At 42.1% G+C, this 561,527-nt stretch overlaps 6 protein-coding genes, 4 long non-coding RNA genes and 3 pseudogenes across 33 annotated transcripts; 8 read left to right on the top strand and 5 right to left on the bottom strand.

Moving 5' to 3' along the window:
- The first annotated feature begins 34,526 nt into the window (after positions 1-34,526).
- Rnd2-ps1 (rho family GTPase 2, pseudogene 1) lies at positions 34,527-35,423 on the top strand (annotated as a pseudogene).
- Positions 35,424-46,194: 10,771 nt separating this feature from the next.
- LOC134484817 (large ribosomal subunit protein uL22-like) lies at positions 46,195-46,743 on the top strand (annotated as a pseudogene).
- A 19,642-nt stretch (positions 46,744-66,385) lies between these two features.
- Positions 66,386-93,504, top strand: Eed (embryonic ectoderm development). 4 transcript variants are annotated; one of them, XM_006229664.4, is made up of 12 exons: positions 66,386-66,959; positions 70,082-70,234; positions 75,255-75,347; positions 76,383-76,448; positions 77,409-77,534; positions 78,176-78,257; positions 80,152-80,243; positions 83,242-83,375; positions 85,654-85,759; positions 91,909-91,978; positions 92,682-92,755; positions 93,113-93,188. In XM_006229664.4, the coding sequence occupies exons 1-11, from the start codon at positions 66,846-66,848 to the stop codon at positions 92,747-92,749; spliced, it is 1,104 nt and encodes a 367-aa protein (XP_006229726.1). In that variant the 5' UTR covers positions 66,386-66,845; the 3' UTR covers positions 92,750-92,755; positions 93,113-93,188. The 4 variants fall into 4 exon arrangements, with proteins under 4 accessions (XP_006229726.1, XP_038961792.1, NP_001099748.1 ...); NM_001106278.2 differs by having other exon boundaries at positions 66,423-66,959; positions 91,909-92,067; positions 93,113-93,504; XM_039105860.2 differs by lacking the exon at positions 66,386-66,959 and adding an exon at positions 67,009-67,296 and having other exon boundaries at positions 91,909-92,067; positions 93,113-93,448.
- Positions 93,505-112,066: 18,562 nt separating this feature from the next.
- On the top strand, positions 112,067-135,975 carry Hikeshi (heat shock protein nuclear import factor hikeshi). Of its 5 annotated transcripts, NM_001013897.2 has the most exons (6): positions 112,067-112,249; positions 113,456-113,554; positions 116,922-117,159; positions 130,327-130,478; positions 133,860-133,978; positions 135,133-135,975. In NM_001013897.2, the coding sequence occupies exons 3-6, from the start codon at positions 117,009-117,011 to the stop codon at positions 135,185-135,187; spliced, it is 477 nt and encodes a 158-aa protein (NP_001013919.1). In that variant the 5' UTR covers positions 112,067-112,249; positions 113,456-113,554; positions 116,922-117,008; the 3' UTR covers positions 135,188-135,975. The 5 variants fall into 5 exon arrangements, with proteins under 5 accessions (NP_001013919.1, NP_001385660.1, NP_001385661.1 ...); NM_001398731.1 differs by lacking the exon at positions 113,456-113,554; XM_008759638.2 differs by lacking the exons at positions 112,067-112,249; positions 113,456-113,554 and adding an exon at positions 123,564-123,700 and having other exon boundaries at positions 117,036-117,159; positions 135,133-135,452.
- A 14,272-nt stretch (positions 135,976-150,247) lies between these two features.
- On the bottom strand, positions 150,248-150,991 carry LOC102549852 (ferritin light chain 1-like). Its single transcript, XM_039096364.2, has one exon. It carries the CDS (start codon positions 150,786-150,788, stop codon positions 150,384-150,386), a length of 405 nt encoding a protein of 134 aa, XP_038952292.1. The 5' UTR covers positions 150,789-150,991; the 3' UTR covers positions 150,248-150,383.
- Positions 150,992-155,103: 4,112 nt separating this feature from the next.
- Positions 155,104-157,684, bottom strand: Envl-ps17 (MLV-related proviral Env polyprotein-like, pseudogene 17; annotated as a pseudogene).
- Positions 157,685-169,510: 11,826 nt separating this feature from the next.
- LOC134483752 (uncharacterized) lies at positions 169,511-170,192 on the bottom strand. Of its 2 annotated transcripts, none has more exons than XR_010060646.1 (2): positions 170,055-170,192; positions 169,511-169,914 (listed from the first exon to the last, which is right to left on the bottom strand). It is a non-coding gene; the product is annotated as an uncharacterized LOC134483752 (long non-coding RNA). The 2 variants fall into 2 exon arrangements; XR_010060647.1 differs by having other exon boundaries at positions 170,036-170,153.
- A 144-nt stretch (positions 170,193-170,336) lies between these two features.
- Ccdc81 (coiled-coil domain containing 81) lies at positions 170,337-221,891 on the top strand. 2 transcript variants are annotated; one of them, NM_001014021.1, is made up of 15 exons: positions 170,437-170,789; positions 175,463-175,524; positions 177,640-177,796; positions 189,008-189,264; positions 192,129-192,208; positions 196,040-196,161; positions 196,959-197,076; positions 207,557-207,644; positions 208,052-208,198; positions 209,560-209,664; positions 212,041-212,213; positions 213,521-213,599; positions 213,794-214,014; positions 219,954-220,079; positions 221,626-221,891. In NM_001014021.1, the coding sequence occupies exons 1-15, from the start codon at positions 170,711-170,713 to the stop codon at positions 221,765-221,767; spliced, it is 1,956 nt and encodes a 651-aa protein (NP_001014043.1). In that variant the 5' UTR covers positions 170,437-170,710; the 3' UTR covers positions 221,768-221,891. The 2 variants fall into 2 exon arrangements, with proteins under 2 accessions (XP_038969028.1, NP_001014043.1); XM_039113100.2 differs by lacking the exons at positions 213,521-213,599; positions 219,954-220,079; positions 221,626-221,891 and having other exon boundaries at positions 170,337-170,789; positions 213,794-213,878.
- Positions 221,892-225,896: 4,005 nt separating this feature from the next.
- Me3 (malic enzyme 3) lies at positions 225,897-427,328 on the bottom strand. 3 transcript variants are annotated; one of them, NM_001415972.1, is made up of 15 exons: positions 427,155-427,295; positions 426,640-426,837; positions 337,013-337,146; positions 333,179-333,328; positions 296,434-296,509; positions 286,266-286,427; positions 277,216-277,319; positions 253,268-253,377; positions 235,452-235,549; positions 235,048-235,161; positions 233,229-233,334; positions 232,493-232,635; positions 231,782-231,955; positions 230,978-231,076; positions 225,897-229,670 (listed from the first exon to the last, which is right to left on the bottom strand). In NM_001415972.1, exons 2-15 carry the CDS (start codon positions 426,820-426,822, stop codon positions 229,509-229,511), a joined length of 1,815 nt encoding a protein of 604 aa, NP_001402901.1. In that variant the 5' UTR covers positions 426,823-426,837; positions 427,155-427,295; the 3' UTR covers positions 225,897-229,508. The 3 variants fall into 3 exon arrangements, with proteins under 3 accessions (NP_001402901.1, XP_006229728.1, XP_063123049.1); XM_006229666.4 differs by lacking the exon at positions 230,978-231,076 and having other exon boundaries at positions 229,429-229,670; positions 427,155-427,328; XM_063266979.1 differs by lacking the exons at positions 225,897-229,670; positions 230,978-231,076; positions 232,493-232,635 and having other exon boundaries at positions 231,788-231,955; positions 427,155-427,328.
- On the top strand, positions 229,669-239,648 carry LOC120099878 (uncharacterized). The gene is made up of 3 exons (XR_005499298.2): positions 229,669-230,575; positions 234,112-234,203; positions 236,867-239,648. It is a non-coding gene; the product is annotated as an uncharacterized LOC120099878 (long non-coding RNA).
- On the top strand, positions 426,641-427,571 carry LOC102549783 (uncharacterized). Of its 2 annotated transcripts, XR_350562.4 has the most exons (3): positions 426,641-426,779; positions 427,090-427,218; positions 427,326-427,571. It is a non-coding gene; the product is annotated as an uncharacterized LOC102549783 (long non-coding RNA). The 2 variants fall into 2 exon arrangements; XR_005499297.2 differs by lacking the exon at positions 427,090-427,218 and having other exon boundaries at positions 426,642-426,779.
- A 3,139-nt stretch (positions 427,572-430,710) lies between these two features.
- LOC103691188 (uncharacterized) lies at positions 430,711-538,974 on the bottom strand. 6 transcript variants are annotated; one of them, XR_005499292.2, is made up of 6 exons: positions 538,836-538,972; positions 521,681-521,797; positions 503,512-503,871; positions 499,759-499,849; positions 457,679-457,725; positions 430,711-431,596 (listed from the first exon to the last, which is right to left on the bottom strand). It is a non-coding gene; the product is annotated as an uncharacterized LOC103691188 (long non-coding RNA). The 6 variants fall into 6 exon arrangements; XR_005499296.2 differs by having other exon boundaries at positions 503,642-503,871; XR_005499291.2 differs by lacking the exon at positions 457,679-457,725 and having other exon boundaries at positions 503,291-503,871.
- Prss23 (serine protease 23) lies at positions 538,918-558,622 on the top strand. Of its 7 annotated transcripts, none has more exons than XM_063262736.1 (3): positions 538,918-539,054; positions 549,040-549,140; positions 556,843-558,622. In XM_063262736.1, the coding sequence occupies exons 2-3, from the start codon at positions 549,125-549,127 to the stop codon at positions 558,003-558,005; spliced, it is 1,179 nt and encodes a 392-aa protein (XP_063118806.1). In that variant the 5' UTR covers positions 538,918-539,054; positions 549,040-549,124; the 3' UTR covers positions 558,006-558,622. The 7 variants fall into 7 exon arrangements, with proteins under 7 accessions (XP_063118806.1, XP_017444659.1, XP_038969013.1 ...); XM_017589170.3 differs by having other exon boundaries at positions 539,033-539,302; XM_039113085.2 differs by lacking the exon at positions 538,918-539,054 and adding an exon at positions 539,174-539,302 and having other exon boundaries at positions 556,846-558,622.
- The last annotated feature ends 2,905 nt before the right edge of the window (positions 558,623-561,527 follow it).

Raw genomic sequence — 561,527 nt, 5'->3', positions numbered from 1 at the left:
TCAAATTTTCAGTGTCTATTAGAGACTTTTAGTTGCTCCTAGCAGCATGTGATCCTCCCAGGGCAGTGACCATCAAATATGTGTTTTATCACAAGTGAAGCCTGCTTGATTACTCTGCGATTGTAGGCATGAGTCCAGCATCCTAAGAAGTTGTACTCGGTCTATCCCAAGGCCCAGCCTGCTGCTCTACACAGCTCCACTTTTCCTTCTCCTTACAGATATTGAGGACTCCCTACATCTGTAAACTGAGTGAGTTAACAAGTGTTCAAAGGCTGTGTCAATTAAGAAATTGTGTGGCCTGTCAAGATGACTCAGCTGGTAAAAGTGCTTATCTCAGAGTCTGATGACTTGAGTCCCATTCCAGAGCCTGTAATGGAAAGAGAGATCAATTTCCAGAAGTTGTCCCTGACATCCATATATACATGCCTCATGCTCACACATCATATATACACAATAAAATAAGATAATTTGTTTAAGAAATATATTTTTGACATAACCACCACTGTGTTCCTAACTCATCTGTTGCTAGGACTACTCTGAAAACTCTTACACCTTCAGGCATCTCAATGAACAACTCTCAATCCATCCTTCTCTTTGCTACCAGAAATATCTCTTTAGAAATGAACCACGTCATACCTCTTGCCTGAAACCTGTGGGATGGCTCGGCATTGCCTAGAAAATAGACCCCACATCCCAGCATAAGTGTACATACCCTCCACCATCCAGTACTTTCCTTATGGGACCAATAAGGCATGGCTGACTGCTGTCTATGCAGAGAGCTTTTTACCAGCATCTCCACACTGGTATTCAACAATGAAATTTAGTGACTTGCCACATGTGCCAGATTTTTTTTATTGTTTTTTGAGTTCTTTTGTTTTGGTTTTTATTTTGTTTGGAGTTTTTTGTTGTTGTTGTTATTTATTTGTTTGTTTCTAGATAGGGTCTCTTGTAGCAGAGGCTGGACTTGAATTTAATATGTGGCCAAGGTTGGCCTTGATTTTTCTGATCTTCCTGATCCTACCTGCCAAGTGTTGAGTTAACAAGAGGTCACCTCCATGCCTGGCCTCAGTGTGCTGGATCTGAATATTGAATATTTTATCATAATATAAAAAAAATGAGGACCTAGAATTTAAAGTTCTGCCTCTGGAGGCGGTTGCTGGCCTTCCTACCGAGCTACCTCAGTTTCTCCATCTGTATACTAAAGGGTAGAGCTAGATGATCCCTAAGGTCTTATGGTCCCTGGGGCTAGAGTCCTCTTGAAGATCTAATGAGGACTGTTAACCCACAGCCAGCCTGAATTGAGTAACACAGCTAATTCCCAGCTCAGCAGCTTGACGTCATCTCACTGTGTCTGTCTCATCCCTTCCTCACTAGCGCTGAGTCTCTGCTGACTCGTGGCACCAAACTGAAATGTATACCGTGGTGAACAGACCAAGGAGCTCTCCATGCCATCAGCAGGGCCTCCATATTCAGACCAAGAAAAAAGAAAAAAAGAAAAGGCCAGAGGAAATGGTTAAGTCAGTAAAATGCTTGCCTCAATTCATACCTAGAACCCCTTAAAAAAAGACAGGCATGGCTGTCTGCATTTGTGATCAGTACTGGGGACAGGGAGAGGTGGATTGCTTGGGCTCACTGACCTGCCAGGCCCAAGTAGTAACTTTCAGGCCAGTGAGAGACCTTGTCTCTTACAAACAAAGCACAAACAAGGGGAAAACAAAACAAAACAAACAAACAAAAAAAAAAATGATGGTGGTTGGTACCTGAGGAACAATACCAGAGATTGACATTTGGTCTCTAAATATGTGCACACACACACACACACAGAGAAAGAGAGAGAGAGAGAGAGACAGAGACAGAGAGACAGAGAGAGAGAGACAGAGACAGAGAGAGAGAGAGAGAGAGAGAGAGAGAGAGAACACCACAGGACTAGAGAGATGGCTCAATGGCTGCCAATTGTGCTGGCCTGAATTGGATCCCTGAGACTTACATGGTGGAAGGAAAGAGCTGACTTCTATTAAGTTGTCGTCTGACATCCACACAAGCACAGAGGTATCCATATGCATGAGTGTGCGTGTATACACAAACACACACACACACACACACACACACACACACACACACACACCCTAGAAAAGAAAGACAGAAAGGAGGGAGAAAAAAAGAGTGCTCACTCCAGGAAGAGCTAATGCTGACTCAGCGCGCTGTAGGTCTGGTCTTGGAGCAGGAAGTTATGTAGACCCAAAGGGCTTTGCAGGCTTATGTAAGAATGAGAGCAAAAGGTCAAGTAAGCAAGAAAAAATGTCCCAAGGGGGATTTTTACAAGGCCGGAAGGCTTTGGGGGTTCCCATTGGGGGACGCTTTTGTGTATTACACGCCTCAGCCTGGGTGGTATCTCCACTAGTCAGGTTCTGCTATCTCACATCACAGCTGGGCAACTCAAGGCTCCGATAAGCATAGCTAGTAAAAAACCATGGGGTTCAAGTGTATCCCTCCAAGGTCCTGAGTCCTTATTTTTGCACAGCCTGTGAAGCATCCGAAAGGAATTTAGGAAGTGCTCAGGGTAAGACTGGATGCTCAGGGACTAGTCCCTGGGAAGTAAGGAATTGGGCACTTTATTAATGAGATAACACTGCGCTCTAAAGCCCCAGCATCCGTCACAGGGAAAGGATGAGTTACAGTCACCACACAAAATAGCTTTAGGTCATAAAAGAATCCGTGTTCCTCTGGAAGGGCAGGATGGCATCTGCTAATTCCTTGCCTGAATGTGGCTAACGAGCTGGGTGCAGCAGCGTCTTGTCCACAGCTGTCTGAGTGGGCTAATCTCTGGCAGGAGTCTGTAGCCACTCTGTCTGCCCTAGTGTCAGATTGCTGTCTAAGCTCCTGGCTTCACAGTTAGCTTGACATTTTGCTGAGTCCGACTCACCCTCTCCCAGCCTCAATTGTTCAGAGCCAATGTAGACTTCCCGTACAGTTGGCCTACTTAGAGACAAAGAATGTTAGTGTTGGAAGGGAGCTGCTTTAGAAGTCACCTACTACAACCCTCTCAGGGCTACAAATGAGGGAAGTGAGCCCCAGATGAGGCTTATCCATGTCTTGTTTGATTTGGGGTGGGTTTAGGGCTGAGGCCTGGTGGAACCTCAGCACTAGGGCCTGTGGGGAAGAAGAGGAGAGGTGGGGCTGGGCAAACGTGAAGCTAACGATGCTACCTCTGCTGCCAGGGCTGGAGTGGAACTCTGGGTGCTCCCTGGGAGAATGCATTGTGTCAGCAAAGCGGCCTCAGGATCCAAGCCAGGCAGCCTGAAGTTCAAGGCAGGGCTTCAGTCCAAGCAGGGAAATGTGAGCAAAGGCTAGAATTAGGCTGGAGGTCAGTGATGAAAACTAGGCTGGTGAGAGGGTACAGAGAAAAGTGAGAAAAGTGGTGATTCAAACCATCAGGGCATACAAAGTTCACCAGAGATGGGACGAACTTCACCCCCCATCCCTTTAGGAAGAGAGTTGACCTGGAGACAGGGTTTCATGGTGTCACTTTCTGTACTACATAGACCAGGCTGGCTTTGAACTCAGAAAGATTGACCTGCCTTCACCTCCTGAGTGCTGGGATTAAAGATGTCCCTGGCCCCTAATCATATCTTAATGTTCTTCCTTCAACCTGGACTTCTATAACTTAGTCATCTTTCAAGTCTAGGTCAGAAGATACCTGCTTTCTAACTTAGTGCCTTTAAAGGTAGACCACTTTCATTCCCTGACTTGAATAGATTTTTCTTTTTCTTTTTTTAATGGCCTGACTGCTGGGGAAGGAGAGTCAATTTTCTTGGGAGGGAGGTGGCTACTCATAGGTCACCCGTGCCCAGTGGATGATCCCATATTCACGCTTATGTGAGTAGCACAATTTGAAATCAGTGGATTGGTTTTTTGTTTGTCTGTTTTGTTTTTTAGAAATTGGGAAGAAATTAAGAAGTTTTGGAAGGAGTTTGGGTTTCAAAGACAACATTAAAAAAAAAAGACATGGCCTTGAGCCCCCTTAGATAATTAACAGTAATGAGAGTCTGGAGCACACAATTCTGTATTCTTAGTTCATCCTTTGTTTTTTTCCCCCATGACTTCACATAGATTGAACAATAGTGTGCCACTTGTCAGCTATCCAACAGCCAACTGGAAGACTTTCTGATTGATGCCTAGTGAGGGAGGGAATTCTAGTCTTCTAGTGATAGAGGGAAAGCTTACACACCTGAGAAGAGATGGTGGAGCCAAGAAGGTACTAAATATGGTGTGGGGGTGGGGGTGTGCCTATGACCAACTTGATCATTTGCCAGGAAGGGAGAAAGGAGAAATGAGAGAAATCATGGTAGGACTAAAGACAGCTATGCCAAGAACTGACATATGAGATGACTCATGGAAACTGTAATCCGATTATAAAGGGAACTTACTTTTGAGTAGACACAATTTTGTCACTTAGATGATCTCATTGCTTTGTACACAACCCCAGGGCAAAAAGGTGCTGTGTGTGTACACCCATGCATGCACACACACGGTGTTGTTACAATCTTTTCTTTATAGGGATGACTGAATCTCCAACAAAAGTGACATGCCAAATGTCAACTGTTCCTCTATGATGCCTTGGAAGCCTGAAGGTCTGCCTGTCTCCTGGTCCAGAGCCTTGGTATTAAAAGCCAGCTGCTTTTACGAATGAAGAGGCAGCTCCTCTGACCCAAAATCATATAGAATGACGCATGGAGAATTATTTTTTTCTGAGATATGACTCAGAGGCATTCTCAGTAAACTACGAACTTTTCTAGGTTGTTATATAATAAAGATAGAAAATCATTAGTCAGCTGATTTGCAGAGTTGGCTGATACAGAGCAAATCTCTGCTTGAAAGAGGCATGGTTCAAGTGGACCAGGGAATCTGGGGCAGAGAGAAGAAAAGGCAGAGGGTAGTTATGTATTACCTGCATGTGACCCAGGGACCTTAGAAGGTGACCAATGGGGACCCTGCTGCTGAGGCATTGGGGCAGCTCAAGACACACAAAGAGGGAGCTTTAGGGAGCTAGGATGGACCTAGGAGAAGCTACTCAGCAAGTCTCTGTCTCAGATCCCTCTGAAAGGGACCTCAAAAGACAGGAACCACAGACAGGCTCTGCTAATGCTTCCGTTGTATTGAAGCAGAACACAGTCTTGTCTCCTAATCAATAAGTGCCCACCTTAGAAGCACAGACTTAGTTTAAATAACTCTTTCCCATGATGCAAATCTCTGAATGTATAAAACAAACACTAGGAAATGGTTTGTAGTTACAATAAGAATTTCAGGTTTTCTTTAAAAACATCTTTACCAGAACTTGAGAGGTAAAGGCAGGTGGATCTCTGAGTTCAAGGCTAGCCTGGTCTACCTAGTGAGACCTTGTCTCAAAAAAAAACCCTATTTTTTCTGTTCCTTCACAGGATGTAATTCCTCAATTTATTTTCTCTCTGTCTCTCAAACATAAAACTTATCTGGTTGGTTTTTATTACACTTTAAATCTGAAATATTCCCCACATGTTCATGACTTCAATGTTTGTTCTTTGGCTGAGAGTTCCGTTAGGGCCTGGTAGGCAGAGGTCACTAAGGGAAGGATTTCAGAAGCATCAGTATTCTCTCTGTTCCCCAGCCCAACATACCATACCGGGAGCTCCCACTGCCACAGAGGGAGACATTCTTTCATGCTGTCCCTGCTAGGCTAGCCTGCAAAACCTCAGAAACCGTGAGCCAGAGCCAGCTCCTCCTCCCTTAAGTTGTTTCTGTCAGAACACTAACTGAGGAGATGCAAAGCAATGGTTACCGTTTCCAAAGAAGATTCATTCACACCATATCTGTCTCCCTGAGCCTGAGCAGGCCTATTAAGTGAATAAAATCTGGTACAATATATATACAAAATATATACTGGAAAAAAGTCCCTAAATCCAAAGCCATTCATGGGATGAATTCAGGGATCTAGTGCCCCACCCCACGCCCACTGGAAGCCAAAGCCTCTGTGACCTACATCAGGGATTTAGAGGGGAAACACTCGAAGGTTAGGCCCAAAGGCCTGATTTTGTGGCTCTGCTCTACCAAGTCTGTCTGACAGAAGAACAAGGTCTTTGGTTTCTGGATTTCCCATTTCTTCATCTCTGAAACAGAAGGAAATCATTAAGGCTAAGCATCGATGTTTGCCAAACGTGTCTTCTAATTCTAGTGTTTCTGTCTGCCTGGTGGTTTCTGCATCTTTTCTGGAATTTCTTTCCTCTCCTTTGATGCTGATCTATTGTGAGGCTCGGTACCATGCAGGCCTTCTGTGCAGTGGGACTTTCAGCAACTGGCACTCACACAATTACTTTGGAATTCCGCTATAACTGAGGTTGTAAAAAAAAAAATCAACTTACACTATTACAACGGTTACCTTTTTTAAATTTTTTTATTGGATTTTTTTAAATTTACATTTCAAGTGTTATTCCCTTTCCAGGTTTCCCAGACATAAGCCCCCTATCCCATCTTCCTCCCCTTCTTCTATAAGGGTGTTCCCCTCCTCATCCACCCCCTTCCAGCCCCCACTTATTCCCCTACACTGGGGGTCCAACCTTGGCAGGACCAAGGCTTCTCCTTCCTTTGGTGCCCAACAAGGCCCTCCTATGCTACATACGCAGTTGGAGCCATGGGTCAGTTACAACGCTTAACTTTATGTCAGCTTTTCTAAGTCAAAGGGTCCTGATATTTGCTCAAAGATGATGTTTGTTTGTTTGTTGCTGCTGTTGTTTGTTTGTTTGTTTGTTTTGAGAACGTTTAGGAGGCAATTAACTTTTATATTAGTGGATTCAGAGTAAAAGCAGATCATAATGTAGTTGGGCTTCATCAGTTGGAAGCCTGAAAAGGACAAAACACTAGCTTCCCCCGAGCATGAGAGACCCTCAGCAGATGACCAATAGACTCCAACTGCAGCATTGGCTCTCGGCTGGATCTGCGCTGGCAGGCTATCCTGAAGAATCTAGCTTTGTCAGCCTACAGCCCCAGTTGAATCTCAGGAATGAAGAGATGGCTCAGTGGATAAGAGCACTGACTTTCAGGGGACCTGAGTTCAATTTCCAGCACCCACATGGTGGCCCACAGCTGGTTGTAACTCTAGTCTTGGGTGATCTGATACCCTCTGGCACCAGGCACACATATGGTATACAGATATACATGTAGGCAAAACATCCATGCACATAAAATACAGTAAAAAAAAAAAAAAAAAAACTTCCCACTGTCTCCTTATTTGTCTCTGTCTGCCTGCCTGCCAATCCCTCCTCCCCCTCCCTCCTCCTCCCTCTCCTCCTTCCCCCTCCTCTCTCTCTCTCTCTCTCTCTCTCTCTCTCTCTCACACACACACACACACACACACACACACACACACACACACATACACACGCAAGCCTGAAGGACCCTGACTAACACAAATGAGACCAGGATTTCCTACCTATGATGTTTTGTGACAGAAGGCTGACATACGCTGCTTCCTGGGAAAAGCAAAGCTCAGGAGTAATATATTTTCCATGACCCCTGTTCTCCACTCCTAAAACCGAGCGCCTCAGTGAAGTGGGGTTGACAAAGGACACAGAGGAAGCAGTTCCAGGGAATGAATAAACTGATTTATTACTAACAGACCACATTTACTATGTAGGAAAATACTTTCGCCAATAACCAAAAACCAAAGAAAGAGACTGAAGTGGAACAGAAGGGGAAGGAGATAAGGCCTTTCTTGGCCTCTTGGATCACTTCAGATCAAGATCTTAATTGAAAAGTAGAACTATTTTGTTTAGTGTGTGTAGAGAGCGGCGCGGCGAAACAAAGATGGCGCCGACATCCAGCCTTGTCTGGATATAAACGACTTACTGCGCATGTGCAGGCTTGTCCCCTTGCTAGGGCTCCCTCTAGTGGTGAACAGCGGTACTGCACATGTGCGGTTTATTCACCAGGTGTTAGTTGACTGTTAATATGCTAATGAGGTGATTCATTCTCCGCCAATCCCTGGAGGACAAGTAGTGGGGTGATCCAAGCCCCACCAATCCCTGAGAGATAATTAGCATACTGTTGTCTATATAAGCCGAGCCATTTTGCTGCTCGGAGTCCCTGTTCAAGAGAGCTGTAACACTAAGAGAGCTGTAACACTAAGAAGAGCTGTAACACAGTAAAGGCTTGCTCGCAGAAGAATCCTGTTGCCACGCGTAGTTCTTGCTGGCGGGACATTGGGCGCGCGACAAGTGGTGCCGAGACCCGGGAACCAACATCGCCGGTGCCAGGGGACCCTTCAGTGTGCTGAAGAGGATTCAGAACTGCGAGAAGGTAAATTAAAAGGTAAGCTTCGAGAGGCATGCCCCTTTTTGGAAGAGAGCATGTCAGAAACGGAGCAGAGTGAGAAATTAGGCTTCGAGAGGCATGCCCCTTTTTGGATTTAAGAGAGCATGTCAGAAACGGAGCAGAGGCAGAAACGGAGCAGAGTGAGAAATTAGGAGCTCAAATTAGGAGCTCGCAAAAAGAAAAAGGTTACTAAAACAAAAGTGAAAGAGATACAAAAGGCAGAAAAAATGCCGCTGGAGGAAAAAATAAGAGTGCCCCGGAGGACGAAGTACAAGTCATCCGGAGAGGATACTTTGTATCCATTAAAAGAATTAGAAGCCTTAGAACTGGCTGGCAGTGACTCTGAGCAAGAGTTGTCAGAGTCCGAGGAGGAGGAATTAGAGGAAGAGGCAGCCATATATGAGGAAGAAAGATATGGGCCTAGGTGGAGAGCCACTGTGAAGAAACCTAAAGTTATGGATCCTTTGTGGGCAAGGCTGGTAATTTTGTTTCTTTTTTTCTTTGTGTGGGATAGAGAAGCCACAGACGGCAAGCTTAAGCCCGGACCAAAACCTCTTTGGCAAATGGTCCCTGCCTGCTTAGAGGATAAACAATGTGAGGAAGCCGTTAGAGCCGTTAGGACAGATCAGAGGGTCCTTGCAGAGCAACAAAGTATGTCAGAGGGAGAAAAGGTCTCCAAAGAAAAAAGAAAAGAAAAGGAGATAAAAGGAACAGAGAGAAGGCAGAGATAAAAAAAGAGGATAATCAGGACCAGGAAACAAATAAGATATATTCTTTAAAAGCCTTGACCTTAGAAATGTCAGACAATCTAGAAAGCATCACTGACAGCTTAGAGAAAGTGAAACTAAAGGTAGAACCATCGGGTCCCGGGCCTCCCGCAGAGCAACAAGGGAAGCGCAGGACTCGACCTCAGTTCGACCACCAGACTCATATTGACCCCTCGAATGGGAACTCAGGTGGTGGATACAGATTTTAAAGGCCCCAGTAAGCAGAATTCAGAAGGATCACAGAAACTGAAAGCATGTGCAAAGATAAAGATTTGGGGTAGTGGTAGTGGACAAGGTAATAATGGTAAAATGTTTTTGTGTATGTGTTCTTTTAGAGTTATGTTAAAATCTAGAGAAGCAAAGTTGATTCTCATAGATGCTTCTAGTCTTTGGACCCTGACTAGAGACAGTTTACACCGTGGACAAGAGAGAGAATGGGGTTGAGAAAAACATTCCTCCCGAACTCTCCACAGATGCTTTGGCAAAAGAAGGAAATGAGCTTAAACTTTTTGGAGCTCTCCTGGGAACAGAAGGAGGTGGGAGACGTCTTGCCTCCTTGCTGGCTCCTATTGGAGAAGTGCTTATTTCTGGTTCTGGGTTCTTTAGGTAGGATGTTTGGGTCCTTTTGGTGGAACACCATCTAGTTCTTTTCCTCTGTGTCTATTGTCTGTCCTTGGTGCACCAAGCTGTCCATGTATGTCAATTTATGTCTGGGTTTTGCTTCTCCTTGCTTGAATGTTTTGTGTTTCATGTTTAAAAGAAAAGGTTAAAATTTTAAATGCTGGTTGATTCACCCATTGATGTAGCTTTAACTCCTTTCAAGAAAGGAACAAATAAATAAAAAGTTTCAATTGGCTTTTGGAGCCTGCATCTGTAGCTAGAAGCCTAAGTCGGCTGGGCAAGCTCCCCAGGGGGCTGGCTAAATGTTTACACTAGCCGATCCTAAAGACACAAGGAGCTTCACAGCTTCTAAGGTAACGGAACTGATCGCTGTCTCTCTTAGAAAAATCTTTGACTGTGATTATTGGACTCAACAGGTGACAAGGTGTTTCTCTTAAAACTACAGCTAGAAAAAGTAAAAATGGTGATTGATTTAAATATTAAAGGTATGTGTAGCCACTTCATTTTTGTTTTCTGATTGGTTTTAAATGAATGAATATTCTCTACATGCCTTGGTTATGGACTATTGGCTTTTAAGTTATTGGATATGGTTTAAAAAAAATGTAACATTGGAGGAAAGTAGAAGATTAGAAAAGGCAATGCTAAGAAGGTACAAGGAAAAGGAAGATCTGCTTTTGTGTATACTAAGAACCTTTTGTCAGCCTACAGGAGTGCTATGGCAACAAGGTCCACTTCTTTGGATTTATCCCCATACTTCTCCAAATAAGACCCTTGAATATTACACTTCTGCTGTTGCACAGCTTGCTGTGTTAGGCGTTAAATCTTGTATTCAGCATTTTGGTATTTTACCCAAGAAAATTATTATACCATATACAACAGCTCAAATAGAAACATTGTGTGCCTTGATAGATGATTGGGCCATATTACGCTGTAGTTTTGATGGAGAGTTTGACAATCATTATCCTAAGGATCCTTTGCTACAATTTTTTTTTTACTGAACATCCAGTGATCTTTCCTAAGATCACTGCCTCAGAGCCTTTGCCAGAGCCTTTGTTAGATATTTATACAGATGGCTCCAAAACAGGTGTAGGTGCCTATATGGTTGATTTTCAAGAACCAGTATTAATTCAATACAGTCCAGGTACCCCCTAAATTACAGAATATAAAATTGTATTGAAAGTTTTCAAAAGATTTCATGATTATTTTAATTTAATTTCTGATTCTGCTTATGTAGTTAATGCTGTGCACTCACTTGAAATTGCAGGGCCAATTTGGTCGAGTAGTACCGTATGTCAAATTCTTTTAGAATTACAAAATTTGATTTGGGCCAGAAAAAATAAAATTTTTATACAACATATTCAAGCCCATACTAATTTGCCTGGTCCCATGACCAGTAATAACACCCTGGTGGATGCTAGTACTCGTAGAGAGTTTATTTTTCATGCCACTCCGGTTGATCTCGCTAGAGGATTTCATCAAAAGTTTCATGTACCTGCTTTTACTCTTCAACAAAAATTTAAAAATCTCTAGAGCTGCAGCTTGTGATGTGGTGTTACGTTGCCAAAATTGTGTTCAATTTCACCACCCTCCTCATGTGGTATTAACCCTCGTGGTCTGATCCAGCTAAAACTTTGGCAGATGGATGTCACACACATATCTCAATTTGGAAATTTAAAATATGCTCATGTTTCTGTTGATACCTGTTCTGGTATTATACATGCTACTCTGATGACTGGTGAAAAGGCTCGTAATGCCATTAGCCATTGCTTAGAGGCATGGGCAGCCTGGGGAAAGCCTGATAGTCTCAAGACAGACAACAGGCCTGCCTACACTGCAAAGTCCTTTCAGGCATTTTGCCAGACAATGCAGGTCAAACATAGTACAAGATTGCCATACAATCCCCAAGGTCAAGGAATTGTGGAAAGAGTACATCGTACCTTAAAAGAGCTTATACAAAAACAAAAAGGGGGAATTGCCAGCAGCTGAACACCAAAAGAACAACTTTCTTTAGCTCTTTTTACTCTAAATTTCTTAATTTTGGATGCGCATGGCCGTTCTGCCATGGATCGCCATGCTGCTACTACACCTATAACTAATGTAGAAGTAAAGTGGAAGGATGTCTTAACTGATGAATGGCGTGGCCCAGATCCCGTGATTTCGGGATCTAGGGGAGCGATTTGTGTTTTTCCGCAGAATCAAGAAAATCCAATTTGGGTACCTGAGTGTTTGACTCGAAAATTGCCTTCTGCTCTTCCTGAAGATGAGACTACGAACCCTACTATTACTACTGGGAATGGTAATACAGGTTAATTCGCTCACCCTGTGGGCTATTGCCAGATCCTGGCCAGTACCCATGCCAGTTCATAGCAATTCTACTGTTTTGAGAATAAGACTGACAAGCATAATCTCTGGTCTTGGTTTCAATGGGTGCTGTCCAATGAGCAAGGGGCATATACATCCCTGACCCCCTTTGCTAGGTTGATGGGTGAGAATTTCGTGCTGTATAATGTTTCAGCTACCAGAAAAAATGATACCAGGTTGACCAATATTCAATATAATAACCTCTTGGCAAATAATATTGCCACTAGTACTTCAGTAATGTGTTAGATCACCTTTTTTCTTTCTGATAAGCACTAATGTCAGCAGTGGTGCTTTAAATTGTAATAGCTCTGATGTAGTCTGCTATTTAGCTGAATGCTGGGATGGCACTAATGACACCGCAGTGATGGTTAAGATTCCCTCCTTTGTGCCAATCCCAGTGGAGGCAAACCCAGATAGCTTTCCTATTCTTAATTTGCTGAGAGCCAAAAGAGATTTTGGAATTACGGCAGCCATAATTTCAGCCATTGTGCTGTCTGCTGCCGCAGCTACCACAGCTGAAATCGCTATGACCAATCAAATACAGACAGCTGAGACTGTCAATCAGATTGTAGAAAGAACTGCAGTGGTGCTAGAGATACAAGAAGAATTTAATACCCATTTGGCATCTGGCCTTCTATTAGCCAATCAAAGGATAGATTTAGTTCAAGAACAAATTGAAGCACTGTATCATATGACACAGCTGTCTTGTGTTTCCTCCCTTAGAGGTTTATGCATTATTCCTTTGTGAGCTAACTTTTCTCAGAATTTTCAACAGAGCAAAGAAATCTCGAATTATCTGAAAGGAAACTGGTCCATGAAAGCAGAGCAACTATCAAGACAATTGCTGATGCAGATTGCTGTCCTCAACAGCACTAGGCTGGACCCCATCACAGTTGAAGACTTTACCTCATGGATTACCAATGCTTTCTCCCTTTTCAAGGAGTGGGCGGGCATGTTTGTCCCGGGGAGCTATTGTCCTCCTGGGATGCGGAGTAGGTCTCTGGCTTATTGGCTGTTTAAAAAGAGAACATGCCAGACACAAAATGGTTGTTTACCAGGCTATGACCACCATTAAAAAGGGTGCTTCTCCCAACATATGGCTGGCCTCTTTGAAAGATCAAGAGTTCGCCCTAGATCATTTTTGTCACAGTCATGTGGAGTCATTGTATCCAGGGACGGGCAACTTTCCTCGAACTCGGACCAACCTAAGACACGGGGCCCGGTGGCGATAGGGTAACTCTATGACGGGTAAGGCCGAGTTTGGATGAGAACGACCTAAGACAGGAGCAATGACAAGATTGACGTGACACCCAGATCTAGACCAGTCATTTTATTAAACAAAAAAGGGGGAGATGTAGAGAGCGGCGCGGCGAAACAAAGATGGCGCCGACATCCAGCCTTGTCTGGATATAAACGACTTACTGCGCATGTGCAGGCTTGTCCCCTTGCTAGGGCTCCCTCTAGTGGTGAACAGCGGTACTGCACATGTGCGGTTTATTCACCAGGTGTTAGTTGACTGTTAATATGCTAATGAGGTGATTCATTCTCCGCCAATCCCTGGAGGACAAGTAGTGGGGTGATCCAAGCCCCACCAATCCCTGAGAGATAATTAGCATACTGTTGTCTATATAAGCCGAGCCATTTTGCTGCTCGGAGTCCCTGTTCAAGAGAGCTGTAACACTAAGAGAGCTGTAACACTAAGAAGAGCTGTAACACAGTAAAGGCTTGCTCGCAGAAGAATCCTGTTGCCACGCGTCGTTCTTGCTGGCGGGACATTGGGCGCGCGACAAGTGTGTGGCTTGGCAACAAACCTGCTATGTGACCTTTAGCAGACACACTAGGTGTCTAGATGAAACGCTCATAATAAAAAGTCATGGTACCCTGTCGATGTGGTGACACAGTCAAAGAGGTGAACAGGATTGTCCCTCTAGGAAGGTTTTGATGTCCAGACATAAGAAGTGTGGTCAGAAGAGAGCCTTCAGTTCTAGTGCCTTCTGGATGCTCTCAGCTGCAGAGACTCAGTTTGCCCCAGACTGTGGGATTCTCCCAGCATCTGTCCAGTGGCTGAGTGAAAGGATCCAGTTGGGATGTTCTGGAAGGCAGCGTGTGCTCCAGAACCCTTGCTCTAAAGGAGGCTTTCTCCGGCCCTTTATGAAGTTTGACTTTCTCCTTTCTCCATTTCACTTCCTTCCTTCTTCGTTCACATAGATTGATCTCTAAAATGTAACAACCCCATTTTCCTCAGTATCTGCCTCTGAAGAAATCAACCTGTGACATCCATAGGCAGTTACCTTCATTGTAGGTAGAATATGAAGAAATGTATTGTGAACATGAAATCACACTTAGGAATATGTTAATACGTGAGAATCACAGCTCTATATAGATGTGGAACAGAAAAATGAGCCAAATTAGCTGAAAAGGAGGCATTTTGATTAAGAACTGGGGGTCTTATGGTACTCATTAGTCAACAGTCAACGGAAATTATCAAAAGCTAAAGTTAGCCTTTCTTTCCCTCCCCACTTACCACTCTTTCTCTCTTTTGCTTTCTATATCCCTCCCTCTTTCTTCCTATTTCCCACTCATCATGGGACCTTGTCTGTGTTCTTCATGTTAGATCCACTCTATCATTTTAAGATTTCTTTTATGAGTGTTTGCCTGCCTGTATGCATATACATCTTGGGTATGACCACCCTTTCCCCTAGAGGTCACTGGATCCCCTGAAACTAAAGTTATGGATGCTTATGAGGCACCATGTGGGTTCCAGTATCCTAACCCAGGTCCTCCAAAAGAGCAAGAAGGGCTTTTAACTGCTGAGCTATCCCACCAGCCCCTGGATCCACTCTTAGTGCTTATCAGGTCACATGACCTCCAAAGAGAAACTCCAGAGTATCAGGCTCAGTGACCCCAGTCTCTGTCACCTCGGAGGACCAGAGCCTATAGCTAGCTGATCTTCTCTGTGGATTCTCACGTGAGTCCTGTCTTGGCTTCCTCCTCAACCATAAACCATGACTGGAGACTAGGTCATTTTGGAAAGAAAGCTAAAGTTACACATGGAGTTTATTTTCCTAGAAGAGGATGTGAGAACGACATGAACATCTCTGGCCACAGTCCTCATAGCTAAGGTGCTATAGAAGAAATGTCCTGCCTCAAAGACAAATGGTCATTTCTGAGCTCCTCATCTACCACCTGTTAGTTGCATTATATTTGATAGAATCACTTAAAGCCGATCCTGTTTGCTCTACTGAGAACAGAGTTAATTCTCCTGGCCATGTTTTTTAAAGCATGCTTACTTTTGAAAAGTGATTTTACATTTTATTCATTTTTTTTGTTTGTTTGTTTCCTGAGACAAGGTTTTTCTGTGTAGCCTTGACTATCCCAGAACTCACTCTGTAGACCAGGCTAGCCTGGAATGAAGAGATTTGCTTGCCTCTGCCTCCCAAGGGCTGGGATTAAATGTGTGTGTCATCATTGTCTTCTTAAGAAATGTTCTTACATGTTTAAAAGCTGTCTGCTAAGGTATGCACCAGAAATACAGATGTAAGATATGGTTTTTGCTGTAGACAAATGTTCTCATTCTCATGAAGGAAGAAAGTAAGGAAAGTGTGGTCCTAGGTGAGGTGCAGTTAAAGAAGAAAGTGTACCTGGGTTAGGTGTCCTCCCTCCATGCCCTCAGTGTGTGTATCTGTGTACATGGATAGAAAAGACAAAGGGGAGAATGGGAAAGTCTTGCAGAAGAGGGAAACCTGAGTGGAGGCTTGACAGGCATGAGAAATAACTGTGTGGAGGCAAAGAGACTATCATGTGGTGGATGACAAATGTGTGAGAGGATGGCCACTTTCAGAGATGTGTCGTGGTGAGCAGAGCTAAAATAAGAGGTAGGTAGCATCTGGCTTGGAGCCAGACAGGAAGTGTGGTGAGGCCACTGGAGATGAGGCTTGACTAGAGAAGAAGCTGGGTCAAAGAAGCTTCTCTGAGGAACAAGAAGTGAAACAGAAGTGCTTGGCACCAAACTAACTATATGTCAGGAATTAGGCTGCGCTGTCTCATGACTTTGTCTCTGGGAGAAAAGTAATATTTTTACTTTATAGGGCTTTATCTGAGTAATTTTCCCAAGTTCACCTTGAGAAAGTTCATCTTGTTGGGATCCCTGGGAGCAGATCATGAGAACAGAAGTTAACTGTAGGTAGTTTATTTTGGAGGTGATCCCAGAAAAAACAATCCAGCAGAGACTTGGGAATATGAGGCAAAGAAGGATAAGCTTCAGAATTAGTTCCAGCAGGAGCTGCAGCCAGGCCATTTCTTGACAAGTCTTGTTGGTATTGTGGTTTCAGGTCTGTGTTTCATGATATTGACTTTGGCATTCTCAGTTTTCTGGCACAAAAGCCATGCATGCTGTTCAGATAGGGTCCCCAGGTATTCTCACTAAACTCTCCTTAGCTGTGGGCTACAAAGCCATGATAAGACCCTGGTAACACGTGCCACATGCAAGGAGCAAGGCAGATAGTAGGTTTGATTACATGCAGTCTAGCTTGGTTTTTATATTGATGACTTCCGTCATCAGTCCACCAGTATGGGGAGGGCATGATAGAGCAGAGCGCTTCACACAGGAAGTAGAGAGAGAGGCAGGAAGGACCTACTTCTAGTGACTTACCTTCTCCAGTTAGGACTCACCTCCTTAAGTTTTTAGAATATCCCAGAATGGGGACCAGTTATTACTTTGCAAATAGGGGTAGTGAGAAAAGAACTCAGACAGTCCAAGCTGGACTTGACCCTTTGACTCTCCTGCCACCACCTTGAGTACCGTCATTACTGGTGTGTTCAGCAACTTTTTACTATATGAGCCTTTCGTAAGGACAGTTCATATCCAGTATCATAGCATTCTGCTTTTGCCCCTTAGATAGTTAAACTCAGTAAAGCATTTCCCTCCATGGCCCTGTAAGAACAATCTACCCCAAAGGTTCTCTTTCAAATGAGTTCACAATTTTACAACTTTACACCCTGAAATTTCTGATGGTTGGGATCTGTCCAATCCTTGGGATGCCTTCAAAGTATCTTTCCTGTTTTCTCATGCAACGTGGTTTTTTTTTCCTTCTATTCCTCTTTTTTTTTTTCTTGGTATTCTTAAAGGCACTAACCTCTTTAATTCCACACCTTTATTTCAACTACTTCCTTTTCCAGAGAGAGGATACATCTTTCAAATGTTTCTATATTTTTTTGCTCCTGAGTCTTGCTGTACATCTGGCTAAAAGCATCCAATAATAACCATGCCACATCTTGAATGCTCTCCTCTCGTGATATCCCTTCTATTAAATTAATCTGCCACTTTTAAAGTCAGTTTCCCATTAAGTTTCAGGACATTGACCAAGTAGAGACAAGTTCTGTGGCCTGTAGTCCAACTCCCACCAGAGATTTGTCTCAACTTAAACTTCATTAAGTGCAGTCTCTACTGTCCACAGCTCCTCCTCCTCCTCCCCTCCCTCCCTTCTTCTTTTAATTTTGTGTGTTCAGGTATTTTGCCTTCATGTTTGTATATGTACCATTTGCATACCTGGTGCCCATGGAAGGTATTGGTTTCTCTGGAATTGGAGTTACAGACAGCTGTGAGCCTATTTTCTCTAGAAGAGAAAATAATGCTCTAACCTCTAAGTCAGTCTCCCTAGCTCAAGGAAGATCCACATTTCTAATAGCATTCTGGTCTTCTGAGCACCCAGGAGATGCTTACAAATCTCTGATCACAGAGTTTTAGGCATTTCGTAGCCTACTTCTCCAAACTCTTCTAAAGTACTACCACAAACCAGTTTCACGGTAGGTGGATCTTCTCATCTCAGATAATCTCGTCAAGGAAATCCCCCACAGCATAGCTGGTCTCTCGGGTGATTCTAGATCTTGAGTTGACAATTGAGATAGACCTCCACAATAATCATAGAGTACTCTCTAGAAAACACAGTAGGGCTTGTTACTAATTAATCATTTAGTATTATTTTTGCTATGAAAAGCCTTAGGGCAGACATCAGGAGATTTGGAAATTAGGCAATTTGGAAGCCTCTCCCACTAGTATATGGGGACCACAAAGAGGTTGTTTGGATTTTTTTTTACCTTGTTTTATGGCCTGCCCCACCTGCAGCAGTTAAAGTTTTGAGACTGAGTATGAAAAGTGCAGCAAAGGATGTGGTTATTCCATATCTCGGTCTTGGATTTGTACCAGGAGTAAGTTATTAGTTAACCTTTGGATCCCGTTATCTAAGACCAAATATTTTTGGGGTCATCAAATCTACCAGCCAGGCCTTTGGTTGCAAAGTCCCAAAACTAACAGAACAAAGCAAAATAAAAAAAAAAACAAAACAAAAATAAAAACCAACCAAGAACCAGAAATTATTTCTGGCTACTTAATCAAAATAGGAGCTCATTGGGGGGTTTACCTTGAAGGTCTCAGAATAGACAGAATGTTTGAACACTGATTCAGAAGCACAGGCAAGATCACACCTCCGAAACAGTAGTTGGAACACGCATCACACTTCACAGTGCTGTGCACATCAGTGCTGTGCACATCAGTACCACCACTAGCACAAACTCTAAGCCTTCCAAGATTTTTAGGTCATTCCACTTCAAATTTGAGGTCCTTGGTGAGATTGGATCTTATGGTCCAGCTGCCAAGGATGTAGGAGAGTGACTGGTCTCTTCCAATTTCCATAAGTGGAAGGCAGAAGACAAACTCTCTCATCCTATGTCATAAAATACCAGTTTTCCAAGATACAAGAAGGGGGCTCATAGGCTAAGCGGCTAAAAAGAATGCCAGTCCCGCCCAAGGCAGGATGCAAAGGAAGTGAGATACTGATGAAAACTGGGAACCTCAGAGTAGGAAACGGGAACAATTGACCAACAACAGTGACTTGAGACTTTGCTAGGCCGTCTTCAAGGTCCTGGGTACAAAGACATGATGCTCAAAGGTACTCAGCCAGCTAGGGAAAGTAATACTAACACTGTGGTGAGGAAGAGCTGTAGCCAAGCTATGACAGAAGACGGTGGAGGCACGGAGCAAAGGGTAGGTTCTAGAAACCATACAGTTTCTCAGAAAAGCTTGCACCAGGGAGCTGAAACTTGAAGGATCGCAGGGAAAGCGGAGCCAGCTCTGGTGTTTGTTAATCTTGCTCATTAGCCAGAATCTGGGTCATGGTATTTCCTGTTCAGTCCTTTCCTGTTGCCACCAACCACAACACATATGCTATTACAGTTAAGGTCTAAAATTAGCATTATTAGGGCTGCAGAGTTATTAGGGTTCCATTTGTGCCTGTGCTTTCTTCCTCTGCTCTCCCCAAGTTTTGACAATGGCAAAGCTTAAAGGTGGCGTGTGCTGCCATTGGCTGTTTTCGCTGTAAGTGTGCACTCGGAACCTGCATTTAAGTAATAGCGCAGCCATGGACTGCTGATATGATCTCCCTAAGTCATGATTCCTCAAAGATAAAGCAGGAATGAAAAATATTCGCCTCCCGGAGCCACTGTGGGGATTAACTGGAGAGTCTTCCTGGGAGTGCCAGCATGTTAGCCATTAGCAGGCTGAGGCAGTTCACATATCTGTGGGGTTGGGGGTGACTCTCTGCTCTTCCCCACTCTGGCTTAAGGGGGTTTCATGAGGCGGCAGAGGAGCGGCAAGAAGAAAATGTCTTCCAGGAAAGCAGAGTCCCAGAGGTTGTGCCAAAAGTGTAAAACTATTATAGTAAAGGAGAAGCAGACAGAAGGTTCTTGAGCAATCACACACACACACACACACACACACACACACACACACACACACACACACACACACAACACCTTCCCAGGAGGTGGAACTGAGATAGTCCAGCTCCTGGATTGGAGTGAAGCTTTTCCGTCCTAGGAGACGGATTTCAAAAACAGCTGCCTCGGAAGGTTTGTCTCTGCTCTTTGTAAGGAAGAAATGAAGTGCCCAGATGTTGGCCAGGGCAGGATCCCTTCTCCATCGGGATCTCAGAAGGGTGGAGAACAGAATGTCCACTAAGCAGACATTGTCACATGCTGTCCCTACAACATCTGAGATGTGTGCAGGACAGAAGATTGAGGGTCACTGGTGGGGAGCAGTCCGAATAACAAACACAATATTGGAGGGGAATGTACCACAGGCTGAAGAGATTTACCAAAGGCCAGATCCAGACATAAACACACTGCGCAGCTTGCAGCAGACAGTGACGCGTGTGCCGTGTGAATTCAGTTCTCCTTCCTGAAGAGTCCTTGATACAATTTAGGAGCCTCTTCTTGCCAATAAGCCATGATGTTCCCTGCCAGTCTGGCTGGCTGAGTAAATTCTGATCATTTGTACCTGACACAGCTATCTGCTGAGTACTTCACATCCCAGACATTGGAGGGAGACACGGGCTCTCTGCTCTCATTCTTAGAAAGGAGAGGAAGTTGCTTTGTAAAAATCCAGGCTCTTCCTTTTGAACATCATCTGTGGGGAAGGGTGTCTGCGTCTCCTGACTGCATATGGAGAAAATAGTTTCATGCGGAGAAGCTTGGTTCTGGCATTTGCCACGATCCTCATCCATCTGGGGGCAAGCCCAAGACTGGGAGCCACAGAGCAGCAGAAGACGTTGCTATGGTAACGTGGCACCCACACCTTTGCTCCTTTGTGTCAGCCTCCTTCCCAGTCCCTCAACCCCAAACCTCCACAGTACCTTTATAAGCATCACACCTTTTCAGAATGTGGGAAGCATTTCTTAATTTTTGCACAGCCAGTTATTAAAGACATTTTCCAAGGCACTTGGACAAAGGGACAGTGCTTCCTTTTGAAGGTGGAGGCTCTGCTGATTTTGCTTCCTGACACACAGCTGTGACTGAGACCCACGTTAGCTTATCTACTATGGAGGAACTCGCTTTCAAATCCCGCTCTTACGTTAGTGGACTTTATCACTATGCTGTTTTCACCTCAGGCTTAAACAACCCTGAAAGGCAAGAAAATGAGCCCATTAGACATTCTATGCCCAGACGCATCCATGTGAGGAAGAACTAATTTTCCTGCTTTGCAAATGGGAAGATAAAATTAAACGGTCAGTGAGCAGCGGGAGGGACGATGAGCGGGTGGGATGGGTCAGTGGACAAAGGCGCTTGCTGCTAAGACTAATGACCTGCGTTCTACGCTGTGTCACCAACTTCTGGACTTTGTTCTCTGCCCCCTCCCACAAGCATGCTATGGCACTCATGCACCTACGCGCACGCACACACACACACACACACACACACACACACACACTCGCACGCACACGTGAACACAAATAAATATAAAAATATTTCTTTTGAAGAAGATGAGGAATGGAACCCAGTCTCTGGACTCCAAATTTTCTGTGTTGCTCTTATATCTCATCTGATCTTCAGTTTCTTTCAGCCTTCAATATTTTACAAACAAACAAACAAATACAGACGCATTCACAGCAGCAGCCAAGTTGTGCTTCGCTCTGCTTGCTTTCTTCCTTTCTTCCTTTCTTTTTTTCTTGTCTGTCTTTCTTTTTGGTTTTTGAGACAGGGTTTCTCTGTGTAGCCCTGGCTGTCCTGGGACTTGCTTTGTAGACTAAGCTAGTGCCAAACTCATAGAGATCTGCCTACCCCTGCCTCCCGTGTGCTCCGGTTTCTTAGAAACAGCTTTATCAGCCAGGCTCAGCTCCAGGACCGAGAAGGAAGAGAGAGTCTACCCAGCATGCTAGGTACTGCTGCTACAAGTGTAACTCCAGCTCTAAGGGGGCTGATACCCACCGGGTCACAAATGTACAATGCGATGATTTTTAAAGTGTATAAGGTGAGGAATATACTGGGGTAACTCACATGCTCTGCAGTCTTGCCCACTTGAAGCCTGTGCTCCAATCATTTTCAATATCTCAGCAGAGTTGCGCAACCGTCGCCACAAAAAGAAGCCAAAGATCTTTTAGCTGTTACTCCCAGTTGATTGTCCCATACTCACTTCTACGCCTAACCTTAAGCTACCACTAATACATTTTCCATCCCTAAAAACTGTCCCCATTCTGGGCACTTAACATCAATGAATATACATACACTTATATATGTTATGTATTAATGTACTTATGAATAAATATGTAATATGTAATTATGTGTTAATAAGCATATATAATTTTGCACGTGTGTATGTGTGTCTTCATGCCTGCCTTTTACTAAATAAGCGTAATGGTGTTTTCAAAGTTCACCCACGTGTGGATGTGATAGATTGGCCATGTGTCATTCGCTCATCAGTTAGTGGCCATTTGGGTTGTTACCTTTTGTTGTTATTAGAGATGATGCTATGAATGTTATCTATCAGGTTTCGTATGAAGCTGTGGTTTTCAACTTGGGTTTACATCTAGGAATGGCATAGCCGAACCAAATGCCACAGTTTCCCAAGGTGATTTCACCATTTTACATCCTACTAAGAGAGCATACAAATTCCAGTTTCTGTACACAGTTGCCAGTATTTGGTGTGATTTTTTTTGTTGTTGTTTTTGCTTCATTTTACTTCACAGTAGTATTTCCATGCCCACATGGTTATCAGGGGTTTTTTGGTGGTTACAAAGCGATCTGAGTCCGTTGGTGTGCCGTTGTTTAATCGAAGCTTTAGAGCTGGGGCTTTGGATCTTGTCCAGTTTCAAACTGTTACAAACCATGGGACCTGAATTATTACCATTTACTACTTTTCTCTCCTAGTCTCTCTCCTTGATGTAGGTTCCAAAGCAAACAATGGATACACACAGGTTTGATATTGCTTCTCTGATTACTCTGCACAAAAGTTGTCTGTCCTTAAGATGCCTCCAATAGAGTCAGTGCCTGCCTTCCTCCCCAGAGCCTCTGTTAACACAAGGCTTTGCCTCCCTTCTGTGAGTGCTAATAATACAGGTGTATTGTATAAAAGAGCCGTAGGTTGCTTTCGATTGTGTTTCTTTCCCTGTTGGAGACTTACAACATTTAACGGCCATCAGATAGCCCGGTTGAGTCACTGAGCCAAAGAAGCCAGGCAGTGCAGGGAGGCCCACGGATCAAAGCAGGGACAGGTGAAGACATTGAAAGTCCCTGGGTGTGTGTGAACGGGTCAGTTCTAGCAGACGGCTAGCTGTGGATGAAGGGGCTGCTGGAAGAGATGCTGAACCGTCTAGAGACACGTCCTTCTACGATACCTGCTTCATCCCGCACCTTTCTTCCTAGCTTTGCTTCTCCCTCTCTGACCATTCCTTCTCATTTCCTTTGAGAATTTTTCCCACCACTTCCCTCTTTGCCATTGGTATTCTTTACAATTTCATTCCTGAATTCTTAATCTTTCAACATCCTGGGTGATCTCCGTCCTTTGAGGAAGTACTGATACTAGGGAAATTCCAGAAGCTCTCATATAGATATCTCGAGCTCAGACTTTTCTCCCTGAGTCCAAGTTTCAACTATTTAATTTTCTGAACTTCTCTACAGGAGTTTCTCTGGGCACTTCAAGTCCACTGTTTCCCCTTAGGGCCCCTCCCCCATTTTTTCATAATGATTGCAATGTGGGCCTCATCTCCTCAAGTCAGGAAATCATTCTAAACTCTCCCTTACACCAAACTGTACATGGTTTTCTCCCCAAAGCCTACACACTAGCTTGATTTCTGTTTTCATGACTGTGGCATGCATTAGAGTCGTATTGATGGAAACTATCACTTTAAGAGAGAAAATAAATTAAAATGAAAAGAAAACAAAATAAAAATGAACTGAGTGGATGTGCACATAGAACGAAGGTATACTCGCTGTGGAAAGGCAACCTTCATGACAATTGTACAGACTTTGACAGAAATGGGATTTTTCTGGGTCTTTCTCTAAAGCAGTGGTTCTTGACCTACCTAATGCTGTGACCCTTTAATACAGTTCCTCATACTGTGGTGATCCCCAACCATAAAATTACTTTTGTTGTAACTTCATAACTGTAATCTTGCTAATGTTATAAAGTATAATGTAACTCTCTGTGTTTTCTGATGGTCTTAGGCCATCCCTGTGAAAGGGTCATTTGTCCCACAAAGGGGTCGTGATCCACAGTTTGAGAATCATTGCTCGAAAGTGTCTACACCAAATGTGACTTGTTTCTAACAACGCTAAACCTTGTGGTTCAAAATTTCTGGGAGAGCCTGAAGAGCAGCACAGGTTAAGAAAGTGGGGGAGTTGGCTGAGCTTCTGATGCAAAGAATAGCTGCAGAGAATGATCCTTGTATATTAGAGACTTTTATCAAAAGGAAAAAGTTGGGGCTGGAGAGATGGCTCAGCGGTTAAGAGCACCCGACTGCTCTTCCAGAGGTCATGAGTTCAATTCCCAGCAACCACATGGTGGCTCACAACCATCTGTAAAGAGATCCGATGCCCTCTTCTGGTGTGTCTGAAGACAGCTACAGTGTACTTATATATAATAAATAAATAAATCTTAAAAAAAAAAAACAAAAGGAAAGAGTTGGTATGAGATGGATAATCTTTCTAGAAGCTGTTTGCCACGTAGCTGCAACCTCTGGCCCAGTTTTTCTGCTTCTAGTTGTATCTTCCACCAACCCATTGTAATGGCTAAAGTTCTGTTTTAAGTTTAATTGCTGTGCTTAAGAGATTTGTAAAACAAAAAACACCTCTAACCCATTGGTTCTCAGCCTGTGGTCACAACCCCTTTGTAGGGTAAATGACACGTTCACAGAAGTCCCCCAAGATCATCTATCTACCTATCTGATATTTACATTGATTGCAATTCATAACTGTAGCAAAATTACAGCTATGAAGTAGCAATGAAAATAATGTTATGTTGAGAGTCACAACATGAGGACCTGTATTAAGGGGGCCACAGGATTAAAAAGGTTGAGAACCACTGCTCTAACCTGTAAGCCTCACTTGCCCAAGGACGGATAACTTCTGGGAATACTAAGGGCTACTGTTCGTGTAAGATAACAAACCACATGTTTTCAATTTTGTAAACAAGCTTGATTGCCCCACAAGATGTACTTGATCACACGTAAGCAGGAGGTACGTAAGAAGGTACGTAAGAAGTATGTCAGGATGTATGCTTGCCCCTGATTGGACAAAGCCTTCTGGGGTTTCCAATTATACACTCTGGCTCTAGTCATTTCCTGGGAAACTTAGGTGTGGACCTGGGCAATGTCCATGGTCCTGATCAGTATTTAATAAAGTTAGATTTCAAACTTAGCTCAAAAACTGTGGTAGTGATCTTACTCTTGCCCAGTAGGATTAACACCATATTGTGCCAGAATGATCTTCCACAGTTCGATTGAGAGAGAGGAGGGAGGTGTAGACTTCTTGAAATCCTTACTTCTTAGTAGGTCTGGAGCTTAGAGCAACACCAACTACCATTTACCTAAGACTCCACTCCTTTCTACCTGTGCAAAAACTACATAAATATGATTTCTATTCTCTCGGATAGATCCATAACCATGATAGCAAGCAGACTTAGGTTGCAAAAGCAGCAGCTGAGACTCAGAAGGAATTAGTGAGGCTGCCCTAGAGCTAATGACGCCTAAGAAGAAGAACCTCCTGGCTCGCTGCGCCAGTTGCTTTGATGAAGAGCAGGGACTCAAACGCAGGCTTAGTGCCCATTAGGTGACCACCCTAACCACTGAGCTACCTTCCCAGCCCTAGCACAGGTTTTCTTCTGATGAAACTTTCATTTCACCGCAGAGGTATGCTCTTGTGTAATTTATTTCATTGTAGGCTCATCTTTTGTTTTTTGTCTTGTTTTGCTTAAAAATTTATTTATTTTATGCATATGAATACTTTATCTGCCTGCCAGAAGAGGGTGTCAGATCCCAGTATAGATGGTTGTGAGCCACCTTGTGGTTGCAGAGAATTGAACTCAGGACCTCTGGAAGAGCAGACAGTGCTCCTAACCACTGAGCCATTTCTCCAGCCTCTAAGCATCAGTTTTTACATCTGAAGAACAAGCATAGTGAAATGGTACCTATGCTATCAGGAGGCTCAAATGTCAAAGTCCACAGAATGCACTTAGAAGCCATCTGTACTTAACACTGTGAATATTCCTTGAAATCCCCTCCCCACCTCTGTCTTCCAGCAACCACATCTCAGCACTTCTGGTTCACAGCCAGTCTGTGTGTCCGTCTGTACTGTTGCCTTGACCGTACTTTGAGATCAGGAACTCAGCCAGCCCTTTCCGTGTCCCTAGTACAGGGTTGAACGCCGAGCCGTTGTGTTTACCAAGGCAAAATAGGAAAATGAGTCTCAGGGGAATGCATGCTAACTATTCTTGGATTGTTTCTTTAAAAACATCGTTCCATTCTTATCTTCCAGCAGAACCAGCCTTAAAATACTTCATTTGCCTACCTTCTATTTTAATAAAAGTCGGCAGTAACAAAACCTACCCCTTTTGTACTCAGTTTCCTTTAGTCTTCCTTTGTTCTAGCCACTTCCTCTTTTTTTCTTTCGACTTCCTCCTGCTGAAGCTCATCTCCTGCTGTGTCAGTTCCACCCTGTTTGTTTTTGTCAGTGCTGAGAGACTTGTCCCTAAAATTCATGTTATTGCAGGTTTCCCAGAAATCTGTGAGTTACAGTAACAGGGGAAGCTCCACCCTTCCTTTTCCTCTCCTGCAGCAAGCCCTTGAGGCCTCGGAATATCTGCAGCCTTAGCTCCAAGTCAGCCTGAGCTCCTACCTCCCAGCAGGATACAAGCCTGTAATCATTTGACTCAGAGTTAGCATGCACACAGTCAGGAGTTGTTAGACGCATAGCGTAGCTCAGGCCTGTCCACCTCCTGAGCTCAGACGTGACAAAGTTGTAGCACTGTCTAATAGACTCATAAAATTCTCTATTGGATTTCACAGATCCTATTTAACCCTTCTTTTGAACTCCAGCCTTGAATATCCAAAATGAAGGCTTGTCACCTGATAGTAAACCCTACGCCAATAATTATCCTGCTCTGTCTATAATTTAATCTGAATGTTTTGGTAGAAAACAAACATTAAACAAAATATAAGCTTGAATGGGATTAAACTCATTGGATGGACATATGCCTTAAATCTGAGCGCTGGCCAGAGGGCAAATCTCTGTGAGTTGGAGGTCAGCATACTCTACATAGTGAGTTCCAGGCCAGCAACATAGTGAGACCCTATCTCAAAAGAAAATAATTGGGGTTGGGGATTTAGCTCAGTGGTAGAGCGCTTGCCTAGCAAGCGCAAGGCCCTGGGTTCGGTCCTCAGCTCCAGGGGAAAAAAAAGAAAAGAAAAGAATAATGAAATAAAATACATTCTGGCTGGTAAAGAAAAGATAGTAAGATATGGTTAGAGGTAGACCAGGTGTAAGACACCTAGAATGTTTTCTTTGTTCCATTTAGGTTAACATACAAAGTAATAATTTTTCACCGTGGTATCTACATATATATGTGAAGACAATTAAGATTCTTTTTTTTTAATTTATTTATTCATTTTGTATATGAGTACACTTCAGACACACCAGAAGAGGGCATCGGATCCCATTACAGATGGTTGTGAGCCACCATGTGGTTGCTGGGATTTGAACTCAGGACGTCTGGAAGAGCAGTCTGTGCTCTTAACCACTGAGTCATCTCTCCCGCCCAACAATTAAGATTCTTGTTTCAGCTGCCTCTGTTGGTAGAGCACTGGCCAAGTCTCACAACCTCTACTATTAAATTGAAGGGTTATTCAGTATGACATCAAAGAGAACTTGGAACTCTGGGACTGAGTGCTATGTAAGAAGGAGACTCTTTGGGTAGGATTTGTTGTGTCAGTCTTTGCCAAGTGAGGGAAATGAGCCTTAAAGCCATGTGGGGTTCTGGAATGAAAAGAGGAATAGAAGACCATGGTGGAGCTGCAGATGAAAGCATCAGTTAAAATAAGGGGCAGGGGCATTCAGACACAGGAAATGCTCCATTCAGAATGCAAGGACTAGTGAGCTGTGGGAAGGGATGGGTGGGCATACGCAGGTGCTGTGGGTCATCATGGAGCCTTAGAAAGGTAGACCATGACTAACTCCCAAGAGCTGTCCTTAGACCTTCACAAGCACATCACGGGATCTGCAAGCCCTGCCATACAACACACATATAAACATGAAATAAAATGCACAGACGGATTTTATTCTTTAAGTGTTTTATCAACATTTTAAACATTTTATTCTGAGTGTTTGGGTAAATTTCTGTGCACTATGTATGTGTCTGGTGCCTAAGGAGGTTAGAAGAAGGTATCGGTTCCACGGAACTGAAGTTACAGATGTTTGTTAGCTGGGAATTGAACTCGGGTCCTCTGGAAAAGCAGCCAGTGCTCTTAACTGCTGAGCCTTCTCTTCAACCCTAATAGATCCCATTTTAAACAAAGAAAGAGAAGACTGGCTTAGGGGCAATGGGTATATGGATATGTGGAACATATATTGAAGATGAGAGTGACAGTAGTCTCGTATGAATCACATACGTTTGAACTAGGGCAGGCGAATTGTGAGTAAAGACAATGGCTAATCTGGCAGGGATTTTGAAAGCAAGACTAAATGCTGAAGCATCTAAAGAGGAAGCAATGTGAAGTCAACACGAATGTAGATCTTGATTGTGGAAAGAAAAGGAGTACTGGGGACACTTCTGGGGAATTTCGCCATTTCATTTGTACACATGACCATATCTGAATAGCTTTACTGGGAGACATTTAAGTCAGGCATGTTTCTGTAGGTGGTGAGAAGTGTATTATTTTCAGGCCAGGGTTTTTGACCATTCACACATAAATCTTTCAATAATTCCAGGTTACTCCATTATTTATAACTTAAACCCATCTCCACTGAGTCTTTCCTACTGACTGCTGAACTCCCGGCCTCTAGCATACATGTTGGTAATATGAGCCGTTACATTAGTAAAGACAGATTAATTCATGCCAATAGTTCAAATCTCAGTGGTTGAAAAGTAGTTTTCTTTAGCCTTTTTCCTTTATACCTCCCCAAACCCTTATTTCTGTGTTTTGAGGAAGAAAATCCAAGCCCTATGTATGCTAGGCAAGTGCTTTCCAGAACTCTACTGCTCACCGACATCCCTAACCCCACTCCTAATTTAATTGGCCAAAACAAGTCACATGCCATGTTGTCTTCAAAAGAGCTGCATATATCCCTGGTGTCTGAACGCAAAGGTCAGAACTCTCTGTAAAAGCCCAATAAACAGTTTTCCTTGGACACCTGTCTGCATCTGCTCTGCTGTGTCTGTAGCATCCCTAAAATGTCCTTACTACCAACATTGTCTAACCAGCAGTGCCGTAGCACAAATGTAACAGACCCCCAGACCTTAGCACAACTGACTCCATGATGTGCCATTCAGCCCATAAGATAGCCAAGTAGTAGTAAAAATCTAACCCATTAAAGTTCACAGTTCTGGGGAAATCTCTAAATGTATTAGCGTTGCATTTGGCTTCTGTAGTTCTGCTTCTGGCTAACTGGTCTGTTAACTGAAGTATGACAACCCAGAATATGATTACTGTCCTTAAAAGCTCCTGAGAACGGCTCCAGGCTACACTGGGATCCCTGACATTCAGTGTAGTCACCGTCTGGCTAATAAAGACTTTCTATTGGCTGAAATTCATGTCCAAGTAGTAGTCTCTGGTGGACACCCCACAACATAATCCCTATAGGAACAAGTTGTTTTTGATTCTTTGCTGGTTCTCTCCTTTTTCAATCAATCTATCTATCTATCTATCTATCTATCTATCTATCTATCTATCTATCTATCTATCTATCTATCTATCGTGTGTGTGTGTGTGTGTGTGTGTGTGTGTGTGTGTGTGTGTGGCGTGTACTTGCACTGAGGAGGTCATGGAGGTCAGAGGCACTGCATACCCCCTACAGCTGGTTCCAGGCTAAGCAGCTGATCTGGGTGCTGAGACAGGAGCTCTTCATGAGCAGTAAATGAGCACTGGACGTTGTCGCCAGCTCTTCCCAGTGCTAAGTCTCCCATTGGTCGAAACCACAATAGTTAAAGTGCTCCTTACTTCCTCTCTGCTCCTGAGGTCCCACTTCCCTAGCTTCTCTAGGAAGACTCAGCCCCCCTCTGTCCACTGTGCACTTCCTTCTTACCCTTTCACTTCCTTATCGCTCAGCACGTAAGACAACCCACAGGACAAAACACCCCGCAGACAAACAGCAAATATTGCCCAATCTGTTGTTTGTTCTTTCTGACTCTGACTAGTTAGTTACCCAGATTTTTTCAGTCTGTGGCAGCCTATGACTTGTTAACTGGATACTCCAGGCGATAGCTACTCCTCCTTTGTATCAGAATTCCACAGAACAGCCGTTGAGACTTTGCTCAGTTGATCATGAACACTCCCTGCATTAAGAATTTTTTGTTTGGTTTTGGTTAGGTTTGGTTTGGTTTTGTACATAATTCTTTTATCCATCATATTTATACTTATAGATGAATGGCAGTATGTGGCCAGACATTGTTAACCCATTGACAGATACTATATTTTAAGAAACTGCTAGTTTTAGTTACATTGAAGTAGACAATGGTTTACAATTATATGTATTAAACTTTTTCTCATATTCAGAAGAAAGGAATATGCTTCAAATACATTAAAACACATTTTTCTCATTACTTTTTTACTTCTCATTTCCTGTGTTGTGGTATAGTGTTATTGTTTGTTTACAATTCATACAATTCTTCCTCCTGCTCCCCCTCCCCCTCCCCTCCTTTGAATAGAGACCCTTTCTACTGAGGTAGAATAACAACTAAAACAAATAATTCCAGGGGCCAGAGGAAGGGCTCAGTGGTTATGAACATCCCGAAGGCTGCTCTTCAGAAGGACTTAAATTCAGTTCTTAGCACTCACATGGCGGCTCCCAACCGAATGTAACTCAAATCTCAAATTCAAAAGATTCTGGTAATCTCTCCTATCCTCCATAGGCACCAGGTATGTATGTGGTGCACAGATATGCATGGAGGCAAAACATCCAAACATATGCAATTAAAACTTAAAACACACATGTGAACAAGAAGCAAATAACCTCAGAGGTGCCTGTGCTAAGGACCTTCATTCTGATACTCTCCTAGGAGAGAAGAACACAGGCAGTTGTTTCAGGTCCAATCTTGGGGAAGAACAAGCAAGCTCAGAAGGGTTGAAAGCTCAACCAGTGTGTGTGTGTGTGTGTGTGTGTGTGTGTGTGTGTGTGTGTGTCATGTGCCTGAGTGCTGGAAGTGAATGCATGTGTCTCCATGTTCCACCTCAACCAGTGGGTTACACTTGGAATCTCCATGAATGCCTGGTGAGATGGGAGAAGGTGACACTGCAAAACCATCGTATAAACCTGAAGAATTCTGTGAATGACAGGAGTGATGTGGCTCTCATTTGAGACAGCATCCACTTCTTGTCCTCCTCTTAGGACATCATGGAAATGACATTTTCATTTCCTGGTACTGTGTATCCTCTAGAATTGGAATAAAGCTGGCTAAATGGCTCAGCTGGTGAGGTGTTTGCCCTAGGACCCACATGACTGAAGGAGAGAACCAACTCACACATTGCCCTCTCTCCCCTTCATTTGATATGACGGTGAAGAGGTAAGTTTTTAACTGCCCTGAGCTCCCAAATGGGCAATAGCATGCTTAACGCCGCCCACCCCAGATGCTCTGGAGCCGGACGGGAACACACACACACACACACACACACACACACACACACACACACACAGAGAGAGAGAGAGAGAGAGAGAGAGAGAGAGAGAGAGAGACTTATTTAAATAAGCTAGCTCAATAGCTGTACCACTCCTGAACCTCCACGTGACTAACACACTCTGCTCCAGTATTCTTGAGTTATTACTTTCTAAAATCTATACTTTATCTCTGCTACCCCAGGCCTAAAGTGGACTCTGGACCCACTTTTCCCTGATTCTTACATGGTTGGTTCTCTGTCTTCCACAGCTCTGATGTTTGTATCCTATTCCTTCCTTCTGCCCTTGTGATTCTCCTTCTCTCTCCAGTGTTTCCTCTCCAGGAATCCTCAAAGTCCCATGTCTGTCCCCATGCCTGGCCATTAGCTGCTGCCTCTTTATTGATCAGTCAGAAAACCAATTTTTGGCAGGGACCTGCAGCGGACGTGCGAATTCCCATGTAAGCATAAATCAAATCCTCAACAGATGGCACACACACACACACACACACACACACACACACACACACACGCGCACACATACACACACACACAAATAGGGTGTGGGAGAGGGAGAAGGAGAGAGAGATACAAACACACAGCTATGCATACACACACACATATACGGGCATGCACACAAATAAATAATACATAAATACAATTCATGAAATTCTTATATAAAAAACAGAACAATTTTGATTCTAAAAAATAGGAAAAAGAGGTTCCTATTAATTTACTGCCATACCTTCTGGGAGACAGGAAAGTTTCGTTAAAGGATGAAAGCTGAAACCACATCACCCTATGCTTGCTTTGTAGGAACTGAAATGCTCTACAATGCCTTATGTCCAAGCTTCCATGGCCCTTCACCAGGATGAAAAGTCTGTACAAAGGCAAGGCACCCTTGATACTTTAGATTGCCTCTGTATCCAAATCCCCAGAGGGAGAACACTCAGAAGATCGAATCTCTTCTTTCCTCAGTGAAGCTCCTTACCAGCTCCACACCCTCCCACTTAACCAAGAGGACCAAGCCGTCAACCCCCCGGCATCCATATTCTCCTATGCCTGTAGGACTCCCTGTATGGGAAATGCTTAGACCCTTGAGGATATTTAGAATCCACGTCCCTTTCTCTTTTTTTTTTTCTTTTTTTTTTTTTTCCAGAGCTGGGGACCGAACCCAGGGTCTTGCGTTTGCTAGGCAAGTGCTCTACCACTGAGCTAAATCCCCAACCCCGTCCCTTTCTCAATGTTGTAACTTCAGCAGCACCAAAAGAAAATGGGAAGTTACTATGAGGATATTTAGCAATTTACTAGTAACTTGCAGACCTGAGCTTTACCTTTTGATCTTCGGTGGGTGACCTAGTCTTAGTTCTAACCACTTATTGTATTACTGAGGAGAAACACAAGACATGGAGGGAAACCTGGAAACTTGGAAACACAAACTGTGTCCTTGGAATCCTGTTGGAGCGTAGACCCTTTAATACCAGGAAACAGCCGATCGGGACAACAGAGCAGGAATCGGCAGATGTAAGATGATGATACAGTCTCATCACAGGGGCAAAAACTGTATTAAGAAGCCTATTGGGCTAGAGAGACGGTTCAGTGCTTAAGGATAAATTTACTGGACTTGAGAAAGGCTTTAAGGAAGTAGCAGTGCAAGGGTGTGACTAGCCTGTCACAATGGTGCCATCATGAGACAAGTCCATGAAATGTAAGAAGTGAGGGAGGAACTAGAAACTCCTAGTGAAGACCATATGGCTGAGAGCCCAGGAGCCCTGCAAGGTCACTCTTTATTCACAGCATGGACATCAATGACCCTTGTGAAAGGGCCCACGTCTGGTCTGACTAGATGCGCATGGAAAGTTGAAGCACAAATCTGTACTCTTCCATTTAGGTGAACTTACTCAGATTTTACATTGATTTCCATAGCACTGATAAAATGCACACAATAGCCCTTCTCCGTGGAGGTATATAATAAGAATACGTTTATATATTTTTGGTTCCTGGCACAGCTCCTAAAATGCCAGGGACTGCTGGAATTGTAAGTATCATTCCTATGCTAATTAGCTAGCTGGTAGTTGGAAATCTTCAGGCAGCTTCATGGTAGGGACTAGCAGGTCTAACATCTTGATCTGAAGTGTAGAGCTTTTAGCGCTGTCCCTAACTTCTGGGGTTCGAAGAGCTTTTCATCTGGCAAACACATTCACCACAACTCCACGAACAGAAGTCCTTATTCCAGCGCTCCTCTGCACCTTGTTCTCTGGACTTCCTGTCTAGCTGTTCATTTAAAATACACTGGGAGTGGGGCAGTGGTTTCTCCACGTGTGTAATCCTAACACTCAGTAGGCAGAGGCTTCTGGGAGCAACAGCGGTATCCAGAACATCAAATTACCTAACAGCCTTTTTAACGAAGATGTAAAACTGGCCAACAGGTACATAGAAACTTCACAACCTCACTAATCATCAGAGAAGTGCAAAAACCACAGTGATGGGCTGGAGAGATGGCTCAGTGATTGAGAGCACATGCTGCTCTTGACATGGGTTCAGTTCCCAGCACCCATGTAGCAGCTCACAACTGTCTATCACTCCAGCTTCAGTGACCCAGTGCCTTTTCTGGCCACTGCGGGCACAAGGCATGTGTATGGCGTGCATATACATAGAGGCAAACACTCATTCCCATAAACATAAAAATAAAGAAACCTTAAAAAGATTAAAGAAAACCAGAGTGAAATATTACCTCACACCTGTTAGAATAGCCATTATTAAGAAGGCAAAAACTAGTGTCTGTGAGGATTGTAGGAAGGGAAACTGCCATACACTGTCAGTGTGTTAGTTGGTGCGGCAGTATGAAAAGCTTTGTAGAAGTGCCTCAAAAATTAAAAATAGCATATGGATGCTGGTGGAGGCAGCAGAGGCGGTGGCTGTGTCCGGGAGGGGGGCAGCGTGGGGGGCTGGCGCGTAGCCAGGACTATGGAGAGGCAGAGTGACTGCTGCAAGATCGTAGTGGTGGAGGACGCAGAGTGCGGCAAGACAGCGCTGCTGCATGTGTTCGCCAAGGATGCCTACCCCGGGAGTTATGTCCCACGGTGTTTGAGAACTACACTGACAGCTTCGAGACCGACAAGCGCCGCATTGAGCTCATCATGTGGGATACTTCAGGTTCCTCTTACTATGACAATGTCCGGCCTCTGGCCTACCCAGATTCTGATGCTGTGCTTTGACGTTAGCCAGCCAGAAACACTGGACAGTGTCCTCAAGAAGTGGCAAGGAGAGACTCAGGAGTTTTGCCCCAATGCCAAGGTGGTGCTGGTTGGCTGTAAACTGGACATGCGGACTGACCTGGCCACCCTGAGGGAGCTATCCAAGCAGAGACTTATCCCCGTCACACAGGAGCAGGGTACTGTGTCCTACATTGAATGCTCCTCCCGGTCTTCCGAGCGCAGCGTCAGGGACGTCTTCCATGTGGCCACAGTGGCTTCTCTTGGCCGTGCTGGCCATAGGCAGCTCCGCTGAACAAACTCTCGCCAAGGACTGCAGCGATCCACTCAACTGGATCGGGACAGCCAGACCGGGAAAGTGAGGGCGAGATGCATAAAGATCGAGCCAAGAGCTGTAACCTCATGTGAGGGGTTGCAGCAGGGCAGAGAAGGAAGAGGGCTAGGTGAGAGACACGATTGTTCCCCTGTGCACTCCTGGACTTTCTGACCTCCTGACCCTGGCTGGAAGAGCAGGGCAGGCAGAGGAGCAATTCTAGTTGGAGGAGCTACATCCTTAACCCTTTCCCAGCTGGTAGCTGAGAGAGCTAACAGGGTAGGCATGGGGGCATGAACTTGGATAGGGCAGGTGGGTGTTCGGGAAACCAAGCAATGACTTTGGTTGAGTCTCCTATAGAAAGTGTATCTTCCTTGCTCACCCTGGTCCCCATATCCCCGTCTGCCTTCCCCGAGGAAAGTGTCCATTTGATGACCTTCTCTTTGTCTCTCCTCTCACTTCCACATCTGTTCTCAGACACGCTAACCTTTCAGGCAACATGCACTAAATTTTACAGCAAGAAGTTCTTTCCTCCCATCAACCCACCAACCAGTTCGAGCTTCCCCCCTTCCCCAACAGTACGCAAATAAAAGCCCATGACCATGGAAAACGGCTATGGAAAAAAAAAATAGAATATGATCCAGGAATCTCACTGCTGGGTATATACAAAACCAAAGGAAATGAAATCAAAGAAATGCTTGTATTCACATCACCTTTGCAATATTATTTGTAATAGCCAAGATATGGAACCAATTGTCTGTCAACCGATGGACAGAGGGAATGGGGTACAGTTACCATTTGTGACAGTTCACATTAACATTCAGGATATTATGCTAAGCAAAACCAGCCAGGTTTAGAAAGACAAATACTGTGCATTCTCTCTTATAAGTGCAAATTGAAAAAGGTGAACTCAAGAAGCCCAATGTAGAATGATGGTTGGCAGGGTCTACAAGTGAATGAAGAGGAATATAGAGATACTGGCCAAAGAATCCAGTTTTAAGTGGATAGGGCTGCCAGGTTCCTGGGTTCTATTGTAAAGCATGGTAACCATAGTTAATAATGTGTTACTATATGCTTGAAAGTTGAAAAGAGTAGGTCATAAGTGTTCTTACCACACACAAAAATGTGTGGCGGGTACATCTGTCAGTGTGTGCATTTCTCCAATCCTCATACTGCACTGTGGAAATCCATTCAGTTTTCAGCCATCACATAGCCCTATGGAGGGGAATGGAGACACATGGGTGACCTGACATGGTGACTGGCAGCTAAAATGAAGTTGGTCTTGTGCAGCTGAGCTGTAATCTGGAGTCTCATGCTGACTCCTGGTAATTAATTTCAGACTCAAGTGAACTGTTGGAGACACTGTTAATGTCCAAAGAGTTGGGGAATTGGTTGCCATGAGGATAGAAAAATGCATATATTTGGTTAGTACAAATAGATTGCTCGTCTTGGATGAAGTATGTCTGTTTGGTTAGGAAAATAAACAAAACAAACACTAGTACAAGTATCCCGACAATTTCACAAACATTCTCTCCTCTCTCCCTTCACCCGTGTGTGTGTGTGTGTGTGTGTGTGTGTGTGTATGTGTGTGTGTGTGTGTGTATGTGTGTGTGTGTATGTGTGTGTGTGTACACATAAGGGCTTAGGAATAATGAATGCTGTTAGTAGATGTTGGGGTACACTACATTACTTTTCCTCAAATATTTGCTTTGTTTTTTCTATTCCACTTCTTTTATTTACTTCCAGCAAATGTCAAGCAAACTCACCGCGCTAGGAAATCCATATCAACTCCATTCAGCTCATTCACATCTCCTCTAGGTTCTGTTATGAACTCCATTTTCAAGCACCTCCTTTATGGCAGTGGTGGAAATTAAACTTTGAAAAAGACTGGTGAAAGTTGCCATGTGATTTGAGAAGGCCCCACAAAATTGAAGACAGAATTCTCTAAAGTGTGTATGTCCTATGGCTAGCCATGTTGATCTTTGATATCTACTTCTTTGTTTCTTTTTAGACTACCGAGGCCCCCACAAAGGTCACTGTAGACTTCCCTCTCGATACTCATATGTATTTGTTACCATACCATTCCTGGGGTAGAAGGTGTTTTATCTGCAAGGGTGTCTATGTACCACTTTTGTGCCTGACCGAGATGGGGCCAGATGAGGGTGTCAAATCCCTGAGAGTAGACTTATAGATGATTGTCAGTCTCCACCTAGGTACTATGGATTGAACCTGGGTCTTCTGGACCGGCAGCAGCCAGTGCTCTTACCTGAGCCATCTCTCAGCCCCATCTCACTGCTCTTTATCCTGCTGTGTCATCTGCTTTCTTGCTCCATCTGCTTGTTAATTCACTCCACATATTCGACTCTTTTGTTTTTTTACAAAATACAAAATTCTGTGGCACCGCCTCAAGAGACATACATAGCATTTAGAGCCCGACAATTGATGGACGGCAGGCTTTCTTTTCTTTTCCTTGAGATTGGGTCTTACTTATATCCCTGGCTGGCCTAGAACTTGCTATGCATAGCAGGCTGGCCTCAAGTTCACAGAGATCGTCTGCCACCACACACAGCCTCTACAGTCGACTTTTAATCCATGGGCGTTGAAAGAATTAATGATAGTGTTAGTGTGATTCTCTTAATAATGGCCACTCAAGCTAACTGAGAGAGCAGATACTTACAGGTGTGCAAGCCTCTAATTATACTTATAAAACAATCCAAGAATGATATATGTCTATATGTTATGACCTTGTTTTGAAATATCACCAAAGTGAGCCATTTTTTGACAATAGAGTATAGAGTTTCCATTATAGACCAGACCATATACTTGTATATATTCCCAAACTGATATAAAGTCATTTTTATTGTGTGTATGCTCGCTCTCCCACCATTAGTTTTTGTTGTTGTTTTACAGATAAAAGGATGGCTACTCAGAAGATACAACATCCAAGTTCCTGTGGCCCATGGGAAGGTGCATCAGGATCTGAACCTAGCTTTGTCTTCTTTAAAAGCACAGCACCATTTCTTCTCACAGTACTACTGTTGGGTTAATTCAAAGAACCTTTTATAAGACTAAGCAGGTTATAAATACTGTCCGTAAATACTATTGAGTATACAAGTAGGGTCAGATCTGAATGAAGAAAAACGATCTCATGACAAACTGAGCCCATGTGGCACACGTCATCAAGCATTTGCTTTAAAGTACATCAGGGCTGAAGACGTGGCTTAGTCTGTGACGTGTTTACTTTGCAGGCATGAGGACCTAAGTTCTAGAACTAGAATCTGTAAAATTCAAAAGCCAGCTGAAGTGGTACAAACGTGTAATCCCAGCACTAGAGAAGCAGAGACAAGTGGATCCCAGGGCTCACTGGGCTACCAGTCCAACCTTCACAGAGCACCAATGCCAATTGAGAGATCATGTCTTAAAAATCACAGTGGGGGCTGGGGATTTAGCTCAGTGGTAGAGCGCTTACCTAGGAAGCGCAAGGCCCTGGGTTCGGTCCCCAGCTCCGAAAAAAAGAACCAAAAAAAAAAAAAAAATCACAGTGAACAGTGCCTGAAGAGGATTTTCTTCCAGCCTCTACCCACACCCTCACACATGTTCTCCCTCTCTCTCTCTCTCTCTCTCTCTCTCTCTCTCTCTCTGTCAGTAGATGTTCTCTCAGTCTCCAGTTACTTCAGTTACTTGTTTGTTGTACTGTTTTAAGCTAAGATGTCACATAGTCCAGATTGACCACTATGTAATGTCAACAGGCCTTGAACTCCTAACCCTCCTGCTTCTGTCTGCCAATTGCTGGCATGACAGCCTGAGTCACGGTGCATTCTTCTGTTATTTCTGAAGAACATAATTTAGAGGGCTAGCAACATTGTGACTAACTCAGCCAACCAAATTAGGTAAGAATGTATTGAGTTGAAGCCAAGTGGTGGTGACAGCACACACCTTTAATCCCAGCACTCAGGAGGTAGAGGCAGGTGGATTGCTGGGTTCCAGGCCAGCCTGTTCTCAAAGAAACCTACCTCACCAAACAAAACAAAAGATGTACCTAGTAGACAACTAGAAAATAAGCCAGGATGAGATCAAGATGAGATTCCAGAAGTATTAGGATGTGCTACAGGGAGGCCAGATGTCTTGAGAAAATATCCATATAACTCCATACCCATTATGGGCCAGTACACTGCCAGGGAGGTCAGTGTTCTTCTTTGATCTGGGTACCATTGTTTTTCCTTTAATGTCACTTTGTGTTAACCTTGCTCTTAGTCATTACTTATTGGTTTGTTTTTGTCAAATCTTTGTCTGCTGCTGCTGTCTTTCCACTCACTTTACATTTACTGAACGAGGCTGAAATAAACCGTTCAACTGATATGTATCTGCCAACGTGGGACAGCAAACGGTTAATGAGTTAATAGTTGTATGGGTTGTTCAAGTTTTCTCCTTATAAGATGAGAATGATAAAACTGCAAATTATTCACATTAAATAAGCTGGATATATGTAAAGTATTGTTTAAACCAGTGTCTATATGAATAACCCTCAAACTAGCATTCTCTGTTCTTACTTCCTTTGTCATGGTTATAGCTTTAAATTTGATAAAGTACTGTCACATATAGTTCTCCCTGGAGATATTCATCAGTACTTATACACAGTGCAGTAAGACGTAAAGATGTAGGCTGGAAAGGGAAGAAAATCAGAAAAAGAGACTCACCTTCCTCTCCTTACTCTAGCATTGAATGCCCTGTTAAATTTCTAAGTGACTCTAATATTCTGGACCTCCTATGTTCTCCTCCTCTTCTCTCCCGGGGGCTTTTAGCTCCTCTCCCTAAATTCATGGTGGGATTGCCATGACATCATACTGCCACACATCACTGCTCCACGACCTCACCTTTGCCCTCATTTAGTCACTGAAACCTTCTGTATCTTAATCAGAAAAGGCTGGCTCCCCCACCCTCACCCCCTCGAGGGCAGCAAGGGCTTAGCCCACAGGACTCAGCATGTAAGCAGGGTTTCTCTTGGGGAATGCCCAATGCAGTGGGAGGGCTAGGTGAGAGATTTTGGTGTCACCCACAAATCTCTTCATCTTCTTCTTTGCTCTGTGTTTCTCTGGTGCTCTGGCCGGGGAACCCCAGCTCACTCATCTCTTACTATCTCTTCCCTAAGATATCCATCTTAGACCCGGGTTGCCTTCGGTGGATAGAGAGGGCTGAAGTAAGTGTCCCCACCTACACCTAACATTTCACACTGATCTGTGTAAGTTTTACAGAGTTTCAGTATTCTGTAAAGCCTGCTCTGTCATGCCCAAATTAGTCAGAACCATTATTGGGCAGGAATTCTCTTTCTCAAACAATGAGCAACAGAGTTTAAATGTCCTCTAAGGCAAGCTGAAGAGATGCTCCGTGCCCAAGTCTGTTGAAAAAAAAAAAGTTTTAATGAACTTAAAAAATTGGCTCAATAAATGTTTTTAAGAAGGAAGGTTGTGAATGCCTAGAGCAAGATTAGTGGATTTGGGAGACTAGCAGTTGCAGCTCTGTCTGTTCAAGACCCCTCTGCCTACAGTAGGTCAGGCATTTGGAGTTTTGTTTGACAAACTCTATAAAATCCTAAGCAGTGCTCACCTACAAATGTCATGTCTTCTCTCACATTCTTGATAATAGCGCTAGTCTTGTTTACCTCTTGCTAGGCCTCTTAAAATAGAAAGAGATTAGGTAGGACTGGTATTGTAGACCTTCTATCCCAGCTGCTTAGGGGGTCAAGACTTTAGGTTCACAAGTTCAAGGCCTGTCTGAGCTACACAGTGAGTTTGAGCACAACCTGCACAACTTAGTACAACTCTGTCTCAACATAAAAAGTAAAAAGAGAGCTGGGGGAGGGGTGCAGGCTGCAGAGATGGCTCAGTGGTTAAGAGCACTGGCTGCTCTTCCAGAGGTCCTGAGTTCAATTCCCAGCAACCACATCTATAGTGGGATCTGAGGCCCTCTTCTGGTAAGTCTGAAGACAGAGACAGTGTACTCGTATGCATAAAATAAATAAATAAACCTTTAAAAAAAAAGAGAGAGAGAGCTGGGGATATACTTTGGTGGTAAAGCCCTTGGCTAGTGTATGTAAGACCTTAGGTTCAATTCTGAATATATTTATAGATATATATTAATATTAAAGAGTTCATTAGAGAGATGGTCCACTTGCTATACAATCTTAAGGACTAGAGATTTGGGCCCAGAACCTACAAGACAAGTGCCCATGAATTCCAACCCCAGGTCCAACAGAGGTAGAAACGCCTCACTGACTTCTAGCAGCACCAATAAAATGTGAATCCCAAGACTAGGGAGAAACTGTGTCTCCAAGAAGTAAGTAGAGAGTAATAGAAGACTAAGTCCTCCCCTCTTCTGTCCTCTGCATTCAGGCACAGGCTTACATACCTTCACAAACATGTGTGCTACACACACATGGACAAACAGTCCCACACAGAGAGACACATCCACAAACACAGATATTTTAAAAAGGTTAATGAGTTTGATTGGTTAAATTAGTAGATGTATTATGAAAGCTCAAAATTCCCTATGCCACCCAACCTCTGATTTTTTTCAGATGTCTTTTACTTTGCTCATGGTTGTCAGTGATAGCAGTAATCTTTCTGGTGGCACACCTGTGCCAGCCTTCCACCAGTCTCCTCTGACCCATTGTGCCTCTGGCTTTTATCTTGGTTGGGTCTTAGTTCTGGATACCTCTTCTCTTGTCTTCTCTTCTCTTCTCTTCTCTTCTCTTCTCTTCTCTTCTCTTCTCTACTCTTCTCTTCTCTTCTCTTCTTTTTTTCTTTTCTTTTCTTTTCTTTTCTTTTCTTTGAGACAGAGTCTCACTATGTATTTTGGTTGACCAGGAACTACCTATATATTCCAGGCTGGCCTTTAATTCATAGAGATCCACCTGCTCCCACCTCCCAGTGTTGAGACTGAAGGCGTATGCCACCCTGGCCACCAGATATCATTTATAATTGCATATCCTAGGCACTCTCAGTCTAAGCAGCCTGAAAATTGGAAATCCACAGCCTATGTACAGAACACTCAAACCTCAATGTGATTTTTTTTAACTCACAATATGATATATCAACACTAGCTCTCCTGTCATCTTCCAGAAAACTCAATCAACTTTAGGACTGGTCCTCTTTGATGGTTCTCCTTGCTCCTTTTCTATTATGAACCAATGAGAATGCTGCCTTCACTCTCCAAGATAGCAGCTATAGTTGAATAAATGGCCATGGAAAGATTTCCAGCCGCAAATGTCTTATTTGATAAAAAAAAATTGTATGTTGGGGGATTTTCAGATATAATAAATTCAAAAATCTTAGGTTGGGGAGAATATCTAGTATTACCTGAGCAGACTCTAAACGCTTCCTGAGTGTCCACAAAAGAGAGATGCAAATAGGGATTTGATGTCTGTGAGAAGCTGCTGTGCTTTTTACTAATTCTCCCATCCATTAGTCAATACTTCTGAAACCTTCAGTATGAGGACAGTATTTATAACAATACCTGAAAAACATTGAAAAATGCTGAAACACTTTCCAAGATGCCAGAAGGTTAAACATACTGATTTCTCTATATCCTTAGCCAAAGACATAGCCATTGAATTCGTTTGGGTCACTGGAGAATGTTTAGGTGACACTGAAAGAGTCAGGAGCCTGAAGGCTGACACAATGAGAAACAGGGAAAGTGTCAAAGGGTTGTCATCCTTGATGCATAAACAGCAAAAGCTTAAGACCTGGCAGACCTTAAGGGTTGGAGCTTTCATAGGGAGTGAGGTCAGAGTTCTGAGGAAGGATTCAGTAGCTTAAGTAAGGTAGGATAAAGGACACTTAGTGGTTGATAAGTCATGGAAACAAAGAGTAAGGAGTCATCTCCAGAACACTGAGTTGGCCTAGGATATGTGAATTTAGGATTCAGAAGGAAGAAAAAAGAAAGACACACTTCCCAAACAGTAAGAAGGGCATTAATAATACCTAAGTTGATATGTTTGTACTTATTTATGGAGTATAGTATTGTAATTCAAGACATCTAATAACTTTTTTTTTCCGGAGCTGGGGACCGAACCCAGGGCCTTAGCGTTTGCTAGGCAAGCGCTCTACCACTGAGCTAAATCCCCAACCCCATCTAATAACTTTATAATAATAAAATTGAGATTATTGGAGGCTGTCCTCAAAAATTACTCCCATATGTTAGGAACTTTCAGACTCTAATAATTTTAAAGGCCCATTCCTCCTCCCTCCCTGCCTCCTAATTTATTCCTATTCTACCAGTTGCTTTTTAGTTTCCACAGAAGAGCTAGAGTGTGCAGCACTTGTCTTTCCGTGCTTGTTAATGTGTTGAAAGGCTGCACTGCAACCCTTGCTTGGCTGGACAAGGCCCTGAGTCAGATCCCCAGAACTGAATGGAGGTGGAGGAGCAATGATCTCTATGAGTACCAGTAAGGAGGAGTTTATATCAAGCCAACCAGATCAAGCAGTTGGAGTGTCAAAACAGGTTTTTTGTTTGTTTGTTTGTTTGTTTTTGTTTTCTCATAAGGCACGATGAATCAGATAAATGAAAACAATATAAACAAGCTGTTAAAATTGTGGTTAAGGGGTTAGTAATGGAATGTCAAAATGGCAGATAACCATAAAGCCAAAAGCTAGTATTTTCAAGGCCATTCTCAAAACCTTCTTCTTAAGCTGGTGTGGTGATGCATGCCTTTGATCCCAGGACAGCAGAGGCAGAGGCAGAGGCAGAGGCAGAGGCAGAGGCAGAGGCAGAGGCAGAGGCAGAGGCAGAGGCAGAGGCAGAGGCAGAGGCAGAGAGGCAGAGGCAGAGAGGCAGAGGCAGAGGCAGAGGCAGAGGCAGAGGCAGAGGCAGAGGCAGAGGCGAGGCAGAGGCAGAGGCAGAGGCAGAGGCAGAGGCAGAGGCAGAGGCAGAGGCAGAGGCAGAGGCAGAGGCAGAGGCAGAGGCAGAGGCAGAGGCAGAGGCAGAGGCAGAGGCAGAGGCAGAGGCAGAGGCAGAGGCAGAGGCAGGCAGAAAGATCTCTGTGAGTTTCAAGCCACAAGAGGCTACATAGTGAGAGCTTGTCTCAAACCAAACTCTCCTTCCTTAGTCCTTTACTGCCCATGTATACATGGATTTTTCCTGGTTGTGGTTCTGTGACCTCTCTGCAGACCACTGCCAGACCACTTTTCCAACCAAGACCGTCTAGGCAAAGTCAATACAGCTCTCCAGACAACAATGGTGACTCAAGCCCCTCTCTTCTGTCCAGGACTCAGTGTTTGCTTTCTGGGTATTCAGGAGCTCATATATTGCAAAGTAGTCCCAGTTACAGGGGTACACGTTCCTCAATTTGGAAATAAAATAAAAGCCACAGTGACCTGTTACCTTTTCCTAGGTGGTGTGAACACAGGAGAAGACGCTATGGATGCCCCAGTTTGTCTTGTTCAGACTCTACCAGTCTGCAATAGTCGCCCAGGTCACATGTTCTAAGGATCCAGATATTGTTATTAAGAGATTATTTCTGATGATGTCAGGCAAACTGACTCATGGAGCAGAAAAAGTGACCGCATATATCTTACTTAAAATTATAAGATAAATCTTACAGAATTAAATTTATTTTTAATATATCTTACCTTTCAATCAACTGAACCATTATTCCTTTATGTTTTCCCAAAACGAGTTGGAAATTAATGTCTCCTCCAAATCCTGCCTACAGACACAGTATTTTATTCATAATTGGAAACTACCAACATGCCCTTCAGGAGAATGAATAATTAAAGTGTGCTACATCCAGACAATAGTACGTTATTGCTCAATAGAAGGAAATGGTTGAAAGCAGGAAATGAGTAAGAACAAACTATGCATGCATGCATTATGTATGTGTGTGTGCATGTGAGAATGCCATGATGCCCATCCTTTTGCCTGCTTATTTTGACTTTCTATTGCTGTAATAAACACCATGATCAAGACCTACTTGGGAAGAAAATGGGTTTATTTGACTTATGCTTCTCAATCATGGTTGATCACTGAGTGAAGTCATGGCTGAAACTCAAAGCAGGGCCTAGATGCAGGGAGTGAAGCAGAGGCCACATGGGAACATTGATCATTGACTTGCTCTCTCCTGTTTGCTTAGCCTGCTTTCTTATACAACCCAGGACCACTGGCTTAGGGGTGGCTCCTCCCACAGTGGCCTGGGTCTTCCCACATCAGCCATTAATGAGGAAAATGCTCCACAGACTTGCTTTCAGGCCAGTCTGATGGCATCTTCTGAATTGAGGTTCTCTCTTCCCAGACGTCCTGCACTTGGATCAAATTGACAAATAAATAAATAAATAAATAAATAAATAAATAAATAAATAAATAAATAAATAAATAAACAATCTGCACATATGCTAATTTAAAACATTAACTAAAAGCAAGAACGAGTTTTTCAAAAGTAGATGAAGCTGCATGTATTGGTGCACAGCTATCCTGAAGCAGACAGTTCTGGTATCTTCAGCAAATGCTGGCCCAAACGCAGATGCTTCCTAGGTTTTCATCTGTTCTGCCGAGATTCAGCAGTTTGAGAGCAAACCTGTGGTCTTTGGGAAGGATGCTCATTCTGGATCTCAAAACAAGACCAGCAGGCAGACCACTGTGTCTGATGGTGGACAACCTAGGGCACCTGATTTGTGACCTTTCCTTGTGGCCATTCCTTCCCTACCTCAGGATCACCCATCTGCTCACAATATCCATGGTCTTTGCACCCCTACTGCAGTTCTTTGAGCTCCCTGTATTTCTCATTTCCTTTGAAGTTTAGCTGAATTACAGAGTTAAGTTTGTAGGTATGAATAAAAACTAAGTTTAAAAAAAAAGCCAGTGTGAGAGAGCCGTATGAACCCAAGTACAAGACCCTTTTGGAAGGCAAACAGTAAGAAGACAGTAAAAAGATCTTCCAGAGGTGACCTGTCAAGATGGTTCACTACTCTCTTGACCCACAAAAACCCCACAAAACCATGCAAATCAAGAGGTTCAAACTTTTGTGTTTACTTTAAGAACACCCAGGAAACTGCCCAGGCCATCAAGGGTATGCAATCCGCAAAGCCACCAAGTAGCTGAAGAATGTCACTGTGAAGAAGCAATGTGTGCCATTCCATCCATATAATGGTGGAGTCGGTAGGAGTGCCCAGGCCAAACAGTGGGGCTGGACACAGGGACGGTGGCCAAGAAAAGAGTCCTGAATTTTTGCTGAACATGTTTACCAATGCAAAGAATAATGCATTGGGTTTAGACGTAGATTCTCTAGTCATTGAACACATCCCGGTGAACACGGCACCTAAGACAAGCTGACGAACGTATAGATCACATGGCCACAGTAACCCATCCATGAGCTCCCCCTGCCACACTGAATGATCCTCACTGACAAGGAACAGATTGTTCCAAAGCCGGAAGAGGAGGTTGCACAAAAGAAAAAGATATCACAGAGGAAACTGAAGAAACAAAATCTCATGGCACGGGAATAAATTCAGCATAAAATAAATGCAGATAAAGTTAAAAGAAATCAGTGATCGCCATTGTTGAGAGCAGAGAGGCATGGGTATATGGAGCATAGAACAATTTCAGGGCAGTTCAACTGCCAAGAATGACGCTGTGTATGTGTCACTGGGGATTTCTCAAACCTCAGAGAATACATCATAAAGAATAATGGATTGCAGTGGGAAATGAAATTTTAACTCAGAATAATATAACAATATTGACATATCAACTGTAATATCTACCACAAGGGTAAGAGGAGTCTGGTGGCCCAAGCCTGTGCTTCTTACTGCTTAGGAGGCCATGGCAGAAGGACTAAGAGCTCAAGGCCAGTAAGGGCTACAGCATGAGTTTAAGGCTAGCTTAGGGAGACCCTGTCTATGATGATGATGATGGTGGTGGTGGTGGTGGTGGTGGTGGTGATGATGATGCCTGGACTAAGGGGTAGAGATTTTGTCATACAACAAAATACAAATAAAATGTTAGTAATGGGGGAAAGTAGCACAGCGACAGGGAAAAGTAGTGTATAGGTGTTCTGTAGTTTTGGCTTTTACTCTAAGACTAAAGGTGATTTTAAAACCTATTAATTAAAAAATAGACCTTCAAATGTAGACTCTGTAGGTTTATAATGTTACAAAATGAGCTTTCGTCCGATAGAGTAGTAAGCATAAATCTGGAAATCTTACAGTGAATTTCTATGTAAAATGATAAAAAAAAAAGCATGTCAAAAGCGGAACAATAGTCATACATTGTCTGTTTTTGAAGGAAAATGCTATGAGGTAAACAGCATAAAATAAAGAAAACATATTTGCAAAAATAAGACATAAAATGAGCAAAGAGCAACGTAGGACTCCACTTGGCTTGGACAACACACCGACCCTGTCCTGACAAGGCACTTAGCAAACTAGGACCCTAGGCTGTGTGGAGGAGCTGCTCCCTGATCCAAGCCATGAATAAGTTTTATCTTCTTAACTACCTCTTGGACTAGTAAAACGGAGCAACTGCTCCTGGCATTTCTAATTCCTCTCTCCTAAATTAAACTATCTCTACCCAAGAACACATTTTGTTTGTAGATGAGGTGCCTACTTATGGCAGGCCTCGGCCTGCATTCCTTAGAATGCCTGGGTAATGCTGGGAAGGTTATTCTAGGCACTGAAGAGGTCGATTCTGTTTAGTCTTTGAGGGGCAGCTAGGTTTATTAACAGTACTCTTTTTTTTTCTTTTCTGCTCATCTTCCGCCCTCGTTTTCCATTGTTTGTTTTGTTGTTTTTTTGTTTGTTTTTTTTTTTTTTAAGACAGGTTCTCGGGCTGGGGATTTAGCTCAGTGGTAGAGCGCTTACCTAGGAAGCGCAAGGCCCTGGGGTCGGTCCCCAGCTCCGGAAAAAAAAAGAGAACCAAAAAAAAAGACAGGTTCTCACTATGTCTGACTATGTCTGACCTGGAACTTGCTGTGTAGACCAGGCTATCCTTGATCTCACAGATCTGTCAGCTCTGCCTCTAGTGGCGGGATTAAATGAACGTGACATTTCACTTGGTTTCCCAAGAGTACCCTCCCCCCCCCACCCCCGCACTGGAAATTGGTTTCTTTCCCCGCCTTACTATCACTAATCAATGCTTGGTTAGGGCTCCCTCATCAAGAACCATGCTCATCAATTCCCTGCTTTCAAAATTCGGCTCTCTATGCCAGCCTCATCCCATCAGCAAACGGAAATGGCCAGGATCCTGCATCGTGCACGGTTCTCAATGCTTCTCCAACAACAGTGAACAAAAGATGCTGGGATCAAAGGCTTTTTCTTTCCTGCCAGCTCAGGCCAGGTCTCAACCCTAGCAAGACTCTGCCTCAGTAGCTAGCAGGACAAAGACCTCTAAGGAGGACTTTCTCCCTAGTGACTTAATGTTCAAGCCATCAAAGACAAGGAAGAAATAAAATATAAAAGCATTAAAGGAACCATCCCAAGGATTCTGAGATTACTAATGAGGACTATGTCTTGGTTCACCTCCGTTAGCCCCTGTACCTCTTCTTACCCCTTCCTCCCTCCCCTTTTCATCTTGTTCTCCATTCTTTTTACCCGGCTCTTAAAAAACGAATGACGGAGATCTTGAGCTCCCCCTTGAGGCAGAAGTGTGTACCTCTCCTTGGACTGGTTCCTCAATTTTGGAAGCTATGTTTTTGTGCTTCCTATATTTTCAAGTAATATTTATTAAGAAATCTTCGTCGGATTTCTGACGAGGTTGAAGACTGGTTGAAGTCCCACAGTCAACTCAACCTGTTAAGTATTGAGAGAGATGGCAGAGATTTGAGGGAATGGTTTTCAGATGGAAATACAAGCTAAAACCAGGACATAATTCTAGTATAGAATTGTAATAAGCCTTTTAAGTTAGGATAGATGGTAGAGTCTTTATCTAAATTGACAAATATGATGGACTGGGTGTTAAGCATATCTTAGGCTTTATAATTTGTGTAATTTTAATAGTTGTGCTCAATTTATATCTGAAAAAAGAGCCTTTGTAATTGGACAAAGGGGAGGAAACGTGGGTTTCTCTGGTGCTTTGTATTCGGATGTTAATTTTGTTTCTTCAAGAGGGGCTGCCCAGAGGAGGAATGGATCACTTAGTCAGCAAATTTCAGGTGAACCTTGTCCCTATTCTAACTGGCCAAATAAAGGCTAGAGCCTGTGATTGGGCAGTGGAGGGGAAAGGTGGGGCTTGAGGTTTTAGAGAGTTGGGGGGAAAGAGGGAAGGAGAGAGGAAGAGGAGGTGGAAGGAAGATAGAGTGGAACCACATGTCCCAGAGAAGCTGCAAGTAGCAAGGGACCTCATAGCTGGGGAGTAGAGCAGTGTAGTGGAAAGTCTGCTCGACCTAGGGTGGGGGCGTGAGTGTGTGTCGTGTGTGTGTGTGTGTGTGTGTGTGTGTGTGTGTGTGTCGTTAAAAGTCTGCTCGAGGGCTGGAGAGATGGCTCAGCGGTTAAGAGCACCCGACTGCTCTTCCAGAGGTCATGAGTTCAATTCCCAGCAACCACATGGTGGCTCACAACCACCTGTAAAGAGATCTGATGCCCTCTTCTGGTGTATCTGAAGACAGCTACAGTGTACTTATATATAATAAATAAATAAATCTTTAAAAAAAAAAAAAGTCTGCTCGACCTAGGGTGTGTGTGTGTGTGTGTGTGTGTGTGTGTGTGTGTGTGTGTGTGAGCTACTCTGATCTTTGACAGTGGAGAGGATCTCTGACCTGAGGCATACATGGTATTTTCCAGTTTTGACTTTCTTACCCACTGTTAGCTTATAGGCTATTCCACCAGGCTCCTACCAGGGACTTAGCAATGGCCTATGTCAGCAAATGCCTCCCTCAAGTGCACCAGGTATAGGCAGCAAACTCCAGATATATATATATATATATATATATATATATATATATATATATATATATATACTATCATCTATCTATATCTATCTACCATCATCTGTTTATCTATCTCCATCTATCTATATCTATCTACTAGCATCTGTCTATCTATCTATCTATCTATCTCTATCTATCTCTCTATCTATTTATCTATCTATATCTATCTATCTATCTATCTATCTATCTATCTCTAACTATCTCTATCTATTTCTTTCCTTCTTCCCTCCCTCCAAAACACACCACTCTACCCTTCTACTTGACATCTCCCCGTCTTGAGTTGTCCCTTTCCTTTGGATCTTTGGATCTTTATTTTGCACACAATTCTTTGCCAGAAAAATTCTCAATTCTTTTAAATTTAAAATTTCTACCCTTCAAAAGTCTAATTCATGCAACACCCTCCTCTACACACCTCTGCGATCCTATAATTTGGATCCAAAGCTCTCATCAAATGTTCAGATTGTAACCAGCTGTCTATTATTCATATCCTCACTGGTAAGTACACAATTTCTAGCATGTGTGAGAATCATTCGGAAAAACATTGAATTAAGTTGTTGAAGGATGATTTCAAACACCTAATTTTCTGTAAGCAAATATAACTTCATTTTCAAAGAGGAAAGAGGAAGAGAAAAAGGAGATGGCATTAGGAAAATAAAGAGGAGAAATAAAAACAGAAGAAAATACCTGGAAGCAAAAGTTATGAGACTCACAGTATCTTCCAGCAACAGCACTGGCATGATGAGGGTCAGCAAACTGCACTCCAATCCCCTGGTGCTGTTAATGAGTTGAATGGCTACCAAACTACTCTCAGAGGCCCAGCTTCTCTATAGATAAAACAAACAAGCACCAAAACAAAACAAAACTGAAAAAAAAAGAGTTATGCACATTGTGAAATTACATGGCGGTCTCCCCACTCAGGCATACTGGTGGCTGACTGAGCAATAGCGTTCGAGGGCTTAGAGAGATGGCTCAGAGGTTAAGAGCACGGGCTGCTCTTCCAGAGGACCAGGATTCTGATCCCAGCACCGAGATGGAGCTTCTCAAAGCCAGAACTCCAGCTTCAGGGGTCTGACACCGTCTTCTGACTCCCACAGGAACTAATACATACACGGTATACATTCACAGAGATACCTACAAAAAATATTAAAATACTAAGGTTACAATGCGTATACCGAATGTTTGTTCCCCTTTTACCCACATACTCTGCAACAATCTCAATCACCCCACCAGGCTCTAGTGCTCTGTCCAGATCAGCTCACCCAGAGATGGCTCTGGTTAGACGACGTGGTCATAAAACCAAACCAAACGTCATGAATCTGGGAAATGGGGAGATAGGGAGGAGTAGGGATTGATAGTGGTAGAAGAAAGCTAAGAATGGATGAAGGGGGGAGAGACAGAGAGAGAGAAAGAGAGAGGGGGGAATGAATTACATATACATATGAAATTGTCAAATAACTAAATTACCCAAAATAATTTTTGAAACTTGGAAAACTTTGCCTCTTTCTACTGAGGGTGATGCATCAGAAAGATTTGTTGACAGTATGGTAATAAAGAATTCTACAACTACTTTTTCTTTATTAAAAACAATGTGTGGTGCTGGTAGCCAAAAGCAGGGCTTCCCTCTGTGCTAGGAAACACTCCACCATGAAGCTACTGTCTACAACTCTTGATTGATTAAAAAAAAATACTGTGGTTATTTTTCCTTTATGGGAAAATATTCTATGGCAGAATTACTTAAAGTTTTTACCATTCATTAAGACAAACATTTTTTCCTTCCAAGTCTTGCTAAATGCTGTTTCAAACGGAAGTGTCTATTCTGATACTACTTTTAAGTCAAATAAAGAACTGAAAAACAGCTATATTTAAACAAATCTCGGTCAGCAACCTCAGACTGGGATGTAGGAAAGTCACTTGTCAAAGATCATTGTAGAATGTAAACAAGAAAAGAGATGTCAGTTGGAAGTCAATCAAAAATGGGAAGGAGAGACCTGTGAGATAGCTCGATGCTCAGTGGGTAAAGACACTTGCCACTAAGCCAGAGGACCTGAGTTCAAATTCCTGGGACCTACACTGTGGAAGGAGAGAAACAATTCTTGGAGCTTGCCCTCGGATTCTACCCACAAACCACGGCAAGTCCTCTCACCCCAAATAAAATACGTTCTTTAAAATGGGAAGGATTCTAAATAAAACACATTAGAAAAAATATACAGAGCTCAGGGAATTAAACTGCAGCTTCTGGGACCTATGATGTGATATTCTGGATCTTAAAGAAACAGGAGTTAAGGGGCTGGGGATTTAGCTCAGTGGTAGAGTGCTTACCTAGGAAGTGCAAGGCCCTGGGTTCGGTCCCCAGCTCCGAAAAAAAAAAAAAAAAAAGAACCAAAAAAAAAAAAAGAAACAGGAGTTAAAAGTTTAGCTTTTTTTTTTTTTTTTTTTTTTGGTCTGTGTTTGAAATGCTGCTCTGAAATTGTTATTTTTATAATGTTTTCTTTGGGGCAATTTAAAAATATGTCTATGTGTGAAGGCTTGTGTGTATACATACAGATGCCTATGGAGGCCAGAAAAGGGCACATCTCTTGGAGTTGGAGTTAGAGGTAGTTGTGAAAGGCCCGATGTGGGTGCTGGGAACTGAGCACAAGTCCTCTACAAAGTCAGCAGGTTTTCTTAACCACTGAGACATCTCTCCTGCCCCTCTGTAAGGATTTCTGAACTACCCAAGGATTTCTGAACTTGCAAACAAGTGCTGCTGCTCCCCTCTGAGCCTGCTGTGCAGCTCACTTCAGGAAACCACTTCTTTGCCGTTCTTCACAGTCTGTTTTCAGCCTTCGTGATGACATCAGCACAGTGACCTACTTTGTGTGATCTATCAGCCTTGACATACACGGCCCCATCACCTTATATCATCATGGTGGTCATGGTTGGGTGAGCACCAGCACACCCAGTGGGGGCGGGGGTGTCAGTGAAGAAGGAACTGATTGGAACAGCAGGACTCAAGAGTGAGAAACTAGGACTTTTCCTTACATCCAATGTCAGCAACTTCAGGAATGACAACTCCATGCTGACCAGCCTGTGGTCTAAGAACTTCCTTTATCCTTTAGGGACCTTGACTCAGGTAAGATGAGATCCTTGGCTTTGAAAAAGATCGGAAGTTCAGGACTAGCCAATATGAAGCGAAATTGGGGTCTATCATCCTCACGAATTGATGGCTTTAGTATCAATCTTAATCATGAGGGTTAAAAAAGGAGCTGGAGGAGAAAATAAGATAGGCCTGAGCATGAGTATGGACTCCTCCAACTGAAGCTAAAGTTCATTGTTTTTAAAAATTACATTTGATCGGTTCCATTTGCAAGTCCTGGGCCATGTATTCTTCTGGTGGACCATGGTGTTTGATAATTTACAGGAACGGCTCACAGATCTGACGAGGGCAATGTGTTAATGTTTGCCAGTTTATTATAGATGATACAAGGAATATTTTGTTGAGGAGATACACAAGGTGAGATCCAGAGGGGTCCAAGGAGCAGAAGCCTCTGTCCCACAGAGTCAGGGAGTAAACACCACTCTCTCAGCAACTTGATGTGGTCACTGACTGGGAAGCTGCCCATCCCCACCATTTAGTGCTATTTATGGAGGTTTTGTAACACAAGCATGAATGATCAAGTAACTGACCAGTAGTGAGAGAACTTAATCTCCAGGTTGTGATGCTGGGACTGGAATATAATTCTAAATTTCCAAGCCAGGCTTAGACTTCCTAGAGCTAATCTCCATCCTGAAGCTATCTAGGAGGCAAAGGTTGCTTCATTAGATTAAAAAAAAATGCTCCCATCACATTTATAACTCAAGAAATTCCAAGGATTTTAGGATCTCTGTGCCAAGAACTTGAACAAAGACCAAATATCTTCTATGATCCCACAAAGTGGCAATGAATTTCAGGGCATAAATTCTAGGCTATATGCAGTTAATAAGTAGTTTGTCATGATGAAGCCAACAATGTTGTTAACTGGATTTCAAAGGTAATGATAAATCATTAGGTTGCACTTATGTTTCATGGCAATTTATTTCCCAGTAACTTCTTAAACTGACAAATTAATGACAGCAGCATGCCTTTCCTTAGTAATTACAAGCCTGCCCTGCCCACTTTCATCTAGTTCTAACACTATTTTACTCCGGTTCATTTATTTGATAATTAGATGTTACACATACTCGTGGGATTGTGTGGCTGAACTGGATATTCTGATGCTATATTCCAGATAGCTTTTCTAAAACGGAGAGGTAGATGCTTTTCAACCTGGGCCCATTCACAAAACCTAGGCATTTAGATCTAAACTTTGCTTCTATACACCAACCCTTATCCTATCAAAACATGTGTTCTAACACTGCCAACTAGACATAGCTAGTTCCTTTCTAAAGATTTACTTTATTTTTGGGTGTGTGTATATGTATGTATTACGTATGTATGTATGTATGTATGTATGTATGTATGTATGTATGTGAATTCCTGAGGAGGCCAGAAGTGTAGTCTTAGACTTTTTTCAAAGCCTACTTTAGTAAGGGTTCTTAAATGCTTTAACCTCCCTTCTAGCCAGAAGTAGTAGAAAGGAAAGGTTAACAGGGTAAAGGAGGTTGTGTTCTTTTGGGTGATTTCCAATCTTCATTGTCAGGATATCAACAGTTTAGTTCACACAAATCAACAACTGTAGCTCAATCCACTTGCAAACACCATTCATGAATCAGCAACAGCAGTACAATCCAGAAGAAACCACCAGGCTCTACCAAGGGGCCCAAATCTGTAAAAATGGCAAGAAGCCACAGGAAAATCATGAGAAGTTCTTTGGTGCATCTCTCTCTATGAAGTCATGACAAATGACGATCAGTGAAGAAGGCAAGGTGAACCAATGTCACAGTGTCGTCAGTGGAAACCAGCATCAGCAAAGCCCAACCAAGACTAGCAAAGAGTGGTAAGGCAAACCAGTGCCCCACAGCATCGTCCACTGTCTGTTGGGTTATATTTATACCCTTTCTAAACATCATATGTTCTCTCAAGCATCCTCTCTAGCAAATGCCTTTTTCAGGGCAGCATCCAGAAAACACCATGTGTCTGCCTCAGCAAAACATCCTCTCGTAAGACAGTTTCCAGAAACACATCACATGACACTACTGAGTCTCCAAAGAGACCAGAAATTTCCACTTTACAGAAGAGGGTACCTTGTGTGGTCCCCTAGAGCTGAAGTGACAGGCAGTTGTGAGCCACTTGAGATCAGCATTAGTAACAAAATGTGGATCTTCTGCAAGAACAGTTCATGCTCTGGAGTGCTGAGCCACCTCTCTAGCCTCAATAAGTCAATAATTTAAGAGAATAAATCAGACCCTTCTGTTCCTGACAGGGTTATAGGAAGTAGAAAACTCTTTCTTTCTTCCACAAGAAGGCAGCAAGAAGAATGTTATCTCCAGTCCAGAAAGACAGCCCTCATCATAAACTACACTGAACAGCACCTGGGTCTTTACTTTCTTGGGTCCCAGAACAACCAGAAAGCATAAGAGAAAGCTGAGATCCTCAGAACACCGTACAGTTTTCAACTCCCACATTTGTTCTTCAATTCTTCTTTCAGGGTCCCCAGTACATCATAGAGGATGCAGGATAAATGTGTGGAGATGAGGCTAGTAGCCCTAGCAGCTGTGGATAATGACCTCAGAGTCTACAGAGGCAACTAGAAAATGGTATTACAAGTCAAAAATTATATTCACAAGCATCTCAAAGAGCATGGGCCTGGGATACCACAACCACACCTGCGACTGGATCACTAATCTCAAGGACCCCTAGAAACCTGACCTGAAGTAGCATTTCGATCAGCAGGACCACCTCTGCCAGTCTGTTAGCAAGATAAAACCGAGCGCAGATGCACGGCACTGATAAACTCATGAGGACCTTGGGTTTTGGTAACCATCAGACGTTCCCTTGATGAGACCCTTGAGGACAGCATGGATCAAGGTGGCGAACAGAGAAGAAATGCTAAGTCATGTAAGCTGTAGGGAGAGTTAAAATGAAAACCAAACAAAACAGAAACTCATCAAACCACAAGTCAGGTACAGTGGCACAGACCAGTAATCCCAGCACTTGGGAGGAGACTGGAGGATCAGGAGCTCAAAGCCAGCTTCGAAAAATGAAAATACAATGATAGTTTGAGCTCAGTTAAACCTTCCCAGCAAAGACAGATCACGGGGTAGAGCCTGTCCTTGTGCACAAGCCTAATGGACACAGTTCAGTCTTCCAATCTTAGTCATGGATTGAACTTTAGAAAATGGGCTAGAACGTCTGCCTTTAGCCTGAATAGACAAATGACGTTTAGAGATGTGTGTGTTCATGACTTTCATAACAAAGCCCCCAGAAACTAAATCGTATATTTTACCCTCTATTATTATTATTAGAGAGAGGCATATAGGGCTTCTTACTGTGCTTTTAAAAGCATTCTTTTTTAAAAAAAGATTTATTTATTATATACACCGTAGCTGTCTTCAGACACACCAGAGAAGGCATCAGATATTATGACAGATGATTGTGAGCCACCATGTGGTTGCTGGGATTTAAACTCAGGACCTCTGGAAGAACAGTCAGTGCTCTTAACCACCGAGCCATCTCTCCAGCCCTTACTTTTTTTTTTTTTTTTTACAAACAATTTGTATTTTTTTAAACTGCAGGTGCTGTCATTTTTAGTAGTATGGCTTAAGTGAGTGGCACAGATAGGGGCCACCATATAAAGATATTGAGAACTCTGCAGTCATGGGTCTGTGACACCTTAGGAATATTTTCCATACAATCCATCTTGGGACAACGGTAGTTGTTTTCGTGGAATCTGACCTGAAATAACAGACCCAAGGCATCGAGCAGCACACAACTCTTCTTCAAAGTGCAGTGTGAGGACTGATGTGAATGGGGATTTTCTTTTCTTCGAGGCAGTATTAACAGAACACCGAGTGCTGTAAGTGTGTCGAAATTGCATACATTCCTAATGCAGGTTTAGACAAGATTATTTTAAATCCTTTTACTTACCTGGATTTCAAAACCTCTGGAAACATCTGTGCAGAAGCCCCAAATGATGGGTGTTTCTGCTTTTGTTCAGCCAACTTCGAGAGCTTGCTATCTTTTTAATCCTCTCGAAAGGCCAATGCAAATAGGGTGGGAAGCAGAGACAGAATCCTGGTTACACGTGGGCAGCGTGTTCCTGTTTGCTTCGAAGGCACTGTGGACGTGAAGACGAACCAGAAATGGAGTCTGCGTCACAGACAGGCTGGTCTGGGATTGAGGCGCAGGGAAGCGACTGAGTTGAGAGGGAACTGAGGTGTCGCTCATTTGTTAGCATTTACCCGGTATGCACCAAGCTCCTGGACGTGGGGAGCGAGAAAGAGGTCTCTCAGGGTAAGATGATTGCTGCCAAGCTGAGGTCATTGCTAATGACCTGGGTTCAAGCTCTGGGACCCACATGATGGAAGGGGAGAACCAACTCACGTAAATTGTCCTCTGCCATCCACGTCCACACTAAATAAATGCAATTACAAATAAAGCAAATACATTTACAAAACAATAAACAAGCAAGGTAGTGAAAGCCTATCATCCCCAGTTACATATCAAACTCAAGGCCCAACCTGGGTTACAGGAGACTCAGCCTTTAAGAAAAGAAAAGAAAAGAAAAGAAAAGAAAAGAAAAGAAAAGAAAAGGAAAGGAAAGGAAAGAAAAGAAAAGAAAAGAAGAGAAAAGAAAAGGAGGCTGGAGAGATGGCTCAGCGGTTAAGAGCACCGACTGCTCTTCCAGGGGTCCTGAGTTCAAATTCCAGCAACCACAGGGTGGTTCATAGTCATCTGTAATGGGATCCAATGCCCTCTTCTGGTGGGTCTGAAAATAGCTACAGTGTACTCACATACAATAAAATTAAAAAACAAAAAACAAAAAACAACCCAACATCAGAAAGCAAGCAAGCAAGAACTTGAGAACTTGAGGTGTTTTGTGTTGTTGGTGTGTGGAGCTGGAAATAGAAGCCAGTAGACACGGAACACGGTAAAGACGGCACTGAAGGGCTTGCTTGGCACTTCCTCAGTGTCACCCGGAGCTGTTGGGCATGTTCCTACACTGACTGCTGTCCCACATCTTTTCCAGCCCTTCCAGCATCTGGACCCTTAGGGGACTGGGGATCTTTTAATTACCTTATGGTACCTAGCTGCACTGGGAACATTACCTGGTACAAAAAGAGTGGGAAATGTATCTTCAAATATTCAGTTGTTTGATTTCTCTCCTTCCCTCCTAAAAAAAAAATTTGGGACAATAAAACAGTATGGGACATGCTAACACTAAGATCTTAAAACCAAGGGTGAGGCTAGCAATGGCCAGCATCATGAAGTGATATTGGGTGTGTTTAAAAATGTCGTGGGAAAACAGTATGTGTACAGTATGGTTGTCATAATTGTTGACAAAACTGTAACATGGATGCGGATGTAACTCAGTTGATAAAATGTTCCATAGCATGCTGAAGTCTTCTTAGGTTTGATTGCCAGCACCATGGAAACCAGGGATAGTGGTGTACACCTATAATCCCATGCATTCAGGAGTGGGGGGTGGGAAGAGCATAGGTTCCAGGTCATCCTTGGCTACATAGTAAATTATAGACTAGCCTGGATTATATAACATCCTGTGTCAAAAATAAACATATACCAAAAATCCCATGTTACCAATGTTTCCAACTATGTGTGTCTCTGTGAACATACAAAAAGACTAGATAGAAGCATCAATTATGGCTGTCTCCAGACAGTGGGATTGTGGGAGCATTTCTTTCTTTGTGCTTTTCTTCTAATTAAAGAATTATCCAAAATATATACCTTACTCTTGTCATTCCAAACAAATTCTATTTTAAGAAGAACCAAAAAGTGGCTTAGCTTTCTTTTTCATAAAACAATGTCTTAACTAAATTCCCCCAGGGCAGAAACAGAAGGCTATTTCAGGATGCCAACTGTGCAGTTGCAAAACATTGCTCAGAGAACTTGTATTTGGAGACAAAGAATTTATTTCCTATCCTGCCTGGAACACTCACAGAAGCTGTAGGGAGTGTTTGAAGACCTTCATATCATTATAATTGTTCAAATTTTTATAAAAAATATCTGTAAAATGTCTTTTTTAATATTACAAACATGCAAGTTTATACATACCATTTGCATGTAGATGCCTGTGGAGGCCAGACAAAGGTGTCATAGCCCCTACAAGTGGAGTTACAGGTGTCTGTGAGCCTGATGTGGATGTTGGAAACTGAACTTGAGTCCTTCAAAAGAGCAGTGAGTGCTTTTAACCACTGAGCCATCTCTCTAGCTCCCCCATCCCACACCCAATTCAAGGGATTTTAATTCTGGTATCTCTGGGATCCCATAAGCAGTCTCTCCAAGCTATGTGCCATGAGATCACTGATGGCCTTGAGTGATAGCCTAGAATTTCTGAGGAAGTGAGGCAAAATATATCTTATCAGGAGACAGAATAGTATAACCATTGTGGTGGTTTGAATATGCTTGGCCCAGGGAAGTCAGTGGAACTATTAGGAGGTGTGGCCTTGTTGGAGGAAATGTGTTAGTGTGGGATGGACTTTGAGACCCTCCTCCTAGCTGCCTGTAAGTCAGTCCTCTCCTGGCTGCAATTGGATCAACATGTAGAACACTCAACTCCTTCTGCAGCACTATGTCTGCTGAATGTTGCCATGCTTCCTGCCATGATAATAATGGACTGAACCTCTGAACCCATAAGCCAGCCCTAATTATATGTTTTCCCTTATAAGCGTTGTTTTGGTCATGGCTTCTCTTCTCAGCCATGGAAACCAAAACTAAGACAACTATTAAGAACTCAGACTCTGTAGCTGAACATACCTTGCAATCCTAACTTCAAAACTGGTAGTTGGTGTGACCTTAGATGCATTACTCAATCTCTATGTGTCACAATTTCTTCATCTGTCAACGAAAGTATAATAATGTCTATTTATAATGTTTCAGCAATGACTAAAGTACTACTGCATATTAAATACTTAGCACATTTTTGTGCACTGTAAGTAGGAACACAGAGAAGCTATTGCTACTATGAGTAACACAAAAGAGATGGAATAAGTCTTAGATCAAGGAAGGGCATTATGGTTGGGTTGAATGGTTACTGTATGTTCATATACTTCAATGTATGGTCCCTAGTTAGCAGAACTGTTTGGGATAGATTAGGTATGTCATTGAGGGTGGGCTTTGAGTTTTCAAAAGACTCATTCTTTTCCCAGGGTTTACTCTCTGTCTTGTGATTTTAGATCAAGGTATGAGCTTTCTTCTTTTGCTCTGCCATTATGGTCTCTGTCTTAGTGTTTCTATTCCTGCACAAACATCAAGACCAAGAAGCAAGTTGGGGAGGAAAGGGTTTATTCAGTTTACACACTCACATTGCTGTTCATCACCAAAGGAAGTCAGGACTGGAACTCCATCAGGTCAGGAAGCAGGAGCTGATGCAGAGGCCATGGAGGGATGTTACTTACTGGCTTGCTTCCGCTCGCTTGCTCAGCTTGCTCTCTTATAGAACCAGAGACTACCAGCCCACGGATGGCACCATCCACAATGGGCTGGGTCCTCCCCCTTGATCACTAGTTGAGAAAACGCCTTACAGCTGGGTCTCATGGAAGCATTTCCTCAACTGAGGCTCCTTTTTGTGTGATAACTTCAGCTTGAGCTAAGCTGACACATAAAACCAGCCAGTACAGTCTCTAACTTTGAAACCATAGGTAAATCAAAACTTCCTTTTAAAAATTGCCTTGGTCATGGTGTTCTATCACAGCAACAGAAAGGTAATTAAGACAGACATACTCAGGCTGGAGAAATGGCTCAGTGGTTAAGAGCACCAACTGCTCTTCAGAGGTCCTGAGTTCAAATCCCAGCAATCACATGGTGACTCACAACCATTTGTAATGAGATCTGATGACCCCTTCTGGTGTGTCTGAAGACAGCATCAGTGTACTTACATATAATAAATAAATAAATCTTTTTAAAAAAGATAGGCATACTCATTTTGATTGAAAAGATGATGAAAGTCTTCGACAAAAAAGGAGAAAATGTAACTATCCTATGATGGAGGAGGAAGGCATTTCCGGTGGTGAAACATCAGAGCGTAGAGGCGAGGCCACCATTGTGCGTGTGTTGTAGAGCTCACGTGGAGCATCACCTCTATGAAGACTGAGGAGATAAGAACAGCAGGGAGAGCTCATGGAAGTTAATGGATGTCCCGTCTAGTTGTTCTAATCTTTATTCTTAAAATTTTTTTTTGAGACAATCTCTCTATGCAGCCTTTGGTGTCCTGGAACTTGACATATGGACTAAGCTGGTCTCAAGCTCACAGAGATCTGCCTGATTCTGTCTCCGGAGTCCTGGTACTTAAAGGGTACAGCACAGCATGCCTGGCCCTCACTTTTTGTAAAGTCACACTGAGTTGTTCTTTCAACTCATCTAATCTAAGCATGTATGGAAATGCCTCACCTGTCTTCTTGTGACCCCTTAGATCACCAGATGAAACCAAATTTCAGCCAGTTTTAAGTCAAACACTCTCCTATCCAAAGGATGAAACTGTCTCCAGAGACAAGAGAAGAAACTAAAAATAATAGAGTGAGAGAAATACAAGCCCTCCTTTTCATAAGGACAGTTTAAGGCTTGGGAAGTGTCCTAGTTGTTGTCTATTGCTAGGATACAACCCTATGACCATGAGGAGGAAAGGGTTAAGTTTAGAGGTGACAGTTCATCATCAGGGGATGCCCAGGCTGGAACCCAAGCAAAGTCTGTGAAAGAAAGTTTCTTACTAACTTGCTCCTCTTGACTGGCTCTGCTTGCTTTGTTATGCACCCCTGGGGCATCTACCCAGGGATGGCACCACCCACAATAGGCTGGGCCTCCCCACATTACTCATGAATTTAAAAAATGCTCTGCTGGCGTATCTCTAGGCCAATCTGGTGGAGGCATTTTCTCAATTGAGATTCTCTGTACCTAGATATGTCTAAGTTTGTGTCAAATTGACAAAAACAAAAACAAAACAAAATCAAAGGGAAAAGCAAACCAACAAAGGCTGCATTGTGGCAGCAGAGACCTTTAGGCAGGAACAGCAGACTTTGGATTTTCCAGTCTCCATAACTGTATGACTCAGTTCTTTAAAAAATATGTATGCATATGTGTGAATACATATATAATCCGTACCTGTTTTATATATGTGTATACATACATACATGCATGCATGCATGCATACACACATATGTACATGTATAAAGTTAGTTTTCCTCTATGGAGAACCCTAATATACATCTTCGCTGTTTGGCATAAGATAAGGACAAATGAAGGTAATGTTATCTCTGCCATTTACCCTAGACACGGACAGTCATGGTGTCATTTGGTGTGTACCCCAAGTTCATGAACTTTGGAGCATTTTACCCAGCATGCTTTCTTTAACACTTTTCACTCGTGCATTTGGAGGAGCACACTCTGTGTTTCTGATTCTGTTACACTTTGAAGCAGGAGGGAAGAGAGGTTTACTAGACTCAGGAAGTTCCCAACAAATGTCCAAGGTTCTTCTCTGCCTTGTATAAACACTAAACCACTACTGGAGAAGGGGAAAGTCTTGGGTGGAGGGGCCTAAGATTGTTTTGTAAAATCTGTGTAATTTAATCTATGTAATTACCTTTTCACTACAAAAACTTCCCTGATGCCGACCTATTCCAACAAAAACAGCAGTATCTGATCCAGTAGGATAAATCAGGCATTATAGAAGGATATGAACACAGGTAGAAAAAAAGAGACCCTAGCTTTACAAAGAAGTGGAATCCCAGGTGTGCTCTTCTCTGGCTAGTGTAAAGTTCCAGCTAACGGCAGTCGCCACCTGTTAGCTGCTGACTTTGACTGTTAGAGAACAGTGGCTTTCTCAGGGCTGAGTAACAAACCTTCCAGCAGTATAAAGATTCAAAGTCTCTCTTTTTTTAATCATCTAGTTTTTAGAGTTTTCCTGTGTAGCCCTGGCTGTCCTGGAACTCCTGCTGTAGACCAGGCTACCCCCAAACTCACAGTTATCTGCCTTCCTCTGACTCCTGAGTGCTGGGATTAAAGCTGTGAGCCAATTCCTCCAGGCAAGATGAAAGGCTTAAAGCAATAATAACAAAATTCTTGCACATCCAGCATTAAGTCCTAAACTTTTTTTCCAGAACCTAGAACTTATCTGAAATATTTTACGTCCTAAGATAAAGACCTTTGTTTAATTTAGTAGTAATTGTAGTCTTCAAGAAATTAGGCACACATAGACTGTGTACCAGAAAGGACTTCTCTTTTAAAAGCAATGTATTTACTTTTTAAAATCAACATTAGGCATAGAGATGGTTGTTTTTCAATGAATAAATGAGAACCTGGCTATTTAAAGTAAATTATTATAAGTGCTTTTGAAGCTAAAACAACTTTTTCTCTAATACAAATCTAATACACGTTTATTACCAGAAAGACAGAGAAGCAGAACAACAGACAGACATGGTGGACATATGGTTCTGTGGTCCAGTACCTGCTGGTGTGTGTAAGGGACTCTGGGTAAGATCTCCAGCAAGGGAGGAAGTGGATGGGAGGAAAAGATGAACACATTGGTAGCTTAGTGGGGAGCCACATGGTACTGAGAAAGGAACAGGCCCCAGAGTTAAGCTGTGTGGATTCAGACCTCGCCACTCCATGTCACCTTTGTGAATTGAAGCTGTTTGATTTCTTTGCTTCAGCATCCTTAATCTATGTGAAATGATATTATAAAAAATGAGAGATTAAATTAGAAAAATTGTGGTGTAACAGACCTTCAGTGAATGTGACCATTTTTTTGTCTTAGCATCTTAAAACATTGTGCTGGCTTTGATACAGTTGAAAAGAACACCTTCCATCTCAAAGTCCCCTTCGACAAAAATAGGATTTTCTTCTTTCTTTTTTTCTTACTGCATAGAAGATTTCCAACAAAATCTTACTCATAGAATTTACTCTAGTGGTGTGGGCGCAGGGAAGCTGGTGGGCTGACCAACTAATTCAGCTACCTCCCAGGTCCAGATCCAGGGCTTTGAGTTGGCCCACCCCAAAGTCTAGCCCAGCTATAATCAGCTGGAGTGCATGAAAGAGCTGGTCCTACAGACTCAAAGCTGCAGGATCTCCATGATACAAGGCAGCAACAGGGCATCAGAGAGGAGTACCCATGCCGATTCAGTATTGATAGAGTAGCAGAAGCCAGAGGACTTCTCATTGCAATGGACGTCTGAAAGTCAAGATGTGTGGACAAGGGTATACTGTGTGACACACTGTGACATGCTACAGCTTCCACAATAAGATTTTTTTTTTATTCTATCTTATTTTCTTTTGGGGAGGAGGTTGCAAGGGTGGAGGGCCGATACGAAGATGAGCGGAACTGGGATGCACGATGTGAAATTCACAAAGAATCAATAAAAAGCCTATTCAAAATCGTAATCATAAAACTAATACTAATAACTGTAAAGCAAAGTAAGCCTTTGTTTCAAATTTCGAAGTTTTATCTCCCAGCAATTTTTCCAGAAACGATAATCACTTAAGCTCTTTCATATAGCCTCATTTAGCTTATTCAAACTTCCTCTGAAAGACCAAGACACTGGAGGGCCAAAGGAACATACGTACATTATTAAGTGGGTCTCCAGCAAATATCTGTTTCTACCTCTTCATTTTACAGATGACAATACAGAAATAATTCTGCCCTAAAATTGAGGGGAGAGGAAGCTCCTCATCCAGTCATTCCCATGGCTTAACAATACACCCACCAAATAAATCCACAAGGCTCACAAATTTGTTACTTGTCTATCAAGATTGTACCTGAGGGGGCTAGTGAGATGGCTCAGTGGTTAAGATCACTGGCTACTCTCTTTTAGAGGACCCACAGGGTGGCTTACAGCTGTTAGTAACTCTAGTCCCAGGGATCCAACATCCTCTTCTGACTTTGTATACCAGGCACAAATGTGAGGCACAGACAGACATACAAGTGAAACACTCTTCATATACATTAAAAAAAAATCTACAAGTGAAAAATTAAAGAATTTTAATATGATACAGGCAAATACAGTCACTCAACTAACAATTTACTTACACACACACACACACACATATATATATGTGTATATATATATGTGTATGTATATATATATATATATGTATATATATATATGCCTTTTACCTAAGTCTCACAAACTCAAGCAGTTGCTCACAATGATTTATAGGTCTTGTCAGTTTCCTAGAGCCTCAGTTTTCAACAGCTAAAAACATTTCGAATATAAATCATGGCAATTCAGAACCATGTAATTTTTACTTATTTTTGGAAACAAGGGTCTATAATGAAGCCCAGGCTGAACCAGAACTACTTGTGTAGACCAAACTGCCCTCTAACACACTGAAATCCACCTACCTTTGCCACCCTAGTGCTGGAATAAAAGGCACGCGACCCCATACCCTGTTTGATCCATACAAGTTTAAGACTTTTCTCAAACAGGTTTTTAATAAGATAGCCTTTGATTGGCTCGGACTTTCTTTTGCAGACCGGGATGATCTAAAGATTGAGGCGATCGGGCAGTACCTCTGTTGTTGCCTTTCAGATGTTGGATTACTGGAATGTATCATGCATCACAAAGTATTTTTACTTAAATCTAAAAATGTAATTTAAAATATAGGTTTACTTAAGCCAATAGTGGCACCAACCGGTTGAATATAACCACTCGTTGTACTAAGTATTTATTAGATAAAACATCTGCCCAGAACGTAGGCGTGTCCGTAGGCACTGATTTGGTACGGTTTTGAAATTCTCCCCAAGGTTTCAGAAACCGGTGGAAGGACTACCTGGTTCAGCAAATAAGAACGGAGAAGAGGAGGGGCCAGAGGAGGACGGTCTCCGTAACCCAGCGCGAGAATACGCCTCAGCGCATGCGCACCTCCAGATTGGAACCTTCCATTTGCCAGATGGGGGAGGCGAGCAGAAAACTGCCTATAGATTTTAAATCTCTACCTTCAAGAAAGAGTCTAGGTTATGCGTTCCGTGAACACTATCTCTCGGTTGTTCTTCCAAACCCCGCATCAGGGACTCTAGACACGGACACCTAAAACAAGAGGTGACTTCTCGTTTCTCCCCCCTCCCTCTGGGGCAGTGGTGGTCTGATCCAGGCCACAGACTTTCGCTCGTTTGCAGCGGGTCGGAGATCGAAGGTTTGAGCCAATTGCGGACGAAACGTCTGGGCAAGGAAGGGGGTGAGGGAGCAGCCCTTTGAGTTCCGCCTCCTCTCTAGGCGCTGGTGGGGAAGGGGGACTAGGAAACCCTGCCCTCTGAGCCAGCAGGTCCGACGCCTCGGTGCAAAGTGCCGAGAGGGCGGCGGGAAAACCGCCCGCCGGGACCAGGGGACGGGAAGCAGCCAGGAAGCCGTACGGGAGGGCGCGCGCGCGCGCGCCCCTTTTTCAGCAGTGTGGCGGGGTCGCACGCACGCCCGCCTCGGCGGCTGGGCGCGATTTGCGACAGTGGGGGGAGCGGCGGCGGTGGCGGTGCCGGCAGCTTTGCGGCAGGCTCCGGCCGGGCGTGCTTGACGGCGGTGTGGCGGAGGCCCCGCCCGAGGCGGCAAGAACCTGGAGGGAGGCGGAGGAATATGTCTGAGAGGGAAGTGTCGACTGCGCCGGCGGGAACAGACATGCCGGCGGCCAAGAAGCAGAAGTTGAGCAGCGACGAGAACAGCAACCCGGACCTCTCGGGAGACGAGAATGTGAGTGCAGCCCCGCCTGTCCGGGACTGTGGAGTAGAAGTTTCAGGTTCTTTGGTAACTGCGGTCGGGGCGGGCGGGCTGCCGTGGGGGGAGGGAAAGGTGTCACCCCGCGCTTGGGAGAACGCAGGCGTGCGGGGAAATCCAGTTTGTCTGGGGCATTCGAGGTGGAACTGCGACTGATAGCAAGCAGAAAGTTGGCGAGGAGCGGATTAAAGGTCCTGAAGGTCTGCGAGGTCCGCTCAGATCATCCCTGCGTGGGAGAGGGAGTTTGTTCCTTTGGGGGACTTGACGGTGATTGCGAATCTGAGATTGTACTAGTTTAAAAGGCATGCTGGAGGTAAGAGATTCCGTTTTCCCAGAAAAGTTGGTAGGAGGGGTCCTCCTAAGGATTTGAGGGGTTGTGTCACTGTAAAGCACTACGGAATCTTAAGGATGGAAAGTATATAGATCTCTGGCTTGAGTTTATGTGACCGTGTGGTTATGTGTGCCCTTTTCCGTGGAAGTGCGGTGTTGTGGTCCTTAGTGTCGACTTTTCTGTAGTAGGAGCAGGATCGAGAAGATAGTGGAGGGGGAGCCACCTTTGATTAAGGCAAGTGAGGGAACAATTTGAAAGTTTTTGCTTAATGTAAAGGGATTGGGAGATTTCAGGCCACTGTGGTAAAGTCTGTATTTGAGCCAAGTGTGAAGATTAAGTGAAGTCATAGTGCTTAGAGAAATGCTGCCCCGTAAAAAATAATATGCAAGCGTTGTGAAAAGTACTAGACACGTGTTCTAATAATTACTTATATTATGATAGGGTAGGCTTTGGCCTTTCGCATAATTACTCAGAATTTAATGAAAATGTCAAATTTATTTATAATGAGGAAATTTGTCAGGGGAAAAAAATTAAATGGAAGTTCATTTTATTTTCCTAGACTCCTAAAGTACATTTTTTGATGGTTTCTAAAGCTTTCTGAGACCGAATGATTGGGTTAGCTTTGGTCCCTTCTAAAAGGGGCAAGACTGAACGTTTTGGTATGTGTGTCTTTGACAGATTATTGAACCCTTTGGGGTCCTCTCAGAATGAAAGGGTTCTTGTTTGTTTGTTTGAGTTAGAATCTCCCAGTGCAACACAGGCCCACCCTCACACCTGATAACCTTCTTACTTTACTCTCAGTACCTAGAATACATTCGTTCACCACCATGTCCTGCAGAATACTGTGGATATATAGATGAAGCATATAAGATTACAAACCAGACCAAGTGTAAAACTTTAAAATATATTTAACTTTTTAAAAAGGCCAGAGGCATAAAAGCTCATTTGTAAAGCACATGCCTGACATATAGGAGGCCCCAGGTTCTGTTCTCATCAAAAGATGTACTTCCCCCCTGTTGTATTTTATTTTATTTTATTTTTTAAGTTTTGTGACAGGGTCTCACTTTGTACTCTTGGCTAGCCTGGAATTCAGAGATCAGCATGCCCCTGCCCACTAAATGTTGTATCAAAGATTCGAGGCACAGCAACTGGTTCCCCATTTAGATGGAGTAATATATGTATTAACACAGTAAATTGCAGGTTCTGATTGATAGAAGTGATAGGCTGATTTTTCACGACCCACAACAATTGTGATACAAGATAGACTTTTAACTGGAAAATCCAAAATCTGAACTTTTTGCATATAAGAAGAAACAGATAAATGTGATTTTTCTTTTTTTAAATCAGGATCCTGTTATTCCCATGCTGGCTAAGATCCTTCTGCCTCTGCCTCCCAATTGCTGGGGAAACAGATGCCTGGCTGAAAATGATTTCAATTTAGGAGTCCAATTTAAGCACAGTTTAAATTTCCATTAAAAGCTAATTGTACATTTACATCAAATTGCAGTTCAGTCACTTGTTAGTCACCTGCTTTGTGTCAGGTACTTCATTCCTTGGTTTTTTTGTTGGTTGGTTTTTTGTTTCGGAGTCTCATAGGCTGGCCTCAAACTCATGGCTATTCCCCTGCCTCAGCATTCCAAGTACTGGGATTGTAGGAGTGAGACACTATGACTAGCTTCATATCTATTTGGTGTTATGTTCTAGAATATTGTATTTTCTTAAAAGACATTTTATTTTTGACCAAGGTGAAGTTTGAAAAAGAACTAATGTTTTCTAAATGAATTAGTGGCTTTTAAATATCTTTTGACACGTCTATTTATTTTTAACCTATTTATTTTTTGTAATACAAAACCAACTTTAGGAAGCCGTAACTTAAGATCACAAAAGCAGTGCAGACTTCATGGGCTTTCGCTCTAACAGCTGTTAGACAAAATGGTTCCTCTGGAATGGATTTAGGGACTACTATTGCCCCAGGGTAATAGATGGAAGTTTTTGTATTCCAAAGAAGACTTAAGTATGGTTCTGAGCTGAAGAAGTTAGGAGACTTCTCTATTTTCTGCAGCTGTTTCTGTTTGGGCAGACTATAGTCTACAGAGTTCTGTCTGATATGCGCTCAAAGTTCAAATGTGTTTTCTAGTAGTATTCAAACTATGAGGCGAATTGCATTTACATATAGTATGGACCAAGGAGACTTCTTTAAAATTCTAAGTGGTTTATGTTATAAATAAGTAGACTTTGCATAACAGATGCTTTTCAAAACTATTGCTAATATAGGAAGTATTAACGTACTTCTCAATGGTCACATGCCCGTGCTTCAACCTGAGTAGCAGTCAGTAAATTATGAAGATGTGTAGGCCAGTCAGATTTATTGAATTATGTGCTAGTGAACTATTGAATCCTAGCAACTCTTTACCAGCAAGAGAGCAGTTAGTTTTTCCCACATTTCCTGTCTACTCTACGCATTTTCCACAGAGCTGTGTAGGAGTGAATGAGGCATTGTATTAGTGTAACTGGTGTAGACCAGTGCTTTACTTAAAGCCCAGATTGCTTCTGTCTTTCGTAGTAGTGTTTTTACTTTCTCTGCAGTGTAAGTTGTTCACAAGTATTCTAATGCATAACTGGATTTTATTCCCAACGCTCCCCAACTGTGCCAGGAGTACAAGTCCCACTTTTTGCACACTTTTAATTTAGCCATCTTATTAATGGTGAAGTTCCTTGCTTTTAAATGTGCATCTGTTTTATGAAGTTCCTAACTTACTGCTCACAGGACGATGCTGTCAGTATCGAGAGTGGCACAAACACAGAACGCCCGGACACACCCACAAATACACCAAATGCACCAGGAAGGAAAAGCTGGGGAAAGGGAAAATGGAAGTCGAAGAAATGCAAATATTCTTTCAAATGTGTGAACAGCCTCAAGGTATGTACAGGAAGCTCTAGGCTGCAGACTTCTGGGGTACACATGAGATAGTTGATACTCTGAGGTCTAAAGTATTTTAAACTACTGTGTTTTAAAGGGATTTGTTTGTTTAAATTGTGTATTATAATCTGTCACATTTAGTCAAGTGAACTTTATCTTGTCCTTTACTTTAAATATTAATAGTGAGTATTGCAGTCTGTTGTTGGTTTATTTGTTGATCCAAATAAAGGACTTGAAGAAATGTTACTCTTCAGTAAACTATAACCAAAGCCACTTCTGACATCAGTTACCAAAAAAGAACTGAGGATGATCTGTTACCTTGACCCTAGCAAGCGTCAGCACATCTTAACTCTTACAGTTTTAAAGACATTCTAAACGTGGCTTATGATTGTCTTTTTACAAAACAATGTGACATTTTAAAACTTTTGGGTTTTGGGTCTAGCCACATGGCTCAGTGGGTGTTGCAGTAATTATTAAAAAAAAAGAATCTAACATCCCACACTAAGACCAGCACCGTAGGGCCACATGGCATTAGTGGGTACATTCATCTCAGTGGTGGCTGGTTCTAGGGCACCACACCATGCTACCCCCAGCTACTCTCTGGCCTAGGCAGTCTCTCTGCCCCCCCATTGCTAGCCACCCTCTCCTGGTTAGCCGGGAACTCTTTGGTCCCAGCAACCCAGTAAAACCAGGACTCTAGATATCCCAGCAACTGCTGGCCTATCAAGGCTCCCTTGCCTCGGACTCTGCCCACACTCCCAGCAACCGCCCCTGGTCCCAACATCGCCTACCCTCCCGGCTACCCTCTCTCTTCCTTCTTGTAGCTCTCTGCTGCTGCTCTGTTTACATTCCCAGCATCCGCCCCCTAATAGTTACCAAATAAACTCCCAACATCTTGTTAAAATCAAGACTCAAAAAGTTTATAATTTAGCGATCAGATTTATATGTTAAATTCTCAGTCTACAATACGTCCACACAATAAACCCAGAGCTAATTGAATAATGACATAAACTGCCCACCTAAATAAGATGAATTGACCTATAAAAATCCATCCCCTAAGAAATATTCATAACTACCTGTGGCCATTTTGCTGCCAAGTCTAACAACCGAAGTTTAATTCTTGGAACCCAGATAGTGGATCAAGAGAATTGATTCCTGAAGTCATTCTCTGATTGCCATGTGTCTGGTAGGAACACACACACACACACACACACACACCCCTACTTATGTACGTACGTAAGCAGGCCTTTATGCACGCACGTACACTATTTTATTTTTATGTTATGGACATTGGTATTTTGCCCGCATGTATGTCTGTATGAGAGAGTTCCTGCAGGTGTCAGATTGGGAAGCAAACTATACGAAGAGATGAGAATGAACACGTGGTACAGACTGACTTGGTTGTCTTGGACCAGACTGAAGGGATCAGGGAGTCTAACGCCAGGTGGTTTTATTGTAGGCATATTCAAACAGGAGAATTCAGGTAACAACAATTCCAGGAACATAGCAAAAGTTAAGGTATGACTCCATAGAAACTCTTTCACAAAGTATTATGTGACCATGAGGGTGGATTCTGTAGTTAAAAGACCTAGAATCTAATGTGGTCTCTGACAGTGTAGATGTCAGCAGGCCATAAAGTACATGTGACATCCGTTATGGGTGATTATTTAGGAAAGAAAGAGTCTAATTCTAGGGAATCAGGGTGAGGTGCCCCTACTGAGAACCAGATAGCCAAGGTCACCAGGTCTTAACAACCCCCCACTCTCTGCTTTCTGGATTGGAGAGACACACCTACCTAATTAGCATTCCTGGTTCTCTTGGTGCTTATCTGAGTAAAAGGCCCCTGTGTCCTCTATAGTGTGGTTGCTGGGAATTGAACCCAGGTTCTCTGGAAGAGCAGACACTGCTCTTAACTAACCACTGAGCCATCTTTCCAGCCCCAAATCAATGTGGTTTCTGTTTTTTTAAGCCAGTGTTACACAGACCAGACTGGCCTTGAACTCACAGAGCTCTCCCTGTCTGCCTCCTGAGTGCTGAGATTAAAAGGCATACTCCACCGATGCCAGCAATGTATTTTTGTAAGATGGGGTCTCCCTGAGTAACTCAGGCTTCTCTCAAACTAGTCACAGCTCAGTCTTCTGTGTATTGTGACTAGGTGTGAGTGCTGTACCCAGTTTAATAATGTAAATATGCAAGATTTAGAGGGAAACAAGGAGTTGGAGTTAATTATTGTATTCTCAGCAGTATTTTTATTAATTTGTAAAAACAGACTACTATCGGTAAGGACTTTTGGTGTTTACTTTGAATAGTTTCTATATCCATTTATTGTTTTCTAAATTTTGTGAGCGTTTTTCCCTTGAGGAAATATATGCATACTTATATATGTTATATATATATTTAATATATATTCTTTCCTACAGATGTAAGTTTAACTTTGTGAGAAAAACTTTGAGTGGGAATTAATATCTATGATATAGGGGTTGGGGATTTGGCTCAGTGGTAGAGCGCTTGCCTAGGAAGCGCAAGGCCCTGGGTTCGGTCCCTAGCTCCGGAAAAAAAAAATATCTATGATATGATAATTTAAAAGTTTACCCCCCCCAAAAAAAAAACCCAATAAATCTACTAATAAACTAAATCTACTCAATAAACAGGCAATGAAATGAAGACACATTTTAAAAGATGAAGTAGGACCGTCCAGATGATTCAGTGGGTAAAGGCACTGGCCACATATCACTGGACACCTAATATCATCCTCAGAACCCGCATTAAAAACCAACTTCATAAGTTTCCTCTGACCTCTGGGGTCTATTTTCCCTCCCCAACACCCATACACGTGCACAATAATACTGAATTGTTATAAGAACCGTGAAGTACTGTTGGTGAGTAGACAAATGAAAATGTTCACCGTCTTAGCAACCAGGGATATGTGAATCTAAATGACACAGACTCTGTCTCTCCCCTGTCAGAGTAGTTTTTGTTTTTTAAGACAGCTGTAATGCTGGGGGCAGGGGATTCCTGTACACTCTGGGTGGGGATGTAAAATCCTACAGCCACACTGCAAGTCAGTGTGGGGTTCTTAGACACTGTAAGTACAGCTGCCATAGGACCTTGCCACGCCATGTCTACACACCGTAGAGGAACTTTCCACATTTGTGACCATTCACAGTAACCAAGGCAGGCCAGCTTGGGTGCCCATCAACAGCTGAGTCGGAGAGATGTAGATTCAGAGAGGGATTTGATTCAGCCATGCAGGATGAAGGTTTAGAAGGGAATCAACTTGGGAAGAAGGAAACTAATGACGATAGAGGGTAGTGCCTAAATTCAGTTAAAAGTTCATGATATGTAGGGAAAATGTCATAAAACTCACTGCTTCTACACTAAAGTACCTTAAAAAGAAACTGAAAACCTTTTCTCAATATAATTTTAGATAAACTCTTAGCAAAACATAAGAAACTGGCATTTTCCAGTTTGGAGCGTTAAGTGCTCAGTACAGTTAACTGTACCCTATAAAAGGTGAAAACTTTCCCTTAATACATTAAGAAGTGGTGTCCATTACAGTCTGTTGGTGTTTACTTATATTAACTTACTGGCTTTACATTCTGTCTCTAGAAGATGTTTTATTGATTTGTGTAAGTATGTGTTTGGGCGTGTCTTCCATAGGGGTACAGGCACGAGGCAGTGGAGGGTTGTGTTCCCCTGGCACTGTTCCAGGCTGTTGTGAACCCCCTCTTCCCCACTACAAACACAGGGTACCAGAGCTGGAGCAGGGTCCTCTGCAAAACTCCTGAGTCATCTCTTTAACTCTGGATGATGTTGTTAAGTGCCTTTTAAATAGTTCCAAAGCTGAAGCCCTGGGTTTTCAAGAGATAAGAAAATAAAAGCTAGAAGACATTAAAAGTACTTTAAAGTGAACTTAGAAGTCAGTGTTAAATAGCAGGAAAGTGCAGTAAAGCCCTAGATCTGAACTGCAACTTGGGAAACTAACGTGAACGACAACCCTGTGGTGCTTGTCTACCACATTGTCTCTGTGTAACCACCTCACAGATCGCCCTCCCCATGCGTATCTGCAGTCTGAGTCTCCACTGTTCAGAGTCTTGATCTTTCCTCTGATAATCCAAGTCCAAGGTTATTTAAAGATTACTCAAGATAAATTTGTTTGAATAGCCACTGACTAATAAAAGCAGTGGCAGGGATGGATGTGATGTGCCCTACTTTCTTTTCCAAGGGAAAACTTAAGCCTAATACAATCCAAAGCCATTTGTTAGTCTGTTATATGAGAGAAATAACCGTGTCCTCTGGCTCAAGAACTTAAAATATATCTACCAAAAGTTGTCAGTTTATCATGATTTAGAACATGAAGGTTGGGTTTAAAAGGGCAGGCAGTCCAGATTGTTTTCAGAACACATAGATGCTTCCTAACTTGTGATGTAAGTCTTTGGTAGAAAGCATTCACATATTTGAAGATCTGGAAGCTTTATAGTGTTACAGTTAATGTCAGAAGTCAGTGTGTGTATGATATGTAGCTTAGTCAGTGTTCTGTTGCTGTGAGGAGACACCATAACCACCACACCTCTTGTAAAAGAAAGCGTTTAGGTGGGCCTGGCTTACGTCTGCAGAGGTTCAGCTCTTATCACCATGGCTGGAAGCAAGGCTGGCAGACGTGATACTGGAGAGATAGCTGAGAGTTCCTTGTTTGGGTCTACAGGCAGGAGGAAGAGAGACACTGGGTCCGGCAAGAACTTTTGAAACCTCAAGGCCCACCCTAGCTAAACACTGCCATCAATCAGGTGGCACCTACCCCAACAAGGCCGCACCTCCGCATCCTATCAAATAGTGCCACTTCCTAAGCATTCAAATACATGAGCCTATAAGGGCCAGTCTTAGTCGGACCACCACAGCATGTAAGCTAGTGGATGTGCTGAATAAGGGGGCAGAAAGAAGGTTAAGTAAAGCTTAGTTCACTAATGGTTTTTGTTTTTAAAAATACGTTAAAATTTTCTTTTTTGTGGTTATTTTATAGGAAGATCACAACCAGCCATTGTTTGGAGTTCAGTTTAACTGGCACAGTAAAGAAGGAGATCCTCTGGTGTTTGCAACTGTGGGAAGCAACAGAGTGAGTGTTGGGGGGCAGGGCGGCAATAGTGATTCGTTTGCATCTGTTACAGTTAGAGTGTTAAAATGGAGTGATTTTAAAATAAGTTCTGGATACTGGGTTAACAGCATGATTCTTCTGTGTAAGAAGGAAACTTTGAGAAGTGATCAGGGTTAAAACTAATGACTAGAGACTAAGACTAATGACTGACTTTATATTTGTTATGAAGCAGATTTTCTAGTTCTCTTTGTAAATATTTTGAGTCTGTGGGCTGCCTGCATGTTTATCTGTGCACCATGTGCATGCGGTACTCACGGAGGCCATGAGGGTATCAGATCCCCTGGAGTTGGTTACAGTGGATTATTAGCCATGTAGATGTTGGAACAGAATCTTCTGGAAGAATAAATATTTTAACCCTAAACTATCTCTCTGGCCCCAGAACTTTGTCATCTAAAAAAAAAGGTATAATTAATTGTTCTATACCAAGCATAAATCCAATAGATTTAAGTAATAGTTTAAAAATATTAATTATAGGGGTTGGGGATTTAGCTCAGTGGTAGAGCGCTTGCCTAGCAAGCACAAGGCCCTGAGTTCGGTCCCCAGCTCCGAAAAAAAGAAAAGAAAAAAATATTAATTATACATAAAATCATAAAAACTTGTACATATTTACGGGGTATCAGTGATGTTTCAGTACATGGATTCTTTATGTGAGGTTCTTTAGTTCATTATTTCATGTTACCAAGATGCTTACTTACAAATTTAAAAGAGGATAAATCATAATTATTTTTAAAGTTTTAGACTTTAACTCAGTTTGAAAAAGTTGTGATCATGTGGATGAAATGTATATTTAAGTGTTTGGAAATAGAAATTATTACTAGACTCTTAAATATAGTCTAGTATTACATAAGATGTGCAAGGATTTGTAAGACTTTGATAAGGATACAGAGCTCTTTAAAGCAGTTTCTGTAATGTTGTTAAGTTATAATTGCAACTAGAATGATTAAGAGATAAAGAGAATGCTTCTCTGAGATGACATGCATGCTTTTGTTTCTTTAGGTAACCTTATATGAATGCCATTCTCAAGGGGAAATACGGTTATTGCAGTCCTATGTAGATGCTGATGTATCCTTTTCGAAGTGTTTTTATATCTCTGGTTTAAGACTGGGGGATCCTGGCATGTACCTGATGTTGAATTTGCTGGAAGGTGATGTGTATGAGGAGGATGTGCTATGGGTGGGGGCAGGATGAGGGAAGCAGGCATTGGAAATCCATGATAGAGATGATTAACAGAGACCAACTAAACCTCGTGCTTGTTCGGCCATGCTTGGAGTCTTACAGTGTTACTGCAGTTTCAGTGCTTACCTGGAAGTCCTCCTAAGGATCTGATCAACAGAGCCAAGATGGAAAAAATAAGTGTGTGTAGTTAAGGAAATAAAATATTGAAAAGTCAGTTATGAAGAAAAGAAAGGTCTTAAAAGCAAAAATATTAGTTCACGGGGATTTTAAAAAGCTGAGTGATAAGTTTCTTCCAGATCCACTGGAAGGAATATGACAAGTGAGGAATGAGTGAGTGGTTCCCATGATAGGAAGGTTCACAGCATATCAGGACGGGGCAGCAAGGCAAGCCTGCAGGCTTGCCCCCTAGTTTTGTAAATAAAGCGTTATTGAAGAGCAGCCATGCTTATGGGTTGAACTGCTGTGTTTTCTGGCTGATTGGGAACTACAGCAGTAGATAGAGCAATTCTGCAGGCAGCCACAAAGAAGTGTGGTGGGGTGAGGGGCAAAGAAGCTCAGGCGGTATGGATTTTAGCCTAAAAGTGCCGCTGTGGATATGTGATTTTTTTGAGAATAGGAGTAGCTTGCTGAGTAGCCCTAGCCGGCCTTTAATATAAGAACATCCTCCTGCTTCTGTTTTTTGAATGTGAGGACACCTGGCTATCAATATGCAAATTTCATGTAAAGAAAAATGAGCACTTAAATATCCAAACCTTTACCAGTTGTTTGGAAGGTTCCATTTATTGCAAACATTAAGTCATCTATTTTTTCAAAATAAATTATGTTTCTTAACTGGAATTTTCTCAGGCAGATGAAAACTTTTACACTTGTGCATGGACCTATGATAGCAACACCAGCCACCCTCTGCTAGCAGTTGCTGGATCTAGAGGCATAATAAGAATAATTAATCCTATAACAATGCAGTGTATAAAGGTGCGTCTTCTGTTCAAATTGTAGATAATGCTACTTTTGAATACACACCTGGTAAAACTTGGTAAAGTGTCTTTACGATGAGTGCAGTCATTCATCATGTGGGTCTTGAGGATCCAATGCCGTTTTCTGGCATGGCAGCCAGCACCTTTACCTCTGCGCCATCTAGCCAGCCCCCTTGCTTTATTTAGACTAGTCCTTCGGAGTCCCTGTAACAGGTAGGTAATTGATTAGTCTTCCTCCCTTGCTTGTGGGCTCCAGAGCAGCCTGTAAGGAACAGGAAGGGAGAGCCAAGGAAGCTAATATTAATAGGAAGGCAGGTTTTAGGCATTGCTGATTTTAACCCTGGGGTCATTGACATCTTACACAATGCTATTAGTTAGCCTTGGCTAACTGGCACCATTTTCCTTCTATAAGTTTGCTGGGTGATTTCAGTATGTAGCCAAGGTTGAGTGTGAACTACTTGAAGTGAAATCTTTTGTTTTGGGGACAGAGGGCAGCAGAACTGGACACTGACTTCAGCCTTGATTGTGCTAGGCTTTGGTCTGCCACTAGTTGCGTCCCAGCCTTCTGTTTCTCTTAAGGTCTATGAAAAATAACTATTGGCTTTTGAGGTGAAATGAAATGTTTTAAATTTATCATAGCACTATGTTGGCCATGGGAATGCTATCAATGAGCTGAAATTCCACCCACGAGACCCAAACCTTCTCCTGTCAGTAAGTAAAGGTAAGCTCACAAGAAACAAATGGTCAGTTTGTTTTGGAATAATTGTTTGAAAGTGACAGGTTATGTTCTGAAGATAAATAATTATAAGAAAAAATGGCTTTAGTAGGGAAAAAAGCCTTTATTAACATCTCATAAACCAAGACTTCAAAAACAGGCCTCTGCCTGTTGGTGTCAGACACAGTGGGGGTATTGTGATAAGTCTCTTCGATAATCATAATGTTAAAGGAATGTCACATGTAAAATAAGAGGCTGATGAGGTAGGTGACACTAGATAAAGCCTGACATCCTCAGAGCCCATGTATATGTAAGTGGAAGGAGAGAACTACCTCCACAGAGCTGACCTCTGACCTCCACATACATGCCACACGACACCCCAGGACAAATCCCCCTCCCCAAAAAACAGTAAAGGAAGCACTGCAGCAAATAAGCATACTTTTATTTTTAAAAGCTTTTGTTTTTGAATCCCTATAAATTTCCTTTAAATATACCCTGCCTGGTTTTTGTTTTTTGAGACGATTTCTTATTGTGTATAACAGAGTAGCCACAAAGCCACAGAGAACCTCAGATCCGCCTTTCCTGTGCTGAGTTAAGGTGTGAGCCACTGCTCCTGCTTCCTTCCTTGAACGGCTACGTTCCCTGGCAAGAAAGCATGGCATTGCTCCTTGTGCCTGTTTACCTGGACTTACTAGATAAACTTTTCAACTTCTGGGTTTTTTGTTTGTTTGTTTTATTTAAATATGTATCAATGTTCCACCTACATGGACATCAGTGTTCTGCACTACATGGGTACCTGGTACTCAGGAAGTCTGGAAGAGAGTTGGGTCCCATGAATTAGAGTTACAGTTACTTGCCATGTTGGTCCTGAGTCCTGGGAAGATCAGCCAGTGTTCTTAACTGCCGAGCCATTTCTCCAGTTCCTCTCTGCTCTTTTTAACTACTTCTGGGCTTTCTAAAACTCATTAGCTTCCTTTTTTCTACACTTTATTTGCCTCGTCTCTTTAATTTTAAGTATGTACTTTAAAAATAATTTCCGGGCTGGAGAGATGGCTCAGCGGTTAAGAGCACTGACTGCTCTTCCAGAGGTCCTGAGTTCAATTCCCAGCAACCACATGGTGGCTCACAACCATCTGTAATAGAATCTGATGCCTTCTTCTGGTGTATCTGAAGACACACCCTAATAAATAAAAATAAGATTTCTAAAAATAATTTCCTTTATTATTTTTAATTAATGGTAGGTGTATATGGTTACACGTGGGTATGTGCATGTAAGGGCAGATCCCTATAGAGTCTAGAGACATTAGATACTCTGGTGCTGGAAATAGAGACCACTGTGAACCACTAGTTACAAATGCTGGGAACTGAACTTTGATCCTCTGGTAAATCAGCAGCTGCTCTTCTTGCTGAGTTACCTCTTCTCTCTCTACCATATTTTTGTTGTTTATAGAGGGACAGGATCTCCCTTTCTAGCCCAGATTAACCTTGAAATCAAGGCAGTCCTCTAGCTCAGACACCCACCCTCACCCCTTAGTCCCTTAGGGCTAAGATTATAGGTATGAGGTGAGGAGGATTTTGCCTTTTTATTTCAGTGCTGAAGCTTGAAGCCCAGGCCTTGGGGATGCTAGGTGAGTGCTCTGAGCACCATCCTCAACGTCTGCCGCAGTTTTCATTCATTTATGTGTTTGTTTTTGAGGCAGTCTCAGTGTGTAGCTTGGAACTTACTTAACATTAATAATTTTTACATGTGATGTATTTTAAGTTGTTATATATCATGAATGATATTCTTAGTTTCATTGTACATAATCTAAATTTTCATGGCTTTTACATATAAACTTTACTGAAAGTTTGCAGTAGATGAGTGATAAAAATTTATCTTAACTTTCTGTGTTTACATTAGATCATGCTTTACGATTATGGAATATCCAAACAGACACTCTTGTGGCAATATTCGGAGGTGTGGAAGGGCACAGAGATGAAGTGCTGAGTGCTGTAAGTTGAATCTGGGGTAATGACCTTTGGTTTACATAGAGTGAATGTTTCCCATTGAACTTTTCTCTTCATAGGCAAGCATGTCTCCTCATGCAGCCTAGCCTGGCAGGCAGTCATTTCATCCATTCAACATAAAGATGTTGAACTACACACAAAGGGGTAGAGCAAGTGGGCCTCTGTCAGTTTCAGTCTTTCAAAATGACTCGGATGAGTGGAAGAATATGTCAGTCATTCTCTTTGTAGATTTGGTGGTGGGGGTGGTGGTGGTGGTGGTGGGGTGGTGGTCTAGGTCTAGACCCAACTTTTTTCTTTTTAATTCAGAGTCACCAATTGAATTTTCCTTGTTCTTATTATTAAAGAACAAGTTTTTCTAATTATCCATAAGTTTTGTTTGAAGTAGAAATAAGTGGTTGACTTTGAGGAATTCTTCTGATGTGATTACCCTATATTTTCCAGTGCCTCTTCCCTGGGTAGTAAGCAAGACCAACAGTTTATGGCTTAAAAAAAATGTTGTTTGTGCTTTGGAAACAAGGTTTCACTGTAGGCCTGCTGGCCTGGGACTTGCTGTGTAGACCAGATTGACATCTGACTCACACATAGCCTGCCTCTGCTTCCCGAGTGATGAGAACAGAGCCTGGGCCACTCGTTCTGCCTGCCCTCCCTCCCTCCCACTTCTTTCTTACATGTCTTTATTGTGTATATATGTATGACTAGGTAGATGTACACTTGCCAAAAAAAACTTGCCATTTTGTGATCACAGGACAGCTTGCTGGAGTCTCTTTTCTGTTTCTGCCAGGGAAAAAACCAAACTTTGGTCTTTATTTAGGCTTGGTAACAGGCCCCTTAATGGGGAGCCATCTCACTGTCCTGATAATGGTAGAGATAATCCTGTACTGTCTTTTTGCTGATACATTGTAATCAGGGACCTGTCAGCTTTAGGCCATGTTCAAGTTTTTAACATTGTGGCCTTTGCCTGGTAACTCATTTGATTGATTGATTGATTTTAATTTTTTTTAGTTTTGTTTCTCTTCAGTGTTTTTCCTAATTTAACTTCTTAAAGCTGAATCACTTTGAACCATATATGGAGGTGCCAAAATGTTGCATTCGTTGAGAATCAAGGCTACCTAATGCTACTGTATCAGCTTGCATAGTTCTAGAAGTCCTGGTATCATTCTACACCAGGCTTTGTATGGAATCAAGCAAGAGAAGTCTGACTCAGAGGGGCTGGAGCGATGGCTCAGCAGTTAAGAGCTCTGGCTGCTCTTCCAGAGGACCTGGGTTCAGTACTCCAGTTGCAGAGCATTGGTGTCCTCCTCTGTCCTCAATGGGCTCTGCTCACATGTGGTACAGACACACATGCAAAACACCAATAAACAGAAATGAATGAATCTTTAAGAATTTTTTTTAAAGCTAACACAGAGCCATAGATTCTTAAGGATATTTTGTTGTTGATAATGAAGTGATTAGAAATAGTAGCAAGTAGATTGATGAAATCAGTAAACACCAAAGCTAATGTTTTGGTAAAATGGTTTCAGGTTGAGTCGCTGCAGAATACCTAGGTTGTAAGATACCCTCCTGGCTAGAACTGTCTACCCTTGCACCTGTGCTCTTCCTGTCTGAGACAGGGTCTCTCCAAAACGCTGTTGCCCTGGAATACCCTCTGTAGGCCAGGCTGGCCTCAGACTCACAGAAATCCACCTGCCTCTGCCTCCAGGGTGCTAAGGTTAAAGGTGTGCACCACTGTGCCGGATATTGTGGCTTACTGAGACTTAAATCTTCAGCAGGAGAGACTCCATCCCTTTTGTCTATGAAAAGGGAGAAAGTATGTGAGCATTTTGTGAACTCTTTGAGTGCTTGGTACTCAATTAAGAGCATATCTGGACTGTGTTCACCTGCGAAATGACATTGTAATTACATAATATTTGTTATGCATTAGAAATTAGTAAGCATTATAAAATGGTATTTTATACTTGTAATCCCATGGGATGCTGATATAAGAGGATTCTGAGTTCAAGGCCAGTCAAAAAAGAAAAACTAAAATCCTCTTAGACTTTTACTCATTTAAAAAGTGAACCCTAAAAACAATATAGACTTGAATGTTTTGAAATAAAGTACATGGGAGTGGGCAGCACTGATGGCATGGCCTCACAGGTACAGGTCCTTGCTGTACAATCTGGAGCCTTACGTGCAGTCCCTGGAGGAAGTAGAGAGTGAGTCTGGCCAGTTGTCCTCCAACCTCTGAGCATGGGTGCCACCTTCCCCAAACACATACAACAAATATATTTTTTTGTTTAATTTGTTGCTTTTTTAAATGTGATATTTTATTATATATCTTGCTTATATTCACCCCTATCCTCAGCTTCTCTCACAGCCTTCCCTACCTTTCTCTCTTCCTCCCTCCCTTTCTTCCTCTCCACACCCAGTCCAGTTTGCGTTAGCTAGTCATGGGGCCTGCCCTGAAGTGAGGTAAATGTGCCCGGAGTCACGCCACTCAAAACCTGACTCCTCTCCCAGAAGCAGTCAGATGCCAGCTCCTCCATTAGGAGAGGGCCTTCATGTCCTCCTCCTCATCTCTGTGCTGAGATTTAGTCAAGTACATTTAGTGAATGTAATTTTAAGTGGTACAAGAAAACGTATGATCTAACAGTTGAAGGACTCGTGTCTTTTATAAATTGGAGTTGGACAAGAAAAGTAATATATAACTGTGTAGCTTTTCTGTGTCAAAATGATTATTTCAACATCTGATTACCTTTAAATTTAAGGAAGCTATTTAAATATAGTTGTATAAATAAACTTCTATTTTGTACTCTAGTGATGACAGATTAAAATTTTGAACAGAATATGTCTGTGACTTGTGCTGTGCTGAGGTGACGCCCGGAATGTGCTTAGTATTCCGGATTGAAATGTCGTGCTCATGGTACTGGGCACCAGGTGAAAACTGGAAAGGAGCGTTTGAGGCTATAAATTACTTATTTGCACTTTTCTGCTTTATTCCTAGGATTATGATCTTTTGGGTGAAAAAATAATGTCCTGTGGTATGGATCACTCTCTTAAACTGTGGAGAATCAACTCAAAGAGAATGATGAATGCGATTAAGGAATCTTACGATTATAACCCAAACAAAACTAACAGGTGACAGTTAGGCCGTGTGTATTGAGTAGATGTGCTATCCTTCTCCAGGGCTGTGAAGCAATTCCCGCTGCTGCTTTAGTAGCCCTCCTTTTAATATCTGTAACTTTAGGTCAGGTAGCTGCTACCAGATCTTTCAAACGGAAATGCTTACTTAAATTTTTTAAGTCTTTGAATTGTTTTCATCTTGTTTATTGGCACATTTCAGTTACTTTAATGTGTGTGTGCATGCTCTTAACTCATGTTAGAGGTATAAAAGTTTTAAATCACCTGAACCTACTGTGGGATAGAGAAGGGAAAAGGCATAATAGTAAATTCTAATTCAATTTAATAAACTATAGTCTCAAACTGGTTTCTAGCTATGGAATGGTTTCTAGTTCCTGATAATAAAATACTGTCCTACTAGGCGTGTTGATAAACACCTTTAACCCCAGCACTGAGGAGGCAGAAGCAAGGACATTTCTGTCATTTGGAAAATTGGATGCTACCCTAGTCTACAGAGCAAGTTTCAGGCCACTTAGGGATTCAAATATAGTAAGGCCTCTGGGTAGGTGGGTGGGTGGGTGGGTGGATGGATGGATGGATGGATGGATGGATGGATGGATAGATAGATAGATAGATAGATAGATAGATAGATAGATAGATAGATATTTAGATAAATGCTGATATTTTCTTGTAAATGCTTCCTTCATCAAATAGAGAAAATTCAAATTGTGGAGTATCCCATAGTAGCACGGTGAAGAGTCTGTGTTACTGAGGTGCTTCACTTGTTCCTCGTGTGAAGTGCTTTGGGGCTTAGTGTAACTGCCTTCTTAGTACTTGGTTGTCAGAGAGACTTTCACTATAAATGTGTACGTGTGTTGTGCTTTCACTGTAAGCATTATATGTTTAAATATGTTAACTTTGCATTTTTATTTTAGCAAAGAGTTTATTTTCAGGTTTCCAAATAAGGTTATTAATAGGTTGTTTTTACTTTTGCAAGCTTTAGTAAACATTGGCCTACATTTACTGACTTAGAATTAGTACAACTTTTAATTTCAACCTTTCAACATCAGGTGCAATGGAAAATTTATGTTTTAAAATAGGTGTTAGATCTCTGAAATATAAATTACATTTCACAGAGTTGCCCTGGTCTTTTTGAAAGGGCCTTAGCTAGTAATATATGCATTTGGCTAAAAAGCAACTGAGATTGTAACAGTCATGAATTCGTGTCAGCATGGCTTGGTGGGATGGATAAGAGCACTTGCTGTAAAGGCAGAAAGACCTGAGTTCAGATCCACAGCACCTGTGTAAAAGCCTGGTGTGGTTGTGATTTGCCTATAAACCCAGTGTTGGAATGAAGCTTGCTATCCGGGTGGTGTAAGAACCCAGCTTTAAGTTCAGTGAAAGACCTTTCTTCAAAAACAAGGTGAAGGTCAAGATAGGGACATGCCTGAGATTCTCCTTTGACCTCTGCGTGCACATTCATGCACCCATGTGTACACATGGGGGTTTTTTGGTTGTTGTTTTGTTTTTGTATTGATAGCATCTTACCATCTTAACAGGAGATCCTAGACTTTGAATTGCAGAGAGTTTGAGATGATAAGCTTGACCTGGGTTTTTATATGTGAGGGAAAAGGAAAACATGATTGCCTGGGATCATTATCCAATCACAGTTCAATAATTAACATAAAGTGAATCACAGGGGTGGGATGTGACTCTAGTTAAACACTTATCCAGCAAGGGGATGGTTGTGGTTGTAGCCCCCTTAACAAAGACAGACATAGAATCACTTGCGAGACTAGAATTTGCCATTTCCAGAATATCTTGTTTATTTTCTCACAAATATATTTTAGCAAAAATGGAGGTTGGAGGACAACTTTAGTCATTTGTCATCTTCCTCCTTTATATGGGTTCCTGACTCTGAGCTCAGGTCAGTCTTGTGTGGCAAGTGCTGTTACCATCTCAACTACCCCAAACTTAAAATCCTGAGTTTAAAAAGGAAAGGAAAACATTATATTGGAAAACTGATAATGAAAGAAAATACAAGTGAAAAATGGATACATTAGCTCTAAGGAACAGGTTGACCGACAGAAGTCAGTGGTCATATTCTATGTTGTGGAGTTTTAAAAACTGAACTGGAAGATGAAGCTCAGCAGGCAGAGTGCTCCCTGATTTGTGTGAAGCCCTAGGTTTGGTCCTGACTGAGTACCACAGAGTTTATAAATCCCAAACTGAAAAAACAGTACAATCCTACTACACTTTCTTTCTTTTAACTTTTACATTTCCATTCTTCCTTCAGGCCATTTATTTCCCAGAAAATCCACTTTCCTGATTTTTCTACCAGAGACATACATAGGAATTATGTTGATTGTGTACGATGGTTAGGCGATTTGATACTTTCCAAGGTACGGAATACTATATAAGCTGTACTTGCATTGTGTGTGTGTGTGTGTGTGTGTGTGTGTGTGTGTGTGTGTGTGTGTGTGTGTGTGTGTGTGAACTCTTTATAAATTTATAAAACTTATAATATCAATAGCAGATAATAAACTTTTAAAGTCTTATATTTTGGTAATTTGCAGACATTTTTAAGGAAAGAAGTTTGCTAGATGTTCTTTACACTCTAGTGAAAAAAGAAGCAAGCTTAGAAGTTTCAACCATCTGGGAACCAGTGATGTTGAAAATATAATTAAATCCAATAGGAATGTTTTTGTGTTTCTTTTAGTAAATCCTTATTTGCAAGAACAGGTGGCTGGAGTCAATTGACTTACAGGCTATAGTTTGCCCTACCTTGTTGGTGAATGTAGATACACAATCCTGTCACCATGGATTCCACATCTTCTAATTCAATCTATGAGTGATCAGAAGTATCTGAACAAAAGAATTGCATCTGGACCGAGCGTGTACAATGAGCTTCTCTTGTCATTGACTAAATAATACAACTATAGTATACACATGTGTTGCATTGGTCTCATGAATGTAGTCATGACTGAAAATATGTGGGAGGATGTGCACATACGAAGCTATGTCAGGAAGGCACTTGAACCTGTAGCCTTCGGTGTTTGCAGCCAGTTCTTGTGTCTTGCTTTGTTTAGTTTGTCTTTTTCCAAGTGATCATCTAGAGGGGTGATTGGTGATATTAACTGAATATTTAGGGTTGTTAGCGGGAGAGAGTCCTGCCTGGCTTCTTGATGTTAATATCAAGGGGTCTGATTTCCCCCCCTTTTTATTTCCTTTGGGTTTAAATTTATTGTCATTGGTTTCATTTCCCCCTCCTTAAACTCTTTGTCTTGAGATAGACTACAGGAAGTTTTAAAGATAGTGCAAAGAAGTCCAGCGTTACATCACCCACTTTGTATTTTCTGTGTATGTCTGTTTTGCCTGCATGGATGCATGGATGTCTGTGTACCATGTGTGTGTGTCTCAGTTGTGTATCCTCAGAAGCCAGAAGAGGGTATTGGGTGACCTGGAACTAGAACTAAAAATCAGTAGTTACACTGTTGTGCTCTTAAAGCCTAGGCAGTGAATGTTGGTATGTTGTGGTTTTAGTGCCTTGTTGTGTTATCATGCCACCATTCTCAAGCTTCATTACAGTTAATTTAACACCATATTCTTGGCTGTGTTTGTTTCTGGTTGGAGCTATAGCACTCTCGCAGATGAACAGTTGTGTACAGGATTTTTTGTTTCTCTGGGATAATGGTTAAGTTTTTAAGAGTCTACCAAACTATCTTCCAGAGTGCCATTTTACACTCTCCCCAGCAGTGTATGCACAGTCCGGTGTGTCTGTATCATGGATATCATTTAGTGTTACCATTATTTTTATTGTCCAATAGATGTGCAGTGAAACCTCATCGTGGTCTTGATTTGCATTCACTGCTAGTATTGCTGTTGAATATCTTTCATTGCTTATTGACCATCTGTATTAGGGTTCTCTAGAGGAACAGAACTTACAGAACGAATGAATGTGTGTGTGAATGAATATATATCATATATATGGGGTTTATTGGAATGGCTTTAGGCTATGCTCTAGTTAACCCAACAGTGGCTGCCTATGGTTGAAAGATCCAAGAATCCAGTAGTTGTTTAGTACACAAGGCTAAATACCTCAGGCTAGATACACAACTTCAAAGAACGCCAGTGAAGGAATGGACTTGATACCAAGAGCAAGCAAGCAGTGTGCATCCTACTTCTTTGTCCTTTATGTGGACTCTTAGCAAAGGTGTCACCCAGACTAAAGATGGTCTTCCCACCTCAAAGATTCAAATTAGGAGTCTTTCTACTTCAGATGATCTGAGAGAGAAAAAACTCCCTCACACGTGTGCCCAGCATTTAGGGTTTAGTTAATTGCAGATGGTCAGGCTGACAAATATAGCGTCACACCATCCACATCCTTTTTGGGGATATTTCTTTGAATCTTTAGCTGGTTTTCTAATGGATTAAGTTTTTTGTTTGTTTTTATTGTTGAATTTTGAGTGTTCTTTATATATTCTAAATATGCATCTCTGTCAGAAACATAAAAATCTTTTCTCCCAGCCAGTGGCTAATCCGTTTCATGTCCCTATTGGTGACTTTGACTAAGGAAGTGGCTTTTTTTTTTTTTAAAACGTGTGTGTGTGTGTGTGTGTGTGTGTGTGTGTGTGTGTGTGTGTGTGTGTGTGTACAAGTGGAACTTAGAGGGCAGTTTTGGGGAATCAGTTCTCACCATGTAGTTTTCAAGGATAGAACTTGGGTCATCAGACTTAGTGGCAAGTACCTTTTTACCCATGGAACCATTGTGCTAGTGCCAGAAAATGTTTAGTTTTTATTAAATATAATTTGAATTTTTTAAAGAAAACCTTTTTATGAGTTTTCCACCGAACCCCACATTGTAAGGATTTCTTTCTTCCTTCCTCCCTCCCTCCTTCCCTTCCTTCCTTTCTGTAAGGATTTCTTTTGTTTGTTCGTTTGTTTTTTGAGAGAAGGTTTCTTTGTGTAGCCCTGGCTGTCCTGGAACTCACTATGTAGACCAGGCTGGCCTTGGATAACTCTACTGCTTTCTGCATCCCGAGGCCTGGGGTTAAAGAAATTCGTTGGGTAGTGCAGGCAGTCCTCAAACTCAGCAGGCCTCCTGAGTGCTGGGACCGCAGGTGTGAGTCACTGCATCCAGCTCATTTTTGTTCTCCTTTCCGACCATTGGCTTTGGTTGGGTATTAAATGACTGAGACTGAATCTAAGCAAGTGCTCTACCACCCAGCTACATCCTCAATCCTTTACGTGGACCATATCTTGTTAAACCCTTTCTGCCAGTTTATATTATTAGCCACCCAAAAAGCTGTACATTAAATCTGTTTTATTTTCTTTATCCAATCCATCTCTTAAGTTTGCCCCTGGACTTCCTATATAGGTTATTTGAACTTTCATTTTGTTCATTTTGTTTTGGGCTATTATTTTCCTTCTCCTCCTCCTCTTTTTTCTCCTCCTCTTTCTCTTTTTAGTTCTTTTTGTTGAGACAGGGTGTCTCACCATCTACCCAAGCCAGCCTTAAATTTGCTGTAGCCGAGGATCACTTCAAACTGGTTCTCCTTAATCTCCCAAGTATAGAAATTATGGAACACTTTGTAGAATCCCCTCTTTATTTATGTACAGCTTGTTTGGCTAACTTTTTATTAATGTGTATGTGTGTCTGTGCATGCAGCACTCGTGTGCCATTGCACTGTGTGGGGTCAGAATATACCTTCGGGATCTTTTCTCTTTTTGTGTTGAGTCTGGGCATTGCACTCAGCTTGTGAGGCTTGTGCATTGAGGACTTTACCTGTGGTGCCATCTTGCTGGCCCATGTGTAGCGTGGTTATAGGTATTTCTTGGTGTAGCCTCTTTAGCAGTTGCTTTGCTTTAGATGTCATATGTTGTATATGCAGCTTTTCAGGCCACCATATGTTGGCGTATTGGTAATCAAAGGAAGTATAGGACCTTTCCTTGTCGTTGCTTTGTCCCCAGCTTACGATCTAATTGTCTAAAGTGTTTCACTTACATTTGAGAACCGCATTGGATAGTGTATTTTTTGCAGTGAAATATAATTAGGAAAGTGAACATTTCCCACACTTCCCTTTGCTTTTTGGTTTTCCCTTCCTAATCTCAGGCTGCCATCCTAAGCCATTTCCTTTTTGTCCAGGAAACTTCCTGCAGCCATTCATTAGAGGTCTACTAGTGACAGATTCTCTTGTTCATTCTTCATTTTTCTCTTTACTCTAGAAGAATACATTTATTAAATACATATGTCTTGCTTTACAATGCCACTCCTCCCCCAATAGTTGAAAAATATCTGCCGTTTCTCTGGCCTGCATGGCTTCTAATGTGGAATAGTCTGTCTTTAAATCCCTACCCCCTTTCTGTATAACTATTTTTCTGTCCTAACTGCTCTCAAAGTTTTTCTTTCAGTTCTCAAATTGAATTGGACTCTAAGTTTGAGGTTTGAGTGTGATTTGGCTAGATGGGACTTTCTTTGATTTAACTTATTTGTAGTTCATTGATCTGGAATCTGTAGTAGAATTATATACTAGAGAAATATTTTGTCTCATACTTTGAACTATAACACTAATGACACTGTTTTCTTCCCTCATTTTGAGACACCAATTCTCATTATTATATTAACATATTAGATATTTTTGACACACACATTGCTGGCCATTTTATCCATACTCTAGTGCTGGGATTTTTGTCACAGATTTTGTGTGTGGCCCCTGAAATGACTCTCTTCCTCTAATATTCTATTGGGTTGTCTTGATTGTTGATTCTCCTCTTTTCTCTGTTGAGCCCATCAATTAAGTTTCCATTGTGATCACTGCATTGGTGCTGGGACAGAATGCCTGGCAAAGGCAATCTAAGAGTTTATTTTAGCTCCAGTTTGATGGACAGCTTCATGGCATGGAAGCCCTGGCAGAAAGGAGTGTGAGGCAGCTAGTCGTGTGCATCCTCATTCAGAAACAAAGCAGTGAACTAATTCTGCTGCCCGTACTCTGCTTTTTATTCAGTCCAGGATTCCAGCCTGTGGATTAGGTCCCCACATACTAGGAGGGTCTTCCCACCTCAGGCACTTAATCTAGAAAACCTCTCGAAGAAATGTGAGAGTTTTTGTTTCCATAATGATTCTTAAGTCCCACAAAGTAAGTTGGTAGTCAAGATTAGGTATCACAGTTACAATTTTACTGGGGCTTGAATGTTTCAGTATTAGACTCTGGAAACTTCCTTTTTGCCATTCACCTAGTCATTTGGCTTGTTTGTTTCTTCCTTTGTCATTTGAGGGATATCAATCCCAGGGCCTCCCCTGCTAGACAAGCACTCTTCCACTAAGCTAGCCCTCGGATCTTGGGATCCTTCCTTGTTAGCAGTCTTTCTTATCTTAGTTGTTGAAGGGCACAATTCAGGACTAACTTGCAAGTTGCCAGGTGAAGATGGTAATTCAGACTTTCCACTGGGCTTCAGCTGATACCACCTTAAAGGAGATGAGGGCGATTCCTTATCACTGCTTACCTAGTGACTTCTACTGCCTCTGGGGAGATAGTCTGTTGTACTCTAAACCTCTGGGTCATTGCCAGTCCTCTAATACTACAGGCCAAAGAGTTAGCACATTACTACAAAGGGTGAAGAGAGTCCAGAATGTACTTGTTAGGACCTGAGGAGCAGTTTCTTAAGAGCAGGTTCAAATGTCATTTAGCATTAGAATTTTTAGTTCTGAAGAAGGTAGAGAAGAACTTTGCTCTTCCCATTCCTATCTTTCTGTGGCATTGTGGTCAAACTGTTTAAATGCATAGACCCCTATCGGCTGCCATCTGTGATTGGATAGGCTTCCCTGAAAAACTCTAGGGGCAGGATTGTTAATCTGGGTACTGTTGAGGTTGGCCAGGCCTGGAGGAGAGGTTGTTTAGAGGTTGTTTCTGTTGGCTAGAGGCCAGAAACAGTGCCAAAAATTTGGTAGTGTAGACCACTGGCTAAGACAGTGATTGGATAGTGACCACAAGGAGGTTGTTTTAAGTAGCAGTGTCTAAAGACACAATGTTCCAGGGTTAGGGAATGTGTAATGTCATGACCTGTCAGACCCTATCCCCACATCGTATCTTGAGCCACTTTATATCCTGTGGTCCTTTGAGTGAACTAATCAATTTCCTATGATATCATCTAAGCATCTTCTATTTGGTGTCCACACTGTGTATAAAGCCTCAGTAGTTAACAAGGTACATTGTTATGTGTAGATTGGCAAACAGGAACTATGAGCCAATGGCCAGATTTTAAAAGCCTTCTAATTTTCTATAGCATTCCTCAAGTCTCTGGGTGCCAACATACCTGAGGTTGAACTTAGTTTGTTCTGGAAGAGAAATTCACTGTTTCAAGAAGCATGATTCTTTTGAGTTGTTTAATTCTATTGCTAGTCAGATTTCTTGTCCTCAGGTGTAAACTTTGACTTGCTAAACAGTTTCTAGCCTTGGGAGGCAGGCTTTCTGGGCTATACTAAAACAGTAACAGTTTTATTTTTATTTTTTTAAATTCAGTTCTAACTATGTGTCTCTTGTTTCTCTTTTAGTCTTGTGAAAATGCCATTGTATGCTGGAAACCTGGCAAAATGGAGGATGATATAGATAAAATTAAACCTAGTGAGTCTAATGTGACTATTCTTGGGCGATTTGATTACAGCCAGTGTGACATTTGGTACATGAGGTTTTCTATGGATTTCTGGCAAAAGGTAGCACATAATTTTACATTTGGAATTGTCTTCTGAAACACTATGATTCTAGCCTTTCCTGCCCTGTCTTCCTCCTCATCCTCTCACGTTGGTTGTACCGATGCTGTGACTTGCTTTGGCTACCTACCTGGGCACTACACATTATCTGCAGTGGAAGGGGCAGTTAGGTGACAGCAATGTTACTTTCTGTTCCTGAGATACAGTGTTTTAATGTGTTTATCATACACAGCTTTTCTTATAGGAAAACAGAAAAATCAGCATAACTCTATTTAAAGTGTTAAAGGAATCTGCTACTGCAGATTGGCTGAGCATTCTCTAACAGAACTTTGGAAGAGCATCTCACTCTGTAACTCTGTTAAGGCAGAAGAAAAGTACCACACTCGTAGTAAAACTAACTAAGGCCACCCATGAATTGTCTTAGAGCTTTATTCTTTTCAAGATTCCAGGGAAATATTAATTATTTGTACTTTTTCTTATAAATCAGTAACATAGAAAAATTAGTCAGATGGGCCATCAAGGCTGGAGCTTAGGTTTCTCTAAGCAAGGAAGCTGACCTAGGATACCTTAGAGCCTAGCGCTTTGTTAATTTTATATTTTCAATTCTGTTTACACAGATGCTTGCATTGGGCAATCAGGTTGGCAAACTGTATGTTTGGGATTTAGAAGTAGAAGATCCTCATAAAGCCAAGTAAGTATAGAAATTTCTAAAATGTTCTAAATTGTAGCCTTCTTAAGCCATCCTTAATCATTGATTTTTGTGGTGCTGGCAGTCAAACTCAGGGCCTTCCTCCTAGACAAGTACATTACCACTGAGCTGTTACCACTGTACCATTACCACTGTGTCATAGCCTAATTTCAATTTTGTAATATTTTGGTATAACTGTTACTTATACTGTGGTGATAAGATAAATATACCAAACAAGGTGAAATTGGAGAATGAATTCTTAATGAAGATAGGCTGGTTTTAAACTGCACCTTTTCTCTTTCACTCTTTAAGGTAAATGCCATTCTATGTGCTGTTTAACTCTTGTCATGTTTCCCCTAGATGCACAACACTGACCCATCATAAATGTGGCGCTGCTATTCGACAAACCAGTTTTAGCAGGGATAGCAGCATCCTCATAGCTGTCTGCGATGATGCCAGCATTTGGCGTTGGGATCGACTTCGATAAACTATTTTTCCCTAGTAAAAATTAGAATATGTTGTCTGTGTAAAATAGAATTAATGTATCTTGCTAGCAAAGGGACTAGAGCATTTAGACTTGTCTTTCAGCATCCGATCAGGCTGAGCTGAATGTAGTGGTGTTTACATTGTTTACATTCTTTGTACTGTCTTCCTGCTCAGACTTTACTGCTTTTAATAAAAATTTATTTTTGTAAAGCTGTGTTATTTTTATTGTGATGGAAACAAACTGGAAGAAATAAAGTTATACCATATCTTCTTGTAATGTTTACTTTAACTAGAGAAAGCTATTTACTATGAAGTCTTAAGTGTAAATTGTATACCTAAATGTATTAGGGTTCTCTAGAGTCACAGAATTTATGGGTGGTCTCTATATAGTAAGGGAATTTGTTGATGACTTACAGTCTGTAGTCCAACTCCCCAACAGTGGTGAAGTCCAAGGATCTAGCAGTGGCTCAGTCCTACAAGGCAGGCAGGCAAAGAAGAGAGGATCTTCTTTCTTCCAATGTCCTTATGTTGGTTTCCAGCAGAAGGTGTATCCCACCACACCCGGATCTGGGACTTGCTTTGTCCCAGATGACCTTGAACTCAGAGATCCCCTTGCCCTAGTCTCCTCAGATTCATAGCCACTTTGCCTCAAGATCTCCATGCCATGATCCAGGTCAGAAACTTGTATCTCCCAGCCTCAAGATCAGGATCACAGGTGAGCTTTCCAATTCTGGTTTATAGTTCATTCCAGATAGTCAGGCTGACAACCAGGAATGGCACTAAACTAAACTTACCTTGTGACTCTGTTACCATGTAGCTTTGGACATTGTCTTAGTTACTGGTCCTGTCAAGTTCTGTGAAGAGACATCTGACCAAGGCAGCACTTAAAACGAGAGAGCAGCATCGAAGTCCACCGCCAGTGACACTTCTTCCAACAAGGCCACACACCTCCTAACCCTTTCAGATTGTGTCATTCTGGTGATTAAGCATTCACCTATATGAACCTATAGGGGCCACTCTTACTCAAGCCACCGTAGATGTGTAATTTTGTATCATCATACTTTGATTTTCTTAGGAAGTTAATAATGTTTGAGGCATTTTGAACATTGCTTGCTGAGTAGTAAGTTTTGGACTGCAGGGACAGTTCAGTGGTAAGAGCACTGGCTGTTCTTCCATAGGACTTGGATTTAATTCTTAGCACCCACACGGTAGTTCACAACTGTGTAACTCCAGCCTCAGAAAGGACAGGGCACGGGAAGCCATGCAAAGCACCCATGGACAAAAATTAATTTTAAGCCTGGGGTTACTGATAATAGGTTTTATGGACTCACCAGATTTGGAAGAGGGGCTGGTAAAATGGTTCAGTTGTCAAGCCTCATGACCTGAGTTCAATTCCCAGAACTCGGAGTGGAAGGAAAAACTAGGCTCCTGACTGAACACTGTTTTCTTTTTTTCCCCCATCTTTATTAAATTGGGTATTATTTGCATTTCAAATATTATTCCCTTTCCCAGTTTCCAGGCCAACATCCCCCTAACTCTAACCCCTCCCCCTCCCCTTCTATATGGGTGTTCCCCTCCCAAACCTCCCCCCATTACCGCCCTTCCCCCAAGAAACCTGTTCACAGGGGGTCCAGCCTTGGCAGGACCCAGGGCTTCCCCTTCCACTGGTGCTCTTACTAGGATATTCATTGCTACCTATGGGGTCAGAGTCCAGGGTCAGTCCATGTATAGTCTTTAGGTGGTGGGTTAGTCCTGGAAGCTCTGGTTGCTTGGCATTGTTGTTCATAAGGGGTCTCAAGCCCCTTCAAGCTCTTTCAGTCCTTTCTCTGATTCCTTCAACAAGGGTCCCATTCTCAGTTCAGTGGTTTGCTGCTGGCATTCGCCTATGTATTTGCCATATTCTGACTGTCTCTCTCTACTACATCACATATGTGAGCACACTGTAGCTGTCTTCAGACACACTAGAAGAGGGCATCAGATCCCATTACAGATGGTTGTGAGCCACCATGTGGTTGCTGAGAATTGAACTCAGGACCTCTGGAAGAGCAGTCAGTGCTCTTAACCACTGAGCCATCTCTCCAGCCCCTGAACACTGTTTTCTTACCTCCACTGGCATGCACCTGCATACAAAGTATGGTTGGTTCAAGAATTCGGTGGAGGGGTTGGGGATTTAGCTCAGCGGCAGAGCGCTTGCCTAGCGAGCGCAAGGCCCTGGGTTCGGTCCCCAGCTCTGAAAAAAAGAAAAAAGGAAAAAAAATTCGGTGGCATTAAAACAATAATGGCTTAGTGAGACAAATAGGTCTCAGAGTTAGGAGTATATTTTGGACTTGGGTGTTGGATGCATTGCAAGAGTTAGGACCACCAGGTTGAAGAAATAGCACAGTGTATAAAGTTGCTTATGCAAACCTACAGAAATAACTAGATCTCGGCAATCATGTAAACCGTGGTCACATGCATGCCTATAACCCAGTGCTTTCCTTGACAGATATCAGAGATTTAGTTTATGTATGAGTACACTGTTGCTGTCTTAGGACGAGCCAGAAGAGGACATCAGATCCCATTACAGATGGTTGTGAACCACCATGTGGTTGCTGGGAATTGAACTCAGGACCTCTGGAAGAGCAGGCAGTGCTCTTAACCTCTGAGCCATCTCTCCAGTCCCATGGTTTTAAGTTGTTTGACATGATTTAGTATGTGTTTTATGTCTTGAGGTCTTGGGATCCAGTATGTTGACCAAGCTGGCCTCACAGAAATCCTGCCTCTGCCTCCCATACACCGGGATTAAAGTCTTAATGACACCATGCTGGGCTTCCATTTTTGATAACCTCTTCATATTCATTAACACTAAAAAGAAAGAGTTTGCTGAAGATTTAGGTCAACCAAATAGTTCACAACCAAGGCTTTTCGACAGTGAAGTGAGCTCTATACTGATTTGAAACATTAGATCCTCAAGCCTTGGGTAACCTGGAATTTTCAGGTGCAAAACTGCCACCCTATTCAAAGTTACCTTTCTAGCACCTGGCAAACTGAGGAGGAACCATGAGTTTGAGAACAGCTAAGATACATCACAAGATCCTGTCACAAAAATAAACCACTTGGGCTGGAGAGATGACTCAATGGTTAAGAGCACTGACTGCTCTTCCAGAGGTCCTGAGTTCAATTCCCACTAACTACATGGTGATTCACAACCATCTGTAATGAGACCCGATACCCTCTTCTGGTGTGTCTGAAGACAGCTACAGTGTACTCATATTCATTAAATAAATCTTTGAAGAAAAAAAAATCACTACTTGAGGGCAGGCAATATGGTCAATGAGTTTGCCATACAAGTCTGACAACTCAGCCTCCACTTGGAATTTATGGTGGGAAGAGAACAAACTCCTAAGAGTTGTCCTCTGGCCTTCAAATGTGCCCGTACTTTTCTATCATGCACTTAAACATAGCAAGCTTAAAATGAGGAACAACTGGGGGTGGGGGGATGGAGCAACAATGTCTCACATAAATTTTTAAAAGAAAAAAAAAAAACAACTGATTTCCTACCATGTTATGTGTCTTGGTAGGTTTTGTTTTCTTTTGCCTGTATAACTCCAGCAACTAGGACAGTGCCTTGCACACTATGAGCACCAATATTGGAAGAATGAAATAAAAGATATCGCAAAGCCAGTAGTATGACTAGAGATTGACTCTAGTGGAGCTGATAAAACAACTTTCAGAGATGAAAATATATTTGCTGAAGTAAAAAATATACTGGGGTTGGGGATTTAGCTCAGTGGTAGAGCGCTTGCCTAGGAAGCTCAAGGCCCTGGGTTCGGTCCCCAGCTCCGAAAAAAAGAACCAAAAAAAAATATATATATATATACACACACACACACATACTGGATGGGTTAGATACTACTAAAAGACTCAGTGAATTGCATGAGACCCAAAGGAATCATCTAGAGTGTGACCCAAACGATCAAAATGGATAAAAGGAAAGTAGAGAACAAGCAATGCTTGAAGTAATGGGCACCTGGGAGTGTGGTGGGGTTGTGTAGATAGATCCAGAATAGATGGGTGGCTTGGGCATGGCCACTCACTGGAGTCAGTAACTGATAAGCCGCTTGTCTCTTCACCCTCCAGAGCTTCACTCCAAACTAGCACGTCATGAGGAAGCACGCCCTTCCGTTTGTCCTTTGAAGCTGGATTCTGGATGATTGTCATACTCTGGCTAAAGCCTTTTGTGATGACAGCAGATGGTCTCCTAGAAAGTAGCTTTCCAAAGAACCTCTGGGGACAAGAAGACATGGAAGTCGGACAGTTTTGTTTGCAGACAATCAAGGGTACCATCACACAACGTGGGCCCATTTAGGGCATAACTTGATCTAAACTCCTATTCCTCTCTGGGGTGTGCTGTTCATTAGTTAAGTGCTTGCCTGGCAGTTGTAGCATCCGAAATTCAGTTTTCTTGTGCATGCGCACACATGCCATGTAGCCAGATGTTTCAGTGACCTCTGAGTTCTACATTTAGTTTACACAATAGGGAGTCACTTCTTCAGTGGGTTACACCTTCAATAGTGAAGGTTCCTTTTTTAAAAATTATGTTTATTATTTATGTTGTGGACCAGTGTGGGTGTGTATGCATGCCAATATGCCCATGTCAGGGTCAGATGACAACTTGTGGGAATTGGCTTTCTCCTACCATAATAGGTCTTGGGGACTGTACTCAGATTAGTGACAGGCTTTTTGGCAAGTGCCTTAGCCCACTGAACCATCTCATTAACTCCAAGGAACATTCTTTTAACCTTACTTTTTTTCTTTGTTTTGACAGCATGTAGCCTGAACGTGCCCCCAAATACTACTGCCTCATTCTCTTCTTGTTGAGGATGTAGGCGAATGCTACCGGCTTAGTCATGGAAACTTTTGAAACAAATGATAAACATGCACATCTCAAAAGTAGATAAGACTTAACTGAAAGAGAGGAGAAGAACAGAGTGCCACCAGACCTACTTCTAGCTCTGAAGACAGGATCAGCTACTGAAAGACCCCAGCTTAGCAGCAGTAACGCCATTTTGCAAGGCTGTACTTAAGATGACAGGGAAAGGTTAGAACACTGAGTACACAGCGGCTGCCAAGCAAGATGTGTTTGGTTGAAGGCCTGGCAACAGGACGACTGCGGTTGAGCACCTGACAATGAGAAAAGCCCCGAGAGAGGTCCCACACCCTGGTGGGGGGCCGAGTCAGTCGTTATGTTCCAGGAAGGTAGCTAGGAAACTTGCCCCCGGGCTGAACCCTTGCCACATTAGAATCCACCAATTATATCCCTGTAACCATACATCTGCTTCTATATGCTTGCTTCTGCTCCCCAGAATCCTATAAAAAGCCCATCCTTGGTTCCGTGGGGCGCGCCAGTCCCCCGAGTGACTGAAGCGCCCACAGGTGCCTGTGTATCCTGACAATAAACCAAATCCTCTTGCTGATTGCATCCTGTGGCCTCGGTCTGGTCATTGAGTTGGAGGGTCTCCATCCCGAGGGAAAGTTCTTCCTGAGAACTTTTCACTACAAAATTTGTAAGCTACAAAATGAAAATGCAGCTCGTATTTAAAAATGTGAATGTAAGATTATGATAGTAAGTAAAGTTAACTTGAAGGGCCTAGAATTATCAAAGACAAAAATCGGGGCCTGGCTGTGAGGAATTCCTTGGATTAGGTTAACTGAGTTCTGAAACCAATCCTAAGTGTGTGGTTCCATTCCTGGGGCCAGGGTCCTGAACTGCAAAAAGGAGAAAGCAGGCTGGGCATCAACATTCATTGTGTCTGCTCTTTCTGATGGCTGATGCCATGTGAACAGCCCTCTCCTGTCCTGACTGCCACTCCTTTCCCAGTGCCCATAGACTGCATCCCCTCAAACTAAGCAGAAGTAAACCTTTCTTCTCTTAAGTTGCCATTTATTTTGTGGTAGCAACACAAAAGGTAATACAAGGTTCTAAACAAAACACTTATCTTTCCATTTTTCAAAGAAGTTGCTATTGAGGGATCCTAGGGGCTTTGCCAGCCTTACACCCACCCGCCTCGGGTCAAGGCTAAGCCGAGTTCCGTTCTCCACCCACAGGAACATTCTTCAGTAGAAAATTCTCAGAATGTGTTGACTGATGCTTGCTAGTCAGTAGATTTAAAGGTCAATATCCTTAGCCAATACATTTGAACTGTAACCTTGCTGAGGTAATCTGTGCCCCTAAAAAGTATAAAAAACTGCTTGTAATAGCCACTCGGGGTCGCCTTCTAGTCACTTGCTTCGAGGGGCTGGTTTCCTCTTGCATTCATCTGAGTCTTGGTGTCTCATTGGGGGGAGGGGGTTGTCTCGAAGTAAGCACTACTGACTTGAGGGTGGGATCTTACACTATTTAGATAAGTTAAAATCTTATGTAATTAGCACGCAGTTTAGTATTAGCCCTCGCATTGTATCATGCAAACAATCCCAGAAAGTGATATTTTGTGATTGATATATAGTATGTTCTTCCTAGTATAGTAGAAACAGTGCTCAGAAATACCTCAGTGGAGGATAACAGTCCATACAAGTAAAAATGCTGTGATCTTTCTGTGTTCAAGGTAAGTTCTGTTTGTAACTGAGAGCATGGCCTCCTGGGGCTGTCAGCGCTCCTGCGTACCCTGCTGTACCCTGACTTGTTTACCATGCACCTGTTTGGAAACTTGCTGAACTCTACACATGAGTCTATTAACATCTCTGTGTTCATGAGGACCTGGGAGTGCTATATACCAAAGGAGTGCAAGAAACAGTTGAGGTGCTATCTTTTGTCTCAACACACATGTTCCACTGAACTTCAGAAATGCAAATCCAAAGATAAAATTAATAAGAAATTCTAGATGCGGTCAGCGGTGTTAAACAAAACATAGGCCTTTTCCGAGGAACAGAGAGATACGAGGCCTCAAGACAGCATTAAACTTCATGGGTGAGACCTAGACAGTTAAGTTGCAGAGCTCAAAAAACACCCTTGACCAAGCCAGCTCACCCATTCAAGGGGTTCTCCAGGGAGGGAGCGAGGATTAAAAAGAAAAAGACAGACAATCCTGTAGCACAGTTCTGAGGCTGACACAGGTTTTTTTTTTTTTTTCCCCTCCAGTCTCCTTTTATAGCATTTTAATTACATGCAAATAATAAAGGCCAGTTCTAGGTCAAGGAACAAGGCAATAAAGTCCTGCGATCATTGTTTCTAGGGGCTTATCAGGATGGCCAAGACAAAAGGAGTGCCACGTTCCTCAGCTGAGTTTACCTGGAGCTTTGTATTAGTCCAAATGTAAATATTCTTATCTGAGCCTACTTCCCTGTCCCAAAGTCAAATTCCTGCCTGAGTTTACTTCCTAATCCTAGTCCAAAGTGAAAGTCCTGCCAGAGCCTACTTCCCTGTCCCGGCCCAATGTCAAATTCCTGCCAAGTTTCTAGGAGCGGCTCCAAAAGCTCTCCGCACTCCCTGCGTTCTTTTCTCTGGTGTACTGAGGTACTAATGCTAATGCCTGTTCAACTGCAGATTCGTATAGCTACACGCAACACAAGACAGCCCAAGAGGCTAAAGGGCAAAGTCTTGAGAGTGGGCCCAAGTGTGACAACTTAAGACACTTTCTTGTGTTTTTGGCTGTGAGCTTACCCTTCAGTGGCTGTGCCATCTCTCCATCCCTTACTTTCTTAAAATAAAAAATAAAGAGAATGTGAAAATGCCCTGGAGACAGTGACCAGTGATAGGGAACTTGACTTACATGCCCTGAGGCAGGGCTAGGCTCAGTCCCTGAATCCTCAAAAGACGGACTCGGGAGGAAATGAATGTCAAATGGATACTTAACAGAACTCTCCACAGTGAAGAAAAAATTTAAAAGTCAATATAGATTATGAAAGAACTACATAAAATTAGCTTTTGCTGCGTATCAAAACATAACAGAGGGCTAGAAAGATGGCTCGGCATTTAAGAGCACTTGCTGCCCTTCCAGAGAAGCCATGTTTTATTCCCAACACTCATACGATGGCTCATAAACGTCTGTAACTCTAGTGCCAAGGGATCTGACACCGTCCTCTGGCCTCCTTGGGCACTTGCACCCCTGTGGTACACGGATAGATGGCCATACACATAGAAAGGGAATATTTCTAAAAAATTAACAGATTAAAATACAACTATGCAACTCATGATTTTATGTGTGCTGAGCTCAGCTAGGTGACTCCTCTGGCTTTGGCTGCACCAGCCTGCTCAGCTGCAAGTCGGCTCCTGAGCTTTGACTGCTGATAGAACACCAGCTATCTTTCATTATCTGCAGGCATACCCTGGCTTGTTCCTTAAATAGCTTGGTCAAGTTCCAAGTGCTAGAGCAGAAGTTTGCAAATATTTTGGAGCTTGGAACTGGCCCAGCATCACTTCTTTCAGTCAGATCAAACATGGCCAAGAGGGAAGAAACAGACTGTCCCCTTCTGCAAAGTCACAGGTAAGGATGAGACTGACATGTTTGCAACCTGCTTCCAGTGATAAGACTCAGATCTGCCTTTAAGAAAGAACTGTCATTTGGAAAGTTTCTTTCTTTTTTTTTTTTTTTTTTTTGGAAAGTTTCAAATTATCAACATATCTTCTCGGAGTTAAAATTTGTACAGTAGCATGGTGTTACTTCTCTCCTTGTCATGGAGAGAAGAACTTAAGAAAGGAAGGTTTTTATTTGAACTCATCCTTTGAGAGAATACACCCTATCACAGTGAAGAAAGCATGGAGACAGGAAGTTGCTCATATCTATGTAGGTGAAAGAGAAGACAGCAGGTCAGAAGCAAGGATGTGCTATAACCTCATGACCTGATGCTACTGACTCACTGCTTCCGGCCAGACCCACTTCCCCAAACCTCCCAAATCAACACTAGTCTTTGGGGATCCAAAGGTTTAAGCACACAATCCTGTGAGAACGGTTTACATTCGAATGATAACACTTTCTCTTTGTCCTGCATCAGCTTATGCCATGTAAAATGCACTCAATTTAACTTCAGAAGGCCCCGGGCTTTACAGTTCTAACATTTTCACAGTTTCTTCTGAGATGAGGGCAACCCCTGGGCTGTGAGCCTCTGCAAAATTAAAATACAATATGTGTGTGTGTGTGTGTGTGTGTGTGTGTGTGTGTGTGTGTGTGTGTGTGTCTGTCTGTCTGTCTGTCTGTCTGCCTGTCTGTCTGTCTGTCTGTCTGAGGTGGGGGAGGAGATGCACGCACCCCGTGTGTTTTTTCCAGACAGTGTTTCTCTCTGTAGTCCTGCGTTGCTGGAACTCACTCTGTAGACCAGACTGGCCTTTACTTCAGTGATCTGCCTGCCTCTGCCTCCCAAGTGCTAGGATTGCAGGCCTGCACCACCACCTCCCCAGCAAGTTAGATACTTTTAACACTCAACGGCACCAGGTAAACAAGGAGGGAGGATAAGAGGACAGCCTGAAAGATTATTGCAAGTTCAAGGCCAGCATGAACTACAGAACGAATTCAAGGCTAGCCTAACCTGTATGTGTGAGACCCTGTCTCAAAACAAAATAAAACCACCCCAAAACAAAGAACAAAGAATAACAAACCAATACCCTTTGAGAGGTGGGCATACCTTTGAGGTCTTAGGTGTATTTCTCAAATTGCCCATAGATTCTTCAATATATGGACTTCATATTAAAATGTAATATGAATAAGATTTCTGCATTTGGTTTTCCTCTAAAATTTCAGAGTGATTGGTCTAATCATGGAAAGAATTTCTTAAAGAGAATGAGGAAGCCACCAAGGGGTACGTGGATTGTGAGTGCATGGCCATCTGGGCTGGCTGATTGGAATAGGAGTGGCCCAGGCAGAATCCCAGGATTATTGGTAAGGAAGTAGACAAAATAAGATAGAGGGCTGATATCTGCCCAGCTCTAGTGCTTTAAGGTTTTTATAAATATAAAAATTTTGTGTCTTTTATTTGGGAATTAAATGATCAAAGATGAGGTAGATACTCCCAACTAAAATTTACCACAACAAATGGTATTTAAGACATTAGAAACCAAGCTTATGGCCTAAAAAGGCCTAGCTGAAAGGCAGGTGAAAAGTCAGGCTGGCCAGACTAGAGGCCTGGTTTATTTATAAAGAACGATAGCAGACCAAAGCCTCGGCACAATAGCTGCAGCTTCTCCCAAGCTTAGCACAGTTAAAAGCATGCTAGACAGAGAGCTAGGCCTGAAGCCTCAGCCTGAAGCAGCACAGAAGAGAGGCGGGTCGCAAAGTCCTGGCAGGGTCCTCCTAAAGTGGAACCAGGAGCCCTGAGCTATCTGAACTGCTAGGGTAGGATTAGCAACAGCACAAGGGACAAAATAATAAAGCCCCCGGCATCTGAACTGGTAAGAAATTAAGTTTAAAATTGGTAAATTGAAATCCTTATGGAAAGAACTGGAAATTTAAAAGGAAAGTACTTTCCACATTAGAAAATGGAAACCACCACAGCAGAAGGCGCTTGAATCCCGTACAGTTTCGTCTTAGTTGTTGTCGTCATGGAGCTAGTTACAACATGTTCACCAGTGATCACAGTTTTCTGTGTCCTCTCTAAGAAAGTTCAGAATAAAACAGACTTAGGTAAGAGGGGAACTGAGAGATGGAATTCTAAATTACAAGCAATAGAAATAGAGAAGGGAAAAAGGCTCTTCCCAACAGAGAACAGGAAATGGATGGCAGCAGGAGCTTAGAGCTCTCTGGTTATGAGATGCTCGTCAGCTCTCTCTGCTAAGGGCCCCTGATACAAGGCAGCAACACCTAAATTCCAAGGCCCAACATACAAGATTTCAATGCTACAGCCTGAGATAACACATCTGGCCCCCAAACTTAGAGATTGCTTGTCTCTTTGCTTGATTTTATTTAAATGTTTTTTGTTTTTTTCCATAATAGAAGAAATAGAAGAGATATTTTTATTGTTTGGCATTGCTAAAACAGATTTTTAAAGATTTTAAGTAAATTCAAAATGCTACTACAGTTCAAGTTTGTTGTTTTCCATTTTTAAATTATTTATTTATTATTAATGTTACCCTCTTTCTGAGTCCTCCCTACATGAGCCCCACCACCACATCTCCCCCTTCCCCTTCGCCTCTAAGAGGGTGCTCTCCCATCCACTCACCCCTCCTGCCTCACCCACTCTGTCCTCAGCCCTGTAACATCCCTCTTCTCTGGGGCATCAAGCCTCCACAGGACCTAGCACATTCCCTCCCTCTGAGGCTCAGACAAGGCAGTCCTCTGCTACAGATGTAACAGGGGCTACAGACCAGCCAATGAATACTCTTTGGTTGGTGGCTTAATTCTTGGGAGCTCAGAAGGGTCCAATTAGTTGATAGTGTTGTTCTTCCTATGGGGTGGCAGTCCCCTTCAGCTCCTTCAGTCCTTCCCCTAACTCTTCCACTGGGATCCCCAGGCTCAGTCCAATGCTTGGCTGTAGGTATCTGCACCTGTGCATAACCTCAGCACAGCCACACCAGACTCCTGTCTACAAGTACATCTTGGCATCAGCTATAGTGTCAGGGTTTGGTGTCTGAGCACAGGATGGATCCCAAGGTGGGGCGGTCTCTGGATGGCCTTTCCTTCAGTCTCTGCTCCATTGTTGTCCCTGCATTAAATCTGTTTTCTAATAAAGAGTTACAATGATTTGGAATTGAGGTAAATATTTGAGCAGGGAGGAAGAGGATAAATAGGTACATTTATCCATGTAAGGTATGTTTTTGATTTTAATTAGAAGCATAATGCTTCTTTTGTTGCCAAAAAGCATTTGCCCTAGGAAAGATATTCTTCTAGTCAATTTAAGTGTGACTCAGAGTTAGGACTGGAGTAGGGCTGTTTGCTTTTATCTTTCCAGGAGAAGAAAAGCATCCAACTAAGGACTCCAGAGACCACTGGACAAGAGATTAAAAAATAATACTGTTAAGATTATTAATTGCACTGCACGTTAATTATTAGCTTGGCAATACAGAATACAGATGCCTTTTGTCAGAGGAGATAAATAATCAAAAAGCACACAGGTCACAGAGACAATGTGATAATGCTTTATAATATGCTTTGGGTATGCTTGGACAAAAAGATGAAAAGGGATTTAAATAAAGTTGACTACAGGAAAGAATGGTAAAGAAAGAAAAAAGGCTAAATAAATCCACATAGAAGAAAATCTCCAAAGGGAGAAGAGCTAAAACTTGATATTAATGGTTTCAGGGTACATAGCTGCTAAGTAAATAAACCCATGCCTATGATCCCAATCCTTGGAAGACAAAGACAGAGACAGATAGGTTCCTTGTGAGTTCAAGGCCAGCCTGATCCACAGAGCAAATCCAGGACAGGCTGGACTACAGAGAAATCTTGTCTCAATAAGTAATAATAAATGTATATCATTGTAGAGGAATATATTTGAACTCCATATAGTCTTGTTTTGATTTAGCAATATGAAAATAGCTATGTCATCAATGGTAAGGCTGACATTATATATCTTCTTTGAAAGGAGTCAAAATGGAGCAGACCTGGAGAGAAAGGGGGCTACTATGTTGGGTCAGTTTATACTTGTGGTGACTTCAAACTGCTGGACAAAAGGTGTTTTATGTTGGGAAAGAAGCTTTGTGTTTGTGTCAACGAGAAAGAAGAAAAGGCTTTAGATTCCATCTAAGTAAGGATCAAATTTGATAGAGGGAGACCCCCTCAAGATTTTGACTGTAGACAGGAAGGAGGAAATCAAAAGGACCAATAAAACAAGTGATGTATTTGCTGATCTCTCAGTTGGGGACAGTTCTGAATCTGACTGAGATATAAAAATGTTGCCAGCCAAAACTTCAGCTTACACGCCCAATAGATCTCATTGCTACAGAGTTCTCATAACTCATTATTGCGTACCATCCTTTCACATGGCATGAGTGGAGGTTTATATTACAATTACAGTTGTCATTCTCTTGATCAGACAAGGAACAAAAATCTTTAACTGATTTGTGCCCATTGCACATTCCATACATTATGTTAATACAGTAATACACACACACACACACACACACACACACACACACACACACACACACACACACACACACCTTTGAAAGCTTTATGGTCACAGAAAAAACAAGCAACAAACAACCAAAAAGATGGTCCTGATAAGATTCTCTCTCGGGGATGCTGACGTGCTGAGACTTAGCTGTTCTAGCTCCCTGCCTGAAAACTCGCTTTCAGGATAACGTCAAATAGCTTGCTCATTTGGTCCAGCCTTATAGATTAATCCAATCAGGACTTCACTTAAGTCTGAACCTCTCATCATGCAGAGATTGAACAATAAATGCTATAGCTAGTTTTCTTAGGGCTTAACCATTTTCTTTAGCTCCCAAGAGAAAACTTTGCCCCATTCCTAAGAGTATCCACTTGGGGGATTATTGGTCAGTCAGTGGGTGTTGGATGTTTGTCATCTTTTAAAAGGGGGTGGTTCATATGTACAATAATGCCAAGCAACCAGAGCTTCCAGGGACTAAGCCACTACCTAAAGACTATACATGGACTGACCCTGGATTCTGACCTCATAGGTAGCAATGAATATCCTAGTAAGAGCACCAGTGGAAGGGGAAGCCCTGGGTCCTGCTAAGACTGAACCCCCAGTGAACTAGATTATTGGGGGGAGGGCGGCAATGGGGGGAGGATGGGGAGGGGAACACCCATCAGGAAGGGGAGGGGGGAGGGAGATGTTTGCCCGGAAACCGGGAAAGGGAATAACACTCGAAATGTATATAAGAAATACTCAAGTTGGGGTTGGGGATTTAGCTCAGTGGTAGAGCGCTTGCCTAGCAAGCGCAAGGCCCTGGGTTCGGTCCCCATCTCCGAAAAAAAAGAAAAAAGGAAAAAAAAAAAAGAAATACTCAAGTTAATAAAAAAAAAAAGAAAATAAAAACTTTCTCTCAAAAAAAAATAAAAGGGGGTGGTTACAAATAGTTATTGTCTTGGACAGGGAGGAAACAAAATAAGGAGATAAGGGTCAGGGATTTCTTTTTCTCTTTCCTTTTCTCTACCTTTTTTTCTTTATTATGTAAGGGGAAAGGGGTTCAAAAGAAAAAGGGGGTATATAGAAATAGTATTAGAATATTAGACAAAAGGAGTAGATTATTGAATCTACTCTTAAACCAAAAAACATTTTATAGTTATATCATACATTGGTAGAGACCTTTATTTGGATGCAAAATTGAGTTTGTATTTTGTTATATTGATACAGAATTATGTATAATGATACAGGAATAAGGTTATTTTGTTATATCAATATAGATTATCATATGTTGATACAAATTTAAGGTTAATTTTGACATGCATAATGTTTATGTTTTTAACTTTTATTTGAGGTATTATAATTATATAATTCTTAAAGATACAATATAAAGTTCTAGTCCTTTTGAAAGCTTCTATTTCAAACTGTTAGGGATGATAAAAAAATCCAAGTTAGGAACTCTTAGGAATGGTTAAGAAATACAAATAAATAAATAATAAATAACTAAGAATAAACGATATTTGAAAATTCAGATAGTCTTAAAAAAACCTCAGAGAGCAACAGCATTAAAAGATGTTTTATTAATTAAAGATCTTTTTTGACCATGAGATATGTCATCTCCTGGCAGCACCCCATTTAATTTGGAAGAAGATGATGAACATGAATAACCTCCATATGGAGTTGCTTCAGTTGTGGCAAGCCAGCCACTGGGCAAAGAAAATGACCATGTTTCAACTACAGACAAAATGCTGTCCAGAAAGATCAAATGGACACAGGGAAGTTGACTGCTGGACTCTGCCAATACAGGGTAAGAAGTCCTTCATAATTCTTGCTTCATAAATATGTCTGCCAGATATACTGCTCGGAAGGCTGAAGACAGATGCCCCACCTTATAGAGATTACTGGGTAGCTGTCCAGGCCGCCAGCTGTCTGTCAATTCTTAGTCTTGAAGGCTGCTTGCCTACACTTCTTGCATACCCAGCTACTATTATTCATTCCTTCTCAGGTGTCTGATGGGGTTGAAAACTTGACTGTTAAGGTCTCAAAATTAAGCTCTAGTTATTTAGGATTTAAGAAGATGTTTTAGTCTAAAACGATGTTTCTAGATTGTTAATACAAGTTGAGTTAGGTACAAAACTTTGAATATACCAAGTTAGATAGATAATAGCAATTTTTCCTTAATTGCCAAATACTATAGATTGGACATTGTAAATGTATATCATACTTTACAGTTTTCATAATTGTTATAATTCTATTCAATGTATTATATAATTTATATTTGAAAGAAAAGGAGCCTTTTATTGGACTAAAAAGGGGAATTGTAGAGAGAATATCTTGTTGTTGTATGGATGCATCACCTGTCAATTAAAAAAACCTATGGCCTATAGGAAAGGGTAGAATAGAAGGTAGAACATCCAGGAGGCAGAAAGAATTCTGGGATAGAGCTAGGCTCCGGAGATTAGCCCAGGAAGATGTGAGAAGTACAGGCGTATGGTGCTTGAGCACAGGTAACTAGCCATGTGGCAGAATGTAGATTAGAATAAATGGGCTATGTTAAGCCATGATCTACTCAGAGTCTTATTTCTGGGAACAAGGGGCTTAGAGGAAGAACCAGACTTACCTCTACAAATACATGATGTGTGAGTAGAAGCCTAGCTTTCACAGGCTGGAGAAAGGTTACTAAATTATTTTCTCTAGTCCTCTGTTCAATCTAGAACTAAAATTACCTACCAGAAAATGGTAAAAAAAAAAAGCAAGTCCTACAAAATAAGACTAAGACTAAAGTAATTAATAAACAGCAGCTGCAGATTGTTACAAAGTTTCTAAGCGAGCCAGCGCTCAGGCTATTAATAAGATTGCATTATAAGGAAAGGAGCAACTATTGGGTACACATAAAAACGTTACCTAACTGATGACAATGTTTTCTGTCCCTTCAAAGTTTGACCTTTAATAATTTGGTTTAAATGTAGCTTTCTATGATGATGGAAAATAGGACAGCACTCATATTTCCAATCTCTTAGTCATATTCTCATTATGGATACTCTTCAAATGATTTAACGGTATCAAAAATATAGTTATTCTTTCCAAAGCATTTATTTTTAAAGGTTTAACAAATTTTTAAATTTAAAAAAATTGGTATTATGTTAGATATTTTAACACAATTATAGCGTTTCTCCCTTCTTTTTACTCCCTTCAAATTTTCCCAAATAGTTCCAGTCCCTGGATTTTTTTCAAATATATGTATACACTGTTTCATATGAAACATATATACACATATAAAACATAAACACAAGAAACATAAATATATGGAACATATATATGGGAGACATGTACAACATACATATATAAAATACATATTTTTTTCTATTCAGTCTGTATATTGTTGCTCCTATGTTTCTTTCCAGGAATGACCATTTGGTATTGAATAAAAAATTGTCCTTCTGTCCCCTGAGGCAAAAAAACCAAAAAAACAAAAAAACAAAACGTTGCCTAAGCACATAAAAGTTGAATAGCATGAGTTGCTCCTAAAGTCAAACGCATGCACAGAACCCAAGGTGGGGTATTAGACAGGAAACCCTGCAAAGTGAAGCTTTAATACTAAGCACGAATCTAACCACTATCTAGTATTTCACAGATAAGAACCATCAAAGCAACCCTATTAGGTAAATCCTGATATTATTCCATTTTAAAAATGGTGAAAAAGGTTGGGGATTTAGCTCAGTGGTAGAGCGCTTGCCTAGCAAGCACAAGGCCCTAGGTTCGGTCCTCAGCTCCGAGAAAAAAAACAAAACAAAACAAAAAGAACTCCCTTTGCAGGGAGACATTTAAAAAAAAAAAAAGGTGAAAAAGAGACACGGGAATGTTAGCCTAATCAGTCTAGTATGCAGCTAGTAAATGGTAGAAGTAAATGAACTTTGAATAGAAGCAGCGTGATTGCCAGTGGTCTGACTATGCATATCCTCTCTAGTCTACAAGTGCAGGGACTTGCTAGGTAAAGAACTGTCTGTCACTCCATATAAAACTTGCACCGGGGGGCTGGAGAGATGGCTCAGCGGTTAAGAGCATCCGACTACTCTTCCAGAGGTCCTGAGTTCAATTCCCAGCAACCATATGGTGGCTCACAACCATCTGTAAAGAGACCCGATGCCCTCTTCTGAAGATAGCTACAGTGTACTTATACATAATAAATTAATAAAAAAAAAAAAAAACTTGCACCGGGGAAGAGAGACCTACTATGGCGATGGCCCATGCTCAGATACATCAAGCTTCGAAAAGACCATCCTCCTTCCTTATGCAGAAGACACAGTGATTAAAGCCAAGAAAGGGAGAATGAATATCAGTGGCAGTTGATCCTTGGTGCTACTTCCTTTGGTTATTGTTTTGTGTTTTCAATGAGCCTCTTCTAGAAGTGTGGCAGAAAAAAAAAGGACACTTAAGCCAGTTATTGTGGTGTGTATGTTTGTAACGCCAGCACTTGGGAGGTGGGAAGGTGATCAGGAATTCAAGATTATCCTTGACTACATAGCAAGTTCCAGGACAGCCTAGACTATGCAAAACCTTGCCTTTTTAAAAAAGATAGACAAATAAATGAATAAAAAACAAAGCAAAACAAAACAAAAAACCCCAAAGCTGGGCGGCAGTGGCACACAATCTTTAATTGCAGCACTTAGTAGGCAGAGGCAAACTGATCTCTGAGTTTTATGCCAGCCTGGTCTATATAGAGTGAGTTCCAGGACAGCTCGGGCTACATAGAGAAACCCTGTCTTGGATCCCCCCCCCCCCCCCCCCGCAAAAGTGGGAAAACTTAATTTATTTAAAAAAAGGCATTTAACAGCAAAACTCCCTAAGCAGCACCAGACTCTATTCTTAGTGGCACTTATCAATTAATTCATCATTTAATCCTTTCAGTAACCCTGAAAAATAGATATATTTGTTCTCATTTTGCAAGTGATAGACTGAAGAAGCTGTCGTATAGCTTGCCCACTTGTACAGCACACTAGTTGGGGCAGGGAAGGAAGCAAAAGCAAAGCTGGAAAGCACAAGAAATATAAGCAAGAACATAATTACTTGTTAAAATTAGTACTTAGGGGGAAAAAAGTACTTCTGGACCTTCGTGGCTTCGGTGGTCCACGTCGATAATTCCAGCAATCGGAGGCCGAGAAAGGAGGTTCACGAGTTTGAGGTCTACCTGAACTAGGTAATAAGACTCTGCCATAAAAATGAGTTAAAAATACATTAACACTTTTGAGATAGTGTTTGTCAGAAAGAACGAAATAATTGGATGACAACTTGAATTTACGCTCCAAAAATCACAGTTTTTCAAGCTTTACGGCTGGTTGCACTGAACCAATTGCCCTCAGTATAAAATGGAGATATTTACCCCATTTGGGCTTTTGAAAGGAGAGACTAGGTGAAACGATTCTGGCAAAGGCGCATTGTTACTCCTAAAATGTTACACAAACATCAGGAAGATCTTCTCCCAGCACCACATTTAGAAATTTTGACTCGAGGAGTTGGGGATTTAGCTCAGTGGTAGAGCGCTTGCCAAGCAAGCGCAAGGCTCTGGGTTCAGTCCTCAGCTCCGGGGGTGGGGGTGGGGGAGAAATTTTGACTCGCAGAGGCACGGAAATCACGTACTGTCAGTCCTAATTTTCAAATTCTCCGGGCATGCCTTCCCGGAGGATGGCGCAGGGTACTATGGGATTTGTAGTCTTGATACGATACCGGCTCTTCCTTACTACCTTAGAAGGAGGAAATTGGTGTAAGGACCCGGAAGTACTCGTTCCTGAGAGGCGTGTGGGTTAGGAAGGGAGGGTCAGAGGTCGCCGGCCCAGATGCGTTCCCGTGTTGCTATGTAGTGGAGGGGCACGTTCCTTCCTGCAAATTCTGGAAGGTTCTTGAGTTCAATTAGGACAGTGGCTGCGGAATTCCTGGTGTCCGGCCTGAGGTGCCCGCTGGCCGAGCAGAGGCGCCGAGGGCGCTGCCATGTTTGGCTGCCTGGTGGCGGGGAGGCTGGTGAGGATGGCCCGGGCGGTGGCAGGAAGGGGTCGGTGACTGAGAGCTGGGTGGTGGCACGGTGCACGACGTTAGGAACGCGGGGAAACCTGGTCATTCTTCTGGGCGTGTGCGACTGCGAATGGGACGCTTGCCCAACTCTTAGATATGTTTGAGAGGCTGTCAGGATATTGCTGCATATTACTGAGTGCGCATTTTGTTCCACCTGCTGGGTTGAGTGCTGTAATTACTTGTTATTTCAGCCTTCTGTACGGCATTTTGCTGTAACTGTGGTAACTCGTGAGATAGTAATTTTCTCTTTGCAGCTCAGGAACTTCCACTCTAATAGATAGTGTAATTAGTCGCTTAAATTGATAATGTCACTTAGAAATAGAGCTGAGATTTGTAATCTAAAACTAAGTGTTTTTCGAAAAATTTCAATTGCCGGTGCAATGAGGGTTTGTCGGTATCTTTGGAAGGTCCTCTTTTAGAAGTTTACTGACCCAATTTAAAATAAAATAACTGCAAGTTGCTAATAGAATGATTGAAATTTAGATGTGAGCCATATCTGTGATAACTAAAAGATTCGAGTATAATAATGCTTTTTTTTTTGGTCAAAAGAGATGCCCTTGCTTAGCCAGAGTCTTAGAATTAAATGAAATGAGTGCCGGGAGTAGCTGAGGAATAATCCAGAGTGAATCTTGTTTGCTCCTGTAGAAACCATCCATATATCCGTCCTGAGATGTGACTCCTTTCTCTTCAGAGTGATTTTTCTTTGTTTCATTTCTCCTTGCTTTGTTAAATATTGCAGCCTCTTTGTTAAATTGTGCCTAGCGCGTGGTAAGCTCTACTCCGTTTTCACCAGCCTTTGATAATGTATTCTGTACACGCTGCTCTTAAGAAAACACGTGGTTCCAAGGAACCACGGACTTCTGTCTCCAGTTAATGGGAGGCTCCTGTGGCGGTAGGGTAGTGGCAACACTGGTGAGCTACTTTTGGAATGGCCCAGTGGGACCTCTGGGGTTGGAAGATGAAAGAAACAATTTGAGAAGAACGCGTTACTCAGATGTCTGCCATTAATAAAGCCCAGCTTGGTGTCTTACACCTGTAATTCCAACTATTCAAAAGGCTGAGCGAGGAGGATCACAGTTGCAAGGGGGAAAAAAAAGGGCGTTGGGAGTATATATAGTTCAGTAGTAAAAGTATTTTTTTCCTTTCTTTTTTGAGACTGGGCTTCTCTGTGTTCCCATGGCTGTCTTAGGACTCTGCAGACCAGGATGGCCTTGAACTCAGAGATCGGCCTGTTTCCAAGTGCTGGGGTTAAAGGTGTGTGCCACCACATCCAGCTCAGAATTGTTGTAAGCTGAAGATATGGGTTCAAACTCTAGTACCATGGGTGTTATGTTGTGAAGTCATCTGGAAGGGAATTTAGAGCTATCTGCTTTATTTGCCCAACATCAATCCATTGGATAATTTCTTCAAGATTTTTTTGGCTTTGGATTGTATATCATTAGACATGAATGAAAATGAAGGACAGAGAGGCATACTAACGTCTCAGAACTTAACTACATTCTTTTGCTAGAAAAGCCACCTATTGAAATTTACAAACCTAATTTTCATTCTTTGAGTTTTTTCTTTTCCCTTTTATTTCTCTGTGTCGTTCCAACTGTCCTGGAAGTTGCTCTGTAGAATAGATTAGCCCCAAACTCAGACTTGTCTGCCTCTGCCTCCCCAGTGCTGGAATTAAAAGCCACAGCCCTTAGTTTCTTTCTTTAAGGAAAAAGAACCCAAAGAAAGGAAAGGTTCTGCGCCCCATTTTTGTTTGTTTTAATTAAGGTCAAGGATTAGACTGTCTAGTTAGATATGATGGTACATCACTGTCGTCTTAGCACTTGGGAGGTGGAGACAGTAGTTTGAGGTTGGTCTTGATTGACTACATAGATCACTAAAGGCCAATGTGAGCCACATGAATTATATCCTGTCTTTAAAAGGGGATTGGAATGTGGGTACAAATTTACAGAATGTCTTTTGTCTGTGCAATAAAAGTTGAAACAAATACTTATTTTGCCTTATGGTTATTTCCATACCTTTGAATACATAATTTCTCATGCCTTCTAAGAAATATATTCGCTAAAACTTGGTAACATTGAATTTAGCACTACAGGAAGTTTTGGATTATATTTTTGCTTTTTGTTTTATTTAATTTTTATGGTGGAAAATTTTAAGTTGGGTCAGTAAATTTCTTAAAAGGGAATCAGAGCTTGACCGTATACACTCAGCCCCAGTCAAGTACAGTTACTTGTACTTGTAAATCTGACATCAGTGAATAGAAGCAGAGGATTAGGAGTTGAAGGTCATCCTTTGCTGAGTTTGAGGCTCGTGTGAGCTATATGAGCCCCTGAAACTCCGCCTTAACATCTTGAGATTTGGTTTCGTTTAGTTTACAGGTGTTTAGCTTATAAAATTAAGTTTTTAAGGTTGCTTGTATGGGTAAAATAGACAATTAATTATAGAGAAGAAAAAGTAAGCATTTAGGTAGCAGCAAATACTGGGCACAGAAAATTAGTTACATTCGGGCATTAAGGATTCAAGATTTGAGTAGGGCATATACCTTTAATCCCAGCATTCAGGAGGCAGAGCCAGGCCTAGTCCACAGAGTGAGTTTTAGCTAGGATAGTCAAAGCTACCTAGAGAAACCCTGAGTCTAAATAGAAATCAATCAATTAAATGTTTAGTCTTCAGAATAATTGTAGTGATGTAGATTTGTTTTGATGAATAGCAATTAAATAACCTAAAAGAATCCCATATAAGCTAAAATTTAGACAGTTTGTTTACCTCAAGTTTACCTCAGTTTACCTGAGTCCTCTTCAGAATTGCTATTTTTTAATGATAGATATTAATTCAGCAGTATCAGTATGTAATAAAGACAGAACTTTATGTACTGGAACCAACAGCCCTGACTTCACCACACGGTATCTCATGGTGGCTTCCAACTTGCTATGTAAGCTTAGGTTGCCCATGATAATGATTTTCCTGTCTCTTTCTAGGATGTATGTGCTAGTACCGAATCTTAAGCTTTTCAAAAGTAAGGTTTTCTTTAGTTCGAAGACTCAGTGGTAAATGCTAATCTTTGCAACTAGTTAAGGATTAGATTCCTGAGGACCTCTGGTTTCTGAGAACCTTTTGTTTCAGCATTTTTTATATTTTTTATTTTTAATTAAGTTATATACATCCCAGTTTCCCCTCCCACTTCCTAGCATTTTCTTTTAAACATCATGTCATGACTTTATTTCCTATATATTTGTCTTTAAAAACATGTATTATAGATCTGGACTGATAGTATATAACTATAATCTCAACACACTTCAGACTGGAGAGTTAAACTGTCATTCTTGACTAGCAGAAGGGGTGTGGGTGATTTATATAAGCCAGTACCAGGGCAGCCAGGGTTACATAGCAGTATCTGTTTCCAACAAAAACCATTGTTGATTAGTACTCAACTCATGGCTTAACACCATTATACCTCATACCTGAAGAAAAGTATAACAATGTATTTTTTACATGGAGGCATTTCATAGTTGTTTTGCAATTAGAAACATTAGAAGTACTTTATAAAGTGTGACCATTTTAAATATCAAAATCACAACAAAAGCACAAAGTGGAAAGCAAGGCACTAAAAAGATTGCAGAAAGGACATTTGTTAACACATAGGGGCTGAGACAAGAAGGCGCTACACAGCCTTGTTCCATTTTAGCTGGAAATGGTTTTGATAAGGCAACTTAATGTGTTGTTTTATTGTTCTGCCCCAGAGAGTATTGGTCAGTGATGGAAGAAATCCTACAAGCCTTGGCTTTGGGTTATAAATAAATTTAGTGGATGAATTTACAAATCTAGAAACTTAGAATAATTGAGTACCCATTTTAATTACCTGACCCTCTGTCCTTCAGATTGAGGATAAAATCTAGTAGTGTTCCTGTGAACATACCTTTTTTCCCCTTTCCTTCCACCCCCACCCCAACTCCCATCCTATCCATCCTCCATTTCTCTTCAGAAAAGGGCAGACCTCCCATGGACATCAACCAGTCATGCCGTATTAAGTTGCAATATGATTAGATTTCCCAATGGAAGGAAAGGGTCCCAGAAGCAGGCGACAGAGTCAGAGACAGCCTCTGCTCCCACTGTTAGGAGTCCCACATGAAGACCAAGCTGCACAATTGTACCATATGTGTAGAGGGCCTAAGTCAGTCCCATACAGGCTGGTTTGTGATTCAGTGTCTCACTCTTTCTCACTTTTACAAGGCTTTTGTATTTGAGACAACATCTCATGTGGTCCAGGCAGCCTCAAACTTGCTATGTAGCTGAGAATGACCCCCCAGGTCCTGGGATTCTAGGCATGTGCCACTATGTGCTCATTCTTAACACAGTTCTTAAACCATAGTTATTTGTTTTCGTAGGTAAAAACTCATTCAGGGAGCTGTTGAGAGAATGTGGCAGTATTTTTAAATGAGCATTTTAAGGCTAAATATTTGGTTTTGGATTTTATTTTTTGATTTGTTTATTTGGTGGTTTTGTAATTCTGCTAACAAAATTATATTAAATGTAATGGCCATACTGGTGACAGTTTGTAGCAGTATTAAAGGTTATATAGTAACTCATCAAACTCTGGAACTAAGACTGGTTCTTTATTTTCTAGGTGCAAACAGCTGCACAGCAAGTGGCAGAGGATAAATTTGTTTTTGACTTGCCTGATTATGAAAATATCAACCATGTTGTGGTTTTTATGCTGGGAACAATCCCATTTCCTGAGGGGATGGGAGGATCTGTCTACTTTTCCTATCCTGATTCAAATGGGGTGCCAGTATGGCAGCTCCTAGGATTTGTCACGAATGGGAAGCCAAGTGCCATCTTCAAAATATCAGGTCTTAAATCTGGTAAGAGTAACATTCAAATAGTGTCATAGTTAAGCTTTTTCGTAAACAGTAACATGAAGTACAGCTTTTTAAGGTTCCATCACGTTTTTCTGCGTAACAGTAGTGTATAACATTCTTTTTGTAAGAACAGTTGACATAGAAACATTTGATAAGTAGTAAGTAAAAGCTGCTTAGCCATGCCTTACTTGCCTTTTGGCCCTGAAGGAAGCCACTGTCACTGTTTACTTTGGACTTTTTTCAGTTCTTGAGCATTTTAATAAAGGACTTTTCTTCAGATTTTATAATATGCCTATCTGTCTTAAGTACAAATAGAATTACAACAATTGGAATTCTTCATTAAAAGTTTGAACTCTTACATGGCTCAGTTGGTAGTGCTCTCGCTCATGTGCTTTCTCTCTCTCTCTCTCTCTCTCTCTCTCTCTCTCTCTGTGCAAACATATAAAAAGTAAGATGTGGTGGTATGTGATTGTCATCTCAGCATTAAGGAGGCAGAGACAGGTGTACCCAGGTGGTTTGCTGGGCAGTCTAGCCAGAGTGGCAAGCTCCAGGCCAAGGAGAAATCTGGCCATAAACAGTGTGGACTGTCTCAAGGAATAACACCTAAGATTGACCTTTACCCTCTACATACATGTTCATGTACATCACACATGCACTTTAACATGTACATGTGAATATTTGCTTCCTTGTGTATTCACATACTTATATAAGTGAACGTTCACACCCATATTCACACACATGAACTTGCATGTACACACACAATTGTTTTCAACTCTTTGTCTGATCGCTAACATTCTTTTGGTTCTGTTAACAATGAGGGGGCATAATCTTTGAAGTATTTTTTTGAAGGAATTATGAAAACAAGCTTGGATTGGATACCATTTTCTGCTGCTGAGTCTTTGTTTCTCTTAAAGCTAGATGGATGTGTTTTTTGTAGAAATTACACATGGAGGCCAAGCAAAAGCAATTTAGGCAGTGTGGACAACATGTTTACATACTTAACAAATAGACACCTGCTATGGTGGTTTAAAGATAACACTTGCATTCTTGATTTCAGTAATGTGTCTTTATAAAGGAAGACACTTATGTAGGTCATTATTTAGAAGAGCAAAGAGCTGGCAAGATGACTTGGCCAGTATAAGCACTTAGCATGCAAGCCTGAGAGCATGAGTTTGATCCCGGGTTCATACTCACATACCACAGTACAAAAAGACTTGAGACATTTCAGTCTGTTAAAGAAAAAGAGTAGAAAGTAGCTGTGACTGGGAAGAGTGCTGGGGAGAGGAGAAAAGAGTGATGAGCTCTGGGTGGTTGGGATGTTCCCTGAAGAGATGTATTGTTGCTCTTGGGAAGAGTTTGTTAGGCCTGAGGCCTGTTGGCATTCTCTCCTAGGAGTGGGGACAATTTCTAGATGAAGGGATAAGTCAAAGTTTGAGAGTATGCTATGTGCACAATAGCATAAGGCAAGTGTGTATGGCAAGGATAGTAGGTGTGGATCATAAATTGAGTGGATATTGTTAATAGGTCACCAGTTCTTTATGTGCTTAAGGTATAAACCTATTTGATAATGTTATACAAAGTTTGTGTACTACAAATGCAAACAATTGACGAGTAAATGGAAGTTCGAAATAGACTTACTGTGAATAAGTTGAATAATTATCCTTAATATCTGCATAGAAGAAACAAAGTAAATTGAAATGCTATTGTACTTTTCATTATAAGAATTTTCAATTATACAGTATTATATGAAATAAAACATTCTCATCATCCAGCTTTAAAAATGACCCCTTTATTTGGTTTAAATTCCTATTCACTTCTTTATTTTGATATGACTGGATACAGAGTCCTGAATCACAAGTAATCTATAAATATGTTAATTATCTGTCTTTGAAAGATAAATTTTGAGAATCTTCTTTTTTAAAAAAGGCTAGGAATGTATACCTCAGTGGTCAGAACACTTCAAGTCCAAGCAGCACAGTGTTGACCAGCCCCTCAGTGGGATCTCCTTACACCGACTTACTCACCCAGAGTTAGGGCCCAGGGAATTGTACGTCCTGTAGTAGGACTTCATCAGGGCCGCCTGGCTGATGTCATTTGCTGGTTAGAATTCTGTTCCCCTGTGCTCACACTACACGCTCCTTCCTCTCCATTGCATATTCTTTCATTCCCTGTTCTTTTCAGCTATCCTGTCACCTCCTTGTGATTTCTGAAGCTCTTCAGTGTTATGTGTGACATTCTGTCTTGACTCTCATGTTCTTCACTCACTGTCCTGGGACCCTGTCGCTGGGACTGTCGCTGTGGACCCTGTAGTCTTGCCTCACCTTGTCTGCAAGTGTAGGCGACTACTGACCTATTTTCTGATATCATGAAAGAATTTGTATTTTCTAGAATTATATAAATGATACCGTATAATGTGAACTTTTTCAGGTGGTAGCTTCTTTAATTGAGCACAATTAATTTTGGAATCATGTATATTATAGTGTGTATCACTAGTTTATTCCTTTTCTTGTTTGATACAAGATTATAAGCTTTATTAATAGAATTGCGTATCAAACAAAGCTGAAGTGTGGCATTTCTGTTAGGAACCATTACATTGTTTGTGCTTTTTTTTACATTACGCAGACAGTTCATTGCTATGTACCATTCTATTGATGTCGAACACATACTAAAGTTTATTATTTACTCCCTCTTTTCTCCCCTGAGTTTTTTCTTTGTTTTTTTTTTCTTCCCTTTGGTTTCCTTGGTTGATTTGGAATCAACTATGTAAAGTAGATTGGCCCAGGACTCACTAAGATCAACCTGCCTCTGACTCTGAAGAGCTGGGATTAAAGGTGTGCACCACTGTTGGGGACTGACTTATCATTGACGGCTTAATGAACAGTTAGGGTTTTCTAGTCTTACAGTTGCTCAGTAGGTAAAGGCACTTGCCATCAGCCTGATGGTCCGAATTCAATTTCTAGGACCCACATGGTAGAAAGAGAAAACTAACTTCTGCAAGTTGTCGTCTGACCCCTGACTTTGGACTCTGACCTCCATACCTCTATACTGTAGCATAAATAAAAAAATAATTTTTGTAAATGTGTATATGAACATACATATGTATTTATATGATATTTACTTTTGGGTAAGCATCAAGGTGTGCAGTGCTGGATAATACAGTACTTGAATACTTTAATTTTTTATTTTTATTTTTATTATTTATTTATTTTAGGTATATGAGTACACTGTAGCTGTCTACAGACACACCAGAAGAGGGCATCAGATCCCTTTACTGATGGTTGTAAGCCATGGTGTGGTTGGTGGGAATTGAACTCAGGACCTCTGGAAGAGCAGTCAGTGCTCTTAACCGCCGAGCCATCTCTCTAATCCATGTACTTGGATACTTTGCTGTTGACGAATCTACCCTCTTTTTGCCAACCCTTGGTATGATCGGCCTTAGCCTTGCTAGTATTATTTTAGAGGTACTACCTCACTGTGGATTTTACTTTTCTTTTCTTTCTTTTTTTTCCTCATTTTTTGAGACAGGGTTTCTCAGTTGGAACAGCTCTGGAACAGCAGCTCTGGTGTTCTGGAACTCACAGTTGATCAGGCTGGCCTTGAACTCAGAGATCTTAGAGATCTGTCTGCCTCTTTTTCCCGAGCATTAGGATTGAAGGTATCCACCACTACATCCTGACTCTTCATTGTGGTTTTAGTGAACATTTTTCAAATGTGTTATGATACTGAGAATTCTTTTTCATGTGCCTTTTTTTTTTTTTTTTTTTTTTTCATTCAAAGACAGGATTTCTGTGTAGCCCTAACTGTCCTGGAAACTTACTTTGAAGGACATGGTGGTCTCTGCTGTGCACCCCTATGCCCGGCTCAGATCTTTGCTTTTTTTTTTCTTCAGAGATCTCCCCCTCTTTTCTCTTCCCTGTCTCTTTCTCTCTTTTGCTCTTCTTCCTGTTCCTTTCCTCTGTAGTCAGGAGAGCTTGCCACGTAGTTTCGGAAGCTTTTCAACTGGCGATTTTTTGGCATCTGCCTCCCAGGTGCTGGATGACAGCATATTCTGCTACTTCTACTTCCAGGAAATTAGAGTCTTGAGAATTGTCGATATGAGTTCTTTTTCAGATTTATGATCTGAAAACACCTTTTTTCTTTGTCTTTGATTACTTTTTTTTTTTTTTGCGGTATGTGTATTTAATAGATGTTTACATTTTGGTGTAGTGTATGAATCATGAGTTTTGTTTTCTGTCCAGCTCAGGATATGTTTCGAAAGTCTTTCTTTTTAATTCTTTGGACATGGATGTCCAGTAGTTCCAGCACGTGTTTAAAAGACAGCAGGAGCACATCGTGCTGTCATTGAGTACATTCAGGTATTCCTTGGGAGGGCTAGTGAAATAGAAAGATAAATTACTATTTGTTACAAACTTTTAATTAAAAAGAAATGTACATATATGTGTGCAGGCACAAACATGCAGAGGGCAGCTTTTGGAATTTGGTTCTCACCATGTGGATACAAGTTATGGAACTTGGGTTATCAGGCCTTTACCTACTGAGCCATCTCTCTGGACTGTATTTTTTGGTTTAAAAGAATAGAAATAACACGGAAATAGATATTTTTATATTGTTTTTTTAAACAATAGAAACTGACTTGGAAAACGACTGGATTTATGTTGGTCCGTATTTGTAGTAGTAAGCAGTATAGGAAGAAGACAATGAATTGTGGGAAGAAAGAATGCTTTGGATTTGGAGTTGAGAAGCCTGTGTAGAGCCCTAAGTGTAAAGTTGTAGGTTGGGTTGTGTGCCAGTTGAAAGCCAGAAGTTTACTGGCTAATTTTATACACAGACTCAAAGTGTTGCTTAGGGTGAAGGTTGGACTCACCTTTGTAATAGGTTCATATTTTTTAATCTTTGGGATACTACTTTAAGCCCAGAGTTTTAAGCTTGATTAGGTCGAGCAAAGCTAGCCAATCAAGCCAAGGCTGGGAGGAGAGTTGCTGAAGTAGCTTCGGGTGGTTGTGGCCGGGATTATTCTTAGAACCAGCAGCTTTCTAATAACCAGTGTAGATCAGCTCAGGGTTAGTATTTGCTTGGTTGGCTTTAACATTTTTACTTTATTTTCTCCTATCTTTGGCATTCTTTTTTATGAATATTTTAAAGTTTATCCATAAGCTGTATTTCTTTTCCCTAGAGTTTACCATTCACTTTTTTTTTACAACATTCCATGATTTAATCTAGAAGTAAATATCTGTATATATTGGTGACTATGCAGTGAAATTTAATTTTTATATCTCATCTTCAGTCTTCCTTGTGTGTTGGTTCATTTAGTACAATTCTGAATATGATGACAAATTTTGGACAAAATATTTTTGATTATTTTGAATTAAAAATATTTGTCTCAGTTCTTACTGTTTTTATACTAAAGTTTAACATTAGTGGTGGGGTATTTTTTTTTATTTTGTCTTTGAGACAGGGTCTCTCTACATAGCTCAGGCTGTCCTGAAACTTATCATGTAGACCATGTTGGCATTGAACTACAAAGATCGGCCTGCTTCTGCCTCTCTGGAACTAAAGGCATGTGCCACCATGCCCTGCCAACATTGGTGTTCTTGATAGGCATCAAAGAAGTCAGACAGTGGGAAGCCAGATGCTCTGTTGAGATACGCTGCCTATTTTCTCTAACGTTTGGAGTTCTCTCATTTTCCAAATCAAATAACATAGGCAAAAGCTATTTACGTACTTTTATTTTGACTTAGTTTGGTCCACCAAAGCATTTCATTTCTAGGTGTCCTGAGAATTGTCTTAGTGGACTACATCTTTAATTATGTCAATAAAGTCCTTTTACTGGCTATAATATTCTCATTAACATAAAAAATACTCTTTAAGAATTCAAAATTAATTTCCACATATATCTATTTTATCTCAAGCTTTATTTTAACACCAATTATTCCTTTTTTCAATTGTTTCTTTAAATGTCATATCCGAGTTTTGAAAGTAGTATTTATCCTTTGTGGTATTAATATTAAGAATCTTGAGAAACCTTGATATTGCTCTCAGCATTCAGAGGGACAACTGAAAAGCGCTTTCCCATTAAATGCCTGTTAAACCATAGCAGCTGTAAGTAATGAAATGCAGTGAAATGTTGTTTATTTGTGATGATTCAGAAATATGAATGTGATACTTTTAAAATTATGGATTAAAGTTTTGATTCTGAATTTGGAAGTAGAAAGCAGTTTCTCTTGCGAAAGATAAGTAAGTACTTAGAAAAATATAAATAATTTATGTCTACTCATGTTTATGTGCATTTGTCTGTCAAAGATAAGTGTCTGCAGGGTTCTTATACTATTTGAAGAGTTTGTTGAGCCACAGGCACATACCTGTTCATACACACAAAGTTCAATTTCAAACCTTCCTTTTCTCTGTAGGTTAACTATTTGTAAAGTGTTTCAAGAGACAAGGAGGAAGTAGCGCAATGCCTCAGTCAGGGAGCATTCCAGTGACATCTACAGTGGAGAATTATATGGAGAATGGGAAACAGAAGAGGCCAAGATTGGAAGAGCAGGTGGGGGAGTAGGACCTTAGGTCAGATATGAAAACACTTACATAGAGCTTGACAAATTTTCATTGTGTTTACAGCACTTTTAATGTGTGATTATACTTATTAGAATAATAAAGTTGCTCAAATTGCCTGTGGCGTAAGAGAAAACAAGTGTTTATGTGAATAAGTACTGTAGTAGGGTTTTATAAACTACAAACTTGTTGTTAGTGAAGGGTTATATTTTGTGTTCCGGGCCTCCAGAGTAAATTAGGTGCCTTGTAGTTGAGTTTTCCTTTATACTGTTCTGACCAAAGCCCAATGATGACATACTGTTAGTTTGAAACTCAGGTTTCTAAAACAGCAGTTCCAGAGGCTGGAGAGACGGCTCAGTGGTTAAGAGCACTCGCAGAGAACCTGGGTTCAGTTCTCAGCACCCACATGGCAGCTCAGCTCACAATTTGTCTATAACTCTAGGTTCCAAGGATCTGATGTCCTCCCTGCTCTGGCCTCCATGGGCTCCATGCACACATATGGTACATACAGGCAGGCGCTCACACATTTAGATCTTTAAAAAAAAAAATCACTTTTTTTTTTTTTTTTGTGTGTGTTAGGGATTGTGTTTGTGATATGAATGTGAGGCAGGCACTCTACCACTGACTTACATTCCTAATTCTGCATCAGAAAAAAAGGAATTAGTGGAGAATATAAGACTTGTACAAAGATTCCTTATACTCCTTTCCACATTTATCATTTTTGGTCATATTTGTCATTATCTAGATACAAAAGACATTTATTTATTTGTTTTTATGTGTATTACACGTGTGTGTGTGTGTGTGTGTGTGTGTGTGTGTGTGTGTGTGTGTGTGTGCGCGCGCGCGCATGCGCCATGGTGCCTGTGTGGGAGCTGAGGATTGTTTCTTTCCTTTACCATGTAGATCCTGGGGCTTGAACTTGGTTTGTCAGGTGTTCAGATTGTCAGGAATCAAATGCATTTACCTGCTGAGCTATCTCCCTGGCTTCTGTCTTTCTTCTGAAAGTATTGAGAATATGTTGTGCTTACTGTTCTCCTTCACTGCTGAGTGTATGAGCACGTATTTTGTAGCTCCATGGCATAATCTTGCCTGTAGAAACACAGTGTGATCAAGTTCAGCATTAATGCAAACACAATATTCTCATCTAATTTGCATCTCTCATCTAATCTGCTCTAGTTTTTGTCATTTGTCCACAAAATGCCATTTATAACTGTTCTGTCGGCCTTCATGTAAGATCTAAGCAGATCATATATTACTTGCATTACCTCTCTAGTCTTTGATCTGGTACAATTGCTTAACTTTTCTTTGCCTTTAATAACACTAACATTAAAATATCTATAAAAAAAAGCTGTCACCAAAGAAAAATGGGCTGGAATATGGGTGTGCATCTTTCTTTTAGACAGCATTTCTCATTTTATAGCCTTGACTGTTCTGGAACTTGCTATGTATATCAGGGTGGCCTTGAACTTACAGAGATCTGTCTGTCCCTGTCTTTCAAGTGTTGGGATTAAAGGTGTCCACTACTACTTACTGGTGTATGTATTTTTTAAAAAAGACATGGGCTCTGCTTTTGTTTTCCTGTTTCGTGTGTGTGTAGGCACGTATGTGTGTGCACTTGCCTGTGTGTGTACTTGTGAGGCCAGAGCAGGACTTGGGGTGTCTTTTTCACTTTCTTCCTTATTCTTGAGGGGCAGGGTCTCTTACTGAATTTGAAATACCACCTGCTAGAGATCCCAGAGATCTTTTGTATGTTAAGCTCCTCAACCCCATGTTGCAGTTACAGGTACCTTAGATCTAGTTCAAATCTCTCCTTTCTGAGCCATTTCCCTAATTCCATAATTTTGTTGGCTGGTTGATTTTGATTTTGAGAAATGGTTTGCTGGCCCCAAACTCAGTATGTAGCTAAAAATGGACTTAAACTCCTGCCTCTCTCTACCTTCCAAAAGCTGGAATATAGGTGAACACTGCTGTCCTCAGCTGCCAGGGGTCTCGCTCTACTGCCCAAATGCTCTTAACTTAGAGCTCAGGGATTTTCCTGCCTCAGCCACCTGAGTAGGTGGGACTACTGGCTGTGTTCTCTGGACCAAGATGCTTTAACCATAGAGGAGAATTCACATTAAATGGGAATATTAGCCACGGTGCAAGTTGTTTTGGAAGCATTAAATGTAATATATACAAAATGCAAGAATCAGATATAAGATATGCAAAATACATTAGATATATGTAAAATGTCACAGTTGGTGAGTAGTTAATGGTTGTTTTATTTTCGGAGTTGTGAAATGCCAGTGTTAGAAGGGATATTAGAAACTACCAGAGAAACTGAATATGGTGGTATCCCCCAACCACTGTAGTCTCAGCATAGAGATGGGGGCAAGCTCAGGTCAAGAGTTCAAGGCCAGTCTGGGCTTATCTCAAAAACAAAGTCAAAAGTCATTCAGATAATGATACTAATTTAGAATAGTTAAGTAGCTTTATTGCCCCAGTTAAAAGTTTAAGCTTGTTGAGAGTAGAAACTGTTACTATCTCCTAAATTGGTAGAGTTTGATATTTCTGTACATATATTTTTAAATATCCAAATTCAGATATGTTAAATATTTTGATTTAAGTAATATATTTACTACCAATAAAGTTTTAAAATACACTTTTTTTTTCTTTTTTCTATTTTTCGGAGCTGGGGACCGAACCCAGGGCCTTGCGTTTGCTAGGCAAGCGCTCTACCACTGAGCTAAATCCCCAACCCTTAAAATACACTTTTTGAAATGGTTAGTGAAAAATGTATTTTCACACTTGTTAAGCTATTAAATATAGAACAAAGAGATTTTAAGTGTACTTGTATTTGCATCTACATATATACACACACACACACACATATATATACACACACACACACATATATATATATATATACATACACATATGTGTATATATATATGATGTCTAACTTAGTAGCATATGTTGTCGTATTCAGATGTTACTGTGTGGCAACTTCTTTCCTTTGTCATAGCATTTCCAGTCTTCCCCCTTGACTGCTGTGCACATACGGCATATGAACAGGGTATGTAGCTTTTTAGGCTTTCTCTTGAGGACTTAAGTAGATGGGTCATGTTTCATGATTTTATACTTGTATACGGGTCTTCCAAAGAACAGAGGGAGCCTTTACATATACAACTTTGGGTGTTGCTCCTAGGAGATGTCCACCTTATTTTTTGAGACAGGTTCTTCTACAACCTGTGTCTCACCAACTATGATAGGTTGGCTGGCCAGTGCTGGGATTACAACCATCACACATTGCTCTTTATGTGTATTCGGGGGTTTAAACTCGGCCTTGTGGTTGTGAGGCAAGCAATTTCCCAACTGAGCCATCTCTTCAACCCTGTAGTAATGCATTTTTAATAGACTAAAGCTTGTTTTTATCTTGCAATTACAGAAGTGCAATAGGTCATTTCTAGAGTCCAAGCTGTAGTTTGCCTGTGTCTGACTGCTCCAGTCTCACACAGTGTGCATTCAAACTATCTCACTCTCAGCTCACCATTTATTCTAACTGTGCTAAAAGAAAAGGGGTTGAAATATGATAGGAAGATTGAGATGGATTCCGCAGGGCAGGATTGGCTACGTTTTTTGTAAAGGGTCATATAGTAAATACTTTAGTCTTTCTAGGCTATAGGAGGTCTCTATGGCATATTATTCTTTTTTTAATTTAAATTTATTTATTTAATGTATGTATATGAATACACTGTGGCTGTCAGACACACCAGAAGAGGGCATCGGATCCCATTACAGATGGTTGTGAGCCACCGTGTGGTTGCTGGGAATTGAACTCAGGACCTCTGGAAGAGCAGTCAGTGCTCTTAACCACTGAGCCATCTCTCCAGCCCCAGCATATTGTTCTTTAGACAACTTTAAACATAGGAACTATATTCTTAGGTTCCAGGTCATACAAAATGAGATGTGAGCCAGATTTTCCATGCGCTGACATAATCTTCATAGAACATATTTTTGGGGGTTGGGGGAGTCTGGTTTGGTTTTTTTTTTTTTTTTTTTTTTTTTTTTCGGAGCTGGGGACCGAACCCAGGGCCTTACACTTGCTATGGTTTGGTTTTTTTTGAGACAAAGTCTCTGTTTAGCCCAGGCTGTCCCAGAACTCTAATATATAGGTCAGGCTGGCCTCAAACTCAACAGAGATCCATCTACCTCTGCACTCCATGTTCTGGGATTAAAGGCATATGCCACTCTGCCCAGCTCCAGTTACACCATCTTTAAAAGAAATATAAAAGGAGACTGGAGATGTGATCTTTATGGCCTTTTGCTTTTATTAAGCAGAATCTGGAGTTCATACTTTTCAGACTTTTTTCATAATGGTAAAGAAATAGACAGGAAATTTTATAGATAGAGAAACACCAAGGGAAATAAAAGAATAAAAAGGAATACATTCTAGAGTGATTTGTGTTAGCAAAATCTTAGATACTGGGTCTTTAGATGACAGTCTCAGCTGAGTTTCTTCAAGTAAGGGTTGACCACAGAACTATTTCTTTTTTTTTTTTTTTTTGGTTCTTTTTTTCGGAGCTGGGGACCGAACCCAGGGCCTTGCGCTTCCTAGGTAAGCGCTCTACCACTGAGCTAAATCCCCAGCCCCCACAGAACTATTTCTAAGGACTAAAACAAAATATGGTATTTTACTCTGTCATTTAAGAAGAACTTACCATTCAGTATTTGGTAACATCTTGAGCATTTGGTGAAAATATGTGTGAAGACTCTGATATGGCTTTATGTACAAAGGTAATTGAAATGAAATAGTATAAACATGAAATCAAAAAGCCATTGGGCTGCTGTATTAGTTACTGGACCACTGGCTGTGACCAAACACCTGAGCAAAGCAACATAAGGAGGAAGGGGTAGTGTCTGGAAATCATGGCTACAGGAACCTGAGAGCTGATCACATTGTAGGCACAGTCAGTTAGAAATCAATGAATGGCCAGGTGGTCTTGATGGTGGTGCATGCCGTTAATCCTAGCATTTGGGAGGCAGATGCAGGTGAATCTGAGTGTGAGGACAGCCAAGGCTTCACAGAGGAACCCTGCCTCAAACAAACAAATGGACAGATGCTTGTGCTAAGCCCTTTTTTATCCAGTCCAGGACTCCAGCCCATTTTGTAATATTCCCACATTCAGGATGGTTGGGTGCCCCATTTACCTTAAAGATTTTCAGTTGACACAGCCTACAGTCATCTCAGAGGAGATCTCTGAGTCGTTAAACCTTCTAGATGAAGTTGGTGTGCAACATGTGTGAGGGATTGGGTTGATGATTAGTAGATGCAGGAGTGCCTAGCTTACCATGGTGGCAGCATTCCTGAGGCGAGGCATGTGGTCCCTGGCTGTGGAAGAATGATAGCTAACTATGAGCCTGAGAGCAGAGCAGCAAGCAGTGTTTCCCTGTGGTTTTTGTTTCAAGCTCCTTCTGGAGTTCCTGTCATACATCCCTTAATGATGGACTGGAACCTGGAAGGATAAGCCAAAGAAATCTCTCTTCCTTCTCTAAGTTGCTCTTATCATAGCAACAGAAAGAAAACTACAGTCATAGGTTTCCCCATCCCAGTTAACCCAATGTAGATAACCCCTCACAAGTATGCATGCTTCTCACTTGGTTCTGCCAAGTTGACAATCACGGCAACTATCATAAATTGGTCATTCTAGAGAGTTGTGTAGTTTTATTTTCTGTATCTAATGTTGTCCTGTGTGTTCGTGTGCCCTAGCATGTCAAAGGACAGCCGTGGGAGTTGGCACTCTCCTTTCACCCGGGGATCCTGAAGGCAGAACTTGGGCAGTTAGACTTGGTGGCAGGTCTCTTCACCTTCTGAGCTCTTGCTGGGTCTCTTATTTAATTTTTATATATGTATTTATTATTTATTGTCTGTCTGTGCGAGTACTCCCTAGGGCTTACGTGGGCATCTGAGGAAGGCTGGTACGGATTGGTTCTCTTCTACCATGTGTGTCCCTTTACCTATGGAGCCATCTCACTGGCCCATAGTTGGCCATTTTAAAAAAGGTTTATAAATGTAAAAATGAGAACATATTATATATTATGGGTAGAGAAGATGATGTTCCTTACTTGAAGAAATTATGAGCCACTAAAGATTTCAGAGTTCCAAGATTTGAAATATTGTATTTGATGTGCATGTGCAGAAAAAGAAGAGAATGTGACCATTAACACCCATTAGAGATCTGGTCATGAGATTTATTTCCTTACTTATTTTTGTGTGGTGGTGAGATCTGTAAGATGGACATATTTATTCTATGCTGTGTGACTTACTAGACAGACTTGTATAGTAGAGCGAGATGGGGGTTCACATCAGAGGATAGCTAGGATGAGTTTCCTTTCCGGGGAGCTTTTCAGAGTTAAAGCAGCAACATGTGAAGTGGGGAGCAGGCCTTAAGGTCCAAAGCAGCTGTCGTAGATGACTGAACAGGGACCCTAAAGTGAGACATCTTCAGTTATCAGAATCATAATGATAAACTTCATATTTTCTAATGTGTTAAATAAGGGAGAGAGTCCTCATTTGCAGAGGAATTTGCATGAGTACAAGTTATCTTGAAATTTGTAGCACCTGTAAATTTCTTTCAGGAGAAGGAAGCCAGCACCCATTTGGAGCCATGAATATTGTGCGAACCCCATCTGTTGCCCAGATTGGAATCTCGGTGGAGTTGTTGGACAGTTTGGCTCAGCAGACTCCCGTAGGCAGTGCCGCTGTGTCCTCGGTTGACTCCTTCACACAGGTGAGGCACACAGATTTCATTCCTGTTTTGCCCCTCCCCCATTATGGTATAGTTCACAAAATTGTATATCTCTGTGGTGTTTGTTTTTTGTTTCTTTCAGAGCTGGGGACTGAACCCAGGGCCTTGCGCTTGCTAGGCAAACGCTCTACCACTGAGCTAAATCCCCAACCCCTCTGTGGTGTTTAAAATAATGTTTTGGTGTGTGTCTATTTTGTGAAATATCTAAAGCTACATAACATTTGCACAATGCTGCATTCCTCACTGTAGAAGTGCATTTATGATCTGATGTTTAGAGGATTTCCAGTACATTTTCAATGTGTAATCGTCTGTCATACATACACTTCATGCCTTTGACCAACACCTCCCCATTTCCCTTAACCTCTACACCCACCATTCTTCTCTCCGCATAAAGCAGTGGGAATTTTTTAAAATTTATTTTATGTATATGAATACACTGTCACTGTCTTCAGACACACCAGAAGAGGGCATGAGATTCCATTACAGATGGTTGTGAGCCACCATGTGGTTGCTGGGAATTGAACTCAGGACCTCTGGGAGAGCAGTCAGTGCTCTTAACCACTGAGCCATCTGTCTATCCCAAGCACTTGTGTTTTTATTGGACATTTTACTATGAAGTATTTCAAGTATATAAAGTACAGAGAATAAGCTAGTATTCCACAATTTGTATTATGTACTTACTTTGTGTCAAGCAGTTTTTAAAGTACAGATAAATACAAAGTAGACAGAATAAGGTAACAGCTGTCCTTGTAGACTTAAGCCTAACCCCCTGTTTGTTATATCTCTCAGATCTACTAATTCCTGGACTTCTCTATCCCATCTCTTTAGCATACTTTTTGTTTCCTGTTCTAATTTATGCCCAGAGTCTGCAAGTATAAATCATACCATTGTGACATTCTTCTGTAGCCATTCGTCTTTCTGCTTGCTGATTTTTTTTTTTTTTCTTTTTAAAAAAATTTTTTTCTGGGGTTGGAAATTTAGCTCAGTGGTAGAGCGCAAGGCCCTGGGTTCGGTCCCCAGCTCCGAAAAAAAAAAAAGAAAAGAAAAAAATTTTTTTTTCTAATATAAATTTGTTATTCAGGTCTCATGTAATCTGCTTGGGTTGTTTTCTTTTTATAGTTAATATTGAAGTTTCTTTTTCTTTCTTTTTTTTTTTTACAGTATAGAATAGTTTATTCAGGGCATGGGGAGGGGAGAAAAAGGGGAGAGAGAGAGAGAGAGAGAGAGAGAGAGAGAGAGAGAGAGAGAGCGAGCCATAAACATGTGGAAAGAGAGCGGGGAAGGGAATGGGAAGAGAGAAAGGAAAGGGTGAGAGGACAGAGCCCGGAGCAAGAGATTGAAGTTTCTTTATGCGTTGAATTATCTTTGTTTAATTTTTTCTGGCCCATCGTATTAATGATTAGCCTCCCACCCCAGAGTAAACAACACCTTTGTCCTATATAATGTCACCTATATTCAATTATATTTTGGATTTTTTTTACTCTAGGTAGTTTTTTTTCATGCCTTTGCCAAAATTTTATTTCCCTTTTTGTTGTTTTGAGACGAGGTCTCACTATGTAGCTCTGGCTTCTGGAATTTACTACGTAGATCTGGTTGGCTTCAAACCACAGATCCACTTGACTCTGCCTCCTGAGTGCAGTTATTAAAGGTGTGTACCACCACTGCTCAACTGCCAGCTTTTTTTCTTTTTTTGGTTTTTCAGGACAGGGTTTCTCTGTGTGTAGCTTTGGCTGTCCTGGAACTCACCTTATATCAGGCTGGACTCGAACTCACGGAAATTTGATGCCAGTTAAGTTTTAATGTCTAATAGTCCAACTTCCTCTGCCTCATCAGAATAGGTCTAATCTTCCCAATAATTTTAATAACCGTGCTGTGTTCCAGAGATTAAAACCTTGTTAAATTTTGTGAAAATTTTTAGCAATGAACTTATGCATTTAGTTTGGGGTGACTTTAGTTACCTTTCTTTATGAATTGTCTACATGTGTCAGAAAAGGAAAGACAGGAAAAAAGAAGTCTTTTTGCTGGTATGAAGAGTTGCTGCAAACTTTGTTTCTAATAGTAACTTTTTGGTTAGTGATCTTACTAATTATTGATATTAATGATTTAATGGTAGATCTTTGAATTGTATTTCTTCCATCCCATAAATGAGCAGATTTTAAAACCCCAGTAAGGTAATTCCTTTTGTGAAAAAGATGTATCAGGAACTTTCAGAGCTGATTTTGTATTTTTGAGAAAGTAATGCTGGGAAGATTTATTATTAAATTTACTATTATTTATTATTATAATTCTTATTAAATTTATTATTATTACTATTAATTGTGTGTGTTACATGTGTGTTAGTGGGCACATGTGTGCTGGGGTGATTGTGGAGGTCAGAAGACAACTTTTGTGAGCTGATTCTCTTTCCACACTGGGTTCCTGTGGTAGAATCCAGGCCATAGGGCCTGCACGGTACCTTCCTTTACCTTCTGAACCATCTCTGGCCTGGAAGGTAGCATTGCCTTTTATTTCTTTACTTTAAGGTTCATTGCCTTTAAGACCATTTGATTTTCATTAAGAATTAGTTAATTCTAATTTCTGCTTTCAGGATATTAGTAGATTTGATAATTTTAGGTCAGTGAAAAGAGTCAGACTAACAACTAGAAGAAATGGAATGATACTGTGGCCATCCTGCTCTCTTTCACAGTAAAGGGACCCAGTAGCTTTTCTTCCCCTGTCCCCCCATAACCCACATCCCTCCCTTCCTCCCTCCCTCCTTCCTTCCCTCCCTTCCTTCCTTTCTTTTTTTGAGACAGGGTTTCTCTATATAGCCCTGGCTGTCCTAGGACTCGCTTTGTAGATCAGGCTGGCCTCGAACTCCAGAGTTCTGGCTGCCTCCAAGTGCTGGGAGAATGTGTGCACCACCGCTGCATGGTTGTAGCTTGTCTAATAATACTTAGGCTTTTATATTTCTGTCAAGACAAAGGCCCTGTAGAGGGGGTTATTGTTTTATATGGAAATGTGGTGATTGAAGGAAAAAAGGGTCCACATTACAGAGAGGAAAGGTTCAAAGGAAGATTTTCTTACTTCTCTAGACAAATATCACTTTATGACTGAAAAAGCTTTACTCATTAGACCATCGTAGGCAGGGTCTCTCTGTAGTACTGCCAGCCTGCAACTATGTAGACCCGGCTGGCCTGGAACTGATGGAAGTCTGCCTGCTGCGCCTCTCAAGTGTTGAAATAAAAAGTGTGTGCCACCACATTTGACTTGGAACTTATATTCCTTAAACCAGGTTAATACGCGGAAACTTTAAACTAAAAGTATTGAGATCTCAACTGCACATTTAATGTAACTCACTAACATCAACTATTAACTTTTCAGTTCACACAGAAGATGTTGGACAACTTCTACAATTTTGCTTCATCATTTGCTCTCTCTCAGGCCCAGATGACACCAAATCCATCGGAAATGTTCATCCCAGCAAATGTGGTTCTGAAATGGTAGGAGCCAATCCCAGTCTCTAGTATTCAGGCTTTAGTAACTATATAGATTTTGCCTATTAATGAATGTCTTCTTTGAGGGTGAACATAATCTTTTATTGTGGATATCAACATATTTTCATTTATTGCATGGTAATGTCTGTTCTGTAGCATTCAGATCTGGAGTAGTTCATACCCTAAATGTCCTATTACATAACATTCATTAGGAATTCATAGGGATAGGGAAAGATAGTTGTCTGTGCTTTAGGGATCGCTATTAGAGTATATGTTGAGTTAGAAGTACTGTACTGATACTTGAACAATGAACCAAAACATTATTTACCAGGGGGCTGGAGAGATGACTCAATGATTAAGAGCATTTACTCTTTCTTTTTTTTTTTTTTTTGGTTCTTTTTTTCGGAGCTGGGGACCGAACCCAGGGCCTTGTGCTTCCTAGGTAAGCGCTCTACCACTGAGCTAAATCCCCAGCCCCAAGAGCATTTACTCTTATAGAGGACCTGGGTTCAGTTCCCAGCACCCAAAACTGTTTGTAACTTCAGGAAGGATCTGATGTCCATTTTTGGCCCCAGTAGATATCATACACATACATGGTACACATACATACATGCAGGTAAAATCCTCTTTTACATAAAAATTACAATATTAAAATCGCCAGTCAACCAGCATCGCATGGTTCTCACTGCTCCTTGAACATAATGAGTACTAAATTATTTTTCTCCGACTTCCTGGTTTGTAGGGATTTCCTTTCACTTTGGATGTCCCAGTGAGGAGATGTTGGAAGCTTTGTAGGCAGTAGTACTCTGCTGCAGTGAGGGGCACCAGAATGTACTGGGTTTGCTTTTTGTCCCAGTGCTGATGTGACTTTGAACAAATTGCTCTCAGGACTCTGCAGTCTCTGCGATGGTTCTGTACCTTGACTTTCTCGAATTGGCTCTGTCTGGTTGCAGAGTCAAGGTGATTGCTGCTCTCTGCCAAGAGCGGTCAACCCCATCTCACCTCAGGTCACTGTTCTTGTTCTTACAATGACTTCCAGGGTTGCTTTCTTTCCTTTTTATCATAGTGTTTTAGAAATGTCATAAAAGTATTAAAAGTTATTTAATGTCATGAAATTGTGATTGAAATGTTCTTATACAAATTTGAATTTTCTTTTCTAGGTATGAAAACTTTCAAAGACGACTAGCACAGAACCCTCTCTTTTGGAAAACATAATTTGAATAAAATAATTTGTCATGTCATGTAAAGGCACGAAGTCAAATGGGTCATGAAGCCTACCTTTCAAAAAGAACCTGCTTAGTGACTATGAGACTTATAAAACCCTTATAAAAATTAGAACCGTTGAACAAGGAAAATGTTCAATATTAATTACCTTTTCCCTTGTAAGTATGACATACTTCTTGGAGGCAAACATTTTGTATCAGCTGTCGTTCATTTCTTAAAATAAATCCTACTCACAGCAGTAGCATTTGAAATGCCATCGCCTGTGTAACCTTTCGTTTATTCTCACAGTACTTTGCTGGAGTAGCTAACTTGTTTGTTGCTTGGTTTTAAGGGTCTCATGTGGCCCAGGGTGGCTAGTAACTAGTGCTGTGATCACAGGCCTTCTCCATCAGGCCCTGCCTAATGTAGGTAACTTTAAATCAACTCTCATAATTGGGGGACTTTTGGAAAACATGTCAAATATGTGTTTTAAGATAGAAAAATTATCTTCAGGGAGTATTTCTTTTCTTTCTTTTTTGTGTTTTGTTTTTGAGACAGGGCCTCATGTGGCCCAGGCTAGACTCACACTCCCTCTGTAGCTAAGAATACGTTGTCCTGATGCCCAGTTCTGGCTCCTGAGTGCTGGTATTACAGAATGCACCACCACATTGTTTTAGGAAATATTTTTTAAGATTAGCAAGTTTGTTGTTTTTCAATCAAGAAAGGTAGGTTGTGAGTTTTTATGTCTGCAGATTGATATGTTTTTATTTAATAAATTTTCTATGTTTAATACCAGTGAACTTTTATTGAACATTGTTAATGTTGGTAGAAACTTATATAGCGAGAAAAGGACTCTGTGCCTTTGCATATGAAGTCTCATATGAAAAGATTCATACTAGTGAAGCATGGCTGACGACCGCCTAGATCGTAACTGTAATGGAAGCCCGGTGTATCTGCTCACTCGTCCAGGGAACATGCACAGCAGAGGAGCACAGGGTCCCTGTATAAAGAGGGACCGTAACAGTTTGGAGCCTTGAGTTAATTATGTCCTGTTTTGGTAGATAATTCTTTTTTTTTTTTTTTAAATATTTTATTTTTTATTTATCATATATGAGTACACTGTAGCTGTCTTCAGACACACCAGAAGAGGGCATCAGATCTCATTACAGATGGTTGTGAGCCACCATGTGGTTGCTGGGATTTGAACTCAGGACCTCTGGAAGAGCAGTCAGTGCTATTAACCTCTGAGCCACCTCTCTAGTCCTTTTTTTTTTTTTTTTTTTTTTTTTTCGGAGCAGGGGACCGAACCCAGGGCCTTGCGCTTGCTAGGCAAGCGCTCTACCACTGAGCTAAATCCCCAACCAAAGAGAGGGTTTTTTTTTTTTTTCTTTTGGTTCTTTTTTTTTTTTTTTGGAGCTGGGGACCGAACCCAGGGCCTTGTGCTTCCTAGGCAAGCGATCTACCACTGAGCTAAATCCCCAACCCCGATAATTCTTAAAAAACTGGAAAATAGGTCACTGATGGTGCAGTGTCTTTTGTCTTCAAAAGGTGTAAGTGATCTGAAGAGGAACCAATTGTTAACAGTGTCTTTAAAATACATGAAACAGTGTTAGAACAGCTTGCGGTCTTTTGTTGAAACAAGGATCTAGTTTAACTGCACCTCCAACCTGCCCTTTAGAGTTTGGATGACTTTACATGTGGTGTGACTTTTCCCCTAAATTATTCTCAGTTCTCTCCATTCCCAGCTAGAATCCTAGGTTACTGGGTTATGATAGTGTATAGTGATTATGCTCAATCCTTGTTAATAAATGTTGAGTCATAGACCTTGACAGTGGCTGTACAACAGCTTTTGCTACTCAAGACAAAAAGCATTAATCAATTTCAGTATAATCGACAGAACCAGAATGACTTTCCTACCAGCATGTGTGTAACTAGGACCTAGATTACCAAACCCAAGCTATAAAACTGACACACAGGTCAACTGAGTATTCTAGTCATGTACTACTTTTTACCTAGTTAAAGTCTGTTCTGGGGCTGGGGAGATGGTTCAGTGGTTAAGAGCACTTGGCTGTTCTTTCAGAGGACCTGGGTTTGGTTCCCAGCACACACAGAGTGGCCCACAATCATCTGTAATTCTAGCAACAGAGAGCCTGATACTTTCTGTTCCCCAAGGATACCAGACACACATGTTGTGCACAGACATATGTGCAGGCAAAGCATCCATATACATAAGACAGAAATGAATAATCTTAAAAATATCTGTTCTGGGGTTGGGGATTTAGCTCAGTGGTAGAGTGCTTGCCTAGCAAGCACAAGGCCCTGGGTTCGGTCCCCAGCTCCGAAAAAAAGAAAAAAAAATCTGTTCTGCCTAGTCAGTGATTTGGTAGGTAGAGGTACAAGTTATTTAACACAGACTGTCCCTTGGTTTGGTAAGAGGACATAAGACTGTAATTGTCTATGACAGTTCTGGGTCAGTACATTTAAACTAGTTTGTTTGGCTTCCTGAGCAGATGGTGAGAGTTAAATTTTGGATGACCTTTTCTAGTTGAGTTATTCTTGCTCTTGCAATAGCATTTGGCATAGCATGAACAAATGAGTTTTCATTTCTAAGAACTCTCAGATATGGCATATACTCCTGGCATGTTGGACATGCATAGTTATTCCAGGGAAAAAAGAAGAGGAAAAAGTTTAAAAAAATTACTCTATATACACAAGATGGATTTTTGTATAGGATGCATGTATAAACCTGGCTTTGAGATAAATAATTTCTTTTTATTTTATTTTTATATTTTAAACCTTTTTAACAGCCCAGACTTCATACCCATCCTGGTCTGCCCTCTGACACCCCTCATCCTGTCTCTAAGAGTATGTAATTTTTAATGGTACATAAAATAATGGGAACGTTAATATCACTTATTTTTGGCCTTTTAGTGTGTGTACTTATTTAGAGTAGTCCCAGATGGCTAAGGAAGTACCAAGGGGGATGATAATAGTGGACTGGAGAGAAAGCTAGGTGGTTAAAAGCTCAGACTGTTCTTGCAGAGGACTCAAGTTCATTCGCAGCACCCATGTTGGTGGCTCAGTGTCACCTTTTTTTTTTTTTTTTTTTTTTTTTTTTTTTTTTTTTTTATTAACTTGAGTATTTCTTATATACATTTCGAGTGTTATTCCCTTTCCCGGTTTCCGGGCAAACATCCCCCTCCCCTTCCTTATGGGTGTTCCCCTCCCAACCCTCCCCCCATTGCCGCCCTCCCCCCATAGACTAGTTCTCAGTGTCACCTTTAACTCCAGCTTCAGGGCGCCTGGCACCTCTGGCCTCCTCTGTAGGCACACACACACATATAATTTAAAATGATCTTTTTAAAAAAGAAAGACATTCTCATAAACATAGAACATAGATGTCGATAACATTATTTTAGTAGCCTACAAACATGGAAACCACACGGTTGTCCATCAGCTGAGACTGGATATGGTGTCCTTTGTCCCCATATTTTATTTGCAGTAGAAAAGAGTGAATTAGGGCTGGAGAGGTGGCTCCGTGGTTAAGAGCACTGACTGCTCTTCCAGAGGTCCTGAGTTCAATTCCCAGCCACCTGTAATGGGATCTGGGACGGCTCACAACCATCTGTAATGGGATCCGATGCCCTGTTCTGGCATGAAGACAGTGACAGTGTATTCACATATATATTTAAAAAAATGAATTATACATAGTTATGGCATGGAAAATATTGAAAACATGGTAAGTGAAGGAAATCAATACTAAAAGACTACATACTGATTTAATTTGCATAAAATATCTAGAAAAGGCAAATCTGGAGAAAGATCAGTGGTTGCTTAAGGCCATTGTGGGTTACAGGATAGGATTAACTGTTACTGGAAGTGAGGCTGCTTTGGGGGAGGATGGAAGTATTCCAGAATAAAAAAAGATAAAAGTTATAAAACAAAACAATGCTCTAAAGTCAGACCGTTCATATTGCTGACACAGCTTTGAGTAAACTAAAAGCACTGTATTCTTTAAATGGGAAATTGTGTATGTAGATTATGTTTTAAAGCTTTTTAAAAACTAAGGCCAATGTTGAAATAAATATGTACATGAAAATCATGGAAAAATATAGAAGCTACAGAAATAAAAGATTTCTTGATGATTTTAACTTTTTCTTTTCTTCTCAAAGTATTGTAACTTTGAGAACAAGGAGCAACAGCAATTAGAGACTGAAATCCAGAACAGCGTTTGCAGGATCTTAAATGTTCTCCAATAGCCTGGATACTTAAAGACTGAGTCAGTACCTGTAGTGTTGTGGGAAGTGGAGCCTAGTGGACGGCCCCAGGATCCTTTGGGGCATAGCCTCGAAGAGGGTAGTGAGACTTCCTGCTACTTGGCTGTCATGAGGTGAGCTAACTTTCGCCATCTGTTCCACGATGACACAGCTTTCTTCGGCCTTCAAAGCAACAGGGCCAAGCCACCATATACTGAAGCCTTGGAAGCTGAACCAAAATAATCTTTCTTTTTAAAAGTTGATTGTGGGCTGGAGAGGTGGTTCAGAGGTTAAGAGCACTGACTGCTCTTCCAGAGATCCTGAGTTCAAATCCCAGCAACCACATGGTGGCTCACAACCACCTGTAACGGGATCTCATGCCCTCTTCTGGTGTGTCTGAGGACAGCTACAGTGTACTTATAATAAATAAATCTTTTTTAAAAAACAGTTGGTTGTTTTGTTCCAGTAGCAGAAGTTAGCACAGCCTTATTCTAGGATGGATGATACCTGTCCATATTGGGTATCTATGTCATCAGCTATGAGCATACCAAAAATTTATGTCTCATTATTTCAAATGGCTAGCAAACATTTAAAAATACCTATTTTTTTTTTTTTTTTTTTAGTAAAAGAAATCTTTCCCTCTGAGACAGGGTCTCAGTGTGTAGTTCTGGCTGTCCTGAAATTCACTGTGTACACTAAGCTGGTCTTGAACTCAACAGAGATCTACATGCCTCTGTCTCCCAAGGGCTAGCAGCTTGAACACAATTTTTAAAATTAATCTCTGAGATGAGATGTTCAATAGCTCTTGACTGTTCTGGTGTGCTGGATGCAGATGTTGACTGAAACTGTCCTTTGGCCCTTCGGACATCTTAAGTTTTTTAAGTTGACTAATCTTGTGTTCTCCAAATTCCGGGATAATACTGGATAGATATGTTTTATGGCTGAACTCACTGGGTTTCTTTGTTGATGAAAAGATATAGAAGACTTAAAAGTTTGCTTGGCATTTTTTAGATTTTAGGTATTCCAAAACAACTTTATGATCCCTGACTTCAATACCTAGCTTAAAACAAAACAAAACAAAACAAAAAAAAACAAAACAAAACCTAGAGTCAGTGGGATGGCTCTGCGTGTAGAGGCACTTTCTACGTAATCTTGCCAACCTGCGTTTGAGCCCTGAACCAACTCCACAAAGTTGTCATTTGAGGCATGCATACAACCTCCCTCCCCATCTTATACACACACACTGATAAAGTTATGGGACACATGAGAGTGTTCACTGTCAACAACAACAACAACAACAACAACACACACACACACACACACACACACACACACACACACACACACACACACACCAACCGCATCCACTCTAAGCCACAAACAAACAGCACTGTTTCCTGTAATGGCCTCCCTTAGGAACAGCCTCCTAGAAGAGACAAATTCCCATCAAGGAAAATAGCTTACCGGATGCTGTTTAACAACTAGCCTGGCAGTAAAGCTCCATGGTGACAGTCTTTGGGACTGTACTTTCAACTTAATGACAGGTATCTTTTCCAGATGGCAGACAACCACTCCCAGCAGAATTTAAGCCAGCATTCTTAGGAATGCTCCAGTAGCCAATATCTTGATGAAGACAGTCAATCAGGTTTTTCACATGCAAGATGGCAGTGGAAAGTGGATAACTTCTTCCCAAAGCAGTAAGCAAGCTGGATTTATTACTATTGTCACAAACAACATCTGGGTATTGTACTGGGCTGTCTCCTGAGCCAAACTGCCACCATCTTCCCGAGTTCTGCTTATAAATATTCACCATAACTGGGCTTATTGACAACTGGCCTCATAGAAGGAAGGCTGGGGAGAGTCATAATACAGAGTACTAGCTACTCCTCCCAACCAGGCTCTTGAAGTTGGCCTCAGGGAGGAGCTAGAAGTATATAGGTTGGGAAAGACTAGAGAGGAGGCTCTATCTATGTAGTCATTGGGGAATTGTTAATCTCAGCTGAGTGTGGATCTTCCAGTGTAATTGCTTTAGGGCCACCTACTCTTCTGTACACAACCTCTACCCCGTTTGCTATACAAGTAAGTCTAATGGACCTTTTAATTTTTCCAGAGTGGACTCTGGTGGAATTATGCCTCGGTTTAACATTGGGGCCTTCAGAAGAGAGGTAGACAGTTAGGTCTTCCCAGGGAAGGAATTCTAGCAACACCAAGGGTTGTTCTTCACCTGTTGAGGTAGAAACTGGGAATAGATGAGGAATAACCTGAACTTATATGTGATGCTTATAGGCTAAGCTAAAAACCCAGAAACTTACAGTTCAAGGATTTGGGAACTAGAGACTTGAGGCTTTAGGTCTTGAAAGCCAGACGCTTATAGCTCTAGATATTCAGACTAAACACTGGCCAGAGGCTGTGGCTCATGGACCCAAGAAACAAATGATTATTGTTCCAATCTTCAAAGTGCAAGCAGCTCTTGATGCACAGGTCAGAGACTTACTGCTCTGGGCTTTGAGCTTTAGTGTTAAAGCTCCCACACTTTGGATGTCAGACTCTTCAGCTCTTAAGCCTTGGTGGCTGCAGGACATCTAGTGATTGGCACTTGTGGGTCTCACCTTTGGATCTTTGTAGCACCTTCTGTAATTTTAGCTGTCTAATTTCTGCCACTGGTCCTGAGAAACTTCACCTTCTTGTAGCTGCTTGGATAGGCCTGGGGCTAAAACCAGGAGCTCTTCTGTTCTTTGTGTAATCAGTTTAAACCACTATGGTGATAAAGACCGCAAGGGGTTAATACAAGATCATGTGTAAGATGCCCTTTATTTGGGCCTGATATTGAAATACCAAGGATAATAGACCAGAGTGAAGTCTTCTGTAGACTAACCTGAGAAGTCCTGGGCATATACCCAAAAGATGCTCCAACATATAACAAGGACACATGCTCCATTATGTTCATAGCAGCCTTATTTATAATAGCCAGAAGCTAGAAAGAACCCAGATGTCCCTCAACAGAGAAATAGATACAGAAAATGTCTATCTACACAATGGAGTATTAACTCAGCTATCAAGAACAATGACTTCATGAAATTCATAGACAAATGGATGGAACTAGAAAATATCATCCTGAGTGAGGTTACAACATCACAAAAATCACACATGATATGCACTCACTGATAAGTGGGTATTAGCTCCAAAGTTTGGATTACCCAAGATACAATCCACAGACCACATGAATCTCAAGAAGGACGACAACCAAAGTTCAGATGCTTCAGTCCTTCTTAGAAGGGTGAACAAAATTTTTCATAGGAGGAAATACAGAGATAAAGTTTGGAGCAGAGACTGAAGGAAAGGCCATGACTGTCCCACCTGGGGATCTAGCCTATATACATACAGCCAACAAACCCAGACAGAGCCTGACAAATATAGAGGCAGATGCTTGCACCCAACCATTGAACTCAGAATGGGGTTCCCATTGGAGGAAATAGAGAAGGGATTGAAGGAGCTGAAGGGGTTTGCAACCCCATAAGAACAACATTACCAACCAACCAGAGCTCCCAGGGACTAAATCACCATCCAAAGAGTACACATGGACAGACCCATGGCTCCAGCAGCATATGTAGTAGAGGATGGCCTTGTTGAGCACCAATGGGAGGAGAAGCTGTTGGTTCTGCCAAGGCTTGACCCCTCAGTGTAGGAGAATGTCAGGTCGGGGAGGTGGGAAGGGGGTGGGTGGGTGGGTGAACACTCATAGAAGCAGGGGTAAAGGGGATGGGATAGGGGGTATATGGATGGGAAATTGGGAAAGGGGATAATATTTGAAATGTAAATAAAAAATAACCAATTAAAAAAAAAAGCCTGATAGGGAGTATGCCATGCTGTGCACAGGTTACATAGGCTGCTACACAGAGCAATTTTCATCTTTCTCAGGCCTTATATAACAGGCCAGTCATAGGCCTCATAGAAGAGCAGACAGTGGCTCTTATTGTACCAATCACAGAGATTTTGTGATTTCACCAGGGGGATGTTGTCCCATCCTGAGTGGCTGCTAGGGGAACAGAGTCACCCAAAATTCACCAAGGCTTGTCTGCCTCTGAATAGTGTTCAAAGCTGGTACAACTTGCCTGTCATTCATGACTGGAGCAAGTTGTCTCTGAAGTTTTTTTTTTTTTTGATTCTTTTTTTTTTCGGAGCTGGGGACCGAACCCAGGGCCTTGCACTTCCTAGGCAAGCGCTCTACCACTGAGCTAAATCCCCAACCCCGTCTCTGAAGTTTTAAGAAACTGTTTACCATTCTCATTTCTCTCTCAGCTGTTTCTGCCCATTCCCACTGCATGACAGACTTGTGCCTCTGGAGTTGTATGCCCAAATAAACTCCCTCTTCTGTAGTTCCCCTGGTCATGGTGTTTTATCCCAGCAACAGAAAATTAGCTAATACAGATGGGAGGGAGGCCTTTTCATCCGGAGAGGATGCATATCAAAAGATGTAACTCACGGTGGAGGGCTTGCCACTTGCCCTAACCCTGCACTGCACACACAAGCACTCAAGCACCCAGCTACATCCTCAGCCCTGCTAGTATTTATTACCATCCTGTTAACCACCGTCAATTCTTTTTTATATTTCTGATATTTCTCATCACTGAAAAGATTGATTTTAAATTAAAATAGCTAAAGACCTAATATGACAGACACCTCTCCAAAAAGCATGTGCAGATGCTAAACATACACATCAAAGGGTGGTCCGCATCATGTTCTAGGAACTGCAAGCTGGAATGATGCTGAGATGCTGCGTCCTGTTAAATGCCCCAAGTCTAGAGTAGCATTGCCAAGTGCGGGTGACGCCATAGAGCACCAGCAGCTCTTGTTGGCAATGCAAAACAGTCAAGCTTCCCCGGAAGAGAATTCGAAGCTTTTCACGAAACCAAATATACTTAAACATTTAGGATGAATAAATACTATTCATCGCTTAAAAAAATGAGCTATCAACCTAAGAAAAGGAACCTTAAATACATGCAACTAAGTGACAGACGCTAATCTAAAGGGACTATGTATGATGTGACATTCTAGATAAGGGAAAACTGGTAAGACAAAGTTTGCCAAGTGGGGGGGGGGTGAAAGGAATGCACAGGTAGAGGAGACGATTTTAGAGCATCAAAATTCCTATGTACGGCACATCAAAATTCTATATACACAGTACCGTTAGACTATTCCTGTTTGACATGCTTAGGACCAAAAGTGTCTCAGATTAAGGATTTATTTTTATTTTAAAGTTATTTCATAGACCTTGCTGGCTAGCTGCCTTTAGTATGAACATCTGAAATCCAAAGTGTTAGAAAATCTTAGACTTGGGCCATGACTGGCTCTCAAAAGCCTTAGACTTGGGCTGTGACTGACTCTCAAAAACCTTAGACTTGGGCTGTGACTAGCTCTCAAAAGCCTTAGATTTGGGGGTTTTCAGATTAGCGATGTTTATCACATGGATGAACACATCATTGTGCATTTGTCCAAATACCAAACATTAAGAGTGAACCCTATTATAGACTATGGACAATGTGGGTTTGCCAGTAATAAAAAGGCACCATTGGCTCTCTCTCCCATGTGCCTTTCTTTCTTTCTCCCTTCCCTACCCCCATCCCCCTTTTCCCATGGACTTCCCTGGCTTCTGGTTTTGGGGGTCCATGAATTCATCCAAGAGCATCTTCCCAATAAACTCTGTGTGTATACACACACACACACACACACACACACAGATTCATACATACATATATACGCACGCACACCACTGTGCTGTAGGATGTTGGAGTAAGAAGCATTAGGTTGGGTTGCGCTGGGTGGCTGGGTGGCTGGGTGGCTGGGAGTTGAGTGGGAAGTTTTTATACTTTCTGTTTAGTTCTATTATGAAACTAAAGTTGCCCTTTAAAAAGTCTTTTTGAAAGAGAAAAATTGAAATGACCTGTGTGTGAGAGGACTGAGAGACCTGGGCAAACTCTTCAGCAATGGAGGATGTTTGTTTGCAGCACAGATGAATGGATAAGCAGATGGATAATCTCACAAGGTGTGATTACAGAGCCACGAGAAGAAGGATTTCCACATGTGCTGCACCATGAATGACACTGGCCAGTTACGAAACGAAGAACAAATGGTTCCACTTCCGTGAAGTACCTAGCATCAATCACAGGAACAGAAGGGAAGCGGTAGTTATCCAGGTGTGTGTTAGGGGGAAGGGTATGGAGGAAGGTTCAGTTTTTCAGAAGAAAGATTTGGGTATTGGCTGGAAACAATGTAAATAAACCTAATACCTTTGTATTTATTCTTAGAAGGGTTAAGATCTTAAATTTGTGTCTGTGTTTTCTAATTAAAAATACAAAAATAGGCCAAAAGTTACTATTTGTAATGTCAGAAGTGTTGTTTATCCACTCGGCTTTTATTGGAGTTTCACTAGGGTCTATTGGCTTGTTGGCTTCATTTTTAGGTTATACGAACACGTACATGTCAAGACCAGGAAGGGGGGACAGTACAAGCAGCTGCTTGCTCATGGTTAAGTTATTCTTGGGGAACTCAGTGAGAAGTCAAGACGGAAAAACTGCTGGGGTCTTTAGGTAACTGCTTTTCCGTATGCAGTGTGGGAGGGCCCGAGGATAAAGGCTCACTTTCATAATTGATGGCAGACCTGGGGTGTGCGTGGACAGAAGTGAAGGGTAGAGGAACCGAGAGAGGAAGGAAAAACAAATGAATGGGGTTTTAGAGAGAGAGAGAGAGAGAGAGAGAGAGAGAGAGAGAGAGAGAGAGAGAGAGAGAAGCTAATGGAAACCTTTCCTTTTGAGAGTCCTGAGAACCGTATTAGAGCAGCCCTGCCAATGCTGTAAACTAGACATGCTACATTTGTGAGGAGCAGTGCTGGGGACGTTGCTAAGGGACCCCTAGGAAGGCATGGCCACAAAGTTTCATGGGGGTGGTTCTGAAACAAGGCCTGGAGAGTAAACTAAAAATGATGGAATGATAAAAAAAGTTCAAAGGATTATAGTAAGAACTCAAAATCTTATGTGATGTTTACATTTACACAATATTAGAGCATCTGTCTCTTTCATTGAAAGAAGTGCATATGCATTTGATTATGTTTAATATCCCAGATTTGTGGTACGGCGATGTGGAGACAAAGATGAGGAAATAAATAAGAGACAGTTTTCCCTTGTGACCTCCTGTAGTATGGAAAACAGATGTTGATATAATGAGTATATGATGCTAAAAGTGCGGACAAGTTCCTTTGGGACCACACGAAATATCATTTGTAAACTCTTTGTGAGAGATATTATCTTTTCAAGTTTTTAATTATTCTTTTTATGTAGTTCTGGCTCCACAGATATCCTCCTGCCTCTACTTCCTGAGTGCTGGGATTAAAGAAGTGTGCCACCATTGGCCCACTGGTTTTTCAAGTTTTAATTCTGTGGCTGGGGATATGGCTCTGTCTAGGAAGGGCTTGCCAGGCAAGCATAAGAACCTGAGTTTGATTCCTAGCACCCAAGTGAAAATTAGGATGTCACTGCTGTCAACGTGACAGAGTCTAGAAGCACCTAGGAGGTGGGCATTTGGGTGTGTCTGAAGGGATTATCTTGTTGGCTTGACTGAGGTGGGAAAAGCTTCCCACTGTGGGTAGTACCATTTCCTGGACTGTGTAAACAGACAAAGAGAGCTGAGCAGAATCACGAATTCATTGCTCTCTTCTCTGCCAGCCATGGGAGCAACTGCTTCAAGCTCCTGCCTTGGCTTCCTTGCCATGACGGACTGCACCATAAACTGAGCTTAAATACATGCTTTTCCTTGGAAGACACTTTCGCCAAGACAGCAAAAGGAAATGAAAGAATGACACCATGTGTGGTAGCATCTGTTTGTGACCCTGCCACCGAGAAGGTAGAGTCAGGAGGATTTGAGTAGAGAATTAAATAGGGGTCATGAGAGGGCAGGCTGGAGAGATGGCTCAGTGGTTAAGAGCACTGACTGCTCTTCCAGAGGTCCGGAGTTCAATTCCCAGCAACCACTTGGTGGCTCACAAACATCTGTATGGGATCTAATATCCTCTTCTTGAGTGTCTGAAGATAGCTACTTATAATAAATAAACAAACAAATCTTTAAAAAAAAAAAGAGAGAGAGAGGGACATAGGGCCATTGAGGATAAACTGGTCCCTTGTGGTCAGCCTTGGACCCTACCTCCTATTTCCCTGGTAACACTAAAAAGATAAACATCAATTTTGTTATTCCTTAGGCTTCCTAGTCACAAAAATGGGTTGTCTCTGGTCTTGGGTAAAAGCACGACTTTCTGATCTGTTCCAAAGATTAAAACATTACATATTGTTGCCTCGTTTCTTAAGAGTTAATCCAGTTGGGCCTGTCAATCACATGGCCTGGAGTCTATCCCCTAGGAAAGTTGATTTAGCTGTGAAAGTGTTCAAAATCTCAAAGGGACCCTTGGCTCCAGCGGCATATGTAGCGGAGGATGGCATTGTCTGGCATCAATAGGAGGAGAGGCCCTTGGTCCTGTGTAGGGGAAAGCCAGAGAGCATTGAGATAGGAGTGGGTAGGTGGGAGTGGAAGCATCTTCATAGAAGTAGGGGGATGAGTAAGGGGTAAGGGACAGGTGGAAAGGGGATATTATTTGAAATGTAAACACATAAAATATCCAAGAAAAATAAAATTAAAAAAAATCTCAGAATACTAATTGTCTTCCTAATGACATACCATAATTATCCTTCCCAGAAGTCTCTCTGTGAAGACACTGAGAGGAGACTGTCCACTTTCTGAGTCCAAATTCAGGAAAGCCTAACTTTCCCCTTCTGTCTCTCTTCTTTCAGATACTGCCCAGATCCCAGGCTTGCTTTCCCTAGCAGTCAGGACGTTCTCAGTGTCCTTTGAGCTCCCCAGTCCTTTGGTTTGTCATGTGCCTGTCTGCAGACCTGCATTGCTAAGACGTGCCTTTGTAAGACCTTAGTTCAAAGGACATAGCTTTCTCTTCTCCATCTGTCCTGGGAACCGTTGAGATCAACGGTTTGTCTGCTCTTTCCTTTTAGACTAGACTCTTTTGAGTCTGTTTCCGAATTTTTTTATTAACAAGACCAGAAACTAGGGGCTGGAGAGATGGCTCAGCGGTTAAGGGCATTGGCTGCTCTTCCAGAGGTCCTGAGTTCAATTCCCAGCAACCACAACTTTCTATAATGTGATTTGATGCCCTCTTCTGGCATGTAGCTAGAGTACTCCTGTACTCATAGACATATAAATAAACAAATCAACCAGTCACTCAGTTAATCAAGACTTAGAACACAAAAAGGGAATCTTAATTTTCCCAGTAATGTTGGGTATCCTGCTCTATCATTCTCTTTCTTATTCCCCAGTAAGGTCTCTCGCTAGGGACCTGAATTCTGCTTCTCATGCTTGTACAGGCAGTGCTCCTCACTCTCTGAGCCATACCTCGGCTCCAGGTTCTTTTCTGGAGGTATTAGGTAGTCCTTACTAGAACCAGAGCTGCTCCTCACTAATGCGTCAGCTGAATTCTCCCGAGCCATTTGGTGTCCAAGGTGGAGAGCAGCATTTGGCATTAACTGATCTCTCCTTCACCTTGCCTGAGAGCCAGGTAGGGCTGCATGCCTAAGCTGTCGGGCACCAGACATCTCAAGAACAAATCTTGCTTCTGTTCTCTTTACGCAAACCACTCCTCGGCACCAGATGCAGTTTCAGCCCCTTTGTATCTCATAAACTCTTGCTGGACATTCCCACTGGACGTGTGCATGCGCGCCTTCCCCCATCTGTGTTGTATCTATATGCTCCTCTGGGGAGGAAGGATCTTTATGGGGGTTGGGGGTGGGGGAGAGCAGGGACAAGCTGAGGAGTCCTTTCTACCTGCAGCTGCTTTTCTCTTAAAGTAAAAGGTTTGCCGTGCTGTAAGGTGGATTAATTTCTCTCTCAGAACCACACGATCTAATCTGCATTAGGCAAGTCTGGCTAATCTTCCCACTGGTACTTGTTCTTCCTCTGGTTTTCGAAGGATCATCGTGTTAACAGCATGTAGCCACGTGGGTAACTTCAGCTCGGATTTAAAATAGGCCTCTTTAATCTGATTGCGATGTGGGAGAGTGGATAGCCTGCCTCTGTTGACAGCACTACAATAGTCTGACATTTAGTTCTTTTTATAAATTTGTAAGCAACAAGGTCACAGATGTTGGAGTGAGTTAATTTGAGGGAGTTATTGGAAGTCCGTCGGGGACGCTACCTAGTGGGAGAAGCTGCAAGGGTCAGAGAGGTAGGAATAGAAGGAAAGGTGGGCCGTATGAGCCTTGACAATTCAATTGGTAGAGAGGGAAGTGTGCCATCTCTGCATGTCTGCCTTCCAGAGTCTTCTGCAGACTGTCTGTGTCTGAACCTCTGAATCACCTTCTCATGTGAGCTTTGGTTGCGTACCTGGCCCGTGGTCCTGCTGAGTCAGGGAGGGTAAGGACTGTTCGCTTCAGCTTCTGAAACACAGTGTGATCACAGAGAAATTTCTCCCACTAGACTGTGCATAACACGGATGTGTGAGTTCCAAAAGGACATCTGGGTGTTCTTAAGGAGCCAGAACACTGCAAATGCACGCCAGTGTATTTCTACCGTCAACCAACTAAAAAGGGGGGGGGGGAGAGGGGAGGGATGGAAGACTTAGGATGTGAGGAAACGAGAGGAGGGGGAGAGTGAAAGAAAATAGGAGTTGAGAGAAGACTGCTTGGCCTCACTTAACACACTCATGCAGACCACGGCGGCTCCCTCCCCCCCCCCTTTTTTTTTGCTCTTTCAAAAAGCTTTATTTTTACTTGGTCTGAGACCTGGAAGAGGCTCCAGGGCGGTTACAAAGCTGCCTAGTGGCTTTAGAGGTTCATTCGGGTGGAGGTGCTGAGGCGGCCGGTGCAAAGCAGAGGAGGGAGCCCCTTGGAAGGCACAAAGGCCTAGTCGTGCTTCAGAGTGAGGCACTCAGAGAGATACTCGCCCAGAGATGCCTGGGCCACGCCAGTCTGCGCTGGTTGTGGCCCTGCCACCCTACGGAGGTTGGTCAGGTGGTTGCCCATCTTCTTGATGAGCTTCACCTCCTTATCCAGGAAGTGGCTTTCCAAGAAGTCACAGAGGTGAGGGTCTATGCGGGCAGAGCCCAGGGCGTGCAGATTCAAGAGGGCCTGGTTCAGGTTCTTCTCCTTGGCCAATTCGCAGAAGAAGTGGCCTACGCCCTCCAAAGCCACGTCATCCCGATCAAAAAAGAAGCCCAGAGAGAGGTAGGCCCGCAGGTGCAAGTTGACCAGGCGGTTCACGGCAGCTTCCACTTCGGTGGAATAATTCTGACGAATCTGAGAGGTCATGGCTGATCCGGAGTATGGAGCTAACCGCGAAGACGGGGCTGGCTGGTCCTAGGAGCCGAAGACAGCAAGGAGATGGTCCCGGAGGCTGCGACTGGAGAGACTTGTAAGGCGGCTGGAAGTGAATAAAGTGGGAGTCCCCGGGTCTGTTCCGTCCAAACACTGTTGAAGCAAGATACAGATCCTCGGGATCTCCAAAGCGCTGCCGGCTTTTCCCCCTCTTAACTATGGTTTTCAACCTTCCTAGTGCTGCTGTGACTCTTTAATACAGTTCCTCATGGTGTGGTGACCCACAACCATAAAATTATTTCGTTGCTGCTTCATAACTGTAATTTTGCTACTGTTATGATCATAATGTAAATGTCTGATATGCGGCTACTGTGGGGGTCGTGGCTCCCAGGTTGGGAACCGCTATGACTAAATAGGATTTTACGAGGTTGAGTACAAATTGGGCAATCCAGACGTAGTTACCGTGGTTCACCACCAGGTGGTGGCTTACAGAGGGAGGGTATGCAGGGATCCTGGCAAAGTGCGCACTTAGCAAGCTTGCTTAACTAGACGTTCAAGAAACACTGAAGAAATTCAAGTCGCGAAGAGGGTTACTGAACCCAGCTGTACAGATGGGCAGAGGAAGGTTCCTAATAATATCCGAGACAAAGGTGGGATAGAGGTTGGAACGAGAACTCCAATGTAGGAAAGAATCCCAGATGGTGGTGGCTCACTCCTTTAATTCCAACACTCAAGAGGCAAAGGTAGACAGATCTCTGGAGTACAGTCTGGACCCTAGAGTGAGTTTCAGAACAGCCAGGACTTCACAGAGAAACCCTGTCTAGAAAACAACAAGCAAGCAAGCAAACAAACAAGCAAGCAAACAAACAACAAACAAACAAATGGAAATCAATGAAAAAAAAAAAAAAGAAGCCATGAATTGTAAGAGAGCAAGTAGGGGGTGTATGGGAAAGTTGGAGGTGGAGGGTAATGGTGGTGTAGTTATATTATCATTTCAGAACATCAGCAACAGCAACAACAAAGGAAGAGAAGGTAAGCACTCCAGGTCTGTAGAATGCATGGATTTAGATTAAATTGTGGTGCTTTTATTGTCTGGCTTTCATCAGGCTTTCAGATCATAGGTAGGGCCCAGACCTTGGGAAGGGGCTGTGTGGAATAACTACCTTGGTTATCTCTCTAATAATCCCCACCACTGGGAACTGGAGAGATGGTTAAGAGCTTTTGCTGCTTTTGCTGAGGATCAAAGCTTGGTTCCCAGCACCTATATCAGGTGTCTCAGCCTGCAACTCCAGCTATGTAGCTCTGGCTGTCCCGGAACTTGCTATGTACACCAGGCTAGCCTCAAACTCAGAGAGATCCTCTTGCCTTTGCATCCCTAATACTGGGATTAAAGTCATGTGCCACCATGACCAGCCCAAAAATAAATCTTAAAATAAACACCAGCATTCCCATTGCTTTCCTGGGGCGACCCTTGTTTCCTAAGTTCCCTACTTTCTCATCCGTTGTCTCTGTTCAGCTGTATTGGACTCATTGCAAGGCAAGTGGTATTATGTTATATAGGAGGAACTGCAGATGCTCATGGAGCACTTCAGAGTGTCTTAAAGAAGAATAAGAAAAGCCCTCGATCTGTAGAACGGAAGCTCCACTCAACAGCCTACTTCACATGCTCTTCACTTGCTCACTTAGTGACTGATTATTTATTATGTATTCTTCTCTCTTATATTACATCTCAGTCACAGTTTCCCCTCCCTCCCACCTTTCAGCCCCTTCCTCCCCTCTCCTTTCTCCCCCAAAACCCCTCCTTCCCTGTTTCCTTTCAGGAAAGAGTAGGCCTCCCAGGATATCAATCAAACATGGAATAACAAGTTACAATGTGACTAGGCACATGCCCTCATACCTAGGCTGGACAAAGCAACCCAGTAGGGAGAAAAGGATCCTAAGAGCACTTTAAATCATCAGAGACAATCCTCACTGCCACTGTCAGAAGTCCCTCAGGAACACCAAGCTACACGACCATGACATTTATGCAGAGGACCTAGGCCAGACCCATACAGACTCCCTGATTGTCACTTCAGTCTCTGTGAGCCCCTATGAGACCTGCTTAGTTGATTCTGTGGGGTTTTTTTTGTCCTGACTCATCTGGTACCTATTATCCCCTCCTCCCCCTTCTGAGGGGTCCCCAGCTCTGCCTAATGTGTGGCTGTGCATCTTTACATCTGCTCCCATAGTTGCTGGGTGAAGCCTGTCTGATGACGATTGTGCTAGGTTCTGGACTCTCAGTGTGTCAGAATATCATTAGGAATCATTTAATTGACCTTCTATTTTATGGTCAGTTGTGTTTGCTTCTATCCTAGGTCTCTGGGCTATGCAGCCTCTGGGTCCTGACCATCCAGATAGTGTCAGGCATGGGCCTCAAGTTGGATAGTGGCTGACTGTTTCTCCTTATTAGGTTTGAAAGTAGGAGACAGGTCTGACTGTACAGCTTTAGAGTTCTGTTTGCTTCCCCTCCTTTGAGAGCATTTCAGAGACGGTGTCCTGACTAGAATATTAGCCACCTACGGTATATCAACTGGGGAGTGTCCGAAGGGTCAGAGCACTGGATCAGCCTGGAGGTTACAACACTTGGTATGACAAAGAAAGCCCTGGGATGCAAATAAGGGAAGCCACTAAGGTGAAGCAGCAAGTCACAGGAAGAACACGAATCTAAGAGTGCAGCTGACTCCCTCCAGACCTTCTACCTAGCAGAAACATTTTAGCAGGTCTAGAAACAGTCACTTCAACAATTTAAGATTTTTAAAATCTATCCCTCCCTCCCTCCCTCCCTCCCTCCCTCCCTCCCTCCCTCTCTCCCTCCCTATTCTTCTCCCTCTCCCTTCCCCTCCCCCTTTCCTCTCCTTCTCCCTCTCTTACTCTCTTTCCCCTCTCTGGAAATCCAACTCAGGGCCTCATGCATGAAAGATAATACTTTGCCAATAGAGCTATATAGCCAAACTCTGTTTTCCTGTTGAAGGAATCAGAGAAAGAACTGGAAGAGCTTGAAGGGGCTTGAGACCCCATATGTACAACAATACCAAGCAACCAGAGCTTCCAGGGACTAAACCACTACCTAAAGACTATACATGGACTGACCCTGGACTTTGACCTCATAGGTAGCAATGAATATCCTAGTAAGATCACCAGTGGAAGGGGAAGCCATGGGTCCTGCTAAGACTGAACCCCCAGTGAACTAGACTGTTGGGGGGAGGGCGGCAATGGGGGGAGGGTGGGGAGGGGAACACCCATAAGGAAGGGGAGGGGGGAGGGTGATGTTTGTCCGGAAACCGGGAAAGGGAATAACACTTGAAATGTATATTAGAAATACTCAAGTTAAAAAAAAATGAAAAAAAAATGGTGCACGTGTGCATGTGTGAGAGAGAGGGGGGAGGGGGAGGGGGTGGAAGGGAGGGAGGGGGGAGGGAGAGAGAGAGAGAGAGAGAGAGAGAGAGAGAGAGAGAGAGAGAGAGAGAGAGAGAGGGGTTGGAGGCCACAGGACAACCTGTGAACCTGTGAGAGTTGGCTCTCTCTTTCTACCACACTGGCCCTGGGGACTGATCTCGGGTTGTTAGTCTTGGTGACCTGCACTCTGATCCACTGAGCCATTGCTGATCCCACAATGGACTGGTTTTACTCTCTCCTTGTAGAGCCTGTGTTCTCCTTCCCTGTTCCCTTCCCTTAGATGTTAGACTTTAGGACTTTCTCATGCTCCACTCTTGATCCTTTTCTATTTCTATCCACACCACATAACATTCTTCTGGACTGCAGTGTGGGCAGTTGGAAACAGGGAACTTGTTCTGATCTTTGTAATAGTATCCTTTATTTGCCTGATGCATTTGTCATCTCTGAGTCTTACTGCCTCAGTCTGCTAACTTAGGCCTGGCCCTGGAAGCGTCTAGCCTCTGTATAATCTTATCTAGGCCTAGAGTGTTTTCTATCTCTGAAAGGTAATGGTGAGTAAGCTTACTCTTTCTAAATCTGAGTTCTGGATGTCTGACTCAATTCAGCTGTTCTGGCTCAAACTCCTCTCCAAGCTGACTGATTCAATCTGGTGTCTTTCTCTGCCTCTCCAGAAATGCTCTGCTTGGCCTCGTATGTTAGTTATTTGGCAATCTGTTCTAATCTTCTGGCTTCTTTGTATTCTCTGACTGTTCTGTCTTCTCTTGTGTCTAGCCTTGTTCTCTCTCTGCAATCTCTGTACATCTGTCCCAGAAAAACTGAAAAGCTCTCAGGGAGAACTTTTCCTCGGGATGGAGACCCTCTAACTCTAAAGACCAGACCGAGACACCACAGGATGTAATCAGCAAGAGGATTTGGTTTATTGTCGGGATATACAGGCACAGGCACCTGTGGGCGCTTCAGTCACTCGGGGGACTGGCGCACCCACGGAACCAAGGATGGGCTTTTTTATAGGATTTTGGGGAGCAGAAGCAAGCATACAGAAGCAGATGTATGGTTACAGGGATATCATTGGTGGATTTTAATGTTTTTTAGTTATCTTTTTGAAACATAACGGCTGACTCGGCCCCCAAAGGGTTTAGCCCGGGGGCAAGTTTCTTAGCTACCTTCCTGAAACATAACGGCTGACTTAGCCCCCCAAGAGTTTAGCCTGGGGGCAAGTTTTCTAGCTATCTTCTTGAAACATAACAACTGACTCGGCCCCCCAAGAGTTTAGCCTGGGGGCAAGTTTCCAAGCTACCTTCTTGAAACATAACAACTGACTCGGCCCCCCACCAGGGTGTGGGACCTCTCCCGGGGCTTTTTCTTATTGTCAGGTGCTCAACCCCAGTCATCCTGTTGTCAGGCCTTTAACCAAACATCTCTTGTTTGGCAGCCGCTGTATATTTAGTGTTCTAACCTTTTTCTGAACCAGTCATTTTAAGTATAGCCTTGTAAAATGGCGTTATTGTTGTTAAGCTGGGGTCTTTTATTCCCCCATTTTTTTGTTAACTTTGAGTGAAATCTTTCACTCAACTTGGTCAAGAAATTTTTGTCTCTTGTTGTCTCAGCCTATGGTACTGTTGCGTCAGTACGAGGGTCTGAATGACTGAAAGTCTATCCCTCATGAACTGTACCAGCCTATTAAGGATGTAGGGTCCAAAAAGAAGAATTAGGAGAAGAATAAGTAGGGGTCCCATCAGGGTAGACAGGAGGGTAGCAAACCAAGGGGATCGGTTAAACCACCCCTCGAACCATCCCTGTTGGGAATCAAACAGTTTTTGTCTTTGGGCCAGGCGTTCTCGAAGCTTAGCCATATTATCTCTTATTATTTTAGTATGGTCTGTATAGAAACAGCACTCTTCTTTTAGAGCAGCACATAATCTACCCTCGCGGAGGAACAACATATCTAGCCCTCGTCTATTTTGGAGGACCACTTTAGACAACGATGTTAAGGACTTTTTTAATGTACTCACAGACTCTTTTATAGCTTTAAGATCTGTATTTATGGCTGTTTGTAACTGACGGAAATGGCCAGTTTTAATGAGTGTAGTGGTCCCGGTCCCTATACCCGCGGCCACTCCCCCCAAGGTGATTCCTCTTAGGAGTAAAGCTAAAGTCAGGGTGGCAGGCTCTCGTCGAAAATGAGTCTGTTTTTCAAAAAACGAGTATATATACTCGGATTCATGGTAGGTGACTTTGGGCCAAATTTTTATTAATATATAATAGTCAGAGGATTGGTTGAGGACTGTGGCTGAGATACAGGGTGTTAGTCCGGTATTGTAGGCCCAGTATGTGCCTTTTGGGGCTGTCAGGAAGTAGTTTTCGATGGGAATCTTTTGAGTGGTGTTGTAGAGGGTCTGGTGTGTGGGGGGTACATTCCCCAAGCAGAGCCCTCGTCCCGAGACCTCGGGCAGAGTTAGTCTGTGGCTGGGGGTATTGGCACAACTGTCTGGGGCAGCAGTCAGGTTGGTGTAATTTCTAATGACTGCTACCCCTTCATAATAGGGCGGACCGGAAACGAGACACAACCAGCACTCCTGAGTCCTAAAAGGGTCTGAATAGTTGAGAGCCAGATATGTACCAGCCACCAAATTGAATAATCGATCCCCGGTGCCTGGCGATGGGGAGATCAAAATGGTGGAGCCCCCCGTTGTGGAGAAGGGGCTTGTGGGAGTACTACCAGGGGCCTGGGTGACCTTAGGCAATGACGGGGGTTGGGCTTGTGTCGGGAGCGAGGGAGGCTTCTGATCTGGTAGAACTGGGTTGGGTCCAATGGGTCGAGTGGCCAGGGGAGAGACTTGTCTATTTAGAGAGAACAGACCCACCGGATCGGTCCCTGTGACGTATAAGCGCAGGCCCCAAGATTTGGGCCCGTCCCAGGTCGCTCTTCTACCTGAGTCGGTGAAGTGGAGGACGAGGGGATTGTATTTCGCGTCCCGTTTATACAAGGTGTAAGGAGGCCGACCGTCTCGTTTCAGAGTTATCAGGTCCCAAGATGAGGATGGCTTTCAATACGCATCCCCAGTAGTCTCACATCCCCACTGGGCACAGTACCCACTCTCCGGCCCTCCGCACTGCCGGCTCACTCTGTGTCCAGGGCAAACGTAGATCTCTTTGCTGTGGGAAGCCGGACCGCAACCATAGTAGGTGGTTGAGGGATGCCAATTATGGGTAGTGCCAGGCTCTCACTTGTAGTCTATCACATCACAAAGGTCAAAGTATAAGGGAGGGAAGGCATCGGCCAGTGTCCCCCTTACGGAGGTAGCATTAGCCAGCCTTCCTGTCATGAGATTAGTGACTATCTAGGTAATGTTATAAATGTGGTGGGGGCTTATTCCCCCACTGACTCTAGGCCACAAAAGGACTAGGAGGAGCCACGTAGGAGTTTTAACTTTAAGGGGTTTGGAGTGCGCTGAACTCTCTATGTCTGGGGTGTAGTGTTGTGATTAGTCAATTTCTCAGACCGGACTGTCTTGACGTGTGATGTGTGGATCCAAGCCGCGACTCCGTCTACCTTTAGGGCGGTCGGGGTAGTCAGGAGGACGGTGTAGGGTCCTTTCCACCGTGGCTCGAGATTCTTGGTCTGGTGTCTGCGCACCCACACGGTGTCTCCAATCTGGAACGGGTGTGGCACCACCGGATGTTTAAGCTCGTCCTGGTAAGCAGCGGCCAAAGGTCTCCAGACGTCTTTCTGCACAATCTGTAGGGCCTGTAAATGGGCCCTCAGAGAAGGGCTGTCAGTGAAATCAGCAATGTTTGAATCAAAGAAATGGACAAATGGGGGTGGTGTTCCATATATTATTTTAAAAGGAGTTAGACCATGGGGGCCCGGGGTATTCCGGGCCCGATAGAGAACTAGGGGAAGGAGGGTCACCCAATCCTTTGAGCCAGTTGCAAGCGTAAGTTTGGATAAAGTCTCCTTAATTGTTCTATTCATGTGTTCTACCTGACCTGAACTCTGGGGTCTATAGGCACAATGTAATTTCTAATCAATCCCCAGCAATTTGGCCACCAACTGACTTACGTGGGAGACGAAAGCGGGCCCGTTGTCCGACCCCAACGCTTGAGGCATGCCATACCTGGGAAAGATTTCCTCGAGGAGCTTCTTGGTGACCATTTTTGTAGTCTCGTGTTTTGTGGGGAAGGCTTTGACCCATCCTGAGAAGGTGTCTACAAACACTAGGAGATACTTGTATCCATATATACCTGGTTTAATTTCAGTAAAATCAATTTCCCAATGGATGTCGGGACGGTGTCCCCTAGGACGAACTCCTTGTCCAATCATGGTCTTTCCCGGGTTAACCTGAGCGCACGCTTTGTAACTCTCAGTCACCTTTTGTATCGCTTTGTCCCGATTTAAAAACCACAGATTTATCTCTTTTTGATCTAGTAAGGTTTTCATCTTTTTAAACCCCAAATGGGTTAATTTGTGTAAAAAAGAGATCAATTCAAAAGTCATTTTTATTGGCATAACTGTCTTTCCTTTGTAGACCCACTGTTTTAGTTGAGGGTGGTAGATGGCCCCCATTTTTTCTAGGAGCTCTATGTCCTCATGGGCATAAACCCAACTGGTTTGTCCCACTGGTGGGGGCGTGGGTTGGTCTGGGCTATTTAAGGGTAAGATTTGTTTGCTCATGGCCACTTCTCGCGCCGTGGCATCGGCCAGCCGGTTTCCTCGTGCCTCTGGGTTGTGCCCCTTCTGGTGTCCTGGACAATATATAATACTCAGTCTTTTGGGCAAGAATAGGGCTTCTAAGAGGGCCAGAATTTTAGCCTTATTTTTAATATCTTTACCCTCAGATGTGAGCAGCCCCCGCCTCCGGTAGATCTCCCCGTGGATGTGTGCCGTGGCAAAGGCATAGCGGCTGTCTGTATATACATTTAGCCTCTTACCTTTTGTCATCTTGAGCGCCTGAGTCAAGGCGATGAGTTCAGCCCGTTGTGCGGAGGTACCAGCAGGCAGGGCTTTTGTCCAAATTATTTTGTCCTCCGTAGTGACCGCAGCTCCAGCCTTTCGCTCTCCCTCTGCCAAGAAGCTGCTGCCATCCGTGTACCATGTGTGGTCAGCATTCTGAAGAGGCTGGTCCGATAGGTCCGGCCTGGTTCCATGTACTTCTGCGAGGATTTGTAGGCAGTCATGTTGTTTTGCCTCCTCTGGTAGAGGAAGCAAGGTGGCAGGATTGAGGGCGACTACGGGCCCAAACTGAACCCGTTCTGCATCCAGTAACAAGGCTTGGTAGTGGGTCATGCGGGAATTAGAGAGCCAGCGGTCTGGGGGCTGCTTTACCAAGGCCTCCACTGCGTGGGGTGCTAGGATGGTGAGTGGCTGTCCCAAAGTCAATTTTTCAGCATCCTTGATCAGGACAGCAATAGCAGCCACCATCCTTAGGCACGGTGGCCAGCCGGAGGCCACAGGGTCCAATTTCTTAGACAGGTAGGCTACAGGGCGTTTCCAGGGTCCCAACCTTTGTGTTAGGACCCCTTTAGCATACCCCTGTTTCTCATCGATGAACAGTTCAAAAGGTTTGGTAATATCAGGGAGACCCAAGGCAGGGGAGGACAATAAGGCCTGTTTGATGTTTTTAAATGCTTTTTGCTGCTCTGGTCCCCACTGGAAGAGCACCCCCGGTTTAGTGAGGGGGTACAAAGGGGCTGTCATTTCAGCAAACCCAGGAATCCAGAGGCGGCAGAATCCCGCTGTCCCCAAGAACTCTCGTAGCTGTCGGCCATTCTTGGGGGCAGGGATGCCGGCCACAGTCTGTCTCCTGGCCGGGGTCAGCCATCGCTGTCCATCCCGTAGCTGGTAGCCTAAATAAGTAACCTGGGTCTGGCAAATTTGAGCCTTTTTGGCAGAGGCTCGGTAGCCCAATTGTCCCAAAGTCTGTAAGAGGGATTCAGTTCCCCGTTGGCATGCAGTTTCAGAAGTGGCCGCTAGGAGGAGGTTGTAGGAGTATGAGGGTGGGATGTTGAACCCTAAAGTCAGCTAAGTCCCGATGTAAGGCCTCATCAAAGAGCGTTGGGCTGTTTTTAAACCCTTGAGGCAGTCTTGTCCAAGTTAATTGTCCTGAAAGCCCTATTTCAGGGTCTTTCCACTCAAAGGCAAATAAGGGTTGGCTTTTCGGGCTCAGCCGGAGGCAAAAGAAGGCATCTTTCAGGTCCAAAACCGTATACCAAGTATGTGTAGGGGGCAGTGTACTGAGCAAATTGTAAGGGTTTGGAACAGTCGGATGAATATCTTCTACCCTCTTGTTGACCTCTCTCAAGTCTTGTATTGGCCTATAATCTCCAGTGTCGGGTTTCTTTACAGGCAGAAGAGGCGTATTCCAAGGCGACCGGCAGGGAACTAGGATGCCTTGATCCAGAAGCCTCGTAATGTGAGGCCTTATGCCTTGATAAGCTTCATGTGACAGAGGGTATTGTTTTATGGAGACTGGAGTTGCAGTGGCCTTTAACTGTATAATTAAGGGGGGCTGTTGGAGCGCCAACCCCATCCCACCAGTCTCTGCCCAAGCCAGTGGAAAATTCGTGACCCAAGTGCCTATTTCTTGGGATTGTGGCTTGTCCTGTCCCAGTTTATATAGTCTATATTCATCTTCTAATTGTAGGGTTAGAACTTGAAGGGGAGTTCCGTGGGGGCCAGTTATTTGGGCCCCTCCTTCCTCAAAATGAATTTGTGCTTTTAGTTTGGTGAGCAGGTCACGGCCCAGCAGAGGGTACGGGCAGTCCGGAACATGTAAGAAGGAATGGGTCACCTTACCGGTAGCCAGCTGAACCCGGCGGTCCGTAGTCCATCGGTATTGTTTCTCACCAGTAGCTCCTTGTACCCAGGCCGTCCGGTCGCTGAGTTGTCCTGGAGCTTGAGTGAGGACTGAATGCTGGGCTCCTGTGTCTACCAGGAAAGTAACCGGCTGCCCCCCAACTTTAAGCGTTACCCTGGGCTCAGGGGGGGACTCCTGGCCCTGACCTCCCTAATCTTTATCTAGAGCCAAGAGGGAGGTTCGTGGTCGAGGCTTTCGGGGTCCGCCAGGCTTCTTGGGGCACTCTCTGGCCCAGTGTCCTTTCTCTTTGTAATAGCCACATTGATGTTTATCCAGCTTCAGCCCCTTTCGAGCTCCCCCCCTATCTCCCTTCTTTTCTTGGCCCTGAACTATGGCGGCCAAGATTCGACTTAGTTCTTTGTTTCTTTTTTTATCTCTCTCTTCTCTCTCTCTGTGAACTCTATCTTCTTTTTCTTCTTGTGTCTCTCTCTTATTAAAAATCCTTTCAGCTTCTTTAAGTAAATCCTGTAATGTATAGCCCTGTAAATTTTCTAACCTCTGTAACTTAGTCCTGATATCTGGAGCAGCCTGCCAGATGAAGGACATAGAGACACTCGTCATTTGTCCTGGGTCATCTGGGTCATAGGGAGTGTACATACGGTAGGCCTCCTTAAGTCTCTCTAGAAAGGCGGAGGGAGTTTCCCCTGCTTCTTGTAATACCTGTTTTACCTGAGCCAAATTAGTAGGGCGTCGTGTAGCCCCTCGGAGACCCGCTAGAAGCAACTGGCGATAAAGGCGTAGGTGTCCCTTACCTTCGGCTGTATTAAAATCCCAGTTTGGTCTCTTAAGTGGGAATGTAGCATCAATTTCCTCAGGCAGCTGGGTGGGACGCCCATCATCTCCCAGAACATGCTTTCTGGCCTCTAGGAACACTCTTTGTTTTTCTTCTGAGGTTAAGAGAGCCTGTAAGAGCTGTTGGCAGTCATCCCAAGTAGGCTGGTGGGTAAGTAAAACAGATTCTATTAGGTCGGTGAGTGCCACCGGATCTTTGGAGAAAGAAGGGTTGTGTTGTTTCTAATTGTAAATGTCAGCTGCTGAAAATGGCCAGTATTGGGTCTGGCCACCGGTTCCCTGTCTAAGTGGAAAAGCCTGGGAGGTTGTATCTGGCATCACCTCGTGCTTATTGCGCAATCTCCCTGCGACAGGGGAGAAACCCTTATCAGACTGTGGCCCGGCAACTGATCTGGCCGGCAGCTCTGTCTCCTCCGTTTCAGCCGGGCCTGTAGGTAAACGATATGGGGGAGGAGGATCTTTAGAGAGAAGATCTATGAGAGGGGAGTTTGAGTCTGCCGGGAGGACAGGTTTCTTAGAAGGCTCTGATTTAATTAGAGTGGGGTAGAGAGAGGAAGACGGGGCCAGCAAACCGGGCGGGGCCGAGGGGACAAGCTGGGGGTTGAGGGGAGGCCAATTCGGGTCCACGAAGGGTTCCGCCCAAGGGGGGGGGTATAAGGCAAGACTCTCTCAAGTGATAATATAAGGAACCTGGTCAGGATGTCCGTGGACGACCCGATCTTTAACCTGTAAAATAATGATCTTATTAAATGTGTCATTCACTGGCCATCCGGCTCCGAAGGTGGGCCACTCGGATGTGCAGAGAGTCTGCCATTTTCCTTTTTTAACCTCGACGGACTGGTTGTGTGCCCGGTCGTGGACGTCTTTCCAATGATCAAGAGTGAGACTTAGGGGCGTTGTTAGGGACTGTCCCATGTTAGTTCTAAGGAAGATTAGAACACAGAGAAAACAAACAACACCAACAGTCAAACAAACAACAGACAGGCGTGCTGCACGGCTTTGGTACCAAACTGAAAGCAAAAAGTCAGATGGAGGTGGCAAAGGTCCGGGGCCCTCTGAAAGCCAAAACTACAGACAGAGGTGCCGTTAGTCCGGATCTTTCTCCTCTCCCAGATTGGGCCCCGAAAATTCGGGCCCCAACACCCTTGGAACGTCTTCCAGGGCTGCGGGGCGAGAAGTCCGAGCTCGTCAGCTCCTTCTTCGTCCCGCCCAAATTCCAAACAACCTGGCTGAGCGCTCACAGAACAGACCTGGCTGAGCGCTCACAGAACAGACCTGGCTGAGTGCTCACAGAACAGACCTGGCTGAGCGCTCACAGAACAGACAGAATAAGGTAGAACGAGACAAAATTAGACAGACAGACAGACGTCGGCCGGCTTACCTCCCAGTGGGTGGTCGGTGGTCCCTGGGTGGAGGATCTCCTTTCCCGGCCAATGCACCAAATGAAAAGCTCTCAGGGAGAACTTTCCCTCGGGATGGAGACCCTCTAACTCCAAAGACCAGACCGAGACACCACAGGATGCAATCAGCAAGAGGATTTGGTTTATTGTCGGGATACACAGGCACAGGCACCTGCGGGCGCTTCAGTCACTCGGGGGACTGGCACACCCACGGAACCAAGGATGGGCTTTTTTATAGGATTTTGGGGAGCAGAAGCAAGCATACAGAAGCAGATGCATGGTTACAGGGATATCATTGGTGGATTTTAATGTTTCTTAGCTACCTTCTTGAAACATAACGGCTGACTCGGCCCCCAAAGGGTTTAGCCCGGGGGCAAGTTTCTTAGCTACCTTCCTGAAACATAACGGCTGACTCAGCCCCCCAAGAGTTTAGCCCGGGGGCAAGTTTCCTAGCTACCTTCTTGAAACATAACAACTGACTCGGCCCCCCAAGAGTTTAGCCTGGGGGCAAGTTTCCAAGCTACCTTCTTGAAACATAACAACTGACTCGGCCCCCCACCAGGGTGTGGGACCTCTCCCGGGGCTTTTTCTTATTGTCAGGTGCTCAACCCCAGTCATCCTGTTGCCAGGCCTTCAACCAAACATCTCCTGCTTGGCAGCCGCTGTATACTCAGTGTTCTAACCTTTCCCTGAACCAGTCATTTTAAGTACAGCCTTGCAAAATGGCGTTACTGCTGCTAAGCTGGGGTCTTTCAAAACTACCTCCTCTCGTTCTCTTGTCTTTCTGCACTGCTCTCTCTAAGTAGCTTCTCTTTCCTCTCTCCTCTCATGAGAGTTGGACATATCTGTCAAATCTTTCTCTAATTCATCACTTTGTCTGCCACTCAATTAGTCATCACTTTCAAACACAGGTGCTGCTTTCTACAAACTAACTTTACATTTATTGTTTGGGATTAAAGTTGTGTACCAAGAGTCTGTCTATATTCTAACCAGAGGGATTAAAGGTGTGTGCTAAGGGCTGAACCACACCACAACTAGAATCAGGGTTTTTTTTTTTTAAGTAAATAACACAATCTTGGAGTTCACAGTGTGATCGAATATCCTGCAATAGATATTTAGCTTTGTTGAGGATAACTGGAGTAGCATTTGATCATGGGTTAAGTTTCCTTCTTTGTGAAGTTTCTCCTGAAATAAGAGATTTTCTCCTCCAACTGCTGGTAACAGGCACATTACTTGAGCCTTTATGACCTGATGACACTGTCCTTGAACCCCCACACCCAATCCTTTGGTTGATTTTTTTTCCAGTGCCACAGGCAGTTTTCTCATACATGTGACCAATCAGTGCTTGCTTCCACAGAATTCTGAGTTATGACTGTAAATAAAGTCTTTATTGAAGTATATTTTATACAGAATAAAATGGACTCGTTGAAGTACACAACTGTGGTAAGTTTTAACAACTGTGTATTCTGTGAGACCACCCTCATTTGGATAAAGAATATGCCCCTCTCTGACATACTCTTGTGCCCCTTTGAAGTTCATCTTTCTCATGATCCTGGCTCTGTCAAATAGGTGATTTCTTGACTTATTATAAATTATTTGGCATTTTTAGACAAATAAAATCGCACAGTAGGCATATTTAGTATCTTGTGTCTATCAGCATGATGGTTTTGGAGTTTACTGGTGTTATCTGTTGTAGTTCATTCTAAGAGGGCTCTTGACAGTGCTCCATTGTATGGATATATTAGTGTCTGTTGTTCATCCACTTTCTGGTTGATATACCCAGCCTGTATTAGTCAGATCTCTGTTGCTGGGACAAAATAATGGAGAACAACAATTTAAAGAAGAACGTTTCTATTTTGGTTCATTGTTTTCATCCATAATTGCTTGACTCTATTGCTTTGGGTTTGAGATAAGGCATACATCATGGTAGGGAGCACATGGCAAAGTGAAGATGCCCACTTAACAGAAGCTAGGAAGGGTCAAAGCTGGATGGAAGGGTAGGCTTCAAACACACAACCATCATAGCTTGGTTCTCTCAACTAATTCCTATCTCCTGATCACTCGTTTAGCCACACATTCATCATTGAGCTAAAATATTGGTGAGGGACAGAACCTGAGTTAAATACCAGTGGCCAATGATTAGTCAATCGTATTTATGAATTGAAACCTCCATAATACCTCTAGAGGAAAGGGTACAAGAAGCCTTTGGGTTGGTAAACAAACTCATGTGCATGCCAGAACAATGCGGTTGGTTTTCTCACTACTCTGGCCATATATCTGACAAGAAGCAAATGGGGAGGGGGCTGGAGAGATGGCTCATCCGTTAAGAGCACTGGCTGCTCTTCCAGTCCTGAGTTCAATTCCCAGCAACCACATGGTGGCTCACAGCCGTCTGTAAGGGAATCTGATGCCCTCTTCAGGCAGGGGAAAGTATAGGCAGCAGAGCATTAAATAAATACATTAAACAAACAAACAAAAACAAAAACAAAAATGAGAAGAAGCAAATGGGGGAGGAAAGGCTTATTTTAGGCCATAGTTTAAGGATATAGTTTGTGATGTTGGGGAAGTGCCAGCAGGCATAGCTCTTGGCTGTTCCATCAGCAGTGTGAACTCTCTCCACCAAAGGACAGAGGGACAGGAAGCTCAGCTGAGTCAATCTACAGACTTCAAGTTCTGACCCCTGCTCCAGTGAGCTAGTTTTTATAGCTAGGTCCCACTCCACTAATTAGTGTCTCTGACCCTGTCTCTCTCTTTCCGTGTCTCTGTCTCTCTCTGTCTCTCTGTCTCTCTGTCTCTCTGTCTCTCTGTCTCTCTGTCTCTCTCTCTCTCTCTCTCTCTCTCTCAGGACCATATACACATTTGAACATGTAAGTTTGTGGGAACATTTTATATCTGAGCTGTAACAGATGGCACATTCCCTGATGGGGACAGAAGCTCTGGTGTACAAGGTCCCTCAGGACCCTGTCCCATATACCTTTTTATCTGGATGTATAGGTTTCTTTCATAACATTCTTTGTCATAACACTGTATAGGGAAAGGAAAATTGGGTTGAGAAATATCAATATTTATCTAGTCACCCATTTATATTAATTTTAAGCTTACACGCAGGTCTTTGAATGCCAGGCTCCTTACTGTAGCATATGTGAGACAGAAGAAAGATGGAGGTGATGTAGGAGGAGCAGGCCAGGTATAGAGATTAATATTGATTTCCCTCCGCTTTGTAAGTGGAGAGTGTTACATATGAGGATCACTATCATATCTATTATTAATTGAGACCCCATTTATTATACATTAAGTATAATAATTATACTTAATTATTGTATTAATTAAGTATAATTAATTATACTTATAAGTATAATTAATTAAGTCCTATTGTGTGATTTCTGTCCTGCAGAGGGTGCAGAATAGTGACGATGTTATTTCTTCTTTGATATAGTCTATTTTTAATTATTTAGGAGCAGGGTCTTATATAGCCTTGCTGGCCAGGAACTCTCTCTTTAGAGCAAATTGGCCTCAAACTCATTGAGATCCCCCTGCCTCTGCCTCTTGAATGTTTGTACAGAAGGCATGTTCCACCATGCCTGGCTCTTTCTCCTGCTTGCCACCCCTCCCCCCTTTAAAATTAGCATCTTTTTCTTGGAGTCCCTTTCTACTGTCTTTGTACTTTGAACATGACACTTGTTATATGTTATTAAAGAGACTTGCAGTGTATTAGAGTTAACTTATGTTTCCTGGAGTTAAAATAAAACTGAAAGAAAATGAGTCATTGAATACTTGAGCTTTAACTATCATAGCAGACTTCAGTTGAGAAGCAGAGCCTCTCTGTTGTAGTGAATGGGGAGTTCATTGTGGAAGTTAAGCTCTTACAAGGAACTAGTTTAGTCAACCGTGTCTGGTGTTGGCCACTCTAAAGGTTGTTGGGACCGAAGTCAGCAGAACTGACAGATGGCCATGAAGTAGGCGGAGGGGGGGGGGGAGAGTAAGGAAATGTGAGAACTGGTAAGAATGATCTAGAGCCCATTGGGTTTGGGTTAGGTTATTTGCGGTTTCTTTCTCACTCCACCTTCACAGTTGATGTAAAGGAAATGACAGGCGTCCTGCTGTGGTGTCTGTGAGTCTGCAATTTTCTCTTCCCCAAAGGGAGTTTATCAAGCAGCCTAAGCTAACAGAGGCTACAAGTGGCATATCCCATATGGTGGATACATATCAACTAAGGGACCAAATGTCTGGGAAAAAGATGTAAGCTGATTGTAGGCACATCCTGCGGGCTACTCATCATCTCATGGGATCTCTCTGGCCATTCTGAATCCTGTAAGAGAAGACATTCACTTTGCCTCATGGGTCTGAACTCTCCTCAGGGGGCCCTCCGGCCATGCTCCTCAGTGCCTGCTCGCACTGGGAAGCCAAGAGTGTTCATTGTTTTGCTTATTGCTGATCCTTCAAACAAGGAGACCATGAAAGGGTGATATTAGGGGATGAGAAAGGGAAGAGTGCAGATGAAAGGACACAAGGCAGAAAGGAGGAATTTATTTCCTTTGGTGTGTCAAAATTTTTGCATTCCAAACGAATCCAACGCAATTGCCTGTTAAGGTTAGACTTTCTTTTCTTTCTGTGGACCACTGTGTGACACAGATCAGGAGTGAGTAGTCACAAATACATTTTCAACCTAAATTTTTAATTTTATTTTATATAATTGTTTAAAAATTATGCCTTTTTTCTGAGATTATAATATAGTGAAATTGTTTCTCCCTTCTCTTTCTTCTCTCCAAACCCTTGATATAGTTTCCCTTGCTATTCCAATTCATAGCCTCTTTTCCCATTAATTTGTTACATATGTCTATGTTTTTGTACATATTCCTAAACACATAAATCCAACCTGCTCAGTCTGGATAATGATACCTGTAGGTATGGTTTTTAGGAATGACCATTCAGTACTGGGCAATTTTTTTTATGTTTAAAAGTATATCAAGTCATTCTACGTAGTGTTATTTAATAGGTAAATCATATTGCTGTACATGAAGTATGGCTAAAAATAAGCAATTTTATGTTTATTTTTTTAGAGGATTCTTTCTGATGTTCCTTTTGAGATAGGGTGTAGTATAGCCCAGGCTGGCCTTGAACTTCTGATTCTCTGCCTCTGCTTCTCATGTACTGTAGCTATTGATACTTGTCACCTCAGCTCCTTTTGAGAAGGGATGTAGTATAGCCTAGGCTAGGATTAACAGTCCTTTGGGCCAGGAGTGGTAGAACTGACTTACTCATACTTTAAAAAAAATGAATACAGTATCCCAGCATGATAGAGATATTAAAAGTAATATAAAGTGTTATTCTAGCTTCATTCTGTTGCTGTGATAAACTACCATGATAAAAAAGCAACTTAGAGGTGAAGGGGGTTTATTTCACCTCATAGTTCTAGGTTATAGTCCCATTCTATCAGGGAAGACAGACTAACATGCACTTCAAACACTGCAGTTTGGGCAGAGAGAAATGAAAGCGTGCATGGTTACTGTGTGCTCATCCCCATGTCCACACATACAGGGTCTAGGATTTCCTCTCCCCGACACAGCGCCACCCATAGTGGGCTGGGTGTCCCCATCTCAGTTAACATAATCAAGGCAATCCTCACAGTCAGGTGGACAGCAAGTCTAATCTAGTGAATCCCTCATTGGGACTCTTTCCAAGTGAGTCCACATTGGGACTCTTTCCAAGTGAGTCCATACTGTCCACACTGTTTCAAGTTCACAATTAAAACTAACCATCACAGACACTGTGTGCGCCAATGTGTTGATGCCCAAGTATGACCACTTCGAGGCCTAATGCTATCTGTGTAACGGTCATCATCAGTGCAGCACAAGGACAAGCATCCTGGTTCAACCTTTTTATTCTCAGCTGCAAAGCAGCCTTTTTTGGGTTTGGTATTTATGGGTAAATCAGATAAGATGTTTAAAAATGGCAGCCTTGGAACACCTCTCTCTCCTTTCAGGTGGTTTAACATCTCTGGCCTCTGATCACATCACATGCTAACAGCTCCTCTGGGCTCTCCACAGTAGCAACCACAGTGGAAATTTAAACCAACCACGTCTTTTCCATGACCCACCAATGTGCTTTGAGTTCCGTACACATGAGAGATGAGTGTATATTACAAAAAACAAGAATCTTGTTCCAGGATGCTTTCAGTAGTAGTATTCCCAATGTCCACACATGAAAACAAATCAAATGATCCTCAACAGGGAAATGGATAACGTGTCCTTTATTCACACAGAAATAGGTAAGTCAAATGAACACAGATAGCTGCCACATAAATGACTCTCCTCTCTCTCTCTCTCTCTCTCTCTCTCTCTCTCTCTCTCTCTCTCTCTCACACACACACACACACACGATAGATCCAAATAAAACAATATTATATGTCTTAAAATAGTTCAAATACTGTCAAAGCTAATGTATAGTTTAAGGTGGGGTAATGACAGCAGGGGAAGGAAGGCAGGACACTTTTGTGGTACTGACAGCCTTGTTTCTGGATGAGGTTGACGTGCATACTTAGCAGGTAAGAGAACACCAAAGTAGTTGACGTGCATACTTAGCAGGTAAGAGAACACCAAAGTAGTAGGCAGGAGTAGGTCTGCCTCATTCTCTTCTCTATAGGGAAGGGGAAAAAGAAAGCGGAAATAAAAACATGAACTTTGCCCTCACTCTCCAGCGGGCCTCCCCCCTCCCCCAGTTCCAAAGGGAAGAGCCTGGAAACAAAACAAAACAAAACCTGACAAGGTTTAGCTCACTCAGATCCGACTTCACTGTTGGCAAAGTGCACTCTCCTACTATCACCATTTGCCCTGAGTGATTTCATTATGGAACACCTTCAAGGCCAGGTCTTCCCGTTACCCTGAGCAAGAGCGAAAGAACAAAGATGTTTTTATTTGTCTGTTTGTTTTTTGTTGGTGTTTTGTTTGTTTTTTCCTTTCTTAAAAATGACTTTTTGAAGTGGCTATCTGAGCTCTCTAGATATCGGATTCTCTTAGAGGGCCGGGCCTTGAGGCCCTAGCAACCGAGTGAGCCTTTGTCGCGTCATAGCAACGCTTTCTGCCTTCCCTTCCCAATGCCTTCTCGGTTCAGCAGCCCTTCACCCTCCATCTGCAGGAGGCCCTTGCTGTTTGGGTGGGCGTGGATTTGCACTTCTGGCTTAGCGAGGGACAGTGCTCTGGCTTCGTGTTGGGGGAACAGGTTATCCGTGAGCCAGATCACTGGGGAGGGACGGCGACCAAGAATGTTTATTTAAGGAAAAATAATATCAAAACATATCAAGACTTTAAAAAGCACACCCTAAATTCCGGGCAAAGAGGGCTGGAGGGTGGGAAAATCACCTTAGTGCAAACTCCATATAACAAAGAAGAGACTATCTATCTAGGACCCACCACGGAGTCAATCGGGACCGAAGATGTTGGACAGGATTGGGCCAGGTTTTCAGGACCTGTGCAGGCAAGTGCTGCCCACACTACCGTCGCTGAGCCAAGAGGGTAAGTGATTTAATGCAGGAGTGTGTGTGTGTGTGTGTGTGTGTGTGTGTGTGGTCTTAGATCTTACTGTGCTTATTTTCCTATGGCCAAACTTGAGCCATCAGGTGTTGCTTGTGTGTGTGTGTGTGTGTGTGTGTGTGTGTGTGTGTGTGTGTGTGTGTGTGTTTCTGTCTCTGGGTTTTATAAAAAAAAAAAAAAAAGAAGCCACACACTGCCTGATTGGTACTAAGTACTGAAAACAACCTTCCCCACATTACCTAGGGTAGATTAAAACCCTTGTGGCTACCTAGAGAACAGCATTCCTACTGTACTCCCAAATGACTTTCAGAGTTCACGAAAGGGCGTGGCTATTTTTGTCCTTGATGTCTTGCAGGTGTTTTAAAGAAAAGTAACAGATAATTTTCACAGAAAACTCACTGGGGCAGTAGCAAGATGCAGTCCATTTTTTAGCATAGTTTCTGAGAAGAGTCAGCACCCCTATGCCCATGCCCTCCCTCCCTCCACCTTGAGGGGAGGGAGTTCTGCCTGCCTCTGCTTCCAGAGTGCTGGGATTGAAAGTCATGTACCCTCTAGCCCGCCCGTTAAGTCTCTTAGCATTCGTTGGTTATTTTGTGTCTTGCTTCTCTTTGTAAGCTTCAAATGAATTTGTTGATATAAAAAATGGTTCCCTGGGAAGCTGACATGTTGAACCTTTTTATCCACAAAATGTTCTACCACACAGTTATTTGATGTCTTTCATCAGTTTTGTAAACATTTTCTCACGGATTTTATACACGTTTTAAAGATCTATATCTAAATGTTTCGTTTTTTAGAATTTTAATGTAAGTTGTGATGTATTTAATTTTTAAATTCTCCTTTCTCATTGCAAGTATATAAAAAACTTAACTTTTATCTATTAACCTCGATAATCGTAACTTAATTGTGAAATGACTCCCATAGGCTTATATGTCTGAACACTTAGATCCAGCCTGGTGGCACTGTGTGGGGGACATTGTGCAACCTAGTTTGCAAAGATGGGTCACTGGGGTATTCTTCTGAGGGTTATAGTATGGCCTTGCTCCCAGACTGGACTCTCTGCTTCTCAATTCATGCGAAATTCCTGCACCACAGACTGCACCGTTGTAGTCATTGTGCCTTCTCCATAATGGTGGCCTACATCCTGAGTCAAAATAACCCTCCCTTTCTTACGTTCTTTTGTTGAGTATATATAATGTACACAGAAGTGGGGTCAATTGTTGCAATACCCCTGACCTTGGGGTACATAGACTTTTTGGAACTGGCTTATGGGAGTTATGTAGAAAGGTTCTGAGTTGTTGCTAGAGAGTTGATCTCAAAGCTTAATGGCTCAGTCTGGTGAGAGTTAGAAAACCAAAGTGTGGATAGGAGTGTGAAAACAGAGACTGCTTGTGAGAGTCAAGAAGAGAACCAAGACTGTATCAAGAATTGATGAGAGGCCATTTATGCTGGATACTGAGGGCCAAAAAAGTGGTTATGATCTGCCAAATCTGCTAGAGATTTGTGTGAAGATGAATTTAAAAAGAACAGAGTGATTAACCTAGTGGAGGGAATTTCAAGATGGGGTAACATTCAGGCTATGCCACGACCATTAATTTTTAGCTTGATTAATAGTGAGAAATTAAAGCAAAATTAAACCAGAAAAGAGATAAGGAATATGCAGTTTCATAGCAGAAGAGTTTGAAAGAGTTCAAGTCTGCTATCCCTGTTAAAGAGACCACCACCATTAAGGGGAATCCTACAGTCTTTGGTGGGACAACGTAGAAGGTGACTTGAGACTCACCTAAGGCTCCAGGGTGTGAAAAACACAAGTTCACTTGAAAAAGGTTCTTCCAAGAGGATCATTAAAGTTGTGTCCTTGGGATTTCAGAACGCCAGTCCTTTCTTCTCCTCGCACTCTTTAGTTTCATATTTGACCACACACCTCTTCCACACACAAACTCTCCCACCGTGATGCCCCATCACACAAAGGCCTAATCACCAGGATGCCTGATCTTGAACTGACAACACCTCCAAAACTCTGCGCTCCAGAAACTCCTTTTCTTTATAAGTTAGCCATCTCAGATATTTTTTTGTACAGATGCAGAGTCAACAAAGATACTAGTTTTCTGAATCTCTCTCTCTCTCTCTCTCTCTCTCTCTCTCTCTCTCTCTCTCTGTGTGTGTGTGTGTGTCTGTGTGTCTGTGTGGGGAGGAATGCTGGGTTTTGTCAAATGATCAGACTTTTTCCTTTTCAGCCTAATGTCATAGGTTACATTGAAATTGATTTTTAGATAGTATTGAAATTATTTTCATTTTGAGATTTAGTGATAACCTTTCTAAAGTTTGGTCATCAGAACAAATTATTTAGGAATCCTAATTGGTAACATTTACAAATCTATTCTAGTTGAATTGTAGAGGTCTAGAGTTTCTTTCTCCAGTGAGAAATAGCAAACTTCCGTTTAAATAATTAACTCTTCTTTTGTGTAACTCTGCCTGTCTGTCTTTAATGAATAAAACTTCACCATAGACTTTGATGCATTATCTCAATCAACAAAGACCAGGCTCAAATTCCCAGCTAAATCAAAGGCTTTTCATCAGGGTCTGGTTACAAAGTGTACAGTTTCTCCTGGCCCTGGTTAAATCATTTCCTCTTTGGTACAGATAATTTTCCTGAAATATTAGCTATGTTTTATGTGGTCATAAACTGTTTATCAGTTTTGCCATCACAATCCTGAAATTTCTCCATGTAAATTAGAAGGGTGAGATGTTTGTTAGTGAGTTAATGACATTTATGTTGACAATGAGAGTTTTTAACTCAGTACATACTTGGGATTGATTGACAGACCACCTTCTCCCCAGCCCCACTTCCTTGAGTCAGGGTTCACTAAGTAGCCATGGCTGTACTGGAACGTTCTATGTAGATCATGCTCACAGCAATCCACCTGCCACTGTCTCTCAAGTGCTGGGATTAAAGACATGCAACATCGCTGCTGGCCTTTGATAAACTTTGTTAATTCTTAGCAACAAGGGGTTGAATTCTTTGGGCTATTGGGTATGGAGCAGGGGGTGTGTGTGACTTCCTTACGATGGGGCATGGTGGAGGAAAGGCAAGATTTGTAAAGACCACACACTACCGGCTCACAGTGTGTCTTGTGTTCACACTTGTTTGATCACTGGTCATGAGTTTCCATCTTTAAACTGGTTCCAAGATGGTCATGAGAAAAACTGCTGCTTCCTGTTCAGCAAATCTTCCTGTTTCCTGCCACATTATTAGTAAAAAGTATTTCATAACCCTGATATGTCAGAATCAAAGGCTCTAATTTTCCTGCTTCAGTTAGTAGTTTAAACCACTAAGAGAAGAATAATGTTTGCATTGTTGGAGAAGAATTGCCATTTGTGGCTAGTTTCAAACATGTCCCCAAGTTGTAGTCGTTAGAAATGATCAAAAGACTTTTTTCTTTTCTTTTAATTAAAATCAAGCCTTCTTGATTTGTGAAAAGTTCCTAATTGGGAATTATCACCAAAAATATATGTTTAGACTTAGCATGGTGAGGCATAATTTTCTAAATTGTTAAGTGCTACTCGTATCTAGACTACATATTCATTTCACATGTCAACATTGTATGTAGTATTGGTAATTGATTTTGTTCATTTGTTTGTTTTTTGTTTTTGCTAGTTTTTGGAGGTTAGGGGAAGAAGAACTAAATTGAGTATAAGAAAATAAATACAGAAAGCCTTCAAATCAAAATAGAATTATGATGTCTATATAATTATTAAAAATGGTCTTAGGACCTTGATAGTTTTTTTTACAAGTTATTACTGTAGATATATATATATATATAAGTTTATTTGTTTCCAGAACATATCATATGAGAATTGGGATGCACAGGAAGCCCACAGAGCAATAGCAATGGAGAGAGGGGACAGCAGGAGTCTAACAGTGACACATAGACATGGAAAGTGTTATTTAAGAATTTCGCAAAAAAAAAAAAAGAATTTAGCAAAAACAGATGAGTAGGGACAGTTTATGTACAGAGTAGGCAGCCTTTTCATGTCTCAATGGCCCTTGACTTTGTTCCTGTGTTATAGGACAGTGTAAGAGTTCATGTTCATGTTAATCTAGGTGGTCCAGAGTGAACACTTTAGAATGGTCGTGAATGTACTCACTAAGGAAAAATCAACTAGATTTTAGGTGATTAATACTCCATGTATTAGATAAAATGAAGCATGACTAATTTCCTTTTATTATGGAGAGATTTTCTTTACATTATTATTATTATTATTATTATTATTATTATTATTATTATTATTTCAACAGTACTAAGATTGAGCACAGGGACTCATGCCTGTTTTACCACCAAGTCACACAACACCCCCTTTTGTTGGAGTACTGAGGTTTGAAGCTAGGACCTCATACACACTAGGTGAGCACTGCTCACTTAGTCACATTCCAGGCCCTATTATTATTGCAATTAAAACAATATCTTTGGAACTTATAGGCATAACCTTTAGTTAATAGGAAAGTTAATTTGGAGGAATGCTTTCATATTCTGTTCTGTATGAATTAGAAGTTACTACCATTTAATTCATTTCATATTTACACTTTTGTTTACGAGGCTTAAATACTATTACATGGTTGCTCACATAAATTGTTTTCATTTTTGTTTGAATTTCAGAAGTCTCTACTATCTGGGGAAATGTTTCAGATTTTGTGGAACGGCAGCTAACTATGCACAAGGTAGGCGTTACACTCTAATTTCAACACAGTAGTCTGAGAGCTATTTCTTATGCAGGCTTGAATAATTTTGCTGGGAGTAGTGTAGGTTGCCACTCCTTTACTTTTATTCCTATCTTTATTTTTTGATACATGTAGGATTTGTGGCAAGCTGGATATTATCCTTAGACAATGCATTTGTAAACCTTTCTTTATTAGTGATACTGAGAGCACAGGTTGCTCAGTCTGGGTTTATGTAAAGAAGCTTGATGAGGTCTGTTTGTGGCTGATAGTTCCTGGCATGGATGTGGAAGGATATAACACCTCTTGTTTTGCCATTTTTCTGGGAATAACTTGTAACTGTAATGTATAAATACAGGAAGTGAATTTAGCTAGAGAAACTCCTATGATTAGACTGTTTCTTCGAGTTCAGTCTTGAGTTTAAATGCTATAGAACTATGCAGAGATTTTTGGGAGTAGCTTGGAGGCAGTTAGGAGGTTGTAGAACTTTTATACCCTACTCACATGTCCTAACTATGACAGCCAATGGCTGAATGAACTCTTCAAACTTATTTTGTCTGGTTTGGGAATTTGAATTATTTATCACCTTTTAAAATTGGCAGACTATTTGTAAAGCTTTTTTTCCTCCCTATTTTCTTGAAAAAATTAACAGGTTTAATGGTTTTGCATGTGACCATGGCTGTAGCCCTTTTGGTTCTCCCCTTTGCATAAAAGATGTACGCATATCCTGGCCATTATATACTCCAGCTGGTTCCTTTCACTCCCTGGATATTTTTCTGCTTTTATAGATTTGAGTTCGTAACCATTGGCGCATAATATCTTTAGGGCATTGCATATCAGAGACCTTGAGGTCAAGAGGTATTTGCTTTTACTCATTGTTCAAGATTACATTGCAGGTGATACCTTGGATGCTGGTTTGTCTGATTCTATTTCATCTTATCTACGTACCCAATTTCATTAGTTAACACATGAGATACTGTTCTTCATTATGACATTGTCACATCTGACCGTACTTCATTATGACATTGTCACATCTGACTGTTCTTCATTATGACATTGTCACATCTGACTGTTCTTCATTATGACATTGTTACATCTGACTGTTCTTCATTATGACATTGTCACATCTGACCGTACTTCATTATGACATTGTCACATCTGATTGTACTTCATTATGACATTGTCACATCTGACTGTACTTCATTATGACATTGTCACATCTGACTGTGCTTCATTATGACATTGTCACATCTGACTGTACTTCATTATGACATTGTCATATCTGACTTTTCATTATGACATTGTCATATCTGACTTTTCATTATGACATTGTCACATCTGACTGTACTTCATTATGACATTGTCACATCTGACTGTACTTCATTATGACATTGTCACATCTGACTGTTCTTCATTATGATATTGTCACATCTGACTGTTCTTCATTATGACATTTCACATCTGACTGTACTTCATATGACATTGTCACATCTGACTGTACTTCATTATGACATTGTCACATCTGACTGTTCTTCATTATGACATTGTCACATCTGACTGTACTTCATTATGACATTGTCACATCTGACTGTACTTCATTATGACATTGTCACATCTGACTGTACTTCATTATGACATTGTCACATCTGACTGTACTTCATTATGACATTGTCACATCTGACTGTACTTCATTATGACATTGTCACATCTGACTGTACTTCATTATGACATTGTCACATCTGACTGTTCTTCATTATGACATTGTCACATCTGACTGTACTTGCTCATTCATTCATCCACTGCCTCTCCCACTAGTGAGTTTTCTGACTTTAAATGGAGGACATAAAATCTGAGAGAATAAGAAAACCAAGACTTCAGTAAATTGGAAATGATTGAATTTATGTCGTATAGATTTGATATCAATTTTTAAAAGCTATGGTACCCATAAACATTTTCATAGAAATAGTACATTTATCTCCAAGGCCTCACAGAGATTACTGGATTTTTAAGCCTAAGGCTTGAATCTTCAGTTTCTTTTTGGCAATTGGATGATTATCAAACTCTGTTCCTTTAATGGAATTGTGTGCATTATTCTTTTGTCTCCTTTTGTCCTTTCAGGGAGTGCAGATTTCTGGACTTGGAACGTTCACTTTCACGAGGCAGCAGCTTGAGATGGGAAACAAGAAGTTTGTTCTTGTGCAGAGGCCCGTGTTTATCATGTCAGAGAAGTTAGTGCAGACCCATGGACTCAAACAAAACAAAGTATTTTCTCCTGGTAAATCATTTTACAGTTGAGATTTTTCCAGAAATGTATTGGCCTATTTGGACAAATGGAGAGGGCAAAACTTTGTCAGCACCATATTGAGAGACTTACGCTTCATTGTGTGTGTGTGTGTGTGTGTTTGTATTTTGTGTCACAGGATACATGTGGGAGGTCAGATAACAATCTATGGGAATCATAGCCTTCCTACCATGTAGATCCTAGGGATTGAATTCAGGTCCTCAGGGCTTGGTGGCACATGCCCTTACTCAATGAGTCATTCTACCAGTCTGTGGAATCCATTTTAAACACTAATAACTTAAGAGTCATGGAAACAGCAAGTTCATTTAAAACTGTGCAACCGAGTTCTACAGGCTTATACTCATGTTTCAGAGTCTAAGAAATTAAAAGTGTCTATAAAGTAGAGAAATCTAATTTAGATTCTCTGGGTAATGAGAGAAAGAAACTTTGTTCAGTTTGCTGTGAAAAAGAATAATGTCTCTATCATGTATATAATTAAATTGCACTTAATTTATATTAACTTATAGTTTTTATACCCTAAAACAGTCCTTCCATAATTCCTTTCTTCCTTTCCTTTTCTTAAATTTCCTTTCCTTTTCCTTCTTGCCTTCCATTTATCGAGGGCTCTAGTGCTATGGTGGAAACAAATCAAAGTGAACCATGTTGTATTTACATACTTACATCCAGTCTCAGTGTGTGGCTTTCACCGATCCTGCTGTGCTGGTTGTCCACTGTGGAAGGCTCAGCTCCCAAGGACTGTGTTCCTCCTAGTGTTCTTCAGTCTTCAGTTGTGGCTAAAGAGAAATGGTCTATCCTTGGCAGCAGTAGTAGAAAGTCTGTAACTTTCCTCTAAGCTAATTCTCCAGAAAATTCATTTTCAGCCTAACTCTCTATGAAAAGAAGAAAGCAAGCCAGGTGTCCAGACACACCTGGAATCCCTGCTTTTTTTTTTTTTTTTTGACGCTTTTTTCATGATTTTTTTTTTAATTAACTTGAGTATTTCTTATATACATTTCGAGTGTTATTCCCTTTCCCGGTTTCCGGGCAAACATCCCCCTTCTTTATGGGTGTTCCCCTCCCCATCCTCCCTCCCCCCAACAATCTAGTTCACTGGGGGTTCAGTCCTAGCAGGACCCAGGGCTTCCCCTTCCACTGGTGCTCTTACTAGGATATTCATTGCTACCTATGAGGTCAGAGTCCAGGGTCAGTCCATGTATAGTCTTTGGGTAGTGGCTTAGTCCCTGGAAGCTCTGGTTGCTTGGCATTGTTGTACATATGGGGTCTCGAGCCCCTTCAAGCTCTTCCAGTCCTTTCTCTGATTCCTTCAACGGGGGTCCTATTCTCAATTCAGTGGTTTGCTGCTGGCATACGCCTCTGTGTTTGCTGTATTCTGGCTGTGTCTCTCGGGAGAGATCTACATCCGGCTCCTGTCGGCCTGCACTTCTTAGCTTCATCCATCTTGTCTAATTGGATGGCTGTATATGCATGGGCCACATGTGGGGCAGGCTCTGAATGGGTGTTCCTTCTGTGTCTGTTTTAATCTTTGCCTCTCTATTCCCTGCCAAGGGTATTCTTGTTCCCCTTTTAAAGAAGGAGTGAAGCATTCACATTTTGATCATCCGTCTTGAGTTTCATTTGTTCTAGGCATCTAGGGTAATTCAAGCATTTGGGCTAATAGCCACTTATCAATGAGTGCATACCATGTGTGTTTTTCTGTGATTGGGTTACCTCACTCAAGATATTTTCCAGTTCTGACCATTTGCCTATGAATTTCATAAAGTCATTGTTTTTGATAGCTGAGTAATATTCCATTGTGTAGATGTACCACATTTTCTGTATCCATTCCTCTGTTGAAGGGCATCTGGGTTCTTTCCAGCTTCTGGCTATTATAAATAAGGCTGCGATGAACATAGTGGAGCACGTGTCTTTTTTATATGTTGGGGCATCTTTTGGGTATATGCCCAAGAGAGGTATAGCTGGATCCTCAGGCAGTTCAATGTCCAATTTTCTGAGGAACCTCCAGACTGATTTCCAGAATGGTTGTACCAGTCTGCAATCCCACCAACGATGGAGGAGTGTTCCTCTTTCTCCGCGGAATCCCTGCTCTTGAGGCAGGAGGATTGCCACAAATCTGGGGCCACTCTGAGCTATACAGTGAGCTCCAGGCTGGCTGAGTCAACAGAGTAAAGCTGTGCCTCAAAACACCAAAGCCACCAAACAAGCAAACAAAAGATGGGCTGGAAAACAAATGCCAACAAAGTATGCTTAAAATTTACTTTGCATTTATTCAATATGGTAGGTTTGAAGAAAATTCAATCACCTAAAATTTTATGACTCATGAAACGGTATGAAAGGAAATAGGGGTAAAGTGGATTTCTGTTAAAGAATACATTTGCTCTAGAATTGAGTTTATTCTTCACTTTGGATCTTGTATCATAATCTTTAAAAGTTCTTTAGATCTACAACTCATTTTTTATAGGGTGTAGAAATATCAGAATTGGGCTGGACAGATGGCTTGGTGGTTAAGAGCACTGTCTGCTCTTCCAGAGGTCATGAGTTTAATTTCCAGCAACCACATGATGGTTCACAACCATCTCTAACTGAATCCCTGGTGCCTTCTTCTGGTGTGTCAGCAACAGGATGCTCATATACATTAAATAAATATTTAAAAAATATCAGAATTAAGTAGTTCAAAAGAACAAACTGTCTACTACATCTTAGATTTGGAGTTAAAATTATTCATTATTAACTAACTAGGAAATCGAACTCTGTAGAGTAGTTTTCAGTGCCAGTAAGCTGTGGCTCTTACTTTGAAACTTTTAGTGAAACTCAGGATTAAGTACTGCAAAAAAAGCAGCCTTATTCCAGGAATTAGATCCGATATGATGCATAGGAAAACATGTCTGTCTCCATCGGGGGAGGCTTTATCAATAGAGAAACTGTGAAACAATATCTCAGGAATTGTATGAACACATCAAGATTTCAAAACAGAGTGAACCCCATTGGGAACAGCCTGGGCATGTCTGTTGACTGTAGTGAATTGGGGGGACGTAATTATGGAAAAGTAATAGGTAAAGCCCACTCACACGATAAGGGTGTTAGGATTAATCCTATGGGAACAGCTGACAGGTTTGTAGCAGTACATTTTGCAACTAATTCAATTTTTAGTTTAGATAGAGCCATTTGGGTTACTGCAAGTTGGTGAAATAAGACAAAAGCTCTTGGGGAGACAGAATCAGTGTGGAAGGAACAGGAGGCAGTTCAGGCGAGATCTGATGGGACTAGGTAAGAATGGGGAAAGCTATGTAGAGTTACTCAGATGTCTTGTTTGGAGAGCAGTGAGTGCTCATGTGACGGGTAATATAACAAGCTCTGGCATTCTCCTAGGGATCTTTAGAGAGAGATAATCCCAGGCCTTAGAAAAGACTCAGAGAACACAGATCTAGGTGGGAGGGAGTTTACCTAGTAGAGGATATAAAGAAGTAGCAAAGATAGAATCCTGTGGGAAAACCAACCCTCCCAAATCAATAAATACACGAACATCAAAACAATGGCCCAAACCCCTTGGTATAAGGAGTAAAAGAAGAAGGAAACCAGCAAGTAGACCAAGGAGGAAGTTGGAGAATCATGTCACAGGTATAAGAGAAAACCCTGATAGGTTAGAAGAGGAGAGACTTGCAACTGTCCACTGGCTCATCCATTGTGAGAGAAAATGTCTTCCCTGACATAAGTGGACTGGAAGACTTTATGCAGAGATGCAATGGGAAAGCAGGCAAGCTGACCTTCTACTTTAAGAAACATTAAAGAGAAGAAGAGGGGGCAGGGAGAGAGAAGGGAGAGGGGAGGGGAGGGGAAGGAAGAGGAGAGAGAAGAAGAGAAGAGAAGGGAAGAAGAGAAGAGAAGAGAAAGGAGAGAGAGAGAGAGAGAGAGAGAGAGAGAGAGAGAGAGAGAGAGAGAGAGAGATATTAGAGAACCACTGTTTACTGTGAAGGAGACTAGGCTGATGTAGTGAAGGTCACATCTGGTAGGACTGCTGCTAATTCTTAACATTCAGCAGTAAACAAGCTTTTGAAAGTAATTCATGTTGAGAGAATTCTTGGAGCATTGTCTCTGGGTCTTGCTCCTCTGCCAGTGGAATTTGTTACTGCTATTTGTCACAGTCATCTCTTTGCTGTTGACTTTTTTCTGCCCCGTGGACCTTTCACATCTCCTACACCAGTTCCAGTCAAACAGATCCCTGCTTCCTATCAAGGATGATGCAACCTTGTTCATTTGCTTGTCATTTATGAGCTCCTTGGGGAAGGAAACCTTTCTGCATTTCGAATTCGTTGATTCCTTGTGTAAGACTTAGTTTTACAAAAGATAACTTCCAGTGAAGATGTCTATCTTTTCAAACATTTAGTGTTTACTGTATTTGTAATTATCTAAAGATGGTATGATAGCTAGGAGACATTCTTAAACACTGCGGCAGAGTATTCTGAAATACTAGGGAGCTGAAGATCTCAGAAAACTACAAATAGAATAGAAGCAGTTCAGCACTGCTCCATTCCCTAGAGAAAATAAAATCCTTGTTAGACGATTTACATAGACAATTATTTTCTAATTAATTAATTAATTTTTCCATTTTTTAAAATTGGGTATTTCTTATTTACACTTCAAATGTTATTCCCCTTCCAGGTTTCCTGTCCATCAGCCCTCTAACCCCTACCCCTTCCCTTCTATAAGGGTGTTCCCCTCCCCATCCACCCTCCTTAACGCCCCTCCTACAACAATCCCCTACACTGGGGGTCCAACCTTGGCAGGACCAAGGGCTTCCCCTTCCACTGGTGCCCCAACAAGACTATTCACTGCTACATATGAAGTTGGAGCCCAGGGTACATCCATGTATAGTCTTTGGGTAGTGGTTTAGTCCCTGGAAACTCTGGTTGGTTGACATTGTTCTTATGGGGTTGCAAGCCCCTTCAGCTCTTTCAATCCTTTCTTTAACTCCTCCAACTGGGGTCCCGTTCTCAGATCAGTGGTTTGCTGCTAAACATTTGCTTCTGTATTTTTCATGTTCTGGCTGTGTCTCTCAGGAGAGATCTATATTGGGTTCCTGACAGCATGCACTTCTTAGCTTCATCCGTCTTATCTAGTTTTGGTGTCTGTATATGTATGGGCCACATGTGGGGCAGGCTTTGAATGGACGTTCAGTCTCTGCTCTAAACTTTGCCTCCCTATCCTGTCCTATGGATATTTTTGTTTCCCATTTTAAGAAGGAGTGAAGCATCCACATGTTGGTCACTTTTTTGAGTTTCATGTGGTCCGTGCATTGCATCTTGGATAATTCGAGCATTTGGGCTAATATCCACTTATCAATGAGTGCATACCATGTGTGTTTTTCTGTGATTGGGTTACCTCACTCAGGATGATATTTTCCAGTTCCATCCATTTGGCTATGAATTTCATAAAGTCATTGTTTTGATAGCTGAGTAATATTCCATTGTGTAGATGTGCCACATTTTCTGTATCCATTCCTCTGTTGAAGGGCATCTGGGTTTTTTCCAGCATCTGGCTATTATAAATAAGGCTGTTATGAACATAGTGGACCATGTGTCTTTGTTTTATGTTAGAGCATCTTTTGGGTATATGCTGAAAAGAGGTATAGCTGGGTCCTCAGGTAGTGGAATGTCCAATTTTCTGAGGAACCTCCAGACTGATTTCCAGAGTGGTTTTACCAGTCTGCAATCCCACCAACAATGGAGGAGTGTTCCTCTTTCTCCACATCCTCGCCAGCATTTGCTGTCACCTGAGTTTTTGATCTTACCATTCTCACTGGTGTGAGGTGGAATCTCAGGGTTGTTTGATTTGTATTTCCCTGATGACTAAGGATGGTGAACATTTCGTTACGTGCTTCTCAGCCATCAATATTCCTCAGCTGTGAATTCTTTGTTTAGTTCTGTACTCCAGTTTTCAATAGGGTTATTGGAGTTTAACTTTGTGAGTTCTTTGTATATTTTGGATACTAGCCCTCTATCAGATGTAGGATTGGTAAAGATTTTTTACCCAATCTGTTGGTTGCTATTTTGCGCTAATGACAGTGTCCTTTGCCTTACAGAACCTTTTTAGTTTTATGAGGTCCCATTTGTCTGTTCTTGATCTTAGAGCATAAGCCATTGGTGTTCTGTTCAGGAAAATTTCCCCAGTGCCCATGTGTTCGAGACTCTTTCCCACTTTTTCTTCTATTAGTTTGAGTGTATCTGGTTTGATGTGGAAGTCCTTGATCCACTTGGACTTAAGCTTTGTACAGGGTGATAAGAATGGATCGATTTGCATTCTTCTACATGCTGACCTCCAGTTGAACCAGCACCATTTGTTGAAAATGCTATCTTTTTTCCATTGGCTCCTTTGTCAACACAAGTGACCATAGGTGTGTGGGTTCATTTCTGGGTCTTCAATTCTATTCCACTGATCTATCTGCCTGTCTCTGTACCAATACCATATAGTTTTTTTTATCACTATTGATCTGTAATACTGTTTGAGGCCAGAGACGGTGATTCCCCCAGAAGTTGTTTTATTGTTGCGTATAGTTTTAGCTATCCTGGGTATTTTGTTATTCCAAATGAATTTTCAAATTGTTCTTTCTAACTCTATGAAGAATTGAATTGGAATTTTGATGGGGATTGCATTGAATCTGTAAATTGCTTTTGGTAAAATGGCCATTTTTACTGTATTAATCTTGCCAATCCATGAGCATGGGAGGTCTTTCCATATTCTGAGATTTTCAATTTCTTCCTTCAGAGACTTGAAGTTCTTGTCATACAGATCTTCCATTTGCTTGGTTAAAGTCACACTGAGGTATTTTATATTATTTGGGACTGTTATGAAGGGTGTCATTTCCCTAATTTCTTTCTCAGCCTATTTATCCTTTGAGTAGAGGAAGGCTACTGATTTGTTTGAGTTAATTTTGTACCCAGCCACTTTGCTGAAGTTGTTTATCAGCTTTAGTAGTTCTTTGGTGGAACTTTTGGGATCACTTAAATATACTATCATATCATCTGCAAATAGTGATATTTTGACTTCTTCTTTTCCGATCTGTATCCCCTTGACCTCCTTTTGTTGTCTGATTGCTCTGGCTAGAACTTCAAGAACCATATTGATTAAGTAGGGAGAGAGTGGGCAGCCTTGTCTAGTCCCTGATTTTAGTGGGATTGCTTCAAGTTTCTCTCCATTTAGTTTAATGTTAGCAACTGGTTTGCTGTATATAGCTTTTATTATGTTTAGGTATGGGCCTTGAATTCCTATTCTTTCCAGGACTTTTATCATGAAGGGGTGTTGAATTTTGTCAAATGCTTTCTCAGCATCTAATGAAATGATCATGTGGTTCTGTTCTTTCAGTTTGTTTATATAATGGATCACGTTGATGGTTTTCCGTATATTAAACCATCCCTGCATGTCTGGGATGAAGCCTACTTGATCATGGTGGAAGATTGTTTTGATGTGCTCTTGGATTCGGTTTGCCAGAATTTTATTGAGTATTTTTGCGTCAATATTCATAAGGGAAATTGATCTGAAGTTCTTTTTCTTTGTTGGGTCTTTGTGTAAGAGTAATTGTGGCTTCATAGAAGGGATTTGGTAGTGCTCCATCTGTTTCAATTTTGTGGAATAGTTTGGATAATATTGGTATGAGGTCTTCTATGAAGGTCTGATAGAATTCTGCACTAAACCCGTCTGGACCTGGGCTCTTTTTGGTTGGGAGACCTTTAATGACTGCTTCTATTTCCTTAGGAGTTATGGGGTTGTTTAACTGGTTTATCTGTTCCTGATTTAACTTCGATACCTGGTATCTGTCTAGGAAATTGTCCATTTCCTGAAGATTTTCAAGTATTGCTGAATATAGGCTTTTATAGTAAGATCTGATGATTTTTTGAATTTCCTCTGAATCTGTAGTTATGTCTCCCTTTTCATTTCTGATTTTGTTAATTTGGACGCACTCTCTGTGTCCTCTCATTAGTCTGGCTAAGGGTTTATCTATCTTGTTGATTTTCTCAAAGAACCAACTTTTGGTTCTGTTGATTCTTTCTATGGTCCTTTTTGTTTCTACTTGGAAGATTTCAGCTCTGAGTTTGATTATTTCCTGCCTTCTACTCCTCCTGGGTGTATTTGCTTCTTTTTGTTCTAGAGCTTTTAGGTGTGCTGTCAAGCTGCTGACATATGCTCTCTCCTGTTTCTTTCTGCAGGCACTCATAGCTATGAGTTTTCCCCTTAGCACAGCTTTCATTGTGTCCTATAAGTTTGGGTATGTTGTACCTTCATTTTCATTAAATTCTAAGAAGTCTTTAATTTCTTACTTTATTTCTTCCTTGACCAGGTTATTGTTGAGTAGAGCATTGTTCAACTTCCACATATATGTGGGCATTCTTCCCTTATTGTTATTGAAGACCAGCTTTAGGCTGTGGTGGTCTGATAGCACGCATGGGATTATTTCTATCTTTCTGTACCTGTTGAGGCCCGTTTTTTGACCAATTATATGGTCAATTTTGGAGAAAGTACCATGAGGAGCTGAGAAGAAGGTATATCCTTTTGCTTTAGGATAGAATGTTCTATAAATATCTGTTAAGTCCATTTGGCTCATGACTTCTCTTAGTCTGTCTACGTCTCTGTTTAATTTCTGTTTCCATGATCTGTCCATTGATGAGAGTGGGGTGTTGAAATCTCCTACTATTATTGTGTGAGGTGCAATGTGCGTTTTGAGCTTTAGTAAGGTTTCTTTTATGTATGTAGGTTCCCTTGTATTTGGGGCATAGATATTTAGGATTGAGAGTTCATCTTGGTGGATTTTTCTTTTGATGAATATGAAGTGTCCTTCCTTATCTTTTTTGATGACTTTTAGTTGAAAATTGATTTTATTTGATATTAGAATGGCTACTCCAGCTTGCTTCTTCCGACCATTTGCTTGGAAAGTTGATTTCCAGCCTTTCACTCTGAGGTAGTGTCTGTCTTTGTCTCTGAGGTGTGTTTCCTGTAGGCAGCAGAATGCAGGGTACTCGTTGTGTATCCAGTTTGTTAATCTATGTCTTTTTATTGGGGATTTGAGGCCATTGATGTTGAGAGATATTAAGGAATAGTGATTATTGGTTCCTGTTATATTCATATTTGGATGTGAGGTTATGTTTGTGTGCTTTTCTTCTCCTTGTTTTGTTGCCAAGATGATTAGTTTCTTGCTTTTCTAGGGTGTAGCTTGCCTCCTTATGTTGGGCTTTACCATTTATTATCCTTTGTAGTGCTGGGTTTGTAGAAAGATATTGTGTAAATTTGGTTTTGTCATGGCATATCTTGGTTTCTCTGTAGAGGGCCGCAATAACATTCGCCACCACTAGATGGTGCTGGCTTCCACTGTGCCCCACGTGGAAGGCCAGGATAGCCTCCGCCATTACAAGATGGCGCCAGCCTTCGCCGCGCCAGCCGGCTTCCTTTCTGGAAATTAACTGTGCACATGTGGAAGAGTGCCTTCGTGCCAGGTCTTTGCCCACTCCGGGGCGTGCCTTATGAGATCATGGGTAAACAACCAATCAGGTGTGGATGCGCCGCACTAGGGGTTTATAAGCGGGCCATGTTGGCGCGGCGGGCGCTTCTCTTTAAGATTAAAATACAGTTTGTTCATAGCAAGGATTTCTAAATGTCCGCGTGCTTCTTGCCGGCGGAAAGTCGCGCGCGGGACATTTCTCCATCTATGTTAATTGAGAGTTTTGCAGGGTACAGTAACCTGGGCTGGCATTTGTGTTCTCTTAGGGTCTGTATGATCTGTCCAGGATCTTCTGGCTTTCATAGTCTCTGGCGAAAAGTCTGGTGTGATTCTGATAGGTCTGCCTTTATATGTTACTTGACCTTTTTCCCTTACTGCTTTTAATATTCTTTCTTTATTTTGTTCATTTGGTGTTTTGACTATTATGTGACAGGAGGAATTTCTTTTCTGGTCCAATCTATTTGGAGTTCTGTAGGCTTCTTGTATGCTTATGGGTATCTCTTTCTTTAGGTTAGGAAAGTTTTCTTCTATGATTTTGTTGAAGATATTTACTGGTCCTTTGAGCTGGGAGTCTTCACTCTCTTCTATACCTATTATCCTTAGATTTGATCTTCTCATTGAGTCCTGAATTTCCTGTATGTTTTGGACCAGTAGCTTTTTCTGCTTTACATTATCTTTGACAGTTGAGTCAATGATTTCTATGGAATTTTCTGCTCCTGAGATTCTCTCTTCTATCTCTTGTATTCTGTTGGTGAAGCTTGTATCTATGGCTCCTTGTCTCTTCTTTTGGTTTTCTATATCCAGGGTTGTTTCCATGTGTTCTTTCTTGATTGCTTCTATTTCCATTTTTAATTCCTTCAACTGTTTGATTGTGTTTTCCTGGAATTCTTTCAGGGATTTTTGTGATTTCCTCTCTGTAGGCTTCTACTTGTTTATTTATATTTTCCTGTGTTTCTCTAAGGGAGTTCTTCATGTCTTTCTTGAAGTCCTCCAGTATCATGATCAAATATGATTTTGAAACTAGATCTTGCTTTTCTGGTGTGTTTGGATATTCCGTGTTTGCTTTGGTGGGAGAATTGGGCCCCGATGATGCCATGTAGTCTTGGTTTCTGTTTCTTGGGTTCCTGTGCTTGCCTCTCACCATCAGATTACCTCTAGTGTTACTTTGTTCTGCTATTTCTGACAGTGGCTAGGCTGTCCTATAAGCCTGTGTGTCAGGAGTGCTGTAGACCTGTTTTCCTGTTTTCTTTCAGCCAGTTATGGGAACAGAGAGTTCTGCTTTCGGGCGTGTAGTTTTTCGTATCTACAGGTCTTCAGCTGTTCCTGTGGGCCTGTGTCTTGAGTTCACCAGGCAGGTCGCTTGGAGCAGGAAGGTTTGTCTTACCTGTGGTCCCCAGGCTCAAGTTTGCTCGTGGGGTGTTGCTTATGAGCTCTCCGCGGGGGCAGCAACCAGGAAGATCTGTGCCGCCCTTTTCGACAATTTTTTTATTATGAACAAAATATACTTTTAGTTGAGAGTGTGCATGTATCATTGAACGTTGTGTTTTCTGTCCCAATATTACAAGTATAAGGGGTAAGTATGGATAATCCTGTTTTTAATATTAATCAGGTAATTAAAAGTGTACACAAATGTCTTTATCATAATCTTTATTATGTATCTCTAGTAAAATCTCCTTTCTCCCACTCTTTTTCTTCTCCAGGTGATATTCCAGTTGTCCCACTTAATTTTGTCATGATATCCCTGGAGGGTCCATTTAACAGGGATACAATAGAGGGCTGTGTGAGAGAGACATTACTTTTTTTATCGAGATCCATTTCCATCAAACAAAATGTGGAGTTCACATTCAAAGGAATTGGGGTCCTTTCGATCAGAGACAACAAAGTGAAGATGAGATTTTATAAGGACTTCCTCTCTTCGGTGGACGGGAGCGGCACCTTGACTAAAGCCCTTGCAAATGTAAATTGTTTTCATCTTCTAACTTCCCTGGTTTCATTTCTGTTGCTGCCTGACAAAAAGCAACTGAAAAGGGTTTAGATTAGCTCGAACTTCAGGTTACAGTCTGGCGTAGCAGGCATGTAAGGTGGCAGGAATTTAAAACAGTTAATCCGACCACACGCACAGTCTGCACTCTGGGGGAGTCAGGGCACCAAAATTAGGGAGTGGTGCTTGTCCCTGTCAATTGCATCTTTTGACATCAACAAAGGCAATCGAGATAGTCCCCCACAGATGTGCCCACAGGACAATCTGAATTACAGTCCTTCACAAGAATTGTCAACCAAAAATTCTAGATAATAAATTAATAGTAATAACGCATAGTAAGTAACAAGCAGTAAGTTGATAATTAAACGTAGTTATCACATAACCTCTCTTTACAATCAGTGGCTCTGAATGGGCGTGCTGTCACTAAAGTCTATTCGGAACAGGCATGGTGTCACCTGCCTTTAATCCCAGCACTTGTGAGGTAGGCAATCTCTGAGTTTGAGGCCAGCCTGGTCAATACAGTGAGTTCCAGGACAGCCAGGAGACCCTGTTTCAAACCACCCTCTCTGCCTCCCAAAATACCATTAGGAAAAGAAAAAAAAAAAAAAAAGGAAAGTGTTGTTCACATACTTTAAGTGACAGTTTTCCTGAGTGCGTGGAGCTGCATGACTATAGATGACCAATTCCTTGACACCCAAAGTTTGAATCAGTGCTAATCAAGGAATGGAAAGATCAATAGAAATTAATAGTTCTGGACGTTTCATAGAACCTTATTGCTGACAAAGCTCTCCTACATGCATTATCAATTTAATCCCAAAATACTACAAAAGCAGCATTGTAGGATCGTCATCCTGATTTTCTGTGCAGAATGTGGAGGTGTAGAGAGGTCATATTGTGAAGCCCAAGTGGATTGATAAAGCTAGCACAAGAATTCAAGCCTAGAGTTCCCCAACACTCAGTGTTTGTAGCTTGTGCTAGTTCATCTTAAGGAAGTTTGCAACAAACCCTAATCCAAGTCATGCAAATGAACTTTGAAGGTTTTTTCTTTCACTTTCTTTCTTTCTTTCTTTCTTCCTTCCTTTCTTCCTTCCTTCCTTTCTTTCTTTCTTTCTTTCTTTCTTTCTTTCTTTCTTTCTTTCTTTCTTTTTTTATGAATGTATTTTGCCCACATTTGTCTGTGCACGTGTGTTAAGAGAAGAAGGCGCCAGATCCCCTGAGAATGGAGTTAACAGACAGTTGTGAGCCCCTGTGTAGCAGGCAGTGGGACTCCAACCCAGGTCCTCTGGAAGAACAGCCAGTGCTCTTAACTGCTGAGCTTCACCGGTTTTAGCTTCTAATTTACAGTGCCATAAAATAAACTTCATGGGTGTCACCATCACTGTTAATTAACCATTAAGTAGCTGGCATGACGTTCTCATAAGTTAGATAGCATAGAATTTAAAGAGGCAAAGGAATAATGAGTAGCATTCATGCAGTGATCAATGTCCCTTTTGTACACCGCTAGGTACTAATCACAATGACAGGAATTACTTTAATCATCACAAAATCCCATATAGCAAAAGCTTGATATTTTCTTTTAATGAAAAGACTGTGAAAATGGTGCAGATGTTCATGTCTCCCTCTATGGACTTGTGCAGTGGGGATTGGGGAGATGGGGCCCTGTATACGGAGGCTCCTTGGAGTCTTCCACGCAATCTTATTTTAAGCAGGATTGCTAAGAGGGATGCTGAACCAGTGTGTGGAAAACAGAAACTGTGAGAACACAAGGCAGAATCTGCAAATTCACAAGAAAGGCCCCAGCACCTGGCTGGTTTCTCTCTAACTGGAGGACTCTGCTGAATTTTAAACACTATTCAAAGAGGAACTGATGTTTTATCTGGTGCACTGAACTCTAAAGTGTAACATTTAAACTCTGCAAAAGAACCAGCCTTGGGAATATATTGTATGACAGAGAGTTTGGCTAATGAAGTTGTTACGCTGTGTCCCTCTGGTTAGGATCAAGGGGCACCGTGCACACAGTGTGTTATGGAGCTGAGAAGTCAGGCTGCAGGGCAGCTGGCTTGACAGTCTGGGTGAATCTCTTCCTGGAACTCTAGGCTAATCAGAGCTCCTCAACATCTCATTTACTCTGCAGACACTGTGAAATGTGGTGGGGAGTGGTAGTTTGACCAGCAGACGTCCTATAATTTAAACCTTAGTATGGTCCCATAAAATAGTCCTCTGGGACACTTATGTGCATATTTTAATGATTAAAAAAATCCCTTCTTTTAGAATTTTCTTTAAAGTCTTTTATAGGCTATAGCATTCACAAATAACTATACATATTAATCCATGGTAATAATATGGTTATTATATCAAGTGATAACTACAATAACTCTTGGCTGCCTGCTCTTGAACACAGGTCCATGGAGTACCCCATTAAAATCCTACAAGGCAGCGCCAATTGTTACCCCTGTGAACTTAGTGCCTGAGGCCACACAGCGGCTAGCAGTGCCCAGGGGGACACAAGCCGAGCTGCCTATTTTTAAGGCCCTGTGGGCCAAGAGTGGAACCAGAGCTGTACTCATCTGAGTTTCTGGACATTTGCTCATTTTCCAAAGATGTCTAAAAGAAGCTTCAACTCTTAGGGACATTTTCAAAAAGAGTAGATGACTTGGGGGAAGGCAGCATTTGTGGGACTGAGTTTCAGCTTCCCAGGTGAACTGGAGGCCACTCATTGCTGGATTTTAAACACCGAACAAATACAAACCACACTGGTAGCATTGTCTTGGAGGCAGCCTGCAGTGTCTTGGTCTGCCCTGGGTCACAGCTCAGGCATAATCTCTGTCTCTGTCCTCCAGAGGCCTGGCACCATGGACTCAGTGCTGTCTAGCAGAGAGTCCTTTGGAAAGCGTCCCAACAGCGCACTGGCCTTTCCAAGGTGAGTGTCTTATTCTCTGGGTTGATCCAGTTGGCCTTGCTTATTGGGGCATATTTGTTTCCAAAACTAATTTCTGCTCTTCTCTCCCCTTTCCTGCCTCCATCTCTGTTTCTCTCACCCCCTTTCTTCTTCTCCCTCTTTACCGTCTCTGTATAAGCACGGACCAGAAGTTTATTGCATATATTTTCTATGCTTAAGTTTTAGAAAGACGAACCCAAGTTATCCTGGCCCTACATGCCGCTCATCTTAGTTTCTGCAACATTTGTAAAACTCTGTTGCGGGGCTGGGGATTTAGCTCAGTGGTAGAGCGCTTACCTAGGAAGCGCAAGGCCCTGGGTTCGGTCCCCAGCTCCGAAAAAAAGAACCCAAAAAAAAAAAAAAAACTCTGTTGCTAGGTTTCCTCTGTTTTCTTCCACTGCCTCCACCCTAGCCTTTTTCCTTCAGCTCCCAGCAAAACGTCCAGTCTAAGCACTGACTACTATGACCAAACACATTGTATCCTCAAGAGGATGGTGGGTGTTCTTGAAGGCTGCTGCTGGCAATAGTAATTGTAACAGTAGCAATAGTAGCTGCTCTTTGGAACAGGTGCTCAACGATTAGGAAATTTCTCAGTATTATAGTCAGTCTTCATTATAATTGTATAATATACAACTTGCAATTTTCTTCATTTTATAGAGGTGTAAATTAGTTTAATTCTTTTTTTTATTTTAAGCAAATGAAATAAAATAGTGTGTTAGCAAGAACATTGAAAGAAGAGCCCTGGAGGCTTGCGTTTTGTTTCTTGTTTGGCTCTTACTCATACACTGTCACTGTGTGTTGTGTTCTCACGTTCGTTTGTTCATTCATTCATTCATTCATTCATTCATTCATTCATTCATTCATTCATAGGCAGGGTTTTACTCTGTAGTCCTGGCTGGCCTAGAACTCACTTTGTAGACCAGGCAGGCCTGGAACTCAGAGAAATCAACCACCTCTACCTCCAGAGTACTGGGATTAAAGGCATGTGCTTGTTGACAGGAGCCTGATAGAGCAGTCTGCTGAGAGGCTCTGCCAGAGTCTTACAAACACAGAGGTGGATGCTTGCAGCCAACCATTGAACTGAGAACAGGGTCCCCAGTGGAGGAGTTAGAGAAAGGACTGAAGTAGCTGAAGGGGTTTGCAACCCCATAAGAACAACAATATCAACCAACCAGACCCCCCAGAGCTCTCAGGGATGAAATCACAGATCCTAAGAGAACACAGGAATGGACCTATGGCTCCATCCGCATAGGTAGCAGAGGTTGGCCTTGTCAGGTATCTGTGGGAGGGAGAAGCCCTTGGTCCTGTCAAGGCTCGATGTCTCAGTGTAGGGGAGGTGGGAGGGAGTGGGTGGGTGGATGGGTGAGGGAGCACCCTCATTGAAGCAGGGAGAAGGGGTGTGGGATAGCAGGTTTCTGGAGGGGAAACCAGGACATGGGATAACATTTAAAATGCAAATGAAAATGCAATTAAAAAATTAAAGGCATGTGTTACCACTGCCCAGTATGCTCTGACAGTCTTATTCTTTTAAAATATTTATTTTATTATTTTTAACTCTGTGTGTTTAACGCACATGAGTACTGGTGCCCTGGGAGGCCAGAGGTGTCAGGTTCTCCAAAGGTCGGAGTTACATATAGTTGGGAGTTGCCTAACTTGGGTGATTTGACTTGAACTTGGGTCCTTTGGCAGAGCAGTTTGAGATCTTAGCCACTGAGCCACGTCTCCAGCCCCTGTGTTTCTAATCTCCATTGCCATACCATTGACCGGCATTCAGATCAGGGGGAAGAAACTTTGATGGCAACAGCCAACTTCATAGAGTAATGTTTTTCTCAAATATTTTATGTCTCTGATCTCCTATTGTGTTTAGATTTGGAACAACCCCTCCCCCTTCCCCTTAGGATTGCTGGTTGACACGTGCTCAGAAGAATCAGAGTGAACTCAGAGATTAGTCTGACCTAGTAGATAAAATGCCCACAGAGCTGGTGAATGTCTAGGACAGAAAGAAATGGCAAGTTTGCTCCTGAAAAATAAACCAATGGAGTCAAAATAATTTTGATTTCATTGTCTGGGAAGCTACATTTATCGGTCCTCTTTGTTTTGCACTGGTTAATTAATTTGTGCATATATCTGTGTGTGTGGATATGGGCATACCGCTGTGAAATGTGTGCAGGCCAGGGGACAACTTACAGGAGTCGGCTCTTTCATTCCCCCATGTGAGCCCCAGGGATTGAACTCGCGCAGGTTCATCAGGCTTGGAGGCAAGTGCCTTTACCCATTGAGCCACCTTATGTAAACCTTTTTTGATAGTTTTTTTTCCTTTTTTTCTTTATTAACTTGAGTATTTCTTATTTACATTTCGAATGTTATTTCCTTTCCCAGTTTCTGGGCCAACATCCCCCTAGCCCCTCCCCCTCCCCTTCTCTATGGGTGTTCCCCTCCTCATCCTCCCCCCATTACCGCCCTCCCCCCAACAATCTAGTTCACTGGGGGTTCAGTCTTAGCAGGACCCAGGGCTTCCCCTTCCACTGGTGCTCTTACTAGGATATTCATTGCTACCTATGAGGTCAGAGTCCAGGGTCAGTCCATGTATAGTCTTTAGGTAGTGGCTTAGTCCCTGGAAGCTCTGGTTGCTTGGCATTGTTGTACATATGGGGTCTCGAGCCCCTTCAAGCTCTTCCAGTCCTTTCTCTGATTCCTTCAACGGATAGTTTTTTGATTGAAGCATTCCAAGAGGTAATTAAAGAATCCTATATGAGCATATTGGAATGGGGATGAAGAGTTGAATACTCAAAACAAATGGTAGAGTCTATTTCTGTGAAGTTTGGTCCTTGAATTTACTGAAAGGCACACACTCCCACTCCAGTAGGAGTGCCCTGAGCTCACACTGAAACTGAAGAAACCCTTCAACTATCCACACCAGCCGGACACCACTTCCCAAACCGTCCCTCTGCAGCAGCTGCTTCTTCTTCTTCTTCTTCTTCTTCTTCTTCTTCTTCTTCTTCTTCTTCTTCTTCTTCTTCTTCTTCTTCTTCTTCTTCTTCTTCTTCTTCTTCTTCTTCTTCTTCTTCTGCTGCTGCTGCTTCTGCTTCTTCTTCTTCTTCTTCTTCTTCTTCTTCTTCTTCTTCTTCTTCTTCTTCTTCTTCTTCTTCTTCTTCTGCTGCTGCTTCTGCTTCTTCTTCTTCTTCTTCTTCTTCTTCTTCTTCTTCTTCTTCTTCTTCTTCTTCTTCTTCTTCTTCTTCTTCTTCTGCTGCTGCTTCTTCTTCTTCTGCTTCTTCTTCTTCTGCTGCTGCTTCTTCTTCTTCTTCTTCTTCTTCTTCTTCTTCTTCTTCTTCTTCTTCTTCTTCTTCTTCTTCTTCTTCTTCTTCTTCTTCTTCTTCTTTTTAAGGAAGGGAGAGAATGGGGAAATGGAAGGAGGAAGAAGCAGAGAAGTCATTATTGCATGGTACAATAACCAGGTTATGATTTTGTGACTTTAAGCTGACAGGTATCTCTCATGGATGTAAAACAAACAGAAGAACTCAAACTGAAACCAAAGTGGGGCGGAATCTAAATTGAAGTGTTCAAGCAATTTCTTTATATCAAGCTCTTTTGGGGGCCCATGGTACAAGGGTATGAGGTCTTGGCAGACTCAGATTTGGCTTCCAAGAGAGTTCATGCTACATATTTAGCAAGGTGAATATTTCACCCCCTTGAAAGAAGTATGTTTGTTGTGAAATCAGAGAGATGGTGGGTTGTTTCCCAGAATTGAGAGTTCACACAGTCACTCTTGGTTCAGGACCAGGGCAGAGGACAAACATCTTGATTCATTCTTAGGATTGAGCACAAAGAGACGGAGAACAAACCACCCGTGGAGGTCTTTGGAGAGGAAGGTGGAGAGAACAGACCAAGGAAGAGCAAGTTGAAAGACCAGTCAGACAAAGAAGAAGGAGCCTGGGGTAGGCCAATGGTTTGTGGGTATAGTCTATTATTCTTAACTCTTACACTCTAGGGAGTGTTGCTTAGCAACTTATATGCAAATATAAGTGAATAAATACCAAGGTAAATAAGGTTAATGTATTAGTTACTTTCCTGGTTGTTATGAAAAAAAAATCTGACAAGAAGCAACGTAAGGAAGGACAGGTTTATGCTGGCTTATGGTTGGGTTCCAGGTCTCCTGAGAGACCAGTGGGGTCATTGCATCTGGAGTCAGGAAGCAGAGAGTGAAGGGAAAGTAGAGCCCGCCTGTAAAACCTCAAGGCTCACCTTCAGTGATTTCTCCCCGCCACACAAGCAATGTCCTATCGTCTTAAAGGCTCCTTAACCTTCTCAAACAGGGTGATCCACTGGGGACCAAGTGTTGAAATACATGAGTCTTTGGGGACCGTCACATTCAAACCACATTCATCAATAGCCACCAATAATACTATTATTATTTCTTATAAACACCTTTTATTCCTGGAACTCTGTACCTTGCTCTAACCCCATAACTTTCAGCCTCTCACACTACTACCTGTTTGGTGGCTGCATCTCCGTTGTTTGACCAGGTCCTGATAAATAGCACAAATGCATGAGGTGGACTCTAGGGCACACCCTGTCTTAATAGGACAAGAGATATTTAAATAAAAGAGCACACCTTACATGAAACCATGTCTTGGTAAAAACCATCAGAATTTATGCGTACTTAGCTACCCATTTAGGTGTTTGAGGACTGAAGAGAAAGTCACTTGTTACTCGCATTTGTTATTTATTTTAGAGATCTCGTCGGCCAAGAAACACCGTGATAGGCAATCTATCTCTCCTGCTAAAGTGACAAGCGGCAGCCTGCTGGACAAGTTTGAGCGAAGTGGGAATGGGGGGAAGATCACCGAAAAGTAATTCATTGACTTTTTTTTCTCTTGCATTTACTAAATACAATTTTGAACTCTCCCACGACACAGGGCCTCTTAATAATTCTTCCATTCCTTTGTTAATTGTTGTTGAGAACATTCTATGTGGAAGGCGATGGGGATTGCAGAGGTGACCAGGGCTGATAATCTAAACGAAAATCCAGACACATGTGGCAGATGATGCATTATGGGTAAGGGGAATAAATGTTACTCATTTGAGGCAGAAATAGCACAGGGAGCACTCAGCCTGCCTGATTGTTCCCAGAAACGACTTCCCAACTCTACAGGCATTGCTGATTTCTGGATGCCTAGGCATCATATGACAGATTTATAGTGACGTTAAATGGAATGTGAGTTTGTCACATGGTTCTGACACTCCATTCCTTCTTATTCACCTGTATTTCTGACTTACCTGCTTTTTGCTGTCTCTCTAATGTCTTCTGTGATGATTCTTTGGACAAGGTCTCTATCTTTTAGGTAGGGTTATTCTTTCTACTGCTTAAGTGTATTAGTATCATGTTGTTGATTCTTGGTTCTAAGGTAATTTTTGCTCATCATTGAATTGAGGTTTCTTTATTTTCTTCTGTTAGGTGTCCCAAAGAGACATCTAAGCTGTTCTCTTGTATCTCTAAAGAGTTTCCTTTCTAAGTGTTTGCATTTTTCACCCTCACAGGAGTTGTGATTTTTTTTTGAAAAATCTATAGCCATTGTTTTCTAGAATATTGTCATTTCCCATTTCCTTAGTTTTGTAGTTTACCTCCTATGAAATATACAACGGAGTTATATATATCTGGTTTCTGTATCTCGACTTTGAAAATACATTTCCTTTCTTTTACATTTGTGCTGCTTTTAAAGTAGCATTCTTGGTTTTATTTTAAATATAAGTATAGGTTGTTTGTGTCTTATGTATCATATATTTTATTAATATACAGGATGCATTTCCTCTTGCCTTTTTTCTGTTTGTTTTAATTAGAGGACCACTTCAAAGAGTCAGTTCTCTCCCACCACGTTGTTGGCCCTTTGGTTTCTATTTTAATTAATTTTCCATGCTTTTCCAGTTTATCCATGCCCACCCCCTCTCTCTGAGAGTACTGGTTTAATAGCAGGTTTATCTCTTACTCCATTGCCTTCTTTCCCTGGTACTGAATTACCTCACTTGTTGGGATGCTGGCAGAGATTCTCTTGGTTCTCACATGCTTAAAATGCTTGACCATTTTGCTTTGAGAGTTTGCTCTGTGAAGATGTTCTTTCCCTATGTGTTTTTCTCTGTTACATTGTTAGCATAACATTCAACTCGTACAGTTAAAACACTGGCAAATATTTATAACATTTAAAGCCATTCTCCTGAGTAATGTTGGAAACCATTCCCACATCCTGTGTGACCTTAATTCTTGGTTTCTGACAAGAGCCTGGAGCCTGTGGGACACAAGAGAAGGAGATTATGAGGAGGGGATTAGGGTTGTGGTAGGAAGCACTCTGTGCATAGAGGGGAAGCCAACGTTCCATAAAGTTCCATATCCTATCAGAAGAGTCAGCCACTTGCACCTTGAGCACATCTAGATAACACATCTGCAATGCAGCCGATCCTCAGGACCTCTATTGCTGCTACCCTGGTCCACACCAGTGCCTTTCTTTTGAGTTATTAGAATGCTCTCTGTCCTACCATTCTTCACCATCATTTCTTTCTTTTTTCTGTCTTTCTTCCTTCCTTTCTTTCTTTCCTTCTTCCTTCCTTCCTTTCTTTCTTTCTTTCATTTTTTCTAAGAGCTGACGATTTTATTTTCACATTTCACAATATAAGTGAAAACCACACTTTTTTTTGTATCACTTCTCCCTCCAGCAGCATTCTTTCTGTTAGGAAGGCAAGTTCCTTGTCATGCATCTAATAACAGTCTTAGCACCAAGATCTCCTGGTGAAGCAACAAGAGTACAAAACGATGGAGTGCTTCTGCTTTATCTGTCTGGGCGGGTCATTCCAGGGTGGGCGGGAGGTCTCATCGTTGGAGACCCCGGGCATCATGGTTATGTGTCCTCCCATGGGAAGTCTCATCCCAGGAAGCTGGTCCCACAGGTATCATCTCAGGAGGAGGAGGGCCCATCGTTGGCATCATGGGAGGGCCTCCCATGTGGGATGCAGGCATCATGTCAGGCAGAGGAGGACCCGGGAGACTGGGGATGGGATGGGATTGTGGCCCCAGTAGGCAGAGGAGCAGAGGATGGAGCTGGAGGGATCTGTCCTTGTGAAATGAAGACGTTGTTTTGTCAATCAGGCTCTGGGCCTGCTCTTCCATTCATTTGGGGTAATAGTCTTTCACATTCCCTTTGTGTTTCCGACCACTGCAGTGTGTCTTCCTCACAGACAGAATTGTGGGTAAGATACTTATCACAGTCACAGTAAAACTTAGGCTCCACAGGCCGTTGGCTACCCCCTTTGCCATCATTTCTACATTACTTTTCCTGTTGTTGTAATTAAATGTCTGATGAAGGCAGCTTAAGAAAGAGAGGTCTTATTTTGGGTCACAAATCAGTGGTGGGCGTATCACAGCCCAGGATCTTTGAACAGCTGTCACAGTCAGAACGAAGCAGAAAGAAATGGACACTGGTGTTCAGCTTCCTTTGTTACTTTCATTCACCCTGGCCATGGAATGGCATCTCTGGGACCAGGGTGGGTCTCACCACCTAGGCTAACCCATTCTAGAAATGCTCTCAGAAACCTGCCTAGAGATTTACCTGTTAGATTACCCTGGATGCTGTCAAGTTGTTATCTGACCAACATTATCCATTCATTATTCTCAGTGCTGCAGTCAAAATAATCCTGTGTAAGACAGATGATGGCATCTACCACCTAAACCCTCCAGGCTCCCCCACTCTTGTAGCTATCACCCTTCTGCTGGCAACAAGGGTCCTGCTGGTCTCTGACTTGACTTCTCCTCTGCTTCTCATCCTTCACTTGTCTCGCTCCAGCAACACAGAGCCAAAAATGTTCCCACCTCTAGGACTTGGCTCCCATCCGCTCTCCTGAAATATCTTTCTAATTGGCAGCCCACACAGTTCATCTCACTTCCTCTGGCATTTATGCCAATGTTTCCTTCTTGGTAGGGATTTTCTGGGGAAACCGACTTGTGATTTACCACTCCCTTTCTTCAGTGCACAGCCTTTGTTATTATTACCAGCTGGCTATCCCTATCAGTGCTCAAGTCCTTGAGGATAGGGAATTGTGTGTGCCTGGGTTTCCTTTGCATTACGTTTCCTGTACCTAGAAGAATCACATTGCAAGCAGGCACTTTTTGTGAAATGAATCAATTTATCCCCATTTCACAGAAGTTGTAACTGAGGATTTCCAAGATTACTTAGCTTCTTGACATCACCGACCTTGCCAACTTCAAAAAGACCCAACTCTGACATGAAGTACTGAGTTTTAACTTGGATGCAATTCTGAAAGGAACCACTGAGATACCTTTTCTGTATCTCTTTTAAATGACAAGGTCTTTCTATTATACAACTCTGGATGTCCTGCTCGGGTGATATAGATCAGGCTGGCCTTAAACTCACAGAGATCTATGTCTGTAGATCTGCCTCTGTCCCAGGAGCCACCAGGCCTTTTTTTTATTTTTTATTTTTTTTAATTATTATTATTATTTTTATTAACTTGAGTATTTCTTATATACATTTCAAGTGTTATTCCCTTTCCCGGTTTCCGGGCAAACATCCCCCTCCCCCCTCCCCTTCTTATGGGTGTCCCCCTCCCAACCCTCCCCCCATTGCCGCCCTCCCCCCATAGTCTAGTTCACTGGGGGTTCAGTCTTAGCAGGACCCAGGGCTTCCCCTTCCACTGGTGCTCTTACTAGGATATTCATTGCTACCTATGGGGTCAGAGTCCAGGGTCAGTCCATGTATAGTATTTAGGTAGTGGCTTAGTCCCTGGAAGCTCTGGTTGCTTGACATTGTTGTACTTTTGGGGTCTCGAGCCCCTTCAAGCTCTTCCAGTTCTTTCTCTGATTCCTTCAACGGGGGACCTATTCTCAGTTCAGTGGTTTGCTGCTGGCATTCGCCTCTGTATTTGCTGTATTCTGTGTCTCTCAGGAGCGATCTACATCCGGCTCCTGTCGGTCTGCACTTCTTTGCTTCATCCATCTTGTCCAATTGGGTGGCTGTATATGTATGGGCCACCTGTGGGGCAGGCTCTGAATGGGTGTTCCTTCAGTCTCTGTTTTAATCTTTGCCTCTCCCTTCCCAGCCAAGGGTATTCTTTTTCCTCATTTAAAGAAGGAGTGAAGCATTCACATTTTGATCATCCGTCTTGAGTTTCGTTTGTTCTAGGGATCTAGGGTAATTCAAGCATTTGGGCTAATAGCCACTTATCAATGAGTGCATACCATGTATGTCTTTCTGTGATTGGGTTAGCTCACTCAGGATGATATTTTCCAGTTCCAACCATTTGCCTACGAATTTCATAAACTCGTTGTTTTTGATAGCTGAGTAATATTCCATTGTGTAGATGTACCACATTTTCTGTATCCATTCCTCTGTTGAAGGGCATCTGGGTTCTTTCCATTTTCTGGCTATTATAAATAAGGCTGCGATGAACATAGTGGAGCACGTGTCTCTTTTATATGTTGAGGCATCTTTTGGGTATATGCCCAAGAGAGGTATAGCTGGATCCTCAGGCAGTTCAATGTCCAATTTTCTGAGGAACCTCCAGACTGATTTCCAGAATGGTTGTACCAGTCTGCAATCCCACCAACAATGGAGGAGTGTTCCTCTTTCTCCACATCCTCGCCAGCATCTGCTGTCACCTGAGTTTTTGATCTTAGCCACTCTCACTGGTGTGAGGTGAAATCTCAGGGTTGTTTTGATTTGCATTTCCCTTATGACTAAAGATGTTGAACATTTCTTTAGGTGTTTCTCAGCCATTCGGCATTCCTAAGCTGTGAATTCTTTGTTTAGCTCTGAACCCCATTTTTTAATAGGGTTATTTGTTTCCCTGCGGTCTAACTTCTTGAGTTCTTTGTATATTTTGGATATAAGGCCTCTATCTGTTGTAGGATTGGTAAAGATCTTTTCCCAATCTGTTGGTTGCCGTTTTGTCCTAACCACAGTGTCCTTTGCCTTACAGAAGCTTTGCAGTTTTATGAGATCCCATTTGTCGATTCTTGATCTTAGAGCATAAGCCATTGGTGTTTTGTTCAGGAAATTTTTTTCCAGTGCCCATGTGTTCCAGATGCTTCCCTAGTTTTTCTTCTATTAGTTTGAGTGTGTCTGGTTTGATGTGGAGGTCCTTGATCCACTTGGACTTAAGCTTTGTACAGGGTGATAAGGATGGATCGATCTGCATTCTTCTACATGTTGCCCTCCAGTTGAACCAGCACCATTTGCTGAAAATGCTATCTTTTTTCCATTGGATGGTTTTGGCTCCTTTATCAAAAATCAAGTGACCATAGGTGTGTGCGTTCATTTCTGGGTCTTCAATTCTATTCCATTGGTCTGTCTGTCTCTGTACCAATACCATGCAGTTTTTATCACTATTGCTCTGTAATACTGCTTGAGTTCAGGGATAGTGATTCCCCCTGAAGTCCTTTTATTGTTGAGGATAGCTTTAGCTATCCTGGGTTTTTTGTTATTCCAGATGAATTTGCAAATTGTTCTGTCTAACTCTTTGAAGAATTGGATTGGTATTTTGATGGGGATTGCATTGAATCTGTAGATTGCTTTTGGTAAAATGGCCATTTTTACTATATTAATCCTGCCAATCCATGAGCATGGGAGATCTTTCCATCTTCTGAGGTCTTCTTCAATTTCTTTCCTCAGTGTCTTGAAGTTCTTATTGTACAGATCTTTTACTTGCTTGGTTAAAGTCACTCCGAGGTACTTTATATTATTTGGGTCTATTATGAAGGGTGTCGTTTCCCTAATTTCTTTCTCAGCTTGTTTCTCTTTTGTATAGAGGAAGGCAACTGATTTATTTGAGTTAATTTTATACACAGCCACTTTGCTGAAGTTGTTTATCAGCTTTAGTAGTTCTCTGGTGGAACTTTTGGGATCACTTAAATATACTATCATGTCATCTGCAAATAGTGATATTTTGACCTCTTCTTTTCCGATCTGTATCCCCTTGATCTCCTTTTGTTGTCTGATTGCTCTGGCTAGAACTTCAAGAACTATATTGAATAAGTAGGGAGAGAGTGGGCAGCCTTGTCTAGTCCCTGATTTTAGTGGGATTGCTTCGAGTTTCTCTCCATTTAGTTTAATGTTAGCAACTGGTTTGCTGTATATGGCTTTTACTATGTTTAGGTATGGGCCTTGAATTCCTATTCTTTCCAGGACTTTTATCATGAAGGGGTGTTGAATTTTGTCAAATGCTTTCTCAGCATCTAATGAAATGATCATGTGGTTCTGTTCTTTCAGTTTGTTTATATAATGGATCACGTTGATGGTTTTCCGTATATTAAACCATCCCTGCATGCCTGGGATGAAGCCTACTTGATCATGGTGGATGATTGTTTTGATGTGCTCTTGGATTCGGTTTGTCAGAATTTTATTGAGTATTTTTGCATCGATATTCATAAGGGAAATTGGTCTGAAGTTCTCTTTCTTTGTTGTGTCTTTGTGTGGTTTAGGTATAAGAGTAATTGTGGATTCGTAGAAGGAATTCGGTAGGGCTCCATCTGTTTCAATTTTGTGGAATAGTTTGGATAATATTGGTATGAGGTCTTCTATGAAGGTTTGATAGAATTCTGCACTAAACCCGTCTGGACCTGGGCTCTTTTTGGTTGGGAGACCTTTAACGACTGCTTCTATTTCCTTAGGAGTTATGGGGTTGTTTAACTGGTTTATCTGTTCCTGATTTAACTTCGATACCTGGTATCTGTCTAGGAAATTGTCCATTTCCTGAAGATTTTCAAGTTTTGTTGAATATAGGTTTTTATAGTAAGATCTGATGATTTTTTGAATTTCCTCTGAATCTGTAGTTATGTCTCCCTTTTCATTTCTGATTTTGTTAATTTGGACGCACTCTCTGTGTCCTCTCGTTAGTCTGGCTAAGGGTTTATCTATCTTGTTGATTTTCTCAAAGAACCAACTTTTGGTTCTGTTGATTCTTTCTATGGTCCTTTTTGTTTCTACTTAGTTGATTTCAGCTCTGAGTTTGATTATTTCCTGCCTTCTACTCCTCCTGGGTGTATTTGCTTCTTTTTGTTCTAGAGCTTTTAGGTGTGCTGTCAAGCTGCTGACATATGCTCTTTCCTGTTTCTTTCTGCAGGCACTCAGCGCTATGAGTTTTCCTCTTAGCACAGCTTTCATTGTGTCCCATAAGTTTGGGTATGTTGTATCTTCATTTTCATTAAATTCTAAAAAGTTTTTAATTTCTTTCTTTATTTCTTCCTTTACCAGGTTATCATTGAGTAGAGCATTGTTCAATTTCCACGTATATGTGGGCATTCTTCCCTTATTGTTATTGAAGACCAGTTTTAGGCCGTGGTGGTCCGATAGCACGCACGGGATTATCTCTATCTTTCTGTACCTGTTGAGGCCCGTTTTTTGACCAATTATATGGTCAATTTTGGAGAAAGTACCATGAGGAGCTGAGAAGAAGGTATATCCTTTTGCTTTAGGATAGAATGTTCTATAAATATCCGTTAAGTCCATTTGGCTCATGACTTCTCTTAGTCTGTCGACATCACTGTTTAATTTCTGTTTCCATGATCTGTCCATTGATGAGAGTGGTGTGTTGAAATCTCCCACTATTACTGTGTGAGGTGCAATGTGTGCTTTGAGCTTTAGTAAGGTTTCTCTTACATATGTAGGTGCCCTTGTATTTGGGGCATAGATATTTAGGATTGAGAGTTCATCTTGGTGGATTTTTCCTTTGATGAATATGAAGTGTCCTTCCTTATCTTTTTTGATGACTTTTAGTTGGAAATTGATTTTATTTGATATCAGAATGGCTACTCCAGCTTGCTTCTTCTGACCATTTGCTTGGAAAGTTGTTTTCCAGCCTTTCACTCTGAGGTAGTGTCTGTCTTTGTCTCTGAGGTGTGTTTCCTGTAGGCAGCAGAATGCAGGGTCCTCGTTGTTTATCCAGTTTGTTAATCTATGTCTTTTTATTGGGGAGTTGAGGCCATTGATATTGAGAGATATTAAGGAATAGTGATTATTGCTTCCCGTTATATTCATATTTGGATGTGAGGTTGTTTGTGTGCTTTCATTCTCTTTCTTTTGTTGCCAAGACGATTAGTTTCTTGCTTCTTCTAGGGTATAGCTTGCCACCTTATGTTGGGCTTTACCATTTATTATCCTTTGTAGTGCTGGATTTGTGGAAAGATATTGTGTAAATTTGGTTTTGTCATGGAATGTCTTGGTTTCTCCATCAATGTTAATTGAGAGTTTTGCTGGATACAGTAACCTGGGCTGGCATTTGTGTTCTCTTAGGGTCTGTATAACATCAGTCCAGGATCTTCTGGCCTTCATAGTTTCTGGCGAGAAGTCTGGTGTGATTCTGATAGGTCTCCCTTTATATGTTACTTGACCTTTTTCCCTTACTGCTTTTAATATTCTTTCTTTATTTTGTGCGTTTGGTGTTTTGACAATTATGTGACGGGAGGTGTTTCTTTTCTGGTCCAATCTATTTGGAGTTCTGTAGGCTTCTTGTATGTCTATGGGTATCTCTTTTTTTAGGTTAGGGAAGTTTTCTTCTATGATTTTGTTGAAGATATTTACTGGTCCTTTGAGCTGGGAGTCTTCACTCTCTTCTATACCTATTATCCTTAGGTTTGATCTTCTCATTGAGTCCTGGATTTCCTGTATGTTTTGGACCAGTAGCTTTTTCCGCTTTACATTATCTTTGACAGTTGAGTCAATGATTTCTATGGAATCTTCTGCTCCTGAGATTCTCTCTTCCATCTCTTGTATTCTGTTGGTGAAGCTTGTATCTACAGCTCCTTGTCTCTTCTTTTGGTTTTCTATATCCAGGGTTGTTTCCATATGTTCTTTCTTGATTGCTTCTATTTCCATTTTTAATTCCTTCAACTGTTTGTGTTTTCCTGGAATTCTTTCAGGGATTTTTGTGTCTCCTCTCTATGGGCTTCTACTTGTTTATTTATGTTTTCCTGGAATTCTTTCAGCGATTTTTGTGTCTCCTCTCTATGGACTTCTACTTGTTTATTTATGTTTTCCTGGAATTCTTTCAGGGATTTTTGCGATTCCTCTCTGTAGGCTTGTACTTGTTCTCTAAGGGAGTTCTTCACGTCTTTCTTGAAGTCCTCCAGCATCATGATCAAAAATGATTTTGGAACTAGATCTTGCTTTTCTGGTGTGTTTGGATATTCCATGTTTGTTTTGATGGGAGAATTGGGCTCCGATGGTGCCATGTAGTCTTGGTTTCTGTTGCTTGGGTTCCTGCGCTTGCCTCTCGCCATCAGATTATCTCTAGTGTTACTTTGTTCTGCTATTTCTGACAGTGGCTAGACTGTCCTATAAGCCTGTGTGTCAGGAGTGCTGTAGACCTGTTTTCCTCTCTTTCAGTCAGTTATGGGGACAGAGTGTTCTGCTTTCGGGCGTGTAGTTTTTCCTCTCTACAGGTCTTCAGCTGTTCCTGTGGGCCTGTGTCTTGAGTTCACCAGGCAGTTTTCTTGCAGCAGAAAAGTTGGTCTTACCTGTGGTCCCGAGGCTCAAGTTCGCTCGTGGGGTGCTACCCACGGGCTCTCTGCAGCGGCAGCAACCAGGAAGACCTGTGCCGCCGTTTCCGGGAGCTTCAGTGCACCAGGGTTCCAGATGGTCTTTGGCTTTTTGATCTGGCGTCCGAGATGTGTGTGCAGAGAGCAGTCTCTTCTGGTTTCCCAGGCTTGTCTGCCTCTCTGAAGGTTCAGCTCTCCCTCCCACGGGATTTGGGTGCAGAGAACTGTTTATCCGGTCTGTTTCCTTCTGGTTCTGGTGGTGTCTCAGGCACAGGGGTCCTGCCGCTCCTGGGCCCTCCCCCACGGGAGCCCAGAGGCCTTATACAGTTTCCTCTTGGGCCAGGGATGTGGGCAGGGGTGAGCAGTGTTGGTGGTCTCTTCCGCTCTGCAGCCTCAGGAGTGCCCACCTGACCAGGCGGTTGGGTCTCTCTCTCACGGGGTCTGGGGGCAGAGAGCTGCTGCGAGCCGGGATCCGCGGGGGTCCTTTTTTTTTTTTTTAATCTTATGTTTACACTTGTCTCTAAAATTGTCACTGTCCTGGGGACATAAATCCTTTGCTAAGATATGGTTCATCCCGAGGGCCTATGTTTGGTTGTTAACACTCATGTCAAATGATGCACAACTCCAATTCCAGAGGATTCAACATTCAATTCTGACTTTTGTAGGCTCTCGTGTGCATCCCCCCCCCCCCCCCCGCCAAGGCACATACTAGTTCACATGATTAAAAGAATCTTTAAAATGATCACTCTTCTAGATTGCATTAAACATTAACTTGTGTTCCATTGCTTTTGAAGCTTGTCTCCAGGTGGTCAGAGAAATGACAATGAGAAGCCCAAAACATCTCCTGCCCCAGCTTGCCAGGATCACAATAAAGCAGGACAGGTACAGTGCCTCCAACTGAACAAAGCCCGCCCAGGATCCTCCTCTGACTCTAACTCTCCAAGAGAATTCTGGGAATCACCCTTTCTTAACATAATCTATGGTCACACTCAAGTGTCTGGACTGAGATTTGCCTATAGTCAAAATCTACTTAAGAGAAAGGGGCTAGCAAATCCTGTCTAATTTTTAGCTCCTCTGAGAGTTCATTATATCATTTTTTAATGAGATTTATGCTGTAAAGCTCCTTTTGCTAATAGTATACTAGATACTATAATTCACCAATATATTACTTTATGAAGCATGCTTCTTGACAAACTCAGTCTTTGGAGAGCTTGTGACGGGAGTAGAGTAAATGAATACCAAAAGAGGAAAATGTACAAATTAATTTGTCCTGAAATTTGAAACTGTAGGAAATGTGCTATGTGTGTTTGCAACGAGCACAACGAAATTTTGCATTGTACTATGGAGATGAGAAGAGGAGGAGAGAGATAGAAGATGAGCGACTCATGCAGCAGTACCAAATTGCGAAGGACCAGGAGGCTTTCTTCAAAAGCCAGGTAGCCTAACACTTCAGCTGGAGAGAGTTTGACGTGGCTCAGCAGGACACCATTTTTAGACTAAATAAATGTTTGCACTGTAAAACATTTAATCATTTGTGTGCTGCTGGGCTAAAACTTAGATGGTGTGGTTGGTCAGTTTTATGTCAACTTGATCCAAACTAGAGTCATCTGGGAAAAGCGGCTTTCAATTGAGAAAGTGCCTCTACATGATTTGCCTGCTGGTAAGTCTACACTGCCTGACTAGTGATTGGTGGAGAAAGTCCAGCAAACCCATGGCAGGACCACCCCTGAGCTGGTGGTCCTGAGTTCTATAAGGCAGACCAGGCAAGCCATGGGGAGCAAGCCAGTAGGCAGTGTTCCTCTGTGTTCCCTGCTTCAATTCCTTCCTGCCTCCAGTTTCTACCCTGACTTCCCTCAGTGATGGAGCATGACTTGAGAGTTGACCCTGATTTCCTCCCAAGTTGGTCGTAGTGTTTCGTCACAGCAACAGAAACTCCCAACTGTGATAGGCAGTGTCCAAAATTTCACTGGTGAACTTTTCTCTGTTCTTGAACGTTGGCCTACACTATGGCTTGTCCTCCTCACACACAGGGCTGAGTTTCATAGTTGAAAACGAGCCAGGCATGGCTGTGCATGCCTTGAATCTTAGGAGGCAGAGGCAGACAGATCGCTGTGCGTTGGAGGCTAGTTTGGTCGACATAGTGAGTTCCAGGCTAGCCAGAGCTGCGTAGTAATACATTGTCTCAAAAGTAAAAGTGAAAATGATGGACTCATATTGCTGATTTTGATTTCTGATAAAATATAAATCTGGCCAATCTTATAACTTTTAAAGTCGGGGCCTATCTCAAAGGGGAGAGGGCACAGAATGGCACCTTAATACTTCACGCAGATTTCTGTGGTCTTTGATAATGATGCTGTGTGTTCTGCACGTGTGGTAAAACTCGTCCATTCCTTTTTAGTATTGTTACAGCGATGATGTCTAGAATCCAAGGATGGGGAATAAGCAAACCCTCACTTAATACCTCATGTCTACAAGTCTTTAAAGACATCAGGAAGTACCATTGTGTGTAAATAGGTTTCTGTGTCAGTTGGAATACATGACATAGAATTGAAAGACTGGAACATATCACTGATACAGAATTAATTAATATAGAATAAAGTTTTTTTTTTTGTGGTAGGATTTCACTAGGTAGTCCTGCTTGTTCTGGAGTTTGCTCTGTGGAACAGGCTGGCCTCAAACTCATAAAGATCTAGGTACCTTTGCCTTTCAAGTTCTGGGATTAAAGGTAGCAGAATGAAGTGTTCTGAGAATGGTATTTTATGATTAAGTTAAAAAAAAAACCCCTGTTTTGCAATAGATGAAAAGTATGGCTACTAGAGAGCAGAATCAGAAAAATGCTGCCTATAATCTTGGAGTTGCTGAAGCTATAAGGAGTCACAAGAACGAGAAACCCGATTTTTATGTGAGTCTCTAAAATTTCTATTTATTGCATATAAGTGAAACTAAAAGGAGAGATTTTGTGCATTTTCTGCCAAATCATTTCCTATCAAAGTTTATATCATATGTGATATGTAATGCCTTTTTCTTAGACAATTGGATCTTTATAAATCTCTAATTTAAAAAAAATGTTCTCAGAAGTTTCTGTAATTTCTCTTGGAGGATCTTTCTGTGTCTGGGTGGCTTTCACTTTCCTATCCAGAAGCTGGGCCATGGCATGCTCTGCTGTGCAATGCTTGCTCTCAGAGTTCTGCTAGATGTGTCAGGGTGATATTAAGACAATGACCATTTCTTTGAATTTCATTAAAATTGAATTTGTTTTAATGACATAACAAATTCTATTGCTAATCCTGCTTCCCCTGTACGACTTTGAGGTCAATATCCTACTACAGCCTGTGCCATTTAAAGTATCTAAGTAGGAGAGTGACTTGTGTAGGTGTTGACGACTTGTCTTCCCAACACTCACAATCACAGTCCGATTTCTACTTATGGCTACAACTTTTGTTAATTATAGTTGTTTGCCAATCAGGCTCTGGACAGGTGAGGGGCAGGATCCTAACACCCAGTCTGATCTACAGAGAACATAGCAGCATTGACATCATTCGGGGACTGGCTACCGATGAAAACTTTCAGGGACTCTCCCTAGACTTCTGCCATGTGGATGTGAACTGGGGTGAGATCTCCAGGGCATCTGAGTGAATTAGGGCTTGAGAAGATCCGCTTTAGATGGGGGCTAGCCCCTTGCTTCCCTTCACATCCTCAACCATCGAGTCTGCCTTTGTTTCTGCCTGAATCTATTTTCATACCAGTATTGATACCAGCTGATATTCTCCATAAAGATATACTAAAATGCACTTTGTTCATCACTAGAACATATTAAGCTCCCCTGGACTGGCCACTCTGTTGACATCTAGTAGCACAGGTTCCTTATTCTGATGAGGTCTTGGTAGAGCGGAGGCAGATACTCAAAGAGCTGAGTGTAGCAGCCATGAAAGTCTTTGAAAGGAGCGCCATGTGAGCGAGGAAGGGGGGTCAGTTATTCCAGTTTAGGAATCTAGGACTGTTTCCTGCATGCAAATAACTAGGCAAAGAAGAAAATAAAGGATGAAATTTCCAGGCAAGAGCATGAGGGAGGGAAAGGAAGTGCTGGACTCCTGGCATTTAGACCTATTCTCTGCCTTCCCAAGTAGAAAGTATAGATCACAGTTATGACCCCAATTTGTGCCTCCTTCTAGAAATACTAGGATAGAAGTTCTGACTGTATCCTAATCTGGTCCTCACTGTCTTTTCATATGAGTAAGTTAGTTGGACTAGGCCAGTGTCACAGAGTTAAGCTTCTGTGCAGGCTGCCATCACCAGGCAGCAGGTTGCACAAACACTTTGTGTAGGAGTGATTGATTTCTGGCTTCTTCCTCTCTCCCTCAAGTGCAATTATCGGCAAGTCCAGTTGCATTCATCTCCTGGGGATAGCCGAAGTTTGTCCAATCTCTTTATCGTCAGTGTCAGTATCGCCATTTTCCCCAAGGACACTTTACGGGCAAACTTCTGTCTTGTCTTTTTAATAGTCACCGCCCCCCACAGCCAGTTCTTCACACAAAATGATCTTTATAAATTCTTAAAGTACATTACTTTCCTGTTGAAGTCCTCTAATGGTGTCCCACCGAATCAAAGTGAAATCCAGATGGCTATAGATTTTGGATATAGGCCAATATACCCTGTGTAGCTGCCCCACCCCCATCTCCCTGAGCTTATTTATTTCCGCTTCTCCTTCACTGTGCTTCAGCAACACATCTCTCATCTTCTCTCACTGGAAGGCCCCTGCGTATTTGCAGCCGGGGCAATCATTCCTCTGCATGGAAAAATGTCAGGCGATTTCACCCTGTCCTCAGATTCTTGATAGGATTAGGGCTTCAGAGCACTTATTACAAACTTAAATGGCCAGATGGCACGATCACTGTTTCCTACAGCAAACGCAGCAGACGGGAGCAAGGTCTCTGACCTTTGATCTCGACCATGGGTCAGCAATGCTAGAATGTGTCCCCTAGACGTTCAGAAATCCCTCTCTACTTCTGCATCTCATTTTCCTTGTTTCTGTACACAGGGTGCTCTCTTCCTTCCAAATGGATGCTATAGTCGCTAACTCAGAAAGCGATTGGGCACTTACCTTATCTCAGCTTTACCGTGCAACATGGTCATGTGATAAGTCTATGGGTTATCTAAATACTTGCTGGTTTACATTTTGGGGGCCAGGCAAATCAAGTAGTACTTTGATTTTAGTTTGTATTGTTTACTTTACTTTCTGGTACGTGACCACAAGAGAATCGCCTGTGTTTCATTTCAGAAATCCTTCCTCTTTGATAAACGACCTCTTAGTCCTGAGATTAATGCTTTTAAGCAGGAGGAATATTCCCAAAGTCTCCTGAAACAAATGGAAAGCAAACGGGAGAAGGAAATAAAGCAAAGACAAAACAGAGAGTTGATGGATCGCTTGGAGCAAGTGCAGCTCACAGAGGAGTGAGTCGGTCTCATGTACCCGGAAAGACGAACGTTTTGTGTGAAGCTAATTTCTATGTGGGATTGAATAAGCATTCAAAATGCCATTAGCACCTCTGTAGCCAACTGAATAAAACTAACCCAAATAACAGCCAGTACCACAGTGTCACTGCAGTAAACAGAGAGAGGTGCAATTACTATAGCTATAGCAGTGACTGGCAATCTTAAAGTACTGTAATTACAGAGCAGCATTTTGTACTGTTTATGATTGCCAGTACTGGTGGTAGATACAAGAAGGAAAGAAGGTAGGAAGGAATACATCTTGAGCAGGTGTCATTGCCAACTGTGAGATGCTCAAGTGACCCCATGACAAAGCTTAGGCCTTATTATAAGACTGTAGCATGCTCCATAAAATCTGGGGTGCGTACGCGCGCGCATGCACACACACACACACACACACACACACACACACACACACACACACACGCATACACACACACACGGATGCAGGTGACCCTAGAACCAGGAACTGGGAAGTAGTGTGGAGTGGTTTTCCCTCTGCTTATGTCAAGTTACATAGTTGGTATCACTTTGACTCCACCTTGAACTCAGAGACTATTAGCCTCAATTCTGGATGTTCAGGAAGGAGACTCTCATTGTTTAGGTTGTACTGTCTGATGCTGAGGGTAGCTGGGGCCATAGAATTCATATCTACCTTAGGGGGCTCCTACTTTCGCTGCTGAAGCCCAGATAGTAATTGTGTAGCATGAGCAGAGACTGCTACCATAAACAATAAGTTGGTTTCTGTGCCCAAAAGGATATTCTCCTTTAAAATATATCTGCTCTATTACACCAATTTTATGGATCATAAAGTTCTTTGGCAAATTTCCTATGATGACTGTAATTTCTAATAGGGTAGATTACTTTTCTTAAAGAAGAATCGTATACTGAATCTGCTTATAGAAAGTATAGTCATGTCCCTGTCTAGATTTTAAGAAAGTATTTGTGAGTACATGTGGGGTGGGGAGGGTATCTACCATATTCCTCCCATCTGGACGACATGATCCATCATCTTATACTTGTCCTGTCTGTCCTTTGTGAAACACATGTCCGAGAGCGTGTGGACTTGAATTACTTTTTACTTACAATTAGAGCTCTCCGAATGAAAGATGAATTTTTTGAGTACCATGTGCATGTTCCTATTAATACCGAACATGTTTTGATAATGCCAACTTGTGTTGCTGTACTGTATGCAACATGTATGTAAAATGTGTGTAAATGTAGAGTGTGTAAAATGGCTCTCATCTTCTCTGCTTCTAAACCACCAGACTCGCTGCACAAAGAGCTCAATATCTAAAAGAGAAGATGGAAGAAACACAGTACTATAAGAGAGCTTTGGATGCGCAGGTAGGGAGACAGGGATCGCTATTCTAAGATTATGCACCACATCAACACTAGTCTACAAGCAAGCACGTTATGCTGTAAACACACACGTATGCCGTATGCTCGGTACGGTCTGAGGCCCTTCTGCATTCCCATAAACCTTGCTGTTGGTGTTTTGTTAGGTTGTAGAACTGCCCATAATGTGTTGCTCATTTCAGGTAAAGAACAAACCCTCCCAGCTGCCCATGTTTGAGCCCGACTCTGCTGAGCCCATCTTTGGTAAGAACGAGGGAGAAATGGAGATGGAAAAGCGAAAGCGAGAGCAGAGTTGCATGAAGCATCAGATGGAGGCAGCCGCCAACCTCAAGAGGAACACCATCCTGAACCAGCTGGTGGACCAGAGGCGAGATCTGCAGATGCTTCAGAGGACAAAGAGAGAGTAAGGGCTGGGTCTGCCTCCATTGCCTTCCCTCCCTCTCCCTCTCCCCTCCCCTTCCTCTCCCTCTCCCCTCCCCTTCCTCTCCCTCTCCCCTCCCCTTCCTCTCCCCTCCCCTTCCTCTCCCTCTCCCCTCCCCTTCCTCTCCCCTCCCCTTCCTCTCCCTCTCCCCTCCCCTTCCTCTCCCCTCCCCTTCCTCTCCCTCTCCCCTCCCCTTCCTCTCCCCTCCCCTTCCTCTCCCTCTCCCCTCCCCTTCCTCTCCCTCTCCCCTCCTTCTCCTGTCCCCTCCCACTCCTCTCCCCTCCCCTTCCTCTCCTTCTCCCCTCCCCTTTCTCTCCCCTCCCGCTCTCCTTCCACTCCCCTCCTGCTCTTCTTCCACTCCCCTCCCACTTCCTCCCTCCCTGCATCTCCCCCCCCACTTTCTTTCTTTGTAACAATAGCAGAGTAACATATTGGTAACCTATTGAGGAGTTATGCTAGTCTAAATTTGTTACACATCTCCCTCCTTTTTATCCTTATAATTCATCCAATGAAAAGAACATTACTAAGAAGAAAAATAGCCTTCTCCTGATCTCCACCTCTTAAGGTCCCCCCTCATTTCTTTTTATATCACAGTATAGTGACAGCAAATTCCCCTCCCCCTCCCTTTCTTTTTCCAGTTTTTTGAGACAAGGTTTCTCTGTGCACGGTGGCTGTCTTGGAACTTGCTTTATAGACCAGACTGGCCCGGAACTCTGAGATCTGTCTGCCTCTGCCTTCTTAGTGCTGGGACTAAATGTGTGTGCCAGCGAGCACAGCAGCAGCATAACATTTAAACAATTGTAACATCATCGCTACTCATTGGCTGTACTAACTGTGTCCACATATGCTGTCACACTCAAGTAGATGGGTCCTTCCTCAGTTCCCATCATGGAGTTAGAGGATGAGCAAAGACATTCTGTCTTAGTGTCTACATCTCTAAGCTCAAGCATCAGACACCTAGTTTCTTAGAGTGTTCAGTTAGTCATGTAACTGGTGAGACATTTTTAAAGGTCTCACTAGCTTTTAGTAGCATAGCATTTTCTTGTTTCCTTCCTAGCCTTCCATCATCCATTTCCTAATTCCTACCTCCCCACAGATTGCCATGGAAAACTAGTTTTTTCTTTGTAAATGTTCATCAATTCTTTTTTTTTTTTCTGGAGCTGGGGACCGAACCCAGGGCCACTCTACCACTGAGCTAAATCCCCAAACCCCATGTTCATCAATTCTTATATCTTTGATTATCCAGAATTACTGAGGTTCTTGGGAGCTCCAAAAAAACGCCTTGGCCAAGAAATCCACTCCCTTTAGAAGATAGTATACTTACAAGAAATCATATTATTAAATTTTTATAAATATTAGAAATGGTCCAAATAGGATAGGGAAGGTTGTATTATATTCTGTGCCAGGTTGGCTAGACATGAGCTGAGTAGCGGGTTGGAGATAACACTGGTAAGAGTGGGTTTGACTGTCAGTAGGGAAGGTGTGGGAGTTGTTAAAGTGTGAAGTTTATTCTGTGAGAATCATAATCTGCCTTATGTGTTTCCCTATTTTATAAAAAACAAGGAGTCGTGTCTAACATGTATAGGGATAAAAGCCCTGTGTTCATATGTATCAAATTTCTAAAATATTGACATTTTTCATATTCAGTGATAGGCGCTGTTGTCCCAAGCCTGGCAGGCACACCCTGTCTACATAGGCTGTCACCACCCCTTCTTTGAACTCTGACTTGTTTCTCACTTGGGTTTCTAGACACCACTTTGCAAATGCATCCTGGTTGGTTGGCATGTTTTTGTCACTTTATTAATTGTGTGATAAAGGTCAGGCTACATACTTTCATACTTTTGAGGGCACTGTTTTTTTTTTTTTTTTTTTTTTTTTTTTTTTTTTTTTTTTTTTTTTGTTCTAGGGCTAATACAGGTATCTATATCTTGTTGGTCCAGAATTAAATAATTCCTGCAAATAGCTTAGCATAGTGCTTGTCACAGAGTCAATAAGGGGAGCTACCACTATTACAAAGCAAGAAAACTTTTGTGTGTGTGTGTGTGTGTGTGTGCGTGCAGGTGTGTGGTGTGTTTGTGGTGTGTTGTGTGTGCATGTCTTGTGGTGTGTGTTTATGTGTGCTGTATGCAGGTGTGTATGTAAGTTTGCTCTGTGGTGTGTGTGTGTGTGTGTGTGTGTGTGTGTGTGTGTGTGTGTATAGAGGAATTTTAATCCAGCAACATAGTTGCTCTGGTAAGGGATCACATCCTGAGACCTTCTAGGTCTATGTGATCTGTCTGGAATGCAGACATGCCCTTGGTTCACACCTTTAATCCCAAACAATGAAAGTAAGGTTAGTTTATAGAAGGAAGCAACCATGTTTGAAAGTAACATCTAATTGAAGGGCAGACAAAGTGATGAATCTGAGAAAGATTTGACAAAATGAATCAGAGATAGGATATGCCGGGCTCTCATGAGAACAGCAGAGGAAGAGAGGTGACTTAAGAGAGCAGCACAGAGAGTGAGTGAGGAGGCAGTTTTATCGCACAGTTTTACAGAGTCAGGTTGCAGGTGAAGACAGAAGGAGCCAGAGAATGAGAAGGAGCCAGAAGATTGGAACATATTTCTAAAATTATATGAGACCAGGCAGAGCAATTCAGTCACAAGTGGAGAGAAGTCAAATTAAATCAGTCAGCTTGGACAGGAGTTTGAGACAGAACAAGTGAATTGAACCAGAGTTCATAAAGGACTTGAATGATGAGCTTACTCAGCAGAAAGCCTTGAGATGACAATTACATCTGGTGAATAAAAGCACATTTACATCTGGCACCTGATTACTTTTATATGTGTGTGTGTGCTGATCTTTTGCAGAGCTATAAATTGGTATATAATTCTACTCTGTATCAGCTTAAGTGGATAATCTTTAAAATATTTGTTTAATATTTGTGTATGAATGTATATATGTATGCATAAGTATGTATGTATGTATGTATGTATGTATGTGTGTGTGTGTGTGTGTGTGTGTGTGTGTGTGTGTGTATGCATGCCACAGTGTGTGTGAGGATCAGAGGGCAATTTATAAGAGTGAATTCTTTCCTTCCACTATGTGAAAATGAGTTCTCTCCTGCCAGAGATCAAACCCAGGACATCAGGTTTGGCAACAAAGAGCCTTTATCTGCTGAACCATCGTGCTGGATAGTTTTATGCCAACTTGACACTAGTTAAAGTCATCTAAGAGAAGGGAACCTTAATTTAAAAAGTGCCTTTACAAAATCAGGCTGAAGGCAAGTCTGTAGGGCATTTTTATAATTAGTGATGGGGAGAGACCAGACCATTGTGGGTGGTGTCATTCCTAAGCTGGTGGTTCTGGGTTCTATAAGAAAGCAGGCTAAGCAAGCCACGAGTAGCAAGCCAGTTAGCAGCACTCCTCAAGGGCCTCTGCATCAGTTCCTGCCTCCAGATTCTTCTCTTGCTTGAGTGTCTGTCCTGACTTCCTTCAGTGATGAACAATGTTATAGAAGTGTAATCCAAAAAAACCCCTTTCCACCATAACTTACTTTTGGTCTTGTTTCATCACATGAATAAAAACCCCAACTAAGGCATCCATCTTACTGGCCTTTCAATGAGGTGCACTCTGTTGGACTGAATCCCCATGGATCTATTGATTTTAGCATATAAAAAAACAAGTGAACCTAAATATTTTACCTAGAGTAGCAGTGATAAAACCTTGATCAAACTGAACAAAGAACTGGCTGCAGAAAAGGCTGCAGTAGCTGCTACACTGGTGCAAGGGGGAGAAGTGGCGGTGTGGTTACTGGGTAAGTAGCCCCCAAAGTGCTACGTGGTGAAGACATTGCTCTACTCTGTAGCAGTGGTGTAGCCAATGCTGGTGCTCTGAGGCTTTCCCAAGTCTTAGCATTTGCCATGATTCTGTGAGGGTATGGAATTTACTCTTTATTTATTTAACCCAAGCTTGCTATTTTGTTTTCAACAGAGTCTGTGGTTTAGAAATCACTGGATTGGCTGCTTAAAGACAAAGGTTGTAACTTACCAATTCTAAAAGGTTTTGCAGGTATTTTAATGGTAGGAGAGACAGTGACAGCTTAGAAGATTGTTAGAACACTGCCAAGCCTGGGAGAAGACATAGCTTTCCTAACGTTTTTTTTTTTTTTTTTTTTTTTTTTTTAATTCTTAAAAAGCAAAGACTGCGGAGTTGTAATCGACTGATAATGTACTGTATGTGAACACATGTGGATGGGTTTTGGTTCAGGTTTGAATTCGCCTGTGAACACAGCACTCAGTCTTCATAACTGCCCAAGTTTATTACCCACACGCAGGGTTTTCTTTTGCTCCTTTGTAACTTTTTCCAACTCTGCCTCATCAAAAAAAAAAAAAAAATCCTTGGGGCTGGAGAGATGGCTCAGAGGTTAAGAGCTCTGGCTGTTTTTCCAGAGGTCCTGAGTTTAATTCCCAGCAACCACATGGTGGCTCATAACCATCTATAATGAGATGTGGTGCCCTCTTCTGGCCTGCAGGCATATGTCTAGGCAGAATGCTGTATGCATAATAAATGAAACAAATTTAAAAAAAAAATGCTGCATGGATTCTTTAAAAGTTAAAAAAAAAAACAAAACTCATCCTTAAGTAACCCTGAGCTGCTTTCTGCCGTTCTTGGCTAAATTTGCGTTTCTTTGGGTTTTGTATAAATGGAATCAAACAGTAAGAATATATGTTCACCTGGTTTGTTTCAGTCATTGGTGACTTTGAGAGTCATCATGTTGGATGTAACAGTAGTTCTGCCTCCTGCCCCATTAAACATATGGGAAGACATTTATGGGGAAAGTAGATATCTGTCTAAGGTTGCCAATCTGTGACGGGCAAGGCATGTTGGATCTATTTTATCATCGAATCTTCCTGCCACACGATAGTAATTAGCTTCATGCTTGCTTGGTGAAAGGTGATTTCAGGGGAAAGCAACCTAGTTGAAGATAGCACTTGCTGATTTTTGTCAGAGGGTCCCGACACCTACTGCTGGTTGTCACTTTCTCACAAAGCCTGCCGGAGTAGTCTGAGTCAGTAGTCACACTTAATGACGCTCCCCTCAGACTCCAGTGAGAGCTGCTGGCAAAAGTTTCATTTTGGCAAACATAGATTCACGTGACTAATTTGAAGCAGACTTGGATGATTTGCAGCAGCAGTGATGGGCGTGTGGAGAGCGATGGTGGAAGCACACTGTCAACAAGAGCCAGCCATTGAACTGCAGTCTCCGCTTGAGACACGCCCTTCATCAAGCAGGCCCCTCCTCCCCAGGTTTTGTCCCTCAATGCTGGATAGTCTCTTCCCTTTCTCTCGCTTCCAAGCCACTTCTTTACCACTTCTTTTTTCTGCACTTTCATGTATGGCTTTCTACTTTGGGTCATAAAATGACTGGAGCATCCTAGTGTGACAGTGCACTCTAATTCCAGCACCCTGTAGGCTGAGGCAGGAAATCAAGAGTTTAAAGCCACCTTGAACTACACACAGAGACCTTTTCTCAAAAGGGGGAAAAAACCCAAGCGCCTGTAGCTGCTTGTAGGCTGATTACTGACAGCCAAGAGGCTGGGAAGAAGCATGCGGTACAGAAAAATCCACTTGGGACGAGTCTTCAGATGAGTTCAAGGACATTAATGGCTTTGGAAGCTGACATTGTTAATTGGAACAGGGCTTAGATCCTGGTAATTTAAACCAGGACAGAAGATGAAAGATGCTAGAACCAGTCATGATTTGAGAATTGGCAGGTTCACCACGTTTTTACAGCATCTAAGTCTTCTGCGTATTTCAAAGACTCACAAACAAGACCAGAATGCATTCCGTCTAACTTAACAAAAGAGTCAGGGCTCCCAAGGTCAGCACAGCTCCTTCCCAGCATTATGAATGGAGTCAGAATGTTCTTTCCCCTCCAGGCACTTGGCAGACAGAGCTGCTGAGGTGGATCGAGTGAACAGACTCAACCAGTGCTTGCAAGAAGATTGGGACAGGAGCCTGGCCATGAAGAAGCAGCGGGACTTGGAGGAAAAGGCCTTTGAGCGGTAAGACCTAATGGGAACCAGATGGCTTTTGCTTGCAAGAAACTTCCTTGTAAGTCAGCTACATATTTACTCCCCCCGGACACAGTGGTTCTCAGTCAGTTCTGAACTGACTCTTCAATACAGCTCCTCATGCTGTGGTGGCCCCCAACCAGAAAATTATCTTGTTGCTACTTCATAACCGTAATTTTGCTACTGTTGTGAATGAATGAATGAATGAATGAATGAATGTGATATGTAAGAGATCTAATACAGGACTGCCCCCCCTCAAGGGGTCTTGATCCGCAGCATGAGAAGCTATTCGAGTCTAACTCTAGGGTGGCAGAGGGTTCAACTGTGGACTCCGGTTATTAGTATGGCCCTCTACAAAATTTTGTGGGGCAAATAAATGTGCTGAGTAAGAGATGCTGCTGCGGTTGATTCAAAATGTTTTTTTTTTATTGGCAAAAGTGTGGACAGTTCTGTGTTGTATGTTAAGTTTTCACTGACCATGCCCTGATCTTTGCTTTTGCTTTGGTGATCACTTTGTGGAGCATTTCAATTCTCTTTGGAGAAAGCTACTTAGAAGCAGGGTGCCTCTCCCTGCTGAACACTTCCATGCCTTATGGAGTTTATTGTTTGTTTTGAGATGGGGTATTGCTATGTGGCCCTTGCTGGACTGGAACTTGCTATATAGACCAGACCGGCCTCAAACTCACAGAGACTCATTAGCCTTTGCCTCCTGAGTGCTTGGACTGAAGGTGTGTACCACCGTGTCTGGCCTTTACGGAGAGGTTTTAAGAGCAGAGTCAAGGAAAGATCGATGGGAGATGAACCACACACAGGACAGCCAGACCTCTCTCCAGCTGTATACTTACAGTTCAGATGATTAGCATTAACTTTGGAAAGGCTGCTAATGTTAGTCATATTTTTAAACTTGCAAACTGTGAAAGTAAATATCTGCCTGATGAAGCTAGCCCAGGAGTTTAGAGGTAAAAAGAAAAAAAATGGGGAAATATATACTTTGAAAACAATAGTAATCCTTCAGAAATATATGGTAAGACTTTCTAAAATGAAAAAAAGATTTCATTAGTGTTAAAAATCCAATGAAATAAATCTAGCCAATAATATCAGATTATCAGGACCAAACACAATAAAAAACAGTTAAATAGTTACTTTCAACTACCGTTTTAGATTTTATATTTTACGTGTGTGTGTGTGTGTGTATGTGTGTGTGTGTGAGTGTGAGTGTGTATGTGTGTGTGTGTGTGTGTGTACCTGAGGAGACCAGAAGAGGGCGTCAGATCCTCTGGAGTTGGAGTTACAGGCAACTATGAGCCACTTTTGGTTCTTGGAACAAAACCCAGGTCCTCTGGAAGAGTAGCAACCACTATTCTCCTGCCCTGACTTAAAAATATTTTATAGATAATATATATATGTATATGTGTGTGTATGTATATATATATATATACATGCATCACTTGTTTTCCTGGCACCTAAGGAGGTCAGAAGAAGGTTGTAGAATCTACTGGTCACCTGGTGACGTCAACGTCTGCGTTCCTCTCCCCAGGGCTTCCGACAAGCTGTTTCTCTTGGACCAGTGCGAGAAGTATCGGCGCTGCAGGCAGTGCCAGAGGCGCACCTCCAACACGGGCGAGAGCAACGTGTGGCCCCTGAATAAGTTCCTGCAGGGCTCACGACTGCTCGTGTAGAACTCAAAGTTTGAACCTATGTTTCCCGAGGGACATTTATTTGGAGTTGTTGAATATTTAGGGTGTGTATATTTGTACCTCAGAGGAAAAAAAAAGATTGAGTACTTTCTAACCCTTTCTTGAATTCACATCGACTAATTATTCCCTGTGTATCCCATGTTACTCTCACCCCTGTGTTTTTATTCCTCGAACTTCGCTCTGACAGCAGTGAAGGTATTGGAATAATTCTTAGCCTAGACCCCATTGCTATAGCGGTTGTGAATGGGACCCAACTTCCCATTGGTGGGCTGTTGACCCAGCTTTCCTTTAGAAACTTCATATTTTCCCATCTATAAAGGACATATTATAATAAATATTTTCTAAATGCTGGCTATGCATGGTGATTTGTAATGGTATGTTTATCTCCTCCCCAACTTTTAAAATGAGTATTTATTCATTGAGAGTTTCATGCATTTACACAATGTATTTTGATCAGGTCCATCTATCACCACCGTTCTCCAATTTCCCTCTAGTAATCTTACCTTACATCCCTCCCAACCTTATGTCTTCTTTTGTTTTTGTTTATAATTACTAATTAATAACCCTTTGCAAAACCAGTATGTGCTCTTAACTGCTGAGCATCTCTCTAGCCCAGGATCATTTTAGATTTTAGATCCCTCTCATACGTGCATATAATGTACCTTATATTTCTCTTCTCGACTCCTTTCTACTTCATGCCCCAACCCACCTTTAAAATAACCACCTGAGTCCAGTTGAGCATGGGGCTGGCCACTGGGTCATAGCAAACCTATCAGAGGCCATATCCCTATAAAAAAATGACTTTCCCTCCCCCGGAAGCTACAAATTGTCAATAGTTCTTCAGCTAGTGATAGAGCTCTGTGGGCTCTTCTCTCTTAGTGACCATCAACTGCCTATAGCTTCCTACTCCAGGGATGGAGCCGCAGGAACTCCTCCCTCATCCATTAGAGAAGACCCACTAGAATTTTGACTCACTGATCTTATGCAGGTCTTGTGCAGAGAACCACAGCTGCTCAGAGCTGATGTGTGCAATAGCTATGTCCCGAAGTCAACACTTCACAGTTCTCCTCCCTATCTGCCATCTCTAACATTCCTTCTGCTTCCTTTTCAGCAGCATTGCCTGAGTCTTGAATAGAGGGAGGTTGATACAAAGGACTCACCCACCTCAGAGCACTCACAGCTACTTATACTTGGCACTTTGATTAGCTTAGTCTCCCTGTTAATCACTATCCACTGGGGAAAACGAAACAAAACCAACCAACCAACCAACCAAACAACCAACCAACCAAACAAAAAAAAACCCAAAAAACAAAAAACCCACCAAACTTCTCTGCTCTGAAATCATGCATCTACAGGCACAAACAAATAGCATCATCGTTTAACCAAACAACAGTAAATTCCCCCAGTAGGCCCTTATGGGTCCTCAGTTATGTGCTTTTGACCACCAGGCATGAATTCCTTCCAGACTGCAATCACTCAGATCCAAGGAAAATAGCTGCTAGTTACCTCCAGTGACAGCTTTACCACTATTGCACTGGTGGGCCTGTCTTTCCAGGCTGGTAGGTATTTTAGCACATAAAGCTCATTGCTTGTGGTATGTTACATTCTCTTCCCCAGTGAATGCACATGACCTTCTGGGACTATGTAAGCTAGCCATCAGGGCAAGTTTCTTGGTGAATCAAGGTTTTTTCCTAAGATTGGTTTTTCTAAGTCCTTCATCCAAACAGTGCTACACTTAGACTTTTATGGAAAGCTTGAGCGTGTACATCATCTCAGAGGCTCAGAGCCATATTGGTGGAGTGTTTTAGTTAATGACACACAGGGACTTTGTGAGGGAATGCTGACTGGTCTGGCCTTGGATAGGACTTGTGCAGGTAACCATCACTACGTTACTGTGAGTTCCTGAGGCAATGGTGCCATCGTGTCCTGACGTCAGCATTCCCCAGCACTCCTCTCTACTCTCCATCTCGTACATTCTTTTTGCTCCCTCTGCTAGATGGTTTCTGAGCTGTAGGGGTTTGATGTAAATGTTCCATTTAGGGTTGAACACTCAAGAGTCACTTACTCCCATCACTTTGGTTAGTGACTATTGACTCTGTCATTGTAAACAGAAGCTTCTTTGACCAAGGTTGATAGCAGCACTAATTTAAAGGTATAAACACAAATATTAGGAAGGCATTTTGAAGGCGTGGACCATGTAGTAGTGACCATGTAGTACAACAGCAGTAGGAGGTCCCCCAACCCCATGGCCTATGATCTCTCTTTGATCTGGTTTATAGTGTCATGTGTGAAATCATTCCCATGGCACGGGTCTTAGATCTATTCAGAAAGCAACTGGTGACCCAGAAGAGCTATGCCATCATTGCATCGGTGGGTGTACCTTGCCAGACAGGTTGGTATTGTAGCCCCCACAATTGAACATTGATGAGACCATTGATGCCCAGTCTCTCCCAAGTAGTTTGCATCTTCTGACAGAAAAAAATTCAGCTCAATCCCGGCTTGATTTATTTCATCCACTATGCCCTGCAACCAAAATGTGTTGTATTTTTAGCAGTAGGGTCTCTCCATCTAGCTCTGACGGGAATCAAGAGCAGTGGTGATAGCTTATGCTGTTTTGGGGGTCTCTGGGACCTCCCTGACCAGCAATCTGTGGGCAGTATCCCAATCCTAGCACTGAGATTTTCATTTAATAACCCATTAATTAAATGTACATCGCTCAGTGAGCATGTACATTGCTGCCAAGGGTAAGGACTCCGGTTTGACCCCCAGGTCCTCCACCACATAAGGAAAGAACTGACTCTTGTAACTGACTGCCACGTTTGTGGTATGGTGATGCCCACACACAATGTAATAAATGCAACAGGCAGGGAAGGGAGTGGGAGAATGAATGACAGGGGCCCAGGATGGGCTCAGGTTCATAGAGTGCTTGCTGAAAGTCTTGCTTTCTATTCCCAATACTGTATAAAGTGGATGACCATGAACAATTGTAATCTCAGCCCTTTGGTAATGTGGAGATAGTAGAATGAGAGCTTCGAGGGTATCCTTGGCTACATTGTGAGTTCAAGATCAGCATGGGACTACATAAGACTCTGGGGTGTGTGTGTGTGTGTGTGTGTGTGTGTGTGTGTTGTGTTGGGATGAAAAAAAACCCAAATAATGTTTCCAAGAGTTAAAACATAAAGCAGGCATAACTCCCAGAACCTTCTGCTTTCCTTCTGCTTCCTCTCCTGACACACATCACATTTCTCTCCAGCCTCAAGCAGGCTTTGTCCCTGACTCCTTCCAGCCTCCTTGGTTTCTTTTCCCTCATCCCCAGCACCTCCCTCTTCTGCAGTGATGACATCCGAGAGAGGGCAAACTCTCTGTTCATTGGCTCTGGATCCGAGGAGGTGCTCAGGTCTGCTTAGGCTCAAAAAGAAAGGGCTTGTGACTCGTGGGCGCTTGGGAGTGTGCAGATTGGCGCTCTCTGCGGCTCTCCCAGCTTCAAGGCCAGGGGAGATGTGTTTCCCTGCTGCAGTCCAGCTGCAACTCCGGGGCCCACCCTGCTGTCGTTGCCTGTGTCACCAGTATTGGCCGTGTGCTTAGGGCGTAGCTGTTCATGAGTCAGCTGATTCCCTTCTGTGGTGCTGTTGGTTATCCATTTATGGAGCTTCTAGAAGGCCCCGGAGATTGCTGTTGGGCACAGCACGGCTTTTTTGAGTGGATTCCGTGCTCTCCAGCCAAATGCCCTTAAAGTAGAATGAAGTTGATCATCGGAACTTGGATTCTGAGTGACCCCGGCAAGCATCCATACCTTGCTTCCATATTCACACATTGATGCTTGTTGGGAAGTTGTTCTCCTGTCAGTCCCGATTTCGTCTTCAGATGTCTGGGAATTTCAGGTGCCCAGTGTTATTAGACTTTGGTTTCTTGAAATCATTTCTGTATTAATTTTTAAAAACTAAAAAAATAATCGTATGAAGCATGGCTTTGATGAACCACCCACTTGCTGTGGAGTTCTCTCTCTCTCTTTTATTTATTTATTTATTTTTTTGGAGCTGGGGACCGAACCCAGGGCCTTCTGCTTGCTAGGCAAGCGCTCTACCACTGAGCTAAATCCCCAACCCCACTGTGGAGTTCTCTTAATAGGAATATGAGATTTCTTACCACTCATAACCCAACCGGTGCAACCCAGAACAGATTTAGAGGGATTTAAGAACTACAGAATTACCAGGGCAGTACACACATGGGTGTGTGACACAACTTAAGATAGGGCTCTGGTTGAGAAACAAGGTATCCAGGTTCTAGGCTGGCTTTTTGATGATGGCCCAACACCGTCCATGACGACTGGTTAAGTCTTGAAAACATGAAACTTCGGGAGGAGCCCGGTTGCTGTATTGCTCTGCGTTGTGCTGCAGGTCCTGGGAGAGCCCCAGTGCTTGTTGCTTTAGCATTAACGGTAAGTGCAGTGAAAAATGAGGAGGAGCTACGGTTTACAGGACAGCGACGTGCGGCAGAGCTTTCTATAGCAAACAACTTCTTAGAGAAACAGTGTTCTGAAGTGCGGCTGCTTTTCAGGGTCTCCAATGGAAAAAAGCATTTAATACAAGATGGCTGCTTTATGCTGTTTCCTTGGGTGTGGAGCCTGAGATTAGACCAAATTTACTGCACATTTTAGTCAACAATATAGGCTTAGTGAGTGAATCTAATAATGTTTCCACAGGAATATTAAAGCTAAGTGCTTGATAAAAGTGCAACCTGTTAGGATTGTTACTGTCACATGTGAGATACGCAAGAAGTTTAGTGAGATTGGCTGCCAAGACGTGACACAGTACTTGTCTGGTTTTAGTTACACAAAATTCCCCCCAAAATATAAACAGCGCCCCAAACCTTCTGTGGCTTATTCCTTAAGTCACTTCAAACACTGCAGACACATAGCTACCTACCTGCTCTTCGGTGCTCGCCTTCTTGAATGTGCACTGGTCGCACGTCAAGTTTGTGCAACGGTTGCTTCTGTGGGACTTTAAGTTTCACAGTGATCAAGTGCATTTCCATAAATCTCACCCTATGCAATTTTGAAACTTCTAGTTAGAAAAGGCAGCTTTGATAGAAGCTCATGCGAGATCCATTCTGCACAGAAGCAGCGTGTGCTTAATGTCTTCTGATGAAGAATGCCTTGCCATAATAAATGTTCATGTTTGGCGTATGAATTAGAGGAGGAGGGCTGAGGATAGACTAGGGGAAGACTGTGAAATAAAATACTGTGCTGGGATAGTGTTTCATTTAGTAGGCATCTCATATGTGTATTTGAATGTATGTGGGTGTACACATGCACACAGCAGAGGTTTAACGTCAAATGGCAAGTGGCTTCCTCAGTTGCTCTCTTCTTTGCTGTTTTGAAATAAGGTCTCTCAACTTTTACCTGGAGCTTGCCAATTGAGCAAGGCTGGTTGGTCATTGAGCCCCAGGATCCCCCTGTCTCCTTGACGTCTACCTCAGTGCTGGGGTTACAAGTGCATCCTGCTGCTCTCAGCGTTTTTACATATGCTCTAGGGGTTGAACTCAGTTCTTGCATGGCACGCTCATGACTTACTGAGCCTTCTCCCCTGCCCCTGGATTTTTTTTTAAATAAAAGTAGAGTTATGTTGTCTTTGTATCTAAAACGGTGTTTAATTATCCAGTTTCTGAAACTCCTATTTTTTTTTTGGTCAAACATTAGAAATTACTATTACTTAGCTTTAAAGTCTGATATTTTCCCATGTGTTCTCAACCTGAACAAGAGTTTCTACTAAGAATTTGGACATGTAATGTTTTATGTTTTTCAAGTGATGTGATTTAAATTAGGTTTCTTGATAATCATTTTTACCGTGAAGCTGATGAAATGATTCTATGTTTTAATGTTAAGACAGCCATATTTTCACTTTGGGAAAAAATCGTTTGAGTTCTGTGGGAGAAATAACTGGAGAATGTTTACAAACATTAGGTACTCTGTAAGCTTAAGTAAGCATCTGAATAAATAATGAATTGCAAGAGAGACTTCCAAGATATGATATCTAAGATATGGCACGACAAAACAAATACATTATTTAGTAAATCACCAAGGTTTACAGTTTTGAGTTCACCATAAATTATAACAGTGCTAAACCTCACACACCTAATAACACTGGGACAAAAGATATTAACTAGCAGTATCGGATTCCATGGAGGGATCCTTTCTGGCATAAGCAGCCATTTTCTTCTCTGGGTGCATTTACTGAGTCTGGACATGGAATAAAAAGGATTAGGTTGGGTCCAGACAGATTGTTTCTCCTGAGGAGATGAGAAATCCAACAAGATTCTTGGCAGCCATGTGGGGCTGATGCAATAGATCAGAAAATTGGAAACCTTAGCCAGTTTTTTCCATCTTTTGTGAATTGTATCCCCAGGGACACAGGCATTGCATGTGAGATTGTAATCAGAGGTTTACTGGGGAGTCTTCACAAGGACTCACTGCTTTATTCTCTTCTAGAAATGCATTGTTTTTCTTTCTGCATTTAGGTCTATGCTTTGGGGATATCCTTGGTTGAGGACTAGCACCCAAGAAGCTGGTATTGGAAGAATAAGACCCAAACAAGGGGCAGTTGATTCATGAATGTGCAAAATATTCTCCATGGATTTTAGTAATTTACCTGGCTTGACCTGAGAGACAGTCATATAGAACCTACTCATTATGTGCAGCAGGAATCCTGGCCAAGGAGACAGCAGGGTAGGTCTTAAGAATGACTTATGCAGTAAAAGGACACAGCTCACAGCAGGGGCTCCAAGCCATTCTTTACTGTTTGTCTTGGAGTGTGTGCACTCCTGAACATGGAGGAGGTAGACGTTTTCACTAAACAGGCCTTAAAAACACCAAAGGCAGACTGATGTCACCTCTAGAAGCAAACTGCTCAATTGTGTCTGTGTGAAGGATGGAGAGGAGAGTGTTCTGGAACCTGAAACATTACATCAAGTCTTTCTTAGACTTAAACACCTTCCCCACGGTGTTTGCTCTCATTGCTCCTCGTTTTCCTCAGTTTTTGGCATGCTGACCCTTCCTACCCCCAATTCTCTAGTTTTCCTTTTAGTAATGACCAAAAAGAATGCACAGTACCCAACAACCCAAAGGGCAGTGAGCCTCTAGCCACTCAGCCCCCATGTCCTACTCAATCTTGAAATTAATGTATTCTTCTGAAAGGGATTAGTTCCCTGATGGGTGGACCTCATTTTCTCGTATGTAGTTTTGCATGCATTTCTTGAGTGCTTATGACTTAACCCATCCTTCACTCTTGGGCAAAGTACAAAGCCAGGTCTCCTTTTGTGTCTTTATAGGAAGTGCCCATTCTTCTCCGAGCACTCTGACTTCTACATGAACTTTTTTTTTTTTCGTGGACATCACACTTTCTTATGAAATGGGACTTGTGTCTGATCTAGACTTTGAGCTCTACAAAGGCAGGATTCTAGGCAGAATTTCCCCACAAGGTTTGGTTAATAGTTAGCAGTTAATAGTAAAAGAAATATCCAGAAAGGAATTCAGAAAAGGGTTATAGGAAGGTGAGCCTGCAGGTCCTTCAGGAACAAGGCTGTTACCGCTGTATGCCTTAGCATCTTACCCCAACACCCAAAGGAAAACAAATGACAACCGTAACCATGGTGACAAGACTGGCCATTTTGGAACCTGTTTATATTGTATTTCTTCATTGAGCCCAAACAATCTCTGGAGATGGCGTCAGACCTTCTGAACACTCATAGCTTCCTTAGGCCAGGTGTAGGTGTCTAGCGAGAAGGAGTCATAGTCTGGAGTGTAGATCAGAGATTTTATAAAAGCCTCCTTGTCCTTGGGCTCTGGATAGTAGGAGGCCAGGTTGTGTTTGTACGCATAGTCGAGGACCTAGGAAAAATACATTTGGATGAGGAACTAGATTTGTGGGTAAATCTATCTTGAAGGCCCCTTACTTGGCAGCCAGGGGCAAAGGGATATCTCCTAAAGAACCAGACATGTTTCCCTTCAATTGTCACATATGACACCACTGAAAGCGGAGGTTTAAAACATTCTTCCTAGATAGTGTGTGCTTATTTTCCCAAGAGGCTAGCAGTCCCCCTCTCCCAGAGCCCTGGAGACGAAGGATTCATACCTTGTGTCTGGGCCAGGCTAAAAGAGGCTGATCCTATCTCACCTGCTTCCCACTCCCTGTGGGTTTCCAGCCATAGCAGACTTCATGGGTGCTTCCGTTCACTGGTCGGTAAGCAGAATAATTATAACTTTTTTTTTAAGAGCGATGTGAATATAAGCCACTCCCATGCGGCCTGAGAGGTTGAACTGGATGATTATCTTATGAACAAAGAGCTCTAATGAAGTAAGTGGGGTGGCTAAACTGGGTTGGGACCCAAGTTGTTGGACTTGACAGCTGCGGGTTAAGGGTGCCTGCCCTGGACAACAAACTCATGGGGAATATGTATTGCTTTGCAGTGCAGTTCTGAAATTATCTGTCATTCTTACAGAAGAGCCATATACCCTAATGGGAATGATATTTACCCGCTATCCACCTTGGATAATTATTATTTGAAATTGGTCTTTATTGTATTATGCTGCTGTTTGAAAACCTATCACCTTTTCATAATCTCCTTGCATAATCTGGAATATTATGTGAGTCTGATCACCTTGTCACCTCTTAAAGAGAGAAAGAGGAAAAACTAAACATCTGCTCTGCTCGGCAGGAACATTTACTCTCCAGAGTTCCGGAGAAAGGAGCTTCTGACCTCTTCAGAAAGAGAACTGAAGTTGAAGGAAGTAAGGTATTTGGGCCACAGTTACCCTCCGCTGATTGCTAGAGTGAGGACTGAGTCCTGGCCATGATGCTATGCAGGCTGACCTTTCTCATAAATGAATGATTATGATTCATTAAGCAAAAATTCCACCCACATTCTGGTTCATAAGACCATGGCCTCTAATGACCCTTTCCTGATGTTTTGGTGGAAATGTGGGAACTTTCCTGAATGGGTATTTGGGGTGGAACTTGAGGACTCAGTCTGTTGACCACGCAAGAATTTGTCACTCAGTCTTTGGGGTGCACGCAGAGAGGGTCAGGGAGCCCAGAATGTTTCCCCAGCTGCCATCCTCTTAGACCTCCCAAAGTCCGAGGAATAGGTGGAGCCTTACTACCCATACTAGAGGAGTACAAGTAGGACGCCCCTTACTTTGACTGCAATTCTCAGAGACACATCTCGGATGGTGCTGAGTGGTGGGTACAGTCTCCCCTGGGACAGGTGCTGCTCAGAGACTTCTTGGGCAATTTGCTAGAGATGAAGAGGGAGAGGGAGAGAGAGAGAGAGAGAGAGAGAGAGAGAGAGAGAGAGAGAGAGAGAGAGAGAGAGAGAGAGAGAGAGAGAGGAAGGGGGAGTGGAAGGGAGGGAGGGAGGGAGGGAGGGAGGGGAGAGAGAGAGAGAGAGAGAGAGAGAGAGAGAGAGATCCATTTTTCCTTCACAGAACAAATCCATCCCATTATCCCAAAGCTTGCCCAGGTACTGCAACCTGTGTCACACATAGCCCTAAGAAAGTTTAGTGCTTAGGCTTAAACAAAGACTCATTCTTTCTATAGTAAATATAGCTGAAGTTTAAAGCAGCATGGGGCTCTTTGAATTCTAAAAGAAAATAGCTAAGCCCAAGAAGAACGTAGTAGCTGTGACTAGCAAACAAAGACTTTTGTCCTCTGGCTGGCCACAGCCGGTTGCACAGCACTCTCTGTGCCTCTTACTTCTTGGATTCTAGTCTCCTCCACATGCTTGATATTCCAGGCAGCCACCTAACCCAAATAATTTCTCTGTTCATGGTTCTATGAGTTTTCCTTTCCAGCCTTGTTTCTGGTCTAATGCCAAGGTTGTAGTTCAGTGAGTGGGTAGAAGAGACAAGAGAGAATGAATCTAGGGGTCGCCAGGCTTAAAGACCTGGTGTTGATCCACCAACCCTATTAGAAGCATCCTAGAGAGAAAAGACTTTGGTACCTCTGCTGTCAGGAGGAAAATTTCATCTGGCACATGTCTGATCCCACCAGCAATGATGCCCAGTGCTACCCCGGGAAACACATAGGCATTGTTTCCCTGACCAGGAATGAATGTCCTGCCATCTTCCAGAGTCACACTCTTAAAAGGACTTCCACTGGCAAAGATTCCTCGGCCCTGGAGGCAGGAAGAAAAGAAGAGCTGGAGTGTGGAGACAGGTTTGGGATAGTCATGGCAGTCATATCTCTTAGATATTGGGCCATCTTCATTCTCCCCTAAGTGTCCAGAACTGTAGTGAGAACTTGGTAAATACTCTAAGAACAATTTATTTATTTGACCAGAAAGCTAAGCCCCACCTCCCTTTAAGTTACTGACAGTAGAGGTCATGGTGTCTCTTCCCCCAATATTTGGAAGGGCCAACTTAGAACAGTTGCCTAGAGAATATAGGAGCCATGGTTTTGGACAAAGCTCTGTAGTTTGGGGAAACACTGAGAAATGCAGTATCATGGGAGAGCTTTGGTTTTGGAGTTAGATCTAGGTTTCAGAGATAGCTCTAGTCCTTATTAGCTTAATGATGTTTGGAAAGTTGACTCATCTTTCTAGACCTCAGCTTGCTCACTATGATGGGGCACTCTTCTGTCACCCAATTAGGGTTTCTGGTAGAAACTGTTACTACTTTCTCTCAGCTGGTGGGAGAAAGGACTCCCCGCTGACCTCGGTGACCTGGTAGCACTTCTCAGCTGTGCACTCAGCCTTGCTGGTGGGGTTGCTCAGGGCAAAGATGATAGGGCGCTCATGGAAGGAGGCCATGTCCCTCAGAATCTGCTCCGTGAAGGCTCCTGCGATGGCAGCGACACCTACAGGGAAGAGGGTGGGGGGTAGTAGGGAATGCCTAATGGGTATAAATATCCCATTTCTCTTCTTGTGGCTCTGTGAGGGAACTAGGTACCCCATGACAGACTTGGGAATCTTGGGGATAAAATCTGTTATAGGGTTGAGGGAGCAGAAGGGAAAAGAATCCTGTTGCTTGAGTTAGCTAAGACCTCTTGTTCATTCCACAGAGACCACTGGCTTGTTTCAGGTCTCTGATCCTTTGTACCTTAAAGGCGTTCTGAATGCTGCTGAGAGCAGAGCGCTCCTCTAGTACAGAGACAGGTGCCAGGGTCCCTGTATTGGGGTGGAGGGAGAGCTCACCTTCATGCACTGAAGAGAACAACATTGTCCTTTCCTACTCTATTTTATCATTCTGTGTCAACAAGTTGCAACTCTCGTCCTTCATTGCTATAGTTTCTATAGAGAAGTCACTGAATACAAGTCTAAGCATTGAAGCAGACACAGAAGAGGGGAACCTGTGCTTCTACAGGTTGTTTCACTGAACCTCAGACTCTCCATCTGCAAGTTAGGAGGGTTAGCTGGGCTGGGTAGTAGGGCCCTTTCTTCTTCCTCCTACCTATAATTGCTGTGGGCTTCACCAGCCTTACTACCTCCTCCAGGGAGTTGACTTCAGGATGCTCTTGGGCAAACATCTCCTTCTCATGGTTTAGGTGGCTTCTACCCTGTAGGAAAAGAAGAAAGATGGAGTAGGTAGAATGTTGAAGGCATTGAACAGGTCCTTGATGCATTAGGATTCTGACAGTGTTTTGGATTGAGCCTCATGATTTGGTCTGAGCCTGCAGAATAGTGAGGCTCCCTTGATCAGATTTCCCAGTAGGACCTAAGGCGAATGAACCCTAAGGAAATGTATACAGGTGTTTCTTTTTAAAAATTTTAAAGCAATTTTAATTACATGGTTGCTTTTGCCTGCTTATATTTGTGCAATGTGGATGCAGTGTCCGTGAAGGTTGTAAGAAAGCACCAGGTCCTATGTAACTGAACTTACATGCAGTTGTTAGTCACCATGTATGTGCTGGGAATCGAATCAAATCAAATCTGGGTCCCCTAAAAGAGCAAACAAGTGTTCTTAACATCTGAGCCATCTCCCCAGCCACACAGAAAAACAACTGATAAATCATCTTTTATTTTCTTTTTTAGCTGTTGTGGGTCATGGTTTTCTGGGTGAGGATACAAAGACTCCTCAGAAATTACTTAGCCTTTATGAATCCCTTGACCTCAAGAGGTGCAGTCCACAGGTTCACAGGACAGGGGCTTGAGACTTCCAGTGCCAGAGAGCTAATATGAATGGATTTGCTAGGATCCCCTAGTCTTCCTGTAAGTCTCAGTAAGCTGAGTCTAGGGTAGGCTGGTCATGGTATTTCTTCATACAGAAAGAAGTCTGGTAGTGATGGATTAGCCCAAGTTCTGGTAATGAGTTCAATCATTTCTGACTTCCCCAGTTGGCCTCCTGAGTTCCAGAATGATGTGGGTGTCAAGTCTAAGCTCCTTGATTAGAAGTCAGCTCGATAGGGTGAACACAGTGATGGAAAAGGTGAGTAAGAAGAGTCACCAGTGTCTGGTAACCTGCTCAGAGACCATTCTCTGGAATGATGGGGGGTGGGGGGATGGGAAGATGTATTGTTAGGCCAAAGATCCTTTACAGTGACCTGGCTGTGTAAAGTTGAGGAAGAGAGAGAGCATATGTCTTTTGAAGAACTATGATTCAGTATGGCTGAGAAAAGGCTGAAAGGGGTATTCAGGTATCCATACATGTGAGCACACACATGTACATGCATCTGTACACACATATGCACACATACATATACATGTACACAGACAGGCAAATGCACATACATACAGGCAAATGCACATACACAGTAAATTTACATGTACATGCACACACATGCACACGCACACATATGCACACACTCAGTACCTTTGGACAGTGTCAACTAAAACTTTTACTTTGGAATTTTCTTTTTGCTTGCCATTCTGTTTATCACTCCAAGTACCTTGGAGAACTCTCTCTCTCCTCTTCCCTCTTATCCTCCTCCTCCTCCTCCTCCTCCTCCTCCTCCTCCTCCTCCTCCTCCTCCTCCTTCTCCTCCTCTTCCTTCTCCTCCTTTTCCTCCTCTTCCTTTTCCTCCTCTTCCTCCTCCTCCTCTTCCTCCTCCTCCTCCTTCTCCTACTCTTCTTTTTTTTCCTTTGAGAAAGGCTTCCTCTGTGTAGCCCTGGCCATCCTGGAACTTTCTCTGTAGACCAGGAAGGTCTCAAACTCAGAGATCCACTGCTTTCCAAGTGCTGGACTTAGAGGCATGTCCTGCCATGCTCAGCTGGAGAACTCTTGGCAGCTCTAAGTGTCAAGAAACCTTCGGCTTTTCAAACCTAAACAGTACCTTGACAATCAGACCCTTGGAGTCCACCATCCAGATCTTCCTTACGGCCTCTGTCTTGGGTATGCCTTCCTTTTCCAGGGCCATGACAAGGAGGTGGGCAATGCCCATGGCTGCCTGGGGGGTGGGTAGCATAAGGACAATATTTAGACTCACTGTTGTTCAACACATACCAGGTGTTTTATTAAGATGAGCCTTTCTCTTTTCCTCAGCCCCACAACTCCTAGATGGCCCATTTTTACTTTGAGAAACTCAAACATTGAGACTCAAAATGCTTCAGTGATCAGCATACACTTGTATTGCTTTGTCTTGTCAGAATCCCAGCCTGCCTCTCCCTGGGAAGACTACCCCACCCATTCTTACTCTTCTCGGCACAACCGCCATAGAGTTCTTCCAATGGTACTTACCTCACCCGCACCCTGGAAAACAAACACATGATTGGACAGCCTGTTCTTGGTGATTCTCAGTGCAGCCAGGATCCCTGCCACAGCGACAGAGGCTGTGCCTGCAACAGAGTGAATTCTATCAACCTGTGGTCTCTAGCCTTCATTCCCCAAGAAAAAAGGCTCTTGACAGGACTCCCAACATCCAGGACCTGTGGGAGAAGAAGCAACTTTTCTTTCCTTTTTTCTTTTCTTTGTTTTTATGAGACAGGGTTTTTCTGTGTAGCCTTGGCTGTCCTGGAACTCACTCACTCTGTAGACCGGGCTGGCCTCCAACTCAGAAAGATCCACCTACCTCTGCTTCTTGAGTTCTGAGATTAAAAGCATGCACCATTGCCGCCTGGCTAAAGCAACTTTTCTTAACTCTTAAAGAAGTCATATGTGCAGGCTTGTGGGACTCAGGGCAAATCAACTCAGTCTTTTACCGTCTACTGTAAAAGACTGTTTAAGAAATAGTCCTGGGCTGGAGAGATTGCTCAGTGGTTAAGAGCACTGTCTGCTCTTCCAGAGGCCCTGAGTTCAAATCCCAGCAACCACATGGTGGCTCACAACCATCTGTAATGGAATCTGATGCCCTCTTCTGGTGTGTCTGAAGACAGCTACAGTATACTTATATATAATAAATAGATACATCTTAAGAAAAGGAGAAGTAGTTCACAGAATTGTTCCTTGCCTGTGGGAGAGACAGCCATCCATCCAGGAGCTGCTACTGTGATTATTAACAAATGAAGTAACAGGATAGATGCAATTCACAGATGCCAAAAATGAAATGTGATCCCTGTATGTGGGGGGCATACATGAAATTCTGAGTGAATGTGTATGGCTGACATGGGCACAGCCATGTCAATGACCTCAGTACCTTAGGTCCATGGGGAATGACAAAGCCTTGCACTGGTCTGTGTACAAATGTTGACAGTGTACAGAAAACATCTATTGTAGCTTCTTCCTCCCTGATATTTACAGCCTGAGACTCTTTGCCATAGAGAGCTCCTACAGAGACGAGCTAATCCCTCCCTGCTGTACTTAATAAGAGGACAGCCTTGTTCACTGTGTCGTCCCGGTGACTTCTATCATAGTGAGTACAGTGCATCAGATCCCAGCTTCCCTGTGTGAGAGTCCGTTACTCCTTCACAATCTGTCATTTCTTCACCACTGTTGGCATCCCAGGCAGGTTTCCATGACCAAGCCATGCAGGATATGGAACCCATAGAACTACTCATTTAAGGGATAAAGACTTTTGAAAATAAGACATGATGGGACCACAAGACACCATGTCATGAGCTGCCCATCTTACCCACCACATCATAAGACTGTATGGTAACAATATACAATGTATGATCTGATTTAATAAGAAATATGTTTTTCCCTTTCTCTTGTAGGCAGAACACATGGGCCTCTCACAATTCTACCAGATAACATACTTAAAGAATTATGCTTCCTGTGGTTTCAAACTTGTGCCCTGCCTGATTAGAGGCCTTAATTCCCAGGAGAGAAGAAACATTCATTAGGAATCACAGCAAGTCTAGTCAATTGGGGTTTGAGAACATCACTTGAAGATTAAGATTTTCGGGGTTTCTCTGTGAGTGAAGAAGACTCTCATTTCTCTGACTGCGGGGATCGATCCTATAACCAAGAGGTAGGTAATCATCAGAAAGGAAGCCAGCTGTTGCCAAGACATCCTCTGGGGCCATCTTGATAGCTCCATGCTGGTTTGTAAATCTCAATGCACATGACAACTAAAGACAGGCAGAGGTATAGAAGATCCAGGGTCTTCGGAAATGCAAGGCTATGCTACGTTCCTGGTGAAGAACCCTGGCCAGATAAAGTCCTGTCTGAGGACAAGAAAACACGGAATGGTTGTGGAAGAAGTAGATGTGCACCGGTGACATTCGGACTGGCCAGGAACACCAGCAAGCAGGCGTGCATCACTCTTTCTTACTTATATGACCGTAGATAATGGAAGGGGTTGACTGACTCTTTGTCCCTTCTTTTCACTCTAATCATTTCATAAAGCATCGGAAGGTAAGTCTATACTTTAATTATGGAGTAACAGGGTTTTCAACCATGGCTAGGTCTGAAGAACAAGTTAATTCTTCCTATCGATGCTTAGGGAGAGTCGCTTGCAGTCACGAGTAAGTGTCAAGATTTGTCTCTTCCCACTGGGGGGAGAGAGTGGGACAGTTTGCCTTGGTTGGAGAGTTCTGGTTTGTTAGAGCAGCTGTTTTGTAATTATGCGCATGTACGTGAGAGAGGGTGGCTGCACCAATCAGTACACCTTTCTGAACCACAGTGCAGGCTGTGTGCAGGGATCTGCCAGGAAAGGCTGACAGGGAGTAACTGAAAGGCTGCGGGAAAAGACTATTCCCAGGTTAGCCTCCACCCTGTAGAATCCCAGGTAAAACCCAGGACACTTAATGACATTTGAATTTTAGATAAAAATAATTTTATATGGGTTTGTCCTATGAGCCATTTAGTATACTTTTAAGAAGTATCGTTTATTTGACATTGGAATTTAGAAGATAGTTTTGCATCTGCTAAGTCAGACAGCCCCGAAGACTCGATCCTCCAGTTCGGTAGGCAGTTGAACCCCTTCGCAATGATTCATCCATCATTTAGAGCTAACCTCGAAGCCCTCAGCACCAGCCAGCTGCCTCCTCTTTTGTTCCTCAGCATGGCGGGGGAGGGGGGCGGGTAGCAGAGTCTTATTGTTTTTTGTTTTTGTTTTGTTCTTCCTGTTTTTCAATTCTCCAATACACAATTCACACTTTTTGTGTTGAATGTTCTCCTGGTACAGGTTCTGACTGACCCTGAGGGCTCACAACAAAACTGTAACCATGGTGTCACAGTGAAGCCTCCATGATGCAGTCAAAGGGAAGGAAATTAAAGTTTATGGTTTGTGCCATTTTAACCATTAGAAACAAAATGAGGTTATCTGTGGTTAGTGGCAGGTGGAGCGATGGAACATGGGAGGTCCCAGAATTCTTTTCAGTTTAAAGAGAGACTTTTTTTTTCTTTTAGAAAATGGTTTCCCCATCTAAAACCAGGGCATAACAATGTTTTTACCCTTTGACCTTATACTTCTACTTTTAAATACCGATGCATAGGAATCTCTGAAATATGTCTACTAGAACAGCAGTTAAAAGTACTAGCTGCTCTCTCAGAGGTCCTGAGTTCAATTCCCAGCAACTACATGGTGGCTCACAGCCATCAGTATTGGGATCTGATTCCCGTTTCTGATGTGCACAAAGACATTAAAATACGCGAATACATAAATTAAAAAAAATGAAGTGAAAGCTCTACATAGCAAAAACTTCCCATGGGACTGGGGAAATGACTCAGTCTGTAAGGTGCTTTCTGCTCATGTAAGGACCTGGATTTGGTTGGGTCCTCAGCACCCATGGGTAAGCTGGACATGGTAGTATGTGTCTGTAACCAAAGAATGGATTCAGGAGGATCCCGGAGGGTCACTAGGTGAAATGGTAAATAACATGTTAAACGTGACACTGTGTCTCAAAGAATAAAGGTAGAACATGAAGAGGAATGGACTCAGTGTCAAACTCTGGGCTACACACTGGCGTGCATGGGCACACACACCTTAATACACCTCATGCAAAAAATTTTTATTAAAGGTTTTATGATGATTGCATAGCGACCCAGGAAATGCTAGGAATTAGTAACTAACACATCTCTAAAGCTGTATGGATTTTATGTGTGCTCGTTCAGATGCTGACACGCACCAGTGGGGATGGCTTCTCCCTCCCTCGGAGGCCCCAGTTCATTTGGAATCAGTTTTTCTGTTCTGTAGATTTTCTGTTTTCAGGGAGGCTGTTTGCACATCATCCGCCAGTAGATGGCGCCAAAGACATGTCATGGTAGATGTTTCCTGGGCTAGACAGTCTTCAATTTGATTTTCTGTTTTTGCGTATTGGATATCTTTTGAGGTTGGAACCTGAGGGTTGAATAACTGAACTTATTGGCAGAACACAGTGCTGGAGGAGGTTGGTGATTCTGACCTCCTATACTTAGACAGAGGAGGATACCGACCCGGAAGTGAAAGTGGAGTGGTTTAGTCTGTGCTCTAGAAGAAAAACTGGAACACAGCCTTTACTGGGGAGCTGGAGGCAGCACCCAGGGAGGAATAATTGCTCTGTGGGCGAGAACTGTGGGACAGGGGTGGGGTGGGTAAAGTGGGGGCTGATAGATGAGAACTTTGGCAGGAGACATTAATGTTCAGCAACCACTCTGAATGGGCTCAGGAAAAGACCGTTGGGGAATTGCACCGAAGAGTTGCACGCTGCAATAAAGCAACCCAAAAACAGCTGCCATTTATTTATGACACCTTTTTTGCTGTGTGCTGTGGTGTATGTTGTGTGTGTTTGTGCATGATGAGAAAGCGTGTGATGTGTGCATAAATGCATGTAAGGCCAGGGGAGGGTGTTATGTGTCTTCCTTTATTGCTTTCGACCTTACTGCCTCGGCAGGAAAGGAAGCTTTCCAGTTCACTGTTTTAGTTAGGCTAAGTCTCCACGATCAACCTGTCTCTGCCCCTCCCCCAGTGTAGGGTAGGGGTTAAAGTCAAGAGCAGCCGCACCTGGCTTTTTACATGGGTACTGGGGGATTCGAACTCAGGTCTTCTAAGCCCTATCGATTAGTCTTTTTTCTTTAGATTTATTTTTTCCATCTTTATTACATTGGGTATTTCTTATTTACATTTCAAATATTATTCCCTTTCCCGGTTTCCAGGACAACATCCCTCTAACCCCTCCCCCTTCCCTTCTATGTCGGTGTTCCCCTCCCCATCCTCCCCCCCAGTACCGCCCTCCCCCCCTAACAATCCCATTCACTGGGGGTCCAGCATTGGCAGGGCCAACAGCTTCCCCTTCCACTGTTGCCGCTACTAGGCTATTCATTGTTACCTATGAGGTTGGAGCCCAGGGTCAGTCCATGTATAGTCTTTGGGTAGTGGCTTAGTCCCTGGAAGCTCTGGTTGGTTGGCATTGTTGTTCATATGGGGTCTCAAGCCCCTTCAGCTCATATAGTCCTTTCTCTGATTCCTTCAACGGAGGTTCTGTTCTTAGTTCAGTGGTTTGTTGCCTGCATTCGCCTATGTATTTGCCATTTTCTGGCTCTGTCTCTCAGGAGAGATCTACATCCAGTTCCTGTCAGCCTGCACTTTGCTTCATCCATCTTATCTAGTTTGGTGGCTGTATATGTATGGGCCACATGTGGGGCAGGCTCTGAATGGGTGTTCCTTCAGTCTCTGTTCTAAACTTTGCCTCCCTATACCTTCCTAAGGGTATTCTTGTTCCCCTTTTAAGGAAGGAGTGAAACATCTGCATTTTGGTCTTCTTTCTTGAGTTTCATGTGTTCTAATCTAGGGTAATTAGAGCATTTGGGCTAATATCCACTTATCAATGAGTGCATACCATGTGTGTTTTTCTGTGATTGGGTTACCTCACTTAGGATGATATTTCCCAGTTCCATCCATTTGCCTATGAATTTCATGGAGTCATTGTTTTTGATAGCTGAGTAATATTCCATTGTGTAGGTGTACCACATTTTCTGTATCCATTCCTCTGTCGAAGGGCATCTGGGTTCTTTCCAGCTTATGGTTATTATAAATAAGGCTGCAATGAACATAGTGGAGCACATGTCTTTTTTATATGTTGGGGCATCTTTTGGGTATATGCCCAAGAGAGGTATAGCTGGATCCTCAGGCAGTTCAATGTCCAATTTTCTGAGGAACCTCCAGACTGATTTCCAGAATGGTTGTACCAGTCTGCAACCCCACCAACAATGGAGGAGTGTTCCTCTTTCTCCGCATCCTTGCCAGCATTTGCTGACACCTGAGTTTTTGATCTTAGCCATTCTCACTGGCGTGAGGTGAAATCTCAGGGTTGTTTTGATTTGCATTTCCCTTATGACTAAAGATGTTGAACATTTCTTTAGGTGTTTCTCAGCCATTCGGCATTCCTCAGCTGTGAATTGTTTGTTTAGCTCTGAACCCCATTTTTTAATAGGGTTATTTGTCTCCCTGCGGTCTAACTTCTTGAGTTCTTTGTATATTTTGGATATAAGCCCTCTATCAGTAGTAGGGTTGGTAAAGATCTTTTCCCAATCTGTTGGTTGCCGTTTTTTCCTAACAACAGTGTCCTTTGCCTTATAGAAGCTTTGTAGCTTTATGAGGTCCCATTTGTCGATTCTTGATCTTAGAGCATAAGCCATTAGTGTTTTGTTCAGGACATTTTCTCCGGTGCCCATGTGTTCGTGATTCTTCCCCACTTTTTCTTCTATTAGTTTGAGTGTATCTGGTTTGATGTGGAGGTCCTTGATCCACTTGGACTTAAGCTTTTTACAGGGTGATAAGAATGGATTGATCTGCATTCTTCTACATGGTGACCTCCAGTTGAACCAGCACCATTTGCTGAAAATGCTATCTTTTTTCCATTGGATGGTTTTGGCTCCTTTGTCAAAAATCAAGTGACCATAGGTATGTGGGTTCATTTCTGGGTCTTCAATTCTATCCCACTTGTCTATCTGACTGTCTCTGTACCAATACCATGCAGTTTTTATCACTATTGCTCTGTAATACTGCTTGAGTTCAGGGATAGTGATTCCCCCGGAATTTTTTTTTTTATTGTTGAGGATAGTTTTAGCTATCCTGGGTTTTTGTTATTTCAGATGTATTTGCAAATCATTCTGTCTAACTGTATGAATAATTGGATTATAATTTTGATGGGGATTGCATTGAATCTGTAGATCTCTTTTGGTAAAATGGCCATTTTTACTATATTAATCCTGCCAATCCATGAGCATGAGAGATCTTTCCATCTTCTGAGATCTTCTTCAATTTCTTTCTTCAGAGGCTTGAAGTTCTTATCATACAGATCTTTCACTTGCTTGGTTAAAGTCACACCGAGGTATTTTATATTATTTGGGGCTATTATGAAGGATGTTGTTTCCCTAATTTCTTTCTCAGCTCGTTTCTCTTTTGTGTAGAGGAAGGCTACTGATTTATTTGAGTTAATTTTATACCCAGTCACTTTGCTGAAGGTGTTTATCAGGTTTAGTAGTTCTCTGGTGGAACTTTAGGGATCACTTAAATATGCTATCATGTCATCTGCAAATAGTGATATTTTGACTTCTTCCTTTCCAATCTGTATCCATTTGATCATCTTTTGTTGTCTGACTGCTCTGGCTAGGACTTAGAGAACTATATTGAATAAGTAGGGAGAAAATGGGCAAAATTGTCTAGTCCCTGATTTTAGTGGGATTGCTTCAAGTTTCTCTCCATTTAGTTTAATGTTAGCTACTGATTTGCTGTATATTGCTTTTACTATGTTCAGGTATGGGCCTTGAATTCCTGTTCTTTCCATGACTTTTATCATGAAGGGGTGTTGAATTTTGTCAAATGCTTTCTCAGCATCTAATGAAATGAGCATGTGGTTTTGTTCTTTCAGTTTGTTTATATAATGGATCACGTTAATGGTTTTCCATATATTAAACCATCCCTGCATGCCTGGGATGAAGCCTACTTAATCATGATGGATGATTGTTTTGATGTGTTCTTGGATTCGGTTTGCAAGAATTTTATTGAGTATTTTTGCGTCAATATTCATAAGGGAAATTGGTCTGAAGTTCTCTTTTTTTGTTGGGTCTTTGTGTGGTTTAGGTATAAGAGTAATTGTGGCTTCATGGAAGGAATTCGGTAGTGCTCCATCTGTTTCAATTTTGTGGAATAGTTTGGATAGTATTGGTATGAGGTCTTCTATGAAGGTTTGATAGAATTCTGCACTGAACCTGTCTGGACCTGGGCTCTCTTTGGTTGGGAGACTTTTAAAGACTGCTTCTATTTCTTTAGGAGTTATGGGTTGTTTAAATGGTTTAATCTGTTCCTGATTTAACTTCGGTACCTAGTATCTGTCTAGGAAATTGTCCATATACTCCAGATTTTCCAGTTTTGTTGAATATAGCCTTTTGTACTAGGATCTGATGATTTTTTTTTAATTTCCTCTGATTCTGTTGTTATGTCTCCCTTTTCATTTCTGATTTTGTTAATTTGGACATACTCTTTGTGTCCTTGATTTTCTCAAAGAACCAGATTTTGGTTCTGTTCATTCTTTCTATGGTCTTTTTTGTTTCTACTTGGTTGATTTCAGCTCTGATTTTGATTAATTCCTGCCTTCTACTCCTCCTGGGTGTATTTGCTTCTTTTTGTTCTAGAGCTTTTAGGTGTGCTGTCAAGCTGCTGATATATGCTCTTTCCTGTTTCTTTCTGCAGCCACTCAGAGCTATGAGTTTCCTCTTAGCACAGCTTTCATTTGTCCCATAAGTTGGGGTATGTTGTACCGTCATTTTCATTAAATTCTAAGAAGTCTTTAATTTCTTTCTTTATTTCTTCCTTGACCAGGTTATCCTTGAGTACAGCATTGTTCAACTTCCATGTATATGTGGGTGTTCTTCCCTTATTGTTGTTGAAGACCAGCTTTGATAATCCCTATCATGGTATGATAGGGTGCATGGGATTATTTCTATGTTTCTGTATCTGTTGAGGCCTGTTTGGTGACTAATTATATGGTCAATTTTGGAGAAAGTACCATGAGGTGGTGAGAAGAAGGTATATCCTTTTGGTTTAGGATGGAATGTTCTATAAATATCTGTTAAGTCCACTTGGTTAATAACTTCTCTTAGTCTGTCTATGTCTCTGTTTAATTTCTGTTTCCATGATCTGTCCATTGATGAGAGTGGGGTGTTGAAATCTCCTACTATTATTGTGTGAGGTGCAATGTGTGCTTTGAGCTTTAGTAAGGTTTCTTGTATGTATGTAGGTGCCCTTGTATTTGGAGCACAGATATTTAGGATTGAGAGTTCATCTTGGTGGATTTTTCCTTTGATGAATATGAAGTGTCCTTCCTTATCTTTTTTAATGACTTTTGGTTGAAAATCAATTTTATTCGATATTAGAATGGCTACTCCAGCTTACTTCTTCAGAAGATTTGCTTGGAAAATTGTTTTCCAGCCTTTTACTCTAAGGTAGTATCTGTCTTTGTCTCTGAGGTGTGCTTCTTGTAGGCAGTAAAATGCTGGGTCCTCATTACATATCCAGTTTGTTAATCTGTGTCTTTTTATTGGGGCATTGAGTCCATTGACATTGAGAGATATTATGGAATAGTGATTGTTGCTTCCTCTTATAGTTGTATTTGGAGGTGAGATTATGTTTGTGTGCTTGTCTTCTCTTTGTTTTGTTGCAAGATGATTAGTTTCTTGCTTTTTCTAGGGTGTAGCTTGCCCCCTTGTGTTGGACTTTACCATTTATTATCCTTTGTAGGGCTGGATTTGGAGAAAGATATTGTGTAAATTTGGTTTTGTCATGGAATATCTTGTTTCTCCATCTATGTTATGAGAGTTTTGCAGGATACAGTAACCTGGGCTGGCATTTGTGTTCTCTTAGGGTCTGTATGACATCTGTCCAGGATCTTCTGGCTTTCATAGTCTCTGGCGAAAAGTCTGGTGTGATTCTGATAGGTCTGCCTTTATATGTTTCTTGACCTTTTTCCCTTACTGCTTTTAATATTCTTTCTTTATTTTGTGCATTTGGTGTTTTGACTATTATGTGATGGGAGGAGTTTCTTTTCTGGTCTAATGTATTTGGAGTTCTGTAGGCTTCTTGTATGTTTATGGGCATCTCTTTCTTTAGGTTAGGGTAGTTTTCTTCTATGATTTTGTTGAAGATATTTACTGGTCCTTTGAGCTGGGAGTCTTCACTCTCTTCTATACCTATTATCCTTAGGTTTGATCTTCTCACTGTGTCCTGGATTTCCTGTATGTTTTGGGCTAGGAGCTTTTTGCGTTTTACATTATCTTTGACAGTTGTGTCGATGTTTTCTATGGAATCTTCTGCCCCTGAGATTCTCTCTTCTATCTCTTGTATTCTGTTGGCAATGCTTGTATCTACAAGTCCTTGTCTCTTTCTTTGGTTTTCTATATCCAGGGTTGTCTTCCTTTGTGCTTTCTTTATTGTTTCTATTTCCATTTTCAATTCCTTCACCTGTTTGGTTGTATTTTCCTGTAATTCTTTCAGGAATTTTTGTGTTTCCTCTTTAAGGGATTCTACTTGTTTACTTGTGTTTTCCTGCATTTCAATAAGGGAGTTCTTTATGTCTTTCTCCTATCGATTAGTCTTATGGTGAACTTGGTCATGTGCTACTCTCTTATCAGCCCTACTTTTTAAATCTCCATTAAGAACTCCACAGAGTCAGTATTTCAGTGATCCCTCTATTGAGGTTTTTAGTTTTTTTCTAGGAAAATGAGACTCAAAGGAAATAAGAAGCAGTCATGAGATGCAGAATAGCATGGCTACCCAGGTTCTCCACTTGGATGTATAAAGAAGAGTGCAACAGTTCCCCAGAAGCTGTGAGTCTTCTCAGCAAGTCTCCAGACCCTCTGCCTCTTTCCACAGCCTTTGTCACCCCTGCAGAGTCCATGGAGGTTCTTTCTGCTCCTAGGCAAAGCTACCTTCTGCACTGCATTCTCACTGACCCATGAGATTTTTTTCTCCAATTCTCTCCTTGTTCTTCATCCTCAGAGTCTCCCTCTCTGAATTCCTCCCCACCAGTGCGTAAACACACTGTAAAACTTCTACTAAGAAAAAAAGAGCCTCGCTCTTGCAGTCCCAAGCCTGGTCTGTACTGCCTTTTATAGTCAAGCTCCTCAAGGGGCTGCATGTGATCACAGCCTCCATTTATTTTCTTCTCAGTGGACATAAGTGGTCAGCTCACCTCTTGTCGAAGTCACTGAGCATCTCCCCTTGTCAAGTTCACTGGTCAGTTCTCAGCTTCCTGTCCTTTAACCTCTCTGCAGTATTTGGCACTGCTACACATCACTCCTTGGGGGAACTCCTGAATTTTCCTTCAGGATATATACATCCAGTGCTGTCTCTTCAGCTGCTTTTCTTCATGGTCACCTTTCTGGATCCTACTCTTAAGGATTCACTGTGGGGTGGGGATAGGGAGGCACGGCAAACTCTCTTAATTCTACATCAGAACCCAAGAGAGAAAGCAGTAGTTCTTAGATTCCAAATTATAAAACAGGAACTTGGCAAATCAAGTTACTGTCTCCACCATTAACTTCCATTGTTGGGTGGGGTGGTGGTAGGTTAATTCTTGGACTGTGTGCCTGGAATTTTAAAACTGGAGAGGAGGAAAATTGCTTAGATGTTTGGAGGTAACCACCCTGAGAAGTCTGAGAGCCTAGGACTGTGGGAGAACATGGCTTGTGCCCACAAACGATGCGAACCGGTTGTTCCCATTCGTGATGAAAGATAAACAAACGTTCTTATTCAGTGGGAATGTTCCATGATTATACTTCCTGCAAACAGAATACTTGAGACAGCACATTTAGGAAACAGCACAAAAGGACAAGCTGAAAATTTTCCTTTTAATAGTCACATCTGACCAAGTCAAAGCAGTTGATCTGCTAAACAGATTTTAGGAGGAATTGGTGACAGTGTCAATAATTGGTAGAGAGTCAGGAAGAGGTGGGCTGGGTCAAGGTCTGGCTCAGGTGTCTGGGGAGCCCTGGGTCTCTGAGAATTAAGTGGCTTCTATGTCATGATCCACAGCAATCCCTTCCCAGAGCAGCCACCCACTGCCTTCGTGTATTCATTTGCATGCATTGAGGACTGAAGTGGGGCCATCAAAGGCACTGAATGCAGAAAGAGCCACAGACTAGGATTGCTCTCTAGGAGCTGCCAGCATCACTTCAGAAGAGTCAGATCCCTCTTTCCTGACACCCTGTAAGGTCTCTGAGACCACTTCAGCAGTGCTCTGTGTCATAAAGGAACATTTCTAGAGTCTCAGGGTACTCTAGAGCACAGCTTATGAAACCAGGAATTATAACCCCATGTAGAGTCATGTAATCGAAGTAGAGGTTGAGAAAAACATAGCAACTATCAAAAAAGCTTCTGAATGTGCAATAATCAAAAATTAGTCAAAGCCAGCAGGGCCACACAATTTGGAGCAAACAGCAGTCTCAAACCTGAGCCCGGGAAGCTCAGGCAGTCATAGATGGTGTTGCATGCTAGAATGGCACATAGAGTGCGAAGTTAACATGTTGCATGTTCAGAACCAAGGCTGCACAGTAACCCTACAATGCAAGACAGGCTGGCACTGCCAGATCACTTCAGAAAAGTGTAGAAAAGCATGGCGCCCAGGTCTCCCTCTTCATCAGGCTTTAGTAGCATTGTGCTCACACCTTCTCTTCATTTTCCTGAACACTCTACTTGGGTCTCAATACCCCTTCCTCCTCTCCATACTTGTGCACTCAGAATATTAGTATTAGGGGCTGGAGAGATGGCTCAGTGGTTAAGAGCACTGACTGCTCTTCCAGAGGTCCCGAGTTCAATTCCCAGCAACTGCATGGTGGCTCACAACCATCTGTAATAGAGATCGAATGCCTCTTCTGGTGTGTCTGAAGACAGCAACAGTGTACTCACATACATAAAATAAATAAATAAACCTTTTAAAGAATATTAGTACTGGGACCATGGACTAGAACTGCTGAGTGGCTATTCCTGTACACCTTACCCCACACCTACCCCAGAATTAGCACAACATGGGTAATTCTGAAGATAGCAGTGAAATGGCTTAGATTTCAACTATAGTAGTAAGTGCTAGCTTGAGAGGAACATACAGGCTGATCTGATACTTGCTGATCTTTAGTCATGGCTGCTAAATCGTTTCAGAGGAAGGGTAAAGAGTGCTTTTAGAACATATACCACTGGCTAGAATCACAGAGCAGAAAAGTGAGGATTCAGAGACAGACGCATCTCAGTCCGATGTCTGTTAACTATTCTGGCTTATACACTGAAACTTGAAAGCACCAAAGGGTACCAGGCTTAGAGGCATGCAGTTCTGTGGTCCCAAACAGTAGAAAGGCAGGGAGAGCAGAAAGATCACCTCAAGCTCAAGATAGACTGAGCTACACAGTGACACCCTATCTTGAAAACAAACAAAAAAGCCAAACAAATTGTGAAGAGGTGACCTGGCACACAAGCATTCTTCCAGGTCATGGGTCCTCGAAGACTTCAAAGGGCTAGAGGGTAAGGCCGGTCTGTGTCCTAGAGTTGATGTTTGTTGTTCCTCAGTCACACTATATGATTAGCTTACAGTGGAGGACAGTGCCCAAGGTCACTCAGTCAGCAGCATTCTGTACCTGACTTCTTTCGTGCAAGCTGTCCTTCCCAAGGTCAAAATTAGTCTGTCTGCAGCATGACCGTCCTCACTGCCTTTCCCCTTTCCTGTCTTTCTCTTCTCCCCCAGCAGCAGGGATGTTCCCAGCTGAAACAACAAAAGTCACCTGAGCCTCTGCTATTCCAAAATTCCTGAAGAGGCCACCAGTGGTGACTCAGAGTTGGCAGCCCTGTTCACCAAGAACCAGCCAGCCTGGCCTGGGCTGAGGGTTCTTGTGAGCCAGAGCTGGGGTGAGGACAAAGGAGACAAACAAAAGGAAGTCTTTTTTGTGCTGTGGCTCCAGACTTCAAGCCCATGGGTCCCATGGGGTCTGTGATTCAGACGATACAAACAAGGTGCTTGGCGTTCATGCACAGTAGAGCGCATTGGAAGCTCAGCCTGGGGGGCTCTTGAGGACTTGGGTTCTATCTTTTTCTGTTCCACTGACATAAAAGGCAGGACTTATGCTGAAAGCAGGCAGAATGGTTCTAGCTTAATTTCCATGGGGGCCACTTTGTTCCAGTCCTTTCAGTATATGGGTCACAGGCAGATTGAGACTATTCCCATGTTTTGCAGGGATGGATGATGCCTGTCTAAGCTTGTGGTTGTGTGGACAGAGGCAAAGAAGGCTACTGAGGCTCAGTATAGATCTCAAATCCTCAACTAACCCCACCAGGAGCTCAGTCCAGGACAGGAGTAGAATGAATGGACACATCCCTACCCTGAGAGGGTAGCCTTCAGCAGGACAGGACTGAGTTAGGGATTTTCTGCAGCTGAGGCTCTGTTTGCATCAGTGAAGGCAACATGTCTTCCCTTGAAGGAAGATGTGGGTAGATCTCCATGACAACCTCCTCACATTTTGATTAGTTATATCACCTACATACTGGGCTGTGATTCACTCAAGGCTGAGATGATCTTAGAGAGATTCCATCATTCTTTTTCTGACTACCAGTCTTCTCAGGAGTTCTAAATTCGTGATGTAGTCTTAATTTCTGAGAAAAAAATTAGGAAATTTCTATCTCATTTATGCATGTGTGTGTGTGTGTGTGTGTGTGTGTGTGTGTGTGTATGTGTGTGTGTGTGTGTACCAGAACAATGAATTTAAACAAATGAATTGATTTAATTAAAAACTTGTTCATTCCTATGCAATTATGCATATGTGTATAGGTGTCCAACATCTTAGTATGAGCACATGTGTGGTGAATTTGCATGATGATCAGAAAAGAGAGGCTGCAAGGCAGGGACCAGCATGGACTTTCTCCAGGGATAGGTAGGATGGCGAGCATGTTTGCACATGCAAACATGCATCTACTCTTACTACAATATGCCCATCATTGTGTTGAGAACTGGGGATCAAAAACAAGTAAGCCATGATTCCTGACTCCAAAAGCTGATCTTTTAGTGAGAGGCAGAGACTGGAACAGAAGTATCTAGAGTTCACTGGCTTGGATATGATGCACTTTAAAAAAGCTCACATGTTGAAATATTGGCCCTTGTTGGTAGATCCAATCATTGAGAGGTGATTGGATCCAGAGAGTCTTGATTCATCAACGAGCTTATTGATGGACTCAGAATTTTAGGGTGATGCTAGAAATGGTGAAAATTAGGAAGTAGGGCTTGATTGGAGAAAATGGTCGCCAGGGGAGTACATTTCCGGGATGTATCTGGTCCTGAGACCCTTTTGCTCTTTTCTCATTATTTCCTGTTGCCATTGGGCAACTAGCTCTGCCCCACCTTCTGCCATGATGCTCAGACTAACCAGAGGTGAGGAACAATGATTGATCATGGACTGAAACCTCTCAAGCAGTAAGCACAATAAATCTTGACTTCCTTAAGTTGTGTTCTCAGTTATTATAGTTATGTAGAACCAATTGATGTGAGGTGAACTCATAACCACCATACCACAGGAACTGGGTTAGAAAGGACCAATGTAAGAACAGACTGAGGAAAGCTCCTGCATAGGTACCCAAATCAGACCAAATCAGATCAATGGGCAGGCCACCCATTCAACTGAACCTTGAAGGATAAAGGAATTCCTCATGTCAAGGTGATAGGAAATAGTGGGACATAGTGACACTCAGCTGTACTTCCAGCACTTGAGAAGTAGAAGCAAGAGGAGTAGGAGTTTGAGAGCAGTCTTGGCTACAAGAGACTGTTTAAAAATCCAATCAACCAAACTGAAGGGATGAGTAGAAAACAGGGAAGAAGAGGTCCTTGCTCCCCAACCCATGTGTTTCAGCAAATGAGTGCAAAGTTTCTCACAAAGGGATGGCTAGCACAATGAGTCAGTTTTCCACCTTGGGGGAGCATTATGGCACCAGTCTGTGGGAGATAGAGGTAGGTGGGCAGCAGGGGTCTGTCTGCTGTGTTCCTCTGTGTTTATGAACAATGCACACACATGAGTCTGTCTGCCTGTACATCTGGAGTCTGTGCACCTGGTGTGCTGCCCATATGGACTTGTTTTCCACTTGGCAGCCCAGGGGACTCAGAAGACAGCTGTCCTGTTGCTGACTCATGTATGTGTAACATGACTAGTCAGCAGGTGCTTCCTCTAAGGCCACAGGCACAGGTTGCCTGCGAGTGGCAGGCACTGAGAGAATGCTCTTCCTCCTCCAGCCAGTCGTTTTGGACTGTATTGCTGCAGCTGCAGGGTACCTGGCTTGTTGGGATGAGGCTGGCATTGCCCACCAATGCCTCTTGCAGGTGCAGGCCTCAGGGAGGTTGGGGGTGGGGTGGGTGGAGAGACAGTAAGAGAAGCTGAGCTTTCTCTTCAGCATCTCTACTTCTCTGGGTATCCACTTTCTAGATCCTGAAATCCTATGTTTTAATTCAATTCTCTAGCAGTAGGCTATAACTATGTTATATCATCCCTTGAAAACTCACAATATATTCCCTCTAAAATAATTTACCATATTTCTGCTACCCTTTAGCATGGACCACAAAGAAAAGAGGGATGTGGCTTTGTAATTTTATATCTGGAGCAGTATGGCAAGTGGTTATGAATGTGGAATTTAGAATCCAGACACCTGAGATAAATTTTCAATTGGACACTTTCTGGCTCAGTAAGTTACTTATTTTCCTTGTGCCTCAGTTTCTTCATTTATAAGACACAGATACTAAGATCTCATAGATTAAATATGTATAGTTCTCAGGAACAGTGCCTAGTATGTCACAAACATTCAGCGATAAACCTGAAAGTGAGTTTATATTCTCTCTAGTCTACCCCTAACTGACTCCATGAAGATTTGGCCATCATTTTGGGTGTGAGCAGTGGTCTGTAGAATGTAGTTGACTTTTATTCAAGATCGAGACCATTCCACACCAACTCATCCTTTTCGTCTGACGTGGACCTTTGCTTCAGTGGACTTGGCTCACCAAACTTCACTTGCTAAGTAGCAAGATATGCGGATCCATCAAGGTTTCTCTTGGGCCTAACAGACCTCCAGGAACAATTGCCAGCACCTCTCACTGAGAACTCCCGGGTCAGATAGGAGCACTGCTGAGAAGCCTCTGCTCTACTCCAGCTTCAGATATGGGCACCTCCAAAGCAACATGTGACTTCCTTTGGTGTTTTAAAGCTCTAGGACAGTTGAGCAAGTGACAAGGAGGAAAACAATGTTCTACATGGACTTTTGAAATGCTCCGAGTCTCTGGTTATCAGCACACAGTGGCTAAGCTTAGGTAAGGGCTCAGGGATGCACCTTGTGTTTGGAAAGTTGAAGAGCAAGATATTATGGCTATGGAAAGCCACTTTGATGACCATTGATGTTTTGATCTGATAAGTCACAATGTAATATTTTCTGTGTAGATTCTCTCTCTCTCTCTCTCTCCCTCCCTCCCTCCCTCCCTCTCTCTCTCTCCCTCCCCCCCCCTCTCTCTCTCTCTCTCTCTCTCTCTCTCTGGTATAAGCACATGGTGCCAGTATGCTTACAAATGAGAGGAGGACACTGGATCTCTGTATCTTATTTCATTGAGATGGGGCCTCTTACTGAAACTAGAGCTAGTTTGGAGGCCAGAAGACCCGAGTGATCCTCTCGTATCAGCCCCATTGGGGTTGGTTACAGGCATGTGCATAGGTTTGTGTGGAATTCAATGCAAGTCTTCACGGTTAGAAGTAAGTGCTTTTTATCCACTGAGGCTTCCAGCCTCCCAGCCCTGGCCCTGCTTTTCTGATGGACTCATTTCCATCTTAGAACAGATAAAAAAATTAGAGTCAGAGATTTCCAAGTTCAGGTAGCTAATAACTAACAATGGTGCATAGAACTTCTTACAGATATTAAATCATACAGTTCTTACCTCCCTCTTAAGTAGTAATGATTTCCACTTGGTACTTAAGCACATCAAAGCTTAGCAAACTTTGAGATATGTTCAAGGTCACACAGCTAAGAGTCAGCCAAGGAGAAATTGCCTCCAAGTCTAATATTGTTTCTTTTAACAGTGTCTGGCAGCACACCAGCTATGAGATAACATTTTCCTGCTTTTGGCATTTGGGTGAGTCTTGTGGAAAAGCGTTATTACCAAGTGACTTTTTTTTTTTAGGTGAAAACATACCTTGGATGTCATCATTGAACATGCAGTATTTGTTGCGGTATTTGTTGAGTAGACGGAAGGCATTGGCATTGGCAAAGTCTTCAAACTGGATGAGGCAATTTATTCCGAACCTGTAGAGCAGGGAAAGGAGGAAAGAATGTATGATTATTAACTCCTGGAGTGGATCCTGCCTGAACTGGATACAGGGCAAGTTCAGGACAAGAGGTAAGGACAGCCTGTGTACTTCCTTTTATTTTTGTCACCTGGCTCGATCAGCAGCTCCTAGAAGTAGATCTTTGTCTAATCCATTAGGTAAGTAAATGGGAGAGTGTAGGGACCAAGGGCTTTACATCCAATCAAGTCAATCTCAAAGTATCTAATGTGGACTATGGGCTCCCCATGAACCACCATTCTGATAGTAGGAGTAACAGCAAGGCTGAGATGGGACCCGCCTTCTCTGCAACTTGTGGTGATCCAAGATCCAAGCAGAAAGCTCACTCCCAATGCAGCAGTGAGCAGAACCACTCTGGGTCTGGGAGCTTCTGAAGCCTACCGTGGCCCTCTCTAGACATTGAGGTTTGGAGTCATTACACTACACTCATTCATGTGTTATTCTCCAACAAGACATAAACAAGGCCGAGAAAGGCTACCCCACCAAGCCACTGCTATCTTGGTGAAGATGTTTCCCAAACACCATGAATAGAACAGTTAGTAAACTCATTAAAAACACATCCATCTCACAGAAGACTTTACTCAGGACTGTGGGGGTGAGGCTCAGGAATTTGTATTTTCATCAAGCACCCCAGATGGTTGTGATTCTAAAACACTGCGAGTCTAGACAACTAAGAAACACAGCCTTGGTAGGTGAAGGCCAAATCCATTAAACTGCTTGACATGATTAATTGGGAATCTATGCCTGTTAGATTTCATGGTCTTGAAAAAATAATATTGGGTTTATTAGTGTTTCTGCTTAAATTTTTTTCCTCTGGGGCAGCCGAGAGAGAAGTTGCTTGCTCATTTGTAGGAAGACTCCTCAGCCTAAGAGCTTCGCATATAGGTTTAATCTCTTGCTGCCCTTTGACTCTAGTGTTTGGTAGCTGTGTCTCCTAGACCCTCTTTGAGCAGTCATGGTATGAATAATTTATTCATTAGTACATGAATAAACATGTATTGATATCCCATTACTCTGCTCCCTGTCCTGTCTTGGTTAAAATTTAGCTGTCCCCTGGGGCCACTACTTTCCCAACAGACCTACAAGGCTGTGTTCTCTCTCACACTTAGGATTCTACTACAACATGGGATTAATATCCCATGAGTTAATTTGTGATTTCAGGACCAGGTAATGTTTACTTAGAAAAAATAGTCCTGATTGATACACACTAGACCAGGAGTGCTGGGTTTATGATAGGGAGAAAGATACACACTAGACCAGGAGTGCTGGGTTTATGATAGGGAGAAAGGGCCTGCTCTTGCCACAGTGGTGTGGACCACAAACATGAGGCCTACTTGTGACAAGCTGTGGAGAGATTTATTACTTTCTCTCTAGAAGGGGTGTGTGGGACCTATTTGGTGGTGACTTTCTGATGAGGTCACTGGCTATGAGAGAGTGAATAGCACTGATATGACCCAAAAAACACTGTTTTGACCTCCTTTTTTGAGCATGGCTTCTTCTTCTGTTGGGTATAAATGTCAGTGACTGGTTAACTTGTGCACCTGCCTCATGTTTTCCAGAGTCTTAGTCAGAGGTTCTGGTGGGGGCACTCGATGGCTTCATGTTACAGAGTTGGAGCAGAGTGCAGTCACTGTGGCATCGCATCTCGGTGTGAAACAGTGCCAGGCTTGAGTCAGGCACTTGTGGGCCTGACCTACATCTTCACATACAACTGAGTGACCTGCACATATTACTTCACCTTCTGTCCTGCCGGAGCTTCCCATTTTTTTCAACAGGCACAATGCTATCTCCCTTGTCAACTTCTGTTGGGTCTTGTAAAGACTTTTAAATGAGGAAGGTGATTTTCTTTTCCAGTGTAACAGAGGCATAACTGATAAATGAAAAAAGATCTCTGTACTAAAACATACAACATTTATGATTTAAAATTTGTGTATATTGTGAAATAATTGCCACGACTAGGCTAGCTGACACAGCTACTGCCATACATGGTAATTATTGTGTGTGGTCTAAAAACTTGAGTTCTAGTCTCAGAGCAAATTTCCATTATACAATAATATAGCACTATTAGCTTTAGCCAGAAGGTGATTTTTAGATTGCAAGGTGCTAAGCACAAGTGTCATTCTAGCCACAATTCTTATTTACACTCATTGAGTAATTATTGCCGAGGCGGTTAGGGGGCTCTCCGTGACTCTGAACTCAAGCTTCTTTTCCTTGTTTATGACATTTTGCAAGAGGACTAGTCACAAATGTGTTTAAATGGAGTTGTGTAAAATCCCAAGTATGAGAGAGAACATAGCCTTGTAAGGCTGGAGGGAAAGTAGTGGCCCCAGGGGACAGCTAAATTTTAACCAAGGCAGGACTGGGGGCAGAGTAATAGATTGGAGGAGAATTTTTAAATCACAGATCTAGCTCTAGAGGACTCCAGAAATGGGAAGAAGAGTGGGCTGTAAGGAATTGGGTTGGATGATGAGAAGCACACAGCACTGGCCTTGGGCTTCAGTATGACTTTCAGACGACTTAATGGTTTCTCCATTGTAGCTCAATGGGATGGCAGTAGGGAGGGTTATGACACGTTTCTCTTTGGGCTCCCTTGTATCATTAGGTATGATTATCAACATTCCATGTTGCTATCTCCGTGTATAAAATTAAATACAGATTGCCATATTTTTCTAGTCTTTAGAAAAATAATTTCTCTCAATAATGCAGTCCATGTGTGGTGGTTTAAATAAAAATGACTCCCATAGGCCCATAGAGAGTGATACTATTAGGAGGTATGGCCTCCTACTTATTGGAGTAGGTGTGGTAAGTATCATTGCGGAGGTGGGCTTTGAGGTCTTATGTGTTCAAGCACTGTCCAGTGTGGAATATACTCTCCTTCTGCTGCCTGTGGATCAAGATGTAGGACTTTCAGCTCCATCTCCAGAACTATGTCTGCCTGTATACCACTGTCTTTTGCTATGATAATGGACTAAACCTCTGAAATTATAAACCAGCCCCCATTAACTTTTTTCCTTTAGAAGAGTTGCCATGGTCATTGTGTCTCTTCACAGCAATAGAAACCCTAACTAAGACAACATGGTTTACTATTCTGTTGATGAGCAGTACTATGTATTACCCAATACACTGTAGTGTTTGGTAATAGGTTAGCCCTTCATATCTGTAGATTCTGCATTCGTGGATTCAGCAATCCTACACTGAAGATGTTAAAAAAAGATCCAATGTATACAGATCCATTTCTTGTATTATTAAACAGTGTAAAGTAACAATTACTAGCGTAGCATTTACAACATATAAGGTATCGTTAGAAATAATACAAATAGAATTATATAGGACAGAGTATATGTAGATTATATTACATAGGGGATCTGACCACTCACAGTTTTGATTTCCATAGGAGTTTCAGAACAAATCACCCTTGGATATGGAGAAAACAATCGCAGTATGAACAGAAATAATAAATAAAAGCACCCACTCATAAATATAATGTCACGCCTGTCAAGCCAAATGTACTGTGAATTTTTTTTGTTCAGGTCATGAATTGCAAGTATTTGGACTGGGAGTAGGGAACAGAATGTCTTGACATTTTACTATACATAAGACTTTCAGTGTTGTTTCACAACTAGCCTGGGGCTAAACTTCTGAAAACTTTAGACAACACAAGAAATGTGTGTGGATCTTTCCATCACATACTAACATATACTCCTGCACACCCGGACCTTGAAGCAACACGGTCACCCATTTGGTAAAGTAAAAAGAAGGCAAAAATTATAACTATCTTTATTTAGTGTGTTACTGTTCCATGTTTCATTGTGTTCATTAAAGTTTACATAAGAAGTCCCCCTTGGTCCCATGGAATATAGAACAGAACTCCAGCTATTCAGGTCAATTTAATTCCAACTTGGAATTGAAAAACAAAACAAAACAAAACAAAACAAAACCCAAGCCACACGGATCCAAGAGTCTCACAGTGCCTAGCATGTCAGAACCTTCTTAAACCTGCTCTTCTTGGGATGTGCATCCCCAAGAAGATGTGGGATGTTCCCTGGTTCAGGAACAGCCTCTGTTTTGGGGTTTATACACTGTACTCTTCCAGCCTTTGACTAAAGCTTCTCCTTCTACTTCTGTCCTTGATCTCTTCTACTTTTGTTTGTATCTATTCCTTCTCTCCATTGTGACCTGGGAGACTGGAGCTGTATTACCCTAACCCCCAAGCCTCTCCTGCATGGCCTCTGTCAAACCAACCCAGAGCAAATCAGGAACCATCCACCTGTCCACCCATCCAGTTTTCTTCTATCTATCCAAATTTATCCAAAAATCTATGATGAGCCAATGCTGTCATTCAGTGTTTTATAGAGGAGTAGATATTTGAAAGAATTGGTGGGATATTAATGCTGTGACTTTACCTCCTAATTTGCTAAACAAGGTACTACCCGATGAAGAAGAAAACCAGTAACTCAACATGAAAATCTCAATGGATCAAGTGAAAAACATGGCTCTCATTTCATCCATGTAGGGTGAAAACCCGGCTTTTATGGAAACATGGATTCAAATGTTAACTCTCTATTAAATACTTAAAACACCCCAAGAACAATGGGAGACAAATAGCTGGCCTTTGTGGGTTACCAGCAGCCGGGCAGCACACCAAGCTTTGAATCACCTTCTCGGTCTTCACACTACCTTACCACACACACACTGCTTCCAGAGAGGGAATCCTGAGTGGCTCTAACTGTCCTTTAGCTTTATGTCAAAAGTAACCAGGTTTAGAAAAGAGGAAACACAATAGGTAGTGGGGTTTGACCTCTTTCTCAGCTGGGATGATACACAACGCAGAAAACATGAACCAGGGAGCCAGAAGAACTGTTCTCTTCCATGGCCTCTGAAAACCCTGGAGTCTTGCCCGAGTCTCTCTTTCTCCGGCTCACAGTTCCCTATCTGAGGCCATCGGAAGTGGGGCTTAATGCTTGGGATTGGACTTGACATACGTGTACCTCCCTCAGAGATTCCTTTAAGACTAAGGCGTTGTGGGGGAGGCAGGGAACAGTGTCCTTCAGGGGTTGTAGGAAGAGTTGCGCATGGCAAGGAAATCTGGAGAATCAGACCTAGGGTCCTGTCTGTACTTACACAGGCAGACCAGCAGGTGGACACAATTCAGGAGCAGTCCCAGGATGCCCCAGTCTCCTCCCCTCTGGGCCCTTACCTTTAAGCCAGTTTTAGCTCAGCCGGTGTATTGCTATCCTTTTGTCTAACCTTGCCAGAAGACACTCCGACCTGAGTGGTCCCTGCTTATCTGCCCCCATTTTCATTTTTGACCCTTCACCCTGTAGCTCTGGCAACAGAAATTCTGCCATGGAGAAAGAGGCCTCCCAAGCCTTCCCATACTCTGTGGTGCAGCTGGGAAGCAGCCTTTGAAGGGTCTGGAAGCCGCTCCATTCCAAGGCTAGGGCTCACTTACAGGCACAGGATGATGTGTGGATGTCTGATTTCTCTAACAGGTTGTACATGGTGACCAGTGTTTGTGTGACAGGTTAAGGAGACCTAGGCTAAGTCCAACAGAGCTTGTCACCTACTACTTGGGGCCAAGCCTCTTTGGGATGAGGGGATCTGCGGGGCTTTCACCGCACGGAGGTGCAGAGAGGAGTGCTGACGAGAGCAGAACATTCCAGAGGCTGCAGACTATTTCTGCTCCAGAGATCAGGGCCTGCCATTCTCTCAAGCACCTGGTCTGACCCTTTCAGGCTTGAATAAATATGAGGGAGGCAGAAGGAACAGGTGAGCCTGCTAGGCCTGCATCTGAATCCAATGATTAAACCCAAGACTCTTATTCCCAAGTGAGCCTGCTCTGTTTTCCCTGTGAAAACCACGTGCAGACCTCCCTTGGCCTAGTGCCGGTGAATTTATCAGTCATCGCCCATAGAAAATTATTTCTTTTCTTTTTTTTTTTCCACCCAGAAACTAGAATTGGCAGAATCGTGAAACTCCAGGTCTTAAAAAAAAGATTTTTTTTTACACATTCCATTAAACCCCATGCCCTTGAAATGCTCTCAGATAAATTTCCCTAGTAAAATAAGTTTGGATACCTCTTTATATTACACATACCAGATGCAGTGTATATTAAAGGCTTTGAAAAGTTATGCATGAAGAAAAAGGTTTAATCCAGCAGTTTCTAAACTTATTGACCATAGGTTTTACCTTGACACGTCCCCCTCCTCAGGCCTGGTGCACAGGGCTCTTTGAGAGACCTGATTCCTACACAAAGACTTTGTGCACTTGGGGCTGGGGATTGAGGGTAAAGGCATCTCTCTGTGGAACCATTGCATTGCTCTTGCTGGCCAGGACAGTACAATAACTGTGCTAACCTTACGTTGGCTCCTTGACCCCCATTCTCCACATCTTTCTGAACAAAGCCCCGTGTAGGTCCATTAGTTCCATACAACATGAATAACTAAAATATAAGATTTCATGAGTTCGGAGGTATGGAAGGAAACAGAGGTGGTAGGGAGGAGAGGAAGTGATTTAGGTGTGCTCATGAAGTTCTCAAAAATAAATTAAAATAAAAAAATTCCTCATATTGGGTAATGGTGGTGCATGTCTTTTTTTTTTTTTTCCTTTCTCCATCTTTATTAACTTGAGTATTTCTTATTTACATTTCGATTGTTATTCCCTTTCCTGGTTTCTGGGCCAACATCCCCCTAACCCCTCCCCCTCCCCTTCTAAATGGGTGTTCCCCTCCCCATCCTCCTCCCATTTCTGCCCTCCACCCCCAACAATCACGTTCACTGGGAGTTCAGTCTTGGCAGGACCAAGGGCTTCCCCTTCCACTGGTGCTCTTACTAGGCTATTCATTGCTACCTATACGGTTGGAGCCCAGGGTCTTTAATCTTAGCACTTGGGAGGCAGAGGCAGGTGAATCTCTGAATTCAAGATCAGCCTGGTCTATAAAGTGAGGTCCAGGATGACCAGGCCTACACAGAGAAACCCCATCTTGAAAACCAAGCCAAGCCAAGTCAAGCCAAGCCAAACCAAATCAAACCAAACCAAACCAAGTCAAGCCAAACCAAACTAAACCAAACAAAACTTCCCTCTAAAGAGACTTTCTCTGCCTTTGGGAGTCAGGTTCATGTCACAGGGGTGCTCATTTGTCCCTAGCCTAAGTGCTCAGAAGCCATCATATCTCTAGACACTGAGCATGTGTTGTTGTTTCCAATCTAATGTGAACCTTTGTACATGGCTTTGCTTCAGCGAATGGTTCTCTCTGTCTAGGTTTCTTTATGCCTAGACATTCTATTACTCCTATTGAAATGGTAGGGCCTGCCTACACCATTTCCATTCAGGAGACTTCCCTAACCTGTCTTTTAGGATGTTGTGAATTCTGTAGGGACCTGTATATAGGCTTGGGACAACTCAAGACCAAGCTCTCAGCACAAAGAATATTTATTTGCCTCAGAAAGACAGGGAATAGGAGACAAAGACAGGAGATAGAGGATGAAAGTTAAGGGGAAAGGAGCAAGGGAGTGGGAAGAGAGGCATTTTTTGGGGGTAGAGTGGATGACAAAGGACTGCCTCAGAATAGAGAGAGACAGACATAGCCCATAGACAAATGCAGTTTATAAAGGTAAAGGGGAAACCTCGTGTTACGATGAGGTGTTTCATTTTAATTGGCCATGTTTGCTAGATGAGCCAAAAAGGGCTTCTGAGTGCAGAACTTCAATGCTTTGATAACTGGACCTTGGTAATCTTCCTCAGGAGGAAGTAGCTGAATAAAGGATAGACCTTGGTGGCTAGCTTTAGGAATGTAATCTAAGGCAGAGGGAATGGGGAAAGGGCAGGGCCTGCCAGTGCCACGTTTGCCATGCTGGGCTGGCTAGAGCCCCTTCACATTCTTTTCTCCTAAGGATTACATGTGATTACATGTTATACTAATTCTATCTATAGTAACATGGGCCACATTTTACCAAAAGCGATCTACAGATTCAATGCAATCCCCATCAAAATACCAATCACAGAACAATTTGCAAATTCATCTGGAATAACAAAAAACCCAGGATAGCTAAAACTATCCTCAACAATAAAAGGACTTCTGGGGGAATCACTATCCCTGAACTCAAGCAGTATTACAAAGCAATAGTGATAAAAATTGCATGGTATTGGTACATAGACAGACAGATAGACCAGTGAAATAGAATTGAAGACCCAGAAATGAACCCACACACCTATGGTCACTTGATTTTTGACAAAGGAGCCAAAACCATTCAATGGAAAAAAGAGCATTTTCAGAAAATGGTGCTGGTTCAACTGGAGGTCGGCATGTAGAAGAATGCAGATCGATCCATGCTTATCACCCTGTACAAAGCTTAAGTCCAAGTGGATCAAGGACCTCCACATCAAACCAGACACACTCAAACTAATAGAAGAAAAAGTGGGGAAGCATCTCGAACACATGGGCACTGGAGAAAATTTCCTGAACAAAACACCAATGGCTTATGCTCTAAGATCAAGAATCGACAAATGGGATCTCATAAAATTGCAAAGCTTCTGTAAGGCAAAGGACACTGTTGTTAGGACAAAACGGCAACCAACAGATTGGGAAAAGATCTTTACCAATCCTACAACAGATAGAGGGCTTATATCCAAAATATAGAAAGAACTCAAGAAGTTAGACTGCAGGGAGACAAATAACCCTATTAAAAATGGGGTTCAGAGCTAAACAAAGAATTCACAGCTGAGGAATGCCAAATGGCTGAGAAACACCTAAAGAAATGTTCAACATCTTTAGTCATAAGGGAAATGCAAATCAAAACAACCCTGAGATTTCACCTCATACCAGTGAGAATGGCTAAGATCAAAAACTCAGGTGACAGCAAATGCTGGCAAGGATGTGGAGAAAGAGGAACACTCCTCCATTGTTGGTGGGATTGCATACTGGTACAACCTCTCTGGAAATCAGTCTGGAGGTTCTTCAGAAAATTGGACATTGAACTACCTGAAGACCCAGGTATACCTCTCTTGGGCATATACCCAAAAGATGCCCCAACATATAACAAAGACACGTGCTCCACAATGTTCATAGCAGCCTTATTTATAATAGCCAGAAGCTGGAAAGAACCCAGATGCCCTTCAATGGAGGAAATGGATACAGAAAATGTGGTACATCTACACAATGGAATACTTCTCAGCTATCAAAAACAATGACTTTATGAAATTCATAGGCAAATGGATGGAACTGGAAAATATCATCCTGAGTGAGGTAATCCAATCTCAGAAAAACACACATGGTATGAACTCATTGATAAGTGGCTATTAGCCCAAATGCTTGAATTACCCTAGATGCCTAGAACACATGAAACTCAAGAAAGAAGACCAAAATGCAGATGTTTCACTCCGTTTTTAAAAGGGGAACAAGAATACCCTTGGCAGGGAATAGAGAGGCAAAGGTTAAAACAGACACAGAAGGAACACCCATTCAGAGCCTGCCCCACATGTGGCCCATACATATATAGCCACCCAATTAGACAAGATGGATGAAGCAAAGAAGTGCAGGCTGACAGGAACCCTATGTAGATCTCTCCTGAGAGACACAACCAGAATACAGCAAATACATAGGTGAATGCCAGCAGCAAACCACTGAACTGAGAATGGGACCCCCATCGAACGAATCAGAGAAAGGACTGGAAGAGCTTGAAGGGGATCGAGACCCCATATGAACAACAATGCTAAGCAACCAGAGCTTCCAGGGACTAAGCCACTACCTAAAGACTATACATGGACTGACCCTGGACTCTGACCCCATAGGTAGCAATGAATATCCTAGTAAGAGCACCAGTGGAAGGAGAAGCCCTGGGTCCTGCTAAGACTGAACCCCCAGTGAACCTGATTGTTGGGGGGAGGGTGGTAATGGGGGGAGGATGGGGAGGGGAACACCCATATAGAAGAGGAGGGGGAGGAGTTAGGGGGATATTGGCCCGGAAACCGGGAAAGGGAATAACAATCGAAATGTAAATAAGAAATACTCAAGTTAATAAAGAAAAAAAGAAAAAAAAGATGATATTCATAAAAAAATAACATGGGCCACAATATATGACATTTATTAAGATTTTGTTCTAAATGAATTAAAGGACTGTATTACGCAGGGTATCCTCTATGCCCGGAACTAGATACTAAGATAATGTAAAATTTTACTTCAGGGCTTGTGAAGTGATTCGATAGGTAAAAGGGCTCAACTCCGAGATTGACAGCTTGAGTTCAATCCCCTGAACCTCCTTGGTGGAAGGAGGGAGCTGACATCTCCAGACTGTCCTCTGACCTCCATCTGAGTGCCACAGCCCATGCCTTCTTCCAAGTAAATAAAATGTAAGAAAAGCTAAAAAAAAAATTCAATTCCACAAGCTAGTCTTAATTTCTGCTGAGCAATGGAACTTGCCAGAATACAAAGATCTTACGGCTGAAAGAAGAAAATGGAAAAGTGCTTGTCTTGCACCGTGGCAAGAGCAAATAACTAAGGTTAGTGCAGATGTGTGGGAAAACTTGAGGAGGGCAGGCAGTTCTGCTTTCAGAAAGAAGCAGTAAGGCCCCCAGAGAGCAGGGGCTCACAGTTGGGGCTGAGAGGAAAAGCAAAGGTTCCCAGATACACTGAGTGGGTGCAGATGATGGAGGAGAGAGGTCTGAGGTAGAGGGAACAACATCCATCATGGAAGAAAGTAGAGAATCCTCCTGGATTTACAGAAAATGTGTAGAGCTTGATCTTGGGAGAGGGGAGTAAAAAGGGAGGAGTCTAGGGTAGATGAGGCTGGGTAGAGTCCAGGCACACATTTTAAAGTGTCTTTGCAAAGAGCCAAGCATTCTGCAGGGAAGCAAGGACCCACTAAAGGTGTGTTAGCTCTGGTTCTGTGTCAACTTGACACAAGCTAGAGTCATCAGGGGAGGAAGAGGGAGCCTCAATTGAGCCACTGCCTTTATAAGATCTGGCTGTAGGCAAGTCTGTTTGCATTTTCCTATTTACTGATTGGTATGTGAGAAGGCCCAGCTCATTATGGGTGGTGCCATTCCTGGGCTGCTGGTCCTGGGTTCTATAAGAAAGCAGCTGGAGAGGTCATGAGGAGCAATCCAGTAAGCAGCATCCTGTGGAGTCTTCATCAGCTCTTGACTCCTGGTTCCTTCCCTGTTCGAATTTCTGTCCTGACTTCCTTTGATGATGAACAGTGAGTGATGTGGAAGCTTAAGCTAAATGCCTGCCCCACCCCCAACTTCCTTTGATTATTGTGTTTCATCCCAGCAGTAGTAGCCCTAAGACAGAGGAGCATGGGCAGGAAGCTGGCATGTGTAGCAGGAAGTTCATTCTGGCAGCAGAGTAGATGATGGGTGCCCAGCCAGGAGGATACACTAGAGATGAGTTCTGCACAGTGGCGTAGTGAAGGACCAGTGTATGACAATGAGGATATGGAACGGGAAAGGGAACTGAGGAAAAGATGTTCAGGAAGTAAAAAGAATGTCAGAAAGGAAGGTGGATTATGGGGGGACTGGAGAGAGCTTTGACATCAGAAGTCTGATTCTCTTACTAAATGTATGACCACAGGTAGGCTATTTGACTTGGAAGTCAGTCTTCACTGGTAAGGTAGAGAGATAATATCTCTTTACAGTCCCATCATGAATGTTAAATGAAATAATGCAGATAAGGTCTGGATACTGTAGGCACTGATGAAAATGATCAGGATGGGTTGGGGATTTAGCTCAGAGGTAGAGCGCTTGCCTAGCAAGCGCAAGGCCCTGGGTTCGGTCCCCAGCTCTGAAAAAAAAAAAAGAAAAAGAAAAAAGAAAAAAGAAGAAAAAAAGAAAATGATCAGGATTCGAGAACAGGGCAGATAGAGATGATGAAGAGAGGGAATTTGGTAAGGGGGAACTGTGGTGTCTTCTCTTCAAGATACAGGGATGTGGAAAGAACCAAACTTACTAGATTAAGCAACTAGACAGTTGAACCTGGGATTTGGTGTGGCCTTTGAATAGAGTTATCTATGAAGCAGACACACATGAGGTTCTGGAGGGAGAAACATTCAACTGGGGGCACCATGAGTAGTTGAAATCCTGAAGCCGAGTGAGGAGCCTAGGAAAAGTGAATGCTCAGGAAGCAGGGAGCAAGGCTGAGGACAAAATCCCAGGACACCCACAAGGATGTGAAAGACGCAAGGGTATAGAATTCATCAAGGGCAGCGAGCAGAGGAACCACAGAGGTAGGAGCTTACAGAGTGGTTTCTACAGGACCCATGTGACAGGCTCTGGTCAGAATTGCCACTTGCTGCTGCCAAATAAATCAGGGATCCAGCAGTGTCCATTGAATCGCTGAGGAACACAGGTGAGCTTTGAAGACTACTACGTTGGGCAGAGTGGTGAAAGGGAACCACGAAGCATGCGATTAGTATAGAACTGGAAGAGGGGTGTCAGTGATTATGCATTAAGAAATTTAGCCTCAAAGTGAGTGTGGATGGGGCAGCCACTGGAGGATGTAAGACTGAAGGACAGATTTGCTTTAGAGATGGGAAATGTATACAGGAAATAAATGAGGTAGACTGAAGGGGTGAGGGATGAAATGAAGGAGAGGGTGGAGCAGACCCTGAGAAACTGGGAGAAGATAGGCGTTAGGCCAGCTGAAATGTGAAGATATGGTCAGATATCATGAAGCAGACACTAGCTGTCTCACTACAATTCAGCCACAGACATATATGAGGGTGACTGTTCTAGATGTCATGAGGCAGAGGTTGAAGAGGGATTCACGAGAATATCAGGGAAACTAATCCATAGGTAAGGAAGCAGGAGACCATAGATTAGATACAGTGGGCCCACTGAGCCTAAGAAATCTCCAAGGCAAAGTGGAATGAGAACCAGTGAACATCTTTGAGGATGTGAAAGACTATTTTGTGGGCTGGGAGTTGACCTGAACTTATTTTGTGCATAGCCAATGAACAGAAGAAGTTGAGACCCAGATTCTAGTGTTAGGTAAGAGAGAGATTTCAAACGAGGGGCAGACTGAGCTTGCTGGTCGCTGGAAGTGATTTTGTGGTCACTGTGGCTCCACTTAGTGAGAACCTAGTGGATGGGATTCCAGTTTGGAGTGTGACAGAGGACCTCAGAGGCCTTCTATTTCCCAGATCCCAGACTGGGAAAGTACCTTGTGTGCCTGCCTGGAAGCCAGACTAGTGGGCTCCTTGCACCGACATTCTGACCTCATTGAGGGGAAAATCCCATTGACTAGCAAGACAGCTCAGGAAGTAGCAATTTCCAGCAAGCATCTCAGGATAATGTGGCCACTCCTCAGTCATTATGAGGGGAGATTTCAGGCCAGACAGTTGGATTTCCTCTTGAATCTCCCTGTTTGACTCAGTCCTATGCAAGCATACAAGACACCAACAATCTCAGAGCTAGCAAGAGGGTGGTGGCTGACTGCTGACCTTTCAACCTTGAAAGGTCAGTGGCCAATCCTTAGTCTCTCTCTCTCTCTCTCTCTCTCTCTCTCTCTCTCTCTCTCTCTCTCTCTCTCTAAGTTACAGCAACTCACTTCATAAACTCCTGTTCATAAATCTCACATACTTTTCTCTCAACCACCTGGAGCTTCACAGATAACCAATCTGATTTTCCCATAGACGATGTGTTCCAAGTGTCATGAGGCTACTTGTGTTGTCCACAAAACCTTTCTGATTATTTTTATATTTGTTTGGGGTCACTACAACCCATGATACAATCATATCTTGACCTTTCCCAGAGTCAGAACCCTTCACATAGAACTGGCTATGCTCCACTATGAGTTATGAAGCTTATCTTGGGATAGAAGATGATACAGCAGGATATAAGACTTTATTTGGAGACTTTCAGCACATAGTATGTGACAGTCATCTTGAAATGTTATGAGAGGAGCTTAGAGCCACATGGTGCTCTTTCATAGTCCTTTAAAAGGAAAACACAATCCTTAAGCTTTTATTGTGGCCTGGATGCCCAAGGCTCAGGGGCTTTCCCTTGTTTGTGCTGCTCTAAAAGCTACCACAAGAAGTCTGGAGCACATGTGCTTCATTTTTCACTTGGGGTGAGGTTGAGCTGGCTGAGGTTTTAGGTTTGTTGAAAGCTGTGGGGATTGTTCAGATCTGATGAGTGGTGGGGCAACTGGACACCTGTGGTCAAAAGGAGGAACCAGATGAAGAACTTGGATGATGATGAAGAAAATAGGATGCTTTATTCACCACTGGAAGCTAGTGAGTGTCTAGAATGGTAACTGATGTCTGCCCCCTCTGCAGTGCCCTGCTGAAGAGGACAGGTAGGCACTAACCTTGCCCTTGAACAGACACCATAGAAAACTAAGTAGAATATCTTTAATAAGATTTCCCTCTCTTTTACTTTCTTTGTCTATTTAAAAAGGTGTCTGGAGATTGTTTGATGTGGCACAGCAATAAAAAATCCTCTAATTAAAAAGTGAGTTCTTCAGTTAGACCATCTGTTATAACTCAGATTCATTGGTCTTCTTCAGTTAGACCATCTTCAGTTAGACCATCTGTTTATAACTCAGATCCATTGTTAAGTGGAGGTGTGACCTTGAGCAGTTTCCTTAATTTCTTGGTTCTCTCGCCTGATAACCCATGCTGTAGTCAGCATTGTTTTTGAATGTCTGAGCAGGAAATGAAAAAGATGAAGATCTCTCACTGAGACTTATATTTTGGGTAGGAGGAGAGATTAATACACCTACATACACCTACTTACTTACTAGAGTCTGATATAGGTTGGGTGAACATCGCCCATAGATTAAGGGCTTAGTCCTCAGGATGGCACTGATGGGAAGTGGTCATTAGGAGATGGGACCTTATGTCCTTAGAAAATGGGGCACTTTCTTTTCACATCATCTTCTTCCTGGTCATGAGACAAATGCTTTGCTCTACAACATACTCAGTGCCTTAATAGTACCTCCATCAGAGGCCTATAGCTGTAGATCTGCCTGATCTTGAACTGGGACCTTGAAAACTATGAACTAAAAGTTATCTTCATAATTATCCCTAGATTTCATTAAAGTGATAAAGAGTTGACTAACTTAGGGTTGTTGACAGAGTCAAAGTAAATGAATTGCTTATTGTCTATAGGCATCAAGTTTATGGACAAGAGTTCACTAAGAGTGTAAATAGATATTTGCTTACTCATTACATGATTTTTTTAAATGGGAAATGATCTCTGGGTGAGAGTTGCTATTTAACTCATAATTAAATGGATAGTTTTACTACAAAGGCAGTATCTGTACATAAATAAGCATGAAAAAATGAGTAATTTGGTAAATAAAAATACTAGGCAATCTCATTATGTAGTGGTAATCACTATTAAGAATTTGGTTTGGGGCTGGAGAGATGGCTCAGTGGTTAAGAGCACTGACTGCTCTTCCAGAGGTCCTGAGTTCAATTCCCAGCAACCACATGGTGGCTCACAACCATCTGTAATAGGATGCTCTCTTCTGAAGTGTATGAAGACCAACTATAGTGTACTGACATATAAATAAAATAAATAAATCTAAAAAAAAAAGAATTTGGTTTATATGTATCCAGATAATTCTTTGCTCATGTACCAGTTAGTTTTAACTGTCAATTTACCACAACCAAGAATAACCTAAGAATGTAGCCTCAGTTGTGAGATTATTTAGATCATATTGGTCTGTGGGCATGTCTGTGGGGGAATTGTCTTGATTGTCACCCAGTCCACTGTTGGTGATACCATTCTCTAAGCAGGAAGCTCTGGATTGTATGAGAGTGAAGGAGGCTGGCTAGGCAGTAACTGAGCAAGAACCCATAATTTAATTCTCTCTCTGCTCTTGATGTGGTAAATATGGTTGCTTTGTCAGGTCCAGCATGGCTGCAGAATGTATGGTGTGACATGGTTCCTGCCTCTGGAGCAGAGCCAGCAGGACTTGGGTCTCTATGAGTGCTGATGGTTACTGTAGGTGGAAATCTTGTTTGCATAATACTGTACTTATGTTACCTCATGTTCCTCCTTTGGGGAATGTTCTCCCTGTCAAGGTTAATGACTCCATGATAATCAGAAACAGTATGATTCTGGGAATTGAGAATGTGTCTGGTGATCCTCAGCAAAATGGACAGCCCTTAAGGCTGTGGGAAAGAACTCTGAAAATATGAGTTCAAGAATACATAAATAGGACTGGAGAGATGGCTCAGTAGTTAAGGGCACTGACTCCTCTTCCAGAGGTCCTGAGTTCAATTCCCTGCAACCACATGGTGGCTCACAACTATCTGTAATGGGTATCCAATGTCCTCTTCTGATATGTCTGAAGACAGCAACAGTGTACCCACATACATGAAATAAATAAATCTTTAAAAAAACAGAAGAATACATAAATCAGTATAAGAACTGTTCTTTACAGGATTTTTCAACTATGTAAAATATAAGGATGCAATATCAATTGTACGAGGGGCTTCCAGGACATGAAAGAACAGAGGCAGCTTCACTAGTAAGTCAGCTTAGTCAGAAAGATAAGGAGATGTGATTTGGTCATTAGAGGCAAAAAAAAACCTGGAATAATTAAAAAAAAAGGTTCAGATAGATGGTTAAATAATATTAGTGGGAAAATGGTGGCTCCTCCACAGAAGCCATAAATAACTAAATTTGACCCAGATATTCTACTCGCTACATGATATAGTTATATGTACTATCCAAATAGAGGCTGAGTGTAGACAAAAAGTCTGGTAGCAAGAAAAAAGATGGCTTAATGATATTCCTACATTCTGGGATTGCTTAATACTTTCCATTAATAGCTTCAGAGTTGCTGAGATAAAAAAGAAAAAAAATCCAAAGATTGAAAGAATATATTGAGGTAGCTAAGAATTATAAAAATGAGCTTCAACGATGCTTGCATCAGCACAAACAAGAGCTCACTAAATTGCAAAAAAAAAAAAAATCTAAAAAGTATTATACATAAAGCTAATTTTGTGACCCAAAAATAGCTTATTTGTCTAGACTTGGCAACCACAAGTTATGTGCCCAGCAAACCTCCAGGACTTACTATGTGAAAAAAAAAATGTACTTACCGTATAGTTCATTTGTCTTGAATGTGCTCCGTATTTCATTAAGAGTCAATGGCTAAGTCATAAAATGCTGACTTGTGAAATGATCAAAAGGAAACATGGGTTAAATGATTAAACTGATATGTAATTTCTAAGGAAGTAGCTTATGCAAATAAAAGACTTGGCTTTGGTCTGCAAGAGAGAGCTATCTCAAGCAGATTAGAGAGCTGTCAACTTGCATCCATCACTGACTCTGAGTCATTCTTCTACTGCTTCCATTCACCTCAGGACCCTCTCTCAAGTTGAGACTGAAACTCAGCTACTTCCTGCCATAACTTCCTCTCAATGATGGACTGTAATATAAAAATTTTAAGTCAAATAAACTCATTTTCCCCCTCCCCTATCTTGCTTTTGGTCAAGCAAGATATTTTATTATGTCAACAGAAATGAAACTTGATCACCTTATACCAGAGCTACTAGGGAAACTTCAAAAACACAGATGTTCATGTTTCAACCCAAAGACTCTGCATTTTTAAACACCCTTGGTGATTTAGAAGCAAAGTTAGACTGGGGTGGGGGGCATAGTTCAGCATTTACACACCTACTTTATTTGATCCTCTGCTCTATTCTTCTATAGATAGGGAAGAAGGGGATTGGTTGTACCCAAGGAAACATAATTCAGCATATTTTTGTAGAGTAGAAGAATCAGTTTCCATTTCATGGAAAGTGGTAGGGGATAATCTTGGTTTGTTCAAGACAATAAGCTGAAGGTTACATTAGCCTCTGACTTGCTGTTGAGCTGTAGAAATTGCAGGACTAGCCAGAGTAAATGCTCATGGAGTCAGAAGCCTGAGCCACAGAGTTCTCATAGATTCAAGATGGATAGCATTTCACATGTGCTGAATACCTTCTTACTTGCTCAGGGCATACAATGCCACCAAGACATTCTTCTCTGTTGAACAGAGAATCCTGCATTGTCGAAGCTACATCAAGGAATGAGACCATTTACTTGCTTCCCTCACTCTTTCTACCAACAATATCCCAGTCTAATCTTAACTTTCATAGAGTACTTGGGCATGGTTCAGGTAGTGGTAGAGAGTCATACTGTCTTCTATTTCTTTCTTCTACCTAGGAGGCTGTAATCTTTCTCTCAACTTTAACATTCATGTGCTGGAAGCTCACAATGTTTTATGTTTCCACTATAGCACTCACTCTTCTTGAGCTCTTGACTTACTTAGACCCTGAGCCAAAGAAAGCAGGGAAGGTCAGGTTATCTAAACACCAGCAGATAAAGAGGAAATGTTTTTGAATGCAATATTTTTTGAGAATAGGATCAGGATGTTTTGATACAGGGTCTTACTATGTAGTCCAGGCTAGTCTTAAATTCACAGTCCTCTTGCCTCACCTTTGTGAGTGCTGGGATTACAGGCATGTGTATTCATGCCAGTCGGAGGACAGGGGACTTAATATATTTCTAGATTATTTACCAATCTGGCTGGCTATCAAACATAGCAAATGCTAGGTGAAAAATGCCCCTCTCTCTCTCTCTCCTTTCCTACCTTTCTTCCTTCCTTCCTTTACTCTTTCCTTCCTTCCTTCCTTCCTTCCTTCCTTTCAGATTTTATTATTATTATTTGTTTAAGATTTATTTATTCATGTATACAAGCGCTCCATTTACATGTATGCCTGCATGACAGAAGAGGGCATCAGATTCTATTATAGATGGTTGTGAGTCATCTTGTTGTTGCTGGGGATTGAATTTAGGACCAATGCTTTTAGCTGTCAAGCCATTTTCCAGATCCTAAATAGTTTGCTATTTTCCTCCCACTTTTTCCTATGTGTAGTCCTGGGCATCTTGGAACTCTCTGTAGACCAGGTTGGCCTTGAACTCAGAGACCCTTCTGCCTCTGCCTTTCAAGTGCTGGGATTAAAGGCATGGGTCACCATTGTCTGGCTAATTTCATATATTTCCTTGGATTTACATGTAATTATGCCATTACCTAGCATTGCATCTTCTATTCTCCTGTGTGCCTTATTCCCTGTCTCTCTCAGAATGATGGAGTGTGGTAGTCTACTACACTGGTGGATCCCAATGCACCATGCCTGGTATTTATATCCTTAAGTTACCTCCTCTTTGGGACTCCTCTTTGTACCTTTTATTTGGTTTAATTAGTATAATGTAGTTGAAGTTCTACTGTGCCAATTTCACATGCTATTCTTTATATATTATTCATTCTAGGGAATTTTGTACATATATACAATGAAATTTGATAATATCCACCCTTATTTTCCCCCTAATTTCTCCACATATATGCAACATGTTTCCCTCTTAGCTTCATTTCTTCTTTTGTTTGATAACCCACTAATTTCAATCAGCCATATACATATATAAATATACATATACATATGTGTGTGAATATACACATATATGTATAAATATATACACATGCAACATATATATATATATATATATATATGTGTGTGTGTGTGTATATATGTTAATACAGTTCCTTACATTGTGGTGATCCCAGCCATAAAATTATTTTTGTTGCTACTTCATAACTATAATTTTGCTACTGTTATGAATCATAATGCAAATATCTGATATGCAACCTCTGTGAAAGGTCATTCCACCCCCAAAGGGCTCATGACACTCAGGTTGAGAACCATTGGTTTAGACTGAAGACTAAGAGAGCAGAGCTGCTTTTCTTGGAAGCTTGCACTTCACAACCTTCTTCAGGAAGTTGCTTCCCCACTCTCTTCCTCTGTTCTCCAATGGCAGATACCTAGCTGCCAGCTTAGTTAGCTATTTGCTGGGAAATGAAATTGAAGGACACAAATCATAATTCCTTCTATTAAGTGACTGCAGGTTGACATAACTGAGGGTGTCTGGACCTCACAGGTTCCAGTAGTCTGGTGTGGCTTTGTTTTCGAGACTACTCAAAATTGTGACTTTTCAGAAACTTTTAACAACCCTGGCACTCATCTTTCTTTGCTCACTCTCAATCTGATCAGGGCACATTAGAGACAGTAGGTTGTGCTTTTCCTATTTTTGAATGGCAACCTTTGGATCACCCACCAAACACAAGGGCAGAAACAAAGGATGAGCTACAGAGGGGACTAGGATGGGGAGGTCCCACTTAGCCTGAAAGGGCACTGGGAAGGCGTGATGGAGCACAGGAGCTTGGCTCCAGAAGACCAAGGGTGCACATCAAGCTTGAAATGTAGCATTAGAAATGAACCTATGGAGTGGTTGGTTTCAGGAATGAGAAATCCAAAGCTGTCGATAACTATAACTTATCTGCAAAGATCATTAATTGTGAATAGTGACTTCCATTATGCCGTGAACCATCTCTCTCTCTCTCTCTCTCTCTCTCTCTCTCTCTCTCTCTCTCTCTCTGTGTGTGTGTGTGTAAGAGAGAGAAAGACAGAGACATAGACAAAAGATAAGCCTTTCGTAGAGCATAGATGACTTCCTTTGTACTGTAAAGGTCTTTACAATTATGCCTTCCTTTTTACTTGAACCCACATAGCTTAAGAATCCATAGATTTAGAATTTGTGGAACTAGGGCTGGGCATGGTGGTGCACGCCTTTTTGGGGGGCAGAGGCAGGTGGATTTCTATGAGTTTGAGGCCAGCCTGGTATACAGAGTGAGTTCTAGAACAGCCAGAGCTACACAGCAAAACACTGTCTTGATACCCTCCACTCACTCAACCGACCTCCAAATGCCTTAGAATTTTGGAACTAAATCAAAAGACGTGACTTTTTTCCCTAGAGGCTGAAGCTGCTTCTAAAATTAGATGCTGTTCAAATGAGCTGGACCTGGGTTTCCAGGTGCAATCTTAAACAAGAGATTTCCCTGTAAGGAACAGAAATAAGAAATATAAACAAAAACCATTGAGGAGAATTGGCATATCAGGATGTGGTACTCAAATATGATGCTTCAGGTCCTACCACATAAGAGGGAGAGGAGGAAAGCTAGAATGACTAGTGCTTGGAGTGCTAATTTGTCTCTACATTGGGAACTACACTCAGCTTTCTATTGTGGCTCACAGATTCTTTTTTTGAGGCAGAGTTTCATGTAACCCGTGCTGGCCTAGAACTGGTTATATAGCCAGGAATAACCTTGAACTTCTGATCATCCTGCCAACACCTCCTAAATGTTGGTATTACAGCTGTGTGGGATTGACCCCAGGGCCACTGAGCATGGTAGGCAAAGCACTTTACTAACCTAGCTTCTTCCCAGCCCCTTTAGTTCTCAGACTTAACTGGATATTTCTTTGCTTTGGTATGTCTTCCTCAGTGGCCAACCTTCAGGATAGGATCTGAACCTTATCAATATTTCGTACTCAGAATCTATAGACAGGTCAGTTTGTAAGGGAAGGGTAAAAGAGGAAACCTTTTATGGGTAGGATGTTTGGGTAGGGATGTGGATATTGAAGGCAGGAGTCACAGTTTCTCAAGGTTCTTTCTTAAAATACAGTGTTTGGCTTCAGGGTTTCTGACTCACCCTTAGAGTAGGCAATCCATCTCCATACTAATACATTCCCAGGAGTACCTGGGGAGACCAGCTCATTTTCCTCCTACAGTATCTACAGAAACATCTGTTCTAGCTTGCTAGAAAGTCAAAACAATGACCTGTCAAACCATCATCTCTTCTGCTGAAGGACACATTCCTGTTGGCTGATGCACGCCCTTCCCTAAGGGTTTCACCCTGGACTGCCTGTGTGTTTGTAGAGCTGTGAATTGATTTTGATGACGATTTGAAGAGCCTTTTACATCCTAGTTTATTTAACCTTCTCACATGAATAGCAACACTTCTCTTTAGGGAAATCATGGGATGACTACTGACTCATAAGCCAGCAATGAGCCCTGGAAACAGGAAGCAAAAAAATAGGCTCTCTAAAGCAATTGCACTCCCTTTGGTCAGGTCACAAAGCATTATAGAAAACATCCTGCATGTGGAGTGGGCAGACTGGGTTCAACTCACAGTCTTGCAAGGTACTCTGTGAACTGGGATGGTGACTGTGTCATCTTGAGGCCTCAGCTTTTCCTTCCATTAAAGTGGGCATGATAGTACCTATCCTGCCAGCTGCGTGGCATTCTTAAGAGGTCAAACTAGAGTAATGGAGTATAAAGACACATTCAAGAGCATGTGCAGCTTGAACCCATCCATATGATCAGCCCCCAAACACCAAACAACATGTCCTAGAGTTCCTTCCATGAGAGAACTCATATCCAGAATTCAGTGCATTGTGGTACTTACTTTGCACATACAGGGCCTTTATTGGCATTGTACCCATTGGTTCTTTTTTGGACATATATAAGTTCACTTCTCTTCTGGAAGAATAGCTTTCGGTGTCCACAAGTAGTTCTGCTCCATGATACACACAGAGTAGCCTCTGAGTTTGCTCACAACCAAAGCAAGCATTTCCTTTCCCTGAACTGTCATGGTTATTGTTCTGTAAAAGTACTTTAATAATTTATGGCCCTTAGCATCTTTTGTCTGGTCTTGAAAGTGACATTTAAGATAGACTGGAAAGGAAGAATGAAGTGGCAGTTACCTCTTCTGTTCCAGATGCCCTGCTTCTAATAAATGTGCCAATTTGTGAATTAGCTTCTTCGGTAGCCACAGCCCAGTGGTTCATTTCCTCTATAATCTTGACTGTAAACATAGAGCTTTCAGAGGATCACTTCCTTTCAACCAGTTTATTCTGCCTGGTATCCAATGCAAAAATTCTCAAATCTCACCAGGACATATGGTCTACTGACCCTTTACTTTTCCTCATCCCTTCTCTATTTCCTGCTTCTCTGTCTCCTTATTTTTCTTCTTTAGACTAGACCTTTGGGAAACCATTTTGTTCACTCCCTTGAATATATTCTCAGTTCCCTTCTTTGTCCAGAAAAATTCCAAACCTGATGCATCTGTTTTGTCACTTCTCTTCAACTACCTCGTTCTGCCTTCCCTCTCTTCCCATGATATACTCTGTCTTCCAAAGCCCAAGCTTCTCCAGGTATGCATTTGATCCCTGATCCTCTAGCTTACTCGAACGAACTTCTGCTTCTATCCTGTGCCCCATTATGGATTTTCTTTTTTCTGTAGCATCTGTCTCATCCCAGTGAACCACAATATAATTTTATCTCTTTTCAAGGGAGAAGGAAATACGTTTTGTGTTTATTGTCCACTAAATTGTAGAAGCCTTGGCTTGCCCAGCATGTGGGAAGCATTACTGGAACTCCCTACTGTAGCATGCCAGCAAGGAGTGGAGGATGGAGCTGCCAGCGTTATGCTTTCCAGTGACGACATGAGCTCTCATAAATCTAGATGGCTCGGATCTGGGGCATCAGGTTCCTTGGCCTATTACCATCTCCCTAACCTGACCTAACAGGGGTGAGGATGTGTGTGAAGACAAGCATGGTGACTTTCTTTCCTAAACTATTTCACTGGGAAGGTAACATCTTTACATCAGAAGAGCAGTGTCTGGATCCATAAAAACTACTCTGAGCAGCTCAAAGCAAGAGGATTTACTTCCTGGAACAACAGAAACCTAGCTACCTCCACATCACAGTGCCTTCTTGAAGGTGATTCTGGAGAAGGACCCATTTGGCTTCCAGATTTTCAAGTGCATCAGTCAAGTTGAAATTTTCAGACCACCCCCAAAGCATCCATGTATAGCCTCTTTTGTAATTCTTTCAAAGCCAGAGTTGACTTGGAGATGGCACTTCTTAGGTGCTCGCTCCCAAAGGGGCAGCATGGTCCACTTACTTATCTGTCACAGCCTGCATGAATTCATCCAGCAGGTCATCATACTCCTTCCCACGAACACGTTGGTGTTTCAGGCCGATGTACAGAGGGTCTCTGAGAAGCTCCTGGAATAGAGAGCATCCACTTACTAACCCCACTCCATACTTCTTGCTTTATTACTGTTTTCTGTAAAGCAAGAGTTCAGGTTTAGTGGGCAGAACTGGAGGTAGGAAGAGAGGAGAGCGTATGACACTGCCTCTGTTCCCCTACCTTTACCTAAGGGCAATCCCTGGAAGGGTCTGGAGGCCAAGTCCCTGTCTCAGGGTGGATTCCCGTGAAATCCCATTTTTAGGAATGAACAAGGCTTTAAGGTATCTGAGTCTCCATTGGACACTCTTTCAAGCTCTGGCTGTGGACTTTGGGTTTATTTTATGGTTTCTTAATAGTGTCACTCTTAACACTTTAGCTTGGAAATTCCTTAATCTGAGAGATGACCTGTACATCATAGGATATTTAGCAGCATCTGCAACCTACATCCACAAGGATCCAGCAACAACTCCACTTGTGACCATAGTACAAATGTCTTCAGACATTGCTACAGATCTTCTTGAAGGTAGAAATGCTCGTCGTTGGGAACTTTTGAAGCTGATTGTAGGTAGCATCTGCATTGGTGAATGCGGTCTCATCAAAGATCTTTCCCCCAATATACTTATAAAACATTCATTCATCTTAACTTAAATAAAATCTTACCTGCTACATACCTCACACATTGCTAGGTGGGAGGGATATGAAGGGAGAATGATATACTAGAAATTTCATTGAAAAATGATGCTCACCTTAGCTCTTTACCCTTAGCCCTTAGACACAGCAGCTACGTGCACATTGGGCCTTTTCTTGTGTTTGGATTGGTCTGACTAGCTTCTTTCACTGGGCTTCCTATTTCATCCATATCCCCATGGGTCAGCAGACTGATTCATGCATAGCACACTTATTTATTAATTAGTTTATCTTAATATCCATAGAAGCTTCATCATACAAAAGGAAAAAACTCTTGAAAAACTCTGTTAATTGACAACTCTAGACAAATCTCGAGACATATGATGTGAAAGAAAGTCAACCCTGAATGACTGTATGCCACCTGATTTCATCTGTTTAGTGTCCTTGAAATGACAAAACCATAAAGATGGAGACCAATCATCAGAATTTAGGGAGAGGAAGAGGGAATGTGGGTATCGTTATAAAAGGGTTGCATGAGATAACCCTATATAAAACTTTCCCATAACTTTAACAGCCTTAATAGTAGAGGAACATGTACAAGGTATAGAACTGAACTACGATTGAAGAAAACTGGGTAGTTGGTATAGGGGCATGTGGTGATTGAATGAGGAATTGCATATAGGCTTACAAATTTGAATGCTTGGTCCCCAATTGGTGGTGACTTTAGAGATAGAACCCTTAGGAAGAAGAACCTTGCTGGAGGAAACATATCACTGGGGTTGGGATTTGAGGTCTATATCTTTGTGTTCCTTTTCCTATTTCTCTTTCCATGATTCCTGTGTGCAGATAAAATGTGATCAGCCAGCTTCCTCCCCTGCCCCCATGCTATGTCATGCCATCCTTACCATTATGAACTCTAGCCTTCTGGAACAAAGTTTCTTTTAGTCATGGTATTTTATAACAGGAACACAAAGTAATTAAAACTTTGTGATATTTTTCTGAGATGTGTACACCATCTACAACACTTTAAAATAAGAGTTAAAAAAATAAACAAGACAGTGTCAAAGAATGCACAACTCATGGAATAAAAATGCCATGTATTTATTGACCATTGGCACTCCCGACTGCAGCCTGGAGTAGGATAATGATTAGTGAGAATGATTGATTGAAGGCGCCCTAAGTCTACCAAGGGTGTGGATGAGTGAACTAACTGTCACAGAGAGGGATGGAAATGCTTTGGGAAATAGTGTAGCACAGAAACACAACCTGGAGAAGCACGCTGTGAATGTGAGTTGAGACTGTACTGTGGGGGAAATGGTCAGGCCTGAAAAATGGTCAGATTCTAACAGGTTAGCTAGGTTTCAAGGCAGGGTGAGCACAAAGGAAGGTTGGAGGCTGGAGGCTGAGTGAGGAGGGAAAGGTGGCTGCCATGTTTGGGAAACAGAAAACAACCATCTGCTATAACCTCTTGGAACTTCCGCATTATTGTGTCTAATACAATCAAAGCAAGAGCTCATTGACAAATTCATTGCCTCATCCCCATCTGAGCTGCTGTTATAGGCTATGAAGATAAGGGTTACATGACAGGCTTTTACCTCTGCCATGATGGGCTGCTGTGACTTTGGGAAAGCTTTTATGACCTCCCAGAGTCTTCCTCTCCTCTGTCCAATTGAGATAGAGTACAGCCACACTCTGCTTATGGTGATTGCATGAGAGAATATTAGAGAGCTTTGTGAATGATAACACCTGGTATAAATGGTGGCAGGTGTTCTAGCTCTTAAAGCCTTTGATGTACCCCAGGCTGAGGCATGTTTCACTGCAGCCACAGGAGGACTTTGAACTCTCTTAAGCAGATTCTGTTGCAGGAGGGCAGGTGAAGGACTCCATCCATAATCTCTCCAGATCGCTTAATGATGAGATGAGGGGTGAGGAGGTTTAGGGCAGAGCATCCTTCCTAAATGAGGCTATTTGATAATTGTCTTTGCTTGGAGACTTGTAATTAGCTTTTTAATTAGACTCCTATGGGCCATCTTTCCTTCTCTCTTTCTATGGGAGTCTTGTGAGCACTGTATAGTCTGAAGGTCCTAACCTCCAACTACTTCTGCTCTCTCCCTTCATTCTTCTGCAGTTTCCTTTTAAGAAGTTCTCACCCATGTATTTCCAGAAGGTCTTGAGAAATAGGTTTCATTGTTTATTATTCTCCTATGTTATGAATGGAGCAGCAAGACACAGAGAGGTGAAGCACCTTCCCTAAGACCTTCCGTTAGTAAGAGCAACAGACAGTATTTCACTCTGACTCTTCTGCTCATCTGTAAGAACTGACATACTATTTAGTCCACTGACCCAGACCTATATTGTAGCCCAGATGGCTGATTGCAGTGTAATAAGGGCCTGTCTCCATGCCTTCCCTCATGATAGACAAGTTCCCTTTCAAAACGGAATAAATCCTCCCTTACATCAGCTCTTTTAGTTTTCTATAAGGAACAAGAAAAGCCATGAATAGTGACTCTAAAAACCTTGTGAGGACATCATTATATTTTATTTTTTATAATAAAATGTTCCATAATTCAAATACTTCAAAACTAACTACAAAAATGGGGAAAACTTACACACAGAGATGATACTAAAGACAAACGTGTCTTGCGCTTGCACAGATCGTGCAAGAAGACAGGTCCTCATTGGCTCACTCCAGTACCTGACCGTCTCATTCCTGCTTACAGATCAGGATGTTGGAGTTCATTGGTAAGTAAACTGCCCAAACTCACAGAGCCAAGAGGAAGTAGCTGAGACCAAGCCTTGATCAGACTGATTCTCATGGTAGGGTCCTTTCCTCCTCATCACTTGATCTTGTGGGGACCAAGGAACTAAGCATCATCCTCTTGTCCTCACTCTCTGTCTGTTTCTTTCCAGGAGAGTTTAGTAATAGCTGCCTAGGTCCAGCAGGGCTGGGTTTTGGGACTTTGGAATTGGATGAATCTGAATTTGAATTCACACCCCGTCCCTTAAGCCAGAGGCTTTGGGTAAGAAATTTAATTTTTCTCTGTTTTGTTTTCCTTTCTGTTGAAAAGGGATAATAATGATTTCTGTCACACAATGTGACTTCTTGAGGAAAGCTCTGTTCCTTCTTCGTTCACATCTCCCCAGAGCTCAGTCGCACAGTGCCAGCACACAGAGACTCTGTGAAGTGTGTCAGCCGATAGCAGTTGCCAGAGCGTCACTCCTGGGCTAAGATGCCAGGCTTAAAATTTGGGTCTTGGAACTCATTCACTTCAGCTTCCTCCCAATGGATTTCTAAGGGTTATAACGGTGACATGAGCTGGTCAGAATGAAGGGAGGAAGTCATTATTTTAGAACACGATAGAGACTGGGTTTATTCATTTTCAAGCTCGGGTGTGTGCAAGGTACCTGGTACCTAAGTAGTATTTGATGGCTAAGACTTTTCTCTCTGTTAGATGGTTATTAAGTCCCTATTGGAATGGGGACATCAGTGATCAGAATTGTAGATGAATGAATTTACCAAAGAAGGCAAACTGTTACTTCTTCCTGTGTGGTGGGAGTTGGAGGGTTGAATGCATTCTCTGGGGTGGTTTGTTTGCTTAGCTCTCCTTCCTAAGGTTTTCCTTAGAGACAAATGTCATGGAAAACAAATAGGTTTTCCTCTTCTACTCTGGACATATCACAGAGGGTTGTACTTAAGTTGGAAGATAAATCTCCTGGTTGAAAAAATATTTATCTTGAATAGCAACAGGCACTCACTCGAAGATGTCATGCAAAGCACCTGTGTGTGAAGGAGGTCACGGCATGGGGTTCACTCCATGGCCTCTGCACCCTTCCCTTCTCTATCCTTATGCCTATTGCTCATTTCTTGGAAAGTTAAGCTAGGAGAAAACTGCAAAGGCTCTGAGGGGCAGCAGCATCATCAGACATTCAGGCAGAGTGAGCTCTCTGGTAGTACCACACGATGAAGCTGAGTATTCTATTCAGAGAGACAGTTTGTGAAATAGAAGAAACTGCAAATCCCAGTACAGCAGCTGACTCTTGTTCATTCCCACCAAGTCTTCAAGTCCAGGTTTCTGGCTCCGCTGTCAATTTTCACCTGAGTCTCTCTGCAGATTCTCAGCCACACAGTAGCCTCCAGAGGGCCACAGAGCATCTCCAGAGGGCCACAGAGCATCTCCAGAGGGTCCTGTAACATCTCCCTCAGAGACAAATGCAAGTTCAGGATTTTAGGCAGCAAAGACTCTCAGGGCTCAGGAGGGCAATCCAAGGGCCAAGCCTGCTGGGGTGCTTCAAAGAACCTCGCTATAGAGTTGCCATGTGAGTAGGGTTTGGGGACTTAGGAAGCCATTTATGTTCCGGGCTGCTTTTCCTGTGAAGAGTGAAGGAGTTGTATGAGCTACTGTTTTTGGTCCCTTCTGCGTGGACAATATGACCGCTCTATGCTTGGTTTCATCTACACACAGTCATGAGCACAAGGCTCCTCTCTCCTGAGGAGAACCTGGGGTGTCTACCCCCCACTCCCCCACCATGGAATTACAGCTCCATGTGCTCATTTTTCCAAAGGTCTTTGGTGTTGACAGGTAAAAGTGACTCAGGCTCAGGGGTGCAGACAGCCCATGTTTTCTTTCAACAGGGCTTAGAGGGAGGCTCTGACACTGATTAAATTGCCGTTGCCTTGGGAGTTTTTTTTTGTTTTTGTTTTCATAGAGGCATACACACTGATAGTTGGGTTGTTTGGACGTTAGAACACCTCACAGCAGTATCCTCCTTGTACTGAGTTAGTCAGGGGAAGTGATAAAGCCAAGCTTTTCTCTCCTACAGCTGGGAATTGATCTCAGAAAAAAAACACATTTATTTTATGTTTTTGAGTGTTTTATGCACCAGTATCACATTTACATCATTTCAACCCCACAATCTCCCACCTCCAAACCCAGCTCCCTCTCTACTGTCCACTTCGTGAGCTCAACTTCATAATATTTAATTATATATACACATATATGTATATATACACACAGACATGTATATATATATATATATGTTCGTATGTATGTATGTTCTCTCTAGAGTCCATTTAGTGTTGTACTTATATGCACTTGTAATTAGGGATGACCACTTGGAATTAGATAGCCTACCAGAGGGCTTGTCCCTAGAGAAGACTGATTCTCACTCTTACAGCCTTTAATTGCCTGTAGCTCTTCATCTATGGGTGGGACCTTGGGAAATTTCCCTAACTCACATTGGCATCTTAACTGATGTTGTCATTGTGCACGTCTTACAAACAGATGCATTTTTAAACCAAGAGCTGTACTATGGGAAATGACATAGCTAACTCATTTGAAGGGGGGGATAAATCATGTCTCCCTAATGCTGGTTCACTTGGCAGCATTGGATTCTCATGCTTGGAGGAAAACTCTCAGGGGAGAAGCAGACACTTTGAGTAGATGTAATACGCAACTCATTAAAATGATACATTATGTGACAATGTTGGAACACTGTCAACCAGACTATTTCACCCAAGTCTGGTTCATTGAGTTCCCTCATGCCTAGCTGAATGCCTGACACCTACTAAACACTCAATAAACTTTGATTAAATAAGTAAAGAGAAGTGTTCGCAAATAACCTTAATTATAGGTGCATTATGATTAAAACTAAGAAATGTATACCTGTATAGGTGCATATGTCATAGATAAATATTGAAAGGGTCCACAAATGCAGTACCATGGGAGAAATGCCATTTACCTTAAGAATTTGAATAACATTCTAAAGTTACTTTAGATATACAAGTCAAGAGATGATGTTGACTTAGGAAACAACAGAATGCTGGCCTGGGTGTGCTAGGACAGAGGATCTCTGCTCTGATTAGAATCCATTTGAGCCAATTAAAGGCCCCGAGCTTCACTTTCCTGAAGTGGAAAAAAGATGTGCTATGATGTTCAAATTAGGTGTAAGGTCCTGGTCCTTCCTTGTCACTCATTTTTGGAAATCCTTCCTGATAGATTCGTCACAGATTGAGGTCAGCCTTGAGCTTCATTTGCACTGGTGGGTGCTGGACCTTCAATAGCAAAGGACCTCCATGCACCTGCTAGAGGCAACCGGTACCTTCGAGATCTAATAGCTTAAATAAACCTAGGCTGTCTCTGCACCAGCTCAGAATCAGCTTCTACGGCACCGACAAGGCAAAGGGCTCAAGGAAATCTGTTTGTAGTGCAGCAAGGGATGCCGATAGCTCACCTGAAGCGAGGTTTGCTGTACTCATCTACAGAGACAACACTGCCCTCTTTGAGGCAGATGACAGTTTCTATGTGTTTGATATAAATTCAAACATCTGGCCAGGGGAAGGGAACTTGATTTAGAGCAAAATTTGAGGTCTGGTTTTGTTGAGCAGTTGTAAGGTTTGTACCGCCACCCAGGCCTTGTTTTATAGTCAGGAGGCAGCGCAAGAAGAGATTTGGAAATGGCAGTATTATTATGTAGGGGATCAGGGCTAGAGAGCTGCAGTGACTCATCTGGCTTATGGTGGTAGTGGGGTCAGGGTCCCTGCTTCTGAATTCAGTCTTTCCCCACTTCTTTTGCCTGCCACTGTCTACCCCATGATTTTCTGGCTTTCAAGAAAGGTCTCTTTCAGGCTCCCTCAATTCAGGGAGGAGCATGTATGGGTGGAATCCGAGGAAGCTGCATTCCTTGTTTCCTCACAATGCTCACTCTTGTTTAGAACCCAGGCCACAATGTCTAAGGAAGAGGAAAGGCAGTTTTCTTGAAGGAAAAGCATGTGGAATGTAAATGGCTATAACCTTTTTGGCAATGCGAATCCGGAATCCGAATATAAGGGCAGCAGAGAAGGCTCAGTGAGTGAAGAGGATCCAAGACCAGTCCCCGGTAACAACAGAAGAAGCAGCTGGGCATGGCAGGCCACACCTGCAGTCCCAGCACCGGGGAAGCCCACTGGCAGGTCACTAGTCAGCCCACCCACGAGAATCTCTGCACCTCAGGTGCCAGTGTGAGGTTTGTCTCAAGCAGCAAGGTAGATGGTGCTGGAGGAGGAGCGGTGCTGTAGGTTTTCTTCTGGCCAATTCATCGTGCTCCCCCAGTCCATACCCATCCTGTGAAGCTAGGCAACAACTAACTCCAGTTAGCACCAAGATTTCTGCCTCTAGGAATTTGTCCTAAAGAAACATTAGAGATAAGAGCGATGACTGATCCAAAAAAATGGGTAGCAAAGCACAGCTGATCTTTGTAAGAAGACTGGAAACACCTACATAGCCTCTGTACAGGCTTTGCTATATGAACTGTGGTAAAACATGCAGCCACTGATGTGGCACAGTGGAGTAACGATAAAAACATGAGAAGAAACATATCAAATTCAAAATGCAGGCTAAGGAATCATAAGGCAATGTAACTCCAAATTTGGTTTTTGTAAGGGTTTAGGGGAAAAAGGCTGGAAGGAAAAATATTAAAATGCAATATATATACATATGTATATATTAGCACTGAACATATGACTGATATTTTTCTTTTAACACTTCTATGATTTTAATTTTTAAAAGACGAATGCACACTGATCTTAAACTCTGAAACAAATGTTATTTGGAAGGAATTCCGTTGAAATGTATTTTATACAATATCATAGTGGGACTCATTGTTTATTTAATTTGCATATTACAATTATAATTTACAAAACATGACAGTTGGATGGAGATATGTTTTGTTTCCTTTGTCAAAAGCAGAACTAAATTGTTTCAAACTTTTGAATTAAGCAAACAATTTTGAGACAAAAAAAGAGAAAGAATTCTCAAGACACTTTTTTCCTGCCAGGCAAGGGCCAAGAATTACAGGCAGAAACAATATGGTACCAGGAGCAGACAAACTCTCGATTTGGGGTTGAACTCCTTCAGTGAGAAAGCCCTTGAACTTTGCAGGATGATCTACCTGTATCTTGGCTCAGTTTCTCTCACTTGATCTGCAGAACACTCACCAGCTTGTCTCAGACATTTCATCTGTGGCCTTGTTTTTGAATTTTGGGTCACGCACTGAGGCAACTTGCACTGAGAATGCAGAACACAGACTAGTCCTATCACGGGCTGCTCTCTCAGAGAGTAGCCCCAAGGAAGACTGCAAACTGAAAGCAATGGAAGAAGTAAGTCCAGGGCATCGAGGGCACAGAAGAGGAAGATGAAAAAGGACTCAGAAGTAGAAGCCGGTGGGAGAATTGACCTCTACTTCACAACTGCGTGGGAAGAGTGGGGATCAAGTGGATGCTGGGAAAGATACAGCCCATGTGGATATAATTATTCCACCAGTGCGCCATTCCCCAACCAAATCTGGCCCAAGCGCTCCTGGCTCAGGCAGCCCGTTACCTCATTGTTGGTGCCGACATCTAGCAGGACAGGAAGGCACTGCTGTGGGTTCACCCCTCCGCATGCTGTGTACAGGGCCAGCTTGCCCACAGGGATGCCCATGCCGTAGCAGCCCAGGTCTCCCAAGCCCAGTATGCGCTCTCCATCAGTCACCACCACAGCCTGAAAGACACAGCAGGGCACGCTCAATCTGGAGCACCACCTCCATGACAAAGTGCTCATTTCAAATCAGGCCTGACAGTTGGATGGATACCCACTGACATTGTAGGGAATAAAGCAGCTTGTCTGGGACGAGGCCAGGGGATTCATCAACTGCAGGTGGCTGGTCCTTTCTGGCATGTGAGCAAGAATCCTCAGAGGCCAAATGACAGAAAGACAGTGTTCCTCGCATTCTGAAGACTGGGTTGGGAGCTGCAGAAACAGCTGGAGAGAAATCACATCTACTCTCTCTTTCTCTCCCTGCCCCCTCCCTCTCGCCCTCCCTCTCGCCCTCTCTGAGAAACGGAACAATCTCATATTGAAACTTGGGGCATGAGACAGGAAGGCAGAGATCTAAGAAAAGAAGAAAAGGAAAGACAAGAATGTCACGTTGCTGCTAAAGCCGCAGGATTTTGAGGCCAATTTGCAAAGAATAGAGCTTGCAGTTTCCTAGAATCGCGATCTTGTATGAAGTCAGGTGGACTCTTTGGTTGTATGAAGATTTCTTTTTGTCAAAGAATCACTGAGGGCCAATCATGTTCCAGACACAGTTCTGGTACAAATCTTGCCTTTATCAGTAGACAGATGTTGATGGAGCTCACGGTGATGACAGATATGACTATATGATCGTGACGGATGTTTAATTTTCACTTAATAAATATTTATGAAGCACCTGTTTGCTAGTAAGACATATCCTGGGGGAAGGAACTTTTGTTTGCTTACCTATAAAATTAATATGTGTGGACCCAAACGAGAGAGGGAACATATTTGTTAACAGCTAATAGCTGTCAGACAAAAGTCTGAATGCAACAGGGCAGTGCAGGAACCATAGAGATTGAGATATTCCTGTTAGGTGACTCTTACAGGTTTTATAGATGAAGGGACACACACACACACACACACACACACACACACACACACACACACACACACACACACACACACCAGGCATTGAACAGGAAGCAGTTGTGGAGGTATAGGTAGAATGAAATGTCTTTCAGAGGAAGGAAAGTTAAGGCATGTGTAAAATGTGTGTGAGAAGCAAGGAGGTGTAAATTCGTGAAAGGGAGAATGGGGAGTGAGGGAGAAATCACTGAAGGGTCAGAAGCAGTCCCTTGCTTCTTCACAATGAAGTGGGTTTTTTTGTTGGTTTTTTTTTTTTGTTTTTTTTTTGGATCTTTTTTTTGGAGCTGGGGACCGAACCCAGGGCCTTGCGCTTCCTAGGCAAGCGCTCTACCACTGAGCTAAATCCCAAACCCCAATGAAGTGTTTTTTATGTCACTGCAACAACCTCACTATCATGGGCTCCCATTGTCTGTAAGAGTTAAGCTTATAGACATCTCATCTATCTATTGAAATCTGGCTTTTGACCAAGATTGAAGACTAGCTCTGAGCTGTAGATGTCTTAAGTGACTTTCATAGTACCAATGGGCTAGAAAGGCTTAGTTTGTCTAAGGACAATGCTGGGATAAAGAGAAGAAGAACTATTCTTGCCCTGGACGAGCTTGTGATTTAATACAAAGATATCTTGCCACTTCCTTACTTCCCCAGGGGTCAAACACATAGGCCACTTCTGCCATTCTGTAGAAAAAGATACAAAGATTCTGCAAACACTTCTCCATGTCAGGAAGTGAATTTTGGAGAGTGCAGGAGACACATGAAAATCATGCTATTTCCTTCTCAGATTTCTCGACAACTTTTGTGGTGAGTGAGCACCACTCATGTCCCATACACTCTCCTCCACTAATGGTCTGGCCACAGGAATGACTAAGGCTGATAATTTCACACAAAAGTGAGCAAATGAAAGCTCAAAACCTTCTTGGTCTACATACACTTGTCCTGTGTCAGCTGAATTCCAGTGACTGGGTTAATGGTTCTATGTTAGTTATCTGAGAAACCCAGAAGACTTATCAAGATCATCTTGGCAAATGTGGAACCCTTCCTACTCAAGCTTTGGGTTTCTGGTTTAGAGGTATCTCTGCTATTCTTTCTCACTGTAATAAAGCACATGTACTCTTGGCAAGTCTCTCCCTGCCTTAGCACCCAGTCTCTGTACCTGCCTCTCACCTCCTCTGGGCAGCATTTCAGCTAAAGCCTGTGTCTTCATGCTTCCTCTGGAGACACAAACGCTTTAACTTTCTACCACCTATCCAGATCAAAGCTTACTGAATCAGGTTCCCATTTTGTGTGTGTGTGTGTGTGTGTGTGTGTGTGTGTGTGTGTGTTCTGTTTAGAGGGAAGTTGTTGTGTACCTCTTTGCTCTAAATTAAAACACTCCCTCCTGTGGAGAAGAGCGATAGGCTACTAAGATTCATGGAATAAACACAACACACAAGTCTCAGGGATTCTAAACTTACAGGAAGTTCCTGAAAGTTACAGGAATCACAAGATCATTTCCCAAGATTATATAAGCAGTGACAATCAGTGGGGAGAAGAGTCTCTTGAATGGCCAAGGTGAACAGGGAACTGCAGTTTTCAGTAGTTATCACCATATTGGGCTGGGATTTTCAATGGTGCAGCTGCCTAGGAGTTATCTATGCTCCTGTAAGTAGCCCTTTAATCACACTACCCAATAAACTCATTTTGATCTGTTGTTAGTGCTCTATCCGGGGTTAATGTTTGTTCATGTCTCCCAGGAGGCCATCAGTGCTGCCTCCCAGACTGGGAATGTTCCAGGAAATTAATTTCACTGCATGCTAAACTCTTCCTAAGTGAATGTTTCTCCATCTATCATCAATTTTTAGTTCTATTGTGCAAATGGCTGACTAGGTACAACAGCTTCTCAAGCTACTTTGCTCCTTTTCTTTCTTTTAGTCTCACCTATTAACCAGTATCAAGGTCACTGTATCCAAAGCTCTTTCTATCATGTCATTTCCAGAACCAAAGACTGTGTGTGCTAGCTCATTTTATTTCAGCTTAACAGAAGTTAGAGCCATTTAGGAAGAGTTGAGAAAATGCTTCCATAAAACTTGCCTGTAGACAAGTCTATACTGCATGCTCTTGATTGCAATTCCATGTAGGAGAGCTCGGCCCATTGTGGATGGTACAGCCCCTGGGCCTGGTGGTCCTAGGTGTTATGACCAAGCAGGCTGAGCAAGCCACGAGGGAACAATCCAATGAGCAATGATCCCGCATGCCCTCTGTTTCAGCTCCTGTCTTCAGGTTCCTGCCTTGAGTTTCTGTTATGTCTTCTTTTCATAATGGATTAAAAATTGTATAATGAAACAAATGCTTTCCTTCACAAGTTGCTTTTGGTCATGGTGTTTTATCACAAAACCAGAAACTCTAAGACGAAGACCTTTGCTGATTTCTAGGTGTCCCTATGCATACCTAAGTCTTTATATTATGTAACATATTTTCTGAAAGTTATCATTGTTATGTCTCTCTATATAATTGCATCCTCTGGGTCTCTTCACTCTGAAGAATGCATCTTTCGCTCTGCCTTTATATGCCTTTCTCCACTGGAGGATCTTTTCTTCATTCTTCAGCTGCACAGTGTTTTTCTCTCCTGTGAACTGTTAGCTCTTGTTGCATCTAATGCTCTGTGTCAGCTTTCTACATTCTGCCAACACTTAGTAAGAACCTCTTGGGTACCAGGACTCACACAGAATACAACTGTTGGGAACTGCCTCTTGTATGTCCCATACTGCTTTCAGATCCCATTACTTCCTGTACAAATGGATTCTTAGACCCCTTTCTCCTTTGAAAATTTTTACTTTGCTACCTTCCTGTCAGGGACAAGGTAAAACTCACAGCCTTTTGGGGGACCTATGAATGGAACAAAGAGCTTTGGGCTTTTGTTTCCTGTCAGAGCTGTGCCTGACAAAGCCAGCAATGGACTGGTGCCGGGGCTCTGGAGGCCACCAAGGCCAGAGCCTGGAGCTGGACAGTTTCCCTGTAAAGCTGTGGCCAAATGTTCCAGACAGAGATATAAAACTCTCTTGCTTATTGTACCAGCATGTATCTTGCAAAAGAGGAATGAGAGCTGCTCTACTCTGAGCTTCCCTGTGATTCTGCTGTCTGATGAACATTTATTTGTTTTCTGCTCCCTCATTTGAGGAGTATAGAAGGAGCTGTGATTAATAGACTCCCTAGCTTGGGTCATCAGCCCAGCTTTTGACTCTTTCTCTTCTCATCCCTGGTCTTCCCCATCAGAGTCCCAGAACCCAGGAAGAACTGCTGGTCCAATTCACCTGCCATCTTGTTCCCCCACATCTTCTAAGCACAAGCCCACTAACCTTCTTTGGTGTTTCTTTGTGTGTGCCAACCATGCCTAGCTGGCTATTAAGCTCTGCTAACCTCACCTACTAACCTCACCTGCTAACCTCACCTGCTAACCTCACCTGCTAACCTCACCTGCTAACCTCACCTGCTAACCTCACCTGCTAACCTCACCTGCTAACCTCACCTGCTAACCTCACCTGCTAACCTCACCTGCTCTGTCCTTTTGGCATCTGTTCTATGACTCTCACCATTTCTATTGCCTTTGACCAGCCAGTCTCCATGTCACAAACCACGCCTGTGATTTTCTGATTGCTATTTTTACTCTTGAAGTCTTTCCATCCTATTTTTATTTCTATAGAGTACATCTGGATACATCAATTTCTTACCCTCCTCTGTAAAACAAAGGTCAGATATCTTCTCAGCTTGACCTTTAAGCTTTCTACTTACTATCCACTTTGCCTTTTGGCCTTTTGTGTCCTTTCCACGCTCTATCTTAACTAAGGTATTTCTGGTTTCTGTATGAGATTTGCGCCTCCCTCAATATGTGGTATTTTACCCATCAACTCTTTAATTTCCTTGCCTGGAACTCCACCATTATTGTGTGGTTTAAGGAACAATTCATAATTCTCCATGAAGCTTCCCTCCTGGACTTCTCACTCTTTTTCTTTGAATACCCAGAACATTTTCTTTGCCCAAAAGTAGCCATTACTCTTTTCCTTGTACTATAAATATTCATGTTTCCATGTCCTTCATAACAGTTATAAGCTTTTTAGGGACAATGTTATGTTGTGTTGTTTTTGATTTCTTAGCTTTTGGCTCTGAGGCCTGCAATGTGAAACATAATTAGTCAGGCAAACGATAGCTTTAACAGTACATAAAGTGGCCTCTTGGCTGGCCAGGATTCAAAGCCAGTATAGTTAAGTTCAGAGGGACGATATTGCCTCTCATTATTCCTGATAGCAATCTAATTAATGCTGGGAACCACTTAACTAGTTCAGTGGGTTGCCAAGGGCTTAGGGAAAGTCTGGGCAGTGTCTTTGGGTTCGAAAAGCCAGCAACAATTTCTGGAATGATAGAACTCCAATTTCTTTATTTGGATGTTGGAAAAGTCATGACTTCCTTCGAGTCTTAGACAAATGGGGGTGTCTGAAGGATGGTATGCTGTGTTTTTTCTTGCCTGCCTTCCTCAGACCATGACCTTTTCTGATTTATTGGGTATGTCTCTTAGTTAACTAACCAAGGACTGACTGGAAGATCATGAGTCCTCCATTGCTCTTGGGCTGCTTTAGATTTATAGTTATGATCGGGGGCTGCCTGCAGACACTTTCAAACTGTTTTCTCTTCTCCCTTTTGTCTTACCCTTCCTTCTCACCACCCTTTCCCCCATTTCCTTCTCTACTTCATAACATAAATAACACACAGTCCTTAGTTTCAAATCCTGGTTCCACTCCTCACTTGCAAAAATCCTAGCGTCTCAGATCCCGTGTGTATAAAGCAAAAGAAGCCCTGTGGCTATCAAGAGAAGGCAATGAGTCAGTCTGTGCAAACCACTTGTATAATCCTGCATGAAGTGGGGCTGGTAATGTCTGCCTGATGTTCCTTATGCAGGAATGAAGGAGTTAATTCTCTACTGCTTCTCTTAGCTAATTACCCTATCTGGGGAATTTTCTCTACTTGATCCAGCTTGTTAGGAAGCCACACCTCTCCCCAAGTTCAGCCTACAGCCAATGACTGATCACACCAAGACTACAAACACCTAAGCCCTGCCCACCGAAAGTCACCCCAGCTCCCAATCTGCCTACCAGGCTTTGCTGAGGATTTCTCCAGACCTTGCTACAGGCAACTGTGACTTTGTGCTCTGTTGTTCTGCCACCCTCTATGTATGGATGCTGATTCGAGAGACCTTCTTAGGTCAAACTGACAAGTTAATTTCTGTCTCGGAGATTTTCAGGAAGCCCTGTCTCTGACACTGACACAGGAGGCGTGTGCCACACTCTGGGACTGTGCATGATAAGTAGGCCCAGGCCTTCGTAATCTAGGCCCCATTTTAGCACCTGTTTAGCTGGTGCTTAGTGGTGGAGGTTGCTGCTTCAGCTCCACAACCCAAAGGCCTCTCTCGTCAGAAGTGTTGGTACTAGGCTGGAAGAGAGATTTCAGACTCTCGGAAGCTGACAGGGAGAATTCTCAGTTGAGCCTTTCCTCTGCAGTAGGCAATGGCCACTGTGAGAAGGAGATAGGACAAGCGATATTCACTCCTTTGTATGATTTATGCTGGGCAGCTCTGAGTGACCTCCTCCTTGAAGACGAAAGACCCACAAAGCCTCACAGTCCTGTACTTGAACCCTGGGTTCCCCTTATCTTCTTGTGCAGTTCAGTGTTTCCTGACTTTCTGGCTAAGAAACCACAGAAAATTATTTTTTAACCTTCCAAATTAACTCAGGTGGTCCTCTGAAATCAACCCTCTCTCCTAGCCAAGTATCGAGCAACACTAGGATCCAAACACTTCTGAGGCCTTGAGAAACTGCTTCTCTGAGTCAGCTTCTGGGGGAGAAGGAGCTCAGCAGCAGCACCGTGTGTATGTGTGTGTGTGTGTGTGTGTGTGTGTGTGTGTGTGTGTGTGTGTGCTGGGGGGGGGGCTTTGTATTTTGCATGCTTCTCTTAGCAATGTCCACTTGACTCTTGCATGCTCTTTTAAACAATGTCCCCTTCCTCTTCCTACCCATCCTTCAGGGCCCAGCTTGGGGATTTCAGAAGGAATCCTTCCTGAGCTTTGATCTCAGTGGCCTCTGAAAGTGCCCTGTGTGAGCTCTGAAGGGTGATAAGCAGATTCCCTATGGAAGTAGGGAGTTCATCTCCCCTTCTTTTTTAAGGAACAAAAAGGACTGCAGCTTGGAACATTCTGAACTTTTGAAAGTTGCCTTGGATAACAGAGGACTAAACCTTCAGAGAAAAGCTGTTGAGTGGAGTAGGGTAGAGTGTGGGTTGGGTTATGGAAAGTCCAGTCAGCCCCTGTTAGCTTGTTTATACACCACGGCACAGACTCTATATTCAGAGTGCCTAGTTTTCCAGTGAAGTGAAGAATCCAAGTTCTTATATATTTATTGTCTTCAATGAAATGTGATTTTAAAATATTGCCTATAAATTAAAAAATTTTAACAGCCACCAAGGGCCAAATCAAACATATGTGGATACAAGGCATGTGACTACCCATTTGTGGCCTCTGATTCCCAGGAGAAACTTCTGTTTGTTGGCTGCCCTTTGGTCCTGCATAGCTACAGGCGGTACAACTGCTTCCAACACTTCCTATAAGGACAATGCTCATTTGTGTGCTCTTCAGTGTGCACGGACACTAGGAGTGCTATGTGCACACATCACAGGCAAGGGGAGGACTCATGATCGAAACCCCTCATGTGTCTGCTTGTTTTTCGTATATGGTCACCAGAATATCTCTAAAGTGAGACAGGGATAAAGGGTGGATGTTGTCCCAGGCATTTAACTGTCTCCTTTGGAGCCTCATGAGGAGGAGGGCAGCTGGGAAGCTGTCCTGTCTGCAGTTTAGTCTGTAAGTTCCTCTCTTTGGCCTGACGTTCTGCCCTTGTTTCCAGGTAAGCTGATCTGACCTGAGTGTGTGAGTTCCTTGAATCTGTTCCTGCACATTTTTATCACACAGCCTCAGGGAACTCCCTCAGAAGAGATGCTTGCTGAAGAGAAGACAAATGCAACTGAATTAGATGGCACTCAGCAGCCTAGATCAGCTCATGTGTCTTACACCCTCCTTTATGTCTGGAGGTCTATCTGGGGCCTACTGGAGATACTCTTCCTCTAGAGTGTTCATGAAGCTCCTGATTCTACTCCTCCAATCTCTGTCACCTTCTCTCTGGTAGCTAGTATTCAGTTCTGAGATGTGTTTCAAAACATGTTTATTGAAGTCCAAAGCTACTTAACTCCCATGGTTCTATTTTGAATTTACATTCTGGGTTTTTCACCCATGACATGAAGAATCTAGAGACAAGGTCCCCTTCTTTTTCATTTTGGATTTCTTGTAGGAGGGCCTGATGATAATTGTGCATATTGTTCCCCAACAAGGAACCAACAAAAACCTGTGCCAGCAAAAACTTGTGCTGGCCTTCCAATTGAGGAAGAGAAATTTCCTTTAGTTGTTCTAATTGCTCGTAATTTGCCTGAAAGTACTGTATGTATTACCTCTCTTCCTGCACAGTGCCTAGTACATGGCAGTTGCTTAAAGTATCTGCTGACTGAGTTTATTCACCTCTGCAAGCATATGCTGAGGGTCTACTCTGCACAAGGTTTCTCTGTGGTTGAGCTGTCCAAGCATGTGGAAAAGATTAGTGTGCCAGACCTCAGCATCGTGCCCACTCAGGTTAGTCTAAAGTTAACTCCCCAATAAATGAGCTGGCTTCCCTAATGTCCTGAATATTTTATTATAGTTTCATCCTAGACACACCCTGGAAACATGTTTCCCTGGGACAGTGGCCAAAACTTTCAAGGCCAAGGCCTTACATACAACTGAAGTCCGGGCGGATCAGCACAGGACAAAGCCACACCCAGACGGAGATGTGAGGATGAATCACTCACCGTGGTCAGTACTGAACTTTGGCTGCAGCTCTGACCTGGCTGCAGAAAGCCAAGGTCCTAACCCTTTCCTACTCTTGTTTTAAATGCTCACTCCCTAGAGAGAGCCTGGTAGGGGTGGAAAACCAACAGAGGCCAGTAGGAAGAAGCTCTATTGGGTACCCTTTGGTAAGGAATGAGGGATTCAGGAAACTAGCAGGAGAGGAGGGAGAGGAACCCTACAGATAAAGCAGTAGAGAGTCATAGCCTCCCACAGGAGCTGGGGTGAGGTGATCAGTGGGCCCCAGAGTTACACTGTGTTTAACTCCAACTCCTTCTGGCTCCTGGGCTGGAAATTCCCTCACTAAGGAGCTATCATCTTCACTCATGCTGTTTCCATGATTTCAAAAATAATCGCCTCAGATGCCAGATTTCTCAAAGTCCTCCGTACGGAACACCATACAGTTTGCGTTCCATATTATAATCTCATCTTTTCCTCCCTTTCCTTTTTGAGATGTGATAGTCGGGAAGCAGCGGCAGCTTTACTTTGTTACCCTGCACATATACTGTCTTTGTGGTGCTACTCAGGACACAACTACCTAAGTTTGCTCACCATAAACCTTTCTCTTCATGCAGAATGTCTTCAGCTATGTCTTCAAAATCATCAAAACCTAAGGCCTGGTTCCCATGTCATTTTGCCATGAGGTCAACCCAGAGTTCTCTGAAGTTGAAGTCCTACCTTTGTGATAGCCCACAGCTATTTCTGTGTGGTTGCCTTAGATCTGACCATGTTCCGCCTGGCTAGTCCGTTGCGCTCCTTCCCTGTTTTCATTTTGAAATGTTCGTTACTCCAGAAGAGGTCTACGCTGGATTTCTGTCTATATCCCCAAGGAAACTGGCACAGGGCATTCATCCAGCAGGTACTCAATTGAATGCTGACCATTTCTTTAGACTAATATTAGAAAGTTTACCTAGATATGTAGTTAGTGCAGATCTCTTCTCTGTGATGCACTTGTGGCCGGCTACAGGAAGTGTGTGGTCAGGGCCTAGATAATGGGGGAAGTATTCTGCCTTCGGTGCCATTCTTGGCACATTTCATAGGCACAGTTAGCACTGATACAGATGGCAAGGATCCCTCCAGCAGCAGGGTAAAGCAATGAAGACAGTATCATACCTTAATATTGTCCTCTGGCCAAGAGTTCAGCATTGTTGCAATGTGGCCCTTGTCATGGATGGTGATAAACAGCCCACTAGGAAACATAAACATATACACACAGAGAAACCAGGGAGTCAGTGTAAAAACATAGGAAAGACCATTAGCACTGGCATCAACTGCATTGCTGACTTTTGCCCTTAGCCCAGAGGAAGATGAATTTTATTTCAAAACTCTGGAAGGTCCTGGTGTCTTTTCTCCATAGTGCCAGGAGAGCACTGGGTTAAGGGCTTGTCCATCTGGAACAGTCTTCTCTAGAGATGGAATCTTCTCTCTTTTTTCTAGATCTGGTAGTACAATTCCCAGGCTCACTAGCCCCAAGAGTGCCTTAGCAACCCTGTGGCTCTGCATTCTAGGCACTTGCTTCAGAGTACAAACCACATGGCTGTGACCAGAATGTGAACACGAGGGTTGGGGAGTATAGACACGTATGCACCAGGTATCTGAAATGGGAGATGTGGCTGGGGATGGGAAGAAGGGGCGGTGCTTATCATAAGATGCTTTTCTCTGTAGGACAGTGTGGGACCATGAAAGGCACACTGGTTCTGGTTGAGGAGGCTTGAAAACCTGGTGACCCTGAAAAGGCCGGTAGGCATTTCTCCTGACTCCCAAGAAACCAGGCTGGTCGCTAGCTGTAGCCCTCCATAGATTTGTGGCCATCAGTCATGTAAGGGCAATGCCCCAAGCCCCTGCACAGGTAGAGGACATGACCACAGGTCACGTAGGCTCAAGACAGATCTCCATTATAATGAGGTACCTAAAGGCCTGGAGGCTTAGCCAATGAATTTCCCTTCCCAGACCCTCCTCCCTGTAAAAGATATTTAATCTCAGGCCCACTCTGAGAAATAGGGTATGGTTTTACTTATCCACTTTCCACCATGACAATAGATGTCTTAAAACCACGGTCTCTTTTCATTGGGATCTGCCATGGGGAGCCACAGAGAAGGCTTCTGTACACAGAGCTGCCATCTAATCTCTAGTACGTACCCAGCATCCACCACCAAGACTGCAGTCCACCACCATCAAGCCAAGGACTATCCCTGTGGGACCAGCTGGAGCTCTCCCTCTTTTTCCCCCTAGGCCCTGGGCTAGATCCAGCCCCGACGGCCCCCACTCCATTCCCAGCTCCTCTGCTGCATCCCAGCAGTGCCTGGATGCCCCAGCCGCCTTGCAGACTTTGGGACCCCTGAGCCAGCTCTGACTGAGTCCCATGGCCCAGACTGTGCTTCTCCACCCCCACAGCGGTGTCCCATGCCTTCCCACAGCCCGACACCCACCCACCCAGCAGCAGCAGCAGCAGCAGCAGTGGCATAGGTTAAGTGCAGTCAAACTTCCCGAATCCTGCCTCCCTGAGCTGGCTGGCGAGCCCTGTGGTGAAGTGGACGTGAAACCACATTAATCCTACAGGACAGGAGTCTAACAATACCAAATTCAAACCTAGCCTCCCAGTCTACTGTAAATGTATCATTTATTCACTGTATGTGATTGTTGTCTTGTCTGCTATCCTAGGCCTAGTACTGGAAGCTTTTAGCCTTCATACAATCTAATCTAGGTCTGGAATGTTTCCATTCTCTGAAACTTAATGCTGAATACGCTTACCCTTTCTAGGTCTTTCTGAACTCTGGCTGGCTGGTTCAACTCAGCTGTTCTTGCTTCTCTCTTGACTTCTTCCTCCCCTCCTCCTCTTCCTCCTCCTGCTCCTCCTGCTCCTCCTGCTCCTCCTGCTCCTCCTCCTCCTCCTCTTCCTCCTCCTCCTCCTCCTCCTCCTCCTCTTCCTCTTCCTCTTCCTCTTCCTCCTCCTCCTCCTCCTCCTCCTCCTCCTCCTCCTCCTCCTCCTCCTCCTTCTTTTCTCCTCTGGTCAGCTTCAAACTAACTCAGGCAATCTGTTCTAATCTTCCAGCTCCTTCTCATTTTCTGGCTCATTCTGTCTTCACTCATGTGTAGCTTGTTCTGTCTCTACAACCTGTCTTTGTAAAACTGTCCTGGTAAAACTACTTCCTTCCTTTCTCTCTGCACCACTCCCTTAAACAGCTTCCCTTTTCTCTCTCTTCTCATGAGAGTTGGGCATATCCTAGTATCAAATCTTTCTTTGATTTGTCACTTTGTCCATCACTAAGACATCACTTTCAAACATAGGTACTTCCTTCTACAAATTAACTTTACCTTCATTGTTTAGGATTAAAGGTGTGTGCTTAGGGCATATCTGTATTCCAGTCAGAGGGCTTAAAATTGTGTGCTAAGGGCTGAGCCATCTACAACTAGAAACAGGGTTTTTTTTCTTTTCAGTAAATATCATAATCTCTGGGTTCACAGCATGATCAAATGTCTACAACAGTCTACTAAGAGGGTCCAGTTATAAATGTAAGATAATAGAATACATTCAATTTAGTAGCTTATTGCCCGATTTAGAGTGTTTACTATTTAGCCTAAAAGACGTGGATATGAATCTCTGCTTTAGGATTAGGGGTGAGAGAATATTGTGGGATTCAGAGATTCTCTCCCCTTTTCACTCTAGTAGATAACCATAAAATTTATATATTCAAGTCTTTATTATCCTAGAAGTGAAACAAGATTCCTGGCTTCTAGTAGTGACACAGAATACCCTTCCTCCAAACAACTATTATTAAATCATTTGTTTATAAACAATTCATATTACCATCCAGTTTGAAATATGTATTTGTGTGTTTGCAGCAATGGCATTGGCCAAATGATGTGGAAACGGGAGGAGCATCTGTCTTTGAAAGCAGCAGCTAGTCTTTGAGATATGTGGCTTCGCAGTTATTTTGTCTGAGGGCAGCAGTCCAATTGTCAAACAGCTTGGAGCGACAGAAAGTTACAGACTTACAGGTTGAGGTGCCCAAGAGCAGTGTTTGCATTAGAAAGATCATCTGGACAATGAAGAGGGAAATCTGAAGGGATGAAACCTCAGAGAAATTGACCCTCAAGTCTGGGTAAAAAAATTCCCAGCCATTGACTGGCCATGAATAAGAAGCCCATGAGAAGGAACTGAGTGGAGACCTCAGTTCTTGCTGATTTGGGCAGATGGAGCTTAGAATGTGGATTCAGCTTACTTGGCCAACTCTCCTAGGACAGAAACCTACTTTTTAGAGAAACAAATACAATCCAGCATCCATACAGGTCAGGGTTCCAGAGGTATCTATTGCAATGACCTGCTTATTTCATTTATGTTTGGATTCCCAAAATGAAATGTGTGTGTGTGTGTGTGTGTGTGTGTGTGTGTGTGTGTGTGTGTATGTGTGTGTGTGTCCACCACACATGCCTGTGAAAGTCAGAGGCTGAGATTGTGAATTCTCTACCTTACATTTTGAGATAGTGTTTGACGAGACTGGATGCCCAGCAAACCTCAGAGCTACCTTGTCTCTCCCTCCCTAGTGCTAGGATGGCACGGGTCTCATTGCTGCCCTCAGGTTTTTAAAATTAGGTCTGCGCATTTGCATGGAAAGAGCTTTTCCCACTGAGCTACCTCTCCAACCCCCATGAGGTATTGGGAATGTCAGTCCCTTACTCAGATCATTCTCCTCTCCCTAGTATAAAGTAAAATCAAACAAAGAACTAAAAGTAAACCAACCCCCAAAGCCAGCTTGCCTACAGAAAACACCTGTTTTGTGGCCTCCCACTAATTCTCCCCCACCATAGTAGTGCGCCTTTCACTAGCATCCTGTTACCAAGCCTCCAGTGGCATTCACCTCTTTGAGTGCAATGAACACTTTTCAGCCCATCACTCCTCTGCTTTGTTTTCTGAACAACCATTTGTTTTTATTATATGTGTTTTGTCTTGCATGTGTGGATGTGTTCCGTGAGTGTAGTGCCCCTAGAGGCCACAAGAGGGTGTTGGATTCTCGGGAGCCACCGTTAACCAGTTTCGAGCTGTCTGATGAGGATTGAGAGAACTGAACTCTACTCTTCTGCCAAAGCAGCAAGTGCTCTTAATGGCAGAGCTGTTTCTTGTCTGTCCTCTGGGTTCTTGACAGAATTTTGACAGAATTCTGACAAATGCTGGCTTTCATGAGTCTCCTTTCTTTTTTCCCTCTTCTTCTGACTCCTCTTATTTACTCTTTTATGCTGGTCACTCAGCCGAGTTTGTGATAACATTCCTCAAATACTTCCTGTATCTAACGGTCAGGCTTCCTCTGTGCAATCTTATCAAAGCCGAAGGCATTTGGACTATGAGCTTCAAATATCTGCAGACAAGAATTTCTCATTTTGAGTGCTATTGACATTTTATGTTAGAGAATTCTTGGCTGTGCAGGTGAGGTTGCCCTGAGCTTTGCAGCATTTTTGGTAATCTTTCTCTCCCATTATATGCCAGTAGAACCTCACACTCTTCCATAGCAACAACAACAACAACAACAACAACATCATCATCATCATCAACAACAGCAGCAACAACAACACCAACGACAGCAACAACAGCAACAAAATGTCTCCAGTCATTACCAAATATACCCAGAGGGGACAAAAATATCATAGTCTTTGAAGGGATGGCTCTAGACCTATGTATTAACTACCTGTCGGACACACATCAAAAGCACTTGCATGTAACCTGTCTAAGACCAAATTTATGATCTAGCCTTTTACCACTGTGACTCAAAGACAAGATAAAACACAGACTCATTCCTTTCATTCTCTAGTTGTCAGCCACACTGACTTCCGTTCCAGACTCTATGTAGCCATGGGCCTCCTACCTCATGGTGTTCAGGCTTTCCCTTCTCAATACTTGTTTGTTTCCTTGCTTTTGTGTAGCTAATTCATTCTCATTATTGTGATAATTTCCAAACCAGGGTAGAAGGCCCTTGTTATGAGCTCCATGTCCCTTACTTATCCTTGCAAGCTTAGACACATTTACTGTGTGGCTCCTTGGCTAATTTCCCCGCATCAGATTGTAAGCACCACCAAGGCAAGGTCTGCATCTATTTTTGTTGTCATCGAGTGCCATTTTCTCCTGCTTAGTTCACAATACATGCAGAGTATACTATCTTTGAACAAGGAGAGGCTGAAACCAACAGGTGGTGACGATGTGCAAGTGATAAAGATTGTTGAATAAAAGAAGGTGAGAGTAGGCACAAAGGCAATTTGTGTGGCTGCGTTGAAGAGATCCTGTGAACTGGGTGATAGTTGGTGGTGCTTGAGAGTGCTGATAAGTGTGTGAAGGGTGGTGGATGGCCCAGGGCAAAGAAACATAATTACGATTTTGGGGTACAGGGCTCTATTTTTGAAGGGGGCAGTGTACACATCTGGATTAACTTACTCATAAACCTTCATGGCTTCCAGGAAGAACCTGAATAAACCATCTTGAACTATGCCTCTTCCATCTAGACACTATTGTGAGCTATTTCATTGTGAACTAAAGTTTTCTGAGGGGGAAAAAAGTCACACCTGTGTTCTACAAGGCTGATTAAAACTGTGACTGTGGAGAGTTGGAATGTTGCCTGATTATCTTCTGCTATCTTTGGCTCTCAGTGTCTGACCTAACACCCTTTGATTTTTCAGGTAAATGCTTTTGGAATAGATTAACAGATCTCTTATCCCTCCAAAAGCTAAGAATATTATTAGATAATATCTGAGAACATGTAACAGATTAAATTTTTTTTCTGTGCTGTAACCTGCCTACCTAATATCCCCACCAAAATATTTGAAGAATGCCTTGATTCGTAACTTCCTTTTCTTCTGTGACTATCCTGAATCCATGATGCTGGGCCATGTTCACTCATGTGGCTCCAGGATAAACTATGTCTTATCCCTTTGTGTTGAGAATTGCCTTTTGCATGGGAAGACCCAGAAAAGGGACATCCATTTTTTGTTTGTTGTTTATTTATTTATGTATTTATTTATTTGAGAAAGGGACTTACTATACAGCCTTGGCTGGTCAGGCATTGTCTGTGTGGACCAGGTTCCCTTGGACTCAGAGAGATTCATCTATCTCTGAAGGTGAGTGCTTCACCAGGCTCAGGTTTTCCTTTTGTAAAGAACACTTACATTTATTTAATAATTTCCATTTGCTCAGATGCACCACTCTCTTGTAGTAAGCAGTAAGAGGGCTCTCGTCCACATAGTGAAACTTACCTAATAACCTTTGCTTACCTCACTTGGAGACATCTCCTCATAACCTCTTTCCTTTAGAACATCTCACCCCAATCCCTTTTCTTTTTATCTAACACAGTGGTTTAGCTTGAAGTACTAATCACTCCTTAGGCTGTATTTGTTAAGGTCCATTGTTTTCCTTGCTCATCTGTCTCTTGTGAAAAGGTTCGCCTTCAGCCAAGAACTATGAAGGGTAGACAGGTTATCGTTTCTCTGCTACATTAACAAGGGAGCCAATTCCTTCAAACCAGGATAATCAGGTAACAGCCTCAGACTCATTGATGTCTCACTGAGCAGCCTTAGAGAACTCATTTCACCCACAGTAATGGCCATGACAGATCTCTGGTCTCTTGACTCTGTTTTGGAAATGATTCTCACTCAACACTTCTTCTATACCTGAACCCAGATGGATGCTTAGGGAAAGAAAAGCAGATGTGTGAGGAGGCAGGATTCATGCTCTGGAGCAGTGTACAAACACAGGCAAAGCATGATTACTACAACTAGGTGTGTATCAAAATCAGCCCTCTCTACCATTTTATATTGGATTCTTTGGTTTATTGATGTCTAGTTTCTTGAGTTCTTTATATATTTTTGATATCAGCTCTCTATCAGATATGGGGTTTGTGAAGATCTTTTCCCAATCCGTAGGTTACTGTTTTGTCCTATTGACAGTGTCCTTCGCCTTACAAAACCTTTTCAGTTTCCTGAGGTCCTATTTATTAATTGTTGATCTTAGTGTCTGCACTACTGGTGTTCTGTTCAGGAGGTTGTTTCTTGTGCCAATGCATTCAAGGTTATACCCATTTTCTTTTCTATCAGGTTTAGTGTATGTGGTTTTCTGTTGAAGTGTTTGATCCACTTGTACTTGAGTTTTCTGTAGGAATCTAAATAGAGGACTCTCTGATGGCCAAAAAGCACTTAAAATGTTCAACATCTTTAGACACCAGGGAAATGCAAATCAAAATAACTCTGAGATTCTTACACCCATCAGAATGGCTAAGGGGCTGGAGAGATGGCTCAGAGGTTAGGAGCACTGACGGTTCTTCCAGAGGTCCTGAGTTCAAATCTCAGCAACCACATGGTGGCTTGCAACCATCTGTAATGAGACTTCGGGTGTGTCTGAAGACAGCTACAGTGTACTTAAATATAATAAACAAACAAACAAATAAATCTTTAAAAAAGTATTAGTTCCTTTCTTCCCAAAGGAATTTCTTAAAACAAAACAAAATCAAGTGACAGCACATGCTGACCAGGATATGGAGCAAGGGGAACTCTCCTCCATTGCCTGTGGGAGAACAAACTGTACAGCCACTTTGGAAATCAATTTGTCAGTTTCTTAGAAAATTGGGAAAGATCTACCTCAAGGCTCACCTATATCACTCCTGGGCATATATCCAAACTATGCTCCACCATACCACAAGAACACTTGCTCAACTATGTTCATAGTAGTTTTATTCATAATAGCCAGGAAGTAGAAACAACCTAGATGTCTCTCAACTGATGAATGGATAAAGAAAATGTGGTACATTTACACAATGGAATATTTCTCAGCTGTTAGAAACAAAGACATTGTGAAATTTGGAGGTAAATGGATGGAACTAGAAAAATTATCCTGAGTGAGGTAACCTACCCAGAAAAGAACACATGGTATGTACTCACTTGTAAGTGGATATTAGCCATAAAGTAAAGAATAAATACTACAATGCACAGACCCAAAGAAGCTAAGTGACAAAGAGGGCTCAAGGGGGGATGTGAATCTCACTGAGAAGGGGAAATAAAATAGGCCTCATGGGTGGATGGCGGTGGGAGTCAGGGTGGGAACAGGAAGGACCAAGTAGGTGCAGGACAGCCAGAGAGGGTGCTGGGAGAGACAACTGAAATGGGGAGGCATCTCTGGAATGAGCTAGAAACCTAGGGCAATGGAAACTGCCAGGAATCCAGGAGGGTGACCCTAGCTAAGACTCCTAGCAATGGGGATATGGAGCTGTAAACCGCCACCTCCTGTAACCAGGCAAGACTGCCAATGGAGGAACTGGGACACCATCCCAACCGCAAAACTTTTGACCTACAATTTCCTCTGCCTACAAGAGGTGCTGGGACAGGAGTCTGGCATGATCATCAGAGAGGCTTCACCCAGCAACTGATAGAAACAGAGACCCACAGCTAAGCATAAGGTGGGACTTGGGAAAGGTTTGTAGGAGCCAAAAAAAAAAAAAAAAGCCAAGGACACCATAAGAAAACCCACAGAGTCAACTACTCTGGGTTCATAGGGGCTAATGGAGACTAACTCACTAACCAGGGTGCCTGCTTGGGACTGACCTAGGCCCTCTGTACATATGGTTCAGTTGCATAGCTTAGTCTTCATGCAGTACTCCTAATAGTGGGAGTGCAGGCTGTCTCTGACTCTGTTTTTTGTTTTTGGGACCCTTTCTTCCTACTGAGCTGCTTTGTCTAGCCTTAATAGGAGACTATGTGCTTAGTCTTACTGCAACTTGATGTGCCAGGGCTGGTTGATATCTATGGGAGGACTTCCTTTTTCTGAAGAGAAAGGGAGGAGGAGTGGATTGGGGAGGAGAGGTGGGAGGACTGGGAGGAAGAGGGGAAACTGCAGTTGGGATGCAAAACAAACAAACACACAAGCAAACAAACCCAAACAAATACAAACCTTTGTATTGACAGTAAGAGGGAGAAGGGAACAGGGATACGTGAACAGTTTTACATTAAACTTCTGAGTTGATGAACTGTTAGAAGACTTATTCATGTTCTTTCTTTTAAAGCATATTTATAGGGGCTGCAGAGAGCAGACTATAAAATTTCCCACTTTTGAAATGTATTAAGAGCCTTAAAAAAGTACATATAAACTACAGTGAAGGAATGCCCTGGATGCTTGATTTGAGGTTTTTCTTTCTGTAATTCTCGTTGGTGGGGGTGGGGGCTTATGATATTTAACAAAAGGATTGCAGGCTACACGGGATTCTCAAGGGGGTTGTAGGGAGTGAATGAAACCGTGAGTGAATGTGTACCATTGACATGGCATGGGGGCACATTAAGGATCCCCGTGCCTTAGTTTCATGGGGCTGGGTAAAGTCTTTCCTGACTGGGGCTCAGAGGGATGGTGAAGCATCCTTGGGTCTGAATGTAAATGTCGACGATGTGTGCAGAAAATGTCCACCATGGCCTTTTCTCCTTGGATGATTACAGCCTGAAGACTGCTCCCCTACAGAGGCGGCTCACATAGGGATTGACTAAACTTTCCTTCTTGTTAGCTGTAGGTAACAACCATGCCTCTCTGTTCAACTGAGGCTAATAAACACGCTAGCCTCCAAACTTCCAGAGTGCTCCAGCGTCACCATCCACGTTTTCCTGTGTCTCCTGTCTTTCACTTTTCCATTTCTTCACTGCTCCAGTTAGGTCAATGCTTGGAACCATGTGGCAGGTAGGGGACTGGGGGGTCACCTTCATAATCAGCCTGAAAAGCATCTAGGCCGGTTTAGGAAGAAGTGCCTATAAAATGCTCCCAGTAAAGGATTCTCAGTTCTAGTCTCTTCACTCAGGGGAAATCAAAATTTGCAGCAGTAACGGGTGATGGGATGGATGGCTCTTCTCCACTCCCATAAGATGTTTATTAGCTGAGGGATGCAGAAACTTGTTGGCACTCCTCCTCAGTGACCTCAGAGTACCTCCGTGCCTTGGGAAGCCCCCTTTGCAGCCCTGCTTGGCTCCACCCTGAGAACTCAATTGTTCGGTGTGCACTGAGGCTGGAGCGAGCATTTTAAAGCAGCATCCACAAGTGACGAGGCTGCCATGCCTTCACTCACGTCTGGGAGGACTGCCAGAGGGAAGACAGCAGAGACTAGGGGTTAATGAGCTGGCTCTGCAGCCACAGCACCTAGGCTCAAAGCCTGGTGCTGCCAGTGCCTGGTGACACAGTGCCTGTATACAAGTTCCCTTTCTGTTCCTTGGTCTCCTGTTCTTCATAAATCATGAGAATGAATGACTTCCCAGGAGGCATTGACTTTCACAGCTGGGTACTCCTCTGTGTGTGTGTGTGTGTGTGTGTGTGTGTGTGTGTGTGTGTGTGTGTCAGAGAGAGAGAGAGAGAGAGAGAGAGAGAGAGAGAGAGAGAGAGATTCTATGTGTACTTGTGTGTAGTCACAGAGTTCAGAAGAGGGCACAGGATCACCTGGAGCTAGACTTAGAGGTGTTTGTGAACCTCATGCTATTGATACTGAGATTCGAATCCTGGTCCTTGTGAATGAGCAGCAATTGCTCTTAACCACAAAACCATCTGTCCAGCCCCATAAACTTGCTTTTAAAATGTGTAGGTTTTTTTTAATTCTTCTCCTGTACATTATATCCCCACTGCAGTGTCCCCTCTTTCCACTCCTCCCGCTTCTCTCAACCCTCATACCCCCTTTCCCTCAACATCCACTTCTCTGTTTCCTTTCAGAAAAGGGCAAACCTCCCGGGAATATCAAGCAAACACAGTTTAACGAGTTAGAATAAGACCAGGCACAAACCCTCATATCAAGGCTGGATGAGACAACCCAGTAGGAGGAAAACAGTCCGGAGAGTAGATGAAAGAGTGAGAGATCCTCCACTCCTGCTGTTAAGGGTCCTTCAGGAACACCGAGCTACACTGCAATAACATACATGCAGAGGGTGTGAAACGGTCCCACGAAGGCTCTGTGGTTGCTGCTTTGGTCTCAGTGAACCCTTATGAGCCCTGCTTAGTTGATTCTGTGTTTCCAGGGTGTCCTCAACCCCTCTGACTCCTACGATTCTTTCTCTCCCTCTTCCATGGGGTTCCCCAAGCTACACCTAATGCTTTGCTCTGGGTGTCTAAACCTGCTCCATTCAGTTGCTGGATGAATCCTCTCTGATGACAGTTGGGTTAGGTACCAATTTATTGTTCTGGCTGGCAATAGACTTTGTTTTAAGCATTGAGATTTTAGAATTATTTGTTTAACAGCATGACATGACTGACCATGGTCCTCTTTGCTCAACAACTTTTTTTCCCCCCAGGGATGTCTCATATATGAAGTGAAAACTGACACTTTGGTGAAAGCAGAAGTGAGGACCACACCTTTTGGAGGGAGTCCTCATTTTTTTCTCCCCAGCTAGAACTCTAACCATGCTAGCCATGGAAGAGGCCTATGTTACTGGAAACATGCTATGGGAGTAAGTGATGGTTAGGGAATTAGATTTCAAGTGTGCATCTTATTTGACTAGACTATTTGATGTTTCATGAGGCTTGGGCTGCATCTGTTCTATTCATAGCTGTAAAACTGTGGCCTGGCACGGAGCCATGCACACAACAGGTGTTCTACACGGTACATGCATTAGGGACAGTGAGTGGTGCAGGATTCAGGTCTGAAATGAGACAGGCCTAGGTTCAGTTCTAAACTGAGCACAGAAACTTCTTACCTATAGAGGTTCTTATGAAGGCCTCCACTAAGCCATGAAGACTGTGAGATACTGACTTAAATGTTAAAATCTGAACCCTTTGTACCTGTGAGATTATTTAGAGATGGTGTCTTTGTGGACTAGTCAGTTAAGAAGATGTCATTAGTGGTACCTTATTTATAAGAGTGCTGGCCGTATAAGAAGAGAAGACAGTGCCATACAGAGGGAAGACTGGGCATGCAGAGACAGAAGCAGAGACTGACCCCTATGTCTGTAAGGCATGGAAAGCAAAGGTTCGCTAGTAAGCACTAGAGGCCTAGAAGAGCAGGGGAATTCTGTCCTTCGGCATGCAGAGAGAACATGACACTCATTTCAGAATCCCTATTGTTCCAAACCATGCACACAGTCAGTGCTAACTTATTCCAGCAGAACCTAGGACTTGAAGAAGCCAACTTTCCCGAATGGCTGAGAAACACCTAAAGAAATGTTCAACATCTTTAGTCATAAGGGAAATGCAAATCAAAACAACCCTGAGATTTCACCTCACACCAGTGAGAATGGCTAAGATCAAAAACTCAGGTGACAGCAGATGCTGGCGAGGATGTGGAGAAAGAGGAAGACTCCTCCATTGTTGCTGGGATTGCAGACTGGTACAACCATTCTGGAAATCAGTCTGGAGGATCCTCAGAAAATTGGACATTGAACTGCCTGAGGATCCAGCTATACCTCTCTTGGGCATATACCCAAAAGATGCCCCAACATATAAAAAAGACACGTGCTCCACTATGTTCATCGCAGCCTTATTTATAATAGCCAGAAAATGGAAAGAACCCAGATGCCCTTCAACAGAGGAATGGATACAGAAAATGTGGTACATCTACACAATGGAATATTACTCAGCTATCAAAAACAATGACTTTATGAAATTCGTAGGCAAATGGTTGGAACTGGAAAATATCACCCTGAGTGAGGTAACCCAATCACAGAAAAACACACATGGTATGCACTCATTGATAAGTGGCTATTAGCCCAAATGCTTGAATTACCCTAGATGCCTAGAACAAACGAAACTCAAGACGGATGATCAAAATGTGAATGCTTCACTCCTTCTTTAAAAGGGGAACAAGAATACCCTTGACAGGGAATAGAGAGGCAAAGATTAAAACAGACACAGAAAGAACACCCATTCAGAGCCTGCCCCACATGTGGCCCATACATATACAGTCATCCAATTAGACAAGATGGATGAAGCAAAGAAGTGCAGGCCGACAGGAGCCGGATGTAGATCGCTCCTGAGAGACACAGCCAGAATACAGCAAACACAGAGGCGAATGCCAGCGGCAAACCACTGAACTGAGAATAGGACCCCCGTTGAAGGAATCAGAGAAAGAACTGGAAGAGCTTGAAGGGGCTCGAGACCCCATGTGAACAACAATGCCAAGCAACCAGAGCTTCCAGGGACTAAGCCACTACCTAAAGACTATACATGGACTGACCCTGGACTCTGACCTCATAGGTAGCAATGAATATCCTAGTAAGAGCACCAGTGGAAGGGGAAGCCCTGGGTCCTGCTAAGACTGAACCCCCAGTGAACTAGATTGTTGGGGGGAGGGCGGCAATGGGGGGAGGATGGGGAGGGGAACACCCATAAGAAAGGGGAGGGGGGAGGGGGATGTTTGCCCAGAAACCGGGAAAGGGAATAACACTCGAAATGTATATAAGAAATATTCAAGTTAATAAAAAAAAATTAAGAAGAAGCCAACTCTCCAGTGTTGGTATGACAGCCCTGAATAGCACTCATCACAGTTCCTTCTCTCTATGTTTCCCAATTTTAAATTAAAAAAAATCATTCTTAGTTTTAATTTATTTTCATTTCTTTTTAAGCTAGTTCTTTTATCATTTAAAACATGGTTACGAGGCATTCTGGTTACGCTCTTCCCATACCCTCTCTTATCTCCCTCAAACATTTGTCAAGACTTGCCCCCCCTCCCCAATCTGTCCCTTTTCCAGATTAATGACTTTTGACTCTACTTGGCCTAATCAGAGCCACCTGTATAATCATCAGATGGATATCCACTGGATGCTGATAGGATCACCAATGGGTACACAAAGAAAAGCAATGGCCCTTCTTTCCTTGAATCTATCATTAGGAAACTGTTCAGCCAGGACAGGTAGGGCATCCTGAGTCTCTCTGTTCTTGTCTGGCTGAATTGGGTCCATTCTTGTGCAGTCATCTACAGTTGCGGAGAGTCATGATTACAGCGGCTGTGTATTACCCGTTAGAAGGCATTTCATGTTCGTTCCCTATCCTTTGGCTCTTACAGCACAATATTCTCTGAGCCTTGGAGTTGTGACAGAGGTACCTTGCTTAGGGGCTATGCTCTCCACTTTCACTTATGCTCAAGCACCTTCTGAAGTCATAGGCTTCACCACAGTTCACAAAATAGAGGAGAAGCTGCTCCAATTAAGGTCAAAGGTGATAATTGTTCGTTGTTAGTGGCCAAGTTGGCTGGAAGCCTTCATGGAATTTCCTGGGATGGCATGAGCAGGGCCAAAGTGGGCTCATGTAACCCAGGCTGGTCTTGAATGAACTTGTTATGTAGCCGAGGATGACCTAGAATTCCTGACCTGCTACCTTTACCATACCCTCTGTGTGCTGGGATAACAGATGTATAACCCAAAGCCCAGTTTTTGTGATGTTAGGGAACAAATCCAGAGTTTCATAGATACCAGGCAAGCATTCTGCCAACTAAGCTACATCAAATTCTGCATGTGTTAGGTTTCCTGAGGGGAAATGCAGGTGAAGATTCCCTCATCTGTAGAGGCCTGTGAGTTACATCATTGTCTCCATGTTCCATCACCAGGCAGAAAAGTTTTCTTGACTTTGAGAATTCAATTCCAACGGAGAGAAGGCAAAACAAAGATAATGTTCACCCTTGAGAATGTTATTTTTTTGAGAAAAAGTCTCTTAACCCTTATCTTGAGGTTCTGTAAGGGAATGACCCTTAGACAAATCCTGAAATAGGCTTGGAAATAAATGACTACTCAAAACAACAAAACCCATTGAAATCCACAGCATTCATTTAGACTTCTTGGCACCAAGTCCAACACAAAAGGAAGACTTAATTAGAACAGGGTCAATTGCATTAGGCAAACCTCTGCAGTGGGCTCAGGAGGAGGGACCTGTACTTTCAACTCCATAACAAAGACTCATTGTTGACAGAAAACCACCATTCCACACATTTTTGGCTGGAAGGCAGCCTGTCCTCTGAAAAGCCCACAAGAAGCTATTTTTAAAGCCCACCAGCATGTTCTTAAAATCAGCTAGCTGCATGCAGGAGAAACAATCTAAGACAGTAGGAAAGAGATCTGCGAACCTTTCAGGACTCTGCAGACCAGATACCTACAGAATGTGAAGGGAAGGCAATACGCATGGTGTGTGTGTGATGTGGCTGCAGTGGGAGACAGGGCGCCTACAGACACGGCAGGTGTCAGTGAGGGGTCACTTACACTCCATTGTTGGTTGTACTTTTGCTCTTGAGGAACAGTTTGCTTATTTAAGCACACTGAAACACCGTAGCTTATTTCCTGTACCCTGGACTGCCCATCCTGTTTGGAGTCCACTTCCCTCTGAGGTGGGACTTTACAAAGGAAGTAGATGGGTGTATGCCCATCCCCACCCAATGAGTGCCCCTTTTCTTCTGACCTTCTTAGATGACAGTGAACAGTGAGTGAACTTGTTTTTGGACTGAGACTTAAAGGCACAGGCAATAATTTTATCTAAGCAACACCATGGACTGGACCTTGAAGTAGGGATATCTTGAACTCAACACACTGAAGGTTAATCCTTACCTTCAGCCTACATGGCTTCATGCAGTATGGCTGTGGGAGACAATACTGGGCACATGGGACACAAGGACAAATGTACTTGTCTTTGGTCCAGAGTACATTCTGATTTAGAATCAAATATATTTCCCAATAGAGTATATAACAAAGTCATTATTGGAGGTTTAAAGATAAGTATGGAATAATAAAAGAGCTATATCTCAGAGTGAAAAGGTGGAGTTGGCTCCGAAAACCTATTGGCCAGCTCCTTTCTCTTTCTCCTCCTGGCTGCTATAGCATAGGTCCCTTAATAGCATTACAAAAGGAGCCACTGTACCATTTCTTTCCAGTGATTCCCATGGGTGTGAACTCAAGGAACTCTATAAACACAGTATTCCTTTAGGTGGTCAATCTCTTTTTCTCCTTCCTTGAGCGTAGGAGTGGGACAGTGAAGACAAGGCAGGAGAGATTTTCCACCAGCAATGAGCTTGTGAGACTACTGGACCTTTCTCAATCTCTTTCCCCATCTGCAAAATGAAAGCAGTAGATCAGACAACTACTAAAACCCTGTCGTTATCTGTCTACATCCCAACGGGGCTCATCTAGGTCCCTGGGACTGCTCTCATGACTTGGATTTGAAGCCAGACAAACTTAGATTTTAAGTGCAACCTGGATTGCTCCTCACCAGAATGAAGCTGGAGTCATTAAATCTGCCTCATTTAATTAAGAATATCCGTGCGCATCAGCACAACGCCATGGAAAAACAACCTCTTGATAAGTTTCAAGTTGTGCTGGGCATGCTTGTCAGAAGAATATAGGTCAAATCCTCCCAGAGACATTGAATTTCCTGTCTTCGTCCAAAGATGGGGTGACTGCATATTCTGGTTTCTGTGTGTCTTCATTCAATTACTGTTTGCTTTCCTTTTCACCCTCACTTACTGATTTGCAGATTCAGTGCATTACAGACATTTATTGGATGGCAACTAAAGAAACTCAAGGTTTTCTTTTGGTTGTTTTAATTTTTATCAATGGGGGTAGTGGTGCTCATGTGGAGGTCACAGGACAACTTTATGGAGTCTGTTCTCTCTTTCTATCCTTGTGTGGGTTCTGGGGCTCAAACTCAGATTTCTAGGCTTTTGCAGTAGGCACCTTCACTCAATCAGATGTCTTGCCCATCATGCCCATACCTGGTTTTTTAAAAAGTCCATTATTTTGGTTGTATTGTTTGAATTCTTTCCAATATAGATATTAAGATCTAAGTAATAAGAGGCTGGAAAGACGACTCGGTGATTAAAATATTGCTTGTGGTTCTAGAGCAATGGTTCTCAACCTTCTTAATGCTGAGACCCTTTAATATAGTTCCCTGTGCTGTAGTGACCACCAATCATCGGTTTATTTTTGTTGCTCCTTTATAACCACAATTTTGCTACTGTTATGAATCATCATGCAAATATCTAATATTCAGGATGGTTTTAGGTGACCCCTGTAAAAGGGTTGTTAGACTTGAAGGGACTGCAACCCACAGGTTGGGAACCACTGTTCTAGAGGACCTATGTTCAATTCCCAGCACTCATGGGGTAGTTCACAAACATTTGTAACCCTAGTTTCAGGAGATCTGATGCTTTCTTCTGGCTTCCCTGGGCACCAGTCATGCAAGCGGTGCACAGAATACATGCAGGTGAAACACGTATGCACATTAAAAATAAAAGACCTTAATAACAACAACAAAATAACAAAACAAACAGATAACCAAAACAAGCAAAGTGGGAAACTTGCTTTGTGGTTTATCCAGCATCTACTCAGTGTCACAACTGTGGGAGGCAAGTGTTACTATCCCAATTACAACCAGGAATAGTCAGTCAAGGAGTTGGGATGATATTGGTACATAAGAAGGATTCAGATCAGTGTGTGGGTCTGGGGAGATGGTCAGGAGATAAGTGCTTGCTGCACAAGCATGAGGACCTGAATCTGGATCCCCAGCACTAGTTTCTGCAGAAGCTGGCATGATCATGCACATCTGCAGTCCCAGTGCAGAGACAAGCAGCTCCTGAAGCCTTGCTGGCCAGCTGCCATGGCCAAAATGCTGAGCTTCAGGTCCAGTGCAAGACACTGTCTTAATTAAAAATGAGATAAAGAACAACTGAGAAAGACACCTGACATCAACATTTGGCATCTACATGTACACGCACGCACACATGCACACACACAGGCACATGTGCATGCAAACACACAGACATACACACTGAAATACACATGCAATGTAGGCACAAACACACATTTTGTGAATGTGAATTCACACATGCATACACGCATGCATACATGCACACACACAAACAAACATACACCACCCACCACACACTTATTCCTAAATGAACAACAAAAAGGAGTCTGAGTAGTGTAGAAAAGCACGTGAGAAGCCACTCTGCCCCCTGTATGTTGTTGAAGTCTAGATTACAGCCTTCTCTTGACAGAAAGTAAAACCATAAGAAGTTTGGTTTTTTGTTTTTGTTTTTATTCATTTTTGGCCTTCTTGGATTTTGCTAATGTAATATGTTGCTCTAACCTCTTTGTTGATTATGAGATGTATTTGGCAGCAGAAATTTGCTGAGGCGAATTCCTTGGGTTGGGGAGGAATGTCTCCATCCAAGGTCCTTGACTAAGGAGGATCTGAGGAGGTACAGAAGGTGTGCAAACGCTGAACCAGCACAGGTTTCCTTAAAAAGCCTGAACACAGAGGGAAGCCAGTAAAGACTCTCCTGTAAGTCTGTCACACCACGTGCCTCCTCTGTGGTCAAGAGGGAGGGAAGGCCACACAGATGGCAGATTCTATAGTCCACATAGAACATGGCCGTGGAATCTGACAATGCCAACGCTGCTGCTCACAGATGATTCCAATTAGACCAGAAAGCGTTAATGTAGTTTTAACCATTATTTGAAATACTAAAACATGCCAAGAAACCCAGAGAGAGTGGGTACAAAAGAGTTTCTTTTTATTTGGTAATATTGACTCTTCCAGAAATAATAATCACCGATCCCAGGCCCCCTTTATTCTGAGAAGTCACACTTTACACTGTTTGCTTTCTTTCCTGGCTATGAACGTGGCAAAGGCTCACACATGCCTCCACTTTACAAAATAAACTCCTTGCTGCCTCCTTCCAGGCTGCTGGTTAATCTGAGTCTCTGGGAAGCAAGGTTTATGGCACATATTCTAAGTCAAACTTTTGCTATCTGAAGCAAACACTCATCCATCTGTGATTCCAACGTTGCTGTCCTGACTCAGACGCAGCAGCCAGTGAGTCACTTGTTTACAGGTCTGTGCACGATGGAGAAAAACATCCTCTCTGCGTGCTTTTCAAACAGGTTGAAAAAGTACTCACATACCTTTCCCCACTCAGTCATAAATCTCTGCAGCTTCCAGGCACCCACCAGCCTGTGGAGACACCCTGAAACAACAGGCCCCACTCAAGGGCTGTAAAACCTCGGATCCATTTCAGGCTGGAATTTATGAGACAATTATAAACGTAGGAGTTGGAGGCTTATCTTGAAGCAATTTGTAAGCGGAAGCCCCTACCCTCTTTTATTTATCATACAAACATTTCTGTCACTGCAAATTAGTCATGAAATCTGGAATTGAATAAGAGAGAGAGGAACAGAGCTTCAAGAGGACAAAAGTTCACTGGGAATACATACACTTGAATCCTAAAGACCTTACTCACCAGAAGCAAATGTCAGAGACACCAAAGCACCTGGAACTATTTCTCAAGAACCCCACTCATCTGATGGGGGTGATCAGGAAGGGCATATTTGACCCAATTTGTTGTTTTGACCAAGTTTAACTTTCAAACTATAAATATTGTTAAAGGAGAAAATCCCAGAACACTCAGTTCAGACAGGCCAGTGCCTATTAGCAATATGGTAGTAGTCCTTATCTACTGACAATCATTTTTAAATGTAAATGGAGTAAATTTGCTAATCAAAACTTATAGAATTGCTGAATAAGAATAAAAAAACCAGATATATGCTTTCTACGACAGACTCACTGTACTTTAAAGGAAACAAGCTGAAAGTGAGAGAATATAAAAATATTTCATGTAAATGAAAATAAAAAATGGGTGGTATATATACTTACATCTGAAAAAGTAGACTATAGGTAAAAAATTATATAAAAGAGGTAAAGGAGAAAAAGGAATCAATTAATCAGGAAGGTTTAATGATTATCACTCCCAAATAGGAATTAATGAATAAATTCAATAGGGTCAAAGAATACAAAATAATTATAAAATCTGTAATGTTTCCATAAATAACAATGAAGTATGTAGAAAAAGAAACTAGGAAAAGTTCTATTTGTGACAGTTCTATAAATAGTGTTTTAGCTGGGCGTTTGGTGCCCAACTGTATTCCAGAGCTGGGGAAGGGAGGCAGGGAATCCAGAATTTGAAGCTTAAACTACACAGGGAATGCAGGGGCAGCCTAAACCATGCAGTTTGAACAAATGAAATGAAACCAATATCAACCTTGGATTAAATGGTAACCAAGCAGAGAAAAGATAAGTATAAAGGAAGTTGATGTGACTTTTCCATAAGTTATTTGTATAATTCTTACTTCATGTAAACTAGCCTGCAGGAGTCTCTACACCATGGTTTACCATCAGTGGAAGAACGTTGGGACCAGGGTCACACAAGAGTGGACCTGCTCTAAACTATGCATGAACAAGCTAAATGCTCACAAACTTACTTTTTTTTTCTGTTAGAGGATCTTAGGTCTACACAGCTAAATTTCAGACTCATCACTGGAAAATATCAAATATCATTCTAGTTTTCATCTGCTTAGGAGGCTACTTTGAACAATACACATTATTGTGTTAGGGGGCATAGCAGGCCCACTTGTTTGTTTCTTAAGATTTGTTTAATTTATAAATTATCTTAATAATTATTTACTAAACTCTCTATGGAAACACTTGAGATATTCATTTCAGTGAGTGGAACAGACAAAATCTCATTCTCATAGAAACTATATTCATTCATTCACTCTCCCATTCAATTCCATCATAATAGACATTAAAGAAAGAAAAAAAAAGAACACAAAGCTGAAGACACAGAGCTTTCTGTGCACAGAGCAGAGAGGGATGGCACAGATCTAAAATGAGCAACTGGGTTACAATATAGTGATTTCTATAGCAGAAAATTAGCAGGGGACATGATGCACAGACTCAGAACAGGCATCAAAGCATTATGCAAAGGAGCTGGGACGATGGACACTGAGGTGCTGGTGACTGGTGGATTTCAGAGTAAGCAGAGACTTGTCATCCGGAAAAGGAGAAGAGAGGGCATCGGGCATAGAAAACTTCTGTTGGTTTTCATCAGTTAATTAGATATATGGTAGATGGTAAGATTAAAGAAAATACAATATGCTACCTAAGGTTGCTGATTTGGAGGGGGAAAAAAAGAACTTGTTATCGATCACCTAGTAATAAAACCCTGCTTTTGTTTTGCTTTTAAACTTTGGCTTAAATAGAAAATAGCCCTGATTCTTCCTAAGTCTTCCCATGAAGTGACAGCAGTGGGGTGGGCTTCATCTTGGGTCAACGCTCTGATGTTTTGTGCTGTCCCTGAACAGTGTTTATAGTGTATACTCCACAAGCAGCCAGATGAGCTCATTTTTAAATAGAGACTCTTGGGCTCCTCTTCTGATACAATGGATCGGGATTTTGAAAGAGGGGACTGGAGTGTGTAATTTTCTATAAGTTGCTTCTTAGGAAATTTTAAAACAGGCTTGGGTCGTTTACTCTCAAGAGCCTTGCTGGTTCGATTATAAAAATTAGTTAACTGTTTATCATCTTCATTTTTCTATAGTCTCCTTTCTGTTTTTCTTCTACCACTAATTGAATTTAAACTCTTCACATTTTCTTTGACTAGAGAAATCTGCCGTCCCCCCCAACCCCCATTCCTCACTCCTGGACACCCCCATTTCTAGCCTTATTGAATCTGATGAGGGTCATTCTAGTTCCATCTATTCTTCCAATAAGTAAAAAGGTCACCATGACAACTTCACATCTATGCTCTCTGCTTGGCTGCACATGAGAGGCACTGATTGGCTCACCCGGGATCCATCCTGAACTGGGAGACAAGGGCAATTTCTTGAAGCTCATTTGTGATGAGCATTGGACATTGTTACTAGCCCTCCAAAACCAAAGGTTCAGGGTACGTGGGTCATGATCTCATCCACTCCAGCTGTTTATTTCTCTCCAATTGATAGACCTAGATTTGAGGACCACATTATTTTGCAAACAATGAATAAAGTCTATTCGTTAATTATCCCCATAACATAGAAACTCTTTGTGGTTACTGTCATGTCCTTTTTCTGGAAAGCTTAAATAAAACTAAATTGAGGAAACACTTAGAGTGTACTGTGTCCTGTGTAAATATTCTTGCTGAAAATTCTTAAATGAGTCAAGCCACAGTTTACATTAATGGTAAGCAAATTTAAGACTGCATTATTCAAAGTTAGTTATAGCTCTTTGTATCTAAGGAGTTATTGATAACAGTGACTCACACCTCTATGTTTCTCTCAGAAATTATCAGGAAAAGAAGATTCCACATATCTTCCATCTATTCATCCCTCATTTCAACTAATAGGTACAGGAAGGAAGGTCCTATGGGGAAGGCAATGCTACTATTTACCCATTAGCAAACAAATATGTCTGCCCTCTGTTGGATTCTAGGATCCATTTATGGAAACAGTTCTAAGTAGCAAATAGAAAGCTATAAATCCTAGGTCTGGCCTCAGTTCTCTACTTTTATTTGTTCAGCTTTGAGAAGGGTCGCTCACCCTCTTCAGTTCTTTATTTCCTTGTCTTTATCATATGCAAGAATTGAATGGATGAATATAGTTTCTATGAGAATAAGGTTCTGTCTGTTCCACTCACTGGGATGAATACCTCAAGTGTTTACATAGACAGTTTAGTAAATAATTATTGAAATAATTCATAAATTAAGTAAGCCTAAAGAAACAAACAAATGGGCCTGCTATGTCTCTTATCACAATAATGTGAAATTAATATTGAGTGTACAATATTGAAGAGCTAATCAATTCCAACCAGTCTGTTCACAGGCATGGTCCCACCTACTGCTTCCTGGAGAGATCTGAGTCTCCTATTCAAAGGCTCCTTAGGAGGCTAATTCCACACCTTCTCTTGGATCCCCCTTGCCCAGAAGGAAGTTGTTTGACAGTGTTTGGAATGGGCTGCAGGGGGCACATAGGTGAGGTTTATGTTGGCTGAAGGTGGCTCTTAAAATGTAAAGGCTGTTAAATATTCTGATCCTAATTCAGTATGGGAGCAGAGGGCCCATGACATACTTACAGTATTCTTGCTATGTGCCTGAAAGGCTCTTTCTGTGCATGCATGAAGAACCCTGGGCTTGCTTTCTGAGACTGTATAACCAAGCACCTTAACTTGACACAGCCCTACCCCATCCTGACTCACTGTAAGGGACAGCAGCCTTAAATACACACACATGAACTCCTGTAGATACTTGTTCTAGGAATGTGTTTGCTTTGCTGTTGTTAGGGACAGAGGGAGTTGACCAATTTGTTAAGAACACACATGATTCAGAAACCCTGCATTTTAGCAATTAAAAACAAATGGAAAGAGAAGCCTTGGGAAAGTACTAATACAGGCCTTTGTATTTCAACTTACTAGTACATGGTCTTGGGCACGCCTCCCACTACTTTTGAGTCTCTCCTCTTGGCAGCACAATGCATTTAGACTTCTCAGGAATGTTGTGGGATTCAAAGATAATGAAGGCAACCTGACCATCACAGTACTGGCCAGTCAGAAAAAATAAGTGAATTCAGTGGCATTAGTATGGTTTGGCTCAGTGTTCTGTTCCATGAGCCCAAGCTCTGTAGTCCATGCTGTCAAGTTCAACAGAGCACAGTCCACAATCTGACAAGTCTCACTTCCATATACTGTAGACCCTAGCTTCTCAGTGGCCTCAGTTTCTGGAGCTCCCTCTAACACCCAAGACATTGTTAAGCTCTTTGATTTTATGTGTCAGTGTGTCCCCCTTGGATTCTCTGAGAAATCTCCCCAAGAAACACTTTTATTCTAGTGTGCCCTTACCCAAGTGTCTATTACCACCCCTGAATTGCACCATCCAAATTCCTCCATATCTATATTCTCATTCTTACCTTCCCAATCCTAGCAACAGGATTGTAATTAATCTTGTAATATCTTCTGTTCAGGACTGACTTAGTGGACAGTTTCCTGTCCTGGAGATAGACAGTTGATCACCAGTGAGAAGCAGCCCAGGAAGCGTAAGAAAGGAGGAAGAACCAATAAAGGCAGTCTCTCTGGAGCCTGGAGTAAACCATGACTCTACTAGACACTTGATGGCTAAGCCTTTTCAGGTTTATTCAGCTGTTTCATTTCCTTCCTCCTGAAGAATATGGACCAATAGCCTTACACACCATGATGGTTAGTTTTAATGGTCAACTTGACACAATCTAGAGTCACCTGGAAAGGGAGTCACAATGAGGAATTGTCTTGATTAGGTTGGCCCCTGAGGGACTTTCTTAAATGAGTTAACTGAGGTAGAAATACCTAACCTGAATGGGGCTGGGCCCTGGGCTAAATGTAAGAGGTGTGCTAAGTACTAGTATGCATCCATCTTTGCTCTGGATGTAGTCAGTATGACTAACTGCTTCAAGCTCCTGACACTATGATGACCCTGCCATGAGAGACTACAACATTGAGCTGTGGTCTTTCTTTCTTAAGTTTTTTAGCACTGTATTTTGTCAGGAAAGGAACAGGAAAGGAAACGAAGACACATACCATGTTGCAGTTAGCTTCATCTGTCAACTTAACACAAACCAGGGTCATCTGGGAAAAGAGAAACTCAACTGAAGAATTGCTTTGGTCAGACTGGCCTGTGGCCATGGCTACTCTGTGGCATAAGAGTGACCAGTCCACACTTGGTGTGTCATCCCTAGGGAGATAGGATTGGGCTGCATCAGAGACCTGGAGGAGCAAGGCAGTAAACAGCATTCCTCCATGAACTCTGTCTGCTTTTGCTCCTATCTTAGCTTCTCTTGATGAATTTCAACTGTAAGACTTTCAGTTAACCCATAAGTCCCACCTGCCCAAGGACCAGGCCAGTTCTTGGAGTGCTGGAAGTTGCAGTTCTTGGAAAATAACGAAGCCTCCTGGGAAAATGTGGTGGCTATCTGGGTTTATCTTTATAAGCACCTGCAAAACCCATCTTGAGGTCACTTAGCTGGGAATTCTAGGGAGTGGTCCTGATCAAAGCCCATCCTATTTAATTAAAAGCTTGTCTCAAATACAGTTCAAATGGTGGAATTGTTTTGTGTCTTTTTTATTCTTGCAGAAATGTAAGCTGAAACAAATCATTTCCTCTCCAGGTTACTTTTGTTCAAATTTCTATCATAGCAACTGTGATAAGGCAAATTATGGCAAGTCCATAGGAAGTACTGTGGGATCTGAATGAGTGAGGTGCTTAGGAGAGTGCCTGGGTCACTGGATGCTCTGTAGAAGGAGGTAAGAAGTACTGCCAGCTGTCAGGGGGAATCCAACATCCCTTCAGGAAAGCGAATTGTTTTCAACTGGAGAACAGGGACCTCAGATTTAACTAGCTGAGGAGAGGATGTTTACTTTATGTAACAAGCAGTCCAGAGGTATATTCCTCTGGAATTTATTTGGCTGCTGTAGACTGGACTGTCCATGGTTCTACCTTGTCATCCCTGGCATTATCGTCTTGATGGTGGGGCTGAATTGGTCAGGGCTGTGTAATAACTGTTACAGTCATTTCAGATGTCCAAGACAGTTGTGGGAATGTCTAGAGACTCTTCTGAAGTAAAAAAAGCCAACCCAAATCCTCTGGCATATCACTTATATCTTTTGTGACAAGAATTGGGTCAGTCAGTATCTATATCTAAGTTCAATCACTGGCAAGGGCCCAGACCAGACTATTAGGACAGCCTTTCTCAAGGACCATTGCTTGGTTCTGGAAGGGCCAAGGCACCTTTAATGCTTTCAACAATTTGAAGGATGAAAGACAAATGGTTAACTTGGTGATGTTAAGAAGGAAGACGAGACAACCAGCAAAGCCCTTCGCTCTCAGCTTGTTCTGGCTCCATGTCTTGCATGTACAGATTTACCTCCTTGAAATTCATCCATTAAATATTTGTACACCATGGCCTATGCTGGACCATCTCGCCAAAGTACACCAGAATCTTTCTAGGCTTAGATCTAGAAATAATAATACATAGATTTCCTTACCAGTATGAGTTATTTCAATACTAGTGTCTAGTAAACTAGATAATCCAAACCATACATTATTTATTGGCTTATATGGCCTTAGGATTTAGTTGGGTTGTAAAATCTTTAAGAACACAGACTAGGAATTGTCCATGAACAAACATCCTTATTTCATTTGGAACTTTGTGTTTGTGGTGACTGACAATAAAGACGGTGCTTAGTCAATGATTGTTGAATTTCAACAGGAGAGTCTCTCTGTCTCTCTGTCTCTCTGTCTCTCTGTCTCTCTGTCTCTCTGTCTCTCTGTCTCTCTCTCCCTCCCTTCCTCCCTCTGTCCCTCCCTTCTCTTCCTTCCCTCCCCTTCTCTCCTCTCTTCTTCCTTGTGTTCTCTTCTCTTCCCTTCTCTTTTCTTCCTTCCTCTCTCCCTTTCCCACGTCTCCCTGGGCTTTTTGGGATATTTTGACCCCAGCACTTCCTTTCATTTCATTTTTCCTGTTTAGGAATTTTTCTACTTGCTCTCCTCCAGGACCTTTTGCACAATGTTGGTGATACCACATCTGGGCCTGCTCTAGTTTGCTTTTCTGTTACTATGATAAACACCATAACTAAAAGCAACCTAGGGGGAGCTGTGCTGCCTGGTTTTATGTCATCTTGTCACCAGTTAGAGTCATTTGGGAAGAGGTAATGTCATTTGAGAAAATACTCCTACTAGATGGGCCTGTGTCATCAAGACGATGATTGATGTGGAGGACTCAGATCACTGCGGATGGTGCCACTCCTGGGCTGATGGTCCTGGGTGCTATCAGGAATGAGCAAGAAAGCAGTATTTCTCTATAGCTTCTGTTTCAGGTCCTGCCTCCAGGTTCCTGCCCTGACTTCCTTCAGTGATCGAGAATTATAAGATGAAATAAATTTTTTCATTCCCAAATTGCTCTTGGTCTTTTTTTTTTAATTGCAGCAATAGGAAGCAAAGTAAGACAGGGAGAAAGGGTTTATTTCACAGTCCCTCATGGAAGGAAGACAAGGCAGGCACTTAAGCAGGGGCCAAGGTAGAAGCCATGGAGAAAAGCTGCTTCCTGGGTGGTTTCTCGACTCTTATTCAATTACTTTTCCATATAGCTTGGCCCACTTGCTTAGGGATGGTACTGCCCACAATGGGCTGGGTCCCCAATATCAGTTAGCAATCAAGAAAATGCCCCAAAGACATGCCACATGCCAATTTGATTGAGGCAGTTCTTTAACTGAGGTTCCAGTGTGTCAAGTTGACAACCAAGATTAGTTATCATAGGTCTTGAGTTTCGTTTTTATCTCTAGGATGTTAGACTTGCCCTTCTTGATCCACTCCTTACACTTCCAACATTACCTACCCTTCCTAACTTCTGATCCTTATTGGCTTAAGAAATGATAGTTTGAGAGTCTCTAAGAAACATATTCAAAATGTTTTCAATGCTACCCAGTAAGACACAGGGATTTCCAGAGATCTGCATAGGTATAATGGTCTAATGCCAGAAAAGAAATAATAATAATAATAATAATAATAATAATAATAATAATAATAATAATAATAAAGAGAAGTAGGAGTAGGAGGAGTAATAGCTTTGGGGACAGACTCAGTGAGGGGAACTTTTTTTCTTTTTGATTATTTTTTATTTATTGTATGTATGCGAGTACGATATAGCTGTCTTCAGACACACCAGAAGAGGGCATCGGATCCCATTTACAGATGGCTGTGAGCCACCATGTGGTTGCTGGGAATTGAACTCAGGATCTGCTGGAAGATCAGACAGTGCTCTTAACCCACTGAGCCATCTCTCCAGCCCGAGGGGGGCTCTTTATAGAGGGCTCTTTATGGCAAGGCAACTATTGCTTTTTTTTTTTTTTTTAAGTATTATGACAGTAATTGGTTAGTCCTCTTCTATCCTAGAATCTTCCCGAGAATTTATACTCCTTGAGACTCCTTTCGGACTAAACTTAATGTGAGTCAAAACAACCTTTAGCACATTTTACAGGTCAATGGCAGACCAAGGTTGCTCTAAGAAAGGTCTGCTCAACGCTTCCTTCTATGTACATATTTCCTGGTTTGACTGAGGAAATTCCCTCACAATTGCTCTTTGATCACCATGACTAGGATTGCCAGAGACAAAGGAGGAAAAGAACAGAGCCAATAGAAGAGAAACAAAATCAGTGTCTTTAAATGGTCAGAGAACTTTGGCTTTGGCTAAGGGAAGTCAAACTCAGAACATCCCGTTCTGCTTAATAAAGGTCATCTGTCTCCAGCTTAAGGAAAGGGAATATAATCTTTGTGTACACATGGGACTGCTTGATGATGCCTACCTCTCCTCCCAGCCTCCTATACGCAAACTCACAAATGGCTAAGAAGTGCCTTTTGTCCTGTCCACAGAGCAAGCTGCTCCTTTGGAGGTGAAAGTCCTAGACCGATCACGTACAAGTATGTAGTCACCATTAATAATGTGAGTACAGAAATCTCTAAAAAGAATAAGACAATTCTCTCCATAATTGAAAGCCATGCAGTTGAGACACAAGGTAAATGTTCTCCGCCCTCTCCCCCAAACTGTTTCAACAATGTGGGATTGAAGAACTATTTAATCCACTCCTTGTGGTTTTTTGTGTTAAATTATAGCTGAATAATATCCTTTTGAGGTGCTCCTCCCGTCTTATGGCCATTCCAGCAGGGATTTCCAAGGCACAGTACCAAACCATTCTGACTGCCCAGCTGGTCTGTCTGGAAAAGTGCCCACTTGTGAATCAGAGCAAAAAAAAAAAAAAAAAAAAAAAAACAAAACCCCACATCTGCAGATAAGCCCTTGAGTCTTTTCTTGTCAGAAAATGAAAAGAATGTGTTTTCCTCTACCTTTTCATTTCTATCTTAAATACCAGAAACCTTAGTGGTAACTTTATAGTTGTGCTGCACAAATGGGAGATTGGCAGGGTCAGAATTAACACTTGAAATTCCCAGTGAAACTCTTTATCATATAGACGAAGAAATTCAGGTCCGAGAAGCTGTGGGAGACTCACAGAAGGTCACACGGTTGGGGACAGTCTCCAGGATCAGAATGATCTCTATTCATTTTGCAGCGAGCTGTGTGCCTTTCACCTCCCTTAGCCCAGTGGCTCCAGCAGCCCCAAGAGCAGCAGGAGCAGCAGGAGCATCTCTGGACCTTGTTAGTACGAACATTTTCTAGCCCCTTCCCAGACATGTGGAATGTGTGTCTGAACAAGTCCTCCAGAGAGTTTACACGCGTGTTAAAGATGAGACACCTCACTTGAATGTCAGCACCAGCTAATCTAACAAGGGCCTCGGATCTATGCCATTTCCTTTTCAGTTGGGCTCTTTTGATTACTCACAGCAGAGGTTCACTAAAGTTTCCTCTGGAGGAAGAGGCTACATTGTACATTTGTGAACAGGAACCAGTGTGGAAACTGTCATGCACTCAGTCAGCCCTAGGGACCAGTCACTGTCTTGGCATCTGCCCTGTTCTCTTTCCTGAACTTTTCACCCACTGCTCTATTCCGTGTTCCTTTTTATTTCTTTGGCTTAGCATGGCCCTACTCTAAAATCGAAACCATACATCCTTTCTGTCTTCGTTTACTTTCCAAACTATAAAGTTCTTTCTCTCTATATATTTTTTCCACATCAAACTTCTGGAAAGAACATTCATCTTTTGAGCTAGGCCATACCAGCCATGTGTTCACGCAAATGATTCACCTTGAGTGTGATACTTGCTACAGTGCAATTGCTGGCATCTGATGAGTAAGTGTCTACGACTATACAGGGTGGGCGATTACATGGGGGAGTCAGAAGAAAGCCAGTGTATCTTGGGAGAGAAATGACGCCCCTGTGGCCCAGCAGCCTGTGAGTGAGTCCCGAGAGACCACTCCACTTGGCTGTGGAGACCAACAGTTTCTTTTACTGAGGAATCAGTTGGAGATACATTCTGTTATATTGTGACCTTAACCTACGAGTATACTTCTAGGCTGGGATGGCTTGCAAAATATGAGGCACAGGCTCTTGACTCTCTAACAGTCATGGGATCACCCGGCTTGATGGTTTTCAACTGTGACTCCTGTTAGAACCACTAGAGAGCTTTTGAAAACCTAAGAGTCTTTCTAACTCAGGGATTTTAATGAATGCCCCCCGCCCAGATATTTTTTAACATGATCCAGGACTGAGGACTGCTGCCCAGATATATGCTTCTTAATTTCACAGTTGGGAAAAATTAATCTTAGCCCCATAGTATAGACTATGGCTTACTTTAAGATCTCATTGCTAACTTGATTATAGAGTTTCATTAACTAGATCATAAAGTTTTAGAACTGGAAGACGTTATAGTAGCCATATAGGCTAACCCTGCCACTTTTATTCAATACGGATGAGTGAATTGACTTCCTTCAGGTTATGTAGCCTGGAGGGACCATAGGTGAAGAACCCAGACCTAATGGCTCCTAACCCAAGACCAAAAGCCAGGAAGGCCAAAGAAGAAGCCAAGGAGACTCAGGGGGTGGCTCCTACTTGTTCTGCAGGAGCTATTCCAGCAGTGCAGCTGAAATGGTTTGGCAGAGGAGTCCGGGTGGAATAGGGTACGGAACAGTCTTGGCAGAAGGAACTGGTATTTTAACACCCTGGGGATAGAGATGAGGTGGGTCAGAAGATGTTGATCCTTGTTTTCTGCATTGCCTTCTTCTGGTTGTGCTAGGTGTGTGTGTGTGTGTGTGTGTGTGTGTGTGTGTGTGTGTGTGTGTGTGTGTGTGAATCAAAACTGACAATTGGGTTGCTGGAATACATTTGCTCTTGTTGTCCATATTGACTCCGTTCAGGCTATTGGCATTCGTTTTTTTAAGTTTGTCTAGAAATGGACTCCAGGGCACATTTAGGAGGCAGAGACGTATGATTCGTGCCCCAGAGGTTTTCTTTGTGTGTGTGAGGATGAACATGTCCTAGTGCAAGACAGCGAGGCTCATTACACATATTGAAGAGGAAGCAGGAAGCTGCAAGGTGAGTGAAACTTAGCCACAGCTTTTTATGGGGATTGGAGTGAGGCGGGAGACATGAAAAAAAAATGCCCCTTTACACTAACTAACGGGAAACTTTATCATCAATAAAGCTTTTGGCCCCCATGATCTTCACAATAGGCCTCAGGAGGGGCAGTTCTGTAATGAAAGCTTGAATGTGGGGGAGCTAGGTTCCAGGGATGCCTGGTTATTATTATGGTGGGAGGGGGCTGACACTCCTGTGGACTTTGTTCCACACTGCTCTCTCCACCAGGGCATACTGCCCTAGCCACTGTGCCTGTGTACGTGTGTATGCCTCTTGTACACGCAGGCCCATCATGCAAGGGAATTTATAAGAAGGCAGGTGCTTATCTATCAAGCGTCATGTTTACCGGGGCCATAAGAAGCTGGGCTGCATGTTCAGAAAAAGCATGGAGAGGTGAGTTAGCCGTAAGGTTTTGGACAGGCTAGTTCCAGTTTCCTTCTCAGTAAAATAGCAAGTGCTCTGTGGGAGTTCCTAGGTAAGGGTCCAATCACAGACATTGTAAGCATTCAATAAATGACAGCTGTTAATAACCTCTACGTATACAATAGTGGCCTGGGTGCAGAAATGCATCTGTTTGCAGAAAAAGATGGTGGCTTTGTTCAGGGCCAAGGGATGTTATCTTTCTTTTTCAAATCCAAATAAATCTTCAGGTGTTTTCCACAGAGCATCCAACTAGTCTGTTTTTGTTTTTGTTATTGTTTTTTGTTTTTACACTTAGCACACTTTCCCCCCTTTAGTCCTTGTGAGTACTTGCTAATGAATTACTTGAATGAAGTTCCAGATAATCTAGGATCTGGACCAAGCAACGGAGTATGGCAGCATTTCAGAGGACCAAGAAACCTATGTCCTTGAGCAATGTCCTAGTTAAGATTACCATCCATCGCTGTGAAGAAACGCCGTGACCAAAGCAAACTGAAGAGGAAAGGTCTTTATTCAGCTTCTGCTTCCCCATCAAAGGAAGTCAGGACGGAACTCAAGCAGGGCCGGTCCCTGGGGGCAGGAGCTGATACAGAGGCTGTGGAGGGGTGCTGCTTACTGGCTTGCTCCCCATGGCTTTCCAGTTTGCTTTATTGTAAAACCCAGTACCATAGCACAGAGACGGCACCACCTACAATGGCTCAGCCCTCCTTCATCAATCACCAGTTAAGAAAATGTCCTACAGACTTGTCTACAGCCCGGTCTCATAGAGGCATTTTCTTGACTGAGGCTCCCTTGTCTCCGATGACTCTAGCTTGTGTTAAGTAGACATAGACCTAGGCAGCACAGGCAGGGAGACTTAGTCAGATAACATAGCCTAGGAATGGTGAGCCAGGGAGTTTCCAGCACCTTATGGGGTCAAGCTTTTTCCATATGGAGTCTTGAAATCTTCAGTCAGCACAAGCACTACTCCTATTTCATACAAAAAAGGCCAAGTTGAGGGAGGGGGTGGGATGAGGGCGCTATGCTAATTATCAAAATTATCAGGACCTGAAATTTGAGGCCAAGATTGCCTAAGTTTAAAGTCTGAGCTCCTTGAACTCTCCATACTCCAACTCTCTGAGAGATTGTCCTTATCCAAACCTTTAATCAGGCTCCTAGGTTAGGCAGTGGCCTTCACTCTCTGTCCTTGAAGATCCCACCCAAAGCAAGAATCCTGCCAAGTTTCTTTAGCACATGTTTTCTACCTATGATGTCTGATCACCTTGAAAGCTTATTATTACCCACAATTCTTGCATATAATCTCCGTTTTTTCATCGCTAGGATTGAGTCCAACCTTTTTTCCTCAGAGCAACCTTTTCCCACAGTGGTCCCTGTACCTATGACAATACCCCTCCCCCCGTCGCCCCATGAGTGAAGTCTGTCTCACCATCTTAAACAAGTACCATGAATAACTTTCTCATTAACACCTGTTCATGTGCACAGCTTGAGAAGCACAGAGACTCAAAAATGCTACATCCACTGTTGTGTGTGTGTGCCACCTGGAGCATGGCAGAATGAGGAAGGTGCAGGCAGCTTTGGTAAAGGATAGGAAGCTTGGGAGAAGAGCACAGACCCTGGTTATCACATGGGCTTTCTCTTGACGCCTGTCTTTTGGGTTGAAATCTGTCTTGGCATCTACATAACTTTACCTTGGCTTTCGTCTTTTCTTAGTACCATTAGTAGGTGCCCCTGCCAGTCAGATCAATGGAAGCACAGGCAGAGGCTGTATCAGGAGAAAGGAACAAAGGGATGAGGTATATTTACTCTGCTGTGGAGAGCTACTCAAGACTCTTAGGTACCCCGAGATACTTTAGTATTTCCTTCTAGGCTCTGAGGTGACATGGAGCCAAGGTGTGCTGGAGGCTCAATTTTACTGTTGCAGCCTCAATTCTAGCATTTGTTGGACAGAATTAGCTGTGGTAAGGGAGCAGGCAGTTCTACCAAGCACTTCTTTGTTAACAGTAGGCTGGCAGCAAGGTTTATCATTTCAGAAACCAAGAGAGCCTGGCTCTCCTCTCCACCCTGAGGCTGTTCTTCCCTCAGATGTTAATCTGTAAAGTAATCCTAGGCCAGTGCTTCAGGTGAGGCAGAACCCAGTCTCCTCTCCCTTGGGAGCAAGGTGGGTGTGAAATTAACACCTGGAAAGAGGCCAAGTGGACACCTAGAGCGACAGCTTGGAATGCCACATGTCAAATCACTTAATTGGGCAGTCATCTGAAAAGGGTTAGTGAAAAATGCACTGTACTAGGTGAGAGGGACTAATCCAAGAAGACAGTTTGGTCTGTCTGAACCTGCCTCAGCCTCAGCTAGCTGCAGGCCAAGGGCCTGACTAGATCCTTCCTCTGGGGAGAGGCTCTGAAATGGTAATCTTCACCTAGACCTTGGGCAGTCAATCATTCTTGGAATTGAAATGGAGCCCAGCCCTGAATGCCCACGGTGTGTGGCTAATCCTGAACTATGAGGTAGTGTAGTGAGCAGTGTGGAAGGCTTCTGTTCATACTCAGTTCAGAGAACATTAGTAGAGTCCTGGCTTTGCTGTGTGACTTTGGGTAACTTACTTCTCTGAGCCTCAGCTTCCTCATCCTGCAGATGAGGTACTTACCTCCCGAGGGCGGGAAACTAGTTGAATAGGATGCATACAGGTTTTGGGATAGTATCTAGCCTTACAATTTGGTTTTCTTCTCCACATTCCAGCTCATCTTTAGGTTTGTTCCTGGTGTTGTTGATCTTTTTTCCATGCTGTGTCCCCAACTGTCCCTATCTACACCTAGAGGTGACCTGGTTCTCTGGGTAAAAGTTGTTTCATGATCCTGTTTCTGTATACCTTGAGCCCCATCTTGCTCCTTCTGCTCTGCCCACTGATGACTCTTGGGCCAGAAACAGCTCCCCATAAGTCCAACTGCTTGATCATGTGACAAAGACTCCATTTTGGGGCAGAAATCTTCACTGATTTTACCCAGACCCTCAAATCTCTTGTTGCCACCATAAGGAGCTATATGTCATGCGTTCTAACACAGGCTGGCATCCAGACAAACAAAATAAAAAACTTCACACCTTTTTTGGTAGAAGTAGACACATGCAGAAGTATTAGAGACAAGAATAAGTGCTAAAAAGAAAATACAACGTGATGAGGCCAGAGGTGACAGAGATCAGCATGAGAGATGCAAAGGGAGCAGCCATTTTCTGGGAGGTTTGCTGTAGCCAGTCTCACATCAGATCACACTATCTAAAGGACAAATTCCTTTTGATCTCTGTATCTGGCTGGTTTTTCAACAACAGCAGCAACAACAGTAACAACAACAATGACAACAGAACAACTCTTCAAAAGAGTAGTTTCTTTTTTCTGTTTCCTCGTCTCATGCCCCAGTGAAACACTCATAAATTCCACAGAATTGTTCTCTTTTAGGTTCCAAAGGAAACTCCAAATTCTGGTGGTTTGGCATTCTTCACCAGCATTCTTCAGGTGCTACCAAATGGAGCCATTTCCCTCATCACTGGCAGAAGAGACAAATCCCAAATCTGGGTGCTTATTAACATCACAAGTACCTGTTACACATTTCAGAATCCATGCTGACATCCTAACTCTTCTCAGTTCTTCTCATCTCCTCTCTTTCCTGAAGCTTCTCCAGCTCATGAGCTTCCTTCTCCTGGCTCCACATATCTCCTTATGACCCTGCTATTTCAGTGAAACTGTCTCTCTTGAGCCTCTCTTTGTCTTGCTCCCTCCCTCTCCTCCACTCTCCCTGCCTGCTCCCGCTTCTCTCATGGCTAGGTCCAGTCTGCCACCTTCTCTCTCTGCTCTGGACACTTATAGATGCCTCTGCATGTTTTCTCCCTCATATCTACAATTAAAAACCTTCCTCTTATCCATACCACTTCATATACAAATTCATACATGGATATTCTGAATCTTTGCTCGTTTCACTTCCATTACCCTCAGTTATCTTTCTTTTTTTGAAATCCTTACTGATATCTTTTTTTTTTTTGCCTCACTGATTTTAATTAAAGTTGCTTGCATGCGCACTAGTTGGGGTTATTTAGTGAATTATGGGCAATATATCATAGTGGCTACGCCACTGAAGAAAATGACACCCCTCTGCCAGCACCCATTACCCGCCCACAGTCTCTCAGCGAGGGTGGGAGTCTCATGAGCTCCTTCCTCATGACCCAAAGGTAACAGAAGCTATAGTGACTTCATTAATGAAATGTCCCTGTCATGTCCAGAACATGTTATCCTGCAGTCCTCCTCCCAAACTTCTGGCTCTATTCTGTCCATTCCCTCCTCTGGATGAGTCTCTAGCCTTAAGCAGTTGATAATAGATGTCTCACTTAGGGTCCAACACTCCACATAGGCAATTTCTTACAATTCCAGTTCTTTACATTCATCTTTCACAGCCCAGTACAAATCAACCAAAGCTGTCATAGATCCATGATTACACGTTCTGCATATCACAGACGATTTAAAAAGAAAACCGATTGTAGGTAGGTGTGGTAGAATACTCCTGTGATCGCAGGTGGGGTGGGGGTGGATGCAAGAGAAGTAAGAGATTCAGATAGCTTTGCTATGCTGTGAGCTTTCAGGCCAGCCCAAGTTACAACAGAAAGTGTCATTAAAAGCTAAGCGGTGGGGTTTGGGAGCACGGCACATACCTTCAGTCTCAGCATGTGGAAGGCAGAGGCAAGCAGCTTTCTGTGAGTTCGAGGCCAACCTGGTCTATACAGCAAGTGAGCAAGTGCCAGGATGCTAAGGCTACACAAAGAAACCTTGTCTTGAAAAACCAAAATGAATGAATGAATGAATGAATTAATTAATAAATACTAAGCCATACAAATGAAAACAAAACAAGAAATTTGATTTATAACTATTCTATAAATGTAAATTACACAACTATTTCAGCATATTTCATGTTTGTAATTGTTTTTCTATGATGTTCTATTACATATCCAGACCCTTTTACTGTTAATGCAAAAACTATGTAGTTACAATAATCGGGCACCTTGCACTGAGATCTACTTTTCTGGTATAATTTTATACATATATATTTTTTCCAGTGCTAAAAATGAAAGCAAAAACTCCTCTCAAGTCCTTTAGCTTTAGGAGAAAATGGAATACCATATTCTTTGCCTAATAAAGTGACATTTTGTACGGAATCTAAGTCAACTCCAAATGGACGCTACTGATTTAGAGGCTAGCAAGAGCGTATGTGTTTGGTGTCTAGTGCTATTCATTGTCAAATATCCCTCCAAATCTGTAGGTTTGCTGGAGATGGGCAGAAAAAGGGACAGGGCATGCAGAGGTGACAGGTGCAGAATGTGAAAGCAATGGGAACCACTTCTCAGGCCAACACTTTGAACACTTGTCCTTTGGAGGTGGCAAAGATTCAGTCTCCTCTTGCTGATTACTCTTCCAGCTCATTTCTCTGTTGATGGTGTTATTTCACTGAACATGTGTCAAATCAGCTGTCTCTTGTTGGGCTGTTGACTCTAAGGTAGCCTTTAAAGGTCCCAAGATGCAAGGACACTGGAAACAATATTTCCCTCTATGGGCCAGCCCCTCCCTAACCCCCATCATAGGTACTCACCGAGGTCGGCGGAAGGTGAGGCCATAGTGCTGACAGGCCAGCCCCACAGTGGGTGTGTACACAATGGGCATGAACTTCTCCACGTCTGAGGTCAGCACTCGGTAGAAGAGCTTCTCATTGCGGTCTTGGAGAGTCATGAGGATGATGTACCTTGCAAAGGAAAGAAGCCAGCTGATTCCAGGGATGGAAAATGTCACTGTACTTAAGAATGAAGACCTTGCTCCAGGAAAGATTTACACTCAGGGATAGCCATCACCTCAACCCACTCCTGATATAGAGCATTCCATTTCCCTAGCCATTTGCATACATTTCTCTCCCGTTCTACATTCTACTCCCCTCCCCGAGAGAACATTTACCAGCATAACACAGTCCTTATAGCTGGGGAGCCTTCTTAGACTTTCTCCCACCTCTCTGCACTGAATAACTTTGTCCTTCACTTGTATGACTGTGCAGAGGTGGGCTTCTGTGGATTGCTGTTCATATGCAGGTGTGGGCAGGTGAAAAATAAGGCTAAAGCCTGTGATTGGGCAGTGGAAAAGGAAAGCAGGGCCAAGAGTTTTGGAGAGAGGACAGGGGACAGACAGAGGAAGGAGAGAAAAAGATGAAGGAAGAGGTCGAACCTGATCTATGTGGCTTGAAATAGTCACAGGTAACTATGAGTATCGTAGAAGGAATAGAATAATATAGGACAATTTGTCCAGTCTAGGTGGGCAGCTTATATCAATATCAGTTGGCTCTGAGGTCATTGTGTGGGCATTTTGTGGATTGAAAATTTACTGTTAAAATCAGACTGATAAATTACAAGCCTCTAGAGTTTTGATTAAACTGGGTTACAGGGGTTTCTGACAGCTAGCTATAAGGGGAGGATGGCTGGGAAGACACAAGTGGTTTAGCCACAAGTAAACTGCAGGAAGTTGGGCATAAGGGTGGGGAGACTGCCGCAGCTGAAGAGTAGCTGGTGATGGTGTGGATTGACTTTTAATAATTACACGCTACAGATTTCTCTCAGTCTAGAATTAGTCTTATAACAACTAAATGTTGCTACCTCAGAACTATGCGTAGCAGAGATTTTTTTTTGTAGTCATTTCAACATTTCTTTTTCTTTCTTTCTTTTTTTCCCTCCATCTTTATTAACTTGGGTATTTCTTATTTACATTTCAATTGTTATTCTCTTTCCCGGTTTCCGGGCCAACATCCCCTTAACCCCTTGCCCTCCCTTCTATATGGGTGTTCCCCTCCCCATTCTCCCCCCATTACTGCCCTCCCCCCAACAATCATGTTCACTGGGGGTTCAGTCTTGGCAGGACCAAGGGCTTCCCCTTCCACTGGTGCTCTTACTAGGATATTCATTGCTACCTATGCAGTTGGAGCTCAGGGTCAGTCCATGTATAGTCTTTGGGTAGTGGCTTAATCCATGGAAGCTCTGGTTGGTTGGCATTGTTGTTCATATGGGGTTTCAAGCCCCTGCAAGCTCTTTCAGTCCATTCTCTGATTCCTTCAACAGGGGTCCCATTCTCAGTTCAGTGGATTACTGCTGGCATTCACCTATATATCTGCTATATTCTGGCTGTGTCTCTCAGGAGAGATCTACATCCGTTTCCTGCACTTCTTTGCTTCATCCATCTTATCTAGTTTGGTGGCTGTATATGTATGGGCCACATGTGGGGCAAGCTCTGAATGGGTGTTCCTTCTGCCGCTGTTCTAAACTTTGCCTCCCTATTCCCTCCCAAGGGTATTCTTGTTCCCCTTTTAAAGGAGTGAAGCATCCACATTTTGGTCATCCTTCTTGAGTTTCATGTGTTCTGTGCATCTAGGGTAATTCGAGCATTTGGGCTAATATCCACTTATCAATGAGTGCATACCATGTATGTTTTTCTGTGATTAGGTTACCTCACTCAGGATGATATTTTCCAGTTCCATCCATTTGCCTATGAATTTCATAAAATCATTGCTTTTGATAGCTGAGTAGAATTCCATTGTGTAGATGTACCATATTTTCTGTATCCATTCCTCTGTTGAAGGGCATCTGGGTTCTTTCCAGCTTCTGGCTATTATAAATAAGGCTGCGATGAACATAGTGGAGCATGTGTCTTTGTTATATGTTGGGGCATCTTTTGGGTATATGCTCAAGAGAGGTATAGCTGGGTCCTCAGGTAGTTCAATGTCCAATTTTCTGAGGAACCTCCAGATTGATTTCCAGAATGGTTGTACCAGTCTGCAATCCCACCAACAATGGAGGAGTGTTCCTCTTTCTCCACATCCTCTCCAGCATCTGCTGTCACCTGAGTTTTTGATCCTAGCCATTCTCACTGGTATGAGGTGAAATCTCAGGGTTGTTTTGATTTGCATTTCCCTTATGACTAAAGATGTTGAACATTTCTTTAGGTGTTTCTCAGCCATTCGGCATTCCTCAGCTGTGAATTCTTTGTTTAGCTCCGAACCCCATTTTTTAATAGGGTTATTTGTCTCCCTGCAGTCTAACTTCTTGAGTTCTTTCTATATTTTGGATATAAGCCCTCTATCTGTTGTAGGATTGGTAAAGATCTTTTCCCAATCTGTTGGTTGCCGTTTTGTCCTAACAACAGTGTCCTTTGCCTTACAGAAGCTTTGCAGTTTTATGAGATCCCATTTGTCGATTCTTGATCTTAGAGCATAAGCCATTGGTGTTTTGTTCAGGAAATTTTCTCCAGTGCCCATGTGTTCGAGATGCTTCCCCACCTTTTCTTCTATTAGTTTGAGTGTATCTGGTTTGATGGGGAGGTCCTTGATCCACTTAGACTTAAGCTTTGTACAGGGTAGTAAGAATGGATTGATCTGCATTCTTCTACATGCTGACCTCCAGTTGAACCAGCACCATTTGCTGAAAATGCTATCTTTTTTCCATTGGATGGTTTTGGCTCCTTTGTCAAAAATCAAGTGCCCATAGGTGTGTGGGTTCATTTCTGGGTCTTCAATTCTATTCCATTGGTCTATCTGTCTGTCTCTGTACCAATACCGTACAGTTTTTATCACTATTGCTCTGTAATACTGCTTGAGTTCAGGGATAGTGATTCCCCTGGAAGTCTTTTTATTGTTGAGGATAGTTTTAGCTATCCTGGGTTTTTTGTTATTCCAGATGAATTTGCAAATTTCTCTGTCTAATTCTATGAAGAATTGGGTTGGGATTTTGATGGGGATTGCATTGAATCTGTAGATCACATAGCAGAGATGTTAAAATCACAGATGCTGGAGCCAGTTGTGTTTAGATCCCATGCTTACCCATGGTGTGTACCTGGGTGTTGACTATAGACTTTCATAACATGTAATATTGACTCAAGGACTCTGGTGGGTGCTCTTTGCATCTGAGTCCCTACCGAGGAGCGCTCATGGGGAACAGTGCTTTCATTTGCTGCCCATGACCTTCAACATAGGACCTGGACCTTAGCAAGGAATTCCCTCTCCAGTTCCTCCCTCTTGATTGTTTCTCTTACTATTCCTTAACAACCCCCACCACTCCATTTTTGCCTTATCTTTTGCTTAGTGAACTGCTCTCCTCCAACCTTATTCTGTCTGCTGAATTGTTTTGTTTAGGCTTCTGGGCACTGACTCATCGCTCACAGATCACACATGGCCTCCTAGACTTCATTCCTCAAACCTTGTTTCATTTTAATTGTGCTTCTGTTGAATCCCTTATCTATAGGGAGGCTGTGACTCTTTTTAAGGACCGAACTGAATCTGAAGTCTCTGTGGACTATAAGCCTCTCCTACAGAGAATTTAGAAACCCCACTGGGAGCCACAGAGCAGAGCAGCTCAGCCTCAGGACTGGGCACAGAGAATGGGTTCCAGGCACTAACTTGTCCAGGTCGCTCTGCTGATTCTCATAGTATCTCATGATGCGGAGGAGCTGGACATCCTGGCTGAGGAAGCAGGGAGGGATCAGGCCGTGGATGCCAAGCTGCAGCCTCTCTTCCAGTGTAAAGGCCATGCCCTGGAGAAGAAAGGAACACACTTAAGGGAAAAGGAACACATTTAAGGGACATGCAAGGAAGCCAAGAAACAAGTTCTCTCTGTAGATGGCAAGAGTTAAATCATCGGAAAAGGGATGGACGCCCTGCTGTTTAAAAGGGGGCTTGCTTGTCCTGGTTGCTTTGAGACCTCTTGACGAGATAAATGAAAAAGACTCCAAGACTAGATTTTGCCTTTAAAAGAAAGTTTAGATCCATAGGAAGCCAGAGAACAAGATGGCACGCCTGTGTCTGCCTCCCTACCTAGCATCATGATAGGAAGCAACTTTATACACTAGACTAGATTTGCCTTTAGTCCTACAAACTCCCTTATTGTCCAAAGCTACTTAAGAAGTCTCTTTCCTCCTCCTCCATCTTCAGTGAGATAGTTATGTAAATGTATAATATTGTACAAAGTCCCATGGGCTTTACTCGTTCATTCCTTCTTGCTTTGCCAAACCTCTGGCAGCCACTGACCTTCTTTTGCTACCTCTACAGTTTCACTGTTTTTAGAACGCCATACAGTTGGAACCATAGAATATACAGGCTTTCTAGACTAGCTCTTTCACTTGAACTTAAGCACTTCAAGGGTTTTTTGTGCCTTTTTATGACTTGACAACTATTGATAAACTAATTTTATCAATGTGTTAACACTCCGTTTTGCATTTATGCCATAGTTTACCTCTGAATATCTCTGTATATTTCACTTACAAGCACTCTGGGAGGGGCTTTCAGCCAAGCAGGCTTAAGTAGAGAGATCACCCAACTGTAGCCAGTGAGTACACTTGGCAAGGTAGTTTTGCCATACTCATCTTAGGCTAGATGGTATTGGATTTGATCAAAGGAAAAGAATTGTTGGGGAAGGAGAATAAAAGAATCACTGGCACTTTTTAATTCCCTCTTTTTATTTGTTTTGAAGGTTTTGAAGATCCGGAATCTCAGAGACTGGCTTCCCTTTGGATCATAAAGTAGTAAGGACAAATCAATTCCTGAAGTCCTGGTTCTTCTCTGGGAAGTCCTTGATCTTTGTGACATATCTGCTTCAGATAGGTCACTCTCTGTGTGACTCGATGACTCATAGAGACACATCCAAAGTACTCATGAAATTCTGAAGATTTTCTTTATCCAAGATTTTCCCCTGTTATTGAATGATTGGAGATGTGGGGTTCAGAGGGTCACTGAAGCAGATGGTCATTTTGGGTAAGTGATTTACTAGAAGAGTTATTAATGGTGTAAACTTACTTATAGACAGACAGCATGTCAGGGATATATGGTAGACACCAGATCCACGAGTCAGAGTGGGACTCCTCATTTTAAAAATATTTTAAAAGTGTTTTTGAGGTTATAATTACATCATTCCCATTTCCTTCCTGCAAACCTTCCCATATATCCCCCTTCCTATATATCTTTCAAACCCATAGCCTCCTTTTAAAAAAAGTTGTTACTATATGTGTAATATATATATATATACATATATATGCATTACTCCTAAATATGTAAATACATGAATACAACGTCCTCAGTTCATATACTGTTACTTGTAGGCACATGTTTCTATGGTTGAGGCTCCTTTATTATAAATCTCAGAGGAGGTGTAGGGAGTTTTGTGCATTCTGTATCTGATTCCTGCATGGTAGGGAAGGGGAATGGAGGGAATTATGGAAGGATAAGTTTTTCTGAGGATGTCAGAGAAGAGGGGCATTTGGTCATGGTATACTCTAATATTTCTTACCATAAGCCTGCTAATGGTTAGTCTTGTGTTGTTCTGGAGTCTGGCAACTGGAGCCTATAACTTTCTTGGGAAAATAACAAAGACACCTGCCATTCTCATGAAATCCAGACACCTGAAGATTCTGTTGGAAGGTTAGAGACACCCAGACAGGCTCTTAGTAGCAACCTTGCTATTTCTTCTGTAGCAGCTGAAAGAACGAGCCAGCTGAGAGAAGCTACGGCCTGATCAGCTTGTAGTCTCTGGTCAAACAGTTACTGGTTTCATATATCCCTGGTGCTTGCCAACAGCTTTGAAAGCACTGGGCACCACACTAGTTCCCAGGTTCTTTTGCAGGAAAGGACCTTACCTGCAGACAGCCTCCCTACCCCTAACCGCTGTACTTCTGGCTGCCTTTTTCTTTTTCTTTTCTTCTAAGACAATGTCTCATTATGTAACCTTGGCTGTCCTGGAACTCTTTATGTAGACCAGGCTGGTCTCAGAGATCTGCCTGTCTCTGTCTCCAAAGTACTGAGACGAAAGGTGTGCACTTTTAATTTCACTGGTTACTCTTACCAAACACCATTAAGGTAGGTGATTGTTAATTGATTTGGAAAGACTGTAGTTGGTTTCCTTGGCCACAGGCATCTCAGGGATCCCAGACATTTAGTTATGACATCACTTTTGTTAATGGCTACCATGGCTTTTAATAACAGCCTGTTCCTCTCTGCGAGCTTAAGTGTTTCTTTTGGCTGACTTCCATCAACTTCTTTTGTATTTGAGGAAAATGAATGATTGTTTAGCAACTGGTAATTTTAAGGATTTAAAGAAATTACTTCTAGAAGCTCTGGATTTATAAACTGACAAAACAGAAAGACAGCTTAGCAGTTTCATGGCTCCAAAAGGATAAGTACTTCTTTTTGTTGTATTTCATTTTTTGGGGGGGGTGGAGTTAGGGAGAACTGAACTCATAGCCCTGCGCATGCGTAGAAACACTCTTCTCCTGAGTTATCTTCTAAGCTTTCTTTTTATTTTAACTCTGATGCAAGGTTCCACAAAATTGACCAGGCTGGTGAGGAATTCACTAAGTAAGATCACTTAAACTTATGTTCTTGCCTGGCCCTCGAGGACCAGGGACAATAAAGACAGTCTACTGTAGCAGAGGGGAAATGTGCTAGAACTGGTATGTATCTGTAAAAAAATAAATTTTTCTAACTGGTACTCAAGACTCAATATCCACAAATCATAGTAGAGGTCCTGAGGTAAGAGTGGGAACAGTACTGGACTATCCCAAGACCGAACAACCACTGGGCTGCCTGGCTAAGTAGGGGCCCTATGGTCTATTTAATAACTGAAAGCTTGTGACCACTCTGACTGTAAGTATCCATGTTGCATCCATTTTAACAATTTTTTTGTCCCAGACTTTTCACAGTTCTTCATCTCCCTTCCAGCCCAGACTCTAAACTCTATTTGCCAACCTGCCTATGTTCTCAGGACAAAACTTGCTGGCATCAGAGAGAGGCTATTTGGCTCTATCCCACCCCCAAATGTCAGGGCTCAGAGGCCACAGCTTGCCAGATTGTACCCAGTTCCAGCTTCCTGATGTTTTGAGATCCTGGCTTTCTAGGGCCCTTGTCCCTGATGATTGAGCTTCTCTGATCTGCTTTGTTGATTGGCTGGTATCTTTGGACCCCGCTCTCCTATGCATTTGGCAATATCTCCTTGTTTATTTTACAAGTATAAGTGAATTCCTATCTTTGGGAGGCCTGCCATGTTAGGCATTGGAGTGTCAAATGAGAAGTCTCTGGTCTCTGTCTTCATGAGTACTCCTACTTGAGTAGATACATGTGCCAACATGGAATCACAATCATGGCCCCTGCCATTGTGGGTGAGACTTTTTTCTATATAGGAAACGGTGCTTTCATTTCATATATCATGGGATTAACCAAGAATGCATTTGAAAGTCTCAGCACAGATATATGCTCATGAAAATCACTGAGTGAACATCAGATGCTCTTATTACTACTATAATCTTGTTCAAGGGAGGTGGCACAAGAAAGCTCATTTGTAGGAGCTGGAGATGAGCCTTAAGAGCTAACTTCAGAGTTAGGCTGGAAACAGGGCTTGAAGTGACATCACCAAAGCATGACTGCTTGTCTGCACGCTCAGACAAGGCTGCTACACCCATGTTCCAGGCGCTTCCATCTCATAGTCACAATCATTTTGCCTGTTACAACTGAACTTGCAACAGTGCCCTCGTCCACTACACTGTGCCTGCTGCCTGCTGTCGGTCTTCCAAATCATAGTCAATCTCTCCCAGGGGCTTTTCTCTGCCACCCTTGTTTCATATAGACACACTAAGGGTCTATGACCATTCGACTGATCTGTGGCCTTCTGCAAACAGGTGTGTTTGGACTTCTGAGTTTATGTATATGGCCCACAATATACACATATTAGTTGGTTTCCTCTTGCCAATATAATTATCATAAGGAATTACTAGCACACACACATGTCAGAGGCTTTCTACCCCACACATCATTATATCATGTTTTTTGCTGATTGCTTATGTGACAACCAGCTTCCTTCTTCAATCAACTATAAAGCATAGAGTGTAGCATAGCTTGGGATAAGGCTGTGTATTCAGCCCTGAGGGGTTGAGTTAAGGCTGATTAGCTGTTAGTGGATGGGATAGTATTTCCTCTTCCTTCTGCATAGTATTTCTTGACTCTATTTGTTTGAGATTTTCAATGTGATTCTGGTTGGAACAGGAAGTGTGATTACTCAGGCTGCCATTCTTTGCATACCATTTATGAGGGTTCTTAGCACACTCCTGGGATTGCTATATGGAGTCTCAGAAATACAAACTTTGGATAGAATCTGTAGACAAAGATGTGAGGATAGCCCTTTTCCCAGCCCTTTTCCCTTCTGTTCTCAGGTATAAAATTACATATTCAGAAAGCCATTGTAAGTTCCCAAGAGGGGAATTGAGGAGAGGGCAAAGTCTGGACTCCGCTACCTCTAGCTACATTTATATGCAGGAGATAATGTGACCTTCCAGCTACATGTACATGCACGATCCTATTCTAGCTCAGATACAATTTGGCATTTCTTCCTATGATTACAAACAGGTCACAGAGCTGCTGCCACCACAAGGTAGTATGGAGAACAGAAGAAAACCTGGAAGATGAAAATTCTGTATTTGGTTTCCATTGGTTTGTGATCCTAAGGAAATCACTTCACCCCCGATAATGCTCATTGCTCTGGTCTGTTGAGTAGATTGGAATACACAAGTCAGACTCTCTTTAGACGCAGCAGGTTCTGGTTATTGATAGTTCGTACTGTCTCAGGTTAAGGACTATATGCAATAGATATTTAGTGTAGCTAGAGAAAGCACCTTGGTGTTCATTTCCTTTCTCATCTCCTTCCCATGCAGGACTATAAATTCATTCATGGCAGAGACTATAAGTAAATGAGCCATAGGCTCATTGCCTGGCACAGTGGCCAGTACAGAACAATCACTCAGCAAATATATGGATGAGGATGAATTCATTTTGCAAGAAAATGATATGACAGATACTAATTTAGATACTGTGGGATCTGAATGTCCTGGAATGTTCCAAGTATCTGTAGGCCCCAGCTGAACCATTCTTTCAGTAATATATCATTAAAATGGTCTGTTCAGTGCTGCTATGAGAAATGTGTTCTATACCTGTCTAGAGAATGCAGTAGCCACTGAACACACATAATACTAGGTACATGAATGTGGCCAATATACATGAGGAATAAACATTTTAAGTTCCTTTTATTTTATTTAATTTAGTTGAGAGGCACTTAGTGCTTTGGATGGGGAAGATCTTTCTCACAGTGGAGGCCATTCACAGTCAGCCCTGATAAAAAGGAATTGAGTCCATGTGCTGGAAAGCAGGGAACTAAGAAATCAGATCCTTGCTCTGTGTCTGGCCTCAGTTGCATAGTGGAGATAATTTAATCTATTGTCACACAGAGTGGTGGTTTGCTGTGTGGAGCAGGCTGCAGGGGCTGGGTAAATGGGAGCCCAAGTAGGCTTGGTGACAGACCAGCACCCGGGGGCTGCTGATGCAGTGGGGTGCCAATGTCAGAAGAGGCCTTCAAAGAAATTTAGGATCTTGCCCTAGCCAGTCCAGTGGTGTGGGGAGCTTCAGGAGAGACAGCACGTCTTTTCGTGGTGGATGATTTAAAAATGAAGGATGAAAAAGTAAGTTAGCATTAGTACATGTCCCCTATGAGAGAACAAGAATTCTTTTTTTTTTTACTTGAAAAGGAATATATGTTTATTTTAAACAAATTAGAACATAATACATGGGAAATAGACACAATTCACATTTTGTAAGTGATAGTATCTTTTTTAAAATCTTATTTTACTATCTAGATTTTATCCCTTTCCTGGTCCATGCTCTGACTGTTGCATATCCCACACCTCCTTCCCCCATCTCCACAAAGATGTCCCCAACCCCCAACCCCTGAACCCTAACCCAACCAGAACTCTGTACTCCCTGGGGCCTCCAGTGTCTTGAGGGATAGGTGCATCCTCTCTGACTGAGTCCAGACCCAGCAGTCCTCTGCTGTATATGTGTTGGGTGGCCTCATATTAGCTGGTGTATGCTGCCTGGTTGGTGGCCTAGTGTCTGAGAGATCTTGGGGGTCCAGCTTAGTTGAGACTGCTGGTCTTCCTACAGTGTTGCCCTCCTCCTCAGATTCTTACAATTTTCCCCTAATTCAACCACCGGGTTCAGCAGCATCTGTTCATTGTGTGGGTGCACATATCTGCATCTGACTCTTTCAACTGCTTCTTGAGTCTTTTGGAGGGTAGTCATGATAGGCCCATTTTTTGTGAGCACAGCATAGCCTAAGTAATATTGTGAGGCCTTGGGGCCTCCCTTGAGCTGGATCCCACTTTGGGCCTGTCACTGAACCTCCTTTTCCTCAGGTTTTTCTCTATTTTTGTCACACAGGCAAAATTCTGGGTCAGGGTTTGTTTTTTTTTTTTTTAATTGGATATTTTTCATTTACATTTCAAATGTTATTTCCTTTCTCGGTTTCCCATCCATAAGCACCCTATCACATCCCTCTTCCTGATTCTTCTTTGAATGTGTTTCCCCTCCCCAACCATCCCTCCTTCCTGTCTCTCTGCCCTGACATTTCTCTACACTGGTGGGGGAGGGGGGTAAGAACAAGAATTCTTATAGAAAGAATATTTCTTCCCAGGAGACTGTATGACCATGTTTTGCAAATATTGAAGATAACTGAAGGATCTCATGATGGGGCTTCATGGTTTCCCGTGTGTACTTACACAAATAGAATCATTCTGAAATAGTCTACAACCTAGACTGTGAAGACTTTTGCTGTAGTGTGGCCATGGAGAGGGAAAGTATGAGAACAGTACAGGGGCTGGAGAGGTGGCTCAGTGGTTAATAGTACTTTTTGCTCTTTCAGAGGACTTGTGTTCAGTTTCCAGCACACAAATGTTGATTCTCAACCATCCATAACTCCAGATCCAAGGAATCTGATACTCTCTTCTGACTTCTATGGGCACCAATCATGCACATGTTGCACAGACATACACGAAAGCAAAATACTCACACATAAAATAAAATGGATAAATGAATAAAGTTGCTACAAATCTTCAAGACACCATTAGAGATGCCCTCTTCTTAAGCATTGGCTTTGAAGGAGGGCTACTATAAGAGATTTCACAGAAAGGTATCTTAAGGTTCCAGAGATACAATTATGATCGTCTATAAAAGCTCTGGGCAATTCTCCCACCAAAGCAAACACGGAATATCCAAACACACCAGAAAAGCAAGATCTAGTTTCAAAATCATATTTGATCATGATGCTGGAGGACTTCAAGAAAGACATAAAGAACTCCCTTAGAGAACAAGTAGAAGCCTACAGAGAGGAATTGCAAAAATCCCTGAAAGAATTCCAGGAAAACACAATCAAACAGTTGAAGGAATTAAAAATGGAAATAGAAGCAATCAAGAAAGAACACATGGAAACAACCCTGGACATAGAAAATCAAAAGAAAAGACAAGGAGCTGTAGATACAAGCTTCACCAATAGAATACAAGAGATGGAAGAGAGAATCTCAGGAGCAGAAGATTCCATAGAAATCATTGACTCAACTGTCAAAGATAATGTAAAGCAAAAAAAGCTACTGGTCCAAAACATACAGGAAATCCAGGACTCAATGAGAAGATCAAACCTAAGGATAATAGGTATAGAAGAGAGTGAAGACTCCCAGCTCAAAGGACCAGTAAATATCTTCAACAAAATCATAGAAGAAAACTTCCCTAACCTAAAAAAAGAGATACCCATAGACATACAAGAAGCCTACAGAACTCCAAATAGATTGGACCAGAAAAGAAACACCTCCCGTCACATAATTGTCAAAACACCAAACGCACAAAATAAAGAAAGAATATTAACAGCAGTAAGGGAAAAAGGTCAAGTAACATATAAAGGCAGACCTATCAGAATCACACCAGACTTTTCGCCAGAAACTATGAAGGCCAGAAGATCCTGGACAGATGTCATACAGACTCTAAGAGAACACAAATGCCAGCCCAGGTTACTGTATCCTGCAAAACTCTCAATTAACATAGATGGAGAAACCAAGATATTCCATGACAAAACCAAATTTACACAATATCTTTCTACAAATCCAGCACTACAAAGGATAATAAAGGGTAAAGCCCAACATAAGGAGGCAAGCTATACCCTAGAAGAAGCAAGAAACTAATCATCTTGGCAACAATACAAAGAGAAGAAAAGCACACAAACATAACCTCACATCCAAATATGAATATAACAGGAAGCAATAATCACTATTCCTTAATATCTCTCAACATCAATGGCCTCAACTCCCCAATAAAAAGACATAGATTAACAAACTGGATACGCAATGAGGACCCTGCATTCTGCTGCCTACAGGAAACACACCTCAGAGACAAAGACAGACACTACCTCAGAGTGAAAGGCTGGAAAACAACTTTCCAAGCAAATGGTCAGAAGAAGCAAGCTGGAGTAGCCATTCTAATATCAAATAAAATCAATTTTCAATTAAAAGGCATCAAAAAAGATATGGAAGGACACTTCATATTCATCAAAGGAAAAATCCACCAAGATGAACTCTCAATCCTCATCTTTGGTTGGTTTATATACAAGTGTGCAATTTCTAGGCTTGAAAGTAAAATGATGCTATCTGGTGCTGGATAGAGGAGCCTTATTTTTTATTATGGCAGCTTGCTATTTTTGTAACATGGTGATTTGGTTGAACACAATAAAGTACAGTAGTAACTGAAAAAAAAATGGTGGCCCAGGTTAGTCCAAGTGTCTCTAAAAACAATATAGACTATTGCTGTTGCCCTTAGTTGCTTTCCTAAATGATGACGTTAAGTCCCAATTATTGAAGACATTACACATTTTGAGACAATGCTAAGAAGATTCTAAATGTATCTGTCCTGAAAGCTTAATTCTTGAGTTTGTTATAGTACTAGAAGGCATTACACAGCCTTCCAATGGAGGAAAGTAAGCAATAGCCTTACCCAGCTGTGACGCTTATAAACCACAATAACCAACATGGCAAGATATCACTAAAGGTGCACTAGTGGCCCTCCTAGATTGCGAATTAATCTAGTTAGATATAAGGTCAGCTTAACAAGAGGAAAATAATACCTAGTATAAAAACCTAGCCAAATAATTGCAGCTAGTGTGTTCCTGGATCCTAAAGTAAAACTTACTATCATGACCTTGCTAAGTCAGTATAATTCTTAATTACATTATAAATATTTACCCTTACATTAACATATAAGTGTAGCTCTTGTCCCTCATCAAGGAGGCTTCTCTCAGAAATATATGCAGTGTATTTAAGAAAACCACAACTAAACAAAATTCAGAGACCAACTGATGTATCTTCAACACAACTCCTGTACCTGAGATGGGACGCAAGTAATATCACAGAAGATTATGGGAGGGTTGTAAGAGCCTCAGGAACAGAAAGTCAGCTGTGAGATTGTATCACCTAAAAAGGACAGGGATGCTACACCAATAACTCAATGATATAGCCACCTAGAAAAGAAAACACCAATAGACATGGTAACCTGAAGGGTGAAATCTCATGCCCCATCCCCTAGACAAATAGTATAGGCAAAGAATGACCATTGAGAGGGGGAATTAGTATGCATGAATTCATTGTTCTACTGCTTTCTAGTTATGGATGTGATGTTAATTTCCTTGCTAGGATAGGCTGTGTGTTTAACTGTGAGCCAAAATAAAATTGTTCTCCATGAAAAAAAAAAAAAAGAAAAGAAAATAGTGAAATATTTTGACGGCTAACAAGTTGCAAGAATTTGGGTAAGAGTCTTAAAAGACAGAAATGACGCTCAAGGTCATGTAAACAATGAAGGAACAGAGTGAGGTTTCTGGTAGCTTGTGTCATGGGCTAAATTGTGTCTCCATTGGAAATTCTCAACTCTAGCACCACAGAATGAGACCACATTTGGATACAGGGTTTTTAAAGAGGTTATTAAATGAGTTGGTATTACAACAGATAGAGGCCTTATATCCAAAATATACAAAGAACTCAAGAAGTTAGACCGCAGGGAAACAAATAACCCTATTAAAAAATGGGGTTCAGAGCTAAACAATGAATTCACAGCTGAGGAATGCCGAATGGCTGAGAAACACCTAAAGAAATGTTCAACATCTTTAGTCATAAGGGAAATGCAAATCAAAACAACCCTGAGATTTCACCTCACACCAGTGAGAATGGCTAAGATCAAAAACTCAGGGGACAACAGATGCTGGCGAGAATGTGGAGAAAGAGGAACACTCCTCCATTGTTGGTGGGATTGCATACTGGTACAACCATTCTGGAAATCAGTCTGGAGGATCCTCAGAAAATTGGACATTGAACTGCCTGAGGATCCAGCTATACCTCTCTTGGGCATATACCCAAAAGATGCCCCAACATATAAAAAAGACACGTGCTCCACTATGTTCATTGCAGCCTTATTTATAATAGCCAGAAGCTGGAAAGAACCCAGATGCCCTTCAACAGAGGAATGGATACAGAAAATGTGGTACATCTACACAATGGAATATTACTCAGCTATCAAAAACAACTTTATGAAATTCGTAGGCAAATGGTTGGAACTGGAAAATATCATCCTGAGTGAGGTAACCCAATCACAGAAAGACATACATGGTATGCACTCATTGATAAGTGGCTATTAGCCCAAATGCTTGTATTACCCTAGATGCCTAGAACAAATGAAACTCAAGACGGATGATCAAAATGTGAATGCTTCACTCCTTCTTTAAAAGGGGAACAAGAATACCCTTGGCAGGGAAGAGAGAGGCAAAGATTAAAACAGACACTGAAGGAACACCCATTCAGAGCCTGCCCCACATGTGGCCCATACATATACAGCCACCCAATTAGACAAGATGGATGAAGCAAAGAAGTGCAGGCTGACAGGAACCGGATGTAGATCTCTCCTGAGAGACACAGCCAGAATACAGCAAATACAGAGGCGAATGCCAGCAGCAAACCACTGAACTGAGAATAGGACCCCCGTTGAAGGAATCAGAGAAAGAACTGGAAGAGCTTGAAGGGGCTCGAGACCCCATATGTACAACAATGCCAAGCAACCAGAGCTTCCAGGGACTAAGCCACTACCTAAAGACTATACATGGACTGACCCTGGACTCTGACCTCATAGGTAGCAATGAATATCCTAGTAAGAGCACCAGTGGAAGGGGAAGCCCTGGGTCCTGCTAAGACTGAACCCCCAGTGAACTAGACTGTTGGGGGGAGGGCGGCAATGGGGGGAGGGTTGGGAGAGGAACACCCATAAGGAAGGGGAGGGGGTAGGGGAATGTTTGCCCGGATACCGGGAAAGGGAATAACAATCGAAATGTATATAAGAAATACTCAAGTTAATAAAAAAAATAAAATAAAATAAAAATATAAAAATAAAAAAAAAAAAAAAAAAAAAAAGCTCTGGGCAGCATCCAAGTCTGGCTTGTGTTCAAACTCAGCAGGAGCCACTGCAAGGTGGCAGTGTGGATGGGGCCCTTGTTGCCTGGCAAGTAGTTGGTACCACAAATATCTTTGCCCTTGAGGCGTCTCAAGATATTCTACTTCCTCTCACATTTAAAAACACACTTCTAATATCAGTTATGACAATATAAAGAGTCACTACAGATGAGCCAGTTTGAAGAATGCACTCCAGGAGTGAGTTTCTGATCAAAGACCATTACACTTTAGCCATTTCTTCTCATCTTCAGGTAACATCACATAAGTCAGCTCTATTTTTCCAAGCCCCAGTTTTGGCAAAGTGCACAATTCACATTTCCTCTCCTTTGTGGAAATGAAGATGGTTCAGCAAAAATAATAAGCAAGGAAGTAACAGTGGGTATAAGGGCTAGAGCTATTAGTAATTACAGGAGACAAAAAAATGTATCTGGACCTGTTGGTTTGGGGGGTGGTGGTGGTGGGGTGAGAATGTAGGTACTGTGTATAGGAGAATTTCAGAAAACAGATTCATGTAGTGTTCTGTGTTATCCTGGGCTGCCCCCCAGGCTAGGTTCAGAGCCATATGTTTCTACAGAATCCTGTATATTTCTCAACCAATTTTCAGCCTCTTGCCTTGAAAGAGCTATTTGCTACTCTATCTTCCTTGAAAACAAAACCTCAACCTGGTTTTAATATCTTTGACATCCAACACAATTCATATATATATATATATATATATATATATATATATATATATATATATATATATATATCAGATACAAGAGGCATGAGCAGATGAATGCAATATAAGAGTCCCATTTATTAAGAGTGATCATTTCTCACCTATCCTACATGTTACTACCAACTGACACCTTTTATCTTCTGGGGACAATAAGGGATTACCTTAAATTTCAAATAACACTAGTTTTGTCATTCTATGCTCATCATGGATCTCTTAGCACACAATTTGGTCTCCATAAAAGCTGATTCACAAGGTTTATGTGTGATAAGGTATGTGAAAAATCTATTTATAAAATTTTTTTGTTCTTGATACTATAATAAAATATCTGACATAGGCTGCTTAACAATAAAATGAGGATTTTTTTCCTCACAATTTTAGAGGTGTAGGATGAGGCAGTTTGGCCTCTAAGTGAGGGCTATGGATAGGATGTCATAGTAATAGTGGATATGTAAACAAATTGTCACATTTCCAGCCATGAAGTGGAAGAGAACAAGAGGGACATGGTTGTCCTTGGACTTGCACAAGAACTACCTCCTGAGATCATATTTACTATGACTTTAAGGCCTTCTAACTAAAGGGTTCAACCCCACTCCCCAAAAATTCAACTAATATCTAAATGTACATATTGGATACTAACACTTTAATCATAATTGACTCTTATGGGATATTGGGAGCTTATATAAACCATACCACCAGTGTTTAGTACCCAGAAAGTGGCAGGCAATGCTATTCATTCCTTAAAGTTAAAGGAGGTGATTGATTAGCTCAATGAGATGCTTAGAGAAAAGTGGATGGGGAGGCAAACAACCAAAGGTTTTCAAGGTGAATATTCAGCCAGGTGACTAGGGAGAGAAAGAGTGATAGAATTTACTACACAAATATTGTGCCAACCACCCTCAACACACTTCCAATAGTGAGGTAGGAGGGGGACCATGGGCAGAGAGGAGGAAAAACATGATGTCCTTGCTTGAAACCTTGCTTGCCTGCTCTGCTTTCCCTTAGGCCTTTCTCCCAGGATCTCTACAACTGAAATATCAACAGAAGGCTCAAACCAGCTTCCTCCTCCATGTTGTGACCCCCTGACCAAGCTAGCACAGCTCTGACTTATTTGTGGGCTCCTGCCCCCTTTCTTTTTGTATTTCCATCAGAAGCAATGATAAAAAAAAAGTACTTTGCTTCTTTCTGCTGTACTGTATAATCATGAGTTCCTGTGGCTCAGAGTGGAAGTTTCCCATTGGCTGGCCTCCTCACTAGACACCTCTTTATTCTGGGCTCATTTACTCACATTTCCTTCAGTGTGGTAGACCAGTAGTCTCCAGCTGGTAGGTAGACAGATCATAAGACTCACTATGTCTCTTCAAAGATTGGTATTCAGTCTGGAAGACCAGAGAACCCAAATCTTTGTAAATCCCTTACATGATCCTAACGCTATTCAGATTTGGAAACTGCTGTCCTATTTTTTTTCTAATCAGTGTTTTCTGGGAGGAAAGAAATTAAATCAGAACTTCAGGAACAGTGTAATCTTTCTTTGTTCTATCCTGGCTCAGTCAGGTAGCTACATGGAGGACTTGGTTGCTCAACATCCAGTTCTGCCATTTTTCCTTCAAATTATCAGCCAAGTTTCCCAGATTCCTGTGGTAAAGCCCAAGTTTTGTTTTTTGTTTTTGTTTTTGTTTTAAATCCTACGAATGAGTGGGCAACCTTTTGCACCTAAACTGTCCCAAATTTGGCTTGACTCTTCAGTAGATACACTTGTGATTTGGAACACAGACAAAAGGTTGCTGACTATCTGGAGAAACAAATTTTCTTAGGAAGCCCTGGGTTCATTTTAATTGATAGAAACTACATGTCCCAGGAGTCAGGAAAGCAACATCAAGTGAGACCCTAGGGAGACACATACAACGTTCACAATAGTCTGCCAAATAAGAAGAATGAGAAGCCTACCACCTCTAAGTTTCTACCTCTGGATTTCTAGAAGCTTAGACTGCTTTTATGATCAATTTGTGCCTCCCCTAAAAGAGAGGAAGTTGGTTTATTCTTCTGTTTGTTTATTCAATAAATGTCAGGCTCCTCTTCTGTACTGAGTACCTTGCTGATTGAATGGTCACTATTTACCCTCATCTCTGTGGATAGGTCTTAAACTATCTTCTCTTACTATTGGTATTAAGGTTGGACCTCATGTCAAATATTAACCAAGATGAATTTTTCACTGCTGGAGAGGTAAAGGGAATCTTAGCCTTTAAAAAGTGAGTTAATTTCATATTCTATATTGCTTACACAATTGTTTGGTAAAAACAAAATCCATGTCATAAGTAGGTAGATGATTTGCCCAGTGTCTTTGTTAATGATAAAAGATGCCTTGCATATTTTATTGCTTTAGTACATGAAAAAATGTTCTCATGTGGCTTATATTATTTGAGCCTAGACAGGGCAGGTGCTATTATCTTTACTTACAGAAGAAGAAATTGAAGTCTAAATGGATCATGATGATGTGATTCCCAAGTGACATTCAAAATCACATGAAAATAATGGCTGTTTCAACTGTTTTTCTTTTGGAAGACTGGTTTATGCAAAAGTGCTGATAAGAACCATCATGGGAGAAGAATGGAAGAATCTGTTCCTAAAGAACTTGACAAGGCTGGAATTTTTGTCCCCTCTAAACAAGAGATGAATAGCTAGAGAGATTATGAATCATTCTCTCAGGAAAATTTGGTAGCAGTCTGAATATTGCATGACCCCTCATTCCCAAAAGCTTGTTATTTAAAATTTAAATAATGTTATTTCTGGTACCCTGATGGATCTCACTCAACTGTATCTCAACAGCAGAGGACATCTGAGAACAAAGGAGGCAGTTTCCTTCCTCCAATAACACAAGAGTACTTTGATGAGTTCAGCAGAGTAGGACTGGGTCAAAAAGTGAACAAGGACTAGAATAATAAAACAAACTGATATGCCTTGGGAGTGGCTGAGAATGGGCCTTGCGCATGCATACCTGATGTGTGTGTGTGTGAATGGGTGGGGGCTCCAGAATGGGACATATTATAACTAAGACGAGCTCATCAATAGTGGAATTCTCTAGCTGTTAAGTTTTCTATGCCTTACATGGATCTAATTCTCATTCTTCTAGACCTTGACCAACTGTTATCTAGCCAGATGGACAAGAAAGGTTGTTATTTTTCCTAGGGAACAAATGACCATTGTTTATAGCAGAGATAAGGATGGCCAGTCTTTCTCTGTCTTGCCACCAGGAGATATAAATTTCAAGGTCTAAAGTCCATTGGAGAGTGGGTTTATAACAACTGTGAACATCTAAGAACATTGTCAGTATTCTGGTTAGTTTTTGTCAACCTGAGACAAGCTGGAATCATGTGAGAAAGGGGGAATCTCAATTGAGAAACTACCTCCATCACCTTGAACTGTGGGCATTGATCTGTGTGAGCATTTTCTTGTTTAATGATTGATGTGGGATAGACTAGGGCCCGTGAACAGGGCCACTCTTGTGCAGGTGGTTCTGGAATATAAAGGAGACCCAAATGGGCAACCACAGAAGCAAGCCAGTAAGCCGTGTTTATCATCTCTCCTGCCGTTTGAGTCTTCAGGTTCTTCCCTTGGGTTCCTGCTTTGGTGTGGCAGTTTGAATGAAAATGGGCCCCATAGATTCGTATATTTGAATACTTGACCCCAAGTTGGTGAAACTGTTTGGTAATGTTTAGGAGGTGAGGTGTTTTTGGAGGGAGTCTTAAGATTTCAAAAGACGTGTGCCATTTTAAGTGTGATCTCTGCTTCTGGCTTGTGGATTAAAATATGAGCTCTGCCATGTCTGCTGTCTACTGCCTGCTGCCTCTGCCCAGTCATCATGCACTCTAACCCTGCAGAATGTGAGCCTAGTAGAGCGCTTTCTTTTATTTTATAAGTTACCTTGGTCATAGTGTTTTATCAGAACAACAGAAAAGCAACTAATACACTTGCCTTCCATTCATTGTTAGGAGACTCTAATCTATAAGCCAGATAAACTCTTTTCTTCCTAAGTTGCTTTTGGTCATGGTGTTTATCATAGAAAAAGGAAGACTAGGATAGTCCATATCTGTAATGCATTCCTATTTCTTAAGATCGTGGCTTCCAAACTTTACTATTCAAGAGAATTACTGTGCAGTCCAAACATCCAGAAATGGGCTCAGAATGGATTATAGGATGATTCTCAGGAATCTTTGAAGTCAGTTCCTCTCTACCATAAGGAATCATTTCTGATGGAACAAATGGGTGTCTGTGGTGCCCATTAGCATATCAAAACCCAGGACTGGGGTTGGGGATTTAGCTCAGTGGTAGAGCGCTTGCTTAGCAAGTGCAAGGCCCTGGGTTTGGTCCCCAGCTCAGAAAAAAAAAAAAAAAAAAAAAAAAAAAAAAAAAAAAAAAGAAAGAAAGAAAAACAAAACAAAACAAAACAAAAACAAAAACCCAGGACTGTCTCTAGTCTTCCCCATTATCAGTACCTGTTCTACATTTCAAAGCCCCTGTAAATATCCTGGCTGTTCTCACCCCCTCCCCTCCCCTAAACTTCTCCAGCTCACAGACTTCCCTCCCCACCAGCTACTTTCTCTCCTTATAACTCTGCTATTTTTACTATTCTTTTTCTCTCTGTCTCCCCTTCCCCTTATCTCTGTCTCTCTTTTTGTCAGCCTTCTTTTTTTCCCTGCTCTGGAGAACTTTGGCTGTTCTCCCTCTGATATTTACAATAAAATAATTCCCTTAACCATACCATGGAGTGGTCATATTAACAGTTTATACATCTACCACTCTATAAGGTAGGCCTTGAAAATATTCCCATTCTGTAGATCAGTAAGCCCAGGCTGAGATACTTCTAAACTGTGGCCCTAACAGTACAGAATTGAATCTTGAGTTTCAAGTTCATTTCAACATACTGGCTCTTTAATTCATTTAAACATTCACTCATTTAATAAGTACACTTTAAATGGAAGTTTTTATCACAAGTACTTGGCATTTGATAGAGTTGGTGTGTGTGTATGTATGTGTGTGTGTGCGTGCATATGTGTGCACATGCGGATGCAAACATATCTACCTATGTATACATACATCTCCATATATACTCATCTGCATATATCATACATATATACATCTAAATATATCATATATACACATCTACATATAGCATATAGCATCTACATATCTATCTATCTATCTATCTATCTATCTATCTATCTATCTATCTATCTATCTATCTATCTATCATCTATCCTTCTATCTTTGTAGATCATCTGTCCAGTGATCTTTTAATTCAAATCACTTTCTTTTACAGCCTTCCTATTTCAGAAGTAATATGGATTTTTTATGGGCTGGTTTAATGCCTGGAAAGTTGGGACATCAGCAGAAAAGCACAGGGATCTTTCTTTGGTACACTTTAGATGTACACAGAATGATTTGCCCATAAGAAGCAGGGGACCACCAACAAAGGAGAACAGACTTTGAAGTTAGTTCCTGGGTTTAAATGGTGATCCTGCCTCATCTGTCATAATCCTGGGTGACTCTGCTAACTTCTGTGAGCTCCAACTTGCTGATCAATAGAATGAAGATTTTAAAACCATTTCAAATGATCACCAAGAGAAGTGCCTGGCGTGCCCTGTGTGATGTGTCTGGCTAGTTAGGGGTTAGCACTTGTAAACACAGCTGTGACTGGGCCTTTCTAAATACCCTGGAGGACATGTGGATTCTCAAGCCTCCCACTTATTTCTTTTAAAAAGAAATTTCATCCTTTTAGCCTTTACCCTCATGGTTCTACTCAGTCCTTGGTTCCCAGATTTGATACACTATTTATTTGGGATATGTGACTTAGTGATCAATAAATTTTAACTGGTGACTTAATCCAGATCTAAATGGAATGAAACAAACTCGAATGGACTGAAAGCTGAAGGTTCAAGATTGCCTTTGGAATGACATTTCCATGTTCCATCAGGTTTATATTAAAAGAAGGAGGTGAGACCTCAGCCATGCGAGTCTTGTTTTCATCAGCACTTAGCTTATATAATCAACACGGACTTGTTTGCTTTGCTCTCTTCTGAGATAGAATCTGATCCTTGTACTTGATGAATTTCAGTATCCCTTTCTTTTAATTCCTCATTCATAAACTCAAATAGCTCTGGGATCTATGTGCTCAGGGACTATTTGCACATGCTTAAATTACTCTTGTCTGTTCTTGTTTTCCAGGAAAGCCACTGGAACTCCTGCATTTGTGGCTGGGCTCTTCTACAGTAACATCCTCCTGCTCTGAAGGAGGCCATGTTGACATTCTCTGAGACCTGCAGCATGACCTTTCCTCTAACTGCTCCAAGGAAAACAACCCCATGGCAGAAGCTATATTTAGTGACTTTTGGCTAACAGACTCTTATAAAACCTATAGCCTGTGATAAGTTAAGTCAACATTTAAAATCTCCTTTAAATGACCTCTCCTGCTACCCTCTCCAGGGAGAGATTTCAACACAGTGAACAACTTTACCGTTCTCAGAGCAAGTATGCTTTCCCAGGCCTCTGTGTGTGGATGTGAGAAAGCCTCCTAAAGCCCACCTGTCAGTCACTAGTGGATTAAAGGGGAAGAAGACATAAACTCACACTTAATGGAAATTGATTCTCAAAATTTAGTGTGCACGAGGAGCAATTTATGACTGACTTCTGTTTCATGTCTATAAACAATGACATCATCATCAAGGCTAAGACTTTTTCTCTCCATTAAAGGGGAGAGTTTTGCTTAGACTTAACCCTCAGCTCTTGAATTCAGGAGTACAGGTGACTCTCTTAATCTTTAAAAAGTACCTAAGTTAACAGAATTGATTAGAAGAATTTACTAAGGAGGCAAACAAAACAAAACAAAACAAAAAAAAAAGACATGTTCTTTCCATGGGAAGCAATGAGGAAAAGGAAAAACCACTACTATTTGACTTTAAAAATGCTAATTGCAAAAGCACGGTGGTGGCATTGAAATGACACTTGTGTCAGGGTCTATGAAGAAGAAGCATCAAGGAGGAGGAGAAGCAGGAAGACAAGGTAAGGACTAGGAAGAAGGGGTGAGGGGCGAGGGTTGTTCAAATCAAGTAACTTTGCCTTAGGAGCAGTTAAGCCTTAGTGGGGAACCAAGACTAAATTTGGCCTTTTGTAGGGAACAAATCTCTGAACCATACCCATACTTGTAATCATTTTAATGGTTAAAGATGAATACAAACCAAATTACTTAAAGCTTATAAATAAGGGTTGGAGAACAGGTTCTTCCCTGCTCTTTTTGTTGAGTGGAACCATCTTGCCTACCCTGCTTAAACTCTATTCTTTCTTCCTCATCTTCTTTACTTCTTCATTCATTCACTCACTCACTCACTCATTCATTCTTTTTTCTCCCACTGAGTGCATAATGGGTAGCTAGGTTCAATGTCTCTGTCAGTGTTCTATTGGTGTGAAGAGACTCCATGACCACAGCAAGTCTTATATAGGAAAACATTTAATTCTGGCTGGGTTACAGGTTCAGAGGTTTAGTCTATTTTCATTGTGGTAGGAAGCATGATGGCACGCAGACAGAGATGATGCTGGATCAGTAGGCAGTAGGAAGAGAATGCGACACTGGACCTGGCTTGAGATCCTCAAAACACACCCCCAGTAACACATTTTTTCCAATGAGTCCACACCTACTCAACCAAGGCTACATCTCCTAATAATGCCACTTGTTATGATTCTATGGGGGCATTTTCATTCAAACCATCACACCCAAGAAAAGAAATGGAAAGATTGAAATATAATACTCATTTAGGTAGAGCTGACTCACAAAATACAGGGTGAAGTGATTTGCCATTTGTTCAAATTTACAAAACAAAATTATACCATTTGCCACACACAAACTTATGGAGCAACTACTTTTGATTATACAGTAGAGTAGGTAGTGAGAATGCAGTTGAAAAAAACAGAAGTGTACATTCAAATGGAGAGGAGAGTACTAAATGATTACACAGACAACCATTTTAGTAGAAGAAATACTATAAAACACTTATATATGGTGTTATGAGAGTATGCAAAGAGCTAGAAGACTGGATGTGGGTGTTTTGTTTTGGGATGGATGTTGTGCAATTAGAAGAGGCAGTCATGAAGATGCCATAATTGAAATAAAACCTGAAATATGGAGAGTTCATTAATTTCACCAAGAGTGTTGGGAAAACTGGACCCGCATGTAAAAAAGGATATTGCATCTTTATAGACAGACATGGATTAAAGAATTAAAGCATTAGACTAAAAAAGGTTTACATCATTGGTCTGGGTGGTGATTTTGTTTTTGTGGGGGGACTTGATATGAAAAACCCAGGAATCAAAAGCTAAACATACCAGTGTAACTACAATACTCAACATACCTGGTACAGCAAAGTTAACAGGGGAATGGCAGGGAGCATCTGAAGAACAGAAGAAAATATTTGCAAACCACGTAGCTTAAGATACAAAGGGAACTTGAATCAATGAAAACAACAAGAACAAAAAAGCAAAAGCAAAACAATGCAAGACCTAACCTGGCAGTTAGGTTACAGCTCAGTTGGTGGAATGTTTGCTTGTACACACAAAGCCATTCTTAGAGCTCCAGCACCACTCAAACCAGGTGCAGTTGTGTATGCCTAGACAGGTACTGGAGTTCAAGGTCATCCCTGACTATGCAGTGTGTTTGAAACCAGGCTTAAATAATGAGGTCCTGACTCCAAGAAAGGAGCAAAAGCAAAGCCAAAAATGAGCCACCCCCAAACTTGATAAAAATAGGGGCAAAAGACTTTTCTCCAAAGGCATATAGCTGGTCAACAGGTACAGGAAAAAATGTTCAGTGCAAAAGAAATGTAAATTAAATGTGCTATCACCTCACCTCTGTGAGGGTGGCTGTTATCAAATAAAATCCAACAAGTGTTGGATGACGATTTTGGAAAAGTGGAACTCTGACTTATGCGTATGGATGTGGAAGTTGCCAGTGGCATGGAAAAAAGTGAGGAGATTGCTCAAAAATGAAATCAAATAAAAAATTTTACAATATAATCTAACAATCTGACTTCTGGATATATTTTCGAAGAGTTGAAATTAAGTTCTAAAATATTAGCATTCTATGTTTATTGCAGCCCTGTTCACAATAACCAGGATGTGGAAACACTTCAAATATCCCTCGATAAATGAATAGATTAAAAATATGGTTGTGCATGTTCAACAGAGAATGAAGTTCAGCTTTAAAAACAAAGGAAACCCTGCAAAATTAAACAACATGGATGGACCTTGTAGTCACTTTGCACAACAAGATGAACCAGTTCCAGATTTGTATAACTGCACATGCCTGACATTTCCCAAATACGCAACCTTGTACAATGGTGGTTGCCATAGGCTCAGATGAGAACAAAGTAGGTATAAAATTTCAATTATACAAAATGAAGTTCTAGATATCCATTGTATAATATTTGACCCTACAATGGCCTACAACAACATTTGAAATATTTTATACTTTTATGTCTGTTTTAAAGGGTTGGTCTTATGTTAGGCATTCTACAAGAGTAGTAGTAGTAATAATAACAAATGGGAACTATGGTGAAAACAATTCTATATTTTAAATGTAATAACAATAAAGATAGCTAATTAGGCTGAGTGGTGCAGTAGGTTCAGCTGCACTGTCTAGATGGAGACAAGAGAGGTTCTCAAGGCTCTGCAGGAAGGGAAGGGGCATGAACACATGAGCATAGAGTTGTGCAGTGTGAGGGTGGCTTGCTCAGGACTGAAGTCTGCAGTCTTAGGGCAGAATAAAATCACTGGAAGTTTTCAACAGGATAGAGAGACAAAATTTCTTTTCCACAAAAGCTCTTTAGATGTTTTTGTTGGGGACTAAGAATGTGCTGATGAGTTGAGTTTCCTGCAATTGTGTGGATAAGGTGAGATCACAGCCTGGGATCAGACGATGGGACAAAGTCGAAGGATAAGGTGTATTGAGAAAGGAAACAAACAGAACCTGGTGACAGATGAGCCTGGGGATTGGGCTAGAGAAGGGGGTGAGGTCAGGGGACACTAATACCTAATAAGCTTTATAAGCGGATGGCTGATAGCAGTGTTGTTCAGATGGGACACCAATAATGAGAAACACAATTATTTTGAAGAGAGCCTTTCCTCACATATTACATTATACACATTGTTTGGTTTTTGATACATTCCCTTTAAGATGTATAAGTTGCTGTCTGTCTTGAAGTCTATCTTGTTCAATTTTTATAGTATTTTCTTATTTGAGATTCTGTTTGAATGAAAAGAAAATGTCTGCATGTTTTGTTCTGTGCCCAAATGAAGTATTTAGAGAAAAACATTGGGCTATTGGGCTAGCTATTTGTTTGGTCGTTTATCTCCTTGATTCTCCTCCAGTATTATTTTAGTCTATAATGGGCAGGGCAGGCACTTGTTTTGCTTCAGCCTTTAACCATTATAGAACATTTTCCTCCTGCTCTCTTTTCTTGGATTGATTCATGAGAAATGACACAAATGAGGAATTTCACTTATCACATGTTTACAGTATATTCAGTTGTTCTAGGGCTCAGACAGCCACAATGAAGTGTGCACAGTTCACACCACAGAGACACATGCAGGGACTTTTGAGGTCAGTTTAAGTAGCTATCTCCAGGTCTGATTTCTTGTATCTAATTTTAACATAACTGCTGCACTTTATAGCCCTGCTGTGGGCTGAAGTGTTGCTTCAGGTGAATAGGTCAGAGGTTATTATCCACAGGGTGTTTATGACTCATGTTTGCAAAGAACATTGTCAGGTAACCCATGAATGCCACAGCATAGACCATCAATGCCATCACAACCATGAAGAGACTGCTAGTTTATCTACCTTTTTATACAGCACCTCTTTGCTAGGTATGGATTAGTACATGTGGGGTACTGGTACACCTAGCCCAACACCTATGGTGGAAATTAAGGGAATGTGCTTTCGCTCAGGGGCCCACTTCCCATGAGGCAATATGAAGAAATTGATGCCATTTAAGAAAATAAGCAGCACCGATACAGAATTTTCAGCTGCTGTGAGATTGCAAAATACAGAGCAATCATTTCCTTGGGGGCTTGGTGTATGTGTGTGTTAAAGGCATGCCTTTGAAATATCATTTTTAGCAAGTTCTCTAGGCTGAAGGCATGAGACAGAAAGCCAGACAAGTATGAAACTCCTTCCAAAGGAAGATTAGTCACTATCTGGGTGGTGAGTGTGACAGGGTATTGGTATCTGGCAGGGGGTCTGGAGGTAGGTTGAGCCAGACAGATGTGAGCCCTGCAAAGTTGCACCAATTGTACTGCTTTGGAGGCAATGGGGAGCCAGTGAAGGTGTTATAGTTTGACCCCAGTCATGTGGTGAGCAATAGCTGATGATCTAAGGATGATAGGAAAGTCAGTCCAGCAGGCAAAAATGATCCAATTGTCACATAAGTGAGCTCCGGGCAACTCTGTGGAGGACTAGGGAGAGACAGAGGCTAGGCACCATTAGGCAGTAATAACTAAGCTGTTGCCATAGTCTGTGTGAAGGTTTAGCATGTGGAGTACTGAATCTGGTTTCTCTACATGCCTTCCCTTATGGGATGAATCGAAGCCTCTTAAAAATCATGAGTTGAAGCCCTCGTTCTCAGTGCCTCGTATTGAGATGATATTTGGAGAAGTCTTAAAAGGGGAGGGAAATGGATGTTGTTAAGGGAGGCATCAATACGATATGATTGTTTTCCTTATAAGAAATGGAAACCAGGTCTCACTATTCCTCTCACTCTCACTCTTTTTCCTCACTCTCACTCTTCCCTCCGCTCTCCATTTTCTCTCTCTCCCTCTCTCTCTTCCTCTCTTCCTCTCCTGGCTTGACACGATAAAAAAAAAAAGGAAATGGAAACCAGGACATGGAACCCAGAGAGATGACCTTGCAAGGTGGACATCTCCAAGCCAAGAGACTGAGCTCAGAAGAACCCCAGCCTGCTGGCACTGTAACCTTGTAGCCTCTCGAAATGTGAAAGAATGAATTTCTATTGTATAAGTCACATTGCCTGTGGCAGTTTGTTATGGCAATTTGACCAAGCTATCACACTTCCTGTAAGCCAAATATTACCATGGTCCAAGCCTGCGTGGATAGGGGATATAAGAAGTTTCCTGGGGACCAAGACTATGTTCTCTGTTTTTTATTTCTCCAGCTGGCTCACCATTCTCCATCACCACAATCACAGAAACCATAACAGCATATGCAAGAGAAGTAGGGGAATTTGGTCACTTGATCAAAAATGTCATTGTTTTGTCCAGGTTGTGGCTTTGTTCTAAAGAACTTGCCAATTGATTGAAAAGCTCATAAAGACTCATTACACTGCACTAACTTAGAGCCAGATTCTTAGGCTTTCAGGAGGAAGAACATTCCACCTCAAAGTAGAATGAGCACTGAGCTTTTTTGACAATATACAACTTTCGAGAATAACTCTGTCTTCAAGGAGAAAGGCCATCAGAGAAATTAAGGAACATTTTATGGAATCCATGTGTCTCTAGAGGGGGTGACTCCATTACTATTTCCAGAGAGAGAGAGAGAGAGAGAGAGAGAGAGAGAGAGAGAGGAAGATGAGCCTCAATTGGTTTCCTTAATTGGGCAAACATAGAGACACTGTCTGGAAAACTCACTGTAACCAATAGAAACAGTTTCACAGACAATTGCTGGATGTGACTAAGTCAGTATCCAGATGTAAGGTGATCCATTTACCTAAGTGTGGCTACATGACAGAGTGGCTGTGAATGTGGATGAAGGAAAACAACACAAAACAAAAAGCAAGGCGTAGCGATGACGAAGGTGGGCTTGGCTCACTACCAGCAAAATGACTCACTGATGAGTGTCCTTGTCCCCAGTTCATGGTTATTGTGACAAATGAATGTGGAAGGTCAGAAGTTCCCCAGCCTTCTATCACTCACATGACAAAAGAGAGCAAACACCTGCCATGGGCAAGCACTCTGCACAAAGCAGACAGACTCCCTCTTCCAGGCATCAGTAGGTTGAGAGTATTAAGACATATCATAAAAGGGTTAAATATAATAAAGCATAAAGGGATGTTTTGGAGGCTTTCTCAAATTCCACGATTGTAGTAGAAACAAAAGAACAAAAATATAAACTAATACTTCCTATTCTGGCTTTATGTTTAATATTTGACAAGACAACACTTGTTTATAATATGCAAAAAGGCTTTGACACTCAACATATAGCTCCTAAACTTTGGAAGCAGATCATGAGCCTACTGCCATGTTCCTAAATTAACAGAATTCCCAAGTTTAAAGCAGAATTCCTAAGTTTAAAGCTAATAAAATCTAGGCACATACTGGAGAAAATGAAAAAAAGTCTTCCTTCATCATTTAGAGATAATCACTGTATCATTTTGATTTATTCTCTTCTAGTTCTTTTTCTATACCCAAATAAACCATAAAAGCAAACTTTTAGTTTAAACAAAGTTGAGATCCTCATGGATGCAGAATTTCATATTTGTCTTTGTCCCTACTTAGAATTACATGGTTAATACTTTATCATACTAAAACACAAAGAATCATTGGAAACTAAACCAAACCAAACCAAACCAAACCAAACCAAACCAAACCAAACCAACCAAACAAACGAACCAACCAAACCTAAACATGTTACCCAAGTATTATATAATAGTGTTTTGTAGATATGTATATAGAGAGCTTATTATGTATGGGACACTGTTTTAGGTACTTTTGACTTATGAGTAGATATTATCATTATAGGACATATATGATATATATGATATATATATGTATATATATAACTTACACTTGACAGATGAAGATATTGAATCTGGAGAGTTAAGCACTTGTATAGCCAGGATCTGATTCTATGGAGTCCACCTTTAGAGTCCATACACTTAATACTACAGTAAGAGAAGTTAAGGGTGGTCAGAACATTTCTTCCTTGGCTCAATTTGTTGGGTCAGTAGGTCTTCTTGAGTGTCTTCTATGAATTGAGTGTCTTCTGTGCTAGCCCTAGGTCTCCAAACTGATGAATGGGAAACCAAGAGCTCAGATATGGCTCCAAGTCTGCCAGACTGCAGGTCTCTTATTCTACTGTATCCTACTTAAGGAGAAGTTTTTTCTCACTTGCCCAATAGGATGTGTTAGGGGCAAGGCTAACCCAGGACATGGCCCTCTTTGAACCCAATGTCACAACTAGAACTCTTCTCTCTTGTGAGGGTATGGGTGTCAGGGCTGTTTCTGAGTGAGCTTCCCGTTTTGCCAGCCATGTCCCAGACAGTGTAATGTGGTCCAGGTGATTCATGGGGTCAGATGCCTCCAGACAAGGAACAACTAACTATCTTGAAGAATTCCACAAAGTGTTCTTATAACCCCAGGCTTTGGCATCAGAACCCACCAAACTTCAGTTATAGAAAACTCCTTTATGTTTTTTCTTGACAGCTCACACTGTACTTCAGACTGCTTTGATAGCTCCCATAACAGTTGCCTTCATTTTTCAAAACCTATGAAATGACATTTTTGAAGGGATTATTCTTTTTTTCCTATGGAAAGTATATATAGCCCATAATGTTTTAATAATAGTAACCAGATGGATTGAGGGGGATCTGACAAGACCTTTCTTTAGCTAATTTGAGAACATACTGAATTTCAGTCTCTTTTGACTAATATAAAATTGGGCAGAATAAGAGTGCTTTATAAATTTCCTACGTGTGCAATGTTAATATCGTGGTCAGGTGGATTATATTAAAAGTTAACTCTCTCTTTTTCCATTTTAAAAGTAAAGGTTCTAAGCTTTATCCAGGAAATTCCTAGAAGATATTTAACCTTTTGAACTAGATGCTCCTAAATAATTATAATAGTTTCCACTCAATATTTGGGCAAAATACCTCCTAGTCACTGTGTATGGCCTGCCTTTCTTTCTCTGATTCTCAAAGAAGCCCAAAAGGCTTTAAACAAACTTCTTATCTACTTAGAAAATCATAAGTTGTAAATGATGGAAGGAGCCTTAATGGTCATCTGGTCTACCTTCTTACTGTAAATGAAGAAACAGAAATTTCAAAAAAGTTTCAGTGACTCTTACACATGAATCTCACCCCACATGTAATGACCATTCATCATATTACCACATGTCTATTCTGCTTTACTTTTCCTGCACTTTCCACCATTTTCTTTACTTTTCTCGTTATCTTTTTACAGACAAGATCCTGGATGTCTGTGGGTAGGTGTGGGCCAGGTTATGTTCAGGTAAATTTGGCAAGAGAGAACAGGTTATAGAGAGAAGGTTCTGAATCAGCCAGAAAAAAAGTTAGTCAACAAGTCCAGAGAAGGCGAGAAGCCAGGTTATATCTGTAGCTGTTATCAGGCTATGGGCGGTCAGTAAATAAGTAAGGGGAGCCTTGGTTAACAGGCACTCAGAGGAGCTGCACTCAGGGGCAGGTTTCCCTAACACATGAACGGAAGTTCAAAGATAAGTCAAGAGTGTGGCTAGAGAGTCCAGGGGAACTGGAATAAAAAAAATTCTGAGCACACTTCCAAGGAACACATTCACAAGGTCAAGGCAGAACTAGCCTCTGTCATAGAGCTCTTTGTACAAACCTGAAACAGTATGGAAGAAACAATTGCTGCCTATCTAAGTACATCATATAATAAGTAATCATACTGCGGAGAAAGAGGAACACTCCTCCATTGTTGGTGGGATTGCAGACTGGTACAACCATTCTGGAAATCAGTCTGGAGGTTCCTCAGAAAATTGGACATTGAACTGCCTGAGGATCCAGCTATACCTCTCTTGGGCATATACCCAAAAGATGCCCCAACATATAAAAAAGACACGTGCTCCACTTTGTTCATCGCAGCCTTATTTATAATAGCCAGAAGCTGGAAAGAACCCAGATGCCCTTCAACAGAGGAATGGATACAGAAAATGTGGTACATCTACACAATGGAATATTACTCAGCTATCAAAAACAATGACTTTATGAAATTCATAGGCAAATGGTTAGAACTGGAAAATATCATCTTGAGTGAGGTAACCCAATCACAGAAAAACACACATGGTATGCACTCATTGATAAGTGGCTATTAGCCCAAATGCTTGAATTACCCTAGATGCCTAGAACACATGAAACTCAAGACGGATGATCAAAATGTGAATGCTTCACTCCTTCTTTAAAAGGAGAACAAGAATACCCTTGGCAGGGAATAGAGAGGCAAAGATTAAAACAGACACAGAAGGAACACCCATTCAGAGCCTGCCCCACATGTGGCCCATACATATACAGCCATCCAATTAGACAAGATGGATGAAGCAAAGAAGTGCAGGCAGACAGGAGCCCGATGTAGATCTCTCCTGAGAGACACAGCCAGAATACAGCAAATACAGAGGCGAATGCCAGCAGCAAACCACTGAACTGAGAATAGGACCCCCGTTGAAGGAATCAGAGAAAGAACTGGAAGAGCTTGAAGGGGCTCGAGACCCCTTATGAACAACAATGCCAAGCAACTAGAGCTTCCAGGGACTAAGCCACTATCTAAAGACTATACATGGACTGACCCTGGACTCTGACCTCATAGGTAGCAATGAATATCCTAGTAAGATCACCAGTGTAAGGGGAAGCCCTGGGTCCTGCTAAGACTGAACCCCCAGTGAACTAGATTGTTTGGGGGAGGGCAGCAATGGGGGGAGGATGGGGAGGGGAACACCCATAAGGAAGGGGAGGGGGGAGGGGGATGTTTGCCCGGAAACCGGGAAAGGGAATAACACTCGAAATGTATATAAGAAATACTCAAGTTAATAAAAAAAAAAAAGAAAAAAAAGGGAAAAAATAAGTAATCATACAATGTGTTTCCCAGTGTTCTGTGTATCCAGACTGCACCATGTGACTATTTCTAGTTAAATGACTGTGATGGCAAGCAGAGACAATGGCAACCACATATTTTATTGTTAGTGAGGAAGCACTGATTGTCCTAGAGAATAGATCTATTGTCAGCTCTGTTCTGTGACGTCCACTTCTGGAACATGCACAGCCTTAGACACTGTATGGTTTTTTTTTTTTTTTTGGTCCGAGGACTTAATGACTATATGGGAAATGCCTTTGATCAAGAAAATATACCTTGCTACACAAGTGCTGCCTCTGAGAACAAGGAAAGAGCAAAGACATTTCTTCTATAAAACTTATGTGGTCTGCTATTACAACAGCTCACCTTGGTGGAAAATTAAATTGAAAAGAGTGCAATGGTAGGGATTTATAAATTATGTACACTGAAGCCAAGGATTTAGCCCAGTGACAACATGTCTGTGCTCATGTTAAAAGGTAATATCAATGCAAACAACTTTATCCAATTACAAATGGGTACATTTCTATTTATATCTATTACTTAATCTCAACAGTGAATGAGGCAAGTGTTATTATTTCTACTTGGCAGATCATGAAACTTAGGAACAGAAAGTACAGATAATTTCAGGTTTAGAAGATGGCCCAGTGGATAAAGCCCTTGCCAGACAAGCAGGCGGACAAGTGTTTGACTCCCTAGAACCCATGTGAAAACTGGGCAGGTGAAGCAGCTGCCTGTAATACCAGCATTCAAGAGACAGAGACAGGGAATCCCAACTTGATTAGCTGGACTCCTCTAGATCTGTGCTCTAGGAGTTATCTTGCCTCAACAAATAAAGTAGAGGGCAGTTGAAGAAGCACCCGAATCAACATGGCCTTCCAAATGCACCTGTGCACATACATGTACCCCCATACATGCAAACATGCACACGGAAATACACATATTCTACCAACATGTATTCCAAGAAGAAAGAAAGAATGAAAGTTTAGAAGACAGTTGACACAAATATTCTGAATTGATCAACATCTATATTTTTAATGAATTGTAATGAATAGTTAAGAAATATAATTAACTATGTATTGGCTTCTACAGTTAAAGCCAAGGCAATTCATTGTATTTTATGTAGTTTTTAATGTAAAGTGAACCACCTTAAAGTTAATGGCTTGGTAACATACAGTGCACTTACAACTGTGCAATCATTACCTCCATCAGATTCCAAAATACTTTATCCAAAAAGAAACACTTTACCCATAAGACAATCACTTCTTATTCCTCCTATTTCCTTAACCCCAAGCAAACTCCAACTCTGAATGATCACTAATTATTTTTTGTGTCTATGGATTTTGAATATTTCACTGGAATGAACTGTTACAATATACAGCCTTTTGCCTAGCTTCTTTCATTCAACATGATGTGTTTAGGTTTGTTCATGTTTTAGCATGTGTCAGCATGCCATTTCTTATTATGGTATATTAATATTCTATTGTATAGGTACAATGTAAATTGTTTATTCTTTCATTTATTGATGGATATTTAGCCTGTTTATCCACCTATTTGTTGATGGATAGGAACTGATATGCGAGCCTGAATTCCATTGTGCATCATCTGCTATCTACAAGGGTATATGCATATGAAGGTCTACCATAAACACGAGGCTAAACACGCTTCTGAGTCATATGTTTTTTGTGCTATGAGTTCATGTCCATGGATTGGTATTGGAAAATCTTTTAGGACAAGGAAAAGGAATTGCTTTGGTTTTCAAAGATTATTGCTGGGGTCTCACTTTATCACCAATAGCCGTGTAACTATAGCCAACTTCTCTGGGACTCAGACACTACGTATATTAATTCTAGAGTATTAATATACTGAAGACTTAATACATTCTAGAGAATTAACACATTGAATAGAAGATCCCTGTTAAAGTAGGGTCAGCTTTGCCAGCAATAGCTCGGTATAAAAGAATGAGGGCATTTCTGAGTTCTTTCTAGCCCTGATAACTGGCAGTCTGTATTTTCATGTTATATTACATTTCTTGTTTTGTTACAACGAAGTCAGTTTTCCTTCAAAGAAGGATTGCTTTTCACTGATGCTTTCTATTTTCAGCTCTGTTTAGCTATATTATTTTAAATACTTGTAACAAACTTTTAAGTTAGATTTATTTAACAGTATACCTATTTTACAGATCGAATGGATAAGAAAAGGGAGGAGGAAAAGCTAGGGTTCAAACCCAGACAGCAGGAATCCAAAGACCACATAAATGTCTTCAAGTTTCTGATGTTAGTTCTCTCTCAGTGATCTTCTGTTCACAGATTTTTACCTTTTCTACCACCACCAGCCCCATGGCTCTCCCACAGCTGCTTAAATGATTGATGGTCTTTCAGTCCTACTTAATCATTATCATCCTTCTCCTCCTCTTCCTCCTTGTCCTTACCCTTGTCCTCCTCTTCCTCTCTGTACATGTGTATGTGCTTGCAGGCACCTGGTGTGTGTATGTGCATGCATGTGGAGGCCAGAGATTGACATCTGGTATCTTCCTTGATTACTCTCTTCCTTATGTTTGATAGGGTCCCTTGCTGAACTCAGGGTTCACATTTTTGGTGAGTCTGGCCAGCTAGATTGCCTTGAGGACCCTGTCTTGTAATGCATGCTGAGATTACAGGCAGCCTTTTATGTGGGTTCTGGGGTCCCAGCTCTGATCCTCATGCTTGTACATCAAGCATTTTATCGACTGATCCTACCTCCTTCCGTCCCATCCCCTGCCCCAGTTCTGTGTTATTTCTAAGAGCATTTGAAGCCCATTCTCCAATAGCAACCCCCAGGAGCTTATGCTGCAGAGGGAAGACTCTGCTTTTCCACACTCCTAGTGCTGTCTGAACCAATGAGAAATAACAACATTGTCAGGTGGCCCGTACACAGCAATGATCGGTTCATTAACCCATCGCTCCCTAATGCCTTGGGGCCATGACAGCAGCCATAGGTTAGAATAGGATTACTTTCACAGGCATGGAGCCTGAGGGGTGGGTCAGTTGCTCCTAGTTGCATTTCCGGGTCCAAGTACACCATTTACCCCCTTTGACATGCTGTGTGCCTTAGAGTAAGGGGACTATCTTAAGATCTGGTTTAGAAGACTCTTGTTGAAGTGGGGTCAACTTTGCCAGCAATAACTCGCTACAAAAGAATGAGGGCATCTTTGGCCACTTACAGCCAAACATACAAGTGCCATCCTAAAGAATAGCCAGTAGCCTGTCCCTAGAAGCTGTCTCGGGGTGCTTAGGAGGTTGTCACATTCCTCTCTACAAAGGCGGCTCGTTATGCTCCAGGAGTCTGATAACAAACATCCCTGACAACTCAGTGACTAATGGTCCCCAGATGCTGCTCAGTGTTTAGTCCTCCTTCAGATCTAATGGCAAACCCTTCATTGCACACTAGGAAGTGACCTTAATCCACAGTGCTGATGACTCTCCCAGCATCTCAAGAGTAGAGGAATTCCAGTATGGTGACATGGTGCCTTTGCTTGGCGTTCACTTGACTTAGAGGCCGTTTGCCTGGGAAAATCTTGCTTTAAATTAACTGATGTTTACCTTCCTGCCTTGATCAGCCATACTGCTTTTTAGTTCATATGTCTCCATCAAAAGTATGTATATATAAGTAGGTAAGTTGCTGTTTGTGGTATATAAACTCGACAGTCAACACCAAGCTGGGTTTTGACTAAAAGTCACCCTGGCACTAATGACAATAAAAGGAGATAGAGTTTGGTTTTTCATAGGTCAAAGGCTTGAGATTTAGTTTGGCCCCTTACGGGCTTTACTATGGCTACTGCTGTTGGCTCCACCATCATCAGCCTGGACTGCAGTCCAGACTTCTTTCCATAGCTGGGTTTGGGACTCTGCACAACATTTCATTTTGAAGTGACTTGCTGAGTAAATTCTATCAGCTTCACACATTCATAGCCATGAAGACATTAGCAATCCAGCTCCCCCAAAGGATGATCTCAATTGCAAATGTGATTGTGCTTCTTTTCACTTAGGATCATGTGGCCACAAATTACTTCGCAGGCTTACTGGCAGACCTGATAGTTGCCTGGCATTTCACAGGGATCTGAATTGGCTGGCCTCCAATTCAACTGGTTCAGAGCCATGCCATTCTCAGCATTAAATAGTTTGCAAATCACTCTTCTTTATTACCCTCTACTCCTACCATTACTTGAATGGCTCCAAGGGAAGTTATTCCGGGACACACATGGTGCCTTCTATGACCTGAGCTCCTCTATGTTCTCATACCTTTGCTGCCCCCTGCCCAGTGCTTACTCTTCTTGTCACTCAACACACTCTGTGCAGCCTTTCCTGACTTCATCTTCTTTCCCTCCCCCACCATGCACACCATTAATCATTTCCTTCTGATCTCACAGGATGGTCTACAGACCAGTGAGTTGAGACATAGTTCTTTTGTTTTTCTAGAGGGGAAAAATGTACCCACAAAGAGCCAAATCAATATCTTTAGAAAAAACTGAACCAGGAAATAAGAGCTTAGGAGAGATTTGCAGATCGTTAGAGGTGGAGCGTTCTCTCCACTCCCTTCTATGATGTTCTTGATAGAAGGTTTTCTAGCTTCCAGTAGACTGTGTCCAGAGATACAAAATTAGTGTTTTTAAAAATCTGTTCTTTCACGATTTCATGCATGTAAATAATATATTTTGCTAATATCCACCCCATTACCTCTTCTAATCTTCATACTTCTGCTGAACCCCTTATTTCCAATAAGTTCCCCTGCACTTCTATGTCTTTTCTGGGCCATGTACAGAGCTTGGTTAAGGTTGCTTACAGGAGCATGGGTATGGGATTACGTACTGGACCATAGGCCATGTCCCAGTGGCCACACTTTGAAGTCAGTGATTTTTTTTTTCTTTTTTCTTTTTTTCGGAGCTGGGGACCGAACCCAGGGCCTTGCGCTCGCTAGGCAAGCGCTCTACCGCTGAGCTAAATCCCCAACCCAGTGATTTTTAACAAATAATTTTTTTTCATTATTGAGACAAAGTTGATCTTGTAGTAAACTCAGTGTGTTCCTGGTCTGACTTTGAGAACAGCTCCAGGCCAAGTCTCTACTCTACTTGATAACCTGGTAGCAATGCTCTCATCTGCTGTGTCCTTCAGAAAGGGAATGAAGCTCTAGAGTCATTCTCTAGAGAGCTAGGAAAGAGAATTGTGGGGGAGGGGCATTATACGCTAGTGTGGAAATGGCTTTGTAAGACCATAACTCCTGTGCTAGCAAGCCTCATGTGCCTATTGGTTGTTTCCCAACTACTTGGCAGTAGGCAGTAATTTAGAGTACAGAAACATATTCTGACATAACTGAGTCCAGTAGAAGCATAAGTAGTATACTCCTTAAATATGTTTATGGTATAGAATGTAAGAAGCAAAGAACACAGAAGGTGTTTATTAAATATTAATTTCCAAATGAGCCTAACTTTGGAGTTCAGCTGCAGCAGAGGCTAAGAGACAAGGCCTTTATCTCTGCATCTTATGTACCACTTGCTTAATTTAGGAAAAAATCCTCAGGAGGGGCCACTATGGTGGCTGAAGACCACTCTACAGTGAAAACCAGTTCTAGCAAAATTAAATTTTCATGGGATTTGAACAGTCTGGGCTGTGTATGAATGGAGTTTGGGAAAGAACCTGGGGGTTTGTCTGAGGATTTCTCAATGATGTCAACATCTTTTCTTGGAAGTCAGAGCAATGGACTCAAGCACACTGTAGGCTCCCTCTAGAGGTGGGAGTGTGCATCTGCCTACAGAGCTCTGGGGTTGGATCCTGCAGCTCTCAAGTGAAGAGCAGAGTCAAAATGAATGGGAAGGGGCTATAGCTAGGGAAGAAGGGAGTTGGGGATGGGCATCCTCAAGGAACATTGTATACTTGTGGAAATGGCCTTGTAACACTGCATTGTTATAGTAACAGTAATAATACTAGCAATAAAACAAACACTGGGAGTTATCCATTACAGCAAAATTTATTGGGTAAAAAAAATTAAACTGCATTATATACACATATGAAATTCTCAAATAATGAATAGAAAGAGTGATAATGTACTAAAAAAGGACTTCAAAAATTTAAACAATGTAAAAGTTTTCTTATTTTCTACACATCAAGGCTAAGATCAAACACACTGTGAGTACACTTCTCCTGGAGAAGGCTACGGCCTGTAATATGAGATTGTAGAATTAGATAAATTGATTATAACTGATGGTCTGTGACCTGGTGGAAGGAAGAGAGTAAAAATTCCATACTGACTCCTTTTGGTGTGTTGATTCCTGGAAGGGCACAGACCTTGGCTTGATGGTGACCTCATTTACACTGTCATCATTGGAACACCCATAATTGATCATGAGTTGCCTGTCTGGAACTAAGTAAACACTTGTGTTTCCTCATAAAACTTCTCTTAGGTAGATACTAAAACAACACTAATTTACAGACCAGAAAGCAGAAATTCATCAACATTAAATCCTTTGTACAAGATCACACATTTAGCATGGAGTGATTTAGGAATCAGCATTTCGATCTAAGCCCTTAAGTTCAATAAAACAATGCTTTCTCTTTAGATAAAATTAGACTCAGTGAGATTAGCAGTGAGCCCCAAAAGCAAGAAGGGCCATTAACATTTGTTAGAATGAAAGTATATAGGCAATGCTTAATCCAACATGAAAACTCAATTAAAGTTGTCCCCTAACCCCATAAAGGACCACAGTTGTGATTATGTAACCTGTGTCTTGTAGATAGCTCTGTAACTTAATATTTGTCTTTTGTCGCCTTGACCCTCATGGTGTCTATACAAGGGCTGAATGAACATGTGTTAAACTAATTACTGAATGCTTGAATTTTACTAGGCTTTTCTCTAAGAAGCTTACATTATCTAGGAATGATAAAAATCCATACACACAAATGTACATATCCACTAATATAATAAAATTGAGCTAACATACATTGAAGAATATACATTGTCCATTACTCATTATTATAAACCAGAAAGATTTGTCCATGCACAAGCAAGTAGCTGAGAAAATATTGATTACAAAATAGTTTGCAATAGCAAACACTAGGAATAACAAAATATTCATTTGTGCAATCAGTGAAGTACATTTGAGTTCAGTAGTACTAGACTAAAATAAAATGAATAAAACTAAATGATAACATGGATGAGTCTCAAAACACAATAAGCAAAAATAATGGTAGTTCTAGTTCACACATGTTATGCTAAACAGTATTGTATTGCTTACATGTATTAATTAATTTTGTCCTTGTAATAATCCTTTCAGCCCACATTGAAATGAGGATGTGAGGATGTTGAAGAAAAATAGTTATGTTTAGCATGATTCAAAACATTTAAACATGACCATAGGGATGTAAGATTATCCACATACGTAGTGAAAGAATACAAACACATATGGAAACAAAAATCACAAAATGAGGGGTTCTCAATCAGAAATACGTGGGGAAGCAGATGCAATGATAACATCTTTTTTTTTTATTTTATTTTATTTTATTTTTTATTTTTTTTTATTATCTTGAGTATTTCTTATATACATTTCAAGTGTTATTCCCTTTCCCGGTTTCCGGACAGACATCACCCTCCCCCCTCCCCTTCCTTGTGGGTGTTCCCCTCCCAAACCTCCCCCCATTGCCACCCTCCCCGCATAGTCTAGTTCACTGAGGGTTCAGTCTTAGCAGGACCCAGGGCTTCCCCTTCTACTGGTGCTCTTACTAGGATATTCATTGCTACCTATGGGGACAGAGTCCAGGGTCAGTCCATGTATAGTCTTTAGGTAGTGGCTTAGTCCCTGGAAGCTCTGGTTGCTTGACATTGTTGTACTTTTGGGGTCTCGAGCACCTTCAAGCTCTTCCAGTTCTTTCTCTGATTCCTTCAACGGGGGACCTATTCTCAGTTCAGTGGTTTGCTGCTGGCATTCGCCTCTGTATTTGCTGTATTCTGGCTGTGTCTCTCAGGAGCGATCTACATCCGGCTCCTGTCGGTCTGCACTTCTTTGCTTCATCCATCTTTTCTAATTGGGTGGCTGTATATGTATGGGCCACCTGTGGGGCAGGCTCTGAATGGGTGTTCCTTCAGTCTCTGTTTTAATCTTTGCCTCTCCCTTCCCTGCCAAGGGTATTCTTTTTCCTCATTTAAAGAAGGAGTGAAGCATTCACATTTTGATCATCCGTCTTGAGTTTCCTTTGTTCTAGGGATCTAGGGTAATTCAAGCATTTGGGCTAATAGCCACTTATCAATGAGTGCATACCATGTATGTCTTTCTGTGAGTGGGTTAGCTCACTCAGGATGATATTTTCCAGTTCCAACCATTTGCCTACGAATTTCATAAACTCGTTGTTTTTGATAGCTGAGTAATATTCCATTGTGTAGATGTACCACATTTTCTGTATCCATTCCTCTGTTGAAGGGCATCTGGGTTCTTTCCAGCTTCTGGCTATTATAAATAAGGCTGCGATGAACATAGTGGAGCACGTGTCTCTTTTATATGTTGAGGCATCTTTTGCGTATATGCCCAAGAGAGGTATGGCTGGATCCTCAGGCAGTTCAATGTCCAATTTTCTGAGGAACCTCCAGACTGATTTCCAGAATGGTTTTACCAGTCTGCAATCCCACCAACAATGGAGGAGTGTTCCTCTTTCTCCACATCCTCGCCAGCATCTGCTGTCACCTGAGTTTTTGATCTTAGCCATTCTCACTGGTGTGAGGTGAAATCTCAGGGTTGTTTTGATTTGCATTTCCCTTATGACTAAAGATGTTGAACATTTCTTTAGGTGTTTCTCAGCCATTCGGCATTCCTCAGCTGTGAATTCTTTGTTCAGCTCTGAACCCCATTTTTTAATAGGGTTATTTGTTTCCCTGCGGTCTAACTTCTTGAGTTCTTTGTATATTTTGGATATAAGGCCTCTATCTGTTATAGGATTGGTAAAGATCTTTTCCCAATCTGTTGGTTGTCGTTTTGTCCTAACCACAGTGTCCTTTGCCTTACAGAAGCTTTGCAGTTTTATGAGATCCCATTTGTCGATTCTTGATCTTAGAGCATAAGCCATTGGTGTTTTGTTCAGGAAATTTTTTCCAGTGCCCATGTGTTCCAGATGCTTCCCTAGTTTTTCTTCTATTAGTTTGAGTGTGTCTGGTTTGATGTGGAGGTCCTTGATCCACTTGGACTTAAGCTTTGTACAGGGTGATAAGGATGGATCGATCTGCATTCTTCTACATGTTGCCCTCCAGTTGAACCAGCACCATTTGCTGAAAATGCTATCTTTTTTCCATTGGATGGTTTTGGCTCCTTTGTCAAAAATCAAGTGACTATAGGTGTGTGGGTTCATTTCTGGGTCTTCAATTCTATTCCATTGGTCTATCTGTCTGTCTCTGTACCAATACCATGCAGTTTTTATCACTATTGCTCTGTAATACTGCTTGAGTTCAGGGATAGTGATTCCCCCTGAAGTCCTCTTATTGTTGAGGATAGCTTTAGCTATCCTGGGTTTTTTGTTATTCCAGATGAATTTGCAAATTGTTCTGTCTAACTCTTTGAAGAATTGGATTGGTATTTTGATGGGGATTGCATTGAATCTGTAGATTGCTTTTGGTAAAATGGCCATTTTTACTATATTAATCCTGCCAATCCATGAGCATGGGAGATCTTTCCATCTTCTGAGGTCTTCTTCAATTTCTTTCCTCAGTGTCTTGAAGTTCTTATTGTACAGATCTTTTACTTGCTTGGTTAAAGTCACACCGAGGTACTTTATATTATTTGGGTCTATTATGAAGGGTGTCGTTTCCCTAATTTCTTTCTCGGCTTGTTTCTCTTTTGTATAGAGGAAGGCAACTGATTTATTTGAGTTAATTTTATACCCAGCCACTTTGCTGAAGTTGTTTATCAGCTTTAGTACTTCTCTGGTGGAACTTTTGGGATCACTTAAATATACTATCATGTCGTCTGCAAATAGTGATATTTTGACCTCTTCTTTTCCGATCTGTATCCCCTTGATCTCCTTTTGTTGTCTGATTGCTCTGGCTAGAACTTCAAGAACTATATTGAATAAGTAGGGAGAGAGTGGGCAGCCTTGTCTAGTCCCTGATTTTAGTGGGATTGCTTCAAGTTTCTCTCCATTTAGTTTAATGTTAGCAACTGGTTTACTGTATATGGCTTTTACTATGTTTAGGTATGGGCCTTGAATACTTATTCTTTCCAGGACTTTTATCATGAAGGGGTGTTGAATTTTGTCAAATGCTTTCTCAGCATCTAATGAAATGATCATGTGGTTCTGTTCTTTCAGTTTGTTTATATGATGGATCACGTTGATGGTTTTCCTTATATTAAACCATCCCTGCATGCCTGGGATGAAGCCTACTTGATCATGGTGGATGATTGTTTTGATGTGCTCTTGAATTCGGTTTGCCAGAAATTTATTGAGTATTTTTGCGTCGATATTCATAAGGGAAATTGGTCTGAAGTTCTCTCTCTTTGTTGGGTCTTTGTGTGGTTTAGCTATAAGAGTAATTGTGGCTTCATAGAAGGAATTCGGTAGGGCTCCATCTGTTTCAATTTTGTGGAATAGTTTGGATAATATTGGTATAAGGTCTTCTATGAAGGTTTGATAGAATTCTGCACTAAACCCGTCTGGACCTGGGCTCTTTTTGGTTGGGAGACCTTTAATGACTGCTTCTATTTCCTTAGGAGTTATGGGGTTGTTTAACTGGTTTATCTGTTCCTGATTTAACTTCGATACCTGGTATCTGTCTAGGAAATTGTCCATTTCCTGAAGATTTTCAAGTTTTGTTGAATATAGGTTTTTATAGTAAGATCTGATGATTTTTGAATTTCCTCTGAATCTGTAGTTATGTCTCCCTTTTCATTTCTGATTTTGTTAATTTGGACGCACTCTCTGTGTCCTCTCGTTAGTCTGGCTAAGGGTTTATCTATCTTGTTGATTTTCTCAAAGAACCAACTTTTGGTTCTGTTGATTCTTTCTATGGTCCTTTTTGTTTCTACTTGGTTGATTTCAGCTCTGAGTTTGATTATTTCCTGCCTTCTACTCCTCCTGGGTGTATTTGCTTCTTTTTGTTCTAGAGCTTTTAGGTGTGCTGTCAAGCTGCTGACATATGCTCTTTCCTGTTTCTTTCTGCAGGCACTCAGCGCTATGAGTTTTCCTCTTAGCACAGCTTTCATTGTGTCCCATAAGTTTGGGTATGTTTTACCTTCATTTTCATTAAATTCTAAAAAGTTTTTAATTTCTTTCTTTATTTCTTCCTTGACCAGGTTATCATTGAGTAGAGCATTGTTCAATTTCCACGTATATGTGGGCATTCTTCCCTTATTGTTATTGAAGACCAGTTTTAGGCCGTGGTGGTCCGATAGCACGCATGGGATTATTTCTATCTTTCTGTACCTGTTGAGGCCCGTTTTTTGACCAATTATATGGTCAATTTTGGAGAAAGTACCATGAGGAGCTGAGAAGAAGGTATATCCTTTTGCTTTAGGATAGAATGTTCTATAAATATCCGTTAAGTCCATTTGGCTCATGACTTCTCTTAGTCTGTCTACATCTCTGTTTAATTTCTGTTTCCATGATCTGTCCATTGATGAGAGTGGGGTGTTGAAATCTCCCACTATTATTGTGTGAAGTGCAATGTGTGTTTTGAGCTTTAGTAAGGTTTCTTTTACATATGTAGGTGCCCTTGTATTTGGGGCATAGATATTTAGGATTGAGAGTTCATCTTGGTGGATTTTTCCTTTGATGAATATGAAGTGTCCTTCCTTATCTTTTTTGATGACTTTTAGTTGAAAATTGATTTTATTTGATATTAGAATGGCTACTCCAGCTTGCTTCTTCTGACCATTTGCTTGGAAAATTGTTTTCCAGCCTTTCACTCTGAGGTAATGTCTGTCTTTGTCTCTGAGGTGTGTTTCCTGTAGGCAGCAGAATGCAGGGTCCTCGTTGCGTATCCAGTTTGTTAATCTATGTCTTTTTATTGGGGAGTTGAGGCCATTGATATTGAGAGATATTAAGGAATAGTGATTATTGCTTCCCCTTATATTCATATTTGGAAGTGAGGTTATGTTTGTGTGCTTTCATTCTCTTTGTTTTGTTGCCAAGATGATTAGTTTCTTGCTTCTAGGGTATAGCTTGCCTCCTTATGTTGGGCTTTACCCTTTATTATCCTTTGTAGTGCTGGACTTGTAGAAAGATATTGTGTAAATTTGGTTTTGTCATGGAATATCTTGGTTTCTCCATCTATGTTAATTGAGAGTTTTGCAGGATACAGTAACCTGGGCTGGCATTTGTGTTCTCTTAGGGTCTGTATGACATCTGTCCAGGATCTTCTGGCCTTCATAGTTTCTGGCGAAAAGTCTGGTGTGATTCTGATAGGTCTGCCTTTATATGTTACTTGACCTTTTTCCCTTACTGCTTTTAATATTCTTTCTTTATTTTGTGCGTTTGGTGTTTTGACAATTATGTGACGGGAGGTGTTTCTTTTCTGGTCCAATCTATTTGGAGTTCTGTAGGCTGCAATGATAACATCTTAAGCCACGTGATTTGTGTGTGTACATGCGCACACACGTGTGGTCACAACATGATCTTGCATATTGTTCCTCAGGTGTCTCATCTTTATTTCAGTTGTATGTGCTACTTCTGAACTGTGCTCACAACTTTGCCTTTGTTTATTTTGCTTTCGAGACAGTGTCTTTTACTGGCCTTCAACTTGTCAAGTGGGTTATACTGACTGGCTTGTAAGGCCAAGGGACACAGTACAAGCCTCTTAGTGCTGGGACTACAAGCATCACCACGCCTGGCTTTTTTTCCCCATCATGTGTTTTGGGGATCAACTTCCTATCTTCATGCTTGCAAAGCAAGCACTGTACCAACTGAGTAATCTCCAAAACCTAGTAAACAGACATGTTTTTAAAAGTTATGCCTCTTTCCTATGTCTGAATTATTTCATAATTGAGAAAGTGATCTGTAAGTAGAAACCTAACACTTTGAGGGGCTGGTGGAAAGAAATATTATCCTGTTATCTCATGCAGAGTGGATTACGTGTCCTGAGCTTACTCATGAGGGAGACAACATGGGAATTTAGCGAATGTGAGGTCATTGCTAACAGCACACAAATGAGGCTGTGCACAAAATGGAAAAATAAAGCTAGGCTCGGAGTGGGAAGAGAAAGTCCATTTTCCATCACAAGACCCCTGCAAGAGTGGCCTTGGTGACACACTGCTTGGCTTTTCCTCTGTGGGCCTCGCTTGGAAACTGGGAGATGCTGCCCTTTCTGCTCCTGGTGACTGAATGAACAATTCACCCGTGGTTCTCTTTCAGATTGTGGCTGTGTTGGGGGCCATTGTCTGCTCCTTGGAGGCAGAGGAGTTGCCATGGAGGATCTGTGTTTACAAATGTGAATAATGACAGAACTTTGAGAAAAGGATGCGCACTTGCTGCAATTCAGAACTGAGGCGGAGACTGGCCAAGGGGAAGCAGGCAGCATGCCTGGTACGCGTTTCGCTGCTTAGAACCCACCCAACTGTTTTCCAGAAATGTCAATTCTTATGCAGCTTTGGTACTGGGTCAGGATAGCAAACTCCAGCTGCTGCCTCAAAGCAAGATGATTCCTCAAATTGTTTTTTTAATCTTACCCTCAGTCTCTTCCCTACGCTACTGCCTATTCCCCTGGGAACACGCTGTGATTGGCTATACTGCAGAATTGTTTCACTGAATGTTTGACTAGTAGCCTCCAGTTAGGAGCAGAAAGTCTAAGATGGCCTAACTTAGAGCCTGGACTGTTGTTTTCCAGAATTTCTATGGATTAGAGTGGTGATTCCTTGGTTTCCCAACTGCACACTCAAAAGAGCAACAAAAACCATATCTGAAAACAGTGAGTATCAGATATAGAAGCAAACCAAATGCCTGTTGATGGATATTTACAGATACACAGAAACACGTAGACACACACACACACACACACACACACACACACACACACACAGTGTCTGTGCACAGATGTATTTATATACACACAAATATTATTAACCTAAAAGAAATCCTACCTTTTACCACACTGTGATCGAACCTCGAGAACATTATTCTGAGTGAACTATGCCAGATATAGAAAGATAAACACTGGATGATCTTATGTATAAGAGGAATTTTAAAAGTCAGCCATAGCAACTGAAAATAGGATTGTAGCTGCCAGAGGTTGGGGCTGGAGAGACATTGCTAGGAAGGAACAAACTTAGTTATAAGATGGGGAAGCTCTGGGACTGAGACAGGAAAGTAACAGTAGTTAGGAAACACTGCTTGCATAACATTTTGGAAAAAAGTAGATCTTAGTGTTCTCACCATAGTGCAGCAGGGATAGGTAACCCTGTGAGGGCATGGACAAGCTACTTAGTTTGACAGTGGCCATTATATTATAACATACTATATGCACTAAATAATCACAATGTAGCCCTTCAGTACAGATAATTGCTTTTGTTCAATGAAGCTGGAAGAAAACAGAAAAGGGTATGGGTGTCTGGCTAATGCTGCACTGAGGGAAATTAATGATAATAATAATTCATATTATATAGGACATTAAAAAAAGAGCTTTGCCTCATCAGGGACACCTAGAACTTGAGATTGTAGCAACGGCCGTGATTGTTGGCTCCTCCCCAGTTCTACAGGTTGGATCTTGGAAACTCCACCCAGCTTTCTATATTGACTTTCTCACCTGTAATGAAGAGGTAATGTTGACCATTGTCTATCTACTATCAACTGAATACCCATCATGTGCCTAGCCCAGGGTTTGGAACTTTGAAATAGAATACCACATATTTTAATTTTTTACTTCTAGGAAGGAACTGGGGAAAAGAGTTTAAATAATTTGTCCTGGTAATTCTGCTAATAAATTATGGAGTGAGAACTCCAAAGCAGGTTGTCCTCTTTTGAACTGTACTGGAATGGGATTAATATACAGGGATAGATTACACTTTTGCTATGAGTCCAAGAGAGTTTCATATAAGCAGCCTGGAGACCCGTTTCCATTCTATCTGGGCTGTCCATAGGATGACTATATTGTAAGGGGCCCCAAAGGAAAAGCATTCATCTCCAAGAAATCTAGGCCTCCACTTTCCAGGGTTGGTGCTCTTACCCTGGAACTTTGCTTTCTCGTCTTGTCTTTCTGCTTCTCAACAATGGTCATTGTCTTGGGTAGACTTTACCTCCAGGTAGGAACTAGCACTAACTTTGTTCTTTTGAAGGATGAAGAAATAGAGGCTTTGAGACAGGATGACTCATTCAAGATCACAGAGCTAGGGCATGTCCTTGCCTTTGCAGAGATGTGGTGTGAGGGTTGATGGTGTGTGAGGTATGGAGTACCTCTTCTTTCCCACTCTTCCTACTCAGGAAATGTTAGCCTCTTGCTCTTGGTGGTGCTGTGGCTGGGAGGTGGAATTAACCCTGATGCACAGGTCTTACTCTCTGGGACTCTTTAAAGTAATAATCTCTTGTAATCATAAAATGTTCTTATAGCACCTTAAGAGCAAACTCCTTTGAGGGTGTTTTGCTTGTTTGTTTGCTCATTTGTTTTGTTTTTGTTTCTTTAGTCCCCTTCCTCCCCTTCCTCCCTCCTTCTTTCTTCCTTCCTTCCTTCCTTCCTTCCTTCCTTCCTTCCTTCCTCCCCTCCCTCCCTCCTTCTTCCTTCCTTCCTTCCTTCCTTCCTTCCTTCCTTCCTTCCTTCCTTTCTTCCTTCCTTGCTTGCTTGCTTCCTCTTCTTACAATACAAACTCAAAAACATCTTAATGGCATGGAATGTACAGAAAATTTGAACAAAGTACAGTGGCAAATCAGGCCACCCTGGGCCAGCCATTGTTGACATTTTCTGTGTTTTCCTGTAGTTACGTTTGGACAATGGCTGTGTTGTTAGTTGTGACTAAGAGGAATGCACCATTATAACTTTCCCCTCAACTGAATAGTGTCCATATTGTGACCCACTTTTTGTAAATGTCTTTTTAAGATGCTGATAACACATCATTTTGCGCATGTGCTATAATTTACTTAACTGTGTCCCTGTTATGAGGCACTTATGTGACTTTTAAGTGTTTCATTATCGTAAATAACAGTCATGTCTCCCTAAATAAGCCCTCTGTGATATTTAAGCTTACTTCTCTTAGAAGAATTTTCAACAAGAAAATACTGGAACTTCTTTTTACTTAAAATGTTATTTCATTAAGAATTTCGTGCTGACACCACCTGTCAAGCTGCTATTATCATTACAGAAATATGCAAGTCATCTTGGGGTATTCAATTAAATTAGTGTCTTAAAATAAATTTTTAAAAAGTCATACTGAGGTTCTATTTCATACCTTGGTAGGATCAGAAACGGACTAAGAAATGGAAGTGTAGGATGTAAATATGTCTAAAAGTGACAGCGATAGCACCAGAAAGTGGCTGGAACAAGGGTCACAAGTCAGGCATGATGGTGCAGGCCTATAGTCCCAGCACTTGGGAAGCTGAGACAGAATGAATTTCCAGGTTAACCTGGGCTACACAGTAAGAACACGTCCCCCAAACAGTTCAGTCTAATTATGAGGGAAATAACATGAGGTAAACACATCTGGCAGACATTCTACAGGGTGTTTGAGCAGTGAGGCCTCACGGTTGTGAAGGATAAGGAAACACTGATACCATCACAGACATCACAGTGAAATACATTGTGGTCTTCTGCATGGAGTCCTGGAACAGAAAAATAGTGGGAAATGATTGAAATCCAATTAAAGGCTGGATTTTATTCAACAATAATAGGGCAACATCACTTTCTTACATTAGTTTCAACAAGTATATCAGGGAAATGTTATATCCTCAGGAGTCTTGAGGAGGGGTGAGCTCTCTGTACTATGTATGTGGACAAGTTCTCTATAAATCTAAAATACTCTGAATTTTTTAAAAGATGAAGAACAAGAACCCTGTAGTCTAGCTTGGTTTTTAGTCTTGAAGCTGGCATTTTCTATGGTTGACTAGCCTTGGACAATTACGCCTTTGAGTTTCAGTTCACCTATTATATACAAAAGAATAACTTCCATTATAACAGCAATGCTGTGACTATAATTAGTATTATGACAAGCACAGATAAATGCTCATTTGTTTCGTTTGAGAGTGCCTCTTTCCAGTTCTTAGTTTCTTTATGGTAACTAAGAATTTATGAAATAGAAATGCAGGATTATGTAAAAAGTAGAAAAATTAAAAAGCCTCATTACAATTCTAGGATCAACATAAAGAATCCATTAGTAGAATCTGGAAATGGAAACTGATGTGAGATTTGGGGGTCATTACTTTATTTTTCTATGTAGTCATTGGGTCTTTTCGGAAAAGTAGGTGTAGCAAGAGCATGCAAGATTCTGGAGAGATCCCCATATTCTAGCCCCAGCGGCCCAAACACAAAACTTAACAAATGCCCATTGTAAGACATGGAAATTCTTTCATTTGTGTTGCTCAGAACAAACAATCTGTCCGAGCACTGAAAATGGCCTGTGCTTGGCCTCTATCCAAAGGCAAATTATTTTAGTATGAAAGTCTAAGGAAAATAATTTAACCACAAGCTATGTGAGCAGGAAAGAAAAAAATAACCAATGAGCAAAGAAAAACACACTTTGGCTTTCTCACATACACAGCTCCCCTTTCTGGGCGCTAAACTGTAGCACGGATCTGCAACTTGATCTCAAAGTTACACTCTAAATGATGAAGGCTAAAAAATTCTAAGGTTTGATATTAAACTATAGTAGAAGCCTATGAGTGGGTATTGGTGAAGCAAATTATTTAATAGCACCAAACCTAGAGGACATGGCATGGGTGACTTTTCCTGGGCGAGGTCTATTTTTTATTCACCCTGGAGAAGACAATAACAGACCAAAAAATACTTTTGTCTAGGACCACGCTGGCGAACCAGTGGGTTTACTGGCATTTCTTACAAGAGCCCTGGTGACTTGGGCGAGTACATCACCAGAAAGCCCCGCCCCCTGCATCGGGTGACAGATCGGTGACCATTCATGAGAGCTGCATGACTGGAGTTCCTTGTACACCTTTCATGCAGCTACACTACTGAAAAGTCTCCTCCCACAGTAGGGTATTGCTCATGTCACCTCTGAAAAGGGCCTCGTGAGTCTTCTGGGTTTCATAAGCTTCCCACGTCTCCCCAGGAGGGAGTGGTCCAATCTGGTGGAAACGGCTACAAGAAAGGGCTTGAGTTCAGATCCGCTTACAGGATACGGCATCACAGACTGTGCAATACATATCACATAGCTCCAGATTCCTCATTCTAAAAATTGTACTACACAGGAAGATCGTAAACAGTTAGTACAAAGGTTAAATGAGGTAATACATGTGAAGAACATTCCTGCCAAGTTCTCATAGAGGTCGCAATGCAGATACACCAGGGGCAGGGGAGATGGCTCAGTAGGTAAGAGCATGCGCTCAACATCTTACAGGTGTTGAGTTCAGTTCCCAGCACTCACATCAGCAGATCCATCTCCAATAAATCCAGTAAATCCAACAAACATGCCAATAAATCAAGCTCCAGGGGATCCAGCACCCTCTTCTGGCTTCCACATGCACCTGTGTTCTTGTGAAAATATCTATATACACATACACAGTATGTATTTTTTCAAATTAAAAGAAAAAAACCATAAGAATGAGTGAGGTTTAAGTCTGACTTGTCGTTGATCTGACCAAACGCAGGCCTTTGTCAACAACTTGCAATCTTTTTCACAGAAATAGCTATTCATATGACAGTGTATAGAATAACATTGAACCTGCAGCCTGAATTATTACACCGAGGGATGAACATGTGGCATTGATTAAAGCTTCTTTTCGGCTGCAAAATTTGACCTTGCTTTTCGATGTGATCCGCTTGGGAAGCAGAGAGAAGGAAGGGTGTGGACTGAGCATCATGCATTAATTAGGGGCAGCAAATTCATCTTCTGGGTATGAGCCTGATTAGCTAATTAGTGTTCTTCCAGCTATGAGAACAAAAGGGATCCATAGCAACAACTCATTTACCCGGGGAATGAGGTTTTTCATGGAACTAAATTTTCTGATATAATTAGATGGCTTTGAAAGTGCGAAGTTTTGGTATTTTGGGATAAAAACTGAAAACTAAGATCGGCTATCTATTTCCTATTCCAGATTGCAAACATCTGTCTTATCTTCCCTTGAATCAGTGGCCCTGAGCACGGTATCTGGAGTTTACCAGCTGTTTGGTAACTGCTTTATTGAAGTGAAGTGTATGACTCACGTTCCTGACCTTAAGCAGAGGGAATAGATATGATCAGCCTTATCATTAAGTGCAGTCACTGTTCTAATCGCAGTAACCCGGGATCGGTTCACGCCCGTGAGGCCCTCTGAGGCAATTTGCTCTCGTCAAATGGTCTAAGATGTGACTTTAGGCTTATTTTTCCGGCTTGCTTTTTAAGTTTTCCATCCTCTCTCTTATCAAAAAGGCATCAGCCATTGTGGCTAGCCATCCTGCAGAGGTTAGCTATTTTCTCACGTGTTCTTCATTGAGATTCCAGAAACCCAACTGGTTAAGATCTTAAAAACAAGAGCTGGCCTAAGAGGACACAGAGCTAGAATCTGCACTCAGATCCTTAGGTTGCAAAGGCATTTCTACAACACAGCACACAGCACCATGACGACTGCATTAGGAAGGCCAGTTTGTTTCGTTGTTGGTTTTTATTTGTGCGCCGATGCCCATGCCTTTTCATTGATTTCCTTAAGGAGAGACAACAGGCAGGGCCTCTGGTATTCCTAACCCTAACCCCAATCCTGAGGTAGCTTCAGCTACTTGTTTTTCTTAATATAATACATCTTTTTCTGTTCAAAAGCTTTAAAATTCCAGCTAAATCTCCCAACCTCCCCCGCCCCCACCCCCCAACACCCACACAACTTCAGCCCAAGTGTTTTTAGCAGACTGGCTTCACCTGACCCTTAGTCCCTTGTCTCAGAGCATTTTCCCATCAGAGAGTGAGCTTTCTCAGGCTTGTGATTGGTTAAAAAACACAGCTCTGTCCTAGCTCCTGGGGAGACAGCTTCCTACCAAACAAGGCCTGCGTTGGGATCCGGGGGTCTGTGGATGTTAGGGGTTCTTCCAGGTCTGTCAGTGAAGTGCCCAGACCATAACGTTTCCGTCTTGAGTTGAGATGAGAAATTTAAAAAACCTGCATCGATTCTCACTATCTTCAAATTTCTCCGAAATGGCTTCAGGAAAAATTCTTGGCCCATTTGATATGTTCATTGTCCATCTTAATAGAACCGTCTATGTAACTAATAAAAAGAGAAAACTGGGGCTGGGGATTTAGCTCAGTGGTAGAGCGCTTGCTAGGCAAGGCCCTGGGTTCGGTCCCCAGCTCCGGAAAAAAAAGAACAAAAAAAAAAAAAAAAAAAAAAGAGAGAGAGAGAGAAAACTATCACTCTGAGGAGTCCTATCCAGGCCTAAAGTCAATGGACAGAAAATACGTTTTTATTGGCACAGAATTTATGACACTTATGAACAATGAAGGTTAATCGCAGTTTTAGAAGAAAATAAAACAAGTAAAAAAAAAAATCCACTCAGAGCTCTTAGTCTTAGCTAATCCTCGTGGTGAGCAGGATTCTCCGAATTCTTCATCCCTGACACTTGGCCTGAGAATTTCTCTTGAGTAATCAACAGGCCAGGACTGGTTTCATCACTTTAAAAAGAATTTGCTTTTATTTTCTTTTGAAGAACTTTTTATTTTTTAATTTAATTTTTTTAAGTGAAACAGGGCCTCTCTGGGATAATCCAGTGGCTAAAATATTCTGTGATTCTCCCACCACAGCTCCACAAATATTGGGGTTACAAGTGTGTGCTACTATGCTTGACTCTTTGAAGTATTCTTAAATTTAAGTGCATCCCTTCCCTTTCCCTATCCTCTTTCCTCTCCCCTCCCTTCCCATCTCTCTACAGTACAATAAAGGCAGGATAGACGCTTTCTTTTATAACCAGTTCCCAGAGTTTATACTTGTTTTTATGAGTAGGATTGTATCTGAATGCCAGTTGACCTAAACCTCAAGATTAGGGTAAAATTAGTTTTCTAGACAGGCAACACACAAGTTATAATCATAATTTAGATCAGAAAAATGGATAGGATGGACAGCTCAGCAGAAGATTTTAATTAAAGCAGATTATAAAAATAGTTATTGGGTAAATTAATTTTATATATTCACTACACAGGTTGGTTTCAAAACTCATGACTCTCCTGCCTCAGTCTCTAAATTGACTACAGTTCTATAGCACCTCACCCAGCTCTTTGGATGGACTTTTATATAATAACAATATTGAACATTTGAAACAAAAAGTGAAATTTCCTTTTTCTCGGTAAATGTTTTATATTTTTCTAAATTTATAGGAGCTTTTTGGACAATGTAGTCTAGAGATGCTAAAATTTTGATTGGGATCAGTTTTGAAAAACTGTTAGTGGATGCCTGTAGCGTTGAATTACATATTAAATCGAATCAATCAAGCTCAAGAGGCATTGATTGATTAATGATGCCTGCATGGTCAGAGTATAGTAGGGAGGCAAAAGACTTGTGGAAGGATGTGTGATAATGAACCTGTTCCAGGCATTTATTGTTTATTCCTCCTTTTGAAACTACAGTTTAAGGAAGGAAAGTGGAGAAGTTAAAGTCAGCCAATGTTTTTGCAAACATTTGCAACACAGAATTGAATCTCAGCAGTTCTGGGCTTTAGAGTACAATACCAATGGGAATCATTAATGAATGTAATACATATTCCTGACATAGTAGATGGATAAATACAGTTACCATAATAGAAAGACTCAAGGACCACAATCCTATATTGATGTCATCTTCAAAGTCATACGGTACATAAAATAAAAGGCTGCTTGCCACATAATCACTGTGCTCAGAGATGAGAATTCTGTCTGTTGCAGCATGGGTTTTTTCAGAGGCCCGAGTGATTTCTGATTCAGTTAAGGGTAAGATCTTTCTCATACATAATGGTAGCTACCTGCATTCTCAGCATTTGAGAGATCCAAGCAGGAGGATGACCATGAGTTCTACACCAGTTTGGATTATACAATAAGATCTTGTCTCAAAAATATAATCAAACAGACCTCCAAAGAATTAACAAGCGCTCAGAGGACCGACCCTTGGACCACAGTTGAAAACGCATGAACTAGCTTCAGTCCACAGCTTAGCATGACCTCAAGTCACTAAGACGCCCATCTTTGCCTCAGTCTTATGACCCTCTTGCTTAGGCTCCCCAGGCTGCAATGACATGTGTGTGGCACACTATCTGACTGAAAGTGGAACTCTAATATGAACCTATATGGGAGCTGTGAGAGGTTCCAGAAGTAGAAGTTGTCTTACTAACAAAAAGACGCTGAGGGAATTCCAGAATTCAGTCGCAGTATCTCCCCAGACCTTTCTGAAAACTACTATCTCGTCTTATCAGGCACCTCTATAATCTCCTTTCTGTTTGTCTTGGAATGAAGCTTGGTTTTATTATAACCAGAGGAATTAGGGTTTGCTTTCATGTGCAGTGCCTGTGAAATTGTAGATTCTCTGTTAGTTTTCTCTCAGCCAATACACAGAATCCCGAAAAACAATGCTTACTTCATAAACAGCTTTGAGACCTCCTCTATTTCTCTCCTCTGATTTAACTGGATTGTTGATGTTGTTATGATCAGACGTAGCAAAGTTATATTGGTGGCCTGACCAGAATGAGTCTATTAGCGGGCTTCAGCTTTCAGAACCAATGTGTTTGTCTTTTCCACACTTCTGCCTTCCTATATAGATAACCTTCTGAACAGAATATGATGTAAAAAATCCCAGTTCACAGCCCTCATTAGACACTAGCAGCAGTCAACAAACATGTGTAGGAAAGTCGTTTTCAGAGATTGTCTCCCTGGGTTTAGTGACAATGAGTGTTGTGATTTTTTTTCTTTTATTTGATGCAATATTACACTAAATGAGAAGTGTAGCTGATCACGTGTTCCAGATATCTGTAAGGACAGACAAAGCATATCATTTGTTCAAAATGAAGGAAACACCTTATCACCTGGAAGCTCATTGTCACCAACCAGCTGAGTTCTATTTTTTCAGCTCATGACTGGGGAGAAATGGCCCTTGAGGTCAGACAGACTGGAGTGTGAATCTGCTCCCATTAATAACAGTTCCCTTAACTTATCTATGACACAGATTTCTCTTCCATTTATTCAGTCATTCGACAAGCATTTATTAAGAGCTTCCTATCTGGCAGAACTTGTGGCAGGCTGAGGGGATCTTTTGGTTAGCAGAAAAGGTGAGAAGCCAGTCTGATGAGAGATCGAGAGAGACACTGGGCAAGACTCACAAGGGAAACAGTGGAGGCACCATGGTGTCCTCTAAGAACACAACCCTTGGACTAAGAACGTCTGTGTTCCACATCTGTTGTTATGTTCTCTAGCTGAGTATTTCCTTGAGTAAATATTTTCACTTATCTCCATGTTACTTTGATCCCCTGGAAAGTGAGACTAATGTGTCACTCTCCACTGCCTTTCGGTGAAGTTTGAACATTGAAAATTGTGCCGAGGTGCTCTGGGATGTGGCTCTCACTAGAACTTTCATTAAATATAGCTAATGAAATGGAGAAACAGTGTACAGTACAATAAAGGCAGGATAGACGCCACTGGTGATGTCATGGGAAACCTTTTAATACTAGTTATTAGATCACACTCCTTTTGTCATAAACCCACTTCTCTATCACCTGGTCAGGTGATTGGTCAGGACTGGGATGCTGCAAACCAAAGATTTGCTTTGCAAACTGCTTCCCTGTTCAGCTCTGTTGAGATGGAGCAATGGAGAGAGACTGAAGGTAGACACGACTTGTTGTCTTCTACTTTCTGGGTGGTTTATGTGATCAAACCTGGGCAGGGTTCTTCACCCGCCCAGATACCTGTATCACCAGGTATACCAGCATCACCAGCAGCAGATATGCTCTGTGGAAGCATTCAGGAGGGTGCACAATTTTCTCACTGTTTCTAAAGCCACTTCCATCAAACCCTGCCCCAGAGCTGCCTGCCCCAGGCAGCTGTGCTCCCTCTTCAGAGGTTCAGGCCCCCTCCCTAGCTTTCTACATTTTAAGAATTTTAAGTCTTACTAGAAATGGCAGCTGCTTCCTACACTTGCCACCTCATGAAATTTTAGAGCAGGTCATTGAGATTTTCATCTGAAGGAGCAGATAGTAAATACTTCAGACTCTGTGGGGCACATGCTGTCACTGCTGCTTATTTATCTGACAATCTTTATTGAAGTTACAAAAAAAAAAAAAAAAGAAAAAACCCCATAAAAACATTCTTAGTTCACTGGTCAAACAAAAAACAGGCCATGAACTGGATTTGGTCCACAGGCCACAGTTTGTCAATCTCAGCTTGAAGTTTCCTTTTCTCTTTTATGTTACCTGGTTAATAGTTTTTAAACAATTTAAAATTTATCAAATTATTTAATATTGGCAGTGACTTTAATCCTAGTACGTGGGAGGCAGAGACAGGCTGATCTCTAAGTTTGAGGCCAGCATGGTCTACAGTGAGTTCTAGGACATTCAAGGTTACACAGAGAAACCCTGCCTCAAAAAACAGAAAAAAAAAAGCCACTATTAAACAATTTAAATAATTAAAGACATACTTAATAAGTCAGCCTATTATTTTCATCGCTGTTGTTCAAATGGCTGGTTTGGTGATTTCTGACTCTCTCCTAGACACTGATAGATGTTATGGAGAACAGGAGGACAATGGAGAAATAAGCTTCATCAGTAAAATGGGATGGGGACCACTATACAACTGCCATATCAGAGAGGCAAGGACTGGAGAGCCCATGAAAGACCTCAGAGGACAAACTAGGGGTTGAGCTTTTCAAGTCAGATAGAACACAGGCTCATGCCTGGATTTTGAAAATATCTTCATGGGTAAAACAGAGTATGGCAAGGCCTAAGCGAGCTAATGTTTATAAAAGGGCTTACAAGTATCCAACAAATTCTCAACAAACCTCAGTTCCCCCCTTGTGTTCCCTGAGTATCCGTGGCTCTGAGAACCGTGCAACCAGATCTGCTCAGCTTCGGTGGTGTTCAAGGTTAGAAGGACGCCTTCTTCAAATAGTGAAAAACCTCTCTGCCAGTATGCAAATCAATATTAAGCATAATTTCTTTTGTTCTTGCATTGCCCAACCACAAATATAATTTTTCAATCAGACTCAGAGTGAAATTACCAAGGTTCTGAGAATTCTGTTCATGGCCACTTGGCACACATGTCCTTGGCAGCTTTTCTGCTGACTCGTGAAGGACTCAGTATCAACCTCAAAATCACAGCCCTTGGGACTCAGCAAATGTTCTAATGTCTCCTCTGACAGGCGGACTGAATGCTTAGCAGAAGCTTGCGTACCTGGAATAAAGAAATAGCTCACGAGGCTGACCCTGTCCAGAGGGGCCTACAGACTTAGCAAGCTTTCCTAGTAGCACCAGTTGCACTCACAAAAGAAGAGTCTTGGTTTTACAGATGGAGAAAATAGTTTCTGGAATGAAAAAAGGAAAATGCCACCTTCTCAGGAATGTTTGTGCCCAGTGAGCATTTGCTAAGCCCTGTGCTGTGCAGACTGGGGGATAGTGAGGAAGACTAACGGGCATCCTCCTTCCTGGAGTATACAGGTTAAGAGGGAAGAATCACACTCTCAAAAGGTAAGAATGCAGCACAGAGCTGAGATGTAAGCACACAAAGAATTCCCAAGCCAGTGTATAAGAATGGCCACCTTTTGGCTCCCACAATCAGCACCATGGGCAGTAGGCGTGAGCAGCTGCTCCCCAGCCTTACTACTCCTGTCACCAGCATCCTTCCAATATTGTACAGAAACTTCTTCTGGGATCTGTTCCTGACGCAGCAGATGATTAAGTAGACTCTCGCCCACACACAGAGGTGTGTTGTCCTAGGTGGTGGTTCTTAATTCTTCAATTTTGGTTATACATTTGAACTACTTGGCATAGTCAGACCAATAGTCAGAATCTCTAGAGTGAGCATTGAAGTTAGAATTCTAAAAAATCCCAGCAATAATTTTTAAAAGATCATCCCAGCAAAGTTTAGGTGGAGAGCCACTGTTCTAAAGTGAGTCCACCCTGATCTTGCAGAGTATTTGATAAGGCACTCAGCTGAGCATGAGAATCACACATGTGTACCATCAGGATTACAGGGGTGGGGGTTACAGGTGTGTGATACCATCATCAGGATCACAGGTGTGTGCTACATCAGAACTACAGGTGTTTGGTACCAACAGGATTAAAGCTACCATGCTAGGTTCAGGGCCTGTGTGCAGTCTTTCCTGGAAGCTCTTCATGTTTCTGTGCTTAACAGTCTGTCTAGGAACCACATTCCAGTTTAGGAACTGGTTGAGGCAGTCAAGTCAGGCAGTGCATATGCAAACTTACTTAGACCTCTCCGATGTATGGGATGTGACTGAATTCTTCAGATGCTGTGCCCCAGGTTCATCTTCCCACTATCGGGGGAGTATAGACTGACACAGAAAGAAGCCTCTAGATCTCATTTTCTTTTCAATTGGCAAGCAGGGGAATGAAAAAGCCAAAGATGATGTGCTGATTGTGGTCTCTGTCTGATAATCTAGTGAGCCTGGAAACCGGAGCCCCACTATCTTTCTCACCAGGTCATGAGAATGTCTAGCGTCCCGAGTTCATGTCCTTGAACTTGTGTTTCTTTGTCATAACACTGTTAGCAGCTGGGTTATTTATTCCCAGAGGCTTGGCTCTGTCTGTATGGCTTCAAAACACGTTTCAAGAGACAGAGGCCAGACTTAGTTTCATTTGTTTTCTTAAAGAACCCTTTCAATAAAAACAATTAAAAACACTGAAGCAGCCTTTTCAGTTCAAGAAAGTAGGCAGACTAAATATCACGTTTTAGACCAGACCCTCCCGTTTCCCGCATGGTTAGAGGTGCCACATTCCATTTACCTGGAATTTATCCTGGTTACAACATCCTTCATCATTAGAGGCTTAATAATTTATAAAGATAACCACTTAAGGTTTTACTCGCTGATAGAAAAATACCAGCCATCTTAGTTAGGTGTTTTTGTTGCTGTGATGAAATGCTGGCCAAAAGCAATTTGGGGAAGAAAGGGTCTATTTGGTTTATGTGTCCCGATCATAGCCTTTATGAAGGGAAGTCAGGGCAGGAGTTGAAGCAGAGGCCATGGAGGAACACTGTTTACTAGCTTGCTACACTTGCTTTCTTATACACCCAAGACTGGCAGTGGGCTTGGCCATTCCACATCAGTCATTAACCAAGAATATGTCCCATCCTCTTATTTATAGGCTGTAACTTTAATTTTTTTCAAAACCTACTTCTAACGATGGTTCTTAAATGCTCTGACTTCCCTTTTAGCCCGCCACTCACCAGAGGTAATGGAAAAGAAAGAATACTGAGGGAGTGGAAGTGTTTGGAAAGGTTCTTTGGAGCAACTCCTGTCTGCATTACTGGCAGCTCTGTTTGTAGGTGGGCAATGGCAGCTCGACACTTGCAAACACTTTGTGCATATACAGTAGTCTAGTTCGGTAGTGTCAGGATAGCAGCAGCAGTGGCACAACCAAGCAGAGACAGCCAGGCCTCAGCCTTGCACAGGTCAGCAAGAGGAACCAGGAGGGACGCCAGGAGAAGTTCTCTATTGTGCCTCTCTCAGCAAAGCGAAGAGCAGCAAAGACTGGAGACCAACAAGAGTTGCACAGCTAGCTGTACCAGCAAGCCTAGCTCAGCCTCCTTCACTGTCTCCCGAGCCCTTTTTATATGCCCTTCAAACATCACGTGTCCTCCATGAGTCTTGCCTCAGCACACATATCTGTCTCAGCTGACATCACTCTGACAATTAGCTGGAGTCCTCACCTTCGGCAAAAAGCTACCGCATACCACCAGAAGTTTTTTTGGTGTATTTCTCTCTATGGAGTCCTGACTTTGCAATGTAAGGTGGACCAATACATGTGTGTTGTCAGCGAAGAATCCTTTATTACGTGTCTTTTCACGTGCTTGCTTTAACAAAACATCCTTTCTCCTGTATCTGCTTCAGTGGGACATTCCTTCACAAGTCTGCCTTAGTTCACCTCTGTCTGCTTCAGGAAAACACTTCTTCACATGTTTGCCCCAGCAAAACACCATCCAGCATAAGTGACTTTCCAAAGAACCCTTAAGTTTCCACTTCAATAGGCCAATGCAATGGAGTCAATTCTTCCATTGAGAGCCCCTTGTTCCAGCTAAGTCTAGGTTTGTGTCAAGTTGATAGAAACCAACAGTACCCTAGCCTTCGAATATAAGCACAGATTGTACTATCTTGGTTATCTTCTAAACATTCATATTTCCAAGGTAGCTTCCAGGGGTCAGGAGTGGCTTTAAAAATACAGGCTAGGGATCTTTAGGCTCATGATACCAGTAGTAATTCTGAACTAATGAGCCAATCTCAGAGCTTACCTAACTGTCCAAGCTTCACCACCTACCCAGTACCACCAGCTGTCTCCTAACAAGCTTTGCCAGGTAAAAAGTCACGACTCAAGTTAGATATGAATAGCAATGTGGGTTTTAACTGCTAAGCTTTAATTCTGCTACGCTGGAACCATGACACCAGGGTAGTATGAAGCATTTAAGAAGGAACCAAGCCTGACCAGCTGAGCCTAAAATACTTCAGCACCCCAGAACCAGAGGAACCCCAGGGGCTCTGCTGGTGCTGGATTGTCACAGACTGAAATTCTATTAAAAGCATCCATGGCCCTTATGTGTTTTATGCTGGCCTTGTCACTAGTGTGCCAGCAAAAGGCTTCAGCCTCCTCTATTCCCAATAAAGGGGAAAGAGCCTGTGGTGGGCACATGGCTGCCTACCAGGGCAGCTTGGCTGATACCATATTGATTGGACTGTTTTGTACAAAAGACAGCGCTTTGAAGGCTGGGCTACCTACCAGTGGAATACACAGTGGTCTGTGAGGGACAGTTCAGTGGCTTTTGTTTTATATTACTTTCTTCTTTCCCATAACATCATGGTACATCATGCTGCTTCAATGGCAGATCGCTGGGACTGTCTTTTTAGACCTTTCTGTCTTCTGAGGACAGAACTTCTGCTTCTTTTTGTGTAGTAATGATCAAACCCAGGACTTCTGTGTGCTATAGTTCCAATCTCAGAGAGAGTCTCTCTCTCTCTCTCTCTCTCTCTCTCTCTCTCTCTCTCCCTCTCCCTCTCCCTCTCCCTCTCCCTCTCCCTCTCTCTCCCCACATGGGTATGTGTCTGTGTGTTTTATTGTTTATGTTTGTGCGCACATACATGAATGTAGGTGTGGGTATGGGCATGCACTTTTGTGTGGAGACCAGAGGTAGATGATAGCCATCTTCCATTATCAGCCTTCCCTTCTCTGTGAACCTGGAACTCATTGACTTAGGTAGACAGTCTGGCCAGTGAGTTCACCCCCCCCACCCCCAGTGGTTATTGACACAAGCTATTGCACCTAGCTTTTTTATTTTTTTAATTTTTTTTTTTATTAACTTGAGTATTTCTTATTTACATTTCGAGTGGTATTCCCTTTCCCGGTTTCCGGGCAAACATCTCCCTAATCCCTCCCCCTCCCCTTCTTTATGGCTGTCCCCCTCCCCACCCTCCCCCCATTGCCGCCCTCCCCCAAACAATCATGTTCACTGGGGGTTCAGTCTTAGCAGGACCCAGGGCTTCCCCTTACACTGGTGATCTTACTAGGATATTCAATGCTACCTATGAGGTCAGAGTCCAGGGTCAGTCCATGTATACTCTTTAGGTAGTGGCTTAGTCCCTGGAAGCTCTAGTTGTTTGGCATTGTTGTTCATAAGGGGTCTCGAGCCCCTTCAAGCTCTTCCAGTTCTTTCTCTGATTCCTTCAACGGGGGTCCTATTCTCAGTTCAGTGGTTTGCTGCTGGCATTCGCCTCTGTATTTGCTGTATTCTGGCTGTGTCTCTCAGGAGAGATCTACATCGGGCTCCTGTCTGCCTGCACTTCTTTGCTTCATCCATCTTGTCTAATTGGATGGCTGTATATGTATGGGCCACATGTGGGGCAGGCTCTGAATGGGTGTTCCTTCTGTGTCTGTTTTAAACTTTGCCTCTCTATTCCCTGCCAAGGGTATTCTTGTTCCCCCTTTTAAAGAAGGAGTGAAGCATTCACATTTTGATCATCCGTCTTGAGTTTCATGTGTTCTATGCATCTAGGGTAATTCGAGCATTTGGGCTAATAGCCACTTATCAATGAGTGCATACCATGTGTGTTTTTCTGTGATTGGGTTACCTCACTCAAGATGATATTTTCCAGTTCTAACCATTTGCCTACGAATTTCATAAAGTCATTGTTTTTGATAGCTGAGTAATATTCCATTGTGTAGATGTACCACATTTTCTGTATCCATTCCTCTGTTGAAGGGCATCTGGGTTCTTTCCAGCTTCTGGCTATTATAAATAAGGCTGCTATGAACATAGTGGAGCATGTGTCTTTTTTATATGTTGGGGCATCTTGTGGGTATATGCCCAAGAGAGGTATAGCTGGATCCTCAGGCAGTTCAATGTCCAATTTTCTGAGGAACCTCCAGACTGATTTCCAGAATGGTTTTACCAACCTGCAAGCCCAACAACAATGGAGGAGTGTTCCTCTTTCTCCACATCCTCGCCAGCATTTGTTGTCACCTGAGTTTTTGATCTTAGCCATTCTCACTGGTGTGAGGTGAAATCTCAGGGTTGTTTTGATTTGCATTTCCCTATGACTAAAGATGTTGAACATTTCTTTAGGTGTTTCTCAGCCATTCGGCATTCTTTGTTTAGTTCTGAACCCCATTTTTAATAGGGTTATTTGTCTCCCTGCGGTCTAACTTCTTGAGTTCTTTGTATATTTTGGGTATGAGGCCTCTATCTGTTGTAGGATTGGTAAAGATCTTTTCCCAATCTGTTGGTTGCCGTTTTGTCCTAACTACAGTGTCCTTTGCCTTACAGAAGCTTTGCAGTTTTATGAGATCCCATTTGTCGATTCTTGATCTTAGAGCATAAGCCATTGGTGTTTTGTTCAGGAAATTTTTTCCAGTGCCCATGTGTTCGAGATGCTGCCCTAGTTTTTCTTCTATTAGTTTGAGTGTATCTGGTTTGATGTGGAGGTCCTTGATCCACTTGGACTTAAGTTTTGTACAGGGTGATAAGCATGGATCGATTTGCATTCTTCTACATGTTGACCTCCAGTTGAACCAGCACCATTTGCTGAAAATGCTATCTTTTTTCCATTTGATGATTTTGGCTCCTTTGTCAAAAATCAGGTGCCCATAGCACCTAACTTTTTTTAATGCACCATTTTAGTGCATTGCATGCAAATTCTTTCAAAGCAGCCCAATTTTAGGCAAAAAACAAGCCACCTGCAGTGTTTGCTTCAGACAAGTTCCAAATGCCAAGAGATGCCAACAGGATGAGGTACATTTATGGAGTCAGCCTGCAGCCCAGAGGAAACATACTCCTTGGCATCCTCTTTGAATATTCACCTCCAGTATTTCTCCTCAGAAATTGCTGTTTCATGAATAACCATGTTAACAGGAATGAGTCCTGCTGCAGATTGAAGCCAGGGTATTAAAAGACTGAACATCTTGTTTCTCAGAGTCCCATAGGTCACAGTCAATGGGAAGCCATGCAGATGTGAAAGCAAGCTGAGATGTTAATCAGGGATGCCCAAGGCAAGCTGATAGAGGCCACCCAGGACCTGGGAAAGAGAGAGTCAGAGCCTGCAGGGGGTGGAAGTTGCTGTGGAAATCTCATTTCCAGTGAAGGCAGCAGGGAGGGTGGAAAGGCATGAACAGGACAGAAAGGCATGGGTGAAGGACTGGTCCAGTCAGCAGAGGACCCCAGGCTTTGACCCATAAGGTTCTGGACAATCAGAGGTAGGGAACAGTGGGGTTTTGTCGGAGGATGTAATATGCTAAATTGCAGGGTTGGGTTGAATAGAATCTTTTAAAAGGCAGCTTGAACATTGCGGTTCTGCAGCTCCATTTTGGGCAAATATGCAATCTGCTAAAGGTCATGGCAGAACTTGCATTTGAGTTCAGTGATTTCCAGTTCTAAAGTCCAGATTTTCAACCCCTCTACTCACCTGCATTCGTCTCCTCTCACACTGATATCTTGGTGACTCATTAAGAGGGACCAACAACTTAGGGATCCAGTCAAGGACTTTCCTACACTAATGCTGCCCCCCTTTAAAACTGCCTTGAACCTTTAACCTGTGAGATGTGAAACAAGATGAACAACCAGAGCCACTCTCACAACACTGAAGCCATAGACCTCAAGGAAGGTTAATTCCCTAATCCAGTTGTAAATCCAAATCTTGGTAAACTTTAAAAAACTCTCGCATTTTCTCCAACCTACCAAATCAAAAGCGTCTTGTCTTCAGACCTTCAACCCTCCTAATGATGTGGCCTTTTAATACATTTCCTCATGCTGTGGTGACTCCAATCATTAAATTACTTTCACTGCTTCTTCATAAATGTAACTTTGTTACTGTTATGAATTATAATGTAAATATCTGTATTTTCCAGTGGCCTTAGGCAACTTCTGTGATAGGGTTGATTGACCCCCAAAGGGATCATGACTCATAGGCTGAGGACCACTGTTTTCAGAGTTTCTCTGTTAATTCATGGCAAAATACAGTCTAGGGGAGCTTTTGTGATAATCAATACTACCACTAATAATGGGAATTGTGCTCCCTACTGTGTACTAGTGTTCTGTGAGATAGCAAGGGACTATTTCATCATCTCCTCATTGACGATAAAGAATGGAGGTTCAGAGCGGTTAGGTATCTTGTCCACAGCAACACAGTGGCTGCTATTCCTGCTCAGTCACAATACTGACTCAGAAGCCAAGGTCTAATGGACCAAGTAGGTTGAAAAGCAATGTGTTTAGGAGATGCTGGGAGAAAAGGCACCTGTGTTCTCCTGGGACATCACCACTTCAATCTCACAGTCTCGAGGGAAGTAATAGGACTGGTTAAGGCCAGGAGTAAATGGAGGAGTTAAGAGGTCAAATGGACTGCCGTGCAGAGCTGAGTAGCACATTCTTTGCTGTGTTATATGCTGCAACTCGCTTCCCTAGGATTGCATCTGCCTAGAGCCTGGTCTAGGAATACCAGGAAGATCCATTAAAAAGGTTTCCTGAGGGGAAGCCCTAGGTCCTGCTAAGACTGAACCCCCAGTGAACTAGATTGTTGGGGGGAGGGCGGCAAGGGGGGAGGATGGGGAGGGGAACGCCCCTAAAGAAGGGGAGGGGGAAGGGGGATGTTTGCCGGGAAACCGGGAAAGGGAATAACACTCGAAATGTATATAAGAAATACTCAAGTTAATAAAAAAAAAAAGGTTTCCTGAAGAGCAAGGGGACTTGGGACTTAGTACCCAGGTTAGTCAGTCTCCACATTTACAAATAACAAGTTTCCATGTACTCCATTGCTAAGGCTGAGGGTCCTTCCAACACCATACACATCAATTCTTTAGTTACATACTAGAGAGCTGGCCAAATCTATGGCAAGCTTCCACTCACCATGACGAGGGGCTTGAAGTAGTCATAGAGCTGCCCCTGGGCCTTGGGTAGAGAAACTGGTTGACCCACGAGGCGAGTGATAGTAAGGACCAAAGCTTCCCTCAGGGTAACCTGAAGGTAAACCTCATGGACACTGCTTCTCCACAAAAGTGCAAACCTTGGGTCATGGCTACATTGACAGGAAACATGTGGGGAGGAAGAGTTTTCAGAATTCCTTTCCCTCAGCCCTCCCATTCATGAGTCAACTGCCACAGCTGAGCCATATTTTGTCACTCTTCTCTGGAGCACCCCACAGCTCCAGATCCCAGAGACACAGAGTCAGGATGTCGAGGGTTCCCACAGGAAAATGCAGTGTGTATCTGGTATGTATTTTGGTGGTGACCACTAAGTCACCACCAACATGGCTGAGCATTTGGTTTCTTCGTTTCTGGCCACAGGAACTTTCCCAAAGAATTTTGAAGCACTTTATCATCTCCATTCTGCTTACTGTGTCACAGAGGGATGGTACTAATGAAACACCACAGCATTGGGGAGACATTTAATTACTTTCTGTATCTCACATACTGATCTGAAAGCTCGGAGAGGATTCAGTTCACTTGGTGCTTCTAAGGACTCTATTATTGATCTTGCTTTGTAGGCCAGGAAACTGAGCATAGCATATTTTAGGAATCTTCCCAAGCACTCATGGATAGGGAAGACAAATCCAGAATTTGAACCTACAGTAAGTCTTGTTGTAGGACCTCTGTTTAATGACATCTTACAACACCTAATTAAAACACAGGAAGGCAATAGCATGGGGAAGGAGTGTAAAAAGAGAAATGAGACGGTACTGACAGGCTGTTGAGGATGCTGAGATTTTGGGTGTGGTAGTAATGGAGATGTCTACAGAGATGTCTAAATTGCAGGTCAAGATTTTCCCTAAACCCAAGTGAATACTGTTCTCATGCTAGAGGACAGTGCTCAGGGGGCCTAGGGGAAGAGAATTTGTCTGTCGGACACATTCATTCAGGGTTTCATAAATCAGAAGTGTTTACCGGGGGCTGTAGGGCTTTCTAGGCACCAATAACAATGAGATGTAGTTTACTGGGTCCTTTTGGGGGCAGAGTAGATTAAGCAAAAGCAAGAAGGCATAGAACCAGTAAAGGGGTTGTGCTTTCTTAGTTAGAGGCAAAAGGAAACAATGAGAGGGTCAGGATGGAGAAATCTGATTAAAGAAGACTCTTGGCAACGTAGGCTTTATTTATAAAGCAAGCAGTATCTGTGACTCTTCCAAAAAGCACAGTGTTTAACAGTGCAAAGCTTTTGGAAGCTGTTTTCAGGGTGGGGCATGAGGGCTGACTGATGTAGGTATAGAGAAGCGAGTAGCAGGGCAGTGAATGGGTTTGGATTGACAGGCAGCTCCCAGACACATGGACTGCAATAGATGTACCGTGGAGAGGCAGGTTGGGACAGAGACCATGTGGATGGAAAATACAGGCATCATGAGCAAGGTGTCTATCCTGTTGTACTGATGAATAGACAGAAGGAGGCAGATTGTACTTTTAGACAATTTAGAACTTCAGAGTTGTAACAGATCCCAGTGATGGCCAAATAAGGTAGGCTTCACACAGGCTGCTGGGTCCCAGTGGAATGACCTGAGGCCACTAAATGGAAGACAGCTATGATATTATGAGGGCATTGATGTTGCATTCTCTCTTTTTTTTCTTTTTTTCGGAGCTGGGGACCGAACCCAGGGCCTTGCACTTGCTAGGCAAGCACTCTACCACTGAGCTAAATCCCCAACCCCTGATGTTGCATTCTTTACTTTAGAAAGCCACATTCAGTTTTCTCCTGTGTGGTTGTGCATGGTATTTTGAGGAGATGGGTCAAGGAAAGAGACCCTGGAGCTTGATTGCTCCAATATGAACCCCTGCGGAATAGCCTCATTTGAAGAACTTTCTGAATCTCTCTGTGCTTTAATTTTAAGATGGGGATAATAACTGCACTTGACTCCCAAAGTTATTAAGAAATGTGCAGCATTAACACCTGCACAAAGCTTAGGATAGTATTTGGCACACAGAAAACTATACATAATCAGTCGATGTTGCAATTGTCAATGTATAGGATATTTCTGCTTTTCAAGCCAAGCTCACATTTTCTACCTTATCTAGTTACCATGACAATGCTGTGAAGCTGCATCTCCACCATCTAGGCTGGGACATCTGGGCTTTATGCAGCTAAGTCATTAGCCTACATTTGGTGGTACTGCAGGCCACCAGATCTCTGATGCTCATTGGCTTTTAAGTATAGTCAGCAGGGAAGAGAGAGAACATCTTTCTCCGTTACTCCTGGCATAGTCTGTTAGTTCAGTTCCTGCATCCTGTTCCCAACATACTTGCCTCCTCATATCAATAGCCATCCTAGGCATGAAGAATGGGAAGGAAGAAAAAGAGGAGGAAGGAAAAAAATGGAATAAAGAAATAGGAAATAGGAAAGAGTTGGGTCTTTCTACCTGCCCACACAGAATGGAGGCTCTTATTCAAATTTTTCTCAACTGGAACCTGGCATTATGCAGGTAAAGCCCAGTGTACACACATTCCTGCTCTGCCTGTCAGGATGGTCTTCTTATTTCTAACCTGCTAGCAGCCTGAGTGGCTCCCTGGCTGGCAGGCTGTGTGCTAATATCCTGAGAGGAGAGACTATGCCAGCTAATGGACAGATGCCACTGGGGAGCACATCTTAAACCTGTGGCCTCTCTGTCTGATTAGTACACAAACCATAGGACGATCTGTCTTATTCAGTGCTCCAATGTACTTGCCCTGTAGTGAAACTGAGGACTTTGGTTTAAAATAAATTTACTGTGCCTTCTGAAAAGAATCTGAAAACGAAAGGATGTCTGGTAGTATTTTAGTGCTGTGCCCTTGGCATTGTCTACAGCACACAAAGTCTGCAGTTAGAGAGGATCACATTCCCACGCTGGAAAATGGTACTGGGTTTTTTGTTTGCTTCCTCTATTTTGTTTCTTATTCTGAAGAGAGAAAAAAAATAAAGATAGCAACCGGTTTGTCTATTGTCTTCTTGTTGGGGAACCTCTCCCAGGTTCCTTTGAACATAATACTCCTAGCTTACTATTGTAGAACAAGCTTAAAACTATGGTTGATGATAAGGAACAACAAACGCTCATTTAGACAGAATTCTCCATTTGTTTTTACTTGGCACTCGTGAGACAAAAACTATCAAATCCCAAGGAACCTCAAATGACCATTTATGAGAAGTGAGATAATACTGCCAGCTCTGGATGTCATTATGCACTGGTTAAAAAATTAGGAACTTCTCATGGAGTTTGGAGCTTTGTAGGTGACTTTAAAATGGCTCAAAACTGTGAGGCCATGGTGACAGGCCCTATACCCCACTTCTTACGTACAGCCCTACTCCTCTGTCCTCTCTTCATTAACACAATGAAGACAAATATTGCCATGCCGAGAGATGTTTAAGGCTAGATATCTGTAGTACTTTAACTCGTATGCTGCAGCCTGACTCCTGATGTGACAGCGTCTGGAAACAGATACTGAGGCTATGATCAGGTCATGAAGGTAGGCTCAGCTTTGGGATTTGTATTCTTGCAAGGTGATAGAGTTCTCTCAACATTTGCACAGACCAGAGAAAGGCCAAGTGAGGCCACAGTGAGAGGGATCCAGGAAAGAGATCCTCTCTTACACTCAGCCATGAGGATACCCTGATCTCCTATACTACTCTCCAGTATGCAAGTGTCCAGTGCATAAGCCTGCATGGCTGTGGCTGTTACCCTATCACAGTAGCCTGGGTTGAGATAAAAGGCATACAGACTGTGGAGAACCTGTGTCGTTTGCCAAAACAAGTGACTGATGCTATGCTCATCTCCGAAATAAAGACTCATTTGAGGAAGTTGAGGGATGAACACAGTCTGGCTAAATGGCAGAGCTAGGACTGGAATTCTGGTCCTTGAATTTGTCATTTCTCTCCCTGGAACTTCTGGGTCAGTTCTGTTTAAAATGGTCTTGTGCTTTGGGAATGCTGAGCTAGAGTACACACATGGCTACTGAAGACCAGTTTGCAGATTGTGAGGATTAAGAAAGGCTTTGAGGCTCCTGTGGAATCTCATGCATCTGTGGGTGGGAAGAACGGGTTCAGTGTCAGGGTTGGGGCAGGGTTAAAGGTGTCTGGTTTGAAACGTATGGGGTTAAATTCTCTTTAGTACCTAGGGACACGTATTACTTCTCTGTGCCTTGGGGGAGTTTTTAACCTGTAGAGTGGGAGTAATTACTGTATATTCCCCTTGTGGATTTTATAAACTCTAGAATGAAACAACAACAACTGGGAAGTGCTTTGAGGGCACCGTGCGGATTGCAGCAAATACTCATAAAGAGAAGGATTGAGGCCATGGCCGCAGTGGATAGTGGTGGCCTTGCCTGACCACTACTGCCAGTACTAATTAGAAATGTCACTCCAGTGAAAGCCAAGAGTGACCACATTCATAGCCACCACTATTCCATACCTGCTGGGACGTTTCAGATTGGGAAACCAAGGCTCAGAGAGAACGGCCGTCAGCAGAACATGCATTCATGTTAGAATCGCAGCTGCCTAGCGGTACTTTAGCATTTCTGTTTGCTACGTGTGTGTGTGTGTGTGTGTGTGTGTGTGTGTGTGTGTGTGTGTGTGTGTGTGTGAGACCTTGGGAAAGTTAACTTCCCAGGTTGCAAATCTCTTTATCCAAGAAATGACAAATGACTACCTCAAAGGTGCTGTGAGGATGACATGAGAAAGAATACAGGAAGGTAATGGTAAAAATGTTAATTTATGTTTTCCCTTAATCACTCTTCCCATAAACTGTGTAGAAGCTAGCAAGGTGTAGAGTCCGACAGCTGCACTTTGGGTGTTGAGAAACAAAGGGGTGTGTTTGTACAGAGAGTGAAAAGCTAGCAGTGCAGATGGGGTATGCAAAGAACTTTTGTTGCCTCCCCCTTTACTCAGTATATTGAAGGAGGAAGATAATCGCAACTGGAAAATCAGTTCTCATGTCTCTATTTGGAACCTCCAGTGGGTTTCAAGGCTGTAGAGGTTGAACATTAGAATCTACCTTAGAACAGAGAGGATGAGAATTAGAACTTACACAGAGATGTTAAGTGAGTCCTCAGTATTTTATTCAACTTGAAAAAGTTTCTATGTGAAGCACCTGGCAAGACTCTCAGGGCTGCAAAGTATCATAGAAAAGTCACTGTCCTTACGGCATTACAGAACATAGGCAAAGATAAGAGAAAAGTGCTTCACAGAAGTGTGATAAGGGTCACTGTAGTGGGATGAACATGGGTATGAAGTAGAAGATCCCTATATTTGGTCTAGGGCTCTCAGATCCAGGAGAAGAAAGGAGAGAGAACATGGCTTGGGTGCCTTTAAGAACTGTGAGGTTGGAGCACTCAGGTACTGGGAATATAGAGAGAAGTCAGAGGTAGGTTGAACTTCCGATCCTGAAGAGCCATGTATGGTATTGCGGGCTATGATTTTTGTGGTATAGGTTGAAGGGAGTCATGGAAACCTTTCTTTGAAGGGGAGTTCATGTTCTTAAAACCCTATCTGGTAGAGCATCCTCTACAAGAAGTTGTTAGAAGTAGAAATTGGAGGCAGAAGTGGGAGCAACGGAAGTCTCTGGAAATGCCTAGATAAGAGAAGGTGAGGTTCTGAACAGTCAAGTATTCAGTGAAGTCTCTGATGATGCCAGAGCTTGGGTTCGAGATATTATATTAATGAATTAGTGTGAATATGTGAATATATACAGGTGAGAACAGGTCTACACACATGCACAGAAACAACTGATCATTGTGTCCTTCCTATAGAGCCTTGGTTTGTGTCCCACCCAGTTTCTTGTTCTTCATAGGACCTCTCTCCCCCAGCTCTGGCTCCTAACAGATTGTGTCTTAGGTACTCCATGTTCTCTTACTTCTCTGATACAGCAAATCTAAGAGGCTTTTCATTTGCTGACTAGCTTCAAAACCCAGAGTTTGAGGTAACTGAACATCACCTATGAGGCAGTGGTGCTAGGGACTTCCTCTTCTCCCAAACACTGTTAATTGCAGGGCAGGAGGCCTTGCCTAGGCACACACAGCACATCCAAGGTCATACAGCTTGGGAGCAGCACAGGTGTGTTCCCTTCTGCAATCAGACTTCTAAACTAACAGAGGCATTGCAGATACCAAGGGGAAAGGAGATTACCACTTACTGTAGGTTTTTATAAAAAAAATAAAAAGAAAAATGGTGATGATTCACAGTACACATTGTAAGAAATAAAAACTAACTACATGTTTCTTCATGGACTTTTTTTGAAGCTGTACTTTTTAAAGGGGCAGAAATTCTTGGAGTGGTAGGTGGGGAGAGACTCCTGTTGGCTGAACTGGCCTCGGACTTACTGTGTAGCTGCCATGACTTTAAATCTCTGATTCACCAGTCTCCACCTTCTGGGTGTTAGAGTGACAGGCACATGCCTAGTTTATGTGGTGCTGTGGATTGAACCTAGGACCTTGTGCCTGTTAGGCAAGCATTCTACCAACTGAGCCCCTCTTCTCTTCTAGCTCAAAGTTTCTGAAACTCTTATTAATATGGTGCCAAAGTTCGTAAAAGAGTTAAGAGACTAAATCAAATTCATTAGGAGCATTTGTCAGATGTGCTTAGGGAGCACTTCAGACAGATGTTATCATCTTAGGAGGCTGGGATTGGTGAGATCTTTCAAAATAGAGACATTTGGACATGAAGGATCGTGGAGTTAGCTTTTCCAAGCCCACACAGCCAGTATGTAGCATGTACAAGTCCCGAGGTCCCGGATTTCACAAGCTATACAGCCTCCATTGCTTACCTGGCGTCTCTCTCCATTAGAATGTGTAGGACTGTGCTCCCAATTGTGGTTGAAAAGACCCTAGGGAAGTCATCACCAGAGTGCATTCCTTATCTCTAAGAGAATGTTGGTTGGTTGGACGGAAAGGACTAGTCAATTACCAGCCATAGACATCTCCGGGTCAGAGCTTCAGAGACAATCTATTCGTCTGTAATAGATTCTTTCTGCTGCTTCACTCTGTCTCGGAAGTTAACTCTTTTCTATTGAAGTCTGTGGCTATTGTTTTCCTAATCATGAAATGTCTATTATTGCTGAGCCTATAAGGGAGCTGAAGAATTAATATCTTTCCATCACCAATAGAAACACTTGGGCTGAGTCTCCTCAGATAATCTGTATCAGGAGAATAAATAAAAATGATTCAATCTCAGCAGAATGCTTCTATTTTTAATTAGTACTCAGTATCTTGAAGCGCAAAGCTCCCCACCCAAATACTTATCCTAGGGGTAAACATGTCCCCACCCGTTGTTGTACCCCTGCTGGCATGGAGTGTACACTTCAGCATCTGAGTCCTGAGTGTAAGGGATGCCTGCATAACAAAGGCTCAGGGACACTCTGTGAGGAGTCTGTTCTGGAAACTGAATCCGAGCTTCCCACTGGTCTGCACTCAAAGTGAACGTAACGTTCAGAGGAACAAATGATTCATAGTCTCATTTATTTGAGTCTCAATGATCTTGAACAGAAATCCATTCTGTTTTCTTTAAACCAAGAGTTCAAAGGGATTAAAAATGGAGCTCTACATTAAGCAGGAAGCTTCAGGGAAAAGGAACCAGCATAGCTTTCCTAGGGACGCTATGAACATTTGGTTTCTCAGTTTTACATGGCTCCAAATCTCTAAGACAGCACCACTGGAGGACTGGAGATGGCTTGTAGTTATGTGTATGAGGAGATAATTAACTGAGTGGACCCAGTTTGAATCGGGATGCTCTTCTGACCAGAATGTGGATTTGGGATGAGGTCAGCATTGACCTGGAGCCTCAAGCCAAACCTTGCCACACGAGGTTTTCATTGCAGTGATCTCCATCAGTAGAGACTGGGAGGAGAAACATAAACACAGGTCCTTGAAGCAGGAAAACGTGGCAACAGTAAGTCTGTGACTACGCTTCAGGGATTAGTTCAAATCCTTCCAGAGTGTCCCCTCCTTCAAAGGAGGGTTTAAGTGTGGTGACATCACAGGGCATTTTGGACTCTTGTGTAAAAGGCAGCCAGATGATATGGAGGAGAGACCAGTGTAGCTTTCGCCCCAGGCTACACCGGCTCACTCTGACTGCACAGGCTGTGGCCTCCTGTGGTTTCCTTAAGATGCTGTCTTATGTGCCAACAGTGTTAAGATGCACTACAGTGACAATGACCGGATCTGCCTCCTCTGGTCTGCTGCAGGTCTCACACCTCATCCTTATCCTTCCTCACCTCCCACTGTCTGATGTGTTCTACCTTCAGAATTGTGCTTCCCATAGGACACACTGCTTCTCAGTTTACACCACTAACATACTTTTTTGGGTTTAGCTTCTTTTCTTCTTGTTTCTACCATTGACTGTTAGTCCCAGATACATCACTCCCTCTCAGCCTGTCCCAAGATCATCTCCAGGATGTTAACTTTTTTTCCACTTTCATATAGAGAAACATGGTGATTTTTTTTTAGATCCCAAGAGAGATAGATATCAACATGCTAATAACTAGGGCATTAGTAAAACACATATAATGACTTGTTTTCTGTTTTATTGGTGTCAGTGAAATACACATAAAAGCAGATCTTAAAAATACACACAGTTTCCCCAAAGTAGGGTAATGCCAGGGCATTGAGGTTGGAGTGGGTGGGTAGGAGTGGGAGCATCCTCACAGAAGCAAGGGGAGGGGAGGGGATGTGGAAAAGGAGGGAAAGGGGATAACATTTGAAATGTAAATACATAAAATATCCAAGAAAAATAAAATTAAAAAAAAACCACACACACACAGAATGCATGATAACTTATGCTAGTAGCCCCAGAAATTGGAAAGCTGAGACACAAGGATAGAGAGTTGAAGCTAGCTTGGGCTATACAATGAGACCACAACTTTCCATCCTCAAATAATGTGTACATACATACATAATACATATATGTGTGTATACATTCATATGTGTATGCACATATATATTTCCTTTGAGGAAATTTACAATTTGAAAGACCTCACATATATTCCTAACCAATTCATTTTCGTGTGTGTGTGTGTGTGTGTGTGTGTGTGTGTGTGTATACTTGACCTTCTGTCAAGTAGGAAATATGAAAATAGAAAACATTCTTAACTCACCTGATAAGAAAACAATAGTAAAAGTAGTGAAATACCTCAGAAAATAAAAAATTGTAACACACACACACACACAAAAGGAAAATTCTATAGGGGAAGGTTATTTAACAAAAACCGTTAACACAGCATCTCTTTCTGAGTGGGCTGATAGGATCTACACTTCTGAGGCAAATGCCAGTAAAAGAAGAACTTCCTGTGTAAAGAATGGACTTAAGAGTCCTTTGGACCTGCAAACCATCAGCTAAATGGATGCAAATGTGTTTACAGATTTTTCTTCTTTGAAGCTACAATGTCATGAAATGTTTACAGTGTTAGATTCCGTTATAAAAATTTGTTCTTTTGAAGGGGAGATGAATTAAAGTCAACCACAATGGTCTTAGTCCACAGTGAGTTACACACTCTCAAAGACTTTGGAACCCATGGTGTTTTTAAAATCAAAGATCTTTTACAGTTGTACAAGTCATGCAATTTGGTGTGTAAGATTGAAACACCAAAGAATATTTTATTTTGAGAAATGTTTCATTACTGAACTTTCTACAATGTCTGGGCACAGTGGCTAGAATCATACCATATGACATACAACCTTACCTAGATGTTACCAAATAAACCATAAACAACAGGAGTAGGCTTGCAACAGTATCTCCATTGCTTGTTCTATTAAAATTCTACTTATGAAAAATCTTTAAGCAGCTTTTTACTTAGGCAAGTAGCTGATACTTGGCCAAACTAGCCAAGAAAATCATTCCTGCAAGCTTCTGATTTTCTATTTTTGTTCTCCAGGAATCGTGGTTCATAAAGACAAACTAGAACTTGGCAAAGAGAAAGGCAAGCTCAACTTCAATCCAGTGGAGCCAGTGACAACATTTTGCCCGTGGAGGCTTAAATTTGTGAAAGGTTCATACTGCAGGAACTCTAAATCTTTTTTATTCTACCCAAGTGCTGGGGGTGAGGTGGGGGAGGAAGCATAATAAAGGAATTGGGAGAAGGAAACTGTGCTTTCTAAATTATGAACATTCTATCCATTTTGTTCTGTGTCTGTGCACATGCATCTGGATGTATATATGTGTGTTTGTGCATGTGTGAGTGCACAAGTGTGTGTGTGTGTGTGTGTGTGTGTGTGTGTGTGTGTGTGTGTAGGCTAGAAGTCAACTTTGAGTTTCATTCCTTGGGTGTTATCCATCTTATGTTTTGAGACAGAGTCTCTTATTGGTCTGGAACTTATTACATTAGGCTAGATGGTCATAGAGCTTCAGAGATTCTTCTGTCTTAGCCTTCCCATTGCAGAGGCTATAAGAGCTCACCACTATGATGCTTGCATCCCAAATACTTTCTCAAGTAAGCTGCTTACCTAGCCCTTTGTTTTGAGTAAAAGGAAGTATTTTTCCTTCAGGAGTCTAAGACAAAAAAGGAAGTTTTTTGAGCTCTTAAAGCTTTGGAAATGGAGTGTCATTATGTTTTTGTGATGCAGACTTGGTACCAGTTATTGCATAGGGGGCTAGAAAATGAAATACCAGCTAATACAAACATGCATTGTAAGTGGCAACCTTCTCTACATTCTGGGAGATAAAAGTCAAAACTGGAATGTTGTTTAATGAAAACAGAACCAGAATAAAGACAAGTGGTTAGATAAAAAGCAATGACATCAATATTTATAACAAGACACTTTAAAGATCCCAACTCCATCATCCCTCACATTTTTACAGTCCTAAAGAAACCATTGAGGAAATTTACAATTTGAAAGATCTCACACATATTCCTAACCAATTCATTTTCTAATATTTAAGACTGATGACTGACAAGCAGAACTTCTGACAATGGCGTTAGCTATGGTTTTATTTTGTTTAATTTTCTAGGAAAAGGCTTAAAAGTGTAACATCCTTGTTAAGCAGTGTAAACTTATGGTGGATAAATATGAGGCTTCCATTTTTCCTGAATATTAGCAATAATTCTTAGACTTGCTACTATGGAGCTCAAGGAATTCTGGTAGAAAACCTCTTTCTTTCTTTCTTTCTTTCTTTCTTTCTTTCTTTCTTTCTTTCTTTCTTTCTTTTTTTTTTATTAACTTGAGTATTTCTTATATACATTTCGAGTGTTATTCCCTTTCCCGGTTTCCGGGCAAACATCCCCCTCCCCTCCCCTTCTTTATGGCTGTTCCCCTCCCCATCCTCCCCCCCTTGCCGCCCTCCCCCCAACAATCAAGTTCACTGGGGGTTCAGTCTTAGCAGGACCCAGGGCTTCCCCTTCCACTGGTGCTCTTACTAGGATATTCATTGCTACCTATGAGGTCAGAGTCCAGGGTCAGTCCATGTATAGTCCTTAGGTAGTGGCTTAGTCCCTGGAAGCTCTGGTTGCTTGGCATTGTTGTACATATGGGGTCTCGAGCCCCTTCAAGCTCTTCCAGTTCAGAAAACCTATTTCTTGTTTCTTCAGCTCTCACATCTGACTCCCTCATCACCAGCCATATCAGATCCTCAGCATCTTCCTCAGGGGAGTTGAATGCCTTTGCCAGTAGTTTCTGTGATTTTACAAGTTTATCTGGAGCCTATCATAGATCAATAGGTAGTTACTGAATTTATCAGTGAATGGTCTCAGGAAATCTGGAGTTGATTTATGCCTTATTTTCTGGTAGATCAAGGATATTGTATAGTTATTTCTTTTCTCTTAGAGGGAAGTGAGGCTCAAAAGAATCAAGAACTAAATAAAATCTACAAGGTTCAAAAAGCCCCTGAAATTTACAAGACTCACAGGGCCCATGCCCACAGTTAAATAAACAATAAATAATTACTGAGGAGAAAAGAGTCTCTGATTAGCCAAGCTGCCTGAAAATTGTACAGAGACACAGCTGTTGTGAGTCATTATCTATTCTGGTGTGAGTCTTTTAGTGATGCAGCTTCCTTTGATTAACCCTTATTTCTCAATATATATGTTGTTTTGTTTTTTTTGCAGTGCTATGATCTCAAAGACAGTCCCAAAGCTGACTGAACCTTCATGCTACACTCTACTTTATCTTTAAAATTTTAATTTTGTCTCTTCGTTTTCATGGTTGTTTCGACTGATTAAATACTCCCCTAAGCAACCCTTCATCCAATAAATTCACTGATTCACTAAGGGAGGCTTAGGTAAAATAATTTCTTTAGTCTGTCATCAGTGCTGTATCTAAAGAGTGGTGATTTGAATGAAGTGGTTGCTATAGGCTCATATTTTGAATTATTGGTCACGAGTTGGTAGAACTGTTGGGAAATATTGAGAGGTGTGGACTTGTTGGAGGAAGTGTGGCCTTGGAGAAAGTGTGTCACTAGGAGTGGGCTTGAGGTTTTGAGGTTTCTTTTTCTCCCTCCTTTGCCATCTTCTAATATGTCTCCACACAGCAAAAAGTAAAATCATTTATTGTCATAAATTATAACATGTTCCTCATTGCCTAGAAGCATTTAGTAATACTTGCTTTATAGCAAAGACTCCTAGCTCGTCCCGCGCCTCCTACCCTCACCCCAGTCTTCTGCAGTCTGATTTTATGCAGCTTCTCCTCTCTCAGCGTACTCTACTGGCCCATCTATTGTTATTTCTCAGAAACTGCCATGTGAAAACACTTAGTGCCTCCAGACTCCATACCAACTGTTTCTTCAGCTCAAAACACATTATATCTGGCTTCTTTTAATAGCTTTCTGTTTGGGTCTCTTATTCAGTATCACTTATTTTAGAAGTTCTCTCTTTGGCACCTGAAGGGAATTCTGTATTAAGCATGTTATAGTTTAGATACCTCCCCCCCCCCCAGACTCATGTGCTAAAGGATTGGTGTTCTGCTGGTGGCAGTATTGAGAAGTAAGTCCATCAATGGATTCATCTATCAGTGAAATCATTTGTCTTTGATGAAGTTCAGAGCTGAATCGGCTATTGGGAGGTTGTGTCTAGTTGGAGAGGGTCATCACTGAGCTTGTGGCTTTGAAGGCTATTTCTTCTCGCTAAACAGATTGTTTACTTTGGTGTGTGTGTGTGTGTGTGTGTGTGTGTGTGTGTGTGTGTATTCATATACACATGTCCCATGGCACACATGAGTGATGAGAAGACAACTAGAGGCAGTCAGTTCTCTTCTACCATGTAGGTACTGGGAATTGAACTCAGGTCTAGTTTGGCAGCATCATCTTTATCTGCTGAATCATCTCACAAATATTCTCTGTCTCTCTCTCTCTGTCTCTCTGTCTCTCTCTCCTCTCTCTCTCTCTCTCTCTCTCTCTCTCTCTCTCTCTTTCTCTGCCTCTGTGTGTGCCTGCATCTCTCTATGTCCCTGTTTTTCTCTCTGTGTCTCTGTGTCTGTCTGACTCCCCCCACCCCAATGTATGTGTCTGCTATGTGGTGTCCAGTCTCCTAACAGACAGATGCACTGGCAGGAAGTATGAGGTCCAGTGAAGAACCAAGACAGGATAAGAAGAAAAGAATTTTGTAGACTGGTAGCCTTGCGCAGCTTGGGGGTACAGTAAAGATCTATAGGACATCCCCTAGAAAGCATTTTTTAAGGAAGAAGAAGCTATGGAAACAGGAGAAAAAGGAAAGGATGGGCTGAGTTTTTTTTATTTTACTTCTGTTCAGAAATAATCTATGTAAAGCACCTATAAAAGTACCTGACATGGTAAGAATTACATAAGAATTATTATTTTTAATATTATTGTCCCAGGGATTATGGGTTCAGAGGAGTTAGCTGACACAGTCTATTCAACTGGCAGAAGGTTATAGAATATCTGACTGCTTAATTCAACAAGAGAGCTGTTGGGGATGGTCAGGACCCTCCATTTCTGAAGCTGGGACCAGTCACCAATGGCAACCAATTACTGGAGATACTGACTGTTTCACTGAAGCTCTGTCACAGCTGTCCCATCAGCACCTATGTCAGACCTTGCCACAAGCCTCAGTCAGTGTCTGAGGCTCCACATCAGGCAAGAAGAAGCTGCTTCACATTCTTGTGAGAGCAGAGAGGAATGGGTTAACCCTGATGGGTGGATTTCAAAGACTGTTTCTAAAAATGGCTGTTAATCACTTTTTCTAGACATCAACCATCCCTCCTCCTGTTTCACCAAGCAGCAGCTGTGTTGCTATTTGCTGTCCCTGTGACCTCAAATGGTTTTACCAGTCAAAACAAATAACTATGGGCTAGAAGAGATCAAAAATAAAATAAAAGAGATAAGAAAGGAGAGTCTGACATAAGGAGTCAGCCTTCTGCCAGGAGCTTGTGGACTGCCTTTTAGGTCATATGACTGTAAAGAGAAATATAAATCTAGAAAGAAGGTGCAGTTCGGAACATGCTTGTTCATCAGAATGGACACACAGGAGTGGCAGCAAGAGCTGTGTCAGCAGGTGCTTCGGTTTGAAGTACATGGCAATGATTAATATGGCGCCTGAGGTTCCCACTCTCCTTCTGGATTGGATGCTCTACACAGGCACGGACCAGGTCTTGAGCCTTTCCATGTCCGTGGTACACAGAGAGCTTGCACTGTGTTAGAAATGTTAGAGATGTGGACTGAGAATTAGTTGAAGGCTTCCGATGCACTTTAGATACATTGTTCCATTTAATCATTAGAAGAACCTATCAAGAAGGTATATTTTATTGTCTTTCCCACCACAGATGGGGAAACAGCCTCTTATAAATAGCTTTCTAAAGACCCTGAACCTAGTAAATGGCAGGGCTGGGATTAGAATTGTAGTAGTCCACTTTTAATTGCTATACTTAAGAACCTCAGGCTGGGATTTATTTTGGTTCCAACATCTAGGGGTCATATATGGTGATGGATTTCTTAAAATACTGGTCCCCAGGTAACACGAGGCATCATGTGGCAAGAGACAGTGTGTGTGTGTGTATGTGTGTGTGTGTGTGTATGTGTGTGAGTGTGTGTGAGTGTGTGTGTATATGTGTGTGTATGTGTGTGTATGTGTGTGTATGTGTGTGTGTATGTGTGTGTGTGAATGTGTGTGTATGTGTGTGTGCGAGTATGTGTGTGTGAGTGTGTGTGTGTTTGTGTGTGTGTGTTTGTGTGTGTGTGAGTGTGTGTGTGTGTGTGTGTGTGTGTGTCCCCTCTGACATCTGTCCCTCTTCTTATGAGGACGGCAGTATTCAATCCTGAGAGCTCCACCAGGATGGCTGATAATCCTAATCACCTCCCAATGTCCCCACCTCTGAATATCATACAGAGTATAGTAAGAATCTACTGTAGAAATATCTTATGATAAGAATTTAAATTCATCATCTGAGTACTCGAGGAATGCATTTTAAACCATATTCGAAAGCACAGGATGCTCTGACCCCAGTTCCCTAGATTTTAGGCTACATGTTCTGTTGCCCAATACCTGGTTACAGGTAATGGCTCTTGATGGGTCAAAACAGCAGATTCCAGCTGAACATTTTCCTTCACCTCCAAAGTCCTTGGACCTATTGCCAGTTACAGCAGGTCTCAGTCTATTGCATCAGTTCTGGGATAAGGACAGATAGTCTCATCCAAAAGATGGTATTTCTTAGATGAAACACACCTAGCCCAACTTCAGAGCAGAAAACGTTTTCTAGAGACATATTTTCCCCTTCAAAATATGTATGGCTAGAATGAAGATTGTTGCTGGATTTAAAATTCTCCAAGTCCCATGGACAGGTTTAAAAATAATTTATATTGTCAGATTAAATGTTTTATTTTTATTTTTCAAAAAAGATGAAAGAGAGCAGTTGCTGTATTGTCTTCTTCTCAGTTGTTTCTGATCTGCTGAGGTAGAAGGGATGTAATCTAAGTGCTGTTTATTGAGTGTGTGCTATGACTGGTTATGTGTGTCTAAGAAAAAGTCTTGGATCTAAATATAACGCACATTATGGAGACAGGCACATGTGAACACTGAGACAAAATTGGAAAGGGGCCAGTGCCACCTACGTACGTGTCAAAAGAAAGCAGAGGATGGACTAATGGCTTTCTCGTGGCACTCAGTGAGGTGTGGCAGAGGAGACGCTGGATTCTGGAGTGTGCTGGAGATTTTGATAAGTGACCTGATGTAAATGCCACTTCCCTTTTTGTGCAACATAAACAAGCAAGCAAACAGACGGGAAAGCCATGTCCAAGTACTGGAGACATTAACTCTATTTGCCAAATTAGAGATTTTGTCATTGTGATGGTTTGGATGGGCTCATGTATTCGAACACTTGACCTCCAGCTGGTGGTGTCTGGGAAGACTGTGTCATGTTTAAGAGGTGGGGCCTCAGTAGCGAAAGTGGGTCAGGCCTCACTTTCTGTTCTCCCCTGCTTCCGGGATATGAAAGCAATGTGACTAGCTGCCTCCTGCTAGGTTTGCCTTCCTTTCCTCGCCATGATGGACCACCTCCCCTCAAACTGTAAGATAAAACAAAGCCTTCCAGTACACTGTTTCTCTTCAAATCAGACCCATGAATGAAGGCTACTCACTGTCCAATCCACCACAGCAGCGATGGGTGGCCAGCCTCTTATGGTCTCACTTCTACCTCTTCCTCATCATCAGCTTCACCTGCCAGCTCTGAGGCGTTCATCCACAGCAGCCCCAACCCACAGTGAGGAGAGCACAGCTGCACATCTCTTTCACGCTCTGTACACATGTCATTCTCATTACACTTACCCAGCAGGCTGAACCTGCGTACACATCTTCCCTGGTCCTCACCTGCACCTGCCTTACTGCATGCTCCTCACAGGCAGAAGAAATGCTGATTTTGCCCCGACTTAAGTATCCACTGATTCAGGTGGAATAGGGACTCATAAAAATAGCCATCAATGAATTGAATATGTAAAATAATGAGTTTGGGTAGAATTACACATACCTAAAAAGTGACTAGAAGACACTTAGTAATGTCTAAAGCTCCCTCCAGTTTGAGGATTCCCTGATGTGAGCCAAGTAAGTAGAAATCATAACAACCAGTCAATGGCCATATAATGGAACAGGAATATATTAGTTATTACCATGGAAAGACACAGCCCATCAAGCTGCATACAGAAAGTTTCAAGTAAGAGGGATCTTGTAAAATGTAAGTTCAGTGCACACAAGGGTGCAGGTATGGGCTGTAAAATGAGATAGCCTAGTTTTAAGTACCACTGGGCCACACTTACCAGAGAGAGCATGGAGCAGTTAGTTATCTACTTGCTGCCCCTTTTCCTCATCTGTAATCTAACGTTTACCTCAAAGGGTTGCGATAGTGCAACAAATGAGTTAAAACCTGTGTAAACTGCTTTGAATGGTTTTGCATATAATGTATCTCCTGAAAGTGCTAGCTGTTTGAATCTTCTCCCTAACAACACTAAAGAAAAATCGACATAATAGGTACCTGAACTGGCTCCTCAATGCTTTTCTTAAAACCACAGGAGAGGGGATAGGGACAATGAACCTAGCTGGAGTTTCCCTACAGTGCATGCCTGGTGGTTTCAGCCTAGGATGTCAGTCAATAGCCAACAGCTGCACAACCCTGAAGAGATGCTAATTTGGGCCAATGAGAAGGGCATCCTTTTGTTTTGCAAGAGGAATTAACAGAGTCTGCTCTCTCCATAATTCTACACTGCAGCAAATGTGTTTCAAGAAAAAGAGTGTGGGTGCTCTGCTATTTCACAATCAAACAAAAGACAGAAAAACAAAAATCTCTCCTTGCAGACCATTCAGCTGCACACTTGTTCAGCCTCTAGTTTCCAGTCATTGTAAAAGTAAACACAGCTTTGATTTTTTTTCTTATTCAAGTCCCTCAAAAGCTGATGATCTTTCTAATAAAAATCCCCTCTCCTCGAATTACTGGGTATATTTCCCTCTCTTCCGTGTCCTTTCGGAAAGAACTGTGTTTTAACCAGGCTGCCTGGCAACCCTTTGGGTACAGAATGAATGCGTGCTTTTAACCACTGACCCCAGCACCTCCAGTTGTAGACTTTCATCACACAATCAGTAATCATAGAGTGTCTTTTGTGCTCTGCCTCAGAAGCGCAGTCAAATGCCACCCCAAAGGACTTCCAAATGTCCTTTCTCCACATCAAAGTGAAGGGATTGTAAGTGAGCTGTAATCTGTGTCTCAAACAGAAGTGCTCACATTAGAGTCCTGCAATGGCCAACATATCAAAAGGCTACTTTCCCACCCTCTCTGTGAGACTGGCATTTAGAAAGCAGAAAGCAGATAATAAAAGACATCTTTGGTAGAGGTGGCAAAAATGCAAAGTCAAATAAAAACCAATAAAGTCATAAACCTCAGGGTCTACAAAGGCCAAGGGCAACCAAGAGAAACCGAAGTAGGGAAACTAGAGATGGCCTTGAAAACATGTCCAAAGAAAGCTCATAGTGAGCCAAGCCTTGGAACTTTCTAAGATGCCATTTGGCCCAGGTCGGAGCCAGACAGCACATATTTCTGTAAAGGATTTGTCATCCATGCAGTTGCCTATGTGATCTACACATTGCTGTTATAACTGCTTTTAAAGCCAGCAGCAGAAAGTTAATTGTAAAAGCTTGAAGTGAGACTACTACTGAAAGAGTCCCACTCATATATTACAAACGCATCTGCCTCTAAACGTTAACCAGGGTGTTATTTACTCAATAACTTTGCCTCGTTAGAAATCATTGCCCAAAATGGAAAAGATACTGGGATGTTAAGAAATTCTGCAAGGAGCAAATAAAGTTCCCAATATACCTGTCTTACAAAGCAGACATTTTCAGATATTGACATCCAAACCAGGCTTGCATTTTTTAAAAATAGTAACAGTCATGGCTGTAGAGTTGACTTAGCACTGTGCATGTCACCTTAGCATTCATTGGCAATGAATTGTGACATTTTTATAAAGAACATACGGACACTCATCTGCCACATGGTCTATGTCCTCTAGAGAATGAGTCACCTATTTACAGCCACGTGCTTATGAGAAAACACTTTGCAAATTCACTTCAGGTTCCAGGAACAGTAAATCTCCCTGCAGAGCTTCTGGCACCTTCCCAAGGTTCCTTTCCCAGGTATTTGGGAGCGAAGCTGATCCTGCTGTGGCATCCTTGTATCTCTGTCCTCTACTTCTGATGCCCTAGAGCGGTGCTGTGATCCTTTAATACAATTTCTCATATTGTGGCGACCCCAACCATAAAATTATTTTGTTGCTACTTCAATTACTGTTGTGAATGCAAATATGAAGGAAATATAAAATTATTTTGTTGCTACTTCAATTTTGTTGCTACTTTCAATTTTGTTGCTACTTTAATTTCATTGTTACTTTCGTTTATATAAAATAAAAAATTATTTTGTTGCTACTTCAATTACTGTTATGAATGTAAAGTTGAGAACACTGCCTCAGAATTCCCATTTCTTCCTTCCTTACTTTCTTTCTTTCTTTCTTTCTTTCTTTCTTTCTTTCTTTCTTTCTTTCTTTCTTTCTTTTTTTTTTGATTTGGAAAAGTTGACATTAATTGGTTTTTTTTTGTTTTGTTTTGTTTTGTTTGTTCCAATTTTTTTTTATTAACTTGAGTATTTCTTATTTACATTTCAAATGTTATTCCCTTTCCCGGTTTCCAGGCAAACATCCCCCTAATCCCTCCCCCTCCCCTTCTTTATGGCTGTTCCCCTCCCCACCCTCCCCCCATTGCCGCCCTCCCCCCAACAATCAAGTTCACTGGGGGTTCAGTCTTAGCAGGACCAAGGGCTTCCCCTTCCACTGGTGATCTTACTAGGCTATTCATTGCTACCTATGAGGTCAGAGTCCAGGGTCAGTCCATGTATAGTCTTTAGGTAGTGGCTTAGTCCCTGGAAGCTCTGGTTGCTTGGCATTGTTGTTCATAAGGGGTCTCGAGCCCCTTCAAGCTCTTCCAGTCCTTTCTCTGATTCCTTCAACGGGGGTCCCATTCTCAGTTCAGTGGATTGCTGCTGGCATTCGCCTCTGTATTTGCTGTATTCTGGTTGTGTCTCTCAGGAGAGATCTACATCCGGCTCCTGTCGGCCTGCACTTCTTTGCTTCATCCATCTTGTCTAATTGGGTGGCTGTATATGTATGGGCCACGTGTGGGACAGGTCCTGAATGGGTGTTCCTTCTGCCTCTGTTTTAATCTTTGCCTCCCTATTCCCTGTCAAGGATATTCTTGTTCCCCCTTTTAAAGAAGTCTTTCTTTCTTTCTTTTTTTCTTTCTTTCTTTCATTTTAGTTTTCTTCTAATGAATGGTTATAAAAATGTGTTTTCCAATACCTTATAAGAAATAACATTATGTAGCAGAGGTAAAGAAAACAAATTATTTCCCCAAACCCATGTACATATGTGACTAAGCAACGTGTTACAGATTAACAAAGTATAAGCAAGCAATTTAGTTTTCTCAGCCAGTTTCTCCTATTGGCAGGCAGCAATTTGCAGTTACAAAGAAAGGAGTAATTATTTTATTATTTGTCTTTAAAAGTAATCTTGTAAGAAACTTAAAAGAATCACAAATCTAAAGTTTTATATAAAAATCAGTCATATCTAACTTAAATCACCCAAAAGCATATCTACTCATTGGCAAATCTTTTTTTTTTTTAAGATTTACTTATTTTATTTATATGAGTCCACTGTCGCTGTCTTCAGACGCATCAGAAGAGGGCATCAGATCCATGACAGATGGTTGTGAGCCACCATGTGGTTGCTGGGATTTAAACTCAGGACCTCTGGAGGAGCAGTCAGTGCTCTTAACCACTGAGCCATCTCTCCAGCTCCTCTTTGGCAAATCTTAATAAATCATATAAGGAAGCTGAAGGCAAAAATGGGTACAAGAATTCAGTCATCACCAGTCCAGCCTCAGTGAGAGTCACAACCTCCAGTGTTCCCATTGTTCTTGGTCCCTGAAAATAAAGGGTCACTAGCTTAACTAATGAGAGTGTCACTTCAGAATTCCCATTTCTGCCTGAATCCCGTTGCTTCCCCTGCCTGTTGGAGCAGAATGGAAGCCCCATGGCATCAAAAATGGAGGATGGGGACTCAAGGACACTGGATTACTGCCTGAAGCTGGACCTTCTGCCTCGGATCCATGCTCTAGATATCCAATGTGTGCCCATCCACTGGATATGTCGATAATGGCGATGCAAAGCTTAGGGGAGGAGATGCCCTAAAGAAGGACTTCTGGTGAAAAGAGATGTGAAGGGAAATGAGGAATTTAGGAAAGCCCGCAGAGGTCACTCTGAATGATCCACATAATGGCAGAAAATATATTCTGAACTTCTAAAGTAAGACACTTGTGTGTTTTCCTTGGATGATCAGACTATGCAGACAATGGATTCCAAGGAGTTGGAATTTCCTAAGACTCATTCTGAGGAAGGAAAAGGTTGAGGTCCTGGTGCCAGCTAGAAGGGAAACTTGTCTCCCACCAAGAGATTTACCCAGGACTGACATTTTCGGGATAGGCCAAAGACCAAGAGACAGTAATGTGTTCATAATGAGCCAATGATAGAGAAGACCATGGCTTGACCAGTGCTGCTGAGTTATACTATTGATCTCTCTCTAAACCCAAATCTTATGCCAGTATCTGAAGCATAGATACGAGGGTATCACTGAATCTAGTCCTTGGTTCCTCTTCCCAGTGCAGTCATACCGAATACATATCCCTCCTCTTTTCCACTATTGTGTCTTTAGTTGGCCTACTGGGGACAGGTAGCTGAGCTATCTTGTCAGGCTACCAGTGATCTAACAACTCTGATAACAACTTGACTCCTTTACTCATTCTGCCTGTTAACTGTGGGCTGCATACTGAGGTATGTCAGCCAAGAATCCCTGACTAAATAGAGCCTAAATTAGTCACTGGAGGGCTGGATCTATAACTCAACAGAATGTTTGTCTAGCTTGAAGAAGCTAGCTCCGATGAGATATGTGAGAACAGAGTTGGTGTTAGTAGGGATGCAAAGAAAATAGACTTTAAGGTTGAGGAGAAATGGACAGAATAAATGAATGAAAGGTTAAGATACATATTTTCTGATAGTTTCTCCAAATATCTTTTCTTTAATGGTGGAGAATTTTTAGCCGAAAACATTGGTGCCAGAGGACTTACTCCCAACCCCCAAAGTTTCTGTTATAAATGAACATGTTACTAAATTTTGGTCCGGTGGATTTGAATATAAGTGATATTTAAGTTTTCTAAACAGTGCCCTTAAGATCAGTGTTTCCCTTGCCCTTGGATTCTGTAGAATTGAAGGTATAGCAGGGGTTGCCATTTTGGACCATCAAATATAAAAGGCACAGTGATACTACTGAGCAACCAGATCAAGCCTCATTCCAACTCACAAATGCCAACCCAGACTTGTTTATTGGATGTGTAATTCTACCTTGGTTAAGCCTGTGTATTTGGGGTTTATTTTGTCAGATTGGCTTGACCAAGCATAACTAATACAACTTCATTTAGCTGTCCTAAGCACATAGCCATAACATTTCTCAGCTGTTTACCACATAGCAGTATTAGGTTCATGAAGACAGGCCAGTAGTCAATAGTAAAAGGCTGAATTTCAATCTTATTTTGCTCATTTCGTATTGAAATATTCAAAACAGCATTTGCATTTCAACTCCCTGCACCAGTGCGACAGTGGCTTGGGTCTGGAGTAAACTGCATATGGAATTCATGTTTAGTCAGTAATCCATTGTTTCTCTTTCAATCAATAAGCCTGGTTCTCTCCCGTATCTGACACGCAGGTCTCAGGAAGACATATCATTCACATTACTGATAAACTTCCACTTCTCCAAACAAGCCAACCACCATCTCCTGAATAAAAGAAAGTCTACGAGGAGCCACTTCCCTCATCCAGAGAGAGGAAGTAAAGTGTCACTAAGAAAAGGCAGGTGCTTCAAACACAAATTGTATTTGAACTTGAGTCTGAATGCTGAGGTGATTCCACTGAGACTTGTGTGTCCCCAGAACCTCAAGCCCTGAGGGCTGGTCACTTTCATATAGTCATGGACTGAAATACGACAAGTATGCATGGGAAGGAGGCTGTTTCAGCTCTGTCTTTAACTATCCCAGGGCCCACTGCATGAAAAGTGCCATTCAACAATCAGTGGTTTTAATACCTATTTCATTCATTACTTCCCTAGACATTAAGCACAGAAGATTAAAAAAAAAACCTGCAGAAAAAGCAAGTGACTGGTTCAATAGCATATTGTGTGAAAAAAAATCACTGCTATTAGGGTCAAGTGGTAGGTATGCTCCTTCCACAGAAGGCCATAGTCATTGAGAATGTAGTCAATGTGAGCACTGGGTTGGTAAGTTAGCATATTAATATTAATGGGGTTGAGGGGAAAAGGCTATGACTCAAGACAACTCAAGAGCAAATAGTTATTGAATGTCAAATCATACAAAGAACTTCATCTGATAGTTCAGTCTCTGTCCTCAAGTTGACCAGAACCTATTGTGGAAAAGAAACTAGTCAGCCACAATAATATTTTGCCAAAAGGAAACAGGGACAAAGCAAATGCCAAGAGGCTCACATTTAGATTGAAGAGTGGATCAGGAGGGTGTTTCCCTCAGCCACAGAGACGCCAATGAGACCAATCACAGATAGCATGCTCAGGACATGGTGGAGCTAGAACCAGAAGGCAGCGATCACACAATACTAATAGTAACCCCATAAGAAGCCAGTCTTCTGGGTTTGCAACCCCATTAGGAAGAACAACAATATCAACCAACCAGATTACCCAGAACTCTCATGGACTAAACCACCAACCAAAGAGTACACATGGGGGACCCAAGGATGGCCTTGTTGGGCATCAGTTGGAGGAGAGGCCCTTTGTCCTGTGAAGGCTCGATGCTTCAGTGTAGGGGAATGCCAGGGCAGTGAGGTGGGTGGGTGGGGGATCACCCTCACAGAAGCAGGGGGAAGGGTATGAGATGGGAGTTTGTGGAGGAGAAACCAGGAAGAGGATAACATTTGAAATGTAAATAAAAAATCCAATAAAAGAAAGATGGCAAAAGAAAGAGAAGTCTGTTTTCTGTCACACAACCCCATTTCTCTTTCACCCTCCAGTTTCAGTGTAATGCCTTTTCCTGACCTGCTCCAGATGGAACACACAGTACAGTACATGCGTAGCCAGAACTGAATATTAGATCCCCAAGACTTCTCGGTAATACTGTGGTTTAGGCACAGGTACACAACTTCATTCTTTCAGTCTTTGCTCACAGAGACCATGCATTGTAGAAAAATAGCTACTCAGAGACCTGCCCACTCACCACAGTACCAAAGGCCCTTCGAAGCTGCCCCCTTTTGCTCCTCTCTGGTAACGTTATTGTTCTGTTTATCCTCATTGCAATTGTCCCATCTAGCTGAGAGAAATCTTGAAGCCTTCTCTGGAAACACCAAATGCTGGGGGTCATCAGAGAGAAGAGAAGGGCATGTGAGTAGCTCCCTGGAAGATGGCTTCTTTACTGCAGAAGCGGGATGAAACTAGATCTCAGCAGCATCTCTGAGATCCCCCTTACCTCTGACCAGCGTCAGGCACCTTTAGAGATGTGTGGCATTATGAAAACCTCAGGCCGCATACATTAATGAATAACCTCCCGGAAGACAAATCATTTGAATAATTTCCATAGGGGACAAGAATTGTTTTAGGGAATCAAAACCCAGGAATTAAAAATATTATTTTTGTAACTACTCACAAAACCTTATTAACCAGCAGTTATTTGCTGGTTGGTAATGTACCCATATGTCTGAGGCAATTGATAAATTAATCAAAACCTATAGTAGTAATATATTACTTTGCTCACCAGAATCCCCCTGTCTCTCCCCTCTTATGACATCTATAGTTTTTTGTTATTTGTTTTTTTTTTTGTTTTTGTTTTTTTGGTGGGGAACAATGTCTCCTCTAGTCTAATTAGTGTGGATGAACCTACCGTAAACCTTATCTTCAATTCTATGTGGAGGCTCCAGGCTCCAATTGGCTTAAGTTACTGGTGATTGGCTTAGGAATGGGAAGAGAACCCCTACAGATTCTGAGGTAGCCTGCTTACACTTCATGTGAAGAAACTGATGAAGCTGGCATCACAAAGCCTCTGCTTCTTCATCAAGCCTCACCTGCAGCCCTTCCTCAAGATATGGTTTTGGTAAAGAGTTTTTTGTTGGCTGAAAGCTGTTCTCACCTTCTAGCATTACTGAAGTAATTCAAATGGACACAAATACTTTAAATGCTTTGGACAGGAGCAGTGTACTGGGAACTCACAGTCTCTTTGGAGAACAGGGTGTCAGTGTGACAAGTGTAGACGGAGCACAAAGACGCTTCTCTTAGTTTCTATTAACTCTGTAGGAAACGATACATGGCATTGCATGGTTGGCCTCACCCTCTAAAACTGCAGTTTCCATACAGGTTGCCTCACTGAAATTTCACCATCCTGAATCAGTCAAACTATTAACGTTTCTGAGAACTTCATGCGTGAAGAGTGTTCACATTTCATATGCAGTAATTGCTTAGTAAGCACTTATGAAAGTTTAAAATATGAATCCAAATCCAATGGTTTTGAAATTTTTTTTTACAATAATCAAACGAGGTAGGAATAGCAGGCTATCACTCACTCATATTAATTAGGGTGAAGAACATTGAGCCTGCTAGTTTGAGGAGGAGTGGGAGGTAAGGGGACTGGCTTCAGTCTTGGCTTCCGTTTTTTTCCCCCACAATCCTCTGAACCAAAGATACAAACTTGACTGCTATAAGGAGGGGGTGCATTCCTAGGCTAATACACAGGTGTCTGCAGTGGGCTGAACATGGTCAAGGCATTAGAGACTTGCATTTGGTCACTTTGATCAAGACCCCTTTGTTCCGAATTGTGTTACAGGACTGGTTTAAATTCAAATCTTTAATTCTCCTTCCAGTACTAAAAGTTCTATAATTCTAGACTTTTCTACCTTCCAGATTCATGTTTTCCCAAATATTCATCATAACCTTAGCTAACATTTATTATCTCCTTGGTGCCCAAGTCTCTGCTAAGAACTCTGCCTTTGTTTTCCTGTTTTTCCTTTTAAACCTTGCAACATTCCTAAGAAATCGCTAACAGATACTTTAACTCGCAGAGGTCAAATGAATTGTCCTCAAGATATGCTGGAAATCTGACTCTAGGTCAGAGGGAACATCGGGAATACTCACTGGGTCTGTATTGTTTTTGCTGAAGAAATTAAGGTCAGTAAAATTGATCACCTCTCTCCATGGCAAGAGAGGAACTAAAAGGCCAAAGCAAACAGAGCAATCTCCAAGAGGCAAAACCAGAAGGGCTCTGGAAGGACGCCATAGGCTTAGTCCCAAGCCCAAGGGGCGGGGCGTCCTTCCCTGCTAACCACAGGATCCAACGTCCACCCATTACCTTGTTGAGATGGGGGTTCCTGGTTACATCGTATCCGCGCTTCTTCAGGGGTACTGGGCGAGGCGGACCGGACTTGGAGTGGCATCCCTGGGCGGGCGCGGAGAGTGCCTGACGCCGAAGGCTGCCGCAGGCTAGGCGAGGTAGGGAGGTTAGCCGTGCGCCAGTGCCCAGCGCGGCGCCCATGGTCCTGGCACAGACCTGGAACCAGGGCGAGACCAAGGTCAGGGGTGTCCTCTAGCCAAGCCAGGTCCTGCGCTCCAGTAGGACGCGGGACCTGAGCTCGGAGAGGCTGGGGGTTCCCAATGGATTCAAGGAGCTAGCCCCCGCCCCTCGTCCGAGGCCACCTGCTCCGTGCTTGGTTGCGATGTTCACCCCCGCAGCCAACAAAGCGAAAGCAAGCCCAGAAAGCAGATCCCGTGAGGGTGACAGCCTGTGCTGGCCTCCATACAGAGAATACTCTCCGAGGGGTCCCTGCACCCTCAGTACCTGAGGTTGGCCTTGTCTTCTCCACTTACCTGCCTAACTGGAGAAGCTCAAGTCTGTGAGAAGCTCAAGTCTGTGCAGCCCCACTGCAGGCAGGTAGGGAAAGACGCTACTGTCCCCTGTCACACTCTGGCCAAAGGCAGCACCGCACCACTCAGGCAGTACGAGGGACTGCTGTGTTCAGTAAAATCCTTGCCTTGCAGGACCAGACTTCCCTTGAGGATACGCGTGGGGGCTCTTCGTATCAAGATGTAACAAGATGAAGCTCACTTTCCTCCCACATGAGGGCTTTTGTGCTTTTGTACCTTGGCACTCTCTATCCAGAGGACTTGAGGATCATCATGCTCCCTGCCTCTTGAGCAAGGCTCTGAGCAAGGATGCTGTCCTGTGAAGTAACCATTAGCCACATGTAGCTGTAATACTCTAAATAAAATACAATTTAAAATCCATTTCCCCAGTCCCAGCAAGCAGTTCTTTTTAAAGCAGTTGGGAGCATGTGTGAGTGCATATAGGTACAGAACACTTCCAACTTTGCAGAACGTTCTCTTGTCTTGATCTGAGTCTCCCACTTCCTAGGGAGGTTTCTAAGAACCCCATGAAGCCAGTCATAGATGTTAGGGTCACACCTTAATCCCTGAATTTAAATGTATACTTCCTCTCAGTATTCAAGCGATTCCTTCTGAAGGAAATACATCTCACTGTGTATGGGATAACACCCAAGTCGTCAGGAGGCCTTGGTTAACCCCAGCCTGGTTCCTGACAAGGTCTAATGCTTGTCCTACTTCACACTGTGCTGTCCTTGAGGTCTCCCCTCACTTGCTTCTCCCCATTTCTCCACCTTACTTCCCTGCCTCCACCTCGGGGCTTTTGTATCTGCTAATGCTTTTGCATGGATCCTCACACTCCAATCTTCCAAACAACTGCCACATCTCATCTCTGAGGTGGCCCCTAATATGTCAACTTGGGGGCCTTTATTGTAGGTATTCCCTTCAGTCTGACCATCACTAGGGGGAACATAGGAAAAAGGTATCCCCTATGTGTAAACGAACAAGTCAGTTACCAGCTCACAGCTCTTGTGCTTTATTCTCTGCCTCCCCCTTACACTACAGGCTTCACTGGGCTTGGGTCTTTACCTGCAAATCCATTTGTCCTCAGGGCTTGACGTGTCTTTGTACAATAAAAACATGTTTGGTGAGGGAAGGTGAGTGGCTTCCCTGTTGATCAGGACTATGAGCTCTCAGAATGGCTGCCAGACAGATGGTGTGGTTCTCTCAGACTCACTTTCAAACCGCATCCCATTCTCTGGTCCCAACTGCAAGGCAGGCATAATGGTACTGTCAGGGTCCTCCTGCCTGGCCTCAGGATTCCATCTCCTCGGAAGTGATGGGAATTAGTGCCTTCCCCTGAAGCCTCTGTCCTTTCTGCTCCAATTTCTAGTTCTCAGCTAGAATGATCTATATTCAATTGTACTGGATAAAAGAATGTCGATTCTCTTTAGATGATATTTGGTATATAGGTCACACTTCAGAGCAGGCCCCATGCCCTGGACTAATTAGCTATCTGGGCAACACAGACTGAATTCCATGGGGTTTGTTTGTTTGTTTGTTCATTTGTTTTGAGTCAGAGGGCAAACATAAAGTTGGATGGGTAGGAAGGAGGGGAGGACCTGGGAACAGCTGGGAGAACAAGATGAACATGATCGATTATGTTTTATGAAACCTCCAATGAATAAATAAAAATCTTGTTTAAAAGATTGAAACAGTCATTTACAAGCCTTTGCATCTTCAGTATCTGGGCCAATGCCTGGTTAGCACAGAGAATACACCCAGCTTGTTGGATTTGCTTTGGCAAGCCCTCCCCCCCCTTAATTTCAAATACCATCTTCTCCACAAAGTCTTTCAAAGTCAGCGGCTCATCTTCCTCCAGCATGATCCCCAAGTGCCCCCAAGTGTATCTACTACATCATTAAACCATGCTTTCAAGTGCTTTATTTATATGCCTGTCCTCTCAGAACCTCTGAGGGACTCATGAAGGCATACAGCTTTGGCTTTTAATGATCTGGATTCTAGTGGTGAATAGTTCATGTGAGCTTGAGCATTTTAAGTGACAAATCTCACTATCTTTGTGGTAAAACTAAGACCCTACTGTTAGTTCTAGCATTTTTTTCTTGTGGATCTATTTGCTTATTTAAGGCGCTTAATAATACATCGACACAATGCCAAGCACACTTAAATCCTCCACTTGAGATTTAGAAATTGTAAGGTAGCTCCATGGAAACTGTGCTTCTAATTGCTCTCATTTCCCAAGCTTACAGATGTAGGAATCACTTTCCTCATTCTGGCTAACAGTGGTAAGTTGTTTCCCAAATGTATAACCATCAGAACAGACCACTGGTGCTCGACAGTGCACTGGCTGTTAAACTCATGTTAGGAGGCTGGGTAGAAAGACCATATTTTCAACTGATAATATTTCTAAGTCAAAATGAATTTACAGGTTGTAAGCCAATTGTTAAGTCAGAGCACCCATCGTAACTCATTTAATCTTATAATTATTCCTCTATACAGCTATCTTTCTGAACTCTGACTTATGGCTGAAATTTGCATCTTATAAACTAATTCTTGGACAGCAGGTTTCCCAATAATTTCCATCAGCATGGGCAATAGAGGGAGACTGAAGCCTGGAAAGGACAGACTTACTTTATTCTGTTTTATATTAGTCCCTTTCAGGTCCAAAACCAGCTATAGCCCATTGACTAGCATCACCCATTGGCCCCAGAGTGCAACCTCCTTCTTTACTACATGTAGTCTCACCAAGCTCTTGCCTGCTCTTGTTCAAGTCCAGTCTCTGGTGGTTCCAGCAGTTCCTTTCAGGCTCTACCTTAAGCTTCTTTCTGTGGTTACTAGTGGCTGTCCCAGCGCTTCCTACATACTCATTCAACCCCCGACCACTCAAGTGATCCCGCTCTTTAGGTCAAATTTTTAGTGTTGAGATAGAGTTAGTTCTGTTACTCAACATAGTCTGGCCTGACAGAAATCGATGTTACCCTCAATTTTCAAACCAGGAAACAAACCAGAGAAGTTACTTTGCCTGATAGGACTAGGATTTAAACCTGGGTCCCAGATCCGTAGTGCTTCGAGGACAGCGAAGACTCAGATCAGTGAAGTCCTTCACAGGCCTGATGTGTGGTGAACCACAAACAGCCAGGACTCATCTGATATCCAGTCACCTCATCATCACTTTGTCAGGCCTCTGTCCTGTACAAACCCTCACACATGCTTGTAGAACCTGTAACAGGGGGAGCTCAGAGCCTCAGCTCTTTCCCTCTCCACGTTTGCATGAAGCGTTTCCAGGGAAACGGATTCTCCCTCTCTTCTTATCTTTCTCCCACGGCTCTGCCATCCCTCCCTGTTCACCATAACTTGGTTTCTTTCTTTTTTTTTTTTTTATTAACTTGAGTATTTCTTATATACATTTCAAGTGTTATTCCCTTTCCCGGTTTCCGGGCAAAATCCCCCTCCCCCCTCCCCTTCCTTATGGGTGTTCCCCTCCCAACCCTCCCCCCATTGCCGCCCTCCCCCCATAGTCTAGTTCACTGGGGGTTCAGTCTTAGCAGGACCCAGGGCTTCCCCTTCCACTGGTGCTCTTACTAGGATATTCATTGCTACCTATGGGGTCAGAGTCCAGGGTCAGTCCATATATAGTCTTTAGGTAGTGGCTTAGTCCCTGGAAGCTCTGGTTGCTTGACATTGTTGTACTTTTGGGGTCTCGAGCCCCTTCAAGCTCTTCCAGTTCTTTCTCTGATTCCTTCAACGGGGGACCTATTCTCAGTTCAGTGGTTTGCTGCTGGCATTCGCCTCTGTATTTGCTGTATTCTGGCTGTGTCTCTCAGGAGCGATCTACATCCGGCTCCTGTCGGTCTGCACTTCTTTGCTTCATCCATCTTGTCCAATTGGGTGGCTGTATATGTATGGGCCACCTGTGGGGCAGGCTCTGAATGGGTGTTCCTTCAGTCTCTGTTTTAATCTTTGCCTCTCCCTTCCCAGCCACGGGTATTCTCTTTCCTCATTTAAAGAAGGAGTGAAGCATTCACATTTTGATCATCCGTCTTGAGTTTCGTTTGTTCTAGGGATCTAGGGTAATTCAAGCATTTGGGCTAATAGCCACTTATCAATGAGTGCATACCATGTATGTCTTTCTGTGATTGGGTTAGCTCACTCAGGATGATATTTTCCAGTTCCAACCATTTGCCTACGAATTTCATAGACTCGTTGTTTTTGATAGCTGAGTAATATTCCATTGTGTAGATGTACCACATTTTCTGTATCCATTCCTCTGTTGAAGGGCATCTCGGTTCTTTCCATTTTCTGGCTATTATAAATAAGGCTGCGATGAACATAGTGGAGCACGTCATAACTTGGTTTCTTGACTTCAGTTTTTCTATTTATTCAATGAGAAGAAACAGCTGTTGGGTGGTCTGAAAAGCAATAAAAAAATGAACATTTTTTGTAGTAGAAAAATCTGTTCTTAATTATGCTGCATTGCGCTCCTTTATTCTACTTCACTGTCATAACCACAATGGCCAACTTTAACAAGAAAGGAATATACGTTTAACTCTTCACATTTTTAATAGGGAGGCATCCAGGACAGTTATCCCTGCATTGTCATCGCAAGAACACTTTGGAAAGTTTATAAACTTGGCCTTCCTAAGTAGTTGTTATAGTAAGTATAATTGCTTCCAGCTAGAAGAACAAGATACAAGGCCCTTCTCCCCGCACTCCCTGCTCCATTGCTCCATTCTCATTTAAGTCTGCAGTTGGATCTCAGCAGGTCTGCTTGGAGTCAGGCCTGCCTGTGGGACAGCCTTTCTTTTCATGGCTCATTTAAGCTCAAACATTTTATAGGATATTTCATACACAGTTCTACTTCTACTCTGCAATATGAGTTCGGAAAAGACATGGTGCCTTTGGTCTGAGTGAAGGGTGGGAAAAAAAAACAGTAACCAGGGCTTTCCGTGTGTGTGTGTGTGTGTGTGTGTGTGTGTGTGTGTGTGTGTGTGTGTGTTTATTTCCCAGAGTTTAAGGGGGCAGGGTGGCAATTCTGCACTTCTTGAAATACTCTATTCACTTACTCCCTCCTCTGACAACCATTTGCCATTTCTCCATTATGTTCAGGGCCCTCCACCTCCTCTTCTCTCATACAAAAGTTAGACAAAAAGGTAACTGTTGGGGCAAGGCAGGCTTCAGGAACAGAAACCCACAGCAGCAGCTGCTGAGCCACACAGCTGATAAGGGGAACAAATCCATGCCCCTGTTTGTTTGGAGGTCACAACATCAACCCAGTAGGGAAAGGGGACGGCTCTTTGTCCACGATGTGATTTGTCCATCTGGCCTATTCAGCATGCCCTGGTCCAGCTGACCCTGGCCACTGGCTGCTTCCCCAGCTCCTTCACAGTCTTGGAACTTGTTAAGCTGTAATGAGCATATCTCCTGTTTCCTAGTTGACTTTGCAATAGTCCCCATACACTCCCACAAAGGAAGGGTGAAGAAGAGGTTTCCCCTGCCGCGGTCTTTTCTAGTGGCACAAAACTCATTTAGATCTGGAATTTCCACTGGAGAGGTTTTGGGTTATTTCCCTTTTAAGTGGTTTTAAAAGCATGTTTTCTCTCTATGTAATTGGTGTGATTAAGACAGGCTATTGTTTCTAGAGAACTTGGGCTCTCTTAGGCTTTTTTTTTTCTTTTTTTTTATCACCTCAATTAGTTTTTGTGTTTCCTCCTCACAAGGTTTAGCCACTCGACCCTCCTCTCAGCTGGTAGTCAGCTTCAAATCCCTTTGCCTGATCCACGGAGCCTTCCCCCCAAAAGATATAATTTGTTCCTTTTGTGGCTTCACAGCACTTGGGTGTAGTTTGTGTAGGGTGTTATTGTACAGAGCTGCATTCACTGGACTGTGAGACCCAGTGTGGATTTTGACTAAGAAGCCAGAGTTTCTCTCTGCAAGCCTACTGATTGCCAAGCCACAGGCTTCTTATCAGGAGTATTCTGTACTTCTAAGGACAGGTAGAATTCCTTTTCCTTAGCTCTGAGCTTGACCTCAAATCTGAAAGAGTAGCTTACGAAGGTGAGAGTGGAGACAACCAGCCCTAGAGAAATGCTGTGGACTAGAGAGGCATTGTTTTGCTTTGGGGGCATCATAATTAGCTGTATATTTTATTTGTCTTTCTTTTTATTTTTAGCAGGTTCCACACAGCTATTTCCAAGTAGATTCTAAGATCTAAGCATAACGGGAACTCCATACAATGGTTTTGTTTGCACAATAAAATAAAGCATGTTCTTGAAAGTCACCGTTTTAGGTTATCACCTTAGATGTTTGCCCAATATAAATGCAGACTTCTTTGTGTAGTAACTCAGAGCTTTCTCTTTGGCGTTAGAACATGTGGAGTTGAATCCTGATTCTGGCAAGATCACTGGTGTGTGATCCTGAGGAATTTGCTTAATCCTTCTAAAAGCCCATGTTGTCTATAAAGTAAGCACCATCATAACAGTAATTAGCTCGCACAATGACTGTGAGGATTAAATAACTGCACATAGTAAACCTTGGTAAATGTTAAGTATTATTTCCTACAAAACAATTCTGAGCGTGTAATACTAGATAAACATTGGCTAAATTGGACCTAACTGTATTTTAGGGCTCAAATTTCCAAAGCTTAGTTGAGATATTTGTGTATTTCTAGATCAGGTAGTGCTCCCAGCAGAGGCTGAATACTCAGAGGGTTTTGTTGTTCTAAGTGATGACAAAACACGAATATACTGTTAGGTACTATGTTATCTTCTGTCAAAGTGGGAGCTGTAGCATCTCATGGGTCCCATTACCTCATGTTGCAAATAAGTTTATTCTCCCACGCAGCCTTTACTTTTCTAGATCCCCATCCATTGCAGCGACTTCAATAACCAGAACCTCAGCTACACTTAACTTTGTGCATATCTAGGAGTCCATCTGGCAGAGAAGAAAGTTTATAGTCTATTTAGCAAGTTCAGGTTGTATGATCTGAGCCGTACTTCTGGTTGCTTTGGTGGTTTCCTGATGCAAGGTGGTGTGTGTGTGTGTGTGTGTGTGTGTGTGTGTGTGTGTGTGTGTGTGCGCCAATAATTGCTTAAACTCTGTTTCTTTTCATCTTGAGTCACTGACCACCATAACTTCTGAGTTATGTCTGAAGCTGGCTGCTTTCTTAGTTGTCATTGATTGAATATGCTGTTTCTGAGTTTCTGTGGGCTTTCTTTTGCTGGGGCAGAGGAAGGTGGCCATGGAGGCCTAGCACTCTTTTTTTTTCATGATTGGTGTAGATTTACCAGCTCCAAGAAGGCAGGTCTCCGGAAGAATGGTGTACATGTCTAAGGATTCAGTTGCTGTACCTCTCTTCTCTTTGGCACACACAAAGTGAACATACAAAGTGGACTTACACCATATTTTGAACCTCTCGGTACTCCTGTACTTGTTTGAGATTCAGGTCTGTCTTGTGAATGTTTTTATTTACTATAATTTCCTGGGTTAGAGGCATGCATTTGGTCTTCGAAGCTCCACCAAATCAAACAGATATCAAATCAGCCAACTGTAGTTATGTGCAAATTTTTCTTCATGAGGCTTCACTATCCCATGTAAATCATTGATAAATCTAGGCAGCCTGAGAAATGTCCAACCACCCCTTATCATATCTAAAATCTTGTGGGCCTAGAGTATACAGGGACACTGTGCAATCCATCACTCCTCACCACGAAATATCCACATAGCTTTAAAAATACTTGCTTTAATAAGATTTAGTAACAGAAGAGAGGATTAGAGTTTCCTTGTGAGTCAGAAGATTTGCAGATTTGTTGGAAACTGTTTACAATCCCCAGAAATCATAGAAGACATGAAATTGCATAATTTTAAAGTTGGGAGGGGTCTTAGGAATAATCTAGGCTTTATAATGAAATCAATGATGGTGCCAATAATAGAACCTTTGCTCTCTGGAAAATTTTCTGGATGTCAGAGGTCACTGGGTAAGGTCATCACTAGCAAGGTACCTGATGAAATGGAGGTAGCCCCTCCTGTGGGGAGAAGTGTTCCTTATGAATAAGAGTACTCATACATAGCAGGCTTCTTTTACTTTTTCTCCTAAAAGTTTAAAGGCAATTCATAGTACAAATAGATATTCTCTCATTTTAAGTAGAAAGCAAGAGATTAGATTGATAAAGAATCCAGACCCCGAGTCCTGGAACTACCATAGAGAGGAGTTTGTAGGAATGAATAGGTTCTAAGTTGGATGCTTTACAACCTAATTGTTAGTTCTAACAATTCAGGAAGATAGGAAGGTATTGGGCAGAATGAGAAGCAGTCTATAATAAGTGATAAAAGCTATCAGACTTGAACAATATATTTACATTTTAGAGATCTTGCTTACTTTTCTGTACAGTGTATGATAGCATATTGAATGAAATTTTTTCTTATTAGCCCAGAGTTTTTGTGACAGACCCAACCAAGACCAATAGGCAACAGTCTATGTTCTACAGAAAATAAAAAGCCACCAGACATAGACCCCAATGGTCTTAGCTGAAGGGACTCTATCTGTCGCTCTCAGTTCTTTGATAGCAGAATACTAGAGCCTCAGACTGAGATAAGTTCATACACAAAGAAGATGCCAAAGCAACGTACATGAGCGAGACATTTTGTTATGGAAGGGTCTTAGTTTCTGCCTTGAAGTTTGATGAGGTATTATTCTTATGTCTTCTTAAGCTTTTAGTGCCTCCAAGTTCTCCTTGACTTCTGGCTACATCATTCCAGTCAGTCTCTGGTCACGTTGCCTCTCCTTTTCTCTCTGTCTCCTCTATACGAACTCTTGTTGTATTGCAATGTCATCGGATTTAGAGCTTGCTTGGCATAGTTTTACTACCTGTAATACAATTACACTTACAAAGAGTCTTCTTTTTTTCCCCCTAAGGAAGTTTCCAATCACAGATTCCAGGGATTAGAACATCTTTTGTTGTTGAGTAACAACTCAACCCTCTGTATTCCTTGTCTCACGTTCTTTTTCTAATGAAGTGGCTATCAGATTTAGTGAAGAGAAGAGGCAGGGACAAGCCCAAGTTTGGGGGAAGAAGCTGGGAAATGTGTATGAGATTGCAGCTCTAAGTTGCACTTCACTTAACTTCAATTATCTCAAACTTTGAAGTCATGAGATCTGTCGTGATTTCATGGTGGTGGGGCTTATCAGAAGGCAGTGATGGAAAACAGTAGAATGGAATTCTTGTCACAGACCATTGAGTCTGGCATTTTCAGTAAACCAGTTAAATAGTAGTTAATGATTCATTTCTTCTAGTAGGAAAACCCTGGTTGGTCTCTCTTCTTTTCCTTAAGAAGCACAATTTAGAGGGAATCTTGCGAATACATGTGTTCTTAGTGTTGTATTGGAAGAGATGAGCTGTTTGGAAGAAACTATCACATAAATCTAATCTACAAGGTTTTATTAAGTGCCCGGTTTGACATGGAAAGAGTGAGGGCACATTCTTTTAGTTACAGATGTTCTGTGCATTTGCTTAAGTACCTACTCCAGATGTGGTCAGACAGGAAGGTACACTGGGACTCCCACGTATCCCAACCCATCATATTCTAGTAACAACCTCTCTGGTTGGAGCTCTGCTGCGATGCTACTCACACTGACTTGTTGCTAGTGGGAGCCTCCAAGCCAGAAGCATTGTTAAAGTCATCTCCTTGACAAGTGTTATAGGATACCTTGAACTTTTATATCCTCTGCTCTTTTTCATGCCTTGTCATTAATATCAATTCATGCTTTCATCTTGTGGTAATCATTAAAACATTGATTTTTATTATTCAATGTGTTAGCTCTTGTCATAGATTTCATTGCACACACATTTGACAAACTGGCCACCTGGGCCTGTGTTAGTAGGAACTTTGGGTGGTAGGACAAGTTCAGAGGCAAGAGTCAGTGAAGACTGTTGATCTAGTGTTTTGTAAGTTAAAATCTAAGCACTAAGAGTTGTCTATAGCTTTCTCAGTATCAGACATTTTAGAGTAAGGAAAACATGAATAAGATAAACTAATACTAAAGTTAGCAGTGGCCTGGGACAAAGACTCAGTAAAGTTAGTAAAGCACTTGCTGTACAATATAAAGATCTGAGTTTGGTTCTCATGTAACACACCAGACATGGCAATATGCACTTGTAATAGCATCACAGGGGTACACATCACAGGGGTACACATCACAGGGGTACATGATGTACCTAGAGTTTATTGGTCATTTCTTCTAACTTTGTTTCAGAAATCGTGATGGACAGCTCCTAAGGAAGAACTGAGCTTGACCTCTAACCTCTACAATCACACGCATGTGCAATTGTACATACATCTCTCGCACACATACATGAACCTATATGGGTTCATTTACACACACACACACACACACACACACACACACACACACACACACACACACACCCCAAATCAAAACTCGAGCTGTACTTCCAACAAATGAGTTCTTGAATCTTGACACACTAACCTTCTGCTACCCTGCATTTTTTCCTTCATGAATTGCATGTTTTGTAAAAATAAGTTACCCAAGTAAACAGTGCTTATTTAATAAAAAGTTCATCTGTTGGTCAGTGCTTTCTTAGGGTCAGTTTTTGTGTAGTTATTAGTAATGCTATTTTTATTTAGTATTATGATCTGTATAACCATATAAGTCACTGTCACATTATGGACTGTTATAGTGAAGGAAACATTAGGGCAGAGGTCAGTGTTTAAGTCCAGCTGTTGTGCTACACTGATATCCAGGGTTGTTTGTGTTCTGGATATGTTCCACCGGAAGACTGAAGCCACCAAATGAATGTGCAAAACTATGTCACCTCCCAGTTGATCTCGCAGGTTCTGATGATGTTTATACAGAATCACAGCTACTGATGAGCAAAAGCTAAGTTGTGTCAACAGAGTTGATATTGTTTTTACCCTAAAGAAACATGACCTTGGGGGACAAGGAGATAGCTTGGTGGTTAAGAATACTGGCTAATTTTTCAGAGAAACTGGGTTTGATTCCCAGCGCCCACATGGAGGCAGCTCATAACTATCTATAACTACAGTTCTAGGAGATCTGATGCCCTCTCCTGTGGTATACAGGCATACATGCAAGCAAAACATACATACATACATACATACATACATATATATAATTTTTAAAAAAAGGAATCTGACATTTTTATTAGCTGATGTGATAACTTTTGAGTTTCTGTAAATCTTTTATTGTTATTGTTGTTGCTTGACTCATGGCTTTACTTTCCAAGACCACCAAGGTCTAGGTTACAAAAGGGGACAGTGAGGAATCTCTATTATAAGACTCCTTGATTCTTGGACCAAACCACACTGTCATAACTTCAAAGGCTCTGGGTCCTGGAAAACATTCATCATAGGTGATTGTGCCAGAGGTCAAGTAGTGACTGTTAAAATGTGGGAATCAGTTTTACAGTCCTGACTTTTCAAACACCCAACTGGCTGAATTTGGAAAGATCATTTCTTATCATTAGTAGCAAAGAAACAACCACTAAAAACAGAATTACATAAGCAAAAGCTCATGGGAGTCCTACTGTGTGCTTGGCACTGTAGTGGGTACTGCACCATCATCATGCTGCACCCACACCTTTGCAAGCCGTTTTCAACATTTCTGGTCAGCTTAAGGATTTATATTTTGAAAAAATTTTTTTCTTTTATATATCTGTTGTTCTTCTCAGATAAGAGTCACTTTGGGTGCTGGTTTTCCATAGTGAGACTGTTAGAGCAAAAAAATTTAAAAGACCAAGAGAAAGGGATCCTTGCTTGTAAGAGCTAAACAGTAGACTTGGGAAAAATGCTTTCAATGTAAATTTTAACCAACATAGAAAAGATATAAAATTCTAAGCCAACAATCTAGAAAAGAAATCAGAAGGAAAAGAACTTTCTATTTCACACTCTTAAAAATAACTTGCTAGTTACTGTGGCTCAAGTATTTCCTTTTTGGTACCCAACAGGCAACCTTGATTAGGTAGCATCTGTCTGCTTTAAAGGGTTCTGAATTTCAAGATGCATGATGTCAAGTCAAGCTCATGTAGGTGGCTCTGCGTCCTGTCACCTGTTTTCATCTTGGGGCTCCTTGTGCCTAAGCCAGTGCCTCCAGGCCTCCTCCTGTTGTCTTTTCCTTCTTCCCTCCTGGTTCTTGCCTTGGCATTTTCCTCAGTACAGATTTCCATAACCAAAATACCATGGGGCTGGAGGCCTCGGAGCATCCCTTCACTGCACACTGTCCTGAAGCCTGGAAGATGTGAGCTGTATTCTTCATAAATGTTATATTCTCACACAGAGAGGAGAGAAACAGAGGATCAAGCTCTCTACTGACTCTTCTTACACATCTACTAAGTCTCACTTGGGAGGCTCTACCTTCTGGACCTAATTATGACTCAGAGGCTCCTCTGGAGACATGATCACACTGGGAGTTTGCATTTCAACATGTGTATTTAGGAGGAGGCAAACATGAGCTTGGAAACCTGTATTCTACTTCTGAATGCCAATGCCTTATGCCTTGAAGCATAGATCTGCTGCTACATTATGCTTTTCATGCTTGTCCTTTTCCCCTGCTCATGATGAAACAATGCAGGATGTTGTCCACTTAAATGTGTTTCTCTTCTCTCTAGGAGTTTATCACTGGGACTTTATTCCTAGCTCCCTTGTAACTCTTGCAAGCCTACAAACAAGTCTTTTCTTTTAAGATGTACCCAGCTATGGTGGTTTGAAATATGGGCCCCACAGACTCATAGGAAGTGGTGTTATTCAAGGTGTGGCCTTGTTGGAGTAGGTGTGGCCTTATTAGGGAGTGTGTTACTTGCGGGGAGAGGTAGACTTTGAGGCTTTAGATGCTCAGGCCAGCCCCATGTCATTCTCTTTCTGCTGTAGAATTCTGATGTAGAATTCTTGGCTCCTTCTCCAGAATAATGTCTGCCTGTAAGCCACCATGCTTCCTGTTATGATGATAATGTATAAAACCTCTGAATGTAAGCAAGCCCCAATTAAATGTTTTCCTTTGTAAGAGCTGTTTCGGTCATAGTGTTTCACAGTAGTGGATTGCTTTGGTGCACCTGCAGTCAGATATGAATGTGAGAAAAGTTAAGTGGAAGTGGTAGGGAAGTGTGATTTTTAAAAAGGACTTTTGCGGGGGTTGGGGATTTAGCTCAGCGGTAGAGCACTTGCCTAGCAAGCGCAAGGCCCTGGGTTCAGTCCCCAGCTCCGAAAAAAAGAAAAAAAAAGAAAAAAAAGATATAAAAAGGACTTTTGCGTGTCTGTGAATTATATGCCTGTCACTGTTCCTCAACACTGTGCCTCCTTTCTTGTGCTAAGAAAAGAAATTGCATCCACTGATGGAAAACTCAAGAAGGACTCAGGAACAACATGGAAGGATGCAGTAGCCAAAGACAATGTCTGCTGGATTTTGGAGAGTAAACTTTGCAAGAGCTCTTCTTATGAAAGAGAAGGATCGAGTGCATGTTTCCTAGGAACAGAATGTGCTCCACACTGGTACTCCATGATGGCCACACAAACACTAAAAAAGTAGCTCTCAAATGTGTGAGTGAAGCCTCCATAGTGTAGAATCCGTCCTTTGGCTCTCTATAAAAGGCGGCAGATGGTACCAAGGAAATCCAGGTTGTCTGCAGCCTTAGCCTGTTGACATAGGCTTTGGTGGATTTCCATCTGCATCTATTCTGCAATGACATTAGAGAAGTAAGCGTGCTGTTAGAGACTACTACCTACATTTCTCCGTCAGTGCAGCACAAGGGTGAAGGAAAGAAACCTGGGAATAAATCGAGTCTTCAAAGTATTTTCCTGCTTTAACCATTGTACTAAAGTCATACCAGATAAGGATGAGTTTCCTATCACATGACACATACTAGACTTTTATAATATCTACAATAGTATATGTAGGTATATATAAGTATACATATGGGTACGTTCATGAATTCATGTTTAAAAGGTCAGATATGAAACTGGGCAACAGTACAAATTGATTTTCATATTTAAAACCCCAACATTTTCACAATCTATGCCTAATCATCTCAGGTTGTCAAGACTATTGCGTGAAAAAATTCAGTTACATAAATATGAAACCCAATAGGCTTCACATGATCAAAACTGCTATATATGCCCAACTTTGTCTAAGCCTGCAATGCCTGATAACCGGAGTGACAGGCTGTTAGCGTGTCTGATGCACCACTTCCTTCCTTATTTACTATCTTCTTTCTCTGGGTGCCGGGACGGAGTTTCCATGTCTTCTTTTCTAATCCCCACGATAGCACTTTGGGTTGGATAGAAGCATTGCACATGAAGAAACTAAGACCCTTAGAGGTAAGATTTGTTAACAGAATTGTCTATCTGTCTGTCTGTCTGTCTATGTCTGTCTATCATCTCTCCCCATCCCTCATTCTCTCTCTCTTCCTGCCTCATTTCTCTTTTTTCCAGGAAGTGAAATCACATTTGGATTGTGGTGTTTAGCCTACGGAAGATAGTTTTGGATGCAACCATAATTTCCTTGTTATTATTGATTAGAGCTAGTGATGAGTAGTCCCAAACTGAACCAATCAGTCTTTTTCTTAAAAACTTGGCATTGGAATTCAGTCTTATTGCTGGGGCACAGGCATGACATGCTTGGGGAGACAGATTCCAGCAATGTGGCTGGAGAAACATAGAGGTGAAAGACAGCTATGTCTGCTTTCTTTTCTTTTTCTTAAACTCTAACTGGTAGCACCACCCAGAACTAAAATAAACAACCAAATAGCTCTCTATTTTCATAACAAATTCCCCCCTTTTACCACAAGCTAATTAAAACTTGCCTCCGTTATGTGCAGTTGGATACTCTTAATAAATACAGATAGTATGTGACAGAATTTAAACAAAATGCCAAGCTATTCATAATCACCATACTCTATCAACTCCCTAGGCAAATAATTGCTTAGCTTATAGATAGTTTGCTAATACTGGGTAGGTGTTTGAGAATCATGCTATTGATCAATTATCAGCAATTCATTCCAATGATAAAGAAAAGATTTCACTAATTTATATATGCATTCATTTATAAGAAGAAAATAATTGAACAAACTTTGTGAGCTCACTAGCTCATCAATTACTCTTTACTTATTAGCAGCCCTGCACTTACTACGTTCATGCTATATAGGCAAGGTAAGCTATATTGGATGGTTTTCTGAAACAACTGAAAAGACTGAGAATTACATACCTCTTTACAGTGACTTCAGCTACTGTAGAGCAATACCAGACACTGTGTGACATCTATTATCTATTACGAATCTTCCCAAACAGTTTTATGGCGTTTTCCAGGCTCCCTTGAAGCTAGGGTAGCCAAGATAATGGGCTGTGGGCAAATGAGTATTATAAAAATGATCAGAGCTACTTGTAGCCTAGAAACTTCCAGCTGCCATCCTAAATATTCTTTCCTTATAGGAAAGAACCTTGAAACAGATGTATTAAAGATATAGAGGTTCCAATATGGAAGAAGCCTGGGCTCCGACAGAGCTAACATCCAAGTAATAACATTCACTGAAGAGAGTATAAATGTGTTTTGGCATTGTTTTTTTTTTTTTTTTTTTTTTTTTACGGATTTGAAAACAATTTATTACAACATATGCTCAGTTTATGTTTCATAATTTCTTTATGTAAAGTCCCAAAACTTCCTCATGCATTGCATTTTCTCTCACAATATAATATTTAGTGTTATTGAAATCTATGGGTTTTAATTCAACAGTAGGTTCCAGACAATTGAAATCAGGCCAGAACTATAGACATTCCAATAAAGCGCTGTCTTCCAAATTTTTTTTTTATTAACTTGAGTATTTCTTATATACATTTCAAGTGTTATTCCCTTTCCCGGTTTCTGGGCAAACATCTCCCTCTCCCCTCCCCTTCCTTATGGGTGTTCCCCTCCCAACCCTCCCCCCACTGCCGCCCTCCCCCCATAGTTTAGTTCACTGGGGGTTCAGTCTTAGCAGGACCCAGGGCTTCCCCTTCCACTGGTGCTCTTACTAGGATATTCATTGCTACCTATGGGGTCAGAGTCCAGGGTCAGTCCATGTATAGTCTTTAGGTAGTGGCTTAGTCCCTGGAAGCTCTGGTTGCTTGACATTGTTGTACTTTTGGGGTCTCGAGCCCCTTCAAGCTCTTCCAGTTCTTTCTCTGATCCCTTCAACAGGGGACCTATTCTCAGTTCAGTGGTTTGCTGCTGGCATTCGCCTCTGTATTTGCTGTATTCTGGCTGTGTCTCTCAGGAGCGATCTACATCCGGCTCCTGTCGGTCTGCACTTCTTTGCTTCATCCATCTTGTCTAATTGGGTGGCTGTATATGTATGGGCCACATGTGGGGCAGGCTCTGAATGGGTGTTCCTTCAGTCTCTGTTTTAATCTTTGCCTCTCCCTTCCCTGCCAAGGGTATTCTTTTTCCTCATTTAAAGAAGGAGTGAAGCATTCACATTTTGATCATCCGTCTTGAGTTTCGTTTGTTCTAGGGATCTAGGGTAATTCAAGCATTTGGGCTAATAGCCACTTATCAATGAGTGCATACCATGTATGTCTTTCTGTGATTGGGTTAGCTCACTCAGGATGATATTTTCCAGTTCCAACCATTTGCCTACGAATTTCATAAACTCGTTGTTTTTGATAGCTGAGTAATATTCCATTGTGTAGATGTACCACATTTTCTGTATCCATTCCTCTGTTGAAGGGCATCTGGGTTCTTTCCAGCTTCTGGCTATTATAAATAAGGCTGCAATGAACATAGTGGAGCACGTGTCTTTTTTATATGTTGGGGCATCTTTTGGGTATATGCCCAAGAGAGGTATAGCTGGATCCTCAGGCAGTTCAATGTCCAATTTTCTGAGGAACCTCCAGACTAATTTCCAGAATGGTTTTACCAGTCTGCAATCCCACCAACAATGGAGGAGTGTTCCTCTTTCTCCACATCCTCGCCAGCATCTGCTGTCACCTCAGTTTTTGATCTTAGCCATTCTCACTGGTGTGAGGTGAAATCTCAGGGTTGTTTTGATTTGCATTTCCCTTATGACTAAAGATGTTGAACATTTCTTTAGGTGTTTCTCAGCCATTCGGCATTCCTCAGCTGTGAATTCTTTGTTCAGCTCTGAACCCCATTTTTTAATAGGGTTATTTGTTTCCCTGCGGTCTAACTTCTTGAGTTCTTTGTATATTTTGGATATAAGGCCTCTATCTGTTATAGGATTGGTAAAGATCTTTTCCCAATCTGTTGGTTGTCGTTTTGTCCTAACCACAGTGTCCTTTGCCTTACAGAAGCTTTGCAGTTTTATGAGATCCCATTTGTCGATTCTTGATCTTAGAGCATAAGCCATTGGTGTTTTGTTCAGGAAATTTTTTCCAGTGCCCATGTGTTCCAGATGCTTCCCTAGTTTTTCTTCTATTAGTTTGAGTGTGTCTGGTTTGATGTGGAGGTCCTTGATCCACTTGGACTTAAGCTTTGTACAGGGTGATAAGGATGGATCGATCTGCATTCTTCTACATGTTGCCCTCCAGTTGAACCAGCACCATTTGCTGAAAATGCTATCTTTTTTCCATTGGATGGTTTTGGCTCCTTTGTCAAAAATCAAGTGACTATAGGTGTGTGGGTTCATTTCTGGGTCTTCAATTCTATTCCATTGGTCTATCTGTCTGTCTCTGTACCAATACCATGCAGTTTTTATCACTATTGCTCTGTAATACTGCTTGAGTTCAGGGATAGTGATTCCCCCTGAAGTCCTTTTATTGTTGAGGATAGCTTTAGCTATCCTGGGTTTTTTGTTATTGTGTTTTGGCATTGTTAACCTGCTAATATTTTAGTTTATGTGTTACCTTGAGAAGGATTGTCACTTCAGATTGTGATAACTTGCACATCTTCCTGGACAGAGCAATATCACTAATGCGTAAAACTTGCGCACAGAGGACCCACTTTAGTGCCAACTCTTCATGTTTGGAATCTCTCCCTTTGAGTCTTGACTCCATGCCAGGTCTGCCACAGAATAAGATGACTTTGGCTGATTAACATCCCAAGCATTTGCCTTATGAAAGAGGCCAGTGTTTTCCAGTCTTTAATTGGCGAATCACATTTCTAGCTATTAGCACTGAAGAAAAATATTCTTTGGTTTCTGGCATGCACCGTCACCACAGAAGAGAACCCCTCCCCCCCCATGACAGCAACCTTACTAGTTTATTTTGCAAGGGTGGGTTTTCTTCTGAGATTGATTCAGTGGTCAGGTCATAAGTACTTAAAGAAAGATGGCCAAATGTTATCAGTGACAGAGAAGTCCTCAGAAGGACAGAATGATGTAGTTCCATGGATAACCTATTTAATCATACAGAGATGTAGACCTTCACTCCAGATAATTTAGAATGTATAGTGTATTGCTAGTGTTGCTACTGTGGTGCTAACCGGTAACAAATGTATTAGTTATAATGTATTAGTAATATGTTAGCAAAGGTATTAGTGCTCTTTAGAGGAGTAGAACTTGCAGAATAAATATATAACAAGGTGATTTAGTAGAATGGCTTACAGGCTGTGGTCCAGCTAACCTAACAATGGCTGTCTACTAATAGAAGGCCCAAGAATCTGGTAGCTGTTTGGTAAACCAGGCTGTATGTCTCTGCTGGACTTCAGTATACACAAGAATCCCTACTGTAGGCTCTAATGCCAGGAAAGGAAACAACTCGCCAGCGAGTGCACGAGCTACCCAGCAAAGGCAATGAGCAAAAGTCTTCTTTGTCTTTATATAGGCTGCAGGTACAAGGTGAAGCCATGATTAAAGGTAGATTTTTCTCACCTCAAAAGATGAAGATTGAAAGTGGGTCTTTTCCTTTCAAGTGATCTAAGTAAGAAAAATATCCCTAAAGTGGAAATTTCTTGTTTCTTGACAACTCAGTTGTGTCCTGTGATGTTTTTTGGAAGCTGTCTTGCAAGAGGGCATGCGATATTTTACTGAAAATAGACACTTAAGATATTTAGATGTTGTGATGTTTAGAAAGAATATAAATGGAATTTGATAAACAGTGAGAGGAGGCTCTTGCATTGTTACATTGTTAATGCCTTGCTGATCTTCTCTGGCCTTCTTTGGTCTTCATTTCATGGAGAAGAACACACCAAAGAACTTCTCATGGCAATCGAGCTGATCCTGGCATGCTGATTTGGTGGGGCCTTGCTGTTTCTGCTGGATTGTGCCACTGCTATTGACTTGTGTTTGGTGTTTGTTATTGAACTGGATTGCTAGTATCCTCACAATGAAGAGTGGACTCTCCCAAGAAACTACTTCTAAACAGGACCACAATGCTCTTTCTTATTAACCTTTTCCCACTACCTCTGGTCACTGGGTTAGGGTGAAGGAAGGTTGAAGCATTTAAGAACCTTAAATAGAGCATACTTTGAAAAAAAAACCAGTCTAAAAATCCCTTACAGGTGAACGCAGCCACTTGGGTTTTAGATAATTCAGATATAGTCAGGTTGACAGCTGGGAATAGTCATCGCAATGAGTTCAGATGGAGCAGTCGGTCCAAACACTGGGGAAAATTACTGCCTTTTTCTGTCCCACTGTCTCCTTACCTCTTACAATGAGCTTCACTGGTTTCATGTGTAATGAAAGAAAGATGTGATGCCTTTTCTTGACCTCATGCATAAGGGTCATAGCTAATGCTCCTGCCACAAAAGAGATTAACCTGGTAACAGATCTATTTAATTAAAATTTTATATGTATCATTTCTGGAGAGTAAAAAATCCAGGAAGACTGTCTATTTCTGTTCATAGAATGAAGAATGGCCAGATTATAAGAGGCTGAGAAGAATGGGCACCAAACCCCACTGAGATTCTTCAGAGGTATTCATTTTTGTGTGGTATTTATTCTCAGCTATAGGACAATATCCTTTTAAGAAAGAGGGCCTTCATACATATACAGCCACCCAATTAGATAACATGGATGAAGCAAAGAAGTGCAGGCCGACAGGAGCCGGATGTAGATCTCTCCTGAGAGACACAGCCAGAATACAGCAAATATATAGGTGAATGTCAGCAGCAAACTACTGAACTGAGAACGGGACCCCCGTTGAAGGAATCAGAGAAAGGACTGGAGGAGCTTGAAGGGGCTCGAGACCCCATATGAACAACAATGCCAAGCAACCAGAGCTTCCAGGGACTAAGCCACTACCTAAAGACTATACATGGACTGACCCTGGACTCTGACCTCATAGGTAGCAATGAATATCCTAGTAAGAGCACCAGTGGAAGGGGAAGCCCTTGGTCCTGCCAAGACTGAACCCCCAGTGAACGTGATTGTTGGGGGGAGGGTGGCAATGGGGGGAGGATGGAGAGGGGAACACCCATATAGAAGGGGAGGCAGAGGGGTTAGGGGGATGTTGGCCTGGAAACCTGGAAGGGGAATAACAATCAAAATGTAAATAAGAAATACTCAAGTTAATAAAGATGGAAAAAAATGTAAAAAAAAAAAGAAAGAAAGAAAGAAAGAAAGAGGGCCTTGGGGTCTGTTAGCAAGGGCAGTAAGGAAATTCTGCACAGCAAGCATTTACACAGAAAACCTAGAGCTGTTTCTGGGTTTCATAACTGGCTTCGGTGAGAATTTATCTGACTCAACTTTGGGGAGAGAAACTCTGACTCTTATGGACTGTCTTAAGAGGAGGAGAATAACAGAGAAGGACAAGAGAAGGTCACAACCTTTGCTTCTGATGGTTTCCAACATCCTTCATTTCAAGTTAAACGCTAAAGTGCCAAACTCTGACGTATCATTTTGTGAGTCCCACTATCCACACGACATCTTTGTTGGGGAACATACTGTGCCCAGCTTTACTCCATTCTGATATTTTTGGTCAAATAAAATCAAGAAAGACACAATGGGTTGTACACAATGGAACACAGCATCTCAGGTAGCATTGGATAGCCACGACTAAGGTTGACCTAGAACGAGAGCCTAGGCAGCCTATTGGGAAGAGAGCAGAGGTCATGGGTGAGCATATTTTAGGGGCATTGTTTCAATGCAATAGGTTAGAGTTCCTAGCAGACTCCAGAGAAGCAGGCATTTGGTCCTAGGGAACTGTAGCAATGCAGACAAGTGAACAAGAAGGCATTCACTAGGCTAGAGCTTCTTCAACTGCCCCAGAACCCTGACCTTCTTCTTTCCTGGCTCTCATCTTACGGTGCCGTGGTTGATGCTGTTTCCATCTGGATATTTGGGATTCTTCTTCAGTGTAAAACATAGACTTTATGAGAGTCAATCAAGTTTAAAACGTGTGTAGTTAGTGCCAAACCACTCAGTGGAAGAAGAGTAGATTTTTTTTAGCAAATCATACAAGGATAACTGGAGATTCTTAGGTTGAAAAAATGAATTCAGTCTAAAAATTAGTACTAATGTAAAATTTAGTTACAAAATTAATCATAGAATTTTAAGTTAAAATGTAAAATTTTGGAGAAATAAGCAGCCTACTCATAGATGAGCACACTGCATTTACATTATTTTTACCTCTCCCTTTTCCTCCCTCCAACTTTTCCCAAGTATTCCACTCCCTTTCAAAATCATGACCTTTTCTATACTTATTAGCATTCACACAGAAATCCTACTGTGTCAAAGGACCCTCTTAATAGATAGTAAAAAGACAAGCTAGAGAGGAAACAAACTACTTGCAAATCATTTATCTGACAAAACATCTTATTTTTAATAGACATATTGAAAACTTATATCCTTAAAACTCTAAAGCACAACATTAAAAGTCTGTTTAAGAAACGGTACAAAGGAGCTATGGTTAGGGGGAAAAAAGGAGATGGAAAGTGGTTCACCAGCATTACTTAGGAAAATGCAAATTAAGCTACCAGATTTAATGGTTCCACACAGAGCTTCTCATGTGCATTCGGTTTGTAAGCATAGGCACACACACATTAACCTAGATGACATTTTAGGACCTAATTGTTAGCCACCTCCCATGCTTCCACTTATTTATGACACCCAGAACCAGGAAGTACACTGGCTCTGCATCTTTTCACATGAATTTTCTTTCTCTGTTGGTTCAAAATTACGGACCGTACAAATGTTGTATCAAAAGTTATTTGAATTAAGAGTTACCTTCAAGGCCAAGGGCATATATATTGTTCACAGCAGATGTAAGGAAAATGCCCATTTTGGTAGTCTGTGACCCAAAGGAAGGCAGCTTTCTCTAAGGGCGCTCCTTAGCTACCATGGATGGGACCATTGTACATCTGTTTGAGTAGGTGACAATTGCAGACAAACTTTATTGCCCCAGGGTGGATTTAGAATCTGCACAGCCCCCCACTCCAGGGTTATTGACATGTCAAGTGTAAGTTGTTTTTAACTTCTGAGGAAAGTTTTCAGAAAGATATTTACGATTTGTGCTTTTCTTGCTTTTAAAACCTGGCAGGTTTGTGCAGCAGTCATTCCAGGGATTACAGGCTTCTGAGAGCACAGCCTACCACATCCTAAAATCCTTGCATGAGCATGTCTCCAGCCTCTTGTCAGGTGGCATAGAGGGCTGCCTCGCTATGGGAACAAAGACTCCTTTGATTTACATTTACCAACATACCTGGCTCCACATGCCGTATTGTGACATTTCCCCTAGAGGGTTGTTTTTCAGATTTCAGGAGAGAAATAAAAGAGAAGCTAAATAATTACAAGACTTAGGATGTGTCAAACTTTCACTGGGGCAGAGATCTTTTATGTAAATTATTTTCCTACTTGTTTGTGGTTTAAAACGTTTCCTTCTTGGACCAGAGAACTTAGAAAGATTGGTCCAATTAAGTTGTGTTACATATAGTGAATTAATTTTTTGAATATAATCCAGAGCAACTGTGTAATGGCACGTACACACAGTCTATTTTAATAGATTAAAATGGGCGTGAACAATTTAAAGGGACAGGTTAGTCGAGAAAGATGTAATCTAAATTGAAGTTACTTACCTCTTAAATGCTATGTTTTCCCTTACACTGGTTTCAGAGACGGGGGGGGGGGGGGGGGGAGGAGGGGGAGGGGAACACCCATATAGAAGGGGAAGGGGAGGGGCTATGGGGATATTGACCTGGAAACTGGGAAAGAGAATAACAACTGAAATGTAAATAAGAAATACCCAATTTAATAAAGATGGAGAAAAATAAAATTATGTAAGCTTATTAATAAATAAATGATAATAAAATCAAAGACAAAGCATAAAAAAAAACCTTACTCCCAACTGCCAATCTCATCCAAGAAAAGATTCTTGCTTGCTGGATCAGCCTTTACAAGAAACTGGGAAGTGAAGAAACTGTTGTAATAATTTAATGAATAATAAAAAATAAAACAGAGGCTGAGTTGACCTACATAATATAGAATTCACAAGCAGAGAAGAGGAGATACAGACTCTAGGCTGGATTGGGGTCATTTGCAGAGCCAGACCTGTGGTTGAAGGATACTTCAGAGTAGCTGCTGTGAACAGGGGATGGGAAACTAAGTGAGATGGAAAAGGAGGGTGACAAATGATCTTTTTAAATTTTTATTAGTGGCCATTTAATGCTTCCTGACAAAATTCAATAAATTTAAATTTCATCTGAATTACCTTAGACTCAGGGTTAAATTTCTTTGCTGTCAAACTACGCCAAGATGCAGTCTGTAGATAGTGGAGACTTACATGTTTATCTGCTGATTGCTAAATAGCATGCATTTTAAATACTAACCACCACTTACATATGTGCCTGCTTTCATGTATGAGCACATTTGTTTAGGTTGTCTGGTTATCTCATTAGTATTTTTTCATAGTCAAGAAGAATCAAAACTGTGAGAGACTATGTTGGGCAAGTCTGTCTTCCTTAGAAAACCAAACTGCCACTTTGCCACTAAATCTCAGCAGATGAAGACTACATTCTCAAGGGTACACAAAGGATATCATTGACAAAGGGATAAAAAGAAATCTAAGAGAGAGAAAGATGTGAATCACAAGCCTGGATCACCATTTCATACTTTATGTCTTATTTTTACTTATTACCTGATAATTTCATATATGAACACAATGTACTTAGAGCATATGCACTTCCTGCTTCTCCTGGACACCCCCACACCCTCACACTCCCAATTTCATGCTTTTGTGTTTTATTACCTACTGTGTAAAATTAATGTTGTCCATGGGCAAGTGGAAGTACTGCCACCCAATGGTTCTTTGGCAATCCACCGTGGACCACACTCTTGAAGAAAACTGACTCTTTTGTCCTTAGCAGCCATCACCTGACAAAGGGTCCTATGTTGGGGGTGGGATCTCATGAACCCCTCCCCTATCCATGTTGCAGTGTTGATTCCTAGGTCCTATGCAGGCCACCACAGCTGCTGTGAATTCATAAACGGGATATAGTCATGTCGTGTTCACAAGACACTATGTCTCTCTAATCCCTGGCTCTTAAAATCTTTCTGCCCTTTCTAATATGATTTTCCTGAACCTTGGAAAGGGATGTGATATAGGTGTCCCAGTTATGGTCGATCACTCCACAGTCACTTTTCTTTGCACTTTGGCCAATAGTGAGTCTTTGTATTCATCACCATCAACTGCTGAAAAGAAGGTTTTCTGATGTGTGTGTGTGTGTGTGTGTGTGTGTGTGTGTGTGTGTGTGTGTGTGTGCACTGATGTGGCAGCATGCATGGCTCAAGAATTGAGGGCAGTAGGGCTCACTTCGTGTTCTTGAGAACAAATGCATCATTCCATCATACCAGGCCTTTTGTAGATATACTCTCCTAGAAACTTCTACAGTAGTGATTATAATCATTGGCTAGATCAAAAACATTCCTGAGAATCTGATAAAATGAATAGACACACCCTAGAAAATGCACCTGCCCAGTGTACACATATCTCTTGCAATTTTACTGCTTTATAATCCTCTGGAGGGTGGGACCAAAATCCTACATCTTTCGAGTTTATCGAAGACTTTCAAAGGAAATGCCCTTGTCCTGTTATGACTATGGGCTGACAGTGATGTGATTGTTTTGTTATAAGTCAGAGAAACTTCATAGATAAGAATACTGTTCACCCTGTAACCCCACATATGTGAGATGTAAAATAAAATTCACTGTTTCAGTGGTAAAAATACCTTTATTTTGAATTCTTAGATAACTGAAAAAGAAAATGTGCTATTTTCCCTACCCCACACGAACAAGAAACAGATTGAAAAGATTTCATGAAATAACATTTGTACATTATTGAAGTTGTAATTAATTATTTCACTGAAGGTTTAAAACGCATACCTCTTTGCTCTGTAGCCTTAAGGAATTCTTAAGTAAATTCTAGGGTTGTAGATCAAACTACAAATTAGCAGTGAGATTACTTTTTTCCTACTAAATTTAAACATAGACATTTTACAGATGGTTGTGAGCCACCATGTGGTTGCCAGGGATTGAACTCAGGACCTTTGGAAGAACAGTTAGTGCTCTTAACCGCTGAGCCATCTCCCCAGCCCAAACATAGACATTTTAATGGAAAATGTTTTCCTAAAGTTTTAGACATATATTCTCCCTTTAGAATGTTCTTCTCAGATTCTATCATGGATACTTGACTGTAATTGGTTGTGCGCCTATTGGCTCTGTTATTCTAGACTGTGCCGTAGGATCTACAGGAGTCCTTTATGCAAAGCCTTTGAGCGGTCCCTCCCAAGGTGGCAGAGAACTTTACTTCTGCTCTACAGGTGTCCACACCGTTGTTGAAGATTTTTCTGGTGACTTAGCTGTTCAACACAGCTGTGACTATGGCTAAACCAAAGGAGAGACACAAAACTCCGATATGTAACTAAGTCCTACTTCTTGATATTTAGTCACAGCAGGAATGGTACCCATTTCTTTCAGTTCCTCTTCCCTGGTTGAGAGCAGGCTTCCATTCCTCTGTTACAGTTGTTTGCTATATTTATTTTTATGTGATTAATTTCCTATTTGTTTCCTTCTAGGCTGAAGGTGGACTCTGAAGAAAGTCCTGTTATTATTTCCATATTTGGTTTCCCAAGGGTAATAGGCATCTAAAAGTCATTGAATTTGGTCTTGCCAACCCTGAGGGCTCATACCTATAGGTACTTATGCTTGCACTGTGAGTTCTAACTCTCACATGTCTGCTCCAGCTGGTCCAACAGTCCTTACTATAGACAACCAAAAGTCGTATGACCTATTTTCTACTTGAAATCATTTGGTTTGTTTTTCTCACCCAATATTTCCAGTCTTATCTGCTATTGCTTCATTTCCCAAATGTCCAACTAAATTATCACCAGTTTTACCATATTTTAATTTAAGTTCAGTCTTTTATGTTGACCTCTAGACTTGTATGTTCAATGACTTAGTCATATCACATAGAGAGAAAATAGCTTATCTCAAACTCATCCTATGATTTTTCTCCAGTTTTCTATTTTATGACCTTTAGATCAGCCTATTTTCTAAAGAATTAATGGATCTACTGTCTTGTTCATCTCCTGGGCAGGTGGTCATGTCACGCTCACCTTAGAACTGTGGTGTCCTGTTTAGCATCTGTGGATTGGTCTCTACTCCATCTCATTTACTGGGAATGTGCCTCTTTCGATGGTGGACTAGATCAGAATTCATCATCATGTCTCAGTTTTCATTCATTTATGCCTCAGAAATTTTAACACCTATTCTGTTCCACCATCTATGTGAAAAGGAGAAACTGTATCTGTGACCAGGGTCTTGGCCCTCAGAAACTATGAACAGCAAAATAGAGGAACCTGTATGGCAAAATGTAAATTAATAAATGAAATTTTAGAATGTGATAAGCAAAGAGAATGGAGGGACAATATGATGTATGTAGGTGTTTCTGGAAATAATAACCATTTAGATCCCTTTAATATGGTTCTATCAAGGCAACCTTTATATTTCCTATGCCCCCAACACTTGTACACTTCAGCACCTCTTAGTTTCTTGGCATTTGGGGATCACTTGTATAAAGTGTATTCACTATTTATGATTTGCCAGAGATTTAGGAAATCATAAATATTATGTATATTTATTATCTGTGTTTCTGCTGCCAAAATTCCCATCCAGCCTCCTCTCCCTCCATCTGTTTCCACTTGGGCGAGCTGACCGAAGAGCCCTTTCTGGCTCTCACCGCAGCAGTCACTCATCCCAGTTAGCTAGTATACTGTGTCCAATTATTTGTTGCATTGGCTTTTGAATTCTAATTTTTTATTCAGGATATTTGACATTCTCTCTCTTCTTCCTGAAATAAAATCCTATATAGTATTTTGCTGAATTTAAGTCTTACTTAGTGATTCTTTTCTTTTATATATGGTGCACTGGGCCTGGCTTGGGCCCCTCAAGGAGTACCAGCTTTTTCCAATATATTATTTTTATTGATTATTTGGGAATTTCATATCATACACCTCAATTATACTCACTTTCCAGTTCTCCAATGTTTACCCCTCTTAACCCTGTGATCTCTCTCTCTCTTTTTCTCTCTCTCTCTCTTTCAACACACACACACACACACACACACACACACACACACACACACGAGGAGAGAAAAGAAAAGAAAAAAAAGAAGAAAAAGTCCAGTTTGCATTGCCCATATATTCATATATTCATATGGTTCAACTCCCAGTGGCCAGGCCCTGAAGAAAAGTGAGTCCTTCTCTGCCTGCTCCCCATCCCTACCGGAAATCATCAGCTGTAGAGAGTTCTACTTCAGTATCACGATTTTAAAGAGTTCTTTCTCTTTGATGACTTTCTTTTTAGGCTGTTACTTTGGGGGGATAGTGGGAAATAGGAGTTGTCACAGAGCCTTTTATATCCTCTTCTCAGTTGGGCATCTGTAGTCATCAATACCACAGCAAAAGTAGCTTCCATGTCCTCCACAGTCAGTGTATAAAGTATGGATCCTGGGCCTCTACATGGTTTCTGGCAACAGCACAGACCATGAACATCCAATATCAGCATGTAGCAAGGACCTTTGCCTGGCCTCTGGGAGTAGCACAGACTACTGACATCAACATGGCTCTCTGTTGAAGCATCAGAGACACCATCCTAACTCTTTGTGCCACCACAGGCCAAGGACATTAATATGGCCTCTGGGTCAATATGGGGCACAGACACCAACATGGATCCCCTTGGTAGCCTGGCCCTTGGATACCAGCATGGCCTTAGGAGGCAGAACAGACCACAGATGAACTGCAGACATCAACACGGACCATGTGACATGGCTTCAGGCATCAGGACAGACAATGGACATCAACAGAGCTTCAGGTGACTGTATAGGCTACTCACATCAATATAGTCCTTGGCAGCATCACAGACCATAGATGTACACGTGACCCTCAGGCTTCATCATGGCCTGGGGCATCAGGAGGAATCACTGATACCAGCATGACCTCTGGGGAAAAGTACAGACCATGGGGAAGTTTTCCAGGAGGTCCAATCCAGGAAATGAATCATTCTTCATCTTGGGCATCCTGTCTGCTGCTCAGAAACAGGGCGGCTCTGGTTCTGCAGAAATGGGTCATAGATGGCATGGCCATGCCATAAGAGTACACCGCTGTTGTGTAGATCATGTCTGTGACGTCACGATTTTTCACACAGCCATTCACCAGCTCCTGAATTCCAGTTACTTGAAAGACCAGAAACACACCTAGGATCCTGAAACGCAGTGCCTGTAGGTTCTCACAGCCTCTACACCACACTCTCATTTCCCTCATTTGGGGGGCTATGAAATTAGCTTTTCACAGGAGCTTTATCAAAAACATCCAGCACATGCCATGGTAGTTTCAAGGTTGTAGGAATTTTTTTCCCCTGGAATTCCTCCAGCTCGACAGAACACAAAGACCAAGTCAATAATCCACTGCCTGGGGCAAAGCTGGAGTGGGGTAACGTGTTTGACACTACTTCACAACCCCATCCTGTCAGCACCCATCTTTCCTGCACTTACTCTCTTCACCTGGGTTATCCTTCCCATCACTTTGAGGGGTCTAGCTCTTGATTTGGCAACTGCTTTCCAGTCTGTCCACATCCTCTGTTTTTAAACCTTTAACATGACCTTTATTTATTTGGTGGTGGTGATAAACCTCTCACAGTACACATGGGGAAGAAAAGGGCAACATGTGTGAGTCTGCTTTCTCTTTCCACCTGCGGGTTTCAGATTATCAGTCTTCAGGGCAAGTTCCTTTGCTCACTGGGTCATCTCCCCACACCCCAGTGAATACCTCCTCTAAACTTCTTGAGTCAAGAACTCACCAATCATCAAAACCACTTGCAGTCACTAAGAACTAAAGCCCAGCTGAGTGGTATCATGATGGGTGCAGAATCTTCCTTATAATTTTTGGTCTTGTTAATAAAAAAAGAGAAAGAAATGTACAAAGGACGGAACTCTAAGACAATATTATTGGCATGAGAGGGAGAGAGAGACAGAAACTGACAGAGACAGAGAGACAAAGACAGAGAGACAGAGCGATAGAGAGGGTGAAGGAAAGAATGAATAAGGCAAGACAATCTTGGGGTCTTGGCAGCTGCTAGGGGGAGGGAGATGAAAAGAATAAAAGGAGATACTCATGATTTATAGAATGCAAGTAAAAAGATACGCCCTTGAGAACAAAGTGGGCATACGAGGGGAAAGAATCCTGAGATGCCCATCACCTGTTTTTATTGATGGGGTTCAAAAATGCCTACTGCCTCCTCTGTTCTGGGCTTCAAGAGTATGTGCAGTGCTCCACTCCTTCAGATCAAAGGAGGAAATATTTAACCAGAGTGCTGTGTGGTTTAGCTTTGTAGTCAGCTAGCACTCAGGTTATAGCTAAGACAAAAGGGAATAATGCGCTGATTTCTCGTCACCAGCATGTTATCTACCTTTGCGGGCAGTTTACAGACCCTGCACCAGGTCATGTGGGAGTTCCCAAGTATCTGGAGGTTTTTTTGAGTTTATGAAATGATGGTACTGGTTTATGTTTTCCCTTTTATTGAAAATAGATTTTTTCTTACATTCCTCATTATGGTTTTCCCTCCCTCTACTGTTCCCAGTTCCTCCTCACCTTGTTTCCCATCTCCATCCACTCCCTTTCTGTCTCTTATTAGAAAACAAACAGGCTTCTAAGGGATAATAATAAAATATAACAAAAAATATAACAAAATAAAACTATGACATCAGAGTTGGAGAAGACAAACTGAAAGAAAAGAACAAAAGAAAGCACATGCATATGCACACACACACACACACACACACACAAAATGAGAAATCTACTCATTTGTACACTCAAGAATTCCATAAAAACCACTACACTGGAGATCATAAAATATAGGCAGAGAACCTGGTACATATGCATGCAGGCCCTACACATGCAGTCTCGGTGTCTGTGAGTTCATCTGAGCTTTAAAGATGTTGATTTGAAGGGCCTTATAGTATTAGTATTAATATTATTATTATTATTATCATTATTATTATTAGTCCTAGTCATAGTCGTAGTCGTAGTAGTAGTAGGTCCTCCTTACCCTCTGTCTGGCTTATACTCTTTCAATTTCCTCTTCCATGGGGTTTCCTGAGCAGAAGGATTAGAAAAAGACATCATGTTTAGGGCTCAGTAGTCCAAAGTTTCTAACTCTCTGCATAACGCCAGAATGTTGGTCTTTGTATTCGTTCCCATCTGCTGTAGGAGGAAGCTTCTCTCATGATGCCTGAGCAGGTCACTGTTCTGTGTGTCTAGCAGAATGTCATTAAGACTCATTTATTGCTACAGGTTTTGTTTGTTTGTTTGTTTTTTCCATTATTATTTGTACCCTAGAAAGCCCAAGTTCCCTGGGATATCTAGGCTCTGGTTATGGTCACACAAGCAGTGTTGAGTTTGCGTTTCATCTTGGGTAGTGGGCCTTAAACCAAGTCAGACATTGGTTGGTTACTCCCACAAGTACTGTGCCTCCATTTTCCTATGATACCTTGCAGGCAGGACAGCACTGTAGACTAAAGGGTTTGTGGGTGGATTGGTATTTATGTTTCTCTTTGGTAGCATTTTGGTAGTCTTTGGTACCATCTTGTACCAAAGACTATGAAGGTAAGAGTGAAGACTCTATGTAGGCATCAGCTCTAATACTCCATATTCAATGAACTGTAAAGGTGTTATCTGCAGCAATGAAGCTTTTCTGTCAGTTTGAATCCATCCACATACAGGTACCTGAATTTTAATAAAGAAACTAGAAACTCACACTGGAAACAAACACATTGTCTTCAACCAAAGGTTCTGGTCAAACTGGATATCTACAGGTAGAAGAATCAAATAGATTCATACTTATCACCCTGCACGAAGCTCCAAAAGGGTCAAAGACCCATGGGTCAGTGTAAAATCAGATACGTTAACCTATATTAGGCAAAATAGGGAATAGACTTGAACTCATTGGCACAGGAAAAGACTTTCCAAACAGAACACCATTACTGAAGGCACGAATATCAACAATTAATAAATGGGACCCCACGAAATAGAGAAGCCTTTGCATGGCAAAGGACACTGTCATTTAGACAAAGCATCATCCTACTGAGCAGGAAAAGAGGTTTACCAACTACATATCTAGTAGAAAGCTAATATTCAAGAAATATAAATAACACAAACCACCAGATATCAAGAAAACGAGTAACCTAATTTAAAAAATGGGGTGTTGTGGTAAATATTTTAAAAAGTTCCGGGACCTCAAGCATCACACCACACTGCCTTCTGCTACTCTCTGGGTCCTGTTGCGATCTCAATGTCATGGCTAGCGTGGGCTGGTGCCAGCTACTTTCTGGCCCTAGCAGCAGCCGCTTATCTTACTGTTGTGCACTCTGCTCACATTCCCAGTATCTGCCCCCTGTGGTTATTGCCACAACTCCCAATATCCCAGTAAAATTAAAACTCTAGAAGTTTGTAATTTATCAATGAGATTTACATCAACAAATTCCAACCCCACAAAATGACCCCACAATAAACTCAGAGCCAATTAATATTGATATAAACTGCCCACCTAGATAAGACAAATTGTCCTGTAACAATCTATCCCTTATAAGATGTTCATAATTACCTGTGGCTATTTAAAGCCACATTGATCTGGGCCATCCTTCTCCTCCTCCATCTGGGTTCTTCTCCCCAACCTCCTCTCTCTGGCCTTTCAAAAATTCTGTCCCCACCTTACCTTTTCACTGCCAAATCATAGGCCTTGCCTTATCTTGTACCTGCCCTCACCTGCATATAGACATCAATCCACAGTGGGGTACCAATCTAGAATTCTCAATAGAAGAAACTCAAATGACTGTGAAACAAAGAAATGTGCAACATTTTTAGCCATCAGCAAAATGCTAATCAAAACTGCTTTTCTTTTTTTTTATTTTATTTTTTCCATCTTTATTAACTTGAGTATTTCTTATTTACATTTCGATTGTTATTCCCCTTCCAGGTTTACGGGCCAACATCCCCCTAACCCCTCCCCCTCCCCTTCCTTATAGGTGTTCCCCTCCCCATCCTCCCCCCATTACCACCCTCCCCCCCAACAATCATGTTCACTGGGGGTTCAGTCTTAGCAGGACCCAGGGCTTCCCCTTCCACTGGTGCTCTTACTAGGCTATTCATTGCTACCTATGAGGTTGGAGCCCAGGGTCAGTCCATGTATAGTCTTTGGGTAGTGGCTTAGTCCCTGTAAGCTCTGGTTGGTTGGCATTGTTGTTGCCATGGGGTCTCGAGCCCCTTCAAGCTCTTCCAGTCCTTTCTCTGATTCCTTCAATGGGGGTCCCGTTCTCAGTTCAGTGGTTTGCTGCTGGCATTCGCCTATGCATTTGCTGTATTCTGGGTGTGTCTCTCAGGAGAGATCTACATCCGGTTCCTGTCAGCCTGCACTTCTTTGCTTCATCCATCTTATCTAGTTTGGGCCACATGTGGGGCAGGCTCTGAATGGGTGTTCCTTCTGCCTCTGTTCTAAACTTTACCTCCCTATTCCCTGCCAAGGGTATTCTTGTTCCCCTTTTAAAGAAGGAGTGAAGCATTCGCATTTTGGTCATCCTTCTTGAATTTCATGTGTTCTGTGCATCTAGGGTAATTCAAGCATTTGGGCTAATAGCCACTTATCAATGAGTGCATACCATATGTGTTTTTCTGTGATTGGGTTACCTCACTCAGGATGATATTTTCCAGTTCCATCCATTTGCCTATGAATTTCATAAAGTTTTTGATAGCTGAGTAATATTCCATTGTGTAGATGTACCACATTTTCTGTATCCCAAACTGCTTTTCGAATTCATCTTGCTCCTGTCAGAATAGCTAAGACCAATAAAAGAAGTGACAGTTCATTCTGGCAAGGATTCAGAATAAGGAGAACAGTCATCCATGGGTGGGGGGAATGTAAACTTGTATAGTCTCTATGGAAATCAGTGTGGTGGCTCCTCAGGAAGATGGGAATTGATCTACCTCAAGGTCCAAGTATACTAGTCTTGGACATATAAGCGCTCAAAGAATGCTTCATCCTATCACAGAGACATTTGCTCCAATATGGTCATTGCTGATCTACTCATAATACCCAGAAATTGAAAATAATTTACATGTCCCTTAACAGAAGAATGTGGTACTTTTATACAATGGAGTATTAGTCAGTCATTAAAAAAAGACATCTTGAAATTTGCAGGCAAATAGATGAAACTAGAAAAAGTGATCCTGAGTGAGATATACTAGACACAGAAAGACAAGCATGTTATGTATTTCTTATTTGTGGATATTAGCTGTGAAGGCAATGATAACCAAGACACAGTCCATAGAACTACAGGACAGGTATAAAGGACTAGAGGGAACAGATAGATCTCCTTAGGAAAGACAAATAGAATAGACAGCTATGGGTGAATGAGGGGCTGGAACTGGAAGAGTAAGTAGGGAGGAGGAGGGGGGAAGGGGAAGAGGAAAGAGATACAGGAAGAGACAGCAAAAATTAAGGGTCATTTAAGGGGTAGTATGGAAACCTAATACAGTAAAAGATTCCTAAAATGTATACATATAGGAAGGTGATATAAACAACATTGCCAAATAATGGGGAGACACAGTCCCATGTGGTCATTCCTTTTCACCAAATGAAGCTTCCAGTACTGGGGTTGGGTTACATCTAATTGAGTTGTTGGCCAAAAGGGTCCTGTGGAGATCCACAAAATACCCAGGCTGTTGACAAGACTCTAGGCACTGGTTTATTTTTAAGTTATTAATGAAAGATCAACACTTGACAATGTGTTAGGAAGCAGCTTGGAGATTTTCCATTGCAGTGCTTGACATATACCTCCTGTTATATTGATGAATTCCCTGCCTACCATGGTATTGCTGATCATGGAGTATGCCATTTGCTGTATTTGATAGCTATATTTTTCCAAATTGTGCCTGGGAAATCGACAGCTGTGGGAAGAGTTCATTCCTTGCTGTCTTCAAATGTTCTCCATCAATGGGGTTATGTGAAGACTTAGAAGAACACAAACCCAGACAACTGATTTTACATGTGAGAGTGACAAGATTTTAAGATAAGAAAGGATGATGTATAGGTGCAGATGGAACCCTGCAGGATTCAGTATATAACAAGAGAGATGAGGTGTCCTTGCAAGTACACTGGAGCCTGACAGAGTTGGAGTGGGGGTAACCCTCAACTGTTAGAACTGAAACTTAGCCTTCTTTTCTATACAAAAACAAAATGAAACAAACAAACAAACAAACAAATTAAACATTTGCAGTAAATAGCTTTAAATAGTGCTTTTTACTGTTTATCATATAATAAACATTTTGTCCACATGAATTAGTTCAGAGAACTTCTTGTGGTTTCCTACTCGTTCATGTTCGTTTAAACACACTTTTGGTGCAGTTCACACTTTCAGTCTGTGTGTGTGTGTGTGTGTGTGTGTGTGTGTGTGTTTGTTTGTGTGTATGTGCATGTGCTTACATGTGTGCATATATGTGTGTATGTGCATGTGTGTGCGTGCGTGCAGTGTGAGCTTGTGTGTGAACATATGTACACACATGTGTGTATAGGCCAGGAGTTATTGTCAGGTATTGTCCTCAGCCCCTTTGCACCTTAATTTCTGAGTCTCTCTGCAAGATATGGGTTTGGCTAGATCATGTAGCCAGCAACTCCCAGACACAGTACTGTTTCTACCTCCCAAGCACTGACACTACATGCCCAGATATTTTCTATGTGTTCTGTGGATCAAATGCAGATACCAATGCTTCCATGGCCAGCACCTCCCCAGTTCTCAGTCCTCTTATTGAAACAAGAAGAATTAGTAATGCTGTAGTGATCGAAAAGACAATGGACTAGGCCTTGAGCCAGGTCCGTCCTATTATGCCGTGTGTTCATTTAAGTATTTATCTGTTCAAAATTTAAAGCCAGGGAGATGGTGTTATCAGAGTAATTATTTGAAAATGATGTCCAACTAAATATGTACCAGGCAAGCCTCTCTAGTTTGTAATGTATGTCAGAGGCCACTGTGGTTATTTGTTTTAAACATATTTTTGAAACTCAACAGTAACTGTGCAGCCTTGATTTGACCAAATAAAGATACTTGAAGGACAAATATTTGACATCGCTTTGAATTCTCTAGGTTTTTTTTCTGTTTTTTTTTAACTTTTTATTATATATTTCTTTACTTACATTTCAAAGGTTATTCCCCTTCCCAGTTTTCTGTCCATAAGCCCCCATTCCCTCCCCTCCCCTCCCCCATACAGGTATTCCCCCCCATACATCCTCCTTATTGCCCTCCCCCATATTCCCCTGCACTGGGGGTCCAACCTTGGCAAGACCAAGGGCTTTCCCTTTCACTGGTGCCACACAAGGCTATTCTCTGCTACATATGCAGTTGGATCCCTGGATCAGTCCATGTATAGTCTTTTGGTAGTGGTTTAGTCCCTGGAAACTCTGGTTGGTTGGCATTATTATTTTTATGGGGTTGCAAGCTCCTTCAACTCTTTCAACACTTCCTTTAATTCCCCCCAAGGGGGTCCTATTCTCAGTTCAGTGGTTTGCTGCTAGCTTTGACCTCTGTATTGGATGTGCTCTGGATGTGTCTCTCACTGGATCTATATCCAGTCCCTTTCCACATGCATTTTTTAGTTTCATCAATCTTATCTAGTTTTGGTGGCTATATCTATGGGCCACATATGTGTCAGGCTCTGAATGGCCATTCCTTGAGACACTGCTCTAAACTTTGCTTCCATATCCCCACCTATGAATATTTTCCCTGTTTTAAGAAGGAGTGGGAGCATCTGCATTTTGGTTATCCTTCTTCTTGAGCTTCCTGTGGTCTGTAGATTGCATCTTGGGTAATTTGAGCATTTTGGCTAATCCACTTATCAATGAGTGCATATCAAGTGGGTTTTTCTGTGATTGAGTAACCTTACTCAGGATGATATTTTCTAGTTCATTCCATTTGCCTATGAATTTCATGAAGTCATTGTTTTTGATAGCAGAGTAGTACTCCATTGTGTAGATGTACCACAATTTTTGAATCCATTCCTCTGTTGAAGGGCATCTGGGTTCTTTCCAGCTTCTGGCTATTATAAATAAGCCTGAACATAGTGGAGCATGTGTCTTTGTTATATATTGGAGCATCTTTAGGGTATATGCCCACGAGAGATATAGCTGGGTCCTCAGGTAGTGTAATGTCCAATTTTCTGAGGAACCTCCAGACTGATTTCCAGAGTGGTTATACCAGTTTGCAATCCCACCAACAATGGAGGAGTGTTCCTCTTTCTCCACATCCTCGCCAGCATCTGCTGTCACCTGAGTTTTTTTATCTTAGCCATTCTGACTGGTGTGAGGTGGAATCTCAGGGTTGTTTTGATTTGCATTTCCCTGATGACTAAGGATGTTGAACATTTCGTTAGGTGCTTTTTGGCCATTCTATAATCCTCAGCTGAGAATGTTTTGTTTAGCTCTGTACCCCATTTCTTTTCTTTTTAAAGATTTATTCATTTATTATATATAAGTAAACTGTAGCTATCTTCAGACACACCAGAAGAGGACATCGGATCTCTTTACAGATGGTTGTGAGCCACCATGTGGTTGCTGGGAATTGAACTCAGGACCTCTGGAAGAGTAGTCGGGTGCTCTTAACTGCTGAGCCATCTCTCCAGCCCTGTACCCCATTTCTTAATAGGGTGATTTGGCTCTCTGGAGTCTAATTTCTTGAGTTCTTTGTATATTTTGGATATTAGCCCTCTATCAGATGTAGGATTGGTAAAGATCTTTTCCAATCTGTTGGTTGCCGTTTTGTCCTATTGACAGTGTCTTTTGCTTTACAAAAGTTTTGCAGTTTTGTGAGATCCCATTTGTCGATTCTTGATCTTAGAGCATAAGCCATTGGTGTTTTGTTCAGGAAATTTTCCCCAGTGCCCATGTGTTCGAGACTCTTCCCCACTTTTTCTTCGATTACTTTGGGTGTATCTGGTTTGATGTGGAGGTCCTTGATCCACTTGGACTTAAGCTTTGTATATGGTGATAAGAATGGATCGATTTGCATTCTTCTACATGCTGACCTCCAGTTGAACCAGCACCATTTGTTGAAAATGCTATCTTTCTTCCATTGGATGGTTTTAGCTCCTTTGTCAAAGATCAAGTGGCTGTAGGTGTGTGGGTTCATTTCTGGGTCTTCAATTCTGTTCCCCTAATCTACCTGCCTATCTCTGTACCAATACCATACAGTTTTTTTTATCACTATTACTCTGTAATACAGCTTGAGGTCAGGGATGGTGATTCCCCAGAAGTTCTTTTATTGTTGAGTATAGTTTTCATTATCTTATTGGTCAGCCTTTATATGTTACTTGACCTTTTTGCCTTACTGCTTTTAATATTCTTTCCTTGTTTTGTGCATTTGATGTTTTAACTATTATTTGACGGGAGGAGTTTCTTTTCTGATCCAATCTATTTGGAGTTCTGTAGGCTTCTTGTATGTTTATGGGCGTCTCTTTCTTTAGGTTAGGGAAGTTTTCTTCTATATTTTTGTTGAATATATTTACTGGCCCCTTAAGTTGGGAGTCTTCACTTTCTTCTACACCTATTATCCTTAGGTTTGATCTTCTCATTGTGTCCTTGATTTCCTGTATGTTTAGGGCTAGGAGCATTTTGCGTTTTACATTGTCTTTGACCGTTGTGTTGATGTTTTCTATGATATCTTCTGCCCCTGAGATTCTCTCTCTATCTCTTGTATTCTGTTGGTGATGCTTGTGTCTATGGCTCCTTGTCTCTTCCTTTGGTTTTCTATGTCCAGGGTTGTCTCCCTTCGTGTTTTCTTTATTGTTTCTATTTCCATTTTCAATTCCTCCACCTGTTTGATTGTGTTTTCCTGTAATTCTTTCAGTGATTTTTGTGTTTCCTCTCTAAGGGCTTCTACCTGTATACTTGTGCTTTCCTGCATTTCTCTAAGGGAGTTCTTTATGTCTTTCTTAAAGTCCTCCATCATTATCAAAAAATGTGATTTCAAATCTAGATCTTGCTTTTCTGATGTGTTTGGATATCCAGTATTTTCTTTGGTGGGAGTACCGGACTCTGATGATGCCATGTAGTCTTGGTTTCTGTTGCTTGGGTTCCTGTGCTTGCCTCTAGCCATTGGGTTGTCTCTGGTGTTTGATGTCTTGCTGTTTCTGGGAGTGACTTGGCCCTGCTGTAGGCCTCTCTGTCAGCACTCCTGTAGAACTGTTTTCCCATTTTTTTGTCAGCCTTTCCTGAGAACAGGTGCTCTGCTCTCAGCTGTGGCAGCACTCCTGGAGACTGTCTTCCAGCTCTAGGCATTGGCAAGAATCAAAGGGTCCTGCTCCTGATTGCTCGTGTAGGTCCTTGCACCCAGTGGGCACAGATGGCACCTTGTGATTCCCTCTTGGGTCTGGACTGTGGGCAGAGGGTATTCTCCTCTGACTTCTCACTTCTGAGGGTCCAGCTCTCTCCCCCATGGGATTTGGGTGCAGGGAGCTGTTTTGCAGGATCAGTTCCATCCTGGGCGCAGACCAGAACCGCGGGTACTGGAGGCTGTCTGTTCTTATATCCCTCTGTCCAGAGGTACTGTACAGTTTCCCCTTGGACCAGAGATATGGGCCGAAGTGTGCAGAGGTGGCAGTCTGTCCTCTGAATTCTCTAGGTTTAATAATAAAAAACAGGCCAATTTTTATTCCACTACATTGTAGTTTACATTTTTTCATTAATTAATTTATTTGTTTTACTTGCCTGTTGCATCTCTCTTCCTGGTCCCCTCAGAGCCCCCCTGTCCCTGGCTCCCCTTTTTCTCTGAGAAGGGGAAGGACCCCATGGGTATCACCCCACCATGGCACATCAAGTCACTGCAGGACTAGGTTCATCCTCTCCCACTGAGGCAAGACGAAGGAGCCCTGTTAGGGGAATGGGATCCACAGGCAGCTAGGCAACAGCCTCAGGGACAGCCTCCACTCCAGTGGTTGGAGGACTCACATGAAGACCAAGCTTCACATCCATGACATATGTAGGTCCTGCTTATTCTTGCTCTTTGGTTGGTGAATTTTAAAGTTTGTAACTGTGCATCCCTTTCTTGCCAGCACCTAGGACACTTCACTGTCACCCTGGAATCTCACCAGGTCTCCATGATAGCATTTTCTGTGTTCCTAGAACAACATTTAATAGTTTTTAAAAATTGTGTGTGTGTGTGTGTGTGTTCGCACGCGTACGGGCGTGCATGCATAAGCACATCAATCAGTATAGTTGCCTTTGAATGCCGTAAATGGCATCAGAGCCCTTGGGGCTGGAGCTTTAGGAGGTCATGAGCCATCTGATATGGGTACTGAACTTCAGCTATTTGTACTCTTAAATGCTGAGTCATCTCTTCAGTTCTCAAATTGTATAGATTTTTTTCTATCATTGACAAGTACTTTTAACATGTTGTGCCCATGTTGAAGCTTTGCAGCAACGCCTCTTTAATCCTTATCTTTAGTCTAGTTATAGGTGAGTGACTGGGAGGCAGGAAGTTACTTCTTGTTACTTATTACTTGTTCCCTCCACAACTTGCTTACCTCAGTCTCTGGCTTCTGATTTTTAAATGGTATGCATTTGATTTTCAATGCCTCATTTCCCCCACCCGTGCACAGGTTAAGAGTGCCTGCTTCTCACACACCTCTGTTATCTGGCTCCCTTTTGTCTCTTCAGCTTTATTTAGAGATAATCCCCAGCCCTTGGGAGACCACACTGAAACTCTGCCTTTAATTCTCCAGACTCATAGACTCTCTTCTGGCAACTCTTGAAGACCACTTTAGATATTCTTAGGAAGTATTTCTTAAGCCTTTTCTTCCCCCAAATCCATGCGAACACTAAGCAAGCCCTTTTGTGCTCCCATAATGTCTTGACTTAACGTATATCTAGAACCTAATATACTCAATAGAAGAATTCTGTGTATATGCTTGTCCCCCTCCAAACCATACTGGATATATTTAGAGGGATTTTATTCTCATCTTTAGGCCCCTAATAGCCAGCACTATGCCTGAAAGAGAGTGAAAGCTCAAGATGTATTTCAGAATGATTTAGAACAACTGAATCATGGCAAAATCCTAAGACTTTAAAATCTCCCCAAATCATTCATCATTTGCATGGTCCTCTCTACCCCGAGTGCCCCAGCCCTTTCCTGAAGTGTGTTTCTCTTCCAAACTAGTCAGCAGTAGAGAGTGCAGTGTGTAGCGATCCTCACCTTGCTTCTCGCCTTCCTGCAGAATTAGCCTTTTGTATTCATGAACATTGATGTCATTGGTTGTTGTTGTTAACATTTCCAGTCATGCCCACAAATGTATTTTCTCAACTGATGAACAATATCACTTCATACTTTAGTAAACAAATGATCAAGATGTATGAGAGTCCTGTCTCCGTGAACAGCTAATCATACTCAATATTTTAGTACTGATTAACATCTTGGATGATGCCATCTGCCTAGTCTAATAGGACTTAGTTTGGTCGAGTAAAAGAATCATAGAGGAGGTATGTATGGGTGCATAAGAGAAGATTTCTCCATGCTCATGGAGTCCTGTCCCAGAGGTAGTCTACTTAAACAGAGACAGTCTACCTTTAGCAATAGGTTCTGTGGAAATGTCCTGAGCAAAAAATCCATGATTTCTCTTAGTCTAAATTGTATCTAAGTTTTGTTAGTCTAGAGCCAACCACTCTGAAATTTGCCTATTTGTTTTTAATTCAGTCTGGACAAATGTCTACATTCAAGAAATTTTCATCTCAAATGAAATATGATATGGCCAAATAAGGCACCTTCCAAAAGGTATTTGCTGCCCAAATCATTGTTAGGTGAAATGAGTTTGACAAGTATCTCAAGGAGGCATATCTGAGCCTATCAGGTTCCTCCCTGTTCCCAAGCCTAGAATAGATTGTGGTAGACTTATGGGAATCTGCAGACTTTCTGCAGCCCACTGGTCTTCCCTGTTCTCATTGTTATGTTTGCTTTGCTGTATTTTGCTATTGGAACTCTGTGCACTGAGCAACATCTAGCTTGTGTTTGCATGTGGATGTGTTTGCTCTTTTCTGTTCCACAGTGAAGGACTATTTATATTCTAATCTTCAGCATGCTTGAAACTAGAAATAAACATGAGCCCTGGGGCCTCAGTTGCAAAGGCTGCTGCTTCCTGTGGTCAGAAGCTATAGAAATTCTTATGATCCTGAGCCAGAAAGAGAGGTCTCATGTTTGTAGTATGCTCAGGGACAGGGAGGAGCCCCATGGCATGGGCAGGGAACAATTTTCCAGATAACCATCATGACTGGCCTCCACTAATCCCAAAGCAAAGACATGTTTGTCATTTTGTTGTCAGACAACCTAGGTTCCTGGTTCTGCCATTTACTTTCTAGTGTCTCTTGAAAAATTTTCAAACTCCAGTTTCTACATCTCTAATGAGATCAATAATACTTTCGGGTCAATGCAACTGGAAAATAAGTAGATAAAGATAAACACTTAGTAGGGTACTGGCACATAGTGGGTACTTAAAGTATCATCTATGTTGTTGGCTCTGCCATTTCTGATGTCAAGTTTCTCCTTAGCATCAACTATTTTCTTTCTTACCAATATTCTTGACTAATGAGCTGACTACTATTATTTGTAAAAATAATGCTAACTTATTGACCAAGGGTTAGTATTTTCAGACAAACAAGCAAGCAACTAAACAAACAAACCAAAAACCTTTCCCATAGTAAATTTCTATAAATCATCTTTCAGCATATTGCGATACATGGCAAATGCAAACTTAGTAGTTTTAACATTCTATTTCCCCCTTGCATCAATATTTGTGCTTGACCCAGAGTCCTGCATTTTATTTAGGTTTAGCTTCATTGACTCTGATCTTTCTTTTAACAATGGAGAATGTAAGGTGATTTTCCCTCACCTTACCTTTTAATACTTGTGTAATAGATATGTAAGTATTTATCCATGGGTGAATAGTAAGGAAAGCAAAATGCCCACGAAGTTACAGGAATGAAGCACACATCCAGTAAATGAGAGCTAAAATTATTATTAATGATTTTTTTCCTTTGGCCAATTGACTAGACTCAGTTTTACTTCTTAGGTTTAGACTAGTGAAGTGTTAGAAACATTTGTGTACTTCTTTGTTGATTCATTAGGAATGAGCTTATAGATTGTGATATGGATCAGACAAGGGAAAATAACCCTTCTAAGTCAGAAGGTTGAAGTAGACTAGAGAAGGGAGAGTGGTAGAGGAGATGGACTTGACTTTTCAGGGTCCTGTTTTCTTCCAGGGATGCACATTTTGTATGTGACCTGGGTATTGTTTCTAGCTGCCTAAATTAGACAGCTCAGGTTACTCTGTCACTGGCATCTAAACAAAATGAATGTCATTAGCATCTGTGAGTAGTTAGCAATTAATTTAAAGTTTTATTTAAATATTTTCTCCAATATTAACAGAAGTGTGAATAATTCACAGAAATGTTCAAAAAATATTTCTTTAATAACTGTGCTTTTCTTGGTTTCAACATTAAATATGTGCATTTGTCTGTTCTATGTGTTTTCCTTACCTTTCCCAAACTATTTGCTTTTTGCTCCTAATTTTTAGCATAAATCTAGCCAGAATCAGATAGAAAAAAACTATGTCACAGGCTGAATGCTGCATGGCCTTGAAAGTTTCTCTGCCACGATATCTTATCACCTTTAAATTCAGCCCCATACAAAGTCTCAGGGCAGAGACAAAATGTAGAGAAGTTCTTTACCAGAATGTAACATGCATAGCCTCCTATCCTATACCCAAAACTTTATGAACACAACATTGTTTTATGAATTCTTCTCTGCAGTTTGGTCTTCTGAGTACCTATAAGAATCAGCCATTAGGGACAGTCAAGCTGCAGGAGCCCTGTGGTCCAGACTGCGCCCGGATCTGAACAGACCCGGTCAAACAGCTCCCTGCACCCAAATCGCATGGGAGGGAGAGCTAGACCTTCAGAGGGGCAGACACATCTGGGGAACCAGAGGAGACTACTCTCTGCCCACATTTCTGACTCAAGAGGAAAACACCTAGCACCATCAGGGTCTCTTGCGCACAGGGACCCAGAAGTAGAAACAAGCCCTTCTGGTTGCTGCCCTCACAGAGAGCTGAAACCCAGCCCCGAGGAATGACTTCAGGCCTGAGACCAGAGGTAAGACCAACTTTTCTTCTCCAAGTGACCTGCCTGGTGGACTCAGGACACACAAAGGCAAAAATCCTCTGGGACTGGACACTTCTGGTTTTTAGATGGTGCCCGAACCTCCCTGATCCCGGTCCAGAGCTCCCTGCTCCCAAAGCCCGTGGGAGAGAGAGCTCAACGCCCAGATGCGTGGGCAATACTGAAACTGCAGGGCAGTAGAGACCACCACTTCTGCCCACCTTTGCCCACATCCCTGGCCCAAGAGGAAACTGTATAGGGCCTCTGGGAACAGGAAGATAGGGGTAGTCGAGCTGCAGGAGCCCTGTGGTCCAGACTGCACCCGGATCTGAACAGACCCGGTCAAATAGCTCCCTGAACCCAAATCACATGGGATGGAGAGCTAGACCTTCAGAGGGGCAGACATATCTGGGAAACCAGAGGAGACTACTCTCTGCCCACATTTCTGACTCTAAAGGAAAACACTTAGCGTCATCTGGGCCCCCTGTGCACAGAGACATAGAAGTAGGGGCAGGCCCTTCTGGTTGGTGCCCTCACAGAGGACTGAAACGCAGCCCCAAGGAGTGACTTCAGGTCTGAGACCAGAGGTAAGACCAACTTTTCTGCTCCAAGTGACTTTCCTGGTGGACACAGGACACACGCCCACAGGAACAACTGAAAGTCAGCAGACAGGAACGACAACAAACCAGAAAGCAGAACACTTAGTTCCCATAACTGGCTGAAAGAAAACAGGAAAACAGGTCTACAGCACTCCTGAAATACAGGCCTATAGGATGGTCAAGCCACTGTCAAAAATAGCAGAACAAGGTAATACCAGAGACAACCTGATGGCAAGAGGCAAGCACAGGAACCCAAGCAACAGAAACCAAGACTACATGGCATCATCAGAGCCCAATTCTCCCACCAAAGCAAAAACTTAATATCCAAACATGCCAGAAAAGCAAGATCTAGATTTAAAATCACATTTGATCATGATGATGGAGGACTTTAGGAAAGACATAACGAACTCCCTTAGAGAAATTCAGGAAAACACAAGTAAATATGTAGAAGCCCTTAGAGAGGAAACACAAATATCCCTGAAAGAATTACAGGAAAACACAATCAAACAGGTGAAGGAATTGAAAATGGAAATAGAAACAATAAAGAAAGCACAAACAGAGACAACCCTGAAGATAGAAAACCAAAGGAAGAGACAAGGAGCCACAGATAAAAGCATCACCAACAGAATACAAGAGATAGAAGATAGAAGCTCGGGAACAGAAGTTTCTACAGAAATCATCGGCACAACTGTCAAAGACAATGTAAAACAGAAAAAGCTACTGGCCCAAAACATACAGGAAATCCAGGACACAATGAGAAGATCAAACCTAAGGATAATAGGTATAGAAGAGAGTAAAGACTCCCAACTCAAAGGACCAGTAAATATCTTCAACAAAATCATAGAAGAAAACTTCCCTAACCTAAAGAAAGAGATGCCCATAAACATACAAGAAGCCTACATAACTCCAAATAGATTGGACCAAAAAAGAAACTCCTCCCATCACATAATAGTCAAAATATCAAATGCACAAAACAAAGAAAGAATATTAAAAGTAGTAAGGGAAAAATGTCAAGTAACATATAAAGGCAGACCTATCAGAATTACACCAGACTTTTCGCCAGAGACTATGAAAGCCAGAAGATCCTGGACAGATGTCATACAGACCCTTAGAGAACACAAATGGCAGTCCAGATTACTATATCCAGCAAAACTCTCGATTAACACAGATGGAGAAACCAAGATATTCCATGACAAAACCAAATTTGCACAATATCTTTCTACAAATCTAGTCTACAAAGGATAATAAATAGTAAAGCTTGACCCAAGGAGACAAGCTACACCCTAGAAAAAGCAAGAAAGTAATTGTCTTGCAATAAAACAAAGAGAAGACAAGCACACAAACATAATCTCACATCTAAATATGGAGAAAACAGGAAGCAACAATCACTATTCCTTAATATCTCTGAACATCAATGGACCCAATTGCCCAATAAAAACACAGATTAACAAACTGGATACGCAATGAGAACCCAACATTTTGCTGCCTACAGGAAACACACCTCAGAGACAAAGACAGACACTACCTCAGAGTAAAAGGCTAGAAAACAACTTACCAAGGAAATGGTCTGAAGAAGCAAGATGGAGTAGCTATCCTAATATCGAATAAAATTGATTTTCAACCAAAAGTCATCAAAAAAGATAAAGAAGGACACTTCATATACATCAAAGGAAAAATCCACCAAGATGAACTCTCAATCCTAAATATCTATGCTCCAAACACAATGGCACCGACATACATAAAAGAATCCTTACTAAAGCTCAAAGCACACATTGCACCTCACACAATAATAGTAGGAGATTTCAACACCCCACTCTCATCAATGGACAGACCATGGAAACAGAAATTAAACAGAGACATAGACAGACTAACAGAAGTTATGAAACAAATGGACTTAACAGTTATTTATAGAACATTCTATCCTAAAACAAAAGGATATACTTTCTTCTTACCACCTCATGGTACTTTTTCCAAAGTTGACCATATAATCAGGCATAAAACAGGTCTCAACAGATACAGAAAGATAGAAATAATCTTATGTGTCTTATCAGACCATCATGGGCTAAAGCTGGTCCTCAATAACAATAAGGAAAGAATGCACACATATACATGGAAATTGAACAATATTCTACTCAATGATAACCTGGTCAAGGAAGAAATAAAGAAAGAAATTAAAGACTTCTTAGAATATAATGAAACTGAAGGTACAACATACCCAAACTTATGGAACACAATGAAAGCTATGTTAAGAGGAAAACTCATAGCTCTTAGTACCTGCAGAAAGAAATAGGAGAGAGCATATATCAGCAGCTTGACAGCACACCTAAAAGCTCTAGAACAAAAAGAAGCAAATAAACCCAGAAGGAGTAGAAGGCAGGAAATAATCAAACTCAGAGCTGAAATCAACCAAGTAGAAACAAAAAGGACTATATAAAGAATCAACAGAACCAAAAGCTGGTTATTTGAGAAAATGAACCAGATAGATAAACCCTTAGCCAGACTAACCAGAGGACACAGAGAGTGTGTCCAAATTAACAAAATCAGAAATGAAAAGGGAGACATAACAACAGAATCAGAGGAAATTCAAAAAACCATCAGATCCTAGTACAAAAGCCCATATTCAAGAAAACTGGAAAATTTGGAGAAAGGTACAATTTCCTAGAGAAATACCAGGTACCAACGTTAAATCAGGAACAGATAAACCATTAAAAAACCCCATAACTCCTAAAGAAATAGAGGCAGTCATTAAAAGTCTCCCAAACAAAAAGAGCCCAGGTCCAGATTGGTTCAGTGCAGAATTCTATCAGACCTTCATAGAAGACCTCATACCAATACTATCCAAACTATTCCACAAAATTGAAACAGATGGAGCGCTACCGAATTTATTCTATGAAGCCACAATTACTCTTATACCTAAACCACACAAAGACCCAACAAAGAAAGAGAACTTCAGACCAATTTCCCTTATGAATATCGACACAAAGATAGTTAATAAAGTTTTTGCAAACCGAATCCAAGAGCACACCAAAACCATCATCCATCATGATCAAGTAGGCTTCATTCCAGGAATGCAGGGATGGTTTAATATACGGAAAACCATCAACATAATCCACTATATAAACAAACTGAAAGAAAAAAACCACATGTTCATTTCATTAGATGCTGAGAAAGCATTTTCAAAATTCAACACCCAGTCATGATAAAAGTCTTGGAAAAACAGGAATTCAAGGCCCATACCTAAACATAGTAAAAGCCATATACAGCAAATCAGTAGCAAACATTAAACTAAATGGAGAGAAACTTGAAGCAATCCCACTAAAATCAGGGACTAGATAAGGCTGCTCACTCTCTCCCTACTTATTCAATATAGTTCTCAAAGACCTAGCCAGAGCAATCAGACAACAAAAGGAGATCAAAGAGATACAGATTGGAAAGGAAGAAGTCAAAATATCACTATTTGCAGATGATATGATAGTATATTTAAGTGATCCCAAAAGTTCCACCAGACAACTACTAAATCTGATAAACACCTTCAGCAAAGTGGCTTGGTATAAAATTCACTCAAATAAGTCAGTAGCCTTCCTCTACACAAAAGAGAAGCAAGCTGAGAAAGAAATTAGGTAAACAACACCCTTCATAATAGCCCCAAATAATATAAAATACCTCGATGTGACTTTAACCAAGCATGTGAAAGATCTGTATGATAAGAACTGCAACCCTCTGAAAAAAGAAATTGTAGAAGATCTTAGAAGATGGAAAGATCATCTATGCTCATGGATTGGCAGGATTAATATAGTGAAAATGGCCATTATATCAAAAGCGATCTACAGATTCAATGCAATCCCCATCAAAATTCCAATCCAATTTTTCATAGAGTTAGACAGAACAATTTGCAAATTCATCTGGAATAACAAAAAAAAAAACCCAGGATAGCTAAAACTATCTTCAACAATAAAAGGACTTCCGAGGGAATCACTATCCCTGAACTCAAGCAGTATTACAGAGCAATAATGATTAAAACTGTATGGTACGGGTACAGAGACAGGCAGATAGACCAATGGAATAGAGTTGAAAACCCAGAAATGAACCCACACACGTATAGCCACTTGATTTTTGACAAAGGAGCCAAAACCATCAAATGGAAAAAAGATAGCATTTTCAGCAAATGGTTCTGGTTCAACTAGAGGTCAGCATGTAGAAGAATGCAGATTGATCCATGCTTATCAGCCTGTACAAAGCTTAAGTCCAAGTGGATCAAGGACCTCCACATCAAACCAGACACACTCAAACTAATAGAAGAAAAACTAGGGAAGCATCTGGAACACATGGGTACTGGAGAAAATTTCCTGAACAAAACACCAATGGCTTATGCTCTAAGATCAAGAATAGACAAATGGGATCTCATAAAACTGCAAAGTTTCTGTAAGGCAAAGGACACTGTTGTTAGGACAAAATGGCAACCAACAGATTGGAAAAAGATCTTTACCAATCCTACAACTGATAGATGGCTAATATCCAAAATATACAAAGAACTCACAAAGTTAGACTTCAGGGAGACAAATAACCCTATTAAAAACTGGGGTTCAGAGCTAAACAAAGAATTCACGGCTGAGGAATGTCGAATGGCTGAGAAGCACCTAAAGAAATGTTCAACATCTTTAGTCATAAGAGAAATGCAAATCAAATCAACCCTGAGATTTCAACTCACACCAGTGTGAATGGCTAAGATCAAAAACTCAGGTGTCAGCAAATGCTGGTGAGAATGTGGAGAAAGAGGAACACTCCTCCATTGTTGGTGGGATTGCAGACTGGTACAACCATTCTGGAAATCAGTCTGGAGGTTCCTCAGAAAATTGGACCTTGTACTACCTGAGCACCCAGCTATACCTCTCTTGGGCACATACCCAAAAGATACTCCAATATACAACAAAGACACGTGCTCCACTATGTTCATAGCAGCCTTATTTATAATAGCCAGAAGCTGGAAAGAACCCAGATGCCCTTCAACAAAGGAATGGATACAGAAAATGTGGTACATCTACACAATGGAATACTACTCAGCTATCAAAGCAATGACTTTATGAAATTCATAGGCAAATGGATGGAACTGGAAAATATCATCCTGAGTGAGGTAACCCAATCACAGAAAAACACACATGGTATGCATTCATTGATAAGTGGATATTAGCCAAAATGCTTGAATTACCCTAGATGCACAGAACACATGAAATTCAAGAAGGATGACCAAAATGTGGATGCTTCACTTCACTCCTTCTTTAAAAGGGAAACAAGAATACCCTTAGAAGGGGACAAGGAGGCAAAGTTTAGAACAGAGTCTGAAGGTTCGCCCATTCAGGGCCTGCCCCACATGTGGCCCATACATGTACCGCCATCAAACTAGATAAGATGGATGAAGCAAAGAAGTGCAGGCTGACAGGAACCTAATGTAGATCCCTCCTGAGAGACACAACCAGAATACAGCAAATACATAGGTGAATGCCAGCAGCAAACCACTGAACTGAGAATGGGACCCCTGTTGAAGGTATCAGAGAAAGGACTGAAAGAGCTTGAAGGGGCTTGAGACCCCATATGAACAACAATGCCAACCAACCAGAGCTTTCAGGGACTAAGCCACTACCCAAAGACTATACATGGACTGACCCTGGACTCTAACCTCATAGGTAGCAATGAATAGCCTAGTAAAAGCACCAGTGGAAGGGGAAGCCCTTGGTCCTGCTAAGACTGAACCCCCAGTGAACATGATTGTTGGGGGGAGGGCGGTAATGGGGGGAGGATGGGGAGGAGAACACCCATATAGAAGGGGAGGGAGAGGGGTTAGGGAGATGTTGGCCCCAGGAACCGGGAAAGAGAATAACATTTGAAATGTAAATAAGAAATACCCAATTTAATAAAGATGGAAAAAAAAAGAATCAGCCATTAATCTCTGCTCATAGCTTTCTAGATTTTTGATAGCCGACTTCAAACTTCTCCACACTGCTTTTGCAGACCAGTTCCAAAGGTGCAAGCATCAAGCATCATAGTATTAGGCATAGGCACAATTTTACACCATTCTCTAGAACCAATTTTGTATGACTGTGACAAAGATATGTGGCAGAGATAAGTTAAAAGGAGGAAAGATTTATGCTGGCTTTTGGGCTCCCATATTTCAGTGATGGATGGGTAACAGTAAAGCAGAACATTTCACATGGTGATCTTCAGGCGATAGATACAAAAATGCCTCTGCTATTGTCTTCCTGCTCTTTTTCTTTTATTCTCTCTGGACCTCCAGTCTGTGGAATAGGGCAACTATTCCATTCAGAATAGTCCTTCTCTTAGTCTATGCTCTCAGCAAACATCAGAGATGTACTTTACCCATCTTCTAGCTGCTGCTCAATCTACTCAGGTTGACAGTCAAGATCCATCACCACAAGTCTGATGGAGAGTGGACAGCCATATAAGAATGTGATTTAAACAGCCAAGAGCCATAAATAATAGGAAAGAGTGAAAGTCTTATTCATTTGGTCTACTTTTAGCCTTTCTACAACAGTCTTTTCCTCAGGTATAAACCAAGACATCTAATATATAAGAGGATTCAGAGAAAAATGAGACTGTAATGAAAGACATTTTAAAACTGATAACTTGCTTGACAGGAGAGGAATTGTAGTTTCTATTACATATTTCTGGGAGAGAGATGTGGGAGGAAAAGTGGGGAGCAGGAGAGAGGACCATACTGGAAATACCTTCTAACTTCAGAAGCCCTTAATCGTCCTTAGCTTAAAGTACTCAAAATGCCAAAGCCTCGTACCTCAGAATATCATATCCTGTACCCCAATAGCAGTGATCACACATCGAATAATGGATTCTGATTTAATATTAATATGGAGTTGACCTTTTTAAAATCACTCAGCTGGGGCTTGATTCTTCATTTTTCAGTTGTGCGTAAGGAGATAGGATAAGCTGGAAGTGAACAGTATGTGGCTAAGACAAATACAGTAAGTGGTAGGGCGTTTATATACCAGTTTTTCTTCATTCAAAAAGCATCATTGAAAGAGGTAAATAAGACAATTAAAATTCACAACAGAACCACCAAAATATTATGAGAACATCTAAAACTTACTGTAACCCAAATGACCCTAGTCCCATCAACCTGAAGGAATGAATAAACTTTTATTAATGCTCAGTCTTTTGGTCTCATGGCCTCATCTGAAGAACCTCTTTCTCAAATGTTTTTTTCAGTCATTTGTTAGAACTCTAGTCTCATTTTCTTTTTTTTTTCCTTTTTTTTTATTTACATTTTTTTTATTAACTTGAGTATTTCTTATATACATTTCGAGTGTTATTCCCTTTCCCGGTTTCCGGGCAAACATCCCCCTCCCCCCTCCCCTTCCTTATGGGTGTTCCCCTCCCAACCCTCCCCCCATTGCCGCCCTCCCCCGATAGACTAGTTCACTGGGGGTTCAGTCTTAGCAGGACCCAGGGCTTCCCCTTCCACTGGTGCTCTTACTAGGATATTCATTGCTACCTATGGGGTCAGAGTCCAGGGTCAGTCCATGTATAGTCTTTAGGTAGTGGCTTAGTCCCTGGAAGCTCTGGTTGCTTGGCATTGTTGTACTTTTGGGGTCTCGAGCCCCTTCAAGCTCTTCCAGTTCTTTCTCTGATTCCTTCAATAGGGGACCTATTCTCAGTTCAGTGGTTTGCTGCTGGCATTCGCCTCTATATTTGCTGTATTCTGGCTGTGTCTCTCAGGAGCGATCTACATCCGGCTCCTGTCGGTCTGCACTTCTTTGCTTCATCCATCTTGTCTAATTGGGTGGCTGTATATGTATGGGCCACATGTGGGGCAGGCTCTGAATGGGTGTTCCTTCAGTCTCTGTTTTAATCTTTGCCTCTCCCTTCCCTGCCAAGGGTATTCTTTTTCCTCATTTAAAGAAGGAGTGAAGCATTCACATTTTGATCATCCGTCTTGAGTTTCGTTTGTTCTAGGGATCTAGGGTAATTCAAGCATTTGGGCTAATAGCCACTTATCAATGAGTGCATACCATGTATGTCTTTCTGTGATTGGGTTAGCTCACTCAGGATGATATTTTCCAGTTCCAACCATTTGCCTACGAATTTCATAAACTCGTTGTTTTTGATAGCTGAGTAATATTCCATTGTGTAGATGTACCACATTTTCTGTATCCATTCCTCTGTTGAAGGGCATCTGGGTTCTTTCCATTTTCTGGCTATTATAAATAAGGCTGCGATGAACATAGTGGAGCACGTGTCTCTTTTATATGTTGGGGCATCTTGTGGGTATATGCCCAAGAGAGGTATAGCTGGATCCTCAGGCAGTTCAATGTCCAATTTTCTGAGGAACCTCCAGACTGATTTCCAGAATGGTTGTACCAGTCTGCAATCCCACCAACAATGGAGGAGTGTTCCTCTTTCTCCACATCCTCGCCAGCATCTGCTGTCACCTGAGTTTTTGATCTTAGCCAATCGCACTGGTGTGAGGTGAAATCTCAGGGTTGTTTTGATTTGCATTTCCCTTATGACTAAAGATGTTGAACATTTCTTTAGGTGTTTCTCAGCCATTCGGCATTCCTCAGCTGTGAATTCTTTGTTTAGCTCTGAACCCCATTTTTTAATAGGGTTATTTGTTTCCCTGCGGTCTAACTTCTTGAGTTCTTTGTATATTTTGGATATAAGGCCTCTATCTGTTGTAGGATTGGTAAAGATCTTTTCCCAATCTGTTGGTTGCCGTTTTGTCCTAACCACAGTGTCCTTTGCCTTACAGAAGCTTTGCAGTTTTATGAGATCCCATTTGTCGATTCTTGATCTTAGAGCATAAGCCATTGGTGTTTTGTTCAGGAAATTTTTTCCAGTGCCCATGTGTTCCAGATGCTTCCCTAGTTTTTCTTCTATTAGTTTGAGTGTGTCTGGTTTGATGTGGAGGTCCTTGATCCACTTGGACTTAAGCTTTGTACAGGGTGATAAGGATGGATCGATCTGCATTCTTCTACATGTTGCCCTCCAGTTGAACCAGCACCATTTGCTGAAAATGCTATCTTTTTTCCATTGGATGGTTTTGGCTCCTTTGTCAAAAATCAAGTGACCATAGGTGTGTGGGTTCATTTCTGGGTCTTCAATTCTATTCCATTGGTCTATCTGTCTGTCTCTGTACCAATACCATGCAGTTTTTATCACTATTGCTCTGTAATACTGCTTGAGTTCAGGGATAGTGATTCCCCCTGAAGTCCTTTTATTGTTGAGGATAGCTTTAGCTATCCTGGGTTTTTTGTTATTCCAGATGAATTTGCAAATTGTTCTGTCTAACTCTTTGAAGAATTGGATTGGTATTTTGATGGGGATTGCATTGAATCTGTAGATTGCTTTTGGTAAAATGGCCATTTTTACTATATTAATCCTGCCAATCCATGAGCATGGGAGATCTTTCCATCTTCTGAGGTCTTCTTCAATTTCTTTCCTCAGTGTCTTGAAGTTCTTATTGTACAGATCTTTTACTTGCTTGGTTAAAGTCACACCGAGGTACTTTATATTATTTGGGTCTATTATGAAGGGTGTCGTTTCCCTAATTTCTTTCTCGGCTTGTTTCTCTTTTGTATAGAGGAAGGCAACTGATTTATTTGAGTTAATTTTATACCCAGCCACTTTGCTGAAGTTGTTTATCAGCTTTAGTAGTTCTCTGGTGGAACTTTTGGGATCACTTAAATATACTATCATGTCATCTGCAAATAGTGATATTTTGACCTCTTCTTTTCCAATCTGTATCCCTTTGATCTCCTTTTGTTGTCTGATTGCTCTGGCTAGAACTTCAAGAACTATATTGAATAAGTAGGGAGAGAGTGGGCAGCCTTGTCTAGTCCCTGATTTTAGTGGGATTGCTTCAAGTTTCTCTCCATTTAGTTTAATGTTAGCAACTGGTTTGCTGTATATGGCTTTTACTATGTTTAGGTATGGGCCTTGAATTCCTATTCTTTCCAGGACTTTTATCATGAAGGAGTGTTGAATTTTGTCAAATGCTTTCTCAGCATCTAATGAAATGATCATGTGGTTCTGTTCTTTCAGTTTGTTTATATAATGGATCACGTTGATGGTTTTCCGTATATTAAACCATCCCTGCATGCCTGGGATGAAGCCTACTTGATCATGGTGGATGATTGTTTTGATGTGCTCTTGAATTCGGTTTGCCAGAATTTTATTGAGTATTTTTGCGTCGATATTCATAAGGGAAATTGGTCTGAAGTTCTCTGTCTTTGTTGTGTCTTTGTGTGGTTTAGGTATAAGAGTAATTGTGGCTTCGTAGAAGGAATTCGGTAGTGCTCCATCTGTTTCAATTTTGTGGAATAGTTTGGATAATATTGGTATGAGGTCTTCTATGAAGGTTTGATAGAATTCTGCACTAAACCCTTCTGGACCTGGGCTCTTTTTGGTTGGGAGACCTTTAATGACTGCTTCTATTTCCTTAGGAGTTATGGGGTTGTTTAACTGGTTTATCTGTTCCTGATTTAAATTCGATACCTGGTATCTGTATAGGAAATTGTCCATTTCCTGAAGATTTTCAAATTTTGTTGAATATAGGTTTTTATAGTAAGATCTGATGATTTTTTGAATTTCCTCCAAATCTGTAGTTATGTCTCCCTTTTCATTTCTGATTTTGTTAATTTGGACACACTCTCTGTGTCCTCTCGTTAGTCTGGCTAAGGGTTTATCTATCTTGTTGATTTTCTCAAAGAACCAACTTTTGGTTCTGTTGATTCTTTCTATGGTCCTTTTTGTTTCTACTTGGTTGATTTCAGCTCTGAGTTTGATTATTTCCTGCCTTCTACTCCTCCTGGGTGTATTTGCTTCTTTTTGTTCTAGAGCTTTTAGGTGTGCTGTCAAGCTGCTGACATATGCTCTTTCCAGTTTCTTTCTGCAGGCACTCAGCGCTATGAGTTTTCCTCTTAGCACAGCTTTCATTGTGTCCCATAAGTTTGAGTATGTTGTATCTTCATTTTCATTAAATTCTAAAAAGTTTTTAATTTCTTTCTTTATTTCTTTTTTGACCAGGTTATCATTGAGTAGAGCATTGTTCAATTTCCACGTATATGTGGGCATTCTTCCCTTATTGTTATTGAAGACCAGTTTTAGGCCGTGGTGGTCCGATAGCACGCATGGGATTATTTCTATCTTTCTGTACCTGTTGAGGCCCGTTTTTTGACCAATTATATGGTCAATTTTGGAGAAAGTACCATGAGGAGCTGAGAAGAAGGTATATCCTTTTGCTTTAGGATAGAATGTTCTATAAATATCCGTTAAGTCCATTTGGCTCATGACTTCTCTTAGTCTGTCTACATCACTGTGTAATTTCTGTTTCCATGATCTGTCCATTGATGAGAGTGGGGTGTTGAAATCTCCCACTATTATTGTGTGAGGTGCAATGTGTGTTTTGAGCTTTAGTAAGGTTTCTTTTACGTATGTAGGTGCCCTTGTATTTGGGGCATAGATATTTAGGATTGAGAGTTCATCTTGGTTGATTTTTCCTTTGATGAATATGAAGTGTCCTTCCTTATCTTTTTTGATGACTTTTAGTTGGAAATTGATTTTATTTGATATTAGAATGGCTACTCCAGCTTGCTTCTTCTGACCATTTGCTTGGAAAGTTGTTTTCCAGCCTTTCACTCTGAGGTAGTGTCTGTCTTTGTCTCTGAGGTGTGTTTCCTGTAGGCAGCAGAATGCAGGGTCCTCGTTGCGTATCCAGTTTGTTAATCTATGTCTTTTTATTGGCGAGTTGAGGCCATTGATATTGAGAGATATTAAGGAATAGTGATTATTGCTTCCCGTTATATTCATATTTGGATGTGAGGTTATGTTTGTGTGCTTTCATTCTCTTTGTTTTGTTGCCAAGACGATTAGTTTCTTGCTTCTTCTAGGGTATAGCTTGCCTCCTTATGTTGGGCTTTACCATTTATTATCCTTTGTAGTGCTGGATTTGTAGAAAGATATTGTGTAAATTTGGTTTTGTCATGGAATATCTTGGTTTCTCCATCAATGTTAATTGAGAGTTTTGCTGGATACAGTAACCTGGGCTGGCATTTGTGTTCTCTTAGGGTCTGTATAACATCAGTCCAGGATCTTCTGGCCTTCATAGTTTCTGGCGAGAAGTCTGGTGTGATTCTGATAGGTCTCCCTTTATATGTTACTTGACCTTTTTCCCTTACTGCTTTTAATATTCTTTCTTTATTTTGTGCGTTTGGTGTTTTGACAATTATGTGACGGGAGGTGTTTCTTTTCTGGTCCAATCTATTTGGAGTTCTGTAGGCTTCTTGTATGTCTATGGGTATCTCTTTTTTTAGGTTAGGGAAGTTTTCTTCTATGATTTTGTTGAAGATATTTACTGGTCCTTTGAGCTGGGAGTCTTCACTCTCTTCTATACCTATTATCCTTAGGTTTGATCTTCTCATTGAGTCCTGGATTTCCTGTATGTTTTGGACCAGTAGCTTTTTCCGCTTTACATTATCTTTGACAGTTGAGTCAATGATTTCTATGGAATCTTCTGCTCCTGAGATTCTCTCTTCCATCTCTTGTATTCTGTTGGTGAAGCTTGTATCTACAGCTCCTTGTCTCTTCTTTTGGTTTTCTATATCCAGGGTTGTTTCCATGTGTTCTTTCTTGATTGCTTCTATTTCCATTTTTAATTCCTTCAACTGTTTGATTGTGTTTTCCTGGAATTCTTTCAGGGATTTTTGCGATTCCTCTCTGTAGGCTTTTACTTGTTTATTAATGTTTTCCTGTGCTTCCCTAAGTGTGTTCATGTCTTTCTTGAAGTCCTCCAGCATCATGATCAAATATGATTTTGAAACTAGATCTTGCTTTTCTGGTGTGTTTGGATATTCCATGTTTGTTTTGGTGGGAGAATTGGGCTCCGATGATGGCATGTAGTCTTGGTTTCTGTTGCTTGGGTTCCTGCGCTTGCCTCTCGCCATCAGATTATCTCTAGTGTTACTTTGTTCTGCTATTTCTGACAGTGGCTAGACTGTCCTATAAGCCTGTGTGTCAGGAGTGCTGTAGACCTGTTTTCCTTTCTTTCAGTCAGTTATGGGGACAGAGTGTTCTGCTTTCGGGCGTGTAGTTTTTCCTCTCTACAGGTCTTCAGCTGTTCCTGTGGGCCTGTGTCTTGAGTTCACCAGGCAGCTTTCTTGCAGCAGAAAATTTGGTCTTACCTGTGGTCCCGAGGCTCAGGTTCGCTCGTGGGGTGCTGCCCAGGGGCTCTCTGCAGCGGCAGCAACCAGGAAGACCTGTGCCGCCCCTTCCGGGAGCTTCAGTGCACCAGGGTTCCAGATGGTCTTTGGCTTTTTCCTCTGGCGTCCGAGATGTGTGTGCAGGGAGCAGTCTCTTCTGGTTTCCCAGGCTTGTCTGCCTCTCTGAAGGTTTAGCTCTCCCTCCCACGGGATTTGGGTGCAGAGAACTGTTTATCCGGTCTGTTTCCTTCAGGGTCCGGTGGTGTCTCTGGCAGGGGTCCTGCCGCTCCTGGGCCCTCCCCCACGGGAGCCCAGAGGCCTTATACAGTTTCCTCTTGGGCCAGGGATGTGGGCAGGGGTGAGCAGTGTTGGTGGTCTCTTCCGCTCTGCAGCCTCAGGAGTGCCCACCTGACCAGGCGGTTGGGTCTCTCTCTCACCGGGTCTGGGAGCAGAGAGCTGCTGCGGGCCGGGATCCGCGGGTGTCTAGTCTCATTTTCATTAGGAAATCTGACATCTACTTCTCTGCCTCCTTCGTAATATCCACTGCCACAGGCACATTCTGTTCTTACACTGCTAATGCTGTTGTGCCAACTCGGCTTTACTCTTTGGTGGAGACCTCCAAGCCTCAAATCCATGCTACATCGATGTCTCCCCATCCCAGCATCGCACCCATCATTGTGGTGCACATCATCAGAAAGAGAGGCATCATAACTCCACTTCTTCATACTCTGACCACCCTCTGGAAGACACTGATGATAGACATTTTAAAAGATGCTCAGACAAGACAAAATAGAACACTGGATCCTGAACTGATGCTTGTCCTACCTTCCACTGCTCTGACCCTACTAATCTACCCATCCGTCTATCGCCACAGTCTGCAAAATCTACATCCTTGTTTCCAAATATACTCATAAAACTTCCTTTTCTCCTCTTTCCATGTGTTTCTTTAGCCCTTGTAAATTCTCTATAACTCAAAATGCTCTTAATATTAAACATATATTTAAGGTATTTTACTCCATGTTTTAGATATACTTTCTCATAGCTTTACAACAGCAATCTAAGGCAAGTACTATACTAATACTTATAGTACAACTGGGAAATAGGCATAAAGGTGTGAGAGCATTTGCTCATGTCAGGATGGGTGATTGATGACAGAGCCACGATTTGAACCTGAATTTCATACTTAACTCTTTAAGTCTAGAGCCCCTAATTTATATATAATTTTGCTTCTTTAAGAAAAATCAACTATATGAACAACAATGCCAAGCAACCAGAGCTTCCAGGGACTAAGCCACTACCCAAAGACTATACATGGACTGACCCTGGACTCTAACCTCATAGGTAGCAATGAATAGCCTAGTAAAAGCACCAGTGGAAGGGGAAGCCCTTGGTCCTGCTAAGACTGAACCCCCAGTGAACATGATTGTTGGGGGGAAGGCGGTAATGGGGGGAGGATGGGGAGGAGAACACCCATATAGAAAGGGAGGGGGAGGTGTTAGGGGAATGTTGGCCCTGACACCGGGAAAGGGAATAACATTCGAAATGTAAATAAGAAATACTCAAGTTAATAAAGAAAAAAAGAAAAATCAACTATTAAACTGTAGGATACCTATAGTTTTTTCTTTACTTTCCCCTAAACTCTGGGTTCAGTTAACTTAATCTGATGAAATTCACTTAATAGGCATTTATTAAGCACTCTTGTGGTCTTAACTTTTCTTTTTGAGGCAGGACCTGATTGTTAGGCTTCTTCAGAGACCTAGATCCCACTAGTACATAAAGCTTGTAGTGTCTTGAGTTATCGGTGGCAAAAACATTAGGTACATTAGATCAGAAAGCAAGAAAGAAGAAAGAAGTTAAAGAGATGTGAAAATACTAGATCAATCACTATTCCCCTGACACTTCTTTTCTCCCAGTCATCTAGCTCTCTCTCTTTTTTAAAATAAGGGTCCATTCCATTTTCTTAGATAGAGGAGAGAAGTATGCTTTTTACTTATCTATATTTTGCTATTGTTTTAAATTCAACAGGGTGTTGGATTCCAAGCTGTCTGCATAAACTCCTGCAAGCACCAACAGCATCGTCTGGCTCAGGTGAATCACTGCTTTTAATCCTGAACTCAGGTTGATTAATGTACCTGTACTTGTGGGGACATGCTTGACATCCAGAGAAAAACAGCTTACTCTGTATAGAAGAATGACCTCAGAGACTATCCTTGCATTTCATGGGATTTACGGGCTGTGGAAGCAATGGCAATTCTTGTTCTTCTGAGGAATTACGGCCATCTCTAAGAAAAGACTTACTCCCAATGTCCGTAGGATGGTCCACATACACATTCTTCCTCCTTTCCTGCATGATTTCTAGATTTAATTTAACACCCAACAGAGTTAAAAGTACCTGGTTACTGTTAAAGGATACATCATGAAGATCTTTGGGTGGGTTGTAAGAAAATCTAGTGTTTTCACGGCAAACACAGAACTAAGGGGAGACCAGATGTTTCTGTCTGTCCCCCAAATGAAGCTGTAGCCGTAGATTTATCAAGAAGGTCATAACGGTCTCTTAATTCTGAAGTTTCCTTCCAAAGTTCTGTTGCTACTTTTAAACTTGCAATTCTGTATTAATCTTCTTAAGAAGCTCTTATCAATTATCTAGCCACTGGGACCCAAAGAATCTGTATCTGTTCTAGTTTAGGCAGACTTCTCTGCAAGACGTGGCTCAATTGTTCCAGAAGAATCAGAGTTAAAGATTTGACATATTCCCTTGTCTCTTCTACTCTATCCTTTTCAGTGCTTCTGACACAGATTTCAGGAGCTACCCACAAGGTTACCCCAAAAGGAAATGGATCCCAAGAGAAAGAACTCTTTCCCACACCAAAGGGTCAACGAAGGGATACATTTCCTTAGTAGAGACTTTCCCAGTTCTCTGTCATCGACTAGTACTCCCAAGCCATCCTAGGCATCTTAGAAATGAAATACAGAGGTAGGAAAGGATTCTACACATTCCTTTCACAGAGCCAGAATCCCCCTCCCAAATTCCTATGATTCATACTTTAAAAAACAGTTCTTATATATAGCTGGGGAAAAGTATTCTTACTCATTCCTCAATCAATAATATGTGGCATTTTATAGGCACCTAATTGATTTTAACAACAAAGGAAATATGAGAGGTAAATCATTAGGAGAGGAAAGAAACCAGTCATAACTAGGGAAGAAAATGAGAGAGAGAGATGTCAGGGCATGTAAATGTTACTTGAGCTATATGAACAAAATCTAATGCACATATTAAGTAGCTGTGACCCCTGATTTTTTGAGTTATAAGAAGTTAAAGATTCTCACGAAAGGGTGCTTGGAATCCTGGAGGGAGGTTTCTACCTTATCTTGCAGTTTTCAACAGTTCAGGGGGCATCAGTGCGCAAAAGGAAGTTGCCTAATAGGGAAAGGTCAATATTGACCTAGAGATATCTTTGTTTTTCCATCTGCCTGGAAATTGGTTCAATCACATTTAATTGGTGGGTGAGCAAAAAGCTTTGAGAACTAGTTCAAATAAACTGCACAAATAGAATTATAACTACCTTAATGTAAGCACCTACAGAATAAAAGTTTCTCGATTTAACTCCTTTACTCCTGTAGTACCAGGGATCAAATTAATCTTTATTTTGTATTTTATATGCACTACCTCTAAAATTAGCACATACATAATCCCATTTCTTAGTCTTTACAAAGAGATTCAAGTGATATGCTGTTCTTTAAGCTTCTTTTTCCTTATCCGACAACGTTCTAATGTGCCCTGAATCGTCCTAAATTTTCTTCTCGCTCTTACATTCTTTGACACAACTCTAGGCAATGTATATGGAGCTGTGTACTAAGCATGAGAATCCAGCAATGATTGCAAACCAGACTCTGGGTCAGTATGAGGCTGAAAGTGGCTGCTGTGACAAGCACAGTGACAAGCACAAAGCTTAAAGGGCTTTGATGACACAGCTCGGGATTGGTTTATGACACAAGGGGACACATGATGAGGGTTAGGTACTGGACTAAAAGGCAGGAAGAAGGGGTTCGTATACTGCATCATGTTTTCTCTCCACTCCACTGTGGTTTTGGTTGACTCTATCTTGTGGGTTTTAAGCATGGAACCATTTCAGTCGAGAGCACGGGTTTGTGTTTCGGCTTTGTTACTGTTCAGCAACATGAACTGAAGAAACCAACTGCATTTGCCTCTGTTTCATCAGTGATGTAGTCATAGATCACAGAATCAATAAAAGGCCTCAGTGTGTTCTTCTATGTTGAATTCTTACAGTACTACCTGGCATCTGGAGAGAAAAAGCTCTTGACTGGCTTTATGTCTGTGAACCACCGGAAGTGACGTTTGGACATATGTCTTAATTAACACTGTACAGAGTGTGCAGAATCAGTCATCCCTACCACCTACACTGAAGGTTCTGAACAGTAGGAGTAGAGGTCCAGTTGCTAACAGTCTGACTGTCTGTCTGTTTGGTGTCCACATGTTTGTGTGTATGCCCACATGTGTGTGGAGGGCAGATGTTGACATTAGGTGTCTTTCTTAATAACTTCTCCAACTTATTTTTGAACAAATTCATGCCTAGAACCTGGGCTCCCTGATTTTTCTGTCCTGGCCACAGGTCTCTGTCCACCGGGACTGCAATTGTAGATGTAGCCATCTTTTATATGGGTATTGAGGACCTGAACTCCTGTCTTCACTCTCGAGTGGCAAGCACTGTTTTGACTGAGTCATGTCCTCTGGCCCCGTTATTTACAAGTAAAGGCACAATTGGATGTGATTAAAAAGCAGATCTGTAGTTCACGTCACCTTTATATGGTATAGTCATGGTAAATACTGCTTGAGCGCCACCCTAAGAGATGGTATATGTGAAATCCAGGCACAACAGCTCACACCTATGAGCCAAGCGTGAGGAAGGCAGAGACAGAAGAATTTCTCTAGTTCTAGGCCAGCCTGAACTATTGTGTGAGACTTTGTCTCATTCCTCCCTCAAACAAAGCAAAACAAAAACCAAACAACAAAAAGAGAAATAACATATGAGAAATCACAATACTGTGGTATAATTTCTATTGTACACAAGAACGCATATGTTTAAGTTTTAGATTATTCAACTCTTCCCAAAATAAGATATGCATGGAGAAAATCCTCGTGAGCATATCTTTAAAAATGTATGACAGCATCCACTCTTATATTAGGAGGCACTTGCTAAGCCAAAGGGTGGATGAGCCAGGTCTGGAAGAACCTGAATTAGTTTGCTTTCTTAACGATTGCTGCACCTTTTCATGCTCAGCTGTATGATATGCTATATCGCTTTGACTGCAATATTTTCAATAGAGTAAAGAAAACAACTTGCCTTCCTTAGAGTTGAGGCCACCACAGGACACTATCATAGGTCATTATTTTGAACTGCAATATTCGTTAATCACTCTTCTCTAAGCTTCTGCTTTACTCTAGGTTTCATTGCAGAAGTGCTTCCAATGGAAGCCATTGTGACGTAGCTTAATGGAGAGGTTATCTTATTGTCAATACTCGGTGAAGTACGTGTGTCTTACACAGTTTATCACAATTGTCATGATACATTTACTTTTGTCACCACTTCATTGATATTTACCACACTAAACTATAAGATAGATGAGTAAGGGGCCATCTTAATTTTTTCCTTGTAAATTTTATGCGATGCTCGCCAATGAGACGCTCTGGGAATGGTACTTAAATATATGAGTGAAAAACTAAAACATTCTAAATTATTAACGTTTCATCGGTATGTGTAGGGGGGTTTGCCTGCTTCTATGACTGTGCATCAAGTGTGTGCTTGGTACCAAGAGAGCCTGGAGCTTATGGAACTGGGTTATAGATGTTTTTGAGCTGCTATGCGGAACTGAATGCAGGTCCTCTGAAAGAGCAGTCAATGCTCTTAACCACTAAGCCATCTCTCCAACCCTAGACTAAGACAGATTTTTTTTTAATTTTAAAAATTCTTTTCTCATGTATTATATCCCCACTACAGTTTTCCCTCCCTCCCTTCCCCTGGGCCTCCTGCCCAAGCCTCCCCTTTCCCCTGATTCACCCCTCCTTCTTGGGGAAGTATAGGCCTCCCAGGGACATCGACCAAACACAGCATAACAAACTACAGTAAAAACAGACACATAACATCACATCAAGGCTGGACAAGGCAACCCAGTAGGAGGAAAAGGGTCCCACCCGTGGGCAAAACAGACAGGCTGAGTCCCTGCTCCCATTGTTAGGATTTCCACAAGAACACCAAGCTTTTCAGCCATAGACTATATGCAGAGGACAGAGATCAGACCCTCCTACAGGCTCCCTGAGCTCTGCAAGTTCCCATAAGACAAAGTCAGTTGATTCTGTGGGCAGATTGATACATTTTAAGGTGTTTTGCTTCATTTATATTGTGGCTGTAAATAGAAGAGAAACTATGTCATTTAGAACTGGCCATTATGTTTTGTGTTTATAATTTTCCTGTTAGCAACCCTGACCTGGGCATATATGCTAACATTTCAGGACTTTGGGATCCAGAGCTATCACTAATCTGTAGGATTTTGGTGAAACTAAAACAATACAAAAGAGTATAAAAAGCAGTAAGCAAAATCTCTGACAGTGACAAACGTTAAACAGCTTACTGTTGTGAGTTCAGCAGTAAAGAATGTCACAGAAACCTTTCTTCTCTCAAGAAATGTGTTTTTCTGGAGCTTGTGAAGCACATATGTACAGATTATAGAAGCTGACACATGCTCACATCCATGCACACGATAGTTGCAATGACAACAGACAGTGTGGTTTTTAAAATGTGGGTTTACAGTTCTCTGGGATGTATCTTAGTGTGTCTGGAAGCAATGTGGTAGTTACAACATGTGATGGGTTTGGACCCTACCACTTTATTTTCCATTTATAGGATTGATGGCATAATTTAACCCTTCTATTGACTAGATCAATTATCTTAGATTAACTATCTATTCTCCACCAATTTTCATGTTGAAAGTAGAGGTGATTCTCATCTTCCTATAAAATTGTTGCAAAAAAATTCATGCGGGTTGTAAATTCCTACATTAAGGCAAGAATAAAGGCATGCAATCAACGGCCTGAAAAAAGAAAGACCTCAGCTCAAGATCAAATCAAATCCAAAGCAGACACAAGGAAGGAAATAATGAAGAACAGTGTAGAAGCAAATTAAATACAGAACATAAAATTAGAGAAAAGTCAATAAAACAAAAATAGCTTCTCTGAAATGGTCAACAAAGCTAAGAAGCTGCACTGTGACAAGAGAAGGAGGAGGAGGAGGTAAACAGGGAGGAAGAGGCTGAAGTGGAGGAAGAGGAGGAGGGAGAGGCTGAAGGGGAGGAAGAGGCTGAACGAAGGGAAAGAAACAAGAGGAGGAAGAGGAGGGTAGGTGAGAGAGACCCTAAATTAAAACCATCAAGACTGAAGAACAGGATAAAATCTGAACCTAAAACAAATAAAGAGACTATTAGTGACCAAAAAGGTTCTTCAAATGAAAGCCCTAAGCTAGGTAGATTTCCTGGTGTCGAAGCATCTTTGAGGGAGAATTTAGATACACTCTTCACAGTTTTTTCCCCAAGGAAGAGAAAATATTTTCTACTGATTTTTGATACTGGAATATCTTGTTATTAAAGTTAGGAAAAGTTAACATGAAAGGAAAACAGTTACCAATTATATACCTTATGATTGTAAGTGGAAGACTCATCCACAAAACGCTAGCGAACTAAGTCTAAGCATATGTAAGGAGAACCAAATACCAGGACCAATTGGGATTTATCTGGGAAATCAAGTTTTGTTTAACATACAGACACTAAACAATGTAATATGTCATATTGATAGATAATCAATAGATTAATAGTCAAAAGCCATAGGATCATTTACTAGATCAGAAAGCATATTTGTAAAAACCCAACATTTCTCGTGAAATAATACAAAGTAAACTGGGAACAGAAGGGAACTTTCCCAACTCTGCGAAGACCGTCTATGAAAAAAACCACAGGTACCATCATGCTTAGCTCCCTCTAAGATCAGAAACAAGAAAAAGGTGTCTACTCCATGTATAAAACACCAAAAAGAATGAAGCATAGAAATGTTTGACCCAAAAGTATGAGAACTATGTATTATGCATTTGTAAAACTTTTGAAAGAATTTAATGACTGTTCAAGTGGATGGGAGAACTTTTTCTATTCATTGAGTGGAATACTTAATGTTGTTAAGATAGGAATACTTCTCCAGTAATTCTACACAGTTAAGACAATCTAAACAAAAGCCTGTCTGTCTTTGTTGGGCACAGTTTTAAAAGCTGATCCTCAATTTCAAATGGAATTATAAAGAGTCAGAAAACAAGTTTCAGGGCACAGGAGAACAAGGTCTCCAGAATCAACTAAATAGGGCTTATGAGGCCTCACAGAGACTGAATAAGCAGTCATGGAGCCTACATGGCTCTGTGGTAGGTCCTCTGCACATATGTTGGCTTGGTGTTTGGGGAAGACTCCTGACAGTGGAAATGGGAGTGTCTCCAATTCTTTTGCCTTCTCTTGGGACCCCTTTCCTCCTACTGTGTTTCCTCACCAAGACTTGACGAGAGGGTTTGTTTCCAGTCTCATTGTATCTTGCTGTGTTCTGTTTGGTTGATGTCCCTGGGAGGACTGCTCTTCTCTGGGGGAGACAGAAATTTGGTTGATAGGAGTGGTGCTGGGGACTTGGAGTAGTGGAGACAAAGAAAGCTGTGGTTGGGATATATTATATGAGGAAGAATAAATTTTTAAAAATTCAAAAGAATAAAATCAAAGGTTTTCTGATTTCAAAAATATTTACCACATTCAATCTATAAACCCAAAACAGAAAACAAAACAAAACAAACAAAGACCAAAATAACCCAAACTCCCATGAAGCAACTTCAATCAAGACATGTAGTGTAATAGTCTCATAATGATAGGCATTTAGGTCAATAGAATAGATTTAGGATTCCAGAAATAAATCCTCAATTAATTTGAGTAGTATGCTAAAATAGTAAATAAGGAACTGTTGCAAAAAAATGCTGTAGAGTCACTGTATATCCACATGTAAATTAAATGTGGGCTCTTATTATATACTACATGAAAAGCTAACTCAAAATGACTCGAAGGACAAAATATAAGCTCTAGAGCTATGAAACTTGAAGAATGAAATAGTTGTAAATCCTTAGAACCTTGAATTCGGCAATGGCTTGGTGGACACACGGCCAATAATACAACCAATAAAGGAAAGCAGGTGAATTGGATTTCACACATTCAAAGCGTTTGTGCTTCACAGAACACTTTTAAAAAGGCAAGCAACAGTCAACAAACTTGGAGAAGATATTGGGCAAAGCACACATGTGGTATGGGATTCATAACCAGAGCGTATACACAATAACAACCCAAATGTAAATGGGCAGAGAAATAGTACTATCATTTCTTTAGAGAAGGTATCACACATCATTTCCACTCATCCTGACAGATCATGCATGTGTCTGGACCAGTCCTGGAGGAGGGAGAGACATGGCTTAGTGCAACAGGAGATGCACAGAGTTGTGGTGGAGACTAGGAGGGTCTGCCTCCTGATACTATCAGCCCTATCAAATGGTCATCTTCAAAGCAGAAAACCTACCCTCTAAGGCCTGAGGAATCTGCTCAACCTCAGTGTCACCATTGTTGGGTTAGACTCATCTTTGACTTCTCTCTGGCCACACTGTTATTCCATCCTGGAAGGGCAGAAATCCTCTCATCCTGAGCATGCAGCATACTGATGGTATTTCTTCCTTTTATCCCATATGGAATATGCAAACTTAGACTTTAAAAATGTGTGTTTTATGTCATTTCTTCTTGAGGCATTTCCTCTCGTGACATCTCTGGGGCTAATGAATGGCATTATTTTTCCCCCTAAACACTTTCCATGCTTCTTTGTATGTCACAGTGAAAAGGACCAATCCTCTCCCTGGCTGATGTAGGTGCATGGACAATGCATGTCTTGTCTTTAATTAAGCTTCTTGATTCATGGTAACCATGTGGTGACAGTATTTCCCCGTTATGCTCAGAAGAGAAGCCTGGGTGGTTGGAGGGAGAATACAAAAGCCAAGCCCAGTTTGGTTACACTGGAATGAGTTAGTTATGTGATGATAAGAAGAATAAAGAATTGACCCAAATTCCCAAATGATCAAATGCTCGGAATGTTGTTGTAGTTTTAGGGTGATGGAATCCAAACACATTTTACTCTATTCTCCCCAAGCAATAAATCTGTTACCCAAGGTCAACAAAGTTATTGTAGTTGCAAAACTTTTTGCAACTTGCAAATATCTTTCTGGTCCCTGGCTTCAGTGTGTCAGGAAACGGCCTCATTCACTCATTCTTTCTGCATGTACAAGGTACTTTCTTAGGCAGTGTGTTTATTTCTATATCTCAAGAGGAATTTGACCCTGAGATATTTGCCCATGGTCTCAAGGATGGTAAGATTGCTCTGTGTGTGTGTGTGTGTGTGTGTGTGTGTGTGTGTGTGTGTGTGTGTGTGCATGGGTGCGTATATACACATATGCGTGTAGATGTCTGTGCACGCATGTATGTATGCATACATGTGTATGTATGTGTGTATACATGTGTATATGTGTGTCTCTATATGCATGTGTATCTGTATGCATGTGTACATATGTGTATATGCATGTGTGCATATCTATGTGTGTACATGTATGTGTATATGTAGTCCATGCACATATATGTGTGTCTGTGGGGAATTAAGCATGTGTCTGTGTCTGTGTGCACACATGAGTGTAGATCAGAGGATAACTTTGTGTGTTGCTTATTAGATGCTATCTTTTTTATTCTCTTGTTGGTCTAGAAGCTTTCAAGTAGGGGAGTCTGGCTTGCCAATGAGCCCCAGAAATCCATTTGCCCCATGTCTCCAGTGCTAGGATTATGAGCTGTTTCTCAATGTTTGGTGTTTTATATGTGGGCTCTAGGGTTCAAACTCAGGTCCCTGTGCTTTCATAGCAAGCAGAGGGCTATTCCACACCCCTAGTTCATACTTTTCTTCACTCTAGTTCTCAGTATAAAATCTAGTTCTCAATAAGTCAATATTAAGTTACAAGAGAAATTTAAGTATTCTCGTGCATCAGGCAAAGTAGGAGGAACTGTGTACGCTATACCTCATTCAAAGATCAATCTCGTGACTAGATTTCTTTCCCTGTTCATCAAGGGAGCTAAGGCTCAGAGAGTCAGGATCCTTAATCCCCAATCCCTGTGTATGGCAGAGTTAAAAGCTATACTTAGCTCTATCTAGGACTGCCTCTCCATCTTCACCACACTGTGACTGCTCTTTGCCCAGTGGTGTTTGGTTATGCCCAGGTAACACTCCCTTCCCTTGAGGCCCAGAAGATTCCGTTATTGACACCTGTTACAAGAACGCCTCTCCAAAGGGCCCTACTCTGTGGAGCACATCCCCTTGAATACCATTCAGTCCACAGCCCTCATGGTGGCTACTGCCCCAGTCCTGGCCCGTTAGCAATGGGTCACTGACCTCTGTCTGATTCAGTTTGGTTTTAATGTCACTGGATGGCTACCCCTGCTTTTCTTCTTTTATAACCAGGAGGAATCTGTTCACCATCTTCTCTTCAATCTTCCTTCTGGCTTTAAGAATTCCTTGATTAAATTCTCATCAGCCGATAGTGGTAATAATGATTTCTAAGGCCCAGTGAAAAATCAAAATGTAGAGTTTGTTATTGAAAAAATGGTTAAGAATTCCAAAGTGACAATAGTAAACCTTTATAGGAGCCTTTATAGAATCTTCTGATACTGTGATCCCATGTAACTACACAGGGCACAAACCCCTGAAACTAGTCTTATGTTTGGCATTATTTTGGCTGAAGTTTTGGAATGACCATATTTTTACTGCTGACTTTTTCATCGAGTACCTTCCTGCTCTCCCCTGGAGGAGGCTAGCCTTCACCACAGTTTTGTCAGGACTTGGGCTCTGTTTGTTGACTTCTACCTCTTTTACAGTTCTTTATTCTCAGACCCTGAGGCTGCAGCAGTATACTTCCCCCATCAGTACACTCTGACTCTCAGACTTCTCACCCACTCAGCTCTCCGGTCAGAGACCTCGAAGTGCACACAGACGGGTGTGTTTGGCAAAGCATTTGTTTATAACAATTTCTGGCATCTGGAGCAATTTTCGCTTTTTATTAAATACATATCCGCATTCTTTAGTTGACTTTCAACTTGTCCTGGGCTTCTTAAGGGACATTTCAGGACTTTTTTTTCTGCCAAATAATACCAGAAAACTTCATATTGAAGCTATAAAAGCTAGCAATGTCATCATCACCCACTTCCTTTGCCGGAGCAATTTTACCAAGCACACATCACAGCACTATTCAGCACAGTAAGCTACACCCTTCCCTCCCCTTCTTTATCATAATTGATAACAGCAGAGCAAAGCATGCAAGTCACTTCTGAATGGAAAACAGTGACTCCAAAGCATCCTATTGTGAAATCCTGGAGCATGGACATGGGTTCATGGTGATGATAACAAGGAAGAAATTATCAAAAGGAGAGAAAAAAACTTCCCAAGGGAGAAAGACAGCAGAGAGGAAGTGCAAAGGCTCATAGGTCAGAACAAGTTACAGATGCCTGGCATTTGGATTCTCCTGAAAGGATGCCAATGGGTAATAGCAATAACCCATTTGGCTTTTGCCATCAATTTACTAGCTATATATTTACCACATCATTTCAATAATCTCATTAGGCTGTTCTCACCACTCTCTTTTCACAGACAAGGAACACAGCGCTCAGAGGTGTAAGAAACAGACCAAATTCTAAGTCTCATAAGTCAAGACTCGAGTCTGTGTCTCCTCCCTTCAGACAGGCTATGTGATAGACTTCCTATGTCTGTGGTCATAGAGGATTGGATAAATCTTGGCCACCTGCCACAGAGAGGCTGTGACCATGGGTGGATAACAGATTAATTTATGTGGAGAGGCTCCGGAATGTTATCTGAACCAAATTTGATCCTTTCCTAGAGTTGTTCTAGCTGCAAAAATTGTGATCAGTTAGTTTTAGAAGCTGAGCTGAAAGTGGGTGAGATCAATTCAATACAGGAATGACCACTGAATCATGTGCAAATGAAAATAAGAAAGAATAATGGTAGTACAGGGATGTAGAATATAGAGATATGGAGAGAAAGTATGTGAGGAATTAGGACACAGGGAAACATGGCAGACGAAGAGGGAGGACAAGGTCACTGACAGAGACACAGACCTCAAGCAAACGGAGCATAGAGCCAGCCACTGTAGCTCCTAACAGGATTCCAGAATACATCCAGTGTACTGTGGCACACACCTTTGGAAATTCCTTTCCATAGGCCTTTCCACTCAGAAGTGAATGGGCCCCCATGCAACTCCTTAAGTTTAAACCATTGAATGCCAAGTTCATCTTTTTTTTTTCTGACCTTAGGACACTTGCAACAATGACAGCACCTACATGAGTAGGTCCTGACTTCTTGTCTACTTTCACCTCTTGATTTTGCTATGTTGCCCTTTAAACATTGGCTGACATCTTGGAGTTTTTATCTATGTGGTGGCAGGAATGGTGGGTAACGTGCCCCTGACCCATGTTCATATGGGTATACCAATTGGACTCAGTGCATTGTGTTTTCTAAGACATGAAATTATTTTCAAGAGATATTTGGGAGGATATAGGAGAAGTTGGAGGGAAGGAATGAGGTGTGTAGGATCATATTTCACTTAGACAAATTTGATAGCCTTGAAGAATAAGAGACAAATAAAAAATGAGAAAATGATGGCAAGAAACTAACTGAAGGTTTGAATGAAAACAGGCAAGGGTAGAAGAAGACTTGTCCCACAGTCCCAAGAACATGTGGACAGTGGTGTGAACATCAGGGGTGCGAGGGTGTGGAGTCTGCTGAATTAGCAAAATTCTCATGCATGTATCACAGCAGGCTGGGCTCCTAGGCTTTATTTAGGAAAAACTCCCATTGAGTTCTGGCTCCCAGAGCCCTGTATTATTCAGAGCTTCAGAATGTTGGCCTGTAGTCCCATGAGTCATGCCGATGAAATGTCAAGAGACAAGGGCATTCTTAAAATTAGCTCTGAGACAGCAACTGGTTCTCCTGGCTGGCACCTTTTTGAGGTTATTTCAGTTTGACTCTCCTTTAAGCGAACCTGGAATGACCGAGTTCTGCTAGTCCTCTGGCCAGTGACCCCTCAACCTCCCACAAATCCAGAGCCTCTCTGAAGTCGAAGGAAGCGATAAAATATTAGGGCACTTACCCTTAGGCCTGCTTGGACTGCAATTCTGCCACAGTTCTCCTCGATTCCGAGAGGAGATGGAGCACACTAAGCAGCCCTAAGGCTAGGGTGCACTGGGTTGGGTTGACCACTAGACAAAGATGAAGTGTGACCAACTTAGTCCTCTGACGGCACAGGCCCACTGTGTGCCTTTTGAGCAAGCCTTTGCTGGGGCAGGAAATCAAAGCTGACACTGACTTTGCAGTCAGAACATTTCCATCAGGATGAGATTTTGTGTAGATGAACAATTTCCCCACTGTTCCTTGGATAACAGAGGGGTCTATTAAAATCTGCAGCTATGGCTAAGTTCCCCATTTTATTATTTATTGTTTTATTATGGAGAACTTGTCCTCACTGTCTCCATTCCTTCTCCAGAGGGACATGTGGTGTCTTGAGGGATAACAGGGATTTCCCTTGAACGCATCTAAATGAGCTACCCAGGGCCAGGTAGTATGACTGAAGGTTTAAGTAGGATTGTGGGTGCGCAGCTGGTGAGATGTAAGATGCTCCAAAGGATCAAAATAGTCCTTGATGCCTCCCCATCGATATGGCTGCTTCGTTGCCATTTATTTAAGATTTGGCCGCATACAAACCAAAGTCTCTCCATGCTGGATACAGAGAATATTAGTATGATTATTAGGTGTTCTCACTGAGAATTCATCTTTTTGTAATGGAATACTGATAGACCCCCCTCCTCCATTAACCTCTATAGGTAGGAGAGCATGTCCAATAGAACCCCGTGCCAGTCATTTATAAGAAGCCCCAGGAATGCTTACCCACATCCAAGAATCAGGATGGTTAATTTCTTCCCAAATATTGTAGCTGCTGCTGCTGAAGGCTGGATGATTCCTTATGCTGATGGACATGCTGGAGTGCAGGAGGGAGGTTGGAGGGAGGAAGGGAGGAAGGGAGGGAGGGAGGGAGTAAGGGAGAGAGAGAGAGAGAGAGAGAGAGAGAGAGAGAGAGAGAGAGAGAGAGAGTGAGATCACGCAGCCACTCCTCAGTCACAGATTTCAGGCTCACAGGGTTGGTATGTTTTAAAAACCTATTTAAGTTCACACACATCACATGTTTCCCTTACAGCTATGTATTACAACTGCTTCAGGCTATGACCTATTGTCATCTAATGAAATTAATCTGGACATGTGGCCTGCCCTGTAGCCCTGACCTACTTGTGCCTGGCAGCTGGCAGGGTTCTCTTCTGGTGTTTGATTTGGTCATAGAATTCATAGTTCCTCTTAACTGATAACTGTGTATATTATGTTTAAATTCTACTGGTAAACAGGATCCAAACTCTCTTCTCCTTCATAATAAACTCTCTTGCTTTCTTACAAATCAGCAGGTGCAGCCAGAATTTCCTGAAGTCCTAGCTCTTCCACAGCCAAGATTCTCTTTTAGATTTAAAGTATGAGGAAAGGACTCAGTGTCTAGCCAAATGGCCAAAGGGTCTCCAATTAGAATGATAACTTATTAGTGATGAGATAGGAATTTACAAAGAACTTGTGAGCTACACACCCAGGAGAGAAGTATTATGATACATTAATGCAAAGGATGTCAAACACTGTCTAGATTATTAATAAATAGTATGGTTTCCTAACTATGCATAAAACATATATACTCAAACTTATATACCTTTCTGAAATGATTAGATCATGACCACAGTCATAGAGTATTGAGTACTGTATATTGTGAAATTGATAGAATATAAATGCATCTAAAAAATTAATACAGAATAAGTCATTTTCAATTATTTGTATTTTTCAAACTAAGTACATAAAATGCGTCAATATTCATGTAGAAGTGTCTTAAAATTAATTGACATAAAAATACATCCTCATATGAACATTTGGGAAAATTTAACCTTGTATTTCAGGGAAGGTTGTAAAATAAACTCAGAACTAGGGATCTTTTCCTGGAAGAGGAGCCCAGGATCTGAATTTCAGGTTCGTGCTCCACACTGCTCATCGAACACGGAAATGTAGAACAGGAGCTTAAGCAGCCCACTTCGCTCATGGGTGAGGGGATTGAAGCTCAGGGGGCAGAAGTGATTGGACCAAGGTCATCAAATGCATTATCAATAGAACCTCAGCTCTCTTCTATCTCATCTTTTTCACACCCAGAGGGAGTCAAAGCCTGATACTCCTCTTCAACCAGGCTGTAGTTGAAGAAGACACATGATCCTCAGGTTGTCTCTAGTGGGTCAGTGTTCCCTTTCCAGGCATCACACAGTTTTTAGTGAATAATACATGTATTCAATGATCAAGCAAATTCTATATTCATATGATTTACAAATAATGCCTTACATATTTTTTGTGCAGCCTCCTAGGTACACCATTGTTCCTGTTTTTATTGTTGGAAATGGAGTGAACTATTTGCTCAAGATTTCATCAAATGGAACTCTGTAACAAAGCTGTGTCCTGCCCTTGCTGTGTTGTTGTCTCTGCTGTACCCTGACGCTGACTGCGTTTGGGTTTCATAAGGGCTGAAGCACAATCAGCTGGTGAACGGTGATGAGCAGGGCTCAGTCAGAAGGGAGCACCAGTGGGTATAAGGGAATCATGAAATTATTATCAGTAAGCAGGGTCAGGGATTAGAAAACAGCATTAGAATCTACTGCAGAAACCTCCAACATTTCAGATGCTTCTCACTTTTCTAGAATGAGGGATGGGAGTCTTGACACATCTTCGCACCCATTTACCATGGAGCCTTCTCTCCTTCAAGGGTGGTTCTCTAAGAGACAGACTGCATAATTTACATTTTTAAAAGACTGTCCCTGGGCCTTTCTTGTCTGACTCATTGTGTGGTCGCAAGCTAGTGAGTCACCACCATATGACTCAGGTTTCACATCCCACGCAGGGCTCAGAGCTTGACTGCTGGGATCCTGGGCATGGCTTTATATGGTGGTGCAAACAGCTAATGATGTTCCGGAGGACCAGGAATCCTGAGTTACACTTTTCTTTTTTGCCTTGTAAAATCATCTTTCTGCTAGTCAATGGTGTCCATTTGTGGTCCAGGGATAACAAAACTGCATTAGACTCAACAACATCCTCACTATTTCTCCTGTCTCAACGTATGGATAGCCTCTGTGTTAGTGGGATGCCATCTTGCTTAAAAGGGAAAAACTCCTGTATGAAGAAACATGGATCCCCACTGAACTTGTCTTTTCTCAGCTATGCTAAGAAAATGGATACAACTTCACATTCCTAGTTAAAGTGTTGAGCACATTACAGTAAATCCTGGGATAAAAATTTCACTAGGAATGTGAGCATTAGGCTCAGACACTCACTTAACAAACACTGTGGACTGAATCTAGAGAATAACTGGGCAACCCCAGTTTCTGCTTGCTCATGGGACCTAGCTCATTTGACCATCTCCTGGGACATCCTGTTCTTAATCTGAGGTCCTATTTCAATGCTGAACATTATGATTTTGAAATGGGATTCTTTTTTGTTCCTGGTTTATCTCAGGCTCCAATATTATAGATATTAAGATTCTAAAATAGATTTAACAGTAATCCCTAGGATGCTGGAGAGGGACTTATGTACCTTCAGTCTTGGGCTTCAGTCGAATCAAGAGTAGAAAATATAGATGAGAGCTGTTATTCTCTCTCCCTAGGGAGGAGGGGAAAGCTACCAAGGTGTTTCCTGTAGCTGGGAGCAAAGTACAGGTGTGTAAAGCATTCCTGTGAAGAACAGGGCTGGGTTCTAAAGGGACGATGAAAGATGAAGGGACCAGATGTAGTGTGCTAGGTGGGTTTGAACTATGCATCTAGAGCTTTTCCTTGTCAAGGATGCAGTTACTTCCCATGCATTAGAAGTACAGAACACCAGGAAAGACCACTGCAGGGTTATCTTTGATCTTGTCTGCAAGTGCCTGCTGAAGGAGTGAAGAGATTCTAAGAGGAAGACTGGAGGAGATATGCTGCTTCTCAGTGCTACAAGTGGCACCAGAAATAGGATCACATCTGTCAGGGTCAAAGTAACTATGAGACAGAGGTCCTAAAAAGGGATGTTGAAGGTACCCCAGGGATGGCCCCAAGAAAAGAGTCCTGTTCTGGGCTGCTCTGGGTCTCTTGGGGATCCTTTCTTTAGCCAAAGGTTAAAGCTGTCCAACCCTCTTAACCCTGTGATCACCAATGGATTTCATCACAACAGATCTGAAGCAGCAGAAAAAGAGAACAGGGTTGTGGAATAGTCCGTGATAAGTTGCATTTCTGTCACATTGCAAGTTACACTTTTTCAACACACTATTTACTGAAGACAGAATAGATTTTGCTTAATTTCCTTAGTTATTAATGGACACTATTACCTTTCCCTTGGAGCCTGACCACATCCCTGTGTTTCCATGCCTTTTTTCTGTAATCCATACTTTGCCTGTGGTTCTAATATCATACTACCTATCAATGCCTGTGCTGTTAAGAGAGTAGAGCATGAGTCAGAGATCAGAGATGATAGCCAGTCAATCACTGTATGTTGTTTTGCTTTTAGGCTTCTTTGGGTTTACAGTTGTTTACTCTGGAGGTAACTGACCCGAAAACAAGCACTTGGTTCTCCTCTCAGCGACATAAGATCTCACAACTGCCATCTCTTTATATCATTCCATTGCATTTCAGGGCAGTGGAGGACATCACAGAGAGCCTTGCTTCCACAAAGTCCTTACTTCCTCACATGGCTTCTTGGTTCCTGGGGTACAGCTGATGCTTAGCTGTCGAGTTGGAGGGAAGACCTTGAGGTTGACTCCAGGGAACACCTCTCGGGGAATTCCTCGATGCTCAGAGGCATTGTTTTATTACTCTGCCAACCAGACCACACCTAGGCTTGTGGAGAAGGCAGCTGCAACGTAGGCACCATGGCTGTGGAGTGTCCTTAAAGTCCTGCCGCAAGGAGGTCCTGGCAGAGAGAATTGGAACAATGCACGTTGTGGAACACAAACAGTGGCCTTGAATTCTAACTCTATCTGACCAGCTCTGCAGCCCTACACAAATCACTTAACCTCTCTGAGCTTCATTTTTTCTCCGGTGTAAAGTAGACTTAAAAAACCCTACATTGTGGGGTTATTAAAGGATTAGCACTAGGGAACATACAGTGCCTGGAAGTCACTGCTCAGGAAAGCCAGCACGGCAACAGGAGAGAAAGTGAATTTCAAAGCCTGCTTCCCAAGTCTGTACTTTTCCAACCCAGCCTGCCAGGCACAGCCCTGGTCACTTGATTATAAAGATGATAAAAAAATTTTTTCGCTTCTGCTAGCACGCCAAGAGCTCAACCCAGGGACCACCTGGTTCCCTTCTCAGTGGCACCGTATGGAGTTCTTACTGCCTCTGTGCGAAGGCCCATTCTGGATGCTTAGATTCAGATTATGATGGGAACAAAAGGTGCCGGAAGTCTGTCAGTGGTAATGCGCAAATGGGATCTTGGCTGAATCTCTCTGGCAAATATTCTCTGAACATTCCTCCTCTGCCCTTAGGGTGAGGAGGAAGAGCATTCACTCCAGATCGTGGGGGTGGGAAATCTGCTCTTTATTAGGAAGTACTGTGTACAGCGGGATCAGCCCTTCGAAGCAGCAGTGTCCACAGCTTGGGTGCTGACTCTCTGAGGCCAGCTCTTTCCAGCATTCAAAACCAAGTTTCAGAGCTCAGAAGGGTGAATAATAACTCTTGCATTTTTCTATCCTTCTTTTCTAGTGAAAAGCATGTTTTCTATTACAATATTTATCCATTAGTAGAAGAGGAACGACACTCTCTGTCAGGGATACAAGTTATTAAAAATTCATTTGCCAGCTATTAAGCTGAGAAACCCAGTAACCCTAACTGGCATCTCTAGCCAGTTTGTCCTGCAAGCTCCTGATCTTTGCCCCTTTTCTTTTGCTTCATTATTCAATGAGAAATACACTGCACAAGAAAAGCACATTTCTCTCACCGTCATTCAGAGTGAGACAGTAAAAGCATCCTAAGGATTTAAAACAGAGAGAGCACTACACTAGGGAAACTATGGAAGAAAACACTACACTAGGGAAGCTACGGAAGAAAAGATGGAAGGGGGGGCGGGATTTGGGGTGTAAATAGATAAATCAATTTAAAACAGGAAGGAAGCTAGGAGAAACCAAACGTGAAGGGATGAAAAGTCTCAAAGTTAATCTTCAGCAAGATGTGCCAGGCATCTGTGGCTTAAAGGAGAAAGAAGAGGTGGTGTTCCCCAAGCCATGTGCTAGGCTCACTTGCTGAAACCAGATTGAGGACCGTGTGTGTGCAGACACCACTGAAGAAAAGTGGCACCTGCTAAGTGCTAGAAACTAGAGGAACAGCTCCTCCCTTCTTCCCATCCTACACACCCGTCCTGTACCTCCTGTTGATCAGTTCAAATGGAAGCAAGGGGACACAGGAAATGCACCCTGTAGGCCCTGCCATACGGAATAGAGCATCAGAGCATGCGGGATATTTCTAAGGTAAGCCCATTCATATATTTATCTACCCATAATCATGTTCTTAAATAGAATATACTGTCTCTTTTTTCTTTTAAATGAAGAGACTGGGGTTTGGAAGACAGACAGACAGACAGACAGACAGACACACACACACACACACACACACACACACACACTCACTTGGTATCCTTTCTAATCTAAGCTTTGCCTGAAATTTAAACTCTCAATCCCCTTCCCTCCCCACGTTCTGACAGGAGAGCTGGGAAGCTTTAAGTTAAACAAGATCAATCTTGGAATCAAATCAAAGGATTTTAATTTGACTTTTGAAAACCACAATTAATAGGAAGCATATTTGATGCAAAGAACTAAACAGAACAAGCCTCTAGCCTACTCTGGAGCTTGATGGCCAATCATCTTTGGAAAATGAGCAAGGGGACCTTCTGGGAACACACTGTGGCTTAGCAACATGGACGGGGTGCCTATGGGGTCAGCCCTGGGTCTGGGTGAGGATGCTTGCAGTCCTGTGGATGCATAAACAATTTGGCCAGTGCTCCTATCTGGCAAGATTGCTCTGAAGGTCTTCCAAGTGCAGCAGTGGCCATGCAGCTGGTAGGAGCCCCTGCCTCTGCAGGCTTCTGTGACACCCAGGTCATTTAATCTGCAGTCTCCCCTCACCATTCCCACATAATTCTGCATTTATTATGGAGTGAATGTCCTTACTTGTCCCTGAGGGTAAGGCCCTGTGTGTTTTCTGTGTGGAGCGCATCATTGGGCAAACGGGAGATGCTACTACAGAATTGGAGGGATAAGTGAGGGAAGGGTCAGAGAGGAAGCCAGGATATTCTTAACTGTGTAGGGTAGTGGAAAGAATGCGCAGTCCCGTATCTACTGGACTTAGAATTGTACCCCGTCCTTCTCACATGATGTGTGAACTCAGTCCCCTGAGGCCTGAGCTTCCAATTTACAGGAATCAATTCCCTTCCCTGGAAGAGTTATTGTGCTTCTGAAAGAAGAGCACTGGTCAACAACTAGCATTTTCTTTCTTGTGTTTGAAAGAAAACTACCCTGAAGTGTTGGAGATAATCATCAGGATTAAGTATTAGGATCAATAATAGGCCATGAAAGGAAGGTGATAGAATGAAAAACAATCGTTTGAGGTAATTTAAGATTAAATGAATTTAACACAAGTAAATGGAATAGAAAAAACTGTGACAGAGTCTGGAAGTATGATGCTAAGTGCCATCACTGGTGTTCTGAATCCAGAGGATTCATTCCCCTGTAGCTGTCAGACCAAGCCAGAAAACTGCTATTGCCACAGCCACTGTATTTCCAAATATTACCTCAAAAGATCCAGTCTCAATAGTATCGAGTGCTCATTTGACCTCCAAAGTCTTCATGTATAAAAGGTGATGCAGCAATTGTAACTAAATGTAGAATGCTTTCCAAAGTCAACATGTGTTAAGGCCTACCTCTCATTGCTGCTATGGGCAAACTACTTCAACTGTATTCGCATATTAGGGTCTCATCCAAAGCTCACCTTATGTAATAGCTCTGTTAGCATCCCACTTTATAAACAATGAAACCGAGTCTCAGAGAAGTTGCATAACTTCTCAAATATTAGTGAAGTCAATAGAATTGATAAAGTCATCTTGGTTATTAAGCTAAACTGTCTACTCTGTCTCTAAATAACCAGAATCATTTTTTCATTATATTAACAGAAATACTAATCTCTTCATTATGTGGGACATTATGAAGCTGGGCATGGTAGCACATGTCTTTAATCCCAACACTGGAGTGGCAGAGGCAAGTGGATCTCTGTGAGTTCAAGGCCATCCTGGTCTACAGAATGAGTTCCAGGACAACCAGGGTACAGACAAACCTTGTCTCGAAAATCCAAAACCAAAACCCAAAGCAAATCAAACCAAAATTATGTGGAACTTTATGTTTTAAAGAATGTTTTCTCGTTCGAGCCTCCCAAGAGAATAATGTAGTGTGTTCTTGCAGCGTTTGAAAATATCCAACTGAAAGAAAACTAGCTTGGAAACTATAACACACACACACACACACACACACACACACACACACACACACACACACACACACGCCTACATGCCCACACACCCATACATACATATGTATACACACATACATACAACCATACATACACACACACACACACACACACACACACACACACGCCCACACGCCTACATGCCCACACACCCATACATACATATGTATACACACATACATACAACCATACACACACACACACACACACACACACACACACACACACACACAAAGATATGGAAAGTCTAAAAGATATGCAGTATTCAGGAAGTAGTTGTACGCTGGATTTAAATGGTTTATAACACACACGGAATATGAGATACTAAATGATTTACATATATTAACCATCTAAACCATGAATAAACAACACTCATGAAGTCTGATTTGACCAGAGATCATTAACGTCTTTGCGGACTTCTCTGCAGAGTGAATTTGACTGCCCAGTGCATAACTGACAAGCTACAGCAGTTTCTCCACTATTGTTCAGATGTACTTGTCTCTAGGCTTACCAATAAAGAAAGCATGTGCTCTTGGCCAGGATCTTTCCCTGTATGTAGTCCCTTTGTTTCCATAACAAAACCACCAATGAGGAAGGCCAGCACAGCAGATGAATGGCCCCATCCTAGCACTAATGTAATATGGCTTTTCCTCTTTAACTATACCTTGTCTCAGAGTGCTAGTATATTTTTCCTCCTTTCAAGCTCCCCTTTTTGTACTGGTATTCCGACCCAGACATTTTGCACACCAAATAAGTACTCTAATATTGAGTCTCTCCTTGTACTTCTAACCTCTCCCTATAATTTAAATTGATTTAATGATCCATTTGAGCCAGGGACTGTGGTGTCCACCTATAATTCCTACTTTTAAAGGGTAGAAGCAGGAGGATCAGGAGTTTCTGGCCAGCTTTGGTTAAAAAGCCAGCTTTTGAGGCCAGTCTAAATTACATAAATTAATAATAATAAATAATACATATGATTTAAATTTAAATTGTGTAGTGGGGGTTTGTTATTATTTTATGACTTTTGGTAGGAATTGCTAATTGTCTGGTACCCTGAACACTTTATCTTTACAGATAAGGTAACTTAAAGATGTAAAGGGTGTGTGCCTTGCCACAGGTCACATCTCTTCATCCAAGTAACTGGGATGCACACATTTTCTCCTATGCAAAGCCTAGTTGTTTCCCTCTCAACAAGGTCCTTATGGGAAAATGTATCAGTGAGCATTTCATTATGCTAAGTTGGAGATTTATTGTGGATCTCTGTGGTTCCAAAGGAGGATCCAAAGGTGCTCTGAGCAGTGCTTCCTCTAACAAAGACTTTGTTTTGAAGAAACCGCAGTCACTGGCCATACCCAGACTGGGCACATCCTAGTTCAGATGACAGTCACCTTTGTCTGTCTCTCATTAATTATATAAATACATACTCCTACGGATAAGGCTCCTCATTAGAAGATAAACTGAAGTTCAGGTGGTTAGAAGTTAGGTCCAGGAACGGGGCCACCTGTGCTGAGAAAGGCTTGGTTGTCACCTTTCCACTTTCCCAGTGTTGGACTTTCTGCCAGATGTTAGCCTCTCTGATTGGCCCAAGTGTTTGCGCTGGCTTTTTCAGCTTTTGGATCAACTCTAGATTGGCTTCAGTCTAGATTGCTTTCTCTCACTTAATAGTTAACTCACGCAAGCACTCTTAGTCTCCTTTCCACTCTCTTCCATCCAAACTTGGAAACCATGTGCAAATAAATTCTTAGCCAGAATGCTTTTCTGAGGAAGAAGGGCTTTGTAGAGAAAGCAGGTTCTCTGTTGATGGTAAAAAAAAATGGCAAATTTCATTTTCATTTGTGTCAGGTCAGCTCTTGTGGAAAAGATCAGACTTCTCTGAAGAGGAAATGGGTAAAACTCGTGGAATCTTGCAAATACCCTTCAGGGATGTTTAACTTTTCTGCAGATTTTTTCCACTGCCTTTTCTCTTGTTTTCATTTCATCCATTCAGCCTACAGTCTTTGATTTCACACCACATCACTAGGCTAGAAAAACATCACAATGCCCACAACTCAGGTTTGTGAACTTCAGAGCAGATGAATGTGAAAACTGAGCACAATACAATCCTATATTTGTCTTCCCTGGTATTGCGGGGTTTTGTTCTACATGGGTGGTTCTGCATGTGTAGACACAGATAGAGCCAACAAGACCAAATTCTCGGTGTGGAAACAGCATATAGTGCGCTAAAACTTGGATAAAGTTTGCTGAGGAATTTGTACTCGGATTCTCTTTATTACTCTGTATTGTTCATGTTTTTATAATTACCTTTCATTGCTTTTCAGCAGTCTTTGAAAACTACCATATTTGTATATTTGAAGAGAAACAGCGATACCTTACAAGTTCTTTATTTTAAGCAAGGATTTTTTTTTTTACGACCACATTCTTAGTTGAGCTTCCTCGCATCTCCGGGAAGTTGGTATTATCTTTTTATCGCTCTATAAATTGCTCAGTGTGACTGTGTGTACAAGTTTACATTGAGAGTTAATGAATGACAAGATAGAGATGTGGACTCTGTGTGTGGGGGTGGGGGGGTACAGGAAAATGTTAGCGTGAGTTTGTGTTTACGTGCATGCATGTATATGCCAAATATTGATAGTGAGTTTCTTTCCTCAAATTGTGCTCTACTTTTTTTCTTAGAAATAGGATCTCTCCGACCGGGGGAAAAACTGAATTGAGGGTGTTGGGCATCTTTGTGACCTAGGACAATGGAAATTCCTAGGAATCTGTGAAAGTGATCCTGGCTAAGACTCCTAACAACGGGGGACCTAGAGCCTAAAGTGGCCATCTCCTGTAACCAGGAAAGACTTCCAATGCATCTGGATAGATTGGGACACCAACACAGCCATAATACCTTCAACCTACAATCTTTCCTGCCTATAAGATGTGCAGGGATAAAATTGGAGCAGAAATTGAAGGGGTGACCAACCAGTGACTGGTCCAGCTTAAGACCCATGCTGAGAGACCACACTCCTGACTCTGTTAATGATAATCTGTTAGACTTTCGGAACCTAGCATAACTATCATCAGAGAGGTTTCACACAGAAACTGATGGAAACAGATGCAGAGACCCACAGTCAAACATTAGGTGAAGTTTGGGGAATCCTACTGAAGAGGGGGAAGAAGGATCCTAGGAGCCAGAGTGGTCAAGGACACTACAGGAAACTCTACAGAATCAACTAATCTTGGCCCATGGAGCCCACAGAGACTGAACTGTCAACCAGGGAGCATGCATCAGACTGACGAAGGCCCTCTGCATATATATAACAGTTGTTATATATGTCTGACTCTGTTGCTTGCCTTTGGAACCCTTTCTCCTAACTGGGCTGCCTTGTCTAGTCTCAAGAGGAGGAGATACACCTAGTCTTGCTGCAACTTGATATGCCAAGGGCTAATTGATATCCATGGTAAGCCTCCTTCTTTTAGAAGAGAAAGGGAGGAGGGGTGGATGGGAGAGGTGAAAAGGAAGGACTAGGAAGAGAGGAGGGAAGCCAGGATGGGATGTTAATCAATCAATCAATCAATCAATCAATCAATCAATCAATTTAAAAAGAAAGAGGTTCTCTCACTGAACCTGATACTCATTGACTCTCCTAGAGAATGAGTAGCTGGCCATGAGCTTCAGGGATCTATTCGTGTCCACTCTCCTAAGACTGGGATCCTGAGGATGCACCACCATTCCTGTCTCTTCTTGTGGGTTCTGGGAAAACCAATCCAGACCATATGCTTAAAAGGAGCAGGCACTTTCTCAACTAAGCTATTTCCATAGGCCTGGAACAAGCCCCCCCCTTTATTTATTGTATGTATACGTTTTTAATATCAAACCACAAGTGTTTTCCACTGTGTTAGGGCTGCTTTCAGCATCGTGCTTCAGTGTCAACTGGTATATGGCTGTGCTACAGAACAAAAACAAACTACCTTCCTCTAGGAACTCCTGGTCCATTGTGGAGTTCTCACCATTGGGTGCTAATTAGTCTCACTGAAGATGAGTGTTTAAATTCCTGAAGCTTGGGCCAAATTTCAGATGTTCTTTTAAACGCTCCAGATTATTCACAGGGTAGCTATGAAAATATCAGCTGATCTTCTCAGGGCATGGCACCTCTACAAAGCATGCTCAGTTATAGCAGCCCATTGCCTGGTTAATAGGAATCACTTCCTGGCATTTGATGGGTCATTTTCACATGGATCCCTTTGCACGGATGTCTAAGATCACAAACAGCTTTCAGAATCTGTCATTGAGATGATCTGGAGGTCATCTATCATATTATTGCATATGTGGTTGGAAGGGCTGTATGGTAACAAGAATTCTAGAAGTGCTGCTATTCTAAAACCTTGAGTTTAGCCTGCCTCTGGCTGTTAAAAAAAAAACACTAAAAACCAACCATAGCTTGAGGTGAGCCACTTTTTCATTTCTTATTTCTTATTTGTTTCTATCTCTGTAAAACAATAATCTAATTAAATGATACTTTAAGGTCTGTCCAGGTTTAAATCCTTTAATTCTACATGGCACACAGGTGTAAATTCCAAAAGAAAGAAAAAAGGAAAAGAAAAAGTGGGTAGTTTGTGATAAATGATGGATTAAAACACATTCCAGAATGTGGTGGACTGCAAGAATTATGATTATGTAACAGGCCCCTGAGACCTTAGCACAACCAATACCATGTTAGAGACACCATTTTGACCTTAGAACCCAGCAAGCAGAACCTACCACTTGCCAAAACATGAACAAAGACTGAATCCATCAAAGACTGAATCCATCAAAGACTGAATCCATCAAAGGCTAGTCTATCGCTCCTGGAATTAGGAAAGTCCCTCAGTGGACTAACCTTGTTGTTTAGCTTCTGTAGTTTCTCACTAACTATTCTTGTTAACTGAAGTGTGGCGACCAGGATGTGGTTTTTGTGCATAAAAGGCAATTATTCGAGTTCTCTGCACCCAAATCCTGTGGGAGGGAGAGCTAAACCTTCAGAGAGGCAGACACGCCTGGGAAACCAGAAGAGACTGCACTCTGCACACATTACTGATTCCAGAGGAAAACACCAAACGCCATCTGGAACCCTGATGCACGGAAGCTCCCAGAAAGGACGGCACAGATCTTCTTGGTGGCTGCCGCCGCAGAGAGCTCAATAAGCAACACCCCACAAGCAAACTTGAGCCTCGGGACCACAGGTAAGACCAACTTTTCTGCTGCAAGCGACCTGCCTGGTGAACTCAAGACACAGGCCCACAGGAACAGCTGAAGACCTGTAGAGAGGAAAAACTACACGCCCGAAAGCAGAACACTCTGTCCCCATAACTGACTGAAAGAGAGGAAAACAGGTCTACAGCACTCCTGACACACAGGACAGTCTAGCCACTGTCAGAAATAGCAGAACAAAGTAACAATCATCCACCATGATCAAGTAGGCTTCATCCCAGGCATGCAGGGATGGTTTAATATACGGAAAACCATCAACGTGATCCATTATATAAACAAACTGAAAGAACAAAACCACATGATCATTTCATTAGATGCTGAGAAAGCATTTGACAAAATTCAACACCCCTTCATGATACAAGTCCTGGAAAGAATAGGATTTCAAGGCCCATACCTGAACATAGTAAAAGCCATATACAGCAAACCAGTTGCTAACATTAAACTAAATGGAGAGAAACTTGAAGCAATCCCACTAAAATCAGGGACTAGACAAGGCTGCCCACTCTCTCCCTACTTATTCAATATAGTTCTTGAAGTTCTAGCCAGAGCAATCAGACAACAAAAGGAGGTCAAGGGGATACAGATTGGAAAAGAAGAAGTCAAATATCACTATTTGCAGATGATATGATAGTATATTTAAGTGATCCCAAAAGTTCCACCAGAGAACTACTAAAGCTGATAAACAACTTCAGCAAAGTGGCTGGGTATAAAATTAACTCAAATAAATCAGTAGCCTTCCTCTATACAAAAGAGAAACAAGCAGAGAAAGAAATTAGGGAAACGACACCCTTCATAATAGACCCAAATAATATAAAGTACCTCGGTGTGACTTAACCAAGCAAGTAAAAGATCTGTACAATAAGAACTTCAAGACTCCGAAGAAAGAAATTGAAGAAGACCTCAGAAGATGGAAAGATCTCCCATGCTCATGGATTGGCAGGATTAATATAGTAAAAATGGCCATTTTACCAAAAGCGATCTACAGATTCAATGCAATCCCCATCAAAATACCAATCCAATTCTTCAAAGAGTTAGACAGAACAATATGCAAATTCATCTGGAATAAAAAAAAAAAAAAAACAGGATAGCTAAAACTATCCTCAACAATAAAAGGACTTCAGGGGGAATCACTATCCCTGAACTCAAGCAGTATTACAGAGCAATAGTGATAAAAACTGCATGGTATTGGTACAGAGACAGACAGATAGACCAGTGGAACAGAATTGAAGACCCAGAAATGAACCCACACACCTATGGGCACTTGTTTTTTGACAAAGGAGCCAAAACCATCAAATGGAAAAAAGATAGCATGTTCAGCAAATGGTGCTGGTTCAACTGGAGGTCAACATGTAGAGGAATGCAGATTGATCCATGCTTATCACCCTGTACTAAGCTTAAGTCTAAGTGGATCAAGGACCTCCACATCAAACCAGATACACTCAAACTAATAGAAGAAAAACTAGGGAAGCATCTGGAACACATGGGCACTGGAAAAAATGTCCTGATCAAAACACCAATGGCTTATGCTCTAAGATCAAGAATCGACAAATGGAATCTCATAAAACTGCAAAGCTTCTGTAAGGCAAAGGACACTGTGGTTAGGACAAAAAAGCAACCAACAGATTGGGAAAAGATCTTTACTAATCCTACAACAGATAGAGGCCTTTTATCCAAAATATACAAAGAACTCAAGAAGTTAGACCGCAGGGAGACAAATAACCCTATTTAAAAATGGGGTTCAGAGCTAAACAAAGAATTCACAGCTGAGGAATGCCGAATAGCTGAGAAACACCTAAAGAAATGTTCAACATCTTTAGTCATAAGGGAAATGCAAATCAAAACAACCCTGAGATTTCACCTCACACCAGTGAGAATGGCTAAGATCAATAACTCAGGTGACAGCAAATGCTGGCGAGGATGTGGAGAAAGAGGAACATTCCTCCATTGTTGGTGGGATTGCAGACTGGTACAACCATTCTGGAAATCAGTCTGGAGGTTCCTCAGAAAATTGGACATTGAACTGCCTGAGGATCCAGCTATACCTCTCTTGGGTATATACCCAAAAGATGCCCCAACATATAAAAAAGACACGTGCTCCACTATGTTCATTGCAGCCTTATTTATAATAGCCAGAAGCTGGAAAGAACCCAGATGCCCTTCAACAGAGGAATGGATACAGAAAATGTGGTACATCTACCCAATGGAATATTACTCAGCTATCAAAAACAATGACTTTATGAAATTCGTAGGCAAATGGTTGGAACTGGAAAATATCATCCTGAGTGAGGTAACCCAATCACAGAAAGACATACATGGTATGCACTCATTGATAAGTGGCTATTAGCCCAAATGCTTGAATTACCCTAGATGCCTAGAACACATGAAACTCAAGACGGATGATCAAAATGTGAATGCTTCACTCCTTCTTTAAAAGGGGAACAAGAATACCCTTGGCAGGGAATAGAGAGGCAAAGATTAAAACAGACACAGAAGGAACACCCATTCAGAGCCTGCTCCACATGTGGCCCATACATATACAGCCATCCAATTAGACAAGATGGATGAAGCAAAGAAGTGCAGGCTGACAGGAACCTAATGTAGATCTCTCCTGAGAGACACAGCCAGAATACAGCAAATACAGAGGCGAATGCCAGCAGCAAACCACTGAACTGAGAATAGGACCCCATTGAAGGAATCAGAGAAAGAACTGGAAGAGCTCGAAGGGGCTCGAGACCCTATATGTACAACAATGCCAAGCAACCAGAGCTTCCAGGGACTAAGCCACTACCTAAAGACTATACATCGACTGACCCTGGACTCTGACCTCATAGGAAGCAATGAATATCCTAGTAAGAGCACCAGTGGAAGGGGAAGCCCTGAGTCCTGCTAAGACTGAACCCCCAGTGAACTAGATTGTTGGGGGGAGGGTGGCAATGGGGGGAGGATGGGGAGGGGAACACCCATAAAGAAGGGGAGGTGGAGGGATTAGGGGGATGTTTGCCCGGAAACCGGGAAAGGGAATAACACTCGAAATGTAAATAAGAAATACTCAAGTTAATATTAAAAAAAAAAGAAGATGAAATTTTAAGACAAAAAAAAAGCAATATTCCCATTCTGTAAGGGTGCTGAAACCATGGCATCATGAATAAGTATAGCCTGTTCTCCTAAAAGATGAGCATTCACAGGGAGCATGACTGAGGCTCTGTAGTCAACAGTAAGACAGCACCTAAGCACTTGAGTAAAACTGTTTTGGACGTCCTAAGTTCATTCATCCAAGTCCTTCTGCCTGCAGCTCCTCCTGTTGGCCCAGATAAGACCAACCAAATTTCCTGTCATCCCACAGTCACACAGTAGCTGTGTGACAGTGAAGCTCAGATCCACATGATTTGGGCAAGTTCACTGTGCCGTCACTGGCTGACTATACCGACTTTCTCTTCAGCTTTAAGAGTGCCCATGGGTGTTCTCTAGTGGAATTACCTCACAACATCTACTGTGTGACCGTGGGATGACAGGAACTTTGACTGGTCTTACCTGGGCTCACAGGGGTATCAGACTATACTCATTCATGATGTCATGGTCTCAGCACCCTTAAAAAATGGGGATAAAATCTTATGAAAAGGTCTAGGCTCCCAAGCTTGCATTGTGACACTTTGGCTGTATTCTATTCGTCAAAGGAAGTCACAGGAGCATTTCAGTTTCAAAAAGTGGAGCAACTTACACTATGTCTTGATGAAGTCAACAGTGACACATTTCGAGGAGTCATGGGAAAAGAGAAGTGTGATTCATGGTTGGTCATTATTACTGTGCTTCTCCATATTATTTTTTTCCAGGAATGCTTTTAATCTATCAATAAAGAGTTCAGTCATTAGATTCTGTTGACTTCAAATTCTGCCACTGACATTTACCAGCTCTGTGGAATTTGGGCAAAGAACTCAAATCATCCTATGACTGTTTTCCAATGGGTAATTTGAGGAGGATAATAACATAATAGTGTGGGTGAAATAATTAAATATGGTCATGTCTGCAAAGCTCTACCAAATTTAAAACTCTCTGATCTTACCACTAAAGATGCTTTCCTGGAGGAAGTGAGGAAGTTGCTTCATTCATCAACTAAAGCATCAAACTGTCTTGTCCTTCCCAACATTGACACCAGTTAACTGTTCTCTCTTAAAGGTTTGAATATGGAAGGTTTTTAACATCCTGTTATAAACAGTAGGCATTAAAATTTTATTGTAATGGATATTATTTAAAACACACACACAGAGAGAGAGAGAGAGAGAGAGAGAGAGAGAGAGAGAGAGAGAGAGAGCGCTAGCTAAAGACCTAGTTTGGGACACTGTTCTTAAAATGAAGAACATGTCCTTGACTTCAGTGGGAGGAATGAGTGTTTGGCACAAGCATAAGCGGGTCCTATTGCATGGTGGGACTTGGCTCCTGGCTGCCTGACTGCGAATGGTTTTGGATGAGAACAACCTTCTGTCCCATGGGAACCTCAGCCTCATTTGCACACAATAGACTACTACTTACTGATTTGGGCTTCCTTAGGAACTTGGACTATTGAGGTGGAAGAGAACCTGCCTGTTATAGACTCCTTCCATTAAGACATATTTATAATTCATTGTCTAGAATATGTAAACTAAGATTTCTCTGGGGTCTAAACTAACTCGGGCTGTCTGATATAGGGTACTGGAGAGAGATCAGTATCACGAGCTAGGGTAAGTGGGCAAGCTTTCAGAGCCTGGGTTGTGTAAAATACAAAATGAGGCAGTCCTGTTAAGCTTGCAAGAGTGCTGTGAAGTTACGAAGTAACTATGAAAGTACTCGGCGCGTAGCGCAAATATTATTAAAGTAAATTATAATTTGGGTAAAGTGTGTGAGAGTGCCTGGCACATGATGGATTTTTAAAAAAATCATTTCCTTTGTTTAATCTTCATTGTCAACTTGGCCGAATTCAGAATCACAATCAGAACACCCTACTGAGGGTTTCTATGAGGGCGTTTACAGAACTAAGGAAGGAAAGTCTATCCAGAAAGCAGGAGCACTGTCTGAATCTGAATAACAAAGAGAAAGTGAATGGAGCACAACATCCATCTCTCTCTCTCAATCCCACAGCACTATAAATAGCCACCTCAAACTCCTGCTGCCATGGCTTTGCTGCTGTGATGAACTGTACCCTTAAAACATGAGGCAAAATAAATCCTTCCTTCCTTCCTGAAATTGTTTTGACACAATATTTTGTCACAGCAACAATAAAAGGAAATCCTTTCCAGCACCAAGGTTGAATTTAAGCTTGAGGCTTTTTATTTATTTTTGTACAAACTGAAATGTATTTGACTTCACTGTGGAGTAAGGAGCATTGCATCATTAAACATTTAAGATTGTGACATTTTAAGTGTATTAACCAATGGAATCATTTTAATGACAATTTTCAGCAGTAATTACGTTTTTATTTCTGTGTATTTGTATGCCATGGAGCTCGCGTGCAATTCAGAGAACAACTTGTCAGAATCAGTTCTCTTCTTCCCTATGTGAATTTCAGGGTTGGGTTTGGGCAGGCAGGCTTGGTGGGAGTACCATTACCCACTGTGGTGGTTTGAATATGCTTGGCCCATGGGAAGTGGCACTATTAGGAGGTGTGGCCTTGTTGCAATAGGTGTTGCCTTGTTGAAGGAAGTATGTCACCATGTAGGTGGGGTCTGAGCTTTTCTGGTGCTCAGGCTCTGACCAGTGTGGAAGAGACCCTCCTCTTGGCTGCCTTCAAGTCAAAATGTAGAATGCTCACCTTCTTCTCCAGCACTATGTCTGCCTGGACATTTCCATGGTTTTTACCATGATGATAGTGGACTGAACCTCTGAATCCATAAGCCACCCCCAATTAAATGTTGTCCTTTATAAAATCTGCCTTGGTCATGGTGTCTGTTCACAATGAAACCTGAAGATATCCACTGAGTCATCTCATTAGCTCTCAACAGTAATTATGTTTTAGAGTAAATCCATTTTTCACCTAAAGATATTTTCCAAAAGCTGTGACCATGGCTCAATGGGTAAAAAATGTTTGCCGTACATGCTTGATGACCTGAGTTTAAATCACACACACTCATATAAGAATAAGTGTGTTGACATGTGCCTGTCACTCCTGTTTTAGGAAGACGAATGGAGACAATCAAATCCCAATGGCTTTCTATGACAAATCTGACCAAAATGAAAAGTTGAGTGAGTAACTGTCTTGAAATAATAAGTTAATTAATGAAGTGGAGACCAATAGAAGCAGATGCAGATGTTAACATCTGGCCTCCACACCCATATGCATGACTAACAGAGAGGGGGGGAGAGGAAGAGGAAGAGGAAGAGAGGGAGATTCAAATTCACATCTTTTGGTAACTTAATGATTTAGACTGACTCTCAAATTAATGGATGTTCATTAGATACCTAGGCAATTTTCAGGAAGGTAGACTACTGAGAGAACATTACTAAATATAATTTAAAATTTATACATTTATAATTTTTCTCAGCTATCTGGACTGAACCAAGGCTAAGTAGGCACTGCCACTAAGATACATTCCTAGGCTCTTGTTTTTGCTACAGAAGTGCACTATTCAGTTTGGGTCACCCTGGAACCATGATCCTCCTGCCTCAGCCTCCCAAATGCTGAGGTTACAGTTTGAGTCACCACACCTGACTGTTTCATACATGTGTGTGTGGATACACACACACACACACACACACACACACACACATACACACACACACACATATTTCACTAGTAAATGTGTTTTTGCCACTTTGAGAAGTTGTGGTATAGAAAAATAGTATATATTCAAATTGATAGAAGGTTCACAAAAGGGGTTTGTCAAGGCCAAAATTAACTAAGGTTTAACTGGACTATTTATGTTATATTCATGTTTTTAAGTTATTTTGCAGCTCTTTGTAATTATGGGTGATATATGTGCAAACTGCCTTGTCTGAATGAAATAAATTGACTTACTACTTTCTTGAGAAAAGACCTACTTATGTTATCTGTTTGTGAGCTGAACTGAATCCTGTCATCTTACCGAAATCATCAGTCCTTTCCAACTTTCCAGTTCTTCTAGATTTCTTCAATATTTGGCTCTAATATACCAAACTATGATTTATCATTCATTTCCAAGGATTATTTCTGGGGACAGAAAACCCCCAGTGGGAGAGTATGATGTGTTCTATCTCCCATGCATGATATTTAGAGCCAACCCAAGGCTCATGTGACTGAAGCATTCCACAGGCACAGAGCACACTGTCCACCTCCCTCTGCATCCACCACCAACTCCACACTATGCTTCACGAGGAGGAGAAGATACCAGTGACCAGGGTATTAAGGTGGGATTTTAGATAAGAGCTAATAGTAACAGGGTTCCAACCTAGAGAATACCCCTAGAAAGTGTAATGATGGAGAAAGAGCTAGAAGAGCAGGGAAGATTCCCTAAGAGACCCTGCCTTTTGCATGGTGACATAGGGGAAGGAAAGGAGTGAGTTTCTCACTTAGCCTTATGTAAGGACTTAGGGACACAACAAAACTACTTCATTCAGCCAAATTGTAGAAAGACAAGATTCTCACCCAGACATCTTGATATAACTTAGGGACTTTCCTAACGTCTCAGATACTCAAATCCCTAATGACCTTTCCCCAAGCCTCCCGCCTTATACCTAAACGTTGTATTAGAAAGCTAGTCACATGTAATCTCCAAGATTGTGAGGGGAGAGAGCTTAGGGTGGTTATTATACACTGAGGGTCATCAAGTCTCTAGAGTCCTCAGGAGGAAATGTACAGCATTCACACAAGTAGAGGAGGGACCAAAAGGGATGGATGGACTTCTGGTCACCAGTCCCAATTCAAATAGAGCTATCTAAGTTTATCTGGTTTAGTTGTTGTTGTTTGTTTTAGTTTTGCTTTCACATTTTAATTTTCAGATGAAATTCTATTTGCCAAAATGATTTCACGTAGGGAGAACTATTTTTAAGCTTCTGAGCCCCAATACATATCTCAATTTCTCTCTCCCTTCCCTTTGCCCAGTTACCTGGTAGGTGCTGAACGTGGATGTGAGACACACCAGTTTTAGGTTCCTTGCTCCTTATTAAAAACCAGAAGCAGAGGAAAGCCTGTACCCATTTATAATAACCATATTTTTGATCAGGAAATGTACTGTTAGCTTTTCCCTATAAAACTCTGTTGGCCTATACAATGGATCTCTCGGCAGAGAATGGGAGCTTGAAATCCCCTTTCCCTCCAAGAGCCTTCCTCATCATCTGATTGTCTCCATTCTTTTCCACTATTTTCACTGGATGGTATCTCCTCAGGATTCTAATTCCAGCTAGAATGAATTGTTTTTGTTAGTTTTACCTTGCTATTCGTGTGGAACCCACAAGTGGCTATGAGCTAACTAAGCAGAGGGCAGGCATCACTTCTAGATTCTTTCCTCTTATCCTGTTGACACAACCAACACCTAGAATGTTTTCCTAAACATTTGACTCTTTCCATTGCATGACTGAAAAACAGTGCCCTCACTTACCAACCTAAGTTTGCTTTTAAGACAAATTTCAACCCAGGGATTGATGAGAATAACTTCATTCTTCAAGATAGAATTATCTTGAGTGTATGACTTTAAGATTCTTTAGAGTTAAAGAGGTTGGTGTTAACATGACCCATTTATAATGATGTGTGCCAAGATTTCCCCAATAAAAATATTTTTACCTCATTTGTAGGAAATGGACTAAAAACATTTTTTATAACTGATTAGAACATGGGGTTTATCTTGCTTCCTGACCCATAGACCAGGTCTATTTCTGGATTAGACAATGGATGTGCTTTTCCATAAGAAAGAGAAAAACTTGAAGTTCTAATAACTACCCTGGGGAACAAAGATAGGATCCTCATGGTGGATGCTGTGTGCAGGAAGAATTTGAAAATCTAAAAGTAGATACCGTGACTGCTATAAATACTTACTCTAATGTCTCCATAAAATTTTAGTGATATCACCATCGCTCAATTGTACTTTTCTGTACCAGTGAACTCTTTTGGATGTTGACATTGATATCTAGCTCAGTCATCCTTGGAGCAGACCTGAAATAAAACAAAATCCTGAAAAATATGAACCTGATTTTCAGAAACCAAATATCAGTGAGGAATGGGATAAGGCTCCTCCAGGCTGTGACGTTACAGTCGAGCTGGATGTACTTGAATATGGTGGGTCAAATGAGCCTTAGCTAACTTAGAATTGTAGTCTGATGAAACACAGTTGCAAACCCATTGATAAACTTCACACCCCTTGGTGCAGGAGTACTGCACTACTGAAGATTTTCATTAAACATCTTTTCCTTTTCCTCTTAAAATGGCAACAAATCCCTTTCACAAACCTGGTAGCTAGAGTGAAATTGTCAAAACAACTAAACATTAAGGGAGTCAAAAGAAAAGAGCATCAGCTGACACCAGCAAAGCCCAGAGTTCCATGGTCACATGGAAAATCTAGCCTTCCCAGCTCTCCACTGTCCTCTCCCTCTGCAGTCCTTGGCACTGTGCCCAGTGTCACCCTGCCCATAAACCGAAATGACCATTCTCCCAGCCATCCTCTCTTTCATTCACTGGAGCAGAGCATGCAGAAGCATTTTGTATTAAATATTTGTTTACAGCCTTCCAATGCTGAATTCTAAAATGGAATGGAGGCAGGAGACATAGCTGGATGCCAGTTCTCAACTGGATGATTCTGGAGGGACTCCTCAATCTCTCTGAATCATGGCATCGCCCATCAGTTATGGCTACTTTTTGCACCTTAAAGAGGATTAAAGTACATGAAACAGCTGGTCATAGTACATGGTACGTGCTCACTGTTCACCAGGAGGCTGGGGACCTTCCAAGGATTTTTCCTCCTGCACAATGTAACTTTCTTTTTCTTCTTCTTTCCTTCTTTCCTTCTTTCTTTCTTTCTTCCTTTCTTTCTCTTTCTTTCTTTCTTTCTTTCTTCCTTCTTCTCTCCCTTCCTTCCTTCTTCCTTCTTCTCTGTTTATTTCTCTTGTTTGTTTAGAGAAAAGTTCCCATGTAACCCAGCATGAGTTCAAACTCACTATGTAGATGACCATGATGTGGAATTCCTCACTCTCCCACTTCCTCCTCTCAAATGTTAGGATTATGGGTGTGTGCGACTACTGTAGTCTTAGTTATTTCCCCATCTTGGCTCAGCTCCATTCCATTCTAGAAGCCCCAGTATTCCCATAACATGGAGTAAAATCTACTGCTCTAAAATCACGGAGCTTTAGAAGTATAGAACTGACTATATGTGAGACGATTCCAAGTGCTGTAAAGACAAACTTGAATAACACAGTTATCTGTACTTTCCTAAATTATTCACTCTTTAATGACAATAAAATAGTAGATGAGTAGTAGAAAAAGTTTTCAAAACTCTTTCTGATTCTTTAGGTGGAAAAGTCTGTTTGGTGATAACGTATCGGTAGCTCCCTGCTCCCAAGGCTGTGTAACAGTAAAAGATAACATACCACAGGCTCAGAACTTTGGGCAGACAATAGTTTCTTCAGCTATAAGTTTATTCCATTCCCATTTCTACTGGATTATGCTTTGTAAATTTGCCAAGATCTCTTTATTTGTAGAACAAAAGTGACAATTCTTTCTTTTTTTCCTAACAGTTCTTGTTTCATGGATTGGCATGGATTTGTTCTATATGTCATTATCAAGGGGTTTCTATAGGTAGCCTAGTGGAATGCAATAATGAACCAGGGTGATGTGACCTTTGCCCTTAGTAATCTAGGAAGAGAAAGGGATACGGAGATGATTTGTTGGGTAATGTGATGTGCACCGATGACATCACAGCTTGGGAAATGCTCAGAAGGGGTACCCAACTTGCATTTGGCTGAAGTAGACAAAGAAGATGAAATAGGAAAAATATGGCAGTGAAGCAGAATTCTAAAGCAGGGGTCAGATGGCTGTCAGTCACCCAGGAGAAAGACTTCTGGGAGTATCTGTGAGGGTATTCCTGAAGAAAACTGACTGCGTGGGAAGACCAACCATCAGAGACACCTTCCAGGCTTCAGCCTTGATAGAAAGGGGTCCCAGGAAAACAGTGTGTCCCTGCTTACTCTACTTCTTCTGCCTAAGTGGGTGCCACTCCTGTCCCTCACCTCTAGATTTTGGCATCACCTGCCTTCCGGTGTACACGCAATACCAGCATCTCTCTAGGAGTCTTTCAGGCTTCCAGGGGTAGATTGGGAATGCCAAGGCATCCCTCACCTGTAGGAACAGTCATTCAATGAGCAGAAGGCCATCCGGCCATTGTTAGGCTTCAGACACTAGCCTGTAAACTGATCTAATAGATTATCTATCTATCTGTCTCTCTGTCTCCCTACCTACCTGTCTGTCTGTCTATCTGTCTGTCTGTCTACCTGTCTCTCTGTCTCTTTGTCTATCTATCTGTCTGTCTGTTTACCTACCTACCTACCTACCTACCTACCTGTCTGTCTGTATGTCTATCAATCTATCAATCTACTCACCTACCTATTACTTAGGTATGCATAACATCGATTCTGTTCCTCTAGGGGTATTCAGCTGTTTTATTGTTGTTGTTGCTGTTGTTGTTGTTAGAATGTTTGTCTTAAAAGAATCTACCCAAAAACTTTGGCATTTAAAGTATATAGAGAAAGAGGAAGAGTGGAAGAGGAGTAGAAAGGAAGAGAAAGGGAGAGGGAGGGGACAGAGAGAGAAAGACAGAGACAGAGACAGAGAGATAGAGAGACTCTAATTGTGACTGCTTCCTAGTGGCTCATAATGGAGTAACTTACGGGGTGGAAGTTCACTCAAACCCTCAGGAAAGACCGAGGCTTATACTAAGGCAAGGAGTAATTGATTGGTTGATTACTTTCTATTTGCTGATATTATACTGTGGGCTTCATATGCATTATCTCATTTAATCCTCTAGGGACCCATGCAGATGCCTCCTGAGATAAATTATGTTTTACTAGTGGGGAAACTGAATGATATGACATGCAAAGGTGAGCAGGGGTGGTGAAGATCAAAGCAGTTGGTATGTGTCAATAGGCGGGAGAGCTTCAGCATCGTACCACACGCAAAACAACGACAGCAACAACAAAAACATGCTTTTACATGTTTTTAGCATGCTTCTATGCCTATTAGATTAAAAAACATCATAGCTTTGCCAAGGAAACTTGTGGCACACTTATTTTTTGTTGCCTATTAGATCAGCGAATAAACATTTATTCAGACAGTGGAGAAAGGAAACCGTTGAGATGGAGGCGGTCACTAAATTGATCCCAATAATAAAACTGTATTATTTCTGTCTTGAGGCACAGCACATGGGCTGCAATGCACCATCACCTACATCAGTTCCATCATAATTTGCAGAAGTTCAGTTCTCCCTGGGAAAACAGTGTTGCTCTCTAACAACAGAGTCTGACTTTGAAATTGTTTCTACAGGGAAACTTAAAACATAGACAGTCCCTTTGCATTATTTTTGTACTCCTTGCTTTCCAAATCTTAACACCCAGAAATTAAAGAACAATGTACAAACTATTAAATCTTTTCTTTAGAGATTTGCCTGGAAGAAAAATCTGATTAGCCTTCACGTATGTCATTGCCCTCTCCCAGGGTATTTAGATGCTAATTAAACCCTGAATGTGTTCAATCAAAAGCCACCTTCAACAGGAGGCACTACAATCAGGTGAATGCTCAATGCACATATGGAGGTCAGAGGACAAGGTTGGGTGTCAGTGCTTGAATTCCGACTTCTTGGGGTCTTTTGCCATTCGCTGTTAGCTGGATTATCTGACAATGAGGGTATAGATCTTCTTTTGTCTCTGCCTCATGTTTGCCATGAAACCACTGGGATTACAGATGCCCACTGCCGTGTCCAGGTTAGTGTAGGTTCTGGGGATCTGAGTGTTGAGTCCTCATGCCTGCAGGGCAAATGTTTTACCTGCTTTGTTCTCTTCCCACCCCTATCTTTGCTCTTCATCCCCAACCTGTCACTGAGAAAAGTCATGTAACAGCTGTGACTAGTTTGGCTACAAAATCCCCCTTATCTAATCTCTGAAGGGCCCCTGGTGCCACCCAGAAATCCTTACTAATCTCGCTTGCTTTCCATCACATTTCCCAGGGCACTTTTCCCAAGTTTCTCCTTTTCTTGAGCTCGCAACCCATGTCAACACCACGGTCTGGATCTACCTTCCTGGAGGACTCAGCTTATTGACTTACTTTCTCTCCCATGAAAAACCTTCCTGATCCTTCTCCAGAGTTTGTGGGGGGTACTTCTCCCCCTTTACACCCCCTCCAAAAAAACACACAATTAGAGTGTGAGCTCAGATCTCTGACTTTCCACCACACCTCAGTTCGTTCCTGTCAGTGAGGACAAATGAGTTGTGTTGCACTGATCTGGTGTGGTTCCTTCTCTCTTCCCTAACGTTACTGCCATGAAGTATTTTGAGCATCTCTGACTCAGACGTCGGCTATTTCTCAGTCTTGATTGTGTGTGCCACACCTCTCAGGGCTGCATCAGCTGCTTATTAGAGTCGTGTCATGATGGCTTCTCTTTCGGATCACACTCCCAGATTGGGAAAGAAGCAGATCTTAGATCAGCCCCACCAGAGATGAGCCAATTAAACACCCATCCCCCATACTTGTTTAGATAACCTAGTCGATTCCTAATCAATCTTTATACATTTATGATAAAATGCAATTTTTAAAAACATTGCCATTTTGAATGTGCAGCTCAACAACAACGTTAACTACACTCGTGTTGCCCAACCATTAACCCTATCCAGAACACTAACATCTCCAGCGGTCAGAAATGTGATACTCGTGTCTGCCTCCAAGCTCCTGACAGTCCTCACTGTACTTCCCAGCCCCATGAGTGTGAACCCTCTAAGCACTGCACACTGAGAGGTATGCAGTGAGTGTCCTTTTGCGCCTAGCTCATTCGACTTGGCTTTCTTCATGGTGCATCCTTGCTGTGAAACTTACCAGAATTTGATTCATTTCTTAAGGCTGAATGAAAAGCCTCACATGTGTAGACCACTTGTCGGTCCATCTGCCTTTTGGGTTTTGTAATAATACTGTGAAGTTGAATTTAAAAATATCTATTCAAGTCCCTGCTTGGTTCCTTTAGGCATGCTCAGAAGTGAAACTGCTTCACCTCATGGCAAGTGCATACTTAATTGGGGGTGAGGACTACCACGCTTTTCTCTATATGAACAGTTGCTCTACTGGTTTACCTTGCCTCCAGCAGGCCATAAGGCTTCTCATTTCTCCACAGCCTCCCAAGAGGTTATCATTTGTCCTGCTGATCAGAACTATCCTGGTGGGAGAATCTGACTGTGGTTTTGATTTATCTCTGTGATGATTATGGGTGCTAAGTCTTTATATTTGCTCACTAGACTTCTAAATGCTCCTTTGAAAAGATAATCCACCCAAGAAAGCAAGTCCTTTGCCTATTTTTCACCAAGAGAGTTGAGACTTCTTCTTGTTCTTTTTGTTGGTCTTATTGTCAATGTCACTTTAAGTAAACATTTATTTCCTTTTTTTAAATTTTAAAATTAGCATACCAATTATTTTAGGAATTCAAAATCACATTTGATCCTACCACCTGGAAGAACAAAGGATGTCACTTCTATAAGTAGCTCCAGGATTCTGTGAGTAAAAATGAACACGGTAAGGACATAAGGGTGCAGCAGTGTTCTCTTGGCTAATTTGGGGTTCCAGCATCTGAAAGGCATTTCTTGGGTTTGATCTGCTTTCCTAAGTAGCATCATGCTGTAGCTGACTCACTATCTTCCCTTTTTCTTTAACATCAGCACATCTACTCGCTCCCCACCATGCCCACTCCTGTTCTTTCCAGATGAAACAGGATCTATATCTCTCCTTGAAGATATATCAGATTCCCAAATCTGTCTTCCAAAACAGTCGTCATATTTCTTTACACGAGTGAATGTAAATAGCCACATCTAACACCAATAAGCACTTGTGCCTAGTTCTGTGATTCTGTGGCGTTCTCCAAAGTTGAATGCTCCTGAACCAGGGTTCAGTAAAGAATTTTCGTTGACTCATAATCCTCACACTCCTGGACTCAGGGTTCAAATAGCTACTATCGCAATTACATTTTATGCTATTTAGAGATTACTCCTGCCTAACTTCATGCAGCATTTCCTATCTAATTAGTAGATATGAGTGCCATTTTCTCAAAGCACTCAACCTTGTGGCATCTCATTTTTATTATTTCTTCATCCCATTTCAAGATTCAAAGTAGGTTTTCTAGTGTTTTTTCCTTTCCACAAAGTGACAACTTTGCTACTAGTGTGCTAATAGCAAATAGACCTGGTCATAATTTAATTATCTGAAAATTAAAATATTTGATCAAACCTTATTTATAGAGGATGTGGTTCACATTCTAGCAACAGTACAATGTGTTCAGCTGAATAATTGGCATGTATGATCCAGCTTGGTGAATTAAGGATTATTTACTAAAATATTTTATGACCATGAAGTGGAAATCTTTGGTTTCTTTGGAGACTCAGTTGTATCATGTGATATCTTTCTAGAAACTGTCTTATGAGAGGATGTTTTGCTGAGAACAGACAGGTGTTTTTCTGGAAGCTGCGTCTGGAAAAAGGGCATGTGTTTTGCTGGAGCAGATGCTTGAGAGGCCATGTTATGTTTGAAAAGGGTATAAGGATAACCCAACAGACAGTGGGTGACACTGTGGCCTTGGTTTGCCTTGCCACTCTTTGCTGGTCTTCACTGGGCTTTGCTGGTGCTGCTTTTCCCTGAAGATGCTGTGGTATTGGTTCACCTTGCTTCCTTCACTGATCATCATTGACAATGACTTCATAAAGAGAAATGTGCCAAAGAACTTCTCAAGGTGACTTCTTGCTGCTTCTGCAACTTATGACCATTGGCAGAGCCTTGCAGTTTCTACTGGACCCAAACTGCCATTGCTGATTCATGAATGGTGTTTGTGAGTGGACTGAGTGACCACTGCTGGTTCATGTGAACTGAACTGCTGATACCCTGACAACGAAGGTTAGGATTACCCCAAAGAACTATTTCTAGACAGATCCACATTCCTCTTGCCCTTTTAACCTTTCCTTTCCACTATCTCTTGTGGGTGGTGGGCTAGAAGGAAGGTTAAGGAGTTTAAGAACCCCTATTAAAGTAGGTTTTGAACAATTATGAATCTACACGAATATGTACTATATGCATAATAATAACAACAGACCTCCTAGAGTCTTCCAGAACTAGAACTCTAATCAATAAGCAATTTCCATTGTTCTGCTGTACCCTATCCTTGCCTGGCCACTTTTTTCCCTATAATCTCTCAGTCCTGTGTTCAAGTTCACACTATGTCTCCAAGCTAGGAGGTAGGGTGAACATGTTTAAATATTCCTATTACTGTTTTTCCCCCAATCTTTCTCAAAACTGTTCAGTTTTCACAGATGTCTGGTGGTTAACATAGCCACATACCCTTCTCTTTCATTGAAGGCTTTGCTTAGGGGCTCTAGATTGTCCCCTTGTCTCCTGCTTTTTATAATCTCTGGGTAGCTTCACCATACATATAAATAAACTCCCTAAATCCATGGCCTCTATGCTCTTTATCTTTTTTACCTCTTAGCTCTACAAATATGACTCCCAGGGTCACTACTCAGACTTTGTCTCTGATGGTGACTCCACCCTGATCTCAAACATTCCACTCCATGATGAGCACCCCATGGGAGCTTTCAATACACAGACCTCATCACTTTTCTCCTTACTATACCTCACCTCTGACCTCACATCCTTCCTCAAACACTTAAAGCCTTTCACTGCAATTAAGTTTGACTCTTATCTCCCTGTCCCATTTCCACCTCCTCCCTCAGTCTTAATACAAGAACTCAGCATTCCTTGAACCAACTCACTGCTCTTTCTGGCCTGTGTTCAAGCAGTTCAAGACTACTGGGGTGAGGGAGCCCAAAGCTAAGTTGATTGGTTTCCTTTTAAATATATGCTCACAAACCTAATCAATTTCCTAATCCACAACGAAGATTGCTTATTGATTATAGCTTTAGCTCTGGAAGACTCTAGGAGAATTTTGTTGTTATTATGCATATAGTAGGCTTAAAATGTTCAAAACCTACTTTAATAGTAGTCATGTAGGTGTAAATTTTTCAAAATCTACTTTAGTAAGAGTTCTTAAACACTTTAACCTACTAAAATATATGCCTACAAAGTCTACTCCATTTCTAGTCATGCTCAGTCAATTCCTACCTAGGAAACCTATCAAACGTCGTCAGAAAATTCATTTCTTACTCAATTACCAACCTTTTTATTACATCTTATTCCATATCTATCCATATCCCTTCTTCCCATTCTGGCAAAATCTTTGAGTTACACACTTCATTGAGCAAATGTACGTTATCAACACTGGACTTCTCAGGTTCTCTCCAGTGGATGCACTTCTTCATGTTTGGTTTGTTTTTCCTAAGGTGGAAGAATTATCTATCAGTGATTTACTCTTTTACTCACGGCCTTTGTTTTGTTCCCTCTGGCTTTCTTCGAAAATGTGTTTTGTTTGTTTGTTTGTTTTCATTATGTCAGAGTGCTCTGTTTGCAGTGCTTAGAGTATAGTCTGCTAATGCATGGACCCCGTTCCTTCCCTTTTCCTGGTGTCCCAAATTAGGTCTTTAGCTGAATAAGTGTGTGTGTGTGTGTGTGTGTGTGTGTGTGTGTGTGTGTGTGTGTGTTGCAGTATGTGTATGGAATGGGGGAAGAGACAGTAATAATCTGTCTAATGTCTCTTATTTAAAAAACATTATGACATGAATCATCTAAGATCAGACCCCCATCCTCATAACTTAATTTAACATAAGTTCCATCGTTAGAGGAACCATCTCCAAATAGAGCGCAGTGGAAGTTAGAGTGTCAGTTATAAATCGTTGGAGGTGAAGGACACTTTTGTTAGTCTCTATCATCCATAAAGCCAGGACTGAAACTCAGGAGTGTCTAAATCTCCAGCCCCTGAACTTGATGTTAACACACATGGGTTTACTATTCCAGGTCCCTAGCACTACCCCAAGCCTCGAGGTCTCATATGTTGAGACAGATATTTCCCCATGGAGCATTAGCAGCTGTGTGGAGAGAGGGAAAGAATGCTCCGTCAACACCAGCCTTAAAGAAAGGCCATAACACACCCACATTCTACATTATTCTCATCTTGCCCCAGTTGAAGTACTAGGGGATTTTTTTCTTTCTGATTGAATGAAATCTTTTGTTCATTTTCTTTTTTACTCATTTGTGCTACACGTGAGCTGGGAGACATTTCCCTAAAAGGATTGCCCCAGCATTGCAGCCTAACCCCACAGAGCTGGACATAGTTCTGTCTGGACATTCTCAGGAATGGAATTTGTCTACTTCTCATCAATCAATGGGCAGCTGCAAATGCAAGTAGCAACAACTAAACATTGTTGTAACCACCACCTGGATATTGAAACCTTCATGCTCTACGGTAACTATGCTTCTCCTGGATGCATGCCAAATGGTCATCCTTCCATATCTGTGCATTCCAAATCCAGCCCAACTAAGTGGGCATAGGGAAAATTTAAGACTCACATTTGTCCTGAAGAATGTAGAGATATTTTCTTTACATTATTTTATTTTTATGTATTTGTATATTTATTATGTATTTTATTATCAGATGTTCCCAAATAACATTTGGGGAATGTTATTCCCTCAAAACTAGTATAGCAACTATTTACCTAGCATTTTTATTATATCGACTATCACAAATAATTGAGTGACTGAGAGAGAGTTTAAAAGATTCAGAAGGATGCGTATAAACTATAGGGGAATATCATGCCATTTTATACAAAGGACTTAGGAGTCTGTGGTTTTGGCATCCCTGAGGATCTTGCAGCCAATGCCTCATGGATACTGAGGGATGAGTATAATCATTCTTGTAGTTAGCAAGTAGCCATGCTGGAATTAGAACCATGGGGTTTGTACAGATGTATTCTGAAGCATGAATGGCATTACAGTCTCTCCTGGTTCCTGCATCTCCACCTTGCCTGTCCTACAGTCTCAAAGTGCTGAAAGAGAAGGCCATCCGAGAGTTCAGAAAATGAAAGCTTAGTGTTTGTGAGAGGATGGGGAGTCAGGGAGTGTCATTCTGGGAATACAGAAAACAGCAAGAACATGGGATCTCCAATCACCAATGAAGAAGGTTGGAGATGGCTCTGTGGCCAAGGCTCCCCCATGAGCCTATGCTTTTCTCTCCTCTTATGATACCCATGGCCTACATGGGAACTATGAATCCAGCATGTCCTCCGGGGTCAATGAGTTCTTCTAGGGCAGGGATATTGTCAGGTCAGCTGACAATCTCAGTGTTAATTCAATTGTCCATTAGTAAGATGAATACGTGTGAAAGTCAACTTAAAGGAGGAAGGTTCATGGCTTCAGCTTCACTGAGTCCATGGCCACTTAGCTCCATTGATTGTGGGCTTTATGGTAAGGCAGAACATGGTAAGGCCAAGTGTGCAGTAAAGGTACACCGAGTGTGCACCTGCAAGGCAGAGTAGGTGGCATCGTGTTGGGGTGGGGGTAGAGAAGTTCCACAGGAGACAGGGAAGCAGAGTTTGTTAATTCCCATCACCCATGGGAGAAGGTTTATGGGTTTATGGGCAGGCATATGAGTTATTAAACTACTAAAGCAAATGAGCTGTCAGAGGAAAGATGGAGGACCATTGTCTCAGTCACTGAGTCACCTGTCCCCTAAAGGATAAATCTCATTCCGCAGTTGCCCTCTGACCTAGACTGGATCAAAGCCTTCAGAGATCCCTTCTTCCCTTTCCTTCCCTCCCTCTTTCACACACTCCTACTCAATATTTCCCTTGGAATGTTCTTTCTGACGCTCTGACTAAGGTCTATGGGTCAAACTTGCTTTGATTCTTGAAATACCTTTGTCCTTTCCTCCTGTTTTCTTTTGTGATGAGTCTTGGTATTCAGACTTAAGGGGAAAAACAAATAGAAATTGTGAACTTGAGCCTATATAGAAATTAAACTATTGAATGGTGGGAAAGAAGAAACTGCATCATCCTGATTCTCTCTCAGTCCGCATAATACCAACGCAGTAGCGTTGGCTTTGGGGTTCCAAGCCATCTCTCTATCTGTTCTCTCATGCCTTAGTCCTCTAGAACTGAAACTTCAACAGGCATAGACACAGAACTGGGAAAGGGAGGTGCCATTTTGGCACTGGACCGTAAGTGGTTTCTTGGAATTCCTAGTGTTAGCCATTATCTATTCATCCAATTTTTAATTTTTGAGTGCAGCATATTCAACAAGGGATTGGAACTTTTTATTTACTGGGTTTGGCTCCTAAATTCTCTGCTCAGATTTATTTTTCCTGTAAAAGGGGAGTTGGAAACATTTCAAAGTATGTTTTAAAGGAATTGTCTGAGCTCTCTAAAGATCTGGGATGGGTAAAATGGCCATGCATTCCACATAGCTCATCTCCCATTGCATCAGTAACCAAATGGGCGGTCTCCATCTGTGGTCCTACAGAGAGCTCACATATAGCCCACTCCTAAGAAAGTCACTCTGAGGGACTTTCTCATGCTCTCCCTCCCTCCCTTCCTCTCTCAGTCAAGTTGTCTCTTGCCTGAAAAAATAAGATTGTTTTTGGGCCTATCTATATGTCAGGCAAAATAGCAGCTGTAGTCCATCAAATTGAAGCTCCCTTCCTTGGTCTCTCCTTTTAAATCACTTGACAGAAACACTATAATAAATGAATGGAGCATAGATCTCAAATCATCTATCTCTTTTGAATGTCCCCAGGCTTTCCAGTGTCTAATTAGGAAGCTGTATAATTAAGGGAGAAGTGGTCCCCTCTCTACCATTTATCAGGATCCTCATTGGCATGTATGCTTGTTTTAGGACTCTTCTGGAAGCAATGAAAATTGTAAGACTTCCAGGCTTTGCTGACATTGCAATATACTGCAGCTAGCTACAGCCTCTTAAGAGATGTGATTATAGGACCTGTTTACTGTAGCAAGACATCCAGTGCTGGCTAGACCAGTGCTAATGAATGCACATCCATGTAGTCAAGAGCAAGAGAGTCACCTCGCAGAATTATTGTTTAACCAAAGAAAATGTCACTTTATTCTCTGCAACAGGAAAGCATCCCTGGTATATACATGCTTTGTAGAATGCTAATTCAGCATTTAGGTATTATGAGCACTGTTTGAAGAGAAGACTGCTCAGATCCAACAGAAGCCTCATGCTATGGCTTGAACCATTACCCTGTTTCAAACAGAATCCATCTCAGAAATGGTTTAAAGGAAGAAAGACCTATTTTGGCTCATGGTTTCAAAGGGTTGCAGTCAAGGCAGGCAGGGGAGTGGCACAGGTCAGGATGGTGGGGACCTGTGGCAGTGCCTATTCATACAGGAAATCAGACAGTAACAGGAACTTAGGTGGGGAGCAAAACCAAAATCAGACCAAGACAAAACACCCACAATTCAAAGACCTGCTCCTGGTACATAATGTGTATGCAAAAGTCATAATGTGCATATATTCAGGTGCTGGTCCTCAGGTATCTTCCTACAGTCTTTGCTTGAAAAAGGGTCTCTCATTGGCCTGGAACAGTTCCATATAAGTCAGGCCAGTTGGTCCATTAGCTTCCAGAGATCTTCCTGTCTCTGTCTCCAATCTCTCCATTCCTGGGATCACAGGCCCGGGCCTTGCTTTACACATAGCTCATCTCCCATTGCATCAATAACCAAATGGGCGGTCTCCATCTGTGGTCCTACAGAGAGCTCACATATAGCCCCACTCCTAGGAAAGTCACTTTGAACTCAGTTTCTCATGCTTTGAGAGGGTGAGTGCTTTACTGACTGAACTATGTCCCCAGGCCTAAGAATTCCAAGTCTTTAATATGTTGTTTGAATCCTGGCATCTGACAGTTCTGAGGCTATTGAGAAATTATATGAATAAATAGTTACTACCTCTTTGGAGGGGCAAATTTGGATTGAAATTTTACCATTTCCACAGCATTTCTCTGACTCCTCTCTCCACCAAGTGACTTCTATGTCAATTACCAAAAGCTATGGCTTCTCCCTCCAAGACATCTCAAACCCAACTTGTCATCTTCATCCCAATCTAGTCAAGATTCCTTAAAGCACTTGTTTGAATGTTCAAAATCTTAGTCTCTCAGCTTTCTCTTCCTCCCCTCCTATCTCCCTATTCAACAGCAGTCTGAGTAATCCTCAGAAAGCACAGGTGTAATAATCAGGGTGCTTCTCCTTCATTTACAATGTTTTGCAGACAGAGTCAAGTTCAGTTTGGTCCTACCCTCCATGTCGTCTTCAGTCTAACTGTAGTCTCTACATTTTCCACTTTTGGTCTCTGCTACCTCCCATGGCTTGCACTCCAGGATTAGGGATTCTTCTCAGGCATTTGAATCCTTGGAGTAAGTTGGATGTAATTTATTGTCACCCAGCCCAGATCTTCCGGTTTCCAGGTCAAGTGACATCTTTTCCTTTTGGAGTTGAAGTCTTCCCTGACACATGACCAGAAGCTGTGTCTGCACTCTGAACACTTCCACTGTGGTGTTACTTCAGCCAGATGACTTTACACATTACTGTCTCTTCTCTTTACATGTTGTCATAGTTTTAGCTGGATACACCTGCCTTCTAGCAATCTTCCCCACTAGACAGTTACTCTTCTGCTGTAGCTCTAGTTCAGATCCCCTCTCTTCCTTGTATATAATCCCTCTCTTCCTATCTAATATTTATACATTGGTATAAATGAATAGCATGGGTAGGGTTTTCATCATTTTTTTTGTCAAGGTCATTTTATATAATCCAGACTGGTCTTAAAGTTAGGGTCTTTTACTTTAGATTCCTAAGTGCTGGGATTATAGGCATGTGTCACTATACCTAGTCTATTTTTTTAAAACTTAATTCTTTAATAACACCCATAAATACATAGCTAAGTAAATAAGTAAATAAACAAACCTTTCCTATTCGTCTACTCTATCTAACTTATATAAACCTACTAAAGTTCATGAGAATGTCGGAAAATTGGCATTCTTAGATACTATTTTAAATTTCATGTTACACATATTTTGCACCATAAATTTTCCTTCATAAGACTAAAAGTTAGGCAACTTTTTTTGACAAACCTTTTACAAGTTCTAAATTATTGTTGCTGAGCTCAGGAAGCACATATAAGTGTAATTTAAAAAGGTGTCTGAGTCATGTCAACAGGAGGAAGAATATGCACTTGAGTAGTGAACTTTGATTTATCACAGAGATGACTTCACTGCTGTCTCAAACAACCCTGTTAGATCAACAGAATAGTCCTCATCAGCACTGTTTAATCAGTGTGGAAAAGGTAACGCATAAGAGGGGCTAAGCAGTTATCAAGGTTCCCTATTGAGATATTGGACATGGTTAGTCCTAAAATTTAGTATTTCTGGCCCTATACTAAGTTCTTCCAGCTGCCCCCACACTTACTGCCTTGGGCTAAAACAGGTGACTTCATTCCTCATCAGTCATTGATTTACCACGGAACATATTACCACTGGGGTCCAGCCTTTGTAGTGTAAGGAGTGGAAAACAGAATAGTATCATTTTCTTATTTCCAACTGGCCTTCCTTTCCATGTTCCTAGATGTGGTTGTATAAAGTCTTTGTTTCTGCTTCCCCCTCCTCTTACCCCCAAGACTGTGGGTAGAGCCAAGACAGATGAGAGACAAGTCCAGGAAAGCAAAAGCAAAAGCTAGAGTTCCCCTCACCTGGAGTCACCCTGGTCTTGGATTTCTTGATAGGAAAGATAATTTATTTCTACATTACTGTAGGCCTTCAAGTCTTTTGTGTGTGGAGGCATCACAACAGAGACAGCATTGAACTGTGATATGTATATTTATATGGAACTGTGATATGTATATTTATATGGAACTGTGATATGCATATTTATGTGGAACTGTGATATGTATATTTATACGGAACTGTGATATGTATATTTAGGGTAGAGATTCTTGAGTCTTAGTCTCCTTTCTAACACTCCAATTTGGGGATCTTATTGTTTGGGGTTTAGGATTCTTTACAATAAAAAGAAGGGCATGAGTTTGATTGTGCTCAATGTATCTGGCAAATGCAGCAAGGAGTAAGAATCACTTGGTGCGTGGTGGATTATAAATGTCCTTCATTGGTATTCCAACTGTATCAATGCTTCAACCACTTTTGCAAAGTGCTCTTTAGACTGAAACTTTATACAAAACATTTTTTATTGGTTCCCTCATCCTTTCTTCTTTTGTTAGAGAGGAATTGGGTAAATCAAAGGTAAATTATTAGATCAAAAATACAAACCTCTGAATGAACTTCATTTCCCTAAAGCTCAGAGATCATTGGGCAGGGCTGGGCAGGGGATAAAAGGCTTTGATAATAAAATTCTGGATTGGTGGTGGGTTTGGAGGGCTGCTGCAAAGATGAGAATTTGCCTTGAAGTCAGCAATGAATTCTTCAAAGACTAGTCTAGCAAATCAAAGACTTGTCATTTATTTGTTTTTAATTTTCCTGCAGAAAGGTTTTTAAGGATTTAGCAGTGCAATTTTACTGCATTATAAAGAAGACAGAAGAGGTGGGGGAAGAGCTGCCATCTCTTGTCTTGAAGGACAGGCTAGCTTAGATAACTAACCTCACCAGTTATCTGTTTGGAACAGTCGGAGCTCCTTATCCTTTCAGGATGAGTTCCAAGACACCTAGTAAATGCCAGGAAACCCAGAAACCACCAAATCCTTTGAATACACACACTCTCTCATTTTTTACTGTATGTACATGTCTGTAGTAGAGTTTATTTTATGAATTAGATGCAATAAGAGAATAATAGTTAATAATAAAATAGTGCAGTTATAACAATAATTTCTATGAATAGGGCTCTCACTTTCTCTCAAACTATCTTTTTGTATGTTTACCTTTCCATTTAAGGGGAGTGTTTCACAGCTTCTCTTTGTTGTATCTAAATTACCAGTTTACTCTTCTTGCACTTTGGTACCAGACCATTATTGTTCATTTGTTGGGAACGATTATTAATTAAATAAGGGTAACTTGAATGCAACTGCTAGGATGCTGAATCCATTGCCTTGCTAATCGAGATGATATTATGTGATTTGGGGATTGGGAGCACACAGGGCTTGGATACACTGGACAAAGAAATGATCCAAGTCCCATAGGCGGTGGAATGGTCCAGCACAAGGTTTCATCTGATTACGCTAAAGTAGCTAACAATTTAAAATGTGTACGTTGCTTATTTCTATGACTCCAATGTAATGTTTTCAGATTTTAGTCAAAATGAATAACTAAAATTACAGAGAATGATAGCTCGGTTAAACAAGCCATCGTACACAGTGATGCTATCAAAGTAGCTTACGTACATCAGGCTTCACAGCCTTTCTGTACTGAAGCTTTTACATACAACAACTTTTACATACAACAACAATAATAAAAAGTCATATCATCAAGAAAGGTACCACGTTAATAGAGTCATATATAAATATATAAGTATATTTATATTTATAATTGAGTCATATGTATGTATGTTTGTTTGTTCACATCCTGGTCACAGTTTTCCCTCTCTCTTCTCCTTCCATCCCTCTGCCCATCTCCCCCCTCTACCCTTCATTCTCCGTCAGAAAGGAGCAGGCCTCCCATGAATATCAACCAGCTCCAGTCTATCCAGTTGCAGTAAGATTACGCACCTCCCCTTTTATAAAGGCTAGAGGAAGCAACCTAGCATGGGGAAAGGGTCCCAAAGGCAGGCAACAGAGTCAGAGACTGCCCCCACTCCCACTGTTAGGAGTCCCACATGAAGACCAAGCTATACAACTGTACCACATGTACAGAGAACCTAGGTCAGTTCCACGCAGGCTCCCTGGTTGGCAGTTCGGTCTCTGTGACCGTCAGTCAGGTTACTTGATTCTGTGGGTTTCCTTGTGGTGTCCTTGGCTTGTCTGTCTCCTATAATCCTTCCTCCCCTAAGAACCTATTTTTATTATCAGCATAAACCACAAAACCCCAGCCGCCTGCTATCCGTCTCCAGCAGAGAAGCCTACTGCTCACCTGTAGAGGATACCTCACTCTGAGCACGCGCCGTTTTTCTAACAGAGGTCCAGCCAGTCATGAGAAAAGAAACAAAATACTTGATTATTGAAGGAAAGCAAGAGAACCCAGGATCCAGGCCACCAGGGAAGCACAAGGCTTGTACCCACAGTGACCATGGAGTTACGTGCTAACAGTTGTGGTTTACGTGGTGGTTTCCCGGCGGGCAAGGACAGTAATGTGAGTAACCACTTCCAGATCTCACTGATAAATGTCCCCACTAATTTTAGTATACTGGAAACCCGGATAAGAAAGTCACCCCTCCTTGAAGAAAGTTACTACCTGCAGCTGCTGGTGTCAGTACTAGAATCTTCTGACAGGGTGACCTTTAATGACTGCCTTATGAGAGGATTCTCAGAACTGACACCCTCCCGGAGCCCAGGGACAAAACTGCGGGTGTGCCCAGGCTGCCTGTCTGCCTTCCTATGGTAAGTTCCCGGCTCCCAGGAAGGAGCTTCCCCCTGAATCCGGGCAGCAGCCCCAGAAGGGCCTCTCGGCCGTTAGCCTGGAGAACAGCTCTTCCAGTGTTCTTCAGGGTTTTGACATGAAAATAACACTGCTGATTACTCCTGCAATTTTCCTAATCCAAGTGCCCAGGGCAACAGGAACCAGGTGCCGGCAGTTTGAAATAAAGCTACTTACTTCTCCCAGCAAGAAGGTACATTGCTTCTGGAGATAGCTACATCACTTCTGGGCATGTACCAGAAAGACTCAGAGATTCTAACAACGCATTTGTTACTTGTCTATTCACAATGACTAAGACATGGAACCAGCCCAGATCTCCATCAGCAGATAATGAAGTGATAATGAATCTGTGGTACATGTAAACGATGAAACTTTATATATCTGTGGAGAGAAAAATGAAATTATAAAAATTTCAGGACAGTGGATGGTTCTGGAAATGATTCTATTAAGAGAGGGGACCGAGACTCGAAAAGATAATGCATATTCTCTCTCTTATGTGGCTCCTAGGTTTTAACTTTTTTCATAGATGTATGGCATTATACATTATAGAGTATAAGCATATAAATAGGATGTATGGCATTATATATTATAGAGTATAAGCATATAAATAGGATTTATGGCATTATATATTATAGAGTATAAGCATATAAATAGGATGTATGGCATTATATATTATAGAGTATTGTTGTGGTTTGCCCTGAAGTTATCTATATTTTGATGCTAATTCCACTGCTCCAAGGACAGCTGCCTAGTCACGTACTCAGGAATCAGGTGACTTCACCAGAACCTTCTCCCCATTGAATTTGTAAAGTACACGTGAGGGGCAGGTACAGGATAGAAGGAGGCCTGTCATTGGAGGAGAAGGAAGGATAGGCGGGAGAGAAGTTTGAAGGAAGTGGAGGAGACTGGAGGAAAAAGGAAGAGATAGGAGAGAGGAGAGGGTGAGAAGCCATGGCAGGTGATGTTAAGATTCTGCTTTGTGTATTCACAAGTTGTTATTAATGTTCCTAAGAGATGGATGGTACCGGGCTTTGTATGTTTAAGTGGGCAATTATATCTTATCAATTGGATCTAAGATTATTGTGTTGTGTGTTCTTTTATGTGAGGGTTTGAGTGTAGGAAAGTGTGCGGCTGGGATGTGTTTCCGCCAAGATATCTAGCAGATACCTTAAGCACGTGGTGCAGACCTAGCGAGCCAAAGACAACTATATTTTTTTTATTTTTATATTTTTACAACAGAGTATAAGCATATAAATAGGATGTATGGCATTATATATTATATAAGCATCTAAATATAAATATGTTTGAGAGTAGTTGTGGTTATTGGCCCTAAAATTAGGAAAAGGACTGCAAAGGGGGTAAAATGAGGCTTTGAAGGACATGCTCAGTAAAGGAGAGCAGAAAGGCAGCTGAGGGGTAGGGCAGGGCAGAGGGTACTGATAAGAAGCAGGAGGAAGATCAAAAATCAACAGCAATCTTCAAAAAGGCTGCTGAGGAGACTGATGCCTTGTGTGCAAATAAATACAACGTTCAACCCAGGATCAAACAGTGGCGTTCACAGACTTGGCATGGAAGATGAAAAGTGTAAGTGATGTCCACCTCTTCCTGTCATGGCTCTGGGCACTCAGACAGAGCCATCTCCTCAGCAATCCTTACCTCTGCAGACACAAAAGGAAAACCCGGAGACCTTGGATTGTCTAAGAAGGGCAGGGACAGCCCCAAGTTCAGTTTGTTGCTGTCTACGCCAAGGTCAGATCGACTAAAGACTTCAGGCAAAACAGCTATAAATTCCCTGCTCCTTCTCTTTAAAATGTCTCCCTGTCCTTTGCTCTATGGCCTCCATCACCAGGGACACCAATCCTTTGTCTCTGTGCTGAGTATACAAGGGTGGACAGTATGACATGATGTCTCCCTCTGTTACCATTTAGATAATACTTATTCATAGAAGTTTTTGTAACAATAAGAATAATGAGTAGCTAAAATGGAGAATCGTTGCTCAATATGTTAACGTTTTTATGTGTTTGCTAATTTAGTCAATATAGCCCTATAAGGTAAGTACTGGTCATAACCTGGTTTGGCTCTTAATGTGATGGGTACTCAGATGGTGTCTGTCCTATGTATTATCCACTAGTCACTGTCCCTGGATCTATGCCTTAGAGGCAGTTGGCCTGACTGCGTTGCAAGCTTATGCTGGTAGATCCAGAATATGAGAGCTTCTTCTATGTCCATCCCTTCTTTCTTGGGAATCAGCAGCTACACCTTTTATGGACTTGGCAATAATTTCAGGCAGTCTTCCCTCTCTAGCAAGCATGCTCACCTGACATTTTGATCCTTCTCCCAACCCCCAGTCCGCTGGTGGCATAGCATTCTGGGTGACTCTTATTTTACTCCTCAGTCCTTTACCTCTACCAGATGGCACTTTGTTGGAGTCTCTTCATTTGAACCCATCTAGGATGAACCGTGTTGCTGCCAATTCCTGACTGCTATGCCAAATTAAAATAATGTGTGGCAGAGGAGATGCAAACCCATTACTTAACAGCAGGAAGATGGGAATGTAAACTGACAATAAGAGAAATTAAAAGGCCATGAGAAAGTTGTAGAAAAACACTACAGGAAGTCATAGACCGATAAGCAATGTTTTCTAGAGAATGGATACTGTGTCAGGCCTTCAAGAAGTCCTTAGAACATAGACGCAAGGATTTGGAATAGTGTTTCAAATACGAGCAGGAACAGTGGGACGAAAGTATTGGCCACATCTTAGAACAGAAGAGGCTCAGTCTTATAAGTAGAATACGTTTACAAGCGATGTTCCCCAAATTCCCTTCTTTAGAACCTTGTTGGCCTATAAAACACTACTATCACATTGAAAAACATTAAAAACTCTCCAATTAAGTAAGATTGAGTATTTATAATAAATGAACTGAACAAGATTAATTTACTCAGAATTTTTCAGGGCATTTAGGATGCTAATAAGCACATTGAATTAACCTTGACTTTCAAAGATAATCTGTTAATATCTACAAGAAATACAGGGGTGGTATTTAGAAAATACATATTTTCCAAGAAGATTCTATATGGGTAGAGCATTCCTGGTAGAGCAGTTCAGAACAGAATGGGGCACCCGAATTCTTAGCCTCCTTGGAAATACTCTCAAGAGCTCTTTGGAATGCTTCAAGTCATGGAGAAATGGCATTTAGAATGCAACCATGTAGAAAAGGAGGTTGAATTTATCACCTGGATGTGACTTGGAAGAAAACAGTGGTGATCAGAATTGAAACAGGTTTGGACTTATTTATATAGTGGACACTATTAGAACTCGGCAGTAAAACTTCACCTATCTTACATTCTGCTCATCATGGCTAGCCATTCAAATTCTTTTAGATCTAATACTTTTAGCTAATTAAAATGTTGTGTTTTAATTCATTTAATAACTGTTTATATACAGATTGATTGAGCCTTTACAAGGAGCTTTTGGCTCTGCTGTAGAGAAAGAGGCTCCAGGCTCCAGAGGACTACAAGATGGATTTCCTGCTCATGGGGTAATCCGAGCTACTTGAACTTCAACATGCAAATATACATGGCCAGAAAACACTATTTCCATATAGTTCCCTGAGAGCAAAGAATGATCTTAAACATTCAGCGCCTGAGGGTTTGGAAGCCTTCAGAGATGAGTCGATGTCTGAGCTTGAAGGATGAGTAGAATTTGCCAGACAGAAAAGCTGTCTCATGAAAGACACTGAATTCAAGCACCCAGACTCCATACTTAACCACATAAAAGCTTCTTGTAAGAGAGAAAAGAGACTCCAGTATTTGTGGATAAATATAACCAGAAATTGAAAACAAAATAATTTTCTAAATAAAGTTTTCTAATTTGAGAGAATTTATTGTAATGCAAAAAATCTTTGATTTCTCCTTTGTTCTTGATGATTCAACTCTTTATAGAGTTAGGGAACACCAGAGAAACCCAGTGTTAGCCTCTGGAGACTTTTCAAATTTGACCCAAGAAAATGAGAAACACACAGTCATTTTGAAATGTTTCTAATTTTTCAGTTTAGAAGAATGCCCACAGTATATAGGAACTTGCCAGTGCCGGAGTCTGTTTTCCTTCCTGGCGGCTGTAGCTCTCTCTGGTCTTCACAGAAGGGCAGAGTAAGGCTCTCCCCTACTGTGCAGTTTCTGTCACTGAGTCCCAAGAGTGTCATTGTGAAGATCTAATATTTAATATTAAGCTTATGTTACCTTTCTATTTTATATCTTTTCATATTTGGATCAGTGAGAGTGTGGCATTTATTTTTAAATGCTTATTACGCATAATCTCTAACAAAATTATGATTTTTTTTAAGTTTTAATGTATTTCCTTTGTTTGATTAGATGCTTGGAAGATTTCATATTTTTAGTGGTTCATCTTGTTAGTTTTTTTTTATTTAATTATGGAAACTGTTGCATTCCTTTTTTTAACAATGTAAGGTTTTAAATATGACATTTTAAGAAAAAAATAAACGTCTGCCCTTAAAACATTAATAAATTTAAGTATAAAGGCCTGTCAGTGGTTTAACAGGTATTTGTTGACTAAATAAATTGGTGATGTCTTAGAGAAGATTAAAGGAAGAGGCATGCATGGAAAACCTAAATCTGTAATTTTTCCTAAATTCAATACTCAAAGAGGCATTCTTACTTACAGACCACACCAATAAAAACATATGAGGACTAAGTAGCAACTTGAACTAAATTTTTCTTAGAATTTTTAGATTAAATAGGTAACGTTGATAGCATTTGATTCGTAAGCCAATAACTTTAAAGACTTTTAATGGGCACTCAGAATAGCAGTACTAATGACCATTATTAATGACCACAGCTGATGGAAATACAGAGCTTACGTAATGCTGAGCGCTGTATATTGATGGCATCCTTACCTCCCGGTTAGCCCCGAGAACAGAAAAAGGAAAAGGGAAGTACAGAGAGTCGCAACCTTCACTAACGTCACCCCACAAGCCAATGAATTCTGACTTGTCAGCCTGATGCTAGAGCCCCACACTCCTCTATGTAAATCCTGAGGGGGCCTAAAATTTTAAGAAATAAATGGCGTGCTCCCCGCCCCCAAATGTCACAGGCTCAGATTCTGAGAAAGCGTCACCAGGAGTTCTGATTGCAGATGAGCACGCAAGGACAGTGAGCAAGCAAAGTCCAGGCGAGGTGTTTTACTTGAGGGCACACCCCCTATGACTCACATAGGTCTCAACAGCCCCACCCCGCCCCATCTGCTACCTTATCTCTCATTCTAGCCTTCTCCTTACTCACTGTGTAGAGCTGACGACGCCCACTGACTGAGCAAACCACTAGCTCCCCATAACACTTTGCGAAGGTCACCGAAGAAGTAAGAAAGCACATGGAAATGATTATTTAAATTACGTTTAAACGTTGCATCAAAACACAAGTGTTGTCCATGTTTATCAGTAGTGTGTGCTATTTCCATATATACATATAGTGTTTTAGCCAGAAAATAGATCTCCTCTGAAGAGATCTGATTGATAACTTCCAAACTGACTAACTTGCTGAGGCTGTGTATGGCCTCATATAAAACAAGCCCTAAATTAAGTGTCACCATTTAGAGCTGGTGTTGGGTCCAGTTTCCTGTTGTCACTCGGTTCCGTTTCACCGACTGATGTGAGGCCATTTAATAAGTCTCTGGTCAGCACCTGCACAACTGGAAAAAGGTAAGGTGACAGTGAAAGTTGGGAGAACAGCTGCGGCTGACTCAGCTCCTTATTGGAAGCTCCTGGGGGCAGTAGGACTCTCAGCTAAGGTGTGAGGCAGGCCAGCAGGAGCCTCAGCTATGCCGTCTACTAGAGAAGAGCTCCGGATCCTAATGAACACGCTAACCTCAGTGTCCCGCCTGCAAAATGAAGAAAATCGTAGTCCCTTGTTGTAGATTGAATCTTTGAATTCTCAGTATAACTAGTGGGACCATTATGAGTTAGATACCTCATGAAGTAAATTAATGTTGTGGAGGGAATAGGATATTTATTGTGCGGTTGCACTTGATATGGAAGTGAGCCAGCCGTGTCTGTTCTTGTATCATGACATGATGCCCGGTGACCTATTTCATTAGCATAGACACTTCCACCTTACCTTTCTCAGCCGATAGACTCATGAGCCGATCAAGTTTCTGTTCATTACAAACTGTCCAGTGTGTGGTGCCCTTTTGCAGTATCATATGACAGACTCACATGTCTCTTCTTTTCTGTTTGTCTTGAAGATTGCATGCAATAAAATATACTCCACACCACCAAGCATAATGTGTGCATTTAAGGAAGGCACCCATAATCTTTACAGCTGAGTCCTACCTCTGCTCCCTCGATCCTTGTCCTCGTAGATGTCTCATTTAGACAGTGGAAATTCTCTTCTCATCCTATGGCTGTGTGGTTCTACAGACCCAGTAACATGATGTTTATTAAAACCTTGCCCAGAATCTAGGGATGTAGCACAATGGTAAAGCTTTAAGCCAATGTGAACAAACTGCTATATCCAATCTCCAGCAATTCAAAGTGAGAAAAGGCAATAAAATGACACTCCTGGGTCTTTACCCTTTGAGCTTCAATTCAAATCCCATAGCCTCAGGGAAGCCTTCAGACCTGGCATAGTAAGAAGCAATGGTTCTCTCTTGTTTTCTAGCTCATGTTTGGTCCTTGACCTAGACTGTATTTCCCTTTTCCTTGTGTCGGATTTTGTTCTGTGTCCATAGCTTTTAATGACCTGTCCCCAAAGGGTCAGGGGCATTTGCCCAGCCACAGAAATTTTAAACAGAGTGGGCAGACAGTAACCTTGCAGGCCTCACCCTGAGCGCACTTTTAACTCCTCAATTGCAGTGCACATAAAGGTTTGAAAAGACAGCGAGGGGGCTGGGGTCCTTTCCCCTGGGGGGAAGATGGACAAGTACAGAAAAAGAAAAAAGCAGACATCTATGAGCAGCATGAGAACACCTGCTGTTTACACAGAGCACGTCTCTCAAAGGTCAAAGTACGCTACACATCCATCATGTTGCTGTCCATATGGCCATCATATAGATGACTTAAGGGCCAAGTTATTTTTCTATAACAAACCTAGGAAACATCTAAAACCAGAGTCCTGTTTAAGCCCTGGACCCTCTGTATGCCCATCTGTGCTGAGAGCTCTTGTTTGTTAGCTGTTTGGGGAGAAGACAATAACACCTGGAACTGGCAGAGAGGGGGAAGTGATCTTAGGCCCTTCTGTGCCCCAGTTTTCCTTTATGATTGATGGGAGTAATATTTGTTCTTCATGGCTCAACTTTGAAAACTACAACTGTTAAGAAAAACAAGCAATAAATGTCAAAATGGGCCAGGGCCACGCTGTAAGAGAAGGCTTTAAAACACTGTCGTTTTGCAGAGTGGATTAACCACAGCTCATGTTTATTACTTGTTCCCTGCACAAAAAGAACTATTCTAAAGCACTTTCTGTGTACTTATCCATTCAACCTTTAAAACAACCCCAGCAGCCCTGGATGTGTAGAAGAGGCTACAAAGGCAGAGAAAGGTTAGGACAAAAGCCACAATGCTAGTAAGGAGCAGGTCCTGGCATGATACCCACACATAGCTGTGGCACCTTTTGACATAGAAACAGTAGCACTGACACTATGCCACATATACATAAGATAAGTAAAACTCCTTTATTGGGAGAACAGAGGAGTTGATCCACTCAACAGAGAATGCAACAAGTTTTTATTCACTTTGGGAAAGAATGGAGCTCACATTTAAAAATGGTGCATTAGTCAAAAGACCTTTTTTGTTTCTGTTTTTTTGTTTGTTTGTTTGTTTTTGTTGTTGTTGTTGTTGTTTTGGAAACAGGGTCTGTCTGTGGAGTCCTGGCTGTCTTGGAACCCACTTTATAGACCAGGCTGGCCTCAAACGCGGAGATCCTCCTGCCTCTGTTCTGGAGTGCTAAGATTAAAGGTATATGCCACCACCGCTGAGTTTAGAACTTAAAATGCTTAAGTCAAGAATGATGAGTCCGTGCTGTGGCTGGTGACATCTTCTTGCTCAAATGCTCTGCTTCCATGGATCTGAGCCTCATGATGACTGGACTAGAGGGCTTGAACATGTGAGAAAGTACAAGGGCAGAGGAAAAGAAACTCATACCAACTCCACAGGCAATAGGTCAAGATAACCCTGACTTATAATCTTAGACAAAATAATCCTCAACGCTCATTGTGTTTATATGTAGTGGTGAGAAGCCTACAAGTCAAAGATTGAGGACAGATATGATATAAAATGGAGGGACCAAGTCTTTCATTCCATCTCAGCCATCCATCAGTTTAGGCTTGGTAACTCCATGTTCCCATATGAATGCAGTCAATATTTTTGTTAGCCCACACATCAAAGGAGTTCCAGCGTTAAAGTTGATAGGCAGCTAACAAGATATCACATGGCTATGTGGCCTCTAAAGTGAGCAGCTATTAACTAAGAGCGAATAAAGCTGGAGGGTTTATCTGGGCTTTTCTTTGGTAATAATTCTCATGCCTTTGTCATTTCTATGGCCTCTTGAACTGCACTGGGTTTTAGTTGGTTTAGCCATAAAGAGTTCCAAGTCCATAAATTTAGCTCCATTGGGAACTATAAACCCTGGTAGACCCATAATTTAATTTGCTTTACTTGTATGATTTCAAAGAATCAGTATAAGCATATTCTGGATCATTGAGATAACCATCAGTATTACTTTTCTATTGCTGTGATAATACTGCAAAGGCCAAGGCAACTCAGAGAAGAGTTTATTTCAGCTTATGGTTGCAGAGGGTTAGAGTCCATGATGGCAAGGCAAGGCAAGCAGGGGGCCCAAGAGCTCATACCTTAGATCTCAAGCACAAAACAGAGACTGTGAACTGGGAATGGTGCCAGACTCTGAAACCTCAAAGCCCACCCCCAGTGACACACTTCCTGAGGCAAGGCCACACACCCCCAAGCCTACCTAAACACCACCGCCCAAGTATTTTAAATGCCAGAGACTATGGGAGACATCTTATTCAAACCACCACATGACTCCAAGAATTAATCTCGTTTTCTGTGCCTGTGTGTGCTTTTTGTACCCCTCATCCAGGGGGCACTTTCACTGTTAACAAGAAAGAAAGCTAGGGAATAGAAGAACAGAGGCGGGGGAAAGGAGTCCTTAAGGACATGGCACACCCCACAGGAGTGAAAACAATATGGAAAACTGAAGAGAACCCCTTCCTTCTGCAGTCAGCAGCCAAATGCTGTCAATAGTTGAGGAAGAAGTATTAAATTGTACTGTTGGAAGACGATTTTGTATTTGATCAGTTTTATTTTTGTTCTTGAGTTGTTCAAAGGTTTAAGTTTTTACCTAGCTTTATGTATATACTCACATTAATGGAGTGTTTAAAAAGAAAGTGTAAGCTAAGACTGGGGAGATTTAAGGTTTTGCCTTTACTGTGGTGGACAATACTAGCTTCCTTTATGTTTGAGAAACACTACTTAACAATGTGTTCAAGGCTTTCCAATTTAGGCAAGGCAAACACCAGCTCACTGAGCTTGTCATTAACATCCTGGTGTGGAATAGGATGTCAGGTCCTCCCTTTCTGAAGGCAGGCTTTGACAGGAAAGAGGAAGGCTACTCTGGGATTGACAGGAGAAAAAAAAATGATCTCTCTGCAAAATTTTGTCCTACCATTCAGGAGCTGTCTGACTGCTAGCAAGATTAGACCTCTCCAATCCTGCCGTCCTTAGGGAGAAATCCACAGCACCACTCCCTTCATCTTCATGACCTGCATGAAAGGTTGGTTCAGAGAAATGGATGTATTGGGAGAGACTACCAAGGCTCTAGCATTAGATATTTAAATAGTGAGGTCTGACATGGAGAAGACTCCCAGGTGTGTGGAAATCTTCAATGATTTAGGGAAGCGGGCACCATAGGCTAGGAGGTGGCTCCACCAGCTGGTGCCCTGCTGCCCCAATAAAGACTAGGCCAAGGAGTTGGGGATTTAGCTCAGAGGTAGAGCGCTTGCCTAGCAAGCGCAAGGCCCTGGGTTCGATCCCCAGCTCCGGAAAAGGAAAGGAAAGAAAAGAAAAGAAAAGAAAAGAAAAGAAAAGAAAAGAAAAGAAAAGAAAAGAAAAAAAAAAAAGACTAGGCCAGGGGCGAGCGTCACCAGCCAACCCCTGGGAAGCTGCCAAATCTGCAACCCCTTGCTGTGCTGGAGACCCAGGTTGCTAATGGCTGAACTTCAGGGCCTGCAGCCTTGGTAGTCTACCTCTGGATTACAAACTCCAGAAACCACTAGAGCCAGAACTGAGGTGGGAAGGAGCTCGCTCGGTCGTCACTATTTAAGGCACACAGATTGTGCACGGGTGAGGAGCTCACAAGTTTGAATTCAACTTCGCAAACCTGCCTAGGGGCGCTTCATGCACCCGGGATGCTGGAGGACTGGAAGGCTGGAAGGGACCGCTCATGCTGGAGCATTGCTTCAGCAGACTCCAGGCAATGAAGACCCATAGAACTCGGTGGTCGAGTTGTCGAGTTGTCGAGAGCCGGAGGGTGCAAGAGTCACTGGTAGGATCTGTCCATCGGACCCGGTACAGGGGCATCGAGTCGGGGGACCTGCTGGTGGTGAAGGGCTGCGGAGACCGACCTGCGCGGTGCCGGAGGGTCCAGGATCTCTGAATGGCAGGGTGAAGCTGGCTGGAGGCAGGCGGCGAGGGGAAGGGGAGGCGACGGCGGGCGGGCGGGCGGGCGGGCGGGCGGGCTGTGTTGCTCGCGGCCGGGGGCGGGGCGGGAGGGCCGGAGAGGCGAAGGGGAGGAGGATGAGGGGGGGCGGACCCGGCTCTGCGGGCGCTGCTGGACCGCTGGCTTGCACTCGGCGGGTCTGCGAAGCAGGCATGGGAGCCGCGCGCGTCCTCGGGGCGCCCACACCTGTCTGAGCGGCGCACGGCCGCGGCCCCGGCGGGCTGCTCCACGCGGGTGAGTGCTCTGTGGGGACCTGGAGTCTCCGGCTGGGTCCGAGGGACCCAGGAGTATGCTGGAGGGGGACAAAGGGTCGGGTGCGCGTGGGGTGGGGTGGCTACAGGCTGCGGGGGACACCGGAGAATTCGCTGTGGCCTCTACACAGACTCTGGGTTTGGGGCAAGAGTCTTCCCCGCGACTCCGGACACGCATTCTGTAGGGCATTTGGATTCACCCAGTGACTCTGGTAAAGTGGTTGGGGAAAGAAGGCTTTGAAAATGCTGTCTTGAATGCAGGGTGCTGTGTAGGGGTCAAGTGGAGCTGTGTCTGGCAAGCCTTTCCCAGGAGTGGTCCGAGTAGGCTCTCTCCCAGGAACACACACACTGTAACCTCTACCATTTGCTTTCCTTGAGTTTTGCACCTACTGTACCTGGCTCCATCACGCTCTGAGTATTAATTTTTAACCTGACACGTGATTATGAACACACCTTAACAAGCAAGAAAAAGTCAGCAAACACAGGTTAGGAACTGGCTCTGTGCTGGGCGACGACTTCGCGCAGCGTGCTAAACCTAGAAAATGCTGCCTGGGTTATCAACAGTTGTTGGAAGCAAATATTTCTTCAACCTGTAGCCATTTATCACAAATTGTTAACTCTGAAAGAAAAGATCCCCAGCACCCCCACCTCCCCGCGCCCCAGAGCTTTTAAGAGAGGAAGACTTGTTTATATGGAGCAATATCACCCCCTCCTGAAATGAGGCTGGCTCTCCCTCCCACCTCTCTCCAAGCATCTCTTGAGAAAAGGCTCGGATTAAAATCCCGTTTGTTTTACTGTCCAATGGGTGGCATCTATGACAATTTAGAAACAGCTCGTGGCCTGTGGAAAGCTCCAGATTATTCAGTATCCCGGTTAGAAATTGCTTCTCTCGGGTTTTGAAAGTGAACTTGAGGGATCCTAGCGAACTCCTTAGGGACAGATAGGCCAATACTAAAATTGCCTCATCAGTTCTGGGGGAAGTTTAATTTACGTTGAAATTAGCTTTTGCCAAATTCCCTATTGCAAATTAGTATCAGGATATTGTTAGACATTGGTTCAAGAGTATACTCAGGCGGGGAGAGCATTTAAAAGGACTATTAACTGTCCTTCTAGGAGTCTCTTAGGAGTGAGGTACAGTAGTGCATGCCTGTGAATCCCAACACTTGGAAGGCAGGGAGAGGCCAGTGAACTTGAGGCTAACCTAGGTTATACAGTGAACCTTCTTTAGAGTCTCTTAGAACTGGATTGGAGGTGGAATAAAAGGACTGAGGGTTCTACAGGAGGCAGTATATTCATTTCCTTCTGAGTGTTTGTGCCCATATGTACACCATAAACATATGAATAAACCCTCCACTTGTATTTTCCATTATTATAAACGGACAATAAGCAACTTGTTATGCTTTCTCTGAACTGGGAAGGAAGCAGTCTTCCAAGGTAATTAATATGGAACTCATTTCTGTCCCACTGATGTCTATGTAGGAAGACAGTGGATGTAAGTGTATTTTTGTGCCTGTAGCATACGTGCCAACGTGCCCATTAGTGTGTCTGAGAACATTGTTGCCCAGGTCTACAGTATTAAAAGTCTCAGGTTCTCCTGAGCATCCCTCCCATGGATGCTTTAGGAGCAAATGCACCAGGCACTATTCATGCATAATTCCAAATGGCTCCAGGGATTTCGTTTCTCATGGTCTCACCAAGGACAGCTTTATGCACTGTTTCTTGCTCTGCTGCTAAGTTGTCTTGGGATTACTTGGACGGCTCGTTTTGCCTAAAACCTGATAGAGAAGTTAAGCTCTGTGTGACCATGAGGTCGCGCTTGTGTTGCTGGGCTTCTGAAGTCCCCTCCAGTTTCCTTACAAGACCATCATTCTTAAGCTATCCTGTGATTAGGTCCTGTCTGGCTTTAATGGGTTATGTGACTCTGGAAAGTGAGAGCAAACCTGGCTTCAGTGTATTCACAGAGCTTTGTTCAGTTTTAGGCATTTGCTTTGGGAATTAGCAAAGCCTGATTGTTCAGTATCCCTGGCTACAGATTTCATGGGGGACCCTTTGTCACCTTTCCAACGGTGTCTAGAATGAGCACCTTCGTGTACTTTCTTACCTTTTCCTATGGTCACGGGAAACCATACCTTCTATAATAGAGAAGAGATTCTGAGAAATTAGGTGTTCCCTAATGCTTGCTTATAGGAATTAAATCATTCTCTCAAACATCCCCCCCCCTTTGAGGAGAACTGAGTTGTTGGCAGGTTTGAAGACTGTCCTGTAAAGAACCACAAAAGACAATCTCAGTACTCCAGTCCCTATGTCCTCAGTCCCTAGAAAGATCATTGTCATTGGCACATCTGGTAATGTGCAGATTCCCTCTACTGTAAAATTAGTATTGGTAAAGCCTAATGTTTTGCACACTAGATAGCCAGACAGTGGCTAATATTTGCAACCTGGGCAGGGAGTGTGTAGTTTCCCTGTGAGTCAGATGTCTAGAAAAGAAATGTAGTTTCTGTATTACTAAGCATGGTGAAGAAAAAATATAGCTGCTCACCTCGCTTTTTTATGTTGCTTTGCCATTAGGTAAAGTAATTCATAAACGTATTTAGTCGGAAAGTTTAGAAGATAATTAATATGTATGAGGAAACTATATCCTGCAAAAAGTTCATTCCTAGAAATGCAATGTGATAGAACTGATTTTTTTAATCCAGATTTAGCTATAAGGAAGATAACGTTTGGAAATCCTCGTTCCTTTAAAAAGATGTTGGTTTTCCCAACAGCTCTACAGGAACACGACGATCCACTTTTAAACATTAGAGGATTTAAAGTTAAGTAGGACATGTATCACGTTTCTATCTAAGAGATTAAAATTGTGTACGTTACATCTGTTTACGTCCCTGACTGTCTCTGTATAAATCACTTTAAATAGAACGACAGAGCAAATTACTTTGGGTGCTTATAACTTTAATAGCCAGATGCCAGTTTAAGACCACACGAGGACTTCACATTTACATCTCAATTGCTCACCAATATCCCCAGTCAATTTGGAAAAATGATCTGTGCTAGTTGCTTGAAGTCTATATCCCTTTCTATGTTTGGATTAAAGTTTTACCTTTCAGAGGCTCATAGAAACCTTAAGGGAAACATAGAATGAAAATTGTCTTGTCACATCAATGAATACAGCTCAACACCACTGGAAACGTCTAAGCCTTGTTTCCTACTAAGAGAAAATAGTGCTTCCAAAGTACCCACAGAATTGATCTTATACAAAGAAAGCTGTGCTTTTCCGTAAGTGGACAGCAGCCTTTCCCACAGATAGCCAACTTCTCCCTGACTGCTGGCTACGTGCTCAGAACCTCAGTTGTTAGCAATCTGGATTGGGAATAGCTTATCATTTAGTGGGCCCTTTAGCATTCTTTCATTTGTAAGTGATCTCCAAAGTTCTTGGCATGTAGTCATCTACCATTTTGCCAAGGAGTAAATTTGACCATCTATACTGAGAGGCTATCAGGACAAGAGCCAAGCTGACTGACTACCCCGCACCCACAACCCGAGAAAAACTGGGTACCCATCCATGCAGTACCGCTCACTTGACTGGTTTCTAAAGACGTTACTTCTTTTTAAAACACAGACTAAGGGGAGATGGCATGTTGGCACTTGTGAAATGGGGTGTACTTTGGGACCTTAGAAAGTATTCTTTAAATAAATAGGGATTTGCTGTGCAGGCAAAGCATTCGGAGGGAGGGTTTAATTTTGCCTGAGAGGAGGATTAGTTCATTAAAGCAAAGTTCCTAGTTGTATTTTTAAAAATAGGTTTGCAGTGGTTTCAGAGTTTTCCTGACATTCTCTTTCCTGACACCCTTGTCATCAAACTGTTTAATTTTAAATAGATGGATAAAGCTATGGACAGCTAGCAGTACAAGTTTGGCCCAGTTGATAACTCAGACTCTATCCGATTATGAATTTGTTTCAGACTTGGAATTCATAGTTTCATGTTCTGATATTAGCATATCTTAACATTCGTGCTTTTTTTGTCTACTGTGAGTATTATATGTCTTATGATAAGTGTAGCATAGTCCTGTCGAATGTCCTACTCTCCCACGCACAGGTTTTAAAAACAGGGACACTTGACAGTTTGGGCCTCTGGATGCTATGGCTCCTTAGGACAAGTGCCTTGACGTAACAGAATTAACCTTTTCCACACTGGTCAAACAAAAATGGCATAGTTATGTCGCCGTCTTAGAGAGAGACACCTGACTTCTTTAGTAGATCCCATTTGACAGGGATTCTGGTGCGAGTGGAGTGGATAGTCAAACAGGAATTACCACAGAGCAAAGGCTGTTCACACCAGAGATGAGCTTACAGTAACTGGTATAGTCAGGCTGAGACCATGCTCCACAGATCTCCCAAAGTGTTCTCATCACTGCATGGCTTAACTCTCCATCACAGGCTGGACTCCGTTAGCACCAGCATAGCTCCCCTGGTCACTTCGAAACATTAGTCCTAATGTTATTGTCCCCAACAATCACATATGAATATGCATGTGCACATATCCATTTACTCCATGATTTCACAGATGCAATAAAACAGCCTCACAGGTTTCCACTCACAAGTATCCAAGTACTCCCCCAATACCCAAGATCTTTCCTATTTAGAAAGATGGAGAGAAGTAGAATTTTGAGGATTTAGGAAATACTGCGGAAATGAATTTTTTTAAGGTTCTCATTCCTTCATTTCTCTATTCCTATTGTGCTTAGCAGAAGTAGAGTTCAAGGCAATGGGGCAAAAGAGAGAGAAGAGGGGACGGAACCCACAGTTTAGTGTGTGGATATTAGGCAGTGTGGCTTGGCTTACTCAGTCAGATCAATAGTTTTCTGCCTTATGTAAAGCAAGCACCCAGAAGTTGCCAGTGTATCTGTACCTTACAAGAGGAAGGGAGTGAAAATAAGGAAACCACTGTTTCCTCTTGTTCAGGCTTTGTTCCCTTAGCTGGACTGGAAATACCCCTCCCCTTCCACTCTGGGATGCCTGATTGTGAATGAATTACCCTACCCACTGAGTCAGCTGAACCAGAAGATTTGGAGCCCGTCAGAGCCCACTGATGCTTAAGCAACGACGAAAGCACTTCCAACCCTCTTTGTAATTACTTTTCTCCAGGGATGATTGATCATGGCTTTAAATACATCTTTCAGGATACGATTTGTACTCTTGCATTTAGTACACGCAGTGCTCCACAGCGAGGCTGTTACCTGCCGCCTCTGCCTTCTCTGCCCACCCCTGCAGAGCAGAATGTAATTCCTGAGCTGACTCACACTGTGACCCAGCCCCATGGTCTTGCCGGTTGTTCTTTCTAAGTGTCCCCTTCTCTGTCTTCTAATGTATCTAATGCCCTTCCGACCTCACACCTCCACCCACTGGAACACCTCTCCTGCTCCTCTTACTTTCTGCATCTAACTTTGTACCCTTTGTCTGAAGCACCACATCATCTATGCATATCTGTCACTGGAAGTCACCATGCATCATTCCAAGAAATATATTTCCTGAATTGCAATATTAATTTATCATCCCAGCAGCTTAAGCATCCATCCCAAGACTCTTTCAAATGTTAGCATAGGTCCACGGTGAAGGCTTTAGACAAGCTAGAGACACAGATTCAGACACCCGAATAAATAACCAACAGTAATAGAGTTATTAGTGTTAAAAGCTTCATATCTTTGACAATGATCCCTTTATTTTGCAGCATAATTCAAATGTCTACAGTTATTCATATGCAAGTGCAAAGATGGTTATTCACGACCCGACAGCTCTTTCAGCCATGCTCTAAAATGTAAAACTTGACTGCATCAGGGTGAAATGCACCCATGTTACTGAAAGTTGGATCAAAGGCAATGCCTAACATATTTTTTCCCAATTCAAAGCAAAATTCTGCAAAATTCTCCTGTCATTTTCCAAATACATGCATGCATTATGTAGGAATGATAAGATTTCCAGTATGACTCCACCCCTCTCAAATGCCTTTGCGCCCAGTAAAGTGTCTGATTCACTTTTACTATCTAAATGAGCATGTTGCCCAGAAAGTTATGTAAGAAGTTATTGAAATAGAATAACATAAGAAAGAAGGAAAAGGTCCAGGGGTGGGTGGGTGGCTAGAAAGGAGAGGACAAGGTATATATAATCAGGTAAAAAGAATGTTCAAAATCTCACGAAAATGAGAGCTTGCCACATGTTCACAAAATAGTGGTAACTTTTCTAGATATGGCCCTGTAATATCACATGGTCTTTATTTCTTAAACATGGGGAGGGGAGCAGCTTCATTTGAGGCTGAGGTGTGGGAATGATCCCAAGGTCAAGCAAGTCCTTGCATGTAAGTGAGACCACTACCTGAGGAATTCTCTCTCTGGGAACCTGAGGAGTGTTCCCAGTCTTAGAAACATGACCAGCACCCTGCAGTGCACTGCCAGGCTGCAGTAAATGAACCATATAGCTTCTGTCCTCCTGACTTTTTGTCTTTATTTCTACAGTAGCACTCAGCATGGCTGGAATCCCAGGACTCCTCATCCTTCTCCTTGTCCTGCTCTGTGTGTTCATGCAGGTGAGTCCCTACAACGTTCCGTGGAAACCAACATGGCCGGCTTACCGCCTCCCTATAGTCTTGCCTCAGTCTACCCTCAAGTTAGCCAAACCAGACTTCGATGCCAAAGCAAAATTGGAGGTGTCCTCCTCATGTGGACCCCAGTGTCACAAGGGAACACCGCTGCCCACCTACGAAGAGGCCAAGCAGTACCTTTCCTATGAAACCCTTTATGCCAACGGCAGCCGCACAGAGACTCAGGTGGGCATCTACATCCTCAGCAACGGTGAAGGCAGGGCACGCAGCAGAGACTCGGAGGCCGCAGGGAAATCTCGCAGGAAGAGGCAGATTTATGGCTATGATGGCAGATTTAGCATTTTCGGGAAGGACTTCCTGCTCAACTATCCCTTCTCAACATCGGTGAAGTTGTCTACTGGCTGCACCGGCACCCTGGTGGCAGAGAAGCACGTCCTCACTGCTGCCCACTGCATACACGATGGCAAAACCTATGTGAAAGGAACACAGAAACTCCGAGTGGGCTTCCTGAAGCCCAAGTATAAAGATGGTGCCGGAGGGGACAACAGTTCAAGCTCAGCTCTGGTAGAGAAGATGAAATTTCAGTGGATCCGTGTGAAACGCACCCATGTGCCCAAGGGGTGGATCAAGGGCAATGCCAACGACATTGGCATGGATTATGACTACGCCCTTCTGGAACTCAAGAAACCCCACAAAAGAAAGTTCATGAAGATTGGTGTGAGTCCTCCAGCGAAGCAGCTCCCGGGGGGCAGGATCCACTTCTCAGGCTACGACAATGACCGGCCCGGCAATTTGGTGTACCGCTTCTGTGATGTCAAAGATGAGACATACGACCTTCTTTATCAGCAGTGTGATGCCCAGCCCGGGGCCAGTGGTTCAGGGGTCTATGTGAGGATGTGGAAGAGACCACAGCAGAAATGGGAAAGGAAAATTATCGGCATCTTTTCAGGGCACCAGTGGGTGGACATGAATGGCTCTCCGCAGGATTTCAACGTGGCAGTTAGAATCACACCTCTTAAATATGCCCAGATTTGCTATTGGATTAAAGGAAACTACCTGGATTGCAGGGAGGGGTGACATGCGTCTTCTTGCCAGCACCGATGGTCGTTTTGCACTCATTGTAGGAGAGAGGCCAGCTTTATATCATTGACTCTTGTGGTGTGTGTCACATAGTATCTTTTACCTAATATTCTTCAAATAGCAAAACTATTGGTTCTATTATTTGAAAATTGTTGTGTGCGTTATAGCATTTAAGCAGTCTGAAAGCATACTTTTTACATAGAGACTTTAAAATATTGATGTTCGGGTTAATAGGGGATATTTGGCAAGTAAATTAAACTTTCAGCTTTTGGAGAGCTCTGATTTTTGCCTTATCCAAACATGCTTCAGAGGTTTATATCAAATATGTGACATACCGGGAATATGGATTCTTATGTTTGTATATGTATATGTCTTCTGAGAGTCATACATATATTGATATTTTTTTAATGTGTGGTTATAGTGTTTCCAAATGACAATAGCAAAGCTTGCAATGGGCAATCATAATGTTTCCGATTCAAACATTTACATAGTAGTCCTTGAAGAGAAACAGTAATTTATTGGCTCTATTGATACACATGTAAAGCTGTATCTTACAGTGCAGAGAATTCCCAGGCTGCTTTTAGTTTTGAAAATAAAACTCTGTCTTCTAAAAACTTCTGGTCTGCTTTGTGGGAAGTCTGTATACAGCTCTGCAAACCTTGCTGTCACACCAGGGTAGGCAAAATCATTTATTCCCATCCCTCCTCTTGGCCAGATTTTCTTCGCATAGCTGAAGCTAACAGTTTCTCGAAAGACAACAAGAGGAGTCTAATTAGAACAGGCTGCAACGCTTCCCAGCTAGCGGCTGTGGCTACAATAAAAACAGTTCTTGGATTTTCTCCCCTCAGTGAGGCGCATCACACTGTTTATCATTTGGGTGAGTAATTTAAAGTGAATTAAATTCCAGAGAACAAGGGACTCATTGCTCCATAGATGTCACAGCAGAATAACCACTTGTTTGAAGCCTAGCATGATCACACAGCCTAATCCAGAATTATTCCGCTCAGTTTTTCAACGTTTCCAGAGAGCTGTATATTTGTTCCATTTGTAAACTTTCTCACTCACTGTACTTATTTTATAGTTTTAAAAAATGTTTGGCAGTTGCTTGAAGGAAATCCAACATAGCTTTATTTTCCCAGTTCAAGCAGGGGGGGGGATCTCTTGCTGGAATGGTCTAGGCTATAGGCACATATAACCAGACACAGCAGTCAGAAAAACAATTGAAGATGGTGGGTGGGATGGAGCAGAGGGCAAGGGTATTTGCTGTCAAACCTGACAGCCTGAGTTCAATTCCTGGGAGCCACACGTGGAAGGGAACTGACTCCCACAAGCTGACTTCTGACCTTCACAGACGCACAGTGGCACACCAGCACATTTCCCCATAAATAAACAGATGAAATTTAAAAATCAGAGGGCCGAGGGATGACCAAGTAGTTAGGAATGTTTGCTGAGAAAGCATGTGGACTGAGATTCAATTCCCCAGCACTCCATAAAAAAATGGAATATAGATACATACCATGTAATCCCAGCACTATCAAGGACAAAGATAGAAGGATGGATGGTCCTTGCTGGCTTCTGGCCCAGCTCCATGTTCAGAAAGAGATTTTGCTACAGAGGAATAAGGCAGAGAATGATAGAGCAAAACATGGGATGTCCTACTCTGGCAACACACACACACAAACACACACACACACACACACACACACACACACACCCCCCATAAAATAATTCAGACAATGGGGGAGAATGAAAAAAACTAATGAGAATCATGTATTCTAGTAAATGTATGAACAGAATCATACCATAAAAAAGGAATTGCTGACTTATTTTGTAGTTTCATTTTGTGACTCTTAACCTAATTTTATCAGTCAGGAGACAAACAATATGAGGTAGATGTTAGATGTTGCATGCTGGGTAATTTTCGCTTACATTGTGGCTCTGAGGACATTCAAATATAACACTGTCAGTTAAACGTTCTCCTGGTGGCTTGTGTTTCTTGAGCTTTATGAAGGACAAGGTAAGGCCCTCAAGACTGTGCTGCAGCTGTTCTTCTTATCACGCAGATGTAGAAGGCACAGTGAAGGGACTCAGCAGTGCTGGGGGAATCAGTTCAGTTGGTACATAGCTTTGCAATCTAGCAGAAATCTCATCCAACGTGAGGAGGAAGGGGTGTGTCCGGTACTGTGTCTGGTACTTAGAAGTTGTGTTTGTTTTTGCATGTACATGCAAGAGGTGCAGTGTGTGTGGGTGGGTGGGTGGGATTTTGGAAATAGATAATCCTTTTTTGAATCTCCTTGATGTTTAGATTTGGGTTTTTTTTTTTAAAAAGAGTGGCACAAATCAAAATAACATCAGTTCTTGCCTTATAAGTGCAATATATTTGAGAATAGCAGCCATAGGCATGGGATGGTAAAAGAAAATGGTGAACTATTTCAATATGTCCACCTTTCCATTGGTGATAAACTGTGCTGTTAAAGTGTCGCAGCAGAGCTAGGGAGATGGTTCAATGTACTATGTACCTTTTCTGCAAGTGTAAAGACCGGAGTTCAGATCCCCAGGACCCACAAAAGAGCTGGGAAGCCTACAAAGCCAGACCTAGGAAACCAGAGAGGGTAGCTCCCGGGAGCAGGCTAGCTAGACTCTCCAGAATCAAAAAACTCCACATCCAGCACAGATCTTATGTCAACAAATACAGTATGGAGCATGGAGGAAGATATCTGACTCTGATTTTTACCTATCTATGCACATGCACTGGCACCTACACATGCAAACACATGCACACACATGCAACCACACACACCATGCACATACACAACAAACGAAGAAAGTGCCCTGGCAATAGAAAGAATGACTTCGTGGTAGCAGGGCAATGAACATTATACCTGTGTTAGCTGTGTACACTGTAACAGTGTATTTCTCCCAAGGCTAGTAGAACCATGGTCCTTAAACCATGTCCCTTAAGTACATGTCATTCCAAGTTTTCTGCCAGAACTGAAAAAGGGTACTGTCATCAAGTGGGAGGAAGATACCACTTAGTTCCCCATCGTCTGTACACTAAGAACTATAGAAATCTATTATAGGAAAGAGACCTGTGACTATTTTTAAATCTGCATTTCAGCAAACATGCTTGGTCACAGAACCTTTGCTTTCTCCCTTACGGCTTCCAACAAGTTTGCCCTTGCAATATATGTTAAGCGTTGTTGTACAAATGTCTTAGTCAAGGAGACAGAGTAGAAAATGCAATGAGCTATGGATTGGGTTGGGTATCCGTGCCTTTGGGGCTTACTTAGACCTTGTCAGTAGGATTTGGAGATGTCCAGAGCATAAAACGGAAGAATAAATCTGAAAACCATTTGTCTGTGAGGATCAGAAGGCTGTGACAGAATTTAGGACATACTTGTCAGCATGATCACAAACTTTGGGAGGAAACTAGTGTAAGAAGCTGCAGAAACAGCACGTGGAAGAGACAAAATGTGAAGCTAAGTGTCAGAGCTGTGCATGAACTCCTGCCGGACCTGT

The sequence above is a fragment of the Rattus norvegicus genome, chromosome 1, assembly GCF_036323735.1.
Source record: "Rattus norvegicus strain BN/NHsdMcwi chromosome 1, GRCr8, whole genome shotgun sequence".
Taxonomy (NCBI): Eukaryota; Metazoa; Chordata; class Mammalia; order Rodentia; family Muridae; genus Rattus; species Rattus norvegicus.
This window is presented reverse-complemented; position numbering and strand designations above follow the sequence as displayed.

Excerpts from the sequence above, each read along its gene's own strand:
- Hikeshi (NM_001398731.1), top strand. The coding sequence starts at position 112,220 with ATGTTTGGCTGCCTGGTGGCGGGGAGGCTG. Across the intron at positions 117,160-130,326 it reads AATATCAGGTCTTAAATCTG|GAGAAGGAAGCCAGCACCCA; the intron begins GTAAGAGTAACA and ends AATTTCTTTCAG. Across the intron at positions 133,979-135,132 it reads GCAAATGTGGTTCTGAAATG|GTATGAAAACTTTCAAAGAC; the intron begins GTAGGAGCCAAT and ends TTTCTTTTCTAG.
- Ccdc81 (NM_001014021.1), top strand. The coding sequence starts at position 170,711 with ATGTTGGACAGGATTGGGCCAGGTTTTCAGGACCTGTGCAGGCAAGTG. Across the intron at positions 197,077-207,556 it reads GGGGGGAAGATCACCGAAAA|CTTGTCTCCAGGTGGTCAGA; the intron begins GTAATTCATTGA and ends TTGCTTTTGAAG. Across the intron at positions 213,600-213,793 it reads AGAGAGCTTTGGATGCGCAG|GTAAAGAACAAACCCTCCCA; the intron begins GTAGGGAGACAG and ends TGCTCATTTCAG.
- Me3 (NM_001415972.1), bottom strand. The coding sequence starts at position 426,822 with ATGGGCGCCGCGCTGGGCACTGGCGCACGGCTAACCTCCCTACCTCGC. Across the intron at positions 253,378-277,215 it reads ATGCAGGCTGTGACAGATAA|GTTCGGAATAAATTGCCTCA; the intron begins GTAAGTGGACCA and ends CCTGCTCTACAG. Across the intron at positions 231,956-232,492 it reads AGTGCTACCAGGTCACCGAG|GGCCGAGGAATCTTTGCCAG; the intron begins GTCAGCGGGGAG and ends TCCTGCCTCCAG.
- LOC102549852 (XM_039096364.2), bottom strand. The coding sequence starts at position 150,788 with ATGACCTCTCAGATTCGTCAGAATTATTCCACCGAAGTGGAAGCTGCC.
- Eed (NM_001106278.2), top strand. The coding sequence starts at position 66,846 with ATGTCTGAGAGGGAAGTGTCGACTGCGCCGGCGGGAACAGACATGCCG. Across the intron at positions 70,235-75,254 it reads AATGTGTGAACAGCCTCAAG|GAAGATCACAACCAGCCATT; the intron begins GTATGTACAGGA and ends GTTATTTTATAG. Across the intron at positions 92,756-93,112 it reads GAAGATCCTCATAAAGCCAA|ATGCACAACACTGACCCATC; the intron begins GTAAGTATAGAA and ends TGTTTCCCCTAG.